We start from the raw sequence: 576716 nt of genomic DNA, 5'->3' as shown, positions 1-576716 counted from the left end.
CCTCAAGGTTCACAATCATTTCCAAGTCTTGTCTGCAAAATCTGCAAATTTTGCAATTGTGCCCTGTACACCAAGGTCTAGGTCATTAATATATTTCAGGAAGAGTAGGTTTCCGAACACCGATTCCTGAGGAACTCCACTGTAAAATTTTCTCCAGTCTAGAAATCCACTGTTCACCCCTACTCTTTGTTTCCTGTCACTCAGCCAACTTCATACCCATGTTGCTACTTTTATTCCATAACTTCTAACGTTGCTCATAAGTCTGTTGTGCGGCACTTTGTCAAATGCCTTTTGGAAGTCCATGTACATGACATCAATAGCATTACCCAAATCAATCTCCTTTTACCTCACCAAACAAGTCAAGTAATCTCGTTAAACACAATTTTCCCTGAACAAATCCCTGTGGAATTCGTTAATCAACCTGCATCTGTCCAAGTGACGATGAATTTTGTCCCGAATTATAGTTACTAAAAGCTTCCTCACCACCAACTGTAGTTGCTGGATTTCTCTTTGCATCCTGTTTTGAACAAGAGTGGCATCACCCCAGAATCTCAGAAAGATTAGAAAGTTATGGCCAGGGGCGGCAAGGTGGTGCCGTGGTTAACACTGCTGCCTACGGCGCCGAGGATCTGAGTTTGATCCCGACCACGGGTCACTGTCTGTGTGGAGTTTGCACATTCTCCCCGTGTCCGCGTGGGTTTCGCCCCCACAACCCAAAGATGTGCAGGTTAGGTGGGTTGGCCACGCTAAATTGCCCTTTAATTGGAAAAAAATAATTGGGGACTCTAAATTTTAAAAGAAGGTTATGGCCAGTGCCTCTACATTTTCCAATCTTACTTCCTTCAGTATCCTTGGATGCATCTCACCAATGAAATATCAACTGCAGAGTAATACCACATCAGTTTCCACTCTGGCACTGTCTGTCCCAATAGTCTTTGCACCTTGGTATCACTCTCTTATATTACTTCCTGGTTATAAAACCCGTGTTGAGTTAATTTAAAGCAGTGTTTTTCTTTTGTCAACTGGCCAACCTTCAGGACCCACGCCGGCCGACCTTTGCGACACACGCCACATTCCCCGACCTTCAGTAGAAAACGGGAGCCTGCTTGGTCCACAGGGTCTCACTCCAATCAGGTTCACAGGAGGAGAGGGCAATACGCATATAAGGTGCAGACTTCAGCCAGTTCCGTTGTGCCGTCTTCATCTTTGTGAGAATGGAAAATCTATCCTGATACACATAGGTCGTTGTGAAGGGCAATAGCAACAAAATGCTCATTTTACTCGCACTGGATACTCCTGGGAGATGCTACTCCAGAATGCTGACAACCTCATGGGCTTTTTTTTTTAAATGTACTATCACAGGTCAGGTACAGTTTTCATTTGAAGTCAGCTGTAAGTTAACAACTGACAGAGGTCTCAACTTTAAAAATAATATTTCGCCCACCATTTTTCATTTAAAATCTGAAACTTCTTACATTTGCCAGTACTTCTCTGCATATAATACACAAGCGCTTTGCATCTTTATTTAAAATGCCACAATTGACAAAAGCATACCTCAAGAAATCATCTTTATACTGCTTTGTTTCTACGTTTCTTCTATGAAGGCTGTTAACCAGAGGCCTTGAAGCTCTGTACAGAGCTAATACCAGCATTGCTCTGTCCTGCCCTGGACTCTCTGGTGAAGCTGTCTCCAGCAGATTGAATTGAGATCCTGGCCAGTCTGTACACTGTCTATATGTGTCTCTAGCCATCTCTCAGATCTTTACAGTCCTCTTGCCTTGCTTGCTAGCAGCTAGAAGATGGAAGAATCTCGCTTCTGTGATTTGGCGTCAAAAGCACGAATGTAAAGGGCGACATGTGGCACAGTGGTTAGCACTGCTGCCTACAGCACTGAGGACACTGGTTCGGTCCCGGCAGCAGGTCACTGTCCATGTCGAGTTTGCACATTCTCCCCGGTTCTGCGTGGGTTTCAGCCCCACAACCCAAGGAGAGATGAAGGATTGTGATCCCAATCTGTTCCACGATGATCCCAGTCTGTCTCACGGTGATCCCAGTCTGCTCCACGGTGATCCCAGTCTGTCTCACGGTGATCCCAATCTGTTCCACGGTGATCCCAGTCTGCTCCACGGAGATCCCAATCTGTTCCACGGAGATCCCAGTCTGTCTCACGGTGATCCCAATCTGTTCCACGGAGATCCCAGTCTGTTCCACGGTGATCCCAGTCTGCTCCACGGAGATCCCAATCTGTTCCACGCTGATCCCAATCTGCTCCACGGTGATCCCAGTCTGTCTCACGGTGATCCCAGTCTGCTCCACGGTGATCCCAGTCTGTCTCACGGTGATCCCAATCTGTTCCACGGTGATCCCAGTCTGCCCCACGGAGATCCCAATCTGTTCCACGGAGATCCCAGTCTGTCTCAGGGTGATCCCAGTCTGCTCCACGGAGATCCCAATCTGCTCCACGGTGATCCCAGTCTGTCTCACGGTGATCCCAGTCTGTTCCACGGTGATCCCAGTCTGTCTCACGGTGATCCCAATCTGTTCCACGGTGATCCCAGTCTGCTCCACGGAGATCCCAATCTGTTCCACGGAGATCCCAGTCTGTCTCACGGTGATCCCAGTCTGCTCCACGGTGATCCCAGTCTGTCTCACGGTGATCCCAGTCTGCTCCATGGTGATCCCAGTCTACTCCACGGTGATCCCAATCTGTTCCACGGTGATCCCAGTCTACTCCACGGTGATCCCAATCTGTTCCACGGTGATCCCAATCTGTTCCACGGAGATCCCAATCTGCTCCACGGTGATCCCAATCTGTTCCACGGAGATCCCAATCTGTTCCACGGAGATCCCAGTCTGTTCCACGGAGATCCCAGTCTGCTCCACGGAGATCCCAGTCTGTTCCACGGAGATCCCAATCTGCTCCACGTCTGTTCCACGGTGATCCCAGTCTGCTCCACGGTGATCCCAGTCTGCTGCACGGTGATCCCAGTCTGTTCCACGGAGATCCCAGTCTGCTCCACGGAGATCCCAGTCTGTCTCACGGTGATCCCAATCTGTTCCACGGTGATCCCAGTCTGCTGCACGGTGATCCCAGTCTGTTCCACGGTGATCCCAATCTGTTCCACGGTGATCCCAATCTGTTCCACGGTGATCCCAATCTGTTCCACGGAGATCCCAGTCTGTTCCACGGAGATCCCAGTCTGCTCCACGGAGATCCCAGTCTGTTCCACGGTGATCCCAATCTGCTCCACGGTGATCCCAGTCTGTTCCACGGTTATCCCAGTCTGCTCCACGGAGATCCCAAACTGCTCCACGGAGATCCCAATCTGCTCCACGGTGATCCCAGTCTGTTCCACGGTGATCCCAGTCTGCTCCACGGTGATCCCAGTCTACTCCACGGTGATCCCAATCTGTTCCATGGAGATCCCAATCTGCTCCACGGTGATCCCAGTCTGCTCCACGGTGATCCCAGTCTACTCCACGGTGATCCCAATCTGTTCCACGGTGATCCCAATCTGTTCCACGGTGATCCCAATCTGTTCCACGGAGATCCCAATCTGTTCCACGGAGATCCCAATCTGTTCCACGGTGATCCCAGTCTGTTCCACGGAGATCCCAGTCTGTTCCACGGTGATCCCAGTCTGTTCCACGGAGATCCCAGTCTGCTCCACGGAGATCCCAGTCTGTTCCACGGAGATCCCAGTCTGTTCCACGGTGACCCCAGTCTGTTCCACGGTGATCTCAGTCTGTCTCACGGTGATCCCAATCTGTTCCACGGTGATCCCAGTCTGTTCCACGGTGATCCCAGTCTGCTCCACGGTGATCCCAATCTGCTCCACGGAGATCCCAGTCTGTCTCACGGTGATACCAATCTGCTCCACGGAGATCCCAATCTGTTCCACGGAGATCCCAGTCTGTCTCACGGTGATCCCAGTCTGCTCCACGGTGATCCCAATCTGCTCCACGGTGATCCCAATCTGTTCCACGGTGATCCCAGTCTGTTCCACGGTGATCCCAATCTGTTCCACGGTGATCCCAGTCTGCTCCACGGTGATCCCAATCTGCTCCACGGAGATCCCAGTCTGTTCCACGGTGATCCCAGTCTGTTCCACGGTGATCCCAGTCTGTTCCACGGTGATCCCAGTCTGTTCCACGGTGATCCCAATCTGTTCCACGGTGATCCCAGTCTGCTCCACGGTGATCCCAGTCTGCTCCACGGTGATCCCAGTCTGCTCCACGGTGATCCCAGTCTGCTTCACCGTGATCCCAGTCTGCTTCACCGTGATCCCAGTCTGCTTTACCGTGATCCCAGTCTGCTTTACCGCGATCCCAGTCTGCTTTACCGCGATCTCAGTCTGCTTTACCGCGATCTCAGTCTGCTTTACCGCGATCTCAGTCTGCTCCAAGGTGATCCCAATCTGTTCCACGGTGATCCCAGTCTGCCTCATGGTGATCCCTGTCTGCTTCATCGTGATCCCAGTCTGCTTTACCGTGATCCCAGTCTGCTCCACGGTGATCCCAGTCTGCTCCACGGTGATCCCAGTCTGTTACGGTTACTCTCACTGACAATCAGCTTTATATTTCCACCGAGTGGGAGGAGTAGTTGGAACCCATCTTGAAGGAGGAGTTGTGGAGTGAGTCCTTCCACAGGGTGAATGCTACAACATCCTGTGCGAGGTTGTACTTGACACAACTTGGGGTAGGGGTGGCATGATGTGGCAGTGGTTAGCACTGCTGCCTCACGGCGCCGAGGACCCGGGTTCGATCCTGGCCCGTGTGGAATTTGCACATTCTCCCCGTCTGCATGGGTCGCACACCCTACAACCCAAATGGTGAGATTTGTTAGTCGAGACCCCTGGATGGCCAGTCCAGCAACATAACCAATACGCTACCCTTGGAGATTGTCCGTGAGGAAAAGCTCATGTATAATGGATGACCCCTGACTTGATTGAAAAATTGCGCACAACACAGAAGAAAATGAGAACGGTTGCATTGGCCTTTTATTGTGGAAATGCACAAATATCTATCGATTGGCTTGCTTGTGCCATCAGGTTTTAAATAGCTTATAAACTCAATCATCACTTACAAATGCAGCCTTTGTTAGTCAGTCACCCTGTGGCAGCTTTTGCTTCAGTGATGGATGTCAATGTTGATTTAGGCTCAAGGGAGTAAGCCAAGGTAGAGAATCTGAAAGTTAAGCAGCGTCAAGATGCATCACCATGTACTTAAAAGATAGATTTGGGAAGATTCCAATCAGTCAGGTGTTATTGATAGCAAGAGGCATCTGCTTTGGTCAGGTGTCAAGCCAATGAGTTTACACAAAACAAAAATGAAACCTCAAATTTAGGTCAAGACCATTAAAAATGCATACAACTCAACCCTCCTCCTCATAAAAACAGATCAAACCTGAGGATTGCAACAAATTAAGGGCACCTAATGTTAATAAATTTCTATCTGCACAACTAAATCTTCACCCCAGCTCCAACCTTTCACAGCTTATTGCAAACTGTTCCACAGTTATACGTTAATAGGCTGTACAACCCTTCATAATTGTTGCCCTGGTATCTCTATCCACAATATTAATCAGCAATACTAAAAACAGAAAACACTGCAGCCCAAGCAGCCCCTGTGGATGGAGAAAAAATGTGTACACGCTGCTGATCAACGAGCTCACATAACCCGAAGTTATTCTCACGGACAATTAGCTTTATACTTCCACCAGGTGGGAGGAGGTGTGAAGTGAGTCCTTCCACTGGGCGAATGCTACATCATCCTGTGCGAGGTTGTCCTTGATACAGCTTGAGGTAGGGGCGGCACGGTGGCGCAGTGGTTTGCACTGCTGCCGCACGGTGCTGAGAACCCGGGTCCGATCCCAACCCCGGGTCACTGCCCGTGTGGAGTTTGCACATTCTTCCCATGTCTGTGTGGGTTGCACCCCCACAACCCAAAGATGTGCAGTGTAGGTGGATTGGCCACGCTAAATTGCCCCTTAATTGGGGAAAAAAGAATTGGGTATTCTAGGTGGTGTTGAGGGCATGATTCATCCCGGCACCTCACCAGGGCCGGGATGTATCATGTGTCATGGGCAGCCTGCACCCCACCCCCACATCCTGCCTGACGACACCCAGCCCCAACCCATCCTTCATACCTGTGGAACAGAGTGTAGAGGCAGAATCCAATGGTGGTGCAAAAGATTTTAATTGTGATTATTTACAATGATATGTGTCCCCCCACCCCCCTGCTATTGCAAGATCCTTCCTGTTCTATTGTTCCATGTTCTATAGTGTAGAGGGACTTTAGAGGGGTTTCACAGGACGGCGCAACATCGTGGGCCGAAGGGCCTGTACTGCGCTGTAATGTTCTATGTTGATTCCCTTATTTCCCATTTCTTTTACTTTGCCGTTATCATTTTTGATCCATGGATGTTTAATGGACATATGCCGTTAAGTTGAGCAGAGGAAGTGAGGAACTCAAAAGTTACAACATCGTACACTGTGGTAGCTTTCAAATTGCAGAACTCAGACATTTTTTGCACACGAGAGATTCGAAGGACTCAGTACAATTGGTTGGCTGGTGGCCAATGAATTGGCCAAAAGGCTGTACTCTGCCTGGTAACAGGTGGTGATTTGGGTCCGACCCGAGTGGGATGATTTTCATTGGACGAAGCAAAGGACAGTCCGGTCCTGGACGCTCAGAGAAGAAGCTGTGGGAGTCTCTCTCTCTCTCTTTCTCCAGAAAAGCTGCTGTAGTTCTGAACCTATAGAGAACCTGGATGAATCTCCAGTAAAACCCATTACAGACTGAAAACAGAAACTTTGATCTGTTAGCTTAAACTAAAGGAAGGGACATTAGAAAACAACCATCTGAAAAAAAGATTCTTATCACTTTTACTTTCATCCTTATTTTTACACTACTCTTTTCCCCTTTGTTTGTGTGTGTGTGTATATATATATATATATATATATTAGATAGAGTTAACCAGTTATATTTACTGCTTATTCAATTATTTTCTGTTTATTAAATTTAAAACACCCAATTTTTTTCCCCCAATTAAGGGGCAATTTAGAGTGGCCAATCAACCTAACCTGCACATCTTTGGGTTGTGGGGTGAAACCTATGCAAATACGGGGAGAATGTGCAAATTCCCCACGGACAGTGACCCAGGGCTGGGATTCGAACCCGGGCCCTCAGCGCCGGCATACTGAATTAAAATTGTTAATAATAAAATTAGTTGTGTTTAAATTTACAAACCTGGTGACTAGTTATTGGGCAGACTTTGGATGTTTTTCTAAGAATTATTTGTTCAATTCAATTGTGTTACGACTCCAGGACACGTGGGGCTGAAATTGACCATGCACTAGTCCAAGGGGTTGTAACACTATCATGTATCCAATACACCAGTGCAGTTTACATGTAATCAACTGTTCTAACCTTCTGTGGCCTACCGCTCCTTCTAGGTGTTTCCACAGACAGCACATCAGAAGGGAGGCGGCTTGCAGCTTGGCCAGCCCTCTGCCGTATGATACCCTTTGTAGCCATCTAAGATGGACACTGGGCTACAAAATGGAGAACTGCTAAGGCTGCAGGGAAAAACAGTTTTAGTGAGGACAAGCAGCTTGCAGAAAACTGTTTTGCATTCTGCACGTACAGAAACCAGTTTCTGGCCAGGTGCAGAGTTTCAGCCAAAGGTGCAAATGGGAAACAGATCTGCATAGTAATGAGGTGATCCAGATCCAGACCCCACACAATAGAAGCATTTAAGTATCAATGGATACTTTTCCGTAGACGCCCAGACAGAATGGCGCCAAAGCAACCAACACAAAGAGCCGTAGGGACCGCCCCACCCATTGAGGAACGACCCTCAGATTGGGGAGTTTGGAAGATATCGATTGGGAGAGACCCAATCGATACCTGGCAGGTGAAAGAACCGCCCCAAGGGGGCACGGACTTCTAGGACCTATAAGAGTAGGTCCCGCACATGGTTCGGTCTGTTGTTTTGCTCCGGCCCAGACCTGTTACATCGCATCCTGACTCGTTTCATCACCGGCCGTTGAGCCTCAGCCCTCGAACTGTAAGTGCCAATACAACGATCGCTACGTGATCCAGACCTTGCTAGATCTTGACAACTTTGCCAATCAGAAAGTTACAGACCAAGAACGGGACGAAGGCCTTGCTCCCTGACCTTGCCTGTTCCTGTCTAGATAAGTATTTAGTTGTTTAGTATTAGAAGTAAGTTAGTCTCTTTAGCGTATGCATGTGTATTTATTATATTTGTTATAATAAACACCAATCGTTTGGACTTACTAATCGGTGTACGGATTTATTACTTTGAACCTGACCTTGATATACTTGTGACAGTGTCTGAATACGGCACCTGGCGACTCCGAGCATAATTACACATACAGAGCCATAGTAGTGTTAAGCACACGGCCTTTAAACGGAGGCGTGTTAATCACACTCCAGTAAAACGAGCAACACCTTGGCGGGCGATCTCTAGAAGGCCTGGGCCTGGATAGGCTTGGCTAATGTGAAATTGTTGGAAAAGATTCTGAGAGATGGGATCTATGCACGTTTGGAAGTGAATGTTCTTATTAGCGACAGACAGCATGGTTTTGTATGAGGAAGGTCATATCTCACTCATTTAATTGAGTGTTATTGAGGAGGTGACAAAAATGATTGACGAAGGAATGACTGTGGATGTTGTCTACACGGATGTTAGTAAAGCATTTGACAAGGTTCCTCATGGCAGGTTGGTGCAAAATATTAAATCACACGGGATCAGGGGTGAACTAGCTGGATGGATTCTGAACTGGCTTGGTCATAGAAGACAGAGGCAGTGGAAGGGTGTTTTTTCGAACGGAGGTCTGTAACTAGTGGTGTTCCACAGGGATAAGTACTGGGACCTCTGCTCTTTGTAATATATATAAATAACTTGGAAGAAAACACATTGGGTCTGATGAGTAAGTTTGCGGATAATACTAAGATTGCTGGAGTTGCGCTTAGCGATGAAGATTGTCAGAGAATACAGCAGGATATAGATAGGCTGCAAAATTGGACGGAGAAATGGCAGATGGAATTTAACCCGAACAAATGCGAGGTGATGCATTTTAGTAGATCCAATTCTGGTAGATCCAATTCAGGTGGGAGCTATAAAATAAATGGCAGAACCATCAGGAGCATAGAGATCTGGGCGTGCAGGTCCATAGATCCTTAAAAGTGGCAGCATAGGTGGAAATGGTGGTTTAAGAAAGCACATGACATGCTTGCCTTCATTGGTCGGGGCATCGAGTATAAAAGTTCACAAATTATGTTAGTTATATAGAACATTGGTTAGGCCACATTTGGAATACTGTGCCCAATTCTGGTCACCGCACTACCAGAAGGACGTGGAAGCTTTGGAAAGAGTACAGAAAAGGTTTACCAGGATGTTGCCTGGTATGGAGGCTTTTAGCTAGGAGAGATTTAATAAACTGGGATTGTTCTCCCTAGAAAGACAGAGGGTGAGGGGCGACCTGATAGAAGTTTATAAAATTATGAGGGTTATAGATAGGGCGAACAGTTGGAGACTTTATACCAGGGCGGAAATGACAATTGCAAGGGGGCACAAGTTCAAGGTGTGGAGGGATAGGTTCAATGGAGATGTGCGGGGGGAGTTTCTTTACACAGAGGGTTGTGGTGGCCTGGAATGCACTGCCAAGGGAGGTGGTTGAGGCAGATACGTTAGTGACCTTTAAGACTGATCTAGATAGACACATGAACAGAAGGATACTGGCGGTTGGTCTAAATAGGACACGTGATGGGCGTAGGCTTGGACGGTGAAAGGGCCTGTTCCTGTGCTGTACTGTTCTTTGTTCATAGATTCACCACAGCTGATTGCAAACCCTGGCCTAGGCCAACATTCAAATATTAGTAGGACAAGCATTGCAATAACAATCAGGAGCAGGAATTTTGCTCGTTTTACCCACCCTATCTAGCATCTGAAAATTTGGCAAAGACCAGTCATGAGCATGTGGATACAGTGGTTCAGAAGGCATATGGTATTCATGTCTTTATTAGCCCAGGCAAAGAGTTTAAGAGCAGGGAGGTGATGCTGGAACTGAATAAAACATTAGGCCACAGCTAGAGTATTGTGTGCAGTTCTGGAATCCACATTATAGGAGGGATGTGATAGCACTGGAAAGGGTGCAGAGATTTACCAGGAGGCCGCCTGGGCTGGAGAGTTTTAGTTATTTAGAGGGATTGGATGGACTAGGGTTGTTTTCCTTGGAGCAGAGGAGACTGAGGGGGAATATGATTGAGATGTATAAAATTATGCGTGTAATAGATATAGACAGGAACAAATTTTTCTCCTTTGAGGAGTCAATGACCAGGGGTGCATAGATTTAAAGTAAGGAGCAGGAGAGGTTTAGTGAGGATGTGAGGAAAAACCTTTTTGCCCAGAGATGGTGGGAATTTGGAATTTGATGCCGGAAAGGGTGGTGGAGGCAGAGACCCTCACAACGTTTAAGAAGCATTTAGATGTGTATTTGCGGGGCAGCACAGTGGTGCAGTGGGTTAGCCCTGCTGCCTCATGGTGCCGAGGTCCCAGGTTCGATCCTGGCTCTGGGTCACTGTCCGTATGGACGTTCTCCCCGTGTCTGCGTGGGTTTCGCCCCCATAACCCAAAGATGTGCAGGTTAGGTGGATTGGCCACGCTAAATTGCCCCTTCATTGGAAAAAAATAATTGGGTACACTAAATTTAAAAGATGTGTACTTGCGGTCCCAGGGCACACAAGGCTATGGGCCAAGTGCTGGAAAATGGGACTAGAATGGTTTGGTGGCTGTTTTTGTCTGGCGCAGAAACTACAGGACTACTTACAAAAGATGCAACACAACAATTTCCAAAAGTTGACAAATCATTCACATTTATTAGCATAACTTAAAAATACAGATCACTCCAATGACATTTCATTGACTTTTCTATTTTCTGTCAAATCACACTGTTAAGTTAAAAAACACTCATGATTATTGAAATCCCTTACAGACATTAGGTCAAACCAGTTTATCTCGAAACACCAAGTGACCTGTCATCCTCATAGAAAAGGGCAGCAAATGTTATAAACATACACTCCAATCTGCACAATAATTCAAGTATCCTTATTGCATGGTTTTTCAAACTGACAGTAGAGACGGCCCAGAACTGTGACAAGCAATTATGCTACATTTTCTTCATGTTCCAGAAAAACGAATAGCACTGGCACACAAGTGGAATTTCACCATCATGTCACATTAATTCCAAAAGAGCAGTGAGTTCAGAGTATTAAATATATGCAAAAGCATTTGTTTAAAAAAAAATGTAGTGCCTAGCTCTCTTCCCCACTGCAAAGAGATCAGCAGGCTATCTGCCCCAGGACCTCTGATTTAGCTGTTATTCTACAGACAATAGGGTTGTGCATCAGTGTGGCCGGGGGAAGTGGATGACCTGTCCTGATCTCACCTTCTGCCCCCAATGAGGAATCACGCAGCTACTGCTTACTCCAGAGATCATGAGATGCAGATAAGGAAAACCATTTCATGCTTCATTCTGGTATTGCGGGAAACCGATCCCTTCAATCCCAATTTAGCCAAAAGCATGCTTAAAAGTTCATCATGTGGAGACTCAAAGTTATAAACGCCTGGAAGTCAAACTGATCAAAATTAAAACGCCAAAGTAAAATAGGCCACAGTTTGAACACAGCCCACACAGTGATCCGACCGAGGATACTGCTGCAAATCAGTTACTTTTGTTCATCTGAACGTTCATTGCAGTCCAGCAGTTGCTCATTTCCTGTGTTGCAGTTCCAAGAGGATGACTGAGCTTGTGCCTCTTGTGTGGGGCTGGATTCATACTGGGCCTTTAATGAACAAGACTGTGGGAATGCAGCAACTCAAAACAAAAAGCTCAAATTCTGCTGGGGCACAAAGGGTATCAGCCATTTTACCCGAATTAACACGCATTTGCTTTGCCCTCATTTTTGTCAAGTCTGAATCATCAGGAATTTCCAAGCAGTGGCCTTGTTGTTCCTAAAATAGGGAATGGTAAAGCCAGAGTCAAGGCAGACTACCTCTACACAGCTGCTTCAAGTGTAGCATCAGCAGAGAGAGAAATTCAAGTGCGTCATCAACCTGCCCCGAGGGGAAGTTGGAGGGGAGGAGAAAGTAACTTGTAAACATGTGCCCACATTAAAATGTCAACATTTTGTTGGTTGCAGTTCCCACTGCCTGCAAATTAATAAGCGTCTTCATAACCTTTCAGTTTTAAAAAGCAGGTTCTGGAGTACAGACATATTCTAGCATCAGCTTAACTTGTATAAAACAGGTATTTACATGAGAAATTGTACTACTGATAATTATACATATTTACAGGAAACTTGTTGGAAATCCCATGGGTGTGCAGTTAAGCAAAGCCCTGGAGCTCTGTAATTGTCACTATATACTTGTTCTAACACAGTTATCCCTTCACTTGGTCTGAACTTAAAAGTGCTGAAAGGCAACAAAAAAAAACTCAAGCCATTTAGATTTCAAGCTGTTAGAAACGCTTCAGTTAAAACCTGCATTAAAACCTGAAGCTGCATTCTCTGCCCTTTTGTATATGTCCCCCTCCAGGCATTTTCAAATGTACTTTCCTGTTGGTTTTCTGACCAAATCTGTTTCATGAATCACCTTCCGCAACCAAGCCTCCCTGTTCCAACATCTTAGTCACCCAGTGGGTTTTCCTGCTGTCCCTCTGGAGAAATGTCTGTAACCCCGTTTCATTGGGCAGCTGGGTCAACATTGGGAAAGTAGACAAATCTATCAGCGGAGAACCACAACTCTTCTGTGGTGCTGCCACAGATTTGCTGGTTATTTTCTGGAGACAGGGAATGTTCCAGTTAGTGGCACGGCCGAGTGTGTGGGGAAGACGAGAGATTTGATCTTCAACCTAAGAATCAGCATTTCTGGAGTGGAACTGGGGATGGTGATCGATTCATTCACTTAAATCAGAAAGGCTGCTTGTTTTTGTTTCACGGCAGGAGAAAATCTTTAATATGTATGTGTGGAACAAGTCGAAAGTTTATAATAAATAAATTTAGAGCACCCAATTATCTTTTTTTTCCAATGAAGGGGCAATTTAGCGTGGCCAATCCACCTACCCTGCACATCTTTGGGTTGTGGGGGTGAAACCCACGCAGACACGGAGAGAATGTGCAAACTCCACACGGTCAGTGATGCGGGCCTGAATCGAACCTGGGTCCTCAGTGCCGTAGCCGCAGTGCTAACCAGCGTAAACAAACGTAAATTTGCTCAAAAAGAGAATCACTGGCTGATTTTACGCCTCTTAACACACGAGTGCCCGAGCCAACCATACATATATCCCCAACTTAGATCATCAGAGAACTGACTGGGGTGTTTGACCCTGGGATTTAGTGCGACATTGGGTGATACTTTTATTTACTAGTTTTCAGGAAGCTTATGTACGGCATAAAATTACTATTTAGTTAAAAAAAAAACAAATAGGGGCAGCATAGTGCCGCAGTGGTTAGCACTGCTGCCTCACGGCGCCGAGGACCCAGGTTCGATCCCGGCCCCAGGTTGCTGTCTGTGTGGAGTTTGCACATTCTCCCAGTGTTTGCATGGGTCTCACCCCCACACTGTGCCACCCCTTTAAGTTTTTTTTTCCGAAGGAGTGTTTTCAAAAGGGGACTGTTGCTGTCAGCAGGATCAGATGCAATCTTTACAAAAACTAGATCTACCTTTTACCATACTTGGAACCTTTCCCTTTCCTTTAAAATATTGCAAGTACAACCAGGCCTGGCCTTGTCCTACATTCCAAAATCTGTCCTCAGGACCAAACTTGAGTTTTTGGCGAAACATCAGTAACAATGCAGCGAGGGCAGCACTGTACTATACTCGATTTTCACGTATGGGAGAAACCCATTTCTACCCAAAACTGGTGTTTGACTAAAATGCACAATGGACAAATAAACTAGTGCTGAGGTAGAGACTAAGAATGAGATTACCTACAAGCAGCAAGTTTAAAAAAAAAAATTCTGTTCAGCCTTTTCCAACAAACAATGGCAAGTGGAGATTTTTGGCAGCAATGGAAGAGGTATTGATATTGCTGAGTTCTGCTCACGGCCTGGAGAAATTCACACCTTGTTTAAGTGAGAATGGCATTTGTGCTTCATTTCACTTCTCTTAACTTCACATGTGGAGGAAGTAGGAGACGTCATGCTAAGTGACATCCTCTTAATTATAAACCAACAGGATATCAGTGAGGTGGCGGATTGTCAAGTGCATTCAATTTAATGGATATTTCACTCTAGCTGCTTCAAATAGCAAATGTAAATTGGGCACAGGAATGAAAGCAATCTACACAGTCCCCTCTTCTGATTTGCAATGCTCAGGTGGGAAGGGATTATAATATACGGTTACTTGTGCCTTTCTAATAATTCTGTCAAAACACTATGTGCGGCATCCATGTAATATTGAACAGCATTCCGTTGACATGCACCATCTTTCTCTTAAAACACACAATACCTGGAATAATTTAAAGGTTATGAACAGCTTTAACTTTCCCTCACCCATGGGTGAGCAGACCAGCTGCTCCGTGTCTCTGGGCCTTGTTTACGAACCATTCAAATCTGCTATGGTACTGCAGTTGCGATTTAGTCAGGATTGAGGCTCTGTATAATAGGTTGCTGAATATTTGCACGTAATGTGAGTTCACAAGGCTCTCGAAAAATGAAGTTACACTATGCCACTGCATTCCAACACCAACAGAGATTTGTAGCGGCACAATTAACAATAATGAATTACAATCAAGCCTAACTACTTGAGTCCCTTAACACTCCATTTTATACAGATAGGTCTTACAAACAGAATGCTTCAAGAATCAAAAGTGTTAATGTGCTCCAAATATTTCTTTTAAATAGGTCCCTTAAGATATCAATGGTGTATTGAGTCAAAAAATTTATTTATTTGGTGAAGAGGAGATAAAACAAGTAACATATTTCATATTCCTGATCATTTTCTTTTCAATCCATTCGTGTTTTCAATGCAGAAACCCATCTTCTCTTGCAACTGGTCTCTGAGCACCTACAGATCTGGAATTAATTAATGCTGCAATATTCATATCTCAATATTGACTGATTTGAATTTCCTCATTGCTCAGATATACGTTGTTCAGGGCAGCACGGTGGCCTAGTGGTTAGCACAACCACCTCATGGCGCTGAGGTCCCAGGTTCGATCCCGGCTCTGGGTCACTGTCCATGTGGAGTTTGCACATTCTCCCCGTGTCTGCGTGGGTTTCGCCCCCACAACCCAAAAATGTGCAGAGTAGGTGGATTGGCCACGCTAAATTGCCCCTTAATTAGAAAAAATAATTGGCTAATCTAAATTTATATAAAAAAAAAAAAAAAAAGATATACGTTGTTCCCTTTCGCTACCCTGCACCATTAGACATCAACGTCACTGTGTCTCCAACTCGTACCACATTTGTTCTCCTTGCTCCACCTCCTGCTGTGCTCAAGCTAAAGTGGCACTGTGACTCATCTTGGATTCAGGATTTTCAAACTGAGAGTCCACCCAGATTCCTGTAGCAAAGTTTTGCTGAGGTTCAACAGTGGAATCAAGGTAGAGAAAGGAAAAACTGGTACAACACTGCTGTTCTACGCTCAATTTTCCCTCCCTTTTACTTGAAATCATTAACTCATATCAGGAAATAATTCAGATGGTTCTCTGGTGGCCAGTCCAGAGGGCCATAATTCATATGCAGACCTAGATATTGCGTGTTGCTACATCGGCTAAGGTACCACAGCAAACTACAATCGATCGTGCTGTTAATGTATTTTGTAAATGTTAAGATTTTTTTGTGGTGATATCTTAGGTCAGAATATCAATACGGAACTAAACTTTCTTATACTGACAGGCCACTTCGTTTGGATATTCTTAATCATTTCTACTACATCAAGCTGGGACACTGCCTACTCGGCAGTTACCATGCCTGACTAAAAATATCAACACAAATCTCAATCCGGGAAAACAATTATTCAACATCACCGAGGGTAACGCCTGACAAACAGCCCTCTCTCCAAACCGTCCGCATTAATTATCATTCACTGCTCATTATGCATCAGCTTACTTTGATTGCCCTTTGCAACATACAAACAAGAATGCTAATTTCAAGTTGTTACTATGCAATGTCACCTTTGGGAAAAAAAATCAATCCTGTGATAAAATAATACAAGAAAAATAAAAACTCTATTTGCTGCATCAGTTCTAAATACCTGCAATGTGGTTGAAAATTCTCTCAACGGAATTGCAACAACCCAACAGGTTTTACACAGGATCTGGCAGAAATTTGAAAGCTGCAAAATTGATCCTTTTGTGATCAATTGCACAATGGAGATATTCGGTGAAAAGCCAGGGAAACCAACAAAAGGTCAGCCCCTGAGATTCTTGCTACAGCATAATATCTAAAGAAAGTGAAGTGTCAGATGGTGCTGTTAAATTGTTTTCTGAACACTACAGTCATAAAATAACATTTTGTCTGCTGTAGACTCATCAATCATCTGCCTTACTTATTGTAAAATGATGACAAAGCATTAAAGATACAGTGGAAAATAATTTCTTACATGCTTTGCTCTGGTTTATAAATTCAAACGCTTGACTTTGACTCACACGATGACTGTGAGAGCCCACTTCAAACTTAGTTTTTCCCAGTCTTGTTGAAAGTTTTTCTCTCTGAACACTAATTAGTGGAAAACCATTAAATGGCAAAAGGAACACACGGCAATGCGACAGTGTAACTTATCCATCATGGGGCAATTTCCGGCACTGTCTGAACCATTTAATTACTCACCATTCTGTAATGCACTCTGATGAATCATAGAATTCACAGTGTAGAAGGAGGCCCTTCGGCCCATATAGTCCGCACTGGCCCTTGGAAAGAGTACCCCACCCAAGCCCACAGCTCCATCATATCCACATAATCCAATAACCCCACCCAACCTTTTTGGACACTAAGGGCAATTTAGCATTGCCAATTCACCTAACGTGCACATCTTTGGATTGCGGGAGGAAACTGGAGCACCCAGAGGAAACCCACGCAGACACAGGGAGAACGCGCAGACTCCGCACAGTGATAGGGAATCGAACTAGAGACCTGGAGCTGTGAAGCAACTGTGCTAACCACTGTGCTGTCCCCTCTGACTATCCCACTTTACTTTTTGGGGGTGAGTTCAGAGGACACATACTGTGAGCATGAAGCAGATAATTGTTGAAGTTAGCCAAATCCATCAACTGTGCTCTGCTCTTACATCTGACCAAAAAACTAGAATACTCTTGAAAAATAAGTCGACCTATTATTTGCAAGTCATCTGATGAGTTGCAACTCCCCCCCCTTTGATAGTTACTACAACTGACAAGCTGGGCAACACTGCTCATTTTTCTGAACAAGTCTTTTTTTCATAATAGTGACCAATAAGGAAATTCACTACGTAGCTTATTAAAAAGTTTATCCGTCTCAATTTTCTCGCCTTTTTCTGAAGGTTATGGCTCATGTTGGTGTACGGCTTCACGGGGATCATCTATCATCCTGTACCCTGACCCAAGTGACCTGATACTATGCATGCATCAGCACGAGTCGGTTTTGACAACTGGGTACATCACAACCAATACCTCGCGTTAACACAAACATACGTAAATTTACTCAAAAAGCGAAACATTGCCTGATTTTACGCCTCTTAACACACGAGTGCCCGAGCCAACCATACATATATCCCCAACTTAGATCATCAAACAGAGAACTGACTGGGTGTTGACCCAGGGGTTTAGTGCGACATTGGGTGATATTTTATTCACTAGTTTTCAGGAAGCTCATGTATCGCATAAAATTACGATTTATTTTAAAAAAAACAAATAGGGGCAGCATGGTGCCACAGTGGTTAGCACTGCTGCCTCGCGGCGCTGAGGACCCGGGTTCGATCCGGCCCCAGGTTGCTGTCCGTGTTGGGTTTGCACATTCTCCCCGTGTTTGCATGGGTCTCACCCCCACAACCCAAAGATGTGCCGGGTGGGTGGGTTGGCCACACTAAAATTGGCCCTTAATTGGAAACAAATAATTGGGTACTCTAAATTTAAAAAAAAATAAAGTCAACAGAATTTTCTATAAACCAACAGAAAACCTGAACATTGTACTTTTCCCTATAGCTGAGAAACTTCTCAAAGTTATTTTCACAGTGAATTGAACAGATTAAGCGGGTGACCATGTGAAAGATGTTCAGCTAGAATGTTAAAATTGGAGAAACCTTCATCACAAGGTGATGGAGTATTACAACGTATCTAAAACTCAACAAAGGATGACCATAACATTTTGGAATTAAATTTTAACAGTAAAAATTTACACAATTTACAAACAGTACATCTCACTACTCAATGTTACCAATCCTCAAATAGAGTAACCTGTTTTGATGCCTCACAAGTATACTTACAAGTGGATATGGTCACAATGCAACAATTATTTGTTTTAGGAAATTACTGAATGCAATATCAGACAACCGGTCCAGCAACCCATTAGCTCTGTATTAGCAGATGGTATGTCTTTCATTTGTTTTACATTGCTTCTATTTGCTTCCCAACTCTCTGAAGGTCTTGATGTGTATAGGCACCTGTCACCCTCCATTAACTTGTAGTCAACCTTCACATGAACATAGTAATTAATTATGAACCAATGATGGGCGGGAGGCACTGTGCACTCAGTATCCCTGTCTGGGATCTAACGGTATACGCTCACAAATGTGCACACATTCTCTTTCACTGATTTGTCCTGCTCCCTAATTTGGGACAACTAAAATCAATTGTAACACTTATAATGCATCATCTGAGATCAACTAATATGGCACTAATTGGGATTGAAGCTCAGATTTCACGATCTGATCTCATATGAAGACTGCCCATTTGGTTCAGTTCCACACCATGCTTTTCCAGGATCTAAGACAACACAATGGTGGAACCTACCCAATCTTCTCCCTTTAAAATACTACAGACAACAACTGAACATCAAGTTTTGGAAGATGACAGCATACTATTTCATGGGCACGTTGAACATCGATCAGTGAGAGGGTCCAGGAAGATTCTTTCAGGATGGGTGAGGGGGCGGGGGTAGTCATTTTGTTAAACACACATACACAATTTAGAGAATTATTCAGGTAGTGTACATACTCACGGTACCATAGAGATCCTACCTCATGGTTTTAGAAACTATTTTCTTCCTGCATGCAACATTCTTCAACTTTCCTTCGGAATCCACCCAATTCATTAAACTAATCCAGTGCTAGCATAAAATAAGATTCAAGTTCTTTTGTGAAATATACATCATCATGCTTTGTATTGGTCCTATTCAGTTTCATTTGGGTCCTCACCAAATCCAGTTCGAATCAAGTGGTCACAGAGTGCACACTCTAACTTACAATAATCCACAATTGTCCTACACTAATGCACCATGTACTTAAAAGTGACCAAATCAAAGAAGTTCACACACACAAAGAAATCAGGGGTCAAGAACTGCACGCATAGATGAGAGTTCAAAACAAGAACATCTGCTGCCTCTTTCCCCTACCAAACTCTTGAAGCCCCTTCCCTAATCATGCTTTTCCAGGATCTAAGACAACACAATGGTGGAACCTACCCAATCTTCTCCCATTAAAATGCGACAGACAACAACTGAAAATCAAGTTTTGGAAGATGACGGCATATTATTTCATGGGCATGTTGAGCAGTGATCAGTGAGAGGGTCCAGGAAGATTCTCAGGATGGGTGAGGGGGTGGGGATAGTCATTTTGTTAAACACACACATACAATTTAGAGAATTATTCAGTATAACATCTCTTGGACAAGGGGTAGGCGGGGTGAACATACTTAAATGACTGGTAACCTGCCTGCCAATGACAAGGAAGCTGCCTGCTACAGGAATATAATCTGTAAGAATTCAGTATCTAAATCCCCCATTGAGCGAGAGAAATCTATAGACTGAATGTGTCATTATATCAACATGTTGCAGCAAAGAGGGCACGCGGTGCCTTGTTCCTCCTGCCGTTGGAAGCACGACTCTGGTAACAGCTGCAGCATCCAGGGATCTTCCGCTTCGAGGGCAATTTGGAGCACGCTCAAAGGGGAAGGAGAGGTGAGAAGAGAGATTGAACAAATCACAGAATGACTGCCCACTGCTGTGTACTATCAAGACGGGCAAGTGGTCTGACCAACTTTTAAATCCTCAGAAAACAAGCTAAAACTATACATTTAAGAAAGAAAAGTGAAAAAAAATCAAACGTAAAAAGGCCAATATGCATAATTGGTTTGTAAATAACATTTCAATTCTATCTCTCGAGTTTGTAGATTGCAACACACATGGATTGTACCATTTGTGCGCTAAAGCTCTCAACGCAAGTGTGCCTCGTACATTAGCCTTTCTAATGGAATGTAATGAGCCCGCACTGCTCTGTGCAGCATATTTCTGACAACTCAGCCTCACGATGTTACTCCTACACACTACTTAGCAATCCAAGAGCTGCACAGAAATACCAACATAGCAGCCAAGTACCAGAAGCTGAAGGAGTGGAGGATCTGAGTCACAAACTGCAGTAAGTTCTGACTGATTTTAAATTCAATTTCCAGAAGATTGTAGTGTAAAATTACATTTTAAAATCTGACCATTTTAATTTTCAGTATTCATTTAACTCATTCACTGCGGTCAGACTATGCTGCACAGTTAGAGACATGAGATTCAGCTGTAGTACTGGCTTTCCTAATAAATTTTCTCTTCTCTTGACATTGTCTATTTGTACTAGGGACCAAGTTTCACAATGCTGATTGCCACTGGCACATTGCACAAGTGGCCATTCTTCATCTGATGTTCTCACACACTTAATAGGAGGAGTCATAACTGGACAACAATGAAGAGGGGCAATCCTGGATGATTTTCCCCACTTCCTCCCCCAGCCCGGGGCTGCTGAGACCAGATTGGCCTTCTGTGAAATCAGCTCACTTATGTTCAGGCCAAGGATCAAACCTTGGATATTATTGGTGTGTTTGGCTCAATCATACAGGAGACTGGAGCAAATAGACACTTCGGAGCACATCAGTTTCACCCCAAATCCAGGAATTGCTGTGCAAGTGATAATTTGTAACTTTAGTCATGAATAAGTTAATAATTATAATTTTAAAATTGCACTATCATTTGGTGGAGTGCAAAATTAAACAAAAAATATAGTTTCCACTGAGTGGTTCTCGGCAGAACATGCTTTTACCCAAGAGTACAGACAAACTCAGTTCCCGTGTCTGATCTAAGTCGTACTACTCATCTCCCCCTTCTTCCTGCAAATGATGACCTGCTCTGTTTTTGTAACCCATTCTGTACATTGTGCCTGACTCAGAAAAATTCAATTGATCACAACTTCAATTGAGGAAATGAAATGTTCTGCAGCCTGGAGTTTGCATTTATGGCCGCAGAGTTACAACAGGGACTGTCTTCAGCCTAAAAATATGCACAGGTCAATGGAGGAAGTTTGCATCAATATATTGACAGAAACTGTACCTGCTCTCTGCGAATTAGAGGAAACATGCGACCCTGATTAATTTGCATAAATAAGGATTAAAAAGCCTCATAAACTGGGAACTACTTTTAGATTTGTTTGAGCTAAACAGGTAATCAGGGTGGGTATAAGTAACTCTGGCACCAAATGGTGTGCTGTGCACCAGACAATTGGAAAACTGCAAATATTTAGCGAAAAATGTTATTTTTCTTATCAAAATACTGATCTTCTTTTGGAGCAGAAGCACTTCTGTGAGCTCTGAATCAAGTGTTTTCTGTGCATATTCCATACAGAGCAAAGAAGGTAGAGCACTCATGTTACACTCCTCAGTCAGTGGCCCATCATGCCACTCTGTTCTGCTCTCCTCTCTGTTCTGCGGGGCCATTGGACGTTTGGTTAACCTTTTTTATTCCTTCCATGATTCCAGTCGTAGTCACTCTGCAAACAAAAAAAAACACATTCAACTTCTCTGCCATTGTAGATTCAAACAAACCACCAGAAAATAAGGGTATTGTCCCCTAGGTTAGCAGCAGCTCTGGGATACCTCACCCAAGTAATTCTGCATGTGTGAGCCCAAACAGAGAGTAATAATAACCATTTATTGTCACACGTATGAAGTTACTGTGAAAAGCCCCTCGTCGCCTGTTCGGGTAAGCTGATACGGGAATTAAATCCGCACTGCTGGCCTTGTTCTGCACCACAAACCAACTGTCTAGCCCACTGAGCTAAACCAGCCTGACCAGTTCATGACCAGACGATTACTGTGGCTGTACCAAAGCAAGTCTTCATCCAACGCTCACAAATGTGTTATTTTTATCTGGGATCACTAGAAAGCATTCGTGAGTTAGAACCCTGCGTGGTATACCATTCACAGACCAGAGGCTCAACAGTGATCCAGTCACTATACTAACTGGCCTAGCTCTCCAACTCAACAAGCCACGGTACTCTTCCTGCAGAATCTGTTAGGCAGATGACAAAGAGAAGTGAATGCTAAGCACAAAAGAGAATCCAGCATTGGCCAATGATTCAACTTCAGTTGTTTTCGTCTTGTGACTCAGCACACACCAAAATGTCACTGAGCCTCTTGGGAGGGAGTCCTACACATTCCATACTTTGACAAAATGTTCTCTTGCTTTTCTTTTCAGCTGTCCTCACAATTGCTTTGTGTCATCATCCCCCTCCCACCCCAATCCCCCTTCAGTCAGAAAGGTGGGACTTGTTAAGCTTGGAATTCTTATGTTCCAGCCTTGGATACCCAATTCAAGCAGACCGGCAGTGGCCATGGAAAGCACGTTCTCTCTCAACGTTATCCCTCCCCAAAGTAGGAGCCTTTTCAATTTGCCACCCTGGCATAGAATCCTTGAAACTCACTTTAAATGCGGGTCATTGCAAATATCGGTTACTGTTGTGAGTACTACAAACCAATATAGACTCAATGACCTGGTCACCTTCTAGTATTTCCACTTTAGAGCTGAGGTGAGTCAGTCTTCAGGTCGTGGAAATAGTACTATTCAAAAAGTACTCAAAGAGAGGGAAAATAAATCCCCAAAACTACGGAACATAAAGAAAATTCAGAGTTATGTAAAACATACACAGTCTAAAGAAAACAGCTGTCTATCTCTACAATCATTACCGAAGTGCTCAACAAAGTGCTGGTTAGTTCATTATAATGCAGCAGACAAGAGCCCAGTTCACAGGATGAATATCAACAGGAGCTCAATTAGATCAAGAGGACTGACTACTACAGTGGTACTTATTAATGTTTACACTGCCAGCCAAAATCATAGGGTATACAATATGGTTGAAAGCATTTATGCAAAGTCTCGGGAATTAACACCCGAAAGCTAAATTCGAGTGGCCTTTTAGTCTGTTTAAGGTCTGCCACGAAAAGAAGTGCTTCCTGCTCAAGCGGACCTGCAGCACTGTGAAGGGCGAGCCAGCAAGAAATGCTGCAGGCTGCAGTCAGTGTACACGAATAGTCCACAACTCATCTGCCAAAGGCATGACCCAGTTGTCCTTCACAAGCCAGCTGCTGCTGTATCTTCACAAACCTCAGCACAACAGAGGTGAAAATGATTAAACTGAGCTGCAGTCCAGGGGCTTTTTAAAACAAATATAAATGCAGTGATTTCTCTGCCTTTTGCCATCCTTCTTCTGTCACTGGAAATTTTACTCTCCGGCTTCTCTTAATCACATTCTTATAGCATAGAGACAGGAGTTATTTGAAAGCAACCTGGCGTAGCAAGATATTCAATGTATTTGCAGTCTGTGGGGAAAGGGTAGGGGGAGAAGCAAAGTTTCAGCATCTCGTACCTGCATTTCATAGAATTTACAGTGCAGAAGGAGGCCATTCGGCCCATCGAATCTGCACCGGCTCTTGGAAAGAGCACCCTACCCAAGCCCATACCTCCACCCTATCCCCATAACCCAGTAACCCCACCTAACACTAAGGGCAATTTGGACCCTAAGGGCAATTTATCATGGCTAATCCACCTAACCTGCACATCTTTGGACTGTGGGAGGAAACCGGAGCACCCGGAGGAAACCCACGCACACACGGGGAGGACGTGCAGACTCCACACAGACAGTGACCCAAGCCGGGAATCGAACCTGGGACCCTGGCGCTGTGAAGCATTTGTGCTATCCACAATGGTGGCACAGGGCTTGGTGCCACTCCTGTAGCTCTTAGGGGCCTCACGGTAGCATGGTGGTTAGCATCAATGCTTCACAGCTCCAGGGTCCCAGGTTCGATTCCCGGCTGGGTCACTGTCTGTGTGGAGTCTGCACGTCCTCCCCGTGTGTGCGTGGGTTTCCTCCGGGTGCTCCGGTTTCCTCCCACAGTCCAAAGATGTGCGGGTTAGGTGGATTGGCCATATTAAATTGCCAGTAGTGTAAGGTTAATGGGGGGGATTGTTGGGTTACGGGTATACGGGTTACGTGGGTTTAAGTAGGGTGATCATTGCTCGGCACAACATCGAGGGCCGAAGGGCCTGTTCTGTGCTGTACTGTTCTATGTCTATGTCTCTCCCAAAGGAACCTCTCTGGTCAATTTCAAGAAATGTCGTTAAGACAAAATCTGGTGTATTGTCTAGTAGCGCAACAAAATCTTTCCACCCAGATTTGCATTTTGATAGTTTTTTTCACAACCTGAACACTTTACAGCCAATGTAGTGCTGAGGTGCAGTCACTGTCATAAAGTAGGAGGCCCAGCAGCCAAATTTCACACAGCAAGATTGCATAAACAGCAATGCTCTAGTGGCCAATCAGTGTTTTGTGACGTTGATTGAGGGATAAATATTGGTCAGGACAATGGGGAGAACTCACCTGTTCTTCTTAATAGTCTTTTACATCTACGAGAGCAGATCGATGGGGCCTCAGTTTAATCTTGATACCTCTGATAGTGCAGCACTCACTCAGTCCTGCACTGGACTGCCATCTTGGATTTTATGGTCTAGTGAGTCTCTCTGGTGTGGAGCTTGGACCTGTAGCCTTCTGACCCAGAGATGAAGGTGCTACCCATTATGCATGCCATGGCAGACACGACACAAATTTTTCTTTTAAACACAGCACACTTCTTAGGTGCATCACAAGGAGCAAAACCTTCTTTATTTGCTCCTGAGGTATGCGCATCATGGGGCAGTATTCATCACACAGCTGTATTCATTGCCCATCCCTAATTGCCCTCGAGACAGTGGTAGTGCCCTCCCCCCACCTTCTTGGATGGTTGCAGTCCATGTGACGGAGGTTCACCCACAGTGCCATTAGGTGAACAGGAAGTGAACTTAGCAGTGATAAAGATTCTTGTGGTTCAGCATCAGGCCAACATGTCGCAGAGACCCTCAGAAGCTTCATGACTAAAAAGGAAGCATGGGGGGGTCGAGTAAGGTCAGGAAAACTAGTGGAAATGGGGCTGGGGAAGGACGTCCCGTTTGTGTAAGCCAGGTTGGCTGGGATTTGTTCCTGGGGTTGTGTGTTGGTTATATTGTTCTGTTCTTATTGAAACCTGGGGCGGAATTCTCCGCCCCCCCGGCAGGTCGGAGAATCGCCCGGGGCCGGCGTCAATCCCGCCGCCGCCGTGTCCCGAATTCTCCGCCCCCCCGAGATTCGGCGGGGGCGGGAATCGCCCCGGTTGGCGGGCCTCCCGCGCCAATTCTCCGACCTGCGATGGGCCGAAGACCTGCCGTTGACAGGCCTCTCCCGCCGGTGTGGTTTAAACCACCTACCTGACCGGCGGGATTGGCGGCGCGGGGCGATCTGACCCCGGGGGGTGCCCCCACGGTGGCCTGGCCCGCGATCGGGGCCCACTGATCGTCGGGATGGTCTGTGCCGTGGGGGCACTCTTTTTCTTCCGCCTTCGCCATGGTCTTCACCATGGAGGAGGCGGAAGAGACCCACTCCCCTGCGCCGGTATGATGTCAGCAGCCGCTGACGCTCCGGCACATGCGCGGACGTACGCCAGCCGGCGAAGTCCTTTCGGCCCCGGCTGGCGTGGCGCCAAAGGCCGTTCACGCCATCCGGCGGAGTGGGAACCACTCTGGCACGGGCCTAGTCCCTCAATGTGAGGGCTTTGCCCCTTCTCCGCACCTTTGGGGCGGCCCGACGCCGGAGTGGTCCATGCCACCCCCCCCCCCCCCCCCCCCCCCCCCTCCCCCGGGCCGGGTAGGGGAGAATCCCGACCCTGATGTTTAAAATTGTTAAAATTATAAATGCCTTAATAAAATATTTTCTAAAAAAATAGAAGCTTCATGACTTTCATCACTATTGTGTTGGAAATGTATTAATTTATAGTTTTTGAGCGTAAAATTTCCACGAATTCAGGTTTTAAAAATGGTATGTCATAAATAATTTTTAAAAACAGTTGCTTGGTAGTATGGAATGTGAATCTTGCTGAAAAGAGAGACATGTTGCTGAAGTTTTCCATTTTGCGCCAACCCGAGTTGGAATGTGACATAGATGCGGTTGCATTTTAGTGTATGTAACTAGGAATGGAATGGCAATCCGACTGTGACTGCCACTCTACCGAAGTTATGGCCCTCATTAATCTCCGTTTGGCCTGGATTTGATCTCAGAATGCAGAGATAAAAGAGCAGAAAATTATTTATAACTTCAGTAAACTTAAAAATGAGCAAAAATGACATATGGATGATAGTACAGTGACCCATTTGTTGGCCCAAATGTTGATCATAACCAGATAAACTTGACCATACTTCAATATGAACACTACTGTGCGTCAGGAATATGAAGTACGTTGGCCAATAGTTTCTGGCAAAAGACCCATTTTCAGGAAAAATAAAACCAATCCACGATCTACACGTGTTTTTCAAAAATTCTTCCGGGACCCACTTTTACCAATAGCCGAATCTTCGTGACCCATGCCGGCCGACCTTCTCAAAACACCATTTTTGCTTACATTTAACGCGACAGGTGAGCCTGCTTGGTCCTCACAATCTGACTTCAGTCAGGTTCACAGGAGGAGAGGGCGATGCACATATCAGTTGCAGAGTTCAGCCCATTCCTTTGTGCTGTCTTCAGCTTTGTGAGGTCGGAAAATCCAACCTCTCACATGTAGGTCATTGCGAAGGGCAATAGAAACATATTGCTGTCATAATATACACCAGTATATCATGGTGCAGACACACACTGATGGACACACACAGGGACCAATCAATATGTACAAACACCGCAGCCAATCACCAGTTAGAATACGCACACTATAAAGGCAGAGGGCACCACGGTTCCCGCTCATTCTGGGTGCTGCCTCTCAGTGTAACAAGAACTCATCCAGCCCAGCACAGACTCACACCACGTGCTGAGAGAATCAACTGGTTCAGACAAGGCTTAGGTCTCTAGTTTAAGTTAGCATCATTTAGACCCACAGTCATCGTGTGTTAGTTAGTTAGAAGTAGTTAATAAAATTGAGTTGAACCTTCACCAGTGTTGGAAGTGTCTGTTCATCTCTCAAGTCTACACTAGCCAACACTTCATGGTACCAGAAGTTGAGGGATGCACGCACTTCTGAGCCCTACCTTTCAGTGATCTGCCTTCCACCAGTCTCGCGCCATCCTACAGAATGGACTCCGTTCGCCCGCCGCCGCCTCTCCGCATTGCCGGGAATCTGGGCTCGAACTAGAAACTTTTCAAACAGCGCTTCCAGCTGTACCTCGAGGCCAGGGACCTGGAAGCTGCCTCGGACGCACGGAAGATTGCTCTCTTCCTCTTCATAGCCGGGGACCACGCTCTGCACATTTTCAACTCGCTCACCTTCGATGAGGGGGAGGAAATTGAAGTTCAAGACCGTAATTCTAAAGTTCGACAGCCACTGCGCGGTCGAGGTCAACGAGAGCTTCGAGAGACACATGTTTCAGCAGCGAATTCAGGGTAAGGACGAGCCTTTCCAGTCCTTTATTACCCACCTCCGCGTCCTTGCGCAGTCCTGCAACTACGGGTCCACCTCTGACCCCATGCTCCGTGACCAGATTGTTTTTGGTGTTCAATCTGAGCCCCTGCGCCAGCAGCTATTAAAAGTAAAGCAGCTCACTCGCTCTACGCCCATTGAGACCCGTGTACTTCATGAACATGCCGCCACGCGCTACTCCTGCATCCAGGCCGCTGAAGCGGCGCGGCAAGCCCCTTACAAGGCAGAACGGGTCCAAATGATTAAATCTTTTCAGGCTCTGGATCTGAACGATGGCGGCCATTTTGCACGCTTTTCGCAGAGTCCCACGCTTACACGCAGCGAGCGTGCTGACGTCACGGACCGCTTTGTGCAGATACGCAACACACTGGATCGCCCCGCGCATGCGCGGTGGCGCAACGAACGTCCCGACGCTCTGGCGTGCGGCAACTGCGGCACCGCCCACTTAAAGCAGCAATGTCCCGCGAAGTCCCGACGCTGCCTGCAGTGTGGCAAACGAGGCCACTACGCTGCAATGTGCAGATCTTCCCTGCCTGCTGTTTTAAAGGAGGTCCACCCAGCCCCACAGAGACATCAGGGCTAGCCAGCCTGCCATCAATGAACCTACTCCAGACCTTGCTTCCGACTGTGCCTGCGATGACCCACAGGTCCCGTTCCAAATCGGCGTCGTTACCACGAACAGGACGTCCCCCAAGCGTGGCACTGAACCCATCCACGTCCACAGCGTCGGCCAGGATGATGAGTGGTGTGCCACCCTTATGGTCAACCAGTCCCTTGTCAGGTTCCGCCTGGACACTGGCGCTTCTGCCAATCTCATTGCGTCGTCTGATTTTCGCAAGCTGTCCTGCCATCTGCGTGTACATTGCTGGACTACAATGGCAATGTCATCGCCGCCAGCGGCTCCTGCCGCCTTGAGGTGACACATCGTGCTCACACAGCCATTCTCCCGTTTGAGATTGTTGCTGCCTCAAAAGCCTCCTTGCTTGGTGCGCAGGCATGCAAGCTGCTCCACTTAGTGCAGAGAGTACACCCTCTCTCTTCAAGCGATATACCTGCATCCTCTGACACAGACTTCAGGGCGCAACTCGACTCCATCATCCAGCAATTCCATGATGTCTTCGAAGGCATGGGCACGCTCCCCTACACGTACAAAATCTTACTCAAGCCCAACGCCACGCCTGTCGTTCACGCACCTCGCAGAGTCCCAGCGCCCCTCAAGGACCGCCTCAAGCAACAGCTCCAGGACCTCCAGGACCAAGGAGTCATCTCTAGGGTCACGGAACCCACTGACTGGGGAAGCTCCATGGTCTGCCTCAAGAAACCGTCCGGCGAGCTGCGGATCTGTATTGATCCTAAAGATCTGAATCAGAATATCATGCGGGAGCACTACCCGATTCAGAAACGTGAGGATCTCACGTCCGAGATGGCCCACGCCAAACTATTCTCAAAACTGGATGCCTCTAACTCTTCTCTTTCAAAATTTGAAACTTCTCCTCTGGAAGGTAGTGACAAAAATAATAAACGAGTGTCAAGCTTCATTCTGTTTTAGGACATTGTCTCAGCTCTGGGGTGAGTTTGCAGGTTTGCGCTCACTTCCTAGGTATTTATTATCAGCGCAGCCAGATGCAACTGAATACGGCTTGCCAGTCTACTGACAGCTCCCTTACTAACACTGTTTTCTTCTATATGTCGTAGCAGTGTGGGGAACATGTAGCAGTTTTGGCTTTGTACTCGCACTTGCCAAACTTTCAATTGCTTTTGGAAAGCATCTATTTCTTCACAGTGCCGAAAGCAATCATCATCTTTCTCTTGCAATTTGATGTTCAGTTCATTTAGAATTGAAAAGATGTCTGCAAGCTAAGATACTGTTAGCATCCAACTTTCATTTGCCAGTACTTCCCTGCATATAACACACTTGGGCTTTGCATCCTGATTTGCACTGGCACAATTAACAAAACCATTCCTCAAGAAATCAACTTTATACAGCTTTTTTCCCCAATTTCAGTTTCTTCTCAATGGGTTGTTCACCAGAGGTCCTGGAGCTCTGTATACAGCTCACACCAGCACAGCTTTGTCCTGCCGTGGACTCTCCTGTGAAGCTCCCTCCAGCAGACTCAGATGCGAGATCCTGGCCTGCTTGTGTCTCAGGCCATCTCTTCCATGTTCCAAAATGACCCACCTTGAGCACTTCACAGTCCTCTTGCTTGCTTGTTGGCAGCTACAAAATGGAGGAATCTCTCCTGTATGATTTTTGCACCCAAAGCACAGATGCACAGGGTGTTTGGCATCAGTTTATGTGCTGGGTGCTGAACATGCTCTCTGCCACCACATCTGGTGGTGGCATTCTCCTTAAAAGCCGGTCGCAGCCAACATTCTCAACTTAAAAGCCGGAATTCTTAAAGCTGGTTGGGGCTGTTGGGCACTTCTCCTCCTGCAATCGGGAATGCCACGACCCTCTCGACACCTGCTCGTGACCCACCCACAGGTCAATCCCCAGTTTGAAAAAACATTAACTACACAGTATTTGTCACTAAAATGATCCATTTTGGAAATGCTACAGTAATCAACAAGTTTTACGAGTGTCAAGCTTCATTCTGTTTTAGGACATTGTCTCAGCTCTGGGGTGAGTTTTCAGGTTTGCGCTCACTTCCTAGGTATTTATTATTTACTGTAATATTCTTTTGTGAAGACAGTGACATAGAAAATGGTTTCCTGTACTCTCAACTGACAGCCAAACACCTGCTTGTACCCTCATTGTGTTTGACAGACTTAGTAATTTGTACACGTCTGTGGACACATAGCTACAACTCTGCTCTCAGCACTGTTCAGGCTCAGCTCTTGGTCTGGAGTTGGTTTTTGATGTCACTTTCACCAGTTGTTGTAAGCAAAAATCGGCTTTAATTCACAGGTCAGACGTAAAAGCTGTTCATTTATGTTGTTAAAAACTCAAATGCCATGGCTAAAATCACAATTTATTTTAATTATCTGATAGCAAGAGGGAGAAGTAAATCACTCAATTCAAATACAAACATTCTGTCGCAATTTGTTTAAGGCCCACAGTAAATTAATGAATAAGGTCAAGAATATGGAGTCCGGGGACAAGTGACGGAATGGACAGCTAACTGGCTTCAAAACAGACTGTGGAATAAAGGGTCGGTATGCTGAGTGGCAGAAGCTGGGAGGTGATGTTCCACAAGTATCAGCGTTGGGGCAACTGCTATTCACAATTTATATTGATGGATCGCACTTTGGAATCAAATACACAACTTCTAAACGGCACCCTAAGGAGCATTGTCAACCGAGGAGGACTGCAACAAGAGACAGAGCACATTAATAAACTTGCAGAAGGGGCAAATAATTGAGCAAATAGATTTCAGCACAGTTGAATGTGAGCCAATATATTTTGGACGGATGACTACGGAGCTCAGTTGTTATTTGGAAGGTGCAGTCTAAGAAGAGGAAAAAAAAGGATCAATCACTAAAAATTGCATAATTGGTTAGCAAAGCCATAAAAAAAACAAAGCACCCAGTTTTATTTGCAGAGTGAGAGAATTGAAAAATAGGGATGCTCTGCTGAGCCTGTCCAGAGTCTTGGTTAGACCACACTTGTGCAGTTCTGGTCACCATATATATGGGGGCACTGGAGAGTGTGCATAGAAGATTTACAAGGATGACACCAGAAATGTGAGGGTATACACACAAGAAAGGAGGACAAGCCGGGTCACCTTCCCCAAGAAAAATGGTTGAAGAATTACCTAATAAAGGTCGTTTAAGGGCAGCACGGTGACGCAGTGATTAGCATTGCTGCCTCACGGCGCCGAGGTCCCAGGTTCAATCCCGGCTCTGGGTCACTGTCCGTGTGGAGTTTGCACATTCACCCCGTGTTTGCGTGAGTTTCACCCCCACAACCCAAAGATGTGCAGGCTAGGTGAATTGGCTATGCTAAATTGCCCCTTAATTGGAAAAAATTTATTGGGTACTCTAAATTTATTTTTAAAAAATAAAGGTCGTTTAAATTCTGAAAAGTTTTGATAGGGAATGGATACAGAGAGAATGTTTCCACTTGTGGGAAAGAGCATAACCAGAAATCCAATAGGGAGTTCAGGAGGATCCAGAGAATATGAAACTGACCATCACAGGGAGTGGTTAACACTAATTGTGTAGGTGCATTTGAGGAGAGGCTAGACAAACAAATGAGGGAGAAGGGAATAGTTACAATGGTAGATTTCAAAGAGGAAGGATGGGAGGAGGCTTGAGTGAAGTATAAACACTGTTATGGACTTGTTGCACTGAACAATCTGATTCTGTGCCCTATCCTATACAATCCTGTGTAAAATCAACATTCTGTCGACTGCGTTTTCTCTCTGTAGCTCAAATTTCTAATGACCTAAATAAGGATTTAAACAAAGTAAAAACATTCAAATAAATAAAGTCAGAGAGTTATTATGGCAGAGAAGGAGACCATTCAGTCCATGCCAAAGTTATGATAACATTATTACATTTACCAATTAAATTTCTGAGTATTTTAATGCCCGTAATAAATGCTTGAAGTTTCAATAGCATTTTAATAATTTTGTAAAACAAATATATAAATTTCAAAAATTTTACTGGCTCAACTTTACATTGAGTAGTTTGTTTTAGTCTGCTTTAAGTGAGAGAGAGGGAAGAGTGTAGCTTTTTCTGTGTTGTATAAACTTTAGAAAGAGTGTTAAGCTACACTGGGAAGGAGAAAAATAAGTCAGTGATTGAGCAATTGTTCAGGTGAACGTTAATCCAAAACACAACAGCAGCACCATCATTGGCACGAAGATATAATTACAACAGGCATAGAATCATAGAATTTACAGTGCAGGAGGAGGCCATTCGGCCCCATCAAGCCTGCACTGGCGCTTGGAAAGAGCACCCTACTTACACCTCCACCCTATCCCCGTAACCTAACCTAACCTTTTTGGATACCAAGGGCTAATCCATCTAATCTGCACATCTTTGGACTGTGGGAGGAAACCGGAGCAAACACGGCGAGAACGTGCAGACAGTGACCCAGGTTGGGAATTAAACCTGGGACCCTTGTGCCGTGACGCAATGGTGCTAACCACTGTGCTACCGTGCCTGCTGGCATGTAGTTTAGGTTATAACTCAGCATTTATAACTGAAATACAAAATAAGACTTCCAAATATGAAAGAAATTGAATGTGTATCTTGGTCCAATTATTTCCTAACCATTATACTCAAACTATGCAACACCAGGAGAGATCAATCGTATAAATTATTTTTACTGGAGGACATGAGTGTTGATTTCTTTGCATCATATAATTTAGTGCATAATATATTATTCTACTGCTAAAATAGAGCTGATTTTTTTTAAGGCCACAAGGCTCAATCAATGAGGTCAGTCAGAGACTAATCATTCCAGGACATTGGTCACTTCAGAGTAAATCTGATGGAGAAATTTCTCTGCAGGTTGGAGACTCCAGTTCCCACCCGAGGTCAGAAGAAACCAGCAATAAACAAACACACCCCAGCGTTTGCAAATGTAGGGCTGGATTCTCCAAAAATGGGGCTATGTCCCCGCGCCAGCGTAAAAACGCTGGTGTTTCACTCTGGACTTTCCATAAGAAAGACCTGAGCGATTTTCCTACCCGGAATACTTCACGCAGAGCGGCATCAAAAATGTAGCCTCCCCCCCCCCCCCCCCCCCCCGAGATTGCGCACGCCCGCGGATCTGTGCCACCCGACCGCTGGCCTGGCAGTCCATGAGGGCCCCCCCACCCCCAGTGATCGATCCCCCGCCCCCACCAGGGCGGCCGCGGACTAAGTCCACAGCCGCCACTCGAGGTTACCGACAGCCAATACGTGGTTAGAACGACGCCCTCGGGAACTCGGCCAGTTTTGCGCGGAGAATCACGGGGGGCTTCGGTTAATGGCCCCCTAGCCGTGCTGCGTAGATCGCGCCCGAGCGGTTCTCCGGGGACCGGATAAACAGCCATTCCGCCCCCGCAATTTTGGCGCGGAGGCTCAGAGAATCCAGCCACAAATGTTTGAGGTGTGGCAGTATGTTTCAAGACTTTTAAACCTACAGCTGCAGCATGGTTATGCATTTATAGAGAATTATACTGGGAAAAGTGGGAAAACAAGAAGAGGTTCTAAAACAGAAAATACTCAAAATGTACAACAGTTCAATCAACAGCTAAAAGAGTGACAGAAGTTAATATTTCAGGCACAGCTCAAGATGTTAACTTTCTGATCTATTCAGCATCTGACCATTTATTCTTTATATTTTGCTTCATCATTGTACTGTGAGGGTGCTTCATTGTTCAAGGTGTCATCATTTGGATGAAATGTGTTATGTCCTGCTCAGCAAATGAAGGTTAAGAATCCCATGGTACTACTCGCAAAAGAGTAGGGAGTATTGTTGTTCTTTTTTTCCAAAAATAATTTTTATTCAAATTTTCACAAAAAAAGAAAACAGCAACAAAAAATTCTAAGAACAAAATGAACAACCCCCCCCCGTATATACACAAGAGAAAGAATAAATAAACGCCCGTCGTTGGCAAAGATTCAACCCAAAATGAAAACAAAGAGACAACCCCCCCCCCCCCCCCCGGTTTGCTGCTGCTGCTGACCGTTTGATTTTATCGTTCTGCCAGGAGATCTAGGAATGGTTGCCATCTCCTGAAAAACCCCTGCACTGACCCCCTTAGGGCAAATTTCACCCTCTCCAATTTAATAAACCCCGCCATATCGTTGACCCAGGCCTCCACGCTTGGGGGCCTCGCATCCTTCCACTGAAGAAGAATCCTCCGCCGGGCTACTAGGGACGCAAAGGCCAGAACACCGGCCTCTTTCGCCTCCTGCACTCCCGGCTCCACTGCAACCCCAAATATTGCGAGTCCTCAGCCTGGATTGTCCCTGGATCCTACCACCCTCGATACCGTCCTTGCCACACCCTTCCAAAATTCCCCCAGCGCTGGGCATGCCCAGAAGATGTGGACATGGTTTGCTGGGCCCCCAGAGCACCTAATACACCTGTCCTCACTCCCAAAAAACCGGCTCATCCTTGTCCCGGTCATAGGAGCCCTATGCAGCACCTTAAACTGTATGAGGCTAAGCCTCGCACAAGAAGAGGAGGAGTTCACCCATTCCAGAGCATCCGCCCACGTCCCCTCCTCAATCTCCTCACCCAGCTCATCCTCCTATTTACCTTTCAGCTCCTCCACCGAGGCCTCGTCTACCTCCTGCATCACCTGGTACGCTTCTGAGATCCTCCCCTCTCCAATCCACACCCCCGAGAGCACCCTGTCCTGAACCCCACGCGGCGGCAGCAGAGGGAACCCCGCCACCTGCCGCCTGACAAAGGCCCTTACTTGCATGTACCTAAAGGTGTTCCCCGGGGGGAGCCTGGAGTATTGTTGTTCTGGCCAACATCCTTCTTTCAATCACCGCCAAAAACAGAATGACTGTTTCTTCACCTCACTGTTCATTATCATAGAATTTACAGTGCAGGAGGCCATTCGGCCCATTGAGTCTGCACCGACTCTTGGAAAGAGCACCCCACCCAAGGTCCACACCTCCACCCTATCCCCATAACCCAGTAACCCCACCCAACACTAAGGGCAATTTTGGTCACCGAGGGCAATTTATCATGGCCAATCCACCTAACATACACATCTTTGGACTGTCGGAGGAAACCCACGCACACACGGGGAGAATGTGCAGAGTCCACACAGACAGTGACCCAAGCTGGGAATCGAACCTGGAGCTGTGAAGCAATTGTGCTAACCACAATGCTGCCCTTTGGGGTACTTGGGTAGGGAATGAGGACTGTCCAGTGTCATCATGCAATATGGGGTGGTAGTGTGCATAACATTGCTGCTGCGCTCCCCTACATAGCTGCTGGGACTGCTTTTGAAATTTCACGCTATATGATGCACTTCGGGACATCAAAAGATATGTGAAAAAACACCATATCTCATAAATGAGATATTTATTTTTACACAGAGGGTAGTGGGTGCCTGGAACTCGCTGTCAGAGGAGGTGGTGGAAGCAGGGACGATAGTGACATTTAAGGGGCATCTTGACAAATACATGAATAGGATGGGAATAGAGGGATACGGACCCCGGAAGTGTTGAAGATTTTAGTTTAGATGGGCAGCATGGTCGGCACAGGCTTGGAGGGCCGCAGGGCCTGTTCCTGTGCTGTACTTTTCTTTGTTCTTTATATGACATTTTATCTGATAATTTCATATCTTACTTCTGGTTATACTTAGTAAAGCATAACTTTAATCTTGCACTGAAACATTTAGTGAGACAACTGGTACTTCAGCTCCATGTAGGTGTGCCCTACAAATCACAAGAACGGTTCACAATCACGCCACAGCACTCCCCAGATTTCGGACTTGCGAGGTTTGTCACAGTCTGTAGCTTAAGTTTATTTCTGGCAGAAACTTTGGGTAGGGAATGAGGACCGTCTAGTGTCATCATGCAATTTTCCTTATATTCTCCACAAGTAAAATAAAAAGGTGGTGGTGGGGGGGGGGGTGGGGGGGGGGGGGGGGGGGGTGGGGGGGGGGGGGGGAAAGAGAGAGAGAGAGAGAGAGAGATAAATCACATTTTGCATGTTGAGCATTACTGCTCCCTCCACCCACTAACTACTGTGTGGGCTGGATAATACCAATGTAGTAAAACTCTTTTCAAAGCTCTGAGGGTATTAACCTATATTCATAGGACTATAAAACAAAACATGCCATTAAAAGACTTGGGCTAGGCATCATTTAAAATTGTGTCCAGATTCAGTCCCCTTTTCGGGCATGGGATATTGAGGCTTTGGAAATGCTACAAAGGGGGGACCACAAGATTGACTCCCAGTTTAAAACACCTCAGCCACCCAGATAGGTTTAAGGAACTGTATCTATATGTATGAGAGAAGTGCAGACTTGGGCAATTTGATCATAGGTCCATAAAATAAACAAGTGGCTAGGTTGTGTTTATGTGGATAAATCATTTCAACTGAATAGAGTAGGTCATGATTACAAGTTACATAGGGGCCAAACTAGATTGGATGTCAGAAAGTTTTTTCTTTTCCCAGAGAACAGTGGATCTATGGGACAGCTTAATGACTCTGTGTGGTGAACACAATTCACTGCATGCCGAACTGCGTTCCCCCTCTCCCGGTTTGAGATTTTATTCGGTTTTATTGCCTCTTCTAGGTGATTATTTGGCTCTAGATGGGTAGTGAGTCTATCTAACATGATCACAAAGCATTTTCTACATTTGAACAAATTCTGGCCCTCACACAGTTAGAGGTCATTGTACCATGAGGAACAGAACCTTTATCAATTTTATCTTTCAAACTACAGTACTCAGAGCAACTGCAGCATTCACATCAGAACGCTGGCTGAAATCAGTCAGGAACACCTACCACAGTGTAGGTAAATTTAGGAGTTCTTTAACTTGGTCGCTGCAGCGTGACTTGGAAACAAGTCATTCAATCTCGTGAACGGGAGTGAAAGTAAGTATTATGCTTCCTTTTAATCTCCCGTCCTTTGGCGGGCAGACAGAGTTATCTCCTGCAACTCTGCTTCAAATCAAACACTGAGGCAACTTAGCTGAGGAGCTGCTAGCTCTGGCAGATATCGCTGTGTGCAGCCATTCTCTTAAACTGAGACTTCCGGGTGAAAGGGCACCCTGCAGCCCACACTGGCCAAGCTGGCACAACCATTAACCAACAGCCTTATTTTCCTCCTGAATATTTAAAGAAAAGATATTCCATAAAATTTAAATCTATTTTGAAAGTACCCGTGGGCAGATTTAATACCGCACAGTGCTGCTTTAACCTTCGCTTATTTGTCAATTTTTTTTTTTTTAACTGGTCTGTACTGTGCTCAGGCATTTGATTTAAAAATCATATTGAATAAACTGACATACATAAAAGCATGGAAATGTATCTCCAGAGAGAGGACAGCAAGCACTGTTGCTAAGGAGACAAGGTACAGATGTCACAGTAGAATCTGGCAATTTCCACCATGAACATCTGTACCTTGAGTTCTCTCTCCCTCTCTCTACTTAGTTTAAAACCCATCTCATCAACCAAGTATTCAGTCACTTGTTCTATCTAATGTCTCCTTCTTTGGCTCTGTGTTAAATTTTAATGCGACTTGGACAAGGTTTGGGAGGGTTTATGACATTAATATCTAACGCAGAGCAATTAGCAGGAGGAAATGCAATATGAAGTACTCCATAACCCTATAAAGAGATATAATAGATTTATAGGAATTATGAAAGTGCTGAGGGAGCAGGATGAGGGGAGTGGACGGAAGTGGAGGAAGGAATATGGTTGCAGAAGAGTAGGGGAAAGAGGAGAAAGGGTGAGAATTGGAAATCAAATTGCAGGCAGTTGATCCATCAAAAATTACCTGTTTTGTTGGGAGTTGGCATTATGATCCTAGGTCAGATCCCCAAGCTTTTGGGACAATCAAGTTAGTAACCATTAACGTTTTGTTTACAGTAGACAAAGTTCAAGATTCAAGACACTTGCTCAGTGAATAAAGCTACAAGATTCCATGGATTTTGAACAAACAAAAATAAACTTTACTATACAAGGTCAGAAGGATAAAACAATTTACATGATCTATCTTACACTCTAACAACCAGGGTTAATATGAGGTATATCTGAATTAATATGCAAACTGTGGTCAAATACATCAGGCTGGAATAGCAAATGTGACCAAGACAGATTCCACGGATTTATCGGTAAACACTGAGTCAACCAATCTAATCTCAAACCAGTCTCTCTCACGAAGGACTCCAAGCTTTTCACTTTAGGAGTTCAAGCCTCTGAATTCCCTCAAAGCCGCTCTAATTCAGACGGCCCCAATGACTACACACCTCCCAGGGTTTCAATCTCATCTCGTGAGACTCCGTTCCCTGGATTTCCAAGTCTGCACTCCAGTCTCTAGTTATTGGTGCAGTTTCAGCTCTTTAATATCTGGTTAGTTTCACTGCACCTGGATTTCACTAAGTTCCAATCTCCTTAGCTACACAAAGCTATGAATGGTTCCCAGAACTTCTTATGAGTTTTAACCCTTTCAAGCATGGAGTCAGTAACCTTCTGCTACCTTCGAAGCTCTAACTATACCGACAACTTGCAGCAATACTTCTGCAGTCTGCTAACCGCAATACTTCTGCTGTCTGCTAACCGCAATACTTCTGCTGTCTGCTAACCGCAATACCTCTGCAGTCTTGAACCTCTTGCTGCAAAGCACTCTCCCGCCAGAAAACACACAGAAAAATGAAACCCTAGAACCTTAAGCTCCACCTGTTTCCAAGGCAACACAGCCTTCACTGAATGCTTTTAAATTAATTGCTGCTCCAATTCTCAAAACAAAATAACTTCCTGGGCTGCATTTCTTTGCAAGCAGTGTAGACAACTCATCTCCAATTCTCCAGCTAGACAGGTCCACTAGCTATTTTGTGATCGCCCCTTGCCAGCTGTTAACCTCTCAAGTCAACATGGTCCCAATCTTTTACGTGCGATAGTATTCAAGATACTTCAGTTGCATTTATCCTATTTTCTACAGTCAAGTCTTTCCCCTTCCTAGAACTAAACATTACCTCAAAAATATTGCAATGAGCTAGGTATTTATAACAAGAGGGTGCTGGTTAATAGGAGTGGGGAATGGAAATAGTTAATGGTGGCAGGGGGAAAAGGATATCAAATACTGACAAGTGAGGAATTTGCTTCCTGCACGGTTTACACTGCAGCCACATTTTAGGGTTACCATGGTACCGATGTTGATTCACACCTGCCCTCAGGTGTTGGTGACTGCAGCAAAGAAAATACTCTCGGAGAACATTACAGGGAACAACAAAATGTGTTTATTTGCAAGAAAACGTATTTTCCTGCATTTCCTTCCTCTGGTATTCTTCACAAATTCTTTTTGAGTCATTGACAGGTAAAGCAAGGATGTAGGTAGAGAGAATAATTATTGTGGCTGAAAGAAAGAACAGTAAAATAGCTCATTTTATTTTTATTATTGACAGTAACAGAGAAGGTTGGATCCTGAAATAAAGCACAACAAAATAATACTAGGAAACAGTGAGAAAAAATTCAGATTAATTTAGAACTTGAAATGAGAACTGAGCTACTGACAACACAAGATCCAAGTTCTTAACCTTTTGTAGAGAGGCTCTTTGAACCTGTACACATACAGGCTGGAAAGCCATCAAGAGGATCACATTTTATAATTATGACGCAACAGGCAAAATTAATTAGAAACGCGATCATTGGAATTTATAATGGAGGATAAAATCGACAGAAATGTGAGACGGTAAGTTAAATGGGTCAAACCAGAAATGTGTACAATGTGGACCAGAATGTGATGTTATGATGATTTCTTTAACAGAATAACTTGACATTTAAGCTTTCCACAACATCCAACTCTACTTCTCTCAGCCCTCCTCTGTCTCAAAATTGTCAGATTTCTTATCTGGCATTCGGTATTGAATACTCAGTAATTTCGACCAATTAAACATTGTGACGCTTAAAGCCATGGTCTTTGGTCCCCAGCACATACACTGTCCCCTGGCCACTAGTTCCATTCCTCTGCCAATAACTGTCCAAGGATAAACCAGATTGGGGGCCAGACCATGGTCCATCATTTGAGCCCAAGGTGAACAGTGCCATCACTAAGGCCGCTTATTTCCACCTCCATAGCGTTGTACAACTCCACCCCACCTCAACTCACCTTTTGCTGAAATCCTCATTCCATGCCTCCGTTACTCCCTGACTTCATTCCAACACACGCCTGGCAGGCCTCCCACTTTCTAAACACCATAAACTGGAGGTCAAATTAAACTCTGCTGTCCTGTCCTAACTCACATCTAGGTCGGTTCATGCATCACCCGTCTCTATAACCTACACTGGCTCTTAGTTAAGCAACATCTTTAAAATTCTGATCCTTGTTTCCGATCTCTAATCTACTCCAGCCCCACAACTCTCCAAAATAATTCTGGTCTCTTTGTGCTTCGCTAATTTTACTTGCTCGACCATTGATGGCTGCGCTTTCAGTTGCCTAGAACCTAAACTCTGGGACTTGCGTTCTAAACATCTTTACCACTCCAACTCCTTCTCAAAGACATATGTTAAAACCTATCTTGTTGACCAAACTATTGATCATCTGCCCCAAGACGTCACTATATTAATAACGGATACTGCAGATAAATATTTAACATGGTGAAGTTGCTCTGGTAAATCACTGACACGGTAAGGGCATTCAGTTTATTTATTGTAACGCGTAACGCAATAGCAAACCTCTGTGTTTTGAAAGCCCCTGCTTGCCAGGAGAAAAACTGGACTAGGATTTGTCCTACTTTCTGTACTAATACAAATAAATTACAATACATTGCAATAAAAACACAAACCAGAGAGTGTTACTGGAGTAATTTGCTTTTTAACTCTTCTATCATGGACAACGTACCCCAGATGAACACACATTAGAAACAAGTTTTGGAATGACAATGCAACTTCCTAACAGTAGCAATTTTGTACAAAGCACAGATCAATGTCTACTATCATCTAGGTCCAGGGATTTTAAAAGGCTGAGGCATCTAGGTTCACCAGTTTTGGCTGCCCAGCATTCTTCCCCAAAATAGGTGAACGTGGATGCCTCAGCCGTCAAAAGTCGTTGGACCTAGTTTGCAGTAGAGGCCTAAGACAATTCAGATTGCTGATTCAACTGTCTCTTTCATATTGAAATTAACAGTCATTTCAACTCCATATCACTCTATTGTTGTTCTTAAATTTTCACTTCTGGCAATTCTATTATGATTATTACCATTATGTTCCACACTCTTAATTTGAGCTCCACATTCATTAAATGTTATTATTGCATTCTCCAATGCACATTTCACACAGGAATGAAAACTGTTAAGTCTCAACTCATGTTGCACTGTTGCTATTAAAAGCACCATATGGCGATCAACACATCCCACATTTTCTCACCAACCTCCTTCAACTCTTCCCCACCTGACAACCCCGTAACTAATCCATGGAATAATGCAGTCAACAATCTGATGGAAAGACTCCACCTCTTTCTTTTCATGTATTTGTATCTAATTTCCCCCCCAACTGCTTCATCTTTGTCAATGCAGTATCACCGGGCAACAGGGCAAGCTACTGACTTCTTTGGGCTCAGTCGATTCTTCAGCCAGTGCTCCGAGAAATTAGGAAACCTCCCCAACAGCTTTCCATTCTTACTCTGGGAACAGACCCCAGCTTCTGTTGGAAACTTCCACTAAATCGACAGTGCAGGCACATTTCACTGAGTGGACAGGTGCACCACAAATTCCACCAGGACTGGTGCCGTATCAAACATGGTTCTACTGTAATAAAATGGGCCCCATCTCCCTTTGTAACACTCTGCTTCAATTTTGCACAGGGATGAGCCAAGCCATTTTAAATGAGTCCAAACTCATTTCTGTCACTTCTTTTCATGTCCAGTTAATATCAATGGAAGATAACCAGAGCAAGCAAACTCAGGGGCACGACCCGCTGGTGGGTCGCGGGCGGGTTGCGGAGCCGTTCGTCGCGGTGCTCTTGAGCGCCGCAAATCCACGCGCAACAGCTGCAGCAGTCGGATTTTAATAATGCTGGCTGCGAGCGGCCTTCAAAATGGCCAGGAACATGTTAAAAAAACTTGGGCCGCACTGCGATTGCGTGCCCGATCATCGGTGCACATGCGCATAGTTTTTTGCATGTGCACCGATGATCGGGCACGCATGCACAGTGCGGTCGCATTGTTTTTATATGGTCGCAGCCTTTTTGTTTCTGAGTTCGGGGGGCCAAAGGGACCCACAACCATTTCCTCCATTTTTGGCAGCAACAAACAAGGCAAGAGAAAATGGTGGGTCGCGAAGGTCGGCCGGCGTGGGTTGCGTAGGTCAGCCGGCTTGGGGCGCGAAGTTTGGCCGGCGTGGGTCGCGAAGGTCGGCCGGCGTGGGCCGCGAAGGTCGGCCGGCGTGGGTCGCGAAGGTCGGCCAGCGTGGGTCGCGTAGGTCGGCCGGCTTGGGCCGCGAAGTTTGGCCGGCGTGGGTCGCGAAGGTCGGCCGGCGTGAGTCGCGAAGGTCGGCCGGCGTGGGTCGCGAAGGTCGGCCGGCGTGGGTCGCGAAGGTCGGCCGGCGTGGGTCGCGAAGGTCGGCCGGCGTGGGTCGCGAAGATCAGCCGGCGTGGGTCGCGAAGGTCGGCCGGGTTGGGTCCCGAAGGTTGGGCGGTTGGTAAAAATGGGTCCCCGGAAAAAAAAGTTTGAAAAACACTGACCTAGACAATGGATTAAAAAATACAAACCCATTTAAATGGCCTGTTCTGGAAATGAGGTCAACAATCTCACCTGTGGCAGGGCAGTATCAGAATTACCAAGTCATACATAGCTGTATATAACAGCATGCTGAAACGGACAGGCTGAATGTCAGATCTAGTAATTACTAATTACTTAATGGATTAATTAGATTATAAACAACAGACAGCACGGTGACGCAGTAGTTAGCACTGTGGCCTTACGGCACCGAGGTCCCAGGGTCGATCTAGGCTCTGGGTCACTGTCCATGTGGAGTTTGCACATTCTCCCCGTGTTTGTGTGAGTTTCGCCCTCACAACCCAAAGATATGCAGGCTAGGTGGATTGGTCACACTAAATTCGGGAAAAAAATGAATTGAGTATTCTAAATTTATTTTTAAAATTATAAACAATTAATCAACACCTCCATAACTGTCATAATAATAATTCTTTGTGGGAATGTAATAGTCAACTGCCTCATTAGCATTAAAATGTAACTTTCTCCCCACAGAACTCATCGCTCAGTATGATCACTTCAAAACGAGTGGGGCTGGATCGAATGGCGGGCTTTGATCAGCATTCAAATCCACTACAAGCATGTAGGACAAACAACTCCTGTTTACTGGCTTTAATGGTCCCATATAAGATTAAGTAAAACGTTCTCAATCTAGTTCCTGCTAGACATGGCATTACACCATGAAAACTTTCGCACACTGAATTATAAATGTGATACTATCAGAAACGCCCTGAACATTAATATAAAGAAAACTGTTAGAATTTGAGCACCATCCTTTGATACAAAGCTCAACCTACTTTGGCAGCTTACCCCTTAATTACTCACCTGCCCCTGCAACACCTCCCCCCCCCCCCATCTCCCCCCCCCCCCCCCATCTCCTTCCCCCCCCCCACCACCAAGTAGATTTGGTTGTTTATTTAACTAATTTAAATTGACATCTCCTATGACTTCGCTGAGAAAATCACTTCTAAATTTTTCACCCCGGGAGAGAAAAGTTTCCTTCCGCTCCTAAAAGTATAGTCCTTGGGTTATGAATCATTCACTGCAGTAACCAACTTACTTGGACAAATTTAGGCCTCCCTTCACAATTTCAAAATATTTATTAAATTAGAAATGCTTTTACCCTCAACAGGTAAAAGTTAACCGAAGACATTCCGTTTCAAAGATTTCTTGTATAACCAAAAAGTAAAAGTTTTTTTTTGCTTCATTGAGTAAGAATTACTGAGGCAAAATAATATCATGTGCTGAGGATTTGTAACTGAGCTCTTAATATATAAAAATAAGTGAACAAGACACCAAGCCAAGCAGATGGCAAAATCTGAAACTTGCGACTTTGCCGAGTATTGTTTTATAATCTGTGAATTAATATATCAACAACTCCAAGTACAACTAATGAGAAACCAGATCATACTTGCTACTATTGCAGAAGAGAAAAAAAATAGCAGACAAAATCCATGAGAAAATGTTTCAAATGCCAGTACTGATGACAGGATACACTTGAAGCATTGACCCATCTTTCTCAGGTGCTGATCAGCTACTATGAATTTATTTTTTAAATTTCAGATTTCCAGTTATAGTAGTACTTTTAATTTCGCACAGATAAACATTAGGTTACCTCACCAAATTAAAATCTGAACATATCTCAGCCTTGAACTTACTCAACGACCCAGCTTCTACGGTAAAGAATTCCACAAATTTACTATCCTTGCAGAGAAGAAATTCCTCCTCATCTCTTGTCTTAGAATGGACGACCGTCCACTCTGAGATTATGCCCTCTAGTCCTGGACTCTTCCACATGGGGAAACAACTTCTCAGCATCTACCCTATTAAACCCCCTGAGAATTCTAAATGCCTCAATAAGGACACCACTCATTCGTCTAAACTCAATGAGTACAGGCCAAATCTACTCACCTCCCCTCTGAAGAAAATTCCTCCATACCCGGGATCAACCTAGTAAACCATTTCTGGACTCTCTCTCATGCCACTATATGTTTGTTCAGATAAGGGGACCAAAACTGGTTACAGCATTCCAGGTACAGTCTAACCCGACCCTTGTATAGCTTTAGCAAGACTTCCTTGTTCTTTATACGCCATTCCCTTTGAAATAATAGCCAATATTCCATTTTCCTTCCCCATTACCTGTTGAACTTGAATGCTAGCTTTTTGTGATTTTTGCTCGAGAACCCCCAAATTCCTCTGCTGCAGTTTTCTGCAGTCTTTCTCCAGTTAAATAATATTCAGCTCCTTTATTCTTCCTACCAAAGTGCACAACTTCACATTTTCTGACATTATGCTCCATCTACCAAGTTTTTGCCCACTCACTTAACCTGTCTGTATCCCTCTGTACACGTTGTGTCATTCTCACCACTGGCCTTCCCACCTATTTTTTGTGTCATCCACAAAATTGGTAATAGTACATTCACTTCTCTCACCCAAGTCCTTAATATATATTGTAAATAACTGTGGCCCCAGCACTGATCCCTGTAGCACTTCACTAATTACAGGTCGCCATCCTGAAAATTTCCCTTTTATCCCAATTGTCTGTCTTCTATCAGTTAGCCAAACCACTATCCATGCTCATGTACTACCCACAACACCATTATTACGTAGCCTTTTGTGAGGTACCGAATCAAATATGGGATGATGACCATAGATCGGTTGTCTCTAACGTGTTACACAGCTTAGCTGACATTCAATAATGGATGAGCAGAAACTTTCTCCAACTAAATATTGGGAAGACCAAAGCCATCACCTTGGTTCCCACCACATATTCTGTTCCCAACCCATGGACTCTGTCTCTCTCCTTGGAAACTGAGAGAGTGAACAAGGCTGTTTGCAACTTTGGTGTTTGGCCCCGAGGTGAGTTTGGAATGACATAACTGCTCCGTCACCAAGACCCTCTCCATCTACCTTGTATCATCACCAGACTCCGCCCATGCCTCATGAAAATGGTTGGGTTCAGCTTCCGGCAATTTCCAGGTGGAAGTCGTTGGCTCGGGCCAAACTTTTGATCATCTAGCCTGCCAGTTCCTTATGTAGCTCAACGTCAAATGTTGTCCTATTTGGGATGTTTGGCTATATTATAGATGCTATATAAATGCAAGCTGTCATTGTCTAAAATCTGTGGTTCCCCAGAGATAAAAAACGTTTCTCTACTAGTTTTGGACTGGTTGAAAAATGGTTGGTCTCATTTCCTTTACCACTGGTCCAGATGTAATAATCTTGAAAAGTGCATTTTGTTGCCATTTTCCCAAGTTTTTTAATGCAGGAGCACAGGCTGCACTCCCAATGAGATAATGGCCCATCAACATTTATGAGGCAAACAATCCCTGCAGATTTCAGGGTTAATTTTAAAAAATGCATTCAAGGCTTTGCTAGACCAGCATTAATTGCTTGAGGAGCCTTCTGGAACAATTGCAGCCTATGTGATGTGTTACGGAGGGGGTTCCAGGATTCTGAACCAGCGACAGTGAAGGAACGAGGATATATATCCAAGTCGGGATGGTGTGTGATGTGGAGGGGAACCTCCAGATGGTGGGGTTCCCATGCAACTGCTGCCCTTGACCTTCGAGATGGTTGTGGTCGTGGGTTTGGAAGGTGCTGCCTAAGGAGCCTTGGTGAGTTCCTGCAGTGCATCGTGTACATGGTACACACTGCTGCCACTGTGCACCGCGCGTAGTAGAATGAGTGAATGTTTTGGATGGGGTGCCAAGCAAGCAGGTTGCTTTGTTCTGAATGGTGGATACCTTCTTGAGTGTGGTTGGAACTGCACTCACCCAGACAAGGGGAGAATATTCCATTACACTCCTGACCTTGTAGATGGTAGACGGGCTTTGGGAAGTCAGGATGCGAGTTACTCACCGGAGATGCGTTCTTGTGATTAGTCTACTACAGTGCCACAATCCTGGCAGCAGACCTTTGCCCTCTTTGACCTAGAGACAATTGGTACACTACAGAGAAAAGTACTCACAAAAAAAACGAAACAGTAGGTAACCAGACTGCGTTAAAAGCTGCAAATACTGCTTTCCCAAATTAAAACTGGAAAATGAAGAATTTTGAACCATAACATTTAACTTGTTTTTCCCTCTTTCAAATCCTGCCGGGCCTGCTGTGTTTTTTTCAGCAATTCTGTTTTTAAATCAGGGAAGGTAACAGCATGAGCCCCAAATCATTTACATAATAAAGAATTGCACAACAGGCGGATTGAAGACCATTAACACACTCCAGCAAATAACTGCAACTCACCTAATGCTTGACATTTCTGCTTTGCTCAATAAGAGAGACAATTATATTGACTAAATTACTTCATTAAAATTAAAATATGGAGGCGTGCGGAGCATGCACCCCATCAGAGGAAATCATGGCAGGGCATTTCTATGTCCTATGTACGTATTAACAGAGAAACAATACAAAATTAAACTGCTCAACAATTCTTTGCACCCTAAGCAATGTTTCCCTCCCGACACAAATGTGACAGTGCACCGCCAGTGCACTGACATCGATGTCCGCCAGTGCACTCCTTGTGGAATGAAGTGCAATAAGAGATTAAAAACTGCTGCTGACATGTTTTTTTTTTTTTTTTTTTTTTTTTTTTTTTTTTTAAATAATTTTTATTGAATTTTTCAAAATACAAACATTTTAACCCCCCCTACATTTACATTTAAATTATAACAACACAAAGTCAAACCCCCCTACTTAACAAGAAAGAGAAAAAGAATCCCCCCCCCCCCCCCCTACCCGCGCATCCCCCCCCCTCCCCCCCCGCCGGCGAACCGACAGTCAGACCAACTTATCATTTCTAGCAGCGTCCTCGGGCAGGCCTTGCCCGTGCCACCGCCGCTACCGTACTTCCTTCGTCGTTTTCCCCCCTCCCCCCCCCCCCCCCTCCCCCCCTCCCGCCCTCCCCTCCCCTCCCGGGTTGCTGCTGTCATGGCCTCAGTTTCTATCTCTGATCCAAGAGGTCTAGGAAGGGTTGCCATCGCCTGGAAAACCCCTGCACCGACCCTCTCAGGGCGAATTTGATCCTTTCCAATTGGATAAAGTTTGCCATGTCGTTTAACCAGGTGTTAACACTCGGAGGCCTTTCGTCCCTCCACTGAATCAGGATCCTCCTCCGAGCCACCAAGGACGCAAAGGCTAATATTCCAGCCTCCCTCGCCTCCTGTACCCCCGGTTCCACCCCAACCCCGGAGATCGCAAGTCCCCATCCTGGCTTGACCCTGGACCCCACCACTCTCGACACCGTCCCTGCCACCCCCTTCCAGAACTCCTCCAGTGCCGGACATGCCCAAAACATATGTGCATGATTCGCAGGGCTTCCCGAACATCTAATACACCTGTCTTCACCCCCGAAAAACCGACTCATCCTTGTCCCCGTCATGTGGGCTCTATGCAGTACCTTAAATTGAATGAGACTTAGTCGCGCACATGACGACGACGAGTTAACCCTCTCCAGGGCGTCTGCCCATGTCCCGTCCTCTATCTGTTCCCCCAGCTCTAACTCCCACTTATCTTTCAGCTCCTCTACTGGTACCTCCTCCACCTCCTGCATAATCTTATAGATGTCCGAGATCTTCCCCTCCCCGACCCAGACCCCTGATAGCACCCTATCACTCACCCCCCTGTCGGGGAGCGCGGGGAACCCCGCTACCTGTCGTCTGGCAAATGCCTTCACTTGGAGGTACCTGAACGTGTTCCCCGGGGGGAGCCCAAATTTCTCCTCCAGCTCTCCCAGGCTCGCAAACCTCCCCTCTATAAACAAGTCCCTCAGTTGTCTAATACCCGCCCTCTGCCAGCTCTGGAATCCCCCTCCTGTGTTTCCCGGCGCAAATCTGTGGTTCCCTCTTAGTGGTGCCCCTATCAGACCTCCCACTTCCCCCCTGTGTCGCCTCCACTGCCCCCAGATCTTGAGGGTGGCCGCCACCACCGGGCTCGTGGTATACCTCGTGGGAGGGAGCGGCCATGGTGCCGTTACCAGTGCCCCTAAGCTTATGTTGCCGCAGGACGCCCTCTCCATGCGCTTCCAGGCTGCCCCCTCCCCTTCCATCATCCACTTTCGTACCATCGATGTATTTGCCGCCCAGTAATATCCTGAAAGGTTGGGTAACGCCAGCCCTCCACTATCCCTACTCCGCTCCAAAAAGACCCTTCTAACTCTCGGGGTGCCATGTGCCCACACATACCCCATGATACTACTCGTTACCTTCTTGAAAAAGGCCCTGGGGAGGAAGATGGGCAGACACTGGAACAAAAACAAGAACCTCGGGAGGACCGTCATTTTAACTGACTGCACCCTCCCTGCTAGCGACAGCGGCACCATGTCCCACCTCTTAAACTCCTCCTCCATCTGCTCCACCAGTCTGGAAAAGTTCAACTTGTGTAGGGTCCCCCAGTTCTTTGCCACCTGCACCCCCAAATACCTAAAACTTTTAACTGCTCTTTTGAAGGGGAGCCTCCCAATTCCCTCCCCTTGGTCTCCCGGGTGTATTACAAAGACCTCACTTTTCCCCAGATTTAATTTATATCCCGAAAAGTCCCCGAACTCCGCTAGTATCCCCATTACCTCCGGCATTCCCCCCTCCGGGTCTGCCACATACAACAACAAATCATCCGCATAGAGCGAGACCCGATGTTCCTCCCCTCCCCTTGTCAGTCCTCTCCACCCCCCTGAACCCCTCAGTGCCATCGCCAACGGCTCAATCGCTAATGCAAAGAGTAAGGGAGATAGGGGACATCCCTGCCTGGTACCTCGATGGAGCCCAAAATATTCTGACCTCCTCCCGTTTGTTACCACACTTGCCATCGGAGCTGAATAGAGCAGTTTTACCCACTTGATAAATCCCTCCCCAAACCCAAACCTTTCCAACGTCTCCCACAAGTATTGCTGCTGACATGTTAACAGCAACATTTCACTATGTTGAAACCTGAACAGTTTAGATGTTTTTTGGCAATAAGCTGCCTTGTTTTGGCGAGGGAGGTGGAAAGAAGTGTAGATTCACAGAAACATCACATTCATCAGGTTCGTGCACCACTTTTGTGTACTGTTAGCTGGCTACAGTACACATGTATGGATTGAATTTCGATGCAATACATTTGAACATCCTCGGTCAAATTGTTGAGTTTCTTCGAATTTTCCGGATGGGCACCTCACTCAGCAGACGACACCTGCCCTGGGCCCATTAGAATCGCAGAATCTATCACTGGGAGGGTAGTTTCTTTCAGGGACAGGCTAAACAATATTCCTTGCTTTTCCATTTAAACTCAACAGGGTTGCTGAGCTGCAGTGAAATCTAAGATAAGAAACGTCTCACAGGGCAGCACGGTGGCCTAGTGGTTAGCACAACCGCCTCACGGCGCTGAGGTCCCAGGTTCGATCCCGGCTCTGGGTCACTGTCCGTGTGGAGTTTGCACATTCTCCCCGTGTCTGCGTGGGTTTCGCCCCCACAACACAAAAAAATGTGCAGAGTAGGTGGATTGGCCACGCTAAATTGCCCCTTAATTGGAAAAAATAATTGGGTAATCTAAATTTATAAAAAAAAAAGAAACGTCTCACAAATGATGAGGTTTCGCAGGATTGGATTGAAATCAAATTTAACAATTGTGGGGGTTGGGGGGGGGGGGTGGGGGAAGGAATCTGCTGCAGGCAATCGCAGAGCCAAAATGAATAAAAGATAGGCTAACAAAAACAGTTGTAAAACATTGACCGGAAAAGGACCAGTGTAGAAATTGTTTCATATAAAACCTCAACTTTGAAGGGCTCTAATTGAAAAATCTCATGAACTTCTTTCAGATAACACGTATATAGTTTACTTGGGCAAAGAAAAGGTGTTGTAACAGACAGGGAGCATCTGCTTGATGGAGCATAGTGAGGTCGGTGCCTGCAGCCAAGTTATTTCTAATTTACATGATGACCAGGGTGTAGAAGTCAATTCCAGGCTTGTGAAATTTGAAGACACAACATTCGCATGGCAAGAGCAAAAGGGGTGGAGAATGCAGTGAATGATTTGTGGGAAGACTTGAAACAGCTGTGAAATTGCACAAGGGGTAAATCAAATTCAAAACTGTTGAATGCTTACTGGTAAACAAAGTTTATAAATCACAGAACAGGGAGTCTTTCAGAAGCAAGCAAGAAACAATGACTTGCAACTTGATCAGAGTGGTGATCTCTGGCGGATTGTCACTCTAGATGGATTTGCCCTCGCTGGGATTCTAAAGCCCCTGTTTCCCCAATCTTCCTCACTCAGACTGGGTGAGGCAGGAGCAGCAAAGCACACCCCAGCTGCACCAGCGTGGAGTGACTGGGGCGCAGAGGGGTAAGAAATGCCCCCCTTTATTCGGCACTAGCTGCCTTAAAGGAGGTGTTTAAATGGACAAATGAGAGGTAAATGGTTCGGGATGGTGTAGTGGGTCCACTGGGGGTGTTGTATGTGTGTGGGGTGATTGGGATTGGGGGGGGGGGGGGGGGGAGAGAGAGAGAGAGAGAGAGAGAGAGAGAGAGAGAGAGAGAGAGAGAGAGAGAGAGATAGAGAGAGAGAGAGAGAGAATCCCATGCAAGGCTGGGTCTGGATTCTTTAAATACTCTCTCTGGAGTTAGAAGTCATTGTTTTCCATTCTAGCTCTTTCTGAGTAACTATCAGGGTAAAACTGGCTGAATCATCAGAAGTTAGCGATTTTGGGTTTCCAGCCCAGCCCAACTGTCCACAGGAAGATAGCACATCTGGGCAATTGCCAGGTAAATCCTTACATGGGAACTTCCTAGAGGGATTCCCCAGGACATCACTGGAGTAACTGGCAAATGAAAGGCTGCGGAACCAGGAAGTTGTGGGCAATTAGGATTGAACACCCCTTCCAATATTGACACAAAGTGGTCCAGCAATGAAAAATGGACACATCGCCAGAGCAGTGAAGTAATAAGTCAACCGAGGTCGGCTGAAGCTTTATGATGCACGATTTTGAATGCACTGATAATATTCCAGACAACTATGGGCAACACACGTTTTAGCAAATAATACACGTGAGGAGGGTGAAACCAAAAGTGACACAAATGAGTTCAAGTGTAAAAGAATGAGTTTATGAGAAAAGGTTACAGAAACTCAAGCTAAAAATATTTGTGATAAAATGAAAGGTATAGAAAATATTAAACTGTTTGAGTAACATGAACACACCAAGTGAAGCCAATAGCTCCAGAGGACATTGCATATTAAATGTGGGATTCAGTGACTTCCGGTGACGGCGGGCGGGAGGCAGCCGCGCGTTGGAGGGCTTCTGTTCTGGAACGGCATTGTCGGGGATTAACGCCCGGTCCTAGGGCAACGAAAGCAGTAAAAGTCAGGAGAAAGCACAAGGAAAGGATATGTCGAGGTCCAGTAAAAAAACGGCCGTGAAAACAGCTGAAAGTCCGTCGGGGAGTGGAAAGGTCACCGCGGGGTCGGTAAAGAAAATGGTGGCTGGAGCACCGGGGAGGCCGCATTGTTTACGGCTGAAGAAATAACTAAGGTGATGGCCGTGGAATTCGAAAGGCAGTTCACAAAACACATGGAGGCAATGAAGAAGGAGATGGGGGCGGTTTTGAAAGTGCTGGTGGAGGAGTCAATTACCCCGGTGAGGACGGTGGTGGCGAGCGCAGTGGCGGAGGTGCAGGAGCAAGGCGAGGCGCTGAAGGAAGTGGAAGAGACATTATTGCAGCACAGTGATCAATTTACCTCGATGGGGAAGGAGACGCGGAAGGTGATAGAGATCAACAAGGATCTACGAGGCAAAATGGAAGGCCTGGAAAACAGATCCGGGCGACAGAATTTGAGGATTGTGGGGCTGCCCGAAGGAGTGGGCCTAGGTCGACTGAGTATTTTGCCACGATGTTGGCGAAGCTATTGGGGGAGGGGGAGGATCCCTTCTGATATGAACTGGATCCGGCTCATCGGTCGTGGAGGCCTGTACCAAAGGCAAGTGAGCCGCCAAGAGTAGTGACTCTGTGCTTCCGTAGGTACAGTGGAAAGGAGAAGGTTCTGTGCTGGGCCAAGCAGAAGCGGGTGGTGCAGTGGGCTGGAGCTGGTATACACGTATACCAGGACTTTACTGTGGAGGGGGCTGCCTTCAACCGGGTGAAGAGGACACTGTACATTAGCACGGTGCAGTGCGGCATTGTATATCCAGCAAAGCTGAGGGTGACCTACAAGTTCAAGGACTTTTATTTTGGGACGGCGGAAGCAGCGGAGGAGTTTGCAAAGGCAGAAGGACTGTGGCAGAATTGAGAAATGGTCATGTACCGATGTAGCCTCATGACTCTACTTTTTCCTTTTTGTTTCACTGCGTGCTGGTGTATGGGCTACAGGAGCCAACGCTGTGTATATTTGGACAAGGAAAGAAATGGGACTTTCAGTCGTAATGAGGGTTCTTTGGGGTGTGGGTGTGTATGCGGGGTTTGTGTGCTAAAGGGGATTTCTGGGTTTTCCTGGGACCGGGCAAGGGGGAAAGAGACCCGGGCGGGGTCTCCACGCTGGCCGGTTTAAGCCGGCCAGTGAACAGGGGTGAGGTGGGGGAAGGGACTGCGGCCATTGGAGCCTGGCAGAACAGGGTCTGATGAGTCTAGCCGGGGTGGAAAGTTGGGGGGGAAGGAACCGAGGTTGGGGGGAAGAGTTTTACAAGAGGAGGTGGAGGGGAGGAGTTGGGGGGGGGGGGTTTACAACTCTTGGGTGTCATTTACGGTACTCTTTCGGAGGCTGGATGGCATTGAATGTCCGGTGGGGAACGCTATAGATTAATGGTGACCATGGGCGATTCCAGACTCCTTTTTCTTGTTTGTTTTTTATTCCACTGTGGGAGGGCTTGTTTTATTTGATGCATATATTGACAGGTGGGCCGTTGGTTGGGGTGGTGGGAGGATGGGATCGTTGTTGATGTTAAGGGTATTGACATTGTATTTGTTTACTGCTGGTTGGGGGGATGTAAACTTTGAAGGAAAATGGAGAATAAAAATATTTTTAAAAAATATATAAATGTGGGATTCAGTTTTCATGCAATATTATGTCAACCATGCTCCAATGAGAACATTTGTTACATCTAGAAATGACATTGTGTCAAGAACTTTCAGTATAAGGGTGTCATGTCTGGTCTACCATATTCGCCCACAGCGTGTAGTACACACAATAGATGCTATTATGTTCTCCTATAGCTTTGCTTTTAAAATATGAAACTTTTATTGCAGCTGGAACCAACTCAAAGTTTTTTGTAAAAACAACAAAGAATTTACTAAATTCAACATTTAATTTTTCACCTCTCAACTGGCCTGCTCCACCCCCCCCCCCCCCCCCCCCCCCCCACCCCCCCAACCCTTCACCCCCCTCTGCCATGGCCTCCTCTTCAGCTGCGTATTTTGTAACTATCTATTTTGCTTTGCCTGAGGTGGTTGTTTCCTGTTGGGAGACCATCCACCGTCAGCATTTCTGAGAGAGAAAGAGGAATTTGGCATTAATCTGCAAAATCACACTTCATTTAGTTTGACATAGGATCCGCACAGGTGAACTATGTGATACACATGAGTATTATTAATGATGCCTGTAGCACAGCCAATAAACAGAAACAATAAGCATCAGTTTCAAGATGTAATTCGAGAAGTGGAAATCTGCATCCAGTAATAATTCAATGGTTCACTGCACATCATAAAGGAACCAACCAACCACACAACACAAATTATTACAGACACATCTCTGAAAGTTCCAGAATATGCAGTTGCAAAAATAACTCAAGCCTGGAAGCATGGGTTTACCTCCATTTAATCACTCTGCATACCATCCCCTTGGCATAATCCCAGTTCGGAAATCACTGAATATGATTCACTTTAAGTTATTGCTTGTATTTGATGTGAAAAACAAATCTGGCACAGTGGAGTTTTCACGGACTCCCCATGTCTACATGGATTCCCTCCGGTTTCCTCCCACAGACCAGGGGCGGCACGGTAGCACAGTGGTTAGCACAGCTGCTGCACAGCTCCAGGGTGCAAGGTTCGATTCGCAGCTTGGGTCACTGTCCAGACGGAGTCTGCATGTTCTCCCCGTGTCTGCGTGGGTTTCCTCCAGGTGCTCCGGTTTCATCCCCGAGTCCAAAGATGTGCAGTTTGGGGGATTGGCCATGATAAATTGCCCTTAGTTTCCAAAAAGGTTAGGTGGGGTTACAGGGATAGGGTGGAGGTGCGGGCTTAAGTAGGGTGCTTTTTCCAAGGGCCGATGTAGACTTGAAGGGCCGAATGGCCTCCTTCTGCACTGTAAATTCTATGATTCCACAGTGGGCTAAACAGCTGGCTTGTAATGCAGAACAAAGCCAACAGCGTGGGTTCTATTCCCGTACCGGCCTCCCTGAACAGGTGCCGAAATGTGGCGACTAGGGGCTTTTCACAGTAACTTCATTGAAGTCTACTTGTGACAATAAGCGATTATTATTATTATTATTATGTGCAGGCTAAGTGAATTGGCCATTCTAAATTGTCCCTTAGTGTTGAAAAAAGATGTGCAAGTTAGGTGGGGTTTATGGGGATAGGGCGGGGCTGTGGGCCTAGGTAGGATGCTCTTTTGGAGGGTTGGTGCAGACTCGATGGCTTCCTCTCGACTGTAAGGATTCTATAGATTCACAGCATTCCCTCCCAACATGATGATCCACCTTACTAAAATGAAATAAAGCAAACTCCACGGGACCAAACTGGGATAGAGCTCTTCACCTTCATTGTAATTATCTGAGGCAACATCAACTTCTCATTCATTCTTGCAGAGGCTGGCGGCTCAGTTAAGAACTTCCAGCACCTTTTAACATCTGATTCCTGTGGTTCAGTGGTCTAGCCAAGTCTTTCTTACATTGGTCAGATTTTAAGTTGCGAGTCTTCAATACAGTGAAAGTTAAAGAAAATTAATTTGCCCCATTCATTCTTTTTGTCCCCTCCCTCACTCAAGATGATTGCATTGGTTAATATGCTGCGGGATTCTCCGATTTGCCAGCAGCACACACATGCCCACGGGTTTCCCAACGGCGTGGGGGTGGCACAATGGGAAACTCCATTGGCCGGTTGGGGGAACGGAGAATCCCACTGCTGGCAGGGGCGCGCCGTGGCTGAAAACGGGGCTGACGGAATGGAGAATTCCACCCATGGACATTGAAACAAGCAAGTGTCTGTCATAGTCACTTAGCACAAAGTTACATAAATTAACTATTCTGGTTGAAGATAAAATTTTAAGCTGGAAGTACTTACACTTCGTCCATCTCTACATCTTCCTCATTCTGAGGTAATTGAAGATAAGGGTTGTCTGAAGCTGGTCGGAACTTGTAGCCCGTCAAAGAGAAGAATACGAGTGTGGCAAGTTCATCTAGGAACTAAAATTAATAGAACCTTGATCAGAAATAATGGTATGGATTTTGGTTCAATGAATGTGGAGTTCCTAAATTCCTGGAAACATGGTGACTAAAGATGCACTTTCACTGAAGTTTGTGTTCTCAATCCAGGAACATACATAAAGATAAATTACATTTTTTTCTCAATTTTAACAACATAGAAAGAAGAAATTATAAAAGTTAATATATTCTCCAAAAATTCAAATAAGTTCTTTGATAATTAAAAAAAATGCTTTTATAAAGCAAGTGATTCCCACCATTTTTCTATTACTAGATCAGCAGTGTCCCTTAAATCTTTTCCTTTCCCCCAATGCTTTGTCCTCCCCATTCCACAGGTTGAAGGTCGACAATTATCTGATGTGCATGATTTTTATTCAAGTTTAATAATAGATTTTGTGATGCTGTTGTTCTGCTTCACAGCGTCTTCAACAGAGGCCTGGGACCAGGCCCCAATCTGTAAGTTAAGGGAAAACGAGTTCCAAATTGGGAGATGGGGCAAAATAATTATAGAAGGAACCGTACATTTATCTTAATAAAAGGACCAACAAAAAAAAAACAACCCTCTCTTGATTACGACAAATTGGAGAGCTGGAAGACAGCAGGACACAGCAGAGACACACAATGGGGATTCAAAGAATGACCATGTTGACCGTGACTCACACTCCCTTTCTGCAGGAACCTATAATCTTACTTTGTAAATATTGGTGACAGTTCCCGCTAGTCTCCTGAATTAAAAGGGTCTCTTCTCTGGATATATGGAATAGGACCCAACAACCATAATATGAGGCTCTGTTGTCGTCGGCGATATCAGTTAGAAGGCAAAGTAAAATGTTGTAATTAAACTAATCATAGGAAAATTAAATTAACATAATTCAGGAAGGCATTGCTTTTAGCAAACCAACTACATCCTGCAAAATCGGTTAAATAGAGCCACCCCCCTCTTCAACCACCAGCTGCAATTACCAATTCCTGCTCCACCTGCACCAATAATAATCAACACGTTCCAATAGTTCAAGGGAGGAAAAAAGAGAGTCCCAGGGACAGGATTTTTTTAAGCAACTTGCGGGTAACAACCAAATCTGGTGGGGGGGGGGGGGATTTAATTTTGAATCGAGGAAGGTTTGGTCAGAAATGTGAGGTTTTGCCTGCATTTTTTGAGTAGAGGGTTTCTAACAAGCGTCACAGTGAAAGCAAAAGTTAAATCATGGAGGAATTTAAATCGGACTAATCAATTAAGTGTTGTGTAGTGTCATTCGCACTAGTTTAGAGCTCTTTTTTATGAGGGCATTATTAGTGTTTTTAATAAGTATCAAGTTTGTGGTTGAGCCAAATCCCACGCCTGTGTAATTTTATCCTTTATGAAATCCTAAAGCCGAGAACCATCGTAAAGGGAATCGGGAGCGTCAACCTCTTAAGAAGGAAGACGGTGAAATGGATCTCGGAATATTCGTCGACTCAACATGTCCACCCATTGTACACGAGCAATGAGCCGAGCCAATGGAACGTTGAACAGTATCACCAGAACGGTGGAATACAATCAAAGAAGTTACAATCAAAACTGACAGACACCAGCTCTGGTCAGACACCTTGAACCCTGCCCAAATCAGTCAACAAAGTGCTGAGGAGGCACCTGAGCAATAGAGGCAGTGCAAAGAACTGTGAGGCCTATCGCCTTGTGTCAAAGACTGAGCAAGGAAGAAAAACGTGGTCTTTTCTGTCTTGAAAGGAAGTTGCCAGAGGGGTGATCTTGTTGAGTCACAGGAGGCATTAGACAGAATGGACAAGGTAAATCTGGATAATTAGAGAGTCCAAGACAAAAGAAACTACAGGTTTAAATGAGCTAAAGGTCAACTTAATGCTGGTATCAAGAATGTGCTGCTTCACACAGAATGCTCAACGCTTGGAATAGATAGACTAGTGAAGCCAAAAACCTTTAAAATCATTGAATAAATAATTGGATGTTACAATAAGTGCTTTTTAGGCTCTTTCTAGATGGATAAACTAAAATTGGACAAATGCCCTGTAATCATCTTCTCATAAAGTAGTAAAATGCAATGTGTTTTCACCTCCTTCCCCATTTCTTTTGATTCAGTAGAAATCTGTACAGCATTGTAAAACAAGTCCATTTTCTTTTGATTGATTGAACCTGAACTGCAATAGTAAGCATCGTCATGGCTAATTCATCTCCAATCTTGTGTTACAATACCGATTGCAGCTGGAAAGGTTTTGAGGGGAAAAAACAATTAACTTTGTTTTGGAGTGAGTCAGGTCAGATTATGAGTTTACTTACCTGATAGAGCCATTTCCACTGGAAAGGCACAATGATTTTGATCAGAATTGCTATGATCCTTGTAAAATAAATGTAACAAACAATCTGAAACACAAAGGAAGCATTTTTAAAACAGCAACATGACAGGCAAACCTTGCTGAATGTATATTTCAACCAATGTCCTCATTTAAATACTTTTTAGCACTTTCTAATTAGTAGAGTTATAGATGACAAATGGGCTACTGCAGGAATAGCAAAGCTTGCCACCATCCCATTGATTCTGTCTACACCTCCCGCTGCCACAGGAAAGCAGACAGCATTGTCAGGGACCCTTCACACCTAGCTTTTGCCCTCTTCCAGACTCCTCCATCAGGCAGAAGATACAGAAGTCTGAAGACCCGCACATGGGGAAGAAGCAGCTTCTTCCCCACAGCTACTGGAGTCCTCAGCGACTCTCCCTCAGTTTGATCTGTTCCCTGTAAGACACTATTCACGATTCCCGAGGCTGCACTTGCTCATGTATTTGCTTTGTTCTGCACTATAACAAATCACGATTTGTCAATGTACTACTTGTCGATGTACTTTGTCGATTATTTTTTTTGTCTACAGTGTAAGTACTGTGTACATCTCTTTGGCCGTAGAAAAATACTTTTCACTGTACTTCGGTATATGTGACAATAACTAAATCAATCATTCAAAGTTGGGGGATTTAAAAAAAAGAGCTGCAACTTTTCAGACAAATTAGGAACGAGAAGCTAACTGTTGGGCCTTACACTGGTGGTTTTTCTTTTTTTTTTATAAATTTAGATTACCCAATTATTTTTTCCAATTAAGGGGCAATTTAGCGTGGCCAATCCACCTACTCTGCACATTTTTGGGTTGTGGGGGCGAAACCCACGCAGACACGGGGAGAATGTGCAAACTCCACACAGACAGTGACCCAGAGCCGGGATCGAACCTGGGACCTCAGCGCCGTGAGGCGGTTGTGCTAACCACGAGGCCACCGTGCTGCCCTCTGGTGGTTTTTGTAAAGCTAAACTGCAACAATGCACTTCTACCAGAAAAATCTTTTTTTATTTTCAGTTTATCTTGGAGCTCTTCCTAAAACTATTCTGGAAAATAAGTAAAAAGGTCACAATTTCTAAAATCTTATTAAGCACTCAAACCAATTCTCTTCTTTCAGGAATCTAGTTAACAGGTGAAGGCTTACAGAAAGTGAGCATGTAGACATTTACACTTCAATGGACTTAAGTACATGGAAAATGTGTGCTGACATTCATACTCCCAAGGTTTTGTCTGCTAATACTGAGTTTTATAGCATGAGTTAATTAGAGCAGATTGTAACATTCATGCCTACTGAACTTATATTAAACCAAGAGCTAAGACAGGCAGTGCCGTTACACCAGTGAGATTCAATAATAAAGCAGCTCAAAAGGTGCTTCAGGAATCTCAAGCATTATAAAATTCAGTGATAGCCAGCAAGCAAACTCCACGGGGATCCAACTGCCATATAAAACCATGTCTGTGCTAAGACAGCTGGGAGTATAGAAGAAGAGAATGTGACTGTCTGGCTCAACACAGATGCTTAGGTAGATCGAAACAGTTGATCCAATTCTGAAATCTATCCCTCTGAAACAATTGATGGGTTGGGGTTGGTAATTGAAACCTAAAAACGGATAGGTTTCAGACAGGACAGAGACAGAAAGCGGCAAGAGAAAAAGAAAGAAGGTTAAAAATTTCAAACAAGAGCCCAAGATGTGATGAGGATAGGTGACCAATCCACTGGTCGTGAGGTGGGTAAATCATATAAACGTTTCAAATAGGCTGCGATCTATTATTTTCACAAGCTGGCTCCTGTCATTCAGGTTTCTCTAGCCTCAGGAATCCCATCAGATAAAAGGCGTAAGAAGGAACTGGATGTAGTCAGTTAAGTGCTTTTACCGCCATGCTTATGGCCAGGCAGAGCAAGAGCATTTCCACCAGGTACAGCAACCTACCACGTAAACATCCCAACATCCAAGATTTTGCCCAAAACTATCTAACGCTGACACCCTCTCTCCCCCACAACAACCAGAATCATGATCTGTCAGCTTCCTGTCACTATGATCCACCCAATCACTCCATCATGAACTGAACTAAAGTTCTCCTTACAATGGTCTTTGCTGGAGCCTTCCTCACCTGGCAACCAGTCAAACTTATCAGCTGGCTGGCGACCAGAAAAAACACCCTACTTTCCAGGTCTTCCCGACGATAATTCTTACCCCAGTGAAAATTAGAGCCATGGTGTTAGTGCTTTTTATTCGAGTGCTTACCCTGGCACCATTGTTTCCCATCAATCATACCAGCAGGATGAGCTAAAACTTACCATAACATAATAATGTCTGAAGAGCTTCAGTTTCGCCAAGTTAACTGCAGCTGCAAGACAAGTGAACGGAAAATAATTATATGATCCGAACAGGAATTAAACTGAGAATCAAACTACAGTTTTGAGGCATGTCTGACTACATTTTTCTTGTCCGTGGATGATTTGTCTTGCTAACCAGCGTTCTGCCTTGCTTACTTTCCTAATAAGCAATCAAGACCCTGAGCAAAAAAGTACCACCAAAACTAAACAGAATAGGAGAAAAGGTGTATTTTTGATCCTAAAAACCGATAGATTATAGTGGGGAGGAAGGCTGAAGATAGAGTTCAACAGTTTTGAAGCCACAAAGTCATACAGGCAGGAGGCCTTTCAGTCTATCAAGTCCATGTTGACTCTCCAGTCCAGCCTGTCCCATACCCTCACTCTATCCCCAAAGACCTGAAAGTTTATTTCCCTCAAGTGTCCATCGAGCTTCCTTTTAAAATCATGGATCGTTTCTGCTTCCACTGACCTTGTAGGCAGCCTGTTCCAGGTCATTACCACTCGCACATTAAAAAAAAGTTCTTCCTCATAATACCTCTGCATTTCCTGCCCCAAACCTTAAATCTCTGCCCCGTAGTCCTTGTGCGATCAGCTAACAGGAACAGCTTTTCTTTGTCTACTTCATGTAACCTTTTCAAAATCTTGCATACCTCTATCTAATCTCCTTTGCTTCAAGGAGAGCAATCCTGTGGAAAGGAATAAATTAGGGTAGGGTGTGGTGGAATGTGTATTTATTCCAATCCCAGGCAATAATGCAAGAGGAAGAGAGTCTTTAGAGCTTCGGGGAATGAAAGTGGAAAATTCAGAGGTGCATTAATCATACAAGAACCAAGTGTAAGTATCACACATAATAACACAACCTCTGAACCAAATTCTAACTGATGCAAATGCCAAGGCTAGACGGGCTGAAGCATGCTTCCTGGTTCTGTGACTGTCTCTATTGACTGGAGTCCATGTAAAATGCGTATTGTATCTCCAGTCATCTGTGAGGGATTCAGAAGAAGAACCAGGGTATCTCTGGTTGTGTGCTACACAGATGGCAAACCTTGGTTGTGGCTGTTTGACAGGATGGTTGGTTGGTTACAAGTCAGCAGGTGCTTAACCTCTTCACATTGTTCGTGGCTGAAGATCCGTGCTGAGCTATTCCCCGGGCAACTGTGCACCACAGATAAGAGGCTTTTAAACAGAATGTTCCAGCATTAAATATTAATGGATGCTCAATTCTGTTAATTCGGGACCAGCCACAGGAAGGCTGCTGTGAAATTTCTGTACTGAAAACTTACTGCCAAGAAATAATATATTGAGATCTTCAGAATATCTTTCCCTTGTTTCATGTGAAACAAATGATTTCAATTATAAGTCTTGGATAATTTAAGCATCACATACGTCATCACATCAGCATCTGTGCAGCTGTCTCCTCCATTTAAAGTTAGAAAATCCCACTCTGTGGCAGCATCCCTGGACACCCCACTCACTCCTTGGCCATGGCCGGTTGCTTACAAAATGGGAGTTCAATCTCCTCCTCCCCTTTAATGCTCACTATCTAGGCGGACATGGGAATTATGTACAGAAGCTCGTTGATGCCAGCGGAGCTACGCACAGCAGGAGCTGTCAGTTTCAGGATATGAGCGTGGACAGCAAGGGAAAATAATAAGCAGAAGACTGTATTTTGGAGCAACAACCTAGAATCATACAGCACAAAAGCGGCCATTCAGTCCATCATCTCTGTGTCAGCTCTTAGAAAGAAAACTAGCCCCATTCCTTAAAGCCCTCACAGTCGCCTTTTCATGTAGATATCTAATTCCCTTTGCCTAGCAAAAGACCAGTAAAATCTGTGTGACGAATACAGATGCGACATTTTGCCATTCTTCGTCGCAAACTGAAGGTCATGAATATTATATAATCAGGATCTGAATACGAATATTATGATAAATAAATACTTTAAAACTTTTGTTTACACCTGAATCCAGGACTCTTTATGATTTGAACTGACCACAGCATCTGCACTGACCAAGAATTATTTTACCTGTGTATCTTGTAAAATGAATGATATTAATGGCCTACATCACAATACCACAAATTGCAGAAACCGAGAACTGAAGAGTTTCCAACACAGCCAATTATAACTGAAGAATGCACAAAACCAGCAGGATATGCTTCATTTTCAATATACTTCCTGATTGTTTGCTGGGCTAGGCTTAATGTAGTCCCTCTAACAGAGAGAGAGGTGAAGCAAACCAATCTAACTCAATAATTTTGCCTGGCAAGTCTGGGCTAGTATCCAATTTCAGTTATGGAGATTAATTTTCTCAAGCAAGAATTCAGTTCTAATTTGAGATAAACAAGATTTAACCCCTTGACTGGTCATACACTTGGAATACATTTCCCTCCTGCAGTGTATCATCGCATCTAAAGCAACAGCGCTTCAAGCACTGCATGCAATGTGATTCAAATACCACATGTCACCAACTTGCTCAAACGCTACAAAATGCAAACCGACGGTCAAGCTCTTATTGTTCTTGCCATGCAAGAAAAATGAATTGTAGTTTTGTGAAATATAGATCACAACGTATCAGGCTAGATCAGGCATTTTCAAAGTGGGGGTTACGACCCGCGGGTGTCGGGAGAGTCGCGAAGCCGTCCGTAGCAACGTTCCCAATCGCGCGCAAAAGCCTCAGCAGCCGGATTTTAACAATGCTGGCTGCGTGTGGCTTTGAAAATGACGACCGCGACCATTTACAAAAATGTGGGCGCACAGCGCATGTGTGTCCACTCATCAGTGCTTATGCGAAGAACCACGCAAGAAGCGCCATCTCCTCCTGACGTCAGCGTGTTGACGCAGGAGAAGATTTTTTTAAAAATTAATTGTAATCTTCCTGCCTGAAGCGAGGCAGAGAGCAGGTCACTCGCCCCAAATGCTGATGTCATGTGCATTGGGCGTAATTGCAAATCCTCCAGCAGCAAACAAGTAAATGAGGACCAAGCAGGCTCATCTCTCGCATTAAAGGTAAGAGGATGGGTCGCAAATTTCGGCCGGCGTGATCCCGAAGGTCGGCCAGAGTGGGTCCCGAAGGTCGGCCGGTTGGTAAAAATGGGCCCCAGGAAAAAAAAATTGAAAAATACTGGACCTAGATTAGGCATTAACCTAGATCAGTAAATTAAACTCAGATGTCAGAGTGGCCTTAATTTTCTGCTAACTGAATTGCAATTCATAAAAGTTCACACCACATATAATGGTCCGGACTTTATGGTCAGCAACAAAGCAAGGGTGCTCACTACTGTTCTTGAAGAAAGCTGCCCACAAAGGTCTAGCCACCTCTGTAGCATAGTCTTCCCTTTTCCTCAAACTTTGGTGCTAAGTCAAAGGTGTGTCCTGGCCTGCAGTAGCAATGATGTCAGAGAGTAGGTAGGTAACTAATTGTACACAAAGCAAACAAGTTAAAATTTATGTTTTCAGATAGCGAAACAAATGAAAATGCTGGAAATACTCAGCAAGTGAGGCAACATTTTTGGAGACAGAAACAGAGTTAACCTTTCAAATCCATTATACTACATCGTATTTGGATGACGTTTTCAGCAAATAGGAAGGTGGGGAGGGGAGGAAAGAATCGGGAAAGGTCTGTTGTAGGATGGCAGGCAGGCGAAGTGAAATAAGAATAATCTTTATTATTGTCACAAGCAGGCTTACATTAACACAGCAATGAAGTTACTGTGAAAATCTCCCAGTCGCCACACTCCGGCGACTGTTCAGGTACACTGGGGGAGAATTCAAAATTGCCCTAACAAGCACATCTTTCGGGACTTGTGGGAGGACAGCGGAGCACCTAGAGGAAACCTACGCAGACATAGGGAGAATGTGTAGACTCCACACAGACAGTGACCCAAGCCGGGAATCAAACCCAGGTCCTTGGCATTGTGAAGCAACAGTGCTAACCATTGTGCTCCCATGCCTCTGCACATGTACAGACTCCAGACGTTGAGAGTAATAATGGCGAATGCTGACAGTTTCATTGTCATTACCACTGCAAAATCCTGGCCAATATGACAATAGATTGTGAACTAAAATCCAATGTTGCACATCAGAGATGAACTTCTCTGCCCCACTTGTCCAGCATCCTCAACCCAAGCACATTCAAGTTCTCACCTGATCTTCACATGCCTGCACCGAAGGCAGCAGAAGTCACCAGATAGCAATCATGGATGGAATGTTAAGAATTTGGGAAAATTAAGCTTTAAAAAATGAAACTGAGATAATATAAACAAAAGGGAGTTGATATAGGGAGCTGTCGGAAGAGCTTTTGATATGCGAATTGGCATATCAGAGAAAAGTAAGTGTTTACCTAAACAATGGGGTTTAGAAGAGGTAACTTCAAAATGGACAGAAAGGAAATTGAAACATACACGCTAAAAGCCGGATCCACAGGGTGAGTAACATCAAAGGGAAAGAATGATATATCCATAGTACAATAATTGGAGAAGAACTGCAGTAGCTACCATCACAGCCACACCCAGCTGCAGAAATAGTCCTCTGAAAACAAGTTAGAGCCATACAGGCAGCCAATTAAGATCTAAAATGTGAACCAAGAAGATTCTGTCTTTGCTAAAATTAAAGACGGTTTTCCCAAAACGTGGCCAAATAACAAGTGAATGGTAATTATCTGCTGGATTTAGCTCATAGAGTTATAGAATATTAAATGTCGTTTGGGAACAAAGGGTTGTCTCTGACTTCATTAAACGTAGGTAGTTGGGAACCAAGGGGTAACTTCATGTAATACTGTGTGTGTATAGCCATCAGAGGAATTGTGTTGCAGTGTATTCTAGTCCTTCTTGTTGTGTGATTTTGTTTTTCTTATAAGTGATCAGACAACAACTGGGCTATTCCTCCCTGGTTCGCATACCTTTTCTCTCAGAATACCAAATTGAAAATATACACCACTAAGAACCGGTGTTCTAAGTTACCCTTGTAGGTTTTGGGTTATCTTCGTATTTAGTATCAGCGGGGTTCTTACAGGAACCACCAGCTGATTTTTTTTTCTGCTTAATGGGTTAATCTAAATTAGAAACAGAATTAATCTTCACTCTGTAATAAGACTTTTCCAGTCTGGATTCCCCTCCACGGCCCTCCCCACCACCCCATGTTCTTACTAATTTGGGAAGTTGTTTTCCCTACATCTTTCCAGGCATCTTTCTCCAACAGCCAGGATGCTGTCAAGCTCTGCTGATGATAGTCCTGAAGGACACAATTGAGCGCATCTAGGTCACATTCCCTCTTCTTTTGTCTTACTTACCAAATGCTCATCATAAATTAAACTTTGGGACAGAAGGGGAAAGCAAGAAAGATCCCATATTCCACAATACAAATGCTCGCAAAATCTGAAAGGTTACCATGGTGCACAGAAACTTATCCTTGCCTGCCTGTTTATCCGAATCCATCATTTTGGCTTGAGCTGTCAGGAGAGATTTTCATCATGTATCAAAGCAGACTGCCTGACATTGGCACTGCTCAGCTGCGGCCAAAAGTTAGCACATTCCCTTCACACTTGCATTACATCGTATTGACAAGTCAGTTTAAAATAGATGAAATGACATATTGTGAATAGTAAAGCTAATGCAACAATCAACGGCACACGTCTCAAGCAGGCCCCTCAGCAATTTGCTGTGGATCTATTTGGTCAGAACCTCAACAGCGCAATGTCTGAAGGCAGTCATTTTCATGAAGGCAAATGTCAAAATTATAGAGCAGCTTACTATTCTGCATGCTCCCATCTTCCAATGATCCACCCCAAAAGCAAAATACTGCGGGAGCTACAAATTTAACGTTTCAGGTCAAGATGTTCTTTTATCAGAACTGATGAAAATTTTGATGGAAGGTCATCATGACCTGAAATGTTAATTACTTTTTCTCTCCACAGATGCTGCCTGACCTGCTGAGTATTTCTAGCACTTTTTGCTGTTATTTCAATGATCTGCAGCTGGGCTACTCATTCAGTCTGGAGGCCAGATTCACTTTTTACAAGACTCCATTGGGGCCCTTAATCTATTTGTTTCTGGTCATACTTGCTGCATAGCAGCTGTCAATACTACCCCCTGACGCAACTGCTGCACACACTCATTGTTCTCATGCCTGCAAGTGTTGCGAATACTGCCTAGAAGGTGCAATGTGCCAAAACTTTCTGCTGATGGATCGAGAGATGGAATTTCAAGTTTGTTCATTCAGCAAGTTTTGAATATCTGTAAAGTCAAAATGAGCAATGCTCCTTGTTTAAAGCTAATGAATGTTTAATATAACTCTCAAGCCAAAGCTTTAACTGATGATTTAACAGAAATGCATCTATCAAGAAGGACGTGGCCCAGTTTAGCTCAGTTAGCTGGACAGTTGGTTCGTGATGCAGAGCGAGATCAACAGCGGGTTCAATTCCTGTACCAGCTGAGGTTATTCATTAAGGGCCACCTTCTAGGGAGCAGCACGATGGCACAATGGTTAGCACTGCTGCCTCAGTGCTAGGGATCCAGGTTCGATTCTGCCTTTGGGTGACTGGAGTTTCCAGGTTCTCCCAATGTCTATGTGGGTTTCCTCTGGGTACTCAGTGTTCCTCCTACAGTTCAAAGATGTGCAGGTTAGGTGGATTGCCCATACTAAATTTCCCCTTAGAATCCAAAGATGTGTAGATTGTTTGGGGTTACGAGGTTGAGGGGATAGGGCAGGGTGAGTGTGCCTAAAAAGGGTGCTCTTTTGGAGGGTCGTTGCAGACTTGATGGGCTGAATAGCCTCCTTCTGCACTGTAGGAATTCTATGGTATGCAGTCTCCTCAGTATCAGTGGCCACTGCATACAGCCAGACAGTATATACAGACTTATAAACAAACAGACACACAGATATGAGAAAGAAGAGGGCATTGTTGAGCCACTGGCTAAGGAGCGAGACACAGGCTTCATGTAACCCCTCCACTCAACTATTGAGTGAAACACAAACACTAAAATAGACACAGGTATGGAGACAGCTAGACACAAACCACAGATAAAGATCAGAAGATAATACTGAAAATTCCCAAACTTTTTCACATTTTGGATGTAAAATGTGCACAATTGGTATTGTTACTATGCACAAGGTTGCATTGCAGTAGGTTCAGGCAAGTGATGCTCAAGTAAGCTTCAGGTGTTGGCCCTTGACCAAAAGTTACAGGTTTTTGTAAACCAAGTTCTGCATTGTGCAAATACAAATTAATTTGCCTCACATTCTTTCCCACGGTTTTCAACCTTGGCCCATTGCATTCTGGGCCTTTGGCCTTCATCCTAGCTTCTCAATCACAAGAACTTTTCTTTGTAACTTTGCTCTTATTTCAAACTTATTGCCACAGCACGAAACTCTCACTAAACACTTCTTTCTGTATCTCTCTCTCTATCTATATATATATATCTTTCTCTCTATGTATATCTCTATCTCTCTATATATATATATCTTTCTCTCTATATATCTCTCTCTATATATATATCTTTATATATATATCTCTCTATATCTCTCTCTGATAGAAGGGGAACCAATAAATCTACTGAGACATTTGCAAACAGTAGTCTATAATACACATAGGTGGGGGGGGGGGGGGGGGGGGGGAGGCATGAAGCTACAAGTTGAAGCTTGCTTCTGGAATGGAAAAAATTGTGAGTTTTTTTAACATGGGGTAGACTCTTGTAATTTCCTTTCCTTCCTCTCAGTCCTACCGAGCTGTGTACTATTCCTGGCCAAGACTGCATGCGGGTAACTTGTTTACAGGCCCCTGCCAATGACTATCCATAATCAGCTGCACAGTGGTGCAAAAATCGGCCTGGAGAACCCTGCTGTCTGGTTTTCATTCTTATCTGGCAGGACAGTCTCTGGACAATGCCCAGGTCAGATTGGGGAAAAGACTGGGGGGATATAACTGCACATCTGAGCTTTAGGAATTGATGTTTTTCTTTTCTGTGTACATGAAATCTGCACTGTTTCTCTTTGAGTAGCTGACATTATCTTTTAGAAATTAGGATGGTGAGTCCAGAGGAGAGTCTGAATATCGATATACCACACATGAGAAATTTGATAAATACTTGTTAACTGCAGTGCATCCAAACATTGATGACATGGTTTAAAACCATATATAATAGCAGAGATGCACAGGGATTTCTGTTGTTTGTGTAGTAAATATCAAATTATGCTTTACTTTTACAAGTTTATTTCAGCATTTGTGAATTCCCAGAAATATGCAGTCTATCCTGCAACAATGGTGATCAAAAATATCCATCCAGCAATGTGTGTATTGCTAATGGAGGAAACCAGTTATTGCTGTAGTTCTCTGCCTCCTGGACAAGAATTTAATTAAATTATATATAAAAGTTAAAAACTCATGCACTAGCTGCATTGCTGTGTAAATCTGAAAACTGATCAGCAGACATACACTTCATCTGAAATGACTTGTGCAGCTACCAGGAGCTCCAATTACCCAAAGGTCATTTATTGAGAGCTCTGTGTTTAAACTATCTATTCTTGCACTCTTTTCTATTTTTGGACAAAATTCTCTGTCACTATGACTTAATTACAATTTATATAATTGTTTTGTTTTCATTCTAATACATTCACAGGCAATACAATGCTGCTCCTTTTGCATTTGTTAAATTTTGATTTACTTCCCCTCATTCCATAGAAAGAGCTAATTTATAGATACAGATAAAGGCCATGATACCCATTCGTTTTTCCAATGGTTAATTCCACCGTACCAGACTCCCCGCTGTCCAGTTATATTCCTCTAATCCTTCGCTCTTCAGAACAGTTATTAAACATGCTGAGGACTCATTTATAATGACACCAATACTTTTATCCTTTGATTGAAAAAAGTTAATCCGATTTTCTTTTTAACTCCTAACTTGCCAATATTGAACATGTGTTCCTGGGACCAAAGAGAAAATTCTGGAAAATCTCAGCAGGTCTGGCAGCATCTGTAGGGAGAGAAAAGAGCTAACGTTTCAAGTCCAGATGACCCTTTGTCAAAGCTAAAGACAGAGAAATTGGGAAATATTTATACTGTGGAGTGAGAATGAAAGATGACTCATAGCCACAGAAACCCAGGGAAACGGGGTGCTAATAGCCACAGAAAGCAAGGGGAAAGAGTGCCAATGGCAGTCCCCAGAGAGAACAAAAGGTGTGGATGGCCAAACTGCAGAGAAACTAACAACAGAGGGTAAACTGTGACAGATGTAGATGTGGGGGGAGGGGAAGGGGGAAACGAGTGGAGAAAGGGTAATGAAAGGTGGATAAGATGGGGGGGTGGGGCGGTGAATATATATATATATATATATATATATATAGAGAGAGAGAGAGAGAGAGAGAGAGATAAAGAAAGACAGGAGAGAAGGAAATGATAAAAAAGTCAAAATGAAATGGGATGAAAACACATGGTTTGAAGTGGGGTAGATTTAATCATCTGAAGTTGTTGAATTTGATGTTGAGACCGGAAGGCTCTAACCGGAAGATGAGATGTTGTTCCTCCAGTTTACATTGAGCTTCACTGGAACATTGTAGCAGGTCAAAGACAGACATGTGGGCATGGAAGCAGGGTCTTGTGTTAAAATGGCAAGCAACGGGAAGGTCAGGGTCCTGAATGCGCACAGACCGAAGGTGCTCAGCAAAGTGATTGCCTGTGTTCCTGGGCTTGAACTACTTTGTACAATGATCAATTTGCCTCGGCAATTTTGTCAATTTTCCACAGCACTGCCCCATCCAAGAAGATCTGCTTCCAAACCAGCACCAATGCATGCTGCCAAGAAAAAAGCTGCACAATACAAGGCCACTACAACAGGAAAGAAACAGAAACCAGCTCAATACAACAAGCGGACAGTTGTATAGTTCCCTTTAAAAGAGCACTCACAGGTTTCAGAAGGTTTCAAGACACTAACTATCTTAATAACCAATTGATACCATGAAAGTAGACAGTGCCTTTGAGCAAATTTCTTTGGAGTTTACGGTCTAATTGTTGCATACATAGCACAATATTAGGATTGTTAATAATCCTATAAGATTAAAGCTGATCTGGCAAGGTGGAATGGTCTCCCTCAATCACTGGTGGGTCGGGTATAGGCAATTAAAATGAATGTGTTGCCGCAATTTCTGTTTATTTTCCAATGCCTGCCGATTTTCCTGCCAAACGCATTTTTTTGAGAGTATAGGTAAGATGGGGAGGGAAGGTGGCCAGAATTAGAAAGGTGCTACTACAGAGAGGAAGGCAGGGTTTGGGTCTTCCGAACCTGATGTATTATTACTGGGTGGCAAATGTGGAGAAGGTACGGAGCTGGGTCAGAGGGGTCGACACACAGTTGGTCAGAATGGAGGAGAGTTGGTGTCTGGGGTCAGGATTGAAGGTGCTAGCAAGAACGCCGCTCCCGATGACCCTGGGAAATACTCAGGAGTTCAGTACTAATAGCTTTGTTGCGAATTTGGAGACAGTTTCGCTGGCACTTCGGGTTCGGGGTAGGGTCAAGGGAAATGCCGATTCGGAGGAACCATGGATTTGAGCCAGGGAAGTGGGATAGAAATTTTCGGAGATGGGTGGAGAAAGGAATTAGAACACTTAAAGATTTGTTTCTTAGGGATCGGTTTGCAGGATTGAAGGAGCTAGGAGCGAAGTATGGGCTGGAGCAGGGGGAAATATTTAGATACATGCAGGTTCGAGACTTTGCCAGTAAGGAAATACAGAGCTTCCCGGTGGAGCCAGCCTCCACATTGCTGGAGGAGGTGCTAATGACAGGGGGACTGGAGAAGGGGGTAGTGTCGGCGGTTTACGGGGCTATTTTGGAAGAGGAGAAGACATCGCTGGATAGGATCAAGGCAAAGTTGCAGGAAGAGTTGGGAGAGGGTATGGAGTAGGGGTTCTAATGTGAGGTGCTCTGGAGGATGAACGCCTCCACCTCGTGCGTGAGGTTGGGGCCGATACAGCTGAAGGTGATATATAGAGCACACCTCACAAGGGCGAGGATGAGCCGGCTCTTTGAGGAGGTAGAAGATGCGTGTGAACGTTGTGGTTCATATGTTTTGGTCATGTCCAAACATTCATATGTTTTGGTCACGTCCAAAGCTAGAGGATTACTGGAAGGAGGTTTTTAGGGTAATCCCTAAAGTGATGCATGTGAAACTGGACCCAGGCCCTCAGGAGGCCATATTTGGGGTGTTGGACCAGCCAGGGTCGGAAACGGGTGCGGAGGCAGATGTTGCAGCCTTCGCCTCGTTGATGGCCCGAAGGCGGATCCTGATGGGATGGAGATCAACCTCTCAACCCTGTGCCCTGGCATGGCGGGGGGATCTGCTCGAATCCTTGAATCTTGAGAAGGCCAAATTTGAACTGAGGGGAAGGATGGAGGGGTTCTACAATTCATGGGCATTATTCATTATGTACTTTCGAGAATTGGATTACATTGAACATTGGGGGTGGTTGGGAGGGTTAGGGGGTGGTTGGGAGGGTTGGGGGGGTGGTTGGGGGGGAGGGAGACTGTGTGTTAATAGGGACTACAGGTGATTCCTGATTCCTTTTTGTTGTTTGTTTATGTTAACATGTGGACTGCTGCTTGGAGGTTTGGTGGGAGGATGGGATTGTTGTTATTGATATGGGGATTGACATTGCATTCGCTACTGATTATTGTTCATTGAGGGTGGGAGTAAATTTGTGAGAAAATGTGAAAAAGGAGGCGAATAAAATAGTTATAAAAAAACAATCCTGCAGGATCAGATGAATGTTTGAGGTGTGCATGTTACTTATTTAGAAAGTAGTTGACTTCCCATGGTGCTGTCTACTGATTCACACCGTTGGTGCTCAGGCCTGTGGGATACAACACCAGAGACGAAGTTCTGTCTTGGCAGCAATATCCCTTTTTGAGGGTGAAGCCATGAGCAAGACTCAGTTGGGAAGGGAACTGTCAAAATGGGGCGTTCCCGTTTTAGGTAAACTTTCTTTCTGGTAGGTATTTTTTGCGGAATGGCAATTGGTGTAAAAACCAATTTGAAAACACAAAAAAAAGATAATTTGGTCCTGGTCCTCTCAACTGGAGTGCATTGTACCAGAGTGGAAAATGCACATGTGTGGACGTACTTAGCTGTGGTACGTTGCAGCCTAGGCTCAAACACAAAGAATCGCCAAATGGGTGAGGTCCTGACGGGTTCCAGTACTCGGCAATCAACAATGTGTCCACAAAAATTGGGGTGGGGTGGCTGCTGAGCAGAGAAACCACAGAAAAGTGCATATTTTGGTTTTAACTTATTGAGTGCGCTTTACGTCGATAAGCTATTAACCAACTGCTTAGACAGAAAGCAATCAAAAAACTAAATACATGTTTGCATCATGTCTTGGGTAGCAGAGGGATCTCATCACAAAGCAGCCAGTCTGGGAGAGTTCCCGGCTACGTTGGCCATTATATTGTAACAGAGTGCTGCATTTATTAAGCGGAAGGCTGGTGCGCAAAAGATCTCTGCCTTTGGCATGTGCCAAATAGCTTCAAACCTAATGATTGCCTTTCAAGCAGAACACAGCAGCTGCAGGATGGAGTGACTGGAATTCTAACAGGGCTCTGCTGTCCCCACAAAGACACTTCATCTGTAATATAATACTGACCGTTAGCGCTGGAAAGGAGATGCAGCAATTGCAGATCTACCATTGTAACAGTCATTTAACCTTTTCAGTCAATGGAACAAATGCAGTAAATTGACATACTCACAGACATAATTTTTGCATTTGCTTCTATCCCGCCAATGAACAAAAAACATCTCCCAGAAGAGCCTGCCATTAAGTTGTTCCAAAAATCTCAAACTACTTTCAGTAATGATGTTGATTACTCACTGTACTCAATAGCTTACAGCTCCTGCCTCTCAACTAGAAATTTAGTATAATATTTTTAAATATATTCTCAGCTTTTGACTATAAATCCCTGGAGCTTTCATGAAACCTAACTATTGTCAGTTTACTCTCTGAACTCCAGCACAACTCTTGGCAATGGTCTGCTTCACATCAGGTGATGACTGCACCTTCCTGAACCATGTAGAAGCTAGCACAAGGGCATCAGATGCATGGGAACACCACAACTTGCAAGGTCCCCGCCAAACCACCCACCATCCTGATTTGGAAATGATACGGTTGTTCCTTCACAAGGTCAAAATCCTGGAACTCCCTTCCTAAGAGCACAGTGGGTGTCCTACACCACATCGCCTGCAGCAGTTCAAGAAGGGGCTCATCACCAGCATCCCAAGGGCAATTAGGGATGGGCAATAAATGCTGGCTTTGCCAGAGATGCCTGTATACTGTGAAAGAATTGAAAAAATAAAAGAGCAGACAGCCCAGCTTCCCACTCACTGGACCCAGTTCTAGGCTCTGTTGACAGACCCTGACTCATCTCGTGAGGTTGGCATTCACTTTCCCAAAATTTGTGTTTCTACTACAAATCCCAGAGTGCAAAAAAGAGAGAAAGAAAATCAACTCCGAGCCCCACAATGATTGGCAAACTTCTGCCATGGGATCCTAAAATTTAGGCTTGCCTATCAGTAGAGCTGACAAGCTGCTCAGAGAGGGAGCTGATGATTTCCTACATGGGGAGTTTTCAAAAAGGAGGAGTTTTGAAGAGGTTTGGAATTTCAAAATGCAATGAAGGAAAATACAAGCATCAGCCACTCTGGACTACCTAGAGATTTAGTGCAGAATGGTATTATTAATTAGCTGCTGGTGAAGGCAGAGGAAGGCTCAAGTAGTGAAGAAAAGGTCAGATTAGTCAGAATTTCATCCATTTCTTCAGAAAGCCCCCTCCGTGCGCCACCCCTGACTGAGGAGAGCCTTGAAACTTGCAGTTATGCCTTCACCATGTCGCCAAACATTTGTGAAAGCCGGCCAAGTAGTCTGTGCTTCAAGCTTTCCTCCTCAATCTTTCTACTATACTGCAGCTGAGATTTGAAACCCACGGTGCTTGGGGAATTGCAGACACGAACTTACGTTAAAGCACTCCTACACAACATTCAACATGCTGTGCCATCAGCAACTCAGCCTTATTTCCGAGACTGGGAGGGGCCGGTTTAACCTGGACAGCTGGTTTGTGGTGCAGAGCGAGGCCAGCAGCACGGGTTCAGTTCCCGTACCGGCTGTGGTTATTCATGAAGGCCCTGCCTTCTCAACCTTGCCCCTCGCCTGAGGTGTGGTGACCATCAGGTTAAATTACCACCACTCAGCTCTCCCCCTCAAAGGGGAAAGCAGCCTCTGGTCATGTGAGACTATGGCGCCTTTACCTCTCTTACCTAGCTTATTTACTAATTGCAGATGTCCCGTGGACTTGCTCACACTTAGTCTGACAATACATGGTTGTATAACAAAAGTATTAACCAATGCGAAAAAATGTACTAAATTATTAATAGATCTCCCACAGAGCTGCCGCCAGGAGCAAGATACAGAGGGAACACGTGGGAGGTAGATCAGGCGATGCTTGTAGGCAGGAGATATGGAAAGAGTAGGTGGAATTTGAAAAGTAATATGAACTCTTACATATAAACGGAAAATATTTTTTGATGTTTTTTTACTAAATGGGAAAAACGGAGAGAATTATCTCATTTTCTCTTTGCTGTTTATGGGACCTTGCTACGTGAAAATTGGCTGCTGTATTTCAGTAGAATTTACAGCTGGCAAACATTACAAAGCCAGCCAATCAAATTAGTTAAACAGCTTTATAGTTCAGTAGGATAAGAGGCGCACACACACAATAAGGGTGCAAGTTGCACATCCCATTAACTAGCCTCTTAATTCAGTAGACGCTCATTTGCATAACACAAGTTCTAGAAATGCAACAGGATTAACACCCGGGTGGGGGGTTCTTAAATGCATTTTCTAAGAACAGACAATGAACTGTTTCTGGTAAATTACTTAACACATATTTGTTTTAATTGTACTTTTGCGGGTATAGAACAAACAAGGTGAGTCAGAAAAGTAGAGAAAGCTGTTTAACTAATTTGATTAGTTTGTTTTGTGATGTCAGCCAGCTGCAAATTGCTGGCTTTGAGTGCGCCTTTTGACTAAGATCAAGCCAAAGATCAGGTGTAATGCCTGTTCTTGGCAGCTCGGATCTATTCTGTCTCTTTTGTGGGGACCACGAATTGGATTCATTTTGAACTTGAATTGGTTTCTGGCGCAATAAGGGAGATGGGTTAAGGGCCTGCCCTGTCCACTCTATACACTGGCTTTGTGACTTTAAGGAATAACTTTTTTTTTTAAAAAGGAGCTGCCGAGGGGTAGTAAGTTCAGGTATCTGCAGGTTAGGGACTTTGCACAAAAGGTCTGGAGGGGGTTCCCTAGGTTGCCGAGATACACCCTGTTGGAGAGACTGCTGCTTCCGGATGTGGAAGGGGAGGGAAGAATTGGGGATATATACAAGTGTCTGGGGAGCAGGGAGGTGAGCGGGTGGTGAAGATCAAGGAGAAATGGGAAGCGGAGTTGGGAATGGAGATCAATTGGAGAGTATGGAGTGAGGCACTGCGAAGGGTAAACAGGATCTCCTCTTGTGCAAAGATGAGCCTGATACAGTTTAAGGTGATGCACAGGGCGCATATGACTCGGGCGAGAATGAGTGGGTTCTTTCAGGGGGTAGCAGATGAGTGTGAGAGGTGTGGGCAGGGACCAGCGAATCATGCGCACATGTTTTGGGGTTGCGAAAAATTGGGAAGACTCTGGGCGGGAGTGTTCGCGGTCTTAGCCAGGATAGTGGAGGAGGAGGTGGACCCAGACCCTTTGGTGGCAATATTTGGGGTTTCAGAGAAGCCAGAGCTCATGGAGAGGAGGAAGACCGATGTCTTGGCCTTCACCTCTCCGATTGCACAGCAGCGAATTTTGCTGGAGTGGCGGTCGGCATTCGGGATTAGCAGCTTGGTCGGGTGACCTGTACGACTTCCTGTAGTTAGAGAAGATAAAGTATGAGTTAAGGGACTCTCAGCACCAGGGATCCGGGTTCAATTCTGGCCTTGGGTGACCGCCTGCACGTTCTCCCCATGTTTGCGTGGGTTTCCTCCGTGTGCTCCATTTTTTCCCCCCCAGTCCAAAGATGTGCAGATTAGGTGGATTAGCCACGCTAAATTTCCCCTCAAGTGCCAGGGATGCGTAGGTTAGGTTGAGGGGTTATTGGGATGGGGCGGGGAAGTGGAGTGCTCTTTCAGAGGTCGGTACAGACTCGAAGGGCCAACTGGCCTCTTCTGCACTGTTAGATATTCTATTCTATAATTGATACATTTCTGAAACCTATTTACTTTTAAAGACCAGTTTTTGAAGTAATTACAGTACAAAAAAGGTCACTCTGTCCATCATGTTTATACTGGTGTTTATGCTACCCACAAGCCTCCCTTCTTCACCTAACCCCATGAGCATATCCTCTATCCCTTTTTCCCCCCACTGTGCTTATGTGCTTTCCCTGAAATGCATCGGTGCTATTCATCTCAGACAGTGTCTTGAATCCTCCATTCAAACCACCCTCCGAGTTCAGATTTTTCTCCTCAACTCCCTGACGGGTTTATTAATGACTTAGCTCATATTTGTGGCTACCTTGTTCTGGTCGCACTGCAATGAGGGCAAGCTTCTTTTCTACAGCTACTCTATTGAATCCCTTCTTTCTCATAAAGGCTCTATCAAGTCACCACTTAGTCTTCTCTGATGAACAGAGTGCCAACCTGTTCAGTTTTTATTCTATTGTGCTGCTGTACAATCTCAAAATGAGAAATCTTGTGTGCTGTTACCAAACCATTTTGTGTGGGAAAATTCTTTCTCAGCTTGCAAAGATTACATGGAAAACGGAACAAGTCCCATTTTTCTGAGAGAAATTCATTTTGACAGCTGTAGGTTGAATCTGTAGCAATCCCATCAACATTTAAAATTTCTGGAATCGATTTGCATATTAATCTGTGCTGTTGTTAGTCTTTTTTTAAGCACTTGAACAGGGTGAAGTGGGTAGCGGTGCCCTTTAAATGTTAATTTACAGGGGAATCATCATATGATAAATGAAGTATCAATTCTGTAGGCAGCCAGATTATCATTCACGCCTCCAGAGTAAATAATAACTGTGCAATGCTCTAAACCCATGCATTTACTGAATTCAACAATTATGGGAAGGGTTTCAACAGAAGGTGCAAACCAAAGCCAACCTGCTCACCGTGGAGAAGAATTTAAATATCAGGAGAGACACGTTGAAAATTAAGTTAAAATGGAAAATTCAAAGGAAAGAAAGTAATAAATCAAACCTTTTAATTGAACAGGCAAAATATTTGATAGAATAAGTAGCAGAACGGAGGTGTTTCTACACGGGGATGAATGAAGAATGTAGTGAGAAGGTGGGGTTTGCCTATCAAAAGATTCCCATTGTTGTTTTTAGAGATTCTCTGTTGTCACAATCGTTCATGGTTACTTTAATGATTTTAGCACCAAATATCATTGCTGCACATTTCAGTCCTTCCGTAATCTATTCTATTTATTATCTTTTCTTCCAGCGAACACCTCATTCTTTCCAGTCTGGTGCTCTGCTCAACTTGATTGGCACCCCTTTCAACAGCCGCTCCCACCACCACCAACGCACACAGTGGCAGCCGTCTGTACCATCAACAAGATGCACTGCAGCAACTCACCGAGGTTCCTTCGACAACACGTTCAAAACCCGTGACCTCTACCACCCAGAAGGACAAGGCCCACAGATGCATGGGAAGACTGCCACCTGCAGGTTTCCCTCCGGGCCACACACCATCCTGACTTAGAAATATATCGCCATTCCTTCGCTGTCGCTGGGTCAAAATCCTGGAATTCCCTCCCTAGGAGCATAGTGGATGTACCTACACTACACCACATGGTCTGCGGCGGCGCACCACCACCTTCTCAAGGGCAATTTGGGATGGGCAATAAAAGCTGCCCCAGATAGCGGTGCCCGCATCCCGTTAAATAATTTTTTAAAAAATCCCTGAGGACCAGTAGTTCTTACACTGAGGTCATTATCCAAATTCTCACCAGATCCTGGGAATTGTCTTAAATTTGGCTAAAGAAGCCAGAATTCCACAAAGATTAGAATTTAATGTGTTGAAAATAATGGGGCAAAGCAATGGAGCACCAACACACTGTGCCTCTTAACTTGCACAGGTACAATAAACTTTTCTAAACTACTCAAGTCCAGTATGTTTGCAGAGAAGATGATAGATATGCACAAAAATATTCTTTCAGTCTGAAGCTCCTCCATTTCATTTTTGTGAAAAAGGGATCAACAGGATATTTTGCGCGCTATTGCTGGTCAATGACAGAGCTAGGGAAGAAAAGGAGGCATCTCTCCTGTTACATTCACTTGGACAGTCAAGCAGAGCCACTGCAACAATGATTTAGTGGTAAATAAACTGCAGAGATCTACATTCAGGAACAAGGAGGAAAAGTAGGACAACGAAACGCAAAAACATAGTTCAGCACAGGCAAAGAAAGTGGGGGGGGGGGGGGGGGGGGGGGGGGAAGAGAGAGAGAGAGAGAGAGAGAGAGAGAGAGAGAGAGAGAGAGAGAGAGTACAAATTCTATTTTGTTTTCCAAAACGTATAATTTTGCAATATGCTTGGGACCTGTGAAGCACTTTTACTGCCCTACAGATCCTGCACTTGTGCCCCTCTCCCAATACTCCACAGAAATAAATTGCTCGTTCAATCTCTCGCCTGACATCCAAAATATAGCTCAGCACTCAACGAACCATAAACAATCTGGGAAACTCCACCAGAGACTACCGCTTCATTTCTCTCCCCACTACACGCTCAAATGAGTTGATAGGCAAAGAGTCAATGGGGAGCTAGATTTCTTCAAATGGATTTGCGATTAGGTGCACTGGCTCTGCAGATGAAAATAAATAACAGCACTATGCTGTCAAAAATATTTGGGCATTTGATCTCGTGAAAGACATATCTTCAGCTTTAAAAAGAAAATACTGGTATGGGATCAATAAAACGTGTGAACACAGCATTCTCCCTGGCTTCCAGTAACACTCTGAGTACCACAAACTAAACGTGGAAGAGGATCACTTTCAGGAACTAAGTCAAAATACCACACGGTGCTAAAGAAAATGTTTCCCCAACACACATCCCACCCAGACATAAATGCCAGAACTGGAATGTCGGACTTGGTAAAGTTCAAGGCGCTTAATCCATCCACTTCAAATGGCCAAGTATTAGATATTGATCCACAGGATTAACTAATTTTACATAGACAAGCCCTTTATGTAAAAGCAAATTTGCCATCAATCCCAACATATAATAAGATATATTTTTTTTAATTATGTGGAAATTAGAAGCTGATTGTTATGATTAATCAAATATAAATGACAGCACTGTAAGAGAATGCTATTACCGCACATTCCAGAACTTGGATTAATTTTCCTTCTCCTCTTTTAGATACCCCAGGTTGGGAGGTTGTTAGAACAAAGAACAAAGAAAATTACAGCACAGGAACAGGCCCTTTGGCCCTCCCAGCCTGCGCCGATCAGATCCTTTATCTAAACATGTCGCCTATTTTCCAAGGATCTACTTCCCTTTGTCCCACGCCCGTTCATATATCTGTCCAGATCCATCTTAAATTATGCTATCGTGACCGCCTCTACCACCTCCGCTGGCAAAGCGTTCCAGGCACCCACCACCCTCTGCATAAAAAACCTTCCACGCATATCTCCCTTAAACTTTCCCCCTCTCACCTTGAAATCGTGACCCCTTGTAATTGACACCCCCTCTCTTGGAAAAAGCTTATTGCTATCCACCCTGTCCACACCTCACATAATTTTGTAGACCTCAATCAGGTCCCCCCTCAACCTCCGTCTTTCCAACGAAAACAATCCTAATCTACTCAACCTTTCTTCATAGTTAGCACCCTCCGTACCAGGCAACATCCTGGTGAACCTCCTCTGCACCCTCTCTAAAGCATCCACATCCTTCTGGTAATGTGGCGACCAGAACTGCACGCAGTATTCCAAATGTGGCCTAACCAAAGTCCTATACAACTGTAACATGACCTGCCGATTCTTGTACTCAATACCCTGTCCGTGAAGGCAAGCATGCTGTATGCCTTCTTGACCACTCTATCGACCTGCGTTGCCACCTTCAGGGTACAATGGACCTGAACTCCCAGATCTCTCTGTACATCAATTTTCACCAGGACTCCTCCATTGACCATATAGTCCGCTCTTGAATTAGATCTTCCAAAATGCATCACCTCGCATTTGCCTGGATTGAACTCCATCTGCCATTTCTCTGCCTAACTCTCCAATCTATCTATATTTTGCTGTATTCTCTGACAGTCCTCCTCGCTATCTGCAACTCCACCAATCTTAGTATCATCTGCAAACTTGCTAATCAGACCACCTATACCTTCGTCCAGATCATTTATGTATATCACAAACAACAGTGGTCCGAGCACAGATCCCTGTGGAACACCACTGGTCACCTTTCTCTATTTTGAGACACTCCCTTCCACCACTACTCTCTGTCTCCTGTTACCCAGCCAGTTCTTTATCCATCTAGCTAGTACACCCTGAACCCTATACGACTTCACTTTTTCCATCAACCTGCCATGGGAAACTTTATCAAACGCCTTACTGAAGTCCATGTATATGACATCTACAGCCCTTCCCTCATCAATTAACTTTGTCACTTCCTCAAAGAATTTTATTGGGTTTGTAAGACATGACCTTCCCTGCACAAAACCATGCTGCCCATCACTGATAAGTCTATTTTCTTCCAAATGTGAATAGATCCTGTCCCTCAGTATCTTCTCCAACAGTTTTCCTACCACTGACGTCAAGCGCACAGGTCTATAATTCCCTGGATTATCCCTGCTACCCTTCTTAAACAAAGGCACAACATTAGCATTTCTCCAGTCCTCTCGGTCACAATGTCCTGGTTTCCTACCCCAATGATAAGACCATAAGACATAGGAGTGGAAGTAAGGCCATTCGGCCCATCGAGTCCACTCCGCCATTCAATCATGGCTGATGGGCATTTCAACTCCACCTACCAGCATTCTCCCCGTAGCCCTTAATTCCTCGCGACATCAAGAATTTATCTATCTCTGCCTTGAAGCCATTTAGCGTCCCGGCCTCCACTGCACTCCGCGGCAATGAATTCCACAGGCCCACCACTCTCTGGCTGAAGAAATGTCTCCGCATTTCTGTTCTGAATTTACCCCCTCTAATTCTAAGGCTGTGCCCACGGGTCCTCGTCTCCTCGCCTAACGGAAACAGTTTCTTTGCGTCCACCCTTTCTAAGCCATGTATTATCTTGTAAGTTTCTATTAGATCTCCCCTTAACCTTCTAAACTCCAATGAATACAATCCCAGGATCCTCAGCCGTTCATCATATGTTAGACCCGCCATTCCAGGGATCATCCGTGTGAATCTCCACTGGACACGCTCCAGTGCCAGTATGTCCTTCCTGAGATGGGGGGCCCAAAACTGGACACAGTACTCCAAATGGGGCCTAACCAGAGCCTTATAAAGGCTCAGTAGCACATCGCTGCTTTTATATTCCAACCCTCTTGAGATAAATGACAACATTGCATTCGCTTTCTTAATCACAGATTCAACCTGCATGTTTACCTTTAGGGAATCCTCGACTAGCACTCCCAGATCCCTTTGTACTTTGGCTTTATGAATTTTCTCACCGTTTAGAAAGTAGTCTATGCTTGGATTCTTTTTTCCAAAGTGCAAGACCTCACATTTTCTCACGTTGAATTGCATCAGCCATTTCCTGCACCACTCTCCCAAACTGTCTAGATCCTTCTGCAGCCTCCCCACTTCCTCAGCACTACCTGCCTGACCACCTAACTTTGTATCATCGGCAAACTTCGCTAGAATGCCCCCAGTCCCTTCATCCAGATCATTAATATATATGGTGAACAGCTGCGGCCCCAACACTGAACCCTGTGGGACACCGCTGGTCACCGGCTGCCATTCCGAAAAAGAACCTTTTATCCCAACTCTCTGCCTTCTGTCAGACAGCCAATCCTCAACCCATGCCAGTAGCTCACCTCGAACACCATGGGCCCTCACCTTACTCAGCAGCCTCCTGTGTGGCACCTTATCAAAGGCCTTTTGGAAATCCAGATAGACCACATCCACTGGGTTTCCCTGGTCTAAGCTACTTGTCACCTCCTCAAAGAATTCTAACAGGTTCGTCAGGCACGACCTCCCCTTACTAAATCCATGTTGACTTGTTCTAATCCGACCCTGCTCTTCCAAGAATTTAGAAATCTCATCCTTAACGATCGATTCTAGAATTTTACCAACAACCGAGGTTAGGCTAATTGGCCTATAATTTTCCATCTTTTGTCTTGATCCTTTCTTGAATAAGGGGGTTACAACAGCGATCTTCCAATCGTTCGGGACTTTCCCTGACTCCAGTGATTTTTGAAAGATCTCAACCAACGCTTCCGCTATTTCTTCAGGCACCTCCCTCAGAACTCTCGGGTGTAGCCCATCGGGGCCAGGAGATTTGTCAATTTTAAGACCTTTTAGCTTTTTTAGCACCATCTCTTTTGTAATGGCAACCATACTCAACTCAGCCCCCTGACCCTCTATAATTTTTGGGATATTACTCATGTCTTCCACTGTGAAGACAGACGCAAAGTACTTATTAAGTTCTCCAGCCATTTCCTCGTCTCCCATCACTAGCCTTCCGGAATCAGTTTGAATTGGCCCAATGTCTACTTTGGCCTGTCGTTTGTTTCTTATGTATTGAAAGAAACTTTTACTATCATTTCTTATATTACTGGCTAGCCTGCCTTCATATTTGATCCTCTCCTTCCTTATTTGTCTCTTTGTTAACCTCTGTTTGTTTTTGTAGCCTTCCCAATCTTCTGATTTCCCAGTGCTTTTGGCCACTTTATAGGATCTCTCTTTTACTTTGATACATTTCCTGACCTCCTTTGTCAGCCATGGCTGTCTAATCCCTCCCCGGATAATCTTTCTTTTCTTGGGGATGAACCTCTGTACAGTGTCCTCAATTATGCATACAAACTCCTGCCATTTTTGCTCTGCTGTCTTCCCCACTATGATGAGCTGAGGAATTCCTCTTGCAAGTTCCCATGTAAGGTTTTATCCGGCAATTGTGAGGAAGGACTAGCTTCCCCTGGATAATTGTGCTGGGCTGGAAACCACCCGACAAAATGATTTAAATCGTTAACTTGGGATGGTTCTGCCAGCTTTGCTCATAGCTACTCTGAAAGAGTTAAAAGGAAAAACAGCCTTTCTAACTTCAGAGTAACTATTTTAAAGACACATGCTGAGCCTTGGATGGGACACCCTCCACACACACGTCTCCCGCCCCCCAAGAGTGGTACGGTGGCACAGTGGTTAGCACTCCTGCCGCACAGCACAAGGGACCGATTCCGGCCTTGGGTGACTGTGTGTGCGGAGTTTGCATGTTATGGCCGATATCTCACAACTTTGCTGCAAAATTGGTTACTCGAAGGTCCAAAGTGTTAACTGTTCCTCAGTAGCTCCTCTAAATATTTATCAAGTTCATGCTGTGATGGACTGACCATGCCAAACACAGGCATTGCAGGTTTGATAGACAGCATATATTGATTTATCTCAGTTGCGAAGAACAATTGACTGATTGTAGCAGTAGGCTCGGGTTTTGGAAGGGGTGAGGTGGTAACAGGGACTTCCTGAGGAAGGTTCTTGACCCGAATTGCTATTCATGACCCCTGACGGAAGGTCAATTGGTGGATGTCAAGTCAGAACGGGATTGTCTGGAATAATGTCTAACACCCTATTTGCAATGCCCCAGTTCAGACCTGTAGATTGGCTGCATGTACAAGGTAGTAGAAGGGAGCCGGTTGTATTAGGTAGTAGAAGGGAGCCGGTTGTATTAGGAGAAATAAGTTGTTGGACTTTGATCGTCCACAGACAATGCATGAGTCCCACCTGTTGTGTTTCACATACCCTGCACTGTTTTATTTTTAAGATCACTGCAAACGTCCAAAACAGCATAAAACACCAGGTAAAACAATCTGCCTTTTTATTTCCCAGCCATTTTTCATTCCCATCCCTGTACATGCGTTGTTTTTTCCCCTGAAATTCAGTCTTTATGGATGAACTGCATCACCCTGATATTTGCTGGAATTTTTTTAAAAACGAGCTATATTTTCCATATTGGTCCATTATTTCAGGGATAAGCAAGCATCAAAGAACCTGAATTCATGTGGTGTAGATTTCAAAAACACATTCTCTGATACTTTACACTCACACCGATGTATCTCCTGCACTGTCCCATTTTTGGCTGTACACAGAGGTTGTGTTCTGTTTCAAACTGCTTACATAGCAACCATTCCGATTTCTAGATTCTTCCTTACCTTTTCCATCGAGAGCTGACATCTCTTGCAAATGCCTAATTGACCTGTGAGTGCAATGATGAATAACAATTAGAGTGTACTCGAGCTTGGAGAAAAATGCTGCAGTGTCAAATTAAGCCTGGAGACAAACTTAATTAAACCAAGACTCCTGTTTACAATACTGGAGATTTTTAGTTGGAAAGGGTAAGATTTTATTTTATAGATTATATTCCATAATTATATTTTAGATTTATTTCATGAATTATCAAGTGACTGCACAGGTTTTTATATACTAAATGCCACCAATTAAGCAATACATGATACAAATCCACATCATCAACAGTGTCATCTAATAATAATAATTACTTATTGTCACAAGTAGGCTTCAATGAAGTTACTGTGAAAAGTCGCCACATTCCGGCGCCTGTTCGGGGAGGCCGGTACGGGAATTGAACCCGCGCTGCTGGCCTTGTTCTGCATTACAAGCCAGCTGTTGAGCCCACTGTGCTAAACCAGCCAAGATTTTTGAAGATTTTTTTTAGACATTTGGAATACAACTTTATTAAGATCACAACTTTATGACCTAAACAAAAAGTTAATAAAAAAGTAGGAATGACATGAACATACAACTTGAAACGATGTATATAGTGATTCTACCTGTATCATGAATTAAATTATGCATATACTCCAATGTCTATCAATACAGTTTTAGTATCAAGTACACAGGTCCAAGTGTGAAGGAAATTATACTACACACCATTCACTCCCAATTACAACTCCATTACCCTAAAGATTATAAGCAGTTAAGTTCTGTTCAGCTAATTAACTGGCAAACACGCTGCATCACAGGGCAGCTGGCTGGGAAACTAGGCCACTGGTGCTCAACTCCAGCCAATAATTCACAGGTCATCATCTTCGTCTGGCAAAGCAGTGCCTTCCCTTCAGGTCTTCCTCATACTGCGCTGCTAACGCAGGGTCCATCTGCACCTCTGGTGGTGCCAAAGCTGGCAGAGCAACAAGCTCCAAATTTGGATCTCCAATAAGTTTCCTGGCAAGCCACAGAAATGGGTTCTCAAAGTTGTGGTTGCCTTTGGCAGAAAAAATATGGAACATCCTCCCATCATTTAGCTAATACGGCACCATTTGTCCACCTGTTTTGTTTATGGAAAATGGGCATCCCATCAACATCTGCTTGGGTGCTCATCAGGCAGGGAACACCCCAAAATCTGCTGCACCTATATAGAATTTTCAGTCACTGCCTGATGGTCCTGAACACTTGAGGAAAGTCAATCACTGCTTCAGCTTGAAGATGCCCTGCATCCTTCCTGATGAACCTGGGATCTGGCTGTTATGGGAGACTCAGATTTGGGTGGGTCTGGATCTTAATAGAGTGAGCTATGGTTCACAGATTCTCCTCAAGACCCTGGTGCAGATGTCAGATTTGACTAGACCTCGACTTGGGTAATGCTTCATGCGTTTCTGACACTGGATGCCTTAACTTGTACGTGAAGAATGCCTATTGGATTGGTACTAAAGGGTTTCTTCCACATGAACACGTAACCATTATGAAATGAAGGGCGGCACGGTGGCGTAGTGGTTAGCATTGTTGCCTCACAGCGCCGAGGGCCTGGGTTTGACCCTCCCAGCCCCGGGTCACTGTCCGTGTGGAGTTTACACATTCTCCCCGTGTCTACGTGGGTCTCACCCCACAACCATGTGCAGGATAGTAGGATTGGCCACGCTAAATTGCCTTTTAATTGCAACATTTTTTAAAAAATAAAATAAAAAAAACAAGATTCCATCAAAAAGATAATTCTGAAATTAAGATCTAAGGGGGCCAGAAAGAGAGAGAAAGAGAAAGGACAAAGAAAGAGAGAGCGAGAGAGAGAGTAGGAACTGAGCTTTATTTTCTTGGATGGGGCCAGAGACTCAGCAAGACAGCAACATGGAAAACTTGACCTGAATTGGCTAAACTGAATTATCTGAATGACGACTCCAAATACTCCATGAGCTCTGCTTTCTAACAGATTCCAGTGTGGGGGATGTTTGGACAGCTATGGGGACATTTTGACTTCTCCTTCCTCATCCAATGCACAAATCATCAAATGACCCACACCCAAATCAGCAGGATTAAATCATGGCCACACTTACCACACCACAGGGAACAGGATGGCACCACAACACAGGAGATCGACAAGAAAGAGGATCTCCTTCCACAGTCCATATTCAGTCGTCCCTTCTTCAGTCGACTCAATAATGATGTAAGCAACATTAGCAAGGACCTAGTTTTTTTTTAAAAAAAGTAGTTTTATTAACTTCTGCCACAGGGAAAACATGTCTCTCCTCACCAAATGTTCCAGGATTAAGCAAAGTCCCTGCATAAGATCATTCTTAAAGGCAGCAGGGTAGCATAGCTGCTTCACAGCTCCACTGTCCCAGGTTCGATTCCCTGCTTGGGTCACTGTCTGTGCGGAGTCTGCACGTTCTCCCGTGTCCGAGTGTGTTTCCTCCGGGTGCTCTGGTTTCCTCCCACAGTCCAAAGATGTGCAGGTTAGGTGGATTGGCCATGCTAAATTGCCCTTAGTGTCCAAAATTGCCCTTAGTTTGGATGGGGTTGCTGGCTAATGGGGTAGGGTGGAGGTGTGGATGCTCTTGGGTACGGTGCTCTTTCCAAGAGCCGGTGCAGACTCGATGGGCCGAATTGCCTCCTTCTGCACTGTAAATTCTATGATTAATTCAGCTGCATAAAGCAGTTTGATTTGGATCAATTATGGCTCAAGGCGGTGGGGGAAGTTGGGAAAATAGAGATGGTAAATTTTATTAACATGAAGCACTCTCTGGTCAGGTACAGCATGCAGTCTAAAACTCGTTATACTCTGCTTAAAAACATAATGTGCAAAATCTCACAGTACCCTCTACTGGACGGGTGTGAGATTTCCATTTCACAGAAAAACTCATTTCAGGAGTTTCCAGATAACACTCAATTTCACAGCAAACTTAGCCCACTTTTTACTGTGGGCCCACAAGATAGAAACTAGGTCAAGATTACATCCATTAAACTCATCTCAAGTAACCTCGTTCAAGGGGGAAAGCAGAGAAACGTTTAGCCCATCAGTCTGGTCTGTTTCAAAGATGTAAGGAGTGCAGTTTTACACACAAGGACCTGAGAGCCACACCTGGTCTTTCCTAGTTTACACAGTTCGTTGGTCATAAAAGCATTATTATGGATAATGACAATATTTCAAGATTCATCAACAAGTTTAAAAAACAACTTCAAATGCAGTTGTATGGTCGATCTCATTACAATTAGAGGTTGCCTTCTGTAGCTTGACATCTCCAAAATTTCTATTCCCCCCTCCACCATTGCAAACAGAAAGCTTACTGTCTCTCAAAAGAGTTTGAACAAAACAAATGCATGGCTTAAAACCCAACTGTGCCCCCTACTGACGGCGCAACATTCATTTTGTTCCCTTGAATCTCTCTCAACCTTCAAAGTGACAATATTTCAGATTTAGGCAATCCTCCATGACTGGGAGGGTAAAAATGAACAAAATCACATTGCAGCAGTCAATACAGTCACAGTCGGTGTGGTCCAAGACTGCATGAAAATCAGAGGTGCACCAGCAATACTCCATCCCTTAATCTGGTGGACAAACCTTGGGTGGTAACAGCACACAATAAAGCATAACAAAGTGCTAATAAGTGGCATCACCCAGTGTCAACTTCATGACATTGATGACTAGTATGCCCAACATACGCTCTAACCAACCCTCCCACCAACAATCCTTCCCCTTGTATCCTCAATCACACTATTTCCAACTTCAATCCACTTGCACGCGACCTCAAATCTGTGAAACTCATTGCCACCTCAGTTTTCCAATCCTGCTACAATCTCCATGTGGCATCGCCTAACCAATGCTTCATTTACTACATCCTTGGCTATCAGGAAACAGCAGGGGAGTGGGAATTATTGAATAGCTTTCTCAGTCGGCAAAAGCAAGATGGACAGAATGAGCGCTTTCTGTGCTGTATCGTTCTACGATTTATTATTCCATTTCTTCCAAGTGGAACATTCAGCATAATGGGTACTGGCCCTTCAAGCATTCTCAAAGAAAATACAAACTTCACCCAAGAAATTTGCATTCAGGATCGAAAAAGGTCCTGATCACTGACATCTAGTCACATCGAGGTTCGGCAAGGTCTCATGCCTATAGTTCAGATTTTCACAGCGGAATTAATGAAGAAAAACTCAAACCTCTTGACAAATGAAAGACGTGTGGATGCTGCAGAAGGGACATTAGGAATCAGCATTACCTGGAGTGGAATAACTATCATAAATATTTTCTTGTCTTTGTCCGATAGGATGTGTTTAACGAAGGCCCAGCCGGTCCCTATCAGTGCTATCGTAATGAACAAGAGAGCGCCTTTCAACCTTTAGGGGGAAAAAAAGAAACAGCATTAAGTATTAGTCAAGAGGAAGATTCAAGGACAGTCAGTGGCAAAGACATTTTCCTCGGATGGAATTATGTCTTTGTGGTCATAAGAGTTCCGGCTAAAATTGGTGCTCTCCAATTAAGTAGATACTCAGAGTTCTCGCCATTTGACTTCTAAAAAGATATTTACCAAATGGGAGTACTTCAATGCAGACATAAAGCAGTCTCTTATTAAACAGCAAGTGGTAATGTCTCAAGTAATCAAGTTGAGGGGTTCACAAAATGCTAACCCAAGAAACTGAACTCAAAGATTCATAACCCATGATCTGCATTCAGTTCTGAAATTATTCCAAGGTGCTGCTCACACCCCATCCTCTGTAAAGAGGGAGGGAAGTGATCTGTTCTCACACCGCCACCAAAATCATCACTGAAACTGGCTGTAAGGATAAATGTAAGAGAATTCCAAAGAAGGTGGTGGAATTTAAATTCATTGAATAAATCTGGAATACAAAGCTAGCCTCAGTAATGGTGAGCATGAAACTATCGTCAACCGTCGTTAAAAAAACCCACAAGGTTCACAGAGGTCCTTTAGGGACGTTAAATCTGCCGCTCTCATTGGTTCTGACCTACATGTGACTCCAGACGTACAGGAAGGTGGCTGACTCTCAACAGCCCTCAGAGATGGCCTAGCAAGCCACTCAGGTCAGGGGCAAATAGGGCTGAGCAACAAATGCTGGCCTTGTCAGCAATGCCTACATCCCAGGAAATAATTTTTTGCCTAGGGTAGCACAGTGGTTAGCACTGTTGCTTCACAGCTCCAGGGTCCCAGTGTCTATTCCCGTCTTGGATCACTGTCTGTGCGGAGTCTGCACCTTCTCCCTCTGTCTGTGTGGGTTTCCTCCGGGCACTCCGGTTTCCATCTACAAGTCCCAGAAAAACGTTCTGTTGGGGGAATTGGACATTCTGAATTCTCCCTCTGTGTACCCAAACAGGCGCCGGAATGTGGCAACTAGGGGATTTTCACATAAACTTCATTGGGGTGTGTTATCTTATTTTTTCTGCCCACTGTCAAACGGTTAGCTCAGTCTCCTCAGCAGAGAAGCTGGCGAATGTAGGAATGCGTAAGCAGACTCATATTGTTCAGTGAGCAGAATGCTTGGCCTGATTATTAAACAGGATGCAGAGCTTTTAAAAAGTTCATTTTGTACTTTTTTCTGAATAATTATATTGCCAAACAGATATCCTGAGCATATCACATAATACTAAACGGATGTGGTACTTAAACCATAAGTTCCTGCATCATAATATGGTGTATTACCAGGAAATATATGGTACATTGCTCATGTAAAGTAGAGGGAACATGATTTGATGTCTCGCTGTATTTGATATTGGCATTCAGTGCCTAAGAGTTCCATTCCACAGCACTCCTCACTCTGAAGAGTGTAAAAGGATTAATAAGGAGCTCACTATTCTTAATAAAGGAAAAGGACAACAACGTTAAGTGAAATTTACTGCACACCTCTCGTCAGGCATCTTTCTTGCAGTTCTACTTCACGTTGGTTAACTGCATCCTGGCAGTAAGTACTTTGTGCACAATACTCCCAGCAGCTTTGTCACATCAAATATACTGCCTACGGCCAAAAGGGAGCAGACGAATACTTTAAACCCAAAACACAAACAGGAAATGCTGGAAATGCACAGTTGACCTGTTAACATTGGAAAAGGTAAACAGTTTATTTGCCAGATCTGTAACTTTTTGTCGCAACCCATCAGAGCAGATGAAGAGCCTCTCCAGGAAATGTTTATCTTCCTTCTGCCAGGTGCTGCAGGATTTGCTGTGCATTTTCAGTAATTCTTTGTAACACTAAGCATGACCAGTTGGTCCCCAGATTTCTCTGAGATTTAGGATCACATGAAAATTCTACAGAATACACTGTTTTCATTGAATTACTTCCACCCTCCATCAGGATATATTTTTTTATTTACATTCCTTGGTGAGTAAGAAGAGAGATAAATAAAATGTAAGATGATTTTTCTCCTTTAGGTTTTCATGCCCTCCCAAGAAAGTATGACCTCGGTCAACATTTTAATGAAACTGACTTCAAGGTGGAGCAGGTGAATAACTCGGGGCAATGGTGCTGTTAAATGATCCAGTGAGCAAGAAACTCTGTTACAAAATATAGTGCATGTGGGTTCATATGCTGAGACCCACTCGATTTCCTAGGATCCACATCCCACTGTTCCATAATTATACCACTGATTATCTTGGTGCTCACTCAATAGTTTGTGAATAGCTGCGGTCCTTCAATGATTCCTTTCTCCCAACCCAAGTCCTTTGTTTCAGAAACATCTTCGGACCCTACAGCTTTCAACAACATTCCACCTAAAAAGGGACGACATAATATCCTACTTACAAATGAGTTATGTAGTACACCACAGCCCAACCTTCAATGGGGTAACCTTGAGTTGAAATAAAGTGATAATCAATCTGTTTGGAGAGAAAAAAAAAGCATTAATGTCACTTGATTGAATTTCTATGGAAGAAATATGAACTGTTTTTATGGGAGTAACTTTTGAGACATCTCTCCACACACCCTGCCTCCCCACTCATTGTTACCTCTGCATTCTAGGTGGGGATGGTGGATCTCAGCCCCCAGTTATTACTTTTGGCAGCTGGTTGAGAGGAAGAGCAGCAGAATTGTTCCCTCTCTGCCGCGTGGATATACCCAGTCCCAGATTTACTGTTAGCAATTGTTGGGGGGGGGCATTTTCTGATACTGGACTATGATATAAATTATAGGTGGCTCTGTAACTACATTTTTGCTCCTATATTACTTTTGAATAGTTCTGCTGAGACAAAAGGTATTCATTGGCTTCGATGCCTGTTTAGAAGAGGCAATTTGTAGAAATAGATAGTGTATACACAATGCTTGTTAATATCAGAAAGGACACAAAATGGCTGTTAGTTATTATAACAATACTAAAGACACAAAATGGCTGAACTAGCCACATTCCTGAACAATAAGTTACAAACTGTGTAAACTACCTCATGAGAACAAGGCGTGGGTTTGTATAGGGAGCATTTTAACAGCCGCTGATAACAGCTTCACAGAACAAGGAATGCAATGTATCCTTAATAAGCTCAAGGTCCCCAGCTGCAGACAGGACATATCCTTATGTTAGTCTTTAGTGACGTTTGCATGAAGTTAGGGGCGGGTAAGACAACACCCACTTTAACCATATATGTGATAACTGGGATGCTAAGAAAATTGATTGACTGCATGTAATGAATTGTGACGCGAATATAGTTGATTGATTGTATGTAAATGAGAATACAACTAATTCCGCCCCTTGAATCTGTATATTAACCCAATGCGAACCTTAGCTCAAGTGAGAACAAGTATTGCAAGACTGCGTAGTTTCCAAATCTTTCTCCCAGATCTGATCTAATAAACTGCTTTTTTACTCACTCAAAAGGCATACGTGTGAATATTTTCACCTCTAACAGCAATTATCTATGGCTCCATGGTTTCTTGCATTCTGGTTTAGAATAAATATTGAAAATTCATAATTAATCATTTCTGTACAGCAGTGTTTTTCAAACTATATTTCCTGGGACCCATGCCAGCCTACTTTCGCGACACATGGCACGTTTGCTTACTTTTAATGCGAAAGAGGAGCCTGCTTGGTCCTCACAATCTCACTTGAAATCGGGTTTACAGAAGGTGAGGGCAATGCGCACATCAGGTGCAGACTTCAGCCGGTTCCTTTGTGTCATCTTCATCATTATGAAAATGGAAAATCCAACCTCGCACATGAAGGTCATGGCGAAGGGCAATAGCAACAAAATGCTTGTTTTACTCAGCACTCCTGGGAGATTCTGCTCTCGAATGTTGACAGCTTCATGGGCTTCTGCCATGCTTTTAATGCGGTATCACAGGTCTGCAGTGTAATCTTTTGATTTGGAGTCAGCTCTAAGTTAATAACCGACTCTGGGGTCTTAACCCCAAAAGGAATTTTTCACCCACCACTTCTCTTTCAAAGTCTAAAACTTCTCCTCTGATTTGCCAGTACTTCCCTGCATACAACACACATGGGCTTTGCATCCTTATTTGCAATGGCATAATTAACAAAACCATACCTCAAGAAATCATCTTTATGCTACTTTATGCCCGAGTTTCTTCTTTGTAGACTGTTAAACAGAGGCCCTGGAGCTCTGTACAGAGGTAGCACTGTTCTGTCCAGCCCTACACTCCCGGAGCAGCTCTCTTCAGCAGATTCTGTGGTGAGATCCTGTTCAATAGGTGACTTGCCTACTGGAGTATCTGCCAATGCTTACTTTTAAGAAAACCATTCACCTCTTCACAATTCACTAGCCTTGCTTTCCAACAGCTGGAAAATGGAAGCAACACTGCTCTGTGATTTGCCGCCAAATGCATTTACCTGGAAGGAGCATGACATCAAGTGTGTGCGCAGGGCGCATGATCATTTTTTCCCATTTACAAGGTGGCAGCAGCCGCCGGCAGCGGCTCTTGGGCGCTTCTCTCGCATTTAGGACCACCACAGGAACGGCAATTAGAAACATCGCGACCCTCCCAACACCCGCCCGCGCAACCTGCAGTTTGAAAAACCCTTCTGTAGAGGTTATACAATGGATTTTAGACAGGCTATGTAATAAAATTCACATATTGGCCCAGGGATTTAGTACTTTTAGGATTCGTGAAGCTTCATTCTGAATTGAAAAGCACCTTCCATAACTGCTTAACTAAGGCTATATTTGTCTTGCACCATCACCAGACGCAGCAAACGTTGTCAGTAACATAGTAATCTCATTAGTGAATGACAGCACTTTAAATCTCTTGGCTACTAATGGCAGTGAACAGATGATGAAGGCAAATAAACAATCAGGTCAAGGCTGTATCACTGAAGAAAACACTTGAATATCTGAATTTATTTTGCAGCAGAACATACATATAGACTTCTGTTATTTTAGAGTAATCGGACCCCCCCCAACATCACCGGTCTTCAGATCTAACTATTGCATTTCAAACTGGAGATGTTGTGATCATCAACAAAATGACTGAAACTCCTTCCCAATGAGCCAACATGGACAAATAATACGAGAGCTTTCTTCTTTTTCTTAACAGCCCTGCACGAAAAACTTTCTCTCTCTCTCTTCAGAAAGTAATCCATGTTGAGTTCATATTGGACTTGAAACATTAACTCGGTTTCTCTCTTCACAGATGCTGCCAGACTTGCTGAGTTTCTCCAGAAATTTCTGTTTTATTGCGGATTTCCAGTCCAGCAGTATTTTGCTTTAAAATTGGAATTATGGATGCTCAGACACGAATCTCTTGACGCATATTGCTGCTCTCCCAATTTTACCTTGTTTATTGCATTTGGCCCCAGCTGAATCAGTCTGGTGGCCCAACGCAGGAGGAGCCCTTTGGTGGCATTGTTCAGGATTTTGAGTGGGAATGACGTTTGAGATGTGAAGTTTGCATTATTTACATAAAACAGTATTTTTGGCACCAAGGAGTGGGAACAGGGGTTAGATCTAATGGCAAAACCCAAAATATAAAAATCTTCCCAAGAAACTGACCGCAGGGGGCAAGACAGTGGCAGAATCCCAGCCCAGCTCCACATCCCATTCATAGAAACTACAACTGAGGGTATCAATGAAAACAAGGAACAAGCTTACACCACCGTTGTGCATTTTGCTCAGACCTAAAACCCTGATGAAAGGGTAAATGTTAGACCAGTTTATTATGTTGCAGGCAGCACTCAGGATAATGTTTTTGAAAAGTACTTAATGAGAACAATGATGCATCAGTTTGATGATGGGACAATTAAGCATTTCAGAGCACATGGGATTAAATGTTTAGCATTTTAGAATGAGCACCCTGCAAAAATAGATACAGCTCTCGAGTTTTGTAACACCAACATCAATGAAAAATACTCATCATTTTTCTATTGTCAAAGTACAACGGAAAATCACCTTTAATGAATGCATGGTTTGAAACAAAGGCTGTGTAGCACTCTCCCCTGCCCCGCCACACAAACTTTCCTGTTCATTTTACATTTGCTCCCCCTTAACGGAAAGCTGCCAATTTTGTTTTGGGTCATATTTAAATGATCAGCTGTAGCAGTACTAAAGCCCACATAAAGCTCTGGAACAACAATTCAAAATGAATATAATATGAGTTAGGTTGTACAGTGTCAGGAACTATGATAAATATTCCAGTGCATTTTTTCCTGATTTAAGGCTGTAGCTTAGAAACCAACGTACTGTTGCTGAACGGCTAGTGTGATGTGTCCAAACAATCAAAGAATGGTATATGGGATTAGCGGGAATAGTTATTGTCAGTACAGACTCGATGGGCCGAAGGACCTTTCCTGTGCTGTATGACTCTACAACTCTATGAGAATTGCTTTTTTTTCTTAAATAGCAAGCTTATTGTTAAAAACGGTACACTCAACTTCAGATTCAAGCATGGAGTACTGGCATTCAGTGTGAACAGATTTACAGTTTTCATTTCGAGGCCCAGTCCCAGTCAGCACTTAATCTTAGCTCTATCAACGTGAATGACTTGAGTGGAGTGGAGGTGGGTGGGATGGAGGACACATTTGGGAACTCCTCAATGCCTCCAATAACTGTCTGGCAGAAGGTATGAAGTTACAGGGGAGCAGATCAGAAGTCCATGAAGCCAGATGGAACAGTGGAAGGGAATTTTATCCAAATGTCTCTTCAAAACAGCCACAAAAGAATAGCCACTTGATGTTTACAATTGTAGCTCTGGCTGAGATACACAAATACCATACCCTTAGGAAAACAACGGTAGTTTTAGGGGATTTATATTTGTATTGGTAAACATTAGAAATAAGTTATAGTTTTTTTTAAATAATTTTTATTCAAGTTTTTCAACAACAAATTTTCTCCCCACAGTTAAAATAAACAAGGTGTGGTTCTACACCGAAACAAGAAAAGAACTACCCCCCCCCCCCCAACAAATTAATAAATAATAACAAACAACAATACAAAAAAGAAGAAAATAACAAGCCCACCATCGCAAAAACAAACCCCCTTAACCAGCAGACCCCTGCCTCGTCTGCCTGGAAAGCCGAAAGTCCTCCGACCTCCTCCCATTCATCACCACACTCGCCACCGGGGAGCTGTACAGCAACCTCACCCAGCTGATGAACCCCTCACCAAACCCAAACCTTCGCAACACTTCCCACAGGTAACTCCACTCCACCCTATCAAAAGCTTTCTCCGCACCCATTGATGCTACTATTTCTGCCTCCCCAGCCGCCGGCACCATCATCATAACATTAAGGAGCCACCGTGCGTTGGCATTCAGTTGTCTCCCCTTTACAAATCCCGTTTGGACCTCATGGATAACCGTCGGGACTACATCTTCCACCCTTCTGGACAGTACCTTTGCCAACAACTTTACATCCACATTAAGGAGCGGAATCGGCCTGTAAGACCCACACTGAAGGGGGTCTTTGTCCCGCTTCAGGATCAAAGAGATAATTTCCCTGGACATCGTCGGGGGCAGAGCGCCCCCCTCCCTTGCCTCATTCAGGGTCCTCATAAGCAGCGGGCCTAGCAGATCTGAAAATCTCTTGTAAAATTCCACCAGGAACCCATCAGGTCCCGGCGCTTTCCCTGTCTGCATACTTCCCATCGGCTCCATCAGCTCCTCCAACTCAATTGGGGCCCGCAAACCCTCCACCCGCTCATCCCCTACACTTAGGAATACCAGCCTATCCAGAAAGCGGTCCATCCCGCCTGCCCCCCTAGAGGGCACCGCCCGGTACAGCCCCTCATAAAAGGATCTGAACACCCCATTGATGTCCTTGCCACCCAGCACCAAGTTCCCTCCTGCATCCGTGACTCCCCCTATCTCTCTCGCTGCCGCCCGTTTCCGGAGCTGGTGGGCCAGCATCCGACTTGCCCTCTCCCCAATAAGTTATAGTTTTAATTGTGTTTAATTAAGTGTTAGAAGGGTAAAACACAGAATTAGATTCATGCTGGACAATGGTTGTATGTGTACGGGTTGGTTAAGCTCCAACTGTGTCGCTGTTGTGTTTAGAGGGCGAAGACATGAAGAATGTGGCAATTAGAAGATGTTAGGGAAATTGGATAATAAATGCAGTGGACAATTTGGGGTTAAAAGCCTGGGGTTAGACTGTGTTTGTACAAAAAGGATTTTGTTTTGCTTCCAGAAAATAGGAGGTGAAATTGAGAAAGAAATGCATTTTTCGGTCTGGGCTAATGCATAGTGGTCTTCCTGGGAAATTCCCTGGGGAGTTCATGGGCTTTTGCAAGCCTTTAAGCTTGGGGAGATGAGGTCATTTCTGGGTGCATTTAAGGACGGCAGAGAGGCACTTTGAGAAGCTGTGGAGGCAGTTTTGGATAAAGCTATTAGAGAGACAATTAGAGACACACTGTTGGGGTCCGATCTGGGAATGCAATAACCAGCAGTGGCTGCTTAGCAACTGGGGCTTTGTACGGTAATAATAATAATCCTTATTGTTGTAGACTTATATTAACACTGCAATGGTAGAGAAGCTTTTAAGATTTAGCTTAGCTAATTTTATTGCAGTTGGAGATATGTAGTGAGAAAGAAGGTAGCACCCACAGATCTGCTGGAAGCAGTTGGTGTTAGAAGGCGAAAGAGGAAACATCTCTCTCAGGCTTGCTAGAAGAAAAGCCATACCATGAACTAATGGTAAAGAAAACAGATGCTGTAAATCTAAAGTCCAGTTAGCTAAGGAAATTAGAGGAATGAAGAGAATTGTCCAAGAAGTTTGGAATTAAGTGAACAGAGGCTAAGGTATTGTCAAAAGAATTCAAGGATAAGTAAGGAAAGGGAAAATGTTGGAAAATCTCTTTGTCAGAGCTTTGACAAAGAGTCATCGGACTCGAAACATTAGCTCTTTTCTCTCCCTACAGATGCTGCCAGACTTGCTGAGATTTTCTAGCATTTTCCCTTTTGCTTCAGATTCCAGCATCCGCAGTAATTTGCTTTTATCAAGGATAAGTAAACAAAGTATTCTGAGTTAAAGAGACAATTGTTGTTGCCAGATTTAAAGTGGGACCACAGCCTTCAAAGGTAAAACAAATGTCTGATGTCATTTTATTACAGTCTGGGAATTGAGAGTTAAAGCAATTGTGAGCAGTTTGCATTGCAGTCAAGACAAAGAAAATCCTAAAGGGGTTGGTATGAAATCCTGGAGTGGATTCACTGTTTAAAAAAAAGGAGCGAGAGCTTTGTTTAAAAGTGTCATTTGGAAAACCCGGTCTGGATTTCGGAAAGCATAATTGTGAGAAGATTTTAAAGCGTGTTTTTGGGAGTTGCATTTGGAGACTCTCACAGGACAATTATCTGGGGGGGGGGGGGGGGGGGGTGCTGAGGAGTCATCCACAAACATTCACTTGGGGTTCAGAATGAAAAGTGTATTCGCCCATCGTCATCTTTGTGTCAATAGACCATTGTAGATTAACATGTAGACTATTGGAGATTAAGATGTACTTTGTAATTCATGTTAATCCTAAAATCTATGTGTAATTGTTAAAATAAGGTGGGAAGTACAGGTGTATCGTATCATAATCCAATTTTTCCATGTTTAATAAATGCCACCAGGAATGGGTCTCCCAGGGCAGAAGTTCAGTCTGTGGGCAATGGTCTGACCTAGACCGTAAGATATAGCAGAAGTAGGTCATTCTGCCCATCAAATCTGCTCCGCCATTGAACAAGATCATAATCCCCAACTCTACTTTAACATCTTGTCTTGTCCCAATAACATTTGATTCCCTTACAGATTAAAAATCTGTCCACCTCAGCCTTGATATATGCTTAATGACCCAGCCTCTACATCCCTCTGCAGTAAATAATTCCCCAGATTCACTACCCTCAGAGAAGAAATTCTTCCTCATCTCGGTCTTAAGTGGGTGGCCCGTAACTCTGAGATTATGCCCTCTGGTCCTGGCCTCTCCCACAACAGGAAACAACCTCTCAGCATCTGTTCTGTCAAGTCCCCTGAGAATCTTATATGTATCAATAAGGTCGCTTCTCATTCATCTAAACTCCAATGAATACTGACCCAACCTCTCATAAGAAAATCACTCCATACCCAGAATCAACAGAGTGAACCTTCTCTGGACTGCCTACTTTGTCAGTATATATTGCCTTCAGTAAGGGGGCCAAAACTGTTCACTGTAACCCAGGTGTGGTCTAACTAATACCTTGTATAGTTTTAGCAAGACGTCCCTATTTTTATACTCCATTCCCTTCAAAACAAAGGCCAACACTCCATTTGCCTTCTCTAATACCAGATGAACTTGCGTTCTGGCTTTTTGTAATTTATGCACAAAGACTCCCAAATTTTTCTGTGCTGCAGTTTTCTGCAGTCTTTCGCCATTTAAATAACATTCAGCTCCTTTATTCTTCCTACCAAAGTGCATAAGTTCACATTTTCCTACATTATATTCCACCTGACGAGTTTTTGTTCACTTACTTAACCTGTCTATATGCCTCTGTAGACTCTTTTTGTCATTCTCACCACTTGCCTTCTGACCTATTTATGTGTCCTCCGCAAACTTGGCAATAGTACATTCACTTTCCTCATCCAAGTCATTAATGTATATTGTAAATAATTGTTGTCCCAGCACTGATCCCTGAGGCACTCCACTAGTTACAGGTTGCCATCCTGAAAATACCTCTCTTATCCAACTATGTCTTCTATTAGTTACCCACTCCTCTATCCATGCTAATATACTACCCTCAACACCATGGGCTCTTAGTAGCCTTTTTTTTTGGGAAATCCAAGCATATTACATCTATTGGTTCCCCTTTACCTGTCCTGCTTGTTACCACCTCAAAAGAATTCTAATACATTCGTCAGGCATGATGTTTTTTTTTTTACGTAGAATTTACAGTGCAGAAGGAGGCCATTCGGCCCATCGAGTCTGCACCGGCTCCTGGAAAGAGCACCCTACCCAAGGTTAACACCTCCACCCTATCCCCATAACCCAGTAACCCCACCCAACACTAAGGGCAATTTTGGACACTAAGGGCAATTTTGGACACCAAGGGCAATTTTGGACACTAAGGGCAATTTTGGACACTAAGGGCAATTTATCATGGCCAATCCACCTAACCTGCACATTTTTGGACTTTGGGAGGAAACCGGAGCACCCGGAGGAAACCCACGCACACACAGGGAGGATGTGCAGACTCCGCACAGGCAGTGACCCAAGCCGAAATCGAACCTGGGACCCTGGAGCTGTGAAGCGATTGTGCTATCCACAATGCTACCGTGCTGCCCCTTCATGAAGCCTTGCTGACGCTGCCTGATTATGATATGCATTTCTAAATGCCCTGCTACTACATCCTTCACAATATGTATGGTCACAGTCACAATTTGAGATATTCCTCATGCTCCACTTGTGAAGCAAGTGGCTACATCTTCCTTGGCTGTCCTCAAATAGTTGAGGGTTGTCCAGATTTTCTGTGGAAGGCTGAAACTTGGGCGTGTACCACTCGGATTGGTTACGAGGTTGCAGTTGGTGATGTTTGTAATCAACCAGGAGGTACACCATCAAGAGATGGGGTTATGATCAGAATGTGTTTCAGTTGGGACTACGGGATTCCAGGTGGGTACATGGATTTTGTTTTGAGGTTCTGTGTCAATGGGGTGCTTTATTAGCTCTTAGCTGTGGTGTCCTTTGATGTTTTAGCTGTGAACAGTAGAAGGTTCGATGTATACCTTTTTCAATCGCTTCACAGCTCCAGGGTCCCAGGTTCGATTCCCGGCTGGGTCACTGTCTGTGCGGAGTCTGCACATCCTCCCCGTGTGTGCGTGGGTTTCCTCCGGGTGCTCCGGTTTCCTCCCACAGTCCAAAGATGTGCAGGTTAGGTGGATTGGCCATGATAAATTGCCCATAGTGTCCAAAATTGCCCTTAGTGTTGGGTGGGGTTACTGGGATAGGGTGGAGGTGTTGACCTTGAGTAGGGTGCTCTTTCCAAGAGCCGGTGCAGACTCGATGGGCCGAATGGCCTCCTTCTGCACTGTAAATACTATGATACCAGCACAGGAAGCAACTCGAGACAGGTTGATCTCAACATCCCAGAAATTATCCTCCTGGCCTCCTGGAAGTGACTACCATTTGGTGAGGCAGCTCCCAAGCCAGGTTGAGTGGCACTACTCTGGGGTTGGGTAGGTCTGGTGACTGATGCAGTGCGTCATGTATCAGTTCTGCTGCCCCAGGTGGTACCCGCCAGCTTTGGCATGAGATTCACTCTCATCTTGACTTCAGCTACGGTGGTCTGGACGTGTTGCTCAAGAGTAAGTCAGTGTGCCTTAAGAGTGATTACAAGATATTTGGGCATTGGGTCGTGGGTGAATTGTCAGCCACGAAGCCTTCAAGCTGCTCAGGTAGAAGGCTGGAACAACAGTTTTGGAAGTGTTTGGGTGAAGCTTCCATTTTCTGAAGTAGGCTTCCCGAACACTCGCTTAGAATCAATGTCCTGAAGTTCTTTAGCCTGAAAAGCCAGAGCCAAGTCGTCAGCATAGATGAAGAGTCAGGTCTTTGTGGGAGGGGTGTCACTGGCATAAATGCTGAAGAGAGCTGGTGTGAGGAATGATCTCTCTGTGGGGGGGGCTTCCTGTTGGCTATTGCATGGGTGGCTGATTTGATCTCCAAGGTGGGAGAGGGAACAGCAATGCTCACATGGTCATCTGGATAAAGTAGGTTTTGCAACTTGAAGACCTATGATCTGCCATGTGAGACTGCATTCTGGCCAGTGCTGCAAGGAATAAATCACACTGGAACATGGATTCGCTCAGAGCAAACAAAGCCACAGAAAGATTGCGCAAGTGCTACACTCCACATCGCAGGACATTGCTGTCACAATAATATTAATGCACCAATGTGCTACCTAGCTGCACACATCCAGTTGAACAGGCAGATCTTAAACAATTCACAAACTGACTTTGTTACAAGGTGTTGTGATTATTGTTCTTATCATAAAAATGCTGAAAAGATATTCAGGTTACTTACAGCGTGGAAAACGAGAGAGAGAGATTTGGTGAATGCAAGCGCTCCCATCAGCCAATGGATCTTAAACACATCGTTGCTAAGTGAAAAAGAATTCAAGTGGTAAGTGTGCTGATAATATTTCCCATTTTATTACATGATGGATCAAGTTTAAAGTCAAATCTAAATCATGACATTCCACTTTCCTTGCATATATAAGCATACGTAGCAAGAAGGAATCAGTTGGACTCTGAATGAATTTTCACTTCAGACTTCTGATCTACAGTGACCTCACCTTAAAGTACTGTAGGGAAAATGTTCCTACCCCAGTCACATATTTAACTGGATTTTTGTTTTCTCCTGTGATTTGATTGCTGTAAACTATCCTCTGATGCCTCAACCATCGTTTATGGGCGGGATTCTCCAGTTCCCCAGCCTCGTGTTTCTCGGCTGCGTGCCTCTCGTTGGTGGTGAGAGTCTCTCTTTGCGCCGCTCATCAATGGATTTCCCATTGAAACCACCCTACGCCGCTGGGAAACCTGCGGGCGAGGGCACTGCTGCCAGCGGGAAAAGAAAATCCAATGGCCGGAGGATTCTAGCCAGTCTATATTGATATTTTATTCAAACAAGAGAGCATCAGAGCCAAACCTGATTCAATCACAAGCACCGTAACGCAGGAATCTCAGATCAATAACTGGCACTGAAAATCCTGATGAAGCTTTCCTCTCCTTAGCCTAGGAAATATAGGATCCTAACTGGTAGAAAGACAAGATCATCCATCCAGGCTATCAACAGAGCAAGTCAATGGAATGGGGTTGCAGTGTTTGACTATGAAAGATTAGCGAGGTTTTGTGTTTATGACTCTTGTATGAATCCACACTATATTATGTTATTTTATACATGTTAAATTACTACCAAACTGTCCTGGGAGCCAGGCACCTTACCAGGAATACCTGCAACTTAAAAACCAATCAAGCAGAGTTGGATATTTCCATGTGAACTTGCCAACTAATTTATAGGAGATTTAAACTGAAGATTTGATGTTGGCTTATGCAGCTCAGTAAATTATGGACATGAATTTATTGTGCTCTGCATTACCACCTGAAATGTGAAAAGCATCTAGTGGTACATCGAAAAGGCGCTTAGAGCTGTGTATTCACAGGATGAAAGTACCAGTGAGTCAAATCTGCCATTAATAATGGGAGCAATTGGGGCAACACGGTGGCGCAGTGGGTTAGCCCTGCAGCACACGGCGCCGAGGTCCCAGGTTCGATCCCAGCTCTGGGTCACTGTCCATGTAGAGTTTGTACCTTCTCCCCGTGTTTGCGTGGGTTTCGCCCCCACAGCCCAAAGATGTGCAGGCTAGGTGAATTGGCCAAGCTAAATTGCCCCTTAATTGGAAAAAAATGAATTGGGCATGCTAATTTTATTTTTAAAAATAAATAATGGGTGCAATTTGAGCAAATTAACTAAGAACACACTGGTTTAAATCAGATTGTTTTATAGTTTGTTGTTCGCAATATTTTGCATAAACCCAGTAATACATGGAAACTGCAGTTAGTCACCACGGTGATTGGCTTACCAAGGAAGTCATATTCCGTTCTTGTCATTGGATGAGTATTATGTTTTGAGATCATATTGCACAACTGCATTCATTTTTACATAAGAACTGTAAACCTTGATTATCACTTCAACAAGCAGAAACACGCCTCCGCTCCACCCTAGCAACACATTACAATCAACACCTACAGTGTGTAGGAGATCCTTGTATGTTAAATTTAAAAAAGAAATACTTGAGTAAATTCAAAAACAGAATGATTATTAAACATGTATAAAATCTAACATGAAAATGGAGTTGAAAATGCTTTAGATGGTTGGCATCTAAGAAATCCCACAGCAGTATTCCAACCTTGGATGCTGCTCCATAAAATTAATATGTATTGTAGACCCTGCTCTCCCGGGTAATAGGTATTTGTACGGTACCTGCGTTTACGGAGAATGTAAACCCATACAACTCCAGCCAGGAAGAAGAAGAAAGCCATAGAGATGTAGAGTTTGGGGAGTGGGATTTCTCCTGCAGACAAATAACTTCCAGGATTCTGTTCCACTATTGTAATCTGGAAGAAAATCACACATGATCAGAAGTTAGAGACAGCAAAATACAATGTGATTTGCTTTCTTCTTCATCATCCTTCTTCAAATGTGACTGATTTAAGACATATCTGAAACCATCAGGAAGAAAGTCCATAACAGATTTTGCTACATATCTACGGTGGAACTAAACTGGCCTTTTCTGGTTCCACAATTGCTGCAACAGTACATTTCCCATTGAAAAGGTAGATCATGGGGCAGCACGGTGGCGCAGTGGGTTAGCCCTGTAGCCTCATGACGCCGAGGTCCCAGGTGCGATCCCAGCTCTGGGTCACTGTCCGTGTGGAGTTTGCACATTTTCCCCGTGTTTGTGCGGGTTTCACCCCCACAACCCAAGGCTGTGCAGGGCAGGTGGATTGGCCACGCTAAATTGGCCCTTAATTGGAAAAAATGAATTGGGTACTCTAAATTTCTTTTAAAAAAGAAAAAAAAAGGAAAGGTAGATCATTAGTGATCGGAGGACCTTCCATTGAAAGGGGCCCACATGGAGATGAACTGTAAATTGTGCACATTTCCGCTCTGGATCTTGTGGCCAGCAGCAAAGAAGAGGTGTACACCGCTGACTGTGTTTAAAACTATGTGCCACCTTTTTTGCAGGACGCAGAAGGCATTTGATCTCCCGGTTACAGCATGGAGCCATCAAGTAACCCCCGCCCCCCAACCTCCCTAAGCTGTTCTATGGCACTGACAACCATATCTACCTTCAATTCTTGACTGAAAAATCAACTATTGGTGTCAGGGCACAGACTGAAAGGTTAATCAAATCAGCTGGAATTGAGGAGCTGGGGGGTACAGGAATGTTTTGACACTCCTGAGGAGTCTACACACTAACTCAGCGCAGCCCTAAATAAATCAGTGCAAATGTCACTGCAGTTTTCCCAATGCTGGGCCAGGATGAAGACCATCAATGTGCGCTCCCCTGGAGCCGTTTATGGCAAACTGCAACTTCTTGATTGCACTGTTGAAGGAATTGCAAGACCTGACCTCCACTTTCTATTGACTCACCCACCCCTTGTCAAGCATTGCAGCTTGGTCACTCAGTCAGTCAATCGTCATCAGCCTTGGATAAACTGTTAAACCTCTGCAGGCACCATTAGTACCATCTGGTCTGCTTATAGCTCCTTCAACCCATTCTTCATCACCCTTGGGTCCATACTGTTCAGTGAGGGTTCATTGTGTTTGTTCCTAAGAATCAGGATATCTCCAGTTACAGAAGCTAATTCAGGTCTTGACATCAGAGTCTGAGAGTTTGTCCAGTTGTTTCAGGGAGTGTGTTAAGAGCATTCCCACAGAGCCCAGCCTAACATCTATATAACGCGTATTATCCTGCTGCTCAGGTAGCCCTGGAGTTTCCAAGATCTCACTGTCATTAGATTTTTTTTTAAAATCCTTTTATTCTCCTCATTTTTAACATTTTCATCAACAACCAACCAAAGATAAAAAAACAAAAACAAATACAGTAACAATCCCCCACACACAAACCGGCCCCCGCTCAATATACAGGCCAAAACATCCACCTGTACATTCCAGGTAAAAAATTATCAATCTGTAAACAGTGTAACCAAAGACAACAATCCCCCCCCCCCCCCCCTTATATCCAAAGGCAACCAATTCTCGGAAGTGCATAATAAACAGTCCCCATGAATTGTGAGACCCTTCCTTCATCCCCATCGTCTGAGACTTCACCTTCCCGAGAGTCAAAGAAATTCAAGTAGGCCACCCCCCCGCCAACCCGTGTCACAGGTTGGAGAAGCTGACGTCCATCCCAACAGGACCTGCCTCCGGAACAATCAGTGAGGCAAAGGCTAACATCAAACCCCGCATCCGCCTGCCGCCCGAGCCCCCAAAAATGTCTTTGAGGGGCCCTGATTCCAAGTTTGATAAGGTTCCCCACGGTAGGCTATTGCAGAAAATAAGGAAGTATGGAATTGAAGGTGATTTAGCGGTTTGGATCAGTAACTGGCTAGCTGAAAGACAGAGGGTGGTGGTTGATGGCAAATGTTCATCCTGGAGTTCAGTTACTAGTGGTGTACCGCAAGGATCTGTTTTGGGACCACTGCTGTTTGTCATTTTTATAAATGACCTGGAAGAGGGTGTAGAAGAATGGGTTAGTAAATTTGCAGATTACACGAAGGTCGGTGGAGTTGTGGATAGTGCTGAAGGATGTTATAGGATACAGAGGGACATAGATAAGCTGCAGAGCTGGGCTGAGAGGTGGCAGATGGAGTTTAATGCGGAAAAGTGTGAGGTGGTTCACTTTGGAAGGAGTAACAGGAATGCAGAGTACTGGGCTAATGGCAAGATTCTTGGTAGTGTAGATGAACAGAGAGATCTCGGCATCCAGGTACATAAATCCCTGAAAGTTGCCACCCAGGTTAATAGGGCTGTTAAGAAGGCATATGGTGTGCTAGCCTTTATAAGCAGGGGGATTGAGTTTTGGAACCACAAGGTCATGCTGCAGCTGTACATAACTCTGGTGCGGCCGCACCTGGAGTACTGCGTGCAGTTCTGGTCACCACATTATAGGAAGGATGTGGAAGCTTTGGAAAGGGTTCAGAGGAGATTTACTAGGATGTTGCCTGGGATGGAGGGAAGGTCTTACGAGGAAAGGCTCAGGGAATTGAGGTTGTTTTCGTTAGAGAGTAGAAGGCTGAGAGGTGACTTAATAGAGACATATAAGATAGTCAGAGGGTTAGATAGGGTGGACAGTGAGAGTCTTTTTCCTCGGATGGTGATGACCAACACGAGAGGACATAGCTTTAAATTGAGGGGTGATAGATATAGGACAGATATCAGAGGCAGTTTCTTTACTCAGAGAGTAGTAGGGGTGTGGAACCTGCCTGCAACAGTAGTAGACTCGCCAACTTTAAGGGCATTTAAGTGGTCACTGGATAGACATATGGATGAAAATGGAATAGTGTAGGTCAGATAGGCTTCAGATGGTTTCACAGGTCGGCGCAACATCGAGGGCCCGTACTGCGCTGTAGTGTTCTATGTTCTAAGTTCGCGAGCACTACCCACAAGATGACACCAAAATCCTCCGTCCAACAAACCCCTCATATTCCACATAAGTACCCTGACCTGGGGTCTCTCATTGCCCCCGCCCCCCCCCCCTCCTATCAGCCATCATCATATCTCCGGGCCCTGCCCACTGGGCTTTGTCCGTCCCGTCCCATTGTTACCATCCCCTTCAACACACAACTCTCGTGTAAACACACAAACCCCAACGAGCCATCATTGCAAAAGAAAATCGCAACTCTTACCTTGTCCAAATAGGCAACTTCAACTTATTTGGCACATATAATGACATGCTATAAAAAAGAGTTACATCCCCCCCCCCCCCCCCCCCGGCAACACACACGCTCAGTCCAAGATCAATTCTCAGTCATTTATCACTTCTGCCCCAGCTTCTGCCTTCACAAATGCCTCCACCGTTTCCACCGTCTCAAAATAAAAGTCACCCTCAACTTAGCTAGTACACTATGCCTAACCACACCCTGCTTTTTATAGAGTGCTGTCTTCACTCGGCTGAAGCCGCCCGCCTGCTCGCCAACTCCATGGTAAGTCCTGGTATGCATGTGTACCAGCTCCAGCCCACTGTACCTCCCGCTTCTGCTTTGCCCAACTAAGGAGCTTCTCCTTCATGCGGTAACAACGGAAAAAATAATCACTGCTCTTGGCGGCTCATTCGCCTTTGGTTTTGGCCTCCACACCTTATGAGTCCGACCCAGTTCATACTAGGAAGGATGTCTCCCCCACCCCCCACAACAGCTCCGCCAGCATCTTGGCAAAATACTCGGTCGGCCTCGGGTCCTCCACCCCTTCGGGCAGGCCCACGATTGTTGCCGCCTAGCTCGGTTTTCCAGGTCCTCTACTTTGGCTCGCAGACCTTTGGTGGCCTCCACCACCCTCTGCAGCTCCTCACCTATCGAGGTGAGCCGATCGCTGTATTGCGATAAGGTCTCCTCCACACCTTTCAGTTTCTCACCCTGCTCCCCGATGATGTCCTCGATACCGTCGCCTTCACCGGGGCAATCGCCTCCTCAACCAGCACCTTCAATGCTGCCAACATCTTCTTCCTCATCACCTCCATGTGCTTTGCAAACTGCTTTTCCAAGTTCCAAAGCCATCACCTCGGTCATCTTTACTGCCATGAACAATGGGGCCTCACCCGGTGATGCAGCCTCCCCCATCCTTCCAGTTGCTGAGCCGACCCTTTGACTCGACGGCAAACCTTCACACACACACCCTTCTCCATGGCAGCTTTCCTTTGGGTTTTGGTTCCTTATGTCTTCCTGCACTTATTTAACCAAAAATTGCCCCTCGCACCAGGTATTAAATTCTAAAAAAACAAAATCAAGCTTCGAGCAGGAGCCATCCAACGTGCAACCTCCTCCTACATGCCGCCACCGGAAGTTTCAGTGTGCCAACCGCTGTCGTTAGGTTAATCAGGCTTTCATTGTTATTTGATGGCATAACCTTGCAGTACTGTTAAGTTTCAAGCTTTGGGTAAAAATGATTGGTTTACATCTGTAACAAAATGTAACATCCGGTGTGTGACGAATGTTCAATAGATGAAATATTTTTGGTTAAGCTTTCTTCAAAACTTATAATTTAAACTTTGAAGCCTCCAGAGTAGCGTCACATCGGATAGGATTCCTGCAATACCAATAATGAAGTAAAGGTAACAGCCTCAAGGCAACTAATGGTTACTGTATTTTGTAATAAGCGTTAATGGCAGAGAAGAAAAATTCAAAGTGCAGCCCAACAGCACTGTTAAATGTGCCTGAGCTGATATCCCAGCAGAGGAGGGAATTGGAAGATTTCTGTTGTCTGAATGAAAACAGAAATGATGTGAAACTTGAAGAAGACAACGCGCAAATGCCAGAAATTTGATACATGAACATAAGATGTTGTCGAAACGCATGAGGACACAAACCCCTAAAAGCTAAAATCGAGTTACTATTCAGGCGAGTCCCAATTGTTTACAGCAGAAATATAAATCTTTTTTTCTGTTGAGCGCTGATCCACCTGCCATGCATTCCAGCATTTGTTTCTATATATAATAAATTTAGTTTCAAAAACTATCAAAAGGATAACTGCTCTAGGCCAATACTGATGGTTTGCTGAAACATTCCTAATAGCTCTCTTGCTCTATAAAGATGCCTGTCTTGTACTCACATCCATATCAAACTGGAAAGACTTCAGAGATGGCTTTTTGTCCGTGTAGCAGTTGTGGAAGTACAGACTGTAAAGTCCCTGTTCCTCATCAGTATTAATGGTCAAAGAGAACTGCAGGAGAGAAAAATACCTGTTCAGATAATTTGCCAATTAGAGCGAGTCAGTGCATACATTAGGTTGTAAAGGACCAACTCGGAAATCTTACTTACTGTGAATGAATAGGATGCATTTTTTTCCTTTAGTGAAATCGTTTGAGCCTAAAATAAAAACAAATGATTATTTTGCTGCCTTCATCATATTAATGTCCAGTTGTCTTTACTCTGTCCCTCCTGTTCAGTACTCTGAAAGCAGCGACTTACGTTGCAGCAGTTGCTCTCTTATAGCTCAATCAAATTGTACAAGCCAAGACAAGGAGCACCAATTCGCATATCTACTCTGCTCCATCTTGTCCTGCCGACCCAATCTCTCAATATTGCACACAATCCCCAATTTTAAAGTCTGCAAAGCATTATGCATCTGACTTGAGGGGATATAATAATAACCGCCTCGTTTTGCCTCCTCTACTGGTGTGCGTTGTCAGTGTCAAGCAACTATGACCCCCTCGACCGTGCTCTGGCTGATTATTGCTCATCTCCAACATATAACACACCACCAAATATTCCTCGAAAAGGAAATGCTTTGCATTGCAGTTTCCTAAGAGAGACCATGCCTCCATCTTTAAAATAACATATTTAAAAGCAAAATACTTGCATTTATAGAAATAAAAAATAAAAAGCAGAACATCTACTAACCTTCGGTTCAGCAGCACGTGTAACAGGCTTTGACTTTGCTGTGGGGAAAGAAAATATGTCTCTTTAGCATTAAAAAAATCAAATGATAATCGGTTCATCTTTTGTTTGGAAAAAATCTTCCTCCAGATTTGGTGCAGTTTTCAATAAAACAGGAGTTTTATTGACTAAAACTCCCAGGCAAAATACTCGATCCAGCATTCCAGAAATGTAATATTTTACCAGTTATTCCAATGATTAAATCAAATAAGTAACCGAATATACTAGGCAGCCAAAATTTACCTTTAATTTTATCTTCCCCACTTTAAGGGCCTTTCCAGCATGCAAGCATATCATCCGCAGGGATTGCAAGAAACCAATCCGAGACATTTGTTGCTATTTCCACAACTCTACTCCCATGTTCCGCTTCCCATGGTGCACTGAGCATCAAAGTGCCCTGCATCCAAGGAATTTCTGCATCAAAGTAGCTAAATAAAATGCAAACATGCACAAATGTTTCTCTCTCCTTGGCAGGCCTTGTCACTTATTGGCTAGAAATACCCTCCTGGAACAGGTGAAATATCACCCTCAAGGTTAGACCTGTGCAAAATCCAAAAACTGATCATAGTATCCCAACCTCAAACATTGCACAGTTCCCAACATGCACACAGCGCAGACAGCTCTAAATGTGCTCAGATAATCTGTTCTTAAGCACTATTATGAAACCGAAGTGACTTCACATTACATGTATTGTTACATTCCTGCCAGCAAACTGGTGAAGGACAGAACTGAAGCCAATCTTTATACAGTTTTATAAAGAGTTATTTGTGCATCGCTTAAACCAAGCACCACATTTCCAGTCTGTCATTATAGGGGCACAGGATTGAACTTACACAGTTAAGGTAGTCTTACAGAACACGCCCCCAAAAAAAACCTGCTTGATCAAAAGTTCATACGGAAATTACCTTCTTGGCAACAACTCCCTTAAAGAATTTTAATCATAAAAATCCAGTAATATCACCCAAGACAAGGAATTATTGTCACTTTAATAAAGGTGAACTGCAAGACTTCTCAAACACTCCCATTCTGATGTGAAATTCCAAAAGGTGGTTCAGTAAACCTTTCTGAAAGCAAAGATTCTCCTGGCTTAACACAGGGTGGCTGCCTCTGATTCAAAACTTTCACAGCAGCTCACACAGAAAAGGAGCTGGTCTTCAGTGTTTCCCCCACAGCCACCCCATTCCGTTAAACATCCCTCCTCAAATATTTTATTTCCCCTTTCGTCTCAGGTTCCATTTTCTTCTTTGAACTCAAGTTATTCAAATGTAAAAATCTTTCACGTTTTCTATTTTGCCTCTACTTAAGGGTCAATAAAATTCAAATAACTCATCTGTTTACTCATGAATCCTTTGTAAAGATGCAAATGTCCCTCATCGCTTCTGAACTCTCTTGAAATTCAACAACCGAAAAACTAAGTTTCCCACTTATCTCACATTGCAAATTTCAGGCGGAGTGGGGGGCAGAGAGGCGTGTGGAGGGGGGGGGGGGGGAGACAGAGGCAGAGATGGTGGTGGGGGAGGGATGTGGGTGATAAAGGCAGAGACAGGGGGGCCCGGAGACAGAGATGGGAGGGAGGCAGAGAGGAAGGAGGGAGGGGGGTAGCAAGAAGCAAAAACGGGAGGGGGGGAGGAGCCATAGGCAGATACGAAGGGTGGGGGGAGGAGAGCCAAAGACAGAGATGGAAGGGTGGGGGGGCCAGATGCAGAGACCGGCGAGGGGAGCCATAGGCAGCAGGGGGCGAGCAGAGGCAGAGAGGGAGTCAGAGACTTGAAGAAGAGCAGAGGCAGACACATCTTTCTTTACCTACACAGAATACCTACATAATTTCCTAAAAGTGTTTTTTTTTTAAAAAAACACATCTATCTTAACTGTGTAAGTTCAGTCCTGTGCCCCTATATTAGTCTTTTATTTGGGTCTCCTCTGTGTGCAGGAGCATATCTTGGGATTGACAGGATTCATAACTTTCCTTCTTGCCCACAATTACCAACCATTGGAGGCGCCAAAAAAAAACGTGCTTTAACTTACCTTTCTGTGCTTCCTCAGACTGCTTTCCTGTTTCATTCTTCTTCAGTGGCCCTGCTACTTTTTCCGATTCATTGTGTGGTTTCACTGAGGCCTTGCTGCTTTTGTCCTTGGTCGGTTGGCTTCCTTCAGTCCCAGCATCAGTGACTTTTGGCTGACTGGTGCCAGACGTCTGAACTCTAACTCTGGGAATCAATAACAGGTGCAAGTTGAATGTGGTGGAACAACCAAGGGGCCATTGGCGGAAGGTTCCAATGAGAGATTTTATTTTTTTGCTGCGTACTCACTGTTGCTTTCCAAATTCAAAAACAAAAAGTGTGACAGGTACATCACTTGGAGGCCTTTTCTTCAAAAAGCAAAAATCAATATCTTCTTCCTGTCAAAAAGTAAAATCACCAGAGAATAAAGAGCATATGGGTTGTTGAACACAAGTTGAATGAATTGCAATCCCAGGAAATACTCGCTACATTCACTGAAATGCTCCTTCTGGGAGTCAGATTCCCGCAGGTTGAAATTCATCATCTATACTTGAACTGAGCCTGACACGAGACTCATGCAGACGGCAAACATAAATCTGGAAGGGCTGTGTACCTCACTGGAATGCTAACTACATTAATTAGAAACCAACTGTGGGAAGAAATTGATTCATGGCCACCGCGTTAGGCAGGATGAACTTCTGATTAGGCTTCCATCTGTGGCATGGAAAACTCATAAAGGGGTCATTGAGGTGGTCTTTCTGGAGTGTGGCGGAAAGGCTGATTGCTCGCGTCTGGCATCTTGATGCAAGAGGTAATTTGGATTTTTTCTTTCACAAATTTCAAGGGGAAATAATGCATTGATCGCAACAACGTATTGATCAAAAGTGGTCCAAACAAATCCAACCCCTAGCTCCAAAAAATAATAAACCGCTCCCCTCACGGGTAATGGTGCTCTCTATGCCAATTGAATGAATCTTAGTCAAGGCTGCGGCAAGTGGCTTTAGGGCTCCTTGTTGCGGGGATGGGAATGCCCATTTGGGATTCCTGCTACTGCTAATAATCTAGTGCTCTGGCCTAGAGTACGTCTGTGGGCATCAGAAAGGGACAGCTCAGCTGTGATGCCCCCAAAGTCAAGTGACCCACTCCCTCCCACATGGATCACATCTTATTGAATGGAAGGGCAGGCTTGAGGGGCTGAGTGGTCGACTCCTGTACCTAATTTGTTTCTCAAGAGTGGCCCTTAGGCTACAATACAAGAGACTCGACTTGGAATTGCACAAAAAAAAAACTGGGGGGGCGGGGAAAGAGGTAAAATTAATTGAAAATCTGATGCCAGAAAAAAAACTATCTTACCAAATAGGATGAGAAGCCATCATTCTTGGATCTGTCCAAACTAAGCCCCAGCTGCAATAAAGATGAAGGAAAGGAACGCATTAGTAAGTTATAGCTAAGGAAACAAAAAAGAAAGTTAAGTGTGCATTTATATGGTGAACTGCACACCTCAGAACATTCCAAAGTGCTTCGCAGGCAATGGATGGCTTTTGAAGCTTTGGCATTGAAACGTAACAGCCCATTCAACATACTGCAATGTTCAACAGAGACCCATTAGCTCAATGTCCAAGAGATCTGATTTGGTGTTGGCCGAAGAATAAATTTTGGTCAGGGTACCTCAAGAGCTCCTCAAATCCTTTACCCAGTAGCACTATGAGATTTTAAACATTAAATATTCACCTGAACATGCAGATGAGGCCGAGGTTAAACATCACAAGGTTAGAAAGATTTCCAAATTTAATAAAAATAATTTCAACAATCCGGAATTCGTTGATGTCACACATACCTCTTGCACACAGATATTTGGATACTAATGCAGATATTTTCATTAGTTGCATGTCAGAAAAATTCTATGAGCAAGCAAGAATCTTAAATGCAGCTCTGTGGGTGTTCCTACATAGAACATAGAACGATACAGCGCAGTACAGGCCCTTCGGCCCTCGATGTTGCACCGACATGGAAAAAAACTGAAGGCCATCTAACCTACACTATGCCCTTATCATCCATATGCTTATCCAATAAACTTTTAAATGCCCTCAATGTTGGCGAGTTCACTACTGTTGCAGGTAGGGCATTCCACGGCCTCACCACTCTTTGCGTAAAAAACCCACCTCTGACCTCTGTCCTATATCTATTACCCCTCAATTTAAGGCTATGTCCCCTCGTGCTAGCCACCTCCATCCGCGGGAGAAGGCTCTCGCTGTCCACCCTATCTAACCCTCTTATCATTTTGTATGCCTCTATTAAGTCACCTCTTTACCTTCTTCTCTCTAACGAAAACAACCTCAAGTCCATCAGCCTTTCCTCATAAGATTTTCCCTCCATACCAGGCAACATCCTGGTAAATCTCCTCTGCACCCGTTCCAAGGCTTCCACGTCCTTCCTATAATGAGGCGACCAGAACTGTACGCAATACTCCAAATGCGGCCGTACTAGAGTTTTGTACAACTGCAACATGACCTCATGGCTCCGGAACTCAATCCCTCTACCAATAAAGGCCAACACACCATAGGCCTTCTTCACAACCCTATCAACCTGGGTGGCAACTTTCAGGGATCTATGTACATGGACACCGAGATCCCTCTGCTCATCCACACTACCAAGAATTTTACCATTAGCCAAATATTCCGCATTCCTGTTATTCTTTCCAAAGTGAATCACCTCACACTTCTCCACATTAAACTCCATTTGCCACCTCTCAGCCCAGCTCTGCAGCTTATCTATGTCACTCTGTAACCTGCAACATCCTTCCGCACTGTCTACAACTCCACCGACTTTAGTGTCGTCTGCAAATTTACTCACCCATCCTTCTGCGCCCTCCTCTAGGTCATTTATAAAAATGACAAACAGCAACGGCCCCAGAACAGATCCTTGTGGTACGCCACTCGTAACTGAACTCCATTCTGAACATTTCCCATCAACTACCACTCTCTGTCTTCTTTCAACTAGCCAATTTCTGATCCACATCTCTAAATCACCCTCAATCCCCAGCCTCCGTATTTTCTGCAATAGCCGACCGTGGGGAACCTTATCAAATGCTTTACTGAAATCCATATACACCACATCAACTGCTCTACCCTCGTCTACCTGTTCAGTCACCTTCTCAAAGAACTCGATAAGGTTTGTGAGGCATGACCTACCCTTCACAAAACCATGCTGACTATCCCTAATCATATTATTCCTATCTAGATGATTATAAATCGTATCTTTTATAATCCTCTCCAAGACCTTACCCACCACAGACGTTAGGCTCACCGGCCTATAGTTACCGGGGTTATCTCTACTCCCCTTCTTGAACAAAGGGACCACATTTGCTATCCTCCAGTCCTCTGGCACTATTCCTGTAGCCAATGATGACCTAAAAATCAAAGCCAAAGGCTCAGCAATCTCTTCCCTGGCTTCCCAGAGAATCCTAGGATAAATCCCATCCGGCCCCGGGGACTTATCTATTTTCACCTTGTCCAGAATTGCCAACACTTCTTCCCTACACACCTCAATGCCATCTATTCTAATAGCCTGGGTCTCAGCATTCTCCTCCACAATATTATCTTTTTCTTGAGTGAATACTGACGAAAAGTATTCATTTAGTATCTCGCTTATCTCCTCAGCCTCCACACACAACTTCCCACCACTGTCCTTGACTGGCCCTACTCTTACCCTAGTCATTCTTTTATTCCTGACATACCTATAGAAAGCTTTTGGGTTTTCCTTGATCCTACCTGCCAAAGACTTCTCATGTCCCCTCCTTGCTCGTCTCAGCTCTCTCTTTAGATCCTTCCTCGCTTCCTTGTAACTATCAAGCGCCCCAACTGAAACTTCACGCCTCATCTTCACATAGGCCTCCTTCTTCCTCTTAACAAGAGATTCCACTTCTTTGGTAAACCATGGTTCCCTCGCTCGACCCCTTCCTCCCTGCCTGACTGGTACGTACTTATCAAGAACATGCAATAGCTGTTCCTTGAACAAGCTCCACATATCCAGTGTACCCAACCCTTGCAGCCTATTTCTCCAACCAACACATCCTAAGTCATGTCTAATGGCATCATAATTGCCCTTCCCCCAGCTATAACTCTTGCCCTGCGGGGTATACTTATCCCTTTCCATCACTAACGTAAAGGTCACCGAATTGTGGTCACTGTTTCCAAAGTGCTCACCTACCTCCAGATCTAACACCTGGCCTGGTTCATTACCCAAAAACAAATCCAATGTGGCCTCGCCTCTTGTTGGCCTGTCAACATATTGTGTCAGGAAACCCTCCTGCACACATTGTACAAAGAATGACCCATCTAATGTACTCGAACTATATCTTTTCCAGTCAATATTTGGAAAGTTAAAGTCTCCCATAACAACTACCCTGTTACTTTCGCTCTTTTCCAGAATCATCTTCGCCATCCTTTCCTCTACATCCCTAGAACTATTAGGTGGCCTATAGAAAACTCCCAACAGGGTGACCTCTCCTTTCCTGTTTCTAACCTCAGCCCATACTACCTCAGAAGAAGAGTCCCCATCTAGCATCCTTTCCGCCACCGTAATACTGTCCTTGACTAGCAGCGCCACACCTCCCCCTCTTTTGCCCCCTTCTCTGAGCTTACTAAAACACCTAAACCCCGGAACCTGCAACAACCATTCCTGTCCCTGCTCTATCCATGTCTCTGAAATGGCCACAACATCGAAGTCCCAGGTACCAACCCATGCTGCCAGTTCCCCTACCTTATTTCGTATACTCCTGGCATTGAAGTAGACACACTTCAAACCACCTACCTGAACACTGGCACCCTCTTGCGAAGTCAAATCTGTGCTCCTGACCTCTATACTCTCAATCTCCCGTACCCCAAAACTACAATCCAGGTTCCCATGCCCCTGCTGAATTAGTTTAAACCCACCCAAAGAGCACTAACAAATCTCCCCCCCAGGATATTGGTGCCCCTCAGGTTCAGATGTAGACCATCCTGTCTATAGAGGTCCCACCTTCCCCAGAAAGAGCCCCAGTTATCCAGAAATCTGAATCCCTCCCGCCTGCACCATCCCTGTAGCCACGTGTTTAATTGCTCTTTCTCCCTATTCCTCATCTCACTATCACGTGGCACGGGCAACAACCCAGAGATAATAACTCTGTTTGTTCTCGCTCTGAGCTTCCATCCTAGCTCCCTAAAGGCCTGCCTGACATCCTTGTCCCCTTTCCTACCTATGTCGTTAGTGCCAATGTGGACTACGACTTGGGGCTGCTCCCCCTCCCCCTTAAGGACCCGGAAAACACGATCCGAGACATCACTTACCCTTGCACCTGGGAGGCAACATACCAAACGTGAGTCTCTCTCGCTCCCACAAAATCCCCTATCTGCGCCCCTGACTATTGAGTCCCCAATTACTAGTGTTCTACTCCTTTCCCCCCTTCCCTTCTGAGCAACAGGGACAGACTCCGTGCCAGAGGCCCGTACCCCATGGCTTACCCCTGGTAAGTCGTCCCCCCCACAAGTATCCAAAACGGTATACTTGTTACTCAGGGGAACGACCGCAGGGGGTCCCTGCACTGACTGCTTCTTCCCAGTCCCTCTTACAGTTACCCATCTATCTCCAGTCTTTGGTGTAACTACTTCCCTGAAGCTCCTATCTATGACCCCCTCTGCCTCCCGAATGATCCGAAGTTCATCCAGCTCAAGCTCCAGGTCCCTAACACGGTTTTTGAGGAGCTGGAGTTGGGTGCACTTCCCACAGATGAAATCAGCAGGGACACTGACGGCGTCCCTCACCTCAAACATTCTGCAGGAGGAGCATTGTACTGCCTTCCCTGACATCACCTCTAGATTTAAAAAAAAAACAAGAAAAAGAAAAAGAAAGGAAGAGCTTACCTGATATTACCTCAAACCCTGCTCCCGCTGAAAGTTAAGCAAATTTAAAGGCACTCACTCACCTTCACGACAGGTCCCTGCTCCCGCTTCCCAACCACCGTGGGGTGGGGGGGTTGGTTAGAGGAGGAGGTAGGGTGGGAAACACTCACAAAGTGTTTCGGGTTTAACTGTCAGTTGCCAACAGCCCCTCCACAAACCACCTTCAACTTAGGCTGACCGCACTGCACGTATGCAAATTTCCCCAGAACAGCTGATCAATAGCTCTGCTCTGCTGCCCTCTGCTGGATGCTTGTCTTCACTCAAACTCCTTGGGTCTCCTTCGCCAGTTCACCTTCAACTTAGGCTGACCGCACTGCACGTATGCAAATTTCCCCAGAACAGCTGATCAGTAGCTCTGCTCTGCTGCCCTCTGCTGGATGCTTGTCTTCACTCAAACTCCTTGGGTCTCCTTCGCCAGTTCACCTTCAACTTAGGCTGACCGCACTGCACGTATGCAAATTTCCCCAGAACAGCTGATCAGTAGCTCTGCTCTGCTGCCCTCTGCTGGATGCTTGCCTTCACTCAAACTCCTTGGGTCTCCTTCGCCAGTTCACCTTCAACTTAGGCTGACCGCACTGCACGTATGCAAATTTCCCCAGAACAGCTGATCAGTAGCTCTGCTCTGCTGCCCTCTGCTGGATGCTTGTCTTCACTCAAACTCCTTGGGTCTCCTTCGCCAGTTCACCTTCAACTTAGGCTGACCGCACTGCACGTATGCAAATTTCCCCAGAACAGCTGATCAGTAGCTCTGCTCTGCTGCCCTCTGCTGGATGCTTGTCTTCACTCAAACTCCTTGGGTCTCCTTCGCCAGTTCACCTTCAACTTAGGCTGACCGCACTGCACGTATGCAAATTTCCCCAGAACAGCTGATCAGTAGCTCTGCTCTGCTGCCCTCTGCTGGATCACACGTATTGCAGCGGTTCAAGAAGGTAGCCCACCACCACCTTCTCAAGGGCAATTAGGGGTGGGCAATAAACACTGGCCTAGCCAGTGACGCCCGCACCCTATAATAATAATCGCTTATTGTCACGAGTAGGCTTCAATGAAGTTACTGTGAAAAGCCCCTAGTCGCCACATTCCGGCGCCTGTCCGGGGAGGCCGGTACGGGCATTGAACCCGCGCTGCTGGCCTGGTTCTGCATTAAAAGTCAGCTGTTTAGCCCACTGTGCTAAACCAACCCTGCGAATGAATAAAATAAATGCAGCTCTTTTCAGTCGTTTCAACAGTGCACAAGGCCAACCAGCACATAATTGGTAAAAGTAACCTAAGAGTTAATAAAAGCAGCTCGCATTCTCACCCCTTGTTGGGAAATTCAAACACATGGAAATCAGGTGAGAACAAATTGGCTTTGCTTGTGAAGTCTCCCACAGGCAAACAGCTTCACAAAAGGTTATACAAGATCCATACCAAATAATCGGCTTCTGGAGCAGATCTTCTTTACAAACTTAAGGACGGGCACTTAAGGAATGCTTTAAGGACGCTCAGAAGGCGTCTTTGAAAAAGGGGCGAATCGACATTGGTGGGTGGCAGGAATCTGCCACAAACTGTCATGTGGTGGTGCCTCATCCAATATTCCGCGACACAGTCTGAAGCTCACCGTGTAAACCCTGCTGTGGAGAAGTAGCAAAAGTAGGAGACACAGCAGAACCCTGGCTGGTGAACTTCCTTCCCCATCACCCAACTCGGATACTTTTGGCTTCTCTGCCCAAAGACCTGAGGCTCCAAGGTTGGCCTCACAAATCAAAGCCCGGTAGAAGTAAACCTCGTTTTGAACAACTGACAACACCAGCGAGGAATGGCCATCAGGATTATAGCAGCACTCAAGGAACAAATCAGAATCTTGACAGAGTAAGAGAGCTCTTGCATCCAGAATTGACATCCAGTAATTTGATACAGAATATTTATCTTCTGCTCTCGTCATCTCCTCAAGAAACTGACAGGCTGACATGGATGACAACGTAAATAAGGATGTACAGGGCTAATATACACATCGCAGTATATTCATCTAGAAAGGTATGGCATTCCCCAATTGCAGCAAATAAGTCCTTAAATTATTCCCAAGTTTCCGTTTTCATTCCATTTATTTATCGCTATGTGAAGAGCTTCCTGGCATCTGTGGTAAATTCAAATTTTGCCAGATTGTTCCACTCTCAAAATTTAGAGTAAGACTCTGGATTTATCTTCCTCACTGTGTTTACTACTGTGTACCTCACTGTCCAAGATCACCTTGCAGCTGTCTGTTTTCCATGTCATAAACCTCTCGTTTCGCCCAGTCTTTCTTCAGACTTCACACCATTTACACTGTCAGTTTTGTGGCTCTTTGCTGTCTCCAGCATTTGAATGTTTATTTTAGTGTCAATGACCAGAAGTGGACACTAATCAACTTACAGCCTCAACATAACTTCCTCTGACATGTACCTCGCAGATACTTGCTATGTTGTTCAACAATCCAACAACGTTCTTTGTTGATTGATGGGTTGTATGAGCTGGACTGCTGATTATCAAGGATGAGAAGGCTCCCAGATTTTCTTTCACATCCCCTCATGGTAATTTCAACAATCAAGGATACGAGGAGGACCAATTTCTCCCCTAGGTGTTGCGCTGAATAATATTTGCAGTTTTTCTGAACACATAATTTGTCCCAAGTAATTTGATCATTTTGAACTGCCTCCTCCAAATCCACTACCTTTCCGAGTATAACATTCGTAAATTTAACCATGTCTTATGGAGGTTCTGTGTTCAAGTTATTGATGTGCAATAGAAAGAGTGGATCGCTAACAATTCCTGTGGCACGTCACACAGTACTCCTCTGCCACCCTGACATAACTTCACTAAGAATTACCTGTTGTTTTCTACACTCAGCCAATTTTAAAAACACATTTGCCAAGATTTTCCCTGGATCCTCAATGCTTTTGAATTTAACTAATAGCCTTTCAGGTAGAGCACTGTCGATTAACTTTGGGAACCTTGATACAGGTTTATTCAAAGCCCAATTAGGTTGTCACTACATCAAGATTCTAGCAGATATGTCAGGATCCTTTTGAATCTATGATGATGACGGCTCTTTATTATTGTTGGGCAGAAATTCAAGCTTAGTCAAGACAAACGATCCCATTGGTGTCACTTTAAATCCGTACAAGATAATGAGTTTATAGTTGCCCATATAGGTTTTGCCAAATGTTTTGAATATGGCGCCATCTACTTGCAGCTTTCCAAACGTCCCCATAATATTGTCACAGCTTCACAAATATCCTCTTCAGTCTCAGCACTGAGAAATATATCTCACCCAGCTTTTATTAATTTTCAGTTTGGGATTCCAGTTTTCTTTTAATTTATCGATCAGAAATTGTGTTTTGATTATTGTTTTAATTTTTTTCACGGGTTGTGGGAATTGCTGGCACGGTCACCATTTATTGTCCAGCCTCAATTGTCCTTGAGATGGTGATCGTGAGCCTCCTTCTTGAACCACTGCAGTCCATGTGGTGCAGGCACACCCACAGTGCTGATTGTGAGGGACATGCTGCTCTGGTATTCTCTCGTGAATGCTTGTAGGAAATACGTTCTTCTGGCAATGTTTTTGGTTCTGCAGCTATACTTTGCTTTCTAAGTCTCTTTACATTCCTCTGACCACCTTGCCAACAGTAGAATGATAGGATTATAAGAAAATCCAGCACAGAAGTAGATTGTTCAATCCACACTTTGGTTGAGTCCTCCACTTAATTCCAATCTGCTGAGCTTTCCTCGTAGCCCTGTAATATTTTTCCCCCTCAGGGATTTATACAATTCATGTTTGAGTTACCACTGAATTTGTTTCTACCTCTCTAATAGTGCATTCCAGATCACAACGTGTTGCATCTGATTCTTTTACCTGTTGCCTTATCAGAGTCCTCTAGTTACTGACCCTTCCATTACTGGATTGAGATTTCCTTACTTAATCTTATTGATTTTGAACAACCCTTAAAAAAAGACTGAACTCTCAAATCCCTGAACGATTCTAGAAAATCTAGACAGTGGTATCTTTTGTGTTGCACAAATTGAGAATATAAACTTTTCAGCTGAGAAAAACATGGTCAGATTTATATGGGACCATGCACCAAATTAAATAAAAAATAGCACAAATTCATATGTAAATATGTTAGTTCTGTGGTCTCATAGCGCCCCCTGATGACAATATGAAAGTTTTACAGTTTCACAGTTCCCCGGTAATAGTCTACGATCTCACAGACCCCTCCCCCCTTATCCCTGGTGATATTATGGTAATTCCATGATCGACGGCTCCCCCTGGTGACACTATGTTGGTTCCATGGTCTCACTGTTCCCTTTGATGACAGTGAGTTTAGCAGTCACTTCATGCTTGCTGGTGACACTGTTAGTTTACGGTCGCATAATGATACTACGTCAGCTGTTGCTGTACTGTTGTTGCTAATATCTTGTTAACATTCAACAATGGCGATATTGGAAATTTACACACCTTCTCAGTGTCAACAGCGGGACCCGGGTATGTAATGATTACCCTCGACAGACTGCACTGATATTGGAACAACCATCCCACAGCAGAGGGTTTGTTGAGGAAAATACACATTGGGATAGTGGTGTACGATACAGAATAAACCAACCATCATTGCAACTGAAACAACCAACATTAGGGCTCTGTTTTCCTCTTCTTAAACCTCTTTGACTTGTTAAGTATTACTATAAAGGAGTGGGACATACTCACTAAAAAAATACTGAACTTACCGCAGAGTTCTCAACAGTTTTGAAGTCAAATCCCTTTGAAATCAAACTTGTCATTTCCACAGTCATATTACCATTCTTGAAGAAACCAAATGTGTTTAAATGGATCTTTTGCCTAACATCATCCTGCAAAAAGAAACAGCCATGTTATCAACAGAAATATTTCCCCAAATTAGAAAACAAGATTCAAGATTGTAACAGGACAGATTCTGGTTCAATGAGCCTGTGTCTACTCTTTAAGGGAGCTAGCCACTTAGTCCTATTCCTCAAGCTTTTCCATCTTGCTGTTGTACATGTTAATTTAAAAAAGAGATATGCTGTTGAAGGTTTTTGTCTTACACTCATCAGGAAATATACACAAAAATAACAATTATAAAGGGATCAACCATTTATACTGCATGAAAAGAGAGTGCTGATTGGTTAGCAAGTGAACTCTGATTGGTGGAAGTCTTGCCATGGAGAATGCACCAGGGAACAGTTAACTGCCAAGTTTTTGTGTGAATTGAAATCAGGCAGGTTGGTCAAGGCATTGCAGTAGGAAATGAATCAGAAAATGGCTGCGCCAGCTTTTGTTTATTGAAAAGGCACAATGCATGAATATGCACCGTACCGCTGCAAAAGACACGGCCCGGTGTGAACAAATGTATTTTTTTCAAATTCATTTACGTGATGTGGGTGTCACTGGTTAGGCCAGCATTTATTACCAATCCCTAGTTGCCTTTCAGAAGGTGGTGATGAGTTGCCTTGATGAGTAGGTATACCCACTATGCTGTTAGGGAAGGAGTTTCAGAATGTAGCCCCAACGACAGCGAAGGAACAGCATGGTGAGTGACTTGGAGGTGTACCTCCAGGTGGTGGGGTTCCCGATATCTGCTTCTCTTATACTTCACATCACACCTTCATTGAAATTCATACATTAGTCATTTGTGCGATAAGCGGAAGGTCTTTTTAGTTTGGCGACAGCCTCCTGTTAGTGGCGAACATCACTCTTATAGTATCTCGATCACAGACCAGACCCCAATAGTGGCGAGGACACTGGCCGAAGCCTCAATATTTTAGTTCATTTTGTAATACTGCGGAAAGAAAACTTCGCTCGAGGAGTGCTTGCATGAAGAAATAGGGATTTTAAAACAAACTTTTATTATTAACACAAGATTAAAACATCACATCTGAAAATCGCTTACAATTATCCCTTAATTACATCTCTATTCTCAATTAAACAACAAGAACTTTAAAAAAAACATACAGCTCTCAATCCATACTACATTCCAATGTAAACAATAACTCTTGCTTTCTGGGACAGATTTGGCTCCTGTTACAAGCCCTGCAGACTCTGGCTGCATATCTTCATAAAGCTATATCAACTGGTTTGTTTCAGCTTCTTCCTTGTCCTCAGAGAAGTCTGCATGGCTTTAAATAGTGTATCTTTTTTTGTTTACTGCACTATGGTGAGAGCAAAAGCCTTTACTTGTGGTCTAAAGGGTAGCCAGATCTAAACTCAACACAAAGACTTTCTCAAAATGGCTCCACCCAACAATGACATCATCTTCCCAAACTGAAAACAAATTAACTCCCAGGGACTCCTGCTGGTCACACAACAGTGCTTTTGCGATAGTCAATTTAATCTCTAGCTCCCGAAGGCTTTCTAGTCTTACAGAACAAGACTCTTTGAAAACATGACTACTGCAGTCAAACACACTCTGACCCAGACTTTTAACCCTTAAAGTGCCAAATATTTATAATCTAAAATCCTGTATTCGTCGGAATAGCTACTACATTGCAGCACTGTGAAACAGCTAGTTCTACCTGTTGCTTACTGTTTAAAGCCAAGCCACATTTCAAGGATAATCGGAAGTAGGCTTGGTACTTCTCAGGACCAAAAGTGACGGCCTTCGGCCCATTCATGAGTTTGCGCGATATACAGCGAGCAATGACCTGACCAGGAAAGCCACTATTTCGAAGGATAGCTTTGACATGCACCAAGCTTACACAGTGAGCAAATGGCCAATCTAATAATGTGCAGCAGTGTCAGAATCCCAATGTATATATTGACCAGTGAAGGTCGGCTTCCAGCAGACATTAGTGGAAAATCCATTGGCATATTACTCAACTACACGGTGAGGAAAGGTAGCTCATAAGCTTGCTCCATTCGAAGGTGAATTTGAGCACAGGATGGAGCCCATTATGGTATGTAAAGAAGTTCCTATATGCAGCTGCTGATTCAGATATGTAGGTTAGGTGTCATTCCATTGAAGACGCGTTTCTTGTGGAAACCAACAAAGTGTTTACGAGAGTGGGGGTTAGAAGGGATCCCATGGCAACAACATTTTTTGGGAATATATGGCGTTGTGTGATGAATGTAGGAATTTCAGATGTATTGTATCATAGGTATTTGGCGCAGTAAGAGTTAAAAGCCTGATCGAACTGGGGACTTTTTGTGTGCGTGAGGCGAACATGATAACCACTACACTATGGAAACTCCTGTGGTTTAAGGGGTAATTCTAAGTTATTTTCTCATGATATTCTTCTAATTTTTTAACTTTTAAGGGGGAATTTTAGCGTGGCCAAACCATCTATGCTGCACATCTTTGGGTTGTGATACCCATGCAAACACGAGGAGAATGTGTAAACTCTGCACGAACAGGGCTGGGATCGAACCCGGGTCTTCAGCACTGTAATGCAGCAGTGCCAACCACTGCGCCACCGTGCCACCCACAAAGCTATTCTTATGCTGTGTTAGTGATAAAGTTGGGTTTAATACCATATCCTTATCTCTTCGTGCAATCACTCCTGGGGTGATGTATCCTTTCCTCACAGTCTTACAAAATTAACATAAAATATTCATCCAGTATCCGAGCCACTGTTAGGGCCTGGTCTGGGTTCGTAATGGTTGTTAAAACGGAACTCAACTGCATGAGTTCATAAATTTATTAGCTCAATGAACAGTGATTCAGACAATGATGATGCATCCAGATCAAGATGTATTAACACGGTGCAAATATCTAAGACTTCTTGAGCGAGTGGTACATTGGTGAATAATAATAATCTTTTATTGTCACAATAATAATCTTTTATTGTCACAAGTATGAAGTTACTGTGAAAAGCCCTTAGTCACCACATTCCGGCGCCTGTTTTGGGAATTGAATCCATGCTGGTGGCCTTGTTCAGCATTACAAACCAGCTGTCTATCCCACTGAGCTAAACCGGCCCATAGGCTAACAACGTTGAACAAACTTGTGGACATGGCGCTGCTGTCAATAGGCAAGTGCTGTATGGTTTTGTAAAAAGTGACAGAATCCTTAACCGACTATGTTGAAACATGCTCAGAACTGTTGATGCAATTTGCCCAACCATTTGGCCAATTCATATTGTGCAGTACCAGTCATAGGTAATAATATAAAGCATAAAGGGACATTATTTTTGTGTGTCTTGGTCAACCCCATACATACGTGAGTGAACACAATGAGCCATGAAGGTAAATCCCATCATATATACCAACCGCCAGTTCAATACTTCCATGTTAATTACAAAGAAATTTATCCACTTCATCTTCTAAAAGATATTAGAGACGCCACTTCCAGTCTCTTGTAGGGTACTCCACATCCTAATTTCCCCCATATTTTTAAAAAATTGCAGTGTTTCCATTTCTTTAAATAATGATCTTAACATTTCACTCCGTTACCTAGCTGCCAACCAATGGAAATAGATTTATTTTTCATTTTCTGAAAATTTCTCATAGTTTTGAATACCTATCCGATCACCATTGAATTTCCTTTGTTGAAAAGAAAGTAGTCTTAGTTGCTCTGGTCTCTCCTTCCACATCCTTCTTCCAGCCTTTATATACCTTTATCCAAAATTGGTCATAATCTTTCTATCGGTTTAGCTTCCCTCTCAGTAATCTATACTATATCGACAAAACTTAGAATCTCAAATGCTATTCTTTATAATTGGAACTTTACCAACATACCTTGCCACTTTTAAAGATTTGCATATTTGAATCCTCGAATCCCTTGGTACCTCTTCTTTTACAACTTCTCCATTTGGTGTACATATCCTTTCCTTATTATTCCTTATAAAATATATTCACTGAATTCTCCAGACTAAATTCCATCTAACTGCTCAATCTGCTAACGTGTTTGCATTCTGTGGAAAGTCACTCATTTTCACAGTTAACAATGCTCACCACTTTTATGTTGTACAGAAACATATCCCGTCCTTCCTAATCCACTTCAGTTTGTTGCACATTACCTGTCCTTCCTCTGCCACTCCTGAATATCCCAGTAAACTTACTCACCTACCCTTCGTACAAACAGCACGTTGAGTAATGAATGAGGAAAGAGTGGGGATGCCATTGTAAACACACACTATGCCTGTTTTTACTTTGTAGTCAAATGATTTTCTTCCAATGTTGGAAAGCTGAAAATTCGGCAAATTCTGAATATTAAAGATTGCTGTGTGTGAGATTACACTGTGTGGTATGGTACACACCCACACATACTGATTCCTGTTTTGTACTATTGGCTGACCATAATCTAGATCACAGCAGATGCGGAAGTCATGCCCCTGGCAAAGAAAGTGAAAGAAAAATCCCACCCCTCATAACTTTCCAGTGATCTCTGCAGGAAAGAATAGTGAGGGTCATTATATTAGAATTAATAACCAAGGGCCACTCTCTGACCTCATGTTAAGAGAGTCACCATACTGAATGTGTTCTTCCCAGCTGTCACCATTGTACACATAATCTATAAGTAGTCTTATATTAAAAGACACACCTTTGGAGTTGGGTATTTTCAGCCATATACAACCCTGGAACAATCACGGAAATACTGCAGCTGACAATGTTTCCTGTCACTCAGCCTACTGCTCGACACAATTTCCAAGGAATGTGTGATAAGGACTTTCTCAGTGTAAACAAAGTGAAGTAAAATGTTTAATTAGGAGGCAATTAACCTTACTTCAGAATTGAAGAAACACTTCCAGCATTGTGTACAGTTACATTGCAGAAAGACTTATCCCCTAATTATTCATTTGTCAATTATTTCTGTCCATCTGGTTAACTTGCCCATCCTCCAGTTAACTCCATTAAGCTAATATTGTTCAAATACTTCATGAACCTTCAATTATAATTCAATGTTAGCCAATTTAAAACTCCTCTTAAAATGTTAGCCAATTTAAAACTCCTCTTAAAACTCCTTCGCAAGTGGAAAAATGGATAAACAAGGTTAGCCTATCAGTCTTCTAGTAGCCATAATACAAAATATAATTAATGTTTAGAAAGATAAAAATGAATTGAAGTCAAACTAAAGCAAGGATTTCTTCTAAATGCACATTGACAAAGTTGTTAGCATTGCTGCCTCACAGCACCTGGGACCCGGGTTCAATTCTGGCCTCAGTGTGGGCTCGATGCACCTGCACTGTAGGGATCCTATAATTCTGTTATATTAATATTAACATTAACTTGATAAATTTATGAATGTTATGGACAGTATATGGATTTTGAAAAGGCATCTGGTAAGAAGCAAAACAAGAGACTTGTTGCTAAACTTAAGGCACTCCCTGATCAAAGGGTTGTAAGTAGTATAGATAAGGAGTTTTTGAAAGGACCAAAAGCAAATTCTACACATTAGTTAGTGTAACATTTTTGAAGGGATTTAAACAGCGGTGAATTTGGGATGATGGCTCCAAAACAAACTGACTCTGGGAAAGGGGTAAAATATCAGATTTCACAGGCGACAGAAAAATAGGGAAACATCAGCCGTGGCTTTAAAAGAGAAACAAATAATTTTAAAACATTTTAAAATGCTATAGGGAATGTGATTAAGTGGACAGCTATTTCAGAGACTAGGCACTGACATATGAGCCAATTGATCTTATTCTTCGCGCGCAATGATTGATCACATCAATCTACTGGTTTATGTACTAAATTGCAACTCAAAAGGTTATGAAATAATTGAATGGCTGGACAGCGTCCCTATTAATACACAATAACAGTTTAACAGACAAGAAAGGAATCAGTGGACAAGAGTGTAAACTATGTGCAACAGTAAGAATAGTCCAGATGTCAGGTGGTTCTTTTTCTCACAGAGATTAGTGAACCTCTCTGGGATAAAATACTCACTGTTGTGGTAGGTGCGAACTCTGGATCCCAAAGGCGAGTTCGACTGGGTTTTGAATGAAGCAAAGATTGCACCCGATAGGTGGTGAGTGTCTTTATGGGCAACACTCGGTGCATGTGATCTTCCAGACTAGTTTTGATTGCCTCAGGGGATGAAAGAAGAATTTCCCAGAGTATCGTACACTTTATCAGCACTATCAGTTTTCCCTTTGGTTTTTGTCTTTCTGAGGAATTTACCTGGGTGCAGGAATGGATGGCAGGAGGGGAGAGGTATTTAATCATGACTGTCTGGCCATCATGGTATGGAGCAAGTTTGCTGGATCATCTCATCTATTCCTGCCCATCAATTCTCTACGTTCGTATTTGCAATGAAAGCATCTACTGAGGTGGTAAAACTCTTAACATTTTATGGTGAACTTCAAACAGAATGGAGTTGTAGTCCTGTGGTAGACGGGACTATTTTATGTATTTTTCCAAAATTATTTAAATAAAGATTTCTTTGTGGTCAGTTTGATTATCAGGCGTAATCCAACTTCAGAAGGTTTGCTTCCAAATACGTTCTGTGCAAAATTGGATGATACTTAATGTCATTCTTGAATGATCTCATAGTGTTCATTTACACACAGATTAAAGGGCTAAAATGCGACCATAACTATAGTTCTGCCTCTTGAAATATATGTTGAGGGTAAACTCAAGAGGCAGCAAACAGGATACGGGGCTGCAGCTGACAAAGTAAATATAACACAAATCAACATATGAGAAACTCAAAATTCTGCAAACGTTAGATTTATATGCCCCACCTCACCTACTCTCACGGATCTACTCAGCTCCCAATCTAGGTTCAAATTTACTATTTCATTTTTGTAATTCATTCCTCCAGTGCTTCACCCCTCATCTCTTGAACAAGTTCCCCTCTTTCAGCTGCCTTCATCAAGTTCTGTCCCTGAACATCCTTCACTTGCCACCTCTCTCGCCACCTTCAGCACACTCCTTAAATTCCAACTCTTTGATTTACTTTTAGTCATGTCTCATCACCATTTTTGGTTCATCGTCTATTTTTTTCTCACACCTCTCCTAAGCACCAGGGAACTTCCATTAAAGGTACAATACAGGCAGAATTCTTTTCTGTGATACTCCTCCTGAGTTCATCATTTTATTTTACTCCCACTAATAGTTAGAAACTTTTAAACAACCCAGTTCTTCGCACCAGCAATTTGTAACTGAGAATACTTCCTGCAGTCAAATGCCACGTTTAGCCAGACAAAACCAACGCCTGCAGCACGGATGACACTTCTACACGGGTGAGGTTGACATAATAACAAAAGATCATTTACCATTCATTTCAAGGAAAATCAACAGAATCCCTACAGTGCAAAAGGAGGCCATTCTGCCAATTGAGTCTGCATCAACCCTCCAAAAGAACACTCTCCATTGGTCCGCTTCCCTACCCTATCTCTGGAACCCCGCGCATTGACCGTGACCATTCCAACTGACCTGCACATCTTTGGACACTAAGGGGCAATTTAGCATGCCCAATCCACCTAATCTGCACATTTTTGGACTGTGGGAGAAAACTGATGCACCTAGATGAAACCCATGCAGACACGGAGAGAAAGTGAAAACGCCACACAGTCACCCAAGATCAGAATTGAACCCAGGTCCCTGGCGCTGTGAGGCAGCAGTGCTAACCACTGCATGGTGTGAAAATGATATACATCCACCATTACATTGGTGTTTTGTGACTCAGGTACTGACTTGATAAAATGTTTAGAAAGTTAATTTTTTGCAGATTATAAAGTTAAAATGGAATACTTATTCCTGATGGTATCGCATACAAATGGCACAATGAGGCAGCTTACTTCTTTCCATCAGAATACTTTTTCATGAATCGGGTGCCTCCTTATCAAAACAATCACATTTTATGTTTTTACAAGAATGCATTTAAATATCTGCTTTGACACCTGGGATTGCCTGGGAGAGAAACGTTAGATTTTGCCTGAGGATATTCCTACAATCCATTTTTGAGAGTTGCTGATTTTGACAGCATGGGATTTCATTTACCCAGTCAGCGCCGTCAACATGTACCCCATTTAAACGTCAGTCGTGTGCAAGTTTACTTATCCCGACTGGGGTGTTGGGGCAGGATCGGCTTGGCCAACCCGGCCTGACAGACTGTAGACAATCTGCCCACTGGCTCACAGGCGGAAAGGTAGCAAAGGTGAAGTCGCCACAGACCCAGATGAACCATAGGCAGCTTTCCCCTTTGGGGGGGGGGGGGGGGGGGGGGGGGGAGCTGACAGGTGGTGATTTAACCTGAGAATAACCACTCCTCAAGCAAGGGTGAGAAGAATCAGCACCGCCCCCTTCCTCCTCCGCCTCCCCTCCTCGCTTTACAGCACAGTAACTGTCAACACCTTCAACCCGAATCCCTGACCAAGAACCATTACCGTTCAATCGCCCGGGAAATAAACACGCTCAGTGGCCAGTTCCCCGAGCCTCAGCTTTTACCTTCAGGATCAGGCGGTGGATTCGGCCCCGAACCGAGGTGGAAAGCAAAGCGCAGAGCAGAAAGCTCCAGCCCCACAGCGGGAACACACTCAAGGCCGCCATGTTGGCAGCGACGTCAACATCCGGGTGAGCTTCCGGCCGTCAGAGGTCACCGGGTGGCGTCAACGTCACGCAACGTCCTGACGTCACCATTATTCGTGACCCAAGCACCAGAAACCCATCAGCTGGAGCCCCACCCCTGCTGCACTGTCCCACCCAACCCATGCTGCACTGTCCCACCCATACTGCACTGTGCATCACCAATGCTGCTGTGTCCCACCCATACTGCACTGTGCACCCCCAATGTTGCAGTGTACCACTCATGCAGCACTGTGTATCACCAATGTTGCACTGTGTCCCACTCATGCTGCACTGTGCATCACCAATGTTTCACTGTGTCCCACCCATACTGCACTGTGCATCACCAATGCTGCTGTGTCCCACCCATACTGCACTGTGCACCCCCAATGTTGCAGTGTACCACTCATGCAGCACTGTGTATCACCAATGTTGCACTGTGTCCCACTCATGCTGCACTGTGCATCACCAATGTTTCACTGTGTCCCACCCATACTGCACTGTGCATCACCAATGCTCCACTGTGTCCCACTCATACTGCACTGTGCATCACCAATGTTGCTCTATGTCCCACTCATACTGCACTGTGCATCACCAATGCTGCACTGTGTCCCACTCATACTGCACTGTGCATCACCAATGTTGCTCTATGTCCCACTCATACTGCACTGTGCATCACCAAAGCTGCACTGTGTCCCACTCATACTGCACTGTCCCCTCCCACTTATGCAGCACTGTGTCCCAACCATGCAGAGGTCTCCTCCACCCCAACATCAACACTTTTTTCTCAGTCCACAAATGCTGCCTGACCCGCTGAGCATTTCCAGGATTTGTTTTGTTTGTATTTCAGATTTCCAGCATCCACGGTAATTAGTTGCTTTTTTTAAGCAATGAACTGATAAATAATTTGCACCTGTAGGGGGTGAAACAGTAAAACCTGGAATGAAGGTTACCAGTAAAACTTGTCTGACCTGGTTTAATAAGTATTGGGTCAGAGTTGATGAGCTGAACGCTGAGCTGCAGACATTGCCACATCAGGGTGGGGGGAAAGGTAATGTGGCACACTTTGTACCAGTCGGAAGTCACGCCCCCTTATGTTTTAGTCATCTGATTTGGTCAGTGGTCAGAAACAGAGAGATGTGACTGCGAGACAGGCAGGAAAGGGGATTGAGAAGGTGGGAGTGGAGGAGTCTCGGCCCTGGCAATTGAGATTCTGGCAGCTTGTCTGGGCAAGAATGAGGGCTGTAAAGGTACGAGTCTGGAGGCTTTACTGATGGTGCCCCTGCCATACGCGCCGGCTCGGTACTCCACAAGTCCTGTGGTGGTGGCAGCCCTGAAGGTGCGGAGGCAATGGAGGCAGCATATGAGACTGGAGGGGGCGTCAGCGTGGTCACCGATCTGTGACAATCACCGGTTTGTCCCGGGGGGGGGGGGGGGGGGGGGGGGGGGGGCTGGATGGGTGCTTTAAGGTATGGCAGCAGGCAGGGATTGAGAGGTTTGGGGATCTCTTTATCCAGGAGGGCTTTCCGACCTTGGAGTCATTAGAGGAGGAGTTTGACTTGCCGGGAGGGAATGGGTTTTGGTATCTTCAAGTGCGGGACTTTTCATGGAGACAGGTCCCAAGCTTTCCTCGCCTCCCCCTGAGGGGACTACAGGATAAAGTGCTGTCAAAAACAGGGCTTGGAGGTGGGAAGGTTTCGGACGTATACAGGGAATTGTTAAGAGTGGGAACGGGCCCCTATCAGAGAGGTGAAGAAGTGGGAAGAGGAGTTGGGAGGGGAGCTGGAAAATGAACTGTGGGAAAAAGCCTTGAAAAGGATAACTGCCTTCTCAGCCTGTGCTAGACTCAGCTTGATTCAGTTCAAGGTAGTCCACAGGGCCCACATAACGGTAGCCCAGATGAGTAGGTTCTTCAAGGAGATGGAAGACAGATGTGGGCGGTGTGGAGGTAGCCCGGCCAATCATGTTCATATGTTTTGGGCATGTTCGAAACTGAGGGAATTCAGGCAGGATTTGTAGGCGTTATGTCAGAAGTCCTGGAAGGTGGGGTATCTTCGATTCCAGAATTAGCAATATTTGGGGTGTCGGAAGATCCGGGGGCAAAGGGGAGCCGATATTCTGGCCTTCTCCTCCCTGGTGGCCCGGAGACGGATCTTGCTGAGATGGAGGGACTCGGAGCCCCCAAAGTCAGGAGACGTGAATAGCAATGTTGAGGCAATAGGGGCAGGATAGTCAGGTAGATAGAGTTCTCTGCAGCTGAGAGCGAGAATCCAGAAAGCTGTGTTGCCAGTCTGGTGCCAGGGTTTGAGATATCTGCTCAGGGCTGGAGAGGAACGAAGGTACCAACAATATAAGACAATTTAGGCACTAAATTAAAAAGCAGAACTTCAAAGGCAATATGGATTACCTCAATCTGCATGTGTGGGTTCCGGTTCTAGGGGCACTCGAGAAAGCAGGGCCTGTATCATTGAGACAGACTTCAATAAACCGTGCTAGCCTTAGTGTTCAAGCAAGTCATATAACTGGGGACTATAAATAGAGAGGGAGGGGACCATGTCGGGGAAGATTGAGTAAATTAAAGGCAATAAATCAAAGTAGTAATAAAGGTAATTGCAAACTTTGTTTGTGATTGAAAACGTAAGAGTGTACTAGCAGATAGGGCTAGAATTTACAAAAACAGTAAAAAGAAATGAATTCGGGGCTCGGTATCTGAATGCCCGCAACATTTGACATAAAACATACATCCCAGTAGCATAGTGGTTAGCAGTGGTTAGCCTCACAGTGCCAGGGACCCGAGTTCAATTCTGGCCTTCGGTGTGTTATGGGCCAGGGTTTAGAAAACTCCAAAGTAATTCATGGAGTTCACCTGACCTACAACTGTTTATTGAATTTGGCTAGAATGAGCACAACAGCCTGTCTTTCAGGTGTTATATAATGGCGTCTTGGGTGCTTTTAATAAAAAAACAAGCTTTATTCTACAAATTTAGTTAACATTTGTATAAACACAGACAGTGAGAATTTGTATCAACTACAAACATAAAGACCCCGCACAGCTACAGTAATCTATGTACATCCCTTCATGAATTCCCCCTTAACTGTTCCAATTCAATAACAAAATCCAAGTACAAACAGAAACCCCTTTTCAAAGGTGTGGCCCAGCACAAAGCATTTTTACTGGTATGAGACTGTTGTTATTGATAATCTTGTTCCCCTTTCCAAACAGCAGGTTTGAATTCCTTCCAGAAAGCAATTATCTCTTGTAAGTTACCAAGTAGCCTGGAAACAGCCTTTAAAATAAAGATGGAGAAACACTTCTTTCAACCTGTGCAGTTTAAACCAGTCCAAACTCAAAACGAAAGTAAAAAATCACAGAACCACAGCCCAGCTCCAGACACACAAAACATCACTGAAGCCATGTGATAAGACAAAAACATTTCTTAAAGGGACAGTTCCATGACAGGTGACTGGGTAATCCAAAACTAGAGTACCCTGGATTACTAAGGTTATTGAGCAGAAAATAATGAAGAAAAAAGATGCATATGGTACATGCCAGAATAATAATAGCAATAGAAATCAGGAAGACTATCTCAAATGTAGAAGAGAGGCTAAGGCTGAAATAAGGAAGGTTAAGAGGAAGTATGAGGAAAGGAAGCTAAGTTTCACTTAAACAAACAGTAAAATGTTCTTCAAACACAATAATAGTAAAAGATTAGTGAAGGATAGAGTGGGGCACATAAGGGACAATCAGGGTAAACTGCCCACTGAAGCAGAGGGTACAGCAGATCATAGAATTTACAGTGCAGGAGGCCATTCAGCCCATCGAGTCTGCACCGACTCTTGAAAAGAGCACCCTACCCAAGGTCCACACCTCCACCCTATCCCCATAACTCAGTAACCCCACCCAACACTAAGGGCAATTTTGGACACTAAGGGCAATTTAGCATGGCCAATCCACCTAACCTACACATCTTTGGACTGTGGGAGGAAACCGGAGCACCCGGACAAAACCCACGCAGACAGGGGGAGAATGTGCAGACTCCGCACAGACAGTGAGTCAAGCCGGGAATCGAACCTGGGACTCTGGAGCTGTGAAGCAATTGTGCTAACCACAATGCTACCATGCTGCCCAGATGCACTAAATGAGTTATTTGCTTCTGCCTTTACCAAAATAAAACATGGTGACAATGGCACAGTGGAAAATGTGGGTGTTGAGCAACTGAGCAGTATAGTGATAGATAAAGAAAAGGCGCTAAAAAGGCTGGCAGCACTCCAGGTAAAAAAGTCGCCAGGCCCAGTAGGGATGCATCCTAGATTGCTGAGAGAGGTAAAAGAGAAAATTGCTGAGCCATTGTCAGAAATTTTCAAGGCCTCTCTGAGCACAGGGTTAATCCCAGGGGGATTGCAAATCTGACCCCGTTTTGTAAGAACAGGGCAAAGGATAATGCAGGAAACTGCAGACCTGTCAGCTTGACATCAAAAGTGAAAAACTGATGGAGGCCTTAAACCGGATAAGGTACATATACACTTAAGAGAAAAATAAGTTCATACTAGTCAATCAACATGGTTTTGTCAAGGTCAAGTCATGTCTGAAAAATTGAATTGAGTTCTTTGATGAGGTAACACAGGCAGTGAATGAGGGTTGTGTTGTGGATGTTGCATATTTATACTTTCAGAAAGCATTTGATAGGATTCCACATGGCAGGTTCGTTAGCAAATTAGAAACGTTTGGGATTGATGGATCCTTGGCAACATGGATTGGAAGTTGGGCTAAGAGATAGGAAACAGAGCTTAACTCTCAATGTATCTACAAATGCAAATGTTGGCCCCAACTATTTATTTGTAACACAAGTACACCATAATATCTCATTACAAACTTAAGAGAGAGATTACTCAATGCTTTCGCAGTGTTCTCAGATAACTTCAATGACTTCTCTCTGTTTGGTTTGGTAAAACCAGTTCTTAAAAATCTCCTGTCTGTATATTCCCCAAAATTAATTTGATTAACGTGTCTTGCAGTTAGTGTTGCAGAACAATTTATTCACATTTAATCTTTCATCTCAGAAACCTTTGACAAATTTCAAGATAGAATAAACCCCCTTTTGCCGGGGGGGGGGGGGGGGGGGGGGGGGGGTTATGTCTGCTTTTCTCACTTTGGAGGTGGCCTGACATTTTAAAGCAATTTGATGTCTCATTTTTCAAAGTACCAAATTTCCAGCCAGTTGAAAGTTAAAAAAAAAACATTTTTTTCAAAAATAAATAGGTATTTTTATGACATTTGAGAACTGGAATAAATGGGTCATTTTCAGGTTGGCAGGCTGTGACTAATGGGGTACGACAAGGATCAGTGTTTAGGCCACTGCTATTCACAATCCGTATCACTGATTTGGATGTGTGGATTAATTGTAATATTTCCAAGTTTGCAGATGACACAAAACTAAGTGGAATTGTGAGCAGGATGCAAAGATGTTTTGATGGGATTTGGAGAGGCACAAGTGGGCAAGAATTTGGCAGATGGAATACAAAGTGGAGAAATATATGATTATCCACTTTGGTAGCAAAACAGAAATAAAGGGTGTTTCTTAAATGATGAGAGTCAGGCAAGAGTCGAACTTCAAAGGGACTTGGGTGTCCTTGTTCATGAATCACTGAAATCTAACATGCAGGCACAGCAAGCAATTAAGGCAAGAGGATTTGAGTATCAAAGTAAAGCTGTCTTACCACAATTACATAGAGCCTTGGTGAGATCGCACCTGGGGTAAGTGCAAGCATTTTTGGTCTCCCCATCAAAGGAAAGAAATACTTGGGATTGTAATGAATGTTTGCGAAATAAATTCCGGAATGAGGGATTGACCTCTGCGGACACATTAATTAGACTGGGCCTTTATTCTCTGGGGTCTAGAAGAATGCAACGTAATTTCATTGAAACATACAGGGCTAAACAGGGTAGATGCTGGAAAGATGTTTCCCCTTGCTGGGGCATCTAAACAGAGGACACTGTCTCAGAATAAGGGACAAGCCATTTAGGATGGAAATCTGGAGGAATTACTTCACTCAGAGCCTGGAGAATGTTTGGAATTTTCTGCCAGAGGGAGGTTGTGGTGATACAACCACTGTATATATGTGTGCTTGCAGTAGGGGGATGTATGGCCGTACCTGTAATACAGGTTTCTCCGGTAAGCCCCTGCCGGCTAGCTCCGCCCACAGGGAGCTTGTGTATAATTATGCGCTAGCTTCACTGAGATACTATTCTACAGCTGCCGCCGGAGGAATAGCATCTCACAGCAATAAAGCCTCTCTTGTACTTCACTCGAGTCTTTGTGTACAATTGTTAGCGCCACAATTTATTGCTGTGAGATTTTCCTTACACCATGGACATCAGGATCAAACCTGACCGCCTGCAGCTGGATCCGCAGTCGCCCCATGCCAACAAAGACTTTGTTCACTGGCTTGCAGTCTTCGAGGCCTACATCTCTTCAGCGGACCCTCCCCCGACGGAGGCTCAAAAACGGCAGCTTCTTTACTCAAGACTCAGCTCCAGCGTCTTTCTTCTAATTCGAGATGTGCCTGACTACGCCAGGGCCATGGAACTGCTCAAGGAAAACTACGCACAGTCGACGAACACCCTGTTTGCGAGACATCTACTGTCTACTTGCGTCCAACAGCTGGGTGAGTCGATTGAGGACTTCTGAGGACCCTTATACCTCTAGTACGAGACTGCGACTGCCAGGCCCTCACGGCCACGGAACATTCAAACGTACTCATGCGGGATGCCTTTGTTACGGGCATTGCATCGGACCCCATCCGGCAACGATGCTGGAAGGATCGCCCTCGATCTCGTGGCTACAAAGACTCTAGCGCTATCAATGACGGCCGCCTCCCGTAGTGCGCGATCCTACCCCGCTAGCCACTCGGCCCACCCGTCCTACCCCTCGTTCACCCCGCAAACGGCCCCCCAGGCCCACCTGTCCTCCCCCTCGTGGACCCCGCAACCGGCCCCCCCAGCAGCTGCCCCCGCGCACTACGCCTGCGCTGCTCGCCGCACCGCGCACCCTGAGGGTCCCCGATGCTACTTCTGTGGTCAGCAGAAGCATCCCCGCCAGCGCTGCCCGGCCCGCACCGTGACCTGCAAAGCTTGTGGCAAGAAAGGCCACTTTGCAGCAGTGTGTCAGTCCCGGACGGTTGCCGCTATCGTGCCCGCATTCCCCCCCTCGCCTCAGCCGATTGCACAATGGGCCCTGCCGTCCGCTGCCCCCGACCCCACGTGCAATCAGTGGGCGCCGCCATCTTTCGCTGCCCCCGCCATGTGCACACCATGGGCGTCGCCATCTTCACCCTCCGCCTCCATGTGCGTTCCATGGGTGCCGCCATCTTGTCCCGCCCCCAGAATGTGCGCTCCATGGGCGCCGCCATTTTGTCCGCCGACATCTTCTTCCACACAGGTACTCCAGACGCCGCCATTTTGTCCTCCCCTCAGGACGGGACCACGGGACTCGAGTCACTGCCGCTACTCATCGGACTCATCAGACTCGGCTGCCGATCGCCCGCTACTCGCCTCTGTTACGCTCGACCAGTCCCGTCCTCGCAACCTGGCACCCTCTTCCACGACGGTGCTCGTCAACGGGCATGTGACCTCCTGCCTTATCGACTCCGGGAGCACCGAGAGCTTCATTCACCCAGACACGGTAAGGCGCTACTCCCTTGCGCTCCCCCCCGCCAACCGGTAGATCTCCCTAGCCTCCGGTCCCCACTCTGTCCCGATCCGGGGCTCCTGCCTGGTTAAACTTACTGTACAGGGCGTGGAATTCGACCGTTTCCGTCTGTACATTCTCCCCAACCTCTGCGCGTCACTCTTACTAGGCCTGGACTTTCAATGCAACCTCCAGAGCCTCACCCTCAAATTCGGCGGACCCCTAACTCCCCTCACTGTTTGCGGCCTCGTGACCTCGAGGTCGAGCCTCCCTCCCTCTTTCCCAATCTGTCCGCAGATTGCAAGCCCGTCGCCACCAGGAGCAGACTGTACAGCACCCAGGACAAAGCTTTCATCAGGTCCGAAGTCCAGCGGCTGCTTCGGGAGGGTATCATCGAGGCCAGCAACAGTCCCTGGAGAGCCCAGGTGGTAGTGGTTAAAACTGGGGAGAAGCACAGGATGGTCGTGGACTACAGCCAGATCATCAACCGGTACACGCAGCTCGACGCGTACCCCCTCCCTCGTATATCTGATATAGTCAATCAGATTGCACAGTACCGGGTCTTCTCTACAATTGACCTGAAATCCGCCTACCACCAGCTCCCCATCCGTAAATCGGACCGTCACTACACTGCCTTCGAGGCGGACGGTCGCCTGTACCAATTTCTTAGGGTCCCCTTCGGTGTCACAAACGGTGTCTCAGTATTTCAACGAGAAATGGACCAAATGGTCGACCGGTACGGACTGCAGGCCACTTTTCCGTAATTAGACAATGTCACCATCCGCGGCCATGACCAGCAGGACCATAACGCCAATCTTGCTAAATTCCTTCACACTGCATCCCTCCTTAACCTCACGTATAACAAGGAGAATTGTGTGTTCCGCACAGGCCGTTTGGCCAACCTCGGCTACGTAGTCCAAAACGGACTACTGGGCCCGACCGCATGCGCCCCCTCATGAAGCTCCCCCTCCCCCACTGCCCCAAGGCTCTCAAACGCTGCCTGGGGTTCTTTTCTTACTATGCCCAGTGGGTTCCACAATATGCGGACAAGGCCCGCCCACTAATCCAGCCCTCACAATTTCCCCTCACAGCCGGGGCACCACAGGCCTTCGCCTGTATTCGCTCTGACATAGCCAAGGCCGGGATGCACACAGTAGAATAGACACTGCCTTTCCAAGTAGAGAGCGATGCTTCAGATGTCGCCCTTGCTGCCATGCTGAATCAGGCAGGCAGACCCGTGGCATTCTTATCCCGCACACTCCACACCTCCGAAATCCTCTGTTGAAAAGGAGGCCCAGGCAATTGTTGAAGCGGTGCGGCACTGGAGGCATTACCTGACTGGCAGGAGATTCACTCTCCTCACTGACCAATGGTCGGTAGCCTTCATGTTCAACAACACGCAGCGGGGCAAGATCAAAAATGACAAAATCTTGCGGTGGAGATTCGAGCTCTCCACCTATAACTACGAGATTTTGTATTGCCCCGGCAAGCTCAACGAGCCCCCAGACGCCTTCTCCCGAGGTACATGTGCCAGTGCACAAGTAAACCAGCTCCGTGCCTTGCACGAGAGCCTTTGCCATCCGGGGGTCACTCGTTTGTACCACCTAATCAAAGCCCGCAATCTGCCCTACTCCGTCGAGGAAGTACGGACAGTCACCAGAGACTGCCAGGTCTGTGCTGAGTGCAAGCCGCACTTCTACCGGCCAGATCGCGCACGCCTGGTGAAAGCGTCCCGCCCCTTTGAACGCCTCGGTGTGGATTTCAAAGGGCCCCTCCCCTTCACCGACCGCAACACCTACATCCTTAGTGTGGTCGGTGAATTTTCTAGGTTCCCCTTCGCCATCCCATGCCCGGATATGATGTCTGCCACCATCATCAAGGCCCTGGATTCCATTTTTGCTCTGTTCAGTTTCCCCGACTACATCCACAGTGACAGGGGATCCTCATTCATGAGCGATGAGCTGCGTCAGTTCCTGCTCAGCAGGGGTATCACCTCCAGCAGGACGACCAGCAACAATCCCCGGGGAAACGGGCAGGTAGAGAGGGAGAACGGGACGGGATGGAGGGCCGTCCAGCTGGCCCTACGGTCCAGGAACCTCCCAGCCGCTCGCTGGCAGCAGGTCCTCCCTGATGTGCTCCATTCCATTCGGTCACTACTATGCACCGCAACTAACAGTACACCCCATGAACGTGTTTTTGCCTTCCCTAGGAAATCTACATCCGGGGTGTCGCTCCCGACTTGGCTCACAACTCCGGGCCCAGTCCTTCTCCGTAGGCATGTCAGGCACCACAAGGCGGAACCCCTGGTGGACAAAGTAGGCCTGCTCCACGCCAACCCCCAGTATGCCGATGTGGAGTTCCCCGATGGCCGCCAGGACACAGTCTCGCTCCGGGACCTGGCTCCCTCAGGTGCCGATCCCAAGCCCTTTTCCCCGCTCTACCCTCCATTTCCCTGGCGCCCCCGTATTCATCCCCACCAGGTCCATCCCTCGTCCCCCTGCCCATACTGGAGGACACGGAAGATTCCATCTCGCTCTCGGAGTCATCCCGCCACTCGCCAGCACCTGCACCGTCATCGCCAACACCTCCTGTGCCGACGTCGCCACCACAGCTACGCCGATCACAACGGAGCGTTCGACCGCCGATTCGGCTCAACCTCTGACCTGCTAACCGGATGGACTCTTGGTTTTCTGTTGTTTGGACCTTTTGTACATAGATCACCTTTTGTATTATAGTTCCATGTCACCCCCACCGCACTCAATTTTTTACAGGGGGTGAATGTGGTGATACAACCACTGTATATATGTGTGCTTGCAGTAGGGGGATGTATGGCCGTACCTGTAATACAGGTTTCTCCGGTAAGCCCCTGCCGGCTAGCTCCGCCCACAGGGAGCTTGTGTATAAATATGCACTAGCTTCACTGAGATACTATTCTACAGCTGCCGCCAGAGGATTAGCATCTCACAGCAACAAAGCCTCTCTTGTACGGATAGTGCAGGAAAATGTGTAGCCCTGGTCCTAAGCCTACAGGGAAATGTGGCCAAGTTACAAGAGACACTGTAGTCATGATGGGAAATGTGGCCAAGTAGCAAAGATACTAAGGAAATCATGGAGGTTTTCTGGAGACTTTCAGGAAGTATAGTTTCTACAACAGGATGCAGGACAGCAGGAGGTCGTTATCAGCTCAAGGAACCAGAAGAACAAGGTTTGGGGTAAAAGGCAGAGGCAGGATGAGAGATAAACAAGTGTGAAGAATAGCAGGCTATAAAACAGTTGCTATGGTTTGATCAAACATTAGTGTTTGCGGGGATCTGTCTGAAGAAATGGATCTTCTTTACTGGATCTGCAAAACACAACCTCAGCAGCTAGAGGGTCATAAAACTGACACCATCAAACCTTTTGAAAAGCTGGAAGAAATTGTAGTAAGCAGCAGGGATTTGAAGCTTCATCAACAAAAACCATGGGACCAACCATCACAGAAGATTACACCGAGTCAAGGGCTCGGTGACCAGTAAAGCATCCTTCGTGAAGAACGTGGCCTGCTGTTCTGCTTAGGATCACCTTTGAGTTTGATTCATAGAATCCCTACAGTACAGGAGGCCATTTGACCTATCGAGTCTTCACCGACATTTTGAAAGAGCACTGTACCCATGTCCACCCTGTCTCGTCCCCGTAACCCTATAACCTAACCTGCACATCCCTGGAAACTAGGGGGCAATTTAGCATGGCCAATCCACGTAACCCACACATCTTTGAACTGTGGGAGGAAACCAGAGTACCTGGAGGAATCCCACACAGAGGCGGGGAGAACATACGAACTCCACACAGTGACCCAAGGCTAGTTGAGTAACAGTTATCACTTATTGAGTTAATGGCTGTGTGACATTTGTTGAGTATTAGTCTGTGCAACGGTTTTATTGAGGGGTAAGTATTAGTCTGAGTATCGCTTCTCGGCCTTTTGGCTAAGATGAACGTGAGGTCATGTGTAATGCCTGGATCTGGTATGTCTCTCTTGTGGGGACCATGAATTGGATTCAATTTGAATTCGTTTTGGAGCAGGCATGGACCTGAATTAGTAGTTTGCCCCTGTCCACACTCTGACCTCTGTCTTTTGTCATGTGAGAGTGCCTTTAAGAAATGGAAGTTTGAGCAATGTACCTTTAAGAAATGCAATGATGTCAGAGTGTGGGTGGAGCTGGGTTATTAGCTCAGCCATTTTGCAGTTTTTAAGTTTCAGTTTTGAGGAAAAGAGCTTGGGTGTATCTGTGTTTGCAGTGTGCTGGATCTGCTGGGATCTCTGCCATGAAAGACTATCTCTGAATCATTTGGGTGATTTAAACTCATAGTAGTAATGTCTTTAACCTGATGTGTTTCTGTTTAAAGGTGTTAAGTCTCTTGGATGTTTAAAGGAACAACTGAAGGATTATTTTCAGGGTTATCTTTGAAGTAAGGGATGTTAAGTATCCAATGTTTATTTAAAAGGTTAAGTTGAATTCATGGAATAAACATTGTTTTGTGTTTAAAAACCCATGTATCCATAATTGTAATACCACACCTGGAGAACAAGCCGTGTGCTTCAAAAGCAACAATCCATTAAAGGGAGAGGTTGGTTGAACTCCATGATACATTTTGGGGTTCTGAGAACACCGCTCCCATAACAATTGGGGGTTCGAGGGGGTTAAAATCTATCTATTGGATTGGCTTTGGTGAACTTAAAGACAGTGAAGGAGTGTTGCTTTTCTGGTGTGGTATTTTAGTTTAAGTGGGGAGAGTGTTGTGAACAATGGCTCTTTCAGAGGCTCAGAAGTTTTTGGCGGTTGAGAATGTCACACGCAGTACCTTACGGACAGAGACTAAAAGCAGACTGCTGGATTTGGCAAAAACATTGCAGTTAACATTACCTGACAAAATGCGAAAAGATGAGGTAATTATGGCAGTGGTTAAGCATTTAAAGTTGCCCGAGATAGAGTCTGACTCATTGGAAATGGCAAAAAATCAGTTGCAAATTAAACAAATGGAACATGAGAAAGAATTAAAGCGGCTTGAATATGAAAGAGAGAGAGAGGAAAAAGAAAAGGAGAGAGAAGAAAGGAGAAAAGAAAGAATAGCCCTAGCAGAAGAAAAAGTAAGGGAGATACAGATCAGGGAAAAGGATAAAGAGAGGGAGTTTGAACTTCAGAAAATGGCCATGAAACATGACAGTCAATTAAAATTGGCAGACGTAAAGGGAAACGTACAGTTGGATGATAGTGATGAGGATAGTGAGAAAGAGTGTCATAGTCGAAGGCTTGGTGGGAATCTATTAAAATATGTCCAAGCATTGCCAAGGTTTGACGAGAAGGAAGTGGAAGCCTTTTTCATTTAATTTGAGAAGGTAACTAAACAAATGAAATTGCCACAGGACATGTGGGTATTACTGATTCAAACAAAGCTGGTAGGTAGAGCTAGTGAAGTGTTTGCATCATGACTGGAGGAGGTATCTGGAACGTATGAGGAGGTGAAGAAATCGATCTTAAGTGCACATGAGCTAGTGCCTGAAGCTTACAGACAAAGGTTATGAAATTTAAGGAAAACATTTGGTCAAACGTACATGGAGTTTGAAAGGCTCAAACAGAGTAATTTTGATAGGTGGATAAGGGCTTTGAAAATAGACCAAACGTATGAAGCTCTCAGAGAAATTATACTTTTGGAGGAGTTTAAAAATGAAATTTCTGTCGTAGTGAGAACTCATGTGGAAGAGCAGAGGGTTAAAACTGTGAGATTAGCATCAGAAATGGCAGATAATTATGAATTAGTTAATAAATCAAAGATTGGTTTCCAACATCAGTTTCAGCTGGTGAGGAATAGAAACTGGGGACATGAGAAATACTCAAGTGGTAAAGGTAAAGGTGATCTGATGGGAGACAATAAAGAGAGTGTACCTTAGATTAAAAAAGAAATCCAGGAGGGTGGAAGAGATGAAAAGTTTCAAATGTTTTCACTGTAATAAACGAGGCCATGTAAAGTCAGTGTTGGTGGTTGAAGAAAAGCACTGGGAAGGCTGATGTGGTAAAACAGGATAAGACAGTGGGATTTGTTAGAGTGGTAAAGGAAAGCCCAAGGGAAGCGAAGGAGGTGCAAACGATTGTACAGCCTGTTCAAGAAGTATTTGTTAAAAAGGTGCCAGATGTCTTTAAAGAATTTACTTGTGTGGGTAAAGTTTACTCATGTGTATCAGGAGGATCAGGTAAAGAAGTCACAATTTTAAGAGATACAGGGGCTAGTCAATCTTTAATGGTAAGAGATGAGGAATTCTGTAGTTTGGGAAGAATGTTGCCAGAAAAGGTGGTGATATGTGGAATTCAGGCTGAGAGGAATAGCGTTCCATTATATAAGGTAAGGTTGGAAAGTTTAGTGAAGAGTGGTGAAGTGGTAGTAGGAGTAATAGATAAACTATCTTGGGTAATGATATAGCTGGATCACAGGCGGGAGTGATGCATACTGTGGTTGATAAGCCGGTGGAAAATCAGACAACTGAAGTGTTGAAGGACAAATATCCTGGGATTTTTCCGGATTGTGTAGTGACAGGGTCGCAAAGTCACAGGTTAAGACAAGAGGAGAAATCAAAGAGTGAATATGAAGTTGGTGCAATTATCAGAGACGATTTTTGATCAGATGGTTGAAAAATAACAAGAACAGGTGGAGGATGAGGCGGATATTTTTAGTTCAGGAAGATTGGCAGAGTTACAACAGAAAGATGTAGAAATAAAATGGATATATCCGTAAGCATATACGGAAGAGGAATCTGAGAGTATACCAGAGAGTTATTACCGTAAAAGTGATGTCTTGATGAGAAAATGGAGACCTGTACATATGCAGGCGGATGAAAAGTGGGCAGAAGTTCATTAAGTAGTACTGCCGGTAGGGTATAGAAAGGAGGTGTTGTGAGTTGCACATGAGGTACCAGTGGGAGGTCATTTGGGAATAAGGAAAACTCAAGCTAAAATCCAGAAACATTTTTATTAGCCTGGACTACATAAAGATGTAGTTAAATTTTGTCAATCATGTCACACATGTCAAGTGATAGGGAAACCTCAAGCAGTGATAAAACCAGTGCCCTTAATACCCATTCCAGCATTTGAGGAACCTTTTACAAAGGTCCTAATTGATTGTGTAGGACCGCTTTCTAAAACAAAAAGTGGGAATCAATATCTTTTGACTATAATGGATGTGTCTACTAGGTTTCCAGAGGCCATTCCAGTACGTAATATTACAGCTAAACAGATTGTGGAGGAGTTACTTAAATTCTTTACTAGATATGGACTACCCACAGAAATTCAATCGGATCAAGGATCGAATTTTACTTCAAAGTTATTCAAAGAAGTTATGGATAGCTTAGGAATAAAACAATTTAAATCAACTGCGTACCACCCAGAATCGCAGGGAGCGTAAGAAAGGTGGCATTAGACATTAAAGACAATTTTGAGGGCGTATTGTCAAGATTATCCAGAGGATTGGGATAAAGGAATTCCATTCGTATTGTTTGCAATTAGAGATGCACCTAATGAGTCTACCTAATTTTTGGTTATGAGGTAAGAAGACCACTTAAATTGATTAAGGAAAAATTGGTGGGTGAGAAATCGGAAATTACACTATTGGATTACGTGTCAAATTTTAGGGAATGATTGAATAGAGCAGATGAATTGGCTAGACAACATTTGAAAGTTGCATAAAATGTGATGAAACGGGTAGCGGACAAGAAATCCAAAGCTCGTAGTTTTGTCAGTGGGGATAAAGTTTTAGTATTGTTACCAGTAGTAGGTGAGCCTTTAAAAGCTAGGTTTTGTGGACCGTATCAGATTGAAAGGAAATTAAGTGAGGTGAATTATGTGGTAAAAACACCAGATAGAAGGAATACTCACCGAGTGTGTCATGTGAATATGCTTAAAAGGTACTTTGAAAGGGAAGGAGAGAAAAAGGAGGTTTTAATTATTCTAACTCAAAGTGATGAACCAAATCCAGATGACTGTGAATTTGACATACCTCCAATTAAATTGGAAAATGAGGATGTTCTTAAAAATTGGGATGAATTGTTAAGTTACCTTCCAGAGGAAAAACGAACTGACCTGAAAGAGCTATTGATATCACATGGGCAAGTTTGTAGAGATAAATTGGGAAGTACTAAAATGGCTATACATGATGTAGATGTGGGAAATGCTGTTCCTATCAAACAACATCCATATAGACTTAATCCTTTAAAATTGGCACAGGTTAACAGAGATTGAGAGTATGCTGAAAAATGGCATAATTACATAGATAGAACAGTACAGCACAGAACAGGCCCTTCGGCCCTCGATGTTGTGCCGAGCAATGATCACCCTACTTAAACCCACGTAACCCGTATACCCGTAACCCAACAATCCCCCCATTAACCTTAAACTACGGGCAATTTAGCATGGCCAATCTACCTAACCCGCACATCTTTGGACTGTGGGAGGAAACCGGAGCACCCGGAGGAAACCCACGCACACACAGGGAGGACGTGCAGACTCCACACAGACAGTGACCCAGCCGGGAATCGAACCTGGGACCCTGGAGCTGTGAAGCATTGATGCTAACCACCATGCTACCGTGAGGCCCCCTAGTGGGTTGTAGCCAATGGAGCTCACCCACAGTGATGGTACCTAAACCAGACAGTACCCAACGGTTGTGTGTGGACTACAGAAATGTGAATGCAGTTACAAGAATGGACTCTTATCCTATCCCACGTTTGGAGGATTGCATTGAGAAAGTGGGACAATCCGCTTTTATTTCCAAATTGGCTTTACTGCAAGGTTACCGGCAAGTATCTTTATCTGAAAGGGCGAAGGAAATTTCAGCTTTTGTGACTCCAGGTGGCATATACTAGTTCACAATTATGCCATTTGGCATGAAAAACGTCCCAGCAACATTTCACCAGTTACCTAATACAGTCGTTTAAGGATTACCCAATTGTGCGGTATACATCGATGATCTGGTAGTGTTCAGCAAGACATGAAAAGAACATTTAAAACATCTGAGGGAATTATTTGATCGACTTCAGGAGGCGGGTTTGGAGATAAACCGAGCCAAACGTGAATTTGGAAAAGCCCAAGTCACTTTCCTTGGCCATACAATTGGACAGGGTCGAATCGTCCCACAAAAGTTATTGGGGAGTTTCCGATACCCTTGACACGACGGGAAATAATGCGGTTTCTTGGTATGAGTGGATTTTACTGGAAATTTGTCCCAAATTTTAGCAGTGTGGTCGCTCCACTGACGAACTTGCTCAAGAAGTGTAACAAATTCCAGTGGACAGCAGAGTGTCAACAGGCATTTGACGGCCTGAACGGTGTTAACCACTGCTCCTGTGTTAGTCATCCCAAATTATACCAAACCATTCAAAGTGGCTGTTGATGCGAGTGATGTGGGCGAAAGGGCTCGAGCGGCCTGTTGGTTATTTTTCAAAGAAATTGAATTCTCACCAGAAAAAGTATTTGACGATTCAGAAGGAGACTTTGAGTTTGGTGCTGGCTTTGCAACATTTTCACATTGATGTGACCAGCAATCCATCTGACACCATTATATATACTGATCATAATCCTTTGACGTTTTTGGAGTGATTCCGGAATAACAATGCAAGGCTGTTTCGTTGGAGTTTATTGTTACAGCCATTTCATTTAAAAATAGTACATGTGGCAGGACGGGAAAATGTGATAGCCGATACTTTGTCACGAATGTGATGAATGGAAGGATTTCGGTTGGAGGAAGAACAAATAAAACTGGACTATATTATTATACCTGTTTGCGTGTGTTGTTTTTTTTTAATGAAAAGGTATATTTACTGTGTACATTTCTTACGGGGAAGTTGATGGTTTATATTTTTTCTTGGGGGGAGGTGTCATGTGAGAGTGCCTTTAAGATATGGATGTTTAAGCAATGTACCTTTAAGAAATGCAGTGATGTCAGAGTGTGGGTGGAGCTGGGTTTTTAGCTCAGCCATTTTGCAGTTTTTAAGTTTCAGTTTTGACGAAAAGAGCTTGGGTGTGTCTGTGTTTGCAGTGAGCTGGATCTGATGGGGTCTCTGCCATGAAAGACTATCTCTGAATCATTTGGGTGATTTAAACTCATAATAGTAATGTCTTTAACCTGATGTGTTTCTGGATGTTTAAAGGAACAACTGAAGGATTATTTAGTGTTGTATTATTTTCGGGGTTATCTTTGAAGGGGTGTTAAGTGATCCAATGTTTATTTAAAAGGTTAAGTTGAATTCATGGAATAAACATTGTTTTGTGTTTAAAAACCCACGTGTCCATAATTGTAATACCACACCTGGAGAACAAGCCGTGTGCTTCAAAAGCAACAATACATTAAAGGGGGAGGTTGGCTGAACTCTATGATATATTTTGGGGTTCTGAGAACACCGCTCCCATAACACTTTGTAACTCTGATAAAGTAATTTTAAAAAGAGTATTAGTCTGAGTGACAATAATAACTGCATAAGACTGTGTGACACATTTGATCCGAATAAAGTAAATTTGATTCAAGAATACTTGTGTAAGTGGTTTGTGTGACGTGTCAGTTGTGACTCTCGTCCAGGAGGGGCAACAAATAGCAGAATGGGTTAGAAGGGTTAAATGGCCGACTGTTGTTCCTATTTCTTTGTTCTCATGGATACCTTAAAATGGAATTTCAGGATACTGCTGCCAGTATTACTGATTCTACTGCTTTAAAAACTTTGAACCGGTCTTTCCTTCAAAGTCTTTCTTTATTTACATAAAGCTGACAAAAGTGGGTGGTTCTTAGAGCAAAGAAGGTTAAAGGGAGATTTGATAGAGGTCTTCAAAGTTATAACTGGTTTGAGTGAAAGGGAAACTAGGTGAAATTTTCCAGCCCCTCCCACCAGGAGGTTTTCCTGGTTCCTCTGAAGTCGATGAACGTTCGGCTGGTCTGCTTCAGCCGTTGTGGGGGAACCAGTCACGGCAGGGCCAGAAAATCCCGGCCACTGTTTCTGGAAGAAGTGCCTCAAGCAAGAGGACCCAGATTTAAGATGATTGGCAAATCTTCCAGAGGGAAGATGAGGAGAGTTTTGTTTGCACAATGAGTTGCCGTGATCCAGAATGCAGAAAGGGCAGTGGAGATCTGATTCAATAATAGGTTTGGAAGGAAACAGGATAAATAATTTAATGGATAAAGAAATGCAGGACTTACGGGAAAGTGGCGCGGTTTGAGACCAATTGGATCACTCTGCCAAAGAGCTGGCACAGGCACAGTCCTTCAGGTTCTGGTGCTGTATTTGGGCCCAGACTGATATTGATAACAAATCCCAAAGCAGAAAATTGCAAATGAGGTGCGACAGAATTAGTGAAAGAAAAGACCACAGAGATGGAGCAATTGGTAAAAACTAATTGAGAATACGAAGTACTTAGGAGAGTGGCCGGGAAATAGTGGATGCATTGGTGGTCATAGACTCTAGAACAGTTTCTACAGGTGAGAGAGTAGCTAATGTAGGCCCACTATTTAAAAATGGAGGCAGAGAGAAAACCGGGAATTATAGACCAGTCAGCCAGACGTCGGTAGTGGGGAAAATACTAGGGTCCCATTATAAAATATTTAATAGCAGAGCACTTGGAAAAGAGTGACAGGATCAGACAAAGTGAGCAAGGATTTACAAAACGGAAATCATGCTTGACAAATCTACTAGAATTCTTCAAAGATGTCATTTGTAGAGTTGACAAGGGGGATACAGGGGATATGGTTTATTTGGACTTTCAGAAGGATTTAAAAAAGCGCCACAGGGTGTAAAATTAAAGCACATGGGATTGGGGGTAATATATTGAGATAGATAGAAGACTGGTTGCTGACAGGAGACAAAGAGCGGGAATAAATGGGTCTTTTTCCGAATGGCGGGCAGTGACTAGTGGGTTGCCGCAGTGATCAATGCTCGGACCCCAGCTATTCACAATATATATATCAAGAGTTTAGATGAGGGAACCAAATGTAACATCTCCGAATTTGCAGATGACACAGAGCTGGGTGGGTGGGAGGGTGAGCTGTGAGGAGGGTGCAGAGATGCTTCAGTGCGATGTGGACAAACTGAGCAAATGGGCAAATGCATGGCAGATACAGTCTAACGTGTATCAATGTAAGGTTATCCACTTTGATAGCAAAAACAGGAAGGAAGGTTATCTGAATGGCTAGAAGTTGAGAGGCGAATGTGCAATGACATCTGGGTGTCCTCATACACCTGTCGCTGAAGATGAGCATGCAGGAGCAGCAGATGGTAAAGAAGGCAAATGATACGTTGGCCTTCATAGCGAGAATATTCGAGTACAGGAGCAGGGATGTCTTGCTAGAATTATACAGTGCCTTGGTGAGACCACACCTGGGGTATTGTGTAAAGGTTTGGTCTCCTTTCCTGAGGAAGGATGTTATTGCTACAGAGGGAGTGCAGTGACAGTTTACCAGACTGATTGCTGGGTTGGCAGGACTGATGTATGAGAAGAGCGTTAGTCAGTTAGGATTATATTCGCTGGAGTTCCAAAGAATGAGAGAGGGATCTCATAGAAATTTATAAAATTCGAACATGACTAGACAGTGTAGATGCAGAAAGGATGTGCCTGATGGTGGGAGAGTCCAGAACCAGGGGTCACAGTCCAAGGATATGGGGTAAGCCATTTAGGACTTAGGCGAGGAGAAATTTCTTTACCCAGCTTGGTGGGCCTGTGAAATTTGCTACCACAGAAAGTAGTCGAGGCCAAAACATTATATGTTTTCAAGAAGGGGTTAGATATCGCTCTTGAGGTTAAAGAATCAAAGGATATGGGGGAAAATGGGAACAAGCTATTGCGTTGGATGATCAGACATGATCACAACGAATGTCAGAGCAGATTCGAAGGGCCAAATGGCCTCCACCTGCTCCTATTTTTCCATGTATCAGCAGAAAATGATGACAATCATTTTGAAAGGTTTAAGGACTGAATCAGAGGACAGGAACAAACCGATGATATCAGTAACCAAAGGACAAAGAGCACACGGGGCACTGTGCACAGACTTGTGTCTTCAGTAAATGCAACAAAAATATGTTTACACTGATGCCCCAAGATTAATTATTAGGGACAACTGAACTGTTCCTTTCTCCAGAAAAGAGAAGGCCGAGGGGTGAACTGAGAGTTGATCTTTATGATAAAGTTTGATAGGATGGGAGCTGAAGAGAGCTCTCCAATTGCAGGAGTGACCACAGCTAGAGGTCATAAATATAAGACAGGAACTGAAATTGACAATTCAGGATAAAGGTCTATACGCAGAGATTGGAAAGAATGGAGAACACGTTACTGCGAGAATTAGATAAGCACATGCAGGAGTAAATATATGCTGGCAGGATTAGAAGATGGGTGGAAGGAGCATTAATACCAGCATTAACCAGTTGCTCTGTTTTTGTGCAATCAAGTCGCCACAGTCCCAGATGACCATAGGCTGCTTTAACCTTTGAGGGGGGAGAGCTGACTGGTGGTGATTTAACCTGAGGATCACCACATCTCAGGCGAGGGACAAGGTTGAGAAGGCAGGGCCTTTATGAATAACCTCAGCCAGTACGGGGATTGAACCCGTGCTGCTGGCCTCGCTCTACATTACGAACCAGCTGTCCAACCAACTGAGCCAAGGCTTGATTCCACTATTCTGATATACTTCAACGCAAAGTGCTGAGAAACATGATAAATTCCATTAATTTCTCACATTCTTTGAGTTCTCTGGTACTTGATCTCCATTATTCCCTCTTGAAAGAAAAATATATAATTTCACCATATCTTTGACTTCAATTGAGCAAGCGGTTGTCAGTTAGGGTTAGGCCTAACCCTAATTAGTTAAGAGTATAAAGCAGTTAGAAGCATACACCTGAAATACTCCACAATCGTAATGTTTAAAGGGCATATATCTAGCTTGGTACAGTACATTTACTGGTGTCCCAAGTCACGTCTTTGGTGCCATTTCAGTTTTTACACCTTAGAAGCAGACTGGAGTGGTCACCCTCTAACATTCTGAATGAGTAACACTCACATTGCACTCACTCAAATGATGATATCAATGGAGTAAAATCTCATGATACTGTCAGCTCATAATCAGCAGTTAACCCACATAAAACTGAATGAGGAGCTGATGAAGTGAGAAAGTAAAGATATACCCAAATATGGCCCTGTAACACGTTTGGAATTATACATTGGTCTTATGCGACAGTTTGGTAAAGGAGCAAGATTGCTCTGGGGTAACCCGCCCATTATTCTTCTGTATGCATGGGAACACCACCACCTGCAACTTCCCTTCCAATTTACACACCATCCTTACTTGGAACTCTAAACTCTTCTCTGTCGCCAGTGCAAAATCCTGCAACTCCCTCCCTGACAGCACTGTGGATGTACCTACACTGCACAGACTGCAGTAGTTCAAGAACGCTTACACTCTTCTCTCGGGCGATACATGGCAGCATCCCCATGTATCTGCCACTCTTGTATTTCTAGACAGCAGAGGTGATGGGTTTGGAAGGTGCTGTCCAAGGAGTCTTGCTGCAGTGCATCTTGTATTTGGTACACACCACAGCCACTGCTTAAGGCATGCAATGTTGATAGATGGGGTGCCCTGAATGTTAAAACAAAATGTTGCGTATGAGAGCCCCAGTCACCGCCAGAATCAGCACAAGCCGCTCCTGTATGTGCACCAGGCTGCAGAAACCCCTCTTGGTCCTCACTGGTTCGAGCTGCATTTCCCCTCCGGCCGACGGGAGTCGCTGTTGAGACCCGGATCCCCGCCTCCGTCAAGCGCGCATCGTGCACGCTTCACCCTTCACGATCAGCAATAGGTCAAATAAACAAACAAACAAAGTACCCTCCCCCCCCGGCCCCGCCGAGAACACCATGTCACCTCACCTACCCCCACCGCAAACTAAGACTTACACCCTCCTGGTCTCCGATGGCGCTTCCCGCCCCCCGCTGCCGCCGGCCCCGCCCTCCAGCGCTACTCCCGCCCAACTGCAGCTCAGCACGCACCCTTTAACATTGCTCATGCGCGATCGAACCACGAGTTTTCGCCCTTAAGCTCCGCCCCTCCCGGCCCCACCCCTTACACGGCTCCTTCCCCAATCACCCAGGCCCCGCCCCTTCCCCGGCCCCACCCTCTCCACGGCCCCGCTCCCCCCGACCCTGGCTCCGCCCCTCTAAACCCCCACCCTTCCCTCCAGCCCCACCCAGTCCCTGCCGCCAAATCAGCGAGCAGTCCGTTACTCAGGGAATTATATCCGTGCGCAGCAGCCACTGCGCATCCAGGCGCGCGGACCGTTACTCAGACCCCGCCCACTCCCTCGCGGGGACCGTTACTCAGACCCCGCCCACTCCCTCGCGGGGACCGTTACTCAAACCCTGCCCTCTTTTTTTCACCTCTGGCCCCCTCGATAATCATCTGAGCCTGCCCGAACTCGCTGATTGACACCCAAATCCTGTGCAGGGTGTGTCACAGGCCCAGCCTATTAATACAGACACGCCCCTTACCCACAGGGACACGCCCCTTACCCACCGGTACACGCCCCTTACCCACAGGGACACGCCCCTTACCCACCGGTACACGCCCCTTACCCACTGGGATGCGCCCCTTACCCACCGGGATGCCCCCCTCACCCACCGGGACACACCCCTTACCCACCGGGACACGCCCCTCACCCACAGGGACACGCCCCTCACCCACCGGGACACACCCCTTACCCACCGGGACACGCCCCTCACCCACAGGGACACGCCCCTCACCCACCGGGACATGCCCCTTACCCACAGGGACACGCCCTCACCCACCGATGGTGCACAGCCCTTAAACCCAATAGGGCAAGCCATTTAACTGATGGGTACACCCCTGACCTCTTGGGACACAAACACAATGGGCCAAATCCCTTACCCACTGGGCTAAACCCCTGACCCATTGCGATAAACCCCATACCCATTGGGATACACCCCTTACCCACTGGGATACACCCCTTACCCACTGGGACACACCCCTTACCCACTGGGACACACCCGTTACCCACAGGAATAAACCCCTTACCCACTGGGATACACCCCTTACCCACTGGGATATACCCCTTATCCACTGGGACACACCCCTTACCCACTGGGACATACCCCTTACCCACTGGGCCAAATCCCTTACCCACTGGGATATACCCCTTATCCACTGGGATAAACCCCTTACCCACTGGGACACACCCCTTTCCCACTGGGCCAAATCCCTTACCCACTGGGATATACCCCTTACCCACTGGGATACACGCCTTACCAACTGGGATATACCCCTTACCCACTGGGATATATCCCTTACCCACTGGGATTTACCCCTTACCCACTGGGATATACCCCTTACCCACTGGGATATATCCCTTACCCACTGGGATACACCCCTTACCCACTGGGATATATCCCTTACCCACTGGGATACACCCCTTACCCACTGGGATATACCCCTTACCCACTGGGATATACCCCTTACCCACTGGGATATATCCCTTACCCACTGGGATATACCCCTTACCCACTGGGATATACCCCATACCCACTGGGATATACCCCTTACTCACTGGGATACACCCCTTACCCACTGGGACACACCCCTTACCCACTGGGATAAACCCCTTACCCACTGGGATATCCCCCTTACCCACTGGGATATACCCCTTACCCACTGGGATATCCCCCTTACCCACTGGGATATACCCCTTACCCACTGGGACACACCCCTGACCCAATGGGATAAACCCCTTACCCACTTGGACACACCCCTTACCCACTGGGACACACCCCTTACCCACTGGGATACACCCCTTACCCATTGGGATATACCACTTACCCACTGGGATACATCCCTTACCCACTGGGCCAAATCCCTTACCCACTGGGATATACCCCTTACCCACTGGGACACACCCATGACCCACTGGGATAAACCCCTTACCCACTGGGATATACCCCTTACCCACTGGGACACACCCATGACCCACTGTGATATACCCCATACCCACTGGGATATACCCCTTACCCACTGGGATATACCCCTTACCCACTGGGCCAAATCCCTTACCCACTGGGATATATACCCCTTACCCACTGGGATATACCCCATACCCACTGGGATTCGTCCCTTACCCACTGGGATATACCCCTTACCCACTGGGATACACCCCTTACCCACTGGGATACACCCCTTACCCATTGGGATATACCCCTTACCCACTGGGATAAACCCCTGACCCACTGGGATATATCCCTTACTCACTGGGATAAACACCTTACCCACTGGGATACATCCCTTACCCACTGGGCCAAATCCCTTACCCACTGGTATATACCCCTTACCCACTGGGACACACCCATGACCCACTGGGATAAACCCCTTATCCACTGGGATATACCCCTTACCCACTGGGACACACCCATGACCCACTGGGATATACCCCATACCCACTGGGATATACCCCTTACCCACTGGGACACACCCATTACCCACTGGGATATCCCCCTTACCCACTGGGATATACCCCTTACCCACTGGGACACACCCCTGACCCACTGGGATTCGTCCCTTACCCACTGGGACACACCCCTTACCCACTGGGACACACCCCTTACCCACTGGGATACACCCCTTACCCATTGGGATATACCCCTTACCCACTGGGATACATCCCTTACCCACTGGGCCAAATCCCTTACCCACTGGGATATACCCCTTACCCACTGGGACACACCCATGACCCACTGGGATAAACCCCTTACCCACTGGGATATACCCCTTACCCACTGGGACACACCCATGACCCACTGTGATATACCCCATACCCACTGGGATATACCCCTTACCCACTGGGATATACCCCTTACCCACTGGGATATACCCCTTACCCACTGGGACACACCCATGACCCACTGGGATAAACCCCTTGTCCACTGGGATATACCCCTTACCCACTGGGACACACCCATGACCCACTGGGATATACCCCATACCCACTGGGATATACCCCTTACCCACTGGGACACACCCATTACCCACTGGGATATCCCCCTTACCCACTGGGATATACCCCTTACCCACTGGGACACACCCCTTACCCACTGGGACACACCTCTTACCCACTGGGACACACCCCTTACCCACTGGGATACACCCCTTACCCATTGGGATATACCCCTTACCCACTGGGATAAACCCCTTACCCACTGGGATATACCCCTTACCCACTGGGATAACCCCCTTACCCACTGGGATACATCCCTAACCCACTGGGCCAAATCCCTTACCCACTGGGATATACCCCTTACCCACTGGGACACACCCATGACCCACTGGGATAAACCACTTACCCACTGGGATATACCCCTTACCCACTGGGACACACCCATGATCCACTGGGATAAACCCCTTACCCACTGGGATATACCCCTTACCCACTGGGACACACCCCGTACCCACTGGGACACACCCCATACCCACTGGGATATACCCCTTACCCACTGGGACACACCCCTTACCCACTGGGACACACCCCTTACCCACTGGGACACACCCCTTACCCACTGGGATACACCCCTTACCCAATGGGCCAAAACCTTTACCCTCTGGGACACACCCCTTAACTAATTTGACACACTGCTTACTCAGTGGGACGTACCCCTTAACCAATCGGACACACCCATTTCGCCACAGGACACCCCGCTCTCCCCATTGGGACACACCACCTTGAACATCCTCTTCCAAGTGTACACAACCCTCCCCCACTGTAATACACCCTCCCACTGCACTGGCACACACTCTTTTCCCCCACTGGGACAAAACTCCCACATTTCCACACAGCCCTTCAGCACTGGACATCTCCTCCTCTCCCACCACCACTCTCCACCTCACCACCCTCCACCACCACCCTCCACCTCCTCCTCCACCACCTCCGCCCCACCACGCTCCATCTCCTTCTCCACCTCCACCACCCTCCTCCTCTACCACCCTTCACCTCCTGCCCACCACCCTCCATCTTCTCCACCACCCTCCACCTCCACCACCATCCTCCAACATTCCACCCTCATCCTCCAACACCCCTCTCCCCCACCATCACCATCCACCCCCTCCTCCGCCATCACCCCCAACCCCCCCTCCATCACCATCTACCACTCTCCTTCTCCATCACCTCCACCCACCTCCTCCTCTTCCAATCCCACCTCCTCAAACACCACCTCCTCGTTCTCCACCCCCCACCTCCACCACCCCCACCCTCCTCCTCCATCACCCCCACCCCTCCATCACCCCACCCCTCCTCTTCCATCATCCCCACCCCTCCTCCTCCTCCATCACCCCACCCCTCCTCCTCCTCCATCACCCCCACCCCTCCTCCTCCTGCATCACCCCCACCCCTCCCCATCACCCCAACCCTCCTCCTCCATCACCCCCACCCCTCCTCCTCCACCATCACCCCCACCCCTCCTCCTCCATCACCCCCACCCCTCCTCCTCCATCACCCCCACCCCTCCATCACCCCCACCCCTCCTCCTCCTCCTCCACCACCCCCACCCTCCTCCTCCATCACCCCCACCCCTCCTCCTCCATCACCCCCACCCCTCCTCCTCCATCACCCCCACCCCTCCTCCTCCTCCATCATCCCCACCCCTCCTCCTCCTCCATCACCCCCACCCCTCCTCCTCCTCCACCACTCCCACCCTCCTCCTCCATCACCCCCACCCCTCCTCCTCCATTACCCCCACCCCTCCTCCTCCATCACCCCCACCCCTCCTCGTCCATCACCCCCACCCCTCCTCCTCGTCCATCACCCCCACCCCTCCTCCTCCTCCATCACCCCTACCCCTCCTCCATCACCCCCACCCCTCCCCCATCACCCCCACCCCTCCTCCTTCATCACCCCCACCCCTCCTCCTCGTCCATCACCCCACCCCTCCTCCTCGTCCATCACCCCCACCCCTCCTCCTCCTCCATCACCCCCACCCCTCCTCCTCCTCCACCACCCCCACCCTCCTCCTCCATCACCCCACCCCTCCTCCTCCATCACCCCCACCCCTCCTCCTCCATCACCCCCCCCTCCTCCTCCATCACCCCCACCCCTCCTCTCCTCCATCACCCCCACCCCTCCTCCTCCTCCATCACCCCCACCCCTCCTCCTCCCCCATCACCCCCCCCCTCCTCCTCCTCCATCACCCCCACCCCTCCTCCTCCTCCATCACCCCCACCCCGCCTCCTCCTCCATCACCCCCCCCCTCCTCCATTACCCCCACCCCTCCTCCTCCTCCATCACCCCCACCCCTACTCCTTCTCCATCACCCCCACCCCTCCTCCTCCTCCATCACCCCCCCACCCCTCCTCCATCACCCCCACCCCTCCCCCATCACCCCCACCCCTCCTCCTCCATCACCCCCACCCCTCCTCCTCCTCCATCACCCCCACCCCTCCTCCTCCTCCATCACCCCCACCCCTCCTCCTCCTCCCTCACCCCCACCCCTCCTCCTCCTCCATCATCCCCACCCCTCCTCCATCACCCCCACCCCTCCCCCATCACCCCCACCCCTCCTCCTCCATCACCCCCACCCCTCCATCACCCCCACCCCTCCTCCTCCTCCATCACCCCCACCCCTCCTCCTCCTCCATCACCCCCACCCCTCCTCCTCCTCCATCACCCCCACCCCTCCTCCTCCTCCATCACCCCCACCTCTCCTCCATCACCCCCACCCCTCCTCCTCCTCCATCACCCCCACCCCTCCTCCTACTCCATCACCCCCACCCCTCCTCCTACTCCATCACCCCTCCTCCTACTCCATCACCCCACCCCTCCTCCATCACCCCCACCCCTCCTCCATCACCCCCAACTTTCCTCCTCCTCCATCACCCCCAACCCTCCTCCTCCTCCATCACCCCCACCCCATCTCCTCCTCCATCACCCCCACCCCATCTCCTCCTCCATCACCCCCACCCTCCCACTGTGCTCCTCCTCCCGGGTGCCGCGCTCCATCCTGCGGGGGCGCGCTCGCGCGCTGTCAGCCGTTGGCCCCATTGTCAGCGGCTGGTTGGCGGGAGGAGGAGGAGGACCGGCCGGGCGGGCGAGCGGACGGGGAGAAAGAAGCGGCTGGAAAACCATGAAGGAGAAATAAACCGATTGACCCAAACAGATCGAACCGTCCCCGGATTATCGGCACTGATCCATATATATATATATATATCCCCTCTGTCTCTTCGGTGTGTCATTGGGCGGCCGCCTGCCGTTCGCTGGGAGATTTCGCCTCGGCTGCTTTTTATTCTGGTTTTAATTCTGGAATCGCCCGCCGACCATGAGTTGGGGAACGGAGCTGTGGGTGAGTGAGAAATTAATCCAAACCCCCTCAATAAAAATACAAATCTTATTCCACAGCCGGGATTTAAATTTACCCCTTTCACCTCAAAAACGGGTGAAGGGAGAGATTGATGTGTTTGTGTTTGCAGCCCGGTTAATGATCACCCCTGAAATATTAACCCTGAATTGTGAGGGGGGGGGGGGGGGGGTTAATGATTGTCGAATGATTTCTAAATGAGGACGTTAATGCGGGTTTGATTTTTGTTGCAAAGCCCCCCCCCCACATTTAATACTGCTTTATTTTTTATTTCGAATTGTGGTTGGCATCGTTTTCTTGGTGTTTCCCCCCCTTGATGGGAGGGTCGAGGTGATCTGAGCCCGAACCTCACTCGAATTGGAGCATCTCTCTGCTGCTTTCTGCATTTTTTTTCCTGTCTCTCTCTCTGCATTTCCCCTCCTTGTTCTTGTTGTTGGGGAGGGAGGGTTACGGGAAATGGTGTTTAATTTTTTTTAAAGCAAGAAGTACCTGACCGCGGCAGACAAAGGTATTTCAGTCGGTTTGTGAGTTATTCCAGTGTTTCTTCCCTCCCTCCCCCATCTCCCCAATGATAGTAATGTGGGGAGAGCCTGCAGGGGAAATGCTGCCTCTCACGCCTTGCATATGCATGGCAGTGCTCGCTCTGTTGTAGCTGTCTCTCTCTCTCTCTCTCTCTCTCACACACACACCCTTGCATTAAGATTCTTCCAGAAAGGGCTTTCCACAGACATTTACCTGCCCCTGTCCCCGAGGAGTGGAATCGAGGTGAACTCAGCCAGAGAGGGGAGGGGGGAAATGTAGAGATTCGCTGGGGAAATGTTGTTTGCAGAAGGAAGCGGAGCTCCCGGTCCATCTCCTTCACCAGAGCTTCCTCCCCCGCCCCCTATCTCCTTCACTAGAGCTTCCTCCCCCCGCCCCCTATCTCCTTCACTAGAGCTTCCTCCCCCGCCCCCTATCTCCTTCACTAGAGCCGCCCCGCCCCGCCCCTATCTCTTTCACTAGAGCTTCCTCCCTTCATCAGAGCTCCTCCCATCTCCTCCATCAGAGCTTCCCCCCTCCATCAGAGCTCCCCCCATCAGAGCTTTTCCCTCCATCAGAGCTTTCCCCCCCCCATCAGAGCTTCCCCCCCATCAGAGCTTCCCCCCTCCATCAGAGCTTCCCCCCTCCATCAGAGCTTCCCCCTCCATCAGAGCTTCCCCCCCCTCCATCAGAGCTTCCCCCCTCCATCAGAGCTTCCCCCCTCCATCAGAGCTTCCCCCCTCCATCAGAGCTTTCCCCTCTCCATAAGAGCTTCCCCACCACCCATCTCCTTCATCAGAGCTCTCCCCTCCCTCCTTCCAGAGCTCTCCCCCATCTCCTTCATCAGAGCTCCCCATCCATCTCCTTCACCAGAGCTCCCCATCCATCTCCTTCATCAGAGCTCCCCATCCATCTCCTTTATCAGAACTCCCCCCAAATCTCCCTCATCAGAGCTTCCACCCCATCTCCTTCATCAGAGCTCCCCCCTCCATCTCCTTCATCAGAGCTCTGCCCCTTCCATCTCCTTCATCAGAGCTCTGTCCCCTCCATCTCCTTCATCAGAGCTCTGCCCCCTCCATCTCCTTCATCAGAGCTCTGCCCCCTCCATCTCCTTCATCAGAGCTCTGCCCCCTCCATCTCCTTCATCAGAGCTCTGCCCCTCCATCTCCTTCATCAGAGCCCCCCCGCCCAATCTTCTTCATCAGAGCCCCCCCCCCGCCCAATCTTCTTCATCAGAGCCCCCCCCACCCACCATCAAAGCTTCCACCCCATCTCCTTCATCAGAACTCATTCCCCCCCCAAAAAAATCCAAGTTGACCTTCCCATAATGCAAGATCTTTGTTTTGTCACCTGAGGGCACCGTATGAAGCTGATGCTAAAAGGCTGGGATGTGATTGGTTTCAATTTTTAAAAATCTGACCAGTTGAATTGAAATAATTACTCTTAATTTGTAAGAAAATTGAGTTTGTTGGCGGTGTACTGAGGTGAGGAGAAATTTCTTCACCCAGGGAGTGGTGAATCTGTGGCATTCGCCATCACTGGAAGTAGTTGAGGCTTATAGGATTGGATTGGATTTGTTTATTGTCACGTGTACCGAGGTACAGTGAAAAGTATTTTCTGCAAGCAGCTCAACAGATCATTCAGTACATGGGAAGAAAAGGGAATTAAACAAAATTCAAGAAAATACAAGATATACAATGTAACTACATAAGCATTGGCATCGGATGAAGCACACAGGATGTAGTGTTAATGAGGTCAGTCAATAAGAGGGTCATTTAGGAGTCTGGTGACAGTGGGGAAGAAGCTGTTTTTGAGTCTGTTCGTGCGTGTTCTCTGACTTCTGTATCTCCTGCCCGATGGAAGAAGTTGGAAAAGTAAGTAAGCCGGGTGGGAAGGATCCTTGATTATGCTGCCCGCTTTCCCCAGGCAGCGGGAGATATAGATGGAGTCCATGGATGGGAGGCAGGTTCGTGTGATGGACTGGGCAGTATTCACGACTCTCTGAAGTTCCTTACAGTCCAGGGCCGAGCAGTTACCATACCAGGCTGTGATGCAGCCCGATAGGATGCTTTCTATAATGCATCTGTAAAAGTTTGTAAGGGTTAATGTGGACATGCCGAATTTCCTTAGTTTCCTGAGGAAGTATAGGCGCTGTTGTGCTTTCTTGGTGATAGCGTCGACGTGAGTGGACCAGGACAGATTTTTGGTGATGTGCACCCCTGGAATTTGAAACTGCTAACCATCTCCACCTCGGCCCCGTTGATGCTGACAGGGGTGTGTACAGTACTTTGCTTCCTGAAGTCGATGACCAGCTCTTTAGTTTTTCTGGCATTGAGGGAGAGATTGTTGTTGTTACACCACTCCACTAGATTCTCTATCTCCCTCCTGTATTCGGACTCGTCATTATTCGAGATCCGGCCCACTATGGTCGTATTGTCAGCAAACTTGTAGATGGAGTTGGAACCAAATTTTGCTACGCCGTCGTGTGTGTACAGGGAGTAGAGTAGGGGGCTAAGTACGCAGCCTTGCGGGGCACCGGTATTGATAATTACCAGGGTCATTCCTATTCCCTTTCTTGAACAGAGGAACAACATTCGGCACTATCCCTGTGGACAGTGAGGACCCAAAAATCAAAGCCAAAGGCTCTGCAATCTCATCCCTTGCCTCCAAAGAATCCAAGTCCTAGGATTCTTTGGAGGCAAGGGATGAGATTGCAGAGCCTTTGGCTTTGATGTTCCCTCAGAACATCTACCTCCTCCAGCCTACCCGCCCATATCACACACTCATCCTCAAAAACATAGCCCCTCTCCTTGGTGAACACTGAAGAAAAGTATTCATTCAGCGCCTCTCCTATCTCTTCTGACTCCATGTACAAGTTCCCACTACTGTCCTTGACCGGCCCTAACCTCACCCTGGTCATTTTTTTATTTCTCACATAAGAGTAAAAAGCTTTGGGGTTTTCCTTAATCCGACCCGCCAAGGACTTCTCATGCCCCCTCCTAGCTCTCCTAAGCCCTTTTCTTTAGCTCATTCCTTGCTACCTTGTAACCCTCAAGCGACCCAACTGAACCTTGTTTTCTCATCTTTACATATGCTTCCTTTTTCCTCTTGACAAGACATTCAACCTCTTTTGTGAACCAGGGTTCCCTCACACGGCCATTTCCTCCCTGCCTGACAGGGACATACCTATCAAGGACACGCAGAATTTGTTGCTTGAACAAGCTCCACTTTTCATTAATGCCTTTGCCTGCCAGTTTCTGTTCCTATCTTATGCTCCCTAATTCTTGCCTAATCGCATCATAATTACCCCTCCCCAATTATAAACCTTGCCCTGCCATATGGCCCTATCCCTCTCCATTGCAACAGTGAAAGACACCGAATTGTAATCACTATTTCCAAAGCGCTCTCCCACAAACAAATCTAACACTTGGCCCGGTTCATTACCCAGTACCAAATCCAATGTGGCCCCACCTCTTGTCGGCCTATCCACATATTGTGTCAGGATACCCTCCTGCCCACACTGTACAAAAACTGCCCATCCGAACTGTTCGACCTACAGAGGTTCCAATCAATATTTGGAAAGTTAAAGTCTCCCATGAAAACTACCCCGAGACCTCCACACCTATCCATAATCTGATTTGCAGTTTCTTTCTCCACATCTCTATTACTGTTTGGAGGCCTATAGAAAACTTCTAACTACGTGACCGCTCCTTTCCTATTTCTAACTTCAGCCCATATTTCCTCAGTAGGCAGATCCCCCTCGAACTGCCTTTCTGCAGCTGTTAAACTATCCTTGATTAACAATACTACTCCTCCACCTCTTCTACCACCTTCCCTACTCTTACTGAAATATCTATACCCCGGAATTTCCAACAACCATTCCTGTCCCTGTTCTAACCATGTCTCCGTAATGGCCACAACATCGTAGTCCCAAGTACCAATCCACGCTCCAAGTTCACCGACCTTATTATGGATGCTTCTTGCATTAAAGTAGACACACTTCAACCCACCTTCCTGTCTGCCGTTACACTCCTGCGTACCTCACTTGGTACCCTCCTCAGTACCTCGCTACTCTCGAAATTCGGCATGTCCACATTAACACTTACCAACTTTTATAGATGCACTATAGAAAGCATCCTATCGGGCTGCATCACAGCCTGGTATGGCAACTGCTCGGCCCAGGACCGCAAGGAACTTCAGAGAGTCGTGAATACCGCCCAGTCCATCACACGAACCTGCCTCCCATCCATTGATTCCATCTACACCTCCCGCTGCCGGGGGAAAGCGGGCAGCATAATCAAGGATCCCTCCCACCCGGCTTACTCACTTTTCCAACTTCTTCCATCGGGCCGGAGATTCAGAAGTCTGAGAACACGCACGAACAGACTCAAAAACAGCTTCTTCCCCACTGTCACCAGACTCCTAAATGACCCTCTTATTGACTGACCTCATTAACACTACACCCTGTATGCTTCAACCGATGCCAATGCTTATGTATATCTTGTGTTGCCCTATTATGTATTCTCATGTATTTTCTTGAATTGTTTAATTCCCTTTTCTTCCATGTACTGAATGATCTGTTGAGCTGCTTGCAGAAAAATACTTTTCACTGTACCTCGGTACACATGACAATAAACAAATCCAATCCAATCAACACTGGCTTCTGGACTACAGCTCGTTTTCCCATCCCCCTGACAAATTAGTTTAAACACCCCTGAAGAGCCGTAGCAAATTTTCCTTTCAGGGTATTGGTGCCCCTCTGGTTCAGGTGCAAACCGTCCTGTTTGCACAGGTCCCACCTTCCCCAGAATGTGCTCCAATTATCCACGTAACTGAAACCCTCCCTTCTACACCATCCCTGCAGCCACGTGTTTATCTGCACTCTCTCCCTGTTCCTCAACTCGTGGCACCGGCAACCATACCAGAGATGACAACATGGTTTGTCCTGCCTCTCAGCTTCCACCCTAGCTCCCTAAATTCCTGTTTTAAATCCCCGTCCCTACTCTTGCCTATGTCGTTGGTACCGATGTGTACCACGACTTATGACAGTTCCCCCTCCCCTTAAGGATTCTAAAAACACTGTCCGAGACGTCATAGACCCTGGCACCCGGGAGGCAACATTCCATCCGTGAGTCTCTTTTGTTGCCACAGAACCGTCTATCTGTCCCTCTAACTATCGAGTCCCCAATAACTATTGCTCTCCTGCTCTCCCCCTTCCCTTCTGAGCCATGGGATGGACTCAGTGCTGGAGATCCGGCCACCATGGCTTACCCCTGGTAAGTGTCTTCTTCCTCTCTCTCTCTCTCTCTCTCTTCTCTCCCCCCCCCCCCCCCCCCCCCCCCACCACCACCACCAACACCACCACCACCAAACCACCACCCACCCACCCACCAGTATCCAAAGCGGTATACTTGTTACTAAGGGGAACGACCACAGGGGATCCCTGTACTGACTGCTTCCTCCCAGCCCCTCTCACTGTCACTCATCTATCTTAATTCTTCGGAGTAACTACATCCCTGGCAATTAGTATTTTATGATATATTTTGGTATTTATATATATGTAATACTTGCATTTGCAGTCCACCATAAAAGTTCAGAAAGATTTAAAAATATAATCCATTTTATGTGGGGTACTTTAGATTTTAAACCAGAAATTTAACTGCATTTGCCAATCCGTCATTAGCACTTAACCCTCGGATTTACAACAATTTGACTCACCAATTTTAAAGGTGTCAATCAACTTAACCAAATCTTGAGCACTTAGTTTTAATAAGTAAGGTATCCATCCTTTCTTTGAATTTTAAAAGTATGCTGCTAGACTGTGTAACTTTTTAATAGATACTTGAGTATAACAATAGAATCCTTATCTGTAAACCGATTTGAAAATGCAACAGGTTGGTTTTCAGTCAGGTTAACTTAATTAGTCAGTCACTTAATTAACTCATAAGCTAAATTTATCTCTGGTATATCAGACAGAAATGGTAAAGTATTCTTCAGTTAAATTGAGCAGGAAAGCATTACTCAAGTGCTATTAATGTTGAAGTTTGAAGTCAAAGCGAAGCAATTACCTATGAAGGAAAATAATATCTGAAGTTTATTTTGTAGGTAGCAGCCAGTGCCTGTTTTACTTTAACAAAGTGTGAAATACAAGTTGACATACTGTGAAATAACTATTTACATATTTAAGAGATGTAATTGACTCTTAGCTTGCTGTTATTACACGTTGCTGCTTAGTGTTGCAGTGTGGGTTGATTCTTAAAACAATTATTTAATGCACGTTTTTCTTCAGTGGAAACAAGATTTTATTTGTCCACCGCATATGTTGGATTAGATTGGATTTTGTTTGTGGTTTTTCATGGAAAATTCACCATAAAGGAAAGGGAATTATTGCTGAAGATTAGGCCAGATTTTTGATCTGAATTCTCAAGCTGCCATGGTGGGATTTGTTCTCAAAAATATTGGCCTAGGCTTCTGGATTATTAATCCAATAGCCGCAACCATACCCATGCCTAATCTTCATAAACTGCACCTAAATATCTCAAAAACATAAGCAGGCTTTAACATCCACATGGGCCATAGATTTGGGATGATCTATTAGACATATCTGGCAATGTGGAAGTGAATACATTGTAGCACTGCAGCTTTAGATGACAAACATACTTGAAATTTGAGAGGGCGCAGGAAAAACACAGCAAGTCTGCAAGCATCTATTAGGAGAGAAGCAGTTAATTTTTTGAGTCCTTTGACTCTTTGTGAGAACTGAAGGGAAGGAAAATGTGTTTGAGCTCGAGAAACTGCTGGTCTATCTGTTCTACTTAGCTTGGTTATATACACGTTTACCAACTGAGCTATTGGAGGAACTCATTTTCGTGAGCTCTCTCAAATAAGCGGGTTTTGGAGCTTGAGACTCACTTGTAGTGAAATTTGTCAAACCACATTTCTAACTATACAGGCAGAAGAGTGATTGTGAGGTGACTTGAATTCTAAGAAAGGAGAAGGACGTTAAATACTATATACATCCGCTGAGTGCTTTTTTAGACATGACTTACAGGAAGGAGTTGGTATGAATGATGCGCTGTGGTAACAATCTAAACTCCTTTAATTCTGAATGTTATATGCAAATTCCAGGAGGCAAATTAATTGAAGTCACTAATGAATTATTAAAAGTCTAATCATAATCCATAGATTTCATGTTCAGTAAAAGTGTATTACTTAATGTACATAAGCATTGGAAGCTTACAACATCCTAATGTGCTAAGAAAACTATTGCAAAGTAATTTGTAGTTGCATGTTTTCTCCATTATCATCGCTATAATGGAAAATGTGTTAATGAGACTGGAATTTTTATGGATGCTTTTTAAAATATTCATTTATTATTCCTAGGAGCAGCTGTTAAATTGCTGTTCCAATTAAAATTGAATGTTAATTTCTGAAGTATCAGAAACATGATACTTATACACCACCACTGTTGCCACAGTCTTAAAGAAAACTAGCTGAATATTCAAATTTATCTGAATAATAAAACTGCCAGAAGTATATGTAGGAATATTTAAGTGGATTTTATTGTTTAAGAGAATTGGTACCGAAGAACCTTTTCGAAATTCAAATATAGAATTCCTAAGGATCTGGTAGTTTAGCCGGGGCATAATAGTCAGCCTTTATATATCATTGTTTGTACCTCAACTGGAGTATTGTGCCTAATTCTGTACATGCTTCATCACATACTTCCTGAAGCATTATGAAAAGGGTACATAGGAGATTTACCAGAATGATACTAGGGATGAGGGATTTGTTATCTCGAGATGCTTCAGTTATTTTCCTTAACCTACCCTGCTTTAAAATTAAGGTGTCCAAAATTACAAGCAGTTTTGACTGAGTAAATAATGAGAAACTGTTTCCGGTGGGCAAACAGAGGACACCGATAATATTCAGAAAGCTGGGGGATAGGATTATCTGAAATACACTGTCTGAAAGATTGGTGGAAGCAGATTTAATACAGTAGTAACTTTTAAAAGGGAATTGGATAGTTAGTTAAAAAGGATACATTTGAAGGATTATGGGGAAAGAGTCCAGAAATAAGACTAATTGGGTAGATTTGTCAAGGAGCCGTTAAAGCATAATCGACCAAATGAGTTCCTTGTAAGGCGTGTGATGTAAATAAAGTAAAGATTCTGAGGGCAGCTTGTGAATAAATACCCTAAGTTGACTATTGTTCAAAATTCTTTGTAAAGTTTAACTGTACTGAAGATTTGTTGTGACCAATGCGATGTTTGCCCAGCTCTTTCACTGATATGGTCATTATTACCATGTTGCACCTTGCTCTTTCCCGCTGCTCCTAATAATAATCTTTATTGTCACAAGCAGGCTTACATTAACACTACAATGAAGTTACCGTGAGAAACCCCTAGTCGCCACATTCCGGTGCCTGTTCGGGTACACGGAGGGAGAATTTAGAATGTCCAATTCACCTAACAAAACGTCTTTTTGGGACTTGTGGGAGGAAACCGGAGCACCCGGAAGAAACCCACGCAGGCACAGGGAGAACGTGCAGATTGCGGACAGACAGTGACCCAAGCTGGCAATCGAACCTGCGACCCTGGCGAGTGCTACCCACTGTGCTACCATTCTGCCCTAGCACTTAATCCACCTTACAAGAACCAAATCTTGTGCCACATCCCATAGCTTCCCCATTAAAATTCAAGAGGTGTCTCAAAACCTATAGCCTTAAGCCCTGTGCCCCCCCCCCCCCCCCCAAGGTATTTTCTCCGTCTGTCCTCCCTTGGCCTCTGGTGATTTAATTGTCGAAGCCAGCTCCAACTACACTTTCTGCTCTGAATTTGTTGCCTTTCGGAACTTCTGAAACTTTTCATATCACTTACAGTCACCTTTTGCCGGCAGGAGAATGGGGACAAGAAACATATCAGCCATGACCGAATGGTGGAGCAGACTCAGTGGACCAAATGACCTAATTCTGCTCCTATATCTTTTGATCTTGGGGACCATGCCATTTCCTGTGGCTTCTTTATTCCTTTTGGGTATCTACAACCGTTGATTTATATTGCTACCCACCCACATACCTGTAACTCCATTTACGTTGTCTATCCTGATAATATTCACCCCACAGGTAATTTACAACCGCAGTTTCAAACTTTCAGCAGTATTTTGTTTTGTCCCAGCATCTCTACGGCTGACTAATTCCACAAAATCTTCTATCCACCTATCCTTGACCCCATTGAATCCTTAACTCCTTACATCCAGTTATTTTCCTCTGGTATCACTTCCTTTCTCACACTCCTCAGTGCAAAGGATGCAAGCGGCCATTACTGAAACATGGTTAAAGGATGGTCACGACTGGGAGTTAAATATCCGAGGGTATCAAACTATTCGGAAGGACAGAGTGGATGGTAAGGGAGATGGTGTAGCTCTGTTATTTAAGGATGACATCCGGGCAATAGTAAGGGATGACATCGGTGCTATAGAGGATAAGGTTGAATCCATTTGGGTGGAAATCAGGAATAGCGAGGCGAAAAAGTCACTGATAGGAGTAGTCTATCGACCACCAAATAGTAACGTTATGGTGGGGCAGGCAATAAACAAAGAAATAACTGATGCATGTAGAAATGGTACAGCAGTTATCATGGGGGATTTTAATCTACATGTCGATTGGTTTAACCAGGTCGGTCAAGGCAACCTTGAGGAGGAGTTTATAGAATGTAGCCGCGATAGTTTCCTAGAACAGTATGTAATGGAACCTACGAGGGAACAAGCGGTCCTAGACCTTGTCCTGTGTAATGAGACGGGATTGATTCATGATCTCATTGTTAGGGATCCTCTCAGAAGGAGCGATCACAATATGGTGGAATTTAAAATACAGATGGAGGGTGAGAAGGTAAAATCAAATACTAGTGTTTTGTGTTTAAACAAAGGAGATTACAATTGGATGAGAGAAGAACTAGCTAAGATAGACTGGGAGCAAAGACTTTATGGTGTAACAGTTGAGGAATAGTGGAGAACCTTCCAAGTGATTTTTCACAGTGCTCAGCAAAGGTTTATACCAACAAAAAGGAAGGACGGTAGAAAGAGGGAAAATCGACCGTGGATATCTTTTTTTAAAAATAATTTTTATTGAGAAATTTTGATTTTATACAACAATAACGCACCTTAGTAAAATACCGAAAATAACAATAATATTAACAATCATATACATTCGCCCCATCCCCATGAACAACCCAGCATTTTAACAACAACGCAAATAACACACTATAAAGTTACAGAATAAACACTACAATAATGCACCCCCCCCCCCCCCCCCCCCCCCCCGGTTGCTGCTGCTATTGACCCAGTTACCTATCTCTGAGCCAGGAAGTCCAGAAAAGGCTGCCATCGTTTATAGAACCCTTGTATTGATCCTCTCAGGGCAAATTTGACCTTTTCCAATTTTATAAATCCCGCCATGTCACTGATCCAGGTCTCCACGCTTGGGGGCCTTGCATCCTTCCATTGTAACAGAATCCTTCGACGGGCTACTAGGGACGCAAAGGCCAGGACACCGGCCTCTTTCGCCTCCTGCACTCCCGGCTCCACCCCAACCCCAAAAATCGCGAGTCCCCACCCTGGTTTGACCCTGGATCCAACCACCCTCGACACCGTCCCCGCCACCCCCTTCCAGAATTCTTCCAGTGCTGGGCATGCCCAGAACATATGGGCGTGGTTCGCAGGACTCCCCGAACATCTGGTGCACCTGTCCTCACCCCCGAAGAACCTACTCATCCTAGTCCCGGACATATGGGCCCGGTGCAGCACCTTAAATTGGATGAGACTAAGCCTTGCACATGAGGAGGAGGAGTTGACTCTCTCCAAGGCCTCCGCCCAAGTCCCATCCTCTATCTGCTCCCCGAGTTCCTCCTCCCATTTAGCCTTCAGCTCCTCCACTGACGACTCCTCCACCTCCTGCATTACCTTATAGATGTCAGACACCTTCCCCTCTCCTACCCACACCCCCGAAAGCACTCTGTCCATCGTCCCCTGCGAGGGCAGCAAAGGGAATCCCTCTACCTGCCGCCTAGCAAACGCCTTTACCTGCCGCCTAGCAAACGCCTTTACCTGCAGGTATCTGAACATGTTCCCCTGGGGAAGGCCAAATTTATCTTCCAGTTCCCCCAGGCCCGCAAACCTCCCGCCAATAAACAGGTCCCTCAATTTGCTGATGCCCGCCCTTTGCCATCCCCTGAATCCCCCATCCGTGTTCCCCGGGATGAACCGATGGTTGCCACCCAGTGGAGCCTCCATCAAGCCCCCTGTTTCCCCCCGATGCCGTCTCCACTGTCCCCAGATTCTTAGGGTCGCCGCCACCACCACCGGGCTCGTGGTAACCCTCTTGGGGGAGAGCGGCAACGGTGCCGTTACCATGGCACCCAGGCTTGTACCTCTACATGACGCCATCTCCATTCTTTTCCACGCCGCCCCTCCCCCCTCCATCACCCATTTACGCACCATTGACACATTGGCTGCCCAATAGTACCCCAGAAGGTTGGGCAGCGCCAGCCCGCCTCTATCCCTTCCTCGCTCCAGGAATACCCTCCTCACTCTCGGAGTCCCATGTGCCCACACAAAGCTCAGAATACTGCCGGTCACTCTCCTAAAGAAGGCCCTGGGGATAAATATGGGCAGGCACTGAAAAAGGAACAAGAACCTCGGAAGCACTGTCATTTTGACGGACTGCACCCTCCCCGCCAACGACAATGGCAGCATGTCCCACCTCCTGAACTCCTCCTCCATCTGATCTACCAGTCTGGTAAAGTTATGCTTGTGGAGAGTCCCCCAGTCCCTGGCCACTTGCACCCCCAGGTACCTAAAGCTCTCCCCTGCCCGCCGAAGCGGGAGCCTACCAATTCCTTCCTCCCGGTCTCCAGGGTGCACCACAAACACCTCTCTCTTGCCTAAGTTTAATTTATAACCTGAGAAGGTCCCAAACTCGGCTAGTAACTCCATCACTCCCGGCATCCCTCCCACCGGGTCCGCCACATACAGTAACAGGTCGTCGGCATACAACGACACCCTATGTTCCTCTCCACCTCGCACCAAGCCTCTCCACCTCTCTGAATCTCTCAATGCCATCGCCAGCGGCTCGATTGCCAGTGCAAACAACAAGGGGGACAAGGGGCAACCCTGCCTGGTCCCTCGGTAAAGCCGGAAGTACTCCGACCTCCTCCTATTCGTAGCCACGCACGCCATCGGGGCCTCATATAACAGCCTTACCCATCTAATGAACCCTTCACCAAATCCAAACCTCCCCAACACCTCCCATAGGTACCCCCACTCCATTCTATCGAAGGCCTTCTCCGCATCCAGCGCCACCACTATCTCTGCCTCCCCCTCAATCGCTGGCATCATAATGACATTCAGCAATCTCCGCACATTCGTGTTCAGCTGCCTTCCCTTCACAAAACCTGTCTGGTCCTCATGCACAACCCCTGGCACACAGTCCTCTATCCTGGTGGCCAGGATTTTTGCCAGCACCTTAGCATCCACGTTGAGGAGAGATATGGGCCTGTATGACCCACACTGCTGGGTGTCCTTGTCCTTCTTTAAAATTAACGAGATCAGCGCCCGTGACACCGTCGGGGGCAAAGTACCCCCTTCCCACGCTTCGTTGAGTGTCCGCACCAGCAAGGGGCCCACTAGGTCCACAAACTTTTTATAAAATTCCACCGGGAACCCATCCGGCCCCGGTGCCTTCCCTGACTGCATCTGCCCGATCCCCTTAACTAGCTCCTCCAGCTCAATCAGCGCACCCAGCCCCTCCACCTTCTCCTCCTGCACCTTCGGGAAAGAAAGCCTGTCAAGGAACCTCTCCATTCCCCTCCTCTCCCCCGTTGGCTCCGACTGGTACAGTTCCCCGTAAAAGTCCTTGAAGACCTCATTCACCTCTACCCCCTTCCGCACCACATTCCCACTCTTGTCTCTCACTCCAGCAATCTCCTTAGCCGCATCCCGCTTACGGAGCTGATGAGCCAGCATCCTACTCGCCTTTTCACCATGTTCGTACACTGCCCCTTGTGCCTTCCTCCACTGTGCCTCAGCCTTTCTAGTGGTCAGCAAATCAAATTTAGCCTGCAGGCTGCGCCTCTCCCCCAACAGTCCCTCCTCTGGTGCCTCTGCATACCTCCTGTCCACCTCCAGCATCTTTCCCACCAGTCTATCCCTCTCACTCCTCTCGCTCCTCTCCCTGTGTGCCCGGATGGATATCAGCTCCCCACGAATTACTGCCTTCAGGGCTTCCCAGACCATCCCCACCTGAACCTCCCCCGTATCATTCACCTCAAGGTACCCCTCAATACTTGCCCGGACCCTCCTACACACCTCCTCCTCCGCCAACAACCCCACATCCAACCGCCACAACGAACGTTGGTCTCGCACCTCCCCCATTTCCAACTCTATCCAATGCGGAGCGTGGTCAGAGATTGCAGTGGCCGAATACTCGGCCTCCTCCACTCTCGGAATCAGTCCCCTACTCACCACGAAGAAATCTATCCGAGAGTAGACCCTATGTACGTGGGAGAAGAAAGAGTACTCACGTGCCCTCGGCCTCACAAACCTCCATGGATCCACTCCACCCATCTGATCCATAAACCCTCTCAGTACCTTGGCCGCCGCCGGCCTCCTACCCGTCCTAGAGCTGGACCGATCCAGTGAAGGATCCAACACCGTATTAAAGTCCCCCCCATGATCAGACCTCCCGCCTCCAGATCCGGGATCCGTCCCAACATACGCCTCATAAAGCCCGCATCGTCCCAATTTGGGGCATACACACTAGCCAGTACCACCTTCTCTCCTTGTAGCCTGCCCCTAACCATCACATACCTACCCCCCTTATCCGCCACCACCTCCGATGCCTCAAACAACACATTTTTCCCCACCAGAATCGCCACTCCCCGGTTCCTCACATCCAACCCCGAGTGGAAAACCTGCCCCACCCATCCCTTCCTCAGGCGGACCTGGTCCGCCACCCTCAGGTGGGTCTCCTGAAGCATTGCCACATCCGCCTTTAGCCCCTTCAGGTGAGCCAGTACCCTTGACCGCTTCACCGGCCCATTCAACCCTCTCACATTCCAGGTGACCAACCGGATCAGAGGGCGTCCCGCCCCCCTCCCCCGTCGGCTAGCCATAGCCCGTCGACTGCCCGCCCCAGGCCAGCGTCCCCTGCTCGACCCCGTCCCCATAGCGACAACCCCTCACCTCTGTCCCCCCAGCCCCCACCAGCTCCTTCTTGACCCTACCAGCAGCAACCCGGTATTCCCCTTTCCCCCCCCTCCCTTCCCCCCCCAGGCTAGGAACCCTTCCAGCCGCGAACCGTCCTCCATTGTACTTCCGTGGGTCAGCTAACTTCTGCTCCCAAATATCAGCCCCCCTCCATACCCCCACTCCGACATAGAATACAACATACCCCCCCGACCCTCCCTGCAAGATACACAGCCCAAACAATGCCCCAAGCACAAAAACAAAACATAGCAGAACAACCCCCCCGTAAATAACCATATCAAAATTGCAAAAGTGCTAAAACAAGAAGAAAAAAACAGAAGAAAAAGAGAACACAGCAACAGCCGAATCCAGCACTAATATCTTACAGCCGACCTCGCAACCCCCAACCCCTAGTTCAAGTCCAGTTTCTCCGTCCGCACGAAGGCCCACGCCTCCTCCGGGGAATCGAAATAATGGTCCCGGTCCGAATAAGTTACCCACAGGCGCGCGGGCGGCAACATTCCGAACTTTATCTTTTTTCTATAAAGCACCTCTTTCGTCCGATTAAATCCGGACCGCCGCTTAGCCACCTCCGCACTCCAGTCCTGGTAGATCCGCACTACCCCATTCTCCCAATTGCTGCTCTTCACCTTCTTGGCCCAGCGCAGCACGCAGTCCCGATCACTGAACCGGTGGAACCTCACCAGCACCGCACGCGGGGGTTCATTCTCCTTAGGCCTCCTGGCCAGTACTCTGTGTGCTCCCTCCAGCTCCAGGGGCAGATGGAGAGACCCGGCCCCCACTAGCGAACCCAGCATTACAGCCACATAGGCTGTCAGGTCCGATCCCTCCAGCCCCTCCGCAAGGCCCAAGATCCGCAGGTTTTTCCGCCTCATGCGGTGATCCAGCTCCTCGAAGCGTTCCTGCCACTTCTTGTGGAGTGCTTCGTGCCCCTCCACCTTACTCCCGAGGACCAAGGCCTCCTCCTCTCGTTCAATGGCCTGCGTCTGCAACTTCTTGATGGCAGGACCCTGGGTGGACTGAATCTCTGACAGCCTTCTGTTTGTGTCCTGCAGAGAGCTCAGTATTTCATCCTTGAATTCTTTAAAGCAGCGCAGGAGATCAGTTTGTTGTTTCTGGGCCCAGAGTCTCCACTCCCCTGGAGCTTTGTCGGTGGCCATCTTGGATCCCTTCCCCCGTTTTTTCTGAGGAGCTGCTGCTGTTTTTTCCACCTTTCCACTCCGAGTTCGAGTCATGGACTGCAGGGAAAGTCGTTCAGCACACCTTCCCCCACCGGGAGACGTCGAAAAATTTCCGTTTTGGGCTCTCAAAAGAGCCGAAAAATCTCTTTAAAACGGGAGCTCCCACATGTGTGGCTTATTGCTGCATAACTGCCACCGGAAGTCGACCGTGGATATCTAAGGAAATAAGGGAGAGTATCAAATTGAAGGAAAAAGCATACAAAGTGGCAAAGATTGCTGGGAGACTAGAGGACTGGGAAATCTTTAGGGGGCAATAGAAAGCTACTAAAAAAGCTATAAAGAAGAGTAAGATAAAGTATGAGAGTAAACTTGCTCAGAATATAAAAACAGACAGTAAAAGTTTTTACAAATATATAAAACAAAAAAGAGTGGCTAAGGTAAATATTAATCCTTTAGAGGATGAGAAGGGAGTTTTAATAATGGGAGATGAGGAAATGGCTGAGAAACTGAACAGGTTTTTTGTGTCAGTCTTCACAGTGGAAGACACAAATAACATGCCAGTGACTGATAAAAATGAGGCTATGACAGGTGAGGACCTTGAGAGGATTGTTATCACTAAGGAGGTAGTGATGGGCAAGCTAATGGGGCTAAAGGTAGACAAGTCTCCTGGCCCTGATGGAATGCACCCCAGAGTGCTAAAAGAGATGGCTAGGGAAATTGCAGATGCACTAGTGATGATTTACCAAAATTCACTAGACTCTGGGGTGGTCCCGGTGGATTGAAAATTAGCAAACGTGACACCACTGTTTAAAAAAGGAGGTAGGCAGAGAGCAGGAAATTATATGCCAGAGAGCTTAACTTCGGTAGTAGGAAGGATGCTGGAATCTATCATCAAGGAAGAAATAGCGAGGCATCTGGATAGAAATTGTCCCATTGGGCAGACGCAGCATGGGTTCATAAAGGGAAGGTCGTGCCTAACTAATTTAGTGGAATTTAAAAAAAAATAAAAAAAATTTATTCAAATTTTCACATTTTCACAAAAAAGAAAATAGTAACAGAAAATTTGAAGAACAAAAAGAACAAAGCCCCCCCCCCCCCCTCCGTATATACAAAAGAGAAACAATAAATAAACGCCCGTCGTTGGCCAAGATTCAACCCAAAACAAAAACAAAGAACCCCCCCCCCCGGGTTGCTGCTGCTGCTGACCTTCTGATTTTACCGTTCTGCCAGGAGATCTAGGAGTGGTTGCCATCTCCTGAAAAACCCCTGCACTGACCCCCTTAGGGCAAATTTCACCCTCTCCAATTTAATAAACCCCGCCATATCGTTGACCCAGGCCTCCACGTTTGGGGCCTCGCATCCTTCCACTGAAGAAGAATCCTCCGCCGGGCTACTAGGGACGCAAAGGCCAGAACACCGGCCTCTTTCGCCTCCTGTACTCCCGGCTCCACTGCAACCCCAAATATTGCGAGTCCCCAGCCTGGATTGACCCTGGATCCTACCACCCTCAATACCATCCTTGCTACGCCCAGAGGGCTGTAGAGGCTGAGATAGACAGATATTTAATCAGTAAGGGAATCCAGAGTTATGGGGATAAGGCATGGACGTGGAGTTGAGGATTATCATATCTGATCTGTCATGATCTTATTGAATGGTGGAGCAGACTCAATTAGCTGAATGGCTACTTCCGCTCCTATGTCTTATGGTCTGTTTCAATCCCTACACTACTGCCTTTGTGTTATCGTACTGCTCGTCTAACATTAATGTTGGATCACTTACAATTTCCTTCCGCTAAACGATCTGCTAATCTTTGCTTTCCAGCCCCCACCAAACAATCTCCACTGCCACAGATTCTGTCCACCCTGCTGACTACTTCAGAACCTCAACTTTATGTGGAAATTCTTGATCTTATTACCTCTTCGTTACAAAGGCAACCTGTTTCCACCTCTGTAGCATTGCCACAACCTCACCTCATTTGTTGCTCAGACCCTTACCCAGCTGCCGTTGCTATTTCCAGACTCAACTATTCCAGTGCTTTTCTGGCAAGATTCCCATCCTTCACTCACGAAAAACTTTAGCTCATCCAAAACTTTGTTGCCCATATCTTTCCTTGCACAACCTTCCACTTGTCTCTGACCTCAATGATTTACACTGGTTCCCAGTCTCCCAGTGTTTCAAATTCTTACTCATGGTCTCACTCCTTGTTAGCTCCTCTAGCCATACAAATCCTCTGTTTCACTGACGCTTCTGTCTTGACTTTTCACCTTCCCACCATTAGTAAGGATGTGTTCAGTCACTTAGACTCTTGTGGAATTCTGCCTACTCATCTACCTTCCTTTTGGACCCTTCTTAAAACCTAGCTTTTTGATCAAGTTTTTATATAAGGGGCAATTTAGCATGGCCAATCCACCTAACCTGCACATCTTTGGACTGTGGGAGGAAACCGGAGCAACTGGAGGAAACCCACGCAGACACGGGAAGAAAGTGCAAACTGCACACAGACAGTCATCCGAGGCCGCAATTGAACCCAGGTCCCTGGATCTGTAAGGCAGCAGTGTGAACCACTGTGCCACCGTGCCGCCCATTGATCAAGTTTTTACTTAACCCATTAATATCTACATCTCTGGCTCAGTAACCCTTTTTTTCTTATACCTTTGTGAAACACCCCTGTTTTTTTCTCTCTTCTAAAGGCACTGTATATATTTTTTTATTCTCAGCAGGTGGGATGTGGGTGGCTGAGGGCATGATTGCTTATTATCGGGTTGGGGAGGCAGTGGGATAAGCTAGATGCACATGAAGCGAGAGTCAGATGAACAAGAACAAGCCTTGAAATTAAAGGCCAGTCCACTTTACTTTAGTTATTGGTTAACTTCTGTAATCTAGAATGGCATCACTGATTGCTTGGGAGGAATTTGAGCTAATCAGTGCCAGTCAGCATGGATTTCTAAAGAACAGATGATGGTACTTTGCCAACCTAAAAGTGTTATTTCAAAGAAATTAGTCGATAAGTAAGTGATTATTAGAAATGGCATTTTATTATTGAGAATTAGTGGAAAATTAATATTTTCCCATTTGTTTTGTTTTGAAGTTCACTCTTTTTTGTATGTGTTTGGAATAAGCAAGATAGATTTTAAAAAGAAAATAGTGTAAGAAGAGTTTAAAGAAAAATTCTGAACGGGGATAAAAAATATGCGGGAGTAGAGCCTACTATTGGACATAGGTAGAAAGAGAATAATTTGTGGCCACGTACTTGTGGTTATTAGAAAGATACTAAGGATGTGTGTATCATTAACAAGGTGGCATTTTTACCAGTTTGATACAATTACATGGCTTTTCATTTCTGAAGGCTGTTAAGAATCAACCTTATTAAAGTCACCGATTAGCTAACACCGATTGGCTAAATGTTTGTGAATTGATTTCAAAGTCTCAAACTATTGTGGTGGAATTAGAATTTGCATTTTCTCAATTTATTAACCTAGAAACATAACCACTACTTGGAGATTGAAGCTGTTGAATTCTCTACCCTCCAGTTTTTAACAAATTTCTGGAGACTTGCAGTGAGAGACTTTATCTTAAATGTGTTTTGGGCAACAATCCAGCTAACCCAACTAATATTACAGCTGCCTTTTTCTGGAGTACCTTAATCACTTGAGCTCATGGAAAATTTAAAAAATCAGCTGTTTAACATGCAAAGGAGTTGATTATGTCACACTGCCTGGTCTCTGCTTTTTAAGGTAGTTCCTGTGCAGAATGATAGTTTACAGCAGTGTTTTTCAAACCTTTTTGCCCGGGACCCATTTCTACCAAACTTCGCGACCCATGCCGGCCGAACTTCGCGACCTCCATTTTCTCTTACCTTTAATGCGAGAAGTGAGCCTGGGCTTATATTCTATAGTCTAGAGTAATGAATAATGAGAAATGACCTAATTGAAACAGGTATTATTCTCTCAGGACTCTACAGAGCAGATGTAGAATGTAAGTTTTCCTCAGATGGGTGGTCTACGGCCTGGGGATATAGTCTGCAAATTACAATGCAACGATTTTAGACATAGATGAGGAGGAATTACTTCACTCAAAGTATTGTGAATCTTTTTAATCTCTAAAATTCACTTCAAAGAGAGTTCTGCAGGCTCAGCCATTGAGCATATCCAAGACGGAGGGAGGATGACTGAATTTAATTTTTAAAAAATATCCTCTTGATTTTTGCCGCGCTGATGTCAGGCGGAGGCGGTATTTCTCTCTGGGCTCCAGGCATGTGCACTGATGAGCGGGCACGCATGCGCAGTGCGCCAGCATTTTTAAAGCCGGTCATGGCTGTTATTTGTAAAGCCGTTTGCAACCGCCATTTTGAAAAGCCTGCTGCTGCGGCCATTGCCCTGAATTTCCGCGATCGGGAACGCCGTGATGGATGGCTTTGCAACCTCCCAACATCCGCCTATGACCCACCTGTGAGTCGCGACCCCCACTTTGAAAATGCCTGGTTTACAGAAACAGCTCCAAACCTGGAAAAAATAACCTACTGTTGCGTGTAATGGGACCAAGTTGATTAAAAGAGCTGAACTATTCTTGCTCATGTGTCACCATTCTATGTACATAATTGCTTTAGTTGGGAATGTGCACCGGTTTGATATTTCCATTTTCTAGAGCGGTCATCATTAACCGTGGTCTGAAAAACTTCAGTGGTGCATGCTGATTAATGGTTTTCTACTGTAGACCTATGCCAATGCAAAAACTGGTTACATTCTTCAAACTTATTTTAGTTGGGATACTTTGTTCTAAGAGTGTAAGGTAGATTTGAACTGAGATGTTAAGAGTCAAAGGATATTTTGAACCTAAAGGGCAACTATGTGGATGTGAGAGGTGAGCTAGATGAAGTAAACTGGGATACCAAGTTAGGGGATAGGATCAATTGTAGTGGCAGACATTTAAGGAGATATTTAAGAATACTCAGAATAAGTCTTTTCCAGCTATAAAGTAAAATTCTAAGGGGATGAGCTACTATTTATCGTTAACTAAACAAGTTAAGGAAGTGTCAAACTTAAGGAAAAAGCTTACAACTATGCAAAGGTGAGTGGCAATTCAGATGATTGGTCAGAATTTTAATTTAATAATCTTTATTGTTACAAATAGGCTGACATTAATACTGCAATGAAGTTACTGTGAAAAAGCCCCTCAGCGCCATATTCCGGCGCCTGTTCGGGTACATTGAGGAAGAATTCAGAATGTTCAATTCACCTAACTAAAGAAAGGCAGAGAATGATTAAAATGTTGATCAGGAGAAATAAATGAGAGCATGAAAGGAAGCTGGCTATAAATGTAAAAACAGTTAGCAAGGGTTTCTACAAGTGTTTAAAAAAAGTGTTGGTCCTTGAGAGTGATAATGGGGAGTTAATAGTAGATCATAAGGAAATGGCAGATTAAATTAACAAATATTTTGCTTCTGTCCTCGCAATAGATGATACAAATAACATTCCAGTAATAGCTGTAAATCAGGTGATGGAAAGGAGAGAGGAACTTGGTGATATTACAATCACTAGAGAAGCAACGCTGAGGAAACTAATGGAGCTGCGGTCTGACAAGCCTCAGGGTCCTGATGGACTTCATCCTAAGGTCTTAAAAAAGGTGGCTAATGAAATGATATTAATTTGGTATTAAGTTTCCAAAATTCACTGGATTCTGGAGAGGTTGCATTAGACTAGAAGGAAGCAAATATATCCTGCTATGCAAGAGGAGAGGGAAGCAGTAAAAAGGAAACTATACACCAGTTAGCCTGATATTTGTTTTGGGAAAGTTATTAGAATCGATCATTAAGGAGGCTATAGCTGGGAACTTAAAAAACTCAATGTAATCGGGAAGATGAAAGGAAAATCATGTTTAAGCATGTTATTGGAGTTCTTTGAAGGAGTAATATGCACTGCGGATCGAACAAAGAACAATACAGCATAGGAACAGGCTCTTCGGCCCTCCAAGCCTGCGCCAATCTCGTGTCCTATCTAGATCTATCTAGACCAACCTTCTATACCTCGTTTGTAGACGGAACTGCACATGGAATTCTAGAATGCACTTAACAAGGTGTCATATAAAAGGTTAATTTGCAGAGTAGAAGCTCGTGGTGGGGGGGTATTAGCATGGATAGACAATTCGTTGCCTGGCTGACGACAGAAAACAGAGTCTCCTCCAAGTCAACCAATATCTTGACTTGGAACTATATCGCCTTCCTTCACTGTTGCTGGGTCAGAGACCTGGAACTTCCTTCCTGACATCTCTGTGGGTGCACCTACACCAAAGGGATTGCAGCGTTTCAAGAAAGCAACTCACCACCACCTTCTCGAGGGCAATTGGGATGGATAATAAATGCTGGCCTCACCCATATTCCTTGAATGAATTTTTAAAAATGTATAAATGGTTAATTTACTGATTGACAGGAGGTGATAAGTGGAGTCTCGCGAGGTCTCTGCTGGGGCCTCAGCTTTTTGCAATTTATAACAATGACTTGGACAAGAGCAATGAAGGCATGGATGCTAAATTTTATACATGACACAAAGATAGGTAGTAAAGTATAATGTGAAGAAGATGTAAGGTTGCAGATGGATATTGATTGGTTGATGAGCGGGCAAAATCTGGGAGATGGTGTATAATGTGAGAAAATATGAAGATGTTCACTTTGGCAGAAATAATGAAAAGCAGAACATTACTTAAATAGAGAACAATGCAGAATTCCAAGGTACTAATGGATCTAGGTTTTCTAGTACATGAGTCAGAAAAAGTTAGTGTGCAGCTACAGCAAGTAATTAAGAAGACTAATGAAATGCTATCTTTTTATTATGTGAGGAATTTAAAATAAAAATAAGGATGGTGTGCATCAGCTATGCAAGGCCAGATACCTAATACAAGGGCCCACCATTGGCCAGTGGCGGATCTTCTGGTCCCACTATTGTGAACTGGGTTTCCCATTGAATGCACCCCTCGCTGCCATGAAACCTGTGACAGGAGTGTGCTTATGGTGAGACCGTAAGATCCTGCCGGTGTGAACGGCTGGAAAATTCTTGCCACATATTGCAGTTTTGGTCTCCTTGTTTACGGAAGGATATAAATGTGGTGGAGGAAGTTCGGAGGAGGTTTACTACATTGGTGCCTGGAATGAGCGGGTTATCTTGTGAGGATAGGTTGGACGGACCTAACTTGTTTCCACTCTTTTTGAAGAGTGAGGGGTGACTTGATTGAAGCATGTACGATTAGATAACCCATCAATCTTTTTTCCTCAAGGCAGTGCAAGGCATGTTCATGTGGCTTGTCCTTGGAACAGAATCCTTTAAGCTGCAGTATCATTTGTGTGAGCGTTTATTTTTACTCCTCCAGTGCATTCTACCTGAGGCCTGGTGATAAGAACTGAACATAGTACCCCAGGTGGAGACTGGCCAAGGGTGAATTGCCTGAGAAGATACATTGAAAGTAAAACTGGTGTATATTTCCTGTTATTAATGTCCTCTTTATACACGCTATATATACTTAACTTTTTATATGATACACTTCAGTAAATTATATGAAGAAACAAAAGATTCTCCAGGAGTAGACAATACTATTATCAAATAATACCTGCAGGCTTTAATTGTCATCTTGATCAACTAGTATTTATTCAATATAATTTAGCTTTTACACTTAATTGGACATGTTCTTGCATCCCAGTAGAATAATGCATTCTGATTTACATGATGTAATTTTCTTGTCTGTATATTTATTTATTTTTTTAATTTTAGATTATCCAATTATTTTTTCCAATTAAGGGGCAATTTAGCGTGGCCAATCCACCTACTCTGCACATTTTTGGGTTGTGGGGGCGAAACCCACGCAGACATGGGGAGAATGTGCAAACTCCACACAGATCTTGTCTGTATATAACGGCATATTCTCTAATTAATGTGAGCAGTGCTGTAAAGGTTTGCTATTTCATGTAAATAAGTATAAATTATGATTTTATGTAAACTGTGAACACATTCATTGCTTTTCTGCTTCAGTAGGATTCAATGGGTAGCAATCAGAAGCATGAATCATCTCTCCTTCAACTAAGGGAGCTGAAATCAATTAAAGTGCTCCAATTGTTAATCTCTGTGAGATTAGCTAATTTGCGTAATCTGGCCATTGAACCTCATGGCAGATCCAGTTTTTAAAAAAAATTGGTACCAAACCACATAGTAAATTTTATGATCAAAAAATTATGACTTTCATTGTACTTTAGGATATTTTAAGCACCTCCTTGATACAACATGGATAAGTGATTGCGAGAACTTGGCAAAGACTTTGCATGTTTCGAATTAAATAATTGTATTGAATTTGGAGAAATATCATTTTACTTCAGAGTCTTGAATATTTTTCAGAATCATAGATGTCATGACACTCTGGGCTAGTGTGCAGTCAATTCCAGCCCCATTTGACCATGAGTCACAACACCATTGAAATAAGATTTTATTTAAAATACCGTGATCCTAAATATCCAAGATTCTTGGTTGATCCCAATAAACTGCAGTTACTAAGTTTATAAATTTAACACCAGCAACCTTTTTTTATGTGCAAAATTATAATAAATGGGCAGAAAATGTAACTGACTATCTAATACCCCTTTCCCGAACCTCAGACAAACAACACAAAGGGAAAAGGGAAAGAAAATATTAATAAAAATGAAAGGGATAAAGATCTTTGATGCAGTGGGTGATTTCTAGTTAGCATTTTTCTGGAGTTCTGTTTTTGTTTTGATACTTCTTCCTTCAAGGCTTGAAATGGTTTTCTCTAGCAAGGTTGTCTACCTTCTCTGCAGACTCTACATCATTCCAAGTTCACAGCAACGGATGTACCGGGCACTCACTCTCAGAACAATAAAATAGTTCTTTCACTTCAGTAAGCGGGCGAGAGAGGTTGTTCCTTTCAATTACAAGATCCAAACACTGCTGCCTAGGACTCGCTGAAAGCATCACGCAGGAATTAATCACTGATCGTTGTCAGGCAGAACACTGCCCTGGCCACACCGGTTGCCAGTTAACCAATCGAACTGACTTCCTCCAAACCTGGTTCTTTCGATCCATTCGGTGCCAAGGAATCTGGTGTCTCCTCTCAAAAAACAAAACCTGGGAACAGTGTTACATACATGGATACGTTGAAGATAGGAGCAGGAGGCGGCCTTTTGGCCCTTGGGGCCTGCTGCGCCATTTATCAAAATCATGGCTGATCATCCAATTCAATAGCCTAATCCTGCTTTCTCCCCATAGCCTTTGATCCCATTCGCCCCAAGTGCTATATCTAGTCACCTCTTGAATATATTCAATGTTTTAGCATCAACTGCTTCCTGCGGTAAGAATTCCACGGGCTCACCACTCTTTGGGTGAAGAAATGTCTCCTCATCTCTGTCTGAAATAGTTTACCCTGAATCCTCAGACTGTGACCCATGGTTCTGACAAGCAGACTTGAGTGTTTTGTGTAAAGGCACGTTCCAATTGTGGGTCCACGGACCAAAACAAAATGACATAAAAGAAAAGGAGACAAGGGGAATAAGCAGTAAGGACTCTTACAAAGGTGACACTTTAAGATTACAAGTAATTGTTTTTGATTTACAAATTTAGAGTTCTCAATTTCTTTTTTTTATTAAGGGGCAATTTAGCATGGTCAATCCACCTAGCCTGCACATCTTTGGGTTGTGGGGGTGAGACCCACGCAGACACTGGAAGAATGTGCAAACTCTACACGGACAGTAACCCGGGGCAAGGATTAAACCCAGGTCCTCAGCCCCGTGAGGCAGCAGTGCAAACCATTGCATCACCGTGCCGCCCCCAAGATTGCAAGTAATTATAATTTTTATCAGTTCAGATTTTCATGTCACTTCTCATGAAAGTGAAAACCAAATCAATTTCCCCTATCATTCTGATGCAATGGATCTCTTCCCTATTTATTGTTCGTAAAATGTGCAGTTCGTCAAATAGATCTTCATATTTGTAGAGGTATTATCAAACAAATGGATCAGACGAGATCAGATTCTACTTCATTTCATGCCAAGTTGGTCAGGGTGAGTAGTATACTATTACATTGTAGTGAGACGTTACATCACAGTTTGCGTAAAAACAGATGAAGTTCAGGATCCACACTAACTCAGGAATGGAATTTTTGGTTATTTGTTTCTTTTTAGAACTGTAGTGTTTCTGTTCCACTGTCTCAAGCAGGTCCCAAATGGAACATTAAATCCTTAGCAGCATGATTATTTTTTTAGAAGGGTTCACCATGCCGTATCATAGTGTAAACTTGATTATTGGTACTGAAAATTCCCATTCTCAGCCGCTATTGGAAGCACCATGTACCTACTCATATACTCTTAAAGAATTGCATGATTGGTATGCATGTTATTCAGGAAAAGTTTCCTCGAGCTCTTAATATTTGGTTAAAAGCAAATGACGATGGATGCAGTGTACTAAACACGACTTTTTTCTTTGTTGATTCCAAACTTGTTTTGGAGCTAATTGGGATAAAGTAAATGTGAGTTGGTATTTGTCACCGACAAAGTGATTCCTTCTGTACAGATACCGAACACTGGTAATGCAACTGGACTAAAAGCTTGTCTTTGCAACTTGTAGCCAAACATGTCAGTGATTGAAGTTGTCTTTTTTTTGTACACACATATATGACACGTCTGGTAAACCTCAAGACCAAATACTAGTCATTATAATTGTGTTTGAATGCCAAGAAATATAAAGCCATTGGGATGATGGTTTTAAAGAATGTGCTCTGTGGCAAAAGTAGATTTAATGTGATTATCCTGTTTTTTAACTAATTTCAGTACTTTAGCAAGTGAGATTTTGTATATTCCGACGGTAGCATTGTGGATAGAACAATTGCTTCACAGCTCCAGGGTTCCAGGTTCGATTCCGGCTTGGGTCACTGTCTATGCGGAGTCTGCACATGCTCCCCGTGTGTGCGTGGGTTGCCTCCGGGTGCTCCGGTTTCCTCCCACAATCCAAAGATGTGCAGGTTAGGTGGATTGGCCATGATAAATTGCCCTTAGTGTCCAAAATTGCCCTTAGTGTTGGGTGGGGTTACTGGGTTATGGGATAGGGTGGAGGTGTTGACCTTGGGTAGAGTGCTCTTTCCAAGAGCCGGTGCAGACTCGATGGGCTGAATGGCCTCCTTCTGCACTGTAAATTCTATGATATGATAATCAGTTGCAGAAAATTAGGATATAAATTTTAATATATTGTTTTAAAATACAGCTTGAAAATGATTTCAAAGTGAAGATGGTAATAATTCAAAAAAAAAAATTGTTTCAATTCTTTATCTTAGGGCATAGATGTAACATTGAACCACACAAAATTTGTCCCCTGCCCTTGTGCTAATATTGATCTCAGTGTTCCTGGGGTATAAAAGAGGGAAATCAGCCAGGGTTCCCCATTGCCTGTTGTGCTCCCACGGTGGCAAACTTGCACACATTGCTTGTGAGAAATTGTGTCAAGTACCAGAGGATTGCAGGCGAAGAAGAGCACACGTTTTGAAGGATAATTAAGTAAATTGTTAATTTTTATTAAGATCAGAATTTTGAAATTTATTTGGAAAGTTGGTCTGGTGTTTTCTGAAACTGCATTGCAGCATAAGTGTGTAGATTTTCTTTGCCACAACTAAGCTGCTGCTTTATATTTCGAGCAACTCATTAGTGAAAGTGTAAAATTATTTTCATCACAGGGAATTCAGTGATGTGAGAAAATGGTCTCTCAAACTCTACATGTGGATACAATTTTTAGAAAATAGAACTGTTACATTTTCTGAAAATATTGTTGAATGGCTGTAACTAGTTTGTAAAAAAAGGGAAATGAAACAGAAGGATAATCTTATGATGCAGGAAACACAGAACTGAAATAATGATTGGTCATGTGTCATATTGGTTCTGAATCATCAGAAAAGGAAATGAAAAACTCGTGTTCAAAATATTAATATTTAAGTTGTACCAATTATCTTAAATAGGAGATGTACTGAAATTAATGGGCATTTAAAATGTGAATTTTGGTTTCGAGCAATTCGTTGTATTGGTGTTGGATAAGTTACATCATTAATTTTATTGATATTGTCAAACTGAAATGCATTGGGACATAAATTCTGACAATTCCAGGTAATATGCTCTGTTTAAACTATTCAGAATTGCTTTCAAATAGCACTTATTGAGATACTTTGGTTGCATTCTCCAAAAAAAGCATCTGTGTATGAATCACAAATCACTCAATAACCAAAGCTTCTTGTACTGTTCATACACATTAGACAATGGCCGGGATTCACAGCCGACCAATGCTAAAATCGCGAAACGCGATTGGTCGGAGAATAGGTTCTGACACAAAACTAGTGGCGGGCGCCGATTTGACGCCAAATTATGATTCCCGTCATCTCGACAGCGGCGTCAATATGTACCAGAACGCACGTAAAGTAAACACTGTTTACGTATCATTCCTCCGTTGGGCCTTGTAGTTCCTGATCTCCACTTGAAAATCAGCTCTGTTCCAATTTTTGACCATCTTCTCGCAGAACTTTCCACTAACATTGACCTATGAAGGAACATATATTTAATTGTGCTCAAAATAAATCTAGCTTTGTTTAATTCTAGAAGTATTCAATTGTTTGTCTTTGTGTGTTGCTGCGATGCATGTTTTCTGGTCACACATGATATTTAAATCAATTAAATAGAGCTAAATCTGATTTGGAATGTATTCTCAAATTAAGTAACAGAGAAGAGTATTTGTTCAACCTTGATTGAAATCTACAAAATTTATCTGGTCTTCTGAATTCCCTCCATTCTTGTCAGTGTCATGGATTACAGATCGTAACCCTTAATTAAAAATTCTTAATTAACATGCAAGGAATGTAAAAAAGGAGGCAAATTGGGTTTGGTTTATTTTTCTCATAATCCCTTTGAGGAAGCACACGATTTTGCCTCGCCTCTAATCAGCGCTTTTTGTAGATAGCTCACTTCAAGGGAACCCTTCAGTGATTTAAAGCACAAATGTAGTTATTTCCAGTCACTTAAAGTCAAAGCATATTTTGTCCATAATAAACATCTCTTTTAAATAAGTTCTGGAAAGGGCAGCTGGTGGCGCATTGGTTAGCACTGCGCCTATCGTGCTGAGAACCTGGGTTCAATCTGGCCCCGAGTCACTATCTGCGTGGGTTTCACCCCTACAACCCAAAAGAGGTGCAGGTTTGGTGGATTGGCCACACTAAATTGCCCCTTAATTGGAAAAAAATAATTGGGTACACTAAATTTATTTTAAAAGAATAAGTTCTGGAAGAATGCTCGTGCGCTCAATTCTTCAGTATGTTAGTGATGGTCACGTACAGCTGCAGTTAATAGCCTGATCAGCTGAAAGAGCTTACTAAACTTAGCCTAAATCAGTAAGCAATCTCAATTGATTGAGGTCACAGAGATTTGAACGTGGGGCCTGCTGATTAGTGTATGTCACTAGTGTTGTGATATCTTGTTTCACAATTCATATTTTTAGAAATAGCTTTTAGTTTAGGAATTGTTTTTTAAAATAAATGCAAACACTTGATTGAAAACTGTTAACAATTCTAATGTAATTTAAATGCAAATAAAACAAGCCTGAGTTAATTGCAGTTAAAAAGGTAACCTGTGTTTATTCAATAAGGTCGGAGTTGAGAGGACAGTTAAACAATAGATGACTGGGCTTTCGAATTTGGTTGAGGCAGTTTGTTTTGAGACATTTTAAAATAGACTTTGGAACTGGGTGTAAACCAAGGATTTAAATTAAGTAATCTCAGATGAAAGATGTCCAGAGATGTGCAGGTTAGGTAGATTGGCTATGCTAAATTCTCTCTTAGCATGTTAGGTGGGGTTACAGGGATACGGTGGGGGATGGGCCTAGGTGGGGTGCTCTTTCAGAGGATTGGTGCAGACTCAATGGGCCAAATGGCCTCCTTCTGCACTGTATGGTTCTAAAAAAAGCTAGGAGAAGTTGTGAATAGGGAATTCCTTGGTATCATCAAATCTGGAGAGATGGCAATCATATCCATTAGAGATACAATTACTCCAGTGAGTCTCAAAATCAAAAGGCGTGTTGAAGGTTAAAAAGTAAGTCGTTTGCATTTCTGTTTGAAGACTCCCAAAGCATGCCACACTAACGTGGAGATGGGCAGTTGGAATTAGGACATTTCCTTTGTTTATCTATGTGTGTTTGCTCACAGAGGTCATAGGCAAAGAGAAGGCATCTGCCAGGAGCTGTGAATCAATTGTGGGATGAGGAGCAATAGAAATTGGGGATATTACTGATTTTTCTTTTTGAAATTACGACTGTGCTTGAACTGAAGAGCCCACAGTCGTGAGGTCTTAAAGGAAGGTTGGAAGGTCACTTGGCCAAATGCTAATAGAAGGATCCTCATAAAATATTGTATCTCTGAGGATAGCTGGAGCTCACAAGCAAAATCAAACGATTCCTGAGGACAGGCATGCAGTTGGGTTGGTCTCAAAGAAGAAATGAACAAACATTCCATATTCTTGTGGAGTATCTTGGGGAGGGAGTAAAAAGTAGAGCTGAGTTTATGGCATAAGTCTTTATAAACAAAACTATAGTCTTATAAACAACAGACCCGCACTTTGAAAAACCCTGACATAGCATGTTGGTTTCTCAATATGCTTTAATTCAAAACCAATAATATATTTTTGATCTCTAAAGGCTTGTGCAGTAAGTAAAGTATTGGAGAAAATTCTGTGGGTGTAAACCTAAAATAAAAACAGACAATTCTGCAAATATTTGGTAAGTCTGTCGACTTCTGTACAGAGAAAAATAGTGAATGTTTCATCACAACACATTGGAACTGATGAAAGGTTATCAGTGTGAAACATACATTCTGCTTCTGTCTCCACAGTTACTGCTAGACTTGCTGAGTACTTCCAGCACTTTCTGTTTTTAAATTAAGTAAATGTAGCTTGATTTATTTTTTTAATAAATTTTTTTAATTGGGTTTTTGAATCAAGTATATTTACCGTTATGTTCACAGAATAAGAAATATATATGGGCACATACAAACATACCAAAAAAAAAGTAATCATAAAAATTAAAAAGAATAACTGGAAGGGTATTGTCACCACTCAACAGCAGCAACGCTGTACAACTGGCAAAATTATTTACAATACGTAAGTAGGCAACTGTTTGTGTGTGTGTGTGGGGAGGGGGGGGGGGGGGGGTTGAAGACTGGGGAGGTAAATATACATTTGGGGGCCGGAACAACAATTACAGAAGGCAATACTCAAATGGGTTCGGTGTTGGTGTTGTCACTTGCTTCTTCCGGACGGATCTCGCTGCCGTTGTCGTCTCGCGCTCATCTCCGCTTCAGTCGTTCCTCCTGTCTTTCGCCTGTATTCTCCTTGTTCTCTGTTCCTGGACATGCCAGGTTTGTTATCGTATCCCGTGCCCTCTTTCCGGCTATCATTTCCCTGCCTCCCCCCACCTCCCTGGTTCTCCTCTCTTGTTCCCTGTCCCTCTCTCCCCCCTCCTTCCTGTGGTTCATCTTTCTTTCCTCTTAGGTTTAGCAGCTCCCCCCTCCCCCCGGTCTATCTCTCCCTCTCATGCTTTGGCTACTTTCCCCCGACTCTTGGCTACCTGGCTATTCTTCTGCTTGTTGGTAGGCCACAATCAGGTCCCAGAACAATTGGGTGAATGGCTCCCATGTTCTGTGGAAGCCGTCGTCTGACCCTCGGATGGCGAATTTGATTTTCTCCATTTGGAGAGATTCCGAAAGGTCAGACAGCCAGTCCGCAGCTTTGGGTGGTGCTGTTGACCGCCAGCCAAACAGGATTCTACAGCAGGCGATCAGGGAGCCAAAGACAAGGGCGCCTGCCCTCCTTTCCAGGAATAAATCTGGCTGGTCTGAAACCCCAAAGACTGCCATTTTCGAGCATGGCTCCACCCTCATCTCCACCACTTTGGACATAGCCTCGAAGAAGGCTGTCCAGTACCCCGCAAGTCTGGGGCAAGCCAAAACATGTGGGCGTGGTTGGCCGGGCCTCCTTGGCACCGTTCACATCTATCCTCCACCTCGGGGAAGAACCTATTCATGCGGGTTCTTGTTAAGTGGGCTCTACGTACCACTTTTAGCTGCGTCAGGCTGAGCCTTGCGCACGTGGAGGTGGTGTTGACCCTGTGCAGTGCTTTGCTCCAGAATCCCCTCCCTATTTCAGGTCCTCCTCCCATTTCATTCTTGTTGCGTCCTTTCTGTGTCAGCCTTTCTGCCAGTCGGTCATACATGTCGCTGTAGTTTACTTTGTGTAGTATGCTTGCGTCCAGTAACTCTTCCAATAATGTCTGTCGTGGCGGTTGTGGGTACGTCCTTGTCTCCTCTCGTAGGAAGTTTTTGAGTTGTAGATACCTGAGCTCGTTCCCCCGGCTAGCTGGAATTCCTCTGTCAGTTCGTCCAGTGTTGCGGTCCTGCTGTCAGTGTATAGGTCCCTGACTGTCAGTGTTCCTCCGTCCTGTCCCCACATTTTGAAGGTGGCATCAGCCAGCGCTGGTGTGAACCTATGGTTATTGCAGGATGGGAGCTTTGTCCGACATTTTAGTCAGGCCAAATTGCTGCCGTAGTTGGTTCCAGGATTGGAGGGTGGCTATCACCACCGGGCTGCTGGAGTGTTTTTTGGGTGGGGATGGGAGTGCCACCATGGCGAGAGCCTGGAGGGAGGTCCCCATGCAGGAGACCTCTTCCGCACGCACTCACTCGGCTTCTGGCTCCTTGATCCATCCCCTTATTCGCTCGGCCGTCGCCAGCCCAGTGGTAGCCCCCCCCATTACGAACACCATGATTAGTTTGTCTAATGCTTTGAAAAAGGCCTTTGGGATGTTGATTGGAATGGATCTAAGTAGGAAGAGGGACCTGGGCAGTACGTTCATTTTGATCGTCTGGACCAGGGGTGGGCAAACTACGGCCCGCCAAAGGTCTTTATGCGGCCCACCAAGATCAAGTCAAAAATTTTAAAAAGATTTTTTTTTATTTAAAAAAAAAGTTTGGGTTACTGGTATAGGGTGGATACGTTCACTTGAGTAGGGTGATCATTGCTCGGCACAACATGTGTTTCATGTGAAGTTTCTACTTTAAAATATTAATTAATAAAAATTAATTGCTTTTTTTTTCTTTAAAAACCTTTTATTTTGGCTATTTTAAATATTAATTATTTTACTTAATATACTATGCGGCCCTTTAAAATTGTGAATTTCTGAATGTGGCGTGGCCCTTGCACGGAAAAGTTTGCCCACCCCTGGTCTGGACTCTCCCCGCGAGGGAGAGTGGGAGTGTGTTCCATCTTTACAGGTCATTTGTGGCTGTACCGGAATGATCTTGCTTTTGCTCATGTTGAGTTTATAGCCCGAGAAGGCGGCACACTTGCAATGATTCCATCCATGCTGCTTTGTGGGTCCAAAATGTAGAGGAGCAGGTCATCTGCATAGAGTGAGACTCTGTGCTGCCTGCCGCCCCTTCGGATCTCCCTCCAGCTTTTTGCTGCTCTGAGCACTATTGCTAGCGGTTCGATCGCTAGAGCAAATACCAGCGGAGACAGTGGGCATCCTTGTCTGGTGCCCCTGTGCAGCTGGAAGTATCGGGAGATGGTGGTGTTGATCCGTACGCTCGCCATGGGAGCGTTGTAGAACACAGAACGTAGAACAGTGTTCTTAAAAGTCGGGGGCGTGACCCACGGGTGGGTCGCGGGCGGGTGTCGGGAGGGTCACAGAGCCGTTGTCCGTGGCGCTCCAGATCGCGCAAATCCCCGCGCAGCAGCCGGCTTTTCATGACGCCGGCTGCAAGCGGCCACAAACATGTCAAAAAAAATAAATAATTGCCCACATTGCGCATGCGCGCACGATTATTGGCGCGCATGTGCAGTCCGGAAACATGTTAAAAAAGTTTGGCCACATTGTGCATGCGCGCACGATTATCAGTGCGCATGCGCGAATCGGGCACGCATGCGCAGTGCGGCCGCTATTTTTTAAAAACGGTTGCAGCTTTTTCTTTTACAAGTTCTGTAGTGGTTTTTATTCATTTATTTTATTCATTCTATTCATTTAATTTTTTTTTAAACAAGTTCGGGGGGTTTTATTCATTTTTTTCGTTAATTTTATTTTTATTTTTTTACAAGTTCCGGGGGGGGGTTTATTTGATAAAATTTTACAGGAAAAAAATACAGAACTTTGGACACATGGAGACTCCATACTTTCCGACACTGGAAGGCTTCACCTTCATCCAACCGGTTCCTTTGGAGGAGCGTGTACGAGGGCCAAAGGGACCCAAAACCATTTCCTCCATTTTTGTCAGCAGCAAGCAAAGTAAGAGAAAATGGTGGGTCGCTCAGGTCGGCCGACGTGGGTCGCGAAGGTCGTCCAGGTTGGGTCCCGAAGGTTGGCCTGTTGGTAAAAATGGGTCCCTGGGAAAAAAGTTTGAAGAACACTGACATAGAACATAACAGCGCAGTACAGGCCCTTCGGCCCTCGATGTTGCGCCGACCTGTGAAACTACTCTAAAGCCCATCTACACTATTCCCTGATCGTCCATATGCCTATCCAATGACCATTTAAATGCCCTTAATGTTGGCGAGTCCACTACCGTTGCAGGCAGGGTATTCCACGCCCTTACTACTCTCTGAGTAAAGAACCTACCTCTGGCATCTGTCCTATATCTATCTCCCTTCAATTTAAAGCTGTGTCCCCTCATGCTAGACATCACCATCCGAGGAAAAAGGCTCTCACTGTCCACCCTATCTAATCCTCTGATCATCTTGTATGCCTCAATTAAGTCACCTCTTAATCTTCTTCTCTCTAACGAAAACAGCCTTAAGTCCCTCAGCCTTTCCTCATAAGATCTTCCCTCCATACCAGGCAACATCCTGGTAAATCTCCTCTGCACCCTTTCCAATGATTCCACACCTTTCCTATAATGCGGCGACCAGAACTGCACGCAATACTCCAAATGCGGCCGCACCAGAGTTTTGTACAGCTGCAACATGACCTCATGGCTCCGAAATTCAATCCCTCTGCCAATAAAAGTTAACACACCATACGCCTTCTTAACAACCCTATCAACCTGAGTGGCAACTTTCAGGGATCTATGTACATGGACACCGAGATCTCTCTGCTCATCCACAGTACCAAGAATCTTACCATTAGACCAGTACTCTGTCTTCCTGTTACTCCTTCCAAAATGAATTATCTCACACTTTTCTGCATTAAACTCCATTTGACACCTCTCAGCCCAGCTCTGCAGCTTATCTATGTCCCTCTGTAACCTGCAACATCCTTCTGCACTCTCCACAACTCCACCGACTTTAGTGTCATCTGCAAATTTACTCACCCATCTCACCCAGGGGCAGCACGGTAGCATGGTGGTTAGCATAAATGCTTCACAGCTCCAGGGTCCCAGGTTCGATTCCCGGCTGGGTCACTGTCTGTGTGGAGTCTGCACGTCCTCCCCGTGTGTGCGTGGGTTTCCTCCGGGTGCTCCGGTTTCCTCCCACAGTCCAAAGATGTGCGGGTTAGGTGGATTGGCCATGCTAAATTGCCCGTAGTGTCCTAAAAAAAGTAAGGTTAAGGGGGGGTTGTTGGGTTACGGGTATAGGGTGGATACGTGGGTTTGAGTAGGGTGATCATTGCTCGGCACAACATCGAGGGCCGAAGGGCCTGTTCTGTGCTGTACTGTTCTATGTTCTATGTTCTACGCTCTCCTACATTTATAAAAATGACAAACAGCAGTGGCCCCAAAACAGATCCTTGTGGTACACCACTAATAACTGAACTCCAGGCTGTACATTTCCCATCAACCACCACCCTCTGTCGTCTTACAGCGAGCCAATTTCTGATCCAAACTGCTAAACACCCTGAATCCCATGCCTCTGTATTTTCTGCAATAGCCTACCGCGGGGAACCTTATCAAATGCTTTACTGAAATCCATATACACCACATCAACTGCTTTACCCTCGTCCACCTGTTTGATCACCTTCTCAAAGAACTCAACAAGGTTTGTGAGGCACGACCTACCCTTCACAAACGTGTTGCCTATCCCTAATCAAATTTTTCCTTTCTAGATGATTATAAATCCAATCTCTTATAAACCTTTCCAAGACTATGCCCACAACAGAAGTAAGGCTCACTGGTCTATAGTTACCGGGGTTGTTTCTACTCCCCTCTTGAACAAGGGGACAACATTTGCTATCCTCCAGTCTTCTGGCACTATTCCTGTAGACAATGACGACATAAAGATCAAAGCCAAATGTTTAGCAATCTCCTCCCTAGCTTCCCAGAGAATCCTAGGATAAATCCCATCCGGCCCAGGGGATTTATCTATTTTCACACTTTCCAGAATTGCTAACACCTCCTCCTTATGAACCTCAAGCCCTTCTAGTCTAGTAGCCTGTATCTCAGTATTCTTCTCGACTACATTGTCTTTTTCCTGCATGAATACTGACGAAAACGATTCATTTAGCACCTCTCCTATCTCCTTGGACTCCATGCACAACTTCCCACTACTGTCCTTGTCTGGCCCTACTCTTACCCTAGTCATTCTTTTATTCCTTTAAAAAAAAAATAAAAATTTTTTATTAATATTTTCACAAAATAAACAACAAAACAATATTAACCAAACAACCAAAGTAAAAACCAAAGAACAAAAACCAACACCCCCCCAGCAACTACAAAAACAAAAAAAAGGAAACAACAAAAAGGAAAGAGATAACACCCGCTGCATCCAACAAACCCATGTACACAATTCTCCCTCCCACCGAACCAACCCCCCCCCCCCCCCCCCCCCCCCCCCCCGGGTTGCTGCTGCTGCCGGCCAATTTCCCTACCGTTCTGCCAGGAAGTCCAGGAAAGGCTGCCACCGCCTAAAGAACCCTTGCACCGACCCTCTCAGGGCGAATTTCACCCTCTCCAACTTAATTAACCCCGCCATGTCATTGATCCAGGCCTCCACGCTTGGGGGCCTCGCATCCTTCCACTGAAGCAAAATCCTACGCCGGGCTACTAGGGACACAAAGGCCAGAACACCGGCCTCTTTCGCCTCCTGCACTCCCGGCTCCACTGCTACCCCAAATATCGCGAGTCCCAAGCCTGGTTCAACCCTGGATCCTACCACCCTCGACACCGTGCTTGCTTCCCCCTTCTAAAAGCCCCCCAAAGCTGGGCATGCCCAGAACATATGGGCATGGTTCGCTGGGCTCCTCGAGCACCTAGTACACCTACCCTCGCCCCAAAGAACCTGCTCATCCTCGTCCCGGTCATATGAGCCCTATGCAGCACTTTGAAGTGTATGAGGCTAAGCCCCGCACAAGAAGAGGAGGAGTTCACCCTTTCCAGGGCATCCACCCACGTCCCCTCCTCAATCCCATTTACCCTTCAGCTCCTCCACCGAGGCCTCATCCACCTCCTGCATAACATGGTACATGTCCGAAATCTTCCCTCCTCCAACCCACACCCCCGAGAGCACCCTGTCCCGAACCCCCCACGGGGGCAACAGAGTGAACCCCGCCACTTGCCGCCTGGCAAACGCCCTAACCTGCATGTACCGAAACATGTTCCCCGGGGGGAGCCCAAATTTCCCCTCCAACTCACCCAGGCTCGCAAACCTCCCATCTACAAACAGGTCCCTCAACCTCCTAATACCTGCCCTGTGCCAGCTACGAAACCCCCCATCGACGCTCCCCGGGACAAACCGGTGATTCCCCCGTATCGGGGACTCCATCGAGCTCCCCCCTATGCCGTCTCCAATGCCCCCAAATTTTCAGGGTAGCCACCACCACCGGACTCGTAGTATACCTCATTGGAGGGAGCGGCAACGGCGCCGTTGCCAGCGCCTCCAGGCTCGTATTCACACAGGACGCCATCTCCACCCTCTTCCATGCTGCCCCCTCCCCGTCCATTACCCACTTACGCACCATTGCTGCGTTGGCAGCCCAGTAATACCCACACAGGTTGGGCAGCGCCAGCACCCCCCTATCCCTGCCCCGCTCCAAAAACACCCTTTTCACCCTCGGGGTCCCGTGTGCCCATACAAACCCCGTGATGCTCCTGTTGACCCTCCTAAAAAAGCCCTTGGGGAGGCACTGGAACAGGAACATAAACCTTGGGAGCACCGTCATCTTGACGGACTGCACCCTACCCGCCAGCGAAAGCGGTAACATATCCCACCTTTTAAACTCCTCTTCCATTTGCTCCACCAGCCTTGTGAGGTTAAGCTTGTGCAGGGCCCCCCAGCTCCTAGCCACCTGGACTCCCAGATACCTAAAGCTCCTCCCTGCCTGCTTCAGTGGGAGCCTACCAATCCCCTCCTCCTGATCCCCCAGGTGCACAACGAACAGCTCGCTCTTACCCAGGTTGAGCTTATACCCAGAAAAGCCCCCAAATTCGCTGAGAATCCTCATCACCTCTGGCATTCCCCCCACCGGGTCCGCCACATACAGCAACAGGTCGTCCGCATAAAGCGACACTCTATGCTCCTCCCCACCCCGCACCAGGCCCCTCCAGTTCCCCGACTCCCTCAGCGCCATGGCCAGGGGCTCAATTGCCAACGCAAAGAGCAAGGAGGACAGGGGACAACCCTGTCTCGTCCCCCGGTCCAGCCGAAAGTACTCCGACCTCCTCCTATTCGTGGCTAAACTCGCCATCGGGGCCTCATAGAGCAGCCTCACCCAACGGACAAACCCCTCCCCAAACCTTTCCAACACCTCCCACAGATACCCCCACTCAACCCTATCAAAGGCCTTCTCCGCGTCTAATGCCACCACTATCTCCTCCTCCCCTTCCACAACCGGCATCATAATGACATTGAGAAGCCTTCGTGTGTTGGTATTCAACTGCGTTCCCTTTACAAACCCCGTCTGGTCCTCGTGAATGACCCCCGGCACACAATCCTCTATCCTTGCAGCTAAGATCTTCGTCAACAGCTTGGCGTCCACATTGAGCAGCGAGATCGGCCTATATGACCCACACTGCAGGGGTTCCTTGTCCCGCTTCAGGATCAAGGAAATCAGCGCCCGTGACATAGTTGGGGGCTAAGCCCCCCCCCCCCCCCCGCCTCGTTAAAGGTCCAAACCAACAGGGGGCCCAAGAGGTCCGCATACATTTTATAAAATTCGTCCGGAAACCCATCCGGCCCCGGCGCCTTCCCCGACTGCATGCTGCCAATCCCAGTGACCAGCCCCTCCAGCTAAATCGGCGCCCACAGTCCCTCCACCTGCCCCGCCTCCACCTTCGGAAATCGCAGCTTGTCCAAGAAGTGCCCCATTCCCCCCCCCCCCCCCCCCCCCCCCCCCCCCCCCCCCCCCCCCACCCGCACCGGGGGTTCAGACCGGTACAATTCCCCATAAAAGTCCCTAAAGACCCCATTAACGTCTACCCCCCCCTCTGCACCACCTTCCCATCTCTATCCTTCACTCCCCCAATCTCCCTGGCCGCGTCTCGCTTTCGGAGCTGGTGTGCCAGCATCCTACTCGCCTTCTTCCCGTATTCATACACCGTTCCCTGTGCTTTCCTCCACTGAGCTTCCGCCTTTCTGGTGGTCAATAGATCGAACCTGGCCTGAAGGCTACGCCGCTCCCCCAGCAATCCCTCCTCCGGAGCCTCCACGTACCTCCTATCCATACTCAACAGCTCCTCCACCAGTCTCTCCCTCTCCCTCCTCTCCCCCCTCCCCCTATGGGCTCGGATGGAGATCAGCTCCCCCCTAATCACTGCCTTCAGAGCCTCCCACACCATCCCCACCTGGACCTCCCCAGTATCATTGGCCTCAAGGTACCTCTCGATACATCCCCGAACCCTCCTACACACCTCATCAGCCAACAACCCCACGTCCAGACGCCAAAGCGGGCGCTGGTCCCGCGCCTCCCCCATCTCCAGATCCACCCAATGCGGAGCATGGTCCGAAATCACGATAGCCGAATATTCGGCCTCCTCCACCCTCGGGACCAGTCCCCTGCTCAAAACAAAGAAATCAATGCGGGAATAAACCCTGTGCACGTGGGAGAAAAAGGAGTACTCCCGAGCCCTCGGTCTCCCGAACCTCCAGGGGTCCACTCCTCCCATCTGGTCCATAAACCCCCTCAATACCTTGGCCGCCGCTGGCCTCCTGCCTGTCCTTGAACTAGAACGATCCAGTAGGGGATCCAGCACCGTATTGAAGTCCCCCCCCCCATGATCAAGCCCCCCACCTCCAGGCCAGGAATGCTGCCCAACATACGCCTCATGAAACCAGCATCATCCGAATTTGGGGTGTACACATTAACCAACACCACCCTCTCCCCCTGCAGCTTACCGCTCACCATCACATATCTGCCGCCACTATCAGCCACAACCTCAGACGCCTCAAATGCCACCCTCTTCCCCACCAGGATCGCCACCCCCCTCTTCTTCAAGTCGAGCCCTGAGTGGAAAACCTGCCCCACCCACCCCTTCCTCAGACGGACCTGGTCCGCCACCTTCAGGTGGGTCTCCTGGAGCATGGCCACGTTCGCCTTCAGCCCCTTCAGATGCGAAAACACCCGAGCCCGCTTAACCGGCCCATTCAACCCCCTCACGTTCCACGTAATCAGCCGGATCAGGGGACACCCCGCCCCCCTCCCCCGTCGACTAGCCATAACCCATCGACTGCTCGCTCCTGGCCATCACCCCTTCGACCCGTTTTCCACAGCCCCAGGCTAGGACCCCTCCTAGCTGCGACTCTCCCTCCACTGTACTCCCGTGAGCCAGCTGACTACTGCTGACCCCGGCAGCTCCCGCTCTAACTCCGACCCCATCTGATATGAGGTCCCCCCTCCTCCCCTGCATCAGCTCCTGGGCACCGCTTCAGCGCGGGAAACCCGGTCTAGTAACCCCGCCCCTCATCACCAGCTCCACCCCCTCGTCTCGCAGCGCGGGAAACCAGAGAAAAGCCCGCGCTTTCACACTGCCCCACCCCACCAATGCAGCTCCCAAACCGCAGTCCCAACCCAACCACCAACTCCGTACAAACAAAGACACAGATCAACCACAAACCCCAGTAACCCCCTTAGAACACAGAACCATAACCCACATCGTCCGAAAGCGAGAGAAAAAACAAAAACAAACAGAATAACCCGCTACAGCATAAACAATGATACATGAATAGAATAGAAAAACTCCCACAGCCCCCAATCTCTAGTTCGAGTCCAACTTTTCAGCCTGCACAAAGACCCACGTTTCCTCCGGGGACTCAAAGTAGTGATGCCGGTCCTTGTAGGTGACCCACAGGCGCGCAGGCGGCAACATGCCGAACTTCACCTGCTTTCCACGGAGCACCGCCTTCGTCCGGTTAAACCCGGCTCTCCGCTTGGCCACCTCCGCACTCCAGTCCTGGTAGATACGCACTACCGAATTCTCCCACTTACTACTCCTCACCTTCTTAGCTCATCGGAGAACATACTCCCGGTCACTGAACCGATGGAACCGCACCAGCACCACCCGCAGGGGTTCATTCGCCTTAGGCCGCCTGGCCAGCACTCTATGGGCCCCCTCCAGCTCCAGGGGCAGATGGAAGGATCCTGCCCCCACCAGCGAGTTCAACATCACGGCCACATAGGCCGGCAGGTCCGACCCCTCCAGCCCCTCCTCGAGGCCCAGGATCCGCAGGTTCTTCCTCCTTGACCGAAGCTCCATCTCCTCGAACCGATCTTGCCACTTTTATGAAGTGCCTCGTGTACCTCCACCTTCCCCACGAGGGCCGAAACCTCCTCCTCGCGCTCAGAGGCCTGCTGCTGCAACTTGAGTATCGCTGCACCCTGGATTGTCTGGGTCTCCAGCAGCTTACTCGTCGTCACCTTCAGGGATTCCAACAACTCCCCTTTCAGCTCCGTGAAATAGCGCAGAAGGGCCGCCTGCTGCTCCTCAGCCCACTGCCTCCACTCCTCAGGGGCTCCACCAGCCGCCATTTTGTCCATCTTCCCCCGCTTTTCCAGGGGAGCTGCTGCCGTTTTTCTCCTCGCCCCACTTCGAGTCCGAATCATAAATCCCGGGGGGTTTTGCTCCAGACCCCTTTATCCACCGGGAATCGTCGAATCAGCGCTGTTTGGTGCCCTTAAAAGAGCCCACAAGTCCTTTTAAAGCGGGAGCTGCCGAACGTGCGGCTTAGCTCTGCATAGCCGCAACCGGAAGTCCATTCTTTTATTCCTGACATACCTATAAAAAGCTTTAAGGTTATCCTTGATCCTACCTGCCAAAGACTTTTCATGTCCCCTTCTAGCTATTCTTAGCTCTCTCTTTAGGTCCTTCCTAGCTAACTTGTAACTCTTGAGCACCCTAACTGAACCTTCGCGTCTCATCTTTACATAAGCCTCCTTCGTCCTCTTGTCAAGTGATTCAACTACTTTAGTAAACCACGGTTCCCTCGCGCGACCACTTCCTCCCTGCCTAACAGGTACATACTTATCAAGGACACGCAGTAGCTGCTCCTTGAATGACCACCACATTTCAATTGTGCCCATCCCCTGCAGTTTCCTTCCCCATCCTATGCATCCTAAGTCTTGCCTCATCGCATCATAATTGCCTTTCCCCCAGTTATAACTCTTGCCCTGCAGTATATACCTATCCCTTTCCATCGCTAAAGTAAACGTAACTGAATTGTGGTCACTATCGCCAAAGTGCTCACCTACCTCAAAATCTAGCACCTGTCCTGGTTCATTACCCAGTACCAAATCCAATGTGGCCTTGCCTCTTGTTAGCCTATCTACATACTCTGTCAGGAAACCCTCCTGCACACATTGGACAAAAACGGACCCATCTAAAGTACTCGATCTATAGCGTTTCCAGTCAATATTTGGAAAGTTGAAGTCCCCCATAACAACTACCCTGTTACTATCGCTCCTATCCAGAATCATCTTTGCAATCCTTTCCTCTACATCTCTGGAACTTTTCGGAGGCCTCTAGAAAACTCCCAAAAGGGTGACCTCCCCTTTCCTGTTTCTAACCTCAGCCCATACTACCTCAGTAGATGAGCCCTCATCAAACGTCCTTTCTGCCACCGTAATACTGTCCTTGACTAACAATGCCGCCACCCCCCCTCCCTTTTACCATCTTCCCTGAGCTTACTGAAATATCTAAACCCCGGAACCTGCAACAACCATTCCTGTCCCTGCTCTAGCCATGTCTCCGAATGGCCACAACATCGAAGTCCCAGGTACCAACCCATGCTGTACGTTCACCCACCTTATTCCAGATGCTCCTGACGGACTTCTACAAAACATTTGCGACAGCACTGGCCCCACACCTGTGGGAGATGTTCACAGATTCGCTAGCTAGGGGCACACTGCCACCCACCCTAGCACAGGCCTCAATCTCGCTGATACCTAAGAAAGACAAAGACCCAACAGAATGCGGATCATACAGACCCATCTCACTGCTGAACGCAGATGCCAAAATATTGGCCAAGATCCTAGCCAAAAGGCTGGCAGGAAGGTGGTTTAAAGGTGCAGTAGACACACTTTAAACCACCTTCCTGCCTGCCGTACACTCCTGCAACCTTGAAACCTTACTCATGACCTCACTACTCTCGACCTCCTGTATACTGGAGCTACAATTCAGGTTCCCAACCCCCTGCCGAATTAGTTTAAGCCCTCCTTAAGAGCATTAGCATTCTATAGGAGTTTTACCCAGGAGGTGAACCCTGTTTCAAGCTCGAACCGCTCCAGTACCTCTGAGGTATTTCTATTCTACTGTGTCGAAGGCCTTTTCTACGTCTAGGGAGACTATCACCTCTGGTGTTCTCTCCCCGGAGGGGGTCATTATCACGTTCAGCAGGCGCCTGATGTTCGAGGTAAGCTATCTACCTTTGACAAAGTCCGTCTGGTCCTCTGCGACCACCTCTGGTACGCTGTTTTCCAGCCTTTTGGCTAGGATCTTGGCCAATATTTTGGCATCTGCGTTCAGCAGTGAGATGGGTCTGTATGATCCGCATTCTGTTGGGTCTTTGTCTTTCTTAGGTATCAGCGAGATTGAGGCCTGTGCTAGCGTGGGTGGCAGTGTGCCCCTAGCTAGCGAATCTGTGAACATCTCCCACAGGTGTGGGGCCAGTGCTGTCGCATATGTTTTGTAGAAGTCCGTCAGGAACCCGCCTGGTCCCGGCGCCTTCCCGCCTGCATGGAGCTAATGCTGTCCATGATCTCTCCCAGTGTTAGCGGTGCTTCCAGGCCCCGTTTTCTGCCCTCCCCCACGACTGGAATCTCCAGTCCATCAAGGAACCGTTTCGTTCCGGACTCCCTCCATTGGGGGCTCTGAGGTGTACAACCCTTGGTAGAAGGCTTTGAAGGTTTTGTTGATCTTTTCTGGTTGTGTTTCTAATGCGTCTCAGGTATCCCTGATTTGTGCAATTTCTCTAGTGGCTGCCTGCTTTCTCCAATAGGCAGCTGGCTTTGTCTCCCTGTTCGTATAGGGTCCCACGTGCCTGGCGGAGTTGGTACACTGCTTTCCTGGTGGAGAGCAGATCAAAGTTCCTTTGTAGCTCTCCTCTCTGCCAGGAGCTCTACGGTTGGGGCCTCGGAGTATTTGCGGTCTACCTCCAGTAAGGAGTCGACCTAGCTGCTGCCTACCCGCCCTTTCCTCCCTATCTCTTTGCGCTTTGAAAGCAACGATTTCCCCTCTTAGTATGGCATTTAGCGCTTCCCAGAACGTGGAGGGTGAGACCTCCCCATTCTGGTTGTTCTCCGTGTACTCTGCTTTGCCCCCCTCCCCACACACACACACAGACACACACACACACAGACACACACTCTGGCGTCAGGAGCCATTCTCTGCCCGATCGTCCCGCCCAACATGTTTCATGTTTAGAAGATTGATGGGTGATCTAATCGGGTCTTTAAAATCAGAAAAAGATCTGTATAGTCATTTTGAAGTAGCCTATTGCCACCAAGCTCTAAAGCAATGCATTCCAGAACCTAACCACCTGCTGTGTAAAAATGTTTTTTCTTGTGTTGCTTTTGCTTCTTGTGTAATGTACTTCGAATCTGTGCCCTATCGTTCCTGATCCTTTTTATAAAAAAAACATTTAGAGTACCCAATTATTTATTTTTCCACATAACCTGCACATCTTTGGGGGTGAAACCCACGCAGACACGGGGAGAATGTGCAAGCTCCATACAGACAGTGATCCAGGGTTGGGATTCAAACCCGGGTCCTCAGCGCCGCAGTCCCAGTGCTACCTCTGTGCCACGTACCGCCCTTCATTCCCGATCCCTTGATGAGTAGAAACAGTTTCTCCCTGTTTACTCTTCTATCAGATATTCCCATAATTTTCACCAAAGAAGTCCCAACTTCTACAATCTATCTTCATAACTAAAATTCCTCACCCTGTAATACTCAATGTTTTTGCACTCTCTTAAAAATGCCTTCACATGCTTCCTAAAGTGTAGCACTCAGAACTGAATTAAGTTTTTAACTCTGGTGGGGGAGTTGAGAACAAGAGGGCACAAGAATATAAATAAGTAAGAGGAGTGGGCGATATGGCTCATTGGATCTACTCCATCTTTCAGTAAGATCACACTGAATTTTTATGCCAACTTTATTTCCTTGCCCTATCCCCATATGTCTTAATTCCCTCTGTACCCAAAAATCTTTTGATCTTGGCTTTGAAAGTCAACAATCCTCTGGGGTAGGTAATTTACAACCCTATTGAGAGAAGAAATTTCTCCTTGCAACAGTCCTAAATGGCTGACTCCTTATTCCGAGACTGCAGCTCCCATGTCTTCCAGCAAAGTTAGTTTCTTTATAACTCTTTTAGCTGCAAAATTATTTTAGGTGTGTTGTATGAACATGTTTTTCTCCCATGGCCACTATATGTTATCAATGCAGTTCACTTCAATTGAATTATCATTAGCAGCTTTTTTAACACAATAATCTTTATTATTGTCACAAGTAGGCTTACATTAACACTGCAATGAAGTTACTGTGAAAAGCCCCTAGTTGCCATTCCTGCCCCTGTTCAGGTACACGGAGTGGGAATTCAGAATGTCCAATTCACCTAACCAGCATGTCTTTAGAACATGTGGAAGGTAACCGGAACCCGGAGAAACCCATGCAATAGTTACATAATCTTAAAAATGACTTTGCATAATGTAGGAATATAGTTCTATCCCCAGGTTCAGCTGCCCTCTCCATAAACCTGTTTAATTTTCAGTCAGAATTTAGAGTAAATTGCCATCTTGTTCTTATTGATAACCATTATCCCTTATTTTCCAAAATCCTAAATTCAGTACATCTTGAATTCAGTCCTCAAAAATAGATACAGAGGGTATTGCTTCCAGTGTGAGAAATCCAGAACCGTCTTAAAATTGGAACTAGAATATCCAGGAGCAAAATCAGTGAACACTTTTATGGAGAAAGGTTGGTGAAAATCTGGAGCCCCAAAAGCTGTGGATGTTGGGTGAATTTAAAATTTTGAGACTGAAATTGATTAGATTTTTCTTGTAAGGACATCCAGGGTTATGGAGAAATAACAGATTAATGCAGTTGAGGCACAGATCAGCCCCAATCTAATTGAATGGTGGAATAGGCAAAAATATGGAGTAATATGTACAGAGGCTATCTGCAATTATTGATTATGTTTATCTTCTGAGTAGAGTTCACCTGCCTATGCTGTTCTAAAATAAGTTTAGCATAATTTCCTTCACCATTTCTCCAATCTATTCTTTAAAAATTGAAATATAAATCATTGGAAATAAGAACAGACCTGGGGCTTCTAAGTGAAGTTGGAAATCTACACCGGAGAAGAGATAAATGAATTTTAAATGGCGTGATGAAGAGTAGAATTTTTAAAATAAATTTAGAGTATCCAATTATTTTTTTCCAATTAAGGGGCAATTTAGCGTGGCCAATCCACCTACCCTGCACATCTTAGGGTTGTGGGAGCGAAACACATGCAAACACGGGGAGAATGTGCAAACTCCACACAGACAGTGACCCAGAGCCGGGATCGAACCTGGGACCTCGACACCGTGAGGCAGTAATGCTAACCACTGCGCCACTATGCTGCCCTGAAGAGTAGAATATTGAAGTCTGTTATTTGTATGTCAGTAGCAAAGGATTTATAGAAACAGGTGCTACTATAATGAAAATATGTAAATGTTGGGGCTGGTTTAGCACAGTGGGTTAAATATCTGACTTGCAATGCAGAAAAAGACAAGCAGCACGGGTTCAATTCCCATACCGGCCCCCCCGAACAGGCACCGGAATGTGGCGACTCGGGGCTTTTCACAGTAACTTCATTGAAGCCTACTTGTGACAATAAGCGATTATTATATTATACGAGTGGTAGAATTGGTGGTCCCTATTTATTTTTTTTAAGTAAATTTCAGTGTACCCAAATTAATTTTTCCAATTAAGGGGCAATTTAACGTGGCCAATCCACCAAGCCTGCACATCTTTGAGTTGTGAGGGCGAAACCCATGCAAGCACGGGGAGAATGCGCAAACTCCACATGGACAGTGACCCAGAGCCGGGATCGAACCTGGGACCTCGGTGCCGTGAGGCAGCAGTGCTATGCACTGCGCCACCGTGCTGCCTTGTCCTTATTTACTTGACAAAAACAGTACTAGTAATGTTCTAGAGTAAAGAATCCTAAATATATTAGCCTTTGATTATGTTACCATTTTAAAAAGTAACCATCAATGCAGATTTACTGTGGATTTTAGGGGAAGATAGTCAAAGATAAAAATTCTAATTTGATAGAAATAAGCTCATGGAAATGTTTTATGCTCAATCTGAAAACATGTTCTTTCAACAGTCATTGCTTAGGAAATTATCGTGTTTTATTTTTAAAAAAATGTTCATACCTTTCGTGGAGAGGTATATTTGAGAATCTTTGTACGACCATACCATGGAGTTAAAGTTAAACATTAGTGCAAAGCTATTGCTGAGTTAACAGTGTAAACCTAGAGTCAAGGTCCAAACTGACTGGAGAATACAGACCAAGATTGACTGGAGAGATAGAGCCTCAGGCCCCTTCAATTTGATACTGATCGATGTTAAACCCATTGTGACCGGATTTTCTTTCTCCAAGTGCTCGGGACATTTGGTCAATTTGCATCATTTGCAACCTCCCTGACAATACTTAAAATGCTTCGGGAGCAGAGATTCCTTTCTCTCTGCTCACTGAAACATAAATATTGAACTTGTGGAATATTGTTCTTCACGTGTATACATCTAGGCACATCATTGTCTCCTAAACAGGACTGTTTGAGTGCTAGCCAGAAACCAAATGCTGTAAATAGGTTTCTTCTGCTTGGCATGAATCCAAAAAGCATGCTAACACTTCTACCATATTTGAAGATGGTTCAGTTCTATTTGGATTGAGTTTGTTCAGACTGGAGTCAAATGAATGTATCGTATAATTTGTATGATACAATCCATTTTTTTACGATGGGCTGGCTAAATTTGGCTATATACACAATGTCTAAAAATGGAGTTAATACTATCTTATTCAGTCTTCTGCATTATAATTTTGAATTCTTAATTTGAAGCAATGATGTGCAAATGGATAATCAAATAGAAACATGGAACGGTTACAGCATAGAAAGAGGCCATTCACTCCTCTTTGGCTGTCTGCGATTCAGTGAGTCAATACACTCACTCTTTCTGCATAGTTCTGTGATTTTTTTTTCTTGGAAAAATTATCCGATTGCCTTTTGAGAGCCACAATGGAATCTACTACCACGACACCCTCAGATGTGCGTTCCAGATCCTAACCACTTGTTCATTTTACCATTGGGCCCTTGGCCAGGTTTCTGGTTCTCTACCCTTGTTTCTCTGTCCAGATCTCCTTCTGATATGGTCTTGTGCGTTTACAGTGGAGTTACATTCACTTCACACAAATCTATTATAAATATCTAACAGAATAACCTATTACATTGCACAACAATTTACAATGATTTAACCAAAACATGGAAAACAAAAGTATTGTCAGAATATGTACATTATAGCATTATTACAACTTAAGTCTTGTGTTTCTTTTTCTTCTTGTTTCCAGTTTTTAATTTGGTAAAGAAAGTTTCATTCAAGTCTACATCCATAGACCATAAGGCATAGGAGCAGAATTAGGCCACTCAGCCTATTGAGTCTGCTCCCGCCATTCAATCATGGCTGATATTTTTCCTCATCGCCATTCTCCTGCCTTCTCCCCATATCCTCTGATTCCCTTATTAATCAGGAATCAAGCCCAATTGTCCTTTTTGTTACTTGTTTGCATAGTTTCATTAAGAAGGTCATTTTCCAAATTCAAATGTGGTAAATTCTCATTTTGATTCAGCAAAGTCAAAATTTCATTTTTGTGCCGAACATCTCATATGTTTTCTTGCCAAAATATATTTTGGCTGTTTCAGGGAAGCTGTTGAGATGCTTCTTATGTTCACTCAAAATGGTTCCATATTCTTGCTATCTTTGAAAATTTGTGATCTTAGAACATAGAACATAGAAAAATACAGCACAGAACAGGCCCTTCGGCCACGATGTTGTGCCGAACTTTTGTCCTGGATTAAGAACAAATTAATCTACACCACATCATTCTACCGTAATCCATGTACCTATCCAATCGCAGCTTGAAGGTCCCTAATGTTTCCGACTCAACTACTTCCACAGGCGGTGCATTCCATGCCCCCACAGATCTATAAACATAGACCCCAAGATCTCTCTGCTCCTCCACTATGAAACATTGCCAAGAACCCTACCATTAATCCTGTATTCCACATTCATATTTGCCTTCCAAAATGGACAACCTCACACTTTTCAGGGTTAAACTCTATCTGCCACTTCTCAACCCAGCTCTGCATCCTATCTCTGTCTCTTTGCAGCTGACAACAGCCCTCACTATCCACAACTCCACCAATCTTCATATCGTTTGCAAATTTACTGACCCACCCTTCAACTCCATCAAGTCATTAATGAAAATCACAAACATCAGAGGACCCAGAACTGATCCCTGCAGTACACCACTGGTAACTGGGCTCCAGGCTGAATATTTGCCATCCACCACCATTCTCTGACTTCTATCGGTTAGCCAGTTCGTTATCCAACTGGCCAAATTTCACACTGTCCCATGCCTCCTTACCTTCTGCATAAGCCTACCATGGGGAACCTTATCAAATGCCTTACTAAAATCCATGTACACTACATCCACTACTTTACCTTCATCCACGTGCTTGGTCACCTCCTCAAATAATTCAGTAAGACTTGTGAGGCAAGACCTATCCCTCACAAATCCGTGCTGACTGTCCCTAATCAAGCACTGTCTTTCCAGATACTCAGAATTCCCATCCCTTTCCATTACTTTGCCTACCAACGAAGTAAGACTAACTGGCCTGTAATACCCAGGGTTATCCCCATTTCCTTTTTTGAACAGGGGCACGACGTTCGCCACTCTCCAATCCCCTGGTACCACCCCTGTGACAGTGCGGACAAAAGATAATTGCCAACGGCTCTGCAATGTAATCTCTTGCTTCCCATAGAATCCTTGGATATATCCTGTCAGGCCCAGGGGACTTGTCTATCCTCAAGTTTTTCAAAATGCCCAACACCTCTTCCTTCCTAACAAGTATCTCCTCGAGCTTACCAATCTGCTTCACACTGTCCTCTCCAACAATATGGCCCCTCTCATTTGTAAATACTGAAGAAAAGTACTCGTTCAAGCCCTCTCCTATCTCTTCAGACTCGATACACAATCTCCCGCTACTGTCCTTGATCAGACCACCCTCGCTCGAGTCATTCTCATATTTCTCACATATGTATAAAAAGCCGTGGGGTTTTCCTTGATCCTACCCGCCAAAGATTTTTCATGCCCTCTCTTAGTTCTCCTAATTCTTTTCTTCAGTTCCCTCCTGGCTATCTTGTATCCCTCCAGCGCCCTGTCTGAACCTGTTTCCTCGGCCTTACATAAGTATCCTTCTTCCTCTTAACAAGACATTCAACCTCTCTTGTGAACCATGGTTCCCTCACTCGACCATCTCTTCCCTGCCTGACAGGGACATACATATCAAGGACACGTAGTATCTGTTCCTTGAACAAGTTCCACATTTCAATTGTTTCCTTCCCTGACAGCCTATGTTCCCACCTTATGCACTTCAGTTCTTGTCTGACAGCATCGTATTTACCCTTCCCCCAATTGTAAACCTCGCCTTGTTGCACGCACCTATCCCTCTCCATTACTGAAGTGAAAGTCACAGAATTGTGGTCACTCTCCAAAATGCGTGCCCACTAACAAATCTATCACTTACCCTGGTTCATTACCAAATACCAAATCGGCCTCTCCTCTGGTCGGACAGTCTACATACTGTGTTAGAAAAGCTTCCTGGACACACTGCACAAACACCACCCCATCCAAACTATTTGATCTAAAGAGTTTCCTCTCAATATTTGGGAAGTTGAAGTCACCCATGACTACTACCCTGTGACTTCTGCACCTTTCCAAAATCTGTTTCCCAATTTGTTCCTCCACATCTCTGCTGCTATTGCGGGGGCCTAACAAGGTGACTGCTCCTTTCCTATTTATGACTTCAACCCATATTACCTCAGTAGGTAGATCCTCCTCGAACTGCCTTTCTGCAGTTGTTACACTGTCTGTAATTAGCAATGCAACCCCCCACCACTTTTACCACCCTCCCTAATCTTATTGAAACATCTGTAACCAGGAACTTCCAACAACAATTTCTACCCCTCTTCTATCCAGGTTCCGTGATGGCCACCACATCGTAGTCCCAAGTACCGATCAATGCTTTAAGTTCAAGTTCACCCACCTAATTCCTGATGCGTCTTGTGTTGAAGTATACACACCAACCCATTTCCGTGCCTGCAAGTACTCTCCTTTGTCAGTGTTCCCTTCCCCACTGCCTCACTACGCGCTTTGTGGTGTCCTGAATATCGGCTACCTTAGTTGCTGGACTACAAATCCGGTTCCCATTCCCCTGCCAAATTAGTTTAAACCCTCCCGAAGAGTACTAGAAAACCTCCCTCCCAGGATATTGGTGCCCCTCTGGTTCGGATGCAACCCATCCTGCTTGTACAGGTCCCACCTTTCCCAGAGCGCGCCCCAATTATCCAAATACCTGAAGCCCTCCCTCCAACACCATTCCTGCAGCCACGTGTTCAACTGCACTCTCTCCCTTCCCGCAGCTATCACGTGGCACCGGCAATAAACCAGAGATGACAACTCTGTCTGTCCTGGCTTTTAACTTCCAGCATAACTCCCTAAACCCATTTATTACATCCACGCCCCTTTTCCTACCTATGTTGTTGATACCAATGTGCACCACGACTTCTGGCTGCTCACCCTCCCCCTTCAGGATCCTGAAGACACGATCCGAGATATCCCTGGCCCTGTTACCCGGGACGCAACACACCTTCCGGGAGTCTCACTTGCGACCACAGAATCTCCTATCACTGTTGCTTTTCTATTCTCCATCCTTCCCTTCTGAGCCACAGAGCCAGACTCAGTGCCGGAGACCTGGCTGCTAGGGCCTTCCCCGGGTAGGTCATCTCCCCCAACAGCATCCAAAACGGTATACTTGTTTTGAAGCGGAACGGCCACGAGGGATCCCTGCACTGTCTGCCCTATAACTCTTCTCGATTACCCCCTCTGCCTCCCGGATGATCCGAAGTTCATCCAGTTCCAGTTCCCTAACACGGTCTCAGAGGAGCTCGGGTTGGGTGCACTTCCCGCAGGTATAGTCAGCGGGGACACTGGTGGTATACCTCACCACCCACATCCTGCAGGACGAGCATGCAACTGCCCTTGCCTCCATCCCCCCTTACCTTACAGAATATAGCTGCACTGTGGAGCAAGTGGAACTCCACCCTCCAACTCTGCTCCCAGGCAGCTGCAGTCTCTGCAAACTCCCGGCTGCCTTCACGCTCTTTGAGCAAATGGAGAAAATGAAATGAAAGGAGCACCGTACTTCCTCCTCACCTAACTCTCTCAATCACCAAACTCTCACTATTGCACTCAAATGCACCCAAATTCAACACTCAGCGCAAACAAAGTCTGCACTGTAGCTGGCTCAGCTTTATTCGGTGACTCTAGCCTCTGAAAACTGGCCTAATCCAATTAACTAATTAACGAGCTCCAGCTGCAAGTAGCTACAAGTAGAACCTTTGTTTAAAGCTGATTGAAAATTCACCTTTTTCTCAGCCAAACATCAACTTTTAATTTAATTAACTAAATAAAAGAAAGACTAGACTTTAGATAAAAATTAAAAATAAATCTTTAATATCCCTCAGTCACCAAACTCTCACTATAGCACTCAAATGTACCCAAATTCAGCACGCAGTGCAAACCCTGCAAATCTTGTTGTTTCTCTCAGTCCTATTTGAAATGAATTATTTACAATTCATTTTAAACCAGGTCAATCACTTCCTCCCTCTGGAGATTCACAGTTTATTCTAACCTTCAACTTTTTCGCACAATTTGTGAACTATCTCAGTCCAAAACTTGCATATTTTGGATGGTGTTGCAAACTGTTCATTTGCCTGTATTCCAACTGCTACATCTTTTGTTTTGGAATAGACAAGCACGTGTAAATCCGTGTCTCTGGTAATTCACCCAGAAAGATTTATCTTGCAATTTCGGTCCTCCTTGTTTACAATTTGAAATTTCCCATTTTGCAGACACTTGAGTTGTTTTCCCATTGTTCAGTACTAACTTTGATACACCAGTAATATTACTTGGATCACCTATTTGCGCAACTAGATCGCAATTTTGAGATGAGTATTTATTCTCACAACCTCAAAATTGTGACAGTCCATACCACCCATCTTCCACCTTCTCCAATTTGCTTCCAAGTTCAAGAACTTTATTATTCTTTTTCGCCGAAGTTCTAAAAATTTGTTAGTTCTGCATTTTGCATTTTAATTCTGTATTTGATCAATTATTCTGTTTTACCAGAAATTCTTTATCAAGGCATTTTCCTTATGCTTTAAGTTCATCAACTTCTAACTGAAGCTCAGCCTTTGTCAAGTTTACTTCTACAAGTTTATCTTTTCAATAGTTCAAGTCCTCAGTTAAGTGTTCAACTTTTCACTATTGATTCTGAATTGTTCTTCAATTCTTATTTTCGTTAGCAACCTTCTCTTTTGATATTCAACGTTAAGTAGGTTTTCCTTCAATTGCTTGTTATCTGTAATTTTTTAAAAAATGTTTCTATTTGTGCTTTTCAATTTTACAGAGTGATACTTTTAACGGATGATGTGTTCGATATTTATATGTTGTACAGTTTCTTATTTACATACATCTTAATATACCTTCTCTCTGACCCTCCTTGGTAGCCCCCTCTTCCGCACTGGGTGTCCTACTGCTGAGCTCCTATCCTCTTTTCTGCGGCTCCCATACCCTGGCGGAGGCAAACAATTTTGTGCGTGCCAACGTCTCGCTCTAGCCTCTCTTGCCCACCGCAGGATTCTCTCACGGTCCTGGAATCGATGGAGCTTTGCGATGATCGCTCTCAGCTGCTCCCCTGCCTTGGGCTTTGGTCGAAGCGACCCGTGTGCCCTGTCGTGTTCGGAGGGGTTGGTGAAGCTGTCTCTCCCGACTAGGTTGCCCAACATTTGGCTGATGGAGTTTGCCGGGTCTCTACCCTCGTTGCCTTCTGGCAGGTCAACAAACCGCATTCCCGCATTTTGTCGACCAGACCTGTTCTCCTGGTCCATCAGTTCGTCCTCTCGCTGTTTGTGGCCCTTTCTGGCACTTCTGCTGTCCCTTCAGCCTCTTGAGCTCCTCCAGTTTGCATTTATTTTGCAGTCGTTCTCTTTCCTCCATTGAGGTTACTTTATTATCGATTTTTTTGGGGCAAAATTGACATAAGTCTACTACGATCATCCTCACAGTTGACAAAATTGTGACATGCATATCAAGTGTAGATTATGAATTTATATCAAGAAAAGCAATTGACCCCTGGGGGACCCCACTGTTCATACTTACTTCCTGTTTGGAAAACAACCATTCACCACTCTTATATCTGCCACTCAGATAACTTTGTTTCCATGTTGCCACTGTTCCTTTTCAGACCACGGGACTTGACTGACAAGACTGTTAGGTGGCAGTTTTTTCAAAATCTTTTGAAGTCCATGTACACCATATCAACTGCATTATCCTCGTCAATCATTTCTGTTACCTCATCAAAAACTCAATTAAGTTAATTAAATAAGATTTGTCTTAAATAAATCCATATTGGCTTACTCAATCAGTCCACGTTTGTCCAAGTGACTGTTTATTTTGTCTTGAACTATCATTGCTAAAAGATTTCCCACCGCTTGTTAAATTGACTGGTCTACGGTTGCTGGGTTTATCCTTGCACCCTGTTTTGAACAAGCGTATAACGTTTGCAATGATCTATTCCTTTGCCTTCCTCTGTATCTGAAAAGCTTAGTGCCAGTACTTTCTCAATTTCTTTTCGCATCCTCGAAGGCATCGATTCAATCCTGGTGACTTATCTATTTAAGTATGGGCAAACTTTCTGATAACTCTTTATCAATTTTTAGCCCGTCCAGTGACTCCACTACATCCCTTTCACTATGACATAGGTAACATCATCTTTGTCAAAGGGAGATCTAGAACACAAATTTAGTACTTTAGCCATGTCCTCTGCTTCGATGAATGAATCCCCTTTTGATCCCTAGTTGGCTCCACCCATCTTTTTGGTAATCATTGACTATTTATATGCGTATGGGAATTTCGGATTTTTTTCCTGTTCGTTGCCAGTCTTTTTTCATTTTCTCTATCTCCTTTTTGGGTTTTTTCCCCATTTGCTTTTGGAATTTTTGAAACTCAGCCTGGTTTTCCTGTTTTATCAACCTAGCATTTCTATTGTGCACCCGTTTTCTGCTTTTTCTTACTCTTATTTCTTGTCATCCAGGGTTCTCTGGCTTTGGTCTACCTTTCACCTTGGTGGGAGTGAACCATTTCTTTTAAGGGAAGCCCATTGTTCAATTATAGCCTGTTTTATTAACCTGGTATTTCTACTGTGCACCCCTTTTCTGCTTTATCTTACTCTTATTTCTTGTCATCCAGGATTATCTGGCTTTGTTCTATCTTTCCCCTTGGTGGGAGTGAACCATCTCTTTTAAGGGCGTGCATTGTTCAATTATAGCCTTGTCTGACAATCTTGGTAGTTTACATGGGCCAGATCTGTTTTGAACTCTCTGAAATTGACCTTTTCCCAATATTTCTTTCTGGATTGCTCCTTGTTCTTTTCCATAGCTAACCGATACTTCATGATGCCATGATCACTCCAGTTGCCATAAAATCTTTTTTATCAAGGGCTGCTCCTGAGATTTTTTTCAGGGGCTCTCTTTTTGGTTTTCAGGGGCTCCTTTATCACTCCTTTATTAGATGATTAAGTCATCGTAACATGACCATCTGTATTTGTGCTGAATTTTGTTTAGGGTTTTCTTCTTTAGGTAAGTTAGCACAAATATAATAATATGATCTTTATTATTGTCATAAATATGCTTACATTAACACTGCAATGAAGTTATTGTGAAAATCAAAGACTATGTATTTTTAGGTATATAATTAATTTATAATCAAATCTTGAAACTTGGAATGTATAAATAAGATATATTTTGTCAATTTATTACAGATAAATCTCCAGTACTCTGTTTATAAAGCGAAAATTCTAACTTCTTGTGAGAAGCAAACTTATTGGAAATGAGTCTTACATCTGCAGCCACTTTAAAAAAAAATAATTGCAAGAAATTAGCATACCCTAGCATTCTTTGGACTTTACTGTTAATTCCAAGTCTCATTTTCCTCAATACAATTTAAAGTGAACACCAGTAAACACATTTAAAGGTCCACTACAAGGGAAATACATGCAAATTAATTCTGCCTCACTTAAGTTAACTATTTTCTTTACAATGGACAATAAAATGTGTACACAAATAGATTTTAGATTTATTTTACATTTGTCACGCTCTCTGAGTAACTGTCAGTACAACACTTGAAGAACCATGCAAAGTTAGTTGCTTTGCCGGATGATTCCCAGCACTGCACGGTGCAATTGTCATGGGAAGTTACTGCTTCTGGACAATTGTCACGTAAACCCTTACCTGAGAGCTTCCAAGCGGGATTCCCCAGTGCAATCCTTTTCCTCCTCCCTGGCCAATCCAGCACTGGGGAGCTAGGAGGTTACGGGCCTACATAGGATTCAAAGTTTAAAAGAAAATGAAACCTAAAATAGTTAATTTACCTGATTTATCTAACCTCCACTATGAAGCCCGAACACAAACCCTAATCTCATTTATCTAGGTTCTCTCAACCTAACAGCAAACTCCATTTCTTGCCTCCCTTCAGAGTGGCCTGCTCTAGGTGATTAGCAATGGGGATAGTGGGATCAGCCAGAATAATTGCTCCAACTGTTCCAATCATAGGTTCCCATTCTCCTGCCCTTGCTGCTCCTCCAATCATAGATTCTCACTCTTGAGGAGCAGCAAGAGTGGGAGGGAGAGAACCCGTGATTGGAAGAAATGGCCATGATGTGGCGAAGCCAGCAGTCTACTAGGGTGGGCACAGTAAGAAGTCTTACAACACCAGGTTAAAATCCAACAGGTTTGTTTCGAATCACTAGCTTCGAAGCACAGTTCCTTCATCAAGTGAAAATAACTGATATTGTAAAGAGCTAATATTAACTCCATTCCTCTAGTCATAGTCTCACATATTAAACCTCTTCAATTATGTATCCAATTCCCTTTTAACAGTTACTATTGAATTTATACACTACCCTTTCAGGCAATGCATCCAGATAATCAAATCTTGCTGCCTCGAAAAGATTCTCCTCATCTCCCCACTGGCTTGTCTGTCAATTATCCTAAATCTGTGTCCTCTCGTCACTAGCATACTATCAATACAGGTTCCCTCACTGCTGTTTTCAATTTAATGTCCTTCAGGCTGGACCATCTAATATCAGGTTTTTAAATAAATATCATTTATTTTCTTGTGTGAATGGAGCTGTTAATTATACATCACAGTAAACAGTTAGAGCTTTCTTGCCTCATAACAAGGGACTGACCTACCCATGAGCTCACAGTACCCAATCCAATAAAAATAGAGACCTGTCCAAAATCCAAGGAACTGAGCACTATTGGGTAGCTACAATACTAATTTTTTAAATTTGAGAATAAAGAGACACTGCACCATAAAACATTGTCATGGGAGTGTCCCTTTAAGAAAGGTTTTTGTCTTATCACATAGCTTCAGTGATGTCATTGTGTGGGTGGAGCTGGACTGTAGCTCTGTGAGCTGTGTTTGGTTTCGCTTTCACATTGGACTGCTGTGGACTCAGACAGGAGAAAGAAGTGTTTTGGCCTGTCTATCTAGTTTCATTTTAAATATCTGTTCCAGTAAAAATCACTTTGGTGGTGGCTTTTAAGATATAGTTTGCTTTCTGGAAGAGTTTAAAGCTGCTGGTGAGACGGGGTCAGAACCTCAAGGAAAGCCAGTTTTATTCAAGTGAGAATGTAGAGTGCTGGGCCATGCCCTTGAAAAGGGTTTTGGTTTATGGGATTTTGTTTTTGCATTGGAACAGTTAAGGGGGAATTCATTAAGTGTTATAAATAGATTACTGTAGCTGTGGGGTATCTTTATATTTGTAATTGATAAAAATTCTTGCTGTGTGTTTATATTAATAAGTTCTAGAATAAAGCTTATTTTGATTAAAGTGTCTAGGAAGACTGCTGAATCACACCCGAAGTGAAGGCACTTGTGCTCATCCTAGCCACATTCAACAAAAAGTTATAGGTCAGGTGAACTCCATAATACACTTTGGAGTTTTTAAACCCTGGCCCATAACACAAAGAAAAAAATGCAATTCTTAACGGAGATCTAATTTTTTTTTACACAGGCTATCGATTGAGTAGCTTTCAGTTGTTTCTTGCTGTTTGAATTCTTTCTGCGATTAGGAAAATCAATCAATGGAAAATGATATATAATTTAGAAACAACAAATGTTGCAAATACTCAGGCCAGGCAGCATGAGTGGGGAGAAAGAAAGTTATTGCTTCTTCTTGCGATAATCCTTCAGGGATAAAAATAATTTTATCTTGTTTACTGTAGATCTTGGACTTAATTTTAGATTATTCGGTCATTTTTAAATTTAGAAAGGCCAATTATATTGGTTCTTTGTAATGCAATGCATTGACATTTGAATGATGAAGTAAGAATTGGTAACTGTACTGTGGAGACAAGTCTTTCGTGTGTTACCAATATGCCTTAGCTCAGACAGCGATTTCCTTTGTGAATGTTTGGCATGGTTTTTAAGCTACAAAATGATTTTCCATTCGTTTTGATGCCTTAATCATAATGTTTCTTGATGCCGAGCTGAATTAGTTAGCACAGTGATAAATATTAGCCTCCTTGATACTTGTAGTGGTTATACTGACTCTAGTTGCACAGGTCTATCTCAGTATCATCCTCAACCTACATGGACTGCATGTATAAATAGAACATTGAACAGACATACGTGTCTAATGTCACTAGCAGCAAAATCTGTTCTTTTTCCCAATTAGCATACTTGATGTACAGATGATAACTCTGTTCCGGAATCAAACCTTGTTCATTGCAGCTCTCGATTGAGGCCACAGAGAATCCTATATGATGCATTGTGTATCAAAATGAACAGTTTACTTATTTGTAATCTGATAGCAATTCATTTTGAGATCAATATTTTATGGATGAGTGCAGTGTACTGCAGCTATACATTTGAATTCTTAAAAGTGCTTGTAGATTTTTAAGAGTAGTTTTTTATTTTGCTTGATTTATGTTCCAATTGGTGGGATGGCTAATATTGTTCAAAACAATAGATTATTACCACTTTGTTCTCCAATGCAGTGATATGATTGAGGTTTAATTCAGCAGTTTAATAGATCAATTGCATTGCATGGCATTTAGATACTCGTGTACGTCTGCACGTCTCAAGAAAGCAGTCTAATGGCACTTCAACATTAGCATATTTAATTATTAGCAAGGTTACCAGAATTAGCATTAACTCCGCTTCGGTCAGAAATTCAAAAATGGCCATATTAAAATGAAAAATTACAAATTCCTTGTTAATTATTCAGTTTATAGATACAGAATATAATTGAAAACTATATATATATTTATTGTATATACTTGGGTGCAAGACAGGAAATTTAGGCCTTTTTTGTTGAAGTTATGGAGGAGTGAGTCTGTGTGATCCTGACCCAGTTAGTCTGTCCTGCACTACCCAGTACTGTTCTCTCCACTCCAGTTTCCAGGTTTCCATTCTTCATTTGTGCACAAGAGCAAGTGTTAAGTGGAACACTAACACATAATTTTCCACTCTGGGGAACTGCAGAGACAGATGCCTCCTATGTTGTATATTTTTGTTGTGAAAGTAAGGTTAGCCACTGAAAAGAGAACCCCACTAGAATCCAGGTTAGTGCTGTCTGTTTTAATTGAACCACCTGCCACAGGGACAAGGAGGCATTGAAACATGAAAAATAGCAGCGGGGGAGGTCGTTGCCACCAACTATTTGACAATACCAATGACATGGAGAGAGCTGATTTTGAGAACCTTATGGTCAGTCTTTTAGGAGCTAGGGAAGAAGTTTTAAAAAGTAGGACCGTTGAAAGTAGTAATCTCTGGATTACTTCCCAGTGCCACATGCAAGCAAGAGTAGAAAGATGGGGAACACCAAAGTGGGACGTGAGACATGGTATAGGAAGGACAGCTTTTTGGAGCAGCGATACCAGTTCTGGGGAAGGAGCACCTACTCAAAAGTGGTAGGTTGCACCTCAACAGGACTGGGTCTAATATCCTCTTGAGGTTCACTAAAGTGGCAAACTACAGTAGCATGGGAGTGGGCACAAGAATACACAAGTAAAGAGGGATGAGGTGCATAAAGGAGTGTATGATGGATAGTCCTGGAGAACAAAGAAGTACCATAATAAGCTAAGAATGATGAAAAGAACAACAAAGACAGGATTGGAATGCATGCATGTAAATGCACAAGTGTGGTTAATAAGAATGGTGAGCTGCAAGCACATATATATCCCACATGTCCACACCATTACAGAGACCATCTTTTTCTACCTCTGTAATGTCAGCTGTCTCCACCCTTATCTCAACTCATTTGCTGAAGCTGTCATCCATAACTTTGTTACCTCTGGATTTGACTATTCTGACACAACACACAAATGACTGACATGCAACGTTCTACCTTCAAGCCCTTGAGATCATCAAAAGTCCTGCTTCCTGTATCCTAACTTGCACCACATATTTTGTTCAGCCATTACTGTGCTTTTACTGACCTATATTGGTTCCTGGTCAAGTACCATCTTGCTTTGTAAAGTTCCCATCCTTGTTTTCATATCACCCTTCTCTCTATCTCTGTAGTTTCCTCCAGCCCAACATGCCCCTATCTGTGTTCCTCCAATTCTGGTCTTGACTATTTTTTATTTTAATCACTCCACCAGAGATATAAAGATTGTTTTTTGAAATTGACCCTCCAATGTTAGTGTTTTGTACTTGGTTGAATTGCAAATAGCAACCCTAAGGAATGTCTGTTAAAGTCATTTTGGTGATGAAATTCCATTGGCTGCCTAAGAACTTTAGAAGCTTATTGAACATTTATTTGCCTTTTTCTAATTTTCTATGGCTTTTAATGGTAATGGAAAGAATGTGAACAGATTAAAATCAATACTACAGTACATAAGTCTTCCAAGTTGTCAGTCAGTATACCTCAGTCTCTTTATGTTTTCGTAGTTTTCCCAGGATATTTTGGACTCCACTATAAAATGTACGTGGGGTGATATTTGACAAAGTACAGGACTGTTGGGATAATGTATGAGAATGGTCAAAAGCCATTGATTTGAAGGAATGGTTATGCAGTAATTGTCTTGTCACCATAATGGAAGCTATTGTTTTCAGTCTCGAGTAGTCTAATCTCTGTCAAAATCTAGTTCTAATACATAACCAGGCATGTTATTTCTTAGTTGACAGAGAGATCTAGCTGGGCACTAGTGGTTTATGTGATAGCTGAACACAATACGATGATTTTAGTGAAGACTGACAGCATCACTGTTTAAAAATCAGGGATCACTTATTTAAGATGGAGTAGAGGAGATGTTGCTTCTCCCAAAGGGTCGTGAGTCTCTGGACTTCCCTTCCTCAAAAGGCAGTGGAAGCAGGGTCTTTGAATATTTTAAAGGCAGAGCTCGATAGATTCTTGATTAACAAGGGGATGAAAGGTTTTCAGGGGTAGGCAGGAATGCGGGTTTGAGATTACAGTCAGACCAGCCATGATCGTATTGAATGGTGGAGCAGACTTGAGGGGACATGTGGCCTTCCACCTGCTCCTAATGCGTATGTTTGTAACCATTTATTGCAATAGTTAAGGGATGTGCACATATTGTGATAAAAATGGTCTGAAGGATTTACAAGGTGACTCAACAATAGCACTTCCACTTCTAAATCATAAGATTGGGGGTTTCAAGGTGCATTCCAGATCCAGAGTGAATAATCTGAGCTGATAATTAAATCTTAGACTAAGGAAATGAAATGTTATTATAATATAATCTTTATTGTCACAAGTAAGCTTACATTAACACTGCAATGAAGTTACTGTGGAAAGCCCCTACTCGCCACATTCCGGTGTCTGTTTGGGTACACAGAGGGAGAATTCAGAATGTCCAATTCACCTAACAAGCACGTTTTTCGGGACTTGTGGGAGGAAACCGGAGCACCCGGAGGAGGCCCACGCAAACACAGGGAGCACGTGAAGACTGTGTGTGGTGGTATGATTTGCATAGCTGTCTGCCATTGGTGCAGAACACCGGCTTACCATTGGCCCTGGTCGGTCATGTGCCTCTCGACCAATTGGTTGAGACCAGTCATGTGACGGCTCTCCGATTGGTCGAGAGGCTGAGTTAACCACGCCTCCAGATCGAGGTATAAATAGCCAGAACACCCGGCGGTCGTCCATTTACTGTAGTCGACCGCAGGGCTAACTTCTAGCTTATTAAAGCCTAACTTTTGTACAGCAACTTGTCTCGCGTTCGATTGATGGTTCATCACTGTGCACAGACAGTGACCCAAGCGGGAATCGAACCTGGGACCCTGGCGCTATTGGAGGTGCTATCATTTGAATGAAATGAACAGGCAAAGTCTCCCCTTTGGGAATAATTTTCATGGGAGAGTTTCCCCATGACCAGTTTTTCTGGGGCCCTTTGGTATGCTTGAAATTTCACTGGTTAAATTACAGATGTAAGTTGGCTGTGTGGTTGATAGCAAGGAGGATTGCTGTAGACTTCAGGAAGATATCACTGGACAGACAAATAGAATTCAACCCAGAGAAGTGTGAGGCCAAACAAGGAAAAGGATTACACAATGAATGGGATGATGCTGAGAGGTGTCGAGGAAGTGAAGGGCTTTGGAGTGAATGTCCACAGATCCCTGAAGGTAGCAGGACAGGTAGTTAAGAAGGCACTTGGAAACTTTTCATTAGCTGAAGCAGAGAATATAAGAGTAGCGAGGCAATGCTGGAACTATATAGAACATTGATTAGGCCACAGCTTGAATACTGTGCGCAGTTCTTCGGATCACCTCATTTATGAGTGAGCGCAGAGAAGATTTGTGAGGATGTTACCAGGATGAGAAAGTGCTGCTGTGAGGAAAGGTTGGATAGGCTTGGCTCGTTCTCCTTGGAACAGAGGGGAGTTTTGATTGAAATTACAAAATTGTGAGGTGTCTGGATAGAGTGGATGGGAAGAGGTCAGTGATAGGGGCATACATTTAAAATGATTGGTGAATATAAAAAAACAAATGTTAGAGGGGAGATGAGGGAAGATGTTTCCACTGAGAGAGTTATGAGGTCTGGAACTCACTGCGTGAAGGGATAGGAGAGGCTCATTGAAAATGTGTCACCTCCTGTGGTATATCTGCAGAGCTGCACATCAAATGCTGAAATGTGGGTGGCTGGGTCGCTCATTTCTTGATGCAGTCAGGCTCATTAATTGCTGTTGTGTTCAATGCACTTAGCCATTATTAATGTTGTGTGGAGTGATCCTCATTAATTGGACACTGGTATAGTTGAGGGTATCGTGGGAGGAGGTTAAGTAAAAACATTCACTTCTAGCTGTTTGCAAACACTTTAGCTTTGTCTCTCACTTTTCTGCAGGACTCCACGATGCTTGTGGATGTTCATGGAGCCTCTTCTTTAGACTTGCTTTTTCACTGATATGGTCGTATGGCAGAGCTTTTCCCCCATCTATTGCTTATTGAATAATCTGCTGCTTTTAGCATATAACACAATCTTGTATAGTAAATTCACTAGGTGCAGAGATTGTTCTAAGATAGGCCTGATGTTGTGTCTGGTCACTCGTCTACACTCTGTATTGAACCTGGGTTGATTGATATCAAAGATTGATGGATGCACCGATCATGAAATTACAGGTGGTGATACTATCTAATTCTGCTGCTGTTGATGGCTCTCATCATTTACACTCAGGGCAATACTAGGCAGGCATATCTATGATCAATTTGTTGGTGAAAATAGGGTCAAGTAGGTTATTCCCTCGTGTTGGTTTCCTTATTATCGACTTAAGCAGAGTTTGGCACTAATCACTTGATTAGTGGTGTATCACTGAGCTGCTTTACATCATGGACATGATCCAGGAGACAGACATTCTATGTCTGGCTTCTCTCAATTTCCTTCATGTGATGGTCAACATTGATCAGTTGACCAGAGGGCGGCATGGTAGCACAGTGGTTAGCACTGTTGTTTCACAGCGACCTGGGCTCCATTCCATTCTCAGCTTGGGTCACTGTCTGTGCGAAGTCTGCATGTTCTCCCCGTGCCTGCATGGGTTTCCTCCGAGTGCTCCGGTTTCCTCCCATAAGTCCCGAAAAATGTGCTTGTTAGGTGAAGCGGGCATTCTGAATTCTCCCTTTGTACCCGAACAGGCGCCGGAGTGTGGCGACTTGGGAATTTGCACAGTAACTGCATTACAGTGTTAATGTAAGCCTACTTGGACACTAATAAAGATTATTATTATTATTCCTTGACTTTGTTTGACTTGAAGCTATGAGGGTTTGGAGTTGGCATTTAAAACTGCCAGGGACACCAAAAGCAATATGTGTTCTCGCCTCTGCTGGTGAGACAGAAGAATCTGGAATGTTGGTTCACAGATAAGACTACGTTGGACTATGGGTTGCCCAGACTAAGTGGGTAATTTGGAACGTTATTCATCAAGGCTGGACTGGGTAGGTTGTGGCTGGCTCTTCTTCCTGTAAGATTTCAGTAAACTAGCTGGGTCTTCACAACAATCTTGAAGTTCTCCTAATTATTTTCTCCTTGGGATTTTCTGCAAATTGCCAGATTTCTTGACTTCAGATTCACAACTTGCCGTAGTGAAATTGTGAATGCATGACTTCTGAGCTATTAATCCAGCACCATAACCATTTGTCAACTCTGATATGAAATACAATCTATTTTTAGCAGAAATATAGTATAATTCAAATATTTTTGTATGTTTACATGTCTGAGTTTTCATAAAATAGGGAAATCAGCAAATATTTAGACTGATGACTATTTATTTTAAGTAATGTTTTTCTATTTTTCAACAGAGGTAAGAAAACTTTGAATGGGTTAGAAGAACATGTCATTAAATGAATGCAACTAATTGTTCTTGTTGCTGGTCCAGTACTATAGTCTGCTGATTTATGTTGTTTGGGATCTGAAAAAATGAGCCTAAGTTCCTTGTGGAAAAATTTGCATTCTTGCAGTCCAGTGATGAATGTTGAACTGTGTCAGTAGTGCTGGCATTTCCTAATTTATGCTAACTATGCCCATAAAAACTGAACTGCTTTGTTGCATAACAGAATAGAACACATTCTTTATAGGATGAAAGAATAAAACACAGTTTGTAAATAAAAATATATTTGCATGTAAAGTAATTCAGGTTTTCATAGAATTTTCACATTTTGTGCGTGTTCACTATTTAGTGGAACTGCCAATGCCCTTCAATGATATTGATGGCTTTCATTTACTTGCTGTCTTTGCTTAGTACTGTAGAAACACATTTAAGATAACATAAAGGAACATTGATATTAAAGTTTAAAATATAAATTTCTCTGCATAAACATGAAACAAAGAGTATGCATTGATCTCCATGGAAATTGGACACCGTTCCTTCATTATTACTGGGTTAATATCCGGGAATTCCTTCCAGAAGCGTTCTGTTTTTAAAAAATAAATTTAGAGTATCCAATTATTTTTTTCTCCAATTAAGGGGCAATTTAGCGTGGTCAATCCACCTACCCTGCACATCTTTGGGTTGTGAGGGTGAGACCCATGCAGACACAGGGAGAATGTGCAAACTCCACATGAACAGTGACCCAGGGCCAGGATCGAACCTGGGACCTCAGCACAGTGAGGCAGCAGTGCTAACCATTGCGCAACGTGCCACCCCCAGAAGAGAACTGTTGATGTATCCATGCCACATGGACTGCAGTGGTAAAATAAGGCAGCTCGTCATCGCCTACTAAAAGGCAATTAGTGGTGGGCAATAAAGCTTGGTCCAACCAGTAATGCCCACATCCTAAGAGTTAATTTTAAACACCCAACCGGTAATGGCAGGAATTCAATGCAGTCATCATGTAGTTTCACTGCACTTCAAATTAGACCACTTGAAGATGGTAGCCAGATATTTGATAAGCCACTTTGCTGGTTGCAATATAACAGTTGGTCTGGACATCGTGCTTGAAGTACAGTACCAAATATCTTGGAATCCTATCATGAGGCTATAATCCTGACATGAGTCTAACTCTAGGATTCCTATGTTTTGTGCCAGTACATTGATATCAGAGACCACTGAAGCTCCGCTGATAACTAACATGGATATGTACTGTGTTTGCAGAATTGTGTATTGCAGTCCTGTTTTACTATGGTTAGATAAAACCGATTCCAAAAAGGTTGGGATTTCAGGTATTTGAGAACACATTCAGCTGCCCTGATGACATGTAGAAGAGGTTAGGGGTTATGCAGACTGTAGCTATGCACTCAAGTATTCCCAGTATAATTACTGCAGAGTCAGAGGTGAGATGAGAATTTCTTTACTTTTGTGAATTATGACCTGGAATACGTTGCTCAAAAGGCTGCTGGAAATAGATTCAATAGTCACTTTCAAAAGAGGATTGGAAATAGACTTAAAAAAACACAAAATAATTCAAAGTTTTGGGGTGTAGGGGAGTAAGATTGATTGATAGATAGCTCTTCCAGAGAACTGGCATCGGCACAGTTTGCCAGATGGCCTCATTCTGTGCTGCATGATTATATAATAGTACGTTTAAGCACTCTTATTTTGAATAATCTGTAGTTAATGTGCATCACTTTGGAGCCTGACATTTGAATACATTCTTGTTTAATTGTGGAGGCCATTTAGTCCAGGACGAGAACCCTTCTGAACACCTTCCAGTGCGGCTGTAGCTTTTTCAGCATTATCTTGTAAATTTCAGCCATTCTGAATGTACTAAAACTATAAGGTCAATCCCACTGAGTGACCTATTCAAAGGAATGTTGCTGTGATTGTATTTGCAGCATGCATTTTTGTCAAATAGTTCCAAGTAAATCAAAGAAGGGATGCTGTGATGTGATGTAAAGCAGAAAGGACAGATGTAGTACATGAAAAAATTACCTTTTTCTGAGTTGACACAGTTCTGCTTAAGTGAAATATCCATATATTAACAAAGGAGTAATAATAATGGCTGTGACTGGCGGAAAAAACTTATGTTGCAACTTAGAAAGACAGGTTTGTTTTTTTATATGGTGTCAGAAAAATGTCAGTTTGGGGAAAGTGATTAAAAAAAATCTCAATTGTCTCTTTTATCTTGTTCACCTTCATTGTGTTCTAGTTCCTTCTCAAATTTGATCATGATCTTAGAATTTAACGGTAGTTTTAAATTTGGGGGTAAATGAAGGGGGTCACATGGCCTGGTGCGCATTGTGACTGATATTAAACTTTGGGAGGGTTGATTGTTAGGGATCAATGGAAACCTGTTTGTTTTACTGAGAAGGTGCAAAATATTTGTACTTGGAGATAATGACAGCAGTCCCTCAATATGCCATGGTAGATCCTAGGAATCTCCTAAAGTCCAGAAGAGTGTTTTTAAGAAAAAGTCACAGTAAAAGTGAAATCTTGCTGTGTCTTTTTTTTGCTTATCCAATAACTAAGTTTGAGTCTCTTTTTAAAAATAGTTATTGTCTCTACGGAGATTATAATAAGCCACCTACAAAACCTTGCTTCCAGAATCACAATTCCTTCCTCAGCAACTAGCTACAGTCTATTTCACAGATTTCAGTTAAAGTTTTACCCTTAGTGCATCAGACCCACCTCTAAATACAGGCATCCGGTATTCTTCAGTGCTGTTAGGCTGCATCCTGAAATCCATATCATACCATCCTTTGTTTCTCAAAAATATCCTTGACCACAGCTTCATTTCAAACCGTTCCTCAATAATAAAACTGATCTTAAATTGGTTGTTAGTATAATTCTTAGCACACTCTGAATTGTTCAACAAGTGCTGTGGAATTGTGGAGTTGCATCTAATGTTAGACATATGTTCTTGAGTTTTGCAAGCAGAAGCTGATTGAGTTTCCTTGACCCCAGGTCTGGACGCCCCCATCATCAGGAACATAGTTCCTGCATCTACCCTGTCTAGTCCTGTTAGAATTTTATAGGTTTCTATGAGATCCTCCGGTTTCTACCCATCCCTCATTCTTCCAAACTCAAGCAAATATAATCCTAATTAATTCAATGTCTCCTCATAAATCAGTCAGCCATCTCAGAAATCAGCCTAGTAAATCTTTTTCTGCGCTTCCTCAGATAAGAAGATCAAAACTACACACAATATTCCAGCTGTAACCTCACCAACGCCGTGTACAATTGCAGCAAGACATCCATGCTCCTGTACTCTAATCTCTTCACTAGAAGGCCTTCCTTACCGTCTGCTGCACCTGCATGCTCACCTTCAGAGACTGGCGCACATGAGGATACGCAGGTCTTGTTGCACATTCCCCTTTCTTAATTTATTACCATTCAGATAATAACCTGCCTTCCTATTTTGGTTACCAAATCCATATTATACAAAAACTATTACAATCCGTTTTTATGTTCCCTGAAAGCTTACTCTCGTGCTCTATTTTCCCATGCTTAATCAATCCCTTGGTCCTCCTTTGCTAAATTCTAAACTGCTCCCAATCCTTGTGTCTGTTGGCTTTCCTGACCAACTTGTATGCCTCTTCTTTGAATCTAATACTATCTCAAATTTCCCTTGTAAGCCCTGGATTGGTCACCTTGATGCAGTCAGGCTCATTAGTTGCTGTTGTGTTCAATGCACTTAGCCATTATTAATGTTGTGTGGAGTGATCCACATTAATTGGACCCTGGTATTTATTGTTGAGGGTATCGTGGGAGGAGGTTAAGTAGAAACATTCACTTCTAGCTGTTTGCAAACACTTTAGCTTTGTCTCTCACCTTTCTGCAGGGCTCCACGATGCTTGTGGATGTTCATGGAACCTCTTCTTTAGACTTGCTTTTTCACTGATATGGTCGTATGGCAGAGCTTTCCCCCATCTATTGCTTATTGAATAATCTGCTGCTTTTAGCATATAACACAATCTTGTATAGTAAATTCACTAGGTGCAGAGATTGTTCTAAGATAGGCCTGATGTTGCACTTTTGCACCAAGACAGAAATCAACAATTGTTGCAGTCCACTTTGAATGCTTGCTGTTGTCTATCCACCATCATCCCTTTAAGTAATGTTTACCAATTCACCATAGCCAACTGGCACTGCCATTGTAGTTGCCTTTATGAAGATTCAGGACCAGAGTCTCAGAATCAACTATGTCACTCGCTATCTTGAAAAATTCTATCATACCATAGCTGCTCACCCCCAAGGGGTCTTGTGCAACTAGATTGCCAATTATTCATTTCTCATTACACAATACCCAGTCTAGGTTGGCCTGTTTTCTAGTTGATTCCTCAACGTATTGGTCCAGAAAACCATCCCATATACACTACAGGAATTCCTCCTTTACGGTAATGGGCAAAATCGATCTATATGTAGATTAAATTCACCATAATTACAGATGTTGGTTTATCACATGCGTCTCCAATTTCCTGTATAATGCTATTCCTAACATCAATACTACAGTTTTGGGGTCTATATACAACCCCCGCTAACAGTGTTGGGCTTATAGTGTTTCTCAGCTCTACCCTCACAGATTCAACACTATTGTAGCTAATATCTTCCCCACCATTGTGTTAATTTCCGCTTCGCCAGGAATGCAACTCCACCATCTTTTCCTTTTTGTTTGTCCTTTATTATGATCGTAGACCAGACCCCAATAGTGGATACTCGACCGAAACCCCAATATTTTAGTTTATTTTGTACGGCTGTCTCCAGGAGTGATTGCATGAAGAAATAGGGCTTTGGTATCTTACAATGTTAAACACTTTAACTTCACACCCGACAGCTTACAATTACCCCTTAAACACTATACTCAATTCCCGTTATAAAACAAGATTATCCACTTCATTGCAACATAAGTTATGCTAAAATAATGTCATTTACAGGTTTAACAAGTACATTTGTCTGTTCATCAAATCCCTTGAAGTTTTAAGGTCAGAATTCAAGCTTCCAATTAGTTGTTTCTTGAGAGATGTTACAATTCACAGCAATAAATACAATTCCTTCACTTTAATGTGACTTGACACTGGCATAAAAATGGTCTCTTTTATTTATTGATTGCTCATTGATTTTCAAAAGGCCATTATAGGTTTATTAGTGATTGGAAATTAAAATATGGAAAATCAAGTCATGAAGTTTTGTTACTTCATCTGAGGTTTTTATCACAAGTTATTAGTGGTATAGTTTTTCCCGTCTGTGATGTTTCTTCTTGTTGCTTGCTGCCTCTAAAAGCTTGGCTTTTGCCTCAGCTAAATTCAGCCACTAAAGCTAGACATTAATTTTGTGGCGTTTATTTTTCTGAAAATTTGCTTAAGAAATTTAACATTAACATTTATTTATTTAAAAAAAAAACTAAATTAGTTGGGAAATAGGGGTTATTAGTATTCAGAAACAAAAGTGAAATTCTAAGAAATGAATATAATTATACTGAAAACGAGCATGTTACTAGGAAACTAGCAGGATTGTGGGCAATGCTGGCTTTTACATAGCAATCAATGTTATTCTCCACTGAGAAAAATACACACACACATACACATACAAACACACTCTGTACTTGTACAGGCCACGGAGCATACAATACCATTAACATAAGTGTTTACAATACAGACTGAATCTATTTAGTTAAGCACATAATTTTGCCATTTCAGAATTAAGATTTATTTCCTGCTAATTTGTTTTGGGTTATAACAAATGCTTATCTGCATTTTTTCTTGCTCTAGTAAAACATAACTCTTTAAAAAAAACAATAATTTGCAATTTGCACCCCTAAGCATCAGATTGTGTTTTTAAATCTTTGCTATTTTTTATGCTCCATGGCCTGTGTGATTGGTGTTAAGTAATGGGTTAAGAGACATTGCAATTAGTTGTCTCATTTATGTTAAGTGTTCAATGATTGTTTCATTTATGTTAAGTGTTCAATCATTGACACTGATATGTAAAGGGGCTTCAGGTGGACTCTGGAGCTTGTGATGATCTGTAGAGGTCTGTACAGAGTGAGAATGAACCATTAAAGGTGTGTTGGTGAAAAAGGAGCTGAACTCTTGCCTCTTCATACCACAGCATCTAGTACATGTTAACAATGGTAGCAGAGGATGGTTGCTGTGTGATGGAACCATCGATTCACTAGACACGTGCTTTAAGATATGAACAGTGGTTTTAATCTACTTACTACAGAGCCAGCCTGTTACCCATTGAACTCTCGATGAACTGCAGGCTGGCTCTGGACAATGGTATTTAAACAGTAGTCCAGGGGGAGGAGTCGTGGGTGGAGTCAAGGGTGGAGCCCTGTACAACTCCTGAGCATTCCCAGAGCTACTCCCCCTAGTGGTCGGAGAACGCTACTGCGCTTACAATGGTATTGGTAAATACAGCGTGAATTACTAAGTTACATCCACCACACTGTGTAAATGTGAAGGCTTGAAAGATACAATTTTTCCAGATCAAACCAAGGAGTGAAAAAAAAAGGGAAACATGGCTGAACCCAGGACAAAGATGGCTGGTTATGATTATCCTCCCCTATTTTCTGAAAGGGAATCATACGACCAATGGAGAAGTGCAGTAGTTATGTGGACTAAGGTGACTGCTTTAGAAAAGAGAAAACAAGGTATGTCATTGGCTCTTCCTTTACCATATGGCAGTAAAATCCGAAACAAAGTGCTTTCTGAGCTGGAGTTGGAAGAGTTAGACTCAGAAGAACGTCTGGCGACTTTATTACTTTATATGGACAAGATTTATACGAAAGATGACTTGTTACGTGCGTATGAAGTATGGTCGGATTTTGAAAAGTTCCGGAAAATGGAGGATTTATCTATTGAAGACCATATAATGGAATTTGGCAGACTATATAAAAAGCTGCAGAAACACAGGCTGGAATTTCCACAGTCTGTGTTGGCCTTTAAATTACTTGACTGTGCTAGAGTGAGCAACATGGATAGGCTCCTGGTTTTGACAGGAGTTCAGTTTACGGATAACGATACCTTATTCGAACAGATGACAGCAGCTTTAAAAAAAAGTTTGGGGAAACATTCGGTTCCAATGGCTCTGATGACCCAAATAGGTCAGCCTGCTATAAGGCAGAATATGGAAGATACACTACTAACAGGATGGCGAAATCGTATGGCTACGATCAGGCCTCAAGACTATAAAAGAAGACCGAGACAAGGAAATTATGAAGACAGAAACCCAGTTAGAACCTACAATAGGAGGATGAACCCCAGAAATGCACGGGGCATGATAAATCGATGTTTTCGATGTGACTCTCAATACCATTATGCTTTCAACTGTCCAACTCGTTATGATAGAGTCTTTGAAGCGACACATGACACGGAAGAGTCAGAAGAGGAAAAAGATAGTGACCAGAAAGAAGGCATTGTCCTATTAACAAGCTGTTTTACGCCGGTAATGAGGGTGTTGGTTGCAGAATCTTTTAACTGTGTTGTATTGGACAGTGGCTGCACATCTACTGTGTGTGGGATTGACTGGTTAAAATGTTATCTGGACTCATTGGATGCTGAAAATCGTAACAAGGTTAAGGAATTTAAAAGTTCCACAGGTTTCAGGTTTGGGGATGATAATACTCTGAAGTCGCTGAAAAGAGTGGTGATCCCTTGCAATATTGCTGGAGTGAATCATTTTATTAGCACAGATGTTATATAAAGTGAGGTATCTTTGCTTCTGAGCAGACCGTCGATGAAGAAAGCACACATGAAGCTGGATATGGAACAGGATAAGGCAACAGTTTTTGGAAAGACGGTGGACTTACAATTTACACAGTCGGGACATTATTGTATTCCATTATTGACAAATAATGTTTCAAGTAGAGTGGTTAAGGATGTATTAATGACAGTTGATAATGCGACTTTAGCTGGTAAAAAGCTTATTGTAGTAAAACTGCATAGGCAATTTGCACATCCGTCTCCTCGGAGGCTGAAAAATTTATTAAAGGATGCAGGGGTAAGGGATGATGACTATTCTAAGCTGATAGAACAGGTTAGTGATCGCTGTGAAGTTTGCAGGAAGTACAGAAGGACACCAGCACGACCGATAGTAACCCTACTTTTGGCCAGGGATTTTAATGACATTGTGGCCATGGACCTTAAGATCTGGGATAAAGCAAATAATATATTTATTTTGCATTTTGTAGATTTAGCTACCAGATTTCGTCAATCAACGATTGTACGAAGTAAAGAAAAGAGTAATTTTGGACAAAATTGTGGAAAAATGGATCGGGACAGGAACGGGTCCACCAGCAAAATTCTTTACGGACAATGGGGGAGAATTTGCTAATGATGAGTTTAGGGATATGTGTGAAAACATGAACATCAGAGTTATGATCACGGCTGCCGAAAGCCCGCTTAGTAATGGTGCCTGCAAAATAAATCATGCTGTTATCGATGACATGCTTCGGAAAATTTTGGGAGATCGACCAAACTGCACGCTAAATTCAGCTTTAGCATGGGCAGTACATGCAAAGAATTCATTGCAGATGGTTGGGGGCTATAGTCCCTATCAATTAGTGTTTGGTAGAAATCCTAAAATTCCCTCCATTTTGGATGACCAGCCTCCAGCTTGGGAAGGGACTACAATTAGCTCAGGTTTTGCTGAACATTTAAATGTGTTACATAGCAGTAGAAAAGCTTTTTTGGAAGCAGAAGTCTCTGAAAGAATTCGCAGAGCTTTAAGACATAATGTACGGCCATCAGATGCTGTTTTTCAACAAGGAGAAATGGTACACTACAAGAGAGACAATTCTAATGAATGGAAAGGCCTAGAGAAGATCATAGGCATAGATGGCAAAACATTTATTTTGCAACATGGTAATCAAACTGTTAGGGTACATTCATCAAGGATAATGGGTACCGATTATAAATTTTCAAATTTAGACAGAGCAGACAGACAAGACGAGGAACCAGAGTCATATGGTCCGCATGTGTTTCAGAATTATGAGGACCAGTTAACTGATATAGACAGGGTTTCTGTAGAGGAACACGATACTTCTGATAAATTAGAGCAGGCCATTTTTCCGAAAGGGCAACTGCCAAAGGCTGGTACAAAAGTGACATACTTGCCTGAAGGGAAGTCAATGGAAGGATGCAACTGTTATTAGTAGAGCAGGGAAGGCCACTGGAAAGTATAAACATTGGTTGAATGTACAGCATTCAGGGGATGAAGTTAAGACAATAGATTGGGAAAACTAAGTTCAAAAATGGAGGGCACAAAAACGCAGTGCTAGTTCAGATAGTGAACAGGTTCGCAGGAAAAGGTCGAGAACTATTGAAAGGACACCCCGCTACAGAAGAGAAAGATCAAGCAGTAGCAGTACAGAACGAGATACTAGGCAGGAAAGGGGACGAGTTTATCAAGATCTCGGAACAGGAGTAAAACTACGAATACTAATAGACGTAGAAGCCCACATGCACGTGAGATTTTGGTGGCTTCAAATAAATTTGATGAAAAAGTTATCAAAGATGCTAAACAGCAAGAATTGCATAGTTGGAGTGAATTTGGGGTATACACGGAAGTACCGGATAGGGGACAAAAAGCTCTATCCCACAGATGGATTTGTATAGAAAAGGTTCTTCCAGATGGAACTTATAAGGCAAAGGCCAGGCTTGTGGCAAGGGGATTTGAAGAAAACTTAGACGATCAGGACTTAAGGGTAGATTCACCTACAGCAGGAAAGGTTATTTTAAGGATCTTCTTGGCTCTATTAGCCACAAAGGCATGGGAATGCAAATCTATAGATATAAAAGCTGCCTTTTTGCAGGGGCATCAGCTCCAGAGAGACATTTTTCTCCGTCCTCCTAAAGAAGCAGCTAACACAGAAGGGGTACTGTGGAAACTGAACAAATGTGTATATGGATTAAATGATGCATCTAGAGTGTGGTACTTTTCGGTGAGGTCAGTCTTGTTAAAGTTAGGCTGTTGCCAGTTGAAAGCAGATCCTGCAATGTTTTACTGGCACTATAAAGGAAATCTTGTTGGCATCTTCATGATGCATGTCGATGATTTTTTGTGGGGTGGGACTAGTGATTTTGAAGCTATTGTAATCTCTGATTTGAGGAAAGAATTCAGGGTTGGAAGTCAGGCTTCCGGTGCATTTAAATATATTGGTTTGGAAATCGGACAGACTCAGTTAGGGGCAACTTTACGTCAGCAATCTTACTTGGAAAGCATCAATCCAATAGCAATTAGTCGTGGCCGAGTTTCACAATAAGACGTAATGGTTTCGAAGATAGAAAAAGAGCAACTGTGAAGTTTAATTGGGCACCTGAACTGGTTAGGAAGACAGACTAGACCGGACGTGAGTTTTGATGTTTTAGAGTTGAGTACAAAGATGAATGATCCCAAAGTGGAAAACATAATAAGAGCAAATAAAGTGTTGGCCAAACTAAAAATGCAGGAGTGTGTTTTGAAGTTCCCTGTTTTAGGTGATCCTAGGCATTTGAAACTCCTAGTTTATAGTGATGCGTCCTATGCAAATTTATGTGATGGGAGTTTCAAGCGCAGGAGGTTTTATAATTTTTCTTCTGGGGAACAATGGTAAATGTTGCCCTCTTGTGTGGGAAACAAAGAAAATAAGGAGAGTGGTCAAAAGCACTTTGGCTGCTGAGACATTAAGCTTAGTGGAAGCGGTAGATATGGCCTTTTATATAAGTCAGATATTGACAGAAATTTTGGGATTAGAGGATTTAGGTAATATACCTATTGACATTGACAATAAATCTCTGTGGGAAAATGTGCACTCTACAAAACGTGTCAATGAAAAGAGGTTACGGATAGACATTGCAAGCTTAAAGCAGATGTTGGACAGAGGTGAAATAACAAAAATAAAATAGGTTGACAGTAGCTATCAACTGTCAGACTGTTTCACGAAAAGAGGGGCTAGTTCACAGAAACTTTTAGATATCGTGAATGAAGGGCGCCTGTTTCTGTGAATGTTTTTTTTTCTTCTTAAAAAAAAAGGGGGAATCGGGTGTGTGTTTTAGTATCTTGAAACTTTAGTTTTTTGAAACTTTGTTTTTACCTAATTGTTTTTTTTTCTCCAAGGAAGGGGAGACTGTTAAGTAATGGGTTAAGAGACATTGCAATTAGTTGTCTCATTTATGTTACGTGTTCAATGATTGTTTCATTTATGTTAAATGTTCAATAATTGACACTATTATGTAAAGGGGCTTCAGGTGGACTCTGGAGCTTGTGATGATCTGTAGAGGTCTGTACAGAGTGAGTTTGAACCATTAAAGGTGTATTGGTGAAAAAGGAGCTGAACTCTTGCCTCTTCATACCACAGCATCTAGTACATGTTAACAATTGGGATGTAACAGACAGTGTTGCCCACAATCCTCCTTGTTTCCTATTAACATGCTTGGTCTTGGTATAATTATACCCATCTCTCCCAAGAGTGTTTCTTATGATTTAACTTGTTTCAAAATTGTAATAACTCCCATTTCCTAGTCAATCTAATATTCTCATTAAATTATTTTGTACTTATCAGCATAATTAATATGTTCAAATTTTTTGGTGAGGGATGCATATTATCAACAGAAATGTAGGAAGGTTCGAACTATCAATAATTTTCTCTCTTTTCTATTCCTGTAGTTTGCTAAACAAAAAATGGCTTGCCCCTTTTTTCTCACTGCTCACTTTTATAATTTAAACTTGCAGTTTGTAATTTAAAAAAAAAAGCTGATCCAAGATGGGAAGAAGCTAAGGTAATTAAGATTTTGAACTGCACTTATTTGATTTCCGTATCAAATGTTCCAGACAATATAACTTTGTAACTGCTCTTTGAGTTGTGTGGTCTGAAATGTGCTTGAAGCTTAATCATTGCAGGATGTGGTCAGGCACATTCTGTTGCAGCTTTACACTTGACATGAAGAGAGATAGCTTCATGCCACTTGGTTTATGTCATGATACAGAGTTAGTTGCAGATATACTTGTGAAGCAGATGACTTCCTGAGGCATTTCGGGTATTCCTGATTTTAAGTATTGTGTTGAAGACTTTTGTTGAGGGTCCCTGAATGTGGCAATGGTTGATGTAAAGATGGGAGACTGTTGGAGCAACACCAAGGTAAAGTGAGGAAATGATTTTAGTAATGCATAGGCTGTAAACTGTAGCAGTTTGTTATTTAATACTACCATGTCTGGGTTGAGGTGATATTTGATGTCCTTTGTATTATATTGAAATATACCATTAAAGCAAACTTCTGTACTTACTCCAATAACCAAAGTTATCACTTGATATTGGAAAACAATACTAATGTAAATTATGATGGTGATTAAACATTTGTACAAATTTGCTTTTGCATTGGACAGACAGTTAAAACATTTTTGAAAAAGTGCTGTAGAGTTTAGAATGCTCTTTCAATTTTCAATACAAGTAGAAATATGTTGAATGCTGCCTATTTTAAATCCTGATAATCCTTGAATGATCTCAAACATGCTTTGACGTTTTTTTTTAAAGTATCTGCCTCTTGGAAAAGTCTGTTCTTTTTTTATATTCCAAGATGATAATTTCACTTCTTCTGTGACCTTTTCAAACTGTCTCCGAGTGTCATGCACTTTGCTGTATTGAAAATGTAATGTATTGTACAAGTTGAAATAACTCTGTGCTAACTGAGAAAGAAGGAAGGTGATGAGATTTATCTCTTCTGAAAAACATGTGCAGACACGCATATGATTGATATTTGAATTTTGTTAATCTGGTGAGCAATTTTTCAGTAATGCATTACCTATAATGAGGCATGTTTAATTGCTGGTGATGTTGCAGTCAGCAATGCATTGAAATGTGACATTTTTACAAAGCAGGTTTCTATTTATCGTAGCATTTATTGGATGCTTTGGAGTTGTAAATTCAGTTATAAGTAACTGATGATGGTTTGTTCACTAGACTTTCAGATCTGTGATAGTAATATAGCAATTTGAATTAATTTGTCTTTACAAATCATTTTTATCATTACAAATGAAATATTTTTTCACATTTCCTTGGTTACTGTTAATACCAATCAGTTTTATATTTTTACGTATCCCATGCATGTATTTTGAGTCTTCCCTTTCTTTGCACTAACTTGGGCCTTAAAGACAGGCCTGTAACCGGCCAGGTTTCTGTCACCAGTGCAGTCATTTAAACATTTCTTAAGAATATCTTGCGGGGAATCATCTTGTGGGAACTCTGTTTTAGACATTCCTTTGAAGAATTCTGTATAAAATTGTTCTTTGTGCAAGTAAATTAAGTATTTAATGTCAAATATATCATGTCTTGGAATATATACTCCATTAAAGGAGCATTATAAATGTTGCTGTTACGTGTACCATCACTGCTATAGGAAGCTGTTAAAAGGAAGCCAATGACAGCAGCTTGAATTACAAGATATTTTCCATTTTAAATGCATGTGTTGTACATGTAAGAAACATTTTGTGCCATATCAGATAGTGTGATTATTTTTTCAGGTTGAGTCAGAATGCTTGCTTAATGGATTCATTATTTGTAGGTAACTTGTATTTTATCAAAAGAATGCTGAAACATTAATATTTACTTTAGGCACTGTAGTTCTATCTTTTGTTTTTTGCATGCCAGTATTTTCCCCCTACATGAACCGTCTAGTCTACCTTGCACACTGTCCTTTTCTTTTAATATCCTTCTATTCATTTAATTGTTTAAAAATAATTGATGAACTCTTTCAACAAATGTTTGTAATAATTCTCTGAAAAAATTCATCTTTGATAATTTATTTTAAATTCACACCCTTTCATTATTGTCTTGTTAATCTATTGAAACCATCACTATCAACCGTACGCAACCTTTAATATAATATCAGGTTAGATTCTAATCTTGAAAATCCTAATTCTCTTCCTAACTGTAACCTTGCTCTGCCAGTAACATAAAAGTGAATTCAAGCTGCAACTTTTCTAGTACATGCACACCTTTCCTACCCTGGGACATCCCCAAATGAATGAAATACTGCAGCTGAATTGCTATCTTTTGGAAAAATTAACATTACTCTCTTTCCTTCTTGTACTCCGGGCACAAACCAGACCTTTTTTTAAAAAAACCTGGTTGCCACATTAAATTACCTGTTATCTACAAAACCAAGATAATGCTAAACCTCTATTAAAAAGATAAAATTTAAAATGTATTTCCTTCCTTTTCCTATTGCAACTTCCAAAATATCTAGCGTGGACCATATCAGCTCCCAAGCTGCTCTTTCTGCTTCTCCAACACAGATCTCTATGCGATACGACTTGCCGGATCTATAGCATTCCATATACTGTCAGTTGTTCTTTGGTATTTCACCAAGTAGCCATTCTTCACCTGTGTTTCTAGAATATTCCATTGTAGGGACCAAACTGCTGAGTGGTCCTGTCTTCACTCAAATGTTCACAATTGCACATTCCAACAAAGTACCACTTGCTAGTCATCAATGTTGAGATCCTTGAGTGATTTAAGCTCTCAGCCTAATTGTAACTGCCCAACGGACGCTTTGGCTGAGATGAGATAACTTAGCACTGATAGTAAATTTAGCCGTTGAATTTTTAAAATTGGGACCTCATCCAAAGCGAAAAATAAAATATTTCTAACTGAATAATGTCGAAGCAAATTTACTGTGTGTACCAAGGAGCAAAATGCAAGGAATATGGGAGGCGGGGGAAATTAGATTACTTTAGTAAAAGCTAAACTTCCAAGTTAAAAGTGTTGTGATATAAGATACTGAGATATACCATAGCTGTAATTGTGGTGACCATTTTGGTTGACTTGATTCTGTCTGTGTTCATTGGTGATGGTCTTATTGTCTAGTTAAATTGTGTAAAGCTTCATGGAAGTTGAACATTGTCGGGGTTGACATGACTTGTATCAAGATAGATTCAATAATTGCTGAAGAATATCTAACTGGATCTTTAAAACATATTAATTCTTGTCTCAAAACATTAGAGAAAATATTTAGGCCATTAAAGACCTGCATTAATTACCCAGTTGGCTGAGAGTTCAAATCCTACTCTGGGTTGTGAAATAGAGTTAAATAAATCTAGCAATTTAAGGGCTAGAACCCAAGAAGTGACCATGAAAGCAGTAGATGGTTGTTTTAAAAAGAAAACAACAGGTTCTTTAATGGCCTCTTGGATAGGAATCCATACCTGAACCCCGTTAGCTGACAGGTAACCAACTCCAACTCAGCACTAAATGTTAACCTTTCATGTCCTCAGGGCAATTTAGGATTGAAAATTACCCACATCAGGAGAACATAGGCCAACTGTTCCATAGTATTGGTGCTAGTGTTCTGGAAACAATACTAAAGCAGTTCATTACTTTGCAGTAGCAATTAAAGTAGCCTTCTGGTTAGTGGCTTTTGTCAAGTAGTCTTTGGTCATGACACTGGAGATCACAGGTACTTGGTTTCTTTCTGAATTGCAGAATGATTTGTTTGCTGAAAGTGAACTGATTGCCTTTTTCAAATCTGTCCTTATTGCTGAGGATGTTAGCAGTTGTCACCAGTCCTTGGATTTGTTGCATCTGAAGTTATTGGATATTGCGTTAAAAGCATAGTTTCAAGGCTGAGATTCACAAACATATAAAACCAGGGAAAATCTGGCTTTTTTCTGTTTTTAGCAGCCATTTAATTTTAAGAACTGCTGTATATGCTGTCAATTGGTTGAGTGAGTTAGACGAGAAATATTTTGGAAAAAATAAAAAGGCAGGTTCAGTAACCTGATTCCTTTGGCTCCTAAGCTACTTTCCTTTTTAGTTATCATGCATTTTTGAGAGAAGTACAAAAAACATAGAAACATGGAAAATAGAAACAGGAGGGAGGTCCTTCCAGCCTGCTCCCCTATTCACTTGAACCTATATATATATATACCTGAATGATTTTCATTTGTATTTATTTCACAACTCTTCTCAGCAATTATTGCCCATTCCTAGCTGCCCTTCAGAAGTTGGTGGTGAGTTGCCCCCTTGAACGCTGCAGTCCATGAGGTGTGGGTACATCCACTGTGCTGTAAGGGTGGTAGTTTCAGGATTTTGCCCCAGTGGCAGTGAAGGAACGGCAATATATTTCCAAGTTGGGATGGTGAGTGACTTGGAGGAGAACCTCCAGGTGGTGGGGTTCCTACGTATCTCCTACTCTTGTCCTTCTAGATGGTAGTGGTCAGGGGTTTCAAAGATGCTGTCTAAGAAACCTTGGTGAGTAGATGGTACACATGGCTGCCACTGTTCATCAGTGGTGGAAGGTTTGAATGTTTGTGGAAGGACGAGCAATCAAGCAGACGCCTTTGCCCTGGATGATGTTGAGCTTCTTGAGTGTTGTTGGAGCTGCACTTATGCAGTGAAGTGAAAAGTATTCCATTACACTCCTGATTTGTGCCTTGTACGTTGCGGACAGACTTTTTTGGGGGGGGGGGGGGGGTGGAGGGTGCTCAGGTGGTGCGTTACTCGCAATAGGATTCTCATCAATGGCAAACCCCAGGATGTTGATTGTGGGGGGATTCAGCGATGGGAATGGCAATGGTAATAATAATAAGTTTGGGCTGCCCTGCAAATGCTACAAAATCCAATCACCTGCCTGAAGTCGAGAGTTAATTTGCTGTTTGGTTGATGGTTGCTTTCTGTGAATTTCTAAATCCAGAAAATGAGATAAAAAAGGAACAATAATATTTTCTCTTTTAATATTTTGACAGCACAGATGTGATGTGTGTAGTATTTCAGGGTGCAGGGGAAGTGGAATATTAATCCGTTATATTTAGTAGGATTGTTTATGTTGGAGAGGCGCATAAATCAGATGTTGATACCAGTACTTGTTGTAATTGCCTTTCTGGCCCATTCCAGAAACTAGTCTACTTGTGCATACCCCACTCATGGTTCCGACTGAACCAGTTCAATGAAGGCCTTTGAATCAGGATGTATAGACATCGACATACTAACATTAAGCTACATATGAAAATATTTTGTTTCTCTCTGTCGCTGTCGTGCGTCCGGAGCTAACCCCCCACCCCCGGGTCCCATGCACGTGGGTGGGGCTGCCCTCCCCCTGCGGTCATGTGGATGAGTGGTGCTGCCTCTCCACTCCCGCCACGGTCATGTGCACGTGGGGGGGGGCTACCCCCCCCTCGATTGCTCGCACGTGGCTGCCCGTTCGCGGGCACTGTGCGCGCGTGGGGCAGCCCGCTCGCATGCGCTGTGTCGCGTGCGCGGGGCTGCCCACCCACGCGCTTTCGTATGGTGCTGCGCGCACGTGGCTGCCCACTCGCTGCTGCGAGCTTGCGCATAACCCCTCGCCTGCCCGTCTGCTCGCTGTCACACATGGGGCTACCCTTCTTCCCTCGCTCGCTGTCGCATGAATGCGGGGCTACCCCTTTGCCTGCTCGCCCCGCGCACGTTTGACAGCGAGCAACGGGGCAGACCCGCTTGCTTGCTGTCGCACACGGCTACCCACTTGCCCGCTCGCTGTCGCGTGCGGTGCTGCCCCTTCGCCAGCTCGCTGTTGCGCTCAGGGATCTATCCCCTCACCCGCTCGCTGTCACGTTCGTGGCGCTACCCCTTCGCCTACTCGCTTTCATGCATATGCATGCGGGGCTTCCCCCTAGCCCGCTCAATGTCATGTACATGTGGGTGGAGCTTCCCCCTCGCTTGTGGAAATACAGCAATGAGGGCTAGACCCGGCCCGTGTGACAGCAAGCGAGGGGGGAATACCCGCTTGTTCGCTGCCGCGCGCGGCTTCCACTTCGTCAGCTCACTGGGCTGCCCATTTGCCTGCTTGCTGTTGTGTGTGAGGCTACCCCCTCACCCGCTCGCTGTCACACATGCACATGCGCGTGGGGCTACAACGTCGCTCCCTGTCACACGCCTGCGGGGCTACCCCGTCGCTCGCTGTCGCACACGCCGGGCTACCCCGCCGCTCACATCGCGCGCAGTGCTACCTCTTGTTCGTTTGTGCACGAGGCTACCCCCTCACCAGCTCGCTGCCACGCATGTGCGTGCAGGGCTACCCCTTACTCATTTGCGCGGGTGGTGTTACCCCCTCGCTTGCTCAGGCGCGCGGGGTACAGTGATGAGAGGGTAGACTCGCGCACGTGCGTCAGCGTGCAAGCAGGGCTACCCCCTCTCGCAATTGTGCTGGCTCCTCTCCTGCTGCCATGTGCACCATTCCCCCTTTCTCGATCTCCCACACACTCAGCTCTCTGTAGCTTCTCCTGCCCTGTGGATGCGATCTGCCTTGCTCCACTCATCCTTCCCAGAGAGTTTAAATTGACTTTTCCCTCTTAGCTCTTTCATTTTTAAATTAATTTCAATATTATGTTGTTATTCCCGCTCTTAATTTTCCTCTTTACATCTGCTGTCCATTCTCTCACGTTTTGGCGAAGAGGTGTTTCCACATATGCTTGATGCAATGCTTGATGTTAGCGTTGCACTAAAATAAATAACATCAAAATCATTTGCAGCTGCCTGTTGAGTTCTGTTTAAAATTTCTGATAATATAATACAGGATTTGCCTTCCGATCCTTTAAAAGGGAAAACTTGTGCAGACTTTTCGTTTTAAATCAGAAATACTTGTTCATTAACAGTGGAAATATAACAATCTGAAAATAGGCTTGAAACATCAAAAGAAAAAATCTGACTATCTTTCTCTCTCCAATAGGATCAATTTGACAACTTGGAAAAACACACACAATGGGGAATTGAATTCGTGGAGAGATACAACAAGTTTGTTAAGGACCGAACAGACATTGAGACCAGCTATGCAAAGCAGCTTAGGTGAGTACTGTGAAAAGTAATGTAGTTAATTTCATTTCTGATTAGTAAATAAGAGATGAGTAATGCACCTAATCATTGGCACGGTATCTCAATGTTGTACATACATGTCTCTTTTAAACTTTGTGCTTTTGATGGTAAAATGAGAACACAAAAAACGTGTTTTTAATCATTGCTTTAACTCCTTTTGTTACTGAATGGTGGTAAATAGATAGTAAATATGTACAATGAGAGTACACATACCCGTATTGCATAAGTGTATGTAAGTGCTTTGTGCTAAAATTAATGCACATTGTTAAAGGTTTCACAATAGCCATACCTATAATTAGTGAACAATTTCTATTTGGCAACCTGAGTGTGAATGAAGGAATGTTCTCCATAAATTCACAGCTTGTATGTTGAATAGTGAGCAATGAGAAGTTTATAAAACACAATTTTACAGATGCTGTTAGAATTTAATTACTTATAGGATTAAAGATGATATGAAGATTATAGCAGACTGCTATAAAAGGAGAAAAATAACTGGGTAGGTTAATTATCAAACCAACAATTTTAATTTTCTACAGCCAGTGCAAACAGATGTTCTGATAACTACATAGGCTGCACTATAAAAATGAGCAATCTCTGCTTTCTGAAATGAAATGAAATGAAAATCGCTTATTGTCACGAGTCGGCTTCAAATGAAGTTACTGTGAAAAGCCCTTAGTCGCCACATTCCGGCGCCTGTTTGGGGAGGCTGTTACGGGAATTGAACCGTGCTGTTGGTCTGCTTTCAAAGCCAGCGATTTAGCCCTGTGCTAAACAGCCCTTTCTAACCAAGTAAAAAGCAGTTTGAACGCTTGCACATCTGTGGTTTTTTAATTTATTAGCAGCAATGTTCAGATTCAAATACCTACGATAATTTGAATAATTGGAAGGCAGTGGCGTAGTGGTATTGTCGCTCGACTGGTAATCCAGAGACCAGGGAAATGCTCTGGGGGTTTGAATCCCACCAGGGCAGATGGTGGAATGTAAATCCAGGAAAAAAAAAAATTGGAATTAAAAGTCTTTTCTTTTTTTAAATAAATTTAGAGTACCCAATTATTTTTTCCAATTAAGCGGCAATTTAACGTTGCCAATCCACCTATCCTGCACATCTTTGGGTTGTGGGGGTGAAACCCCCGTAGACACGGGGAGAACGTGCAAACTCCTCACGGACAGTGACCCAGGGCAGGGATTCGAACCCGGGTCCTCAGCGCCATAGGCAGCAATGCTAACCACTGTGCCACCGTGCTGCCCGTGGAATTAAAAGTCTAATGGTGACCATGAATCCATTGTTACTTGGTGTAAAAACCCATCTTGTTCACTAATGCCCTTTCGGAAAAGAAATCTGCCATCCTTACCTGGACTGACCTACATGTGACTCCAGACCCATAGCAATGTGGTTGACTCTTACATGCCCTCAGGGATGGGAAATAAATGCTGACCAATTCCATGAATGAATAAAGAAGAAAAAATGATGCAAGCTAAGGATTGGACTAGGACTAGCCAATGTGGAGCCAGGTTATAAGCCCAATATCTGTGCTAAAACATTGGCATCATTCTGAAGGATGAAGCATTTAGAGACAAAGGGAATAATAAGGGTGTTGACGTGGTTCTATGGTTGGCTGCCTCAGAGTTGTAACTGGAGCCACATACTTTTCTGCACTCTGCCCAATTGAGGGGCTTAGCATTGGGAAGGGGAGGAAGGGCTGTGCTGAAAGCCATTTCCATGCTTCCACCCTTCCTTGTGACTCCCATCCCATGGAGCTCGTTCTGCTCTCACTCACCTTTAGTTTTGGGGTTTGCAACGTTCCTGGGCCACCAGTGATTGCATTGCTGGCACCACTCTTGCTGGCACTGGTGAAAACAAGTAGCTTAAAGTTGTGTTTGCGTGCATGTGTCGCTGTGTGATGCAAGGGTTGTAACTAATCGGTGGGGAGGGGAGTTGCGGTTGAGCGGTGTGGGGGCTTGAACAGTGGTGGGGAGGATATTACGGCGGCGAAAGGGCACAAGAATACAATGGATGGCCAAGGACAGAGGTGAACAGTAAGAAGCACTCGTGGGAGTGAACCACCCAAACATTCTCAACAAACAAGCCTATGAAAATTCAACAAATGGCCTTTTTTTGGCACATGAAGTAGCATACATTGCCATAGTGCTGCATTCAAATGCGAAAGCCTGAACCTGATCTTGCCCCCTCCCTCCTCTCCATATAGGTGTACATTTTTGAATGGTGGGTTACTGGATAATAGTATGAAGTGTGCATTTAAAATGTAATGAATTATGTGAATGTCAGTGCAGGAATAGAAGGGACAAAAAATACACTGAAAAGCCTCAAGAAACAGAGAAACAAAGAATCTGTATTCAACACTCCAGTAGGTATGTGAAGTAAGGCCTACAGTTTTGAATTACTCAAGTAAAATTTATATTGGGGATTAAAGATCTTGAGGATTCATTTAAATGGTCAAATGTTTCACAGTGATTCTTTCTCTGCTGGGGGGGGGGTATGGGAAAGGTCATTTTGGAAGTTACTAGGTTTGTAAATACTTAAGGTATAAGGATATGTTGTAGTTTCTCATTGTAGGTCAGTGGGAAGTTTTGAACCTCTGGCTCAGGAGATGAAATGAACGTGCCTATGTTGAAATGAACTAACTTCACTGGACAGCATGGTATTCTTCTGTTCTGTGTTATCTTTATTTAAATAAATTCCTAAGAACAGTGGGGCGAGAGAAATCTAAGAATTGATTGGTGAATACATATTTATGAAATAAAAATAGTTGCCAATTATTTTTAAAGTCAGCTAGAAAAACCGGAGTCTGGTATAATTGAATCAAAATAATTGAGAGCAAAGCATTATCAATTTCCATTAGATAATGGCCCGGATTTTCTAAGCAGAGGCAATGATTGTCTCTGCGATGGAATGTTCCCCTGACTTGATACTGCTGCGCATTTCTACCGGTGTTTTCCAAGCCCCGCTTTCACAGAAACGTGCAGTACAGCATCCCTCGGGGAACTCTGTTGAAGCAGACTGAAGTCAGGGGAAAATGGAAGGTACTAGTTGCCATATGGTCAGTTTAAAGATCCAGTTTGAATGTTAGTAAATTAATGTGAGTGCATCAGTAGGTGGGGTAAGTCCGTGGATGGACTGGAATAGGGGGTGAGGTGGATGAAGAGGATACGGGACAGGGTGGGCGAAGTGGATGGCGGGAGAGGTGGGTGAAGTGGATAAGGGCGAGGTTGGTGAAGTGGACAAGGGGCAAGGTGGGGGATGTAGTCTGGTTGGGTCAGGTGGTAGTCCGGGTCTGGAAGGTGATTGTTGGGGTCAGTTGTTTGATTATCCATGATTTTATGCAACTAGCAGGTAAGTTGGCGAAACAGCTGGCTTGTAATGCAGAACAAGGCCAGCAGCGCAGGTTCAATTCCCGTTCCAGCCTCCCCGAATAGGCGCCGGAATGTGGCAACTAGAGGCTTTTCACAGTAACTTCATTGAAACCTACTTGTGACAATAAGCGATTATTATTATTATTATTATTATTATTAAGTGCTGCAGAACTAACTCGGTCGGTGACATTCATGGAGGGCCGAGGCAGCAGCAGATTTCCCATCGAAAATTGAAATTTCATGGGAAATTCCCATAATTTCCTTGGTTATCAGCCTGCTGAAACGTGTTCTGAATGCTCCTTCCGTGTCCAACAAGTCCTAATGTTGGACTTAACCCGAAGCTCTGGTCCAGGTGTAGGGATGCTACTTCTGCGCCAGTAAACCTCCTATTCCCATGCATATCAGGACTTTCACAGGTATAGACACACATTTTCAGTTGTTTTCAGTCTCTAAGAACCTGGAGACCAGAGGATTTTGGCCCAATGTGAACTAAGCAATTTAATTTGGTTTAACTGTCATTGTACCTACCCTGCCAAACGACCAAAAATTACTGCCAAAGAATTTTAGACTTGGATCTTGAGAAATAAACAGGACCATAAAATCTGAATACCGAATGTGCTCATTTGTGGACATGCTCAAAGGGAAATGAGGAATAGCTATGATGCTAATACAATGTTGCATCTGAATCATGTCATGTTGAAATATCCTTTTGTTGCAATTCTAGGTCATGGAAATGTTATAGTACATTGTATTAGAAATTTAGTCAGCAACACCCACTGATTTGGCTTCTTGACACTGGGGATGAAGGATGCATGTGTCATGCCTTTTAGCATAACTGGATCTGTTGTGGCAGGAGACAAAGCTGATTTGCTAACTCAGTGCATTTAATTGCACTGTTACATTAAAGGTTGTACTCCAGAAACATTTCTTAAATCTTAATATAAATTCTGAGTGGTAAATTATCAAATCCAAAACTTGGTTAACACATTAAGGCTTAAAAGGAACAAAAGGCTGGAATCGTGAAATATAAACTGAAATTACCAGATATACTTTGGTCGGTCAAGCAGCATCCGTGGAGCGCAAAACTGATAATGAGGCCTAACTTCCGAGTTCTCCAATGATGGATTTGGGCGGGGGGGGGGGGGGGGGGGGGGGGGGGGGGGGGGTCCCCTGAAGATGCGTTGGGGAATCGCTCAGAACTTGCCAGGTAAGCATTTGTATAGCAATTGCCGAAGTGCTAGCTTCCTCTGGACAATTGCGCTGCAGTGTGATCCATCCAAAAATGTGATTTAAATGGTTAACTTGGCCAGGATTACACCAATAGTTACTCAGAAAAGCATAACATTTGTACGACACAAGTGACAAGCAATCACTATCTTCAACAAGACAAAATCTAACCATCTCCCCTTGAGATATTTAATAAAATTTTTAGAGTACCCAATTAATTTTTTTCCAATTAAGGGGCAATTTAGCGTGGCCAATTTGCCTACCTGCATATCTTTGGGTTGTGGGGGCGAAACCCACGCAAACACGGGGAGAATGTGCTAACTCCACACAGGACAGTGACCCAGAGATGGGATTGAACCTGGGACCTCGGCACCATAAGGCAGCAGTGCTAACCGCTGCGCCGCCGTGCAGCCCTCCCCATGAGATATAACGGCATTGCCATTACTTAGTGCCCCACCATCAACATCCTGTGGCTTAACGTTGACCAGAAACCAAGCTGGTTCACTTCAGAAAGCAGGAGGGAGGGAGAGAGAGAGAGAGTGCATTCCTTTAATTTTCAAGATCTAAACGCATTCTCAGAGAAAGCACTATGTAGGAACCAATCACTGACCGTTGTCCCTGACCAACCCCCGGTTGCCAGTTAACCAATCAGTCCAACCCGCTCCAAACCGGGTTCCTAAGACCCAAGGTCTGGCTTCTCCTGTCAAAAGAAAACCTGGGAACAGAGTATTCTGAAAAGCAGGCTGCTTCAACCTTGAGTTGTCTGCTAAAAGGCACATTCCCATTATGGGTCCACGAACCAAAACAATAAAATAACATAAAAAGAAATAGGAACAAAGGAAATAAACAGGAAGAACTCTTGCACTATCCACTGCTGATTATATATTATTACATATTTACTTACCTGAAAGGCTGTGAAACAAAGGCTCAATAGATTGATTTCTAGGATGAGAAAACTGTCTCATGACGAGAGAATGAATTTCCAGGCCTTTATACTCTGAAATTTAGAAGGATCTTATTGAAACGTATATAATTTGAGCATTTGACTGGGTAGATGCTTCGCTGTTTTCCTGGCTGGAGCCTAAGGGGTCATAGGCTCAAGAAAATGGGTGACTCTTTAGGACTAAGATGAAAATCCCTTTCTACTCTAGTTATGAATCTTTGGAATTCTTTATCCCAGAGGGCTCAATCATTGACTATATTCATGATTAGGATCAATACATTTTTGGACACTGAGGAAATCAAGGGGTATGGGCAGAGGGTGGAAAGATGGAGCTGATTGAGAAGATCTTGCTGATTGACAGAGTAGGTTTGTGTTGCCATATGGCCCACTTCGCTTATTTCTTAAGTGATGGAGTATGATTTGTTAGTAATCTGGGATTTGATCCAAGAGTTGAAGTCTGCTGTAGCTTTTGTCATCTTGTTCTCAAGGTTTGTGTGATCCAGCAGCCTCCTATACGACGATCATTATAGCGATGAATGATGCTTCTGTCAAAATTAAAATATTTTGAAGATAATTTATATTTTAAATAATGTAAAATACTGGTATTTTGGTGGTTTAAAACAATTGTGAATAATTCAGAAAGGTAGAGAGGCTATTGAAAAACAGATACAAACAGAAGGTATGAATGAGGGTGGGATGGTGACACAGCATGATGATCAGTTTGTGCCCGTTGTTTGCCACATGATGAGTTTCTGATTTCATCAGATCTGTTATTAGGATGTGCCAATTGCAAGTGTGCCATAGATTTAAAATTATTGGTAAGAAGAACTAGAAGGAGGAATGAGCAATTTCTTCTCCGAAGGTTGATAAGATCTTGAATTCGCAGCCTGAAAGGTTGGCAGAACCGGATTCCAGAGGAAATTTCAAAAGACAATTGACATGTATTTGAAGAGGGTTCATTTGCAAGTTTGGGGGGGGGGGGGGTGCATGGAGGAATCTGAAGACTTATCTGTAATGGTTGTATGTTCTTTCAAATAGAGTGGCCTATAGCAATTAGTGTGAAAGCAGTATGAAATATTTTGAGACTTGTGAAAATGCACACTGAGGCTGGTGCTGATGTAATATATTTAGTAGTATGTTTTTAAGAAAATATTTTTATTAAAGGCATTTTGCAGATATACACATTGAAAATCCAAAAACTAGAGAACCACAGATACCAATACAACACAGGCCAACACTCAATAACAAGCCCACGGCTTTCCTAGCCACACACCACCACCGCCAATGCTCACTGACTCCTTAATTCACTTTAAAGAAGTCGACAAACCGCTTCCACCTCCGGGTGAACCCCTCCTCCATTCCCTGTCGGACGAACGTAACCTTTTCCAAGTGTAGGAATTCTGCAAGGTCGCTTACCCGCACCCCTCCCTTTGGCAGCTACGAGACCCGCCAGCTCAACAAAATCTGTCTTCGGACTATCAAGGAAGCAAAGTCCAAGGTATCAGCCTCTCTCCCCACCTGATCTGCCGGATCCTCCAACACTCTAAACATTACGACCGTTGGCCTCTGGGGCCCCCCCCAATGACCAGAATTTCCGAAAGCACCTGCCAGAATCCCTTCTGCTTTGGACATACCCAGAAACTGAAGACGTGATTTGCAGGCCCCCCTGCAAACGGCCCACACCTATCCTCCACCCCTGCAAAGAACCGACTCATCCTCGCAACCGTCATGTGGGCCTTCTGCACCACCTTAAATTGGATGAGCCTTAACTTCGCACACGACAAGGACAAATTTACGCTTAATCTCCTTAACCGCTGCGCCCTGCCTCTCCATCACCTCTCCATAGATGTCTGCTACTCTCCTCTCCCCAATGTCATCTTTGGACAGAAATGTATCCTTTAGCACCAAAGGTGGCAGCTCCGGGAAGGCACCTCTCTCCTCACAAAGTCCATCACCTGCAGGTACATGAACCCGTTCCCCTTCGGCAACTGGTAGTTTCCTCAAGCTCTTCCATGCCTGCAAATCTGCCCCCTATAAAGAAGCTCCTGAAGTACTCTATCCCTACCTATCACCACACCTGGAAGCTCGCATTCAGCCCTGCCGGCACAAACCTATGATTGTCACATATCGGCGTCCACAGAGACATGCCTTCCAACCCGAAATGCTGACTGCACTGGTTCCAGACTCTCAACGCTGAGACCACCTCTGGGCTCATGGAATACTGGGCTAGCGAGAACTGGTGCTAACAACAGTGCCCTCAGACCTGTCCCCTACATACGCTGCCTCCATCCGCCCCAAAATCGACCCCTCCTCCACGACACATTTTCTGACCATTGTGATATTCGCGACGCAGTAGTTATCCAGCAAGCCCGATAATGACCAAACACCCCCCACCCCCTGCAAAAAATACTCCTCGCCCGCGGGGTCGTCCCAAAATTGTCCCATTTACCTTCCAAAAAAAGGACTTGGGAACAAAGATGGGGAGGTTCTGAAACACGAACAGGAACTTGGGCAAGACTGTCGTTTTAACCGTCTGCACATGGCCCGCCAGTGACAGAGGCATCCCACCTCTTAAAGTCTGACTTCATACCCTCCACCAGTTGCACCAAATTCAATTTATGCAGCTGGACCGAGCTCCGCACCACCTGTATCCTGCGCACCCACCACCCGGAACGGCAACTTCCCATGTCTCCTTTCCTGCCCTCTGGCATTAATTGGGAACACATCACCATGTTCATTTTATACCCTCAAAAACACCTAAATTCCCTCAGGATCTCTATAATCCTATCATAACTCCCACCAGGTCCGAGATAAATAGTGGCCAAATCCGAACCAGCCCAGCACCTCCAACAGATATGCCTTCCAACTCAATTGAAAGTCATCCCTGCATCCATTGCCATCTCCACTTCTACCCCCTGCCCTTCTGAGGGCATCATAATGACATTGAGCAACCTGTGCACATGTGTCAACAGCTGCTGCCCAATCACAAACACCGTCTGGTCCAACCCCAGCACACAGTCCTCTACCTGCAACGCTAACACCTTTGCATCCACATTTAACAGCGTAATTGGGCAGTATGACCCACACTACTCCGGGTTTTTAAGATCAACTAAAGGGAAGCTTGCGACAATGTGGAGGAGGGGAGCACCCCTCCTTCCTCTCAACTCATTGTACACCCCCACAAGCAGGGGCCCCAGCTCCGCACCAAACATTATACAACTCGGCTGGTAACCCACCTGCCTCCAAGGTCTTCCCTGTCTGCATTGATTTTACGCCCGGGTCACTGTGTGTGGAGTTTGCACATTCTCCCCGTGTCTGCATGGGTTTCACCACCACAACCCAAAGATATGCAGAGTAGGTGGATTTACCACTCTAAATTGCCCCTTCATTGGAAAAAAATAATCGCCAATCCACCAATCCTGTGTGCACACAGACTCAAAACATCACTCCAATGTTCAATATCCTTGTACTCCTCCCAGTCCATAGTCTCTCATAAAGTCCTTCGCCTCCTCCTGCGAGTCAAAATCAAACTCTTGCTTCTGGTGTGTAACCCACAAACGAGCGGGGTACACAACCCCAAACTTCACCCAGCTTCTTTTAGAGAGGGCAGCCTTAATCTGGTTGTACCTGACCCTCTGCTTGCCGGCTCCGATCTGGGTCTTGATAAATGCGCAGCTCATTCTCCTCCCATGTACACTTCTTTGTCTATTATGCCAGCCTCGTAAACTTCTCCTTATCAATAAAACGATGCAGCCTCACCACCATTGTCCTTGGCGCTTCCCCATTAGCAACCTCCTCAGCACCCTTTGCACTCGGTCCACCTCAAGAGGACAGTCAAAGACGCCCCTTTCCCATCGGGGTATTAAGTTACCCCTTAGTTCCCAACTACCCATATTCCCTGAACTCTTGAGTTGCCCCTTTTTTCCCCAGCCAACATCCAATATTATATAGCTGAACTAAATATAGCATATGGTTACCATGCACAGGTTATTTATGAAATGAAAATCGCTTATTGTCACGAGTAGGCTTCAATAAAGTTACTGTGAAAAGCCCCTAGTCGCCACATTCCGGCGCCTGTCCGGGGAGGCTGGTACGGGAATCGAACCGTGCTGCTGGCCTGCTTGGTCTGCTTTAAAAGCCAGCGATTTAGCCCAGTGAGCTAAACCTAAATGAAATGAAAATCGCTTATTGTCACAAGTAGGCTTCAAATGAAGTTACAGTGAAAAGCCCCTAGTCACCACATTCCGGCACCTGTTCGGGGAGGCTGGTACGGGAATTGAACCGTGCTGCTGGCCTGTCTTAGTCTGCTTTCAAAGCCAGCGATTTAGTCCTGTGCTAAACCAGCTGCCTATCTCTCGCACTCTTTTTAAACAATGGTACAATGTTCTCAGACCTCCAATCCTGTGGTACCTTGCCTGTCCCTAGTGAGGATTGAAAAATGATCCTCTGGGCATCCACTAATTCCTCCCTGGGGTACAATTCATCTGACCCCGGTAATTTATCCACTTTCATTTCCTCCTCATTATGCTTATTTTATATAATCTGTCATGTCACAAGGTGTCGGGCGACGACATAGGTGGGGTTAGAGACACAAGCAGATAACCTGAGGCCTTAAGCCCAGATACAATAAATAGTCAATTTATTGATAATTACACGCAAGTGCTCATAGATGTCGACACGAAAAAGGTTCAATTTACCAATAAAGGCTTTTACCTAATCCACAGCCAAGTTCCAAAATGGGCTTGCAGCCTGGCCCTGGTCACAGTTCACAATGCACACAGCAAATGGTAGAATGCAAGTAATCCACACCTGAATCCACTGGTCCGGGTCGTAGTCCACAAAGCACATAACAAATGGTACAAAGTAAGGAATCCACTACCTCCTGGCCTCCACCCCAAGCCTCTTCCTATGGTTCGAGGATCCGCTTATCTCGTCTGTTTTTCAGCTGAATGTCATCACCAAGATTGATGTGAGCTCACTTCCGGGTTGAAGGTCACCATTGCCAGTGGCCATTTTATATGAGGCCTGGCTGTACTCGTTGGTACTTGGTTCTATTCTGCCATACATGGTATTTATATTATCTTGAAATCATAGAATCATAGGATACTTATGGTGTGGAAGGTGACCCTCTGAAAGCACACCGCACCCAAGCCCACTCCACTGCCCCATCCCTGTAGCTCCCTAACCTAACCAACACATTTTTGGACATTAAGGGGCAATTTAGCATGGCCAATCCACCTAAACTGCATATCTTTGGACTGAGAGAGGAAACTGGAGCACCCGGAGGAAACACAGACATACACGGGGAGAATGTGCAAACTCCACTCAGTCACCCTCGGCCTAAATTGAACCTGGGTCCCTGGTGCTGTGAAGCAACAGTGCTAACCACTGTGCCACCACATTAATAGGTCTCCTGTAGCATTGCTGACTGAGTCAGAGGTTTTATACGAACAGGGATAGTATGTGGAGTGTAACCAATACACCAACTTCTCTGCATTGATGTGGCCCTCTGAACAAAGCAGACTGTGGCAACTACCGAGGAATATTCCTACTCTCCATCGACGGGAAGATTATCACCCGAGTCCTTGCTAGCTGCCTTCTCCCAGTCTTTGAAGAAATCCAAAGAGGCTTCTGACGAAACCATGGAACAGTGGACATGATTTTCACTGCTCGGCAATTTCAAGAGAAATGCCAGGAGCAACATCAATGAGTCTACATGGTCTTCATTGAACTGACCAAGGCTTTTGACTCCGTCAATCGGAAAGTGCTTTGGAAGACCCTGTCCAGAAAAATTCATCAATATCCTCCATGGCTAGATGTCGTGACAGTCCTCACTGCCAGAAATAAGACAGAAACCTTCGAGGTCAAGACTGGAGTCGAGCAGGGGTGTGTCATCTACCCCAGTCTTGTTTCCATCTCCTTTTCCACCATCCTACACCTTGTCAAGAGCAATCTTCCCAGTGGAGTGCACATTGTGTTCAGGATGAATGAAAAACTTCAATCTCAACCGGTTGAAATCCAAGAAGAAAATAACACTGACATCGATCATGGAACTTCAGTATGAGGATGACATCACCATCTGCACTCTCTCAGAAGAGAACCTCCAAGTTGTACTTGACACCTTCATGGATGTATACCGAAGAATCGATCGCCGCCTCAATCTCAGGAAGACTCGAGTCTTTGACCAACCTGCTAAGGGCAAGATTTGATTCCTCCCATCAAGATCAACAGAGAAATCCTACAGAATGTGGAACATTTCCCATACCTGGGGAGCCACCTCCTCTCTAAGGTTGACATTGATGTGGCGATCCAACATCATATCCAATCATGAGCACCTTCTTCGGGCATCTAAGGATGTGAATCTTTGATGACCGCAACATCCGTGCTGACACCAGGATCTTCGTGTACAAGGCAGTCATCCTCCCAACTCCTTGGTACGGAACAGAAACTTAGACTACATGCGGATGCCTCCTCAAGGTGCTGGAGAGGTACCATCAACGCTGTCTGAGACAGGTTATCTGTATCACTGGGAGGACAGATGTACTAACATCAATGTCCTTGAAGGAACCAAGAGAGCCAGCATTGAGGCCATGGTCATCTGAAACCAACTCTGCTGGGCCGACCATGTGCTTAGGATGTCAGAACCGCAACTGCCAAAGCAAATCTTATATACCCAGCTCAAGGAAGGTTCCCGAACAGGAAGAAGCCAAAAGAAGCACTTCAAAGACACCCTGAAGGCATATCTCAAGAAATACAACATGTACTTCAACGTGGGAGACCCTTTATCAAGTGTGTAGTCAAAGTTGTGGCTCCAGAATCGGGCTCATCAGCCATGCAGGAACCCACACAGCCCATGACTGTGGGCAGCACGGTAGCACGGTAGCATGGTGGTTAGCACAAATGCTTCACAGCTCCAGGGTCCCAGGTTCGATTCCCGGCTGGGTCACTGTCTGTGTGGAGTCTGCACGTCCTCCCCGTGTGTGCATGGGTTTCCTCCGGGTGCTCCGGTTTCCTCCCACAGTCCAAAGATGTGCGGGTTAGGTGGATTGGCCATGCTAAATTGCCCGTAGTGTCCTAAAAAGTAAGGTTAAGGGGGGGAGTTGTTGGGTTACGGGTATAGGGTGGATACGTGGGTTTGAGTAGGGTGATCATTGCTCGGCACAACATCGAGGGCCGAAGGGCCTGTTCTGTGCTGTACTGTTCTATCTATCTATGTATGACGAGTAACATGGAATTTCTTTGGGGAAATCATGCTTGTTTAGCCAAAGAAGACTGGTGGAGTCAGGTTTTATAAGACCCGGGGTACTATGTCGAGTGTAACCTGAGACACCAACTTCTCTGCAGGGATAGGCTTGTATTTCCAGCAAAATTTGAAAATCCTTGAAACAGTAAGGCAGGTTCTGGCATATGGAGAGTGGGGTCTCCTGGTCTGGGAACTTGGGGTCATTTTATGACCAGGGATTACAGTCTGCTTGTTAGGATCATGGCGAGGTGGAGTTGGGGGACAGTCCTGAAGTGTAAAGTGGAGACGTTTAGGTTGTGGGTCCTGGGGTTCAACAGGGCTAAGGATTTGATTTTGGTGCATGTGAGAATAGAATCATATCAGAGAATCCTAGTGCAGAAGGAGGCTATTCGGCCCATCGAGTTTGCACTCACCCTGCAAAAGAAACACTACCTAGGCCCAATCCCCCACCCTAGAACATAGAACATTGCAGCGCAGTACGGGCCCTTCGGCCCTCGATGTTGCGCCGACCCGTGAAACCATCTGAAGCCTATCTGACCTACACTATTCCATTTTCATCCATATGTCTATCCAGCGACCACTTAAATGCCCTTAAATTTGACGAGTCTACTACTGTTGCAGGCAGGGCGTTCCAGACCCCTACTACTCTCTGAGTAAAGAAACTGCCTCTGACATCTGTCCTATATCTACCACCCCTCAATTTAAAGCTATGTCCCCTCGTGTTGGTCATCACCATCTGAGGAAATAGACTCTCACTGTCCACCCTATCTAACCCTCTGACTATCTTATATGTCTCTATTAAGTCACCTCTCAGCCTTCTCCTCTCTAACGAAAACAACCTCAAGTCCCTGAGCCTTTCCTCGTAAGACCTTCCCTCCATACCAGGCAACATCCTAGTAAACCTCCTCTGAACCTTTTCTAAAGCTTCCACATCCTTCCTATAATGTGGTGACCAGAACTGCACGCAGTACTCCAGGTGCGGCCGCACCAGAGTTTTGTACAGCTGCAGCATGACCTTGTGGCTCCGAAACTCAATCCCCCTACTGATAAAGGCTAGCACACCATATGCCTTCTTAACAGCCCTATTAACCTGGGTGGTAACTTTCAGGGATTTATGTACCTGGATGCCGAGATCTCTCTGTTCATCTACACTACCAAGAATCTTGCCATTAGCCCAGTACTCTGCATTCCTGTTACTCCTTCCAAAGTGATCCACCTCACACTTTTCCGCATTAAACTCCATCTGCCACCTCTCAGCCCAGCTCTGCAGCCTATCTATGTCCCTCTGTATCCTATAACATCCTTCAGCACTATCCACAACTCCACCGACCTTCGTGTCAGCTGCAAATTTACTAACCCATCCTTCTACACCCTCTTCCAGGTCATTTATAAAAATGACAAACAGCAGTGGCCCCAAAACAGATCCTTGCGGTACACCACTAGTAACTGAACTCCAGGATGAACATTTGCCATCAACCACCACCCTCTGTCTTCTTTCAGCTAGCCAATTACTGATCCAAACCGCTAAATCACCTTCAATCCCATACTTCCGTATTTTCTGCAATAGCCTACCGTGGGGAACCTTATCAAACCCTATTCCCTTAATCCTGTTACCTGCCAATATTACATTGACTTAAACTAAACTCTGTTTCATCTCTAACTTTCCCGAAGAGCAATACAAATTTTCTTATCCCATTTTGAGCCATAAGGCCCCAATCCTCCTCCTTTCTCATCGAACTTCTCTGACTCATCTGCAGTTCCTTTTCTCTCCTTTACCCAGTGAGCATTGTAAGCCAGTTTCAGTTTCTAGGTTTCGCTTAAAACTTTTAAGCATAAATATTTAGCTTATTCAACTGAATGGATGGATAATTAAAAGCCGAGGGTTCAGTTTTATGATTTGCATTTTGAATATATGTGAGGGATAGAGAAGTAGGGATTGAATGCACCATTAGTGACTTTTCTGATATATACAATTTTAATAAATATATACATTTATGTAGCAAACAAATCTTGAATCATGGAATGCTGAAAGCTTTCTGTTTACCCAGTCTCTATATTTTATAAAGCTGTCTCCATCTCATTTATAATATCTTGCATCTGCATGTGCTTCCTTCTGCACAAAATGACTTCCTGTTGTCACACTTGTCAGCCTTTTTTTAATAATATATTGTGATGTCTGCATTTATACATAGGAGAAACAGATTAAACTTTTTGTTCTGTTTTTACAGTCTGGCCACATTTAATGTTAATTGCAATTTTCAAAGCAAAAATGTTAAATTGTTAAAACATCTAATTACCCCCATTGTACTTTGTTGGTGGTTGAAAAAAGGCAACTGTAATCACTTAGATCTGTCCGAAAGATTGTAATTTCTGACATTTGTAATAAAGAGGAAGAGAGCAATGTTCAGAGGAGAGCAGGCAGATGTTTTCTTTCCTGACTCATATTCAAAATGTAAAACCCCAATGGAAAGAAACTTTTGGAATCCAACGCTCATGATGGTTTTTTCCTCTGCACCAACAATAGTTCGAATTTCATGCGCCCATCCTGTTTCCATGTTCTTTCCCATACCAGCCTCCCCGAACAGGCGCCGGAATGTGGTGACTAGGGGCTTTTCACAGTAACTTTGAAGCCTACTTGTGACAATAAGCGATTTTAATTTCATTTCATTTCATTTCTTTCTGTCTATTTCTTTCCACCACTGCCTATCCTATTCTTAAATATTGACAGTCTGTGCTTCAAAATACTTACGCGAGTCCTGCATCCACAGCTGAGATAAATCTTCTCTTCTTTTCGAACCTCAGACAAATAAATCTAAGATAATGCTGTTCACAGTTGTTACTGTTCATTGGTGTTAAATGAATGTTAAATTTTGTTCATTCACCCTTTCAAAGTATTTAAGGAAACAACCAGAGACTTCGAAATAATCACTCAATGAAGTCATACTTTTCAACTGCTTAAAATTCTCATCCTTGTCTCCAAATCCCTCCATCAGCTCTATCCTTTCCATCTTTGTAACCTCTTCCAGCTCCAGAGACCTTCGGGAACCTGCGTTCCTTGAACTCTGGCCTCTTGAACATCCCCCTCTCCCCTTGCTTCTCCATTACCAGTTGTACCTTCAACTGGCAAGGCTCTCAGTTTGGAATTCCCTCCCCCGACTGCTCTGCCTGTCCTCTCCTCCTTTAAGACCATTCTTGCAATCTGCGCCTTTAACCAAACTTTTAGTCAATCCACCAATTTGGGCCATGTCAATTTTTATCCAACTAAATTCCTATGAAGTGCTTTGGGATCTTTTCCTGCTGTGACGATGATACATAAATTGAAATTTTAGTTATGATCCTGGACAATGCTATTTTAAAAACAAAATTAGGTCGAAAAATATAATCCAGATTGTAAAGGGGTGAGGTGGGCGGGAATGTTTGATTATGGGAGTGATTGTTGACTCTAAATTAGAGAGAATACCTGCTATGGACCTATAAAATTTGTAACCGGCTTTACAGAAAACAGTAGCAATATAGCAGCTTTGCATTTGTAATTTTGCGTAATTAAAATATAATGTAAGTGATCTGCAATTGATCAATTATAATTTATGTACTATTTTTGTGATATTACAGCCAAATGATTGTCACTACATTACAATTAGGGTTAGGCCTGATTCATTTGATATTTATCATATTTCCCTTTTATCAGTGATCTGCACAAAATCCCATCTTTAGGTTGTCTTTAAAAAAACTTCATGTCATGCGTTATAAACTATTAAAAGTAAAATGAGGGCAGCACGGTGGCCCGGTGGGTTAGCACTGTGGCTTCACGGCGCCGAGGTCCCAGGTTCGATCCCGGCTCTGGGTCACTGTCCGTGTGGAGTTTGCACATTCTCCCCGTGTTTGTGTGGGTTTCGCCCCCACAACCCAAAAATGTGCAGGCTAGGTGGATTGGCCACACTAAATTGCCCCTTAATTGGAAAAAATGAACTGGGCACTCTAAATTTATTTAAAAAGAAAGTAAAATGACACATTTTCCCTTTGTCTGTTTCCCACAAACCAAAAAGATGTGCAGAGTAGGTGGATTGGCCACGCTAAATTGCCTCTTAATTGGAAACAAATAATTGGATACTCTAAATTTATTTATTTTTAAAAGTAAAATGGCTTTGGATTCCATAAATGCAAGTTTTTGGCAATTGTGGCATAATGTTCATATTCCATATGTGCCTTCCATGCCCAGAAATCCAGCAAAAGCTGGCTAACAGCTTAAAAAACTTATAACAAAACCTAAAAGCTACCAGTTCCAGAACAACCTTGATTAGAAATCTGTAAAGGAAAAAAGCATGAACACTTGATGGATGAAATATAATGTTAAGGCTATACTTCAAGGCGAGTCCTTAGCCTTGTTCGGCCAGTGAATCTTCAAATTTTGCTTCACAAAGTTACGTATTATGGTGAATTTTGAGCATTTCCATACTTCACAATTGATTTATTTATTTTTTAAAGGTTAACTCTTGAAGCTGATTGCAATTTGGATTTTCAACAGACTAAACAAGATCAAAATGTTTCCTGAACATTCACTTTAGCCACATTGCATTAATTAACACATGAATTCTACCACTTCTGGGCCTAGTTTAGAGGTACTGTAACCCAGATTATTTCTCATCCTACAATAGAAACTCCTCTGCTCTAGCCATTCGAATTCATACCAGCAGCCTTCTCATTCTGCATTCCTAATTAAACCTAGCATACATACTTTCATCCTATTCCATTCAATCAAGCACTTTTGTCCCTCTTCCAGTTCATGCTGACGCACTCTGTGGCCCCACAAGGTCAAGGAAGTATGCTTTTATTCTCCACTCTGTCCTTTATCAAGTATTTCACTTTCTCTCTCCCTGCTTCATCGATGTGCTTTCCCCAACCTCTCTCAAATGCCATACTTTTCCCAGCTCCTCTTTCCCTGTCCTGCAAGACCTGAGTGCTGTGATTAGCAGAAAATCAGCTCAAAGCCTCTCTTATAAGAGAGGTGAATGGAGATGAGTTTGGGAGTTGTATCATGCAGGCGGAAACTCTTTATTCTCATGAAAACTGTCTATTACAGTATAAACTGCCAGTATACTTGTCATTAGGAATTGTGATGAGGAGAGCAGTTTGGTCCGACACATTAATCATACGCTTCTTGTAGAGTGAAATTGAAAGAGAGGGGTCTAGACCACACTAATTTTTGTTAGAAGCCACTGACAGTAGATGTGAAGTGCTGATGGATGGCGTGTATGGTGTTGCCATGGTGTTGGTCTTGAAAAAAACTGATATTTAGTGTTTTATGTGAGCATCTTACAATAAATATGCCATTCCCTGTATTTGACAAGAAAAGATTATTTATGTTGATCTGCTGTGTCACTTTTTAGAATTGAAACAGCTGGATCTTTCTAATTATCTTCAAATGTGTGAGGCATCTTCATGCGAATGTTCCACTACTTCACCATTCAGTGAAGGCCTCTTTGAGTGAAGATAAAAAAATCCTATGTCACTACCTGGTGAAGAATAGGGAGTTTCTCTGCATTCCTCCAACTTTGATTTCCAATGGACACACATCCCTCTCTAATTCCTTTAGCCATATAAGCCTTGGGTTCTGGAATTCCCTCCCTGCCTTCCTTTTAAGAACTGCCGTTAAAATCTACCTCTTTGACCAAGCTTTTAGTCAATCTATCCCTATTTCCTGATGAAAGCTCATCGACCTGAAACCGTAACTCTGTATTTCTCTGTCCACAAATGCTGCCTGACCACCTGAATATTTTCAGCATATTCTGATTTATTTAGGTTCCCTTTTTGCTGTGAATTAATATTTGTCGCGTAAAAGCACCTTGCGAATTTTTTTGTACATTGAAGGCACAAAATAAAAGCAAATTGTTGATGTCTTGGCAAATAGCACAGTGGGCTAAACAGCTGGTTTATAAAGCAGAACAAGGCCAGCAGCGCGGGTTCAATTCCCGTACTGTCCTCCTGAACAGGTGCCAGAATGTGGCAACTAGGGGCTTTTCACAGTAACTTAATTGAAGCCTACTTGTGACAATAAGCAATTATTGTTATTATATTATTCTCGAGCAGTATCATTCAAGCAAATTACCTGGTCATTTATCTAATTGTCTCTGGTTGTCCTTCTGTATGCATATTGGCTGCTGTGTTTTCTTTTATTTTAGCGGTAACTAAAAGTACTTTATTGGCTGTTAAGCACTTTGGGGCATCCAGCAGTTATGAAAGGCACAATTTAAATGCAAATTGATTCTTCTTTCTAGTTAACATGTTGATTTCCCCTGTGTGAATTTCATTGGAGGCCAGGGAATTAATTCATTATTCAAATAATTAAATTATAATCTGTTAAATCTACTATTCAGGAAGGTGTGTTTGAATCCTAATTAGGATGGGAAAATTAACATTTTACTTTTTAAATAACTGTGTTTAATTAAGGTTTAAGAATGCTGATTTATTTCTGACTGATGATGTAGATTACCATATTTATACGGAACAAAAAATATTTGAGCACAAAGTCAGTTTATGCACTGGCAGACACCAATGTGATTGTAGGGAGCTGTAGGTGATTGTGTGCTTTGTGCAAAACATTTACAGATTATATCTGATCACAGTAACATTGCCATTACGAGTGCTGAGCCTTCTTGGGTAAGCAACTGGTGTTGGTTTGTAGCCCATCACACATTGTTGAGACAAGCTTGAACCCGTAAATCAGTGAAATGCGATTCAGTATCACTTGAAATCAGTTTATGCCCACTCGTAGAATTTGACTGCATGCTTCATTGAGCAACCATTCACTTATTTATTATATAATTGGAAACCTATAATGCAAGAATACCAGCATTTTGATAGTTAACCAGTGACTGCCATAACTTTTTTTTTGTAAATTTAGAGTACCCAATTATTTTTCTTCCAATTAAGGGGCAGTTTAATGTGGCCAATCCATCTAACTTGCACATCTTTGGGTTGTCGGGGTGAAACCCATGCAGACACGGGAAGAATGTGCAAACTCCATACAGACAGTGACCCGGGGCCGGAATCAAACCCAGATCCTCAGCACCGGGCAGCAGTGCTAACCACTGTGCCACAATGCTGCCTGACTGCCATAACTTAAATAACTTTATGCACTTTTATTGATGCTTATGCAATTCCAGTTACAGAAGACTGAACTTCATGTATTGATTTCCTGCATTAAATTGCTAAAGCTGTCTCTTAGTCTAGCAGTACAGGAACATTAGAAAGAGGAGGAGGCAATTCAGCCCCTCGTGCCTGCTCCACCATTCAGTTAGATCATGGTTGATCTGCACCCCAGTTCCCATTTCCCACCTTTTCTCCAAGTCCCTTGATACCCTTTCCCGACAATAATCTATCTCAATTTCAAAACCTCCAATTATCCTAATATCTGTAGTCTTTTGGTGGAGAGTTTTGAAGATTTCTACTACCCTTTGTCGAAAAGAAAATTCTTAATTTAGCTCTTGCATGACCTGGCTCTAATTTGGATTTTAGTCCCCTTATTCTTGATTACTTCACCAAAATAAATATATCCCAGCGCTGCCAACTAGCACGGATTTTCCGTATTTCATATGGAAAATCTGCTTGAATACGACAATACGATTTATCGTGTTGAAATATGCAATCCACTGCAGCCCTCGGTCAAATCCAACCTGACTCCGCACTGAAGGAGAGTATTTCACACAATCACAGAATTTACAGTGCAGAAGGAGGCCATTTGGCCCATCGCATCTGCACTGGACCTTGGAAAGAGCACCCTACCTAACCCCACACCTCCACCCTATCCCGGTAACCCCACTTTATCTTACCTTTTTTGGACACTAAGGGCAATTTAGCACAGCCATTCCACCTACCCCTGCACATCTTTGGACTGTGGGAGGAAACCGGAGCAACTGGAGGAAACTCACACAGACACGGGGAGAACATGCAGACTCTGCACAGACAGTGACCTAAGCCGGAATCGAACCTGGGACCCTGGCGCTGTGATGCCATTGTGCTAACTACTATGCTACCGTGCTGCCCTTTTAAGCTAGGAGTTTTTTGGGGGAGGGAAGAAAAAAATATATTAAGAGGCAGCTCCTTTTGAGGGGCTGGCTGACTTTGTGGCGTGGGGGAAGGTGGGAAGAGGAACTGATTGCTGCAGTTAATGCATTCCTCCCGAAATGCTTTGATTGATTTCCTTGACGATGGCTGCTGGAAGACAGGGACCCGCGCAGAGGCCCTGCCCCCTCTTATCTCCACCCCGCACACTATCGGATGCATGCGTGTCATGTGATCCTTTGCACGGTCTCGCTTCGAGGTGCCTGTACATGTATGTAAATGCACTGGATTTGCATTTTCCATTTGTGTTTTAAAATTGCACAATAAAGGTGTAAAGTTGTAGTTCCGAATGGTGAGCATTTTTTCTTTGAAATGAAAATACCGAATTTACTGCCAAAATATCTGGAATACTGATTTCTGTTGGGAAAGGTTGGCAGCTCTGATATCCCTCAGTCTCTCTATCTTGCTTTCCTCCTTTATAATATATAGTGTTACGGGCGCCTGTTCAAACCCCAACAGTGGCTAAGATACTGGGCCAGAGCAGCAATGTTTAAACCATTTTTAAAAACTGTGCAGAAAGATGAATTCACCCCAGGAGTGATTGAATAAGAAATGGGGCGTGGTTATTTTTACAAACAAAATTTTATTAAAACAAAAGAAAAACAATATTTAAATTTTTAAACTTCATACCTAACTAGAACCATTTACTTGTATCCTTTAACCCTAACACATGATTTCCCGTTAAACAGCACATAACATAACATACAGCTCTATGCTGGTTATGAGGCTGGTTTAGCACAGGGCTAAATCGCTGGCTTTTAAATTAGACCAAGGCCCGGCCAGCAGCGTGGGTTCAATTCCCATACCAGCCTCCCCGAACATGCGCCGGAATGTGGCGACTAGGGGCTTTTCACAGTAACTTCATTTGAACTTCATTTGGGCCTCACGGTAGCATGGTGGTTAGCATCAATGCTTCACAGCTCCAGGGTCCCAGGTTCGATTCCCGGCTGGGTCACTGTCTGTGTGGAGTCTGCACGTCCTCCCTGTGTGTGCGTGGGTTTCCTCCGGGTGCTCCGGTTTCCTCCCACAGTCCAAAGATGTGCGGGTTAGGTGGATTGGCCATGCTAAATTGCCCGTAGTGTAAGGTTAATGGGGGGATTGTTGGGTTACGGGTTACGTGGGTTTAAGTAGGGTGATCATTGCTCGGCACAACATCGAGGGCCGAAGGGCCTGTTCTGTGCTGTACTGTTCTATGTTCTATGTAATCTATGTAAGTCTACTTGTGACAATAAGCGATTTTCATTTCATTTTGTTTCATGCTCTACTTGCACAGGCAAGCAAAGCTGATACTAGCATTAACAGAACATATTCCTGTTGGTAGTGAAGCTCTTTCAGACCCCTTTTTGAATACCTTTCTAGGTGGCCGTTTTCATGACCTCTCACGGTCACTTTCCAAAACCTCTCCCTCCACCTATTAAAACATAATTCTTTTCTCTTCCTGAGCTCTACCCAGCCCCTGAAATAATGGCTCCTCCCTCCACCTGTTCGAACAGGATTCTTTCTCTCTCTGAGCTCTGCCCAGTCCTTCAAACAATGACTCTGTCCTGGGGTGTCCAGACTTGAACTCAACATTGTGATCTTGGCTTTTGATTACCCATTCCTGTTTAACAAAAGAACAGGGTCATGCTATGAATATGCAATTAACTTCCAATTTGCAGACAAGAGAGGCCACCAGACTCTGTAATGGGCTCATAGCTGGGCAGATCAGAGAGTTCCGGAGGACAATGGTTATTGAGTGAATCACCCCGGCTGAAGAGGGGCATCCTGTTTATTCCCATTAACGAGTTTAAGTCTGAATGGGACAATGTAACTAAGGCCATTTTTGGGCTTATACTTTATACCTCTGACTTGGTGCTAGCAGTTTTACCCTTGTTATGCCGTCAATTCACTGTGAGACCATGAGAACGAGTGAACATTAGGCTTTAATATCCATGAACTCGCCTGCCAGAGTCGGCTGTACAAATGAGTGCCACCCACAGGTGGCCGGACTATATATGGCCCTGGTGAGGGCGGAGCCAGAGGCGGTGCCCACCGGGGTTCCAGTACAGTACCTGGAAGTAGCCAGTATCATCACTTCCAGGTCATGGGTCACATTATTATACAGACAGTACAGACAGCTCATGCATTAGGTGAAGTACATTCACCCCCTGTTAAAAAAAATCAAGTCCAGCAGGTGTGACATAACATAGACATAGAACATACAGTGCAGAAGGAGGCCATTCGGCCCATCGAGTCTGCACTGACCCACTTAAGCCCTCACTTCCACCCTATCCCCGTAAACCAATAACCCCTCCTCACCTTTTTTGGTCACTAAGGGCAATTTATCATGGCCAATCCACCTAACCTGCACGTCTTTGGACTGTGGGAGGAAACCGGAGCACCCGGAGGAAACCCACGCAGACATGGGGAGAACGTGCAGACTCCGCACAGACAGTGACCCAGCAGGGAATCGGCCCTGGTGAGGGTGGAGCCCACTGGGGTTCCAGTATAGTACCTGGAAGTAGCCCGTATCATCACTTCCAGGTCATGGGTCACATTATTATACAGACAGTACAGAGCTCATGCATTAGGTGAAGTACATTCACCACAACCCTCAGTCAGTTAACTTCTAAATTGTCCTCTCCATCTCGGATCCCATTTCTAGATCCAATTTCCGCACATCTCCCTATCATAACAGGAGTTATTTGTGGGATATTTTGCATCTGGAGAAAATTATTATTTGAAACCAGTGTCTATTTTACTTTGATTCAAAACTCAGATCAAATGAGTTTTGTGAGAAGCATGTATTTGTGCTTAATTCTCAAAACTCTTTCAAATTAATGTATTATTCTTGTGTTATTTGTGTGATCCTTCAGGAATCTTTCGAAAAAGTATCAGCCGAAAAGGAACTCCAAAGAAGAGGAAGACCAGAGGTGTGTCCCTTTCAGATTCAAAATAGTTATACAATCCATTAATACTTCAAATGCAGTTAAGGTCTCCTGATACAGCACTGGTGTTGTTCTGTAGTACGAGGAACAAGGAACAATACAGCACAGGAACAGATCCTTCAGCCCTCCAAGCCTGTACCAGTCATGATACCATCCTTGGCCAAAACCCTGAGATACTATATCTTGTTTTGTTATAAATGATAATGTGAGTCAATTGTGTTTTCAAAATTAGTTTTCCTAAAATCAAAAATTAGATTTAAAAAGACCTGGAGGTTGGAGCAATTTTTTCTTTTATGTAATTGGATTGGTTTGTAGTATTTATTTCTCTGGTTTCCCCAGTAAATCCACAAAAACAAACACTTTTTCACATAAAAAAAACAACTTTCAGGAGTGGGTGGTGGGTTGCAGAGAGATAGGAAGGTGAAAATGGGCCTGTTTTTTTCTGGAAGTAAAAATAAATTAAAGGTTGAACATCAAATGTTCCTGAAAAACTTGAGTTTCTTCATAAAAAAGGAAAAATAGTAACTTCTGGAAGAACAAAGAGCTAGATAATGTGAAAAAAATATCCTACCTGGTGGGTAATATTTGAATGTTTGACCCACCCCCTTCCCCATTTCTTCTCTGGATACAAATTGGATTTTAATTGGGGTGCATATACGCTCAGAATAAATTCTACTCAAATACTGCTGAAATAAATTTTGCCTGAATTAATGCTTCCCTTCAATCACAAATGAAAACTCTGGACATCGGAAGGGTGGAAATGTTCATTACTGTGACCGAGTGAAATAGCACACAGTGTTAACTTACAGAATGTTGTAGTTAGCATCTTCTGATGATTGGAGGAGATGGAGAATAAATTAGCTTTCAATGAATTATCTTTTATAGACCCCTTTCTGTTTGCAATGAAATGTTGCTTCTACATAGCAATCGTTAAAATATTTTCGGAGGAAAATATCATGATATAATTATAACTTGTATTTTAGGAACTATGGAAAGTCAACACATCCAATTTTTGGAAGTTCAGGATAAATAGTTTACTAATAGGCTTACTAACTCTGACCATTGATCTAAAATATTTGAAATTGATTTTTAAAGAAAAATATTTAGACTATAACTGAATATATTATTTTACAGATATACATCATGTCAAGCATTTGTAACTGTTCTGAATGAAATGAATGACTATGCAGGCCAGCATGAGGTGATCGCTGAGAACATGAGCGGGCTAATTTATGCCGAGCTGTCACGCTACATCCAGGAACTCAAGCAAGAAAGAAAATTGGTAACTTCTGTGCAATACTTATTGCTGTTATTATTATAGAATGTTTGGAAGGTTTGGACTCTTAATGAAACTTTTTGTAAATTTTTAGGATAATTTCGATTTTTTAAGCACTAACATAAATGTCTTCAATGGTGGACAGAAAACCGTCAGCAAGCTTTATGTTCTCTTACTGGCAGAGCACTTTATCTTTTGCTTTTTTTGTTTGGGGAGAATAAAATTTGCCATTTCGGACTGTCAATTCAAAATTTAAAAAAATAAGTAATGTTGAAGTATTTTGCTCATCAGTGTTGCTGGAGATAGGGTAATAATTTTTGTATTTTACCTGAGAATTAATGGGATAAACCTTTTTTGAGATAACTAACCAGAGATGTTGAAAGTTAACGGATTCATGATATTATGGTAAAAACTCACTCGGATAAAAGTTTGATATTCAGGTTCTTATGCTCAACATGTGGTGTAATATTGAACCGTACATACCGAGGGGGGAAGTATTTCAACATTTGTGTTGGCAATGTCATCAAGTTTCAGTTTCCCTTGTCTGGGGCGGGGAGGCATAAGAATGTTTGTGGTCCAGATACAAAGTCAGTAAACTCGGTTGGAATTGTATGGTATGCATATAATAAGTGAGGACAGGGTTGGATTTTGTTGCAAAAGTGTAACACTCAATGTCACCGTCAAGCACTTCAAGATAAAGTAGTTGCATACAAAGTAAAGCTGCCTCTGCTGGACAAAAGAAATGTGTGCCAACCCCAGGCTGAAATGAGTAATCATCCCTGTGCTACCGTGTCTTTCCCCATTTCCCGTGTTGCAATTGTATGTGCTTTCTGAGTGGGAGTATTTCAAATTGTGTATTAGTTCTGCGTTCCAGGTATCGGTCCAGGTCCATGCCCAGTTGGAACTTAAGAAGAAATTAAGAATGAAGATAGTTTATTTCTTATGAATTGCAAGGCGGATAGTGTTAAACGCCAAATGGACATGGACAGGTGCATGGAGTGGGTGGACAAGTTTCAGCTGAAACTTAACACAGAGAAGTGTGAAGTGATCCATTTTGGTAGGGTGAAGGGGAGAGGCAATAAAAGGTACAATTCTGACAAGGATGTAGAAGCAGAGGATCCTTGCATATATCTGCACAAATCATTGAAGGTGGCAGGGCAGGTTGAGACTGCAGGTAAAGAAGCATATGGAATCCTTTCTTTTATTACGCTCCTGTATTATCTTTGGTTACACTTCTCTGTGTGTTTTGATATACTACAGAGTGTAATATGTGTTACTCAAACCTTGCTTACTGATGAGGTCTTCTGAATCTCGATGAAGAAGACTCAAACTCGTCCAGTAGTATTGAAAGGTTTATTGAGTAACTATAATAATTGTGAGTTCTTTACTTTAACATTGATACTAGTGATAAGGTTAACAAGATCTAACTACAGTAACTATACGTAACTCCACTAACCATCTGAGTTAATCTGATACTCCTGTCCTGGTCACAGTCCAACCAAAAAGAGAGCGAGATTGGTTTCTTTTCTACCCGTTGGTCTGGCCTTCTAGTAATCATATGGTGCTACTGGTTACGCATTAACCCCTTATGTACATGCACATACAGAGATCACCACATCCGTGACTTAATAAATAGGAGCATGAAGTACAAAAACAAGCAAGTTATGATAAACCTGCATAAAACATTGGTTTAATCTCAACTGAAGTATTCCATCCTATTCTAAGCACCACACTTAGGCTGTTAAGGCATTTGCAAGGGTGCAGAAAAGGTTCGGAAGAATGCTTCTAAGGATGAGAAACTTCAGTTATAGATAAGGTTTATAGAAACTGCGACTGCTCTCCATGAGGAAGAGAAGGTTGTGAGGAGATTCTGCAGAGGTATCCAAAATCATGAGGGATCCCGACAGAGTAGATAGGGAGAAACTGTTCCATTTGGTGGAAGGATCAAGAACAAGAGGACATCTATTTTTTTTTATTCTCCCCTTTTTTCACATTTTCTCCTAAATTTATGCCCAACAATAACCAATAATCAGTAACGAATGTAATGTCAATCCCCATATCAATAACACGATCCCATCCTCCCACCAAATCCCCAAACATTAGCCCACATGTTCACATAAACAAATGACAAAGAGGAATCAGAAATCACCATTAACACATACAGTCCCCCCTCCCCCCAACCCCCTAATGTTCGATGTGATCCAATTCTCGAAAATGCATAATGAATAACGCCCATGAATTGTAGAATCCCTCCATCCTTCCCCTCAGTTCAAATGTGACCTTTTTAAGCGTTACGAATTCCAACAGGTTCCCCCGCCACGCCAGGGAAAAGGATAGAGAGGTTGATCTCCACCCTAACAGGATCCGCCTTTGGACGATCAACGAGGTGAAGGCTACAACATCTGCCCCCGCGCCCGTTTCCAACCCCGGCTGGTCCGACACCCCGAATATGGCCTCCGAGAGCCCGGGTCCAGTTTCACGTGCACAATTTTAGAGATTACCCTAAACACCTCCTTCCAGTAATCCTCCAGCTTTGGACAGGACCAAAACGCATGAACGTGGTTTGTGGGGCCCCCCCTGAAACGCTCACATCCAGTTTCTACCCCTCAAAGAGCCGGCTCATCTTCGCCCTTGTAAAGTGCGATCTATACACCACCTTAAGCTGTATCAGCCCCAACCTCGCACGCGAGGTGGAGGCGTTCACCCTCCGGAGCACCTCACACCAGAACCCCCCCCTCCATACCCTCTCCCAACTCTTCTTCCCACTTTGCCTTGATCCCTTCTAGTGATGCCATCGCCTCCTCCAAAATAGCCCCATAAACCGCCGATACTATCCCCTTCTCTAGTTCCCCTGTTGTGAACATCTCCTCCAGCAATGTGGAAGCCGACTCTACTGGGAAGCTCTGTATCTTCTTTCTGGCAAAGTCTTGAACCTGCATGTGTCTAAATATATCCCCCTGCTCCAGCCCATACTTTGATTATGAATACCGTATGATTTTGAATACCTCTAATCAAATCCCCCTTCTGTTGCCTTTTCTTTGAAGAAAACCACCAATATATCCACATGACTGAAGTTCCTCATCCCCACAACCATTCTCATGAATCTTTTTGCACCCTCTTCACCTTCACATCCTTCCCAAGTGGGGTACCTAGAACTGGACACACTATTCTAGCTGAGCCCGAACTACTGATTGTACAAAAGGCAATATAAAATTCACCATGCATGCAATGAATTGTTAGGACCTGGAATTCAATGCTTGAGAGTGGAGTGGAGACAGATTTAGTTGTGGCTTTCAAAAGAGACTTTGATCATTATTTGAAGAGAAATTTGTAAGACTATAGGAGAAGGGTGTTGAAACCATGGTTTCAATGATCAGGGCCAGGATCTAATGAGCTGGCATTGGATTTGTTGTGACTGATGCATGCAGGTTATTATCACCAGATTTAAATGGACAATTGATTTTTTTTCCTGCTATGTAATTATTCAAATTTTAGCTACAATCATGTAAAATGTTTCCTTTTCTGTGCAACAAAGAGAATTATTTTTTGAGTTGCACAACCTTCGCACTGCTGTTTTGAAAATTAAATGAAATGATTGCAAGAAGAAAATGCTGTAAGTTTTGTGATGTTCAGAGGTGTCTGATATTAAGATTGGCATTTGTTTGAAAAAGCAGTTTCTAGGGCATTGCACTTACAAACCTACATAAGGTTCATTGGTCTACAATTCCTGGCAGATGTGTCTTTCTCTGCTCGTCTCAAAACTACTTCAGGCTCCACTTGCTAGTTTCTTTGAGAAATCACGCAGATATACCTGAAACAAAAAGTCTTCTCTGCAATCTATCCCCGTGGCAATGTGGTACACATTGGATGTCCCAGGTAGTGCTTTAAACTCATTATCTCCCATTCCCAAACCTTTGATGTAGGAAATCAAATGAATAATTTTAACCCCTTATGAAGACAATGTTAGATATCTCGTTGTCTCCAAGAAACACAAAAGGCCACTTAATTGTTTAGTGGTTTTCCACTTCCAATTCTGACCTTACTAAATAAACATGGGCTACGCTTTGAATGGCAATGACTATTGTCAGGGCCCATAGACTTTGCAGCATCCAGTGAGTTCAGCCGTTTATTGATATCATGTGGGTGAATTCAATTAGTTGAAAACTGACATCTGTGACGCTGACCTCTGGAGGAGGCCAAGATGGATCATCCACTCAGCACTTCTGGCTAAAGACTGATTAAAATGCTTTCATTTAACCTTTTGTACTGATGTCCTGGGCTCTCCCATAATTGAGGATGGGAATATTTGTGGAGCCTGCTCCTCCAGTGAATTGTTTAGTCGTCCATCAACATTCATGACTGGATGTGGCAGGACTGCAGAACATAGATCTAAGGGATCACTTAACTCATCGCATGCTGATCACGCTGTGTGGGATGCAAGCAGTCCTATGTTGCAGTTTCACTAAGTTTTCATCTCATATTTAGGTATGTCTGGTGTTGCACATTGCATCCCCTCCTGCGCTCTTCATTGGGCCAGGATTGATACCCTGACTTGGTAGGACAGAGGATTCATTGGACCAGGATTGATACCGTGACTTGGTAGGACAGAGGATATGTTGAGCCATGAGGTTACAGATTCTGCTGCTGCTCAAAGCCCACAGCACCTCATGGATGCCCAGTTTTCAGTTGCTAGATCTGTTTGAATTCTATCTCATGTAGCACAATGATCGTGCCACATAACAGAATGGAGGGACTTAAGTGTTCACAAGGACTGTGAAGTTGCCACTCCCTACCAATGCTATCATGGACAGATATATTTCCAATAGGCAGGTTGGTGATGATGAGACCAAATATGCTTTTCTCTCTTGTTGGCTTCTTCACCACCTACTGCAGACCGAACCTAGCAGCCAAATCCTTAAAGATTCAGCCAGTCAGTAGTGGTCCTACCGAGCAACTCTTGGTGATAGACATTCAGGTCCCCCGCCTAGAGCCCATTTGTGCCCTTTCTACCCTCAGTATTTCTTCCCAGTGGAGTTGAAGATGAAGGAGTAAGTCTCATCAGCTGGGGGGAGGGGAGGGGGGACGTACCTGATACTCAGCAGGAGGTTTCCTTGCTTGGGGGGGGGGTTTCTTTGTTTCTCATGTTTGATCTGATGCCATGAGATTTTGTCCAGAGTCTATGTTGAGGACCCAGCGTAACTCCTCCTGACTGCATGCCACTGTGCCCCACCTCTGCTGGTCTGTTCTGCCAGTGGGACAGGACATACCTGGGGATGGTGATGGTAGTGCCTGGGGCATTGGAAAGTATGATTCCGTGAATATGTCAATGTTTAGCTGTTGCTTTGCCAATCTGTGGGACAGCTCTCCCAATACTGGCACAAGGACCCAGATTTTAGTAAGAAAGACTACAACGTCACCAGGATGATTTTACCTTTGTCATTTCCGATGCTGAAGCTGATGCTGAGTGGTCCACCCAGTTCCATTCCTTCCAGACTTCGCAGCAGTTGGATACAACCAAATGGCTTGCTAGGCCATAACAGAAACCATTTCGGAGTCAGCCACAATGCTGTGGGTCTGGAGTCGCATGTAGGCCAGATTAAGTAAGGACAGCCATTAATGAGCTGGATGGGTTTTTAACAACAATACATAATGGTTTCATGGTCATCATTAGACTTTTAATTCCAGGTTTTTTTTCATTCTAATCTATACTGAGTTAATGAATTGCGGCTTGGACAGCAATAGCAATGCTGAGTTTACCTCACTGCTTTTCAGCTGGGGGAAGGGGGTGATCTCGGCTATGGTTCTTTGTTTCTCATTGCGATTCTGCACAAGAGAGAGAATGCATGCAAGCACATATATTCAATTATAATTGGTTAGTCAAATCATCTTTAGACATTTTCTCAGCTCATAATTGAAAACTTGGGTATTTGAGCTCAGTGCACTGCAGCTTCTGGCAGCTCCTGTCAAAAAGTGGAAAAATAACGTAAACATCTGTATTTAGTAAAATGCTGATAGTTATGATATGTGGAGGCCAGGGAAGCCCTTGAGCCTTCGATATGAACTACAATTCATGAGCATGTTTGGCTCGAGAAGGAAGAAATGACTTCTGGGGAAATTGAATGCTGGTTTTATACAAAGATTAACAGTGAATCATGGAATCGGATAAATTCCTAATCAGTGTGTAAACATTCAGAATATTTTCCAAGCATTTGCATAATCATACGCAGACAGTTCAGCTAAACAAAGAACATATTTTGTGAATTAAATAAATGATTTTGTTTTCAATTCTATAAATCCAGATCTCTTTATAAGCTAATGCAAACAAATTGTCAAAAAGCAAGACAATGATAGTGACTGCATTGATTTTATTTCCCTAGTTGGATTAACAAATAAATTGAAGAATAATTATATACTGTAAACCATTAAATATTGAGTTTTTATTTTAATCTATTCAGCATAATGGGAAGTGTACAATTGGCCCAGAGTGCCTTTATACATGCCTTACCTGCTGATTCTTGCTATCTTTGTTCCTATATGAAATTTTAGATAGCGTAAGAAACCTGCACTCAGCCAAGATGTGCAATTATGGAGCTACAATCATTGTCCTGAGAAAAGATTGAAAGGGGGAGATAATGGCATAGTGGTGATATCAGTTGGCTAGTAATCCAGAGGCCTCAGCTAATGCTTATGGGCTTGGGTTCAAATCTCACCACTGAAGCTGGTGGAACTTAAATTTAATTAATTAATCTGGAAGTTAAAGCTAGCCTCAGTAATGATGACCATGAAACTTTCATTAATTGTTGTAAAAACCCACTTCATTAATGTCCTTTTGGGAAGGAAATCTGCCTCCTTAACTGGTGTGGCCTAGACCCAAAGTGTGCAATTGACTCTTTACTGCCCTCTGAAATGCCGAAGTGAGCAGCAAATGCTTGCCATGCCAATGACACGCAGGTCCCAAGAAAGATAACAAAATAGCATACATTTGCTGTTAGTCAGTGTTGACTCTGAGAATGGTAATAACGTTAATTCCATTTGTTGCAAAGTATGTTTACTCCATGTAATTACTATATAGAGTAAGGTACCATTGTAAATGACATGTAAAAACAAAATAGTAGTAAAAATGAAAAGTCTGATCAGTTGAGAGGTTTCAAGAGAAATCAATAGTGAAGTCAATATTTAATATATTTCCATTCTGCTTTTATGAAAATGAATGATGGTGGTAACATATTCAAAAGAAATGGAGTGAACTAGCCAGCAGCAAAGCACAGTGGCATAATTGCTGCACCACTGAATGGTTGTTTGCAGATTTTGTCCCAAACATTGTCACCTCCTTGTTTTTTTGCAGGGGGCAGGGGGAAGATTGTTAGGTTGAGATTAGGAAACTCAACAGAGCATAGATGCCTCAAAAGGTATTTATAGGGGAAAATGAACAAATTTCCCATGCACAGCAAAAGTTAGTTACTGGGTCATTTCAACGTAATAACTTTGAAATTGAGTTTACGATGCTGCCATACTGTACAAGTGTGATTTGTTCTATTTGGATTGATGTTTCAGAGAGAGCTTGGTTAATTCTACAATGTAATACAAAGTTGCACTTGTTCTCTGATAATTCAAAGAGAACCTGCGATTATGTATCCTGTTCACTCTTTTGTAAAAGCAGTCATATAACAATGTAGATCATGTAACAGTGTGGATGGAGCTTTGTTCAGAGGATTCCGAGTCAGAACCTGCTGTCTTGACAGTGTTGCTATCCACTCATGCATTTTGCAGCAGAAGTAAGACTTCCAATCAAATTTGCCTCATTGTAGCCAATTGTATCATCCCTAGTGGTAAGAGAACTAACTGGGATCACATTTGTGACCTCGGATTTTTTTAAATGTAGTTTTAATTTGATCATTCTAATTTTCAGGATCACAGAAAATTAACATGTTTCTATCATCTTCAATTACATTTGTTTAAATCACGGTTGTCCAAGGTAGGTCACAGTCCAGCCCGCCAGAATTTGTAAAGGCCCACAAACCAGCGTCCCAAACACACATTAGTGGAAGTGACAGATTCTTTAAGGGTTGCTCCTCCAGTCACAGGCTGTTTCTCTCCTATATTAGCTGTTGAAAGGAGAATCTGTCTGTGATTGGAGGACCAGTGAGCAATAAATAGGTGAGAAGAATAGAAAAGCAGTATGCTACTTAAATAGTGCGAGATTAAAGAACTTTGTGGTCTAGTGCAGGGCACCACAATGGTTAGCACTGTGGGTTCACAGCGCCAGGGACCCGGGTGCGATTCTCAACTTGGGCCACTGTTTGCGCAGAGCCTGCACGTTCTCCTCGTGTCCATGTGGGTTTCCTCCGGGTTCTCCTGTTTCCTTCCACAAGTCCGAAAGACGTGCTTGTTAGGTGAATTGGACATTCTGAATTCTCCCTCTGTACCCAAACAGGCGCCGGAGTGTGGCGACTAGGGGATTTTCACCGTAACTTCATTGCAGTGTTAATATAAGAGACTTGAATAAAGATTATTATTATAGAGGAATCTGGGTGTCCTGATACATTTTAACAAAAAATATAATTCATGGGATGTGGACATTGCTGGCAAGGCCAGCATTAATGTCCATCCCTAAATTGCCCTTGAGAAGGTGGTTGTAAGCTGCCTACATGAACTGCTGCAGTCCATGCAGTGTAGGTACACCCACAGTACTGTTAGAAATGAAAAAATGAAAATCGCTTATTGTCACAAGCAGGCTTCAATGAAGTTACTGTGAAAAGCCCCTAGTCGCCACATTCCGGCGCCTGTTCGGGGAGGCTGTTACGGGAATCGAACCGTGCTGCTGGCCTGCCTTGGTCTGCTTTCAAAGCCAGCGATTTAGCCCAGTGTGCTAAACAGAGGGAATTCCAGGATTTTGACCCAATGACAGTGAAGGATGGTGAATAGTTTGGAGGGGACTTCGAGGTGGTGGTGTTTGTAGGTATCTGAAACCCTTGTCCTTCTGGCTGGTAACGGTCATGGGTTTGGAAGGTGCTGTCCAAGGAGGAGAGTTCATGCAGTGCATTTTATAGATGGTACACATGGCTGACACTGTGAGCCAGTGGTGGAAGGAATGAATGTTTGTGGAAGGGATGCCAACCAAGTGGGCTGCTTTATTGTGGATATTGTTGCGTTTCTTCAGTGTCGTTAGAGCTGCACTCATCCAGACAATTGGGGAGTATTCCATTACACTCTTGACTTGTGCCTTGTAGGTTATGGACAGGCTTTGGGGAGTCAGGAGGTGAGTTATTCACCGCAGAATTCCTAGCATCTGACCTTGTAGCCAGAGTATTTATATAGCTAGTCCAGTTCAGTTTCTGGTCAGTGGTAACCCCCAGGATATTGATAGTTGGGCATTCGCCGATAGTGTTGAGTGCCATGGGGCAATGGTTAGAGTCTCTCTTGTTGGAGATGGCCATTGCCTCGAACCTGTGTGGCATGAATGTTACTTGCCACTTGTCAGATCTTGCTGCATTTGTACATGGATTGCTTCATTAACTGAGGAATTACAAAAGGCGCTGAACATGGATTGGATTGGATTTGTTTATTGTCACGTGTACCGAGGTACAGTGAAAAGTATTTTTCTGCAAGCAGCTCAACAGATCATTCAGTACATGGAAGAAAAGGGAATTAAACAAAATTCAAGAAAATACAAGAAAATACATGAGAATACATAATAGGGCAACACAAGATATACAATGTAACTACATAAGCATTGGCATCGGTTGAAGCATACAGGGTGTAGTGTTAATGAGGTCAGTCAATAAGAGGGTCATTTAGGAGTCTGGTGACAGTGGGGAAGAAGCTGTTTTTGAGTCTGTTCGTGCGTGTTCTCAGACTTCTGTATCTCCTGCCCGATGGAAGAAGTTGGAAAAGTGAGTAAGCCGGGTGGGGATCCTTGATTATGCTGCCCGCTTTCCCCCGGCAGCGGGAGGTGTAGATGGAGTCCATGGATGGGAGGCAGGTTCGTGTGATAGACTGGGCGGTATTCACGACTCTCTGAAGTTCCTTGCGGTCCTGGGCCGAGCAGTTGCCATACCAGGCTGTGATGCAGCCCGATAGGATGCTTTCTATAGTGCATCTGTAAAAGTTGGTAAGGGTTAATGTGGACATGGCGAATTTCTTTAGTTTCCTGAGGAAGTATAGGCGCTGTTGTGCTTTCTTGGTGATAGCGTCGACGTGAGTGGACCAGGACAGATTTTTGGTGATGTGCACCCCTGGAATTTGAAACTGCTAACCATCTCCACCTCGGCCCCGTTGATGCTGACAGGGGTATGAACAGTAATTTGCTTCCTGAAGTCAATGACCAGCTCTTTAGTTTTGCTGGCATTGAGGGAGAGATTGTTGTCGTTACACTACTCCAGTAGGTTCTCTATCTCCCTCCTGTATTCGGACTCGTCATTATTCGAGATCCGGCCCACTATGGTCGTATCGTCAGCAAACTTGTAGATGGAGTTGGAACCAAGTTTTGCAACGCAGTCGTGTGTGTACAGGGAGTAGAGTAGGGGGCTAAGTACGCAGCCTTGCGGGGCACCGGTATTGAGGACTATTGTGGAGGAGGTGTTGGTGTTCATTCTTACTGATTGTGGTCTGTTGGTCAGAAAGTCAAGGATCCAGTTGCAGAGTGAAGAGCCAAGTCCTAGGTTTTGGAGCTTTGATATGAGCTTGGCTGGGATTATGGTGTTGAAGGCGGAGCTGTAGTCAATAAATAGGAGTCTGATGTAGGAGTCCTTGTTTTCGAGATGCTCTAGGGATGAGTGTAGGGCCAGGGAAATGGCGTCTGATGTGGACTGGTTGCGACGATATGCGAATTGAAGTGGGTCAAGGCGTTCCGGGAGTATGGAGGTGATGCGCTTCATGATCAGCCTCTCGAAGCACTTCATTACAACTGACGTCAGGGCCACCGGGCGGTAGTCATTGAGGCATGTTGCCTGGTTCTTCTTTGGTACCGGTATGATGGTGGTCTTCTTGAAGCAGGTGGGGACCTCGGAGTGGAGTAGGGATAGGTTAAAGGTGTCTGTGAATACATCTGCCAGCTGGTCTATGCAGGCTCTGAGTGCACGACCAGAGATCCCGTCCGGGCCCGTCGCCTTCCGTGGGTTCACTTTCAGAAAGGCCAATCTGACTTCGGAAACTGTGATGGTGGGTATGGGTGAATTATGGGCTGCTGGGGCCCTCGACAGAGGATTGTTGGTTACCTGCTCAAACCAAGCATAGAATGCATTAAGTTCATCGGGGAGGGGTGCGCTGCTGCCAGAGATACTGCTTGGCTTCGCTTTGTAGCCCATTATGTTGTTTAGTCCTTGCCACAACCGCCGAGAGTCTGTCTGTGACTCTAGCTTAGTTTGATATTCTCTCTTGGCATCTCAGATGGCTTTGCGGAGGTCGTACCTGGATTTCTTGTATAGGACAGGGTCGTCTGCCTTGAACGCCTCAGATCTGTCCTTCAGTAGGGAGTCAATCTCGCGGTTGAGCCATGGTTTCCGGTTGGGGGACGTACGTACTGCTTTCTTTGGCACGCAGTCGTCCACACATTTGCTGATGAAGTCTGTGACATGGTGCATTCATCAAAAAACATGCCCACTTCTGACCTTATGATGGAAGGATGATCATTGATGAAGCAGCTGAAGATGGTTGGACCTAGGATACTCCCCTGAGGAATTCTCTTTTCCAATCCATTCTGCTGATTAATACGATTGCACTAAGATGAGGTTGGAATTTATGGCCCCACTCATTACCGGAATCATCCGTTACTCCAAAAGTCTATGGATTTTGGTGGGCTGCAGAATCTCCTGCAGTGGGTCCCGCCACCATGGTCCCAAAAAGCCCCGACTATAATAATGGAGAGCATCACAATGGTAAAAAATGTATGAGGCATAATCTTAAAATTATATAGACTAATGTAAGTACCGAGGCATACATTAGTTTACCACTTTTCTTCAACATATGCCCAAATCATCGGTGTATTGGAATTTAGGATGTCACTGTGTAGATCTGTTTTTAATTGAATTCATGGCTGCAAATTCGGCTTTCCCCATGGCTATAAATCTATGGATGAAGCCTCGCATTTGATCCTTTCAAATGGTTCAATCTAAATCTTTTAATGTAACTGTTTACTTATCTATTTAATTTTTTGTGCAGCAATCTACAATTTACAGTAATGTTCCAATTTCTAAATGACTCCTCGTACACAAGAGTATTTTTATTGTCTCGTGGGAAGTTCTGGAAAATCTTATTCATCAACTAACTGTATGCTTTTCCAGCTGCAGCTAGTGGAAATAACCCACTCAAGCTCCCACATAACTTCAGGCCTACCTTTTTTGATCCTTTATATCTTTGTGGTTCTTCATGTGGCTGATTTTTGTTTGTTTTGGTTGCAGACTTTCTCTGATTACTGGCTTCTGATGCATAATGAAATTGATACTTGCATTGTGTTAGGCCTCATCAAGTGCTTTAGACAAACAACAGCTTGCATTTACATAGCATTTTAAAAATAAATTTAGAGTATCCAATTATTTTTTTTTCCCAATTAAGGAGCAATTTAGCGTGGCCAATCCACCTACCCTGCACATCTTTTGAGTTGTGGGGGCGAAACCCACGCAAACATGGGGAGAATGTGCAAACTCCACAAGGACAATGACCCAGGGCCGGGATTCGAACCCGGGTCCTCAGCGCCGTAGGCAGCAATGCTAACCACTGTGCCACCGTGCTGCCCTTACATAGCATTTTTTATGTAGTACAACATTCCTCAGGCACTTTACAGAAGCGCTACGCAGCAAAATTAGGCAAGGAACCATTTTTGGCCACCTGCCTTAATATCTTGGTTCACGAGGTAGGTTTTAATGATAACCTGAAAGGGAGAAAAAGATGAAAGACGGAGAGATCTAGGAAGGCAGTTCCACAACTTTAGGCCTAGGCAACTGAAGGCACACAACCAATGATGGAACAGTCAAAATTTGGGATGTTCAAAGAGGTCAGAATTAGATGAAGTTGGTGGAGATTAGAAATCGGGAGCAGCAAGATCTTGAAAAGGAGGAGAAATTTAAAATCTAGGCAGTTTTTGGCCAATGTACATCAGCGAGCACAGTAGCGATGGATGAACAGATCATCAGCGAGTAAGAACATGGGTAGTAGAGCAGGAGAGTTTTGGAGAACCTCAAGGGCGGAATTCTCCGCTCCCCACGCGGCCTGGGAGAATCACGGGAGGGTCTCCCGACATTTTTTACGCCCCCCCTGGCGCCCCCGCAATTCTCCCCCACCCCCACCCCCTCGGAAAAATTGCCGCTCGCCGTTTTTCACAGCGAACGGCAATTCTCCGAGCCCGATGGGCTGAGCGGCCGGCCCTTCACACCCGTTTCACCACGGCAGAAACCACACCTGATCGCTGTATTCGTGAAACGGGCGCCAGATGCCCGTTTGGGGCATCTAGGGGCCCGATTTGGACGGGAGCACCGCGACTGTGCCCCAGAGGGGACAAGCCCGCGATCGGTGCCCACTGATCATCGGGCCAGCGTACAAAACGGACGCACTCTTTCCCCTCCGCCGCCCGGCAAGATCAAGCCGCCACGTCTTGCGGGCGGAGGTGGAGAAAGAAGGCACTGCGCATGCGCGGGTTCGTGCCGTCTGCGCGGTGATGTCTTCCTCGAATGAGCGGGTTGGAACCGGCAACCCACGCATGCGCGGATGACAAGATGAAAAGCGCCGTTCGCGCGTCATTTCTGGCGGCCGAGATTGCGGTCGGGAACGACGGGGGCCCGCTCCTAGTCCCCCGGGTGGGGGTGAATTAGGTGCGGGGAGCGGGCCCCAAGGCCGCGTGAACCACGGCCGAGTTCACGACGGCCTCCGCGATATTTGGCCTTAGCGGAGAATACCGCCCCAAGTTTATTCGAGGGTACAATTTGGGATACCAGCCAAGAATATGTTGGAATATTCAAGTCTAGAAGTAACAAAGGTATGAATGAGGGTTCCAGCAGCAGTTGCGTTGAGGCAAAGTCAAGTCCAGTGATTATGTGGAAGTGGAAATAAGGTCCTTCGGTTTGTAATGGACATATGGTTGGGAACTCATCTTGGGGTCAAACCAAGCCAGCATGCAGTATTGCCAGCATGGAGATAAGGAAAGCCAAGGATAGATCCTTGACAAACACCAGAGTAAATGAGGTAGCAGCAAGAGGAGAAACCATTGCAACTGATTCTCTGGCTGCAATTAGGTAAGAATGGAATCTGCTGCATTTGGTCATGCCCTGCTGGATGACAATGGAGAGGCATTGGAAGAGTATGGTGCGGTCAGCCATTTAAAAGGCTTCAATTAGGTCAAGGAGTGTGATTGTTTACCTTCGACACAGTCACATGGGATGTAATTTGTGACTTTGATAAAAGCCAATTGTTGCGGTAAGGACAGAAACCATCTGGTAAAGAAGGGCATAGATTTGGGAGGCAGGAGCATGTTTAAGGAATTTGGAGAGGAGAGGTAAGTTGGAGATGGGCCACATTGTGCAATTGGGCCTTATTCTCCTTTACTAAAACGACTTCAGGATTATAGTGGAGAATAAAGATGAACCTTGAATTCTTGTTTCCATGGAATGTGGAAGAACAGAGAGATCTTGGGGTTCATGTCCACAGATCTCTGAAGGTTGCCACTCAGCCCTGAAGAAGGCCTATAGTGTGTTCGCGTTTATTAACGAGTTTAAGAGCCGTGAGGTTATGCTGCAACTGTACATGACCCTGGTGAGACCACATTTGGAGTATTGTGTGCCGTTATTGTCACCTCACTTTTGGAAGGATGTGGAAGCATTAGAAAGGGTGCAAAGGAGATTTACCAGGATGCTGCCTGGTTTGCAGGATAGGTCTTATGAGGAAAGGTTGAGGCAGCTAGGGCTTTTCTCTTTGGAGCGGAGGAGGATGAGAGGCGACTTAATAGAGGTTTATAAGATGATGAGGGGGATAGATAGAGTGGACATTCAGAGACTATTTCCTCGGGTGGACGTAGCTGTTACAAGGGGGCATAACTATAAGATTCAGGGCGGGAGATATAGGAGGGATATCCGAGGTAGGTTCTTTACTCAGAGTGGTTAGGCTGTGGAATGGACTGCCTGCTGTGATAGTGGAGGCGCATGGAGCACACCAGAATGACAGGGAGTGGGATAGCTTGACCTTGGTTTTGGACAAGGCTAGGCACAACATCAAGGGCCGAAGGGCCTGTTCGTGCTGTAATGTTCTATGACCAAACTCTTGACCACTGCACTTTCCACCTTGTCTCCAAAAAACATTGAAAACTATTTTGGGTGAAAACTCCAAAACATAATTCTTTCTCTCGTGGGTGCCCAAAACTGCATGCTGTATACAGTCCTTTAACTAATATATTGTATGAATTCTTCATAACTTCCTTGCCATTGTATTCTGTATTCCTGTACATAAAACCTTGAATTCTATTTGTCCTTTTTATGGCGTCTCCTCTCCTCAATTTCCTTGCAAGGAAAGGTTTGAGAGGTTACGTTTGATTCCACTAGAGTTCAGAAGAGTAAGAAACGACCTAATTGAAACTTTTAAGATCCTGATGGTTGTTGACAGGGTGATGTGGAGGTGATGTTTCCTCTTGTTGGAGAATCTAAAACTAGGGGTCACTTTTTAAAAATAAGGAGTCGCTCATTTAAGGCAGATGAGGAGAAATTGTTTCTCTTAGAGGGTTGTGAGTCTCTGGAACTCTCTTTCTCAAAAGTCAGTGGAAGCAGAGTCTTTAAATATGTTTAAGGCAAAGCTAGATAGATTCTGTATTAACAAGGGGATGAAAGGTTATTGGGGTAGGCAGGAATGTGGGGTTGAAATTGTGAACAGATCAGCCATGATCTTCTTGAATGGCAGAGCAGGCTCGAGGGACTGAGTGGCCTATTCCTCTTAGTTATTATGTTTGTATGAACCCTTGCAATCTTTATTCTTTCACTCTGTTGAGAATCTTACCATTTAAAGTTTATATAGGGTCTATGTTGTAGTCTGTCATTTCTATAGTCCAAGTTGTGACAAAGTTAAAGATAATTTACAGTAGTGCCAGCCATGGTTGCAGTTCTGTTTAAAATCTAGGCACTGTGGGTTTCTGAATGTCGGCTCGAGAGCCATATTTGTTTCTTTAACACAAAGATGTGCAGGTTGGTGAATTGGCCACGCTAAAATTTCCCCTTAATCGAAAAAAATTAAAAATAATTGGGCACTCTAAAAAAAATTTTGAAATCTCCAGGAGCAAATACAAGATACCAAAATTTAATTTCTGATTTCATGGTGCTCAGTATGAGCCTTGATATTTTTCACATTGTAATTGCAATTGTATTATGCTCCCTTCTTTCCAGTAAGATCCAGGAAAAGGAAGCGATATGGTTTGATTCTAAGTTTGCGCCGATAGCTCAGCATTCACAAAAATGATCATAATTCAGGGGGAGAGAGGGGGGGGGGGATCATTCCGATGGAGATTCTGAAATATGTAAATATTTATGTGAGTGTTGTCAATTAATTATGCTCCAACTTAATTTGCATCCCGATTCGCATTGGGACAATTAAAGCCATACCTCAAATCACCTTGCTACTGCTTTGTTCCCGATTTGAGCATCTTCTTAATTATTCGTTCACCTGAGATCCTGGAGCTCTGGATACAGCTCAAACCAGCACTGCTTTGTCCTGCTGTGGACTCGCCTGAGAAGTTCTCTCCTGCAGATTCAATTGTGAGATCCTGGGCTGTTTGTGTCTCTGGCCCTGTCTTCCATGTTCCAAAATAATCCATCTTCAGTCCTTCACACAGTCCTGTTGCTTGCTTGCTGGCAGCTGCAAAATGGAGGAATCTCTCCTCTATGATTTTGCGCCCAAAGCACGAATGTACAGGGAGTGTGGCGTCAGTTTATGTGCTGGGTGCGTGACTTTCTCTCTGCCTCTGCCTCTGGCGGAAAGACTTGATTGTTCATATTTTTAAAAATAAATTTAGAGTACCCAATTATTTTTTCCAATTAAGGGGCAATTTAGCGTGGCCAATCCACCTACCCTGCACATCTTTTGGGTTGTGGGGGGTGAAACCCACGCAAACACGGGGAGAATGTGCAAACTCCACACGACAGTGACCCAGGGCCGGGATTCGAACCCGGGTCCTCAGCGCCGTAGGCAGCAATGCTAACCACTGTGCCACCGTGCTGCCCCGATTGTTCATATTTAAAGGCCGGTCGAGGCTGGCCTTCCTTCTTATACTTTAAAACTTTATTTCCAATACCTGATTTTTTTCCTAGTATATGACTTGTTATGACTGAAAATTAAAATAATTTAATTTGAACATGCGCATCCTTATATTTACACACAAACTTTGCTTTAAACATATTCCCATTTCTTTCAAAATTTAAACAAGTATAGAAAAAAGTACAATCTTGATTTTACTTTACAAACTATGACTTTAGATAAGGTGAAGTAATTTGTCAAACACACACAATGTCACAATATTTCTTATTGGTTCCATTGCATTGCACTAATCCAATTAACCTCCTTCTCCATTCTCACCAAAAGCACTTACTTGCTAGTTTCCAGCACACAGCCCAGCCTCACACCGCCCCCTCAAACCCCGCAACTTGTCGTGGACTGTCCGCAGCTGGCATTCTGAAAAGCCCATCACGGCTTTTGGAGAATCCTTCCCGCGATCGGGAATGCCACAACCGATCGTTCAGCGACCCTCCCGACACCCTCCCATGACCCACCTGTGGGTCACAACCCTGAGTTTGAAAAACCCTGATTTAACTCATTGCTGCTCGAGAGACCTTGTTATGCAAATATTAGCTGCCACATTTTCCAACATTACAACAGTGACTACATTTCCAAAGTAATTGGCCATAAAACAATTGGGACGGCACGGCGGTTAATGCTGCTGCCTCACTGCGCTGAGGATCCGGGTTTGATCCTGGCCCTGGGTCACTGTCCTTGTGGAATTCGCACATTCTCTGTCTGCGTGGCTCTCACCCCCACAACCCAAAAATATGCAGGGTAGGCGGATTGCCTACACTAAATTGCCCCGTAATTGGAAAAAGTTTTTAAAAAATACAGCAATTGGGAAATCCTTAAGTCATGAAATCGCTATTTAATTTTTTAATTATACTGCCATGCTAGAAATGCTTTTAAGATGAACTTCTTGGCTAATTAAAATTACAACATGCACCAACTGCCTGCTTAATTTTTGTATACCTCAGAATGAGCTGATCATTCTTTGTTTACCACATAATATGATAGGCATGTACAGACTTAATTTGTTTTTGAAGTGTACAGAATTATTTCTGTCGTTAAGAAACTTGTTGAATCAGAAGTTCAGCTAACCAGTTAATATCCAAATATCTGGATGTCTGATTGTACAGAAATTTAAAATTGAAATGTCAGCTTCTCCATTACAAGTTCTCCATCACTGTTAAAGGCTATAGACTCCCAATTCCCATCTTTTCAAAAATCAAGGCACACAGCAGTTACAGTATTCAGTACAGATGGCCTTGAGACAAGGATATTATTGTGTGGTAAAATCACATTACAGTAAGTGGACTGCATTGCAGATTGCCACGTGATGTGACTGACTCCAATCCTTTTTTTAAAATGACGACCGTGAGAGCCTCATTGGGCATTAACCATTCAACTGTTGAAAATATTTACTAACCATCAATTGTTTTATTTGAAATGAAATGAAATGAAAATCGCTTATTGTCACGAGTAGGCTTCAATGAAGTTACTGTGAAAAGCCCCTAGTCGCCACATTCCGGCGCCTGTCCGGGGAGGCTGATACGGGAATCGAACCGTGCTGCTGGCCTGCTTGGTCTGCTTTAAAAGCTAGCGATTTAGCCCAGTGAGCTAAATCAGCCCCTACTTCTACCGTAAAATCTTCTTTGCAAAATATAAAAAATAACTAAAAGTAGAATTTGAAGTGTAAAGGATCTCTTACTTTAGCTTTACTTTAATGCCTTTTGAATAAATTAATTGTAATCTTGAAAGGAAAGAATAATATTGAAACACTGCTAAGATCCACAATGGTTTCCTTTGTCACAGCATTGAAAGTATCTCTTGCTCTGCGTACGTAGCATTTTGTTATGCTAAGTACTCTCGAGCAGTATATGCATGTGTGGCATTGCATTCAAACGTGCTTTGTGTTTGTGCAAGGCTGTTTTGATAGTTGCAGTTCAGTGCAGCATAAATAGAATAATATGTGCTGTTATTAAACATTTATCACCAGCTATAGTTGTGTTTTAACGATTTGAAGTCAAGTGCTACCGTGAAATTTTGCGGGAATTAAGATGGAAACAATAGATGACACTAGAAAATAGAACATAGAACAGTACAGCACAGAACAGGCCCTTCGGCCCTCGATGTTGTGCCGAGCAATGATCACCCTACTTAAACCCACGTAACCCGTAACCTCGTAGCCCAACAATCCCCCCTATTAACCTTACACTACGGGCAATTTAGCATGGCCAATCCACCTAACCCGCACATCTTTGGACTGTGGGAGGAAACGGAGCACCCGGAGGAAACCCACGCACACACGGGGAGGACGTGCAGACTCCACACAGACAGTGACCCAGCCGGGAATCGAACCTGGGACCCTGGAGCTGTGAAGCATTGATGCTAACCACCATGCTACCGTGAGGCCCCAAAATGAAAATTTATTTTGCTCAGAAAAGCTGTAAGTGTTAATATATGGATTTTTATTGTTACATTTTTAAAAGAGAGATGAGGACTTCCATTTTGCTTCATCTCCTCTCGACCAGTGTTATTCAAACTTTTTTTCCAGGGACCCATTTTTACCAAAAGACAAACCTTCGGGACCCAACCCGGCCGACCTGCGCGACCCATAATTTTCTCTTACCTTGTTTGCTGCTAACAAAAATGGAGGAAATGGTTTTGGGTCCCTTGGCCCTCATACACGCTCCTCCAATGGAACCTGTTGGATGAAGGTGAAGCCTTCCGGTGTCGGAAAGTATGGAGTCTCCATCTGTCCAAAGTTCTGCATTTTTTTCCTGTAAAATTTTATCAAATAAACCCCTCCAAACTTGTAAAAAAAAATAAAATTAAATGAATAAAATAAATGAAAAAAAATAAGAATAAAATGAATAAATCATCCCCCCCCCCCCGAACTCATAAAACAAAAGCTGTGACCGTTTAAAAAAAAAGTGGCCGCACTGCGCATGCATGCCCGATGAACGGGTGCTGCGGCGCATTTCTTTTTACTGTTTGTGGCCATTTTGAGGCCGTTTGCAGCCGGCGTTATTAAACGCTGGCTGCTGTGCCCGAATTTGCGCGATTGGGAGCGCCGTGAAGGACGGCTCCGTGACCCTCCCGACACCCGCCCGCGACCCACCCGCGGGTCGCACCCCGAGTTTGACCATTACTGCTCAAGACTTACTTATACTAATATCCTCCTTCTGGCCTCCCATTCTAATCCAACATAAATTCCAGCTCACGGCATGGTGACACAGTGGGCAGAATCCAATTAAAAACTTTCTAAGTTCATTTGTTTTTCAGGGAGTTTCCCGCAGGCTCTGCTGGTGAGTTCCCCATCGCTATCCAATGACACATAGTCACTATTTTGGGCCCTGGGGAGTTTCTCAGTGGTTTAGCCCACACTTCGAATTTTTCTCAGCACTGGGGAGTTGAACTCAGAAATCAGGCTACTATTTTGAAAGGTTACCCGATCTCTATGTGCGCTTGTGTGTCCTCCAAATGTCATCCCCCATGCACATGGACGCTACCCAACACCCCAAGTTAGTGCACCCCTCCCTGGGGGGGAGGGGGGCTCTTCAGGCTCCCTCAAGCTCCCTTAGAGCTATAAACTTATGTTAACCAATGAGAAATAGTCCAAGACGTTTCACTGAGGCATAGCATCAAATTAACAAAGGAAATATTAAGTGTGGTTACTAAAACTTAGTCCACAAGGTAGGTTTTAAGTTCTTGGCTAACATCAGACCATATGATCTCTGCACAGAGAAAACCTTTCTTCTTGCTTCTCTGTAACCAGTCTTTGCTTTCTAAATGGGTACTATGATTATATCCCAAACATGGTTAATTGTAGATTCTGGTTTTAGTAAGCATTATGTAGTTCTAGTAGCACAACACGGTGGCACAGTGATTAGCACTTCTGCCTCACAGCGGCAGGAACCCAAGTTCGATTCCACCCTTGGTTGACTGTCTGTGGAGTTTGCACATTCTCCCTGTGATTAGGTGGGTTTCCTCCGGGTGCTCCGGTTTCCTACCACAGTCCAAAGATGTGTACTTTAGGTGTATTGACCCTAAATTGCCCCTTAGTGTCAAAAGATGTACCGGATAGGTTGGGGGAGTGGGCCTAGGGTAGGGTGCTCATTTAGAGGTCGGTGTAGACCCGATGAGCCAATTGACCTCTTTCTGCCCTGTATCTATGGATTCTATGGATAATAAGAATCAGTAGCAAATCATGTTGAATAATGAATTGGAATCCAAAAATATCTACTTCATACAGTTAATGTTGCACTACGATAATACAAAGCAGAGTTGCCAATCCCCTTCAATGCCATTTGATCAGTATGCAATTTGGAAAGATCAACAATGCATTAAATGTACAATTAAGCTAGAAACCGGATAGTAATCTGCGGAGAACGAAACAAAGTTTTCTGTTTCCATAGATTCTGCTTGACCTGCTGATCACTTCCTGAATTTTCTGTTTTGGTTGCACTCTAAATACTACTTAATCCCAAGTTATCAGTCATGGAAAACCACAGGAATTTTGCATTGTGCATCAGGATACAGTATAATTGTTTGTTACTGAGTGTATGATCATACCTAGTGAATCAGTGCATGTGAGCAAACCAATTGATTGAATTGAGAATCACCTACGCCAGACCAGGCATGAGTTGTAATCTCTTTTCCTGAAAGCTATCTGGAGGCCAGTTGTGTCTTTGCAACAATCCAGCAGGCTTCAAGATAATTTTTCTTTTGCATCTATTGAATTTAGTTTCACACATTGCCATTCTGGGACTTAAGCTCACGATAACAAACCTTATCTCGTGCTAAAAATACTTCAGTACTATATCAGTTTATAAAAGCAGTTTTAGCAGCTCAAGGGTGTGTCAACTCCAGAACAGATTGTTCATACTGAAATCAAGACTGAAAAGTCATTGACGTTACTTTTAAAATGAATACTTGAGGGCCAGGGCTAGGGCTATTGTGGTGCTTATCAAGGGAGCTACTCTTTTTGATAGTTCATTTAACTTGGTCTTTCATTTTCTTAGAATCACAGAATTTACAGTGCCATTCCACCCTATCCCCATAACCCAATAAAACCTCCGAACTTTTTGTACACTAAGGGACAATTTAGCATGGCCAATCCACCTAACATGCATATTTTTGAACTGTGGGAGGAAACCGGAGCACCCGGAGGAAACCCACACAGACACGGGGAGAAAGTGCAAAATCCACACAGACGGCCGGCCACCTGAGGCCGGAATTGAACCCGGGTTACTGGAGCTATGAGGCAGCAGTGCTAACCACTCTGCCACCGTGGTCAGTGAAGAGCAATCATGTATGATTTCCTGAAATGCATTGTGCTGCTTGTTATGCACTTATTACTAGGGAGACTGATGTAGAATTTTCCATCTCATGATAAATAATTACACCATGGGAACTAATATATGGCCCCTAATTGTAAACAGCGATTGCCTTATTTATATTACCATTGACTATTTTTGATATATGCTGTTTCTTTATATGCCTTTTCCTCTTAATTAGTTCCTCTTAGTTAGTTAAATTACAATCAACCATTTTCAAAATTCCTTGGTTGATTGTATATTTTATTATGCTCAAAAAATATCTTTGTTAACAAAACAATTGCAATAACTTAGTGTTTGTAGCTGTGATCGTTTTAAATTTAAACTTTTCGGAATGGAGCACTGGCACCATGGAGCCTGTGAATTTGGCTGTTGAATTAGCAGGAAAGGCTGCAGGTTTGTACCTCACTCAATCTCACTGCTGAACAGTTTTGTAAAATCATTTGGGTGAATGAGCAGGAGAAAATTTCAAGGTTCCTGCTTCTGATCACTCTGTAGTAACCCATGTGGCAAGATTGCGTGCAGTGAATGAAGAGAAGTTTGGGCTTGGCTGTGAAACTCCACACAGTTCTAATGCTTCCCCAAGATGCAGAATCGAGGCTGACATTGAGCTAATAGAGAACAACCATTCCCCTTCCCACTTTGTGATTTGACCTATTTCTAACCTTAAAAAAAACCTGTGGGGGAAAACAAGTATGTGTATGCACCATTACACTGCATGTGCACAGAAAAAATAACTTGCGTTTGCATGCATCTGGTGCATTTGCAGCTTAAAATATGTAAGTCCATTTTAATATGGGCAGAAGAGAAGAGAAAACCTCTTGAAATTCTGAAATATGAAAAACAAAATATAAAGCATTAAAAATTTCACATGAAATGTTAATCTGCCATTCTTTTTCCGACATTACATGCATGAAGTGCTATACATTTCTAGCAGTTTTTGTTTTCAGCCAGTAAGAGTTAAGTCCTATTTGTTTTCTGTACACGATGACAAGATGGCTCCAGCAGGAGGAAGTGGTTTCTCTGAATGCTCAAACCCTTCGTTTTGGCTGTAGGTCTGAGTGAGCATAAATAAGGTGTTTTATTGAACAGGATTTTGTGTGGTTTGGTTGGACACGAATGTTTCCATTTCTTGCTATAATTAAAATACAAATGAACCAAAAAACGTATTCCTTTCTTTTCCTCAGACTGTTTATCTCTATAGATGTGAAAAATGTCTAACAAAAAATCTTATAATTTGCCAACAAGCGATACAATCAAATTTTAGCCTGAGTACTTTATCAAAACTTAAATCATGATTCCAAACAAACAAAATAAAAAGAATTGATTGAGACAATTCAACTCCAAACTATTATCAAATCTTTGTACATCTTCCCATTCCAACTGGACTAACCCAATCAACATGAAGATTAAAGTTACCCATAATTGTTGCTCTATTCTTTTCATATGCTCCTATTATTTGTTCATTTATACCCTTTCCTACAGTGTGGCTACTGTTTGGGAGTCTACACACTACCTCTCTTTTTTTCCCTCGGTTTTTAAAAAATGTCCACCCTAATGAACTCTACATCATCTGAGACTAGGTCATCTCTCACAGCTCTCTTCATTTAATCTCTTGTTAACAGTGCTATTCCCTTCCCTTCTGAAAGGTCAAATATTCCTGAATGTTAAGTTCCCAGTTTTGATCATCTTGTAACCATGTTTCCCCAGTGGCTATGAGATCATATCCATTTATCTCAATTTGTGTCGTCAATTCGTCTACCTTATTCCGAATGCTACGTGCATATAACGTAAGATATAACTCCTTTAGTCACCCAAATTTTTTATTATACTGTGGCCCTGTTTGCCTCTCACTCTTGATTATCCTGTCTACTGATTTTGCATTTCACCGTTCTTTTATTACTGTCCTTGTTTCTCTTTCCCTTGTCACTCTGCTTAGGTTCCCATCCTGCTGCCAATCTAGTTTAAACCCTCCCTTTTTTAAACCCATATCATTGGTTCCAATGTGTGCCACAATCACTGGCTGTTCACCCTCCCCCTTCCAGAATGTACAGTAACTGCTCTGAGACATCCTTTACCCGAGTACCACGGAGGCAACATACAATCCTGGAGTATCATTTGCGGTCACATAAACACCTATCCTATTTCTCTTCCAATTGAATCTCCTATAACTATTGCATTCTCACATTTTTTACTCCTCCCTCTACAGAAGAACCAACCATGGTGCAACAAAGTTGGCTGCTGCTGCTTTCTCCTGAGGCCATTCCCTCAACAGTATCCAAAGCAATATATCTGTTTTGCAGAGGAATGGCCACAGGAGATTCCTGCGCTGCCTGCCTACTCTTGCTCTGACTGGTTCCCGATACACACTCTCACTCTGCCTGTGCCTCACTCGGGGTGCCTCTCCCACTACTCGTGTGCCAAGATGTAGAGCCTTTAGTTCTGCCTTTTTACTATTCTTGTAACCTCGCCAAACCTGCTGGTGCACTCTTCGCTTTTTATAATCTGTTCTTTCCTGCCACGCTCTGATCATCATTTCCCATATTCCTACATTGCTCTCGCCACACCTTCACTAGTTAATGTATCACATCTTCACAAACTTGATCCCTTGCCTCTACTATTTACTTTTAAATCCTCTCGCTCACTCATCCCAACACAGTTCAGGTGGAGTTCAATTCTCCCAATTTCAATTCTCAATCCATGCTGAGTTACTTGGCCTTATCCAAGAAAGCTGTTAGGTGCCATAAACCAGGTCTTAAAAGGGAAGAACTTGGCCGTATTCCAATTCCTAATTGCTATCCAGCAACCTTTGCTGAAAAGTGTTTCACTTGTGGATGGCAGTTGGAGATGGCATTAGATTTGGTTATGCTACACTGTGATACTGTCCAATAGAGATCTGACTAGGCACTCGGATGAAGAATTACCGTTTGGGAAAGCTGTTGACTGCTACCAGAGGCACGATATGCCAGCAACCATTTCCCTGAGGCAGAACTGATAATGAAAAAAGTTAAAAGATCAAAGGAGTCCAAAACGAGAATGGAGTTCTGTGAGTCAAATAAACTGCACATTATAATGGAGTTCACTTTGGGGTGAAGCCAAAGCCTTTAATCATAGTCAGGAGACAAGGTCCGATAGCTTTACCACAAAATATCCCTCCATCAGTGAGCTTTATTATAATAATGGGCTATACTTAAAGGCTTGACTACGTATCACATTTTTGGTGAATATTCATCATGTGAGGCAGGTTGGAGCCTTCGATGCCCACGCGGGGCAGGGCGATGGAGCCCCCGATGCCTGTGCGGGGCAGGGGGTTGGAGCCCCCGATGCCTGTGTGGGGCAGGGGGTTGGAGCCCCCGATGCCTGTGTGGGGCAGGGGGTTGGAGCCCCCGATGCCTGTGTGGGGCAGGGGGTTGGAGTCCCCGATGCCTGTGCGGGGCAGGCGGTTGGAGCCCCCGATGGGTTGGAGCCCCCGATGCCTGTGCGGGGCAGGGGGTTGGAGCCCCCGATGCCCACGCGGGGCAGAGGGTTGGAGCCCCCGATGCCTGCGTGGGGCAGGGGGTTGGAGCCCCCGATGCCTGTGCGGGGCAGGGGGTTGGAGGCCCCGATGCCTGTGCGGGGTAGGGGGTTGGAGGCCCCGATGCCTGTGCGGGGTAGGGGGTTGGAGCCCCCGATGCCTGTGCGGGGTAGGGGGTTGGAGCCCCCGATGCCCACGCGGGGCAGGGGGTTGGAGCCCCCGATGCCTCCGCGGGGTAGGGGGTTGGAGCTCCCGATGCCTGTGCTGGAGAGGTGGTTGGAGCCCCCGATGCCTGTGCGGGGCAGGGGGTTGGAGCCCCCGATGCCTGCGTGGGGCAGGGGGTTGGAGCCCCCAATGCCTGCGTGGGGCAGGGGGTTAGAGCCCCCAATGCCTGTGCTGGGGAGGAGGTTGGAGCCCCCAATGCCCACGCGGGGCAGGGTGTTGGAGCCCCCGATGCCTGTGCGGGGCAGGGGGTTGGAGCCCCCGATGCCTGTGCGCGGTAGGGGGTTGGAGCCCCCGATGCCTGCGTGGGGCAGGGGGTTAGAACCCCCGATGCCTGTGCGGGGCAGGGGGTTGTAGCCCCTGATGCCTGCGTGGGGCAGGGGGTTGGAGCCCCCGATGCCTGCGTGGGGCAGGGGGTTGGAGCCCCTGATGCCTGCGTGGGGCAGGGGGTTGGAGCCCCCGATGCCCACGCGGGGCAGGGGGTTGGAGCCCTCGATGCCTCCGCGGGGCAGGGGGCTGGAGCCCTCGATGCCTGCGCGGGGCAGGGGGTTGGAGCCCTCGATACCTCCGCGGGGCAGGAGGTTAGAGCCCCCGATGCCTGTGCGGGGCAGGGGGTTGGAGCCCCCGATGCCTGTGCTGGGGAGGAGGTTGGAGCCCCCAATGCCCACGCGGGGCAGGGTGTTGGAGCCCCCGATGCCTGTGCGTGGCAGGGGGTTGGAGCCCCCGATGCCTGCGTGAGGCAGGGGGTTAGAACCCCCGATGCCTCCGCGGGGCAGGGGGCTGGAGCCCTCGATGCCTGCGTGGGGCAGGGGGTTGGAGCCCTCGATGCCTCCGTGGGGCAGGAGGTTAGAGCCCCCGATGCCTGTGCGGGGCATGGGGTTGGAGCCCCCAATGCCCACGTGGGGCCGGGGGTTAGAGCCCCCGATGCCTGTGCTGGGGAGATGGTTGGAGCCCCCGATGCCTGTGCTGGGGAGGTGATTGGAGCCCCCGATGACCATGGGTGGGGTGGCAACATGGATTATGGAGAAATTATTTTTAATTGTCCTCGGGGTCCCCTTTGAAGATTGCACCGGATCTCTGTGGAGCCCAGGCCCACCCTATCACAGTGACAGCGTAATCCGCACTATTTTTATTTTTCTCAAAGTGTCAGAAGATCTCTGAAAACTCAGGTGTGCATACTGTCAGTTTTCAGTCAGAGGCTGATACTGACAAGTTGTGAGAAAATTCCACCCATAACCCACCAACTCTTTTAAAATAAAATCTATCTCAGATTTGCAATCTGCAATCATTTGAGATTTACAGACATTCATATGTGAAAACCAGTAAATGAAAAAAGATTTAATGGTGAGAAAACAGGCTTGAATTTCATTAATACTTTTAGAAAATGTGATTAGTAACTAAAAGCTGCAAAAAATATTAGAAACATTGAAAAAAGGTGCAGGAGGAGGCCATTTAGCCCTTCAAGCCTGCTCCACCATTCTCTGCCAAGGTCAAGGATGTCTCTCAACGGGTAGCAGGCATCCTGAAGGGGGAGGTGAACAGCCAGAGGTCGTATTACACATTGGTACTAACAACATAGACAGGGAGAGTGATGAGGTCCTGCAGAAGGAGTTCAGGGAGTTAGGCAGTAAGCTAAAAAAGCAGGACCTCTAGGGTTGTAATCTTAGGATTTCGCCCTATGCCGTATGGCAGTGAGGCTAGAAATAGCAGCTAAATATGTGGCTAAACTGGTTGTGTAGGAGGGAGGGTTTCGGATTTTTGGACCATTGGGATCTCTTCTAAACTGGAGATGTACCGATATCCTGGCTGGGAGGTTTGCTAGATTCATTCAGGAGGATTTAACCTAGTATGGCAGGGGTGTGGGAACCAGAATGTGAGCTTAGAAGTTGTAATAACTGAAGGGGAAAAGAGAACCAAAATAAAAGAACAACATCACCCTCAGGCAGAGAAAAAAGGTGACAAGTGGTCAATGCAGGATTGAGGGTGTTGTACCTAATATGTACGCAGTATACAGAATACGATAAATTAGCTTGTTGCACAAATTGAAATTGGACAGTATGATGTTGTGGGCATCACAGAGACGTGGCTGCAAGGGGATCAGGGCTGGGATCTAAATATCCAAGGATATGTGTCCTATCAAAAGGACAGGCAGATGGGCAAAAGGGGCGGGGTTGCATTGTTAGTAAGGAATGAAGTTAAATCAACAGCAAGGAGCTATATAGGATCAGAAGGCATAGAATCTCTGTGGGTAGAGTTGAGGAATCGCAAAGGTAAAAAGACCCTGAATTATGTACAGACCCCTAGCAGTAGTCTGGATGTGGGGCATAAAATATATCAGGAGATAGAAAAGGCATGTAAAAAAGGCAATATTATAATAATCATGGGGGACTTCTCTGCAGGTGGACTGGGAAAATCAAGTTAGTAATGGATCCCAAGAACAGGAATTTGTGGAATGTCTAGGCGATGTTTCTTTTGGAACAGCTTGTGAAAGAGCTTACTAGGGAACAGGCAATTCTGGATTTGGTGATGTGCAATGAGGCAGACTTGATTAGGGAACTTAAGGTGAAGGTACCCTCAGGGAGCAGTGACCACAATATGATAGAATTTACCCTGCAATTTGAGAGGGAGAAGCTGCAATCCGATGTAATGGTATTACAATTAAATAAGGGTAACTACAAAGACATGAGGGAGGAGCTGGCCAGAGTTGATTGGAAAAGAAGCCTAGCAGGGAAGACTGGAACAGCAATGGCAGTGGTTTTTGGGAATTATTTGGCAGGCACAACAGAAATTCATCCCAAGGAGGAGGAAGCATGCTAAGGGGAGGACAAGGCATCCATGGCTGATGAGGAAAGTTAAGGAGAGCTAAAGAAAAAGCATACAAAGAGGTGAGGATTATTGGGAAGCCAGCGGATTGGGAAGCCTGTAAAAGCGCGCAGAGGACAACTGAAAAAGTAACAAGGGGGGAGAAGGTGAAGTATGAGTGCCAGCTAGCTGGTAATATAAAAGAAGATAGGAAGAGGTTTTTTTCAATATATAAAAGGGAAGAGAGAGGCAAAAATAGACATTGGACCACTGGAAAATGTGGCTGGAGAAGTAATAATAGGAAACAAAGAAATGGCAGACAAACTGAAGAGTTACTTTGCATCAGTTTTCACGGTGGAAGACACCAGTGGGATGCCAGAGCGCCAGGAGAACCAGGGGGCAGAGGTGAGTGCAGTGACCATTACTAAGAAGGTTCTGGGGAAACAAAGGTCTGAAGGTGGATAAATCACCTGGACCGGATGGACTACATCCCAGAGTTCTAAAAGAGATAGCTCAGGAGATTGTGGAGGCATTGGTGATCTTTCAGGAATCACTGGAGGCAGGAAGGGGCCCAGAGGACTGGAAAGTGGCTAATATAACACCCCTGTTTAAGAAGGGAGGGAGGCAGAAGACAGGAAATTATAGGCCGGTTAGTCTGACTTCGGTCATTGATAAGATTTTAGCGTCCATTATTAAAGATAAGATCGTGGCGTACTTGGAAGTGCATGATAAAATAGGACTGAGTCAGCAAGGCTTCGTCAAGGGGACGTCACATCTGACAAATCTGTTAGAGTTCTTTTAGGAAGTAATACGGAAGGTAGATAAAGCAGAACCAGTGGACTTGATTTATTTCGATTTCCAGAAGGCCTTTGACAAGGTGCCGCATGGAACATAAGAACATAAGAACTAGGAGCAGGAGTAGGCCATCTGGCCCCTCGAGCCTGCTCCGCCATTCAATTAGATCATGGCTCATCTTTTGTGGACTCAGCTCCACTTTCCGGCCCGAACACCATAACCCTTAATCCCTTTATTCTTCAAAAAACTATCTATCTTTACCTTAAAAACATGTAATGAAGGAGCCTCAACTGCTTCACTGGGCAAGGAATTCCATAGATTCACAACCCTTTGGGTGAAGAAGTTCCTCCTAAACTCAGCCCTAAATCTACTTCCCCTTATTTTGAGGCTATGTCCCCTAGTTCTGCTGTCACCCGCCAGTGGAAACAACCTGCCCGCATCTATCCTATCTATTCCCTTCATAATTTTAAATGTTTCTATAAGATCCCCCCTCATCCTTCTAAATTCCAACGAGTACAGTCCCAGTCTACTCAACCTCACCTCATAATCCAACCCCTTCAGCTCTGGGATTAACCTAGTGAATCTCCTCTGCACACCCTCCAGCGCCAGTACGTCCTTTCTCAAGTAAGGAGACCAAAACTGAACACAATACTCCAGGTGTGGCCTCACTAACACCTTATACAATTGCAACATAACATCCCTAGTCTTAAACTCCATCCCTCTAGCAATGAAGGACAAAATTCCATTTGCCTTCTTAATCACCTGTTGCACTTGTAAACCAACCTTCTGTGACTCATGCACTAGCACACCCAAGTCTCTCTGAACAGCGGCATGCGTTAATATTTTATCGTTTAAATAATAATCCCGTTTGCTGTTATTCCTACCAAAATGGATAACCTCACATTTGTCAACATTGTATTCCATCTGCCAGACCCTAGCCCATTCACTTAACCTATCCAAATCCCTCTGCAGACTTCCAGTATCCTCTGCACTTTTCGCTTTACCACTCATCTTAGTGTCATCTGCAAACTTGGACACATTGCCCTTGGTCCCCAACTCCAAATCATCTATGTAAATTGTGAACAATTGTGGGCCCAACATGGATCCCTGAGGGACACCACTAGCTACTGATTGCCAACCAGAGAAACACCCATTAATCCCAACTCTTTGCTTTCTATTAATTAACCAATCCTCTATCCATGCTCCAATCCTCTATCCATGGGAGACTGTTAAATAAGTTAAGAGCATTGGTGTTAAGGGTAAGATCCTGGCATGGATCGAGGATTGGCTGACTGGCAGAAGACAGAGAGTGGGGATAAAGGGGTCTTTTTCAGGATGGCAGCTGGTAACTAGTGGTGTATCTCAGGGGTCGGTGCTGGGACCACAACTTTTCACAATGTACGTTAATGATCTGGAGGAAGGAACTGAAGGCATGGTTGCTAAGTTTGCAGATGATGTAAAGATCTGTAGAGGGTCAGGTAGTATTGAAGAAGCAGGCGGGCTGCAGAAGGCCTTGGACAGGCTAGGAGAGTGGGCAAAGAAGTGGCAGATGGAATACAATGTGGAAAAGTGTGAGGTTTTGCACTTTGGAAGGAGAAATGGAGGCTTCGACTATTTTCTAAATGGGGAGATGCTTAGGGAATCAGAAGCACAAAGGTATTGGGAGTCCTTATTCACGATTCTCTTAAGGTTAACGTGCAGGTTCAGTCGGCAGTTAGGAAGACAAATTTAATGTTAGCATTCATGTCGAGAGGACTAGAATACAAGATCAGGGATGCACTTCTGAGGCTATATAAGGAGTATTGTGAGCAGTTTTGGGCCCCGTATTTAAGGAAGGATGTGCTGGACTTGGAAAAGGTCCAGAGGAGGTTCAAAAGATGATTCCTGGAATGAAGAGCTTGTCGTATGAGGAACGGTTGAGGACTCTGGGTCTGTACTCATGGAGTTTAGAAGGATGAGGGGGGGTCTTATTGAAACTTACAAGGTACTGCGAGGCCTGGATAGAGTGGAAGTGGAGAGAATGTTTCCACTTGTAGGAAAAACTAGAAGAAGAGGACACAATCTCAGAGTAAAGGGATGATATTTTAAAACAGAGATGAGGAGGAATTTCTTCAGCCAGAGGGTGGTGAATCTGTGGAACGCTTTGCCGCAGAAGGCTGTGGAGGCCAAATCACTGAGAGTCTTTAAGACAGGGATAGATAGGTCTTGATCAATAAAGGGATCAGGGGTTATGGGGAGAAGGCAGGAGAATGGGGATGAGAAAAATATCAGCCATGATTGAATGGTGGAGCAGACTTGATGGGCCGAGTGGCCTAATTCTGCTCCTATGTCTTATGGTTTTTATGGTCATGGTTATGGTCATCGGATTCAATAGCCTATTCTCGCTTTCCCACCCCAGTTATCCTTTGATCCCCTTTGACCTAAGTGCTATAGAACATAGAACAGTACAGCACAGAACAGGCCCTTCGGCCCTCGATGTTGTGCCGAGCAATGATCACCCTACTTAAACCCACGTAACCCGGTAACCAACAATCCCCCCATTAACCTTACACTACGGGCAATTTATCATGGCCAATCCACCTAACCCGCACATCTTTGGACTGTGGGAGGAAACCGGAGCACCCGGAGGAAACCCACGCACACACGGGGAGGACGTGCAGACTCCACACAGACAGTGACCCAGCCGGGAATCGAACCTGGGAACACTGGAGCTGTGAAGCATTGATGCTAACCACCATGCTACCGTGAGGCCCCATATCTAACTGCTTCTTCAAAACATACAATGTTTTTGCCTCAACTACTTCCTGAGGTAACAAATTCCACCGGCTCACCACTGTCTGGGTGAAGACATTTCTCCTCATCTCAGTCCTCAATGGTCTTCTCTGTATCCTCAGACTGTGACTCCTGGGCCGGGATTCTCCCCTACCCGGCGGGGCGGAGGGGTCCCAACGTAGCGGAGTGGCGCCAACCACTCCGGCGTCGGGCATCCCCAAAGGTGCGGACTGGCGCCAAAACCTCGCCAACGGCCTTTGGCGGCCGGCGTCGGGGCTGGCCGAAAGGCCTTCGCCGGTTCGCGCATGCGCCGGTGCGTCAGAGGCCGCTGACGTCACCACCGGCGCATGCGCGGTAGGGGGTCTCTTCCGCTACCGCCATGGTGGAGGCCGTGGCGGCGGCGGAAGAAAAAGAGTGCCCCCATGGCACTGGCCCGCCCGCCGATCGGTGGGCCCCGATCACGAGCCAGGCCACCGTGGGGGCACCCCCCAGGGTCCGATCACCCAGCGCCCCGGCCACGGCAGGGGCAGGATTTACGCCGGCCCCCGGCGATTCTCCGACCCTGCAGGGGGTCGGAGAATTCCGCCCCTGGTTCTGGACACACCCACCATCGGGAACATCCTTCCTGCATCTACCCTGTCTAGTCTTGTTAGAATATTATAAGTTTCTATCAGGTACCCCCTCATTCTTCTGAACTCCAGCGAATACAATCCTAACCGATTCATCCTCTCCTCATACATCAGTCCCGCCATCCCAGGAATCATACAAGTGTTTGTGCTGTAGAATTGTTGACGTTATTTAAACATAAAATTTTCCTATCTGATGTTCTCCTGGAACGAGAATGCAACTTTGAATCATAGAGGGAGTTTAAAGAACAACATTTTCCATCTAATATTCTCCTGAAAGGAGAATGTAGCTTTGAATCTTCTAGGGAGTTTAAAGAACAACATTTTCCCATCTGATATTCTCCTGAAAGGAGAAGGCAACTTTGAATTAAAGAAGGAGTTTAAAGAGTGCAGTTATCCATTGGTTATGTGCCACTGCTCATTTGGAACCAGCATTTCTTTTTACAGAGAGACTAATGTATGTTTGTTCTCTTTCAGCATTTCCAAGAAGGGAGAAGGGCGCAGCAACATATAGAAAGCTGTTGGAAACAACTTGAGGCAGTAAGTTTGATACTCATTTCACATTTGGTGCATACTTGGTTACTAGGCAGTATATCACTTCTCATTGTCACCAAGAATTAACTTGGTTTTTGTTATGCCACCATCTACAGAGGTATATTTAAAATTAACTCAACAACTGTTTATGATGGTTTTTAACATTCTGTTCAGAACATTCAATGCTACCTAACTTGAGATACATCTTTTTATTCCTGCTAAAGATTGTGGGCAAATGATTTTCAGTTCTTATATACGGAAGTCAGTTTTCATATAACATCCTAATTTCTGTAATGGAATTGATATCTAACAGAATGAAGTTTACCCAGAAACTGAGAATCCTTCATCACCCAATTTCGCCTGTGATGTTTTAGTGGTGGTGAGATGCCTTGGGGAGGGGACTGGCCAGGCGCAAGAATGCATCACAACAACTGAAGTAACTTGAAGTAAAGTGAATGTGAAAGTGAACATTGCCACGGACTCCTTAGCTCAGTTGTCACATGGCGTGGTTCAGATTGGTGCCGGTTCCTGTTCCGGCTGGGGTGAATTCAGAAGTTACCCGATCTGTGGTAGACATTGTGGCCAACCTACCTTGGGCAGCAAACTCAATAAGGAGTAGATAAAAATAGAGAAATCTGGCGCTCACTTTGCGGAAGAAAGAATATTCTGTCCTCTATCCCAAATTAACTGTTATCAGAAGTACTGTGTTGTATGTGAAGTAGAAAATGTTTCCAATTTTAATGACTAGCATCAAAATGTATACATATATTGAAAACTGGCAGAGCTGGACTGGATTGCTCCTCTTAATTCCAAATTATATTCTCTCATAGAGCAAAAGGAGGTTTGAGAGAGATTGTAAAGAAGCAGAACGAGCTCAATTCCATTTTGAGAAAATGGATAATGACATCAACGTAACAAAGGCTGATGTGGAGAAGGTATGCTGAAAGTGGCTAACAAAATAGTTCAAAGTTGCTGACATATGTCTAGTCACCTGCCCTGTGGTTTAAAGATTGACAAACTTTACTTTTTTAAAAGCATATGTAATTTTGGAACGAATACCCTCCAATTTCTTGTGACAAGTGATAGATGAGGAATACTTTTGTCAAAATTACTTTCTGCTCATTTTTTACACAGCTGAAATAATAGTTAAATTGAAATGATGTATTTATTGGCAAAATTGCATTCTCAAGTGCCAGGCAATTATCATCTCCAATGAGAAAGAATCTAACCATCTCATTATGCTACAAGGTGTACTGAATGATTAATAGCTAGGAATGACAGGCCGACTGTGACCTACAGATTCAGAGTTTAGTATAGTGGAGTTCTGAGAATGATTACATTTCTGTAATTGAACTTGGACTTTAGGCCATCTTCAACTTTGGACTTGTATGTTGTTCCTGACAATATTACATGAGTGTGAAAAGAACACTGTTGTCAGCCTCCTTTATCACAGCCAGCAGGAGATGGATTCACCAGAAGTTATTGAAGCAAATATGTTCCATGGTTCCAAAATGGGAGTTCAAGAGGTACATTTAGGTTTTTTGGATTGTAAATATATTTTTTTATTCCACAGCAGTTTGGCTTTCATTAAAGGATATTCAAAGTATTTAAAATTGGGGCAGCAGGGTAGCATGGTGGTTAGCATAAATGCTTCACAGCTCTAGGGTCCCAGGTTCGATTCCCGGCTGGTTCACTGTCTGTGTGGAGTCTGCACGTCCTTCCCCTGTGTGCGTGGGTTTCCTCCGGGTGCTCCGGTTTCCTCCCACAGTCCAAAGATGTGCGGGTTAGGTGGATTGGCCATGCTCAATTGCCCGTAGTGTCCTAATAAAAAAGTAAGGTTAAGGGGGGGGGGGGGGGGTTGTTGGGTTACGGGTATAGGGTGGATACGTGTGTTGAGTAGGGTGATCATGGCTCGGCACAACGTTGAGGGCCGAAGGGCCTGTTCTGTGCTGTATTGTTCTATGTTCTATGTTCTATTTGACACTTTGGAAGTGTTTAGCCAACTATTCCTGTTGGTGTGATGTTTTCTATCTAAATAGCTGTTCAGTGTAAAATAAATGGGGATCAAGAGTAACCTAAAATAAACATGTGAGTGAGGGTATTTTTGTAGTGCCTGCAGCAATTATTTGGTTTCTACATGGAAATTACTGCACAGAAATGGGCCATTTGTCCATATTGGCATTTGCTCTCCACACAAGTAAGTAGTTCCAATTGTGTTAACCCACCCTCTTCCCAATATTCCTTCAATCCATTTTCCTTCATCCACCAATTTAAATAAATGTGAGGCAATAAGTTAATCCATAATCATTTAGAAATGAAAATGGGTCTTTGCCGAGTTTCTCCTTCAGCTGTATCATCCCCTGATTGGTGCCTCGGCTTTTATTTTATTTTAAATGTTTTTCCTCTACTCAAAAAACATTTGCCTCACATTGCTTCCCCATTTGTCCTGTTTATTACTACCTTGATGCAACGCCAGGTGTTGCAAAATCTCAGGAACACAAATGATTGGAGAAAAGCAAATTACTGCGGATGCTGGAATCTGAAACGAAAGGGAAAATGCTGGAAAATCTCAGCAAGTAGATGAAAAAGGCTAGTTGTCCACTAGTTTAAAAGGTAAAACAAAAAATGGATTGGGAGGATTCAGTGTCTCCGAGGCATTTCTAAAATTGAAAGAAATCTGTTTGTAAATTTTATTTTGTAATGATGGCTTCTGCATGATGTTATTCACCATTCATCAGCTATCAGTAACAGGGCTCAAATTCCCAACCATGTTGTACTTGTATGTAATCCAAATTTCCAATCATTTGTAACGAAAGGCAAAATGCTGGAAAATGTCAGCAAGTCTGACAGCATCTGTAGGGAGAGAAAAGAGCTAGCTTTTCGAGTCTGATGACTCTTTGTCAAAGATCCAATAAATTTACTTGGCTGGCAATTCCACCCACAAACCCGTGCTCACTTATTTTATTTAGTGAAGTTAATTGCACAGCGCAATTGTCCAGGGGAAGCTAGCTCTTCTGGACAATTGCTGGGTAAACTCTTACCTGGGAAATTCCAAGAAGGATCCCCCTGCGCATCTTTGGGCATGCCCCCAAATCTGACGCGGGGGAGCCAGGAAGTTACAGGCCAATGACTCAATTTATACAAAAACGATTAAAAAGGGAGAGAACATTTAAAGGTACTTGAGTAGGGAACAGAGAATTTCAACAAGAATTGAAAAAGGAACAGGAATTTCAGATAAAAATTGGCTGATAAGGGGGCATAACAATATGAATAATAAGATGACATATTTCCACAAAAGAAAAGGATTTGCAGCAAAAGCTGGAGTTTCTTGTCTGGATAAAAGAAATTGGAGTTCAACGGAACTTAACGTTAAAAAAGACATGCAATACATACGGGGCTAATAACACAAAGCAAAATTAAATAGAATAAATAAATAAAGAAGAAATCCCAGAGTTAGGGGCAGGGACGGAGTACAAAAATGAAAACAATACCAAAGCTATACAAATCTCTGGTTCAGATGGAGTTGGAATATTATGCCCAGTTTTAGGTTCCTTTCTTTAGAAATGATCTGAAGGCTGTGAATAGTTTTCAGAAATGATTTATGAAAATTATACCAGTAATGAGAGGCTCCAGTAATTAAAAGAAATTTGAGAGACTGCGCTGTATTGAAATGTAACCAAAGTAGTGCATCATCTAAGTCAGTGTCTGGAGAGTCGAGTGAGTTTGAAAGGGTTATCATAATGCATGGAATGTGGAACAACATGACAAAACACTGAGGACAGTGTTTGATAACTGCACATGTCTAGAATATCTCATCCATGCTGTGTCTCAAATAATGCCTTTATTTTATGCTAAGCCCCATGTGACCATACCCACAAAAATGTAGAACTAGCTTAGATTTAGAGTGAACTTCTGTGAATGTGTGCAAATTATATTTAATAGTTTAGGTTTACACACTTTTTCCTTTAAGAATTTACAGATTTGTAGCTATGTTAACAAAATTTATCTCTTGAGAATTACAATATCAGTTGTGAAAAATTGATGAACCTAAATACTGAAGAAGGGCGGCACGGAGGGACAGTGGTTAGCACTGCTGCCTCATAACGCCAGGGACCCGAGTTCAATTCCAGCCTCGGGTGACTCTCTGGGTAGAGTTTGCACATTCTCCCCATGTCTGTGTGGATTTACTCTGGTTTCCCTCCACAGTCCAAAGATGTGCAGGTTAGGTGGATTGGCCTGCTATAACCTGCCTGTTTACCACTTGCTGGGGCCTAATGGCAATCCCACAATCCTTTGGGAGTATGAGCTTCCCCAATGAGGGGGGCGGAGAAATCATTAGCAGATTCCCTGCATAAATAAAGCTGGTCAGTTTGGAACCAGCTAGAGAGGGGTGAGCAGCAAGGGAGTTGCTGCTGCTGTTGTGAATATATGTTATTGTAAACAAATGTTATTTCTTTCTATCCTTCACCTCATGCTGGATTCTTCGTGGCCTTCACAAAATTGCCCCTTAATGCCCAAAAGGTTAGGTGGGGTTATGTGGATAGAATGGGGGGATTGGGCCTAGGATAGGGTCCTCTTTCAGAGGGTCGGTGCAGACTCGTTGGGCTGAATATCCTCCTGCACTGTAGGGAATCTATAATTCACTGACGTAACGCAACCAAGTATTCAAAGCTCTTTGTGCAAATTATATTTCTAGTTCCTGCCAAATACCACCTGAAGAAAAATAAGATTATTTTTTAAAAGCTGCAAAAGTATTCAAAATGTTGAAGCCATTAATATTAACATTTAATATTTGTAAGGCAGATTTACAAGTAAACAATTGCTAAATGTTTACATGTTAATATTGTGTACTTTTAAAATTTGAAGTGCAACAGTCTTTTAAATAAAACAGTAATTTCTATCAATCAACTTTTAGATTTGAGATGAAGACTTCCTTATTCTTTTACTTAAATCAACTCTTTGAAATATTGGTCGACCGTTGGGCTGATAGCATTTGTTTTACTATTAATATTTTGTAACGAGTGCAGTAGTTGTTCAACATTTCAACAATTTGAAGAAAATTGGGATAATGTTCCAGCAGGGTTACATTTGTTTGTGCACCACCAAGAGATCATAGAATCAGAGAATTTGTACTGCAGAAAGAGGTCTATTTAAGCCCACGCCTCCATCCTATCCCCATAACCCAGTAGCCCCACCTAACCTTTTGGACACTAAGGGACAATTTAACACGGCCAATCCACCTAACCTGCTCATCTTTGGACTGTGAGAGGAAACTGGAGCACCCGGAGGAAACCCACGCAGACACTGAGAGAATGTGCCAACTCCACACAGTCACCAAAGGCCGGAATTGAACCCGGGACCCTGGAGCTGTGAGGCAGCGGTGCTAACCACGGTGCCGCCCCCATGGTTCCTATAAATTGATTTTAAGATTCGAGTTATCCATGGGGCCACTCGATCATCCGTGTCATCAGAATTTATCACTAAGGAAGTCTTTGAAAATCATGCTGTGATCAGACAACGTCAGCATGGAAAGAGAAATAGTGTTTGATAAATTTGAGTTTTTGAAGATGTAACTAATCAATTAGAGAAAGGCAACCAGTAAAGGTAGTTTACTTGGCTTTCTAAAAGGCATTCAAGAAGATGCCAATACACAAGATAAAGGCTGATGGAATTGCGATAGAAGATGGGTTAACTGACAAGAAGAAGAGAGTAGGGATAAATTGGGAACTTTCAAGGTGGCAAGTTGTGGCTAGTGAGTGCTGCAAGGATCAGTGATAGGGCCTCAGCTGCATAGAATCTGTGTTAATGTATCTTATAGTTTGCTAATGATGCAAAGCGTAGTGAGAATCTAGGTCAAGAGGCTGCAAAAGAGATATAGAGAGGCAAAGTGAGCAGACAGCAAGTTGGCAGATGGAATCTAAGATGGGAAGTGTGAGACAATCCACTTGGGTGATAAGAATAGAAAAGCTGAATACTTTTGAAAAGGTGTGGAATTTGTAAATGCTGATGTTCAAGGGACTTGGGTGTGCTTGAACAATAAACACAGACAGTTAGCATGCAGGTACAGTAAACAGTTAAGAAGTTAAATAGTATTGGTCTATATTGCAAGCAGATTAAAGTACAATAGTGTAATGAACTCCAATTGGCTTTATTGGTTGGCCAACTGGAGTATGAGCTCCCTCAATGATAGCTAATTGAGGGGGCCCATATAATCACCTGTAGGCTTTGTGAGCAGTCTAAGTTGACTGGACTGCTAGCATCACTGTTTGTAGCTGCTCGTGTAATATCGTTATTGTAAATAAATATTGGTGTGGTGACGGAACTCCTGCCTCCCGTAGATTACTACAGTGGCGATGAGGTAAACTACGAATTTTGCGGAAACCAGCTAACCCACTCGGAGGGTAAGCCTTGCCATTTCAAAAATGCCGTTTCTTGGGAGGTTAGAGGCATTCGACCCGCCTATTGAGGACTGGTCCCAGTGGGCAGCACGGTAGCATGGTGGTTAGCATAAATGCTTCACAGCTCCAGGGTCCCAGGTTCGATTCCCGGCTGGGTCACTGTCTGTGTGGAGTCTACACGTCCTCCCCTTGTGTGCGTGGGTTTCCTCCGGGTGCTCCGGTTTCCTCCCACAGTCCAAAGATGTGCGGGTTAGGTGGATTGGCCATGCTAAATTGCCCGTAGTGTCCTAAAAAGTAAGGTTAAGGGGGGGGTTGTTAGGTTACGGGTATAGGGTGGACACGTGGGTTTGAGTAGGGTGATCATTGCTCGGCACAACATCGAGGGCCGAAGGGCCTGTTCTGTGCTGTACTGTTCTATGTGGAGAGAATGTGTTACTTCTTCCGGGCAAATGATATACTGACGGACAAAAAGAGACGGCTTATCCTGCTGTCGGCGTGCAGACCATCCGCTTTCGCCATTATACAATAGGGCAGCACGGTAGCATGGTGGTTAGCATAAATGCTTCACAGCTCCAGGGTCCCAGGTTCGATTCCCGGCTGGGTCACTGTCTGTGCGGAGTCTGCACGTCCTCCCCGTGTGTGCGTGGGTTTTCTCCGGGTGCTCCAGTTTCCTCCCACAGTCCAAAGATGTGCGGGTTAGGTGGATTGGCCAGGCTAAATTGCCCGTAGTGTCCTAAAAAGTAAGGTTAAGGGGGGGGGGGGGGTTGTTGGGTTACGGGTATAGGGTGGATACGTGGGTTTGAGTAGGGTGATCATTGCTCGGCACAACATCGAGGGTCGAAGGGCCTGTTCTGTGCTGTACTGTTCTATGTTTTATGTATACGCATTCTGACTTATCCCAATGCACCGGACACAAAAACTTTCCAAGAAGTAACGGAATTGGTGAAAGAGCACCACGACACAAAACCACCCCTCATTTGGCGTAGGTACAGATTCTACACAACGAAGCGGGAAGACAGGGAGTCAGTCACAAATTTCTTGACCCGCCTGAGAAGGCTGGCGGAAAAATGTGAGTTCGGCCCGATGCTAAATGAAATGCTTCGGGACCGGTTAGTGTGTGGTATAAACGACCTCACAATACAGAAACGCCTGTTGGAGGAAACAGAGCTAGACTGCAGGCAGGCGTTACAGCTCGCATTGTCCCTAGAAAAGGCAGCAAGTGGGGCGCAGGAACTACAGGGCACGCCAATGGAGGTAGATACCTGTGAGAGGGACTACCACAACGGGTCCTGCTACCAGATAGCTGCTCTCAGGAAAAACCTGAGGAATAGAGGGAAAAAGGAAAACCCCAGAACTGCCCCCAAGTCTGCCAGGACTAACTGGAGACAGAGGGTAGTACCGGCTGAGGCTCCTCCAAGAGAGAAGGACCGTTTCTGGCACCAGACAGAGTGGGGTAACAACGACAGAAACCCTAGAAGGAGGTGGCAAAAGAGGAATAGCAGGTGGGGACGCAGGGAAGTACACAACCTAGACGCCCCATCCTCCTCTGAAGGGGAAAAATTATATAATATTACAACGAAGAAAGCAGAACTCATTAGGATTACCCCACGGGTGAACGGGCGGCCGACAATAATGGAAATAGACACGGGTGCGGCCATATCAGTAATGGGAGTGGCAGCATTTAGAAAAATCAAAGATGGACTCCAGCCACTAACCCTAACAAAAACATCGACGAAACTTAAAATCTACACGGGGGAACCCCTGGAAGTTCTAGGCACGACTCGTGTACCTGTGGAGTATGAGAAACAATTGCTCAGATTACCGTTGACGATAGTAGAGGGCTCCGGACCGAGCTTAATTGGACGGAACTGGCTGAAAGACCTAAAATTAGATTGGATGAAAATTTTCCAGAGTGGAAGCGGGCAGTTGAGTGGAGTGCTCCAAAAATACCTGGAGGTCTTCCAGGAAGGTTTGGGGGAAATTATAGGCGCCAAAGCAACTTTGCACGTGGACCCAGAAGCCCTTCCGAAATTTTGTAAGGCCAGGCCAGTACCTTTTGCATTAAGGAAGAAAGTAGATGACGAAATAGAAAGGTTACGGCACGACGGCATTATCAGGCCAGTACAATTTTCGGAATGGGCAGCACCGGTGGTACCAATTTTGAAGCCAGACGGCTCGATACGTGTCTGTGGAGATTTCAAACAGACAGTAAACAAATACGCACTGCTGGACAAATACCCAATCCCGAAAATAGACGACCTATATGCCAAATTGGCAGGTGGGCTTTTGTTCACGAAACTAGACATGAGCCACGCCTACCTGCAGTTAAAACTGGACAAGGGCTCCCAGAAGTTCACTACGATCAACACCCTGAAGGGCCTTTTTCGTTATACTAGGCTACCTTTTGGAGTGTCATCAGCCTGCGCTATATTCCAGCGTACGATGGAAAATATTCTGCAGGGACTACAGCAGGTGGTCAGGCGTTTCGCAAAGGCAGGCGTACGACTAAAAAGGGAAAAATGTGTTTTCCTGGCCCCACAAGTGACGTACCTGGGATATAAAGTAGACGAGTCAGGCTTACATCCATTAGAAGACCGAGTAAGGGCAATAAAAGAATCCCCAGCTCCCACCACGGTCCAGGTGTTATGATCATTTCTAGGGTTGGTAACCTATTATGGAAAATTTATAGAAAATAGGGCGTCCATCCTCAAACCCCTCCTCCAGCTACTAAAAAAGGGGCAAGAATGGAAATGGTCCACCCGCCAAAACCGAGCATTTAGGGACATTAAGGAACAGCTGTCATCCGAAAATGTCCTAGAGCATTATGACCCAAGGAAGGAGTTGGTGGTCACTTGTGATGCACCCCCCTACGGGATAGGAGCCGTCTTAGCCCATAGAGGAAGGAATGGGGAAGAACGGCCAATAGGCTATGCTTCGAGGACCTTGGCGATGGCTGAGAGGAAGTATGCACAAATCGAGAAGGACGGACTGGCGGTTATATTCGCAGTAAAAAAATTTCACCAGTATCTGTACGGGCGTAAATTCACCATAGTGACAGACCATAAGCCGTTATTAGGGTTATTAAAAGAAGACCAGTCAATACCCCCGATTGCATCAGCTAGAATCCAACGCTGGGCGTTGCTACTGGCGGCATATTGATACGTTCTGGAGCACAGACCGGGAACGCGAGTAGCACATGCAGATGCTTTGAGCAGACTTCCCCTCCCGGACACTCTGCCGCAAATACCAAAAGTAGAGGAGACAGTAATGACTCTAAATTTTTTGGACACTCTACCAATAGACGCACAACATATTCGGTTGTGGACGCAAAAAGACCCAGTTTTAGCCAAGATGAAGCATTTATTGCTAACAGGGGATCTGGAAAGACCAGTGGAACCCCAGGTGCACCCATACTGGAGCAGAAGGGACCAAATAACCATAGAAGACGGTATCCTACTATGGGGAGCCCAGGTAATCATCCCAGCTCAGGGCCAGCAGGCAATCTTAACTGAGTTACATCACGGACACCCAGGGGTGTCTAAAATGAAGATGCTAGCTCAAAGCTACGTTTGGTGGCCAGGTTTGGACACAGACATAGCAGCCTTGGTACGTCGGTGCCAGGAGTGCCAACAGGGGCAAAGAGTGCCACCAGCGGCGCCATTGCACCCGTGGGAATGGCCAGGCAGACCGTGGACCCGCCTGCATATTGACCACGCCGGCCCTTTCATGGGCTCAATGTTTTTGTTAATAGTGGACGCCCACTCCAAATGGTTGGACGTCCACCGGGTAAACACGGCAAGCACAGCATCGACAATTGAAATGCTCAGGGCCTCGTTTGCAACACATGGACTGCCGGAGGTATTGGTGTCGGACAACGGAACGGCATTCACAAGTGGGGAATTTAGAAAATTCCTGAAGGAAAATGGAGTCCGTCACATCAAAACGGCCCCTTACCATCCAGCGGCCAACGGCCTGGCAGAGCGAGCGGTCCAGACACTTAAAGCAGGACTCAAGAAGCAGCCGGCAGCGTCAATAGACACAAAGCGCTCCCGCTGGCTGTTTGATTACAGGACAACACCGCATTCCACAACGGGCATACCGCCAGCTGAACTCTTAATGGGAAGGCGGCTGCGAACGAGGCTGAGTCTCCTTTTCCCAAATTTAACGGGGAAAGTGGAGAAACAACAGGAGGCACAACGAAGGGGGCATGATAATAGTTGGCAGCAGAGACATTTCCAGGTGGGGGCACCGGTTTGGGTCAAGAATTATGGGAATGGACCAACGTGGGTCAAAGGCACGGTAGAGTTCCAAACAGGGCCCATATCCTATGAGGTTTCAATAGGAGGTAAGGTGCTGAAGAAACACCTAGACCAAATAAGGGCAGCGGAACCACACCTGGAGGCAGGCGAAGCAGGACCGCCTCAAGCTGGGATAGCCCAGACGGAAAGGATACCCACATCCCAGCCCCGAGCAATTTCTCCAGACCCCGTCATCCAGTCATCAGAGTCGGAGATGGACACACTCGACACCTCTCCCCGAGGAGGAGGAAGAACAACTTCCAAGGAGGTCGTCAAGGAAAAGACGGGCACCTATAAGGTACACCCCGTCACTTCGGAGAACGACCCGGCGGACGACACAGAGGTGACAGACCCAGACATGAGGAGCAGGAAGAAGCTCAGAGGAATGCCAGCTGGCAGGAATTCCTGGGACCTTGGGGGGAGGGGTGTAATGAACTCCAATTGGCTTTATTGGTTGGCCAATTGCAGTATGAGCTCCCTCAATGATAGCTCATTGAGGGGGCCCATATAATCACCTGTGTAGGCTTTGTGAGCAGTCTTAAGTTGACTGGACTGCTAGCAGCACTGTTTGTAGCTGCTCCTATAATATCATTATTGTAAATAAAATTGGTGTGGTGACAGAACTCCTGCCTCCCGTGGATTACTACAAATAGTACAGATGTTTTGTTACAAATGTACAGAACATTGGTGAAGACACGCCAAGAATACTGTGTACAATCTTTGTCTCCATTTTTAAGGAAGGATAGTTGCATTCGAGGCAGTACAGTGAAAGTTCACTTGATTGGGCCCTGGGATGAGAGGATTGTTCTATATTGGGAGGCTGAGTAAATTGGATCTAGAATTCCTGAAATTTAGAAGAATGAGAGGTGATCTCATTTAAACATCCAAGATTCTGAAGTGGCTTGACAGGGTCGTCACAAAGGTTATTTCCCGAGGTTGGGAAATCTACACCACGGACACAATTCTGAGGATAAAGGACTGATCATTTAGGTCCGAGATGAAGACTTCCTGATTCTTGTCCTCCAATCCTCTTACAATAAAAGCCAGCATGCAATTTGACTTTCTGATTGCTTGCTGCACCTATGTTCCTTGTACAAGCACGCCAAAATAAATTTGATTATGAACATTCACAAGTTTCACACCTATTTAAAAAAAATATGGGGCGCGATTCTCCGCTGCCCACGACGGGTCGGAGAATAGCGGGAGGGCCTTCCTGACATTTTTCCCGCCCTCCCGCTATTCTCCCCGTTTTTTACGGCGAACAGCGATTCTCTCCAGGCCGATGGGCCGAGTTCCCAGGCCTTTACGGCTGTTTTCACGAACGCTCTCACCGTTCGTGAAAACGGCCGCAAGGTGCCGTCCCGGACAACCGTGGCACCGATTGGCACGGCCGCACCACGGCCGTGCCAAGGGTGGCATGGGCCTGCGATCGGTGGGCACCGATCGCGGGCAGCGGGTCCGATACCCATGCACTATTTGTTCCTCCGCCACCCTGCAGGATCAGTCCGCGGGGCAGCTGAGGGGCATGACGGCCCGCGCATGCGCGGTTTTGACGTATCTGCGTGATGACGTCATCCGCGCATGCGCGGGCTGGAGCCGTTCAACCCGCGCACGCGCGGCTGACGTCATCGTGTGCGTCAGCCGCCGTGACGCTTGGCGCGCAGACTTAGCGACGGTCGCTAAGCCCGCGATGCCGTGCTTCACGGGGCCGTGCTGCTAGCCCCGCCCGGGGGGGAGAATCGGGTCCCGGGAGGGGGCGCGGAGGCTGCCGTGAAACTCGGCCAGTTTCACGGCAGCCTTTACGACTCGCCGCATTTGTGGAGAATCGCACCCATGGTTTTATATATATATTTAAAACTGAGATGGACAGATATTTGGTGTTGTAGGGAATCGAAGGATATGCGGAGAAGGCGGGAAAGTGGATTTGAGGCTGACTATCAGCCATGATCGTACTGAAAGATGGAGTAGGCTAGACGAGCCAAATGGTCTACTCCCCCTGTTATGTCACGTTCTTAAGCCAGGGCCATTATTTGTAATGTTAAGATAATCCATTCCCAGGTCCAATGTATTTCTATGTAAATGAGCCATAATTATATGTTTGTTTCCTCAATTTAAATGATACTCATTGAGTTTACTGTTGTCTTAGACTGTGGCATTACTGATGTCTGACTAGATTCAGTAGAGAAGAATGGAGACTGGTAGCCCTCAGTGATATGTCTGGTTTTATTTTATGGCAACACAAAGGACTATTTTAGAACCATCTATGTATCGCAATACAGTTGCTTCTTATGAGAATGCATCATGTTAGTCACTTCAGAAATGCTAATCTACGGTGTACATTAAAGGAATTATAAAAGGTTGGCCATTCTTGTCTTATCAAAGAGAATATAATAGCTGTTTTTTGGCAGACAAATAGAACAGTGACTACTTTAGTTATTTGCCCTTGGATGGTATCCCATCTATAGCAAGACCAAATTAAAGGCAGTAATAATTTGAGAATCAGAACGGTTTATTAACCAGCCATTTGCTATTGATGTATATCATATTTTTGTAAGGATGGACATAAATATTTAGTTAACCATATAGATTCTCATTTGGTAAAAGGTAATTCCTAATGAAGAAAACTTTTCTAAGTTCCGATTTTGTTTGGCATAAAATCTTGAGTTGAAAATCTGAACAAAAGGGATTTATTTCATCTGAAAGGATCCCACTTATTTGCCATCCTATATTGTGGGATGAATTTGTGTTAATGAGATTTTACCTTTATTTACTCTAGCTTTACCTGCTGTAGCAAGAGATCTTAGCCAACAAAGAGGTCACCTGCACCCAGGATCTTCTTGTGCCACTCTGTCAGTGAGTGACCTAGGGACCACTTTCCTTTCATTTTTCCTCCTGGTTCTTTCTGCCCCTCCTTTTATGTTCCAATTAATTGGGAGTCTTCTGACCTTGCTCAAAAGAAAAGCCACAGTGTGCAGATATGCATCATGCCACTTTTCTGTGGAATTAGATGGATTGTGGCACACTCTTAAGCCTCAAGCAGTGTTTGTTTACATCTATTTCTGTTTAATATGTACCCCTAAATAGATGGTGTTTGACTACAAAGATGTAGCTTTTGAAAGACTCTTTCTTGCCTCTGATTGCAATTGCTATGAATTTGACTGAATAGTTTTTTTATTCTTTCATGGGATGTGCATGTCACCGGCAGGGTCAGCATTTGTTGCTCATCATTAATTGCTCTTGAATTCTTAGGCCATTTCAGAGGACAGTTAAGAGTCAATCACATTAAATCCAGTGATATTACCACTAAGTCGTCATATCCCCTGTTTAATAGCATTATTGGGAAGATTTTCAGTGTTGAAGATTAGGGGCTGGATTCTCTGTTTTGGAGACTAACTCCCCACACTGCCATGAAAACTATGGTCTTTTACGCGCCAAAAGGCCACAGATTCCCCGTTTTGCTGGGGGCCAGCAGAGAACCGTTGTGCAGCTCACAGCTCTAGCTGCCGATACGACACCCAGCACTTCCGGGTCAGAAGCCACACATGGCACGGCGGAGGTCTGCACCGGCTACGCCATGCTCCATGGTAGACGGCCCATGGACCTGGACAAGCAAAGTAGTGCCCCACAATGGCCACTCGCGCACCCCAGACTGCCCACCCACATTGCCCCGAGCCCCGAATGAAGCCTACCCTGCCCACCGATTGGCCTTCCCCTGACTGTGGCGGCCCCAGACTGAGTCCACAGCCGTCTTACGAGGTTCCCGTACGGCTGGGACTAACCTCACCAGGTTAGAACTTCAGTTTTAGGTGTGGCTGATACGGTTCTTGCTTGCTCTTCTGAACTCCATTTTGAACCAGGATTGGTTTGCTAGTTTGATGGCAGTGTTAAAATGAGCAATGTACTGGGCCATGAGGCTACAGATTGTGGTGGTATACAATTATGTTGCTACTGATGGCCCAGAGTGCCTCCTTGATGTCCAGTATTATAATTGCTAGACCTGTTCTGAATGTATTCCATTTAGATGGTACTGGCACACAGCCGATGTGAAGATGGTACTTTGTCTCAAGGAGGACCCGTGTTTGTCATTCTGATTAATCATGTCATGGACAGATGCATCTGTGACTAATAAATGTTGAGGATGAAGTCAAATGGATTTTTACCGGTGTACCTTTCCATGCCACTCGCTGCAGACCCAGAATGATGAATATGTCCTTCAGGGCTCAGTCAGTAGTGGTATTCCTGAATCACTCTTGGTGATGGACTTTGAAATCCCTGATCCTAGGTTTGTTATGTGCCTTTCTACCCTTGAACTGAGCAAGGAAGGCAGATTTTCTCCCTTAAGGCACATGAATAACCCCCAATGGGTTATTACAGTAATCCTAAGGATTCAAGCTCACCATTACTGAGATTCCTGATTTATTCTTGATTTATTGAATTTAACTTCTTAGAAGATTTCAAGAAGGTTTGAATAACCTTAAATTTAATTCACTGCTGCTGTGGCTTAGCAGAAAAGTGTGTTAATACAAAAAGGTTTTCAACTAATAATTTAAGTTTTTTCCACGCTTCATTGATATTTCTTACAGTTATATTGTGCTTCAGTGTTTAGATGAACTAGTTTTTATTCATATGCTCATCAGATATGAGCATTATTGGCAAGGTCAGCATTCACATTAACTGTGAGAAGTTTTTATAGATCATTCTCCATGACCACAAGTTAACTGAATTGAACTTTTGTGGAATGTTACCTTATCCACAGATCTTTATTCATAAAACGTCCCGTGTAAATTTGTTGATGTTCCCCTCCTGCCTTTTATTTCAGGTTCCTGCTAACCTTTTTGCATTTCTGAATGTACAATTTTTGTTTCTCTGCCTGCCATCCTTACATTTGCTGGCTTGTATGTCATCTTTGATAATTATTTTCAGAGAAATAAAACTACTGCATCATTTGTGAGAAAATTCACAAGCATATAATATAAAACTCAGGTATAGCATTATTGATCAATTGATTGTTTGTGAATAATTCTGAACAGGCACGGCAACAGGCCCAAACTCGACATCAGATGGCATCTGATAGTAAAGGAGAATATTCCAGTGCTCTTCAGAACTTTAATAAAGAACAACATGAACATTATTACACAAATATACCAAACATATTCCGGGTAAGTTGAAATCTGGCTATTTTCGATCATATAAGAATGTAATATTGTAAATAGTCCAAAAAAAAATTGTATATCTTCAATCCCCAATTTAACATTTTCCAGCAAATTACTTCAAAAATCTATGTATAAAATTAAATATGCAGAAATAGACCTGTGCAGTGTCAGGTCACAGAATACTTGAGGAATCCACAGCCACGTCAAAGAGGATACACATTTATGCAAATATTACTTTCATCCTGCAGAGATGGCAAAACAACTGTTAGTGTTTATGTTTACTTAGTAAAGGAAGAATGGCTGCTCCAGCATAATTAGTAGACGGATCACTGCTGCACATGTGTCGGATGCTTTTCTCACTAACACTGATGCTTATGAGTGGCATAGTTGGACAGTGGTTAGCGTTGCTGTCTCAAAGCACCAGAGACCCGGATTCGATTCCGGCCTTGGGCAGCTGTCTGTATGGAGTCTAGTGGGTTTCCTCCGGGTGCTCTTGCTGCCTTCCACAGTCCAGATGTGTTAGGTGGATTGGCCATGCTAAATTGCTCCTTCGTGTCCAAAGATGTGCAGCTTAGGCGGGGTAGCGGAGATAGGGCGGGCGAGTGGGCTTATGTAGGGTGCTCTTTCAGAGGGTCAGTGCAGAGTCAATGAGCTGAATGGCCTCCTCCTACACTGTAAGGATTCTATGACTCCTGCACATACCAGACACATCTGTTTCACTCTGAAAGCAGACTTTCTATGCTGTGGTAGAAAATTCTCCACCTTTTCCAAGTCTGGGAATTATGAATAAGAGCCTGAATCAGGACGAGCAATGATAATGGACAAGTTAAGGAACGTTCATTGCGAGCTTGAGGGAGAAAAGGGAAGAACTATGGAATGGGGGGAGGTGACAAACAGTGCCTCTTTCCTGGAATGGGAAAGGGGAAAATATCCTCCTGAATGAAGAAGGAGTTAGAGTTAGAAGGAGTTAGGGGCAGCAGGGTAGCATGGTGGTTAGCATAAATGCTTCACAGCTCCAGGGTCCCAGGTTCGATTCCCGGCTGGGTCACTGTCTGTGTGGAGTCTGCACGTCCTCCCCCTGTGTGCGTGGGTTTCCTCCGGGTGCTCCGGTTTCTTCCCACAGTCCAAAGATGTGCGGGTTAGGTGGATTGGCCATGCTAAATTGCCCGTAGTGTCCTAATAAATGTAAGGTTAAGGGGGGGGTTGTTGGGTTACGGGTATAGGGTGGATATGTGGGTTTGAGTAGGGTGATCATGGCTCGGCACAACATTGAGGGCCGAAGGGCCTGTTCTGTGCTGTACTGTTCTATGTTCTATGTCTATGTTAGTTCAAACTGAGGGAAGAAACTCTCTCAACTTGGCAGCGTGAGGAGAAGTACTCAGAGAACGAAAAGCTTTGCTTTCTTTTCACTCAGCCATGAAGAGCCACAGCATAACTAATTTTGGATCCAACGTGTTCCTCAATAATACCTGCAACATAACTGGTTCAAAGCCTGTCGGCTTCCTACTGGTTCAGTGTGGCTTCCTTATCCTTAGCTTCAGGGTAACTAGAAAAATAAAAGTTCTTAATTCAGGAGGAGGAATAAAAAGAAAAAGAATCCTGCAAATGTTAGAATAGGAAATAAAAACAGAAAATGCTGAAGACTTGACCTCTTCCTCTTGGGTGTAAGAAGACTATGTGCATTTCCAACTGTTTTCATTCAGGAAACAAAACTAGTTCCAGTGAGTTATTTGGTGACCATATTATGTTCGTGCACAGCAGTAATTCTGATTTGTAATTCAAGGAAATCTTTTGTGCTTTTCACTCTATACTAGTGTGACTTTTAAGTCTTAACACACTGCTAGTATTTGTCTTGATGCCTTATCATTCCTCACTGTATCTGATGTACATTCACTTTTGGTTCTTCTGATGGAGAGAAACTAACAGCTAAGAAGTGACATCTGCAGGAATTGTCTCAAACATTGCCATGATTCTTTTAAAATGTGAAAATACATTGCTCACCAATCATCCACTTTTTAAAGTAAAGAGTTCTTAACTTGGAGGAGTGCTGGTAATAGATACACAAAAATCAGATCCAAAGTTAGATTGTCACGACTAAATGATTAATATAGATGCCCAGGAACAAAATTACAACCGTAATTACAACAAATGGATCAATAGAATAATTGATGTCATGATCTTCAGCAGCTATATTTTCATTAACTTACAGTTGCACTGATTTAACTTGTAGGCTTTTAAATTAATCGGATTTCAGTTGTTCTGAGACTGAATATTATTCAGGATACAGTATCTACTGATCAGAAAACAGAATTGGTAATTAAGCAATGGACAATACACCAAATAGTCTGACTCTTCCTGAGGACCATCCAGGGGTTTTTAGCTTGCCATGAATTAAGTACATAAAATTGATTAATTAAAAGTATATTCAATAACAACATTTTTTCATTTCAGAAAATTCAAGACCTGGATGAAAGAAGAATAGTCAAAATTGGTGAATCAGTGAAGACCTTTTCTGAGGTGGACAGACAGGTCATACCCATCATAGGAAAGTGTCTCGATGGAATCACGAAAGCTGCTGAATCTATTGATGAAAAGCATGTAAGTCTATGTGCAGTGGTTCCTTAAATATAACCTTTGCTGAGATTGTTCTTACTGGGCTTCAAGATTGTAAATTCTATTTTGGACTGTTTAATGTGAAAAAGGTGACCTTTTTCCATCACACAATGAGCTTTATCAAAAAACCTAATAACCAAAAAAGTGTCCAGAATAAAATATCTGAACAGGTGGTAAATGTCCTGTGGAAGAACTTCAAAAAGATCATAAACGGAATCTTTTGTTATTTAAAAAGAAATCTGTACCAAAATCTAAATTATAGCATTAAAGGAACTCCTCAAATATCTCACAGCTTTGCAATTTAACCCTGTTTAAATTATTAATCAACAGTACAAAATGATGCTTTCCACTTGGTTTGTGTGTGCAATAAATGTATGCGACCAATTAATGCAGTCCTCTCTACAGTGTAACCTCTCACGTGGGATTGAAGTTATTATCTGTATTGCTTTCAATTAGATTAATTGCAGGCTCTGCCGCTACAGCATTTGATTGACTGAACACTAGTTCCAAAGTACATGCACCAATTACATGCACCATCCCCAAACCACCTCATGCATTAGATTGTATTAGCCAGTCATCCCCTTCATTGTGATGTTGGTAGCAATTAAGCTTGCTTCAAAAGTGGCCTGCTGTGAAACCAAACCGTTTCAGCCTTTTCAAAACTGCAAACTGCAGGACAAGTAAAGGACACTGTGTTTACATACAGCACTGGCTTTTATTATTCTCTTGTACAGTAACAGAAAAGTTCACAATCCAAACCAACTGTGTTTTGCTGATCATTAATAGCTGTCTGCTTTCAGGACGCTATTAATTGAATAGCATTGAAGAATGCTTCTTCTCTAATGTCCAAGGTTATTTCGACAACTGATTAATTTTTGCTGAAACTTGAACAATTCCTTAGTTTTTGTTGCTGTAAAATCATGGTGTTCCATTTTTTTAGGAAAGGTGAGAGGGGCAATACTGAGGAACCATAGACTGATTAGCCTAACATCTGTTGTCAGGAAATACAGAACGAGCAGGTCATGCTACCATTCAGTACGCAATGCTGATTTAATATCACCAACCCCATTTAGTAGCTCAACATTGTCTTAACTTCACATAACTGAACACACGTTATGTACAAAAACCAACTAATCATCCTTAGTGCCCGTCTTTTATGTTCTTTTACCTGTCCTAATGTTTATGCTGTGTATCTCAATGGCTGGTGGAAGGATGCTGACTTTCAGTGGAGGAAGCTGCTAATGCCCTTGGGGAATGATCTCTAGATGCCCTGCACAAAAGGTCTGGCTGCAGCGTGCAGCATCTCGGCATGGACAACATTGATACTAAGCATTTTGTTGTGCATAGCCATCAGCATTCTTCTATCATGTGCCCCACGGAAGTGTTTATCTGCAGCAGAAGTTGTGTGCCACCTCTCCTTTCAGTGAGCTGATAACTGTGCTATCCTTGCCCGGGCTGCAGCCCACTCTGACCCAGTGTCGCAGAAGGCGGCCATTCGGCCGATTGACTGCTCTGAGGTTCTGAAAGAGCATGTTACCTAGGCTACTCCCCGCCATATCCCTGTAACTCCACCTAACCTGCACATCTGTGGATACTTAAGGGACAATTTTAGTATGGCCAAATTACATGCAGTGCCGGTGTTTGAGCTGCTGGTTACAAATGTGCAATTCAGCGATTGACCGTCTTCTTACTGTTCCTCCACTGCTTGGCTAGGTTACTGCTCTTGGGTATCTGAAAGGAGAAAGGCACCAGGGTAAAGTTGTGGAGCAGAGAATGGGGAGGAAAATGAGAGATATAAGTTTATATCTAGTGCAACTTATAAATTGGAAGAGAATGTGAAATGATGGGATATGTGATGAAAGGGGGAGGGTTAAGGTATGAGGTTACTTTCATCTTTCATGGTTTCAGTGCCACCATTGGCCGTCTCAATAATAGTCAAGGACCTGGGGCGGAATTCTCCGACCACCTCGCAGGGTCGGGGAATCGCCCAGGGCCTTCGTAAATCCTGCCCCTGCCGTGGCCGGAATTCTCCGCCTGCCGGGAATCGGCGGGGGCGGGAATTGCGCCCCACCGATCGGCGGGCCCCCCACGGCGATTCTCCGGCCTGCGATGGGCCAAAGTCCCACCGCTGTCAGGCCTCTCCCGCCGACGTGGTTTAAACCACCTCTGTGCCGGCGGGAGCAGGCGGCGCGAGGGGGGTCCTGGGTGGGGGGGGGGATCGAACCCCAGGGGGTGCCCCCATGGTGGTCTGGCCCGCAATCGGGGCCCACTGATCGGCGGGCGGGCCTGTGCCGTGGGGGCACTTTTTCTTCCGCCGCCGCCAAGGCCTCCACCTTGGCGGAGGCGGAAGAGACCCCCTCCACCGCGCATGCACCGGTGATGACGTCAGCGGCCGCTGATGCTCCGGCGCATGCGCGGACTCACGCCGATCGGCGCAGGCCTTTCGACCAGCCCCGACGCCGGTAGGCGTGGCGCCAAAGGCCGTTGGTGGCATTCTGCGGTGCGGGAGCCACTCCGGCGCGGGCCTAGCCCCTAAAGGTGCGGAGAATTCCGCACCTATGGGGAAACCCGACGCCAGAGTGGTTGGTGCCACTCCGCTACGCCGGGACCCCCTGCCCCGCCGGGTAGGGGAAAATACCGCCCCAGGTCTCTTCCATTGAAGTTTGGCATTGATTCTCCAGTTCTTCCCAAACCCTCATTTGAATCTTGTTGTCTCTGGTTTTGTGCCTCTTGTCCTGCAAGACACGGATGCGTGTCAGTGAGTGTCAAGCAATATTGGGTGATGTAGCAGTAATTGCTGAATATCTGGCAGTGTATGCAACCTGTGAGGTGCACTCCTGAAACTTACAGCTCTGTGTAAGAGTGTGAGAAGCATATGAACATCAGATATAAGTCACGATTGATGGTAATTATTGAGGTGTGGGGATATGGAGAGGTGAATTGATTTATGCCTGAGGCTAGTTATGCAATTGACGGGACATGGCATTTGAAGATGCATTCCCTGACTGCGACCTCTTGCGTAGGATTATTAAACTTCTTGCGACATTGCATCCTGTGTTGGTGTTTTTCCCACCCAACAGCGTCGCCAATACTGTGGGTATTTCTATTTATCTTAGTGGACCACAAGCCTTTCCTTATATCGATCAAATGACCATACAACCATTTAGTTAGTTCAAAAGATGGTTTATTTACATACACAAGAGTTATCTCAACATGCAAACACAATATCTACTACGAGTTAAACTACACCTATCAGATACAACAACCTATACTTAGAACTTCACGGCGACTGGCACTGTGCAAATGGATAAAGCCTTTATCTCGATTTCACTTGGCTGATTCGAAGAAAGTGGCTCTGTCTCTGCTGGGCTCATCCGTCAGGTAGCGATCGTTGGTCTTGAACTTAGCTGGCTGTTCCTGCTGCAATTGGGCTGGCACAGGTCGGATTCAAAAGAGACAGAACACATGGCTGCGTCCTCTTTTATCCCTCTGGGATTTCGCACTCTTTGGGGTGGGCCTTAACCTTTGACCCAATAGTCCGACAAGACTCTGATCACTGTCTTCGATTTCGGCCAATAAAGGGGTGGGTGGCTGGGCGGGTCCTTAGCGGTCATTGACCTTGGCAGGTGGGCTTTCTGAGTAAGGGGAGTGGCGCTGATCAGTCTGTGGCTGTACCGGTTGCTTGATTGGAGTTCTATTGTCCTGGAAAAATGGGCCATTAAAATGCTAAGGAGCGGGGGGTTTCGATCAGGTCTGGTTACCTGTGTTTCAGATACACATATGCTCTGTATCTGTCCGAGTCTTGGCCATGATTCCCATGGTCCTTTGCAGGTGGCCATCTTAGATGGCTACACCAGGTCCATGTGGCATTTACCTATCTGGTCCTACTGCCTTCGGTGCATGTGTCTCGAGGGCTTCATGGTCTTTTCTCGATACAGGACCATCGCTTCCACCAAGGCCTCCAGTACAGCAAAGGTGAACCTTGGGAGTCTGCACGCTCCTACGTTTGGTCATTCTTGAATGTTTCCCAGGTCAGTAATTTATGACTGCCAGCACTTCTTTTAAGAGTTATAGGTGAACAAGGGCAGCACGATGGCGCAGTGGGTTAGCCCTGTGCGTCACGGCGCCGAGGTCCCAGATTTGATCCTGGCTCTGGGTCACTGTACGTGTGGAGTTAGCACATTCTCCCCGTGTTTGTGTGGGTTTCGCCCCCACAACCCAAAGATGTGCAGGGTAGGTGGATTGGCCACGCTAAATTGCCCCTTAATTGGAAAAAACTAATTGGGTACTCTAAATTTATTTTTTAAAAAGAGTTATAGGTGAACTAGGCGTGAGGCCTCCGAGACTCAGCACCCAGGAGCCATAACCATCAGTGGACCACAACTGCAACCATCGTTTAGTTTCTTCAATCAAATAGGTCTTCAGAGGGTACCTCAAGGGGAACAATTCTTTTGTTCCCCTTCCCACAGTGGCAGCTTCCAAATCTAATTATGGGCCTGTCATTTTCTCAGGCTGCAAGTGCTCTGATCGGGCCTGCAGCCTCAGCAGCCACCTGCCATCCTTAATTGGCCGGCAGACCTAGAGGCAACCTTTTAATTGGCTGCTTATGGGAAGATCACCCAGGCAGCTCCTTGACAGCCAATGTGGGGTTAGGACCTGAAAAAGGTTCCAGCCCCAGATTTATTTTTGAAGTGCACAGGATTCCACCCACAATGTGCAGGCTGATCAATTTTCATGTAACTCATTGAAACAAACAAACTGTCACAAAAGGTATTATATAATAAATTCAATACACTCATACTGAATTCATGATCCAGGACTTTCTTTAAGGTTCCACTGTAATGCAGGTATTTCTTTAGTTTCTATATTACAGAATTTATTTTGTTTAATTGTTAAGGGCATGGCTGTTAGTAAAATCAGAATTGTTCCAATTACCAGAAGGGAAACTTGAAACAACGTCCCCCAACTGTGTTTGCAATTTGTATAGTACGAGGAAAGGTTTGATATCCAGAGAATGCTGCTCCCAACTGTTGAGCGTTCAAGTAAAATAGAAACCAAAGAGAAAATGTTGGAAAATCTCAGCAAAGGTCCAGAGAGTCATCTGGACAAAGGGTCATCTGGACTCGAAACGTTAGCTCTTTTCTCTCCCTACAGATGCTGCCAGACCTGCTGAGATTTTCCAGCATTTTCTCTTTGGTTTCAGATTCCAGCATCCGCAGTAATTTGCTTTTATCCAAAGTAAAATAGAAGTACACTCATCTAAGACATTGGCTTCAGTGACGATATCACTATTTTAAACAGTTTCAAACGATCTTCACTTAACTATTTTAAGAGCTAACTCTCCCCAATCTATTCCACAACACCTTTTAGATTTTAAGATCTAAAAAAATCCAGTACCTAGTGCCACACAGTGCTTTTGCATCTCTTGGGGTTGCGTCTGAGGTAAACCAGCAGCTTGCTTTTTTGCATCACGCTTTCTTCAGAAGCCATGCGTACCAGGTGGTACGCCAGTATTTCGGCTGTTGGCTGAGTTCCTTGCATAGGTTTCAGTATCCCTTTGTGATTGTTTCACTTTGATCTCTCCCTTATCTGATCTAATTTCTTTAGAGCTGCCCTCTCCCAGACTTAATTACCTTCATCTCTATTTTAGCTTATAAAGTTTAAAAGCAAAGTAAATACACTTTATCCAACCTTCCTATGACACCTTTCCTTCACACATTGCATCTTTTCCTTTAAATCTTTAACAATTTATTATTGTTCTGCCACCATTGTTATTGCATTGCCTTCGATAAACATCTGTTTGAAGTATTGTTAGGCTCATTAACATCTCAAATGCACTAGTTCCATTCACACAGCCACTCTTTCCCTGCCTCAATTCGCTTACTCACATATTTCCATAGTTTAAAATATATGACCATAACATAATCCACAGAATGCAATCCAATTTCTTGGATTTACCTGATATTTTCAAGACATAATGCTGTCCTGTCAGACAGGATTGCTGGAACCCCATTAATAGGGATAACTAAAACTTACTTGATTCAAGATTGAGCTTTTTAGCAACCCCTAGTTTTGGTGTCATGGGAATCATTTTTGTGCCAAACTGGTGTCTCTGCAGCCTGCAGTGAATGTGATGTTAGCGTGGACATTGAGAGTATGCGTGGGAAGTATGCACTGCAGATATATCATGGTGTCAGGCAATTGGAAACAAAGATTTAACACCTGCACTGTCTTTTTTCAACCTCGCCACTCTTAAACACACACACAGCTCAACGTGCATTCAGCAGCAGGAAGGCCTCTCCCATGAGAGCTATTTAAAATTATCAAATACTTTCAGGTTAGTTCTGATTGAACATGGCGTGTGCAAGTGTCTTTTCCAGGATTGCCATTGACTGCATACACATGGCGTTGTTAGTGCTGTATCTCAAAGCTAGGATGCACTGCAAAGGTTACCATTCATTGGATGTGCACTTGGTGTACAGCTATGCAGAGCATGCTGGTGAATTCCCACTATCCTAGCCTCAGTCATAATGCTTTCACTCTTTGGTAGTCCACTATTCCCCAAGTCTTCCAACCACGTCATACCGGAGGGTAGTTGTGAGGAGATGGGGTCTATTTGCTTTACATCTGGCTCATGACCACTTTCCAACCCAACCATATAAAGTACAAAGAGCACAGAAAAGTACAGCACAGGAACAGGCCCTTCAGCCCTCCAAGCCTAGGCTGACCATGCTGCCCGTCTAAACTAAAATCTTCTCCACTTCCGGGATCCGTATCCCTCTATTCCCATCCTATTCATGTATTTGTCAAAATGCACCTTAAACGTCACTAATGAAATGAAAATCACTTATTGTCACGAGTAGGCTTCAATGAAATTACTGTGAAAAGCCCCTAGTCGCCACATTCCGGCGCCTGTCCAGGGAGGATGGTACGGGAATTGAACCGTGCTGCTGGCCTGCTTGGTCTGCTTTAAAAGCCAGCGATTTAGCCTGGTGAGCTAAACCAGATCGTCCCTGCTTCCACCATCTCCTCCGGCAGCGAGTTCCAGGCACCCACTATCCTCTGTGTAAAAAAACTTACCTCGTACAACTCCTCTAAACCTTGCCCCTCGCACCTTAAACCTATGCCTCCTAGTAATTGACCCCTCTATCCTGGGGAAAAGCCTCTGACTATCCAATCTGTCTATGCCCCTCATAATTTTGTAGACCTCTATCAGATCGCCCCTCAACCTCCAATGGGAACAAACTGAGTTTATTCAACCTCTCCTCATAGCTAATGCCCTCCATACCAGGCAACATTCTGGTAAATCTCTTCTGTACCCTCTCTAAAGCCTCCACATCCTTCTGGTAGTGTGGCGACCAGAATCGAACGCTGTACTCCAAGTGTGGCCGAACTAAGATTCTATACAGCTGTAACATGACTTGCCAATTTTTATATTCAATGCCCCGGCCAATGAAGGCAAGCATGCCGTATGCCTTCTTGACTACCTTCTCCACCTGTGTTGGCCCTTTCAGTGACCTGTGGACCTGTACACCTAGATCTCTCTGGCTTTCAATACTCTTGAGTGTTCTACCATTCACTGGATATTTCCTACCTGCGTTAGACCTTCCAAAACGCATTACCTCACATTTGTCTGGATTAAACTCCATCTGCCATCTCTCCGCCCTAGTCTCCAAATGATCTAAATTCTGCTGTATCCTCTGACAGTCCTCATCGCTATCCGCAATTCCACCTACCTTTGTGTCGTCCACAAACTTACTAATCAGACCAGTTACATTTTCCTCCAAATCATTTATATATACTACGAACAGCAAAGGTCCCAGCGCTGATGCCTGCGAAACACCACAAGTCACAGCCCTCCAATCAGAAAAGCACCCTTCCATTGCTACTCTCTGCCCTCTATGACCTAGCCAGTTCTGTATCCATCTTGCCAGCTCACCTCTGATCCCGTGTGACTTTACCTTTTGTACCAGTCTGCCATGATGGACCTTGTCAAAGACCTTACTGAAGTCCATATAGACAACATCCACTGCCCTACCTGCATCAATCATCTTTGTGATCTCCTCGAGAAACTCTATCAAGTTAGTGAGACACGACCTCCCCTTCACAATACCATGCTGTCTCTCGCTAATACGACCACTTGCTTCCAAATGGGAGTAGATCCTGTCTCGAAGAATTTTCTCCAGTAATTTCCCTACCACTAACGCAAGGCTCACTGGCCTGTAGTTCCCTGGATTATCCTTGCTACCCTTCTTAAACAAAGGAACAACATTGGCTATTCTCCAGTCCTCCGGGACATCACTTGAAGACAGTGAGGATCCAAAGATTTCTGCCAAGGCCTCCGCAATTTCCTCTCTTGTCTCCTTCAGTATTCTGGGGTAGATCCATCAGGCCCTGGGGACTTATCCACCTTAATATTTTTCAAGACGCCCAACATCTCGTCTTTTTGGATCTCAATGCGACCCAGGCTATCTACACACCCTTCTCCAGCCTCAACATCCACCAATTCCTTCTCTTTGGTGAATGCTGATGCAAAGTATTCATTTAGTACCCACCCATTTCTTCTGGCTCCACACATAGATTCCTTCTCCTGTCCTCCAGTGGACCAACCCTTTCCCTGGCTACCCTCTTGCTTTTTATGCACGTGTAAAAAGCCGTGGGACTTAACCCTATTTGCCAATAACTTTTCGTGACCCCTTTTAGCCCTCCTGACTCCTTGCTACTTCCTACTTTCCTTATATTCCACACAGGCTTCATCTGTTCCCAGCCTTCTAGCCCTGACAAATGTCTCCTTTTTCTTTTTGACGAGGCCTACAATATCTCGCTTTATTCAAGGTTCCCAAAATTTGCCATATTTAACCTTCTTCCTCACAGGAACATGCCGGTCCTGAATTCCTTTCAACATTTGAAAGCCTCCCACATGTCAGATGTTGATTCACGTCAAAATATCTGCCCCCAATCTATGTTCTTCAGTTCCCGCCTAATATTGTTATAACTAGCCTTCCCCGAACTTAGCACATTCACCCTAGGACCACTCTTATTCTTGTCCATCAGCACTTTAAAACTTACTGAATTGTGGTCACTGTTCCTGAAATGCTCCCCTACTGAAACTTCTACCACCTGGCCGGGCTCATTCCCCAATGCCAGGTCCAGTACAGCCCCTTCCCTAGTTAGACTGTCTACATATTGTTTTAAGAAGCCCTCCTGGATGCTCCTTACAAACTCTGCCCCGTCCAAGCCCTTAGCACTAAGTGAGTCCCAGTCAATATTGGGCAAATTAAAGTCTCCCATCACAACAACCCTGTTGCTTCTACTCCTTCCCAAAATCTGTCTACCTAACTGCTCCTCTGTCTCCTGCTGGCTGTTGGGAGGCCTGTAGTAAACCCCCAACATTGTGACTGCACCCTTCTTATTCCTGATCTCTACCCATATAGCCTCGCTGCCCTCTGAGGTGTCCACCCGCAGTACAGCTGTGATATTCTCCCTAACCAGTAGCGCAACTCCACCACCCCTTTTACACCCCCCTCTATCCCGCCTGAAACATCTAAATCCTGGAATGTTTAGCTGCCAATCCTGTTATTCCCTCAACCAGGTCTCTAGTGGCAACAACATCATAGTTCCAAGTACTAATCCAAGCTCTTAAGTTCACCTGCTGTACCTGTTATAGTTCTTGCATTAAAACATATCACTTCAAGCCACCAGTCCCGCTGTTTTCAGCAACATCTGCCTGCCTGCTCTTCCTCAGAGCAGTAGTTGCCCTATTTCCTAGTTCTCGCTCAATGTTTTCACCTTCTGACCTATTGCTCCGGTACCCATCCCCCTGCCATACTCGTTTAAACCTTCTGTGTGACATTAGCAAACCTCGCGGCCAGAGTATTTATGCCTTTCCAGTTTAGATGCAACCCGTCCTTCTTATACAGGTCACACCTGCCCTGGAAGGGCTCCCAGTGGTCCAGATAACTGAAACCCTCCCTTCTACACCAGCTGTTTAGCCACATGTTTAGCTGCTCTATCTTCCTATTTCTAGCCTCACTGGCACGTGGCACAGAGAGTAATCCCAAGATTACAACCCTATAGGTCCTGTCTTTTAACTTTCTGCCTAGCTCCTTGAACTCCTGCTGCAGGACCTCATCCCCCTTCCTGCCTATGTTGTTAGTACTAATATGTACCACAATCTCTGCTTGTTTGCCCTCTCCCTTCAGGATTCCCGCTACCCGTTCTGAGACATCCTGGACCCTGGCACCAGGGAGGCAACATACCATCCGGGAGTCTCTTTCACGTCCACAGAAGCGCCTATCTGTGCCCCTGACTATAGAGTCCCCTATGACTATTGCTCTTCTCCACTTTGACCGTCTCTGCTGAACAGGTCCAGCCATGGTGCCACTGCTCTGGCTGCTGTTTTCCCCTGATAGGCTATCCCCCCCCCCCCCCCCCCCCCCCCCCCCCCCCGGGGGACAGTATCCAAAGGGGTATACATATTTGAGAGGGAGACAACCACAGAGGATTCCTGTACTGACTGCCTGCCCCTTCTGGTGGTCACCCATCTCTCTGCCTGCACCTTGGGTGTGACCACATCTATATAACTGCTATCTATGACATTTTCTGCCACCTGCATGCTCCTAAGTGCATTCAACTGCCGCTCCAACCAAACCATGCGGTCTGTGAGGAGCCCCAGTTGGGTGCATTTTCTGCAGATGAAGCCATCCGGGAAGCTGGAAGCCTTCAGGACCTGCCACATCTCACAGTCAGAGCACTGCACCCCTCTAATTGACATTGCGTAAACTAAATAGTAAATTAAATTTTTTTTAAAAGAAGAAAAAAAAGAAAGTTACTGTTAACTATATTTTTCCCCGCACTAGGTTTCTACTATAAATGTAAATGCTAAATACAGTACTCTCCGGTCTCTGGCTTAGAGACCCCTCTAAATTATGATTAAGTAATTAATTAATTATGTTTAATTAGTTTAACAATGTTTAATTTTTAAATTTAATGCAGATTTCCTACCAGCCAATCAGGTCACAGCTTTCAGTTTCCCAACCCCCCCCCCTCCCCCAAAGTCAGATCACTCAGAAGAGCGGAATATCTATCACTTACCTGTTCCCAAGCTGCTCCCCAGCTCTTCCTTTCTCTCTCTTCCGCTCCCGGAAATGAAGGCCGCTGGAACCAGGGGGTAAGATTTTTATCACCTACCTTCCCAGGGTGCTCCCTGGTTTTTCATGAGCGTGCAATGAAAGCCATGCTGCCACACAAAACGTCATCGAGCAGGACTTTGGGGGGCTGAAACGAAGGCTCCACAGCCTGGACCATGCTGGGAAAGGCCTGCAGAACTCGTGAGAGTACTTGGCTTCATTTGGATGGTCTGCTACATTAGGGCACAACTCTTGTCACCAGATATACAGCAAGCAGCTCAGGAGGAGAAGGGAAGAGGTGGCAGCATCTCACGATTTCAGATGGGTTGTCTGTGATCGTCTCGTTCGACTTTAGTTCCCATGCATATGGCCCGAAATCCCCATTGTACAATAGTTCCACCACTTAGCAAACTTCTTTTGTGGACCATCGCACAATGCTCTTCATCACAATTTTGAAATAAAAGATACCACAAAATCATTCCAGACTAATTTTATACAGCAAGTCATCCAACATTCAATACAGAAATCAATTCATTACTTTTGCGTTCACTTTGTGCCTGACCTGAGGTTGACTTTGCCTGCCTTAGTATTCCTCCACAGTGTTACTGCAGTGGCTGCATCATAGCGAGTGGAAGGCTGCAGACTTGGTGCAGGGTAGATGAGAAACCAAGGGGTCTAGTAAATTTCAGATTTTCAGAACACACATGATAAAATACTCAGCAAGAAATTGTTTGCAAAAGATTATGACTCCTGGGATTATAGGAAATGTATTGGCATGGTTTGAGGATTGGTTAACAGACAGAAAACAGAACTACATCTAATGGAGTGTCTGGAGGATCAGTAATTGGGCTTTGCCATTTAAAATTTATATCAATGACTTAGATGAGGGAATCTAGTGTAATAAATCCAAGTTTTGTGCTTATACAAAAGTGTTAAGAGGATGTAGAGATTGCAAAGGGATATAGACCAGTTATTGGGTAAGTAGGAGATGGAGTGTAACTTCGGGAAATGTGAAATTATCTACATTGATCAGAAAAGTGGAAAGGTAGAATATTTTTCAAAGATATTTTATAGAATGGTTACAGCATAGGAGGTATTACTAAATGTCAACAATCAGAGGGATTTGGAAGCCCTTGTATGTACACAAGTCACAAAGATAACATGCAGCTATGTTCCCTCCAAGGTGCATGGCTGCTCAGCTATTTGGAGTGTCCGTGCGTTGTAATAAACATGTCCCATGCACAACAGCGTGCACAACTGGGAAAGGGGCATTAAACACCAATAAAAAATCTCAAGAAACTGGAGAGAGAAAGTAGGATGTGATTAAAGGAATTTTGGGTTGGAACGAGGAAATCTAATTGGAGGAAAAGCAAGACTGCAAAAAGTGTAGCTTTGATTGGGGGAATACTTGATAGTCGGCCAACCTGTGAGGAATGGGAAAGGCAGGTTTGATCTGAATGAAAGTGATGGGACCTGCAGTTCGGAAGTTATCATATTAGCCCAATCCTGGTTCTATATCAATTACAAATGGGGATTTTGATTGACATTCATCTTTCAATCGTACTTTATTGTCCAGCTAACTGAACCTGACTGGTGACAACATTGTGACTTTTGTCTGCTTTTGATGTGCATCTTTCTTAACAGTTGAATAAAGAATGTTTATTGTCACAAGTAGGCTTACATTAACACTGCAGTGAAGTTATTGTGAAAAGCCTCTAGTGGCCACATTGCGGCCACTCGTTCAGGTACACAGAGGAAGAATTCAGAATCCTCAGCTGGTATGGGAATTGAACCCGTGCTGCTGGCCTTGTTCTGCATCACAAACCAGTTGTCTAGCCCGCTCAGCTAAACCACAGCTGAGTGGTTTTAGTGAGTTCAGTTTAATCTGTTTTTTGCAAAAGCAAAGGGTTTTATCAAAAAAAAAATTTTATTCAGCGAGTGGTTAGGATCTGAAATATATTGCCTGAGATTGTGGTGGAGACAGATTCACTCGTGGTTTTCAAACATGATCTGAATAGAAAAGAATTGGAGGGTTACAGGGAAATGTAGAACTAGCCAAATTGCTCTTTCAGAAAGCTGACGCAGGCATGGTGGGCTGAATGGCCTCCTATACTGTAACCGTTCTATAAAATAAGTTTATGCAGCACTTTTCATGACCTCGGGCTATCCTAAAGACAATTAAGTACTTTGCTTTTTTCATGTAATATAGACATTGCTTGTAAAGCCATCATTTATTGCCCACCTCTCATAGCCCTCGTAGGTGGTAGTGAGCTACCTTCACAACAATGAGTCAACCACATTGTTGTGGGTCTGTATTATAGACACCTGGTCACCTCTCAACAGCAGCCAAGATACTGGACCAGAGCCCAACTTTTTAAAGGTTTACGGCGGTGCGGAAAGATCGATTTGTTCCAGGAGTGATATCATAAGAAATGGTTTCTTGTTATTTTATAAACAAACATTATTAAAACAAAAGAAAAAACAATATTTAAACTTTTAAGCCTCAACCCTAACAATATTAGGTTATATGTAGTTTTGTAACTTTAACATACAAATTGCTCTTTTACAGCACTCTAAATTAACATGTAGCTCTCATTCCACTTACACAGGAAGGCAAAGGAGATACTTGCATTTACGATATTTGCATTTGTAATTTTTCTTCTGTTAGGGAAGTTCTTTCAGAGCCCTTTTCCAAAGCCTGGCTCAGTGGCAACTTTCATCACCTCTCTTGGTCGCTTTTTCGAAAGCCTTCTCCTGTACCTGATCAAAACGAGTCTTTCTCTCACACTGGGAGCTTCGCCCATCCCCTCAAACAGCCCTTCCATACTTGAACCCATCATCGTTAACTTGGTTGTTTGATTGCCCTCTCCCATTTATATGCAACTAACCTCCCATTGATGGACAAAGAGGCCACCAGACTCTGTAATGGGCTAGTGGTTGATCAGACAAGAATGTCCTGAAGAACAATGGATCTGGGGCATTCTATGTACTCCCACTAATTAGTCTGACTGGGACAATGTAACTCAGGCCAGATGTGGACATATCGCTTTGACTCCATGCTAGCATGTTTTTTCCCTCTGTCTGCTTTAACCCCTAAATTGCCTGCTGCATCTTTGATCCTATTTCTGGTTCCAGTTTCCTAATATCTCCCTCTTGTGTCATTCTGGAGTCACACGTAGGTCAGGCCAAGTAATATGTATGTTTTTTTTGTATTGTGGGACACACCCAAACATTATCATGATATTGGTGCACATAAAATTCATTTCAATTGTGGGTGGGAAAAATTAGAGGGAGCATCGACATACGATACAGTAATTAGAAAGGCAAATGATAAGTAAGCTTTTATTGCACAATGATTGGAATATAGAAGTAAGGCAGTCTTATAATTGTTTCGACTTTTGTGAGACCACATCTGGAATGTTACTGAGTTTTGGTTTTCTTACCTTGGCAAGGATATACTTTCTTTCTGGGATGCGAAGACTGTAAGGAAAGAGTGAATAGAATGGACTTATTTTCATTAGAGATTGGAACAATGATAGATGATTACATTGAAATGCATAAAATTCTTTAAGGACTTGGCAGGATATCTGCTGAGCGGCTATTTCCAGGCCATAAAGTCTAGAACTAAAGGCCAGGGTAAAGCGTTGGCCATTTGGACTATGATGTGGAGAAACCTTTTCACTCATTGGAGTTGTTACTCCTTGCAATTCCCTAAGTAACGTAGAGGTTGTGGGCATTTAGTCAGTGCATACAGTCAAGTCTGAGATTAATAGATTTTTGTCACTGTTACAGACGGAAGTGGAGGGGGGGGGGGGGGGAGGTTAATTTAACCAGCCCTACTCATTTTACCACCTACTTGTAAAAAGAAAAGTGTTCCGATTTGCTTCCCCCTTTATAAGCAGTGACATGTTTCCCAACCCAATATTTTTGATGTGATCCAATTTTCTATGAATATCCCCACAGCAAACTCAAGGCAGGACGAACTCAGAGGTTTGTTTATTTGCGCACACTTAAAATGGGGGAGTGGGGTCATTATGTAGCCCTCCCCTGTGCACTCATACAGTAAAGAGGAATAGAGAAATAATGATTTACTCGGCAAAGACCACAGAAAATAATTATTGTTTCATGTGAGTCCAGATTCAAAGTGCAACGGCGTACTCCTTCAGAGAGGTTGGCAGGCTGAGCTGATGCTGGATATTTCACTTATTCGGTTGATTTCCACGGTGATAGGTACTCCAAGTCAAATAATCTTGTAGACGATGATGCAATGTAGATGGGGCCAAGTATGCAGCCTGGCAGAGCCCCTTTTCTGTGCTGCTGCTCGGTAGATGGAAAAGTGGCAGACTGAGGTTCTTCCGTATCACAAGGAAACATGACTGGTTCCACCAGCTGTCATAATATACACACAGGTATATGATGGTGCACAGACAGGCAGTGATTGACATACAGGATGACCAATGAACACACAGAACACTGCAGCCAATCACCAGACAGGACACGACCACTATAAAGCCAGAGGGCACTAGTTTTCCCGCTCTCTTGGGATCCAGCCTCTGAGACAGTCAGAGCCCGTGAGCAACAACTAGCACATACACCATGTGGTAGTAAGATAGTCTGGTCAGGTTGGCCTCAGGTCTACAGTCAAGTCAGCATAGTGTCAACCCACAGTTAAAGTATGTATGATAGTTAAGAATTCAATAAAACCGAGTTGCACTTCTTCAAGTGTTGGAAGCCTGTCTCTCTCACTGCTGCAGTAAACGCAGTCCTCGCAGACCCAGCTTACCCAATACATCACTAGCTAGTGCCCATGTCACGTGACTTCCACCTTTCACTTTTGCTTTGACAAAGGATGTGTACCCCTTTATCTGTGCCCCTCAGATTGTTAATGTCCCAACCAATAAGTCTTAAAGGGAGGTTGCCGGGTCTTTTGTCCCAGCAGATGAACGTGTTACGACCCGCCCAGGGATAGAACTGTATAACATCCGCTTCCCCTCCTACACACCTTTTTTTTTTCTTTCTTTTTCTTAAAATTGAGAGTGCTGTATTCATTTTATTTTTTCCAATTAATGGGTAATTTAATGTGGCCAATCCACCTACCCCGCACATCTTTTGGGTTGTGGGGGCGAAACCCACGCAAACACGGGGAGAATGTGCAAACTCCACACGGACAGTGACTCAGAGCCGGGATCGAACCTGGGACCTCAGCGCCGTGAGGCAACAGGGCGAACCCACTGCGCCACCGTGCTGCCCCGCCCTCTTACACACCTGAGAATAAGCTACTGAGGTGACATGAGGCGGAGTTCCCTCCTAATTGGAGGAACGCCCCACAAAATATAAAGCCTGAACTGGAAACAGTTCAGGGAAGGAAACCCTGCAATGAGTGGAGTGTGAAGAGGGGGATGATTGTGACTAATTTGGAATAAAGTGAGTTGTACCCTGTCAGCCTGTCCTCTCGTGAAGTCATTGCCTCCGTCTACAACAGAATTCACTCTAGCTGGCCAAATCTGACTTATGAAATGGAGATGACATTTGTGTAGTTCTCTTTGAATCTGGCTGCCGAAGCCCACGAGTCTCTTCAGAGATATTGGAGTTTCAATTTCTGCGAAACTGCCATATTAGCTGGGATTGTTTGGGGATCACAGAAAGTAAAAGCTTTAGCCATTTTAAAAGGGTCTTTTCATCTGCCACTCAAGCTGATTTCTTGATCATCGAAGAGCGACTCCACCGAATCGAGGTCAGCATAAATGGTCATAGGCTTCAAGGTGGCAGCGGGTTTTTTAAATTTTAGAAATAGAATGGGAGGTCTCATAAGGGCTTTCAGGACAGAAAGAGGCTCTTCGGCCCATCATGCTTGTCCCGGCCATCAAGCACCAATCTATTCTAATCCCATTTCTAGCAATCGATCCATAGCCTTGTATGTTGTGATGTTTGAAGGGCTCATCTGAATGCTTCTTAGATATTCTTCGGTTTCCCATCTCTACCACCATTCAGGCAGTGAGTTCCCCATTCCCACCACCCTCAAATCTCCTCTAAATCTCTTGTCCCTTAGCTTAAATCTATGCCTCCTGGTTATTGACCCCACTGCTATGAGGAAAAAATGTCTTCCTACCTACCCTTTCTATGTCGCTCATAATTTTGTATACCTCTACAAGGTATCCCCTCAGCCTTCTCTGCTCTGAGGAAAGCAACCCCAACCTAACCAGCCTCTCTTCATAGCTGAAATGCTCCTGCCCAGGCAACATCTGGCGAGTCTCCTCTGCACCCTGTCTAGTGCAGTCCCATGGTGTGTTGACCAGAACTGCATACTGTACCCGAACTGTATCTAACAAGCTTTTTATACAGCTCCATCATAACCTCCCTGCTTTTATATTCTATGCCTCGGCCAAGAAAGGCAAGTATCTCAAATGCCTTCTTAACCACATTATTTAACTGTCCTGCTGCCTTCAGGGATCTTAGGGCATATTTCATAGAATTTACAGTGCAGAAGGAGGCCATTCGGCCCATCAAGTCTGCACCGGCTCTTGGAAAGAGCACCCTATCCAAACCCACATCTCCACCCTGTCCCCATAACCCAGTAACCCCACCCAACACTAAGGGCAATTTTGGACACTAAGGGCAATTTAGCATAGCCAATCCACCTAATCTGCACATCTTTGAACTGTGGGAGGAAACCGGAGCACCCGGAGGAAACCCACGCACACACGGGGAGAATGCGCAGACTCCGCGCAGACAGTGACCCAAGACGGGAATCGAACCTGGGACCCTGGAGCTGTGAAGCAATTGTGCTAACCACTATGCTACCATGCTGCCCAAGGTCCCTCTGGCCCTCTTCCTAGCATGCTACCATTCATTGTGTATTCCCCTGCCTTGTTAGTCCTTCCAAAATGCACTAGCTATGATATTATTGAATGGTGGAACAGGCTTGAGGGGCTCTCAACTTTCAAATGCTGTTCGCATACCCTATAACCCCTTGAATTTTTTCTTTATCTCGCCTGGGGGCACTGAGAACACTTGCAATACCTTACTGCCACTCAAGCTGATTTCTTGATATCAGGCTAGTCAGCGTTGGGATTGATGGTTGGTCCATTGTTAAAGCTATTTTTGGCTGACTGATTGCTGTATTTAGATTTACAGCAAAGTCTCTGCACTGCTGCAGGTGGCTTCCTTCTTCAGTTTGTCTGTGTATCTAAACAACTGTGTCATGCCTTCTGGCTCATTCATCATTCATGGATGGAACAAAGCTGAACTGTCTCCAGATGTTGTTTTGTTATGTGTTCCAAGGGTGTTGTATACACTTGGGAAGAGAGAGACACTGTTATTTGATTTTTTTTCTAATTTGCGCATCCACTCCAGAAAATAGATGCTTAAAGGGAAAGCAGAATGTAGCAAAGTTATTTTGGCGCAAAATGCTCTATTTTGTGCCATAAAAAAGTTCGGAAAAGCATTTGTAGATTTCATTTTAAATGTTGCATGTTTACCCATCAGTTGGATTTCTTGTTGCTATGCCGCTCTTTCATATTCTGGATCAGGGATATCTTGCAGTAACTTTATTGGATGCAACTGGGACCTCAATTTTAGGACTAGAGAGTTGATCTGGAACCTCCCAACTCTATTCTTCTGGTTAAAAGTTATGAAAGATTTTTATTTCTGAATATATCTTTATAGAGTATAGAAAGTGGGAGAACTTTGAGTTAAAAATACTCCTATTAGACATACCTTCCCCTTTTAAAATCACTATACATGAAGTTAAGCACTGCATTTAATTTGGTTGCTAATTGATTAGTAACTATTTAGCAAATATATTATAAATAGATATTTTAAAGTGCAAGCCCTTCCAGCTGCAGTGTTTTCCAGATTACAAAATGGAAAGTTTCCTACTCAAAATTTAAATATTCATGTGCTCCTGTGGTTGTCAGTTGTAAGAGGAATGTTGAAATTTGTAATACTGAAACTAAATGTTCTGCTAGGTTGTATGATCTCAGAGTTTGTCATCTTCCTCTGTTTCAATACGTGCAAATTATGGTGGTTATTTTCTGAGTCCACTTGCGAAAGACCTATAACCACAAAGGAATTAGGATGAATTTTTATGTAGGTAGGGAAGAACGTCTGGAAATATTTTGCAGCTAACATTTCTGACCCCTTTTGGTGTTGAACAGGTTAGTTCAAAATCCAAGGAATTTTTTTGGTAAATTCTTGTGCTCTACTAACAGTTGAAGTACTTACCTATGGAATGCAGACAACAAACATTGTCTGGATGAACTTTCATGAGTCGCATTCAAGCTACATGGGGCTTGGTAATCATGTCATAACTCAGTCTCTAGTGTACCTTGGTAAACTTAATGTTTCTCACATGAGTTGCCCCCTTGGCTCTCCGAGAAAGATTGCCAATCTAGTAACAATTTATGGTATTATGTTGTGTGCCTATACCCACTGAGAGCTGGAATGAGATTGTCTCAAACTCATTGCATTTAAGAATATTACAGCTGGCAGAGAGAAAAACCTTGTCCCATTTAACCTGGACTAAATTTCAGCTCAAATTTGTTGCACAAACAGCACTTGTCTCACTTCACTGAGTGGCAAGCAGATTGTGTTATTGGGAAACAAAATGACCAGTGATCAGTGGGAGCAAAACTAAACAACAAAGGATGGTGGCCATGTAGGGGAGGGGTGGGTTTATGTTAGGACAAGCTGGGGAACCAAATTACAGAAAGCAAAAGGGGGAGTCAAGAGGTAAGGGAACGTTGGCAGCCTAAAGTTATTAACTTAATATTGAGCCCAGAAGGCTGTGGCGGGCCTAGTCAGAAGATGAGGTGTTGTTTTTCCAGTTTATGTTGGCCTTCACTGGAGCGTTGTAGCAGGCTGAGGATGGCATGTGGGCATGAGCGCAAGATGCTGAGTTGAAATGACAAGTGACAAAAGGTTGGGGGCATCTGTGTGGACTGAGCAACGGTATTCCATAAAGCAGTCACAGTCTGTGTTTAGTCTCCCCAATGTAGAGGGGACAGCATTGGAGCAGCGTACAGTAGACCAGATTAGAGTAGGTGCAGGTTAAATGCTGCATCATTTGAAATTAGTGTTGAGGTCGTTGGACAGTGAGGAGGGAGAAGGTAAAGGAGCAGGTGTTTCACCTGACTTTATACAAACATTGGTTAGGCGTGTTGTGTTCACTATTTTGCTTTACCTGGATAGCTTCGATAAAGAACACAAAGCTGTGTTAACAAACAAAACTATAAATGTAATTATACTACTAACTAAGATTCAATCACATTCCTGAAATAGAAGGTTTCTATATTAAACTATGCTAACTCTAACTACAGAACTCTCAGGTACAGCTGCTCCTTGCTTCACCATCTTCTAACACCTTCTAACTCCCTGAATTCCCAAAGCCACATGATATATATACGACTGTTCTGTGGTTCCCTCTAGTGGTAAGAAACATTATCATTAACTTGTACGGCGTACGGTGTGTTAGCTTTTATTGGTAGAGGAATTGAGTTTCGGAGCCATGAGGTCATGTTGCAGTTGTACAAAACTCTGGTGCGGCCACATTTGGAGTATTGCATGCAGTTCTGGTCGCCGCATTATAGGACGGATGTGGAATCATTGGAAAGGGTATAGAGGAGATTTACAAGGATGTTGCCTGGTATGGAGGGAAGATCTTACGAGGAAAGGCTGAGGAATTTGAGGCTGTTTTCGTTAGAGAGAAGGTTAAGAGGTGACTTAATTGAGGCATACAAGATGATCAGAGGATTAGATAGAGTGGACATTGAGAACCTTTCTCCTCGGATGGTGATGTTCAGCACGAGGGGACATAGCTTTAAATTGAGGGGAGATAGATATAGGACAGATGTCAGAGGTAGGTTCTTTACTCAGAGAGTAGTAAGGGCGTGGAATGCCCTGCCTGCAACAGTAGTGGACTCGCCAACACTAAACGCATTCAAATGGTCATTGGATAGACATATGGACGATCAGGGAATAGTGTAGATGGGCTTTAGAGTGGTTTCACAGGTCTGCGCAACATCGAGGGCCGAAGGGCCTGTACTGCGCTGTAATGTTCTATGTTGTTAACCCTTTAAATCCCAGTCAATATACATATCATTACATACATACCAAGGCACAGTTAGATTACAAAATGGATGTTAAACCAATAAAGAGGATGGTATTGGACATATCATTGGGAAAATGCTAGAATCCATTGTTAAGGAAATTACAGGTATTTAGAAAGTCATAATACCGTCAAGCTTAGTCAATATGTTTGATGAAAAGGAAATTATGTTTGAAAATTCACTTGAGATCTTGTATGAAACAAGCAGTCTGGATAAAGGGAAGCCTGCATTTGTGTATGTATATATATTGTATTTGGATTTAGAAAAAGCATTCGGCCAGGTATATCATGAAAGATAACTGCATAAGTTAAGAGGTAATGTTCTAGGGGAAATATGTCAGTATGGATAGAGGATTGGCTAACAGAAAACCGGGTCGGGATAAAAGACAAACTAATCAATGGCATGTCACAGGGATCAGTGCTGGGGCCTCAACTGTTTATAGAGGGGATGATGGCATAGTGGTAATGTTGCTGGAGAAGTAACCCAGTGTTCTGAGCTGATGCTCTGGCAACAGGGCTCAAATCCCACCATGGCCATTAATGAAATTTCTATTCAATTAATTCATGAAAATCTGGAATAGCAAACTATAGAATACCTACAGTACAGAAGGAGGGCATTCGGCCTATCAAGTCTAAACCGACCCTCTAAAAGAGCACTCCACCCAAGGCCACTCTCCTGCCCTATCCCAAAAAAACATTATCTTTGGAAACTAAGGGACAATTTAGAATGGTCCTCGAGTCTGCTCCATCATTCAGTAAAATCAAGGCTGATCTTTTTGTGGACTTAGCTCCACTTACCCATCCGCTCATCATAACCCTTAATTCCTTTAGTGTTCAAAAATCTATTTATCTTTGCTTTAAAAACATTCAATGAGGTCGCTTCAATTGCGTCACTGGGCAGGGAATTCCACAGATTCATAACCCTTTAGGTGAAGAAGTTCCTCCTCAACTCAGTCCTAAATCTGCTCTCCCTTATTTTGAGGCTATGCCCCCTAGGTCTAGTTTCACCCGCCAGTGGAAACAACCTCCCTGCTTCTATCTTATCGATTCCCCTCATAATTTTATATGTTTCTATAAGATCCCCCCTCATTCTTATAAATTCAAATGAGTATAGTCCCAGTCTACTCAGAGTCCCCTCATAAACCAATCCTCACAACTCCGGAATCGACCTAGTGAATCTCCTCTGCACCCCCTCCAGTGCCAGTACATCCTTTCTCAAGTAAGGAGACCAAAACCGTACACAGTACTCCAGATATGGCCTCACCAGCATCCTATACAGCTGCAACATAATCTCCCTGTTTAACTCCATCTCTCTAGCAATGAAGGACAAAATCCCATTTGCCTTCTTAATTACCTGGGTCTGCAGGCCGGGGGGGGGGGGGGGGGGGGGGGAAACGGACCTGCTGCAGACAGCTCTTGGGTTTGGAGAAGGTGCAGTTTGCATCAGCCATCCAGTGAAGCCAGAGAAGTTCTGCAGCTGAAAAAAACAGACTTTTTCTGAAGTTTTGGATTTCTGCAGCAGAATGGGAGAGTTGTTGAGAGGTTGTGTGGTATATGCTTTATTAAAGTGGCATCATCTTTTCCCTGGGGTGGTATTGTTGGATTTTTATAGTCAAACATCTAGTAGGGAGTGTGGCCTGGGTGGTGTTTACTTGTGGGTCTGACCAAGTGGGGAATATTTCGTGAGACTAATTTTAACTGTGTAATTGTTGTGTGCTTAAGTTTTCATTTGATCTTGTGAACAAACCTTAGACTTTTAAAATCTCAAAAGCGTTCCTGAAATTCTTGCTGCGGAGTATGTTTTCCTCTTGGTTTCAGAATACAAAAAAAAAGGGTATGGCCCAGTAAGCCAAGTTTTGCTCTGGGATTTAGTTTCCTCAGCAATTAACACCTGCAGATTGCTGTGATCGTAACAACAAAGTTTAGAAGCTAAAATCATGAGGAGACTTTTGATACTGAGCCTATTTCCACTGGATCACAGAAGACAGATAACATTTGATAGAACGTTTTTCAATATAGTATTTTGATAGAATTGCATAGAGAAAAGCTATTTCTTCTTGGGTAGTAAGTGATGAGTGTGAATAGTTTAAACTAATCAATTAAGTAGTGGTTCAGGCCATAGGTTCAGAGAAGTTTCTTCAAAGGGTTGGAGTATTGAATGCTTCACCACAGGCCTGAAAAAAATCTGGAGCAAACCTGATGGAAACAAATAGTTGCTATTTCAGGAGTTCTGAATTCGTAAACTTGCTCAATTTATTTTCCATTTTTTTAGATTTAGATTTTTCTTACCACAGGTTATATACCCTGTTGACACTAAAATAGTGTTTGCTACAAGAAAATTTTACACTTTTTTGGTTATTTTGGCTCATCTGGTTTGCGTGAAATAAAATTTTAAGTTGGGATCTATTTGCTATTTTTTTGTAAGAAATGTAATCATTCCAGGTGATTGAGGAGTTTTCATACAAAGTTGGCAAATGTCTCTCAATTTTGCTTACGTTTTTTGAGTAGAATTTGACAGAAAACGCCATACAGCCAATAAAATGATGTGCCTTCCTGTCTTTGTAATTTTAGGACACGCAGTTGGTGGTAGAGGCTTTCAAATCTGGGTTTGAACAACCTGGAGATGTTGATTTTGAGGATTTCAGTCTGCCTATGAAACGAACAGTCTCTGAAAGTAGTCTATCCAATAGCAGATCTGATGGCAAACAAGAATCTAAAAGTGGCAAATCCAAGGGCAAACTCTGGCCATTCATCAAGAAAAATAAGGTAAAAGCATTCAGTATCTGTGTACATTAACCTTACAGGTGTCTTGCCTCATGTAATATCTATCATGGTTTTGTGTAACTACCGTAATGTAATGTTCCATGACTTTGTTTGTAATGGGGTTGGTGACATCATTATGAATTATTTTTATTTTACATCAGTTTTAAATTGTAGTTTTGTTTATTTGTGTTTACCATGGTTTGTTGTTACATTTTGCTTATAAACATTATGTTTTTGTTTTCCATGCGAGTGACTAACAAACTGACCATATTTTCCTATGTGCAGCAGCATGTTTTTTTACTTTTACTAAACACCCAATTATGTAAAGATTTTTTTCAAACCTCAGACAATCATTTTGTACTTTTATGATATAATTTTCTCATAGGATTTAGCAGTTCATAGTAGGTATGCCAGCTTAAACTCAATTTTGTGTCCTAATAAATGATCAAAATATTAGTATTTATCAGAAAAATTGTGATTTACAAATACAAGTTTCAGACAGAAACATAATTCCTCTCAGACAGCAGAGGAATGCATACTTTCTTTTGAATTTCATTACAAAATCTGATTTCAAAATAAAATTTCCGAACATGAGAGAAATCAGTGTAACATGTAATCTTGAATCCTGGAACCTAGGGAAAAAAGTCTTCTTGGATCTATCTTACATGCAAAGAACAGCACACAAAAACAATCTGGAGTAATAAGCAATCGTTCCATGTGAAAAATCGTAAAATATAGCACAGACTAATTTTATGAGCATAAGTAATTTATATTCTAGAATTAATTCAAAGCTTTCCACAGTGGCTTTCTATTTGTTTTTGTGCGCATGCTGTTGGTGGGAGCCATGTCTTAATAAAAACCCAGCACTGCAATATTAATCCTGGATCCCAGTGATCAAGAAATTGATGGCTCGATACCCCGAGATTCTTCTGTTCCTCAGCCCCATTCAAACTCTTATTTTCTGAGGGGGTGGCCTCCTTATTCTTCCCAACACAACAGACAGGCTGAGGACAAGAAAGAGGAAGCCAGAATCCTACTGTTTAATATCAAGGGATTCCTGAAAGATGCTATCAGAAAATATCTCCAGCACGTGCCTAGCTCATAGAAGTAATTTCATTTGGGCATAATCTGAAAGGCCTGGCAAGTACAAAGGAGCTGTTATTTCCAAAAAAAACAAAGAAAACTGAGGCAAAAAAGTGAGAACACTCAATAATAAAATGATCCTCAACATTAATTTAATATTTCAATGAAGAACACTGTTGAAAATTTAAATTGATTAAATATTAATGTCGCCAAAGTCCCAGAGGACCATAGACTGCTCTCACCTTTGTGAGTTGACTGATGGTGATTTAACCTGAGGGTCACTGTGCCTCAGGCAAGGGCAAGGTTGAGAAGGTGGGGCCTACATGAATAACCTCAGCCTGTACGGGACTACACATCACAAAACAGCCCTCCAGCCAACTGAGCTTACCAGAAAATGGGAAAGAGTGCAAAGTAACTTAACTGATATCAAAGGCAAGGTATATAAACTTAAGAGTAGAAGCCAGGAATCAAAAACATTGCCAAGTACAGTTAGAGAAAGAGAAATATAACCAAATATAGATATTAAGATCCAACAGCCTCGTCCTGATAACAATTGACGAATAAATTAAGGGTAGAAACAGAAGAGGAACAGGGCAAATTGGATGGGTGAAGAACATTGCGATGTGGATAGAGGGAGGCTTGAAGAAAGCTAGAGAAGAAGTAAGATGATGCGACAACGCAGCAGGGGCAGCAGGGTAGCATGGTGGTTAGCATAAATGCTTCACAGCTCCAGGGTCCCAGGTTCGATTCCCGGCTGGGTCACTGTCTGTGTGGAGTCTGAACGTCCTCCCCCTGTGTGCGTGGGTTTCCTCCGGGTGCTCCGGTTTCCTCCACAGTCCAAAGATGTGCGGGTTAGGTGGATTGGCCATGCTAAATTGCCCGTAGTGTGCTAATAAAAGTAAGGTTAAGGGGGGGTTGTTGGGTTACGGGTATAGGGTGGATACGTGGGTTTGAGTAGGGTGATCATGGCTCGGCACATCATTGAGGGCCGAAGGGCCTGTTCTGTGCTGTACTGTTCTATGTTCTATGAACGCCACTAAGGCTGTGATGAAAATGAATAAACAAACAATATGAACTTAAACATAGAACAGATTAAATAAACCCAAAGTGACAATATAGCAGGGACAGTGATGTATTATTCCAGCAGGATTCTGGAGCTTCAAGTACCAGGTGTTCGGCAAACCAGTCTGTTAGGCATGTCACATTAGACATGTATTACCTGAGCTCCATGGACGGAATTCACCCAAAATATGACAAAGTTTAATTTTAGGCTGGAAAATCGGTGAGAATCCCGCCAGCTATTCCGGTGGGATTCCGATCACAATTCACCCACACAGAGTTTTTTTTTTTTGGAACCTGGCAGATTCCACCAGAAAAGCAGTGCATAGGACCTAACGACATTGACCAGGCCGGCTCCTCGGAGATCAGGGTGCCTCAATCTCCAAACAACCGAATGCCCCCTCCCCTGCAATCACTGGCATCTGCCACACCCCCCCCCCTCCAAAAAGTGACACCTTGCGGGTTGCAGAAGGCCCACCCTTAAACCTGCCTTCATGTTCTCCCCCCATCCTCATGCCCATGCCTCTTCTCAGATCCTGCCCCTTGGTAGTGCCAGGTTGGCAGTGTTTTCTCTCTCTATCTCTCTCTCTCTCCCCCCCCCCCAAAAAAAAAGCTTGTGGCATAACACCTGCGGGCCAGTAGTGATTCCCACCGGCGTCATGCTGCTCCAGAGGGGACGGTTAATCACGGGACGCGAGAGACTAAAGCACGCAAATGCAAATTTAAATGAGTTTAAATACTCATTTAAATATGCAGGTCTGGTTCACGTCCAGCAAGGACTTGAGCCAGATTTTGTCCAATGGGAGCATCGTACTTTGTTCGGCACCTGGTGCGAACCCCGTTTAGGGGCTCTCCCATTATTCTCCCGGAATAGTGGGAGCTGAGCCAGGTGCAATAGGGATTTGGTAGATTCACATCCCCCCCTCATCTTAGCACTTCAGATGAAATAATCTTTATTAGTGTCCCAAGTAGGCTTACATTAACACTGCAATGAAGTTACTGTGAAAACCCCCTAGTCGCCACACTCTGGTGCCTGTTCGGGTACACTGAGGGAGAATTCAGAATGTCCAATTTACCTAACGGTAAATTTTACCTTAGGGCCTCACGGTAGCATGGTGGTTAGCATCAATGCTTCACAGCTCCAGGGTCCCAGGTTCGATTCCCGGCTGGGTCACTGTCTGTGTGGAGTCAGCACGTCCTCCCCGTGTGTGCGTGGGTTTCCTCCGGGTGCTCCGGTTTCCTCCCACAGTCCAAAGATGTGCGGGTTAGGTGGATTGGCCATGCTAAATTGCCCGTAGTGTAAGGTTAATGGGGGGATTGTTGGATTACGGATATACAGGTTACGTGGGTTTAAATAGGGTGATCATTGCTCGGCACAACATCGAGGGCCGAAGGGCCTGTTCTGTGCTGTATTGTTCTATTCTATTCTATTCTATTCTATTCTAACAAGTATGTCTTTTGGGACTTGTGGGAGGAAACCGGAGTGACCGGACGAAACCCACGCAGACACGACAGACGCCACACAGACAGTGACTGAAGCCAGGAATTGAATCCAGGTCCCTGTCGCTGTGAAGCAACAGTGCTAACTACTGTGCTACCGTGGCGCCCACCGGGCCACGGTGCCAGCACATGAGGAAGGAAGGGCAATTTCTGGATGAAGCATTTGAGGATGTTGACAACAATGGGATATAAGGGAACTGACAAAGGAGAAGAAAAGATAAATGAATACTCAAAGAGGTTTTAAATTTTCATTTTGTCACCATTGAGTTCTTAAAGAGGTTTTAACTTTAATTTAATTTTCCTTGGCTTCTTACTTATAACATTGAGCCAGAAGACGTTGAACTTTTATTACATTCTTGAATCCTTTGGAAACCACTCACTTTAGCCAGAGGAATCTGTTCTTCTGAGAGTTTAGTTCATGGTACAGGAATGTAGTAACTATTCTCCATAGCCTGAATTTCTCCAACTGTACATCAGTGCTTATTTAAAATTGAAGTCAAATTCATATGCGAGATCCTGAGTAGTGTTTCCAGATGACCTTCACCTGGATATGAATCAGAATGTCATTTGTTCTTGGGTCACCCAGGATCAAAGTGTCAGAATCTTCAAGCATATTTTCCTCCAGTCTATGTTGTGTGGGTGGTTTAAAAACATAGCTGTGAGGAATTGTTTGCTGTTATTCCCACTCAAATATCCATGCATTTTTTTTCCACTGGGCATAAGATTTTTTGTGTGAATAAGGATCTCCACATGTACCTGTCATTGATGGTCCTTGTTCACAAATAATTAGATCTGAGAGTAAAATACATGCACCGTGAGTACATGGATTACGAGCTGTATGTTGATTTTCCTCATGACGTGTCAAGCAATATATGTTAAAATCATTACCTTCTGGTTAAATAAAACCTGGCATATCTACTGAAGTATAATTTACAGAAGTTGAAGTGTGCATGTTTTGCCGAACTGTAACTACTTTTGCATGAGCTTTCTATCAAAATATTCTTGTTACTTTCTGATTTTACGTCATTCTCCCTTCCGTTTATCTTGAATTTATTTTCATTAATTTCTTTTGTCTTATTGTATCAATTTTTTTTGCAATATCATGGCTTAAATATTTTTGTTCATGGGCTTTTGTGGTTCTTATTTCTTTTGCTTTTTTTTCTCCTTTTATTTTACCCTTTTACTTACCCATCTCTTACTTGTAGCTTATGTCCCTTTTAACATCTCCTCATCAGCCTCCTCCTCCTCCCCCTTCCTGTTCCTCACCTTCTGCTGTTCCAAATGGCCCTCAGTCTCCCAAGCAGCAAAAAGAGCCCCTCTCTCACCGCCTGAATGAATTTATGACCTCCAAACCTAAAATCCACTGTTTCAGGAGCCTAAAGCGGGGGGTAAGTTTGCTTCGATCTTTTTGTAATTCACTTTCAACGTTTGCACGTCTCTTTTAAAAAGTGTGTGCGTTTGTTTGTAAATGTGTGCGTGTGTGTACATATATATATATCTTGGCTGAAATTGTAGAGCACTTTGCAGCTAGAAAATTATTCCCTTTTCTCTTCTTTGTACTATAGTCCTTAAAAATGTACAAAAATGCAGCTTAGGTTTTGCAATACTTTCTAAAGAATTTTTCAAAGACTTCTATAAATTTATTAAGAAATATTAACAATTTTACACTGGCAGATTTTCATTGAGCAGATTTAAAGTTATTGCCAAAAGAGCAGGCGGAGAGGGGAGGATGATTTTTCCACAGTGAGTTATGATCATCTGGATTGTGTGCCTGAAAGGGTGGTGTAAGCAGATTCAATAGCAACTTTCAAAAAGGAATTGGATAACTACTTTCAGGGAGCAAATTGCAGGATCCAGGAGAAAGACGAGGACTAAATGGAGAGCTCTTCCAAGGAGACAACAGGAGCATAACGATCATCCGTGTGTAACATTTAGGATTCCGGTGGTGCATTTAATTTATGCAAGCTGGAATTTTCCAGCCCCACTATGGCGGGTTTCCCTGTGACAGATGCAGCGAGCCATTCAAACATCCATTGAATTTGGCGGGACTAGGAGATCCTGTCTGTGGGAGGGGCCAGAAAAATCCGGCCATAGTCTTTGGGGCAAAATTCAAAGCTATTTTCAATTTTTAAAATGCAGTGAGACTGTAGATTTCTAAGAATAGTAATTATTGTCAGAATATCCCTCTATGCTGCCCTGATAGTTAAGTGAAGTAATACAGAGTACTTTGGTTGACCCTAAAGACATGGGCTGGAAAGCAGGAAAAAGACGGGGTTCACACTGCTGCTGATTTTCAACTGTTCTCTGCTGGAACATGCCTCCATTTGAAAGGAAACTATTTTGTTTTACTTCAATGCATATTGCGCTCAAATAGATGACTGATTTCCACTAGCTATGTTCCAGTGAAGAATGCAAACTTGATCAAGGTAACAAAGGGCTTCAGTCTCATGGGATATTCCAGCATGGGGTTAACACCTTTGAGATGAGAATACTTTGGGGTGGGTGAGTAATTATTACAAAGCACATTAGAAATATTTTAGGGGAAAGAAGTTGCTTCAGTCTTTCAGTAAATTGCTAGAAATCAGACGTTAAAATGTTTCATACAAAATCATATGTAAATTGCCTAAGATCTAGATGCTGCTTTTTTTCCCTGTGTATCTGTAGGAGATTTAAATCTGCTCGCCTCTGTACAAAAGGTTACTATCAATAACAAAAGGTAACACTTGTGATACACACACTGTTTCTCCTACAGTATCGTCAACCTCTGTTGAATTCACACCATCGCTTCAGGCTTTTTGAGTGGCTATATTCCAACTGTGTCCCTTTAATGTGCTACACCAACAATTCAAATTTATTGTAAATTATATATTTTCCTGCTTTTAAATTTTTGTGTGTCCTGCCAGATGCCACAAAGTAGATAATGGTATCCTAAACAGATATCTTGCGGAAGCAAGGAAATATTTTGAAAAGAGTGAAATTGAAAAAAGGGAGAACAAAAGGACGATGGTATTGAAAACTTAAGTTGCATTTTATGTTGTTTCCACAATAAAGGAAGTTTAGGACAAGAAAATGCCTATGTCTCTTTACTATTTTGGTTTCAGCTAATTTCAGTGGCTTCATACAACCTGGCAAAGCGAGTGAATTTATTGAAAAATACAAGTTAGCCAGAGGCCCTGATGGTAGCTGGGCCCCCAAATGACACAGTGGTTGCATCACCATGCCTACACCTAAATGAACTGGTCTCTTTCAAGAAATTTGGAATCTCGCAGTTTATAATGGCAAAAGATTTGTTTTTCAGAATACTGAACATTTGCTGATACCTTTAGTCCCTACTCAGTACTTAAAAGACAATGTTTGGAATTTTTGTCAGTTCCAAATAATGCAGCTTTCAAACCGCATTTTGACTGCATTAAAAATTCATTGTTTTTTTAAAATGGTCTGTTTAGTTTTATTTGTCAGGTTTTGCAAAAGTTGCCATTCTAAAAATTTTTACAAGCTTCATCTTTTTGTAGCTATTTCATCAAGAATGTTTGCCTTGGCAAAATTCTCATGGTATTTTGTCAGTAGTCAGATTCAGCATTTAGTTTCAGTATTATCATGGTTTGCCTTAGTGTCCATTTATTACTCAAAATACGAATGAACATACGAATTAGGAGCAGGAATAGGGCACTTGTCCCTTAAACCTGTTTTGCTATTCAATAAGGTCATGGCTGATCTGATTGGAATCTCCTGCCAACCACCAATAACCTTTTACCCCCTGTTTATCAAGAATCTATCTACCTCTGCTTCAAAATATTGAAAGATTCTGCTTCCACCGCATGTTGAGGAAGAGAGTTCCAAAGAAACTCTACTTTCACAGAAAACAAAATCTTCATCTCTGTCTTGAATGAGCAACCCCTTATTTTTAAACCATGACCCATTGTTCTAGATTCTCCCACAAGAGGAAACATCCTCTCCATATTCACCCTGTCAAGACCCCTCAGGATCTTACATGTTTCAATCAAGTTGCCTCTTCCTCTACTAAACTCGAATGGATACAAGTCTAGCTTGTCCAACCTTTCCCGAAAAGATAACCTGATATTAGTTTAGTAAGCCGTCTCTGAACTGTTAACATTTACATCCTTCCTTCAATAATAAGATCAGTACTGTTCACAGCACTCCAGATCTGACCTCACCAGTGTCCTATACAACTGAAGCATAACCTCTCTACATTTATGTTCGATTCTCCTCGTAATAAACAATAACATTCTATTAGTTTTCCTAATTACTTGCTGTACCTACATACTAGCCTTTTGTGGTTTAAGCAGTAGGACACCCAGATCCTCTGAACCTCAGAGCTCTACAATCTCTTGCAATTTCAATAATATACTTTTTTATTCTTCCTGCCTAAATGGATAATTTCACATTTGCCCATGTTATATTCCTTTTGCCTGATTTTTGCCCACTCACTTAACCAATCTGTGTATCTTTGTAATCTCCTTATGCCCTCTTAACAACTTACTTTCCTACCTACCTTTTATGTCATCGGCAAATTTAACAACCATACCATCAGTCTCTTCATCAAGTCATTTATATAAATTGTAAAAAGTTGTGGCCCCAGTACTGATCCCTGTGACACACCACTCGTTACATCATGCTGAACAACTCACTTCTTCACTGAACGTTGTCAATATATTTTCAAGTGCAACTTATTGTAAATTGGTTTATTTATGCAAGAACAATGGTATGAAAAATGTGCACGGCTTCAATTGTGCAAAATATCTTAAATGGTTTATTTTTTAGAATCAAAAAGAATTTGAGAACTAATTAAAAGTTGTAACTTTTAATTGACAATTAATGGATTATCTTTTTAAAAAGATGAACACAGTCATCACTCCTTTGACATTTGTGTCCTAAGCTACCTTTCTACCACTAATTTTAAATGTATGAACTTTTATGTGCCTGGTTTATCTCTATGGAAATCAGTGTCTGGATTTTTCTATGTCTAAAATTGAAAATTACGTGCATATTTACTTTTAAATTTTGTTTATTTTACATTTTTTCCTGTTTGATTTTACACATTCTCCATAGCATTATATAATGGAATTTCTAGTTTGAAAAAAAGAACATTTTCAATACTTGAGCATTTCATAGTATCCACAGTATCTAACTTAACATGAAAGGTAAAAATTAAGAATTTCAAAATACATTTCCTCAATCAAGGTCTGCACAGTATTTTGAAAACCACTGCAAAATTGAGTTGTCAGGAAATCCACCAGTGTATTTCCAACTTGTAAATAGTAGTTGTGTATACAGATGCCATTCTTTTCAGTCACTATATGGTAGCAATATTGCCAACTACTCAATGCAAAATATTCAGCTGCACAACACAATGCAGCTAAAAAGCTAAATATAATCACCAGTTAACTGGAGTCCTGCAGAAATCAGTAATTCATGAATTATGCCAGAATCTGAATGCCATCCTGAACACCCTCCTATGATAGCATCATTAAATTAGAAGTGTAATAACTGAGTGGAAATTTGAACTGAACCATTTATTAGTTGTAGTATTTTTGTTGGCTAATTGCTGTAAGAAAAAGTAGAAATGGAATTGATGAACCTGTGGAAGGATTTAGCACTTTAAAAGGAACCATGCCAGTGACATCAGAATCTTTGAGGATAAATGTGTTATGGTAAATTACATTAAGGCATTAGCTGATGTAGAATGTCAATCTGACTGCATTCCAGGCTGCTTTTATTTGCTACAGGTATTCTTGAACCAAAACCAACTTGGCTTGCTACAATATCCACCAAAGGTTTTGACCCACTTCCTGCTCTCTATCTTGCGGTTTGTTAAAATATTCAAAATCGTTGCTCAAATAATGGAAGGTATATCTCTCACAGATCCCAGAAATAATTGCCTGCTCTGCAGTCTGCCTAAAAACGCTTTGCAGAATTATTAATCAGAGTTATAATAGAACTGAGTAATATGCTTTCTTTGGAAGCTCTGCATGTCACAAGATATTAGATTATGATTTCAGCTGCAGTGTCAAGCCACTGAAAAATTTGCAACTAATTGCTTATGAAGGTTATTCTGCAATTCTCATACTTGTAAGTGTTTTACGCAGCTACCAATCGTTATATTTGGATAGTAAATCATTAATGTGAAAAGCTCTGAACTCTTTTGCTTAAAAAAGCTCCGTATAAACAGAAGGATTTTAAAAAACCTTTCCAATTAGGGAAATTATTCCACAAATATTAGGCTCCAAATGGCGAGAGATTCCTATTTCTGCTGTACGTTTTATTTTATATCTGCCAGCAACGAATAACCTGCCATTAAAGTGGGTCAAAATAAAAATACTGAAATTGCAATTTACCCTATAGTTCAGTTGGAAGATTAAGGATATGTTTCTGTTCCAGGCTTTCCTTTCATATTAGAGAGGGAAGGCGATTGAACAGTCAAACTTATCATTTGATTCTGATTCCAACAAAAATCAGATAAACCTGAAACATAGAGCATTCCTGCGATGTGAACAGAAGCTGTGAAAGCTCCATTCTTGATTGAGGAAATACTGTATTTAAGGCCTACCCTGTATTTTACTAAATGTAGTGGGCAAAAGCTAGTTTTGAATTGCTGGCTCTTAATACGGATGTGTTCTTTCCCACAAACGTGCACCTCAGACTCGGTCTTTCTATTTTCACAAAGAACTGATGAAGAGGACATTAGGGAAACCTACTTATGCATATGAGGCGAGGGAGTTTGTTGTAAGTCTATGTATGGTGACTTGCCATACACCCATCCTGCAGTTATTAGCCCCACTTACACAAGCAATTAAGTTGGATTTTGATCTCTCTTCACACTGTCAAATGTATGCTTAATTACAAATCTTTGAAATACATAATGCTGAATAGGCAGGACATATGTAAAATAGCATATTTTAAAACGGGTTTAAGCTATAAAAGCTTAAGAGCTGCACTGTTTATAATGCAGAAAACATAAGGAACTTGTATGAATCAACCCTCTTCGAAGAAGCCTTACACATTGAAGGAAGGTGTTAAATCCATTTGAGCTCTACTCTATAACTGGGCCAACTTTTTATTTATTTTGTTAAAAATAATTTTGATGCAAATTTAATTTTGGTTATTTTTAGAAAGGTTAATGGCCTAGAATATTGTTTTCTGGATACCCTTTTGAGTTACAATAAATTGTTTACAGACCTTTATTCATATATGTTGATGCTTGTGTAATGCAGCATTAGATTAGTTCACAAGAGGTGTTACCAAAATCTAATTGGTTTGGGATCAAATTTGAGCATCTGATCAACTAAGAATCTCATCAGATGGTCTGCGTACGGTATCATGCTGAAATTGCTTCATTTTGGCATGATACATTGGAATATCTGCCTGTAGCACTCTTTTCATAAGGTAAGAGTTTGTACCTCTGAAACTTCTAAAACTGAGTTCTACTTGTGCCCCAAGACCAAATGCTTTCCCACAGAAGGGACCTCCAAACTGCCTTTCAATTGTCCGCTTCCCAGAAATCAGTCTCAAAATGGCGTTTGCAAAGATTAGCAATCGATCAGGTTAACATTTGACATGTGGAGAAAGGAGGAGAAAATTAATTCTCAGCACCAATGTGTCTTTATATCATCTTGGATTTTTGATGAAACATTTTTAACAGTTAGAACTGCCCCCTATTCAGATCAATCTGTAATAAACCACCTTGAGCATGTTGATGATGCATATCAACTGGAACAATAATAGTAACTTGTATTTATGCACCACTTTTTAATCAAATTAAACATTCAAAGATACTTCACAGAAGCATTATCAAGTAAAATTTGACATGGGCCACATGCGATATTATGGCAGATGACCAAAAGCTTGGTCAAAGAGATGGGCTTGAATGAGCATCTGATCCGCAGGGATCAGTTCTGGGTCCTCTGCTGTTTGTGATTTTCATTAATGACTTGGATGAGGGAGTTGAAGGGTGGGTCAGTAAATTTGCAGACGATACCAATGGTGGATCAGTAAATTTGCAGACGATACGAAGTTGTGGATAGTGAGGAGGGCTGCTGTCAGCTGCAAAGAGACATAGCTAGGATGCAGAGCTGGGCTGAGAAGTGGCAGATGGAGTTTAACCCTGACAAGTGTGAGGTTGTCCATTTTGGAAGGACAAATATGAATGCGGAATACAGTGTTAACGGTAGGGTTCTTGGCAATGTAGAGAAGCAGAGAGATCTTGGGGTCTATGTTCATAGATCTTTGAAAGTTGCCACTCAAGTGGATAGAGCTGTGCAGAAGGCCTATGGTGTGCTAGCGTTCATTAGCATAGGGACTGAATTTAAGAGCCGTGAGGTGATGATGCAGCTGTACAAAACCTTGGTACGGCCACATTTGGAGTACTGTGTGCAGTTCTGGTCACCTCATTTTAGGAAGGATGTGGAAGCTTTGGAAAAGGTGCAAAGGAGATTTACCAGGATGTTGCCTGGAATGGAGAGTAGGTCTTACGAGGAAAGGTTGAGGGTGCTAGGCCTTTTCTCATTAGAACGGAGAAGGATGAGGGGCAACTTGATAGAGGTTTATAAGATGATCAAGGGAATAGATAGAGTAGACAGTCAGAGACTTTATCCCTAGGTGGAACAAGCCATTACAAGGGGACATAAATTTAAGGTGAATGGTGGAAGATATAGGGGGGATGTCAGAGGTACAGGGCCTGTTCTGTGCTGTATTTTCTTTGTTCTATGTTCTAAAGGGGAAAAGAGAGGTGGAGAGATTTAGGGAGGGAAATCCAGAGCTTAGGATCCAAGCAACTGAAGGCACGACCCACCAGTGCTAGAGTGATTAAAATCAGGGATGAACAAAAAGGGCAGGATTAGAGGATTGCAGATATCTGGGAGGATTGTGGGGCTGAAGGAAATTGTAAATATAGGGAGTTGTCAGGCCATGGAGACATTTGAAAATGAGGCATTTGAAGATTTAAAAACTGAAGAATTTCTTAATCAGGAGTCACTGTGAACTGAGGCTTGAATGAGTCTTCATGAATTTAGGACATAGACAGCAGATTAATAAATTATGCAAAGTTTGTGGAGGATAAACTATGGTAACATGTGAAAATAGGCGATCTTCATAATGGCACATATATGTGATCAGAAACCCATCTTGGGATCAGAAATGGCATCAAGGCTGTGAACATTCATCTTGGCCTTGGACAGTTGGTTGAGAGAAGGATGGTGTTGGTGGCCAGGGAACATCATGTAGATCAAAGATGTTGGTTTTCCCAAATTGAATTGGACAACATTTCTGCTCATCCAGTCCTGAATGACCATCAAATAGTCGCCAACTTAGAGATGGGAAGGCGTCAAGAGAGGTGGTAGGGATAAGATAGAACTTAGTGTTGGCATACATTTGGAAATGAACGTTGTGTTTTTGGATGGTATCACTGAGGATAAAACAGAGAAGGGGACCGAGAATAAGTACTTGTGGATGCCAGATGTAATGGTGCAGGAACACTTAAGATAATTCATGATTCTCTGGTTAAGATTAGAAAAGAACAACATGACACTGGGCAAGTCCCACCCAGCTGGATGGCAATGGAGAGGTGTGAAGGAGGATGGTATGGTCAAACGTGCAAAACGCTGCAGACAGGTTGAAGCAGAATAGCTTCCTTTTGTCACATTCAATTAGCATGTGATTTGTGACTGAGGGTTTATGACAGGGGTGGAAAATTGATTGGAGGGATTCAACCATGGCGTTCTGTAAAGATGGGAACGGATTTGGGAGACTACAGCATCTTCAAGCAAAACAAAGGGGAGATTGGAGATGTAGTGGTGATTTGAAAGTAGAGGAGAGTACAAGAGTTGTTTTATTTTTAAGGAGAGGGCTAATGATGGCAGATTTAGAACAGTACAGAACATAGAACAGTACAGCACAGAACAGGCCCTTCGGCCCTCGATGTTGTGCCGAGCAATGATCACCCTACTTAAACCCACATACCCGTAACCCAACAATCCCCCCATTAACCTTACACTACGGGCAATTTAGCATGGCCAATCCACCTAACCCGCACATCTTTGGACTGTGGGAGGAAACCGGAGCACCCGGAGGAAACCCACGCACACACAGGGAGGACGTGCAGACTCCACACAGACAGTGACCCAGCCGGGAATCGAACCTGGGACCCTGGAGCTGTGAAGCATTGATGCTAACCACCATGCTACCGTGAAAGGGTAGCAGAACCTAAAGAGAGCAAATCAGTTAACATGGGAGCAGAGAATGGAATTTCGGGTTTTCAGCAGTTTAGCAGAAGTAAGGGCTAAGGAAGCCGGAGGTGGGTCTCATTGATGATCTAAGCTTGGAGAAGAGGTGAGGAAAGATTAGATAGAAAGTAAAGAACAATGCATTTGGGGGTAGGGCAGAGAGCCATCTTGGAGAAAGTTTGGCCTGCTGAGCTAGAGGAAGGAGGAAAGTGATAGAGGCAGCTGATCTGCAAGTCTCAGTCAATGTGTCAAAGAAGGTAACGGGTTCCTTGCAACTGTTGGATGGTGGAGGGGACAAGGGAGAGGAATCAGCTAAACTTGCCTTTAAAATTCATCCCAGCCACCTTCACTAGCATCCATATTAAAAACCACAAGTGCCAGAAATTTCAAGCTTCAGCATGAAATCCTACAAAATTGTTCATTTCTGAAATAACTACAAAGTATATGTTTGCATGGAAAATATTTAATCATAAAAACTAATCAGTAGTTCTCAAGTGCGATCATAACTAACTTGCTTACGTTAAATAAAGCTGCACTAGAATGATAATTTATTCAAAACTGTTAATTGCAGATATGGTGTGGCTAGTTAAGGATTTTCTAATTTAGCCTTCAGAGGTCAATGAGTTACAGTGTCAAGAGAAAGCACTGTTTGATACGTCATTTGGCTGCTTTTAATTTAATTAGTTTGAACAAGTGGCAAACAGAAATGTTAAAATATGTTTTTACACATTTTCAGTTTCAGTGACTTTATTATCTAAAAAAACTCAAATTGGTGTTTTGTTCAATATTGGTTGTGAAACCACTTTCTATCAATTATTTGTTAAGTAGTGATTGTAATATTTTGTTACAGTGAGGTACCTAATGATTTCTTTTGAGAAAAAAATGTCTCCTGACAAGTTGCAGGAACGAAATGTGTGTTTAAGAAAGAAAGTTAGAATTTAAAAGATTAACTGAAATGTCCATGACACCCATAATGTGTGAGATGCAACTTCACTGGTTTGTGTATTGTGTTTTTAAACTATAGATCACAGTATCAACTTACTGCTATTTGGTATTTTTCTCGCAAAAGATTAACATGAATTTTATCATGCCCTTAGTTGTTGAAGATAATAAAGTCCACATTGGAGCAGTTTGTACCCCTATTTCCTTGTGAAAGCACATAGGCACACCTAATAATGCATATTCACTTGTATTAAGGGCTGCTAACACACCAGTTTAAATGGTTGGTAATCACCGTGTTCATCAATGTAGGCTAAATCACTTTACATATCTGAGAAAATCGTTTTGTGTAGATGAAGGAACATAGGTCCCAAACTATGAAGAAACATGTATTATGGAAAGACAGATGTAAAAGAAAGTGATGTGAAGAAGTAACTGATAGGAATGTAGAATTAATTTGAAATTACAGCACAGAAACAAACTGCCTTACCTCATCTAACCCTATCAATATATTCTATTCCTTTTATGTTTTGTATTTATCTAACTTCCCTTTCAATACATGTATGCCATTTACTACTTCTGCTCCATATGGTGGTAAGTTCTGTATTCTAACTATTCTCTGGATAAAGAGGTTTCTCCTCAGATCATTATTGAATTTAACAGTAACTGATTTATATTTGCATCCCCTAGTTCTGTACTCTCCCACAGATTGTAACAACTTTGTCTACCCTTTATGATTTTAATGACCCTGAATTGATTAAGGGACCTAACTCCTTGCTGTAGATCATATGTTACACAGGTAAATTTTACAGTTTTGTAAACAGAATTAAATTAAATTACTGCATTTTATGCCCCGAGTGTGTGCCTCTTCTCCCCCCAAACATTTGGTCTGTTGTAAAAAAAAATTAAATGCTCGATGGGCATATGGTTACGTTGCATTTTGCGGAAGTAAAATGACCTGCACAACCCCATCTTAACCTTGATGAGCTAGTACCACCAGTAACTAGAAGCTTCTAGTTTGAGATTGGGCTGCTACATGAGAGGAGACAATATCCAAAATAGTTAACTGACTATTGAAGGGAGATAGGGGAATAGCAAAAGCTGATTGAAGGAGTATCGGCTTGTATTAGTTTTACTTGGAGCTAGATTAGCATACTTTAAAACAAATCTTATGGCCAGGAAGCAATAGCACAGAATTAAATGCATGGTTTGGCTGCTATTAATTATTTCCAGCGTTATATGATTTTCCGGGTGAAAATTTCAAAGTAGAAATTGTGCAGATCAATCTCATTAATGCAAGGGCACAGTAACATTAAGGACACACTAACGTGAACTGGAAAGCTTGCTTTCTTTGCTGGTATCACCAGAGCATCTTATTTGCAGAAGTTAACTTCGGCATTATTGCTAATAGGCAAATGTTGCACACAAAGTACAATTTTAAAAATACACTTCCGTTGTTGCACAAAACCAAAATGCATCATGAACATGTATCTTTTTAAGAAGGACTTTGAAGAGCTCTCTATATCCAAACCATTTTTAAAGTTTAATTCCATCTCTGCCATGTGCAATTTACTACAATAGGTTAACCTATTTGTGTAAGTGGGGTTACTGACTAGAATTCACAATAACACATGGACTTGCTGCTTCATTGTTATGTGTTATTGCATCTTGTGGCTCCAAATCCCATCATAATTATCTGTAGAATAGATGCTTGCTAATGCTGTATTGAGAAGCATATGCAGGCTGAATATAATAAATCATAAGGCTGCGATTCTGTGTTTCTCATTGTTAGTTGTTAAAAGCTATAAGATCATTCTTACTTGTCAGAACTTAAACTATTTAAGTAAACTAAATCTAAATCAGTTTTGTACTAAATTGATGTTCCCAAGTCATGGTCTCATCAGCATGCTTTCATAGGGAGTAACATTAGAATGAAAATGTGCATATTTTTAAAGCAGTTTTGGAAGTGTATACTTCCTATGAAATGTTAGAATATGGTCTAACCTCTTTGAATGCCTATGTTTAAAATCTCCACCTCAGCCATGTTATACTTAGTGTTATTGAATAGTGTATGGTCAGTTTCTCACAGGCAGGAATGGAAAACTAGCAATTCATTTTTGAACTCAGATGCGCACTTACAGCTGAGGAGTTGGTTAAATGGGATTAAATGTGGAGCATCAAAAGAGGGGCAAAAAAAAGTCAGGTCAACTTTCTCTTTCACTTAAAACATTTTAAGACATTTATAAATTTTAGATGGTTAATGCAAAAAAAGAGAAAATAAATCCTCAGCAAATTTCTACCCTGGCAATAATATTGTAAAACTTGTGCCACATGATCATTGGTTTAGATTTGAATAAATCAGCCTGATGAAGGGGACCAAAAATACAATTTCTTTTTTACTGTGTTTCCTCTGCTTCTCAACGCTTTCATAGATACATATAGATACATAGGAGCAGGAGGAGGCCTTTTGGCCCTTCGAGCCTGCTCCGCCATTCATCACGATCATGGCTGATCATCCATCTCAATAGCCTAATCCTGCTTTCTCCCCATAGCCTTTGATCCCATTCTCCCCAAGTGCTATAAGAACTAGGAACAGGAGTAGGCCATCTGGCCCCTCGAGCCTGCTCCGCCATTCAATTAGATCATGGCTGATCTTTTGTGGACTCAGCTCCACTTTCCGGCCCGAACACCATAACCCTTAATCCCTTTATTCTTCAAAAAACTATCTATCTTTACCTTAAAAACATGTAATGAAGGAGCCTCAACTGCTTCACTGGGCAAGGAATTCCATAGATTCACAACCCTTTGGGTGAAGAAGTTCCTCCTAAACTCAGTCCTAAATCTACTTCCCCTTATTTTGAGGCTATGCCCCCTAGTTCTGCTGTCACCCGCCAGTGGAAACAACCTGCCCGCATCTATCCTATCTATTCCCTTCATAATTTTAAATGTTTCTATAAGATCCCCCCTCATCCTTCTAAATTCCAACGAGTACAGTCCCAGTCTACTCAACCTCTCCTCATAATCCAACCCCTTCAGCTCTGGGATTAACCTAGTGAATCTCCTCTGCACACCCTCCAGCGCCAGTACGTCCTTTCTCAAGTAAGGAGACCAAAACTGAACACAATACTCCAGGTGTGGCCGCACTAACACCTTATACAATTGCAACATAACCTCCCTAGTCTTAAACTCCATCCCTCTAGCAATGAAGGACAAAATTCCATTTGCCTTCTTAATCACCTGTTGCACTTGTAAACCAACCTTCTGTGACTCATGCACTGGCACACCCAAGTCTTTCTGAACAGCGGCATGCTTTAATATTTTATCGTTTAAATAATAATCCCGTTTGCTGTTATTCCTACCAAAATGGATAACCTCACATTTGTCAACATTGTATTCCATCTGCCAGACCCGAGCCCATTCACTTAACATATCCAAATCCCTCTGCAGACTTCCAGTATCCTCTGCACTTTTCGCTTTACCACTCATCTTAGTGTCATCTGCAAACTTGGACACATTGCCCTTGGTCCCCAACTCCAAATCATCAATGTAAATTGTGAACAATTGTGGGCCCAACACGGATCCCTGAGGGACACCACTAGCTACTGATTGCCAACCAGAGAAACACCCATTTATCCCAACTCTTTGCTTTCTATTAATTAACCAATCCTCTATCCATGCTACTACTTTACCCTTAATGCCATGCATCTTTATCTTATGCAGCAACCTTTTGTGTGGCACCTTGTCAAAGGCTTTCTGGAAATCCAGATATACCACATCCATCGGCTCCCCATTATCTACTGCACTGGTAATGTCCTCAAAAAATTCCACTAAATTAGTTAGGCATGACCTGCCTTTTACGAACCCATGCTGCGTCTGCCCAATGGGACAATTTCTATCCAGATGCCTCGCAATTTCTTCCTTGATGATAGATTCCAGCATCTTCCCTATTACCGAAGTTAAACTCACTGGCCTATAATTTCCTACTTTCTGCCTACCTCCTTTTTTAAACAGTGGCGTCACGTTTGCTAATTTCCAATCCACCGGGACCACCTATATCCAGCCACCTCTTGAATATATTCAAAGTTTTAGCATCAACTACTTCCTGTGGTAATGAATTCCACAGACTCACCACACTTTGTGTGAAGAAGTGTCTCCTTATCTCTGTCCGAAATGGTTTACACTGAATCCTCAGGCTGTGACCCCTGGTTCTGGACACACCTATCATTGGTAACATCTTCCCTGCATCTACCCAGTCTAGTCCCGTTAGAATTTTATAAGTCTCTATGAGATCCCCCCCTCATTCTTCTGAACTCCAGCAAGAACAATCCCAACCTAGTCAATCTCTCTTCATATGACAGTCCCGCCATCCCTGGAATCAGTCTGGTAAACCTTCGCTGCACTCCCTCTAGAGTAAGAACATCCTTCCTCACAGAAGGAGACCAAAACTGCACACAATACTCCAACTGTGGCCTCACCAAGGCATTGTACTGCAGCAACACATCCCTACTTCTGTACTTGAAATCTCATGCAGTGAAGGCCAGCATACCATTAGCCTTCTTTGCCGCCTGCTGCACCTGCATGCTTACCTTCAGCGAATGCTGCACAAGGACACCCAGGTCCCGCTGCACACTCCCCTCTCCCAATTTACAACAATTCAGGTAGTAATCTGCCTTCCTGTTTTTGCTTCCAAAATGAATAACCTCACACTTATCCAAATTGTACTGCATCTGCCATTGGTTTGCCCACTCGCCCAACCTGTCCAGATCTTGCTGTAGGAATAATTTGATTAGAGATAGTCAACACGGTTTTGTGAAGGGTAGGTCGTGCCTCACAAACCTTATTGAGTTCTTTGAGAAGGTGACCAAAGAGGTGGATGAGGATAAAGCAGTTGATGTGTATATGGATTTCAGTAAAGCGTGTGATAAGGTTCCCCATGGTAGGCTATTGCAGAAAATACGAAGGTATGGGATTCAGGGCGATTTAGCAGTTTGGATCAGAAATTGGCTAGCTGGAAGAAGACAAAGGGTGGTGGTTGATGGGAAATGTTCAGACTGGAGTCCAGTTAATAGTGGTGTACCACAAGGATCTGTTTTGGGGCCACTGCTGTTTGTCATTTTTATAAATGACCTGGAGGAGGGCGTAGAAGCATGGGTGAGTAAATTTGCAGATGACACTAAAGTCGGTGGAGTTGTGGACAGTGCGGAAGGATGTTAAAAGTTACAGAGGGATATAGATAAGCTGCAGCGCTGGGCTGAGAGGAGGCAAATGGAGTTCAATGCAGAAAACTGTGAGGTGATTCATTTTGAAATGAATAACAGGAAGACAGAGTACTGGGCTAATGGGAAGATTCTTGGTAGTGTGGATGAGAGAGAGATCTCAGTGTCCATGTACATAGATCCCTGAAAGTTGCCACCCAGGTTGAGAAGGTTGTTAAGAAGGCGTACGGTATGTTAGCTTTTATTGGTAGAGGGATTGAGTTTCGGAGCCATGAGGTCATGTTGCAGCTGTACAAAACTCTGATGCGGCCGCATTTGGAGTATTGCGTACAATTCTGGTCGCCGCATTATAGGAAGCATGTGGAAGCATTGGAAAGGGTGCAGAGGAGATTTACCAGAATGTTGCCTGGTATGGAGGGAAGATCTTATGAGGGAAGGCTAAGGGACTTACGGCTGTTTTCGTTAGAGAGAAAAAAGTTAAGAGGTGACTTAATTGAAGCATACAAGATGATCAGAGGATTAGATCGGGTGGACAGTGAGAGCCTTTTTCCTCGGATGGTGATGTCTAGCACGAGGGGACATAGCTTTGAATTGAGGGGAGATAGATATAGGACAGATGTCAGAGGTAGGTTCTTTACTCAGAGAGTAGTAAGGGCGTGGAATGCCCTCCCTGCAACAGTAGTGGACTCACCAACACTAAGGGCATTTAAATGGTCATTGGATAGACATATGGACGATAGTGTAGTGTAATGTAGGAATAGTGTAGATGGGCTTTAGAGTGGTTTCACAGGTCGACGCAACATCGAGGGCCGAAGGGCCTGTACTGCGCTGTAATGTTCTATGTTCTTACACCCTCGTCACAATTCACCCTCCCACCTAATTTGGTATCATCTGCAAACTTTGAGATGTTACATTTTGTTCCCTCATCCAAATCATTAATATATATTGTGAATAGCTGGGATCCAAGCACCAATCCCTGTGGTACCCCACCTGCCAATTTAAAAAGGACCCATTAATCCCTACTCTTTGTTTCCTCTCTGCCAACCAGTTTTCTATCCACCTCAATACATTTCCCCCAATCACATGCGCTTTAATTTTGCACAATAATCTCTTATGCGGGACTTTGTCAAACGCCCTCTGAAAGTCCAAATAGACCACATCGACTGGCTCCCCCTTGTCGACTATACTGGTTACGTCTTCAAAAAATTCCAACAGATTTGTCAAGCATGATTTTCCCTTCATAAATCCATGCTGACTCTGACCGATCCTGTCACTGCTTTCTAAATGTTCCGTTATAAATTCTTTGATAATGGATTCAAGCATTTCCCCCACTACCGATGTTAGCCTTACTGGTCTATAATTCCCTGCTTTCTCTCTACCTCCTTTTTTGAATATCGGAGTGACGTGAGCTGCCCTCAATCTGCAGGGACAGTTCCAGAGTCTATAGAATCCCGGAAGATGACCACCAATGCATCCACTATTTCCAGAGCCACCTCCTTAAGCACTCTGGGATGCAGATTCTCAGGCCCTGGGGATTTATCCGTCTTTAATCCCATTAGTTTTCCCAGCATCATTTCTCTACTAATGTTGATCTCCCTCAGTTCTTCCCTCTCATTAAACCTTTCATTCTCCAACATTTCTGGGATCTAATTTGTGTCCTTATTTGCTGTCTTGTCAGATATCTCTCTTGTACCTTGTCTAAATGAACATTGAGCCCTGCTTATGAGAAATGACAATAAAAACAACTGTTGTTTTTTATAAAGCACCGTAATATAGCCGCATTAATATCGTGGAATGTTTCAAGGTGCTTGACCAAAGCAAATATCAAACAAAAGTTTGAACCAACATGAGGAAATTTGGGGATAGATGACGGCAAGCTGTTGATTATGGAAGTCAGTATAGTCAAGCCCAATTCTAACTTCATCCCTTAGAAACACATAGGCTGGGATTCTCCGAACCTCCGCGTCGCTATCAGGCTTGCCGCGGGGGCGGAGAATGAGGCGTCAGACCCACGATCGGGTCCAATGCCTCCCGCGGTTCTCGGGGACCGGAGAATCACCGCCAATCACGCGGTTGGCGCAGCGCCGGTTGGGGGCCATTGAAAGAGGCCCCCGCTGCGATTCCCAACCGATAACTGGCTGTGTTCCCGCCGGCGTCTTTCACTCATGCGGCCGCCCTGGTGGGGGGGGATCTGTCATCGGCAGGGCCTCCAGGACAGCCAGGCTCGTGATGGGGGGCCACCAGGCGAGCGCGATCTGGAGGGGGGGGGGGGCCAATATTGGTGGGGCCGCCATGTTGCACGGGGCCGCTGTCGCAGGCGTGGACCCGCGGCCGAAAGTGCAGAGCCCATATCGGCAGCCGGAGCTGCGAGGACTACTCCGGGGCCCTGCTGGCCTCCTGAAAAATGGAGAATCACGCTTGACTTTCTCCAGGAATGTCCAGAGTGATATACGCCGATTTTCTCACGGGGTTGGGGATGAAGCCCCATTGTCAGAAAATTCTGCCCATTCTCATTAAACAGGGATTGCTGAATAATCTGGATATAACACCCTCCTTAATTCAAGGCTGGTGAGGCTAATTGTCATATAGATTACTGCCCTAGCTCAGATTAATTAGTGCAGTTCATCTTGAATCCCATGTATAATTTGAGGAGCCTTGTGTTGAAGGCAGCGTAAATCTTTACGTCACAGTAAATCTTTACGTCACAGTAAATAATATTTCACAATGTAAGCATGTTAATTGAGTAATTTACCACAATATTAAATAACAAAATTGAGACACTTGTGTGCATTGGAACTATTGCTTGTCTTTGAGTTGGGATGTTTAATCTATTTCAGATGTGAGCACATCCTGTAAATGAATTGTAGGAGAAAAATTAGCCACAATTTGCCTTGCAGTTGTTATCCGGTGATCCCAGACGGAAAACATATATGTGCAGCTGTTGTAAATAGAAATGCTCTCATCTGTGATGTCAGCCATACAAACTGCCACTCACGGCATCTAGGCTCACAGATGGAATATAGCACTTGAGTCAGTTATAAGGGGACACCATGCCCTTGGGACCAGCCCCCTACAAGATGTAGGATTTCAGGAGAGGAATAAATAAACTGAGGGTGGAATCTGCTTCCCTGATTCCATTTATTTTCATGCTTGTGGGTGTTAATCCATAATGCAGTACAAGTTGGAATTAAATTCTCAGTCTCATGAAGAAACCGTAGGCTGGATTTTCAGCTTGGGATCAGGGCAGTCAGGTTAGTTTCTGGACAAGCCCACACCCATATCGAAGTAGACCCCTGACAAGATTTTCAAAAAGGTCAGGCTCATTGTCCAATTAAGGATGATGGGTAGGCGCTCAACACTGAAGGGCCAAAAGGAGGGCCTCCAGCACTGAGAAAGGGGCTGCCTGCCAATGTAGGTAAGGCAGAAAGGGAGCACCTCGAGGTGGAGGTGCTCACTCAACACTTCAAAAACATTTTAAAATAAAAGGTCCGTCTGTGAGGCCGCACATGGTTAGCTGTGACCATCTGGATGTCACCGGTGGGGGAGGGCTTAAAGTTCCATTGAAACATGAGCCTCCCAACCCAGTCAACACAAGAGAGGGTCTTAATAAACCTCTTAATTACTTCCATTAGCTCCCACTGCTTGTGGACAGGAAGCCATTTTGCCACTGGTCTGGCTTTTTTCAAACTGGATCTGTCTATCATGGCAGTATGTGTTGGGAAATACGAGGCCTACCTACTGCCACCATCAGGCTTTACTAATTCAACCCCTAATGGTTGATGTGCAAAATGAAAATTTTATTGGTATAGAGCAAGATTATTCTTTCCTCTTTAACAAAGAAACACACTGGGCACTTGCACATATCTATTTGAAATTTGTCCCATTAGACGCACTAGGTATGAGCCCACCATGAAAAAGCCAAGGATTTGCAACCTCCGCCCACAAAAAGAGGGTAAAACTAATACATACATGTGAGGCTAGGGTAAAGGCACAGTAATGATGCTTTATTCTGCATTCAGTTTGTGCTGCTTCTGACCTGGGAATAATCGATGCTGATATTTTGTGTTTAAAAATGGCAAGTTTAATTTCCCAGTATAAATATGTCACTGTTTGGGAGCGCATCACTGAGGACATAAATTTAAGTGGGGGAAATGGGCAGGGAGAAAAGACTGTGATGATGGCATGCCTGAGTTTTATATATGAAGAAGTAGATGTCAACAAGTGTTTTGCTGATTTACTGGGGACATTTTATATGTATGGATTAGAGATAAATGGGAGTTTGGGTTAAATATTAAAGATCTGTCGGCAGCTGAGCTGAGCACATGACAGTGGTGATTTTTCGATATTGTGGGCAGTGTCAGTTTGGCGTGTTACTACGTTCTGCCTGCTGCCACATAAATGGCTTAAAGATATAAGAAAAAGCTATAGAATATTTACTTTATTAAAATCAAATTAAAAGTAACTCAAGCAGGCAGAACTACATATTTCATCTAGTTAAACAGTCACTGAAATATAATTCCAGCAGATTGAAATTGAGTCTTCAGTTTATATTTCTGCTTCTGAGTATATGTAAATCAGTGGGCCATGTTCCTTTAAAGGAGATGGGTAATTCAAACTACCTTCTGATTTCTATGGAAAAAGAATGAAGTCATCCTTTATAAAAATATTGAGATCATCTTCAAGGTTTCATACGGGAATTCTGAAAATCACAGCCAACAATAAATTGCAATCAGATGTTTGATGATGAATAACACTTGCGAAGAGTTATGATTGAATGCAATCAGCACAAGTACCAAACAGATATAACTGGGTATGGTGGAGTACATGAACAAATTCTAGTTGACTTGCATTCCCTTGAGAATTACTTCACTTGGGACTTCATGTAGATCCCTTAACTGGGGAATTGGGAACACATGTCAGCACTTTGATCTTCTAATTTATAATCCGCATAATTGGATACCTACGCTGTTCCCATCTGTGAACAGAGATCAAAAAAGATGTACCTACCCATGTTTTCAGCAGGGGAATGATGGTGCGGGGAAACAAAAGGAGAAATCTGAAGAGAAATGAAAATAAAATTGAAATGGATGGGAGCTGAGATGAAATGAAAATCGCTTATTGTGACAAGTAGGCTTCAAATGAATTTACTGTGAAAAGTCCCTAGGCGCCACATTCCGGCGTCTGTTCGGGGAGGCTGGTACGGGCATTGAACCATGCTGCTGGCCGGCCTTGGTCTGCTTTCAAAGCCAGCGATTTAGCCCTGTGCTAAACCAGCCGCTATAAATATATAGATATATAGTTGACAGTGTACTCTAACATTTAAGAAGGCATGCTGATATTGATTCTGCTTTGGGGCATTAATTAACAACTCTGAATTTTGTAGCTGTGCAGATTTTCGATAATAAATTAACTAATTATTGAAAAGTACTGGTAAATCTTAGGATAATATGCAACTAACTTAAGGTTGCTGCTCTTCCTTGGGCTGCTTTGTAAACCCTTTTTTTCCTGAAGTAATGCTCTGACATGATATTAATGTTAGCCATATTTAGCCTTGCATAAAAGGAGAATTTATTCATTTCATTTAAATGTTCTAATGAAGTTAATCAAGTTTTGAATCCAGAATAAATACTTTATGTTCAGTGCTCAGTATTCTAATACCAGAAGGACACCCAGTGTAATGTTAGTTGTTTAGGATTTTGATTTTTATGAAACTTTGCTGTTCGTTTTTTCAGTTCATTCATTCTCGGAATGATAGTGTCACTGGCTCGGCCAGAATGTATCGTCCATCCCTGATTGCATTGATTTCATTTCTACTTTTTTTTACTTTGTTACATATAGTTTTGATTTATTTTTGGTTCTGTTCTAGATACCTGAGTGTATTATTATTTTGACTGAAAGTCTCATTTGAATTATCATATACTAAGATTGTCAGTTTTAAAAGCTTAACATTATTTGTTTTATTCAATTGAATTCTATTTAGTATAGCTAGTGTTCAATACACAAAAAACTTCTGGATTTTCAGTTTCTTGTTTATAATTAAACGTTTCCACCTCAAAAGGAATAAGTATACTTTTCCATTTGAAACTTTCTAAAGCATTTAAAAAAATAAATACTAGAGTTTAGTTTAGCTAAAGTTTGATTTTTAAAAAATGCCATATAATTTTTCCACAGGGTCAAAGATACATAGTGCATTAAATGTGAAGCTTTCATGTTTGTGTTGTGCAAAGCAGTTTGTGTCTGTTAGAAAAGCTTATGTTGCATCTTCATTTTTCTGAGCTAAGGTTCATAAGGTGGCCATTCTGTTATATCATTGGAATGTAAATTATATGATTTTAGCAATAACGTTTGTGATATCCAAAAAATATTCCTTGTATGTAATTATATGTTGCCTTCCATTTGTACCACTGAAGTTTAGAACTATGAATCACTGATGATCAGAACATGAGGAAACCAGTAACATTCAGCCCATGCAGCCTCGATTCCTTAAACCTTAAGTGTCTTTTTTCAGACACTGATGTTTGTGAAGCACACTGAAAGAATAGCTTAAATTCCTCTTTGATGTTTTCTGCATTATTTATTCATCCCGTGCAATTAAAGTAGAACAATGTTACTGACAAAGAATACAACTCTAGCAGTTAAGCACTGGACAAGTTTGAATTAAGCCTTTACAAAATCCCTGGGCTGCCTGTTACTCATCTTGACTGTCTATTAAATATCTCTAGCTTTTAGCCAAGCTGGTGAATGCAGCACCAAAAGCTGTAACATTGGGAATATCAATAGACTTCGCATTTCAACAATGGTTAGAACATTCATTAAAATGTTTTACATTTTTAAATATCTTTTTCATGGCTGGAAAAGACTGTGCCTGTGGTGCTAGCAAATTATTGGTAGAATACACAAGAAAAACTGAGGCACGAGTGTAACAATAACCTCATTCCAGGAACTTGTATTTGCAAGTTGAAAATTGCGCCATGATTACATTGTCATGGAATGCCGTAGTCTACAGTCTCCTAATCAATCATCACATATCTGATACTTTACCATTGGTCAGACCATTGGTAGAGTACGACAAATCAACATTTAATTTCTTATAAAAGGCGACATATGTCTTGATGGTGCACTTTGAAGTGAAATATAGACATGATCAAAAATGAAAAGTGCAATTTCTCTGGAATTTAAACATTATTGTATTGCTCTTGTAGTGCAGTATGGCATAGAGGATAAGTAACAGGAAATAATATCATTTTCAGATTTCACTTGGCAAGGTTCCTTCTGTATTTCATAAGCAGTAAAGAAGCAAATATGTAGCTGTTCCTAATTAGTGATCTATAAATAGCTACCATGCAAATTTCAATTAGGTATTCTGTTAGATATATTAAGTACTGAAGACAGTTGAATAACTTAATGATATGGAAATAATCTGTAACATCAGATTTGTGGTTCTGACAGACAGAGCATGAGGGCTGCAATACCAATTGCATTTCACTAACAAACGTGTACCAGAAATACCTGGAAGAATATCTGTCTTGTGAATTGGATTTTGGGTTGAAAGTTTGTAGGGAGATGTTATTTGACTTGTACTCTGCGATGGTTTCTGAGCCCTTAAGCCTGTGAAAATGTGCCAGTGAATGTAAGGACGTAAGTTCGATTGATGTGTTGGAATCATGCTTGGTTTACACTTTAGGGGAGCAGGTAGAAATTTTACATAGTCCTGTCTCTGAAGATAAAATGGATTGGACAGAGTCCACAATATTACATGGTCTATAATAGGATTTGACATAATGGACTAATTGTTCCATGCTTTCCTCATGTTCCTATTGCACTGATATTGTACAGGTTTCTTTTACTGTACAAAAATATTATAGTTTTCACAACCCCATCCGATGCATTTTAAGATGGCTTCCTTATGAACCTGGGTTCACTAACGTTCACAATGTTCATTCAGTACAGATCATTCTTATGAAGCGTTTGCAAATGAGTATTCGTTTTCTATTGACTTGTCACTTGTTTTTTTCTCTTTCCACCTTTCCTCTTCAATTTCGTGTGAAGCTTTCTCTCAAACTGGTAAGCAATGTGGCATTTTGTGTGTCCATTCGAGTTCTAATATGATTTACCAATCTTGTTAACAACTTATGAAATTAATTGTGACAATTTTTTGTTGTGTTTTGTCCATGTTTGTATTGTTTTGTCAGAAAACTTTGAATACACAGGTCTGGAATCTAATTGAGGTGATCATGATATCTTCGTTTTAATCACAATTTTAATCACTTAACACTTGTGCAATTAAAAGTGCCCCATTTTTTCTATTATGTCTGATTTATGATGCTAATAAACTAAAGAATTTGTATGTATTTTGTGTGGTAACTTTAAGTGTATCAAAAATGTTTTGCCTATATTCTGTTTATTTTATTTGTCTACATGTAAACTTTTAACATTTTATAGGATGTGGGCATCACTAGTTAGTCCATCCCTAATTGCCCTTGAGAAGGTGCCACTGCAGTCCATGTGGTTTAGGCACACCCACAATGCTGTTGGCATATTAGCCCAAGCACAAAACTTGCAAATAATTCACACATGGCGTATATTGAAATTGGATCATCACAAGAATATTTTCTATATTCCAAGACCACAGTACTCAGGTATCGAGAAAACCAGCATGCTTATGACTTAAAAATGTATTCCATGAAGGCAGAGCAGCAAACGCAGTGGTGTGTTGCTGAGCCTACGATCACATAAATCCTTTGCTCTGTCACTGGTGGACCTTTGAGAAGCCTTCCATTCATTGTTTATATTCATCATAATATTTGTCACTGAATATATATGGCAGCTTATATTTTCTGTTTCTGCAAAGTTGAAAAAATACTTTAAACCCTTCCTTAAGAAACGAGGGTAGTATTTCTCTTATTTCATATACTGAGGAAAGCACATCTTCCTTAATACCAATGATTGAATATTGAGCAATTTGCTCTATGTGTTCACCCTCAAAAGAAGGAAGCTAAAGTCATATATATTTGAGGAGACTGCACTTAATTATCTTTGGATTAAGACCAAAGCCCAAGGTGAACTCACGGAAGCTATAAGGGATGCTACAGCTTTGAGACTTTCACAAATAACAGGATTTTAAAGTCCCTGTGCGTGGAGCAAAGAAATATTAAAATTCACAATGAAATGAAATGTTCAACCTAAATGGAAAATTTCTTTTGGTTTAATGTTAGTTGATTCTTTATCATAGTTTTGAATACAGCCAGTCTTCTAGGTATTGGGCGGAAATGCTAAAATACATAGTACCTCCCTGTGCTCTATTTAAATAATCCTGTGAGCAGTGAAATAATTTACACCTTTAAAAATGTGTTGTCAATTCCTTTCATTAACTTGCAGTATCGCTGACTTTACATTAATTGCTGAAGATGAATTGCTGTTGAGATTTCAAGAATAGGACAAATCTGAAGGGCATTTCTGACACACGATGTTCATTAATAATAGCTATCTTTTGGAATTTACTGTGAAGCTAAACCTTTGGCACTAAATTAAGGGACATGTACATAAATATTTAGGCTCTGGAATAACATCAAAACAATTTTAAAGATGTTTCTCTCTTAAATTATTATACTGACTCAGAAAGCAGTGGGTTTCAATCACCGGCTTTACAAAGTATCATAGGACATCTGTTTTTATCTGAATGCATCTGTCTTTATCTGAATACTACACCTTTTATACCATTCCCACCCACAATCTTTTGGAGCTCTTACGTAGAGGGAAAAGTGAGTTTTCCATAACTTTTTGTTAGACTTTAAGTATTAATGGACAGCGGTGAGTGAGCTTTCTGCCTTGGCTGTGAGGAGTGCCCACCAAAATCTATTTCTTAATAACTTGGCCTAGATCTAGAAATTGTGAAAGGTTCTGTATTGTGCATGTATTGATACACCAGCCAGCTATGTGAATAAGGTCACTGACAAAGGCCGTTACAATTAAGGGAATCTAGGTGGAGCACACTGCAATAATTTCATAAAGAATAAACAAACAATTTGGTAAAAGATATTCCAATGTGGTGTAGTTTTAAGTGTGAGAGAAACTGATTCTTTGAGGTTTAAGGTTAATCTTATGAATTTTATATATTATATATATATATATATATATATATATATTCAGATTGGAAATTATGCCTTGCAACAGTTGTGTTAATTTTCTTTACGTTTGTGCAATGCTTTTCTCTGGTGGAAAGCTTATTTCTTGCAGAGACAAAATCAAATATATTGGAGCCCTGTTTAGGTTACGCTCATAAAAAAAATGAATTCAATTAAGTTGATTACTTGTTTTCTAGATTGAACTAGATTGATAGATAATACTTCAGTATTGTTAAATATTAGAAATAACTTCTCTAGCCCATGCTTAATGAACATCAGGAATTCCGCTGATTTTCACTAATTGTAAATTGCAGTAACCACGTTGTTCTGTGATGGATATGTTGTGTATTAAAGTGCAGTATGTGGAATTTATATAATGCAGCACATGTTTGAGATACTGCAGAATTGAATTAGTTCAATATATTTAATCACTGAATTGAAAGGTTGTTGCCTCCAGGCATCCATGGCTACCTCCAGTTGGAAGCTACTAGCTGGATAGCTAAAAGTTTGTGCACTTTGATTTTACACACTAGATTTCAACACAAGAATGTGCAATGGATTCAGTTTGTAGTTTGAGCTTCTGTTTAACGCAAAGGTAAATTAGCTTCTTTCGGGCAATAACGATCACTTAAAAATGGAGATGGAAGTGTAATGAGTTTTCTCACTTGCTTGTTACATGCACCTCTGTTTACACAAGAGAGTGCAGTTTTAGGATATATCTGAAAAGCCGTAAAAACAATTACTTCCACACCTTTCTAATGATCAGTGACAGTAGTTTCAGCCTGAAGTGTCTGTTTCAATAGCTTCTTCTATTCAGGAAACTGCAATGCAAAACTTTAAAATATTTTGGATAAAATAATGCAGCACCGTGTGGGTGGATTTTTGCATTCAGAATTAATCCAATTTAAAATTGGACAGTGTGCATTGATAGTGTTTAGATTTCAGGATTCATTTGAATAAAACCTATTTTTGTGGAGGCTGATAGACACAAAAGTTAAAATATGAATATGGTGTGCCAGTATCTTAACTGGTAATAACCTTTATGTGTAAAAATGTATTTGCGATGCACATGGACTTACAACTACGGTTATGTAGTGAAAGTGAAGTGTTAAATAACTGACTTCTGGCTGAGCCTCAGAGCAATCATGCCAGTTATATTTAGGCTGGCCACCAAGAAGACATTGGGTTAATTGACCAGGATTTCAATCATGGTTTTCTTTGATTCTTTTGGTCAATTAATTAACTTGTAGCACCTTCACTATGGCCCTTTGGAACTACTTGCATATCAAGAGGTGCACGTGAAAGGTCAGCATCCAACAATGCACCTGGAGTAACAGATTACAAAACGTTTATCAAACTCTATTAAAATTAGCTATCTGTATCCATACCCCAGTTGAAATTCAACTATACGTAAGAGGTTTTCATAAGGCTGGCACAGCGGTTAATATTGCTGCCTCACAGCGCCGGGAATCTGGGTTCGATTTGGAGGTCCGGTGACTGGCCAGAATGTAATTGGTTGAAAATGGCAACATCATTAAAATTCTCCACACTGTCATATTGTACATTTTTCTGAAGGTACTGGCTTATACACTGAGTAGGCCCAAGGCCGAATGGCCTCCTTCTGCACTGGCGGAATTCTATGATAAACCATACACATGGCAGAGTAAATCTGGGGACAAAAAGCAAGGCAGGTTTAAACAATCTAGACACCTGGTTGGCTGGAAGATATTGCCCTGTCAATTACAGGCTACTAAAATCTATTTCTCTTTGAAAGTGAATAGAAGCCTTGCAGATCAAAGGATCCAAGGGGGTTTAAAGCCTTGTGATGTGTTTTGGCTTGCTATGAAGTAACAGCCGCTGCAGGTAATTGAAAACGCAGTGATTTTTCACTGTTTCTCCCAGGACTGCTCTATAGATTTCAGGAAGGGGGTGACTGATGGGGAGGTCTCTAATATCGGGGGTAGTGGGGCAGCCACCAGACCTTGGTACAGAGCTGCCTGCTCAATAGTGGGATTCAGAACGGAATCCTGGGAGTTCCCCACCATGCATAAATTTTGAAGGCAATAGAGAGTGAATCATTCCTGGTCGAGGCTCCTAGTGCCAATGCAGACCAGGAGCGATTCAACTCCAGCGGGAGAACATAGTCTTCCAAACGGAGAATCCTGGCCATAATATAATTGGTTGAAAATGGCAGCTTCATTAGAATTCACATTGTACATTTTTCTGAAGGTACTGGCTTGTACACCGAGTAATTTGCGTGGCTGTTTTCTTGCTCTCTCGTGTATTTTTAGTTGCATACAAGGTTACATATCTGACCCAGGAGCAGACAATCTCTGAACTACTCTGTGGCTTTAAAACCCTTGGAATGGGAATAGAGGATGACTAAAAGCAGACAAATGATGGAGCCAAATATCTTAAAATTCTGTATTCTCCTCTGAATGAGTCTGCGGATGTGTCTCCTTATGATTTTTGTGTAATGTTATCAGCAGTGAAGATATGAAATCCCTTTTTGCCTCTTATCAGTGCACTCTACAGCCTGCACAGAATGCATCAGGCTGAACCACTTACACAGAAGAGACACCCAAGAGCAAGATTAGAAAATATCAGTTCTTATTGTTCTCAACTATATCTGCAATGTCCTCTGGGATACTACTACTTACGGTATGAAAGAACAGTGTGCTGCAACGTGCAAGGAAAAACAGAAGAGACTGTTAGATAATTTAAAGAACGTATATTTCTGAATAGTTTTAAATGGCTACATTTAATTTTGCGGAGGTTCATGCATCAGTAAGGGAACTGTGCAAGTACCTAGAATTGTATGAATGTGTGAGGATAAATCATCCAATGCTGTTTTTGGAATTATTGCCACAACACAATCTGTATTCAAAATGTTATTTATAAAAAATATAATTTGACAGCATTATGTAAATATTAGGGATTAAAGAATTTCTCCTTGTGTTAATCCAAAGTAATAATTTCATCTCCTTCGGATTCTTTTGGACCCCCACAATTCTGGCATTATCCATTTTGGTGGTTATTGGCGGCTGTTGTTTTTTTCACCATTTTCGTCTCTACCAATGTGTATTGTCTCCTGTTAAAAACTCTGGGTGTTTTCTCTAAATTATCCATCAGGAATTAAAGTGAAATTCCCCAATGTTTTCTAGGGGATTCTGTGATAGTGAAGGACTAGCAAACTCCAAAGAAATGTCAACTCAATTGTTCATGTATTGTCCACAAGCTTCATGCACTGTGGCAACTTTGTAAAGTATTAGTTAATTTGGATTACTGTATGCTCATAAATAGCTACCCACACAGGTTTGGTTTCGGAATCATTTTATAAACTTTACTAATAAGCACTAAAAGCTGTAAAAACGGAGTGCACCAACTCCTAAGTCAAATCTAACATAGACTTAATGAATGTCTATCTGGGTTTAAGTAACTAATCAAGCGGCCTGTATAATGGACACCAGGCTTAAGGTTTGAGGTAACAAAACCCCTGTGCAGGAAATGACTGTCGCTTTGTTTAAATTTGGCATCCAGGCAAAAGTGTGACCCCAAAAAAATAAATCCACTTGAGGCACTGACTTGTGTGATTACGGTTTGGACAGGGCTCAGGACCAGAAGACTTCAGTCATCTTCCACCAGAGCAACGGAGAAAGAAACTTCAGCAAAAAATTGATGAGATTACCAAAGAAATCCAGAAAGAGTCTGATCAAAGGTAAGAATTACATAATCTTTACAGAGGCCATTTGGCTCCGCAAGTCTGCACTGGCTCTCTGAAAGAGCATTCTACCCAGTCCCGCTCCCTTGCTTTACCCCTGTAACCTTGCGCATTCTTTCTTTACAGATAGCATTCAAATCCCAATCCAAGAGCGGTGCTTATTTTCTTCATCTGGCAAAAATAATTATCTGTCTTAGCTCTGTCGTGAGCACTGAGCATCTTTTAGTTACTTGCAATTGAAATTAGAATTAATTATTTTACTGTTTATTTCCCTTCACTTTATGCCCTGGAAATCTTTTAACTCACCAGTTAGTTTAAAAAAAAAGCAATATACATACACGATTGGCTCAGTAAAGATTAAATCACTGAATATTTGTTGAGTCAACAAAGAAAGGCCTCATACATGGGGTCTTGAGAAAGTTGATTATTTTTAAATCTACATAGTGCCCATCAGATATCCCTGTGCATTCTCAGGATCCTCAAAGGAGGAAGGAATACTTCACACTGCATCTTTGTTTCACAATATTTCATTATTTTTAACTTAAGTTTTTATGAGCTTTATACATCAATGATTTTTTTAAATGTTGGGCTCAAGAGGGCCACAGATGTTCATGTTATTGAAAATGGAAAATTTTCAGTTTTGTCATGCAGCATAGTAACTCCAGTATTGTGCTTTAACTTCAACCATAGTTAGTTTAGTTCTACAGCCATTATATTTAATTTCCTACCAACCATCCTTTTTTTTAATCTAACTGGACGAATAGTTGCCAAATTATTTTTGAGATTCTACCTGCGTCCACTTGAATTTGACCAGCAGCAGAGTAGGTGTCAGATGGCCCACCCTTGGGCCACTTGGATGTCTTTGTGCAATCACTGTTATTCTCCCTCCTGTCAGGCCCACTGTGTCCTCCCAGTGGAAAGGGTTGCTCTCGCTTGATTCCCAGCAACCTTGCCTGACAGGCCCTGGCGAGGCTTAACTGAACTCCGGGCCTGCCTCTGTGCTGATCTGGGGCTGAAGAACTGCTGGCCATCTGACTGTCCAGCAGCTGTTGGAAGCTGAACATCCTGCCTCAGAAGGAGTGGGAGAAATGGTGGAAGCCACAACCTCAAGCAACTATTAGCAGCATTTTAGCTTCCCAGGCTGGTGCAAGGTGGCTTGCTCCTGACTTTCTAGCCATTGGATGGGCTCACTACCCCTCTATTAAAAATATGGCATAGGTGAGTGTCTGTGGATGCTGTCTGCATGGATTTTTAGAAGGCACAAAAGATTAAAAATTTGTGCACAAAATTGCAGGTAACTTTGTGACATAGAAACATAGAAAATAGGTGCAGGAGTAGGCCATTCGGCCCTTCGAGCCTACACCACCATTCAATATGGTCATGGCTGATCATCCAAATTCAGTATCCCACTCATGTATTGGTCATTGGTTGAGTGGGTACGGTAGGGTTAAAGGGGAACGTTGACTGTTTGGCCGGATCTTACCGATAGTATTCATAAGAGATCCATCTGTCCAGGGGTCTAAATTTTCAACATTTGTATTAATGACTGGAATGATGAAAAAATTAGTTATGTATCCAAGTTTGCAGATGACATTCTTGGGAGCAATAATAAGTTATGTAAATTGAAAAGGGAAGTTACAAAGCATCATAGACCAATTTATTGGATGGAATTGTCAAATCCAATTTGGAAAAATGTGAGGTCATTGAGAAAAAAGCATGCAGAGATATAAAAAGCAATCAAAAGGACTAACAGAAAGTTGGGTTTTATCTTGAGTTTGTAAAACATTTGTGAAGAAGTGATGCTTTAACGATATGGAACCTTGTTCACACCCCACCTGGAGTAAGGAAACCTCTGATTTAAATGCGACTTTTGTGCAGCCGAACAATTATCAGCCTCTGCATTCAGTTTTGGGCACCGCTTGCAGATTCACCAGAATTATATTTTGACTAAAAAGGGTTAAATCGTGAAAGCAGCTTATGTCAATTTGATTTGCATTCCCATGAGTTTAGAAGATTGAAGAGTTTAGCTGACATATTTTAAAATGATACAGGGATATGATAAATAGAAGCAACTTCCTTTGGAGGGAGAATCTAGAACAAGGGAGCGTAATTTTAAAATTAGAATAATGCCAGTTAAGAGTTTAAATTGGGAAGAACATGTTCACGTAAAGGTTGTTGAAAATCTGGAACATTCTTTCAAAAGACTATGGATGCTGAGCCAATTGGAATTTTCAGGACTGCATTTGATGGAGACTTTTGTTAGGTAAGGATGTCAATGGATGTGCAGGACTGGAAGAGAAGTGAAGTTGAAGCATCATGGTGGCACAGTGGTTAGCACTGCTGCCTCGCAGGACCAGGGACCCGGGTTCGATTCCGGCCATGGGTGACTGTCTGAAGTTTCACTTTCTCCCCGTGTCTGTGTGAGTTGTGGTGTTCCGGTTTCTCCCAAAGTCCAAAGATTTGCAGGTCAGGTAGATTGGCCATGCTAAATTACCCCTTAATGTCCAAAGATGTGCAGGCTAGGTAACATTGCAAGGAGAGAGTGGGGGAGTGGGCCTAGGTAGGGTGCTCTTTCAGACATTCATTGCAGATTTGATGGGCCTAATGATCCCCTGCTGCACTGTAGCAGTTTTTTGATTCTATGAAATACAGATCAACCAAGATTTAATAAAGTGGCAGGACAGGCTTAAGGGGCAGAAGCACAAGATATGCAAATCACTCTCTTATCTATTATTCAAGCAAGTGAAAGGATAGATATTTTATTTTAACTACTTTTTCTCACTGTGTCCTGTTAGTGGTACATTAAATGCTCAAATCCTGATTGGTATCCCAATCACGTTTGAGTCTCTTCACATTTCCGAATATTTACTCCTTAGAAACATGGACAGAACTTCTCATTAGAATCTCTCTCAGTACAATGGAACCACAATGACCTTGCAGCTTTTGTTTTGGGTCACTTTTTTAAATATTTTAAAGTCCAGTTCCTGATTGACAGGTTGATTAATTTGTACGTGCAATTAAAACAACTGCATTATTGGCCTATCATGGTTTTGGAGGGGAGAAATTATGCATTTGGTGAATATTTTCCTTGCAAAGCATAAAACCATTTCATAACATGGTGGCTTCTGCCATCGTTTGGTACCTTTTAAGTGGACTCCAACTGGAACACAACAGTGCACTAAATTTATATTTTTTCAATTGTCAGAGATGGGTTAACAAAGATGAAGGATGTATATATCAAGAATCCCCAAATGGGCAGGCCAGAAAGTGTGGATCCCAGACTGGCAGAAATTGAACAAACTATCGAGAAACTGCGACAGGAGAGTCAGAAATTTGAGGTAATATATGAATGACACAAGAAAAAATTGTTTTTTTTTGTATTTTCCAGGCCTTTCTAAAACTGATGTTATTTCCTAAAGCTACTTCTATCCCTTCTGCTTCACGATTCTGATTCATTAATCCTGAAGTAGCTGCCAATCTTGAGTTGATTTGTCAACAAGATGATAAATAATCGATTACCAAAAGTTGTGAAAATTGTTTTTCCACCTTTTTGTTAATGAAGCTGACCTCCGAAGTAGAATCGCGCTTAGTATTTTTAAAAAGGATCTCGATGTCTGCATCATTTTGTTGAAAACGTACATTGAGCCTGTTTAAAAATATCTAGGGTCAAAAAGACAGTAATTAAAATGCCATGTCTTTGAATGGCCTCTTTGACATAGTCATTTATGATTTGATTTAATTTGAAGAACAATCATTGTTCTGATTTATTGCATTTGATCCTCACTTAGCTGTCTGTTTAGCTGTAGTGCCAGCTAAATTGGATTGAGCAATGGTGCACTTAATCCTTTGAGAGCTGAAAGCCACAGCCACTTTGTTGACAATTTTTAGAAATCCACTTTGAATTCAAGACACAGAACAGTATAATTACTCGGAAATCTATAATGGCTGGAATTTAATGCCTACCCTGTGGTAGGTTTGGTGGTGGAGGGAGGCATTTAATTGGGAAGGTAATGGGCGAGAACCTGCTACCTTCCCACCTCCATCCTGACTAAATCTGTGTGGGAAGGCTCATGGACGTCCTTCCCACACTCCTGCCAATTGAGGCTTTAAAGTGGGAAATGAATGCCCATTTAAGGGCTTTATAATACCAACGATGGGCGGGGGACGATTCTCCATGCAGGAGAATGACAAGCAAACTTGTGAAGGGTTTATTTGTCAGCTCCCAGGAGAGTGCCTTTGATCAAAAAAAACGGAATTGGAAATGAAAGGAGGGTGGCCACTTAGAGGCCCCCCCCCCATCCCCTGCTACCGACTTCCACCCCCCAAGCCCCTACGCCTGCCATCACTCACACATAACAAACCTAGGCCTCAGGTGAATGTTGTACCAGCAGCAGCCACTGTTTCCCCAGTGGCGCTGCTGTTCGGTAGAGCTGCCTACCAGCAGTTAGCGTTGGGTGAGACTTCTTCCCCTGAGGGAAACCCGCCATTGTCCTGTCAAGTATCTGAGTAGCTCTCATGGGCTCTCCGAACGGTGGCCAATGCCTTGTCCCCTCCACTCAATCCAGTCCAATGCCTTTTTTGTTTGACTCTCCTTCATAACCTACTTTATAGTACTCCTTAGATTATGGCTGTATGTGTGTTTCTGTGGTCTCTGAAATGCCATGCAATAGTCAAAAAAAATTCCTTTCTGACAACATGTTCATGACTATAACTCTGTACACATTTTTAACATAATTGTTTCACACAATTATAGTCATTGAACATGGAAGGAAGCTTGCTATTAGATTCTATTTTGAGGTTAGTAGCATTCCTTACATTTACTACACTCCACTGTCAACTAAATAGTCTTCACTGTTTCAGATCCTCAAGTTTGTCCTCCTGAGGCTCAGTTTGTCCACAAGCTATAAATTAGAGCATTCCTATTTGAACCCTAGCCAAGGTTTTCTGGCTTCCCATATCCCAGAAGGAAATTTAAAATTCTTGTCCCTAGCATTTGAGTGGCTTGTTGATAAATATTGATAAGGCATGAAACTGATAACAGTCTTAAAGATGAGGAAATAACACGAAGGGCGTGATTCAGTGACCACATTGCACCCGGTGTGGATCCTGCCGAGGTCATGGCTGGTGACGCGGGTACGGAGACCTGAGACTGAGGCGGAGACCGTTATAATGAGGCCCACATTGCCACCCGTGTCGTCGTTGAGCGGTGTATTGAGCTGCTCAATATGCGGTTCCGATGCCTTGACCGTCCTGGTGGTGCCTTGCAGTACAAATCCTCCCAGATGATCTCCTGCTTTGTGGTGGTCTTCTGTGCCCTCCACAAACTGGCACAACACCGGTGGACATGCTGGACCAGGTGGAGGGACATGCGGCCTCATCTGAGGATGAGGCAATCCAGGAGGGGCTGGAGGACGAGCCAGAAGAGGAACTGGAGGATGGAGGACACGGGAGGCCCTTGTCATGTCCAGATTCTCCTAGCATGTGGCTGACCACCAGCTGAGGCCCCTCCTGTTTCTCCCCCTACCTCCTCACGTTCCCCCCCACCCCCCACAATCCACCCAACCTCATTCCCCCTCCACCGTTTTCCTCCCCGCTCCCTCTGCATTTTCCCCTTCTCCCAATTCCCCACACCCTCATCATTTCACCTCCCCCCCCCCCCAAGTGTCTGTGTAACACCACTCCAGGGTGATAACCCTATGTTTACTCTGTCAGTGGGTCACTATACAAGGCAGAGGTGTGATGATCACTCACTGTGAGGTTGGCTCTGGTACTCCTCAGTTTCTGCTAAAGTCTGACTCCTGACATTCTGCTGACAGCATGCTCAAACCGACACTGAATGGAGTGTGCATCGGTGGGTTTTGATCTTGGACCACTGTGCCTGGGGGAGCACAGGGCAACGGGTGGGGGTGTGCGCAGGCCTGCTGTAAAGATTAACGTGACATGTAAGAGTTGTGACATGTTTTAATACTGAATATTTCACTGTGACAGATTTCCATTCCCCCAGCTATAGATAGTGACCAGTGCCCACTCAGTGCTCCTCATTCTTCTTGATCTTCCATGGTCTAGTGCTTACGCCTAGGTGCGTCTTCAGGATGTACATCGGAGGTGGAGGCAGCCTGCTGCTTTCCGTGCCCTGTGGCCTTTCTCTGGGATTCTCTTTTCTCTCCCCCCCCCCCCCCCCAAACTTGGCCCTTTACCGTATATTATGGGCTGTCTTCTCCTGTGGGCATGATGTGGAGATGCCGGCGTTGGACTGGGGTGAGCACAGTAAGAAGTCTTACAACACCAGGTTAAAGTCCAACAGGTTTGTTTCAAACACGAGCTTTCGGAGCACGGCTCCTTCTTCAGGTGAATCTGAAGAAGGAGCCGTGCTCCGAAAGCTCGTGTTTGAAACAAACCTGTTGGACTTTAACCTGGTGTTGTAAGACTTCTTACTGTTCTCCTGTGGGGACATTGTGAACCCCACACTTGATGGGTCAAGGGGTCTATAGTAGGTGGCTTGTCTGGGCACCTGGTCATGAAGGGGGCTGTGCTGGTGGGTGCTAGTGGATTCTGAGGATCAAACACTAAGATCAGATATGGGAAGGGTGCCAGGTGTCAGCCAGTCAATTGGGGAGGAGGATGGGTTTGGGAATTTGAGGTGTGGCAGACGGAACTGATACCAGGAGAGAGCTGGGAACCTGCCCTTGCAGCTCGTTGATCTTAAGACATTATTTGAAAGCAACTCAGTATTCTTAATAAAGGTTCTTGAACATGCTCTATCTACACGGTGGATAATGTAGAATTTGTCCTAGTCATGCTGCCCACATTGACAGCCGCTGCCATCACATCCCAGGTGGCATTGCTGATCCTGCTGCTGGTCCTCTGACCCCCTTGGGGGAAACAGGGTGCCCTGCTTCTCATCCAGAGTGTCAAGAATCCTTGTGAGATTGGCACCTCCAAAGCGAGGAGCAGGTCTGCTCGCTGTTATGCTTGTGTGTTGACTGGGAGTGAGTGGTGAGGGAGCGTTTAAAAGCAGCTCCCCCTTATTGACGGTAAGATATTGAGGCACGACTCAGTTGAATCAGACTGCGAGGTAGCCAGTTATGTCAAGAATCTCAACGGGGCTCATTTTCAAGCACTGCGTGCATTGAATATAGCGACCTCGCCGACGCAACCTAAACCGGACCTTAATGTGAGTCCACTGAATCGCACCCCGAAGCTTTCAAAAGAAGGAAAGTTCTAGATTCTTTAGTTTAATTATGTTGCTTTTGAACCTGTGGAAAAAATTGAAGTTAAATAGTAAGAACATAGCCACCACCATCTGGTGCAGTGGCTTTTCCTCTCAAGGCTGCATTATCACTTCCTGTGTGATCCAAGCTTCCAGCCGTTTCCCCATTTCAACAACATTATCCACTGGGTCAGTTTCAATATATGATAACCAAATGCCGTCTTCATCATCATTCTCAATTCCACAATTATTTCTATATTGTCCATGACCCATTGTCCATGCATTTTAGCAATGACAAAACAAAAGTTAACCTATCTTTAATTCCAATTCAATCTCCCTACCGGCGCATTGGACTGAACCCAGTGATGTGCAAGAACATAAACCTCAACTTATTCAGAACTTTACCATCCACAAACCAACTTACATGATCATCTCCCCAATTCTGTAATATATTTCTGCTGAGGCTGAGACAGCACTTTGTGGAAGTGACTTTGAACACTTATACTACATTAAAGAAGTTATATAAGTGCAAGTTAATAGTGCACTAAGTAATTACTTTTAGTAGCTCTCAATAAAATTTTTCTGTAGAGGATCCACAGGACGCAAAATTGTTACGTAAGATCTTGGCTTCAAGAATTGCACTGTATGGAATGGTGTTAATTTTGAAACCATTGAGAATATCATGTTTAAATTATCCACCTTGCCTAGCTGAAAACTTGGAAGTGAGATGCAAATGACATAAAATGGAAACTGAACGAAAGGAAGTATAATTGTTTCTGCATTAATCTTTCATGGTTACCATGACACAATGCAACCTGCATTATGAAGAACACATTATGCAGATGAAGATGGCATTTAAGTACTCCCCACGGAAACAATTTGGGTTAGAATTCAATCGGCTTTGATAGCTACTCACTTTTTTTCCACCAAAATCTTGTCCATTCAGCCCAAGACAATGTCACATGCTTTACACGTTCTGCTTAAGAATACAGCAAATTGGCCAGTGTAAGGAAAGAAAGAAAGCACTTACATTTATATAGCACCTTTCACAACTTAAGGACATCCCAAAGTGCTTTGATAGACATTAACATATTTCTTTAAAAATTATATTTACTGTTGTAACTTTAACTAGGGAAACAAAACTCAAGTGTTCGCTTGAGGTATGGAGACGAACTGGAAGGTCGTATTAAAATAATTGACTGAAGAGCCAGAAGTGAGATGAGGAGATTTTTGTTTGCAGAACAAAACAACTTTTGATGGGGAATTGGACACACACTTTAAAAAGAAAAACATGCAAGGCTAAGAGCAAAGAGCAGGGTCGTGTGACTAATAAATAACTTTTTCAAAGAGCTGACACAAGCACATTAAGTTGAAAGGTTGTCTCCTGCTATATGGTTCATTGGTTTTAATGATTTAGAAGTTGGCTGAAATGATGGCTCCACTTGATCTTCCTCCTGGCTAGAATTAGGGAGTAAGAATGTTGATTAAATCTAAACATCTATACCACGTGCGGCAGCCCCTCAGAGTACTTTAATGCCCTGAAGTTTCTTCAATAAACTTGCAATTAATATAGTACTCATCTGTTTTAAAGTTTTTCTTAGAGTGATGAAATGGCAGGTGGGTAATTGCCAGGCTGACCAAATCCCAAAGGGAAACTTGGGCAAACTATCTTAACAAGTTGCAATTTATATTTTATTACAAGACGTTATGTGCACTGAAGTCAGAAGTAGGAAAAATATAATACCACATTTGGAGACTTTAAATATAAAATTAAAACATACATTAACAAAAGAAAATGAAACTTAAACATACAAGGTTACAGTTACGCATTTCAATTTAGTCTTGGAACATTTCCCAAAAGCGTATTTAGCTAGATTCACAAATAAACATCCTTGTCCAGGCAACAAGCCATATAGATTCGTAACCTACAAAAACAAGCCAGTAATATTACCGGCAGGCACCCAGTGTTGCTATAGGGAAGGCATTGCACAGGACCTCTCTCACCCTCTAACTCAACAATGGAAATGCAAGGTTTGTAACAAAACCTTGCTTTCTGGAATAAACAAACACCTCTCTAGGATGACTGGAGGTCTCTTACTTCACAGGTCTGTCCTCCGCACATCATAGGGTAACACATGGCCTCTCCTCCGAACAGTTTCCAATCTTTCCTTAAGTATGTTCTTTCTCTTTCATCTTTACCTCTTATTCTTCACTTTTTTTGGAACCCCGTTTCCTAAACTATAAAAATCTTTCATGTCGACCTCATGGCCACTACTTTCAGGAAAATGAACTTAATAACATTTCTTCACTAATTTATGTTCTTTGCTAGTTTTAATCTTCCTTTTATTTCTCTGTAGAAATTCACCCAAGTAAAGACAAACAAACCTCCTTTGTCACCTTGTGCATATTTCCATCCATGTTGCTTACTCATCTATCACATCTTAGCTTTGCTCGTCTCCATTTCAAAATGCCTGCTTTTACACCTTACCCGTTGATGATTTAAACCTGCAGTCTGACTGTCTTCAGTTTAATTAAATTACTCAAACCCACACACTCAAAAATACACTGTCCCCCACAAGCATGCTTCACAGCATATCACAATAATATTGGAAAATTTGATATTTCCTTACACTTCTTACGAATGCAAACTACTGAAGAAAAATGGTAGAATAAATTTTTGATGGAATGATTTCTTGCTCATTGTATTTGTTTTTCCAGCTGCTTCCCTTCTGTTTCATGGAACGGTACAGTTCTGTGGACTCTGTCCTCCTTGATCAAGTGGCCTTGTCCTTGAGCATTGGGCAGCACGGTGGAACAGTGCTAGGACTGCTGCCTCACAGTACCAGGGTTTGATTCCAACCTTGGGTGACTGTCTGTGTGGACTTTGAACATTCTTGCCGTGTCACCCGAATCTCTGCTGACTATGTCATAACTCACACCAAGTCATGTTCTGTCACCTCTCTTGCTGACCTGCATTCATTCTCGCGATGTCTTGATTTTGAAATTTTTGTTTGTATTTTCAAAGCCCTCCATAGCCTTGCACCTAATCCCCACCCCACCTCCCTTCTCTCCTCCAGCTCCACAACTTTCAGATATCAAAGCTCATCTAATTCTGGCTTTTTGTGCACTCCCAATTTTAATTGTTCTACCTTTGGTGGTCGCACCTTCAGTTGCCTGATCCTTGTGGTTAGAAATTTCCTCCCTCCAGTTCTCTTCCTCTCTTCTTCGCCTTCTCCCTTTCAGACACTTCCAAAAGCCAACCTCTTGACCAAGTTTTTATTCATCTAACCTAACATCTCCTAGCATTATGTTTTGTTTTCTAATGCATCATGTGAAGATCCTATGATGTTTCATTGTGTTCGAGGTGCTTTAACATAGACATAGTTAACATAGAACAGACAGTGCAGAAGGAGGCCATTCGGCCCAGCAAGTCTGCACCGACCCACTTAAGCCCTCACTTCCGCCCTATCCCCGTAACCCAGAACCTAATCCCTCCTAACCTTTTTTGTCACTAAGGGTAATTTATCATGGCCAACCCACCTAACCTGCACGTCTTTGGACCGTGGGAGACAACCGGAGCTCCCAGAGGAAACCCATGCAGACACGGGGAGAACATGCAGACTCCGCACAGACAGTGGCACATCGGCAAATTGAACCTGGGGCCCTGGCGCTGTGAAGGCACAGTGCTATCCACTTGTGCTACCATGCTGCCCTTTATCAATGAGTTTTCTGCCATTCTCCTCACCTGCATCTGCAATGTTTCCTGCAGGAGTCTCTGGGATGCTGCAATTGGCTAGTTTTTTTCCCTTCTTAGAATCATTGAGTTTTATAGCACAGAAAGTGGCCTTACAACCCATCGTGTCTGCACCGACCGTCGAACACCAATCTATTCCAATCCCATTTTCCAACACTTGGTCCGTAGCATTGTATGCTGTGGCATTTCAAGTGCTCATCTAAATGATTCTTAAATGTGGTGGGAGTTCTCACCTTTACCACCCTTTTAGGCAGCAAGTTCCAGACTCCCACCACCCTCTGGGTGAAAAGGTTTGTCCTCAAATAACCTCTAAATCTCCTTCTCCTTATCTTAAATCTATGCCCCCTTGGTTATTGACCCCACTTCTAAGGGGAAATGTTTCTTCTTACCTACCCTATCTATGTCCCTCATAATTAGCTTGAGATGTTACGGTCAAATGGACTGCCTGCACAACTAAGGCCGAGAGCAGCTAACTTTATACAAACCAGAGATCATCAAACCTGGGATTTGCTGGTCTGTGAAATTCAGTTCCAAACACTGAGCGTTTTCTTTGTCCATCATTGGACTTCACTTTTGATATTGTGCACATCTTTCCTCACAAGTTTAACTCAACATTTGACTGTCTGTGAAGTGACTGAAACCAGAACTAGAACTAAAATGATAAACAAGAATAATTATCAGGGAGTGGCAATTCCTCAGCACTCAAGTAAAACATTGGCAGTGGCGATCTTGATAAAAGTAACTCTACAGTAAAATAGTGTTTGCACTGGAGTCTACTTACTTAACAATTTAGATTAGATGACACATACAAACATTATAATCCCCTAACCACTAATTGGGACAGTTTGTGGCAAAACATTGAACGATGACTTCATCCGTACTGCTAAATGTCAGTTTTAGGCACTGCAAAATTCCTTAATATTGTCTACTCAAAAGAACTGAACAATGAATAAACTGAACATTTCCCAATAACAAAATAAAATAAGCGGTAATTTGAAAAATATATATATCTGGTGCATTCAAAATGTAAAATAAAACATAGATTAGGGATTATAGGTGTTTGAAATTGCCATTTCTGAAACCTGGGGCGAAATTCTCCGACCCCACGCAGGGTCGGAGAATCGGCCGGCAGCGGCGTTAATCCCGCTCCCGCAGGGTTTTTAATTCTCTGACCGGCCAAAAACCGGCGTTGTGCAAATCCCGCCGGCAGTCTCTGAAAACAGCTGGCGCCGGCGGGATTTCATTATATTTTTGTTTCCACAAATCTCCGGCCCGGATGGGCCGAAGTCCCGCCGATGTGGCCATGGGTCACGTCGGCGAAAATCACAGTAGCTTTAAAACGGCGTCAACCACTGATGATGGTTGACGCCGTTCAGTGTCGGGGGGGGGGGGTGGGTTGCGGCATCGGGGGGGGGGGGGGGGGGTTGCGGCATCGGCTGGGGGGTTGCGGTATGGGGGGGGGTTTGGGGACAGCGGCGTGCAGAGAGGGGGGGGGCGACGGATGCCCGGGGCCAACGCACCGTCGCCCCCCCCCCTCTGTACGCCGCTGCCCCCTACCCCAACCACCCCCCCTCACCACCCCTACCTCCCTCCAATGCCCCTACCCCCCCTCCCCACCACCCCTACCCCCCTCCCCACCACCCCTACCCCCCTCCAACGCCGCCCCCCCCATCTCTCGCAATGCCGCAACCCCCCACCCTCAACGCCACAACCCCCCCTCATCGCCTCAACCCCCCCCTCTCAACGCCGGGTCCCCCCCCTCAACGCCGGTACCCACACCCCGTCCCTCTGAAGGCCGGTACCCACACCCCCCCTCCCTCTGAAGGCCGGTACCCACACCCCCCCCCTCTCTCCTCCTCCCCCCCCTTCCTTCCTCCTCCCCCTTCCTTCCTCCCCCCCCCCTCCTTCCTCCTCCCCCCTTCCTTCCTCCTCCCCCCCTTCCTTCCTCCGTTAGTGGGGGGGGGGTGCGGCGTTGGAGTGGGGTAGGGGTGGTGAGGGGAGGGGGTTGGGGTAGGGGCAGCAGCGTGCAGAGGGGGGGCGACGGTGCGTTGGCCCCGGGCATCCGTCGCCCCCCTCCTCTGCACGCCGCTGCCCCTACCCCAACCCCCCCCTCACCACTGCCCCCTTCACCACCCCTACCCCCCTCCAACGCCGCCCCCCCTCTCTCAACTCAACACCGCAAACCCCCCCCCCCCTCTCCTCTCAACTCAACGCCGCAAACCCGCCATCGCCGGGTCTGTCTCTCTCCTCCCCCAAATGCCGGTCTGTCTCTCTCCTCCTCCTCCCCCCCCCCCCCCCCCCCCCCCCCCCCCCAATGACGGTCTGTCTCTCTCCTCCTCTCTTCCCCCCCCCCCCCCCCCCCCCCCCCCAATGCCGGTCTGTCTCTCTCTCTCCCCTCCCCCCCCCCCCCCAAACGCCGGGTCAGTCTCTCTCCTCCTCCCCCCGCCCCCCCCCCAAATGCCGGTCTGTCTCTCTCCTCCCCCCCCCCCCCCCCCCCCCCAAACGCCGGGTCAGTCTCTCTCTCCTCCTCCTCTCCCCCCCCCCCCCCCCCCAAACGCCGGGTCAGTCTCTCTCCTCCTCCTCCTCCCCCCCCCCCCCCCCCCCCCCCAAAATGCCGGTCTGTCTCTCTCCTCCTCCTCCCCCCCCCCCCCTCCCCAAAAAAACGCCACTTCCGCAGCTGGTGAAACTGACGTGTATCGCGTCAGTCCGCTGCTGGCCCCTCCGGGAACGGAGAAAAGCTGCCTAAAAGAAGGCCCCCACGCCGGAGTCATCTACACCAATTTTGCTCGCCGGAAATCGGCGTTACGACGGTCTGCAGAGAATTTCGCCCCTGAGTAGTATCAATCCATGCAAACGAGAGAGTTCCAGGGTTTTGCTGAATTAGCTGGTCTTGGGCGGGTTAGCATTAGGCGTGCTACACTGGCCATGGCATTCTTTCAGACGAGGCAGGGGTATTTCTGTTCATGTTTGCTGGTAAGGGTATGTGTGAGAACATACTTCGCTTCAGTTCTGCTGCTTTCTACAGTTAAATAGTCCACTAACAAATCACCTGAAGATCACACATGAACAGTTTACTGTTGAAGGTATTGGAGGCATGTTATTTCAACCTAAGTCTTAAGAAGAAATGGAAAGAAAATTGAACATTTAATTTTTTGAATAAGGAACATGTTGAGGCACATTGGCACCTAGGTAAAATTGCACAGGTCTGTCCCCACAGTCTTAATTGTTTACTGAGATCAATGCCTGAATTTTCATCTTTGAGACTGGTAGGGGGAGTTGGGAAAACTCCTTGCTCCGACTGCCTGCCTGAGGAAGAATTACCCACCAAGGCAACTATTCATTGCTGGGCACAGGCTAGAGTTGGCCCAGGGACCACCTGATTCCCAGTGTAAACTTTATTTGAATGTGAGCTCAGGCACTCTGATCTCTGCCATCAAGTTCAATGTTTGTTTACCTAAGTCAATCGATTTCAAGCAGTTTTCTTTAGTGGATTTTCAAATGCCAAAGGACCTAGATTGACACTTTTATTAGCTTTCAGTCCAGACATTTTTTTATATAGGAGAAACCTATCAATGACGTACAATTTTCTAAAGATTTTTATTACACATGCTACTTTATGCTATGATTAGTATCAGAAATACTAATACTAATACCATGTATTCGTCCAGAAAATGTATAGCATGTTGTAGTGGAGGAAAGTACAGCTATTCTGCTATAGTGTACTTCACTTTCCTCATTAGAAACCAAAACCAGACAAAGACTCTTGGAGTTACAAACGAGGCCTTTATTGCGAGCTATAGCACATGCTGCTCACATTCCAAACCTGGATGTCAGAGAGCCCTGATTCAAGGATTACAAAATTTTTATTGCCATCCTTGAGAATGACCATATGTTGCTTCCCTTTCCTGGGGCCCCATCACCTAGAAGATGTGCGTTTGAGGTGGTGTCCAACAGCTAATAACTTCAGCTGAGCATCTTATGTGGTACAGAAGCATTTCAACCTCTTCAGCGGTTAGTGGATAACTAGAGATTTTAATCTAATTCCGATATGTCTAAAACAACACCCTTTCAGTGTCAATTGACATGGAAGGGCAGAGCCTGACATAGGGGTCATGTGGTGACTTAGGGTGGGTGGAAGGGCAGAGACTGACTCGAGGGACAGGACGGGCCTGAGGGAATGGTTGGGGGTGGGTGGGCAGGGCCTGGCATGGTCATGAGGGACCAGAGGGTATGATGGGAGTGACTTGGCATTGAGGGGGTGGATGGAGGGCATGAGGGCTGATAGTGATGGGTGGAAGGGCAGAACTGGGCCCGAGGAGGCAGCACCTTGCATATCACCTTGGGGATATCAGTTAATATTCAGTCTTGATAGCGGGTGACTCTCAGATCAGCATTGGTATTAGTAAATGAATTGATTTGTTGCCATGAGTAAAAAAAAAAAAATAATAAAGGCAAATTTAGAAAATCCGAAGTTGAAACAAAAAATGCTATAAATGTAGAGCTTGTGGAAAGATAAAACAGGTGAACTTTTGGTTGAAACATTTGGTATCTACGGAAATAATCATTTATTTTTCTGTTCTAATTTCCATTCTTGGATAGTTTAAGGATGAATTTGCAGGAGTTTTATACCACACATCTGCAATCTGAGGCCTCAGCTGCCAAATTGGTACAGCAATGCTTTTCCAAAGTTGTGGGTTAATGAGCATTGTTGACGTCTACACCTGAACAGGACTGCTAAACTCCATATTGTTTTGATGAAATAAAATAATCTGCAGTATAAAATTGATCGCCCTGCCCCTGAAAAGTATTGAGAATATTTGAAATAAATCGTAATTAAAACTCAGCTTTATTAGTAGACTGCATTGGAGTCCCGAAAGACGTGCTTGTTAGGTGAATTGGACATTCTGAATTCTCCTTCTCTGTACCCGAACAGGCGCCATAGTGTGGCGACTAGGGGATTTTCACAGTTACTTCATTGCAGTGTAATGTAAGCCGACTTGTGACACTAATAAAGATTATTATTATGTTTGGTATTTAGGAATAAAATAAATCAATTTTCATTTTGGCTCCAGCACAAGAGCTTTAGTCATATCTCCCTATTTCCGTCAACCCTTGACTGAATCAACATTCTCTGATTCCTAACCACAAAGGATTCAAATTATCTCTGTGCAAAAGATTCTTACATGTGTGGAGTTGCATCGGTTTCAGGTTATATTTACTTATAATTAACAAAATTAAAAATTATTCAATAAAAGCAAAATACTGCAACGTGGTTTAGCTTAGTGGGCTAGACAGCTGGTTTGGGATGCAGAACAAGGCCAGCAGCGCGGGTTCAATTCCCGTACCAGCTTACCGAAACAGGCGCCAAAATGTGCCGACTAGCGGCTTTTCACAGTAACTTCACACTTGTGACAATAAACAGTTGTTATTATAATTAGATGCTTGAAATCTTGTGTTGGGCATCAGTGCAAGATTGCAACAGTGAAGGATGGGAATGTGGGCACCCAGTCTGTGTTTACATTCCCCAGTGGTGCTCACAATGTGCCACTTTGTGGAACACCTTTGCACAGTCTGCAAACATGACCTTGACTTTCTGTCACTTCTCATCCAACTTGCTGAGTTTTTCCAGCTTTTTCTGTTATTATTTAAAATTGTTCAACCAGTTTGACCCCTAGTCTATGCTGTTAGCTTCGTCAAAAGTGGAGATAGGAAATGCTACAATTAACCTCCATGCTTCAAACAAGAGAAGAAGGAAATCTTCTTGCTTTTAATCTCTTCAGGAAAGGGGGATAAAAATAAGCATTTTGTTAGTAGAACTATCGTAGAGGATATTACTGATTGCCATATTCTGTTGTTGTGCATTCACAAAATGTCAAGTGCACGCGACATAAGAAATTTCATTACAAACGTTATTAAAAAAATCTTGGGCGGGATTTTCGAGCTATTCCCACAGTCGGCGATCACCCTGCCGTGGGTTCACTGTGGCAGAGGTTGCGAACAACAGGAATCCCCGTTGACAGCAGTGGGTGTGGAAGATCCCTTTTCCTGTCAATCTCCTCTGGTTCATGATTTAGAGCAGCCTAGTGTAAGCACTCCCATGAAGGTGTTTTATACAGAATTTCCTATTCATGTGACATGACGTCCTAATCAACTGATACTTGGATTTTGTGTACTGTCCCCAGATCCCACTTACTAAAGTCACTGGCTTGGAGTGCCACGATTTCACATAATGTGAAGTGCTACACAATAGCCCCAAAATTGCACAATGTCTTTGAGTGTCTTGAGCCTAAAATTGGAATGGTTTATTAGTTTGATTAGCATGTTTGGGCAGAAGCCATGCTTTTGCGGCATAATTGATCTGTCAAATGAGGTTTGACCCTTGCAGCAATCTACCTACTGTATCCATGCTGCTTCTTCATACATATATGACAAAGAGCTGGCACTGTAGACCTGAATTCCGTGGTTTTATATTTGCAATGCAGTCACGACAAATTGCATAAGCAGCGTAATAGACAGAGCTAAGCGATTCCACAACCAACGGATAAGATGTAAGCTCTGCAGTCCTGTCATATCCAGCCATGAATGGTGGTGGACTATTAAACAACTCACTGGAACTCACTGAACCAGCAGAGGGCAGCAGAGCAGAGCTACTGATCAGCTGTTCTGGGGAAATTTGCATACGTGCAGTGCGGTCAGCCTAAGTTGAAGGTGAACCTGCGAAGAAGACCCAAGGAGTTTGAGTAAAGGCAAGCAACCAGCAGAGGGCAGCATAGCAGAGCTACTGATCAGCTGTTCTGGGGAAATTTGCATACGTGCAGTGCGGTCAGCCTAAGTTGAAGGTGAACCTGCGAAGAAGACCCAAGGAGTTTGAGTAAAGGCAAGCGGGCAGCATAGCAGAGCTACTGATCAGCTGTTCTGGGGAAATTTGCATACGTGCAGTGCGGTCAGCCTAAGTTGAAGGTGAACCTGCGAAGAAGACCCAAGGAGTTTGAGTAAAGGCAAGCGGGCAGCATAGCAGAGCTACTGATCAGCTGTTCTGGGGAAATTTGCATACGTGCAGTGCGGTCAGCCTAAGTTGAAGGTGGTTTGTGGAGGGGCTGTTGGCAAGTGACAGTTAAACCCGAAACACTTTGTGAGTGTTTCCCACCCTACCTCCTCCTCTAACCAACCCCCCCACCCCACGGTGGTTGGGAAGCGGGAGCAGGGGCCTGTCGTGAAGGTGAGTGAGTGCCTTTAAATTTGCTTACCTTTCAGCGGGATCAGGGTTTGAGGTAATATCAGGTAAGCTCTTCCTTTCTTTTTCTTTTTCTTGTTTTTTTTTTTTTAATCTAGAGGGGATGTCAGGGAAGGCAGTACAATGCTCCTCCTGCAGAATGTTTGAGGTGAGGGACGCCGTCAGTGTCCCTGCTGATTTCATCTGTGGGAAGTGCACCCAACTCCAGCTCCTCAAAAACCGTGTTAGGGACCTGGAGCTTGAGCTGGATGAACTTCGGATCATTCGGGAGGCAGAGGGGGTCATAGATAGGAGCTTCAGGGAAGTAGTTACACCAAAGACTGGAGATAGATGGGTAACTGTAAGAGGGACTGGGAAGAAGCAGTCAGTGCAGGGACCCCCTGCGGTCGTTCCCCTGAGTAACAAGTATACCGTTTTGGATACTTGTGGGGGGGACGACTTACCAGGGGTAAGCCATGGGGTACGGGCCTCTGGCACGGAGTCTGTCCCTGTTGCTCAGAAGGGAAGGGGGGAAAGGAGTAGAACATTAGTAATTGGGGACTCAATAGTCAGGGGCACAGATAGGAGATTTTGTGGGAGCGAGAGAGACTCACGTTTGGTATGTTGCCTCCCAGGTGCAAGGGTACGTGATGTCTCGGATCGTGTTTTCCGGGTCCTTAAGGGGGAGGGGGAGCAGCCCCAAGTCATAGTCCACATTGGCACTAACGACATAGGTAGGAAAGGGGACAAGGATGTCAGGCAGGCCTTTAGGGAGCTAGGATGGAAGCTCAGAGCGAGAACAAACAGAGTTGTTATCTCTGGGTTGTTGCCCGTGCCACGTGATAGTGAGATGAGGAATAGGGAGAGAGAGCAATTAAACACGTGGCTACAGGGATGGTGCAGGCGGGAGGGATTCAGATTTCTGGATAACTGGGGCTCTTTCTGGGGAAGGTGGGACCTCTATAGACAGGATGGTCTACATCTGAACCTGAGGGGCACCAATATCCTGGGGGGGAGATTTGTTAGTACTCTTTGGGGGGGTTTAAACTAATTCAGCAGGGGCATGGGAACCTGGATTGTAGTTTTGGGGTGCGAGAGATTGAGAGTAGAGAGGTCAGGAGCACAGTTTTGACTTTGCAGGAGGGCGGCAGTGTTCAGGTCTGTGGTTTGAAGTGTGTCTATTTCAATGCCAGGAGTATACGAAATAAGGTAGGGGAACTGGCAGCATGGGTTGGTACCTGGGACTTCGATGTTGTGGCCATTTCAGAAACATGGATAGAGCAGGGACAGGAATGGTTGTTGCAGGTTCCGGGGTTTAGGTGCTTTAGTAAGGTCAGAGAAGGGGGCAAAAGAGGGGGAGGTGTGGCGCTGCTAGTCAAGGACAGTATTACGGTGGTAGAAAGGATGCAAGATGGGGACTCTTCTTCCGAGGTAGTATGGGCTGAGGTTAGAAACAGAAAAGGAGAGGTCACCCTGTTGGGAGTTTTCTATAGGCCACCTAATAGTTCTAGAGATGTAGAGGAAAGGATGGCGAAGATGATTCTGGAAAAGAGCGAAAGTAACAGGGTAGTTGTTATGGGAGACTTTAACTTTCCTAATATTGACTGGAAAAGATATAGTTCGAGTACATTGGATGGGTCGTTCTTTGTACAATGTGTGCAGGAGGGTTTTCTGACACAATATGTTGACAGGCCAACAAGAGGTGAGGCCACTTTGGATTTGGTTTTGGGTAATGAACCAGGCCAGGTGTTAGATCTGGAGGTAGGTGAACACTTTGGAGACAGTGACCACAATTCGGTGACCTTTACGTTAGTGATGGAAAGGGATAAGTATACCCCGCAGAGCAAGAGTTATAGCTGGGGGAAGGGCAATTATGATGCCATTAGACATGACTTAGGATGTGTTGGTTGGAGAAGTAGGCTGCAAGGGTTGGGCACACTGGATATGTGGAGCTTGTTCAAGGAACAGCTATTGCATGTTCTTGATAAGTACGTACCAGTCAGGCAGGGAGGAAGGGGTCGAGCGAGGGAACCGTGGTTTACCAAAGAAGTGGAATCTCTTGTTAAGAGGAAGAAGGAGGCCTATGTGAAGATGAGGCGTGAAGTTTCAGTTGGGGCGCTTGATAGTTACAAGGAAGCGAGGAAGGATCTAAAGAGAGAGCTGAGACGAGCAAGGAGGGGACATGAGAAGTCTTTGGCAGGTAGGATCAAGGAAAACCCAAAAGCTTTCTATAGGTATGTCAGGAATAAAAGAATGACTAGGGTAAGAGTAGGGCCAGTCAAGGACAGTGGTGGGAAGTTGTGTGTGGAGGCTGAGGAGATAAGCGAGATACTAAATGAATACTTTTCGTCAGTATTCACTCAAGAAAAAGATAATATTGTGGAGGAGAATGCTGAGACCCAGGCTATTAGAATAGATGGCATTGAGGTGCGTAGGGAAGAGGTGTTGGCAATTCTGGACAAGGTGAAAATAGATAAGTCCCCGGGGCCGGATGGGATTTATCCTAGGATTCTCTGGGAAGCCAGGGAAGAGATTGCTGAGCCTTTGGCTTTGATTTTTAGGTCATCATTGGCTACAGGAATAGTGCCAGAGGACTGGAGGATAGCAAATGTGGTCCCTTTGTTCAAGAAGGGGAGTAGAGATAACCCCGGTAACTATAGGCCGGTGAGCCTAACGTCTGTGGTGGGTAAAGTCTTGGAGAGGATTATAAAAGATACGATTTATAATCATCTAGATAGGAATAATATGATTAGGGATAGTCAGCATGGTTTTGTGAAGGGTAGGTCATGCCTCACAAACCTTATCGAGTTCTTTGAGAAGGTGACTGAACAGGTAGACGAGGGTAGAGCAGTTGATGTGGTGTATATGGATTTCAGTAAAGCGTTTGATAAGGTTCCCCACGGTCGGCTATTGCAGAAAATACGGAGGCTGGGGATTGAGGGTGATTTAGAGATGTGGATCAGAAATTGGCTAGTTGAAAGAAGACAGAGAGTGGTAGTTGATGGGAAATGTTCAGAATGGAGTGCAGTTACGAGTGGCGTACCACAAGGATCTGTTCTGGGGCCGTTGCTGTTTGTCATTTTTATAAATGACCTAGAGGAGGGCGCAGAAGGATGGGTGAGTAAATTTGCAGACGACACTAAAGTCGGTGGAGTTGTAGACAGTGCGGAAGGATGTTGCAGGTTACAGAGGGACATAGATAAGCTGCAGAGCTGGGCTGAGAGGTGGCAAATGGAGTTTAATGTGGAGAAGTGTGAGGTGATTCACTTTGGAAAGAATAACAGGAATGCGGAATATTTGGCTAATGGTAAAATTCTTGGTAGTGTGGATGAGCAGAGGGATCTCGGTGTCCATGTACATAGATCCCTGAAAGTTGCCACCCAGGTTGATAGGGTTGTGAAGGTGGCCTATGGTGTGTTGGCCTTTATTGGTAGAGGGATTGAGTTCCGGAGCCATGAGGTCATGATGCAGCTGTACCAAACTCTGGTACGGCCGCATTTGGAGTATTGCGTACAGTTCTGGTCGCCTCATTATAGGAAGGACGTGGAAGCTTTGGAACGGGTGCAGAGGAGATTTACCAGGATGTTGCCTGGTATGGAGGGAAAATCTTATGAGGAAAGGCTGATGGACTTGAGGTTGTTTTCGTTAGAGAGAAGAAGGTTAAGAGGTGACTTAATAGAGGCATACAAAATGATCAGAGGGTTAGATAGGGTGGACAGCGAGAGCCTTCTCCCGCGGATGGAGGTGGCTAGCACGAGGGGACATAGCCTTAAATTGAGGGGTAATAGATATAGGACAGAGGTCAGAGGTGGGTTTTTTAGGCAAAGAGTGGTGAGGCCGTGGAATGCCCTACCTGCAACAGTAGTGAACTCGCCAACATTGAGGGCATTTAAAAATTTATTGGACAAGCATATGGATGATAAGGGCATAGTGTAGGTTAGATGGCCTTTAGTTTTTTTTTCCATGTCGGTGCAACATCGAGGGCCGAAGGGCCTGTACTGCGCTGTATCGTTCTATGTTCTATGTTCTATGGAGGAGGAGGCTCCACAAATATCCCCATCCTCATTGAGGAGGAGCCCAGCACATATGTGCGAAAGACCAGGCTGAGTTATTTGCAACAATCTTCAGCCAGAAATGCCGAGTGGATGATCCATTTCGATCTCCTCCAGAGGTCCCCAGCATCACAGATGTCAGTCTTCAGCCAATACGATTCACTCCACGTGACATCAAGAAGCGATTGAAGACACTGGATCCTGATAATTTCCGGCAATAGTGCTGAAGACTTGTGCTCCAGAACCTGCCGCACCCCTAGCCAAGCTGTTCCAGTACAGCTACAACACTGGCATCTACCCGGCAATGTGGAAAATTGCCCAGGTGTGGCCTGTACACACGAAAGAGGACAAATCCAACCCAGCCAATTACCGCCCTAATGGTCTACTCTCCTCATCAGCTAAGTGATGAAAGGAGTCATCAACAGTGCTATCAAGCGGCACTTGCTCAGCAATAAACTGCTTATGGACTCAGTTTTGGTTCTGCCAGGGTCATTTAGCTTCTGACTTCATTACAGCCTTGGTTCAAATAAGAAAAAAAGAGCTGAATGCCAGACGTGAGGTGAGAGTGACTGCCCTTGACATCAAAGAGCAGGGGGGAAACTCTCCGCTGGTTAGTGTCATACCTGGCACAAGGAAGATGGTTGTTGTGGTTGGAGGTCAATCATCTCAGCTGCAGGATATCACTGCAGGAGTTCCTCAGGGTAGTGTCCTCGTCCCAACCATCTTCAGCTGCTTAACCAATGACCTGCCTTTCATCATAAGGTCAGATAATGAACCAGTCCATGTCCAAATACACCAAGACCTGGACAATATCCAGGCTTGGGCTGACAAGTGGCAAGTTACATTTGCGTCACACACAAGTGCCAGGCAATGGCCATCTCCTGGAGGAGAGGGTCTAACCAATTCCCCATGACATTCAACGGTATTGCCATCGCTGAATCCCCCACGATCAACATTCTGGGGGTTACCATTGATCAGAAACTGAACTGGATTAGCCGCAATACACTGGCTACCAGGGCAGGTCAAAGGCTGAGAATCCTACGGTGAGTAACTCACCTCCTGACCCCCCCAAAGCCTGTCCACCATCTACATGGCACAAGTCAGGAGTGTAATGGAATACTCTCCACATGCTGGATGAGTGCAGCTCCAATGACACTCCAGAATCTTGACGCCATCCAGGACAACACGGCATGCTTGATTGCTCCTCCTTCCACAAATATTTAAACCCTCCACCACCATCGGAACAGTGGCAGCCTTGTGTAGCATCTACAAGATGCACTGCAGTAACTCACCAAGGTTCCTTAGACAACACCTAAACCCACAACCACTACCATCTAGAAGAACAAGGGCAGCAGATACCTGGGAACCTCACCACATGGAGGTTCCCCTCCAAGTCACTCACCACCCTGACTTGGAAATATATTGCCGTTCCTTCACTGTCGTTGGGGCAACTTTCTGGAATTCCCTCCCTGACAGCATAGTGGGTGTATCTACACCTGAAAGACTGCAGCGGTTCAAGAAGGCAACCTTCTGAAGGGCAACTCGGGATGGGCAATAAATGCTGGCCTAACCAGCGATGCCCACATCCAGTAAATGATTTTTTTTTTAAATTAAAAATTGAAATCTAAAGTCCAGGAGATGAAAACCAAGATCAGCAGAGACTTATAGAAATTGGGACTTTTTATGGAGCTTCTCAGGAGCACGGATGATATTCCCTATGAGCAAGGATGGAGGAAAAGCAAGTGAGGCAGCGTTTAAGGAGATATCTCACCATCTATTTTCTGTCCACAGTGAATATAGATCTAAGTGAGGAGAAACTTATTGCATAAGGATCTTCAGCCATAATCATCTGTCCACACTGTGACTGTGAAGTTAATGACAACACTAAACTTTCATGGTAACCGCTCATGTCAGACAGCCTCGGTGGGTCTCTATAATATCAGTCAGGGTGTAGTGGTGACATGTATTTAGCAAGTGACTGACTCCCTTTACAGGAGAGCTGGGGACATTGGTATCGGCAAGATAGGTCCGCCTAGTTTTACTGGTTTCCTCCAGGACCAGTTTGTCGCAGCTGATAACCACATTTCTTTGCAAGGCGCCGTAGGAGCAGCGGCCATTACTGGGACTTCAGCAGGCTCAAGGAGGCCCAGAGTGACAGTAAGTGGAATTGAGGTTCGCCAGGACCAGACAGGCAGACCCTACCCCAGTTGGGGGATGCGGTCGGGGGGGAGTCAATCGCAAGGGTATGGATGGCTTTCAGTGGGGGTAGCTCTTGCCATTAGTGGGGGCTTTTTGGGCCCACAGGGTGACTGATCAGGATAGCACAGCATCTCTTCAAGCCTACAGGGTGGCCACCAGTTCTTACCTGACTATGGAGGGGCAGGGGTCTCCCTCAAGTGGGGAGGTGCTCATCCACTACTGATGAAATACCAGCTTCAATAGGAACAGGCCCTTAATTGGCCATTAAATTGCCAGTTAAGGGCCTCTACTGACCTAACCGAGGGTAGCCCATACACCACCTACCCTGCAGCTGGTAAATTGTCATCAATGGTAGGAATTTGATGAGCACCACAACTCTCCCCATTCCCACTGTTATCCCACCCAATTCCACACTAGACCGAACCACAGAGTAAGTAATTCATGCCTCCATGCTAAAGGCACCTTCTTCTTCTATCTTCATGTATTTCCTCTAATTATTTTCAGGCATGGCTTGCTGAGGTAGAAGGTCGCTTGCCAGTCAAGACTGATCCGCCACGACGACCGAGTGAGATGCCCGAGTTGCCGAGCACTGCTGTAAACAATTGTGCACAAGACCGAGAGAGGTACGGTATGGCTACTAATTGCAATGATGATTTTGAGAGTAAAATATAGGATGAGAAATAAAGATTAAATTGACAGAGATCAAATTTCGAAAAATGATGGTGCGTTTTTCATGGAAGATTAAAGTTTGAACCTGTCTGTAAGCCGAAAATTTTGGAACAGACAGGTTGGATGAAACAACATTTAGACTGAAGTAAATCTGCCTTCTTGTCACATTCCTCTATCGCTACTTTCTGTATGACTATATCTGGTTATGCCCCACACCCATGTTTGCCATGTGCATCAATGACTGTTTCCCGAATTCACAAATCTGTTAACCATTGTGTGAAATAGTTCTCTATGAATTCCGCACTTAGTCCCATTTGATGACTTGAAGTTGTATATAATATAACTTAAACTGAGATAAATTATTTGGATTAGAGAGTTCAGGATGACATGTTCTTCAGTTAATACGATGCAAGTTACTGCCAATAGTTTAAAAACTAATTTCAAATGTGTCAGATTTTAAGGCTCCCTGCTGCCCTTATGAATTTAATTTTAGTTACTTTCTGTCAGAGCTATTTTACAAGGTGTAGCAATCATTCACAAACAGTATGACCTCCATAGAGGTATCTGTTAATGTCGTACCCTTGAAAATTGCCAACATGACACAAACGTTAGATGAGTTGAATAAATGAGTAACTGTGATAAACTCTCCTATTTTCCACCCTTTTTCTCTTCGGCACTCGCTTCTAATTTTAATGTTTTAGGTACAATAGCAGACTTCCCATTCCTTATCAAAGTGGCAGTCTTACACATAAAAGACTAGACAATGATTGTCAGCTGGCTATTTGATCATGTCCTCACTTAAAGTTCAGATGCATGCATACTTCCCAGCAAGTGTAGGGTCATAATGGAAATTCTCTCCCTGTGACCACCATAATGTTCTTTTTAACTATTTACTAATTGAGCTTTTCGGCATTTTCACAAGCAATAAAGAATCATAGAATGGGTATAGCATACAAGGAGGTTCTTTGTGTTCATGGTGGCTCTCTGCAAGAATAATTCAGCCAGCCCCACCCCTTTGCGCTTTCTGCACAGCCCTGCAATTTTGTTCTCTTTGGGTGATCATCCGATTTCCTTTTGAGTCTCAGTTGAATCTGCCGCCACCACACTATTATGCAATATGTTTAGTACCTGGAATGCATTGCCTAAAAAAAGTATTTCCCCATGTCATCTTCGGTTGCTTTGCTAATGACCTTAAATTGGTCCTCTGGTTCTCAGCTCCTACCCCAGTGAAATAGTTTCCCCCAATTTTCTTTGTCTAGGCTCCCCATTATTTTGAACACCTCTTTCAAATCTCCTCTCAGTCCTCTCTTAGGAGAACACCGGCTTCTCCGATCTATCCATGTAACTGTAAGTCCCCCATCCTAGAACCATACTCGTAAATCTTTCCCACGCACTCTCCAGTGCCTTTACTTCCTAAGATGTGCTGCCCAGAATTGAACTCAATACACCGGTTGAGGCCAAACTAGTGTTTTGTAAAAGTTCACCATGGCTTCTTGCTGTTGTACTCTGTTTCTATTATAAAGCACCACTTTATCAACCTGCCCTGCACCTTCAACAATTTGTGCACACATATATCCCAAGGTCCCACTACTTCTGCATCCATTTAAGAATTGTATTTTTTTTTTCATATTGTCTCTCATTATTTCTGTATGTCTCACTTCTCACTTACCTGCATTTCATCTGCCACATTCCCTCCTATTCTACCAGTCTGCCTGTCCACTTGAGGTCTATCACATGCCTCTTGCAATAATTCAGCTTTTGTGTAATTGCACATTTTGGAATTATGCCCTCCACACCCAAGTCAACGTAGATCAAGAAAAGCAGAGGTCTTGTACTGATCTCCGGAGGTCTTGTACTGCTCTCCAGGAACACCAGCACATACCTTCCTCCATTCTGACAAGCCACCGTTCACCACTACTCTCCATCTCCTGTCACTGAGCCAACTTTTTATCCTGTCACTGTCTCAACAGGCTTTGACTTTGTGAACAGACCTGTTATGCGGCATTCAAATGTCTTTTGGAAATCCATCAACCACATTATTTTGTTAACTCATCGAGGAACAATTTACTTTTGACAAATCCATGCTGGCTTTCCTTAATTAATCCGTAATTCTCCAAGTTACCGTTCGTTTTGTTCTGGGTTCAAGGTTTCCCAATACAATGATTATATTGACTGGCCTATGATTACTGGGTTTATTTGTATGCCTTTTTTGAGCAAGGCTATAAGTTCTGCAATTCTCTAGCCCTCTGGCACCGCCCCTGATTTGAATGCAGATTGGAAGGTTGTTGCTCGTATTTCTGTAATTTCTATCTCGACATAGACATAGAATTTACAGTGCAGAAGGAGGCCATTCGGCCCATCGAGACTGAACCGTCCCTTGGAAAGAGCACCCCACTGAAGCCCACACCTCCACCCCATTCCCATAACCCAGCAACCCCACCCAACCCTTTTGGATACTAAGGGCAATTTAGCATGGCCAATCCACCTAACCTGCACGTCTTTGGACTGCATCCCTTGGTCTCCTCAGATGCATCTCATCCAATTCTGGTGACTTAGCAATTCTTAAGTACAGCTATCATTTCTAATATATCCTCTTAATTCCACCTTTCGCCCATACAGCTACTTCCTCCTTCACTATGCCTGAAGCAGCATCTTCTCCCTATTTCAAGGCAGATTTGTTTAGTGCTCCGCCTTCCTCTCTGCCTCCACCTTTTGGTATCGAATTGGCCCCACCACTCCTTTTACGTCCTCATTTTAGTATTTATACATTGTGATCAAAGACTTTAATGTTAGGTGCCAGTCTCTTCTCATGTCCCCTCTTTGCTTTTCTTATTACCTTTTTTCCCCTGTGTATTCTATAGTCAGCCTAGTTCTCACTTATATTGTAAACCTTACATCTGTCATATGCACCTTTTCACTGCTCCATTTTTGTCTGGCTTTGTTCTACCTTTCCCCATTGTGCAAATATATGTCAGTTTAAGCCAATTTTTCTTTTCTTTAAAGGCAGCCCATTGTTCAAATTCAGATTTAACTGCCTATTTTAGATACCAATAGAAATGAAAATGAAATGAAAATCGCTTATTGTCACAAGTAGGCTTCAAATGTAGTTACTGTGAAAAGCCCCTAGTCGCCACATTCTGGCGCCTGAGCTGGCTTTGAAAGCAGACCAAGGCAGGACAGCAGCACGGTTCAATTCCCGTACCAGCCTCCCCTGGGCCAGATCCATTCTCAACTGAAATATGACCCTCAGTTTTTTAGTTCTTTCACAGGATGTTGACTTTGCTGGCTAATACAGCATTTATTGCCCTTGAGAAGGTGGTGCTGAGTCACCTTCTTGAACCACTGTAGTCCATGTGGTGTAGATACATCCACAGTGCTGATAGGGAGGGAGTTCTAAGATTTTGACTTAGTGACAGTGAAGGAACAGCAATATATTTCCAAGTCTGGAAGGTGTCTGGTGTGGAGGGGAACCTGCAGATGGTGCTGTTCCTATGCATATCCTACCCTTGTTCTTCTAGGTGGCAGAGGTCACGGGTTTGGAAGGTGCTGTTGAAGAAGCTTTGGTGAGTTGCTGCAGTGCATCTTATCAATGATACACACACTGCTGCATTGGTGATGGGGAAAGAATATTTATTGTGGTAGATGGGGTGCTAATCAAGCAGGCTGCTTTGTCCTAGAAGTGGAGTTGGACTGTGGTGAGCACAGTATGACGTCTTACAACACCAGGTTAAAGTCCAACAGGTTTGTTTCAAACACTAGCTTTCGGAGCACTGCTCCTTCCTCAGGTGTAGGTGAGGAAGGAGCAGTGCTCCGAAAGCTAGTGTTTGAAACAAACCTGTTGGACTTTAACCTGGTGTTGTAAGACTTCTTATTGTCCTAGAAGGTGTTGAGTTTCTTGACTATTATTGGAGCTCCACTCATCCAGGCAAGGGGAGTGTATTCCATTACACTCCTGACTTGTGCCTTGTTAGACGGTGGACAGACTTTGGGGACTCAGAAGGTGAGTTACTCAAGGCAGAATTCCGTGCTCTATAGTCACAGTATTTATATGGCTGGTCCAGTTCAGTTTCTGCTCAATGCAGCGACATGGTATCACAGTGGTTGGCACTGCTGCCTCATAGCACCAGGGACTCGGGACAATTCCAGCCTTGGGTGACTGTTTATGTGGAGTCTGCCTGTGTCTTCCTGGGTTTCCTCTGGGTGCTCTGGTTCCCTCCCACAGTCCAAAGTGTGCAGGTTGGGTGGGGTTGCAGGCAAAGGGTGGGTGAATGCACCGAGATAGGGTGCTCTGTCAGAGGGTTGGTGCAGACTCGATGGGCCGAATGGTAGCCCCAGGCTGTTGTTAGTGGACAATTCAACCGTGGTAATGCCAATGAATGTTGAGGGTTAGATCCTTTCTTGTTGGAGGTGTCACTGTCTGGCGCTTGTGTGACACAAAATATTACTTGCCGTTTATGTGCTAGGAATGACTCCAACCAGCAGAGAGTTTCCCCTTACTCCCTTTGTTTCTAGTTTTACAAGATCCCTTGATGCTCTCCTCCGTCAAATGATTCCTTAATGTCAATGGCAATCACTTTCACCTCACCTCTTGGGCTCAGCTCTTTTGTCCATTTTTGGACCTTGACTGTAGTGAGGGCAGGAAATGAGTGGTCTTGGTAGAACCCAAACTAAGTATCAGTGAGCAGGTTATTGCTGAGTAAGTGTTGTTTGATAGATGTCGACAACATCTATGCCCCGTGCATAGCCAGTTGTGAGTTGCTTGACCTGTACAAAATCTATCCCATTTAGCACAATGGTAGTGCCAGACAGTATGATGCAGGGTATCCTTATCGTGGGAGATTGGGCCACAAGGTTATAGATTGTGATTGTGTGCAATCCCGGCTCCTCTGGGAAGTTCTGTATCTCCGTTCTGGCAAAATCGCGAACCTGCATGTATCTAAACACAAACCGACCCCTAAGAAATAAATCTTTCAGTGTCTTAATCCAGTTCTCCTCCCATTTCCTAAAATTTCTATCCCACCTCCTGGCTCAAATCTGTGGTTCCCTCGAATAGGCATTTCCCTTGACCCTACCCCCAACCCGAAGTGTTGGCGAAACTGCCTCCAAATTTTAAATGAAGCTATTATTACCGGGCTGTCTTTTGCACTGATGCTGGGCTCCCCAGCTTTGGGCTTGGGGATGTCTGTTAGTTGTTTCAGTTAGTTGTCTATTTGTCCCCTGCCATTCATGACTGGATAAGGCGGAATTGCAGAGCTTAGATCTGATCACTTGGTTGACTATTTCTGTCTATTGCATGCTACTTCTGCTTTTTGGCACGGAAGTATCCTGTGCTGTAATATCACCAGGTTGACAATCGTTTTAAGGTACGCCTGGTGCTGTTTCTGGTATGCTCTCCTGCACTCTTCATTGAATCAGAGTTGATCCCCCAGCTTGATGGTAGCAGTAGACTGGGAGATTGGGCCACAAGATTACAGATTGTGATTGTGTCCAATTCTGCTGCTGCTGATGGCCATCAGTACCCTGTGCATAGCCAGTTGTGAGTTGCTTGACCTGTGCAAAATCTATCCCAATTAGCACAATGGTAGTGCCACATGGTATGATGCAGGGTATCCTTCTTGTGAAGATGGGACTTGGTCTTTGCAAGGACTAAGCGATGGTCACTCCTACCAATACTGTCATGGACATGAGTTTTTTGACAGTGATATTGGTGAGAAGGTAATTTAGGTTTTTCCCTTTTGTTAGTTCCCTCACAACCTGTCACAGATCTAGCCTAGTAGTTAAGACCTTTTGTACACGGTCAGTAGTGGTTCTTCCGCGTCACTCTTCGTGATGGACTTTGAAATCTCATACCCAGAGTGCATTCTGTGCCCTTGTTGCCCTCTTGAAGGGGGGTGGGGATGGGAGGTGTGATAGTGGGGTAGGTGATAAGCAGCAGGAGGTTTCGTTGTCCATGTTTGACCTGATACCATAAGACTTATGGAGTGCGGAGCCGATGTTGAGGACTCCCAGGGCAACTCCCTCCTGACTGTATACCAATTTGCCACCACCTCCGGTGGGTTTGTCTTGTCGATGGGCCAGAACATAACCAGGGATGGTGATAGTGGTGGCTGGGACGTTATCCATAAGGTATAATTCCATAAGTATAACTATGTCAGTTTGTCGCTTGACTAGTATGTGGGACAGCTTTCCCAATATTAGCAGAAGCTCCCAGATGTTAGTAAGGAGGACATTCATGGGTTGATTGGGCTGGGTGAACCATTATTGTTTCTGGTGCTTAGGTTGATACAGATGGTGCATCTGATTTCATTGCATTTAGACTTTGTAACGGTTTGATATAAGTGAGTGACTTAAGCCATTTTGGAGGGTATTTTAATATATAGCCATATAGCCACTGTATATCTTTGTACCTCTTTATAATTGCCTTGCAAATTTGTTTCTCTGTATCTTTCCCATTAGTTGGTAGCCACAGAAATACTTCTGATAACGATATCTCAATTGTTTCCAACCAAATAGATTCCGCCCGTGGCCCCTCATGGGTATCCTTTCTCTGTCCAGCTCTGTAATTAACACCTTAATTAATACTACTACCCTTCCTCCATTTTTCCTTCCTTATCTTTCTTGAGCACATTGTAACCAGTTATGTTTAGTACCCAATTTTACAATCCTTTTGAGCCAGGTCTCCGTTAGTATCACATCATATTTCTTGATGTCTATCTGCATCTACAGCTCACCAACCTTATTTACCACACTGAGAGTTCACAGACATTCACTGTCAACCTAATTTAAAATTCTGCAATTCCCTTTCCTCTGACCCACCCCACGCCTTATTACTTTTTTACTCTAGTGCTATCTCTCTCCAAGTCATTTGTGCACCTGATTTTTCCTTTCTAATATTAAATTCTGGTCCCCATCCCTCTACACATACACACATGCACACACACACAAGACAGACAAACACCGGGGAGAAGAGGGGTGTAAACATAATAATGAAAGGGATAAGAGTCTTTGTTTCAGATGGTTGTTTCCAGCACACATTCCTTCAAATATTCTTCCAGATCAAGATTTCTGTTTCCAGTCTATAATGCTTTTCACTGCAGATTCATTCAGGTATCTGCAGTTGTGGTTAGTACTGCACCCTCACGGCACCGAGGACCTGGTTTCAATCCCAGTCCTGTGTCACTGTCTCTGTGGAGTTTGCACATTCTCCCTCTGTCTGCGTGGGTCTCACTCCCACAACCCAGAAGTAGCACAGGGTAGATGATTGGCCACACTAAATTTTCCCTTAATTGGAAAAAAGAATTGGATACTCTAAATTTATTTTTTAAAGTCTCTGCAGCTTCAGAAACACAGCAGCTCACAGCATTTCTGGAGTAAACATGAGGAAGAGAGAGCAGGTCCTTTTCTCCGTGTGTCCAGGTCTTAACTTGTTGTTGCACTCAGGCAGGATCCAATCACCGCCTGTTACCAGGCAGAATACGGCCATTTGGCCAAATCATTTGCCATCAGCCAACCAATCGAATCAAGTCCCTCCTTATCTCTCGGGTGCCACAAAGTCTGAGTTCCAAAGCTAGCAGTGTTCTCTTTTGTAACTTTTGAATTCTTCAATTTCCACTTCTCAACCTAAAGATATATGTCCATTAAGCATCCATGATCGAAATGGTGACGCCAAAAATAAAGAAAGGGGAAATAAAGGAATCAGCAGGAAGGACCCCTACAATTTGTTCCTTAATAGCTGTGCTATATTTATAGTCATGGTGTGATAAATCAATATTGTATTATGTGACATTGCATTGCTTCAAGGCAACAATTCTTTTTAGCCTGATAAAGCAGTTGCGTGTGCATCTGATTCTGTGTGTTTTGGATAATGCTGTTCTATAGTTACTATGTATATCTTTTTTCTGAGCAGTCCTGATGGTAGTTACACCGAAGAACAAAACCAGGACCCTCAGTCAAAAGTTGCAGCACAGAGCGAATTTGATGATGAGTTTGATGATGAAGAAATACTCGCAGCAATTGGCACATGCAAAGCCATGTATGCTTTTGAAGGTATACTGCAAAGAAAACCGCTCAGAAACCTTTTGGAATTTTATTTTAATCCTGGAGATCCAACAAAATATGCAAAAGAGTGCTAAATGTTTTCCTCCAATTTCCAACACAGTAAATTCCCTGGTCTCCATGCACTTGCTGAGGCTAGGACCCAAATGGAGGTGAAGTGCTGCCCCAAAAGTAGAATGAATCAAATAATTCGCTCCCTCTATCTCGCATGGGTCATTCCCTAAGAGGTGGTTTTCTTTAAGGTAGGTGTGGTAAATTGAAATAATCTAGAGAAAGGGCGAAGGTGAGAATTGGTATTTGTGTTGTGCTTTTGGAGGTGAGGTGGCTCTTGTTTGATTATTTATCTACGATATTTGGCAGCAACGACAGAAGATGTGCAGATTAGGTGGATTGGCCATGCCAAATTGCCCTTAGTGTCCAAAAGGTGGGGTGGAGTTACTGGGTTACGGGAATAGCATGGAGGTGTGGGCTTGGGTAGGGTGCTCTTTCCAAGGGCCGGTGCAGGCTCGATGGGCTGAATGGCCTCCATCTGCACTGTAAATTCTATGATTCTAAGGGATTAATAGCTGCTCTCACTAAGCAGGTTTACTTAAACAATCCTTGGGTTTATGGGGTGGTCACTGAGTAGAGGGCAAATCATCAGAATAATTAACCGGAAAACAATTTTGTACTCTGGCACAAGTGGTTAGCACTGCTGCCTCACAGGGTCAGGGGCCCGGGTAAATTCCGGCCTTGGGTGACTTTGTGTGGAGTTTGCAAGTTCTCCCTGTCTCTGCGTGGGTTTCCTCCCGCAGTCCAAAGATGTGCAGGTTAGGTGGATTGGCAATGCTAAACTGCCCCATAGTTCCAAAGATGTGCAGGTTAACTAAGGCTATAAGGATACGGCGAGGTAGGGTGCTCTTTCAGAGGGTCAGAGCAGACTCAATGGGCCAAATGGCTTTCTTCTGCGCTAGGGATTCTATGGATTCTATTCTGTGTAATATTGAGGTTGGGCAAAGCTGAGATAGCTACAGCCTCAATCAAAATATGGTGCACATAATGGAGGAATCCAGCCTAAATCTTTTCAAGTATCCTGTTTTAAGTAAAACTTTTCAGGGGTCATTAACATTAACAACAGTGCAAAATTCTCCCAAATTTGAAAAAAATCTCCATGTTCTCCAGAAAAATGTACTCCTGTCCCAAATCCTAGATTGAGAGTTACATAGCATGTGAAAGAAAGGAGTTTTACCCCTAAAGCTTTTTGTGTTTGTCATCTGATCTTATTTTGCCTGATTTGCGCATTTGTTTCAATTCAGGTCAAAATGAAGGAACAATAGCAATGGCGGAAGGAGAAACACTGAGGGTGATAGAGGAAGATAAAGGAGACGGTTGGACAAGAGTTCGACGGAGTGAGGATGAGGAAGGATACGTTCCAACATCCTATGTGGAAGTATATTTGGACAGAAATACCAAAGGTGCAATGACTTACATCTAGTTTTAAGAAAACTCTAGGTGAAAGTTTTGTCCGACAGGGCCACGTGCTGTGTTACACACAGATAGGAGAATGCTGCTAAGTGCAATATACAGTGTGGTCATTATCGTGCAGTATATAAACAAATGTTTTAACACATTGTGGAGTCGAGAGGGAGAACATAGAGTGTTAATTGTTATCTGTTCAGTGAGGTTGCATTTTGTCGCACATATCAATGCCAATACTGGAGTTAGTGTTTTTGTGAAACCTAATGCCCATTGGCCATGACCACACATACATATTATTTTGAAGTTTGAAAATTAAAATCACTTATGATACAGTTTAAAAGTTAAAAATTGCTCAAAACAATTAAGTTCAAAATTATGTTCCAATTTGTATGCATATTTTACTCATTCAGTGGCTGCTCAATATTATTTATTAAAACTGAATTTTAATTGTTTACTCACCAACAAAATCCTTGACTTACTCCCAAGCGGGATACAGCCGCATTGCAGTGAAATCCCATTTGTAACATAGATAGTTTTCAACAAAGGTATCATTACCTTCTTTCTGTTTCCTTGCTGGCATTATCCTTTGGTACAACAGTAAATACACTTCAAAGTTTTTCATTGGTTGTAAAATACTTTGAGACATCAACGGATCATGAGATGTTCAATATGAAAACAAATTCACCCTTTTTCACTATTCCTCTATCTTACTTTCTCTATTGAATGGCTCTGTGGGAACCATTTATTTGGGAATATGTCATTTATTACATTGGACAAATGCCGTTTAAAAAACAGATGCCGGTGCTGCAAATTGGATTTCTCCACAATGAAGTTGAGTCCAGCAAAAAATTCAAGATCAAGGATTTTGTCGTTAAGTAACCCAATGAATTGCATCTTTGTTTAATATTATGGTGGTATTTCCCTTTTATAATATGGCACTCATTGCATAACTTGTGTGTTTCAGTTGCTTCCTATATTACAATATTGGTATCCTTATTACTTGACCATTTTTTTAACAACTGTTCGGTTATAGTTTTAAATTTGATCCTTTTCATGGTCACCAATTATTGTCCATTTGGCACACCAGGTACACGTCGGTCAGTAGTTTTGTTTGCACCAGTTTTAAAATGTTTTTTTTAATTGATATTGCTGTTTCAATTGTTCATCCACTTTGCTGTAAGAAAAAGAGTGATTGACAGATATGAGACAGAGTATTGAATGCAACTACTTTGCATGCCAAGTCCACATATATGTGGAAGCTGTCAATCTTAGTCAGAGTACAGAGTAACACAATCTTGTGTTACAGAGTACAGAGATTTGTTAACTGCATGAAGACTTTTCCAGAGTTTTTTCTGTTGCATGAAACCATATAGTATATCTGAAAGCTTGAAATTCCTTTTCACTGTCCATCAATTATCAATGTTCGAATTTGTAAAGCAAAAGCTATGGGCGGGATTCTCCATTGGCCGACGCTGAAATCGGGAAAGGCGATTGGGCAGAGAATAGGTTCCAACGACAAAATTGCAGCAGGCACCGATTTGATACCAAATCACGATTCTCCATCACCTCGATGGCGATCTGAATGCATGTCATTAGCAGGCCTGACCCGGTACTCTCCGGGTATCTGGGATTCTCCGCCTCCTATGGGCTGAGTTCCCGACGGCACGGTTCATTTGTGTTTTAAAAATCGTGAAACTGGCGTGGCGTCTGCTAAGTGAGAGAGAGGGGCTATGGAAAGTGTCCAACTTTGCCATAGTGTGCTCACAGTTGTACTGCTGGCCAGGTGTGTTCTGTTAGGGCAGGGGAGAGTATCAGGGGGTGGAGGTGGGCTGTGAGGTCGGGGTGGACAGGCATGGAACACCATTGCCGCAGCCGACAAGGCAGCCATGCAGCTGCGCACTGCGCTAACAGCCCACTTTGAACTTAGTGCCACGGGTGGTATAGGTCCCCCCCCAAGGGCAACCCCCTTGTGCCCTCTGGACCCAGCCGATCCATCAACTGTATGGGCGCACTCCAGCACAACCAGTGCCATCTTGTTGGCTGGGATAGGTGTGCGTTGAAAGTGCAATGTGTATGTGCAGTTGTAGCTTGTCAGCCTCCCGAGTGTCAATCACGGACTCGGCGAATCTGACACTTTTTCATTGAAATCGATTGTGTTACAAATGGCACCGGTGCTAGCCCCTTAAAAATAGAGGAATCGGTCCAGGTGTGGCGCCAATTTTTCTGTTGTGAAAGTCCACAAATTCTGCATTGGCGTCAACACTTAGTCTCAGAAACGGAGAATCCCACCCTTTATGTTTAATCCAATGCTTTGCTTTAAGGCAGTAAACTTTAGAATTGTGTTTGAACAAAATCACTCTGAAAGCAAAGCTTCTTTTCTGGTGTAAATATAATGCTAATCAGTTCTCAGTACAATGGAGGACTTTACACGTTCAAAACATAACTCTACTGTGTATTAATGTAAAACTGATCTGCAGCTAAGTCAAGCAGAATGCAACTATTTTTCAATGTAATTATTGTTACCCAGCACACAGCTCCACGCCAGTTGCATCCTATGACTGTTGGAGTTCTCGACAACAGAACAACATGTAGGCGAGAGAAATAATTTGTGCTTGATGCCTGAGCATGAATCACAATTCACAAAAATGAGTCAGTAAATGACCTTTTTGATATCTTAAAAATTATTCCAGATTTTATTCCTATTTACAGGCCAGAATTATTGTATAAGCAGATGGAGTTTACTCTGGATAAATGTGAGGTAATGCATTTTGGAAGGTCTAATGAAGGGAGGAAATACACAGTGAATGGTAGAACCCTCAAGAGTATTGACAGTCAGAGAGATCTAGGTGTACAAGTTCACAGGTCACTGAAAGGGGCAACACAGTTGGAGAAGGTAGTCAAGAAGGCATGAAGCATGCTTGCCTTCATTGGCCGGGGCCTTGAGTATAAAAATTGGCAAGTCATGTTGCTGCTGTATAGAACCTTAGTTAGGCCACACTTGGATATAGTGTTCAATCCTGGTCGCCACACTACCAGAAGGACGTGGAGGCTTTGGAGAGATTTACCAGGATGTTGCCTGGTATGGAGGGCATTAGCTATGAGGAGAGGTTGAATAAACTCGGTTTGTACTCACCGGAACGACGGAGGTTGAGACCTGATAGAGGTCTTCAAAATTATGAGGGGCATAGACAGAGTGGATAGTCAGAGACATTTTCCCAGGGTGGAAGGGTCAATAACTAGGGGGAATAGGTTTAAGGTGCGAAGAGCAAGGTTTAGAGGAGATGTACAAGGTAAGTTTTTTACACAGAGGGTAGTGGGTGCCTGGAACTCACTGCCGGAGGAGGTGGTGGAAGCAGTGAAGATAGTGACGTTTATGGGGCATCTTGACAAATACATAAATAGGATGGGAATAGAGGGATACAGACCCCGGAAGTGTAGAAGATTTTAGTTTAGACAGGCAGCATGGTCGGCGCAGGCTTGTAGGGCCGAAGGGCCTGTTCCTGTGCTGTACTTTTCTTTGTTCTTTGAATTGCGCACCCACTTTGAACCAACAATCTGAGCAGTCGTGGGTTTGACCCTTTGTGTTACACAGCCTGACGTTCCAGACTGAAGATCATCACCATAGATTCAAGGGCAATTAGGGATGTAAAGTAAATGCTAGCCTACTCAACTATGTGCATATTATGTGAACAAATAAACAGATCAAAAATGTCAGTAATTTTTTTAAAAAGAGGCTACAAATTTTAGCTGTCTAGCAACATCTATGGACAGTGGAGCAGCAACCAAACTTTTTGTACTTGCCTTCAGGGCAGAAAGTCAGGCCTGATTCCAAGTGGATGGGTGGCATACCTCGACCACTGTCCAATGAAGGACAGTGGCCCGCTTCGAGAGCTACGGCAGAAGTGCCATGAGGAGGCTACTGCAGAGGCAGGATAGAGTGCCAGGCCCCGATGATTGGAGTTTTGTGATGCACACTCCAGGAAAGCTCTGTAGCTGCTGGGCCAGTTGGAACTGCCAGACGGGCTACTCCATGAGCCATGGATGAAACATACAGGATCAGGAAGTGGCTGATAAATCGCCAATTCATTGGTCGCTTGCCTCCAGCTAGCAGGGGGCTATGCTGTAGGGGTTCCTGTCTCCTGTAATCTCCATGGTGGCCTCTCGTTGCCTTCTTCCACCATTTTGTTAGGCGCCTCGTTTCCAAGCGCATCTCCAATCTCCAGAAGGCTGGGTTTTAGTTCATGCTTCAGGTCTGTGACCTTTCAAGAGGACTTACTGATGAAAAGTCACAAATCTTAAAAGCTAACTTTGTTTCTTTTCACATGCTGCCAGATCTGCTCATTTTCATTTTTGCTGCAGATTTCCAGTATCTGCACCATTTTGTTTTCATGTCAATAATTGAAATAATTTCATCACGCCAAACCCCGCTATGTAAATGCTGGAAGTGCAGAGTTGATTATTTTAAGCAGATAATGTTTGGTTTAATTTGTGTCCGAGAGCGGCACGGTGATGCAGTGGTTAGCACTGCTGCCTCACAGCGTTTGGACCCGGATTCAATTCTGGCCCCCTGGTCACTGTCCGTGTGGAGTTCACACATTTCCCCATTTTGCGTGGGTCTCCCTCCTACAACCCCAAAGATGTGCAGGCTAGGTGGATTGGTCACGCTAAAATTGCCTATTTATTGGGAAAAAATTAGGTGCTCTAAATTTATATTTAAAAAATAATTTGTGTCTGATTACCTCATTTTTAAAAAATATTTTTCTTCAGGGCATTTCACGATATTCACAACACTCATTCAACTTTATACAATTTTCATAATAAACAAATGATGCACTATCCCACACCGGGTTCACCGCTTTTTTTTTTGCAAACCGCACCCCCCTCATTTGCTGACAACTGCCTGTTCTTGAAGGAGATAAACAGCCTCCAGCTCAAATTAAAACCTCCTCTTAATTTTCGCCAGATGCAGAAACTCTGACCGATCTCCCACCAATGCAGTCACCCTTGGTGGCTCAGGAGCCCGCTACCCTAGCAAAATCGTCCTTTGGGCTATCAGGAAGGCAATGGTCAATACATCAGCTTTTCTCCCCTCCTGTACACCCGACTCATCTGATACCCCAAATATCACCACCCATACCCCTGAATGACATTAACTTGAAGAAAGACTCCCAGAACTTCCCCAGGACCAGAACATGTGGGTGTAGTCCTTCGGCCCCCTGGACCACCGCTCACATCAGTCCTGTACCTCCAGAAAAATCCCATTTGTGTGTATTCTGGTCAAATGTGCTCTGTGCACTATTTTAAACTGAATCGGGTTCAGTCTTGCACACGAGGAGATAGAGTTTATCCTATGTACAGCCTCAATCGACACGTCCCTCCTCCCCCCCTTCAAATGCACCACCCGACTCTTCCTCTCACTTCGTCTCCTCCAGCGAAGTCCTCTCCCTCTCCATCAACTGCCCATAGATATCTGAAATCTTCCCCTCCCCTATCCCATCATCAGAAACTACCTTGTCCGTCAGTGAGACAGGGGTAACTGAGGGCACTTAGCAAGCTCCTTCCGGACAAAGTTCCTAACCTGTAAATACCTGAACCCAGTTTACCCTGGGAGCTGAAATTTTTCCAGCAGTTCCTCCAACCCTGCAAATCTACCCTCCACAAACAAATCCCTAAATCTCTCTACCCCCTCCTGTTCCCAGACCATGAACGTCATGTCCAACCCCGCCGGGATAAATCTGTGGTTTCTTCAATGACATTACCTCCAAACCGGGAATCTAGCCCAGATCTCTGGCGCTGTTAAACAACACTGCTAACCACTGTGCTACCGTGCCGCCCCAAACGTAGACCAATCGTAACGGAACCTGAGGGCGGGGGGGGGGGGAGGTCTCAGACAATTGGAGACCCCATGCATGGTCAGGGACAGTGAGAATGGCGCCCGATATGCGAGGAATCTTTTCAGCTTCAGCTCGTCAGCAGGAAGTTTCTCTGAGTGCAGCCTTGGCAGGAAGAAACTCCCTGAGGCCATGAAAACCAGCAAAGTGCTGTTGAATAGTGGGGTGTTCCTTGGCACACCCCTCTAAATGCACCATTCAGTCTTTAACTTGAGTCCACTGAATTGCACCCCTGGTCTAACACCTGGGTAACTATACAACTGAAGCCGCCCCACCTCAGATTCTCCCTCCTAGTCAGTTTGAAAGGATACTCCATCAGAAAACTACCCTGAAAAATCAGAGGAAACAAAGTATTTTTGTTGTGTCTCTACAGGGGCCAAAATAGGGGTTCCGACCCTGGAGAGAATAACCTACCCTATATTCACGAGTTTAGAAGGATGAGAGGTGACCTCGTTGGAATATATTAAATTCTTAAAGGACTTGGAAGGATAGATGCTGAGAGGTTGTGTCTCCTGGAGAGTCTAGAACTAGGGGCCAAAGGCCACTTAAAACTGAAATGAGTAATTTCTTCACATAGGATAGTGAATCTTGGTACCGGATGGTGCTTAGCAATTGAATATATCAGAACTGGCAATTGATAGATTATTGGACAGAAAAATAATCAAGGCGATAGGAAGGAAAGTGGAGTTGACGTAGAAGATCAGCCATGGTCTTATTGAATGTAGAGTAGATTCAATCGGCTGTACGGCTTACTTTTGCTCCTGTTGCTTGTGTGACGTTTTGTGGGGAAAGTTCCCAGTTTGCAGAACTCTAATTTTCTAGTTTTCATTCCACTATTCGGTAGTTAGTTGAGTAAATATCTGCATTCTTTGTTTGAAATAACAAGCAATGGAAAGGTCAGATGGTGCAGCTACTTTGTACAGATATGTTGATTGGAGAAATGCATCTAAACATTTGCTTTGTTGCTTGGAATGGTCTTTCAAAGTCTGAAATTCATAAGTTTTGGATTGCAAGTCAGTGCCTGAAGCCTTTGAAGGAATGGTCACAGAAAATCATCTGCATTTACCATGTTGTAGTACAAATTAAAAATTATGTTTTAATGGAAGTGAGCAAAAGATTCCCTTTTGCCTTTTCTATCAGGGCTTCACCCCACCCAGATATATTTTATTCCCAGACCTTGCAACTCCTGAAACTAAGCCTCCTTCAATATTAGACCAACCTATTAATGTCCTCCACTTGCCTACTGGGAGGCTCAGGGGTCCCTGTTGGATATCTCCCCCCAGCAGCACAATGGAGATTTAGTTCAGCAGAGTGGCGGGTCAAGCTTACATCTCATCATCATTGCCACCAAAACTGTATTTGAATTTCATTTATATTATTCAAATAGCTTTCTTATTTGGGGTGGAAACTGACCTATGTTTGTGCCTTCATGGAATATATTTGTAGAGAAAATAAAAGTTCTCACTAAAATACCGTAAATTATTCTGTTCGTAATCATGGTAATAAATTATAGTTTGTACGGAATTAGTGATAACAGTTTACAAAAAACCTGCCAACATGTAATTGCCAAGAAACATTTATTCATTTATAATTAATTCTTCTTCAAAATAATGGGTATTTGATTTTCAGGAAAAAGTAATGTTTTTATGTTTTAATTATCAGAAATTTTAGGAAAATCTGTGCTGAGATTGCAAAACCAAGACATTGGGGGGGGGGGGGATTATTGCTGTAAATCATTTCCATCATGTATGTTTTTGTAGTTTAATGTCCAAAATTGGAAGCATCATACTTTGCAGCGGCATTCTTCTCAAGCTGATAGCTTTTTTTCTTGTCAGTTCTGATTTAAAACACATTCTAATGTTCATTAAAAAGAAAATAATGTCAGCTTGTTTGTCTTTTTGGGACTAAGACTTACTTTCTAAGGTGACAGTGCTGATTGTGTTTACAGCTGTTGGAAGATATAATTATTCATATCATTCATTTATTGTTAAAATAGAAAGTCAAGTACGGTGATTTTGGATTTCAGAACCAACAGAACATATATAGTGGGTTATGAGGTCCATGTCCTTTACAAGGGAACAAACCAAACCACTACTGGATACTTCAATACATCTGTCAACTTTTTTTTGGACTACAAGTTTAATTATTTTTGGGTAGGAGCCCTCGACTATAACTATTTTGATAAGTCTTCACTCTGCATTTGAAACCACCATCTCCTTAATCAGTTCTACTGTTCTGTTGAACATTTCCACAGTATATTTAAGTTCAACCCGTGGGTTTATAGTAAATCTATATCAGCCAAGTCATATTTAGCAGATTTCTATGCATCTAGCGGACAATTTAATTTGTTCGAGACTTTGATTGTTTTATGTCTGTGGCAAGGGTGGCAAGGAGGTGCAGTGGTTAGCATTGCTGCCTCATGGCGGCGAGGACCCAGGTTCGATTCCAGCCCCGGATCACTGCGGTGTTTGCACATTCCCCCCCGTGTCTGCATGGGTCTCACCCCCGCAGCCCAAAGATGTGCAGAGTAGGTGGATTGGCCATATCTTTTTATTAAAACAGTAAAAAATATATACAAGGCCAAACGGTACAAACACTAATTTTGTGTTGGAGAAACAGGGTACCCTCCCCTCAGTACCAATGCAAGGGGATGGGGAGTGGATACTCTGATTATTAAAACAGTTCACAACACATTTGTACAAAAAACAAACGGTACAAGCACTAAACTTTGCGCTGGAGAGATCAGATACCCTCGCCTCTGAACCAACAGAAGAGAAAGGAAGGGATGTGGTGGGGAGAGGGGGGAGAGGAGGGAGGTGGGGTTAAAAGGGAGGCCAGGCTTCTTTCAAGCCAGAACTGAACCAGCGACCAAAGGATGTCAGCTTTAATCATCTCCAGTCCTCCACAGCTACGTTGCCCCTCGATTGGAAAAAAAAATCAATGGGGCACTTTAATGTTTTTTTTAAAGTCTGTGTGGACACATTGTCAATCCTGCAAAATACATCAGTGTAATATTTCAGAGCTTGAATATTGCTGAAAAGAGAGACAAGATACCAAAGCTTTTTGTCTTTCACTGAGCAGGATAAATGCAAGAATGTTAAATTTCAAACAATCACAATTTATACTACAGGAGAAAAGGGTGCTGATAGGTTGTTCTGATTGGCCAAGATGTTGCCACAGAAAAGCACCAGGGAAACTATCGGCTCCCAAAGCTCCTGGGTAATTAAAAAAAAAGAAGCAAGGCTTGAACATATTCCTTTTGTTTGTAGAGAACAGAACCATACGCCAAATGTGATTGGATAGAATCAAACAGCATGCTCCTTTAATTGTTTGTAATAGTCAAAGTACAGACTGTACTAAACTAAACAGCGCTTGCAAAACACAAAACAAAATGTCTACTGTTAAATGTGATTCCACTATCGGGCGGCACTTGCAGAACAATCCTGAGTGCTCTAAAAACTACACCAACAACCAGTTCAAGGTTGAACTCGCAATGTGGCTCATTTACACTTGCTAGAAGCGACACACATTCATATGCAAGGGCCTGTTCTATGCAAACAAAATCAGTATACCTTTTTTGGCAATCAGAAGGGTTGGAGGTCCAGTTGCAGGATGCATTCCTGGATGAGACAGTCCTCACCTTGTAACTACCAGAACACAGCCATCCAGTGGCGAGTTCAAATTGGTGCGCACACAGGAGGCACACAACCTCATTATGATAATTAAAGTTCCAACCCGCATCCCAGAAGCAGGTTGGCTTTCTGCCCCGCCCCACTCTCCATTAAAAGCAGAAGTGGATGGGTTGGATTGAGATTCCAATTTTTCACACTTCCAAACCCAGGCCTGTCCATTTTTGGAGTTAGAGTTTCCTGTTAAATGGCCAATTGCACAAAGCATAAGTACTAATCGTTTTCAGGGTACTGTACTGAGAATGTCTGCATGATATTCTTTGTTTGAATTAAAATTAATTTAATCATAAGTGTTAACGTTTCTTCTCTTTCAGTTCTCTGCTGGCTGATCTGTTTATTTCTAGGATATTTTAGATTGGGTTTTCAGATTTCCAGTTTTCAGTGTTTGACCTCTTTTGCCTCAAGTTTATTTAAGCCTTGGCGAACCACGCAAAAAATGGCAGATGTTTACAGCTGGACCCAGGTTCCACCATTTTTACATCTCTAAAAAATATATTACAAAATCTTGCTCAGTGTTGCATCGCCTATAAGATTTCTAGGATATTTTTAACTTAGTCCACCATGTTACTAACATGTTGCTATTTCTACCTCTCTCTGGATTCTAGGTACCTAAGGTGGTGTGCTGGTCCAAGAATCACGGGGCGAGCTGGTATGCAAGGACACATTCTTCTGCTTAACAATTTTTAAAATGGAAGATTAGCTGGATTATTGGCCTGGTTTGGTTTTTAATGATCAAAAGCAAAACAAGAAAGATGGGGGGAAATTCCATGAACAAAAGGTGCAAGTGCTTGCTATTTATTTTATGGCATGCCATCCATTGCTCTTATTAACCTGGCTATTTCTCCATGTTCAAAACAAAAACAGTTTTCTGATGCATGCCACTGTTGAATTTGCTTCCCATTTTTAAAATACACAAAACAAAAAAAAAATTTAAATTTTGAAATCCACTTACCAGAATACACGTACTCCAAGACCACAGCAGTAACTGTGCGGGTAACTGTCGTCCCTAAAATTGACCTTAGACCCAGGTTAAAGGTACTTCTGGGGGTGGGGGCAGGAAGAGGGAGAAATAAAGCAAAATTACATTGGTTGGCCCTTTCAGTAGCAAGTCAGGGAATATTCTGGAGTCAGCACACAGAATTTCTGTGCACCCTGAATGCTACAGTCCTCAAAAGTTTTGCATTTTCTAACTCATGTGGCTTCAGAAACCTTGTGGCATTTTCATACGTCACTTTTTGTTGCTATGCTAGCATAAGTTGGAAACGCAATATGCAGTTCTTTTTCCTACCAGGTAAAATTGTGTGAAGGGTACGGGAGCTGCTAACAATCCACTCTGTAACTAACCATTAAGAGAGGTGCAGTGACTTTTCATCCATTCTGCTCGGTTTTGCTGAGGTTTTTTTCAAATAAATTTTGTATAGTTTGAATTATTTATTTTCTTCTACTTCTTGATCTCCATGCATCCCCAGCCAAAATAAATCTATTAAGGTCATATAACACTCTCCTGTTGTGCCCAGTAATATTATTCAAATAAAATGCTGGAGGGTTAGAGCTATATTTATTTACTTATAGCCACTTAATTAGGCATCACAATGTGACATCTTTGTATCTATTTTGATGCACATTTTGGTGTGAGTGATGTTGTTTTAAATTGCCAAAACATGTAGAAATTGAAATTGAAATTAGACTGAATTAACCTTGCTAAATGCATTTGTGGTCATGTAGTACATACATCTGGTATGTGGTAGATTTCTCAGTTACCATCACATCATTTAATATTATTTTGTTTATAGCACTGCCCAATATCAAACTTCAGTCTACTTTTTCTGGTCTGCATGCTCGCCCTGTTGCTCTACCTGTGCCCACCTTATGAGGGTTGCTGCTTGGGACTCAACAGCACATTTTCCTTTGTTTTCATTTGGTTGACTAAATGGTGTAGATTTGCTGGTCATGTGAAACTTATTTTGTTTTCTTGCATGTTTACCTGTATATTTGTTGGGAGTTTCTGCTAAACGGGAGCTGCATCCCTAAAGCCGCCACCAAGCCATTGTCTGCTAAAATATTTAATAATACGGTTTCAGCTGTTTGTGACTACTTTCTCCACTTCAAAACTTCAGGGAAAAATACAAAGGCAGGAAAGCTAATGGTTTACATTCATAGTGCACATAGAGCCAGTAATGAGAGATACTGGGAAACAAATGATTATAATAATGTAATAAGGCTTCCAGCGGGGATTTTTTTTACTTTACAGTTTTGCTGCCTATCCTAGATTATCATTTAATGTTATTTTAAAGGGGCCACACTTTCAAGCAATGGCTTAATGTTGTACCATATAGTTAGGGGACAGCAGTGAATACCAGCTCCAGCATGGTGGATTGGCCATGCTAAATTTCCCTTAGTGTCCAAAATGGTTAGATGGGGTTATTGGGTTACGGGGATAGGGTGGAAGTGAGGGCTTAATATGGGTCGGTGCAGACTCGATGGGCCAAATGGCCTCCTTCTGCACTGTATGTTCTATGTTGCAAAACAATGATGGAGACCATGGGTAAAGAGAGGTGGGTGAATGTGACCTACCGCTCTAAACCTTGTACTATTCCACATGAGGTCAGTTCGGCAGCATGCTCTCAGGCCTATGCTAGTTGTATTCTGCAATCAAAACCAAGGGCAGCAAAAAATACTTTTTTCCCCTCCTGTAGAGATATGTTTGATTTTCATTCAGTTTCTTCCTGGAGGAGAATGACTGAGATTGGAAACTTACTTTAGAGGACGAGATGTCTATGTTTGTGTGAATGCACTTTTGTGCGCCCCGGCGCAGTCTATTCGCACTCCCTAGAGATTGATATTGTATTACCAAATTCAAAAAAAATCTCAAATTATGCAGATTATTTAATTGAATTAACCAATGGCAGATATTAAATTGTCAGACACAGCATCATGCCTGGCAATGTCAGTTGGCCTTTTGGCCATTATCAAATGTCATGGAATGATCAGTTAGGCTGACCCGTTTGCTGCTACTAATCACCACTAAAGATGACCACAATACAGTAAAAAGCTACTTTCAAGGTATAGATCTTAGCAAGCAAATTGACATTTCTGAATTTCCTGGACAGGTAATTATTTGATCAATAGTTGTATTATTTATTCAGGTATGAAAGCTAATTAAGCTACAAAAAGCTGCTCTCAATTATAGTTCTAAATCAGTTAGTCTAAAACATAATAATTTAAATTACTGAAGTATATCTTCACAGTGGAGAGTATTTTTTTCAAATCCAGCTGAAACCTTCTGTTTGTATCAGTATTACATATACAACAGTTGCGGGGAAAAAACAAATACCTCATTGATTTATTTAACAGCAAAAGTACAGCTTCATTTTGTGTTGCGCAAGCTGTTGTCTTACTCCTTCCAAATGTGTATTTTTCTCGCTAATTACCAATCATCAAGATTGATTGTTTCTGTTCTGAGATCCATTTTTTCTTTAATGGATATGTGATGATTACAGTTCTTCTGTTTGATGTCATTGCTTTTTTTTAGATGGATAGTTACATTCAGCACCATGGGGCCATGGTATCAGGGTGTTAAGGAGAAACTGGAGTCTATGGAACATCAGAGCATAAGATAGTTAGTTGGTAAAGAATATTTACATCTTGAAGGGGCCACAGCTGAAGGTTGAAACCCCCAATTTAGAAGATTATAGTTTAGAAGATTATAGTTTGCTCTGCTGGTCCTTCAAATAAAAAGAATTTGGTAAATTGAATTAGGACCGGATTAGCACTAGATTTCCTTAGCAATACCTCTGCAGATTAACATGCTCCATTTTGCATTTGAGTTCAGTGGTCCAGAATGAGTGGTAATAGTCATATTGCATCAAGTTAAACTAAATTGAGGTTGAATCTCACATCCTTGATAATTTATTTAATGGGACTTAAACATTATGCAACCTAAGTGAACACTATAGGGTATGGGGTATGTATCTTTTTTTTCCCATGTAATACCCAAACAAAATTTTTTTTTATATTTTTCTGTGAAGTAATGAAGTGCAGGGGAAGTGTAGAACAATGCAATGCAATCGTTTACTGTGTTACCAAAGTCCTTTCCCAATTCAGTGAAGGCTGCTACATGCAGCAAAATGCCATCTATTGCAAACAACATAAAACAGATCCCTATTTCTCCCCCGCCCCTCCCCCATGAGGACTGAGTGGGAAAACATCCTATATTTCTCAAAGCAGATTTCGTGATTTTTCTTTTCTCCTTTCCCATCTTTCCTTCCCAATTCCTATGGAAAGGATGTTTGACCTTATAATAGTGTAGCGGGGATAAGGAACTCAGTGTAAAATGATTGGAGCTTATTCTGTCATGACCTTTTGGGTGGAAGCAGTGCCTGGAGATAGTGAGAAACACCTGCCTTGTATGAAAGTGCGTGGCGTTTATCCAGGAGATGCACCCTACCTCCACCATCTGCCTTTTTTTCAGTAACACATAAAAAAAACCATGGCCTCACATTTTGGCGCCTCTTTCCTTGGATACAATTTATTTACCAGCTTTTCCAATCAGATATGTTGTATCTTGAGATTACGTTATTAAGTGTGCATTTTGAGCTGTTTATCAAAGGACAGAGTTTGATAATGGTACATTCAAATGAATGAGAATGAATTATTGCTCGTGGGCTGAGGTTAAGAATAGATGGAAAGTAGGAGGTGGGATTAGTAAGCATAATGGTTTTATTTGTAGGAGAATGATAGTGATTGGTGAATAAAACTGAGGATTAGCTTGTGTAGAACTGAGTTGATTGGAAGAAAATGACCTTCAGATTTCCTCTATTGGGATCTCTGAAATCATTTTCAATAAATTTGATTTGTTTAACTGTTTGCTAGCTCTTTGTCAGTGGAGAATGGAATAGGTGCTGTAGTAAGCTGATCGCAAATCTACAATGGACCCATATCACTTGGTTAAATGCAGCTGAATAAAGTGAAAGTAGACACGTAACAATACTAGCAAATATTGAGCAGTAGTTTTAAAGCACAGCCAACGAAACGAGGATTGAAACACAAACGCAGCCTGCAATGACATCAGATAGAATGAACCACAAAAAGCACCACTAAATCCGAATGAACACTTTGTAAGGAATAAAGCACACGAACAGCCGAAGAGAAAAATGTGAGTTATAATTACCAGAATGTTTTCCCTTACCTAGGAGTCATTTTTTAAAAAGCTACAATGAAATGCTGATATTTTTATTATTTCTCTGACTGACTTGGCCCTGGATGAGCTCAGCACTTGTTTTTATGTTTGCTGTGACCTGTGCTTTTCAGTTTTGGGTTTTGTCTATCCCAATCACGTGGAAATGTGGAAGCGTGGCTGCAGGACTTTTAACAACTGTTTAAAAGTGAATAAGTTGTTTAAATTAATTTGGAAACTATACAAAGATACTGCCAGTTGCAGAGTTGAAACTCTCCTGCTGGCGTATTGTCCTCTATATAATTGGGTGCTCTGAACATAAGAGTCTCTGAATCACCTGAGAGCTTTATTTGAAAGTAGGAGTAGCGGAGGAAAGCATTGAGTGGCAGTGACATTATTAGTCTTTACCCACTGTGGGGTGAAACATTGGTTTTCCTTATGTGATGTTACTTATCAAAAACAGATTTGGAAGTCAGAAGAAGCAATTCAGATTCATTTCTGAGAATGAAGCTGTTGTGCACCCATTAAATCATGGAATTGAACCCAGCCAAATTAACACATTACACTGTGGGATGGAAGAACCAAAATGAAAGTGGATGAAAAAGTGCATTGCTTTATTGTGTGTTTGCTGACTATCACTGTGGATGGCTTTTCACTTTGCATTGTACACTTGTTTGCACATTGTTGCTCCCCCAGAATCTATACTTGCAATCTTTCCTAGAATAAGTGAAATCCTGTTTTAATCAAGCAGTGTAGTTACCTCTGTTCGACTCACTGGTTGCATTATATTTTTTTCTCATATCACGTTGCAATTGAGATCTGGGGCCGAATTTTGCCTACCAAGGTGGGTAGCTCACTTTTCCATCTCACCAGACCACCATTAGTAAAATCCATTCAAAGCTTTTAAATCTCCGCAATTGGTTAATCTCACAGAAACAAACAAATATCAATGACCCCTTTTCCATTAATAGGCACTTTAAGCTGTCAAACAAACTGAATCAGAACACTCTGCTGAGATGATTTGGGCTTTTGAAATTCAACCAAACATTCATAATGATATAATTAGCCCTTGGGGAAATGTTACCAAAGAGTTCGATTGAAACTGCAAGAGTTTAAAGAGTAGGACAATTCTGATCATGACCTTATCCACCATTTAAGAGTACTTACACTCCATCAATTTGTGACTCCCATAGTGCGGGTTAAGAACCTTGAAGCAGCCAAAATGGGGGCTCAGCTTTGAGTTCAGAGGGCAATCTGCTGAATTTGGGCTTCCCTCTTTTATGAATCATGACCTGCCCTCTTTCCCCTACTGGCAAACATTGGATCTGTTGGAAATGGGAGAGGGCTTGCCACATCAGGGTCCCACCTGCCATTTCAAAATAACCTGCGGAGTCTTCCAAACTCTGAAAATTAGGTCCCTCGTGTGTATTGGAACATTTTTAAAAATGCATGCCACTTTGTACTTGTAATTAATTTCCACTCATAAAAGAGAGATGCAAGTTTAATTTAATTGTCAGAGATAATTTTATGAAAGAGGTAGTTCTTCATTTGACTTGTGACAGTGACAGGATATTTAAAATGTCAACGCTAGCAGATGGTTGGTGTTTTGGATGTCTGCAGCCAGTTCAAACGTTACAGCCTGTATTTTGGACAATTATTTACATTACATTAAGTTCCTGGCAAAGTTGTATTAGAAGTGCTAGTGTTCTTCCCACCTGCACTCTTATAATGCCAAGGACTGTTTCCAAGATGTTTTTTTTTTAAATGACTGAGGCAACTTCAGATGTTTTTTTCAATTAAATCCCAACAGTGCAAAGCTACTTACTGAGTTGTTTTTTTGCTAAATTTACTTTGTTCCCCAGTCTCCTGCAATTTTCCTTCCTTACCATCAAATCATGTGTTTTTGTTTTGCTTGTATTTTTTTTTAACTCTGTCAACTATAATAGTTTAACTGAAACACACTTTCTTGCACTGATTCTCCAACACTCCCACAAATGAATTTTATTATTTTTAATCTGGAACCTTTTTTCTGTAACTTGCCTTTGCAGTCAAGGATCCAATAATTAAAATTAAGCCAAACAGTGGCATATTTTTATTGGAATTAACTGCACTGTACTCTGTTTCTATTAATTAAACATATAAATGTTCTTATTTTATAGATGATAATCACTCTTGTCTTTATTTACAATTAATGCACAGAAATGTGGCAATAATTAATATAACTATGCATAACCAACTGAAAAATGTCTAGAATAAGTTGCCTATTTTAAGAACAGATTTGTATTTGCAAAGAAAGTTTCTTAAAAGGTTTGACGTTGGCAAATTCACTTGTTTATATCTCATTTCACATTGGTACTGCAAGTGGCCTAACATGTCAAAACCACCTCACCCTAAGAAGTGAGTTAAAAGTAAGCCTTCTTTTTGATTTATGACCAGAAATCACAAGGATTCCAATGCTAGCTGGTCCCGAGTCCTGTTTGTTACCATTCAATTGATATAAAGTCAGGTTTCCAGTGGAATTTAAGAATGCATTCAGAAATAATAATGCCACGAAACATAGTATGAATGTACATAAGTAGGGAGACACAATTTACCCTGTTCAAAATATTTTACAAGTCCAATTGCTTAGCACTTTCTAGTTACCAGATTTAATCAAATGGTTCAGCTAACATGAAAAAACATTTTGTGACAGGAAGCAACTGCCCCTTTGGTCTAGGACAAGATGATCCCTTGAATCTTTTGCGCCAAATCCACCAAATTAACATGAAACAAGCAATAGTGCACTCATTTCTGTCCTAATATAATACTCAATTGTTTATTGACACATTATGGGTGTGGGTGGTCATTATGGGCTAACGGTTGTAAAATGATTGAACGATTATCAGATTTTTAGCAATGCCCAACCGGAACAGAGATTTTAATGTTTTACAAAGCTTAACATGCAAAATCCTAGGAAAGGTGGCAAGTATTGAAGATTGAGTCCATCAGCTGTCAGCTCTTGTTTACAGAAAACTGCTCTTCACTGCTACAATGTCAACTATTTTTAGAATGCACTATAAAACTCAGTCTTCAAGTTCTATCCTTATAATGGGGAAAATTTGAAATTTTAGTTTCACATATAAGACGGCTAAATTAATAGCTAATTGTTAAACGTTAATTGGATTTCACAATGTAATTCTTGATGGGGAGTATTATTGTCAGACAAAGGTTGTGACTATTTGTAATATTCATGATAGACTGTGGTATTTGAGGAGCAGTAGCAATTAGAATGTTTTAGAAATGACTGCTGTTATTTTACTGATGAAGTCAAGGATCTTATTTTAGCATGTGCATTAACTGGCATCAGAAGACCATTCATTTTATGCTCAGAGCAACGTCATGGTAACTCGAGGAATCCATCCTCAGTTTGTTTATTGCCTATAGATAGATTCTTGTTATGTACCATACAACATGAGCCAGAAGCAGGAATATTATGATGAATATCTTACTGTATTTTAGCCCCTTTCATTGTGTAAATATTTCAGAGCAATTTGATGGAAAAGCAACTGGTTTTAAAAGTTATATCCTTTTTTGGTCGAAGATAATGAATATTTGTTGCTTATGCATTGTGTTTTAATAGTGTAACTTTCTTCTCAGCCACTTTTGACCTCCAGAAATAGCCAATTAAAGCCTTAAACATGGCTTTTTTAATTTTTTTATATATATATATATAAATATTATAATTGTGCACTTTTGTTATGCCTTGTTTCTGAGCACTGAGTTCATTTTGTTTTTATAAAGATTTTACCCTGTATAATGTGCCAACATGAATGTTCCAGTTTATACAACTGTAAATGCTGTGCTGTTTTTACATTTTGGGGAATGATGTTGAAGACCTCCTCACAAACACCCCACATGCAAAACATGGTATTGGTATCCTCGAAATCTGAAATAAGAACAGAAAATGTATCTGAATAAGAAAGGCAGACAAATATTTAATCAAAACTGGTTGTCCCTTCTCTTGATGTGATTTCACAGTAAAACTCACTGCAATTGTTGCCCAAGTTCTGCCAAGGAACAAAACAGTAGAAATAAATTGAATGGTGGGGGTGGAAATTAGGTGTATTGGAGTTCTCACTTGATTTGAGCATTTGCTTCCAAACATTTACTTTTGTTGGTACAACATACAGAAAATGAACCACCTATCTCTTTCATTTGTACCCATATCATGTTTTACATGTGCCCAATTTGGAATTGCTCCATACAGGCCGAGAACAAATATGCCCACGGGCACTTTTTTGTCTCATTGACTAAACTTACCAATTTTTATATTAGTGAGCTGAGCAAATTGTCATGTTAAAAGGAGCAATTCATTAAGTGTACTGAAGTCATTGCATTTCACTACCTGGGTGCAGAGCAAGCAGTGGCATTGAGAGTAAAGCATCGTAATATTCCAAATACATAAAGCCACATGTAAACTCGAATTGTATTTTATTAAAATTGCGATGAGGAAAAAAAAATCATATATTTTTCAAATATAAATGCAATGATGCAGGAATATCACCTGAATTAACTCCAGATTCTTACTGTGTACCTATTAACGGGAGAATCTGAATGTCAGTGATCTTTGATAGAGTTGGACATTTGGCGACATCCCAGTATGCAGGAGATTTTCAGGCTGCTCTGTTAACATGTTCACCCTCATAACTGCGAGAGAGACAAGAATTAATACAGAACTTAAGAAAAATACATTTACACGGATAGGGAAAGTACACTTAACAAAACAGTTATAAATATATTTTTTTGCAAAAACAAAAGTGACTATTTGAAATAATACCTGTTTTACAAAGCACTGCCTCACTGCCTTTGTCACCTACCTGGTTTTGAAATAAGCTTTCTAGAAATTTCAGTATGCCAACTAGGCACCAAGGTATCATTAGACACCTAATTCGTCAGGTGGGAAACCCACTAGATCAGGTGGAACCCTGATTTTACAGACAAGGTAACATTACTTGTTAACTTCAATGGAGAGTAAAATTTGGCAAAGTATAAAACCAACATTAGCCCCCAGGCAGTTTCCTGAATGGAGGGAGAGGTTAATATTGTTCTCATTGAGCAGGGTGTAAAATCAGCATTCCACCTGTTCCACAATTAAAACTGTTCGCTTAAAATCTAAAGAAGGGGTGATAACTTAGAATCTCTTCTTCCCTATTCACTTCTGTATTTTAAGATCTGAAGGTGTTTTAAAATTGTCAATGATTTTCATCATCAGCAAAAAAACATGAATGAAAGCCAGAGCCAAAGAGTTATCCTCACATTGTCGTCCCCATTTGGCTTTGGACGTGCCGAAAGTCGGCAATCCTACTGCTCTATGACCTTTAGAGCACTCTTAGTAGGACACAGTATATGACCTGATGTAATTGATTAGGAGTCGACTTATGTAACTACAGATATCAAGATTGAAATGTACTCTGAGCACTTGCTTAAAGAACTGTATCACCGCTACTTAGCAGCAATCAACTCAAGTAGAAGGAATGAGACCAAAGCGGCAATAGAAGATCAAACAGCATTTTGGTGTCCAGAAGGAAGGAGCAAAACTTAAAAATAAGAAATCAGCAACCATCCATGGAAATAAAATGACAAAATATTTAGAAATTTCATTCTGTGACAATAGAAAGCTTGCACTTCAGCTTGTGATTTAACAGGTTTTTTTTTATTATTCAGTGAGTTTTGCCAAACATGAAAGGATAAACACCGTCATAAATGCAACTTGATTTCCCTTTCTAACAGTTTAAATGAACAAATCCTAGCTTGAAACAAACAAATGAAAAGCTTAATTAAACAGCTACTTTGAAAATGTGAAGATTGAATGTGTGGACTTCATTTCCTGTTGACTTAGAAGCTATCGAAAAAACTACTTGAAATGAGAGATATAATCCCACAGCAGCCCAAATTTTATTTTACTCACAGAAAAGTCTTGCATTTAACTTATACTTCCTGTCATACTTTTTTGTTGACTGACTCGGAGTAAAATTAATTAAAGTAGGAAATTTTCAAGCACGAAAAACTGCTGGAAAAAGGGAGTGCAAAATTATTATGGTTTAGGACTCAAATTAACGGAAAGGTTTCTAAATGTTATTTGTGGCGGGTTTTGCTGAAAGTTTCCCGCTGGCTCTGCCGATGAGTTCTCCGCTGCTAACTAAGGGTACTTCGTCATTTTTTGGGGCCCTGGGGAGTTTTTCACCGGTTTAGTCCACACATACTTTTCATTACTGGGAAGATGAATTCAGAGATTGGGCTGCAATTTTGAAACAGTGCCTGATCAACAAGTGAACTTGTGGGTCTCCCACACCATTGGACATTACCCCACATGCCCCCTCAAGTGAGGGCTCCCCACAATGGGATCCCTGGGGACTCCACCTCTTCACCCCCCCCCCCCTCAACTCTTCATATCCCCCACCCTACTTTCATGGGCATGGCCACCCTCAGGCCCTGACCCTTAGCAGTGCCACCGTTGCACATCTCTGGCCACCCAAAGGTCTCTGATGGCCTCGAAAACTCACTGGGTGCCCTTATGCCTGGCTCACGTTTGTGTGGCCAGTTCTGAATGGGGGGGGGGGCATCTTCCTCTGTGCGAGTTATGGCACTAACCATGGAAGAGCTTTCCTCTGACTCCCATTGACTTCAATTTTGTTTGGCTCATTGATGCCACATTCGGTCAAATGCTGCCTTGATGTCAAGGATTGTCGCTTGTACCTCCCCTTTGGAATTCAGCTCTACTGTCTATGTTTGCACCAAGCCTGTAGTGAGGTCTAGAGTCCAGTGGCCCCCATGGAACCCAAATTGAACATTCATGGTCAGGTAAGTGCCGCTTGATACTACCATCGTCAACACCATCCATTACTTTGCTAAAGATTGAGATGGAGCAGTAGTTGGCTAGATTGGATTTGTCCTGATTTTTGTGCAGTCTATCTCCTGCACCAAGCTTTCTAGTCCAGTTTTGGAGACTCTTAAAGCCTTTTGTCTGCTATGTTATGCCTTGTGTCTTTTCCAGATCAAACTCAAATTTACAATGACTTCCAGCGCCTGTTCCAGGCAAATTGCACCTTCCCTTTAAAATATGCCGGCTGCCCTTTAGTGCAGGCTGGTTTGAACTCATGCAGGTTTCTCTATGTTCAACTCCTGCTGAAGTATGCAGCCACTCGATAGCATACTTTAGTTGTTTGCATGCTACAACCATTTAAAATGAATAGATAGCATGCAATTTGCATGCTGCCTGCATCAGAAATATTAGGGACTGGATTGTCCGCCCTGCCACACCATAGTTCAGGTTCACCATGCTGGCGGATTCTCCATTACGATGGCCGGTCAATGGGGCATTCCCATTGTGAGGCAGCCCCACGCTGTCGGGAATCCCCGGGCTGCCGGTAAAACGGAGCAGCCCGTTGGAGAATCCAGCCTTAGGTGCGAATTAATGGCACTTCACCATCCATGCCAAATCTTATTGACTATCATGATGTAAAAAAAGTAGTTTTAAGGGTTTTAGATTTGTATTCGTAAACATTAGAAATAAGTTATAGTTTGAAGTGGGTTTAATTTAATGTTTCCATGCCTGGTAGGGAAAAACCTATAGTTAGATTTATGCTGCACAAAGGTGTTTGTGTGAGGGGTTGGTTTCAATTACAACTGTGATTCTTTTGTGCTTGGAGAGAGCATGGAGAGTAAATAAACCAGCAGCAGTTGCTTAGCAACTGGTGCCTCGTAAAGTAGAGAAGCTTTTAAGTTTTAGTTTAGTTAATTTGATTGCAATTGAAGATAGTTGGTAAGAGAGAAGATAGCTCTCACAGCTCCGCTAGAAGCAGTTGGTCTTGGAAGGCTAAAGAGGGACCATCTCTCTCAGCCTCGCTGGAAGAAAAGCCATACCAGGAGTAACCGTTTAGAAAACATGCCAGAAACCTAAAGCCCAGCTAGTTAAGGAAAGTAGAAAAGTGAAGAGCAGTTTCCAAGAAGTCTGGAGTTAACGGAATATAGGAAACTGGGAACCCGAACAGATTACTGTTCAGTAAAGTCCCAGAGAGTTGAAAAAGTATTGGATCATGAGAGGCCAAAAAGATACCTGCAGTAGTGCTAAGGTTTGTGAAAGTTACTACAATTTGGGAGACATTATTTGAAATAATTGTGTATTTCGGTGGCTGGTCCTCTGAGTTTGTGTAAAAGCCTTTAAGACAAAGGAAACCTGGTGGGAGAGGTGTAAAACCTGAAAGCAAAACCATGTGGGAAGCAGCGGAGTGAAAACATAATTAAAAAGATTATTTGAACGTATGTCATTTGAAAGCAGAATTTAAATCACTCGTATAGTAGCCAGAGTTCAGTGAGACAAGGTTGCTCACGGTATAAGAAACATTTGGGGCAATTTTGAGAAGAAATCCACAGACATTCACTTGAGTTTGGTTCACTTGGGTTCGGAGAGGAGTATATCCAACCACAATCTTGTGTGCTTAAAAGGGACTTTGGGTGTTAATGAGACCATTGTATCCTACAACGTACTCTGTAATCCGTGTTAATCTTAACATCTGTGTGCATTTGTTAACCAAAGGGGGAGTAAAGAAGTATTATCCAATTTTTCTCCTGTTCAGTAAATTTTTTTCTTCTTATTAAAACAAATTAGCTGTCTGTCACTGTTCCTCTATGTTTTAGTTTAGAAAAATAAAGGTTATGGTCTTTTGAACCAGGGTTCCATTCTGAGATTTTCCTGTTCAGTTATAACATCAACTGGGATTGTAACAATGGTCTATATGTTGTGTAATGGTCTGGTACGGTCTAGCTGAATTAGTTCAGATTCTCTGGGAGCCCTTGTTCTCCTCGTGACTTCCAGATTCCGCATTGTCAGGACTGGTCACTTTTAATGTTCTTGGTTCCGAGGGGCATCTCCAGAATTTCTGGGCTCAGGCAAGCTTACAGACCCTGGGAATATCCACCCAATACTCTGACAATGCAATTTTCCTCTATTTGCTTCCTAACACCAGGACCTCCTTCTCTATGCAGCCCCCTGATTACCTTGGTGCCTCCTTATCCTCTTCTGCCACATCCAACCTGTTCCCAATACTATTGGACATAGGATTTTCTTTCCCGAATTCCAAACCCCAGGATCCTTTGATCCTAAACAACATTACACCTCTCCTGCTGTAGGATCTACTGTATTGGTCAGACATCCTATTACACCTCCAGTACAACCAAACTGTAGATTGACTCTCTACAGCACTACCATGCTTCATAACCACCTGCAATGCTATCAAAGCCCAGCCGCTCCATAGCCTTTTGAAAATTGGACAACAAAGTCTCCATTCCTGCTAAACTTGATTTGCAGCATGTTGCCTGTCTCCATGTTCTCCCTGTGTCAGCGTGAGTTTCCTCCGGGTGCTCCGGTTTCCTCCCACAGTCCAAAGACATGCAGGTTAGGTGGATTGGTCATGCTAAATTGCCCTTGGTGTCCAAAAAGGGTAGGAGGGGTTATTGAGTTAAGGGGATAGGGTTGAAGTCAGGGCTTAAATTGGTCAGTGCAGACTCGATGGGCCGAATGGCCTCCTTATGCACTGTATGTTCTATGTTCCAAGTACCTTTGTATAGAATCCCTACAGTGTAAAAGGAGGCAATCAGCCCATTGGGTCTGTACTGACCCTCTGAAAGAGCACCGTACCCAGGTCCACTCTCCTCTTATCTACTCTCGACATGAAGGGGCAATTTTAGCGTGACCAATCCACCTAACCTGCACATCTTTGGACTTCAATACAGGTACCAATAACTGCTTGCATTTATATAACAAGAGTGACTTGAGATTAAATTTGACACAGAGTTATGTAAAGCAATATTAGAATAGTTGAGAGGTAGTCTTTAAGGGGCAACGGATAGGTGACAGGCAGGGAGATTTTGGAATGGGGTCAGTGATAGGATATGGCAGGGGAATTTCCAGAACTTAGGATCTGGGCAACTGAAAGCACTGTGTGCTGTAATGGAATATGGCATAAACCATTCAGCCCCTTGAGCCTGTTTCACAATTTGGTTAGTTTGAGACTGTATCATAAGTCCATTTACTCACCTTGGTTTCATGTCTCTTTATACCCTTTTCCAACAAATACCCACCAATCTCAATTCTGAACTTCTCAATTAACCTAGTCTCAACAGCCTTTTGGCAGACAGAGTTCCAGATTTTCAATTTTCTTTGTGTGAAGAAGTGCTCCCTAACTTTTCACCTGGATGCTGTTGGGAGGAGTTTAAACTAATTTGGCAGGAGGAGGGGACACAGACTGTTAGCAGAATAGGGACACCACATAACACAGAAAAGCAATCAAGTCAGACGGAATACAGCAGTAGTAATTTTCAAGGGAGTAAGACAAGGCTGCATGGCCTCTACTTTAATGCCAGGAATATTACAGATAAAAAGGATGATTTCAGGGCGAGGATTGACAGGTGGAAATGTGACATAGCAGCAATCACAGACATGGTTGAGGGAGGAGTAGGATTGGCAGTTCAACATCCTGGGATATAGAATCTTCAGGCGAGACAGGAAGGCTGTTTTGGCTAGAACAGAGAAGATTAAGAGGAGACCTGATCGAGGTGTGTAAGGTTATCAGCATGGATAGGGAGCAGCTGTTCTCCTTAGTTGAAAGGTCGGTTACGAGGGGACACAAGTTGAAGCTGAGGTGCAGGAAGTTATGGGGGGATTTGAGGAAAAACATATTTACCCAGAGGGTAGTGATGGTCTGGAATGCACTGCCTGAGTGGGTGGTAGATGTAGAGGAGGGTTGCCTCACATCCTTTGAAAAGCACCTGGACGAGTACTTGACTCATCATAATATTCAAGGTTATGGGCCAAGGGCTGGCAAATGAGATTAGGTGGACAGGTCAGGTTTTTCATGTTTTGGTGCAGACTCGATGGGCCGAAGGGTCTCTTGTGTGCTGCATTATTTCAGTGAACCCCAGTGCTAATTCAGAATTATTTAAATGAGGTGTACTGGGTTCCAGTCATGAATGAGATTTTACTTTGGAGCCTAAAGAAAACTTAAGCATTATTTACTAGACATAGAGCCAAGTTTTTTCAATTATATTTTTCCTTTCTGCCTAGGCATAATCTGCACATGTCTCTGACAGCCTGAAAGACCACAGAAAGTTTTGTCCCTAACTACAGTGAGAGGTTCTGGATACCTGGTGTGAGATTCCCAGTCGGGCACCCCTTAGTTTGCCATTATAATGGAGAAGGAGGCTCAGCAGTATGTGATAGAGGTAATGAGAGTGAAACAGAGTGTGTGGAAGATGTTCCCTATAGAATAATGCCCCATCTCTAAAGAATTTGCAAGCTGTGAAGATCCCACAAATATTTTAGTGAGAAGCTTTATGTGAGAAGAGTGCGATCGATCATAAAGACTGCAGGAGTTGTGTCAGCTGCTATGTGAAAATCCATGGCTAAGATCAGCTGCTCAACCCTGTCACCTGCGGCTGTGAAAATTATGAAATTTATCCTGACTCAATTTCCATAATATTAAAAGATATCACTCCAGGTGTCCAGCTTATGTGTGATAACATACAAAAAACATCCCTGCCAATGCCACATCTACTGAAGGCTGTAATGAGGCCTTTCCACATTAGGAATTCTGGCTCCCTTGAGCTCCTTGTAAACATAGTCAAGTGAACAGATGACTTGTAGGAACCCAGACATAACCCTATCTACCATGGAAAATGAATCTTGATCTCTTCCCCTCTGTGCCCCCACCCCTGCCCAACCTCAACAGTTGCAAGAGCAGCAGATAAGGAGCGTTACCATGAGGTACATATCTACCAAAATAGCCATAAAGTTATTAAAAAGTCACCTTTGTTACTGTGAAAGAGGATTAAAGAACAAAGAAAAGCACAGCACAGGAACAGGCCCTTCCGCCCTCCAAGCCTGCGCCGACCATACTGCCCATCTAAACTAAAATCTTCTACACTTCCTGGGTCCATATCCCTCTATTCCCATCCCATTCATGTATTTGTCAAGATGCCTCTTAAACGTCACTATCGCACCTGCTTCCACCATCTCCTCCGGCAGCGAGTTCCAGGCACCCACTACCCCATGTAAAAAACTTATCTTGTACATCTCTTCTAAATCTTGCCCCTTGCACCTTAAACCTATGCCCCCTAGTAATTGACCCTTCCACCCTGGGAAAAAGTCTCTGACTGTCCACTCTGTCTATGCCCCTCAGAATTTTGTAGACCTCTATCAGGTCACCCCTCAACCTCCGTCGTCCCAGTGAGTACAAACCGAGTTTATTCAACCGCTCCTCATAGCTAATGCCCTCCATACCAGGCAACATCCTGGTAAATCTCTTCTGCATCCTCTCTAAATCCTCCACATGCTTCTGGTAGTGTGGCGACCAGGATTGAACACTATACTCCAAGTGTGGCCTAACTAAGGTTCTACACAGCAGCAACATGACTTGCCAATTTTTGTACTCAATGCCCTGGCCAATGAAGGCAAGCATGCCGCATGCCTACTCAGTAATATTCTAATTATGTATCCTACATTGTAGAAGTTTGCTGGAACCTACCCTAGATGACTTTTCTTTCCAAAAATGTCTGGACAGATTCCAGAACCGTTGGCCTTGGCTGCATTGGAGGCAGGACATTGTGCAGTAGAGCAGCAGCAAGACTCAGCGACAGTTGCAATGAATGTAGAACCTCAGCTTATCACTGAAGTGTTCTTATGTGTTTAACACTGCTTATCTTTGTCATGGCTGACATTCTTTCTTTATCCTCTTATGATTTAAAAATCTTTCAAGACCTTGTATATCTGAGCAAGTCCAAAACATTTGATTGGAATAAGTGAACACAAAGCATTGCCACTCTTCTCATATCAGTGTAAACTCCATGCAATGAATACATGATCACCTTTGCTATAACATTATCCAAAATTAACTTAAGCCACCCTCTGCTTCTCTTGGTCATCCGGACATGCTTTTCTTTCTCCCATTAGTTTACTTAGGCGCAGCCCGAGGACCAGTATGACAGGAGATGGCTGGCATCCCCTGTGTTCCAAAAGCTTCAAGGTCCAGAGGTGTAACTCCTATCATAGCAGTTCGGTATTGGGAGGAATCTGCTTCTCATTGCATTGCTAGAGCTTCTGCATGGTCAGCCGGGTATCATCACCTACATACCACCAATCGGGAAAGGCCAGATGCCCGGCATATACTGTTTTCTAGAAAAACACCACCAGCCTCGTGGAGATCTACCCCAGTCACCATCATTCCCCTGAGCCAGCAATTCTGTATTCACAGATTAGCAGGAATGATGACCTAATGGTTACAGATAAATGAAGCTTTGAGAGACAGTGGTCCTTATACTGGTCCCAGTATCTAAATGCTGGCAGAAACGTTGCTACATACTCTCTTCCCTACTATCTGTTAAGATCAATCGCTTAATGGAGACAAAGTCACCAACTGGCCCACAGTCGCTACTGAGGCCATCAGAGTTTTCAAGTACAGGTGGTACATGCTACTTTTATCTGAAATGAGGATAAAGCTTTCCTGCGGTTACCATAGTAACCAGGTTACCTGATTGACTCTTGTTTTGGTAAATCTGCATTGCATCTTTTTTGTTGCTCAGATAGCTTTTATATAACTGGATAGTCAGAGCTGCTCAGTAATATGACTGCTTTAGAAGATCCAGGGTTCAATTCCTCTTCCGGATTTAAAACAAAATTTAAGCTGACGCTTTAATGCAATACAGAGAGACTCTTGCATTGCATTGGATGCTGTCCATTAAGATGTGAACTTTCTATAGTTGATATGAATGTTAAAAATGCTGTGGCACTATTTGAAGAGGTTTCGAGAGATCAAAGCTGTAGCTCTGCCGCATCCCGTCATGAATGGTGGTTGACAATTAAACAACTAACTAGAGGAAGAGGCTCCACCAATGTTCACATTCTCTATGTTGGGAGACCCCAGCATATCATTGCAAATGAAAATGCTGAATCATTTGCAACCATCTTCAGCTAAATGTACTGAGTGGATAATCCATCTTTGCATTCTCCTGAGGCCTCCAGCATCACAAATGCCAGTCTTTGACCAGTTCAGTTCCCCCAGGGGATATCAAGAAATGGCTAATGGCCTGGATGCTGCAACGGCTATGGGCCTGGACAACACTCCGGCTAGATAATGAAGACTGGTTCTCAAGAACCTGCTGCGCCCCTGACCAAGCTGTCCCAGTATCACTGCAACACTGGCATTTTCCCAGCAAGAGATAGGGGAAGCGTTAAATGGATAAACCTGAGAATACTCAGGTTCAGTCGATCAGGCTAGATGGAATTGAGGTTCACAAGGAGGAGGTGTTAGCAATTTTGGAAAATGTAAAAATAGATAAGTCCCCTGGGCCAGATGGGATTTATCCTAGGATTTTCTGGGAAGCCAGGGAGGATATTGCAGAGCCTTTGTCCTTGATCTTCATGTCGTCTTTGTCGACAGGAATAGTGCCGGAAGACTGGAGGATAGCAAATGTTGTCCCCTTGTTCAAGAAGGGGAGTAGAGACAACCCTGGTAATTATCGACCTGTGAGCCTTACTTCGGTTGTGGGTAAAATGTTGGAAAAGGTTATAAGAGATAGGGTTTATAATCATCTTGAAAAGAACAAGTTGATTAGCGATAGTCAACACGGTTTTGTGAAGGGTAGGTCATGCCTCACAAACCTTATTGAGTTTTTTGAGAAGGTGACCAAACAGGTGGATGAGGGTAAAGCGGTTGATGTGGTGTATATGGATTTCAGTAAGGCGTTTGATAAGGTTCCCCACGGTAGGCTATTGCAGAAAATAAGGAAGTATGGGATTAAAGGTGATTTAGCAGTTTGGATCAGTAATTGGCTGGCTGAAAGAAGACAGAGGGTGGTGGTTGATGGCAAATGTTCATCCTGGAGTTCAGTTACTAGTGGTGTACCGCAAGGATCTGTTTTGGGGCCACTGCTGTTTGTCATTTTTATAAATGACCTGGAAGAGGGTGTAGAAGGATGGGTTAGTAAATTTGCAGATGACACGAAGGTCGGTGGAATTGTGGATAGTGCTGAAGGATGTTATAGGATACAGAGGGACATAGATAAGCTGCAGAGCTGGGCTGAGAGGTGGCAGATGGAGTTTAATGTGGAAAAGTGTGAGGTGGTTCACTTTGGAAGGAGTAACAGGAATGCAGAGTCCTGGGCTAATGGCAAGATTCTTGGTAGTGTAGATGAACAGAGAGATCTCGGCATCCAGGTACATAAATCCCTGAAAGTTGCCACCCAGGTTAATAGGGCTGTTAAGAAAGCATATGGTGTGCTAGCCTTTATCAGTAGGGGGATTGAGTTTCGGAGCCACAAGGTCATGCTGCAGCTGTACATAACTCTGGTGCGGCCGCTCCTGGAGTACTGCGTGCAGTTCTGGTCACCACATTATAGGAAGGATGTGGAAGCTTTGGAAAGGGTTCAGAGGAGATTTACTAGGATGTTGCCTGGTATGGAGGGAAGGTCGTACGAGGAAAGGCTCAGGGACTTGAGGTTGTTTTCGTTAGAGAGGAGAAGGCTGAGAGGTGACTTAATAGAGACATATAAGATAGTCAGAGGGTTAGATAGGGTGGACAGTGAGAGTCTCTTTCCTCGGATGGTGATGACCAACACGAGGGGACATAGCTTTAAATTGAGGGGTGGTAGATGTAGGACAGATGTCAGAGGCAGTTTCTTTACTCAGAGAGTAGTAGGGGTGTGGAACGCCCTGCCTGCAACAGTAGTAGACTTGCCAACTTTAAGGGCATTTAAGTGGTCACTGGATAGACATATGGATGAAAATGGATTAATGTAAGTCAGATAGGCTTCAGATGGTTTCACAGGTCGGCGCAACATCGAGGGCCGAAGGGCCCGTACTGCGCTGTAATGTTCTTATGTTCTAAGTGTAAAATTACCCATTTATGTCCTGTCCACAGAAAGCAGGATAAATCCAATCCAATTAATTACCACCTCATCAGCCTACTCCCAATCATCAACAAAATGATAGAAGCCATCATCGATAGTGGTGTCAAGTGGCACACTCACAGCAACTCTCTTGGAACTCTCTTCCTCAAAGGGTGGTGAAAGATGAGTCTTTGAATATTCAGAATGCAGAGATATATAGATTTTTGATAAGCAAGGGTTATCGGGAGTTAGTAGGAATGTGGTGTTGAGTTTACAATCAGTTCAGCCATGATCGTATTGGCCTGAGGGGCCGAGTGGCCTACCCCTGCTCTGAATTCATATGTTTATATGTACCCTGTTAACTGATGCTTAATTTAAATTGTGCCAGTGCCACTCAGCTCCTGACTTCATTACAACCTTGATCCAAATATGCTCAAAAAGGCTGAAATCCAGAAGTGAGATGTAAACTGCCCGGGATATCAAGGCAGCATGGTAGCACAGTGGTTAGCACTGTTGCTTCAAAGCTCCAGGGCCCCTGGTTCAATTCTCAACTTGGGTCGCTGTCTGTGTGGAGTTTGCACTTTCTCCTCGTGTGTGCGTGGGTTTCCTCCGGGTGCTCCGGTTTCTTCCCACAGTCCAAAGATGTGCGGTTAGGTGGATTGGCCATGATAAATTGCCCTTAGTGTCCAAAAAAGGTTGGGTGGGGTTACAGGGATTTAGTGGAGGCATGGGCTTAAGTGGGGTGCTCTTTTCAACGACCAGTGCAGACTCGATGGGCCAAATGGCCTTCTTCTACACTGTAAATTCTATGATTTAATCGAGTGTGGCGTCAAAGAGCCCTAACAAAGTTGAGCGAATTGAGGGGAAAACTCTCCACCGGTTGGAGTCATACCCAGGACATAGGAAGATGGTTATTGTTGTCAGAGGCCAATCACCTCTGTCCCAGGACATCACTGCAGGAGTTATTCTGGGTAGCATCCTTCAGATTCTTCAACGAGCTTTCCTCCATCATAAGGCCAGGAGTGAAGATGTTGATAATTGCACATTGTTGATTGATGATTTGGCAATTTTCAGTACCGTTTGCAATTCCTCAGGCACTGGCTCAGTATATGTCTATATACAAAAGACCTGGACAACATTCAGACTTGGGTGATAAGTGGCAAGTAACAATCATTCCACACAGTGCCAGGCAATGACCATCTCTAACAAGAGAGAATCTAACCATCTCCTCTTGCATTCGACAGCATTGTGATCACTGCATCCCAAAATCAACATCCTGGCCATTGCCATTATCCAGAAACTGAACTGGCCTAGTCATATCAATTCTGTGGCCACAAGAGCTGGTCATGAGGCTGGGAATTCTGCAACAAATAACTCACCTCCAAAGTCTTATCTACTAGTGACCATGTGGAATGCAATGAAATATTTGTTAGGAAGGAAGATGTGTTGGACGTTTTGAAAAACTTGAGGATAGACAAGTCTCCCGGGCCTGACGGGATATATCCAAGGATTCTATGGGAAGCAAGAAATGAAATTGCAGAGCCGTTGGCAATGATCTTTCCGTCCTCACTGTCAACAGGGGTGGTACCAGGGGATTGGAGAGTGGCGAATGTCGTGCCCCTGTTCAAAAAAGGGAATAGGGATAACCCTGGCAATTACAGGCCAGTTAGTCTTACTTCGGTGGTGGGCAAAGTAATGGAAAGGGTACTGAGGGATAGGATTTCTGAGCATCTGGAAAGACACTGCTTGATTAGGAATAGTCAGCACGGATTTGTGAGATGTAGGTCTTGCCTTACAAGTCTTATTGTCTTCTTTGAGGAGGTGACCAAGCATGTGGATGAAGGTAAAGCAGTGGATGTAGTGTACATGGATTTTAGTAAGGCATTTGATAAGGTTCCCCATGGTAGGCTTATGCAGAAAGTAAGGAGGCATGGGATAGTGGGATATTTGGCCAGTTGGATAACGAACTGGCTAACCGATAGAAGTCAGAGAGTGGTGGTGGATGGCAAATATTCAGCCTGGAGCCCAGTTATCAGTGGCGTACCGCAGGGATCAGTTCTGGGTCCTCTGCTGTTTGTGATTTTCATTAACGACTTGGATGAGGGAGTTGAAGGGTGGGTCAGTAAATTTGCAGATGATACGAAGATTGGTGGAGTTGTGGATAGTGAGGAGGGCTGTTGTCGGCTGCAAAGAGACATAGATAGGATGCAGAGCTGGGCTGAGAAGTGGCAGATGGAGTTTAACCCTGACAAGTGTGAGGTTGTCCATTTTGGAAGGACAATTATGAATGCGGAATACAGGGTTAACGGTAGGGTTCTTGGCAATGTAGAGGAGCAGAGAGATCTTGGGGTCTATGTTCATAGATCTTTGAAAGTTGCCACTCAAGTGGATAGAGCTGTAAAGAAGTCCTGTGGTGTGCTAGCTTTCATTAGCAGAGGGATTGAATTTAAGAGCCGTGAGGTGATTATGCAGCTGTACAAAACCTTGGTCAGGCCACATTTGGAGTACTGTGTGCAGTTCTGGTCGCCTCATTTTAGGAAGGATGTGGAAGCTTTGGAAAAGGTGCAATGGAGATTTACCAGGATGTTGCCTGGAATGGAGAGTAGGTCTTACGAGGAAAGGTTGAGGGTGCTAGGCCTTTTCTCATTAGAACGGAGAAGGATGAGGGGTGACTTGATAGAGGTTTATAAGATGATCAGGGGAATAGATAGAGTAGACAGTCAGAGACTTTTTCCCCGGGTGGAACAAACCATTACAAGGGGACATAAATTTAAGGTGATTGGTGGAAGATAGGGGGGATGTCAGAGGTAGGTTCTTTACCCAGAGAGTAGTGGGGGCATGGAATGCACTGCCTGTGGAAGTAGTTGAGTCGGAAACGTTGGGGACCTTCAAGCGATTATGATAGAATAATGGAGTGTAGATTAATTTGTTCTTAAGGGCAGCACGGTAGCATTGTAGATAGCACAATTGCTTCACAGCTCCAGGGTCCCAGGTTCGATTTTGGCTTGGGTCACTGTCTGTGTGGAGTCTGCACATCCTCACCGTGTGTGCGTGGGTTTCCTCCCTGTGCTCCGGTTTCCTCCCACAGTCCAAAGATGTGCAGGTTGGGTGGATTCTCCATGATAAATTGCCCTTAGTGTCCAAAATTCTATGATTAACCGAGGACAAAAGTTCGGCACAACATCGTGGGCCGAAGGGCCTGTTCTGTGCTGTATTTATCTATACTCTCCACTTGTCTGGATGATTGTGATTCAAACAACACCGGAAACTTGACACCATCCAGGACAAAGCCCATTGATCGCCTCCCCATGTATGACCTTAAGCATTCACTCTGTCCACTAAAGAAACACAGTGGCAGCGGAGCATACTTTATACAGGATGCACTGCAGCAATTCACCAAGCCACTTCCGGTGACAGCCATGGAGTGAGTAGTCGCACATTAAGTGGCTCCTGCCCGAGTTTGGATTTGTTTCGTCCTTTTCACCCATTTTGCTGGGTGTTACACAGGTGGAAAATGAAGGAACAGTGAGAGCTGGTGAGTTTTCTTTGGCAGGGAATGTCTAAGCCCTACCAAATGAGGAGTGCAGCAGGCAAAGGGCAACAGTCAGATCAGGAGGAACCTAGGTGCAATAGAGGAAAGGTTGGCAATGAGCTTTGTGGCATCGTTGCCCACGCAATGGTCAGTGGAACAAAGAGTGGAGTTTTTGACAGCTAAATTCCAGCAGCAGAGAGGAGGCCTCTGAAGACTTGGCTAAGCAAAATGGGATGGGTGGCGGTTTGGGAGGCTGAGGGCGAAGGAATTCTCTTTCCTTTCACAGGTGTATTCCCATATCGATTTTTTTTCATGCTGGATAAGAAATTGCTGGCCGGGATGGTTGAGAAGGAATATTCGACGATTGTGGTCTCAGACCACCTGTCACACCTGGTGGACTTGCGTGTGAAGAGAGGGGAGGTTGTTGGCAGATAAGGAGGCCTGCGAGAGGATGAGGGTGGCTATACAAAATTATGTGCCGCTAATCAGGTCGGCTGAGGTTTCTGCCCGTAGTGTGGGAAGCGCTGAAGGCGGTGATCAGGGGGGAGTTTATTTTGATCCGGGAAGGGGGAGCGGCTAGAAAGGCAAAGATTAGTGGTGGCCATGCCGGAGGTACTTGGCCCCCCCCTAAGGAGGCGCTGCTAAAGGAGAGGAAGAAGCTCCAGTTTATGTCTACGGGTAAAGCAGTGGGGCAGTTGCGTTGGGTCGTGGGTGCGCGAAATATGAACATGGGAAAAGAGATGCTTTCACATCAGTTGAGGCTGCAGGTGATGGTGAGAGTTATTAGTCGGATGAAAGATTTTGGGGGGTAAGGTGGTCACTGAGTCGGGGAAGATACACCGTAGGCTGTAAAGCTCGGAGCATCCGGTGGGGGATGAAGGCATGAGGCAGTTTTCGGTGGTCAAGGAAGGGAAGGTGCAAGGGTTGGGTACCCCAATCAGGCTGGGGAATGTAATGGGGTGCATGGGGTCGATGCAGTCTGGGAAGGTCCTCAGGTCCAGATGGGTTCCTGGCAGAGTTTTCTAAAAGGTTTGGCACGGAATTGGGACTCCTCCCAGTAGAATGTATAATGAGTATGTCCGGGGGGGGGGGGGGGGGGGGGGGGGGGGGGGGGGTTCCTGGCCACATGATCTCAGGCTTCAATTTCTCTAATTTAAAAAAAGGATAAGGATCCTGTGGAATGTGGCTCGTACCACCCCATATCGTTACTAGATGCGGATGCAAAACTGTTGGTGAAGGTGCTGGCAATGTGTATGGAGGACTGTGTGCGCTAGGATTGATAGGCAAGGATCAAACGGGGTTCGTGAAAGGGTGGCAGCTGTAGGCGAATATTAGACGGCTGTTGAATGTGATCCTGATGCCCCAGGAGAGCCAGGAAATGGAAGTGATGGTGTCCATGGTTGAAGCGAAAGCTTTGACCAGGTGGAATGGGCCTATTAGTTTTTAAAGTGTTGGGACGGTTTGGGTTTGGGCAGGAGTTTGTAGATTGGATTAGGTTGCTATATAGGGCCCCCATAGCGAGTGTTCGTACAAACAATGTGAGCTCGGTGTATTTTGATCTGCATCATAGAACGAGACGGGTGTCCGCTGTCTCCGTTGCTTTTCGCATTGGCGATCGAGCCTCTGCTGGTGGCACTTAGAACCTCAGGGAAGGGGGTAGAGGGGTAATGTGATGGGGGGTAGCAGAGCACTGGGTCTTCCTATATGCAGATGACCTTTTGCTGTATATTTCGAATCCAGTAGAGAGCCTCAATAGGATCATGGGGATATTGGGGGAGTTTGGCACGTTCTTGGGTATAACCTCAACATGGGGAAGAGCAAGGTATTCTCAGTCCGTGTGCGGGTGAGGAGTAAGGCTTCGGAGAAGTTGCCGTTTGGGCTGGTCGGGGCGAGTTTCCAGTACCTGGGCACAGTTGCATAAACTGAATGTGGCGAATCTGGTGGAGGAGATAACTGAGGATTTTAAGAGATGGAATGTTTTGCTATTGTCGTTGGCTGGAAGCGTCCAGACAGTTAAGGTGATGGTGCTGCCAAAGTTTCTGTTTGTCTTCCAAAATCTCCCAATTTCTGTGCCCAAATCTTTTCCGGTAAGGTCAATAAGATGGTCTCGGAGTTTCTATGGGTGGATAAGGAACCCTGGATCAGGAGGGTGGTTTTGGAGAGGGACAGACAAAATGGCAGGTTGGCACTGCCGAACCTGCTGAATTAATACTGGGCGGCGAACGTTGAGAAGATCAGGAAGTGGGCCGTGGGGGAGAGGTCAGTGTGGGGGCAGATGGAGGAAGCCTCCTGAGAGGAACATGTTTAAGGCGCTGTCATTGGTACCTCTTCCATTTTCACCGGCAAGGTACTCCACAAACCTGATGGTGGTATCAGCGCTAAGGGTACGGAATCAGTGCTGGCAGCATTTTCAGATAGAGGGGATGGAGCTGCGGGCACCAATCTGTGGAAATCACAGGTTTGTTCCATCAGGCCTACATTCCACATTTTGGGCGGGGATAGAGCGCTTTAGGGACCTGTTATTGGGAGAGTTCCAACTATCGAGGGGGAGTAGGTTTTGATATCTGCAAGTTAAATACTTCGTTAGGAAGGACTTGGTTACACTTCCGAAGTTACCAACCCCTGGTGCTGCCAGATAAAGTTTTGTCCAAGGACGAAATTCGGGAGGTAAGGATCTGGGACATATATGGGGAGTTGGTGGAGAGAGGGCGGTCTTCAGTGGAGGAAAGAAACCGGAAATGGGGAGAGGAGCTGGGACGGGATTGTAGAGGCCGGGCTATGGAGTGAGGCCCTGTGGAGGGATAATGTGTCGTCCTCCTGTGCGAGATTCATCCAGCTCAGGGTGGTGCATCGGGCACCACATCACGGTGTCAAGGATGAGTCAGTTCTTTCCAGGAGTAGATGATAGATGCGGGCGGTGCACAAGGGGAATAGCAAATCATGTCCACATTTTTTGGGCTTGCCCGATGTTACAGAGTTTTGAGAGGCTTTTACGGACACTATGTTGAAGGTGCTGGGGGTGAAGGTGGCCTCGAGCCCGTGGGTGGCAATATTTGGAGTTTCAGAAGATCCAGGAGTGCAGGTGAGGAGAGATGTGACGCCGTTGGCCTTTGCCTCCCTGATAGGCCGGAGGCGGATACTGTTAGGGTGGCAGGACTCAGAGCCACCTAAAGCAAAGGTGCGGCGGAGTTTCTACACATGGAAAAATAAAGTTTGCGATTCGAAGTGCAAATGAGAGGTTCTTCCCAAGGTGGAGATTGTTTTTTTTTTAACAAACAATTTTATTGAGGTAGTTTTTGGCTTTGTAAACAGTTACAGACATCAACAGAAAGAAAGCAAAAAAGGCAAAAATGTGCTAACATCCATGTACTTTCAATACTTCAATCGTAACATACTGCACAAGCCCGCTCCTCTCCCACCGGTACTACCCGCCATTTTGTCCCTCCTACTCTACCCCCACCCCCTGCTGACGCTCACTCTCCCGCAAAGAAGTCAATAAATGGTTGCCACCTCCGGGCGAACCCCTGTACAGATCCCCTCAAGGCGAACTTAATTTTTTCCATACCCAGGAAACTCGACATGTCCGCAAGCCACAACTCAGTCTTCGGGGGCTTTGAGTCCCTCCACGCCAATAGTATTCGTCGCCGGGCTATCAGGGAAGCAAAGGCCAAACAATTGGCCTCTTTCTCACCCTGGACTCCCAGGTCTTCTGAAACCCCAAAAATTGCCACCCCTGGACCCATTGCCACCCTTGTTTTTAGCACCCGGGACATGACGCCCGCAAATCCCTCCCCAGTACCCCCTAAGCTTGGGGCATGCCCAAAACATGTGAACGTGGTTCACCGGTCCTCCCACGCACCTAGCGCATTTGTCCTCTATCCCAAAGAATTTGCTCATCCGAGTCACCGTCATATGGGCCCGGTGAACGACCTTAAATTGAATCAGCCCGAGCCTGGCACATGTCGCGGTTGAATTTACCCTACTCAGGGCCTCTGCCCACAGCCCGTGCTCCATTTCCCCGCCTAACTCCTCCTCCCATTTAAGTTTCAGTTCCTCCGTCTGGGACCCTTCCTCCCTCATGAGCACCTTATAAATACCAGAGACTACCCTCCCCTTCTTCCCCCCTAGAGACTATTCTGTCTTGGATCCCCATTGGCGGGAGGCGTGGGAAAGATGGGACCTGTCTACAAACAAAGTCCCGCAACTGTAGGTACCTAAAATCATTTCCCCTTACCAGCCCAAATTTCTCCTCCAAGCTCCTCAAACTCACAAAGCTCCCTTCCAGGAACATATCGCCCACCCCCCATCCATACTCCCGGGGGCAAACCGATGGTTGTCGCAGATTGGCGCTCAAACCGACGCCCCCGTCTCTCCTACATGCCTGCTCCACTGGCCTCATATACGCAGGGTCGCCACCACTACCGGGCTGGTGGAGTACTTGGCCGGCGGTAGAGGAGCCGTGACCAGGGCTGCCAAGCTGGAGCCCCTGCACGAAGCCGCCTCCACCCGCTCCCAGATAGACCCCGTACCCACCATCCAGTTCCTTATCATAGCGATGTTGGCCGCCCAGTAATAATTAATCAGACTCGGCAAAGCCAGCCCTCCCTCGCTGCGGTTCCTCTCCAGCATCGCCTTCTTCACCCGCGGGGATTTCCCCGCCCAGACAAAGCTCATGATCATCCTGTTGACTCTTTTGAAGAAGGACTGTGGGACAAAGATCGGGAGGCACTGAAAAACAACAGAAATCTAGGGAGGATTGTCATCTTTACAGTCTGCACCCTCCCTGACAGCGGGAGTGCATCCCATCTCCGAAACTCTCCCTTCATTTGCTCCACCACCCTGGCCAAATTTAACTTGTGCAGCCTGCCCCAGTCTCGTGCCACCTGGATTCCCAAATACCGGAAATTTTCCTCAACCAGCCTAAACGGTAGCCCTCTCAATCTGTTCTCCTGGCCCCTTGCCTGTACCGCAAACATTTCACTCTTGGCCGTATTTAATTTGTATCCTGAAAACTGGCCGAACTGCCTCAACATTCCCAGTATACTTCCCATCCCGGCCACTGGGTCCGACACGTACAGGAGCAGGTCGTCTGCGTAAAGAGAGACCCTATGTTCTACCCCGCCCCTCACCATCCCCTTCCATCCCTCTGCGGCTCTCAGCGCAATCGCCAGCGGCTCTATGGCCAGCGCAAACAGCAGCGGGGAGAGCGGGCAGCCCTGTCTGGTCCCTCGGTACAGCCTAAAGTACTCCGACACTTCTCTGTTAGTCCTGACGCTGGCCCTCGGGGCCTGATATAATAATTTGATCCAATCCACCAGTCCCTCCCCGAACCCAAACCGTCCGAGCACCTCCCATAGATAGTCCCACTCCACCCGGTCAAAGGCCTTCTCGGCGTCCATCACCACCACTACCTCCACCTCCCTGCCCACCGGGGGCATCATTATCACATTAAGTAATCTTCTCAGGTTGGCCGCCAGCTGCCTACCTTTCACGAACCCAGTTTGGTCCTCCCCAATCACCTCCAGTACGCAGTCCTCCATTCTAACCGCCAGTACTTTTGCCAGGAGCTTGGCGTCAACATTAATCAGGGAGATTGGCCTGTAGGACCCGCACGCCTCCGGGTCTTTACCCCTCTTCAACATCAGTGAAATAGTGGCTTGCGACATTGTCGGCGGCAGGGTCCCTCTGTCCCTTGCCTCATTTAAAACCCTTGCCAAGACCGGGCCCACCAGCTCAGAAAACTTCCTATAGAACTCTACTGGGTATCCATCCGGCCCCGGGGCTTTCCCTGACTGCATGGCCTTTAGGGCCCTCCAATACCTCCTCCACTCTAATCGGGGCCCCCAGCTCATCCACTCGCCCCCCCCCCCCCCCCCCCACTTACTGTTGGGAATGTTAACCCGTCCAGAAACCTTTTCATCTCCTCCGGTTCTTCCGGCGGCTCCGAAGTATACAGCTTGCGATAGAAGTCCCGTAATACCTTATTCAATCCTGCCGGGTCCTCCACTTTGCGCTCCCTCCCCATCCATCACTCTACCTAATTCCCTGGCCGCCTCCCTCCTCCTGAGTTGCTGCGCTAACAGTCTGCTAGCCTTTTCCCCATGCTCGTACACCACTCCCCTCGCCTTCCTAAGCTGTTCCACGGCCCTACATCTTGGGATAGTGCCCCCAGTTCCGCCTGTAGTCTCCTGCCTCTCCTGAGTAAAAGCCTCCCCCGGTGGACTCCGCGTGACTCTTCATCTATCCGACCCATTCACTGACCAATTATCCATCTCGTGCCCTGTCTGCCTTGGCTTCTGTGGGCCCCAATTGAAATCAGCTCCACCCGCACTACTGCCTTTAGCGCCTCCCACAGGGTCGCTGCTGAGACGTCCCCCCGTGTCATTCACCTGCAAGTAATTTTGATACTACCGTCCGCAGCCTCTCACAGATCCCATCCTCCGACAGCAGTCCCACGGTCTAGGCCTCCATTGGCGGGGCGTTTGGTAGCTCCGCCCCCCCCCCCCCCCCCCCCCCCCCCCCCCCCCCCCCCCCCCCCCCCCCCCCCCCCCCCCCCCCCCCCCCCCCCCCCCCCCCCCCCCCCCCGATCTGCAGGTCTACCCAGTGCGGGGCATGGTCTGAGATAGTAATTGACGAATATTCCGTGTTCTTTACCTCCCCTATACAATCCCTGCTTAGTACGAAGAAATCTATCCTAGAATATACTTTTTGGACGTGCAAGTAAAACGAGTAGCCCCTTCCTGTCGGCTGTCTGGCTCTCCAGGGGTCCACTGCCCCCATTTGCTCCATAAACCCTTTCAGCTCCCTTGCCATTGCTGGGAGTCTACCCGTTCTGGGACACGACCGATCCAAAGCCGGGTCAAGGACCATGTTAAAGTCCCCCCCGTCACTCCCCCCACCCCCCCCATTATTAGCCTGCGAGAGTCCAGGTCCGGGATCTTCCCCAGCACTCTTTTAATGAAGTCCACGTCATCCCAGTTCGGGGCATATATATTCACCAGCACCACTCTTCTCCCCTCCAGTCTGCCCCGTACCATCAGGTATCTGCCCCCTCTGTCTGCAGCTATGCCCTCCTCCTCAAATTGCACCCGCTTGTTGATCATGATTGCCACCCCCCTGGATTTCGAGTCCAAGTCCGAGTGGAAGACCTGGCTACTCCAGCCCTTCCTTAGCCTGGCCTGGTCAGACACTTTCAGATGTGTCTCCTTCAACATAATTACGTCCGCCCTCAGAGCCCGCAAGTGCGCGAACACCCGCGTCCTCTTAATCGGCCCATTCAGTCCCCTGACGTTCCAGGTGATCAGCCTGGTCGGGGGGCACAACCCGCCCCCCCCCCTCCCCCACCATGATGGTCAGCCATAGCCTTTCTCGGGCCGGCCCCCGGCCTGTGTATCGCGCCATTCCTGGCCCGCCCGTTGGCTGCCTCCACCCTCAACCTCCTTTCCAGTGCCTATTTCAAGTCCCTCCCACGTCAGCAGAACAACCCCCCCCCTCCCCTCCCCAACCACATCCACCGATTACCCCCACCCCCCCTAACCACATCCACCGATACCCCCACCCCTGCCATCCACTGGCTGTGATCTCCCCCCCACCTGACTCCCTTGACTAGCCAATCTGCTAGCCCGGTGACTCAACACTCCAGCGCCTTCCTGTCTCATTCCCATTGTTTCCCCGTCCTCCTCCCCACTCCCCGGCGCCCCATCCCCCTCTCCAACCCACTGGAGCAAACTCACTGGCACAGGAAGGCATGGACATCAACAAAACAAACAAAAACAAAAAAACCCCCAACCCACGTCCTTGGACCCCCCTTGCTGACCGGCCCCCCTTCGTTACCGTGCCGGCTCCAGTGTCCTCCGCGAGCTGCACAAAAAGTGCAAACCCGCCGAAAAAGGAAAAAACAGAAAAAAGAGGAAAATACAAAAACATAAGAGAAAAAAAAACCCCAAACCAATGTCCATGAACAAAGGAAAGAGTCCCAAATGTTCCGCTTGGCACCTTTGACCCAGCAAACCGTTGAACAGCAGTCCAGGCCCATTCGGCGTACCTTCCTACGGTAGTCCTCGGGCCCTAATTCGCATCCGTGGGGCCTCTTTTCGGGACCAGCCCCTGATCCCTCGCAAAATCCATCGCTTCTTCAGGCTCGGAGAAGTAGTGGTGTTGACCCTGGTGCGTGACCCATAGGCGAGCCGGGAACAGCAGACCAAACTTCACGTGCTTCTTGAACAGCACCTCCTTGACATTCTTAAAGGCTGCTCGCCGCCGAGCCACCTCCTGGCTTAGGTCCTGGTTAATGCGGAGGACACTGTTGTTCCACGTGCTACTCTTGGCGCTCTTTGCCCACCGCAGCACCCGCTCCTTGTCCACGAACCTGTGGAACCTAATCACCATCGGGCGGGAGGGGGCCGCCCCTGCCTCGCCTGCACTCTGTGTGCCCCCTCCAGCTCCGGCGGTCGCGGAAAGGCTTCGGCCCCCATCAGCTGCATCAATAGGTTTTTGGGTTGTGGGGGCGAAACCCACGCAAACATGGGTAGAATGTGCAAACTCCACACAGACAGTGACCCAGAGCCGGGATCGAACATGGGACCTCGGCACCGTGAGACTGCAGTGCTAACCACTGCGCCGCCTTGCTGCCCTTGGAATGTGATTTGTGATAGTTGTTTTGATGTTATGGTTCTTTTTTTCTGTATAAAATTGAAAATGCTTGGAATAAAATTACTTGAAAAAAACGATTCACGAAGCCTCCTTCAACACCACCTTCCAAACCTGAGGACTCCACCACTTGGAAGGATAAGTGCAGCAACACCACCACCTGTAAGGTCCCCTCCAAGCTACGCACCATCCTGACTACCCTATTCCTGTGCTGTCACTGGATCAGAGTCCTGGCACTCCATTCCCAGCAGCACGGTAAGTGAACCTACTCCAGATGGATTGCAGTGGTTCAAGACAGCAGCTCAACGCCACCTTCTCGAGGGCAATTAGGGATGGGCAACAAATCCTGGCCTTGCAATGCCACCAATTCATTTTGTTCCATTGTTCTCATTAAATACTTTGGACAGAATTTACCTGTTCACGCCGGTGCGATGTTCCGGTCCCACCAACGGGGCACCCCAGCCTTGGGTTTCCCGGTGACCAAGGATGCATTCAACAGGAAATCCCGTTGGCAACGGCAGGACCAGAAAAACCCCAGTGGCTTGCCCCCTCCGCTGCTGCAAAACACGCAGCGGGTTGCTTGGTAAATCCCACCCTTAACAGTATTTTGTTATTCCCCCAAGTTCAGTGATGCTTCGGTCTGATGTTAGATTAAGCAGAGCTGATATCAAGATAACATTTTTACCTTCAGTGTTTAGCGCAGTAAAATAAATGCTAAGAGGAAATGCTTAAAGTGATAACTGCTTTCCAAAAAAAAATAATGGTTGGTTGATGCAGTAAGTTGGTGTGGCATTGACTTGTTACTACCAGCAGATGACAGTGTTGACCTGTTACAGAATTACCAGAACAATTTTTGGATCTCCAATATCCATGATGGCGTGCTGGTAATCTCAGGAAAATAAAGTCCTTTGATTCTCAAGATCACATTATGACTCTTATGAGTTGCAAAACCTTGTTCATTTTCTGTACTATAGAAACGTTTTATGGTTAGGAAAGCAAAGTATTATTCTAAGGCCTTTTTTTTATTGCAGTGTTAAACTCCCAAGCTATTTTCTGTATTTGTGTTGGTCCATAAAGTGTTTTTATGAAATGTAACATGGCTGTATATTACAAGATGTGAAGAAATAATTCACACTACTCCCAATCTTGCTCATATTTCACAGAATTCCTTGTTCTGTACTGACAGACTAAGTACTATTTCATGCATTGCATCAAAAGATTTTAAAGGAAATTACTCAAGATGGACAACTGACTATATAATGTTGCCATTTAGGTATTTTTATACCATAAGCAGTGACATTTTCAAGGGATAGGGTTCCCCGAGTGCTGGTATTTCTCTGTCATCTCACCCAAGTGCTATTTTTAAAGACCTTTAATGTCGATTTTCCATTTTTGTTTATCACAATTATAGATTGGTTACAGCTCTTAGAGAACCATTCAGCCCATGCCTTTTTTGCAAGATCAGTTTAGTTTGTCCTACACCACAGCCCTTTCCCTGTAGCCTGCATTTCCTTTTACTTCAGGTACTTGTACAATTCCCTTTTGGAAGCCACTGTTGAATCTGCCTCCACCACCCTTTCAAGCAGTGCATTCCAGATTGTATGTACTTGCTTCATAAACGAGTTTTCCTCATGTTGCAATCACTTCAACTGACCAAAAAAAATCAGAGGTGGGGATGAGGGAAATAGAGCTCAAATCACCAGGACAGTTTTGGAGAAAATTGGCAAGAATCCGTGTTTATTTTGAACATTGTTAAGTCTTAAGAGAATAAGCAAGTGACCAACAAGACAGGAATGCTAAGTGGATCATTAACTATGCCAAGCACAGAGGAAATGAACGTATAATCCTTCAGCATTTAAGAAGTATTTATTCAACCCCCACGTACAGTTGGATTTTATGGAACAAAATCCATCTTCAATCTCACTAACATGTTTAAGGCGCAGTCCAGCAAAATATTTTATTCCATGTTTATTAAGGAGTAAACTCCTAGCGGCTCCATGGATCCGAGGGAGCATCACAATGTACTCATTTGGGTTATCCGCTTTTTTTTCTTATTTTTTAAATTTAGAGTACCCAATTAATTTTTTCCAATTAAGGGGCAATTTAGCGTGTTCAATCCACCTACCTTGCACATCTTTTGGGTTGTGGGGGCGAAACCCACGCAAACACGGGGAGAATGTGCAAACTCCACACGGACAGTGACCCAGAGCCGGGATCGAACCTGGGACCTCAGTGCCATGAGACTGCAGGGCTAACCCACTGTACCACCGTGCTGCCCGGGTTATTCACTTTTTAAAGTCTTGCCTGCTATTGAATTTCTGGTATTTGTCAGTTTAAGATTGGGAAGATTAACACTTCAATTTTTGTCCTTGTTAGCAACTTGTGAACAATATCTGAGAGCAGTAGAGAGTCAACCATGTTGGTGTAGGACCAGGGTGATGTGCAGCCAGACCGGGTAAGGACAGCAGGTTTCCTTCTCAAAAACATGTTGGGTTTTTACAACAACCTGACTGCTTCATGCTCACTTTTACTGGCAGGTGAGCTTTTTATCTCCGAGATTTTTAACTGATTTCAAATTACCAAACTGCCGTGTTGGATATTATCAAAATGTCAGCTGTTTAGTATAGGCCAGTGTTACATTGTCCTTGGAGGTAGAGCACAGTAAGAAGTCTTACAACACCAGGTTAAAGCCCAACAGGTTTGTTTCAAACACGACTTTTCGGAGCGCAGCTCCTTCCTCAGGTGAATGAAGAGGTAGGTTCCAGAAACATATATATATCGACAAAGTCAAAGATGCCAGACAATGCTTGGAATGCGAGCATTTGTGGGTAATCAAATCTTTACAGATCCAGAGATAGGGGTAATCCCAGGTTAAAGAGGTGTGAATTGTCTCAAACCAGGACAGTTGGTAGGATTTTGCAAGTCCAGGCCAGATGGTGAGGGGTGAATGTAATGCGACATGAATCCCAGATCCCGGTTGAGGCTGCACTCATGTGTGCGGAACTTGGCTATAAATTCCTGCTCGGCAATTCTGCGTTGGCGCATGTCCTAAAGGCCGCCTTGGAGAACGCTTACCCGGAGATCAGAGGCTGAATGCCCTTGACTGCTGAAGTGTTCCCCGACTGGAAGGGAACATTCCTGCCTGGTGATTGGCGCGCGATGCCCGTTCATTCGTTGTTGCAGCGTCTGCATGGTCTTGCCAATATACCACCATCGTACAAGGGTACGCCCAGCTTCTGTCGCGACACGACGGACTTCCTACAGAAACTCAGCACCCATGGACCAGTTGAACCAGGAACATTCCTCGTTACAATGGATGTCTCGGCACTCTACACCAACGTCCCCCATGACAACGGCATTGCTGCAACAGCCTCAGTCCTCAACACCGACAACTGCCAATCTCCAGACGCAATTCTGCAACTCATCCGCTTCATTCTGGATCACAACGTCTTCACCTTCGACAACAAATTCTTCATCCAGACGCACGGAACAGCCATGGGGATCAAATTCGCACCTCAATATGCCAACATCTTCATGCACAAGTTTGAACAAGACTTCCTCACCGCACAGGACCTTCAACCGACGTTATACACCAGATACATCGATGACATTTTTTTCCTTTGGACCCACGGCGAAGAATCACTGAAACGACTACATGATGACATCAATGAGTTCCATCCCACCATCAGACTCACCATGGACTACTCTCCAAAATCAGTTGCATTCTTGGACACACTCATCTTCATCAAGGACGGTCACCTCAGCACTTCACTTCACCGCAAGCCCACAGATAACCTCACGATGCTCCACTTCTCCAGCTTTCACTCTAAACACATTAAAGAAGAAATCCTCTATGGACAAGCCCTCTGTATACACAGGATCTGCTCAGACGAGGAGGAGCGTAACAGACATCTACAGATGCTGAAAGATGCCCTCGTACGAACGGGATATGGCGCTCGACTCATCGATCGACAGTTCCAACGCGCCACAGCAAAAAACCGCACCGACCTCCTCAAGACAAACACGGGACACAACTGACAGAGTACCCTACATCGTCCAGTACTTTCCTGGAGCGGAGAAACTACGACATCTTCTTCGCAGCCTTCAAAACATCATCGATGAAGATGAACATCTTGCCAAGGTCAGCCCCACACCCCCACTACTTGCCTTCAAACAACCGCGCAACCTCAAACAAACCATTGTTTGCAGCAAATTATCCAGCCTTCAGAACAGCAACCACGGCACCACACAACCCTGCCAGGGCAATCTCTGCAAGACGTGCCAGATCATTCAGCATTACACATGAGAACACCACCCACCAGGTACATGGTACATACTCGTGCGACTCGGCCAACGTCTACCTCATACGCTGCAGGAAAGACTGTCCCGAAGCGTGGTACATTGGCGAGACCATGCAGACGCTGCGACAGCTAATGAACGGGCATCGTGCACCAATCACCAGGCAGGAATGTTCCCTTCCAGTCGGCGAACACTTCAGCAGTCAAGGGCATTCAGCCTCGGATCTCCGGGTAAGCGTTCTTCAAGGCGGCCTTCAGGACACGCGCCAACGCAGAATTGCCGAGCAGAAATTTATAGCCAAGTTCCGCACACATGAGTGCAGCCTCAACTGGGATTCATGTCGCATTACATTCACCCCCCACCATCTGGCCTGGACTTGCAAAATCCTACCAACTGCCCTGGCTTGAGACAATTCACACCTCTTTAACCTGGGATTACCCCTATCTCTGGATCTGTAAAGATTTGATTACCTGTAAATGCTCGCATTCCAAGCATTGTCTGGCATCTTTGACTTTGTCTATATATATGTTTCTGGAACATACCTCTTCATTCACCTGAGGAAGGAGCTGCGCTCGGAAAGCTCGTGTTTGAAACAAACCTGTTGGACTTTAACCTGGTGTTGTAAGACGTCTTACTGTGCTCACCCCAGTCCAACGCCAGCATCTCCACATCTTGGAGGTAGAGTAATAACTTAAGTTATTTTCCTTCCAAAATTTGGCTCTTGAAAGTCAAGTCTGTTTTTTGGTGTATGTCAGGGCAGTGCTACTATTGGGAATATTCCTCACGTGACTGCAAAACCAGTGTGACATGTGCTTATCTCAGGATCCACTAGAAGCTGGGCTAATTCTGGGGGTGAGAAGTGGCAACGATTGGTTTATACTGAATCACCAACCCGTAAAAACCCATGGGCGGCATATTGGTTAGCACAGGGATCCGGGTTCAATTCCGGCCTTGGGTAACTGGCTGTTGGGTTTGCACATTCTACCAGTGTCTGTACGGGTTTCCTCCAGATACTCAAGTTTTTCTCCCACAGTCCAATGATGTGCAAGTTAGCTGGATTGGCCATGATCAATACACGGGGATAGGCAGGGGAGTGGGCCACGGTGGAGTGTTCTTTCGAAGGGTTATGCAGACTTGATGGGCCAAATGTTCTCCTTCTGCACTGTAGGGATTCTTTGGAATTTATCAATGGAAATTCATTTTGAAGGTTTCAAACCATTAATTGGGGGTGGTATTTAATGGAGACAGAACCAGTTGGAGCCTCGTGACGCGACTGTTAAGGAAGTCCTGCCAAATCAAGTGATCCTTGGGTATTTAATTGGACAGGAGGGGGGCTTCCCAGGATCAAGCAGGTTAGAAGCCCTGCCTGGCGAGAGTTGCAGGCAGCTCTATTAAACGGCAGCGCCACAGGCTGTTAATGATACAACACCTGCCTTAGGTTTAGTATCAATCACTGGATCCTAACAAGGGGTGAGTTATGGTGGGGCGGGGTAGGGGTTGCATATGGGAGAGGTCAGCACCAAGGGCAGGAGGGGGGTGTGGCTCTGAGTGCCCTCCTTGCCCCATCTCAATGCTGGGTCCCTCAATCAGGCACTAAATTCTTTTGTCGTGCTCCCTGCTGATTAACACCAGTGGCAGTGGAATGATTCCCGTTGTTAGGGGCCAGATTTTGGAGAGCCCCAAAGTGTATCATGGAGTTCACCTGACCCACAACTTTTAATAGATTGTGGTTATGGGTAACACACAGACTTACTCTGCAGGTGTAATACAACAGAAATCTACAGTACTTTTAAATTGAAACAGTGTTTATTTATGAAATAAGTTAACACTTTATAAAACCCACAGTAAACATCTTAACAACTATCAACACCAATAAATCCCCAAAGAATACAGTACTCTATAGATGCCCCTTTATAAATTCCCAAACAACATCCGGAAGACAAAAGACCCTTTTTTAACACAGAGATTAGGTTAAATTCTCTACTGAGAGCAGTTATCACTTTCAAATCACCCAAATGAACATTCTTTAGCTTGGAGAGAGATCCATGCACCTCTGCTGGCTTTCACTGCAACTCTTCTCTCTGAAAACAAAACTAGACACACCCTTTAGCAAACAGCCTAAAGTAAAAAGCAGAGCCAGAGTTCAGCTTCACCCACACTCTGACATCACTGCAGCCACTTGAGCAGCCAAACATTTCTTAAATTAACATTCCCATAACACCGTAAGTGGGTCTTAAGGGCCTCAATTGGCAGCAGGGCCATCCCACCACAGAGTTAATTAGGGTGGAGGTAGGAAGACAGCAGGGTCCCCACCCTTTACCTTTGCAGTTGATTAAATGCCCCACCATTATCAAACTCACCAATGGGGCAGACTTTGAATTCCATTCTATGTCTCTGTTTGGATGGTGAATGTTGGCAGATATATCAAATGATACTGGGAGATATCAGTGTTGAGCTCTGCTTTGTTCTCACTCCACATCCACATATCTACCTGGAGGCTAGAACAAATCTGGAGCTGATCGCTTTTTCCTTCCTTATCACAGCAGAGAGTATGTCTGGTAGGAGATGGGGTAAATAACTATTTTAATTTCTATGCTAGAGCATGACATTCTACATGTTACTAATGTTGATCTGTTAAATCAAGAATGTGTAATAAAACTGACATGAAACAGCTGACACAATAAAGGCTGTGACAAGCACTTTCAGCATGAAGGCTGTAACGGTAAGTGAAACATGGCTCCCCTATAGCCAACAGCTCAACCCAAGACTGAGAATTAGCTGCTTTTAGACAGGACAACTGTTGTTCTTGGTGTCCCTGGTTAGGAAATTGAAAATCAGGGAGAGTTCACTCTCCTGATTGATATCCTGGGAATGTTGTGGCTCGGGTGAGGATCGAGCTCAGATTTCATGGATTATAGAAAATTGAGGATTGTTTAAAATGTTAAAAGATTCAGTGAGGTAGGCCCAGTGAAACTGGTCTTTTTTAAAATAAATTTAGTGTACCCAATTATTTTTTCTAATTAAGGGGCAATTTAGTGTGGCCAATCCACCTAACCTGCACATCTTTGGGTTGTGGGGGCGAAACCCACGCAAACACGGGGAGAATGTGCAAACTCCTCACTGACAGTGACCCAGGGCCGGGATTCGAACCCAGGTCCTCAGCGCCGTAGGCAGCAATGCTAACCACTGTGCCACCATGCTGCCCGAAACTGGTCGTCTTGATGAGGGAATCGAAAATGAGACGTAACCTTAAAATCAGGTCGCAAGTATAAAAAGACTTCCTGATTTTCCTGATGCAGGATAGTAGAAATCTGAAACTCTTTCCTCCAAAAATCTGGTTAATAATTGGATCTTTAAAGTGTCAGGAAGCACGCTAATGTTATTTACAATGGCATCCCAACTTGGAACACCAGTTCGTGGACCTGTGTAGTTTTATTTTGTTGTGGTGTGAGGAGACAAGTGAAACCACAGCGAGAATAAATAGTCCAATCGCCCTGTAATAATTATTAAAGACTATTAAAAATTGACAGAAATACACAAACAGGACTACTGTACTCTCAAGCAATTAAGATGTATTAATTACTAAACACACGCACAGTTTATATAGAACATACCCCTTACACAATATATCTACGATACCTGAACTCTGTAAGACTTGTCCAGTTGCCCGAACAATATTCAAATTAAATAACCAGCAAATAACCACACAATAACAGGGATAATACTCAAATCCGGGAACCGTCTTTTTCCTGGTCCAATGAAGGCATATTAAAACTGCTGTTGCAAAGGTTTTCTGCCCTCCTTCGATTAGAGGCTTGTTTGCTGTAAATGTGGCTGTCAGGCTTGGTGACTGGAAACTAGCCTGTCTGATTTCTGAGCCGGCTAGATAGATGGTAACTGCCTCTGCTGGCTTCTCAGGCTCTGAGCAGTTATACCTTTGTTCTTTGATTATGCCTCCTGTGTATTCAACTATCTTTCCCTATCAACTTTCTTGACTATATTGAAATATGTATATCTCATGGACTTTCACAATCATCTATAATCTGTTTATTCTTCATAAGTTACTCACACTTGATTTTTATTATTATTTAAATTATGGTTCTAACCTTGTTACTGGGATAGACACATACCAATTGAGGCCCTTTGAATACTGTCTACTGCTGTCTCCATGCAGATTATTTTTTAAATATAAATTTAAAGTGTCCAATTCTTTTTTTCCAATTAAGGGGCGTGGCCAATCCACCCACCCTGCACATCTTTAGGTTGTGGGGGTGAGACCCACGCAGACACTGGGAGAATGTGCAAACTCCTCACAGACAGTGACCCAGGGCTGGGATCGAACCCAGATCCTCGGCGCCATGAGACAGCACTGTGCCAGCTCCATGCAGATTCATGGCATGAGGCTGAGAATTTTGTTGGTAAAGGACATCATCAAGGGGTTTGGTGCCAAGATGGGTAAGTGAACATAGAACATAGAACAGTACAGCACAGAACAGGCCCTTCGGCCCTCAATGTTGTGCCGAGCCATGATCACCCTACTCAAACCCACGTATCCACCCTATACCCGTAACCCAACAACCCCCCCCCCCCTTAACCTTACTTTTATTAGGACACTACGGGCAATTTAGCATGGCCAATCCACCTAACCCGCACATCTTTGGACTGTGGGAGGAAACCGGAGCACCCGGAGGAAACCCACGCACACAGGGGGAGGACGTGCAGACTCCACACAGACAGTGACCCAGCCGGGAATCGAACCTGGGACCCTGGAGCTGTGAAGCATTTATGCTAACCACCATGCTACCCTCCTGCCCCACCATGCTACCCTGGTGCCGTTCAGATAGGATCAAATTGAATGGCGAAGCAGGCTTGAGGGGTGGAATAACTTAGAGCCATTACAGCTCTTCCTGTTATACTTTCCAACAATTAAGTAACTTGCTTAACTCACTGCTGAGGATTAAAAATAGGCACCAGAGAGCGACTGGAATCCAACCTCAGTAGGGACGCAATCTCTGGAGAAGTAAGGAGAGGAAATTGGCAAGAAAAAAAGAGTAGAAGCTAAAATCTTAATTGATTTTCTGTTAGTGAAACTTTTAAATAAAGTATTACGTGGAATTTGGCTGCAGTTTGCTGAAGATAGCAGGTGATCACCAGGAGAGTACTGACGGCATGCAGGGCCTTGAAGCATCTGTTATTTAGAGATTGTTTTATTCATTTGCCACTGCACTTGCAGGAGATCACACTGAGAGGCTCACTGACATGTTAGACATGATGCATTGCACTTCAGTAGACCTCAGACGGTTAAACTGCAGCTGCACTGGACAGATGGTGTTTCCGTACGTCACTGCGGGTGCGCCATACAGGCATCCACTTTATTGTTGCCTGAAGTAAAGCACCATAGACAAGAAAAAGGCATAGGACATTGTAAGACAGCCCCTGTGCTTAAATAATACACTGAATGTAGAGGAAATCCCATTGGAGCTATGACTCCAGTACGGAGGGAAGTTCTCCCCATCTTTCCTGGAAGCACAGATGCTTGCTGGAATACAGTTACTTGAAGCAGTTGTTCTTTCCCTCGTCCAAATAGCAGTTTTTCTTGTAAACTAGGACAGTGTTCGACAGTGGGTTAGTCCACTGTGGACAACACCACAGCCCTTGCCAAATAATTGACACACTTTCAGGAATCACTGGATAGTGATCAGGAGTAGGAATTGTGACTGATTTTTCCCTTTCTTCGCCCAATGGCTGAGAGGCCAATTGTATCAAGGGGCCCTTGCTGTTGTATGGTTATGAATCATATTAACTGTTCATTTACCCCGAGTTATGAGGACTACATGCATAAAAGTATTTTCAAAGCATCAAAAATAAATAAACTCCATGGGGTGATTATAAAACTTAAAGAAGCACCAGTTCCACAGTGAAATACTGAGTTCAGAGCAGTGCAGATATGTAGGTTCCTTGCATAGCATTTCAACGCCAAGATTAAGTGGCACTCGGATTACTATCGGAAATAAAAACATTGTTTTAACCGATGTTTCTTTTATGAGCGATAATGTATACCCCTCTTTCAAGACTGTAAGAGAAAAAAAAAGATCTTTATGCCTGACTCAATTATCCCTCAAAGAAACATGCAATTTAATTACCTCCCCTCTCTTCCTCTCTCCTTCCCCAGATTGAGGATCCTGAAATGAATGAAATCTGTTGTATCAGTGAGCCACACTGGTTAAAGATCTTCATTGTAATGAGAGAAGCTCATTTCTAGTACAACGGTTGTTACATGAATGTAATTAGAATAAATATAGTGGGTGGGGTAGCTAGTAAAACAATGAACTATTTGACTGAGTTAGTCTGTAGGATGTAGGTATGGTTCTACAGTATTGGGTCAAGATTTCTGTTACCATTTTCCCTCACTGAAGTGACTAAACTCATTGAGAATTCTTTGCAGCGTTTTGCTTTGCCAGGTTCCAAAAATAGCAAAACTGTTCAGAAAGAGATTGTTCCTGATAAGCAAAGCACTGAGAGACTAAATTCACCATTGTTGCATTCGGTTTATAAAAGTAACATGAGCTCAATGATAAATTTAGAATTGGAAAACCTGGACCACTGCGAGAATGAACAGAGCTGCCTTTTTAGGGGGCCATGGCGACCACTTAAAATCAGCGTAGGCCTTTCAATATTGAAATGAAGCCTCTGCCCCATTTATGGACCCATTCCACAAATTGATGGATGTGGTTGCAGCTTGTGTTGCTGCATGTAGAGACTACAGGAGACATTTTCTCTTAACATGCCTCCATGCAACCTGGAGGTGCAGGCATGCTCTTCCTGTCTCCATATTTAGACTGAAGCTTCTACTAGCCCATTATTGCACTTTCATAGCCCCAATCTCCCCCACTCCGATTGCATCCTCCCTGTCTTATCTGTGCTGTTTCAAATTCAAAGGACCTGAACTAGCGAGCAGCACAATCAATGATGATGATGAATCCTGAGGACTAGTTTAGCATGGTCCTCTGGTATCTCGGTTACAACATATCTTGGCTGCATACTTAATGGATCACTTGTTTTGGCACTGATAAATTCGGATTGCTTTTTTTGATATTATGGAACCTATGTGAGGGGCCAGAGCCCTTAGTGCTGGGCAACTAAGATTAGGAGATTGTTTTAAGAAAACACTAGTGGTTTGGTTACACCAAGTTTGAGTGTTATAAAAAGTGATATTGTAGGAGGAAGGGGCAGACTGGAGGAGGTGAAAAATTGTACGATTGGGAAGTCCCAGAAACCTGAGTTAGAGTATGAGCACAGTGGAGTTGCGAGGAAGAGGAAACATGTTTGAAGCTTGGATGTTACCCAGAAGCGGGGACCGACCGACAGCCGCCCCCCCCCCCCCCCCCCCCCCCCCCCCCCCCCCCCCGGCAGCGGCGACCACCACGAGGCAAGAACAAAGGGACTCCCGACCAGAAGTTTCTCTCTCGTGACCCTGGGTGAGTGAGGAAAAAGAAAGGAAAAAAATAACTTCTGCAAAAACAAAACTTTTAAAGAGACGCGGGGGAAGAAAAATAAATTCTTTTTGCACTTTTTTCTTCTCACCCAAAACAAGTTCTCCTGAAAAGAATTTTATAAAAGAGGAAAAATAAAGTGGTAAAGGAGAGAAGGGAGGGGAAAAGAAAAAGGGAAGAAACAAACAAAAAAAAAGGGAAAAAGGAAAAAAAAAAAGAAGGGGGGGGGGGGGGGGAGAAATGCCAGAAGGGAGCCAAAGCAGAGGGAGAAGGGGCACCAAAGGCAGACGGGGCAATGGGCGAGCCAGTTCAGACGAGCCAATCAATGCACAAAGCGGCGGAACGAAAGTCTCGCCGCACCAAAACGAGCTGGGCAGACAGATGCATTCTCTCCCGGGGCCAGGGGGGAACTGGAACTGGAAGGCAGCCTTTGCCGATGCGCTGAGGGAACATCAGCAGGTAAACAAGGCAGAGACTAGGGCAGACATAGAAGCTGCAGTGCAGGCAGCAATAGCCAAGGCCCTAACGGAGGTGCAGCATGCCCTGGGCAGAGCAGAGGAGAAACTGGAGGCCCATGGGGAGAAACTGGAAGCCCAAGTGGTGTCCATTAAGGAGCTGGAGAAAGCAGCAACTGACATGAGCGACCAGATCATGGCCCTGGAGAGGGAGGTGGCGAGACTGGGCACAACACAGGGGAGCCTGAACAGCAGAGTGGACGACCAGGAAAACCGCTCGAGAAGGCCAAATGTCAGGATAGTGGGTCTACCAGAGGGGATCGAGGGTAGAAACCCCACGACATACATGGCCGAGATGCTGGGCAACTTAGTGGGGAGGGAAACCTTTCCCAACCCACCAGAAATGGACAGCACACCGGTCGCTGCGCCCAAAGCAGGGGACCACCCGAGAGCAGTTATAGCTAAACTGCACCGGGACAAAGACAGGGAAACAATCCTGCGCTGGGCCAGGAAAAATAGAACCTGCAAATGGGAAGGACACTCCGTTAGAATCTACGAGGACATTGGGGCAGACATAGCCAGGAGACGGGCCGAGTTCAATAGAGCGAAAGCAGCTCTTCACAAGAGCAACGTGCGTTTTGGTATGCTCTACCCAGCGAAACTCAGGGTCACATACCAAGAAAGAGAATACTTCTTTACAGCTCCCGCCGAAGCAAACAAGTTTGTCGAGGAACATGGGCTGGAAAACCAGCAGCGAGAGTAGAAACGCAGGGCCCCTGGTAAGGGGCAACAACATGCCGACAGGGTGGAGGGGAGGGGTGAGGCAACGCCAGGCCCCCCCTGCCCCCGCCACGGCGAGCGCACCCTGAACAAAGAACAAACCACTGCCCGAGGGACCGCTTCATGTGGGAGACCAGACCCCAGCACAAGGGAACGAGAGTAGCGGAGAAGGGAAAGCAAGCAGGAGGAGTGCAGGGCAGGATAGGGGAAGAGCAGACGGAAAACCGCAGAGGCCGGGTAGGGGAGAAGTGAGACAGTAACTCCCGAGAGGGGGGCCACCGCACAAGCAGGAAAGCTAGCGCCGGGGGCATGCAACAAAGCAGGGGGGGGCGCTAGGGGTGGGGTGGGGGGGGACCACTTAACAGAGGCTGGAGAACAAACGGGGATTGGAACAGGGGAAAGAGGGACAAAAGAGGGGTACACGGGAGAGGGGGGCCCCCAAACAAAGGGAAACCCCGGAGGGCAGGGGCACGTCCACCAGGTAAGTATGGTTAATTCCACAGGAGCGAGGGGGCAGAAGCCCCCCCACCAGGATAGTCACCTGGAACGTAAGGGGACTCAACGGCCCAGTGAAGAGATCCAGAGTCCTCACCCACCTAAGAAATATTAAGGCCGACATAGTCTTCCTCCAAGAGACACACCTGAGCGAGCAGGACCGGCTGCGGGTCAGAAAGGGCTGGGTGGGACAAACATACCATTCCTGCTATGGGACAAGGGCCAGGGGGGTGGTGATACTGATCGGCAAGAGGATGATGTTTAGGGCGACAAAGACGGTTACGGACCCGGGGGGTTGGTGCGTCATGGTCAGCGGGGCCCTGGATGGGGCACCGGTAGTTAACGTGTACGCACCCAACTGGGACGACACGAGCTTCATCAAGAAGACCATGGATTAAATCCCTGACATAGCGATGCATCGACTAATCATGGGGGGGGGGGCTTCAACTGGCCACATTCATTGCCCATTCTTGCTGCGTGAGAAGGCGATGGTGGGTCGTTTCCTCTTCCTATGGTATCCCGGATTTTTGCTTCAGTCCTGGTGGTGATGGCATTCTATGATGATGTTTCGTAGGTAATTTCAGGATTTTAGTGCTGTAATGATAAAGGAATGGCTTAAGTTCAAGATTTTGATACAGACTCCAAAGGGATATCGACATTTGTCCAAGTCAAGATGTCATGTAACTTGGAGATGGTGGTGTGTGTATATTTCTGTTGTGGTTGGTTCATAGGTAAAAAAACAAACCAACATCACCAGTGCTTGCCGCTACCCGCTCCCAGCGCCGGGGACCAAGGTTCAATTACGGTCTTGGGTGACGGTGTGACCAATCCACCTACCCTGCACATCTTTGGGTTCTGAGGGTTACACCCACGTACACACTGGGAGAATGTGCAAATTCCACACGGACAGTGACCCGGGATCGATCCTGGGTCCTCAGCGTTGTGATGCAGCAGTGCTAACCACTGCTCCACCGTGCTGCCCTGAGTCTGCACATTCTTCCCATGTCTGCGTTGGTTTCCTCCGGGTGCTCTGATTTCCTCCCACAGTTGGGTGGGGTTGCAGTGATAGGGTGGGGAAGTGGGCCTAAATATGGTGCTCTTTCAGAGGCTCAGTACAGACTCGATGGACCAAATGGCCTCCTTCTGCACTGTAGGGATTCTATGGGAAAATATTGCAGATGCTGGAAAGCTGTATTAAAAACAGAAAATACTGTAAATAGTCAGCATATCTGGCAGTATCTAGGGAGAGAAAAACTGGCTTAACATTTCAGGCCAATGACCTTTATCAGAATTTCATAGAATTTAATTCTATCTTGTTTAGGTGTTACACAAAAATGTTAAATATAAATGTTTGGGGTTCCGCAATGGTTCAGTGCCCAATGTAGAATTGATGAATGGCAGAAGGCTGTAGGTTCAAACTGGAGGTGTGTGCTGCGATAGCTAACCTCAGCCAACAGTGCCGTGACACATGCTTTTCACTAACATTTTTTATTAGCAGTAGTGGGTGCTACAATGCGCAACTGTGCTGGAGGCAGAAAAAGAATCCTCCAGACTGGAGTAAACATAAATATGTCTTCCACCCTTCCTCCTCTCATGTAACACACTGAAATAAATTGCCTTAACGTGGAGCTGATGGTAGGACACAGTTGGATCTCTAGTAATTCCACCACACTGTGACTTACTTTCGGAATCCTTTTGGCAGCTGCAGACGGAGGGACATCACTATTGTCATGCTGATACCTGTCTCTGTGACAGATGGGACTAACAGCAGGGCAGGCATCTGCTGAGGTGGGGTCACTCAATGGAAATTAGGCAGGTCATTGTACATGTTAAACAAATAAGAAGGTACAGCTGCTGAACTCTGTCGACCGCTTTATAGACATGGGCTGCAAAATAGATATTAAAGTCTTGTGCTATGCCATTCTGCAGACTGTTCTCATTACGCTATTAACTTCCATGGAATCAGCTCCTTAATCTAGTTCCTGTGTATCAGAATAGTCAATAAGTGCTGATAGCAATATTGAAGCTTAATATAGGTTTCTGAACTGTTTGACGTATCCATCAACACATGGAAAGGCTGCCGTGAGAAAGGAATGGCACTGTAAGGAACAGGTCACTTCAGAGGGTAAAAGACTGCAGAACGAAGATACTGTACAGGGGGAGAAGAAAGATGGATTGCTGTGACTAAACAGAAGTGAAGTTTATGCAGGGACAGAAAGAAATAAGGAAAGAGGGATAGAGATATAAATGGCACATCAGTTCATTGCTGCTTTTACAAAGCAAATTGCACTATCAGAACCCAACCATCAGTCATTTTCAAGATTCTTTTGTATGTTTGTATTTGTTTAATGTCTGGAGTACATTTTAATCAGCCCTAGAAATAGACCTGTGTCAGTGAAAGATCTAATTAGCTTCAAACTGAGGACAGTCAATCTCGGGTCTCTGGCTAAATCTCAACAATGAAATTATCTGACTTAAAAGACACCAATGTTATTTAAAAAGTAAAATTTGAGGGGACTTCCGGTTGCGGCTATGCGGAGCTAAGTCGCAATTTGGCAGCTCCCGCCAGGAATGGACTTTGGGCTCTTTTTAGGGCCCCCAACGGCATTTGTTCGACGATTCCCAGTGTGGGAAGGTGACAGCTATATTTCTCCGGCATGGCATGGATTGGGCCAGCAGTGGAGCGGTGAAGAAAGTAGATTTGGAGCAGCGAAAAGTGCGAGGGAGGAAAACCAAGTTGGCGGCGGGTGGAGGCCAGGCAGCATGGTTGCAGGAGCAGCAGGGCTTTCTCCAGTGCTGCTTCACGGAGCTGAAGGCAGAGCTGTTTGAGCCGATGAAGGCTTCGATTGACAAGCTGCTCGAGACCCAGAAGGCCCAAGGGGCGGCGATCCGGGAGGTGCAGCAAAAGGCCTCTGAGAATGAGGACGAGACCTTGGGCCTGGCGGTGAAGGTAGAGGCGCATGAGGCACTGCATAAGAAATGGCAGGCGAAGTTCGAGGACATGGAGAATCGGTCGAGGAGGAAGAACTTGCGGATCCTGGGTCTCCTGGAGGGGTCGGATGTCGGAGCATACGTGGTCACAATGTTTAACATGCTGATGGGCGCGGGGGCCTTCCCTGGAGCTGGAGGGGGCCCATCGAGTCCTGGCGAGGAGGCCCAAGCCCAACGAGCCGCCGTGGGAGGTGCTGGTACGGATCCACCGCTTCGTGGACAGGGAGTGTGTCCTAAGGTCGGCAAAGAAAGAGCGGAGCAGCAGGTGGGAGAATGCAGAGGTCCGGATATACCAGGACTGGAGCGCTGAGGTGGCCAAGAAGGCCGGGTACAATCGGGCTAAGGCGGCGCTGCATCGGAAGGGGGTGAAATTTGGAATGTTGCAGCCAGCGCGACTGTGGGTCACCTTCAAGGACCGCCTTCACTACTTCGAGACGCCGGAGGAGGCGTGGACCTTTATTCAGGCCGAAAAGTTGGACTCGGATTGAGGGTCGGTGGCGAGGGGATGTCGAGAGGGGATTGTTGTGTTTTGGGGGAATATTCTGTTCTGTTTGGTACTGCTTTTCTCCTTTGTTCTTTTCTGGTTGGTAGTGGGGGTTTGGTGAGAGTGTGGGCGTCGATGGTTGGAAGAGGGGGCCCCGTTGGGGGGAAGGGAGAGGGGAGGCCCGAGGTGGGGGAGCTGGGATTAGGCCGTGAAAGGGAGCTGCGGCAGAGGGGGCGGGGCCGGCTTGGTGGAAAGCGTGGGCTTTTTACCGCGTCAGGGAAGAAAGGGGGCGGTGGGGGGAAGGGTGGTGCCGGAGAGGAGCGCCCACAAATTCTCACACTGGGGGGTTGCGGGAGCGGCCGGAGTCAGCTGACTTACGTGAGTGCTATGGGGGGAGCAACGCAGCTAGGGGGGGACCTAGCTTTGGGGGGGGGGGGGGGGGACTGGGTTGCTGCTGCAATGGCCAAGGGGGAGCTGGAGTCTGTAGAGAGAGTCGGGGCGGGGGTCTGCCGCTGGGGGGAACGGAGAGTGCGGGAGGCGCGGGAACTTGGCTGGCCTAGAAAGGGTGATGGCTAATCGGCTCGGGGCGGTGGGGTAGCCCCCTGATCCAGCTGATAACTTGGAATGTGAGAGGCCTGAATGGGCCGGTCAAGAGGGCCCGTGTGTTCGCGCACCTGAAGGACTGAAGGCAGATGTGGTCATGCTCCAGGAGACTCACCTGAGGGTGGCAGACCAGGTTAGGCTGAGAAAGGGGTGGGTAGGGCAGGTCTTCCATTCGGAGTTGAACGCTAAGAATCGAGGGGTGGCGATTTTGGTGGAGAAGCGGGTGTTGTTTGAGGCGCTGAGCATTGTGGCAGACAATGGAGGTAGGTACGTGGTGGTGAGTGGTAAGCTGCAGGGGTTGCGGGTGGTCTTGGTGAATGTGTATGCCCCGAACTGGGACGATGCCAGATTTATGCGGCGCATGTTGGGCCGGATCCCGGACCTGGAGGCAGGGAGCTTGATAATGGGGGGGGGGACTTCAATACGGTATTGGATCCAGCATTGGACCGCTCTAGGTCCAGGACGGGTAGGAGGCCGGCGGCGGCCAAGGTGTTGAGGGGGTTTATGGACCAGATGGGAAGAATGGACCCATGGAGGTTTGTTAGGCCGGGGGCCAGGGAATTCTCATTCTTTTCCCACGTCCATAGAGCCTACTCCCGGATTGACTTTTTCGTGATGAGCTAATTCCGAGGGTGGAGGACACGGAGTATTCTGCCGTAGCCATCTCTGACCATGCCCCGCACTGGGTGGACCTCGAGCTTTGGGAGGAGAGGGACCAGCGCCTGTTGTGGCGCCTGGAGGTGGGGTTGTTGGCGGATGAAGAGGCGAGCATGCGGATCCGGGGATGCATAGAAAGATACCTAGAGGTCAACGATAATGGGGAGGTGCAGGTAGGGGTGGTCTGGGAGGCGGTGATCAGGGGAGAGCTAATCTGCATTAGGGCCCACAAGGAGGGGAAGGAGAGAGAGGGAGAGGCTGGTGGGGGAGATGGTAAGGGTAGATAGGAGGTTCGCAGCGGTCCCCGAGGAGGGACTACTCAAGGAGCGACGAAGCCTCCAGGCCGAGTTCGACCTGTTGACTACCATGAAGGTGGAGGAAGGCGCAAGGGGCGGTGTGGCTAGCTGGATGCTGCCACACCAGCTTCGGAAGCGGGGAAGAGGGAGATCGGGGGAGTTAGAGATAAAGGGGGGAACACGGTGCGGTGTGCGATAGGAATAAACGGGGTATTTAGAGACTTTTATGAGGGGCTGTGTAGGTCGGAGCCCCCGACGGAGGAGGGGGGATGCGCCGGTTTCTGGACCGGCTGAGGTTCCCGAGGTTAGAGGAGGGGCAGGTGGTGGGGCTTGGGGCACCGGTAGAGCTGGAGGGACTGGCTAAGGGGCTGGGGAATATCAGGCGGCGAAGGCACCGGGGCCAGATGGGTTCCCAGTGGAATTTTACAGGAAGTATATGTACCTGCTGGGCCCACTACTAGTGAGGACTTTCAATGAGGCGAGGGAGGGGGGGGGGGGGGGGTGTCTAACCCCCGCCGATGTCTAGGGCGCTGATCTCGCTGATCTTGAAGCGGGACAAGGACCCCTTACAGTGTGGGTCATATAGGCCAATCTCGCTCCTCAATGTGGATGCAAAACTGTTAGCGAAGGTGTTGGCTACTAGAATTGAGGACTGTGTCCCGGGGATCACCCACGAGGACCAGACAGGTTTCGTGAAAAGAAGGCAGCTAAACACCAACGTGCGGAGGCTCCTAAATGTAATCATGATGCCGGCAGTGGAGGGGGAGGCGGAGATAGTGGCGGCTATGGATGCGGAGAAGGCCTTTGATAGGGTGGAGTGGGGGTACCTGTGGGGGAGGTATTGAGGAGATTCGGGGAGGGGTTCGTCAGTTGGGTTAGGTTACTATACGAAGCCCCAGTGGCGAGTGCAGCCACGAATCGGAGGAGATCGGAATACTTTTGGCTATACCGGGGGATGAGGCAGGTGTGCCCCCCCATCCCCCCCCTGCTATTTGTGTTGGCAATTGAGTCTTTGGCGATGGCTTTGAGGGAGTCCAGGAACTGGAGGGGGATGGTGCGGGGGATGGAGGAACACCGGGTATCGCTGTATGCCGACGATCTGTTATTATATGTGGCGGACCCGGTGGGGGGGATGCCGGAGGTGTTGCGGATCCTCATGGAGATTGGGGACTTCTCCGGGTATAAGCTCAACATGGGGAAGAGCGAGCTGTTCGTGATACACCCAGGGGGCCAGGGAAGGGGAATAGATGAGCTTCCTCTGAAAAGGACGGAAAGGAGTTTTAGGTACCTGGGGATCCAGGTGGCCAGGAACTGGGGGGCCCTACACATGCTCAGCCTGACGAGGCTGGTGGAACAAATGGAGGAGGAGTTTAAAAGGTGGGATATGCTGTCGCTCTCCCTGGCGGGTAGGGTGCAGTCGGTGAAGATGACGGTGCTCCCAAGGTTCCTTTTTATATTCCAGTGCCTCTCCATCCTGATCCCTACGGCCTTTTGTAAGCGTGTAAGCAGGAGCATTGTGGGGTTTGTATGCACAAGGAAGACCCCGAGGGTGAGAAGGGTGTTTTTGGAGCGGAGCAGGGACAGAGGAGGGCTGGCGTTGCCTAATTTATGCAGGTACTACTGGGCTGCCAACATGGCGATGATACGCAAGTATCTGGGCTGGAGGTGGCGTCCTGTGTGGGCACAAGCCTGAGAGCGCTGGTGACAGCACCGCTGCTGCTCCCGCCGACAAGGTACACCACAAGTCCAGTGGTGGCAGCGTCCCTCAAAATTTGGGGGCAATGGAGACGCCACAGGGGGAAGGTAGAGGCTTCGGTGTGGTCCCCGATCCAAGAGAACCATCGGTTTGTCCCAGGGAGAATGGATGGGGAGTTCCTGAGCTGGCACAGGGCAGGTATTAGAAGGATGGGGGACCTGTTTATAGATGGGACGTTCGCGAGCCTTGGGGCGTTGGAGGAAAAATTTGGGCTCCCCCCTGGAAATGCCTTCAGGTACATGCAGGTAAGGGCATTCGTAAGACAGCAGGTGAGGGCATTCCCGCTGTTGCCAGCACGCAGGATCCAGGATAGGGTGCTCTTGGGGGCGTGGGTTGGAGAGGGCAAGGTCTCGACGATCTACCAGGAGATGCAGGAGGAGGAGGAGGACTCGGTGGAGGAGCTGAAAGGTAAATGGGAGGAGGAGCTTGGGGAGGAGATAGACGAGGGTACGTGGGCGGATGCCCTGGGTAGGGTAAATTCTTCCTCCTCTTGTGCCAGGCTTAGCCTGATACAATTTAAGGTTCTGCACAGGGCACACATGACTGGGACAAGGCTGAGTCAGTTTTTTGGGGTAGAGGACAGATGTGCAAGGTGTTCGGGGAGCCCGGCAAACCATGCCCACATGTTCTGGGCGTGCCCAGCGCTGGATGAGTTCTGGAGGGGTGTTGCGAGGACGGTGTCGAAAGTGGTGAACACCCGGGTTAAGCCGAGCTGGGGGCTCGCAATTTTTGAGGTATCGGACGAGCCGGGAGTGGAGGAGGTGAAAGAGGCCGGTATTCTGGCCTTTGCGTCCCTGATAGCCCGGCGGAGGATTCTGTTGCAGTGGAAGGATGCGAGTCCCCAAGTGTGGAAGCCTGGATCAGCGACATGGCAGGGTTTATTAAATTAGAGAGGGTCAAATTTGCCTTAAGAGGATCCGTGCAAGGGTTCTTCAGGCGGTGGCAACCGTTCCTAGACTTTCTAGCGGAGCGGTAGGAGGTGGTTAGCAGCAGCAGCAACCCGGGGGGGGGGGGTTACTCTGTGTTTACTATTGTATTTATTATTGTTTATGTAGCCTGTGGGGAATGTGTGATCTAGCAACACTCTGTTTATTTATGTGTTTTTTGTTGTTTCTTTTAATTTTCTTTTGTTTGTTGTTGAAAATATGTGAAAAATTTTGAATAATAATTATTTATTAAAAAAAGTAAAATTTGAAATGTTCAGTTTCCAGCACAAACCATTGAATCTGTGTTGTTTCCAATTATGGGATCGAAGTTGATGCCAGAAAACCCAATTTCAAATTTAATTTATTTTCCAAAGTAACTTGTTAACTGGGGTTTAACTCATTCATAAAAGCAAAACACCTCACATGATGAAAGCTGCAGTAAAATCAAAACTGCTGGAAATACTCAGCAGATTTGGCAGCATCTGGGTAGAGGGAATCTGAGTTAATAGGCGCGATTCACCGATCGTGGGACTAAGTGTCCGCGCCATCGTGAACACCATCGCGATTCACAACGGCGCAAAACGGGCGTGGGCAGTCGGGATTCTGGCTCCCACAGGGGGCTAGCATGGCACTGGAGTGGTTCATGCTGCTCCAGCCTTACATCCTGGCACGGACTGGGGGCGGCGCCAACCCCGCATGCACAGTGGCGAAGCGCCAACCGACGCATGCGCGGTAGACTCTCGGAAAGCACCGGCCCCTGCGCAACATGGCGTGGGGGTTCTGGGACCGGAAGTGGAACAAAGTAAGCCCGCCGATCGGTGAGCCCCGATCGCCGGCCAGACACCATCGGAGGCCCCTCCGGTGAAGGTGCGCTATTCCCCGCCCCACAGGCCGCCCCCCGACCCTTCGCGCAGAGTTCCCGCCGGCAGCGACCAGGGGTGAAGAATGCCGCGGGACTCTGCCATTTCCGTTCGGCCCATCCAGGCCGGAGAATTGGCGGCCCGGCCACGGACGGTGTCCCATGACCGGCACCGCGCCAAACACGCCAGCGCAAATGGTGCCGATTCTCCGCACCTCGGAGAATTGCGTGTCGGCGCGGTTGTGGCGATTCTCCGGTCCGGTGCGGGGCTAGAAGAATCGCGCCCAGTGTTTCAGGTCGATGATCTATCTATTGTCAGATTGTCATTGAATTTATTTAAGTATTTTCTAGGTATTCCACTAAAAATGTTAAATATAAATGTTTGAGGTTCCCTAATAGTTCACTGCCCATTGTAGAATTGACCAAGAGCAAGGTTCAAACTGCAGGTCTATACATAGAGTGGCTAACCTCAGCCAACGGTGCAGTGACACATTTTTCACTGACATGTTTTTTATTATCAATAGTGGGTGTTACAACACGCAACTGTGCTGGAGGCAGGAAAGGAATCACCCAGCGATCTCACTCATGACTGTTTTCTGATGACTCCTGCTGTGTAGTACATAATGAGGGCGTTAAGTGTGGAGAGATGGGATCTGCAATGATGGGTTTTTGTATCCTATCGATACTCACTGGGAGTAACTTTCACTTTGGGCAATGGTGTAAAGTGGACGATATTGGCTGATCAACCCGTTAAACGTCACTCCTGTTTTTCATTTCCATTGAAACCAGTGAAATGGGAGAGAGGTGTTGAAAGATAGCCAATCTAATATCGCCATCTTAACAATTGGCCTAAAAATCAACATGGCCATATGTTGAAATTGGCCGTTTAGATAAAATGGACATGAATACCTACAGAACCCTGCCCCAGATTCTTCTGGGGAGGAGAAATTAGTGAAAATTGAAGAGAAGAAAACATTTCCAATCTTTGGACGACTGTGGTAATATAATCAGGGCCTAGTTTTAAGGCCGATTAAATTGGATATCCTAAATTAAAGAATTGGGCACTTTAAATTAAAACCACAGTCCGCTCCACCAAGAAGCCTGCAGAATATCCGGCTTGAATCCGAATATACAGAATTCAGACAGGCTGCCGGGGCATGTCTGGAGCAGCCCGTGATAACCCATCAAGCCAGTTCCTGTTAACCCATCGAGTGATTATCGCTCCTACTTAAGATGCATTGGCCTATTGTGTGGTAATACCACTGTATATATATGTGTGTGTGCCTCTATTAGGGGATGTACAATAGTACCGGCTATTACAGGTTTGACGGTAAGCCCCTGCATAGTTTGTCGGTAAGCCCCTGCCGACTAGCTCCGCCCACAGGAACAGTATAAATATCCATGAGGCCTCCTGAGCTGCCATTTTACAGCTCCACTTGAGGTAATAACATCTCACGGTAATAAAGCCTCTTTTGTACCGTTTCGTGTTTCTGTGTGCAATTGTTAGCGCAACATATTGTCCACAGTTCATGATACCCCATCAAGCAATCATCACTCCTCCTAGGGTGGGCTCAGGTGCCCTGTCAACAGGTCATCACCGAGACTATTGGACGCTGAGACCATGCCTCCCGAGACTCCATTGGCAGAAGGTCAAGGGTATGGAAAAGGAGGTGGGTGGCAACAGGGGGATAAAAATAGGCATTTAAGACATCCAGAAAGCGAAGATTCGAAGAGGAGACTCCAGATGGGGGGGGGGGGGGGGGGGGGGGGCAACGTAGAGCAGACCACACCAGGTAGGAAGCAAGGAAGAAACAGCCAGTGACAATCACCTTCGCAAAGAGGAACTCGGGGATCGGATCTACAGCATGAGCTGGGCTGAGAAGTGGCAGATGGAGTTTAACCCTGACAAGTGTGAGGTTGTCCATTTTGGAAGGACAAATATGAATGCGGAATACAGGGTTAACGGTAGGGTTCTTGGCAATGTGGAGGAGCAGAGAGATCTTGGGGTCTATGTTCATAGATCTTTGAAAGTTGCCACTCAAGTGGATAGAGCTGTGAAGAAGGCCTATGATGTGCTAGCGTTCATTAGCAGAGGGATTGAATTTAAGAGCCGTGAGGTGATGATGCAGCTGTACAAAACCTTGGTCAGGCCACATTTGGAGTACTGTGTGCAGTTCTGGTCGTTTCATTTTAGGAAGGATGTGGAAGCTTTGGAAAAGGTGCAAAGGAGATTTACCAGGATGTTGCCTGGAATGAAAAGTAGGCCATACGAGGAACGGTTGAGGGTGCTAGGCCTTTTCTCATTAGAACGGAGAAGGATGAGGGGCGACTTGATAGAGCTTTATAAGATGATCAGGGGAATAGATAGAGTAGACAGTCAGAGACTTTTTCCCCGGGTGGAACACACCATTACAAGGGGACATAAATTTAAGATAAATGGTGGAAGATATAGAGAGGATGTCAGAGGTAGGTTCTTTACCCAGAGAGTAGTGGGGGCATGGAATGCACTGCCTGTGGAAGTAGTTGAGTCGGAAACGTTAGGGACCTTCAAGCGGCTATTGGATAGGTACATGGATTAGGGTAGAATAATGGAGTGTAGATTAACTTCTTCTTAAGGGCAGCATGGTAGCATTGTGGATAGCACAATTGCTTCACAGCTCCAGGGTCCCAAGTTCGATTTCGACTTGGGTCACTGTCTGTGTGGAGTCTGCACAGCCTCCCCGTGTGTGTGTGGATTTCCTCCGGGTACTCCGGTTTCCTCCCACGGTCCAAAGATGTGCAGGTTGGGTGGATTGGCTATGAAAAATTGCCCTTAGTGTCCAAAATTCTATGATTAACCTAGGACAAAAGTTCGGCACAACATCGTGGGCCGAAGGGCCTGTTCTGTGCTGTATTTCTCTATCATACCAAACCACCTTTGCGGGTAGTATAGTCGAATCCTGGGTGTTTCTTGTATATATAGTGGGTAATTTACTGGTTAACTATATTTAATAAAGTGTGTTGCATTATATATGTGTCCGGACTTTGTTCTCATAAATGAAGATACCTGGGTAAACTATGATTAAAATTCTGGATGAAGTATCTGAATTGGACAGATACAACACTCCCCTCTGTTTTCTCTACCTCACCTTCCAATTTATGAGGCAGACTTTGACAGATTGGTGCCTGGAAGCAAACTTGACAGGCGATCCGAGTTAGCAACGCTGCCTCTTTAACGCAAACCTTCCTTTAATGATTTTACCACAAACGAGCACTGCCAGAATAAGTGACAGATGTAGTGACTGCACCTGTCACAACAATGTATCTTGTGATAATCTACCCAGCTTCTCCCAATCGGACACAGTTAACGCAACTCATTTTGTGACATTAGATTTCATTTATTTAAAGCGCTCTTTTTCTCCTCTTTATCTTGCCCTCTGTCATCTTTCAAGTGCCGTGTTCCATCAGTCGCTGTGGTCGTCAGGCCAATCTAACTCTCAGGCTTCTCTCCGTTCCGCTTTGATTGCTGTATTTGCTTGCTACAACTGCAATCAAGTGAGGAAGATCACTCTCGCCCTCTCTGACTTTCCTCATCTCTTCCGAAAGCAGCTATCAATTATTCAGCATTCTGCTTCCCCAGTGACGTCACCAATACTAGGGGCACTTCATACGGGGAATGACGTGCAAACCATGGCACGTGTTGTATTGGGAAAGGGTGAGGTAGGGGTAAAAGACAATTCTGGTCTGTCTCCATTGTCACTTTATAGCAGCGAAATTCCAAACCAATCCTGCTGTGAAACAGATCCCATGAGGTTAGCTCCTGCTTACTTAAAAGGGGTCACTGAGAAACTGCATTTGTAGCAGGGGTATAAGGTGGCACAGTGGTCATGTAATTGGACTCAACTGGTAATGTCACCAGGCTAATGCTCTGGGTTCAAATCTCACCACTGTGGCTGGATAATTCTGGAATTAAAAGCTAGTCTCCGCTACAGTGACCATGAAACTTTGGTCAATTGGTGTAAAAACCTACCTGCTTCACTAAAGTCCTTTAGAGAAGGAAATCTGTGCTCATTATCTAGGATGACCTATATGTGACTGCAGACCCACAGCAAGGTTGACTGTCAAGTGCTACGATGTCTTTTCTTTTTTTAAAAAAAAAAATAAACCCGGACGGATCACCCAGCATTAGCTTAGGCACCAGAAACTGGAATAGTGTGAATAGCTTTGGTCCCCCTTTCTAAGGAAAGATATACTTACATTAGAGGCAGCCCAGAGAAGCTTCACTCAGTTGATCGTAGGTTTGGAGGGATTTCTTTTATGAGGAGAGTTTGGTCTGTACTCATTGGAGTTTAGAACAATGAGAGACAACCTTATTGAGACGTTAAGGATTCTCAGGGAGCTTGACGGGGTCGATGCTGAGAGGTTGTTTCCACTTGTGGGAGAGTTTAGGACCAGAGCACATAATCTCAGAGTAATTTGGTGCAGTGAGGTAATCTTCTCTGAGGGTAACTGCACAGAGTTGTAGAGTCTGCGTGATTAAGTATTCAATGCTGTGATAGACAGATCAGTAAGGGAATCCAGGGTTATGGGGGTAAGGCGTGAAAGTGGATTTGAGAATTATCAGATCAGATCAGTCATGATGTCATTGAATGGCGGAGCAGACTAATAATCTAAATAATAAAGCCAAATAATCCACTGCTCCTACATCTTATGGAAATGACAATACACCCATCCCCACCAACCATGCAAAGTCCTCTTTATTAAATCTGGGTATTTATGCCAAAATTGGGAGTGCTTTCCCACAGACTGGTCAAGCAACAGCCTGACATAGTCATACTCATCAAACCATACATTACAAGCAATGTCGCAGACATCACCAACCCAGGGCATGGCCACATCAAACAGAAGTGGCAGGACAGTGGTATACAGTCAGGAGGGCGTAACCTTCGGAGTCCTCCACATTTCATGACATCAGGTCAAACACGGACAAGGAGGGCAGCACGGTGATGCAGTGGTTAGCATTGCTGCCTCACGGTGCCGAGGTCCCAGGTTCGATCCCGGCTCTGGGTCACTGTCCGTGTGGAGTTTGCACATTCTCCCCGTGTTTGCGTGGGTTTCACCCCCACAACCCAAAGATATGCAGGGTAGGTGGATTAACCACGCTAAATTGCCCCTTAATTGGAAAAAATGAATTGGGTACTCTAAATTGATATTTTATAAAACACGGACAAGGAAACCTCCTGCTCGTTATCACTGTTGGGAAAGTGGAAAATTAACAAGGTTAACAGTGAATTTGTGATTAATATAACAAGTAACAAGACTAGGAGGCATTTGGAGGAATAATTAGATTAGCCCAGTAACAAGATTAGCAGTTCAGAGACATTGAGGTCCAAATGACCATATCAGAATTGTTTACCAGAGGTTAGTGGGGCTATACAAGTAACTTCGAAAGGCAAGGGATTTGAGAGAGGAAGGCACCAGAATCCACAGAGGGGAATATCAAAGAGTCTGAACAATACGTATAACTGCTAGCACTCATTGGGGAGGGGAGGCTACTTTTCCATCCGTCAGGCCACTTCCATCTGATATTTAGAGCCACGGCATATTATAGATATTCTCCTCTTAAAAGACGTAGTTTTGTGCCTTTGCTGAACCAGGAAGAGGCGTTTTGCCAAACGTGGTCACCAAAGCGGTATTGTGTGATAATTATTAACTGGATTTGGCCTATTCAGTTACCAAAAATTGGATGTTGCTTGAGAAAAGGAGTGTCTTAATGAGTTGAGGGAACGTGGGTTTATTTTGGGAAAAAGAGATAACTTCAGATAAAATGGTTGTTTAGTTATTCATATACTTCATTGTCATAGTATTGTATATTAGTCTTTTGTGTGATTTTTTGTTCATAAACATTCTTCATTAATTCTTGACACAAGGACTGGACTGGTTCCTCATTATTCCAAACAAAAATACACCATTAGGAGCCAGTGTTTGAAGTTATACTTCGGGGTTTTGAGACACTCACATGTATAACATCATTGGGGTCCTTAACACCTAGGATTTTCCTCTTCCTAGACCAAGGATGCTGAGGCCAATTATAGAACTCAACTAACACCTCGGTGCTAATTAACTAACTCAACATCAACCAGGATTGTACCTGGGAACTTCGTGCTCTATATAGCTCAATTAGATGGAAATAGCTTTGCGCAAGTGAAGGAGACACAGCCGGAGTGAGCACATTCAGAGTGGGAATTTGGAACTTGGTAATTTGGTGTAGTGAGGTAATCAGGAAAGGTAAGTGGTGAGTCTAATTCTGCTGTTTTTCAGTTAAAGTGCAGTGTGTAGTTTAGTGTCTGATTGGCTGAAGCTGCCCCCCACCCTAATTGCTGAGAGGCAGTTATCTGTCAGTCACCTGAGGCCTGTTTAGTGGCACAAAGATGCACATTGTATTTTTCTCTTTGAAGCTTAAGTAGTGTGAGTCACCCTGGTTAGCTGAGGTCTGTATAAAAGACAGACAGAAAGCGCACTCAGTAAGCTTTGCGCAAGTGAAGGAGACACAGTCGGAGTGAGACACATCCAGAGTGGGAATTTGGAACTTGGTAATTTGGTGTAGTGAGGTAATTCGGTGCAGCGTGGGAGAAGGTGCTTTTTCCCTACTGTGTTTTGTTCTCTCTCTTTCTTCTGGCCTGTAACATTTAATCTGCAGGGGGAGAACCAGAGAGCATCTGAGAACCTGGGAAGGTAAGTGATTTGTATTCATTTTTATTTTTATTACCTTTTCAAATAGTGTGGGGGGAAGGAACTGAAGTGATATCACAGTAAAGCTGTGACCTGATTGGCTGGTTGGGAATCTACACTAAATTAAAAATTAAGCATTGTTGAACTAATTAAACATAATTACTTAATTATAATTTAGAGGGGTATCTAAGCCAGAGATCGGAGATACTGTAGTTAGCTTTCACATTTATTGTAGAAATCTAGTGCTAGAAAACATATAGTTAACAGTAACTTTAAAAAAAAACATTTTTAAAATTTAATTACTAATTAATTGACGCAATGTCAATTAGAGGGATGCAGTGCTCTGACTGTGAGATGTGGCAGGTCCGGGAGGCTTCCAGCATTCTGGATGGCTTCATCTGTAAAAAGTGCACCCAACTGGGGCTCCTCACAGACCGCATGGTTCGGTTGGAGCAGCAGTTGGATGCACTTAAGAGCATGCAGGCGGTGGAAAGCATCATAGATAGCTGTTATATAAATGTGGTCACACCCAAGATTCAGGCAGAGAAATAGGTGACCACCAGAAGGGGCAGGCAGACAGTGCAGGAATCCCTTCTCCCCCTCTCGAACAGGATACTGTCAGGGGGTATAGCCTATCAGGGGAAAACAGCAGCAGCCAGAGCAGTGGCACCACGGCTGACTCTGATGTTCAACAGGGAGGGTCAAAGCGCAGAAGAGCAATAGTCATAGGGGACTCTGTAATCAGGGGCACAGATAGGTGCTTCTGTAGACGCGAAAGAGATGGTATAGTATGTTGCCTCCCTCATGCCAGGGTCCAGGATGTCTCCGAACGGGTAGCGGGAACCCTGAAGGGGGAGGGCAAAAAGGCAGAGGTCGTTATACATATTGGTACTAACGACATAGGCAGGAAGGGGCATGAGGTCCTGCAGCAGGAGTTCGGATGCTAGGCAGAAAGTTAAAAGACAGGACCTATAGGGTTGTAATCTCGGGATTACTCCCTGTGCCACGTGCCAGTGACGCTAGAAATAGGAAGATAGAGCAGCTAAACACGTGGCTAAACAGCTGGTGTAGGAGGGAGGGTTTCCATTATCTGGGCCACTGGGAACTCTTCCGGGGCAGGTGTAACCTGTATAAGAAGGACGGGTTGCATCTAAACTGGAGAGGCATAAATATCCTGGCCGTGAGGTTTGCTAGTGTCACACAGGAGGGTTTAAACTAGTATGGCAGGGGGGTGGGTACCGGAGCAATAGGTCAGAAGGTGAAAGCATTGAGGGAGAACTAGGGAATATGGCCAGTATGGCTCTGAGGAAGTACAGACAGGGAGATGTTGCTGAAAACAATGGGTCTGGTGGCGTGAAGTGCATATGCTTTAATGCAAGAGGTATTACGGGTACGGCAGATGAATTTAGAGCTTAGATTAATACTTGGAACTATGATGTTGTTGCCATTACAGAGACCTGGTTGAGGGAAGGACAGGATAGGCAGCTAAACGTTCCAGGATTTAGATGTTTCAGGCGGGATAGAGGGGGATGTAAAAGGGGTGGCGGAGTTGCGCTACTGATTAGGGAGAATATCATAGCTGTACTACAGGAGGACACCTCAGAGGGCAGCGAGGCTATATGGGTAGAGATCAGGATCAAGAAGGGTGCAGTCACAATGTTGGGGGTTTACTACAGGCCTCCCAACAGCCAGCAGGAGATAGAGGAGCAGTTAGGTAGACAGATTTTGGAAATGAGTAAAAACAACAGGGTTGTTGTGATGGGAGACTTCAACTTCCCCAATATTGACTGGGACTCACTTAGTGCTCGGGGCTTGGACGGGCAGAGTTTGTAAGGAGCATCCAGGAGGGCTTCTTAAAACAATATGTAGACAGTCCAACTAGGGAAGGGGCTGTACTGGACCTGGTATTGGGGAATGAACCCGGCCAGGTGGTAGAAGTTTCAGTAGGGGAGCATTTCGGGAACAGTGACCATAATTCAGTAAGTTTTCAAGTGATGGTGGACAAGGATAAGAGTGGTCCTAGGGTGAATGTGCTAAATTGGGGGAAGGCTAATTATAACAATATTAGGCGGGAACTGAAGAACCTAGATTGAGGGCGGATGTTTGAGGGTAAATCAACATCTGACTTGTGGGAGGCTTTCAAATGTCAGTTGAAATGAATTCAGGACCGGCATGTTCCTGTGCGGAAGAAGAATAAATACGACAAATTTCGGGAACCTTGGATAACGAGAGATATTGAAGGCCTCGTCAAAAAGAAAAAGGAGGCATTTGTCAGGGCTAGAACAGACGAAGCCTATGTGGAATATAAGGAAAGTAGGAAGGAACTTAAGCAAGGAGTCAGGAGGGCTAGAAGAGGTCACGAAAAGTCATTGGCAAATAGGGTTAAGGAAAATCCCAAGGCTTTTTACACATACATAAAATGCAAGAGGGTAGCCAGGGAAAGGGTTGGCCCACAGAAGGATAGGCAAGGGAATCTATGTGTGGAGCCAGAGGAAATGGGCGAGGTACTAAATGAATATTTTGCATCAGTATTCACCAAAGAGAAGGAATTGGTGGATGTTGAGTCTGGAGAAGGGTGTGTAGATAGCCTGGGTCACATTGAGATCCAAAAAGGCGAGGTGTTGGGCGTCTTGAAAAATATTACGGTAGATAAGTCCCCAGGGCCGGATAGCATCTATCCCAGAATACTGAAGGAGGCTAGAGAGGTAATTGCTGAGGCCTTGACAGAAATCTTTGGATCCTCACTGTCTTCAGGGATGTCCAGGAGTACTGGAGAATAGCCAATGTTGTTCCTTTGTTTAAGAAGGGTAGCAAGGATAATCCAGGGAACTACAGGCCGGTGAGCCTTACGTCAGTGGTAGGGAAATTACTGGAGAGAATTCTTCGAGACAGGATCTACTCCCATTTGGAAGAAAATGGACATATTAGTGAGAGGCAGCATGGTTTTGTGAAGGGGAGATCGTGCCTCACTAACTTGATCGTATTTTTCGAAGAGGTCACAAAGATGATTGATGCAGGTAGGGCAGTGGATGTTGTCTATATGGACTTCAGTAAGGCCTTTGACAAGGTCCCTCATGGTAGACTGGTACAAAAGGTGAAGTCACACGCTATCAGGGGTGAGCTGGCAAGGTGGATACAGAACTTGTCATAGAAGGCAGAGAGTAACAATGGAAGGGTGCTTTTGTAATTGGAGGGCTGTGACTAGTGGTGTTCCGCAGGGATCAGTGCTGGGACCTTTGCTGTGTGTAGTATATATAAATTATTTGAAGGAAAATGTAACTGGTTTGATTAGTAAGTTTGCAGACGACACAAAGGTTGGTGGAATTGCGGATAGCGGTGAGGACTGTCAGAGGATACAGCAGAATTTAGATAATTTGGAGACTTGGCGGAGAGATGGCAGATGGAGTTTAATCCAGACAAATGTGAGGTAATGCGTTTTGGAAGGTCTAACGCAGGTAGTGAATATACGGTGAATGGTAGAACACTCAAAAGTATTGAAAGCCAGAGAGATCTAGGTGTACAGGTCCACAGGTCACTGAAAGGGGAAACACAGGTGGAGAAGGTAGTCAAGAAGGCATACGGCATGCTTGCCTTAATTGGCCTGGGCATTGAGTATAAGAATTGGCAAGTCATGTTGCAGCTGTATAGAACGTTAGTTAGGCCTCACTTGGAGTATAGTGTTCAATTCTGGTCACCACACTACCAGAAGGATGTGGAGGCTTTAGAGAGGTGCAGAAGAGATTTACCAGGATGTTGCCTGGTATGGAGGGCATTAGCTATGAGGAGCGGTTGAATAAACTCGGTTTGTTCTCACTGGAACGACAGAGGGTTGAGGGGCAACCCGATAGAGGTCTACAAAATTATGAGGGGCATAGACAGAGTGGATAGTGAGAGGCTTTTCTCCAGGGTAGAGGGGTCAATTACTAGGAGGCATAGGTTTAAGGTGCGAGGGGCAAGGTTTAGGGGAGATGTACGAGGCAAGTTTTTTACACAGAGGGTAGTGGGTGTCTGGAACTCGCTGCCGGAGGAGGTGGTGGAAGCAAAGACGATAGTGACATTTAAGGGGCATCTTGACAAAAACATGAAAAGGATGGGAATAGAGGGATACGGACCCATGAAGCGTAGAAGATTTTAGTTTAGACGGGCAGCATGGTCTGCACGGGCTTGGAGGGCCGAAGGGCCTGTTCCTGTGCTGTACTTTTCTTTGTTCTTTGTAGAAACTCTTCTATTGAATCACATAATATCAAGGAAATATATGGGCTCAAATTGCATTCAGTACAAGTCTGTCGTTCCAGATGCCAATGAACATCTGTAATTCAGCTGTGCAAAGTCTAACTCAGAACAAAACTATTTTGTTAATTAAAATGATTATGTATTATACATATAGGGGCTGTTTAGCTCACTGGGCTAAATCGCTGGCTTTGAAAGCAGACCAAGGCAAGCCAGCAGCACGGTTCGATTCCCATAACAGCCTCCCCGAACAGGCGCCGGAATGTGGCGACTAGGGGCTTTTCACAGTAACTTCATTTGAAGCCTACTCGTGACAATAAGTGAATTTCATTTCATAACAATGTGCACAGATTTAGTGTGGAATTTCCAAAACTCCCCACATGTGCTCTACAACCTGGTGAATCCACCTCATGATACAATCACATCAGGAAGATTCTAAGTTCATATGTAGGTCTGTGCTGATGTGTCCTGCAATCAGCCTTAATGCTGTTAAGAGGAAGGAACCAGCCAGGTTCCCACTCCTGGGGCAAAATTCTCCCCTACCGGGCGGGGGGATCCCGGCGTAGCTGAATTCTCCGCACCATTAGGGGCTAGGCCCGCGCCAGAGTGGCTCCCGCTCCGCCGATGGCGCCAAAACTGGCGCCAACGACCTTTAGCGCTACGTCGCCCGGCGCCGGGGCTGGCCGAAAGGCCTTCGCCGGTCCGCGCATGCGCCGGTGCGTCAGCGGCTGCTGACATCACCACCGGCGCATGCACGGTGGCGGGGGTCTCTTCCGCCTCCGCCTTGGTGGAGGCCGTGGCGGCGGCGGAAGAAAAAGAGTCCCCCACGGCATTGGCCCGCCCGCCGATCGGTGGGCCCCGATCGCGGGCCAGGCCACCGTGGGGGCACCCCCCGGGTTCCGATTGCCCCGCGCCCCCCCAGGACCCCAGGGGCCCGCTTGTGCCGCCAATCCCGCCGGCACAGAGGTGGTTTAAACCACGTCGGCGGGATTGGCCTGTCAGCGGCGGGCCGTAGAATTGCGCGTGATTCCCGCTCCCGCCGATTCCCAGTTGTCGGAGAATATCGGCCACGGCAGGGACGGGATTTACCCCGGCCCCGGGCGATTCCCCGACCCTGCGGGGGGTCGGAGAATTCCGCCCCTGATTAGCATTGTGTGAATGCTGGAAAATGTGCTTGTCTGATCAAACTATGACACTCAACCACCTCTATCACTGCCTCAAACCCCGCACCCAACCAGCCAGCCAGCCCAGCTTGCTTGTTCATTCACAACCTCAGGGCATACATGAAGAATCGGGTCACACTTGTACGAGGGGCAGCCTGGTGCAGGTGTGGACGGGAGTTTGGGGGTGGGGAGTGCAGTCAGCTTCTGTGGGGACCCAGCATGGCCAAAAGTTGAAATGGAAAATGACAAATCTTGGAAAATCAAATCATTATTCATAAGTGCATTGTCCATTAGAATGGACCACATTTGAGTTATTTTAAAGTTCACTTAATTTTTTTCAACTCCTTTAGTTGAACTTACTATAAGGATTTGTTCACATTTATCTTGGAAGTTGGAGTTTCTCCTGATATTCATTACTGAGTGTTTGGCATCAATAATTGCATTTACTTTTAAACTTCTGTTAATGTTATTTTCCAATGGTTACCCAAAATATTTAGTCTGAAAAAAACCTTAATGAGTGCCCAATGACCCAATTAAATAAGATCATGGCTGAATCTTCTGCATCAACTCCACTTTTGGCCCTATCTCCATATCCCTTTATTCCCTTAGTGTCCATGAATTGGTCACTCTCGGTCTTCAATGTACTCAGTGACAGAACATCCACACACTCTGGGGTAGAGAATTCCAAACATTAACAAACTCTTTCAGAGAAGGAATCTCTCCTCTCAGTCCTAAATGGACAGCCAATTGTCGTGAGATTTTAGGCACCATGGTCCCTGCCCTCTTGCTAAAAAGGCAGGAAGAAGCCTGTGCAGGGGAAGAACAGCTACTCTGTCGTCATTTAACATTCAATTGGCCATTAGTTTGGGGGATTTCCACCCCACAGGGACAGAAAATCTCAAGTCAGACAGCCGCTAGCTATAGTACAAAGGGTTAATGTTAAATATGTAAATAAATAGTCTACATCATGTCAGATCACATGACACCAGAGCATGGAGAGCGAGTGAGTTCTACGTCGAGCTTCATTTTGAGTATGTATCATCATTGTAGGTATCATATTCAATAAAATGTAGAGTTTACCAACAGCCTTGCCTCCAGCAGTACCTGTAAGTCCAGCCCCACAATACCATCAGATATAGGAACAGAATTAGGCAATTTGGCTCATCAAGTCTGCTCCGTCATTTGATCATGACTCATATGTTCCTCACCCCCATTCTTCTGCCTTCTCCCCATAATCCCTGATCCCCTTATTAATCAAGAACCCAGATTTGTCCTTGTGGTGCTACCTACAGCACCTCAAGGTTCTGCAGGCTCCAGACCAAGAGCTGGAAGGTGGAATTAGAGAAAATAGTTATTTCTTAGAACATAAGAACCAGCAGCAGGATTTTGACAATTTGGACTCTCGAGCTTGTACCACCATTCAATACGATCATGGCTGATCTCATCATGGCCTCTCCACTGTCCTGCCCGTTTTCCGTAACCCTTCAACCCATTACTGATTAAAAATCTGTTCAGCTCCTCCTTAAATTTACTCACTGTCCCAGTATCCACCGCACTCCAGGGTAGCGAATTAAGAGATTTATGATCCTTTGGGAGAAATAGGGCTGGATTCTCCGATTTTGAGGCTATGTCCGGAGGAAGTGTCTGGTTTTACAACAAAAATGTTGGTGCCACCCCGCACTGATGCTCCGACCAGTGAGGGGCTCTCGGCCTTACCATGTGAAACGCAAGGCCTTGCCGATATAAATGCCTGGAGAATTGCTGGGTCAGTGGCCGTGCATGCGCATGGCAACAACCTGCAGCGGTCGCGCCATACAAAATAGCGCCGGGCGCGAGTTGACCCAACCTGCCATATAGTGACTCCCTGGACGCCCCCAAGCCACCCCACCCCTCGGCGAAGAGCCACCCGGCCAGCAGCACGCCCCCCCCCAACTGTGGCGGCCTGGACACAGTCCACAGCCGCCACACAGGCTTCATGAAAACTGAGAACACACATGTCCCGCGCCATCGGGAACTCAGCCCATCGGGGAAGGGCCTTCAGTTAACATCCTGAGACAGTCCCATCAGCGTGCGGTATACGCCTCGATGACTCCGTTTTGGAGGGGGAGGAGCATCCGAAAACCGGCACGCCCCCAATTTGGTCGTAAACAGGGATTCTCCACCCGATCGGTGATTACGTTATCGGTGTTGGGCAATGGAGAACCCTGCCCATAGTTTCTCCTCATCATGTTTTAAATCTGCAGCAGCTTAGCTTGAGTCTATGACCTTTCGTTCTAGAATGCCCCACAAGAGGAATCATCCGTTTCACGTCTACTTTATCCATACCTTTTATCATCTTATGTACCTCAATTTGATCTCTCCTTATTGTTCTAAACTCTTGAGAGTATAGTCCTAAACTGCTCAATCTCTCTTCATAAGACAAACCCATTACCACGCCTAAGATCCACAACGTTAATAATAGACTAGCCAATCAGAGTCTGGCAGCTGTTGATGTGCCAGTATTGCCAGCAGGAATGATGGTCACAGCCAATACTGCACTTGGGCAATAAGGAGGAGAGCTGCTCTGATTGGAACTTTGTCAGTATTTGGAGGTTCAGCGAGGGAGGCTCAGGGTCTAGGTTTGAGAGGAGAGGCTGTGGAGGAAGAGCAACTGGGGTAGGGGGGGTGGGGGTGTGTGTGCTACCCCATGCCAATAGCTAGCCCATGCAGAGAAATCTTTGGATTTGAATCATAGAATCCCTACATTGCAGAAGGAGGCCATTCGGCCCATCGAATCTGCACCGATCCTTCAAATGAGCACTCTATTCATACCCACTTCCCCCATATTCCCGTACCCTAACCTGCACATTCCTGGACACTAAGGGACAATTCATGGCCAATCCACCCATGCAGACACGGGGAGAACGTACAAGCTCCACACAGACAGTGGCCCAAGCCGGAATTGAACCCGGGTCCTTGGCGCTGTGAGGCAGCAGTGCTAACCACTATGCCACCCCGGGGTGGACACTTGAAAATGAAATGAAAATGAAAATCGCTTTTTGTCACGAGTAGACTTCAATGAAGTTACTGTGAAAAGCCCCTAGTCGCCACATTCCGCCGCCTGTCCGGGGAGGCTGGTACGGGAATTGAACCGTGCTGCTGGCCTGCTTGGTCTGCTTGAAATTAAGCCCAGTGAGCTAAACCAGCCCCTTGGGCAGACTGTCTGCTGGATTTAACATGCCTCCCCCACCCCCAGCCTTCAAACCCTTTGGCAGGAGAACATTAAATCTAATTCTTTGAACCCAAGTTCTTGATTCTCCAGCCAGATAAACAGCTGGTCAGCACCACAGAAAAGCCATTGGCTTGGAGACCAGAAAAGCCATTGGTTTGGGAAGCTAGTGATAGCTTCCCATCTGTGTAATTCTAAGGATACCCGAATGGTTTATTGAAGGTGTACGTGGCTGGAGCCATAACATTCAATCATCAACAATCAAGGTTGGGCAACTGGCTGTCTCACTGTGCTGAGGACTCGGGTTCGATCCCGGCCCCGGGTCACTGTCCATGCGGTATTTGCACATTCTCCCCGTGTCTGCGTGGGCCTCGCCCCCACAACCCAAAAAGATGTGCAGGGTAGGTGGATTGGCCACGCTAAATTGCCCCTTAATTGGAAAAAAAGAATTGGGTACTCTGAATTTGTTAAAAAAAAAAGGTCGGGCAACCATTTAAATCTTAAGAGAAATTCTGTGGATGGTTCTTGTTCTAATGTAATTATGAAGATATGTTTATTTAATTTCTACTGTATCTGTATAACCTCAAGCTATTGAAATTGTATTTTATGGGAGGTTTTTGCTGGGAGAGTCATTGTCAAGGTTCCAGCCACCAGCCAGGGAAGTGTTACTAACTTTGTCCTGCCCTGTGGAATGAAGTTTTGAAGTTGTGATATGTTCTCCAACACAAAAAGTGAAATTATGTTTTAATGTCAATATTTGGAGAGAATGTGAGTGGTGTGATTATTACTTTATATACCCAGCTGAGTAGAGAGATTAATGCTTCACTTTTATACACTTCACTGTTCGCTCATCACTCTTAAGTGACTGGAACCGCTTGTGGTTCAGAGCCTTAGTTTGGTCAGAGTATAGGCAGAAAGAATAATCAGCTTGTGGTACTTGATGTATTTCAGTAACCCAATGTACAGAGAAATACCTTACTGTTGTGGCTCTTTCTATCATTCACTTAGATTTGGGTAAGTTAAGATGACTGACGGGTGATTCTGGGACAGAGCAAAAACTCCAAAACATGAGTGTTATATTGGTCTCTGCACCTCTCAGCTGGGATGGGGTAGCGATGGGCAGGGAAAATCAACAACGAATTCCACTCATTCACAGTATCCAGTTATCTCTATTGGAAAAGGTGCATGTGTTAGCTGAGGGCAGTATGAAGCTTGAGCTCAGTCAAGATGCCCCTCTGTCTCCTTTTGACCGGCCTATCATCAGTTCACACTTCAAACAAGGTAGTTTGGTGAGGTCCCTAAAGGTGGCCAGTTCTCATGCAGCCATAATCTCAGCATTAGTCACCAACTTCATGAAAATGATGGGGAAGAGGATCATAATCAGTGTTTGTATTTATAGGTTTCGAAATTTGGACGACATCTGAATATGTGACACCGGATCCTGCTTCAGCACATTCTCACCAGCTCTCGGAGGAGTTGACTGTTTATTTGACTTAGCAATGATGCCAGTATTGAAGTATTTTTATGTTTGTGTTTTTGGTTTAGAAGCACATTGAAACCATATGTGGCACATTCCAGCTCTCCCACTCATCAGAATGCTGTGAGTCAGGTCTTGAAATTAGGCTGCTGTGTATTTTGGACAATACAATGTAATTCTTACATTGGGCTGGATTCTCCGGTCCCCCAGCCGTGTGTTTCTCTCTTCCCGCCGTTTGTTAATGGGATTTCCCATTGAAGCCACCCCACCCCACCGGGAATCCTGCGGGCGAGTGTGAATTGCCATCGGGAAAAGAAAATCCGGCCATTGGCTAGTTAACAATCTATTCTGGAAATTACAGGATGGCTGAATATAAAATGTGTGACTTGCATCAAATGCTCGACCTGAAGGCTCAATCACAGATTAATTTTATTTTAACCTTTTTACGGGCAGCACGATGGCGCCGTGGGTTAGCACTGCAGCCTCGCGGCGCCGAGGTCCCAGGTTCAATCCCAGCTCTGGGTCACTGTCCATGTGGAGTTTGCACATTCTCCCCGTGTTTCCGTGGGTTTCGCACCCACAACCCAAAAATGTGCAGGCTAGGTGGATTGGCCACGCTAAATTGCCCGTTAATTGGAAAAAATGAATTGGGTACTCTAAATTTTAAAAATATGTATTTTAACTTTTTTAATCAAATACTTAAATTGCAGTATTAAATTCCTCTGTTTCCACCATTCTGCTCAAAGCTGCTCCAATTGCGACCAAAATTGCCCATCTCAGGGAGTGGCCACAGAAATGGTAGTGTGGAAAATGGAAATGTCACATTGGTTTGGAAGGTGAGGGAGGGCTGGTGAATGACTGGAAGTTATTGGAGGAACATAAGGGAAGTTTCACTGTGAAGCTGACCTGTGCTCCACAGGACCTGCGAGCACCCGATGCTGATGCTCGACTCCTCGGGTGAAAGCTCTGTTCCTTCGCACTAGCATCCGTCACTTTGATTAACACAAACAGATATATTTAAAACTGTCTGCAGATACCCAGTTAGGTGAAGCTACCCCAATCCTCAAACATTGTCAACAGGTTAAAGATTAGTGTACTCTGGCTGTACATAGCCTTTGAATTTCATAGCCAGAGCTTCCAGTCTGCAATATGTTTGACGCTCTGCCAGATAACACCAAGAAAGTGAGATGTATTAAAAGCAGTTCCACACAGCTTCATGGCGGAGTTTATGTTGGAAGGTTAGTAAAGTCTGTAACATTGATCAAAAGTGACAGCAGACCTATTTAAAGGGAAAGGAACACTCTGTTGAATTGCCACATGATTGTAATTGTTCAAAGATACCTGTGCTTGTTCCACTATCGGTCCATAATAGTGAGCCTTTTTAAAAATGTCTGCTTTCCTGAAGGTTGTGCTTCATGCTGGGGTATAACTTCCACAGGAACTCTCTGGTCCCTTTGAACTTTGCCTCAATTGACCATACTAAATTCATCAGGTTAAACGGGTATTGTTCCCAGAATATTCTGTGCTTTGAGATTAACTAACGCAGCACAGGCCATATCCAATATGGTTCAGAGCACACTAGGTGGTGCAGTTAACCCACTGGGACATTGCAAGAGCTTTAATCACTTTTTAAAGAATATCTTATTTACACATCTAAACTGTAAGCCATAAAATTTTACTCGTATATCAGTGCTTGTAATGTTTCGTTTTTCAACTTTTAATTCACATGTACATTAAAAAAATTATTTCATTTGCACCATTGAATTCCAGGAAATCACACACAATGACTTATTTTAGCTTGCACAAATCTATTAATACATTCATCAACATCCAGGATTATACTCTACAACAAACAGAGCTTTGTTTTTTAATGCAAGGACATAGAATTCATATATACATCTCTCTGTATTTACACTGTGCCGTAATTGTAAAGCAGAAGACGAGAACACTGAAGGATTTTGTGGTCTCCAATGCAGAATGAGCTAAAAGACTAGAATACCACATTGTTAGGACACTTGACGGCACACAAGGTACACTCGTGCCCTGAGAACTGCAGGATTGATGCTGAAGGTCTGTTATTTAGCACTATCATTTAGTTAAATTTTGTATTGTTGTGTTTTCGCCACATTATATTGTAACACTCTGCTTGCTAAGTGCCCAGGTGAAGAACTTTCTATTGTTATTTTGGTGTATGGGAATTGGAAAGTGTTTTAATTTCGACAGCAGCTGTCTCAGAAACTAAATCGGATTGTGCACTCCAAAAGCCCAGCCCTGGAAAAACAGTAATAGTTATTGTAGTGGAGACGAGTACTTAGGGTCGACACGCAGCTTTTCGGTTTTTGCTTTAGGATATACTGCATGTTTGCTCATTTGCTTGTGTGCAGAGTCAATGTATTCAAGTGGACCTATAATACAATGGGTGGAATGTTCCAATAATTGCACAGATCAGGTGAGAAAAGTTGTGTAAAACTCCGCTAGTTTCACAACTGCCTTTTCTAGCCAGATCAAACATTACTGAGTGCATTATCAACGTGCTGGCAAGGATTACACAGCCAGCGCCTAAACTCACCTGCGTTAGTTGCTGGGTTTCTGAAATTGGGGCACTATTTGTAAAGTGGGGTTAAAGGCCCCCCCCCCCCAAACCTGGACATCAAGGGCTGGATTTTCCGTTGGCCGATGACGGAATTGGGAAATGCGATTGGGTGGAGAATCAGATTTGATACCGAACTTTCACGCCAAATTGCAATTCTCCAGCGCCTCAACAGTGGCGTCGATGTGCTCCACTCCACACCTACACTAAACACTGTTGCCATATCATTCGCAGGCCCGTTCGGTATTCTCCAGGGAATCCACGATGCTCCATCCCCACTGGGGTGAAATCCCGACGGCGAGGTTCACTTGTGCTTTTAAAAATCGTGAAACAGGCGCCGTGGCTGCCGAAGGAGAGAGAGGGGGAATGTGTCCAACATTGCCATAGTTTACTGAGAGTTGTGCAGCTAGCCGGGGGCTTCTGTCAGGGAAGTAGCGGGGGATTGGCCAGGAGTTGGGTGGACGGGCACGGAACACCATTGCCACCATACTAGGATTTGCGTTCACAATGCATGGGGTTGGAAAATCGCCCCTAATATTTTGAAACCAAATTCTACATCGGTTTTTAAATACAGAAAATTGACTATAGAAATATGAGTGAACTAAACACTTAGAGTCAAAGAGGTCTGCAGCCCAGAAAAGGTTCTTCGGCCTATCGCATCTGCACCAGTCAAAACAACCGCTAGGTATTCTAATCCCATTTACTGCTGGCAGTCCCACTGTTCTTCAGCGAGTGATAGTTTGATGTACAGGAATGTTGCAGAGATTGAAGGAAAGGTTAATGATATTCCCTACCAGTATTCCCCGTCACCAAAGAAGAACCCTCTCGCACACTATGCACCGTAGCTGCATTGGAATCTGCTTATCATGTTATTGATGTACATCTCGGTCAACCAGCCACAAGGCACGTTGATCAATGGTGAATCATCCATCCCACCCCTATAGTAGTAAATATGTATTTACACGAGGTGGCTCTCTGGGCATGCTGCTTTACACCAATGTTACCTTGGAGCGGGGAAATAAAACTTTACTGTACAATAACTTTACATTGACAGTTAGACATTGCCACTTAAAGGGTAACACTCCAAACGGAAACTCACTAATTTCCCCCTTTGTCTCACTCAATTGGAGTACTGATCTATAATTGTTTTACGATTTCTTTGATTTTTCGAGATACTCAGTGTTGAGATATCTCCGATTTTCCTGGGGAGTTTCCTTTGACATTTAAATGTAGCGTTTTTCTACATAAAAGGTGATAGTTCAATACAGATTGTTGTCCATTTGGGCCTGTTTTTGGTTTGTCTTTTTTAAGAAAGTGCTAATCATCCTGGCTCTAGTCGCCTTTTAATTAGAATTAATTATTGCTGCTGACAGGAGCTTTATTTCACCCTCAATGTTTTTCCCTCCTCAAGGCGTTTGCTGGAGTGCAGTTCCAGAGGGACCAACGGACCACAATTGTATGAATGTCATTCATGTACAAGTATAGAAGGTTTATGCAGAGTCATATTGGCACAGACAGAGGTTATGCAGCCCATTGACTCATTGGGTGGCTCTAACAATCAGTCCCATTCCCCTACTCTATCCCATGGCCCTTCAAGTTCATTTCTTACAACTGACCATTGTCGAGTCCAATCTTATCTGCGGATGCATTTTCCAGGAAGGATCACTGGATAACAATTGCAGCTGATGTTTGTTGCCTAAGCCCTCAATAAGGATCGCTGATACTTTTTGACGTCCCTCATTGCTTACCTGGCTGAGGTGAGCTCACTCAACACAGATCAAGGATCAGGCGATGAATTTTTCTCATCTGTACAGCTTGGTACATAGTGGATGATGACTTTATCAACTGGCACGAGGCATCTTTCAAAACTTCTTGAGCTTAAAAGAGTCAGAAATATTTACAGTAGGCCAAGAAAAAGCTAACAGCTATTTGGAATCCGCGCTCTCCACTCCCATGTCTTCCTGTTTCTTTGTGATTCTGTGCAGACAGGCACTTATGAATCACATGTAGCATTAACAATAGTGCTCTGTCAATCAAACACTTGAGGTTTTTTTAAACAATAGAAGCAAAAATAATACAAAACTAGGAAGTTCCTGTTCAGTGATTGTTCCCTTTAACCAAACTTGTACTATTTTTTAAGTATCATTGTGATTTTTCTTTCCTCCAAGCTACAATTCACTGTGACGAACTGGAGGCTCCAGCTTGTTTGAAAGTGCACTTAGGACCTTGTCAAATTTTTCATATCGCTCGACTTGTTTGCCTTCAGCTCCTCGGCTCCCCCACAGCAACCGCATCTGGAACTCGGTCCTGAAGATTTCAAGAACTTGTTCGTTTTCCTGAAATCCTGAGGAGGGAAGCAAATAAAGTATCACACCTTCAAGCTTTCTTTGAAAAAAAATTCTGTTCAGCAAAGTGAGGAATGCCACAAACATCTTAGCCTCGAGATTACTGTGCAATATTCCTACCTTGTGTTCCTATTGTAGGCTCTAAGCACTCAACTCAGCTATTCCTAGATTGTAAATGATGAACAGTTCTTTTTGCCCAGCAAGTTGAGATCTGGAATGCACTGCTTAAAGAGTGGTGGTAGCCCATTCAATAGTGACTTTCAAAATTGAATTATAGAAATACTTGGAAGGAGAAACATTTGCAGGGCTATTGGGGAAAAGGCAAGGTATTGGGAATAATCACATAACCACCACTGGTACGATGCCAATTTGGTCTTTCTGTGCTGTGTCATTTGGTGCTATAAGATGTGATGTAAAAATTCCCTGTGCACCAACCTCGACATAACATATTCTACTGCCCCTGTGTAATACTTCCTGCATCAGCCACCCATGTAGCCTTCCTGAATGAGATTGATCTTTGCAGCAATTTGTGCTGAATTACATGCACTCTGTATTGTCGACTTGTCCCCAAGAACAATGAGCTTCACCATCAGCATTCAACCCATCTGTCTGGACCGAATCCAACCCAATGTCCCAGAGGAGAAAGCACAGAGTACTGACAATGTACTAATAGCACTTACAGAATTGTAATAACACACAGATTCTCTTCGTTTTAAGCCTCACTACACCTTGCAGCAGTCCCCAAACTAGTTTCTTTCCTTATCTATGGCACGGTATCAGTGTATCTGCTCTTGCACAAGTACACCACCAGGGTAGATGCTCAGGAGAGACTATCCACATTCTCCTATACCATGGTGCAGTTGCCTGTCATTTTCCCTTTAGAACAAGAGATGATCAATGGCAAGTCCTGTGTACACGCCATTGCAATGAAGTCTTTGAACTGGTGCCGAATGTGGTACACAGAGAAAAAGAGAGGTCACCGTTTCAATCCTGCTCTACCATATCAGCTGACCTCAACCAGGCTCACAGTGGACGGCTTCAGTATCTCTAGATTAAGGTGGGGAAGTTCAGCTCGCGTTCCTGTTAGTGCCTCCTGCTGGATTGTCTAGGCTGCAATATTGTAGTAATCAAGCCTATTAATTTCAAACCTTCCTCATGGAAAATGTGTTTGGCACAGTGGGGAATGAAGGGAGATGGAGGAGGGTGGGAAGGGTCTGCACCCATGAAGTGTACCCCAAAATGATTCCTTGCCATCTGAAAAGGCAGAGAATTGGGAAGTGGGGAAATGAATGAAATATATAAGTATTTAATCAGGTAAAAAGTAGAAGATGAGAAGAGTTCTCCCTATTTACCTTGTAGTTTCAGTTCAGCGTTTGTTCTGTACAGGCCTCCATGATGTGCAATCATCCTTGCAGCCTCCAGATGTGACATAACTACCTCTACACCACTTTCACTGATCTCCCATGCCTCCAGGTTGTCAGCATTCACCACGTTACGTTCAAGTAGAGTGATGAGGGGAACCACATGAGGAAAGGCCGTGTTGGTCAGCGGAGAAACCTCTGAAAGGTAGAGTGCTTGTTTTAAAGTGAGAAGATTATGAAGCACAGATTGAGAATATCCATTGTTTTCATAAACCAGCTGCTCAACCGTCAGGATCTCTAACCCACCTCTGAGGGAATATCCTGCCTAAATACCGAAAGATGTATCCTATCTGCATTCCTCAGTAGAAGATGAACTATGGTGTCCTGTTGTGCATTTGATCCTATCCTCTCATTCTCTCACTCTGAGCCACTTCCACAGTTGACTGTCTATGTGGCTCATTTGAGGAGGTATCCTCCTATGATATGCAGAGAGTCATACAGTACAGAAGAGGCTGCACTGACAAAACTACGCTAAATCCATACTAATCCCACTTTCTGGCACTTGGCCCATATCTTTGAATGTTGTGAAATTTCAAGTGTTCACCCACGTACTTTTAAAAGTTGTGAGGTTTCCTGCCTCTACTGCCCTCCCAGGTAGAAAATCCCATACTCCCACCACCTTCCGGGTGAAAATATTTTGCCTCCAATCCCATCTAAACCACTTGCCCCCTTGTTATTGACCTTTCATCTCCCTTGTTATTGTTACGGTACATTCAATCAGTTATGAGCAATTAAAGGACAGTAACCTGTCCTTCAGGAGCTGCCGGCCCAATCAGTGGACTGGCAGCACACCAGCGCCACTGCTAACGGTGGCCGTTGCTAAGGCTGCAGCTACAGAGAGAGGGTATCTCAATGGCCCAGCAGCCTCAATGGTAGGTGGAGTTTCGAGCCAGGCAGCCAGAACCTGGTGATTGATTGGAGGTGCGGATCTAGGAGTGCACTGGAGTCCCCAGGAACTGAAGATTGATCTCCAGAACACGACTGAAAGCACTAACCAGGAGAAAATTCATAGGGGGGTGAAGACATGGCGTGTGAGGGAAAAAGCTGTTTGGGGCAAATGGAGGCAGGAAGTTATTTGAGAAACATCTGGGAATGCCAGCTTTCCTGCTGCTGACAAAATTGCATGGAGGCAGGAAAACATCTAGCAACACCCCCCAATGCCCCAGGGCCTTTCTGTGCCATTTTGTCAGCCTACCCACCACTCTAAAGGGCCCGGAAAATCCTGGCTAGAATTTCAGCGTCAATAGATATCGGATCCATTTCAGTCCATGCACGGGCCCAATCTCAGTCCAGGATTATCAGGTGAGGCATTAAACACCATTTAGGCCCACTAATAGAAGCTGATTAAAGTCACAGAAAGGCATTTGATAAAACTTGGGGGCATATTATTATAACCCAAGATATTTCTCCCCCTTACTCCCTCTTTCCCCCAGAAAGGGAGGAAAGCTAAAAAGAAGAATTTGTGCAGGGTGGGTGGATAATGGGTCAATTACCTCTTCCTTCGTTCATATTCTTCATGAAGGGCTTCAGTTTCTTCTCGTAGAGAATCGCTCCCTCCGTGTGTCGTTGTCGAAGAGCCATCCATGTCTGCTCGAGCCTTGAAATCTACAAAATGGGAGGAAAAAAACCAAGGTAAATAGGAACTGCAACTGGGGGTAACACGGATCAAATCAAAATGAATGGTGCCAGCAGGTGGCAACCTGTAACCAAACTGCAATATAAATCTTTATACTGATTCCTTGTGTCAGGGAGGCGGGTGATTAAACACGGGCTGCTTCTATTATTCCTCGGATTGGATTCTTTGATGAAGTAACTGAATGGATTGATGAAGGTAGTTACTGTGGATATTGCATAGAAGTTCCAAAAGACATTTGACAAAGCAGCACATAAGACTTATTCATAAAATAGAAGCATGTGTTATTAAAGGGAGGGTGGAAGCTTGAGTAGGGAATTGGCTAAGGGATAGGAGGCACATTGTACTGGTGTACTGATGTTTGTTTAATTGGAGGCCAGTATGCAGTGCAGTCACCCAGGGATTGATGCTCGGACTATTGCATTCCTTGTTGTAAATAAATTATTCGGACTTGCACGTTGTGATTACAGTTTAAAAGTTTGCAAACGATATATAACTTGTGAATATGATGCACACAATAGGAAAAGACTTCAAAGAGAGACTGGTGAAATAGGCAGATACGTGACGGATGCAATTTAATGGGATTAAGTGTGTTGTGATGCACTTCGATATAAGCATTGTAATCTGAATGGTACTATTTTGAAAGGGGTGCAAGAACAGGGGAATCTACGGATGCTTATTCACAAATCCTTGAAGGTGGCAGAATAAAGTGATAAGATGGTAATAAAGCATATGGAGACTTGGCTTCGTAACTAGGGGCCTCGAATCAAAAGCAAGGAAGTCATGGTAAACCGTTACAAATCACTGGTTAGGCCTCAACTGGAATGGTGTGTACAATTCTGGACACCATACTTTCAAAAGGATGAAAAGGCCCTGGGATGGGTATGGAGGAGGTTTAGCAGGATGATGTTTAAGAGGACACTTGGTTTTGTGGAGAGACTGAAGAAGTTGGGATTAACCTTCTCTACTCAATGGGAAACCAGGGAGACCCGACAGAGATTTCTCAAATTATGAAGGGTTTTAATAGAACAAGAAGGGAGAAACCGTTTCCTCTAGCAAATGGGTTGATAACAATTTCAGATTATTGCTGAGAAAAGAGACGTTGTCAAAGCTTTTTGTCTTGCACTCATCAGGACAGACACAAGAAACCAACTTTAAACTGAACAGCAAATTATACTGCATGGGAAGAGAGTGCTGATTGGTTGACAAGTCTACTCTGATTGGTAACCACGTTGCCATGGAGAATGCCCTAGGGCACAGTTAACTGTCAAGCTTTTACTTAAATTAAAACCAGGCAGGTCAACTCTGATTGGCCAAGGCATTGCCATGGGGAATAATCCAAGGATTGGCTGTCCCCAAGCTTTTGTTCAGTTGAAATAGGCGCAATGTGTGTACATGTTCCTTCTGTCTGCAATGGACAGGGCCCTATGAGTGAATATGTGTAGCTCCTCGCGTGAATAGGTGAGCCACGCTGCATGCCCAACTGATAAATCTTAAATTAAATCCTTACATGTTCTGGAAGCTACATATATGATGAATGCAAGATGAAAAGCTTTGAAACCTTGTCTGTTTTCAGCAATACTCAAGTACTGTATGACCAAATGACAATTTCCCATATGTGAAATAATTGGCAGAAGAACTGGAGGGGAAATTAGGAGAAATCTCTTCAAAGCGAGTGTTGTTCGGATCAGGAAGTCTACCTAAAAATGTGGCCGAATCAGATCCTAAAGCAACTTACAAAAGGCAACTGGTAATATACTCAAAGAGGATTCATTTACAGGATTACGGAAAAAGGATCTGCAGTAGTGGACTAAATTGGACAGTTTTCCCATAGAGCCGATGGAGGCACGGCAGGCAAACAACCTCTTTCTATGCTGTAAGAATCTATGATGTTTAAGAGGACACTTGGTTATGCGGAGAGAATGAAGAAGTTGGGATTACCTTCTCTACTCGGTTTCTAAGGGTTTTTCAAGAATAATGAACCCAAAGTCATGAAAATCAGAGCATCAAAATGCTGTTTAGCGGAAATAGAATTGGATTTATTCAGCAGCTGTAACTCAGTGGCCCTGATGTTATTTCTCAGAACACCACGATTATTACAGAAAATAGTGAATCAAAATCATCATGAGCAACCCCATGGGAGATTGACCGGACCTATAAAAAGGGCCATGGATACTTGTATTTGAACTAAATTGCGGAAACAAATGATCCCTGGAACAATCCAACTGATGTCTAACAGTGATCCCAATTTGACAACAATGGATCAGACAAATAAGTACAGATCTCATTACACATATGTATGTCCCCTGGTCTCTATAATCAATCAGCTGTCTAATTCTGAGTCTAGTATGTAACAAAACAAAAATGGTGTTATTTTCTTTAACTTTAACATCAACCCTGTGTGTACCATGAGTAGCAAGAAAGAAGCCAACAAACATCATCTGACATGAACAGAAAGAGCTGCTTCAGATCTGGAGCATTGCCATCTGTAAATGACATGGAGATGCAGCAATGCACATTTACTGGATGTTTCTCATATTTCCTGTTAATTGAGTTCAGATCAATACAGGACCGGCACTGACGAGTGAAGACATTAATGGGACATCTAAAAGCCTGTAGCTGCCTTGTGCAACAGCCCGCAGAACACTTAAAGGCTGTGGTTGACGTTTTGCCATGTGGGTATTTTTAGTGTGTAAATGCCATGTATGACCGACGTAAACGCTAAATTCTCACAGTGCGGAGGTTTTGGATGTGACCTACATCCATTTACAGGACAAAAGCTTTAAAAAGATATTGAAACCTGGAGGCTGGACTAAAGCAGAGCTGAACCCCATTCCCCTACCCCACCCCCTTCTCTTGCTTTTGTAACCTGCAATGCAGGCATTGGTGCGTGAAATCATATTTGGTGTTCAACAAACTACATTGGCTCACCTCGCTGCCAAGAGCAGGATTTGGGGAGGGCTGGATGAAGACTTCCCAGCCAGTCTTTGGCTTAGGGAGGTTTATAATAATACCGTGTGGATCGTTGAATAAATCAGGGAGAAGAAACCCTCAAAGGAAATCATCTCAATCTATCCAGCGCCTACCTGAGGCATTTCCAACGCTTTCATCACAGCAGCAAAGCCAAACATATTCCCCATATTGCTCTTCAGTTCAGCAGCCAGCTGTATAGTTTTATGCAGGAGGGCTGCCCGCTCCTCCGTACTGCCAGTGCAGCCCAGAATATCCACTGCTATCATGATCGACATGGTATTGAACCTATTAGATGAGAAAGAATAAGTTAAAACAGAAAATGGAGTCACTCGGGAAATAGAAACCGAGTTAACAGGCTGAGTTTTACATGCTTCTGGCAGAAGTGTTTCCCATTTATGGGGGGGGTAACTTATGTAACTTAGGCAGGCAGTACCCACTGCACCATCTTCCTGCTCACCCCCAGAAAATGAGGCAGGGGGGGTCAAGAAGGGCAGCACAGTGGTCCACACTGCTGCCTAACATTGCCAGGGAGCCGGGTTCAATTCCAGCATTGGATGACTGTCTGTGTAGAGGTTGTACTTTCTGCCGTGTCTGGCAGGGTTTCCTCTGGGTGCTCTGGTTTCCCAAAGTCCAAAGATATGCAGGTTATTTGGGTTGGCTATGCTGCATTACCCCTTAGTGTCCAGGGACATGCAGGTTGGGTTACAGGGATAGGGGAGGAGTGGGCATGGATGGACTGCTCATTTAAATGGTCGCTGCAGACTTGTTGGAACGAATTGCCTCCTTCTGCACTGTAGGGATTCTGTGATTTTAAGAGTTCAAACGATGAATGTCATTCACATTATTATCTGTTATTTTAAACTAATCCTGTAAGACAGTTCACTGATTTTACCTGCCAGCAAAGCAAATATTCATATGTAGCCCCATATGTACCAATTTGGTGAGGATCCCATCCAGGGCTGTTTAACAGAGTTCACAGCACCTGGAGTCTCTTCAGCTTCTTTAAATTAATCTTTAAATTGCTCACAGGTAAAAGCATTGAATGGTTTTATCATTGAAAATAACAGATAATTGTTGTGAGCGACAGTGAGAGATTTGAGCTTTTAAACATCACGACAGCTTGCACAAAATTGGTCGCTCACTGTGTAGAATATAGCAAGCACATATTCACACTATCATGGCTGGGAGTTTCAATCCATGTGCAACAACGTACAGTACAGCATCATTCCTCACTTCAGGAGGAGCACACACTGCCCCCATGATTGCCTCACCCTCGGGAGATTGTGACCATGTCAGTCTCAAGCCACTCACTGGTCCGTACACGAGCAGCTGGAGGAAGGAGTGGGTGAAAATTTGCCCTATTTCCCTTGTAACGTGTGAGAATGTATCTGACCTCAGCTTAGCTATGTTGTAAATGGGAGAGTGGAGCAACCAGCTTGTTCTTTTCCTTTGTTGAGTTCTTCCCTCCCCCACCCAACCATCACCCATTCATAGACAGCAGCCTGACCCAGATATTAGGGGTTTCGTGAAATTAGGGACGAATGTGAGCTGGTCTCCAGCCTCTGCTTCTGGCAGTGGAAGCTCTGTAGGGAAGGTAACAATATAGAGCTCTCTAATGTACCTCCAATGGCAAATGCACTGCTTGGTGTGGTACAAAGCCCCACAGAACCAGACAGTTTCGGAGTTCAGTCCCCAGATCGTGACCAAAGTACTGGGAGGATTGACAAAATTGGCTGTGGGATTTTGGGAAGGAAAATGGTCATCAGCAATTGCCCCAACTCCTGATTACTATCCAGTGACTCCATCCTGTGATGCCCCTCATTGAGCTCCAGCCTGTTGACCTTCACTGGCTCGGATGAATAAAAGGAGAATTTGGGTGCAGAGCAAAGTAGGTGTCAGCGTCTTCAGGACAGGAAGCAAGAAAGTGATCATATCTCTGTTCTGCCCACAGGAAAGAAAAATAAAGAACTAAAATATGAACTGTTTGTAAATGTGTGCGCAGTAGATACACTATCTGATTGAGTACAAGCAAACAGATCTGTTCAAATATAGTGACATTGTCCCAATGAATTCAATGGATATTTTCTGAATTGATGCCAGACTTTTAAGAAGCTGTTGCTATGAGTCCTTCTGTTTTAAAGAAAATGAGCTGTGACACAGCCAAGAACACAGAACGTGGTTTGCATCACGACTCTCTGCTTCTCTCACCGTTCCAGTAAGTCCAATCGGAGCTGGTGTCCATGGGGAAGAGTGAGTAACTCCAGCCCTGAGCTCACTCCCATCTGCTTCTGCAGCTCCTTCGAAACAGCCAGTATCCTAGCAACCTGTGTGGACAGGATATAAAGAAGATTAATCAACTTGCACTCTCAGCAATTACAGGGCCACAAATAACAGGCATCGCATTCACCCACTGAATATCGATCTGTTTATCAAAAAGCATCTCTGCAGTTATTCTGGTAAGCGTGAACCATCAGGAATCTCGATTAACGGTTAGGGACACACATTTGTCTCACAAGGCAAACATGATAAATACCTGGATCCACATAAGTCTCCAAGCACGACTAAAGATTTGAAGTTTAGTGCAGGGGAACAGCGGAACTATTGTCCCAACAACTATATTGAAATGAGATTTTGGAACAGGCTGGTAGCCTGTCAACATGCTGTTGCTTTAAGACAAATAAATGAAGCAAATTTAACACCCTCCATTTCCTTTAAGTGTACCTGTCACTGGCTCAGCTACCTTCTGGAACCCCATCCAAGTGACCTCTCTTCATATGAGGGTAGTGCCTGGGTAGTTAGTGTCAACATTCTATTCAACTGTGGATGGCATCACAATCGGCACCAGATCCTACCAGACATGTCTCACATTTGCACTTAGCAGCAAGTCGAATGTTAGGATTTCAATTAGAACAAGGATTCCTGGCTGACTTGCACCTTCCCTCGGCCAGGGACATCAAAATCATCATCTAAATCCTGTCTGAAGACTAGTAGCGTAGATGGTGCATTGAATCTGCAACCTTCCAGACCCTTACAATTTTAGTTTCATCACTGGTAGCGTGTTTAACTCGGAGTCAAAGGTTGTGGGTTCAAAGCCCACTATGCATTTCGATGCGTAACCTAGGCTTACAGTTCAGTGAAGTACTGAGGAAGTGTTGCATTGTTGGAAACGCTGACTTTCTGGAGAGGCCTTTAAACCCGTTTACCCATTCAGATAGATGTGGAAGAATCCAGGCTACTATTCAAAGAAGTCCTGTCCAAAATTCATTCCTCGACCAAAAAAAAACTAAATCCAATTAGTTATTCATTTAATTGCAGTTTGAGAGACTTTTCTGTGTCTGAATCAGCTGCCATATACAGAACAAGAGTGACCACACACTCCAAGAGTTATTCAGTGGCTTTGAGGCACTTTGGAACCTGAGGTAATGAAAGGTTGAATGTGTATAAAAATTTAAAGAAAAGATTGCTAATTCCACAACATAAAATTAAAGATACAACTGAGGAGAGTCAACCGGCCCTTCAGATTTTCTCACCGTGCAATCTACTTTTGTGATGTGTTTGGCTGTAGTTTTGGGATCCTCTCCAGCCAACAGCTCCTTGACTTTCTTTAACACCGTCATCTCGAGAGGCTTGTTCTCCAAGGGAATGAGTGCTGACTGATATCCATTCAGCTTGAAGGAAGACACCAGTTCAATAACTGGGGCTGTGAACGAGTGGCGCTGCAGCCCCTCCTCTTTTGCGCCAGTGGGCATCGGACTGAGGTACGTTTCCGTCTCCAGGATCCCAAAGTTCGTCTCGGATTGCCAGCTGGAGATGTTGGGGTTTTCCTCAACTTTCAACCGCTCCACGTAGCTCTTTGCCATCATTTGGCTTTGTTTGAGGGCCAGTTCCAGCTGCTGCCTCTCCCAATCAATGGGCGACGAGGGTCGCAGCTCACAGTAGTGGGTGTGTTCTGACTCTCTGAAATTCTCCGATGCTTTTCTCTGGGCTGACTGTAAGGAGTCATGCAACGGGGTGGAATGTGTGCTGGTACAATGAGGGCCACTCGAGGCCTCTGCGGGGCCTTCCCTGTTAGAGTCCTGACACAGTCTATTACCGATCGATGGGCTAAGCTGTGGCTCATTAGACCGCTGCAGCACTGGCGATGATGGAGTCATCCTTTGCACTCGGCCTAGCTGGCTTTTGTGCTTCAAGCCTGTGGAGAAGATGTTACAAAAGGTTAGATACAAGTATTTTAATTATCACACCTTGTTGTTCGTCTCCCATTTTCTCCTTTTGGTGTCACATGCCCATTAGTGCTGTGGTACAGTTCCATGAGGTCTTGGCCGCTTCCCATTGCCGGTGTCTATTCTTCATGCACGGAGCCGGACAGTGAAGCTTTTTGACTATGGAGGTTATTACAGCCTTGAATGGGGCTGGACCTGAACTCGGGCCTGGGCCTGATATTGATCGAGCCAGGGACTTGGCCTGAAATTGAGCCAGAGCCTGGGCTTGATACTGAAATTGAACTGGAGTACAAGCCTGAGCTTGGGCCTGAGCTCATCTGATGTTCGTAAACGCATGCACTTTCCAGCAGGGGGGGCCACTGGATATAGCAATCAGGAGCAGGACTTGTGGCTGTTTTTACTCCGTATTGTGAAGCAGGATTAAAACTAAACTCTCAAGGATTCTACATTCTATCCTACAGAACATTACTGATTTTTAAATGATGATTAATATATGTTCAGAAATTTATCACGTATTTTGTTAATGAACCAGGAGAGGAATTTGCCATGGAGACCTGTGATGAATGTAATGATTTCAGATATATTGTAGTATATTTATTTGGTGCAGTAAGTGTTAAAAGCCTGGGTTAGTGTGTGTGACCACTACCATGGTGCTTTTTAAAATTCTGGTTTGTAAGACAGCCAGGCTTTTTGGGAGCCCGAGGTGCAATTAAAGCATTGTAAAAGCTTGGGCTAATGGATTTTTGATTATATTAAGAGGGTTCCCTGTGGAATAGTTAATTAGATACACTGTGTGCTGTTAGTAAGATAGTGTAGTTAATGTGAGGAGCTACAGTACCAGGCATTTTGCACCAAAGGAGGCAATTTAAGTTTTGGATTGGGATGTGAACAGGAGTGAAGTATCTGCTCTCAATATAGTTCAGTTGAAGATCTATCTGTAGACAGACCAGCAGTTTATTTCCAAGCTGTTAGTTAGTTGTGTGGCTGGAAGGGAAGCTGAAACAAGCTGAAAAGCAGCTTCTGAAGAAATACAGCCGGAGTTTCTGCTTTGTTCTGACAGGGTCAGGCTTTTCTTTAAAGTCTCAAAATATCTCTCTTTTACAAAGTGGAGTATCTAAGACATCTCAGTACAGCAAGTTTTCCTGACTGCTCACTGTATTTAAAACGGATTGGGATCTGAGATGGTTCTGAGTGGGAATAAAGATAGCAGTGAAGGGTTATTGTGTCACTGTATTGATTAGCATTGTTTAAGGTGGACTTCCGGTGGTGGCTATGGAGGAGTAGGTCACACATTTGATAGCTCCTGCCTGTGATGGACTTTTAGACCTTTTCCCCCACGTATTCCAGATTTTATGGGATAAATTGGTGAAGAGTGAGACAGTGAGGCGAAATCCCCCTCCAGTGTATGGAGAATTGGACCAGAAGTGGCCGTGTGAGAAGACAAAGTCCTATAAGGAGGATGCGAGCAGAGCTGGCAACGTGGGAAAGCATGGCAGAGAGCAAGGGCACAGTGGTCGACGGAGCAGCTGGTGAAGTTTTTCAAAGATTGCTTCGCCAAGCTGAAGAAGGACACGCTGGACCCGATCAAGGCTTTGATTGATAAAGTCGTGCAGAATCAAGGGACCCACGGAAGAGCGATCCAGGAGGTGGAGAAAAAGGTGTCCGAGCACGAGGAATACATAACCGTGCTGGAGACCGAGGTGGAGATGATGAATGACCGCCAGAAAAGAATGCAGGAGAAGCTGGAGAACAGGTCCAGGAGGCAAAATCTTAGAATTGTCGGCCTCCCTGAAGGCAGTGAGGGATCGGATGTGAGGGCTTATGTGACGAACATGTTGGAGAAGTCGATGGGGGTTGAGGTGTTCCCTCAGCCCCTGGAAGTAGATAGAGCGCACAGAGCCCTCGCGAGGAAGCCCCGAGCACATAATGGTGAATGGGAAGCTGGTGGGGGTGCGAGTGGTACTCGTGAATATATATGCTCCGAATTGGAACGATGTGGAATTTATGAAGCGGGTGTTAGGTAAGATCCCAGACTTAGAGTCACATAATCTGATTATGGGAGGAGATTTTAACACAGTCATTGATCCGGAATTGGACCGGTCAAAATCCAAGACAGGGAGGAGGCTGCGGCTAAGGAATTGAAGGGGTTTATGGAACAGAGGGGGGAGCAGACCGATGGAGGTTTGGAGGGCCAAGGGCGAAGGAGTTTTCTTTTTTCTCACATGTCCACAAGATATACTCTCGCATTGATTTTTTGTTCTGAGCAGGGCTCTAATACCAGGGGTGGTGAATACTGAATACTGAGTACTCGCCAATTGCAGTGTCAGATCATGCCCCGCACTGAGTGGATCTACGGGTTAGTGTGGAGAGAGGGCAACGCCAGCTGTGGAGACTGGAGGCGCGATTCTCCGCACTCACGACGGGGCGGAGAATAGCAGGCGGCGCAACTTTTTACGGCGACGCTGGCCCGACGCCCTCCCGCTATTCTCCCCCCCCCCCCCCCCCCCCCCCCCCCCCCCCGACACGAATCGCTGCTCGCCGGTTTTTTACTGCGGGCAGCGATTCTCCCCGGCCGATGGGCCGATTTCCAAGGCCTTTACGGCCGTTTTCACAAATTTTAATACACCTGCCATACAAGTTCGTGAAAACGGCGGCAAAGTGCCAGTCCGATTCCCACGCAATCTTTCTCCCTCCGCCGCCCCGCAGGATAAGTCCGCGGGGCAGCTGAGGGGCATTACGGACCACGCATGCGCGGGTCTGATGCATATGCGCGGATTGGAGTCGTCCAATCCGCGCATGCGCGGCTGACGTCATCATATGCGTCAGCCGTCGCTAACTTTGGCGCGCGGGCTTAGTGAAATTCGTTAAGCCCGCGATGCCGTAGTTCACGGGGCCGCGATGCTAGCCCTGACCGGGGAGCAGAATCAGGTCCCGGAGGGGGCGCGGAGGCTGCCGTGAAACACGGCCGTTTTCGTGGCAGCCTTCACGACTCTCCGCCTTTGCGGAGAATCGCGCCCCAAATGTGGGGTTGCTAGCGGCCGAAGCGATCTGTGGGCGGGTGAACAAGTCCATCCAGAACTACCCAGAATCAAATGATACGGGGGAGGTCTCTGCAGCGACGGTTTGGGATGCTTTGAAGGCAGTGGTCAGAGGGGAATTAATCTCGATACGGGCCTACAGAGAAAAGGTGGAACGGGCTGAGAGGGATAGGTTAGTGGAGGAGATACTCCAGGTGGACAGGAGATACTCGGAGGCCCCGGACGCAGGGCTACTGAGAGAGCAGAGGAAGTTCCAGGCGGAGTTTGAGCTGTTGACTACAGGAAAAGCGGAAAAGGCAAGTAGAATGTTAGCGCACTAGCTCAGAAAAAGGGAGGCGGCCAGGGAGATAGGGAGAGTAAAGACTAGAGGCGGAAATACTGTCCTGGACCCAGTGGGGGTGAATGAGGTGTTTAAGGACGTTTACAGTAAATTATGAGTCGTAACCCCCCCCCCCCCCCCCCCCCCCCCGGCTGGGGTGGAGGGGATGAGGCAGTTTCTGGATCAGTTGGGGTTTCCGAGGGTAGATGAAGATCTGGTGGAAGGGCTGGGAGCCCCAATTGAGATTGAGGATTTAATCGAGGGGCTGGAGGGCATGCAGTCGGGCAAGGTCCCGGGGCCTGACGGCTACCTGGAGGGATTCTAGAAGACGTTTTCACGGATATTGAGTCCACTGCTGGTGAGGACATTTAATGAGGCAAGAGGGAAGGGAGTCCTCCCCCCAACAATGTTGCAGGCCTCGATTTCATTGATCCTGAAACGGGAGAAGGATCCGGAGAAATGCAGGTCATACAGGCTAATTTCTCTACTGAATGTGGACGCCAAACTGCTGGCTAAGATACTGGCCACAAGGATAGAGGATTGTGTCCCGGGGGTGATAGGGGAAGACCAGTCGGGATTTGTAACGGGCAGGCAACTCAGGCCAATGTTCGAAGGCTTTTAAATGTTATTATGATGCCCTCAGAAGGAGAGGAGACGGAAGTGGTGGTAGCGATGGATGCGGAGAAGGCTTTTGATCAGGTGAAGTGGAATTACCTGTGGGAGGCGCTGGGAAGGTTTGGGTTTGGTTGAGAGCGGTTGCTCTGTCACGCGAGTGTACGTACGAACCTGCTGAGGCATGGGTGTCCCCTCTCCCCGTTACGGTTTGCTCTGGCCATAGAGCCATTGACCATGGCGTTAAGAGCCTCTAGGTACTGGAAAGGGCTGGTTCGGGGGGATTGGGGGGGGGGGGGGGGGGGGGGGGGGGGGTCGTCGGGGAGGGGGGGTGGGGGTGGAGCACCGGGCCTCGCTTTACGCACATGACCCGCTCTTGTATATTTCAGACCTGTTGGAACGGATGGGAGAAGTAACGCGAATCCAGGGGGAATTTGGCAATTTTTCGGGGTATGAATTGAACATGGGGAAAAGCAAGATGTACGCTTTCCAGGCAAGAGGACAGGAGAAGAGACTGGGAGAGCTGCCGCTCAGAATGGTAAGCAGTGCTCCGAAAACTCCTGTTTGAAACAAACCTGTTGGACTTTAACCTGGTGTTGTAAGACTTCTTACTGTGCTCACCCCAGTCCAACGCCGGCATCTCCACATCATGGCTTAGAATGGTAGGGAAGAACTTTCAGTATCTGGGAATCCAGGTGGCCCGGGAATGGGAGGAACTGCACAAGTTAAACCTATCCCGGCTCGTAGAATAAATGAAAGGGGACTTTAAGAGATGGGACATGCTTCTGCTATCACTGGCGGGGAGAGTACAGACCTTGAAAATCTTGGTCCTTCCCAGATTTCTGTTTGTCTTTCAGTGCCTCCCCATCTTCATCCCGAAGGCCTTCTTCAAGTGGGTGAATAAGGTTATTCTGGGCTTTGTGTGTGTGGGTAAAACCTTGTGAGTGAAGAAAGTGTTGCTGGAGCGCAGATGGGGTTGGGGCGGGGGGGTTGGCGCCTCCGAACTTCTGCAATTACTACTGGGTGGCTAATATAGCCATGATTAGAAAGTGTGTAGTGGGGGAGGGGTCGGTATGGGAGCAGAAGGAAGCGGCGTCATGCAAAGACACCAGCTTGGGAGCACTGATAATGGCACCTTTTTTGTTCTCGCCGGCCCGATACTCCACAAGTCCGGTGGTGGTGGCGGCTCTGAGAATCTGGGGGCAGTGGAGGAGATATAACAGAGTGGAGGGAGCATCGGTTTGGACCCCGATTTATAATAATCATCGGTTTGTACCGGGTAGGCTAGATGGTGGGTTCCGGAGATGGCAAAGAGCAGGAATTAGAAAGATGGGGGATCTATTTATAGATGGGAGCTTCCCCAGCTTGAAAGCTTTTGAGGATAAATTTAAATTGCCAGCAGGGAGCGGGTATAGGTATTTGCAGGTGCAAGACGTCTTGAGAAAGCAGGTTCTGGCCTCACCGTTGCTGCCGCCATGGGGGATACAGGACAGAGTAGCCTCCAGTACCTGGGTGGGAGAGGGGAAGGTATCAGATATTTACCAGGAGCCTAGGGAGCCGGAGGAAACCCTGGTGGAGGAGCTTAAGGGTAAGTGGGAGGACGAGCTAGGAAGAGAGATAGAGGCGGGTCTGTGGGTGGATGCCCTAAACAGGGTTAATACCTCCTCATCATGTGCCAGGCTTAGCCTGATACAATTCAAGGTAGTCCACCGGGCACACATGACGGTGGCCCGGATGAGCAAGGTTTTCGGGATAGAGGACGGGTGTACGAGGTGCGCGGGAAGCCCAGCAAACCATGTCCACATGTTCTGGGCATGCCCGAAGCTTAGAGGGTCCTGGCTGGGTTTCTCTGAGGCAATGTCCCTGGTATTCAAAACACGGGTGGTGCCGAATCCGGAGGTGGCGACCTTTGGAGTTTCGGAAGAGCCGGGAGTTCAGGAGGCGGAAGAGTCCGACGTCTTAGCCTTTGCCTCCCTGGTAGCCCGGAGACAGATCTTGTTAGTGTGGAGGGACCCGAAGCCCCTGAGTGTAGCGATCTGGGTTAGTGACATGGCTGGGTTTCTCGGTCTCCAGAAAATAAAGTTGGCTTAAGAGGGTCAATGGTAGGGTTCACCCGGAGGTGGCAGCCGTTCATTGACTTTCTCGGGGAAAATGAAACTGTCAGCAGAAGCAGGGGGGGGGGGGGGGGGGGGCCGGGGGCGGATTGTTGGTTCATGGTTGGGGTGTGTGAAGATTGAGATGGGGGGGGGGGGTGTTTATTGTACCATGTTCATGGCATTGTTATTATTATAAAAACTTGCAAATACTCTAATAAAAATATTTTTTTTATAAAGCATTGTTTCAGGGGTAATTGTAAGTTCTTTTCTTATGTGATGTTAAAGATATTTTAATACTGTGTTTGTAATAAAGTTTGTTTTAATATACCATATCCCTATTTTGTGTGAAATCACTCCAGGAGTGAGGAGGTATCCTTTCCTCAGTCTTACAAAATTAAAATAAAATATTGGGGTTTCGGTCCAGTATCCTAGCAACTGTTGGGGTTCGGTCTGGGATCGTAATAAAATCTGTACAGTATTACCGATATTTCACTTACTTGTGCTATATTCTGGAGACAAGGGAATCTCATTTACTGGAGACATTCCATGGTGAATATCCTTGATTTGATCCATACTGAGAGCAAAATTCCGGATTGTTTCCTTGTGATGTGGTGATGGAATGCTGTAGAAAGGCAGTTAGAACTGGTGAATAGAAGCTTCTTTGTTTACTCACTAACCTTTTATCTGGTGAGAGGCTACAAAGTACTCCGAGGCGTCATACCATGGGGGTGAATGCTCTACGTCGAGTGGGCCTGGTCCATGAACCACCGCGGTCTACCAGCCTGTAGTCCAGGCGTGAGGCCTGCTCCTATTTAGTGAGCCTCATTAGCATCAGGACAGCAGGGTCTTCGGAGGGAGTCAGGTGGCCCCAAGCCAGCACACTATCAGGCAGCCCGCTCAACAAGTGGGTCCCCAGAATGGGGTGGGAATCCTGCTGTCTGAGGGTGGGATATCCAGAATGACAGCAGGCCCGGCTGGTTTTCACAAAACCCTGACCACATTCCTGATCCTCCCTAGCCCACAAAAAAGACGAGGATCCTCTTTGGTCAGAATGGGGTACCCGTCACCCAAATGTATTCCATGTATGGTAATTGGGGTCCATATATATCATAGGCCCTCAATTTGAATTTTAACGTGGGACCATGGCCCGACTATAATCAATAGCTCAAACTGCCCAAATCTAGGGGAAACATTCGCTGCAGCCATGGCGATGAGCAGGGGAGCAGTGGGTAATTGTCTATCCATCATTTTCAGGGGGTTGGTGCTCCAATTCTGCCAGTGGGAGACCTGAAAATATGGTTCATTTTAATAAAAGCTGCCCCTATTATGCCTCACTTCATCTCCCGAAGCACAGTTTTGTGGTGGGATACAGTTAGTGTTTGCCATGGTCCAAAACCTCAGCCAAGTACCTATCGGGCAATGAGACAAGTTGATCATGGAGGAAGGTGGAGGAATCACAACTGAACCTATTTCTGCCCTTGGCCTACATACAGACATATGCACATTGTTACAGGAGCTATGTCTGTTGATCTGAACCTTGTTTTCTCAGGCGAAACTGAGGCTATTGTTTTTGGATTCCAAAACTCCCAAATGTTTACCTGTTGCCACAGCTGTCACTTCGGATAATCTTGTCAGATGTCAGACCGTCTGTCATCGTCACACTCCGCCTCTTGATGTATCCACCTTTCTGATTGGTTGGAGTATGGGTCATACCATGCTTCCCATTGGACAGTCCATAGCTGGCCTCCAGGTAGCGGAGTGGGAGAGTGCGGTTGATTGGAGTGTAGATGACTGCACCGCTCTGCTCGGAGACGGGTTTGCGGTTCCCGATGTAAAACCTGACCAAGGCAGGGATGTTGTCGAAACTTTCCCGCTCAAACAGGTATTGGATGCGGGTGTACGTCTCATTGGGTTTGATCATCACCTTGTTGATTTTGAAATGGAGAGGCTCATTTCTCCATCGGCAGGTCAACACATAATCACCGACACACGTGAGCGAGTCACGAATGAGGAAGTCCCCATTCTTCTGCACCAAGTTCTCAGAAACCTGAAAAATAAAAGCTGATGTTTTTCAAAACGAGTCCAGGAATATAGGAACAGGATACAATTCCTCGACTTTATTACGCCATTCAATTCAACCATGGTTGATCTGTATCTTATGAAGAGGTCAGCAATTATATCAGAGCTTTATCAGGGATGGGTGGAGGACCTGCTGTTTGTTTTTCTTAATAGCTACTGAAATCTGCCTTAACTTTAAGGGTAGCACGGTGACATAGTGGTTAGCACTGCTGCCTCAAGCTCCAAGGGCTCGGGTTCAATTCCGGCTTCAGGTGACTGTCTGTGTGGAGTTTGCACTTTCTCCCTGTGTCTGCGTGGGTTTCCTCCGGGTGCTCCGGTTTCCTCCCACAGTCCAAAGATGTGCAGGTTAGGTCAATTGGCCATGCTAAATTTCCCTTAGTGTCCAAACGGTTAGGTAGGGATAGGGTGGAGGTGTGGCTTAAGTAGGGTGCTCTTTCCAAGGACTGGTACAGACTCAATGGGCCGAATGGCCACCTTCTGCACTGTAAATTCTATGATCTGCCTACCATACCTTGCCTAAACAAAAAAATCTATCAATCTCTGTTTTGAAATGTTCAATTAACCTCAACAGCTTCTTGTTGGGGATGGGATTCAGAATTGAGGATTTCCAGTTTCTAACCTCACTCATTACTTAATAAATTCTATCAGCCGATATTTCAGCACGAACACCGGCGATGGACTGGCCGTGTCCCTCCTTTTGGCCAGACAAGCCAGGGAGGTCCCAGGTTTCACCTGCCAGTTTGTGCTGTGCGACCATTGGCCTTGATTAACGTCCATGGGTCAGGGGTAGGGGAAAGCAGAGGGTGTTTCTGATCCTGATCACTGTCCAGCAACCACTCACCAGAAAGTGGGTTTGTGGCCAGGCAGCTTTGCTGGGCGCGAAATGGAAACAATGCCAGAATGATGTGGTAGGCGGTTGAGACTGTGCCAGGTTGTTGGAGCAGAGTAAAAAGTGTTTTTGCAAAGCTTCTTAGAGGGGCAAGTGGCGTACAGCCACACGGGACTTTGCTGCCAGTGCTCATGGCTGGAAAGAGAATGTGCCCCATTCGTTTTCGCAACTCACCCTAGCTGGACACACATTTTGCATTAAAAAAAACTATAAGAGTTTGAGTAATGAAGCATTAGGGTTGGAGATGCTGAGAATCTGTCGACTGTGGATTTGTCTGTCAGCTACATCTCACCCTCGCCACTCTGCGCAGTATATTTATGCCTGTAATGTATACAGCAGTAAAAATGTCAAACCATTTTCCTACAGAGGGAAAGCAGAAGATCTATTGCACTTGTTTACCTGACTTTTAGGTGACTATCTCTCTCGATCGCTCAATTCATATTCATGCTAATACTCAGGGGAGCTATCACCTTGACATTTCAATTTGTTTTTGAACCAGATTCATTTCCGGTAACTGAATTTTTTTTATTTCTTGTCGAATGCTCTACCGAACACCTTGCAAACACTGACTGAATCATGGGGCTTTAGTGCAAAAGAACTAAACATAGGAGTTACTGTGTATGAATATCAGGATTCACAAACGTTCTTCTGCCCCCTTCTACAAGAGGTAGTAACATATTTACTAGTATTAGAAAATAGTGGTCAGAAGAATATCATTATAAACCTATGGAACATTCTTACATATCACAAGATAATCACCGATGGGGATGGCATTTAGTCCACCTTAATCCATCCGTAAAGACCCTAAAGTTCCCCCATTGCAACATTCCCAACTGCTCCTTCAGTAATTCTTTAAAAAAAAAATTTTTTTTAAAATTTAGATTACCCAATTCATTTTTTCCAATAAGGGGCAATTTAACACGGCCAATCCACCTACCCTGCACATCTTTGGGTTGTGGGGGCGAAACCCACGCAAACACGGGGAGAATGTGCAAACTCCACACGGACAGTGACCCAGAGCTGGGATCAAACCTGGGACATCGGCCCCGTGAGGCAGCAATGCAAACCACTGCGCCACCGTGCTGCCCCGTCCTTCAGTAATTCTAAAGTTTTCGCCTGCACTGCTCCAGCTGGAACTCCATTCTATGTATTGATGGCTCTTGCGCCTGAGGGAAAACATCGCTCTTGATATCCAGTTTTTGCTTTTACTCCTTTAAACTCCATTATCATATTGTCAAATGTAGCTTTATTTTCTAAATTTACCATTATCACTCCCTGAATAATCTTATAATTATCCCTCAGACCACCTCTCAAATGCTGCCTTTCAAGATTGAAGGCCAAAGATCCTCCAGTCTTTCCTCATGACTTAAGACCCCTGACATTCAGGATCAGCCATGTAACTTCTGTTCACCGATCCCCCAACACTTGACTGTTTTTCGTGTGCCTCAGTGATAGAGCTCAGTAAAAGTGGTCAAATTGAAGTTTGGCCAGAGCACTATCTGGCCTGGATAAAGCATAGTGAATATTTTTAAGGCTGAGGTAAAGAGTTTTAACTAACAAGGCAATTAAAGGGTATAGTGGGTCGGCAGGAAAGTAGTGTTGAGGCCACAATCAGATCAACCATGGCAGGGCAGGCTTAAAGGGCCGATTGGCCAGCTCCTGCATCTAATTGGTTTATTTGTATATCTGCCACTGCGTTGCCGATATAATTTATTTTTCTATTGACTTTACTGATTGCTGGTTTGCATTATTTGGTCATGTTGAATGCCAAATCTACTAAGATTCCAAGGTCTCTTTCAAATGTAGTTATTTAAACATAATTTTATCATAGAATTTCATAGAATTTACAGTGCAGAAGGCGGCCATTCGGCCCATCGAGTCTGCACCGGCTCTTGGAAAGAGCACCCCACCCAAGGTCAACACCTCCACCCTATCCCCATAACCCAGTAACCCCACCCAACACCAACATGGCAAATCCACCTAACCTGCACATCTTTGGACTGTGGGAGGAAACCGGAGCACCCGGAGGAAACCCACGCACACATGGGGAGGATGTGCAGACTCCGCACAGACAGTAACCCAAGCCATAATCGAACCTGGAAACCTGGAGCTGTGAAGCAATTGTGTTATCCACAATGCTACCGTGCTGCCCTAAAGCTGCAGGTTTCCTACATTACAACAGTGACTGCCTTCAAAAAGTATTTCATTAGCTCAAAAGCGCTTTGAGACATCTAGTGGTCACGAAACGTGCCACATAAATGCAAACCTTGTTTCCTTTCAATCGTCCCATTTCTTCCCTCCATTCCTTTGATTCTTTCCTTCCTTTCATTTCCCTCCTGTATCTAATGCAGACAATACTCGATCTTTTCCCAAAGGTTGGGGAGTCTAAAGCTAAGGTAAGCGGGGAGAGATACAAAAGGGTCCAGAGGGGCGAATTTTCACACACAGGGTGGTGAGTGTCTGGAACGAGCTGCCAGAGCGCAGTAGTAGAAGCGGGTCCAATTTTATCTTTTAAAAAAACATTTTGACAGTTATATGGGAAAGATGGGTACAGAGGGATATGGGGCAATTGGGACTAGCTTAGTGGCAAAAACTGGGCAGCATGGACAACATGGGCCTGTTTTCATGCTGTAAACATCTGACTCTATGGCTTTATGACAATTGGCTCCTGAAAACCATGTCTTCAGTCAAAACGTCAAAAGTCGGAACTGATTTTCCCATAAGAACGATATTATAAATTGGTGATTGGTTCCTGCGCCAAGGCCTGACACCCTATTTTCACCAAAATTACCCAGAATTGTACACTCAATCAATTATTTTTTAAAAGCAATACAGCAATTAATATTATAAAATATACACTTTAAGAAAAAGTTCAGTAACACAAAAATTCACCAAGTAAAAATGGGTCAGAATGACAACTGGGTGGCTTGAAACAGGGAGTTGGGTGGCGCAGAACGTTAATGTATACGTCTGCATGTTTGAACTTGTTCACTTAAAGTCAACACCAATATTGTAAATTAGAAACAGGGCATCAATTTAGAAATGTTATAAGTGCCAATCGTCTTGAATGTTGTAAAGTTAAGGACTGCCTGTATTTTACACTTCCTTTTATGAATTTTTTGCCTATTTAAATTTTGTCAGACCACATAAAGACGTTTCTATGTATAATTTTTTTAAAATAAATACCGTGGGAAAGAGAAGCAGATTAGCTTTGGTTTTTTTTTAATGGCGATGCCACTTCCCAATTTCTTTGCATCTTTTGCAAAACGCTCGTGCTGAAGTACTGCTTTGGCACCTCGCCCAATATAATAATGTGGAAGCCTGGACAATGAGTGTTACTAGGCCTGGCCTGAGCAGAAAATCCAGACACATATCCTGAAGAATATGTGAGAAAATAGAAGAAAAGAAAATATAGACTTCAAATTAAACCCTCATGTGGAACAATTCAACATTATAGAATCAAGATCCTCTGACAGAATTAGAAAGGCTGACTCCACTAGATCATGTAAATATCCAGCACAAAGCACGCGGGTTTTCAAATATTTGTATTTCAACTGAGTGAGTGAGTGCCGCAATATAAACCAAATTCCTAATGAGCACAAGCAAACAGCATTTAACCACCAATGTATTTCAGAGCTACCCAAAAGAATTGCCAGTCAAATTGTTAAAATCTAACTTTCTGACATTCACAAAAAACAAAAAGCTCTGCTATTTGTGGCTGTCTTCTTTGTCATCCTAACATTACTTGATATAGTGCTCTACAACATATATTATACCCCTTGATGTAATAGTGTCCAACACATACAACACTGATATTTAGTCTCCAACATAGTCTGCACTCTAACATAAAACACAAGGCCCTCTCTTTTATTCCCTTCTTTCCTTCATTAATAGGGAAATAACTTAAAATGTCACTTCTCCAAAAATGCTTTACCTCACGTGGGATGCGCCCATGGTACCAGGCGTGACTCCGCAGGTCTGTGCTGCTCAGTTTCAGTTCTTCCTCCAACTCTTTGTGCAGCTTCTCAGGGTTGGAATCTAAGATGTATTTGTCTTTTGAAAACTGGAGGAAACAAGATAAACTGGACATTAGTGCAATCTATAATTGGCAGCCTTTGAACTAATCTCTACCTGTTTATTGTCTGCAATTTGCTTTAATAACCTGTCACCCATTTCTGGTCTGTGGCACTGCGAGGTTAGGTGGGCCAGACCGACCTGGAGGGAATACAGTCCATACAAGTTTACGCTCCCCCAATGTCAGAACTCACCCAGGCAAGAACATAAAATTGTGGTCAATAAATATTATTTCCTTCAAATTCCCCCTTGTGCTAAAGTACATTTTCACTGTTTGGGTCCTTCACCTCATCCAAGTGATGGACTCCATAGGAGCTATTCAACCAGGAGGTATCTCCACTGGGTCATCATTCTTTTCCTAAACAGCCACATGCCCACTTTCCAACCGGGGCCGCTGGATTTTGGTCGGGAATGGGAAGGATTTCTACCAACTGCAGCCCTAAGAACTACCAGCAACAGGGAGTTCAGATCAATCAGCAGAGTGAGGATGGAGCTGGATCTTCGCTGCTCTGCATGAACCACATGGTGCATTTACTCAGTGAGCCAGAGGGAGGTCGAAGGCTAATTCTTGGAAAACAAAAGGGGAACAGGAAAGTCTGACACCATGGAGGGAAAATCCCCTTCGAGTAGAACCATATCAGGACTTGAAGCCTGATCTTCTGGATACTGCTGTGAGCAAATTTGAAAGGAACGTTTTATTTTGAATTTATTTTTAACCAATTTCATTTGTTATGAAGATATGAGGATGTGGCATATTTGTGGGAAAGTTCTTCAACTGTTTGGGATGGTTGGAGGTGAGGTTTTGCGTGATACATGTCGAGCACAGAGTTGATGTACCCTATACTGAACACTTTGGCTTCTGCAGTACCTAATTCAGAGAGAATATATTCCAATGGCAACATTTCAGAATGTTTCCAGACAAACTTCTGTTATTCAGACAGCAGGGGCAGGGGAGCTGTTATCTCAGGATATTATGTACATACACAGCATGTATTTATACAGCGCGTTTAACAAAATAAAACATCCCACAACACAAAGTGGGACAGGAAGGTGAATATTCCCTTATGTCTGCCCACAGTTTAGCCATAAAAAGCATTATAACTTAAAGTTGTTTTAACCTGAAGCATCAAATGTAATTAAACAGATGGCCAAGAAAATTCCCAGCTGAAGTTACTTCTCTCTATTTTAGGAAATTTAATAATCCGATGGATCTTCTCTGTGAATGAGCTCACATGGGAAAAAACATGTTACATTAAAGTGAAGAATTGTAATTGTATCTGTGTTCGTGGTAGTGTGAAGACTTGACTCAATTGATGGGAAAAAATGGAAATATAGTGATGGCGTGCTATAAGAGGAGTATAGTGTATCAGACTCATACTGAGGGCTGGATTATATAAGGGAGAATGCAGTGCATCAGTTTGTGATGAGGTATGCGTTACATAGGTGGAGCGTGGTGTATCAGACAGTGTTCGGCTGGGGTGTATGTTATACAAGGGAGAGCATGGTGTATCAGTGTTGTAAAGAGAGCTGGGTGTGTTCTGTAGTGTGTTAGAAAGGGGGAGCATGGTGGATCAGTTATAAAGAGGACTGGGTGTGTTTGATAAGGGGGAGTGTAATGTTTCAGACTGTGTTATACTGAGGATTGTGTTATACACGGGGGAGTACAGTGTATCAGGAAGCTCATATAAATGTAGTGTGTCAAAATGTCCTTGCATTTAACTCATCAGTGTTCATGGTGGTGGCATTAGCTGCTTTCTGATCTCATGCTCCTGCCGGTTCCTGATTTACTAGCTGGCCCAGGAGAATTTGTTTGCTTTTGATTCTGTTGAATGAGTATGATGTATTCCACTGCTGTGACTGCAAATACACAGCTTGTGGTGCAGATTCAGGTCAGCTGGTGAGGTAATGTTTTATTTTTACTCTACTCTTCTGGTTGTGATTCCCGTGAGATGGGTGAGAGTTAATCACCAGGATCCCGTTAGCAGCCAGAATAGGGGTTCAGTGGGCGAGAGAGCAAATAGGGTGAAATGAGGGAAGCGGGATGCAAGGAGAAGTAATAAAAAAGGAGCAAAGTGGGACAGAGACAGGTAGAGATACTACAGCTACAACTATCACAGCAGCTGGTAGCTTTTCACTCCACATCAATGTAGTGTAGTCATTGGTGAGGCAAATTCAAATTCCTTGGAGGAGGGAATGCCAATCCATTCCAGAGCCCCATCACGCACTGCTTCCAGATTTACTACAGCTGGTCAACCAGCGTGAATGGCACTTCACACAATCCCATTATTGTTACGGCACTGAAAGACGCCATTCAGCCCATCATGCATGTGCCAGCTCTCTGAATGAGATATTCACCTAGTGTCATTCCCCACCATGTCTTCGTAACCCTGCATCTTCTACCTGCTCAGACAATAATCCAGTGCCACCTTGAATGTCTGGATTGAACCTGCCTCCACCCCAATCTCGGGCAGCACATTCCAGATTTGCATGAAAAATTTCTTCTCGCTTCTCCATTGCTTCTTTTGCCAATTACTTTGAATCTGCTTCCACCAATGGGATCATTTTCTCCACATCTATTTTGTCAAGGCCATCCATGATTTTGAATATGTCCATCAAATCTTTTCTCCAAGGAAAATATTCCCAACTATCTATGCAACCGAAGTTCTTCAACCCTGGAACCATTCGCGTGAATCCTTTCTGCACTCTCTCTAATGTCTTTAAATCTTTCCTAAACTGTGGCACACACAACTCCCGCAATATTCCAGTTGAGACTGAACCAGTGATTTATACATGCTTAACATAACCTCCTTGTACCCGGTGCCCCTATTCCTAAAACCTAGGATTCTGTCTGCTTTATTAATCGCTTTCTCAATCTGACCTGCCACTTTCTTAGGCACATATACACCCTAATCCCTCCGCTCCTTCGCCCCTTTAACGTTTTCTTTCATTTTTTATTGTCTATCCACGTTCTTCCGACCAAAATGAATCACTTCACACTTCTCTACTTGAACTTCATCTGCACTTATCTGCCCTTCCACCAACTTTGAAGTTCAACAATGCCCTCCTCACTTTCAAGAGAGAAGAGGAGAAAATAGACAAAATCTGGGGCAAGGTGGGGAATAGGATTTAAAATACACTGGCCTGGTAAGATAATCTTCTGGTATAAATATCATCGCACCACAACAGAGACTGTGCAGACGACAGCTTCTATGCCATAGTCAGACCCAGAATTTTAAAAATACATTCTGAAATTAGATTTATGCGTTGTGAAAAGCAGGACACCCTGAATTAACGTCAAAGAAACCACCTCAATATTTTTAAATTCTCATCCTCATGTTCAAATTCCTCCATGACCCTTCCAGCTCCACAACTCTCCAAGAACTCTCCATTTCTCCAACTCTGACCTCTTGTGCATCCTCCACTTCCTTCGTCCCACTATTGGTGGCTGCGCCTTTAGCCAACTAGGTCTGAAGCTCTGGAATTCCTTCTATAAATCTCAGCCCATCCAGCTCCCTTTCCTCTTTTAAGATGCTGCTTAAAAAAAAACTTACCTCTTTGACCAAACATATGGTCAACTGTCCTAATATCTCTTTTTTTTGTCAGATTACATTCCTGTGAAGTGGTCTGGGACAATTTACTATGTGAAAAGCACGATGTAAATATATAGTGCTTCATTAAAATCTGATCTCTTTTCAACAGCCCAATGTGCAAGGCCAGCTTGGGGTAACCTGGTGGCACGGTGGCGCAGTGGTTAACACTGCCACCTAGGGCGCTGAGGACCCGGATTTGATCCCGGCCCTGGGTCACTGTGTGGAGTTTGCACATTTTCCCCGTGTCTGCGTGGGTTTCACCCCCAAAACCCAAATATGTGCAGGTTAAGTGAATTGGCCACACTAAATTGCCCGTTAATTGGAAAAAAGTAATTGGGTACGCTAATAAAAGAGAAAGGAATACCCACTCCTTAGCGTCCAAGGGTCTATCCCAACTTTTATGGGTAGCACAGTGTTTAGCAACGTTGCTTCACAGCACCAGGGTCCCAGGTTCAATTCCCGGCTTGGGTCACTGTCTGTGCGGAGTCTGCACATCCTCCCCGTGTCTGCATTGTTTTCCTCCGGGTGCTCCGGTTTCCTCCCACAAGTCCCGAAAGACATGTTGTTCGGTGAATTGGACATTCTGTGTACTCGAACAGGTGCCGGAGTGTGACGACTAGGGGCTTTTCACAGTAACTTCATTGCAGTATTAATGTAAGCCTACTTGTGCCAAAGAGATTATTATTATGATCCTGCATCTAGAACAATACAACAGTGTCTCATATTTCCGAGTGCTGTAGAATCTGTCCCATTGACATTGTGTGGGGTGGATGGAGCAATATGATGGTGTAATGGTAACAGCAGTGGATTTTTAATTCACAGACCCAGGCTAATGCTCTGGAGACATGGGTTCAACTGGTGGAATTTAAATTCGACCATGAAAGACCAGAAGACATAGGGCCAGAAGTAGGCCGTTTGGCCCATCGAGTCTGCTATAATTGTAGCCATCTCAGATGGTGCATGCACCTGGGTTGTCCACTTCCCGATTTAAAATGGAGATTCACAAAGAACGCAGGGAAAATTGGACAGTATGAGAAAACAAGCAGTTTGCAGAGTTCTTCTGTATATTCGAGTTGCAGAAAGCAGACAGCATTGAAACCAGCAATCTGAATATTAATGAGCGATTCCCAGGCACAATAGCAACAGTTAGGATAATCAAGGTAAAACCAGACTTCTCGGCGCCAGCAGGAGTCCAAGACAAAAGAGGCTAACGAGCACCCAAGGACCGCCCAACGATCAGGAAACAGCACCAGTATTGGGGAATTCAAACCGATCGATTGGTACGTGATCCAATCGATTGGAGTCAGGTACGGGGTCCGCCCAAAAGGGCGCGAAGCCCCTGGGGCCTATAAAAGACAGGTCCCAAGTTCAATTCGCTCTCTTGGCAGTTTCTCTCGATAGACTTCTCAGCAGGGTCACGCAGCAGACCGAAACAACACTTGACCCTGAACAGCCTTGCAGCTGCACCAACAAGTAAGTGTCCAGTCAACGCACGCTACGAGATAGGCGCTCCTGACCCTTAGTCCGTACCAGCTGGAAGCCTGCAATCTCAGGATTAAACAAGAGGCCATTGTTCCCTGACCCAGTGGGTTCCTTTTCCAGAAGATAAGTATTGGCCTGTAGTGGTAGAAGTAGCTTAGTTTTGTAGTATTTATGCATGAGTAGCGATTGACTGTGTATATAATAAATGTGTTTTGATTTGAACCTTACTAACTGGTGTATTGAGTTATTGATCAGCACTTGAACTTGAACCTCGTGGTGGTATCATAAAGATACCTGGCGACTCTAGAGCAAAGGAATAAAACAGAGCCAATTGAGTGTAATGCACACTCACCAGAACGAGCAACAATGGCCACCTGTAAAGGACCATGGGAATTATGGCCAACCCAGGACTCAGACACACTCAGAGCTTGTGTATATTTGCAACCCAGATAGCTAGATGCGATCGAAACCCCCGCTCGTTTGCATTCTAATGGCCCATTTCCCCAGAACAAAAGGACTGTACTCAGGTAATCAATACAAATGCAGACTAACCGGCGCCACTCCCTTTGCTAAGAAAGCCCAAACAGCCAAGGTCAATGACTGCTCAGGACACGCCCAGCCATCAAGCACTCGCCCCTTTATTGGCCAGAATCGAAGGCAGTGATTGAAGCCTGTCGAATTATTGGGTCCAAAGCTAAGGACCGCCCAAAAGAGCGCAAAATCCCAAAGGGATAAAAAGAGACACGGCCATGTGTTCGGTCCCTCTCTTGGCCCCGGCCTACGCCTAAAACCAAGTGTAGCATTACGACCAGAAGACAAGTTCAAGACCAACGATCGCTACCAGACGGATGAGCCCAGCAGAAACAAAGCCACTTCTCCTACCCAGCCACGCAAGATCCGAACAAAGGCCTTGTTCAAGAGCTGGTTGCCCTGAAGTTAAGTATAGGTTATTGTAGTTGTTAGGTGTAGTTTAACTTGTAGTATTTTATGTTGCATGTCGAAGTAATCCTTGTGTGTAAATAAACTATCTTTGAACTTGAACTGACTAACTGGTTGTTTGGTCTTTGATCAATATCCGGTAAAGCCTTGTTGTGGTATCATTTGATACCTGACGACTCTGAAAAGCAATATTATCATTAATAACTGTCATATCTAGTTAATTTGGCAACATTATTGGTGCCGATTGGCAACATCATCGATTGTTGTAAAGCTCACCTTGTTCACTAATGTCGTTTAGGGAAGGAAATCTGCCATCCTTACCTGGTCTGATCTACAAGTGACTTCAGATCGACAGCAATGTGGTTGACTCTTAGCTGCCCTCTGAAATAGCCGAGCAAGCCACTAAGTTCAAGGGCAATTAGCATTGGACAAAAAGGGCTGCACTTATCAGCGGTGTCGACATCTCATCAAAGAACATTTTTTTTTAATGCTACAATAACAGACAGCTACACTTTGTGGAACCTGATGCTCAGCTCTCCTATTCTGGAAGGAAGGGTGGACATGAGGAACTGATATTTATTCTGTACACTCCATCTCACCACAAAATCAAATCTTTGAGCAGCTGAGCATTGTGCAAGATTGATCTAAAGCGAGTATCAGTGTAAACTGGGCAAGTAGAAGCAGTTCCATGGCTTAAGCGAAGCACCTCTGTGGGAAAAGAGGGTTATTGACTTTGTTTTACTGGAGTATTTGTATCACACTTGACAATGGTGAGCAGCTGGAAACCAGACCTGTGTTTGGCCTGTTGAATGTATCATTTGTTATATGGGGTTCGATCCAAGGCAGCTGATTCGTCATTAGTGACAAGTACAGAGAGTGCACAACAGGGCTGAACTGTGACCCTTGATCCCCAACCAGCAAATTAAATGTTGCCTCCCATGACCCATTCTGAATGGTGCAGTTTGAATTGATCAGCATCTAATGTTTTCTGGCTAATAAAATCCATCCCCTCGACCCCAGTAACAGGTTTAAGCAGTTTTTAATATTCCTGGAGTTTTTAAATTGTAATAGTTTATCAGTTAGCTTCTTCCATTGCTCCTCTAGATCTGGAGGTAGGCGAAACAGTAGTCAATGCCTGATAATTACATTTCCCAGTTAATGATGAGCCTTTTCAATTCAGCCATTCATTACCATATAAAACACGCCCTAATTCAGAGCTGCTGGGAACATATGGCTTGTGAGAACAGCACCTGTTTCCGTTAAGGATACGGAGGAATGTCGTTCTCTCATTAGTGCCTCACATATTCCATTAGAAGTTCCTTTGACAGCACACATCTTTGCACAGCATGACGGGGATGGTGCATATAGAAATAACTTGCATTTATACAGCACCTTTCGCAATATCAGGATGCCCCAAAATGTTTTACAGCCAGTGAAGTATTTCTGAAGTGTATTCATAGTTTCAGGGAAACCTTAGCAGCCAATATGCACACAGCAGAGTGCCCAGAAACAGCAATGAGATAATGTCCATAGTAATGTTGCTCAAGTGATAAATATTTCGGAAGAAAATCAGGGAGAAAGAAGGTCAAATGGGCAGCTCCTCAGATGGGGGGGGGGGGGGGGGGGGAGAGGGGTTGTGTGTGTTTGGTATTATCATAACTATCAGCACTGCAAGGGTTAATGTAGTCAAGAGTAGCCACTAGAGAGAGCTACAGTTACAACTATATAAAGCAATGATGCTAAGACTTGGGGGAAGAGTGTGTGCAGGAGTTAGCTAGTGAAGGTCAGAGGAGCAGATAGTGTAATTCAGGCAGATCATAGTTTAAACCAATTGTGAGATTAGCTGTAGATGAGTGTAGTTTAGATGTTATTAACATAAGAACTAGGAGCAGGAGTAGGCCACCTGGCCCCTCGAGCCTGCTCCACCATTCAACGAGATCATGGCTGATCTTTTGTGGACTCAGCTCCACTTTCCGGCCCGAACACCATAAGCCTTAATCCCTTTATTCTTCAAAAAACTATCTATCTTTACCTTAAAAACATTTAATGAAGGAGCATCAACTGCTTCACTGGGCAAGGAATTCCATAGATTCACAACCCTTTGGGTGAAGAAGTTCCTCCTAAACTCAGTCCTAAATCTACTTCCCCTTATTTTGAGGCTATGCCCCCAGTTCTGCTTTCACCCGCCAGTGGAAACAACCTGCCCGCATCTATCCTATCTATTCCCTTCATAATTTTATATGTTTCTATAAGATCCCCCCTCATCCTTCTAAATTCCAACAAGTACAGTCCCAGTCTACTCAACCTCTCCTCGTAATCCAACCCCTTCAGCTCTGGGATTAACCGAGTGAATCTCCTCTGCACACCCTCCAGTGCCAGTACGTCCTTTCTCAAGTAAGGAGACCAAAACTGAACACAATACTCCAGGTGTGGCCTCACTAACACCTTATACAATTGCAGCATAACCTCCTTAAACTCCATCCCTCTAGCAATGAAGGACAAAATTCCATTATTAATTAACTATTAGTAAGGAGTATGTGCCGAATCCAAGTTAGCAGTGTTAATAAATTTGTAGCTTTGTTTAAGTTAAAGCTATTTGTGGTCTTTGTGAACAATACGCCAACCATTCTGAAATGAGCAACACAAAGAACAGCACATGTATACATGTATGTGTGTGTAGAACAGGGCCAAAGGAATCAGAAGGGTCCAATGGTGCGAGACAGACAACTCAGCAATGTCTTAGTGGGAAACAGAATGAGGTCTGGGCAGAGTTTGAAGAGCAGGGAGGAATGAGGACAATGCTAATCACATTGCAGAGAGATTTCCCTGAGACCCCCCCCCCCCCCCCCCCCCCATCCTAGCCCCTCCCGGTGACAGATCCTGCTGTGCTATATTGTCAGCACCCAACATTTTATCAACTGGGTCCCTTAAACATCCAGCTCTTAGTCCACCCCTGGGAGGGAGAAGTGAGAGATGAGACTGAATAGTGGTGGGAAAGAGTGGTAAATAATTACTATGGTGCAGTGCATTTAATCTAAAACCCACCCTGTCCCCTGAAATGGCCATTCGCCGCCTTAATAATTGTGCCGTTTAGCAAGTAAGGCATATTTTAAATACAACAAGCGCAATCCATCAGTATGTGGGCTATTTTTGCTTTGCTCCTTTTTCATCCTGACAGCTGCAATATGTAAGGAATATTTTAAGAGACACACGATCTAAATTAAAGAGGGGGAAAAGGAGTCCAGTGCTGCTACAATTGCTACATATTCTTTGTGTTTGTTGCTGCGCTGAATATTAATCAAGTTGAATGAATGAGATGAGCTTTTATTAATACTCGGGCACCTGACGCAGGCTGAGTTCATGCGGTTCTCTCCTCCCCTCCCCCGCCTCTCGGTGCCTGGGAGGCTGCAGAAGGAATGAGGTAATGTCTGGCTCCTCTTCACAATGCGTTTTACCGCAAGCCTTCAGCAGGCAGCTTCCCTCCCCTCCACACACCTCACCCCCCCCCCCCCCCCCCCCCCCAATTAAAATGCAGCCACCTCACTCTTCAGTGAATTAGAGCGGGGAAGGTTGTGACTTCTGCTTTGCGACACAAAAACAAAAAAATCATTAAATTATGGAAGCTGATGAATTTGCTGCAGGTGGTGGAAAGGGACCCAGTTACTTGTGTGTATGAGAGAGAGAGAGCGATGCACACAGGGTGAGAAATATCGACAGTGGCAGGAAGTTGCTGTAATGCTATCAGTCCCTGGAGACTTGCAGCATTTACATTGCACCTGCTGGCCCTGCACACACACACACACACACACACAGCAGAGAGAGGGCCAATTCTACACAATCAGCACCTTTTATAAAAGGGCAGGAGTGTCACTCGTCATCCCTCGAAAGCTGAAGAATTCCTTCAGTTTCACAGGAAAAAGTGTCCTTCTAGTACAGCCTCACTTTAAAAATACAATGTTAAAAATAATATTGTCTCTGGTATCTTGGTGTACATATGTTTCTTTTTTAATTCTATTTTTCCAATTAAGGGGAAATTTAGCGTGGCTAATTGACCTACCCTGCACATCGTTTTGGGTTGTGGGCATGAGACCCATGCAGACAAGGGGAGAACGTGCAAACTTCATGCGGACAGTGACCAATAAATTGTCAACAAAACCTGCATCTTGGCACTGCTACTTGTGTAGGGAGTTTACAGGAACTGTTTTTGTTGCATCACTCCTGACTCACCCGCTGAGTAGTAAGCGGCTCTATTCTTTTATTTATGACCAACTCTCCACTTCACTCTGGTACTTTCTGCCTTTTAAATAATACATGATGGGCCCATTTGGCTCAAAATCGTGTTTGAATTTAAATCTTGCAGGTTAATTATTTGGCCTTGTCATTCCACACCAACCTTCAGTCTTTCTACTGTCCATCTACCCACATAGAGCCCCCTCCTCGCCCCGGAGTGATTACACTCTCCTGCCTTTAGAATATTAATGATTGTCAGTAATAAAATCACATTTGACCCGATGATTTGAGACATCCCTGCATCTAAAATTGCCAGGTTTTGAGCCAAGGGTGATGAAGGATGCAGTTACCATGGTAACCTCACAATCAGCTGCAGTCTATGAAATATGTAGAAGTAGTTTTGGAGTGTGATTCACACAGTGCATTTCGATGTATCACTTTTGGCACAGTGACCTGACAACTCTTAATTATATCATGAATATACCTTACCCAACAAGCAGCAACTTCCAAACTAGAGGCAAATAACCTGAGTAAATCAGTCTCTGAAAACTACAGAGGCAGGAACAGAGGAATATACAATAGCCAGAGTACACCGCTCCTGTAACAGTGAGAAATCCACTGCCCACTGTGCCGGAAGATGCATATTTGATCTCTAGCCCATGCTGGTTTTAGCCAGGGAGTTAGTGAAAGGGGCTCAGTTATTCACAACTTCCTGGTTTTAAAAAGGTGGGATCCAATGGTGTGGTAAGGGAGAGTGCATTTCGGCTTCAGATTACTGTCTAGTGACTTACTGGTGCAAACTTGATAAGGGATCTCTAGGAATAGGGCACTTTGACTGCTGCCTGACGGCACTGAGGACCAGGTTCGATCCCTGCCCCGGGTCACTGCCCGTGTGGAGTTTGCACATTCTCCCCGTGTCTGCGTGGGTCTCACCCCCACAACACAAAGATGTGCAGGGTAAGTGGATTGGCCTCGCTAAATTGCCCCTTAATTGGAAAAAAAAAAGAATTTGGAACTCGTAAGCAAATAGTAATTGATGCTGGGTCAGTCAGTTGCTAAATCTGGTATGAGTTTTGTTTATTGAGAGATATGGCTGAAGTTGGTAAATGGAGTTAGATCGCAGGTCACCCATGATGTCATTGGATGGTGGAACAAGCTCAAAGTCTGAAGGGCTTCCTATGTTCTTGGAATTTAGGTGAAGACAAGGTTGGGTTGGGGTAATGGACATCCTGTTGATAGTCTTGGTCTAGCCAACGTTAAAATTTCCCAATGTCGCAAGAATTGTCTTGGAGCAAAGCTTCTTGCCTCGGGAAAGGCAGGGGGAGCTGCATTCATTCACCCAGCCAGTGGAACTAGACTCTCAGACACGTTTAACTTCTGTAGTTCAGGTTGTGGAAGGCTGACACGTGACTTGTCAGCTCCCTACATTTACATTGTTCAAACTGTTTGCACATTCCCCCCCATATTCCCCCTCCATATCCCCCCCCCCATATTCCCCATGCCATGTAACAGAACAAGATTCTCACCATTGCTATACGTCTCTAAGTTATACACTGCAAATAGCCACCCACCCTGACCATAAGATTCCCAGTACTAACAGCACTGAATCCACCTTGTAATAAAGCACTCGTGTTAATTTGTTTTGTTTACGTTGTAGATTGACACAATGTACAAATTTTCAGAGTTGGAACCCTGACCGTTCCAGGAAATGAGCAATGTGAAATCTCAGATCTGCAAATTCAATTCAGCACATCAAATTCACAAAACTGAAAATAATCTACTCAAAAAAAAAATAATTTTCATTTATAAAAGGATGTCTGGGGTTTGACTTTCCTCAGTCAGTGCACTGCCTGAAATGAAGGTTTTGACCTATTCTAACCAATACAAACAGCCTTTACACATCTCCCGGAACGGTCAAGTGAACCTAGGCAGATTATTATTGACCCGGGCAGCAGCAGGGAAACAGCTGACAAACCTGGTTTTCTCTTGCTGCAACATTCTGATGTTGCATCCGACCCTGACCACCCTGGGATGGACCAGCTAATGGGGTCAGAGACCAGATCCAATTTCATTTTACAACAGGAGCCTCCCCCTCCAATGAATTCTAATTGCATTTCTTTTATAAAGGGAAGGTAGAGGGATTTGCTCAGCTGAGAATGTTTCTTTCCATTTCAATTAGAGGGAAAAACTGCAGACTTAAATCATGGACAACAATAAGTCATCTGCCTCCCTATAGCTGGTTTCAGAAAAGCATTGGCCACTTGTCTCCTTAGCCCCTAGTTTAGTGCAGGCAAAACTTACATTTATATAGCATCTTTCACAATCACAGCTTTACAATCAATGATGCACTTTTGAAATGTGGTCACTGTTATAATGTAAAAAAACATGAGTCTATTTGTACATAGCAAGCTCCCACAATGTGACCAGGAAACCCATTCTTTACTAAAGTGATGGTTAAGAGATAAATATTGGCGTTAAGCCTGAGAACTCTCCTGCTCTTTGAATAGTGTGAGCGAATCTTTTAATAATAATAATCTTTATTGTCACAAATAGGCTTATATTAACACTGCAATGAAGTTACTGTGAAAAGCCCCTGGTCGCCACATTCCGGCGCCTGTTTGTGTCCACAGAGGGAGAATTCAGAATGTCCAAATTGCCTAACAGCACATCTTGTGGGACTTGTGGGAGGAAGCCGGAGCACCCGGAGGAAACCAATGCAGATGCAGGGAGAACGTGCAGACTCCATACAGAGAGTAACCCAAGCTGGGAATCGAACCTGCGACTCTGGCGCTGTGAAGCAACCGTGCTAACCACTGTGCTACCGTGCTGCCTACCTGAGAGAGCAGCAGGACCCTTGGTTTAACATCTTATCCAAAAAGACACCCAACTATATTGCACTTCCTCTGTACTGCAAGGAAGCATCAGTTACCCTAGATTATACATTCAATTACTGTGGGGCTCAAATCCATAACTATTATTTAACAGGTGCGAAGGCTACAACTGTGCCACGGCTGACACTTTTCAGTGCATAGAACCTAAAGCGAGAGAGGAAACAAATGAAGATACAGCACCATTGAAGATTCTGCTGGTATAACTAAAATGCACTGCCTGGAAATGTGGTGGGGGCGGATCAGGGGGGAGTAGTCTCTGCAGCCAATGAGGTGAAAACCACATTGCAACTGTGCATGAGCACCGGTGTGCATAATAGGCAACTAGCGCTTACCCCTAGCCAGTTTCACCCCAGTGGAGAGCTCTGAAGGAACTGTCCCCAGCAGAGAGCATGGTGTCCATTCATTTATACTACAGTGAAGCCCACAATCCAGTGAGCTTGCAACCACAATCTCTGGTTGCGCTAGTTTAGCTCACTCGGCTAAATCGCTGGCTTTGAAAGCAGACCAAGGCAGGCCAGCAGTATGGTTTGATTCCCGTACCAGCCTCCCCGGACAGGCTCCGGAATGTGGTGACTAGGGGCTTTTCACAGTAACTTCATTGAAGCCTACTCGTGACAATAAGCGATTTTCATTTCATTTCTTCATCGCTTGAGTTGCCAGCTGAAAACTGGCAAGGATGATTAACCAAATTCAACATGTCTGGGATACTGAATTTCTCTGCAATGATCTGTGCATAATTTCTTAATAAATCTGCAGCCCTAATGTAACAGCAATTAATCATCCAGTCCAAACTCACCATTCAGTAGAGTGGGGTTTGCATGGACTGGCAGCATTGCACTGCCATTCTCTGTCCAGCATAAAATAAAGGTCTCGAAAACAATTTTTAAAAATTCATTCTTCCGATGTGGGCATCGCTAGCTGGACCAGGAGTTAGTAGGCTTACATTAACACTGCAATGAAGTTACTGTGAAAAGTCCTTTATTGCCACACTACAGCACCTGTTCGGGTACACTGAGGAAGAATTCAGAATGTCCAATTCACCTAATAAGAACGTCTTTCGGGATTTTGAGGGAGGAAACCGGTGCACCCAGAGGAATCCCACACAGACACGGGGAATGAAATGAAAATAAAAATTGCTTATTGTCACAAGTAGGCTTCAAATGAAGTTACTGTGAAAAGGGGGGCACAACTTGAACCAGACACTGGAAGGTGCATCTGCGGAACTGGGAGCATGTTGAGGGGCTGGACAAGGTGGATGGAAGGCTGGTTCTGAAAGGGTTAAGGATTCTCTGTGTGTGTCGGCGGCTCCTTTCTTCTCTGGATGTCATCGAACAGCGCTGCCATTGGTCAGAAATGATGTCACCGTTTACCACAAAGGGAAGGCTCTCATTGGCCAAGAGAGACAGCACAGCACAGCTGCGAGCTCTGAGCTGAAATGTCATTGCAGCAGCAACATGCTTCCATCGCCTGTGATTCCCCCGGCCGGGCAGCCAGGACACAGAAAGAATGTCTGCAACAATAAGACAAAGGCGAGGCGGCCAGAGGACTGATTATCCTCAACATTTAAAACCCGGTGTTGGAACTGGTGCAGGAACTGGACCCAGTTTCATGTTAAAAGGGAATTAGAAAAACATCAGCCTTTAAGATGTTGGGTGTAGCACATACTAATCGAGGGATTGTCCAAAATCACTGGGGGGGGGGGGGGGGGGGGGTCACACCACCCTCACATCTCAGTACAAAAGGATGCCATTCGGCCGTGGAGCTTATACCAGCGCTTTGAAGAGCTATCCAATTAACCCCTGCCCCTCCCAAAGCCCCCCCCCCCCCCCCATTAAGTATTTATCCAATTTCCTTTTGAGAATTACTATTGAATTTGATTCTGATAGCCTTTCAGGCGGGGGCACATTCCAGTTCATCATAACTGGGAGAGGAAAACTCCATCTGAACAAGCTGAGTATAAAAGGGAAAGAATTAAACTGAGTCTCAAGAAATTATTCACGAATGCAACCTCTGCACCGGTGTAAATGACAGAGTTTCTCAGACTGGTGCTCTTTATGACTTCAGACGGGTTTTTTTCCCGATGTCCTGCAACATGATGGCTGAAATTTAGAAATTACTGTCACTGCTTGAGGGGCAAACGCTTCGTGTGTTATTTGCCATTCCTCCATTTGCCACTTTCAGCAGCGGTTATAACCGATTAAATAGTTTGTGCCCCTTTTCTGTGAAAAGAGACAAAGGGATCTTTCATGAATGTATTAAACTGAAATTGCAAACCGTCATTTCTTGACTCTGTAACATTTTACTGTTACTATTTGAAGATCATTTGTCTTCAGCCAGACAGTGCGGTATGGGGATAAAAATGATATGAAATCACTGGATAACTGTTCTCAAGCCCCCGAGCACATTTCATTCAGCCGAACAGCCCAGGAACATAATAATGTTCCGGCAGCTGATTTGAAGCTTTTGTGCATCAGGACCGCAAATGTCTGAATGACTGGGATTAACATTAGATTCTCTTCCCCAATATTTCAAATGAATTAGAATCTTAGAATCCCTACAGTGCAGAAGGAGGCCATTCGGCCCACCTCGTCTTCAGCGACCCTCCGAAGGAACACCCCACCTAGGTCCACTCCAGCCCATCCCAGGAACCTAACCTGTACACCCCTGGATACTAAAGGGCAATTTAACATGGCCAATCCAGCCAACCGGCACATAGAACATAGAACAGTACAGCATTAAACTTCGGCCCTCGATGTTGTGCTGAGCAAATGATCACCCTACTCAAACCCACGTATCCACCCAACAACCCCCCCCCCAACATTACTTTTTTAGGACACTACGGGCAATTTAGCATGGCCAATCCACCTAACCCGCACATCTTTGGACTGTGGGAGGAAACCGGAGCACCCGGAGGAAACCCACGCACACACGGGGAGGACGTGCAGACTCCGCACAGACAGTGACCCAGCCGGGAACCGAACCTGGGACCCTGGAGCTGTGAAGCAGAATGTTCAAACTCCACACGGATAGTCACCCGAGGTCAGAATCAAACCCGGTCCCTGGAGCTGTGAGGCAGCAGTGCTAACCGCTTTGCCACGTGACACCTAATTCCCGTACCAGACTACCCGAACAGGTGACGGAATGTGCGACTAGGGGCTTTTCACAATAACTTCATTTGAAGCCTACTTGTGACAATAAGCAATTTTCTTTTCAATTATCTCCACTATGCTGTACATGGATCTGAAATGTTACTTTTGGTTAATAATCCTGTGGTCACCAATTTCCAGTAGACTACAGGTGTTTTTCTTCTTCATTTTGCTGATAAAATCTGAGTTCACTCAGTAGTGTTGGTCCACCTTCAACCACCCAACTCTTGGAAACGCTCCGTGGCTGTGTTGTGAGTCAAGGTGGGTGGGCAGAGGGAGACCCGAGGTGATGTAAAAGCAATGTTGGTGGTCAGAAACAAAAGCAGAAAATGCCGGACAATCTCGGTAGGCCTGACAGCATCTTTGGAGAGAGAAACGGAGCTCACGTTTCGATCCTGGGTGACTCTTTGTCAAAGAGATGGTGAGAGGCAGGATGTGTGGACTGAGTGGTGCTGCAGACTCTGCTGTTGGAGCCCTGGCAAGTGACATTTCATGGGGCTCATGCACCGGAATTGCAAGGTCTTAGCAATAAATCAGAAAACGCTAACGTGGAGAGAAGCACTTTGTGCTGAAAATGTGTAAACACTGACTCGACTCAGCCTGTGTGAAACCGAATCATTTACAGCACAAAAGTCCCAGGTTCAATTCATAGAATCTACAGTGCAGAAAGAGGCCATTCAGTCCATCGAGTCTGTGCAAGCCCTTGGAAAGAACACTCTACTTAAGCCCACACCTCCACCCTATCCCCGTAACCCCATCTGATCTGTGTCGAGTGAGTTGATCTTAAATCAGGGTGGTGGATAATAGGTGTTAGTGCTGATGGGTTTGAGGAAAGAGCCACTCAGGATTCCCATTGGTGATCTTTCTCTGCTGATCCCTGTCTGGTGTACAGAAGTGAAAGTCGGATGAGCCAGCATGAAGTAAAAGCAGCTGGCTCACACTGTCAGTACTGACATCAATGAGAATCATTTTTTAAATATAAATTTAGATTACCTAATTCATTTTTTCCAATTAAAGGGCAATTTAGTGTGGCCAATCCACCTAGCCTGCACATATTTGGGTTGTGGGGGCAAAACCCACGCAAACACGGGGAGAATGCGCAAACTTCACACATACAGTGACCCGGAGCCAGGATCGAACCTGGGACCTCGGTGCCGTGAGGTAGCAGTGCTAACCACTGGCACCACCCTGCTGCCTATCAATAATAATAGTAATGATGGACCACTGAGAAACCCATGGAAACACAGCCCAGCGACCCAGACTGCTTTCTGGGACAGCGAGTCTAGAGTGGTTGGCAAAATAATCCCAAATAGATAAGGATGGGACAACATCCTCATTGTTCTACAGCCGCAACACCGAAACTACGCCCCCCCCCCCCCCCCCCCAACCCTCAACATCCAGAGTGGATTGAAGGGGTAAATCTCCAACTATTGAGGGCTTACTCAGAGTATCTTCTCAAACTGATCATACAGTCTGAGGATTTGGGGTGCAATTTTGCACTTATTTTTTGAGAATGAATACCCATCAGGACTCAACTAAGGGAATTAAAGAACAATAGCCATCGTCAGGGTCATCAATAAACAGCAAACACTTTCACGTTGTTTGGATACGGAATGCTGATGACAGCAGCAGGGGAGGAATTACTGAAGCTGATGGTGTAAGGGGAGCTGATAGGACACAGGTCAGCACTCTATATGTACAATAGTGTCCGTTAATTCAGCTCCCTCACACCGTCTGGCTGAATAACTGCCCCATATTAAATAGATTGTTTTATCTTATGGGTTCCAACAGGCAGAGTCTGGAGCAGCACTGGGTCCACACACACATTGCCTCTCACCATCTCTTTGATAAAGAGTCGTCCGGACTCAAAACATTTGCTCCGTTCTCTGGCCACAGATGCTGTCAGATCTCCTGAGATTGTCACATGGAATATTCACTCTGCAACACACTATAGCCTATTGACAATGGCAGGACCGGTAGGTCCCGCTGGCGAGCTGCCTCTGCCGCTGAAAAATAGGCTGCTGGATAAATCCCACCCTGTGTGTGTGGGTGCCTGTGTGTATGGGTGTCTATGTATGTGTTCCTATGTGTGTGTGTCTATGTGTGTGTGTGCCTATCTATCTGTGTGTGTATGTGATTGTGTGTCTATGTATGTGTGTGTATCTATGTGTGTGGGTGTCTACCTGTGCATGTGTATTTGTGTGTGTCTGTGTGTGTGCCTGTCTGTATCTATGCGTGAGTATATCTATGTATGTGTATCTGTGTGTGTGTGTGTAGATCTATGTGTGTGTATCAATTTGTGTGTGTGTGCCTATCTGTGTGTGTCTATTTGTATATGTGTGTGTGCCTATCTGTGTGTGTCTATGTGTGTGTGCCTATCTGTGTGTATATGTGTGTGCGCCTATATGTGTGTGTGCAATGTGCCTGTGTTTTTTGTTGCCCATCCCTAATTGCCCTGGAGCTGAGTGATTTCACAGAATTTACAGTGCAGAAGGAGGCCATTTGGCCCATCGAGTCTGCACCAGCTCTTGGAAAGAGCACCCTACCCAAGGTCCATGCCTCCACCCTATCCCCATAACCCAGTAACCCCACCCAACACTAAGGGTAATTTTGGACACTAAGAGCAATTTAGCATGGTCAATCCACCTAACCTGCACATCTTTGGACTGTGGGAGGAAACCGGAGCACCCAGAGGAAACCCACGCAGACACGGGGAGAACGTGCAGACTCCGCACAGACAGTGACCCAAGCCGGAATCGAACCTGGGACCCTGGAGCTGTGAAGCAATTGTGCTATCCGCAATGCTACCGTGCTGCCCTTATTTGCACGGCCATTTCAGAATCAACCACGTTGCTGTGGGTCTGGAGTGAGGTGTAGGCCAGACCAGGTAAGGACGGCAGACTTCCTTCCCTAAAGGACATTGGTGAACCAGATAGGTTTTTACACAACCGATGATAGTTGTCATGGTCTCTATTACTGAGACGAGTTTCATAACCCAGATTCATTCATTGAATTTAAATTCCACCAGCTGCTGTGCTGGGGCTTCTCCAAACCGTGTGGCCAGCGCATTGCCTTCCGGCTGTAGATTACTGATCCAATGGCATTACCACCACACCATTGCCTCCCCCAGACTGCAGTCACTTCAGCACATCAGAGTGTGACTGGGATGATTGATGCCCCTTTGCCCCTTCCAACTCGACAGGGAGAAGGGCCGAAGGGGGACTCACAAGTTCATTGTCCCTCCATCTTCACACACTTAACTATTCAGTGCAAACCTTGCCCGCTGCCCACTCGCTTGCTACAGTACTGAAATCACCGCGCACCGTATCTGCAGCTCAGCCCCATGTGAGAAGTATTTAGTCATTGAGTGCAGATCAATCACTGCACAGATACCGGCGCAGCTCCTGCCTCCGGCACAGAACTGACTGCAGCATTAAAACACCTCGGACATAGTTTAGCAAACTAGGTGCATAATTTAGGGATAATATTTCAGATTCCAGCACAGCCCAATAACGACATGAAGGAAGAGAGTTAACTGCATTACATCACCCAGTCCAGGGAGATCATCAGCACAAAGAGTCCACACTCTGAGCACGGATTCTGTGCGTTCATTCCGCACACCTGCTCAAACCCTTATACATCTTTCTGTGTGTCTCACTGTGTCGAGAGGGTGTGCAGCGTTGTGTTACTCCGAGTGTCTCTAGGTTTGTGTAACTGGCACCCTTCCTTCCGTAAGAACCACTATATGTGCATCTCTGCCCCTACTCCCTCTCTCTGCTTATGTCTGAATGTCTCTTTGGACCTGCCTCTGCATCTTTCATCCCTCTCTCTGCCCTCTCTATATCCCTCTCTCTGACCTCTCTCTGTCCCTCTCTCTGTCCCTCTCTCTGTCCCTCTCTCTGCCCTATCTCTGTCCCTCTCTCTGTCCTCTCTCTCTGTCCTCTCTCTCCCCTCTCTCTATCCCTCTCTCTATCCCTCTCTCTGTCCTCTCTCTATCCCTCTCTCTGACCTCTCTCTGTCCCTCTCTCTATCCCTCTCTCTGTCCATCTCTCTGTCTATCTCTCTGCCCTATCTCTGTCCCTCTCTCTGTCCTCTCTCTCTGTCCTCTCTCTCCCCTCTCTCTATCCCTCTCTCTATCCCTCTCTATCCCTCTCTCTGACCTCCCTCTGTCCCTCTCTCTATCCCTCTCTCTGTCCTCTCTCTCCCCTCTCTCTATCCCTCTCTCTGTCCCTCTTTCTGCCCTCTCTCTGTCCCTCTCTCTCCCCTCTCTATCCCTTTCTCTGTCCCTCTCTCTGTCCCTCTATCTATCTTTAACCCTCTAGCCAGCTCTCTGATTAGTGTGTGTACCCTGTGTCTGATACACTTCGATATAAACCCCTCGTGTCCGTCTATTTCTCTCCCTTCCTTTCTGATTATGACATCTGTGTCTCCCTCAATGTGTATCTCTGCCCATGTGTAGATGTTTGGATGTGTGACTGGAATTGGATTAGACACTATCAGCTGCAATCCCCACTCCAGCCCCATCAACTATCATCTTTCAAGAACACATCCCCTCCGCTGTTGTTCCAGTGAGGAATATATCTGAGCGGATTTTCTCCATTTAAACTGTAAACCTGCGGAAAGATATACTGCCAACCCCCCCCCCCCCCCCCCCCCGGAGGAATTGCAGCCTTTCCCCCTGCCCTTTCCCTGCAGGGAAACTCCAGAGGCAAAGGGTGTTTGGGACGAATTGCACAGTTTACTATTACCATCAGAAAAATCCCATTCATAAAGTAGCAGCATGCGATGGGGAGGGAGGGGGGCAGGGGGGAGGGAGGGAGGGGGGTAGGGGGGGGCAGGGAGCGGGTAGGGAGGGGGTAGGGGAGGGCAGGGAGGGGGGCAGGAGGGAGGGGGTAGGGGGAGGGAGGGAGGGGGTAGGGGGAGGGAGGGAGGAGGGCAGGGGGAGGGAGGGGGGCAGGGAGAAGGAGGGGGGCAGGGGGAAGGGAGGGGGCCAGGGGGGAGGGAGGGAGGGGGCAGAGTGTGCTGCAGACCAGCACCCCCTGGGTTTAGGGACGTCAAACTGAGGATGGGTGGGGGGTCCTTCTTTAATCTGGGTGCCACCCTTACCTGAACTTGCATGAAGGAGCCCCGGTAGAAGCAGCAAGCCGCCGCCGAGATGGCGCTCCACAAACTGCACTTGTCAGTCATCTTCCCTCCTTCCCAAAGACGTCTTTAGAAAGGAGTGTAATCCAGCGGTGCAACAAGAGCCGGGGTTCCTCCCTCACTGCCAGCTGCAGGTCCGGGTGATGTGACACTCACACACACATGGCTGGGATGGTGAGAGTGCTGGTGCTCCCCCTATAGCAGTACCCTCCTGCTCGCCTGCCCCTCTGCCAGTCTGTCTCACTCACCAATAGGAGCCGCCAGCTGCCAGCCCTGCCTCTCACCTCCTGCACATTCAATCCGAGCCGGCGGCAATTGATGGGCAAGTAGCAGTGCTGAGGGGGGGGGGGGGGGGGGGCATCTCAAACCTCCCCCCCCCCCCCCCCCCTCCAAATCAATGCAAATCAACCCCCTCCCCTCCACTCCACCGACACTTAATCAATAAGCAGCCCGGAGTACAGCTCTGTCTGTCTGTCTCTCCCTCTGGACTCTCCTCATTGAAGCAACCGGTACTCACAGGGGGGGGGGGGGGGCACAAATACAAGACAAAATCTAAGACATCCGCTTTCTGGGACGGACAGCCTCCGTGAAGCTGCACACAGCTGAAGCCTGGTTGGAGCTTCAGTGATTGAGTAGCAAGTCAGGGAGACAGGCTTTTAATTACTGCAAAGATTAAAGTCAGCCTGGCCCTCTGTACTAACAGCAGCCTGTATCCCCCCTCCCGGTTACTGCTGCTCCCCTCCTCACTTTTACCAAGGAAGACACCTCGTTATCTTCCTCCAAATCCCATCACTTGAAGATGTTGCCCCCTCTCTCCTCACCCCTCCCTTACCCCACAACCTGGCCCCAATCATGAATTCCACCTTTCCCCTTTCACAGGCACACAGTTCTGCTCAGCCCATCTGCACTCACCTGGGTTTACTGGATAGAGCTCCGGAGGGTGGGGTTCTTGCTGATATTTTCCTGTATTTAACGCTGGATCCTTGAGGTAAATTATAGCAACTCAACTACCACTTATTCGAAAGAAAGGTTATTATTCCAACAACTAATTGATCCAGGGTGTGATATGTACAATAATATATCCAAGGTGTGATATTCTCTATAATATAGCCAGGGTGTGATATTCTCAATAATATATCCAGAGTGCGATATTCTCTATAATATATCCAAGGTGTGATATTCTCTATAATATATCCAAGGTGTGATATTCTCTATAATATATCCAGGGTGTGATATTGTCTATAATATACCCAGGGTGCGATATTCTCTATAATATATCCAGGGTGTGATATGTTCGATAATATATCCAGGGTGTGATATGTTCGATAATATATCCAAGGTGTGATATTGTCTGTAATATATCCAGGGTGTGATATGTTCGTTAATATATCCAAGGTCTGATATTCTCTATAATATATCCAAGGTGTGATATTCTCTATAACATATCCAGGATGTGATATGTTCGATAATATATCCAAGGTGTGATATTCTCTATAATATATCCAAGGTGTGATATTCTCTATAATATACCCACGGAGTGATATGTTCGATAATATATCCAAGGTGTGATATTCTCTGTAATATATCCAGGGTCTGATATGTTCGATAATATATCCAAGGTGTGATATTCTCTATAACATATCCAAGGTGTCATATTCTCTGTAGTATATCCACAGTGTGATATTCTCTATAATATATCCAAGGTGCGATATTCTCTATAATATATCCAGGGTGTGATATGTTCGATAATATATCCAAGGTGTGATATTCTCTATAATATATCCAGGGTGTGATATTCTCTGTAATATATCCAGGGTGTGATATTCTCTATAATATATCCAGGATGTGATATTCTCTGTAATATATCCAGGATGTGATATTCTCTATATTATATCCAGAGTGTGATATTCTCTATAATATATCCAATGTGTGATATGTTCAATAATATATCCAGGGTGTGATATTCTCAATAATATATCCAGTGTGATATTCTCTATAACATATCCATGGTGTGATATTGTCTATATTATATCCAAGGTGTGATATTCTCTATAACATATCCAGGATGTGATATGTTCGATAATATATCCAAGGTGTGATATTCTCTATAATATATCCAAGGTGTGATATTCTCTATAATATATCCACAGAGTGATATGTTCGATAATATATCCAAGGTGTGATATTCTCTGTAATATATCCAGGGTCTGATATGTTCGATAATATATCCAAGGTGTGATATTCTCTATAATATATCCAGGGTGTGCCATTCTCTATAATATATCCATAGTGTGATATTCTCTATAATATATCCATAGTGTGCCATTCTCTATAATATATCCAAGGTGTGATATTCTCTATAATATATCCAGGGTGTGATATGTTCGATAATATAGCCAAGGTGTGATATTCTCTGTAATATATCCAGGGTGTGATATGTTAGATAATATATCCAGGGTGTGATATGTTAGATAATATATCCAGGATGTGATATGTTCGATAAAAAAGGTGTGATATGTTCGATAATATATCCAAGGTGTGATATTCTCTATAATATATCCAGGGTGTGTTATGTTAGATGATATATCCAGGGTGTGATATGTTCGATAATATATCCAAGGTGTGATATAATAATAAGCACTTAATGTCACAAGTAGGCTTCAGTGTAGTTACTGTGAAAAGCCCCTAGTCGCCACATTCCGGAGCCTGTTCAGGGAATTGAACCCGCGCTGCTGGTCTTGTTCTACATTGCAAGCCAGCTGTCTTAGCCCACTGTGCTAAACCAGCTTCTGGATGTGTGATTTTATCTATAATATACCCACAGTGTGATATTCTGTATAATATATCCAAGGTGTGATATGTTCGATAATATGTCTAAGGTGTGATATTCCCTATAATACACTCAAGGTGTGATATTCTCTATAATATATCCAGGGTGTGATATTCTCAAGTATATCCAGGGTGCGATATGTTCAATAATTTGGCAGCATGGTGGCACAGTGGGTTGGCCCTGCAGCCTCACACACCAAGGTCCCAGGTTCGAACCCGGCTTTGGGTCACTGTCCGGGCGGAGTTTGCAAATTCTCCCCGCGTTTGCATGGATTTCGCTCCCACAAACCAAAGATGTGCAGAGAAGGTGGATTGGCCAGGCTAAATTGCCCCTTAATTAGAAAAAATGAATTGGGTACTCTAAATTTTTTTTTTAATGTTTGATAATATATCCAAGGTGTGATATTCTCTATGATATATCCAAGGTGTGATATTCTCTATGATATATCCAAGGTGTGATATTCTCTATGATATATCCAAGGTGTGATATTCTCTATGATATATCCAAGGTGAAGATATTCTCTATAATTTATCCAAGGTGTGATATTCTCTATATTATATCCAGGGTGTGATATTTCCTATAATATATCCAGGGTATGGTATTCTCTATAATATATTCAAGGTGTGATATGTTCAATAATATATCCAAAGTGTGATATTCTCTCTAATATATCGAACATGTGATATTCTCTATAATATATCTAGAGTGTGCCATTCTCTATATTATATGTGAGGTGTGATATGTTCCATAATATATCCAACGTGTGATATTCTCTATAATATATCCAAGATGTGATATTTCCAATGATATATCGATGGTGTGATACTCTCTATATTATATCCAGGATGTGATTAAGACACTAAAGGATTTGTTTCTTAGGGGTCGGTTTGCAGGATTGAGGGAGCTGGAAGCAAAGAATGGGCTGGAGAAGGGGGAAATTTTTAGATATATGGAGGTTCGAGATTTTGCTGGAAAGGAGATACAGAACTTCCCAGAGGAGCCGGCCTCCACATTGCTGGAGGAGGTGCTGACGACAGGGGGACTGGAGAAGGGGTTGTGTCAGTGGTCTACGGAGCTATTTGGGGGGGAAGAGGGCTGGAAGGGATCAAAGCAAAGTGGGAGGAAGAGTTGGGAGAGGGTATGGAGGAGGGGTTCTGGTGTGAGGTGCTCCTGAGAGTGAACGCCTCCACCTCGTGCGCGACGTTGGGGCTGATACAGCTGAAGGTTGTATACAGAGCACACCTCACAAGGGCGAGGATGAGCCGATTCTTTGAAGGAGTAGAAGATATGTGTGAACATTGTGGGGGCCCCCCGCTAATCACGTTCAAATGTTTTGGTCCTGTCCAAAGCTAGAGGACTACTGGAAGGAGGTTTTTTGGATCATTTCTAAAGTGATGCACGTGAAACTGGACCCGGGCCCCCGGGAGGCCATATTCGGGGTGTCGGACCAGCCAGGGTTGGAAATGGGTCCAGAGGCAGATGTTGTAACCTTCGCCCCATTGATCGCCCGAAGGCGGATCCTGATGGGTTGGAGGGCAGCCTCTCCACCCTGTGCCTTGGCATGGCGGGGGGGCGGGGGGACATGTTGGAATTCTTGACTCTTGAGAAGGTTAAGTTTGAACTGGGGGGAAGGATGGAGGGGTTCTACAATTCATGGGCATTATTCATCATGCACTTTCAAGAACTGGATAACATCGAACATTAGTTGGGGGGGTGGGTGGGAGAGCTGAGGGGGGTGATGGGTGTTAATGGGGGCTATGGGGGATTCCTGATTCCGTTTTGTCAGTTGTTTATATGAACATGTGAGTGAATGTTTTGGGTTTGGTGGGAGGATGGGATCGTTGTTATTGATATGGGGATTGACATATTTGTTACTGATTATTGTTTATTGTTGGTGGGTGTAAATTGGGGAGAAAATGTGAAAAAGGAGAATAAAAAAATATTTTAAAAAAAATTATATCCAGGATGTAATATTCTCTATAATATATCCAAGGTGTGGGGCGGGGGGGGGGGGGTGCTGCTCCGATGCTGGTCCGCCGATTCTCCGCTCACCGGAGAATCTGCACCATTGGCGCCGGCGCGACACCGAGCGCCCCACCCCCCCTCCGGCCATTCTCCCCACGCGATAGGCTGAGTGCCCGCCGAGTTAGACCGAGTTCCATCTGTGCCGTTCTCGTATGGTCCTACCCGGCAGGACCTCGGTGTTCATGTTGCGAGGGGCGGCCTAGTGGAGGAAGGAGGATCTGACCCCGGGGGAGGGCCTCCTCGGTGGCCTGGCCCGCAATCGGGGCTGACCGATCAGCAGGCGGGCTTATGCCAGTGGGAGGTCTATGTTCCTACTCGTTGGGCCCCTGTAGCTCTCCACCATGTTGCATCGGGGCCGGCGCAGAGAAGGTAACCCAGGCGCATGCACAAACTCGCGCCGACCGTAGCGCGCATGCACGGACCCGCAGCGCCCGTTCTGACGCTGGCATTGGCAGCTGGAGTAGCGTGAGACTCTCCAGTAACGTGCTGGCCCCCTGTGCAGCGCAGGATCCCTGATCCGAGGGTCCTGATGACACCTTCGTAAAACACTCCAGCATTTACAACGGCGTCAACACTTAGCCCCAGGATCAGAGAATCCCACCGGTGATATTCTCTATAATATATCCAGGGTGTGATGTTCTCTATAATATATCCAGGGTGTGATATTCTCTATAATATATCCAGGGTGTGATATTCTCTATAATATATCCAGGGTGTGATGTTCTCTATAATATATCCAGGGTGTGATATTCTCTATAATATATCCAGGGTGTGATATTCTCTATAATATATCCAGGGTGTGATATTCTCTATAATATATCCAGGGTGTGATATTCTCTATAATATATCCAAGGTGTGATATTCTCTATAATATATCCAAGGTGTGATATTCTCTATAATATATCCAGGGTGTGATATTCTCTAGAATATATCCAGGGTGTGATATTCTCTATAATATATCCAGGGTGTGATATTCTCTATAATATATCCAGAGTGTGATATTCTCTATAATATATCCAGGATGTGATATTCTCTATAATATATCCAGGGTGTGATATTCTCTATAATATATCCAGAGGATGATATTCGCTATGATATACCCAGGGTGTGATATTCTTTGTAATACATACAGGGTATAATATTCTCCATGATATACCTGGGTGTGATTTTCTCTATAATATATCGAGAGTGTGATATTGTCTAAAAATATATCCAGTGTGCGATATCCTCCATAACATCCTAGGTGTGATATTCTCCATAACATACACAGGTTATATCAGGGTGTGATATTCTCTAAAATGGGTGTGAACTTCCGGCCACGTTAGGCTCTCGCTTGAGCGCCATGCGGCCGGTGAATGCCAGGAAGGGCCTCCAGCGCGCCTCCCAATGTGCTCCGCGCCTTCGAAGATTCTCCGCAGTCCCGCAAGATGTCGGAGTCTGAACACCGTCCCAAATGTGCGTGACCGAGTGACACTCACAGAAGTAGGTCGTAAACCTACTTACAGCCTCCCTGCCTGGGACCCGGTGGCCTCCCGCGATTCCTCAGTCTTCCCAGTGAAGCTGCAGCTGGGCGCCGATCAGTGCTCGTCCATACAAACATGGACCAGGTGGAACGGCACCTGGGGGGGGGGGGGGATCTGCCAGACCACCAGGGCCCCAGGGTGGTCAGGATAGGTCCAGGGTGGCTCCCTGGCCCTCCCCCTGGAACGTGGTCACCTTGGCACTGCCCAGCTTGCACCTTGGCAGTGCCAAGGTGCCCAAATGGCACTGCCAAGCCAGCAGGAGCACTGCCAGGATGTCAGTGCAAGGGTGCCTGAGTGCCAGGGTGGCACTGCCAACGGTCAGGTCTCCCATGAAATGAGGGTAATGGGGAGATTTGATGGGTGGGGGTGCAAGGCAGGTATGTAGGAGTCTCCGGGAGGTTGGGTGGGTGATGGGCAGGGGTCCTAGCAGGAAGGAGTGCTGTAAGGGGGCTTGGGGGGAGGGGGGGGCTGAAGAGGGGGGACCCCCAGGGACCCCACAGCAGGGTGCCCTCACTTGGGGTGTGTGGGGGGTGACATTGCCCATGGGTGGGGGACCCACAAGCTCACTTAGAGATCGGGGCACTCTTTCAAAATGGCGGCACTATCCCCGAGTTCAGTTCCCCAGGGCTAAAAAATATTCGAAGTGTGGGCTAAACCAATGAGAAACTCCCCCGGGCCCAAACAAATGTCATTCAGTAGCGGTGGGGAACTCTCTGATAGAGCCAGCAGGAAACTTCCTGGAAAACCCACCACAAATTAACTTTGAAAATTTTTGCGAGATTCAAGCCCAATATTCCCAGGATGTGATATTCCCAGGATGTGATATACTCTATAACATATCCAGGATGTGATATTCCCAGGATGTGATGTACTCTATAACATATCCAGGATGTGATATTCCCAGGATGTGATGTACCCTATAACATATCCAGGATGTGATATTCCCAGGATGTGATGTACTCTATAACATATCCAGGATGTGATATTCCCAGGATGTGATGTACTCTATAACATATCCAGGATGTGATATTCCCAGGATGTGATGTACTCTATAACATATCCAGGATGTGATATTCCCAGGATGTGATGTACTCTATAACATATCCAGGATGTGATATTCCCAGGATGTGATATACTCTATAACATATCCAGGATGTGATATTCCCAGGATGTGATGTACTCTATAACATATCCAGGATGTGATATTCCCAGGATGTGATGTACTCTATAACATATCCAGGATGTGATATTCCCAGGATGTGATGTACTCTATAACATATCCAGGATGTGATATTCTCAATTACATATCCAGGGTGAAATATTCTCTATAATATATCAGGGTTTGCTATTCTCTAATATACACATATAATACACAATTGACATGGAATAAAACTGGCTAGCTAGCTTGGTTTCCAACAGCCGTGTGTAAATCAGAGTAGGTATGAGTGGTATTGTTTCTCCATATTTTTTCCACTGTTGCTATCGTCCCCATAATACATATAGAGTTTCCATGCAGCATATCATAAAATCACATCCAATAACACTTCTATTAAGATCAAATAATTCAGTGGCATGACCTCGTCAATCACAGTTGTCCCCAATGGCAGTTCCTATGCATATAATTATTAATATTATTGGTAATAATAGATTGCTTTAGGTGAGTGTGAACCTGTGTCATATGATGCCAATGTTAACATGTCAGTTTTTATTGTGATCTGAAACCTTCAATTAAGTTACGGTATTACAACTGCAAGTTGTTCCTTAAAGCTTTCATTAAAATAGAGTAGGCAACTGAACAGCAATGCATTTCAATTTCTTGCACCTTGTGTGTAACATAGTAGATTTAGTATGTTGCTGATGTCCCTTAATTCCTATCGTCAATGATAGTGTTTCTTCTTTCATTCCATCTGAATTGTTTCCATTGGATGATGTCAAATGAAGACAGTGGAGGCTCCTGGGTTGTTTCAACCCATGACATCATTCATGAAACTGTCCATTGAGAATAAGGGATGCGCATTTAGCAATTCGAGAGCTCGGGCAGAATTGTTTGCAATTTTTTTTCTCTCTCTTGAGGGTTGAGAGGTGAGTGTCATCGTCTCAACAATCACATCAATCCCAAGGAAGATACCAATATATTTGGTCATCACTCCTGTTATTGCAGTTTGTCTTTGGCCAGAAAGGAAATATTTTCAGCTGGACATATATCTCTCCCTTTTGTTCTCCTTTGCCCCCTTTCTTCCCTTTTTCTGCTGAGAGTGTTGATTTCATCTTCGAGGCATTAGTTGGATTGATATATTAGCCTAGTGGGTTCTAGTATTAAAAAAAAGCCTAGGTGGCACGGTGGCAGAGTGGTTAGCACTGTTGCCTCATGGCACTGAGGACCCAGGTTCGATCCCGGCCCCGGGTCACTGACCGTGTGGAGTTTGCACATTCTCCCTGTGTTTGCGTGGGTCTCACCCCCCACAACCTAAAGATGTGCAGGGTAGGTGGATTGACCACGCTAAATTGCCCCTTAATTGGAAAACAAAATAATTGGTGCTCTGCATTTGTAGACGAAAGAAAAAAAGCTGGTTCCTGGTCACGAATCAATCTCGACTAGTTCTCCAGGCCAAAGAAGGTAGTGAAGCAGAAGCCAATGGAAGAAAAAGAGACTCTGGCAGAAGTGGGGCTGGTTTAGCACACTGGGCTAAATCGCTGGCTTTTAAAGCAGACCAAGGCAGGCCAGCAGCACGGTTCAATTCCCGTACCAGCCTCACCGAACAGGCGCTGGAATGTGGCGACTAGGGGCTTTTCACAGTACCTTCATTGAAGCCTACTCATGACAAAAAGCGATTTTAATTTCATTTCAAGTGCTGTAACAAAGCAAATACCTAACCCACCCCTGTCATTGCTAGAGGAAGAAGGACTGAATCCACCCTGGTAATTTTGATAACTGTAAAATTTGTGGGCATGTTGTGAGCAACAGACCTTAGCAAAAGTCGCCTGCAGGTAGTCTGCCTTCTGATAACATTAAGGGGCAGGGGTTATCTGAATCAACAACACCAACACACTCCAGAATATCTTTACTAGTTACATATTCGTGGGTTGTGGCTAGTAAGGCTTATCCATCGCTGGTTGCTCTGAGGGCCGTTGGAATGGATTGATGCAAGTGGTTTGCTCGGCCACTTCAAATGGCATTTAAGAGTCAACCATGTTGGCGTAGGACTGGAGTCAGGCCAGGCTGGGTAAGGACAATAGGTTTGACTTTTGGGCTAAAATCTGATATAAAAAGATATGGAAAGAGTAACAGTCCCTGAGCCATCCTTAGCATGTAGCCAATGCTTCCATTACAAGCTCTCAAATTTAAGGAGGCGTCGGGAGGAAGGTTTGAATTTTTTTGACAGGAGTCTTACTGCTGAATCAGGGTTTGCTATTGCGCATGATCCTTTCCTCGCCATTTTCTAGGCCGGTGGCCCAGGAGAAGGAATCCTGACATTTCCATTGTAAAGTGCTTACCTGGAGTTGCCAACTCTGGTCAGACGAATTCCTGGAGGTTTGATCACACGACCACCCTCCTTTATGCCGCCCCAAATGTTTTTACCACCAACAAAGGAAAGTCATTAAAAAAACGAACAAAAACACACAAAAGCTTAATTCAAAAATGCGCCAATGAATTTCCTCCTGGGCTGCTCACAGCAGTGATTAATCTTTCATACCTGAAGACTCCAGGACAATCCTGAAGGGTTGGCAACCCTTTCTATACTGCTGTCTTGGATCAGCCAGCTGAACGTACAGTTTGGAGGGTCTGTGTGGATCTGATAGTGACTCTTCAGTCAGCTAATCCTCGAGGTGGAGGGGGACAGGTGTGATTCAGCAAACGGAAAGCTATAAGATCTATTACTTGGCAGAACTTACAAAGACCGTCTGTTCGGCTAAGGGATGATATTAACTGTCGAATATGTTGAATTGATTTGAAAGATATTGACCATTTTGCGGTTTAATACTGACCATCTCAGTAGGATAAATCAATACATCAGTGTCCGTAAGGAATCCTCTCTGGCCTTTGTGTGGCTTAATTTGTTGCTCTGTGTTACAGAATGCAATTCAACGATTGTCCCATTCTTTAAACTAGATCACACTCAACCTCTAAAACTCACAGGGAGAATTGATCATTGAGAACAGATAGCGAGGGGGAATAAATCTCTCAGCCTCTCAACCATCAGGGTTGGAAGAACAGCATGCGGCATGGGGGTTTAAAGAGTTAAATAAATAAATAACATAATTATAGTAAGTGTGGACAAGTGATTTTGAAGTATATACAGTTTTCCTAAGCAATAATATTTTGTGTAAAGTACCATGTCTGGCTGTGAATAAGCAATTAAATCTCAGTCAATGTTGCTGTGTCACCTTTCACTAGAAGTGTGCAAGGGCCCTGCGTATCTCATTGATAATTTTCCCTCTACTCTCTGCTGGAGCAGCTAATCTTGGCCCAGTGTCCCCCTTAGGACCGTATTCCCCAGAACCGCAATACACTGTGCTGAGCAAAAGATTTAAAACCACGAAGCTGATCATTGCCTCCTGCAGTCCGTGGGTCGGAGGTATTTGGTATAACAGTAAAAAAGGGATTTCAATAACTATCCTGGCTGGAGTGCTACACCTAGCCTGAGTTTTTTCTAGATTAGGGATAGGATAATCAGCAAGGGTCACTGTGAACTGAACACATAACCTTAGCTGATAATGCAGCTCAATACTGAGGGGGTGCTACATTGTAGTAAGCATTGTCCTTTGGGTGAACTATTGGGGTGCAGTGTGCCTTCTCAGATGGGTGTAAAATGTCTGCTGGCATTTCAGAGATGAGCAGGAAGGTCCTCCCTGATTTTCTGGCTAAAATGTATCCCTCAACTAGGATTACTAACAGCACATCACGTGGCCATTGTCGCATTGCTGTTTGTGGGAGCTTACTGCACGTAAAATGGCTGCTGTGTTTCCTACATTACAACATTGACTACTCTTCTGAAAATCTTCATTGGGTATGAAGTGCTTTAGAACGTCCAGAGGTCATGAAAGGCACTACATAAATACAAAGTCTCTCTTTTTTTTCCTTTTTACTGGGTGAGAATAAGTTGTGAAACTCCCACAGTCTATGCTTATCCATGAAGGATAGTTGAGTGATGGGTTACCAATGAGCTGTAGTGTCATGAACGTGAACCCCAGAACAAATCAGCGGCTTCAAGAGGAAGGAAGAAAAGTATTGTTTCAATGTCAACATATATGGTGGCTTTTCTAACCTCAGGACTGTTAATTGTATGTTATTTATATTTAATTGTATGCAGGTGCTAGGGATTCACATGTGCTCCTGTGAAAAAGGAACAGATTAAAACTGAGGTCATTGGGTGAGGAGGTGCATGCTTGCAATGCGTAACACTGTAAATAAATGCTTATAAAAGTATGTAAAGATTAGCTCCAGTTCTATCCCTCACCACCTGACTTTCTACAGTATAACAAGGATATGCCAAAGCGCTTTCCTGCCAATGAAGTACTTTCAACATTTAGTCACTGTTGTAATAGGAAACATGGCCGCAAGTTTCAAACAGCAAGTTCCCCCAAACGATATTGAGGTAATGACCAAATATCCTAATCTGTTTTTTTAGTGAATGATGTTGGTTGAGGGGTAAATATTGTTTTCTTGAATCCCTGTTTATTCTTTGAATACGTCCATCCAAGGGAGCAGACACGGCTTCAGTTTATCCAAAAGCCGACCTCTGACATTGCAACCTTCCCTCAACACTGCACCGAGAGCGAGGACATCTCTGAAGTAAACCTACAGTTTCTAACTCAGCGGCAGAAGTGCTACCCACCACGTAAAGGTTGGCACAAGGCCGATTTAATAGCAGGTTGACGCAGATGAAAGGGTTAACAGTCCCCAGCGGCATTGCTGTGTCTGACTGATGCACCAGCAAATGTGTCACGGTTAGCAAAAAAAAGAATTCTCTTTTCCTTCTGTTCGGTTTGTTCAGCAAGTTCTCTGTCCGCAGAACCGAAAAGCCTGTATTCAATTGGACGACAGAGTCCTCATTTGATAGTACCGCATTAGGAAATAGATGAGCAGACTGTTCAGAGTTGAAAGGGATTTAAATAATTGAATTCAAGTACAAGCTATGTGCAGAGTAGGATAAAGCAGCGTGTCATGTGCCCCCGCCCCTATGTGTTCACTCTCCCTGGAGTCCTAACTCATTGTTGTAGCGAGTCTCTAATCTCTGCAATTAAAGTCATATTGAATGCCAATTGGAGCCCTATTCAAGACGCCATGTTCAATTTAGTCGTACTGGAGCTTAACTGCTACAGCCTTGGGCTTCAGGTACAATAGAAATAATAAGGTTACAACAAGGTCTCATCATTCCAGGGCCGATGGAGATATTACACCACTGCTGGGAGACTCCTCCCTTTTCTAATTCTTTTCTAATTCCAACTCCCCTCCTCTCACAATTGTTTTTTTTTAAAGAGTATTTTGCTTCCTCTCTGTGACTGGCTGGAGCACCAATATCTTAATAACAGATTATTTGGGGGAACAGTCATAATGTGGCATATCTGATAAGAGGATATTTTGCCAGGTTTTTTAAAGAACATAAGAAATATGAGCAAATCTCAATCTTTGGACTCCCTCATATCTTCTCTAATCCACTCTATTAAACATTTTCATTATCCCCATTGACACTTGTTATCCAAGGAGATCACCCCTGTTTTCTGAAAGGAAGCCTGTTCAATCTCCCCTGATAGTTGCAGCCTCTCAGTTTGGGCATCAATCTAGAATATCTTTTTGGTACCTCTCCAGTCGCTCCATATCCTTCATTATAATACGCGTATCAGAACCCCTCAAGTGGGGCCTGACCAAGATTCCAAACAAGTTTCACATCACTTCTTTTCAATTCCATCCTTTTGAAAATGAACCCCAGTGCTGGGCTCTCTGTTTTTAATTGTCTTATTACCCAGTGCCTCTTCTTTTACAAAGGGCTTTGACAAAGGGTCACCTGGACTCGAAACGTTAGCTCTTTTCTCTCCCTACAGATGCCGCCAGACCTGCTGAGATTCTCCAGCATTGTCCCTTTGGTTTCTCTTCTTTCACTGATCTGTGAATGTGATCCCCGTTTAGACTTGTTATCCATGGAGCGAGTGGCCTCTTTATTCTTTCGATCACGATGCTCAGGGATGGCACGGTGGCGCGGTGGTTAGCATTGCTGCCTCACGGCGCCGAGGTCCCAGGTTCGCTCCCGGCTCTGGATCACTGTCCGTGTGGAGTTTGCACATTTTTCCCCCGCAACCCAACGATGTGCAGGGTAGGTGGATTGGCCACACTAAACTGCCCCTTAATTGGAAAAAAATGAATTGGGTACTCTGAATGTATTCTTTTTAAAAGGATGCTCAACCTCACATGTATTTATCTTCAAATTAATTTGCCAATTAAGTGCCCATTTGCAAATTTATCTATGTCTACTTGTATTTTGGAGGGGAGGACAGCAGAAGTATGCTTCAAATGGTGAATTTATTTATGAAGGAAGCATAACTGTGACGTGCTATCAAAGCCAGTGATGGTGGTGGAGTGGATGGCATAGATGAGTCAAACCACTTCAGATAAACCAGCAGTGGTAGCTGAAGGATAGGCATTTGAAATGCCCATAGCGGCATTGAACACATTGTTAACAACTAGTTGCTACATATTTTATGCAGAACTGCATCCAGCACTCTCCAGCTAAGGTGTAGCGCAGGTCAGTATAAAGTTCCCTCTATGCTTCTCCAACAGTGTCCCCAACATCAGGCAAGCGCCTCATGAAGCATTCATGTGGCACTTTCAATTTCCTACAACAGACGTCCCTGTGGGGTGAGCCAGACTGCCAATTACTGCCAGGTTTGTACAGTGCAGCCATGGCCAAACACTGGGTTGGGATCAACCCAATCACACTGCAGCCAACAATTAGGAATGCCTCGTATCCTTTCCACTCAGCTGCATTCAAACTGAGGTCCCCGAAGGTAAGCAGCCCAGGTCTAACCTACGGCACCAACAAGCATTTACTTGTTTACTCCGACAATCTGCCTTCTTGCTGCATTCTGATGGTGTTTGTAATATTAATTAACCAGCCAGAGTCACTCATTTCTCACTATCGACCCATCGGCCTGCGAGATGTTGACACTATTGCTTCGTAAGGGATTTCTTTTTCAATCACTACGCGCTCTGGCATGGATTTGTGATTCTGTCTGCCGGCTTTGTTACTATTGCAGCCTGTGTAAGGAGGAACTTGCAGACTAATTGGTAAAATCCATGTGTTTTTTGAATTAAAGGGGCTATTCTGACACCCAGCTTGGGAGTTACATTTTTACGTGACAGTGTTTCAGTGACACAGTAGGAGAGATTCTCTCCCCACGTTTGCTCCCAGCACACCTCCTGCTATTCCGGGAGAAGAGTGGGAGTGCCCCCAAAAGGCCGAATGGAGCACAATGTTCCCAGCCTGTAGCACCTGACGCAATCTGGTTCACACACTCGCTGGGTGTGACCCAGACTCGCATGTTTCAATGAGTATTTTAACTCATTTAAATATGCATTTCCAGGATTCAGCCAGAGTATCCCAACTCCCAGAATTCACCATCTCCTCCGACAGTGTGAGGTCGGCAGGAATCACCACTGGTCTCCATCAATGGATGGTCAGGGCAGGACAAGTGCTACAGTGCCCGGATAGTGCCCCTCGGCACTGCCCCATGGCACCCTGGCAGACCCAACCTGCCACTTCGGGTGCCAGGTTGGCACTGCCAGGATGCCAAAGGAGAGTGCCAAGGGATGGGCCCTGAGAGTGGGCATGGCCAAGGGGGCGACATGAAGGGGCCCAAGGGAGAGGCATGGAGGGAGGGAGCCTGAAAAGGAGAGGGCTTTAAGGAGGAGGGACCTTCTGCAACACCTTAGTGGGGGAGTAAGTCACTTGTGGGGCTGGGGGGATTGTTGGGGTGGGGTGGTGGGAGGGGGGGGGGCTGGTGCCTGCGAGGGGGGTGGCCTACTGGTGAGTAGGGAGGGAGGGGGAGCTGTAGGGCTGTCTGGATATCTGAGTGCCATTTTGTCCGAGCCCCAGCTGCCACCTTTAGGGCCTGCTCATGGCTTTCCTGGTGGGAATCTCCCCAAGTTCCAAATAAATGACTAAATGTGGGAAAATTGTGATGGGAATCACGTCGGACCTGCCAACAGGATTCGCACCAGTCTTCCCACCCGAAAAGATACATTTCTGGCAGAATTCCTCCCGGAATCTTTATTCGGGTTCTCATTGTGCTTGCTGCTACCTGGAAACTATACTCGATTATACTCCAACCCTAATCCTTTACCACTCAGAGCTCACAACGGTCCTCAATCATTTCATTTTGTAATTTTTGAGGGGCTGGAGTGGGAAATATTTTTGCAGCCCCCAATTTCCCTGCCATTTAACTCCTTCTTCATGTTTGGTCGAGCGACTCTGCCATTGGGAGGGAAGATTCACACTTCACTGGCCCCTATTGTTTCTTTTTCTAATATTTAGAGTACCCAATTCATTTTTTCCAATTAGGGGGCAATTTAGCGTGGCCAATCCACCTACCCTGCACATCTTTGGGTTGTGGGGGCGAAATCCACGCAAACACGGACAGTGATCCAGAGCCGGGATCGAACCTGGGACTTCGGCAGCGTGAGGCAGCAATGCTAGCCACTGTGCCACCATGCTGCCCACCGGTCCCTACTGCTGACCACCCAGGAGTCACTCTCACATTCTATATTCGTTCTTCACCCCCACCCCCCAACCTGACATTGTCACCAGCCTCCTTGTGGAGCCCAGCCCCACGTAATTCAGTACAGATCAGGTACTGAGGGGAGCAGGACTTGAACTAATCCCTGTCTCTGGTCCATGCTTCAGCAAAGGGTTGGATGCCATGCTTATCACAGTGAGGGATGTCAGGGGTTGGGCAGAATACTTTCTCAATGTTTCCACCATTACCTGCACAGGGAGGCAAATCCACCCTCCAGCCCTTGAATGCTGGGTTTGGAAACACATTCGGCGCGATCTACTTGCTGCGTCCCGCCGGAATTGGGATGGGACGCGACCGGTGGATCCCGGGAGAGGCCTTTCCTGAGGTTTCTGACGGTCATTATGCTTTGCGAGATCTCGTGGGATGTCACGATCTGGATCCTGCCCACAATGGGTGGGGCCTGGTCTCACACAGTTAAAAAGTCTCTCAACCGAACTGCTGCCGGTTCGAACGGTCACCCGGATCTATCGGCCTCGCTGAGAGGACCCCAGCCGGGCGCCGGTTAACACTGATCCCCACGGATGGGGACCAGCCGAAACAGTACTTGGGTGGAGGCTTCTCCCAGGCAACCAAAGGCCCTGGGGTGGCTGGCTTCTGGGCAGGGTGACACCCTGGCACTGATGGTATCACCTGAGCACCTTGGCACTGCTGCCCAGGGTGCCCAGATGGCACTAACAGGCTGGCAGGGCACTGCAGGGTACCATATTGACACCTTGTCTGCACCGGGATTGGTGTCATGCCACTATGTGGTGTGTGGGGGGCTCGAGGACACCCCAACAGGTTGATGTGTTGGGGGGTCCGGGGGTCACATCATGGGGGTCAAGTCATTGGGGCGGCTTTTAAAAATGGCGCTCTGATTTCTTCCTGCTTGCAAGATATGCGGTAAATGTGGCTTCGGCGTGGTGTTCCCCGTGGGTGGTCAATAAAAAAACAGGAACAACCCTTCGATTACCACCCAGAACAGACTTTTATTTTTAGTTAAATCGCGCCCATTAGCTCCAGCGTGATCATCATTCAACCCGTCTTGCCAACTGCTACACTGGCCACAGTATGAGGTGTTTCGGGATAAAGAAGAGAGGAAAAAAATCCCCCGGAGCAATGACAGGTTTGAACTGTCAGAACAAAGTGGCAGCGTTTTGTTTTGAAACTTGAAACTGGTATCGTGGTGTGGACTCGAACAACATTTCAGGTTTTTTATTTTTCTCTCCAGATTTCGATGGCCATTCATTCTGATCCAAGACAGCGGCTGGCTGTTCAACTGAGCTTAACACTGTCCTCGTCCAAAAGCTCCAGCTGACACAACACAGCCCAAAGATCCAAGCCCAGTAAGCTGGTGAACACATTTACTAACTTTTCCTCAGTTACAACGGTTGAGGCCTGAATGGCAATTAGTAGGATGGAAACATGCTGCTGCTTGAGCCCAGCTGGCAGAAGTTCAGGTGCAGGTTTGGTCTGGCTTAGAGGGACCACTAGTGGTGGGAGCAGAAAACAGCATGGAAATGAAATTTAAAGCGACGGAGAGGGCTATGCTTTTGGGTCTTTCTGCATCTCTTACTCCAAATTGTTTCAGCCCTAGTATCTTAAGATCGCCATCGTGGGAGGGTGGCAACTTTCCAAAGCTTGGAATGTGTCAATCTTGACCATAAGGTCTAGTTAGCTTTAGGTAGCATGGCTGAGGCAATAGAACAGGAGGCTCTGTTCGCTAATTGCGTTTTTAAAATTCTTTCACAGGATGTGAGCACTATTGACCAAGCTAGCATTTGTGGCCTATCCCTGGGGATGGTGGTGGTGCGATGCCTTCTTCACCTGTTGCAGCCCATGTGGTATAGTTAGGTGCTGTCGGGAGGGGAGTGCCAGAATTGTGACCCAGTGAAGGGATGGCAATAAAATTCCAAGCCAGGATGTTGTGTGATTTGGAGGAGAACTTGGACGGGGTAGTGTTCCCATGCATCTGCTTCCCTCAACCTTCCAGCAGGTTTGGAAAATGGTGTTGAAGGAGGCTTGCTGAGTTGCTGCAGTGTTTCTTATAGATGGTACACTGTGCATCGGTGATGGAGGATATGAATATTTAAGGTGGTGGATGGGGTGCCTACCAAGTGGACTGTTTTGCCCTAGATGGTGTTGAGCTTTTTGAGTATTGTTAGAGCTTCACATCCAGAAAAGTGGACAGTTTTCCATCATACTCCTGACTTGTGCTTGTAGATGGTGTACCGACTCCGGGGAGCAAGAGGTGAGTTACTCACCGCAGGATTCCCAGCCTGCTCTTGTGGCCACAGCATTTATGTGGTTGGCCCAGTTAAGTTTCTGGTCAATGGTAACCCCAGGCTGTTGATGTTTGAAACAGGAAAAATCCAACCCAGCCAATTACCGCCCATCAGTCTACTCTCCATCATCAGTAAAGTAATGGAAGGAGTCATCAACATTTACTCGGCGCTGGCCTTTGCGTCCCTAGTAGCCCGGCGAAGGCTGGCCTTTGCGTCCCTAGTAGCCCGGCGAAGGATCTTGCTACAATGGAAGGATGCGAGGCCCCCAAGCGTGGAGACCTGGATCAATGACATGGCGGGCTTCATTAAGCTAGAGAAGGTCAAATTCGCCCTGAGAGGATCGGTGCAAGGGTTCTTTAGGCGGTGGCAACCTTTCCTCGACTTTCTGGCTCAACGATAGGGTACGGGGACAGTAGCAGCAGCAACCCGGGGGGGAGGGGGGAAAGGGGGAGGGAAAAGGTGGGGGGGGGGCGGACGATGACTATGTTTGTTTATTTAATTTAAATTTATTTTTAAGTTCTTTTGTTGTTCATTGGGGTTGGGGGGGTGGGGGGATGTGATACATGCGTCGATACGGTCTGGGGGTGGTACGGTTATTATGGGTTATTTTGTTGCATTTCATTGTTTGTCGTTATGTTTTATATTTTCTGTAAAAAATTCCAATAAAAATTATATTAAAAAAAAACATTTACTCGGCGAAAACCTTCTTACTGCTGCTCAGTTTGGGTTCTGCCAGAGTCACTCAGCTTCTCACCTCATTACAGCCTTGATTCAAATATGGACAAAAGAGCAGAGGTGAGGTGAGAGTGACTGCCCTTGACATCAAGGCAGCATCTGACCGAGTGCGGCATCAAGGAGCCCCAGCAAAACTGAAGTCAATGGGAATCAGGGGGAAGCCATTCTGTTGGTTGGAGTCATACCTGGCACAAAGGAAGATGGTTGTGGTGGTTGGAGGTCAATCATCTCAATTCGAGGACATCACTGTAGGAGTTCCTGAGGGTAGTGTCCAAGGCCCAACCATCTTCAGCTGCTTCATCAATGACCTTCTCTTCATCATAAGGTCAGATGTGGGGATGTTTGCTGATGACTGCACAATGTTCAGCACCATTCGTGACTACACTGATACTGAACCAGTCCGTGTACAAATGCAGCAAGACCAGGACAAATTCCAGGCTTGAGCTGATAAGTAACAAGTAACATTTGCACCACATAAGTACCAGGCAATGACCATCTCTAAGAAGAGAAGATCTAACCTTTACCCCATGACATTTAATGGCAATACCATCACTAAATTCAAATTCCAGGCATTACCATTGAACAGAAATTGAACTGGAGCAGCCATATAGATAGTATGGCTACAAGAGCAGGTTAAAGTCTAGAAATCCTGGGGGAGACACTTCCTGACACCCCAAAGCCTGATCACCATCTACAAGGTGCAAGTCGGTGATGAAATACTCCCTACTTGCTTGGATGAGTGCAGCTCCAACAACACTCAACAAGCTTGGCACCATCCAGAACAAAGCAGCCCGCTTGACCACTGACAAACAGTGCCAGCCTTGTGTACCATCTACAAGATGCATGGCAGGAACTTACCAAGGTTCCTTAGACAGTACCTTCCAAACCCATGACCATTGCCATCTAGAAGGACACGAGCAGCAGATACCTGGGAACCCCACCACCTGGAGGTTCCAGTCCAAGTCACTCACCATCCAGACCTGGAAATATAAATATATCACTGTTCCTTCACTGTCGCTGGATCCAAAATCCTGAAATTGTCTTTCCGACAGCAGTGTGGATGTACCTACACCACATGGACTGCAGCGGCTCAAGAAGGCAGTTCACAACCACCTTCTGGAGGTCATCTAGGAATGGACTATAAATACTGCTGTAGTCAGCGATGCCTGCATTCCGTATATAAATGAATAAAATAAATCAAAAATCTTCCAACTAATTATTTCAATGGAAACGCATTAAAAGGGCTGCTATATAATTTTATTTTTTTACTGTATGTGGCCATTGCTGGGAAGGCCACGAATTGTTGACCATCCCCAAATTCCCTTGAATTAACCATTTCAGAAGACAGTTAAGAGTCAACTACATTGTGTGGGACTGGAGTCACATGTAGGCCAGACCAGGTAAGGACAACAGATTTCCTTCCTCAAGGGAATTAGTGAACCAGATGGGTTTTTAAAACAATCAATCAATGATGTCTACCAATCGAGGCAGGCAAGGTGAGGGCACAAATTAAAACATGGGGGTATGATGTCATTGCTGTCACTGAGACATGATTGAGAAAGGGGCAGGATTGGCAGCTCAATATCACTTTAGAGGGGCGGCATGTGGCGCAGTGGTTAACGCTGGGACTGCGGCGCTGAGGACCCGGGTTCGAATCCCGGCCCTGGGTCACTGTCCATGTGGAGTTTGCACACTTTCCCCATGTCTGCGTGGGTTTCACCCCCACAACCCAACGATGTGCAGGGTAGGTGGATTGGCTGCGCTAAATTGCCCCTTAATTGGAAATAAAAATAATAATTGGGTATTCTAAATTTATATTTAAAAAAATATTTCAATAGGATCTTCAGGTGAGACAAGAAAAAAGGTAAGAGAGGAGAAGGGGTGTCATAATTTTGATCAGGGAATCAATTACAGTAGTAAGGAGGGACTACATTTTAGAAGGATCTTCAAATGAAGCCTTACTGGTAAAACTTAAAAACCAAAGAGGAGTAATCACATTGCTGGGAGTGTTCTATAGGCTCCCGAACAGTCCAAGAGAAATAGAAGAGCAGATATGTAGGCTTATTTTAGAGAAGTGTTAAAGTAATAGAGTAGTGATAGTGGGAGATTTCAACTTACCCCAACATTAACTGGGGTAGACATAGTGTGAACAATTTAGAGGGAGTGAAATTCTTAAAATGCGGCCAGGAGAACTTTTTAAGCCAATACGTAGAAGGTCCTACAAGAGAGGAGATGGTCCTGGACTTAATTTTAGGGAACAAAGCTAGGCAAGTGGGGAAGCATTGTGCAGATAGCGATCATAACTCCATTAGATTCAAGATTGTTATGGTTAAGGGCAGCACGGTAGCCTTGTAGATAGCACAATTGCTTCACAGCTCCAGGGTCCCAGGTTCGATTCCGGCTTGGGTCACTGTCTGTGTGGAGTCTGCACATCCTCCCCGTGTGTGCATGGGTTTCCTCCGGGTGCTCCGGTTTCCTCCCACAGTCCAAAGATGTGCAGGTTAGGTGGATTGGCCATGATAAATTGCCCTTAGTGTCCAAAATTGCCCTTAGTGTTGGGTGGGGTTACTGGGTTACTGGGTTATGGGGATAAGGTGGAGGTGTTGACCTTGGGTAGGGTGCTCTTTCCAAGAGCCGGTGCAGACTCGATGGGCTGAATGGCCTCCTTCTGCACTGTAAATTCTATGAAAAAAAAATCTATGAAAGAACAAGGATGGGTCTGAATTCAAAGCTCTGAACTGGGGGAAGGCCGGTTTTAATAAGATCAAATATGATGTGGTCAGAGTGGATTGGGAGCAGACACTTTTAGTTAAGTCTGTGACAAAACAGTGGGATGCATTCAAGGAAAGAAATAGTATCATTTTACACAAAGTATATTAAGGGTAAAGGAATAAATAGGAAAAGATTAGGGCCCATTAAGGACCACAGTGGTCATTTGCGTATGGAGCCGGAGGACAGAGGTAGGGTTCGAAGTAAATACTTTGTGCCGGTGTTTACTAGTGAGAGGGACAGTGTGGGTGTAGAAATCAAGGAGAAGGACTGTGATAAAATTAAAGAAATTAACATAGACAGAGAGGAGGTTCTGAGTGGTCTTACAGGCTTAAAGGTAGACAAATCCCCAGGGCCAGATGAAATCTATCCCAGGCTGTTGAGTGCTGCAAGGGGGGGGAAATAGCAGATGTGCTGCCAATAATTTTCAATTCCTCTCTGGCCACAGGAGAGGTGCCAGAGGACTGGAGGATAGCCATTGTGGTACATTCTGGAGGACAGCCAATACATTTGACATCGTCTACTTGGACCTCAGCAAAGCTTTTGATAAGGTCCCACATGGGAGATTGATGGCGAAGGTAAGGATCCAAGGAACTTTGACAAATTCGATACAGAATTGTTTGAGTGCCAGAAAGCAGAGGGTCGAGGGGTGATTTTCTGACTGGAAGCCTGTGTCCAGTGGGGTCCCACAAGGATCAGTGTTGGGGCCCTTGCTGTTTGGGATTTATATAAATGATTTAGACTTAAATGTAGGAGGGTTGATCAGTAACTTCGTGGATGGTATCTGTGGTAGTCAGTACTGATGTATATACTGTATATATATGGGTTTTACGGTAAGGCGCCTGTACTACAGGTAGGGGGCTGGATCCCTGCCTGCTGGCTCCGCCCAGTAGGCGGAGTATAAATATGTGTGCTCTCCATACAGCAGCCATTTCATCAGCTGCTGTTGGGAGGCCATACATCTCTGTGTAATAAAGCCTCGATTACATTCTACTCTCATCTCGTCGTAATTGATAGTGCATCAATTTATTACACAGAGATTTTTCAGAGATGGACCTCCGCATCAAGCCGGATCGCCTGCAGCTGCATCCTCAAGCAGACAATGTCAAAAAGGGCTTCGAACATTGGCGAGCCTGTTTTGAAGCGTACATCGGGTCTGCGCCAGACCCAATCACAGCAGCACAGAAGCTCCAGATTCTGTACACGTGGCTGAGCTCCGACATTTTTCCCCTCGTCCAGGACACGCCGACCTACGCAGAGGCCATGGCGCTACTGAAGGAAAATTACGCTCAGCGGACCAACAAAATCTACGCCAGGCATCTCCAATCCACGCGGCGCCAACTTCCCGGTGAGTCTGTGGAAGATTTCTGGCGTGCCCTGCTCGCCCTGGTGAGAGACTGTGATTGCCAGGCCGTTTCGGCCACTGAACACTCTAACCTGCTGATGACGGACGCGTTCGTTACGGGCATAGGGTCTGACTACATTCGCCAGCGCCTCTTAGACGGGGCCACGCTTGATCTTGCGGCGACCAAAAAACTAGCGCTCTCACTTACGGTTGCCTCACGCAACGTTCAGGCCTATGCCCCCGACCACGCGGCCCACGCCCCCATGTGCATCGTGGACCCCTCCGACAGCGACCCCATCATGGAACCCATCAGCGACCGCCCCCAGCCAACCCCACGCCTGCGCCGCGCGTCAGCCAACCAACGCCGGGGGACCCAAATGCTACTTCTGCGGACGGTCAAAACACCCCCGGCAGCGCTGCCCGGTGCAGAGCGCGCTCTGCAAGGCCTGTGGCAAGAAGGGACATTTCACTGCAGTGTGCCAGGCCTGCTCAATCGCCGCTATTGTCCCGGCACCCCCCACGTGCGGCCAGTGGGCGCCGCCATCTTGCTCTACTCACAACACGTGCGGCCCGTGGGCGCCACCATCTTATCCGCCTCAGGACCCCTGCCCGTCGGGCACCTCATCAGGTCGCTCATTGCCTGCAACCGCCGACGACCAGCCGCGTCTCGCCTCGATCACGATTGACCAGTCTCGACCTCGCGACAGCTTCGGCAAAGGTGAAGATCAACAGGCACGAGATCTCCTGCCTTCTGAACTCCGGGAGCACTGAGAGCTTCATTCACCCCGATACAGTAAGGCGCTGCTCCCTCGCGGTACACCCCGCTAACCAGAGAATCTCCCTGGCCTCCGGATCCCACTCCGTGGCGATCCGGGGGTACTGCATCGCCACCCTCACCGTCCAGGGTGTAGAGTTTAGCGGCTTCCGCCTCTACGTCTCCCCAACCTCTGCGCTGCCTTGCTACTCGGCCTGGACTTCCAGTGCAACCTCCAGAGCCTAACCCTCAAATTTGGCGGGCCCTTACCACCCCTTACCGTTTGCAACCTCGCGACCCTTAAGGTCGACCCGCCTTCCCTTTTTGCAAACCTAACCCCGATTGCAAACCAGGAGCAGACAGTACAGTGCCCAGGATAGGACCTTCATCAGGTCGGAGGTCCAGCGGCTGCTGCGGGAAAGTATCATCGAGGCCAGCAACAGCCCCTGGAGAGCCCAAGTGGTAGTGGTGAAAACTGGGGAGAAAAACAGGATGGTCGTTGACTACAGTCAGACCATCAATCGGTACACGCAGCTCGACGTGTACTGCCTCCCACGCATATCTGATATGGTCAATCAGATTGCACAATACTGGGTCTTCTCGACAGTGGACCTGAAATCTGCCTACCACCAGCTCCCCATCCGTAAGGCAGATTGCCCATACACTGGGCGAAATTCTCCCCCCCCCCACGACGGGTGGGAGAATAGCGGGAGGGCCTTCCCGACTTTTTTGACGCCCTCCCGCTATTCTCCCCCCCCCCCCGCCAAAATCCCGACAAGAATCGCTGCCGCCGTTTTTTTACGGCCGGCAGCGATTCTCAGCTGTTAGAAGGGCCGAAGTCCCAGCCCTTTACGACCTTTTTACGAACGGCAAACACACCTGGTCCTGCCGTTCGTAAAAACGTCGTGACAAACTCGCAAAAAAGAACCATGGCACCGATTGGCACGGCAGTACCACGGCCGTGCCAAGGGTGCCATGGGCCCGCGATCGGTGGGCACCGATCGCGGGCAGCGGGCCCGATGCCCGCGCACTATTTGTCCTTCCGCCGCCCCGCAGTATCAATACGCGGGGCGGCTGAGGGGCAACCCGGCCCGCGCATGCGCGGGTTTCGCGCAAAACGCGATGACGTCCCCCGCGCATGCGCGGGTTGGAGTCTTCCCACCTGCGCATGCGCGGCTGACGTCATATGACGCGTCAGCCGGCGCTAACTCCAGCAAGCGGGCTTAACGATTTTCGTTAAGCCCGACTTGTCGGAGCCTCCGACGTCGGTCCCCCGTCGGGAAGGGGCGCGCTGCCGTAAAACCCGCCCGGGTTTTACGGCAGTTTTACGATTTCTCCCGTTTTGGGAGAATTTCGCCCACTGCGTTCGAAGCAGACGGCTGCCTTTAACACTTTCTTAGGGTTCCCTTTGGCGTCTTCCAACGGGAGATGGACCGAATGGTTGAACAGTACGGACTGCGGACCACTTTCCCGTACCTGGACAACGTCACCATCTGCAGCCATGACCAGTAGGACCACGACCAGCAGGACCACGACACTAACCTTTCCAAATTTCTCCACACCGCCACTCTCCTCAACCTCACTTACAACAAGAAGTGCGTGTTCACCAAGAACCGATTAGCCATCCTCGGCTATGTGGTCCAGAACGGAGTTCTGGGGCCCGACCCCGATCCATGAGCCCCCTCATGGAACTCCCTCTCCCCCACTGCCCCAAGGCTCTCAAACGATGCCTGGGAGTCTTTTCATATTACGCCCAGTGAGTCCCAAACTATGCGGACAAGGCCCACCCACTCATTCAATCCACCGTTTTTCCCCTGACGGCCGAGGCTCACTAGGCCTTCAACCGTATCAAGGCCGACATCGCCAAGGCCGCGATGCACGCAGTTGACGAGACGCTCCCCTTCCAGGTCGAGAGCGATGCATCAGACGTCGCCCTGGCCGCCACCCTCAACCAGGCAGGCAGGCCCGTGGCATTCTTTTTCCCACACCCTCCATGCCTCCGAAATTCGGCACTCCTCCGTCGAAAAGGAGGCCCAAGCCATCATTGAAGCTGTGCGGCATTGGAGGCATTACCTGGCCGGCAGGAGATTCACTCTTCTCACTGACCAACGATCGGTTGCCTTCATGTTTAATAACACACAGCGGGGCAAGATCAAAAACGATAAAATCTTGAGGTGGAGGATCGAGCTCTCCACCTACAACTACGAGATTTTGTATCGCCCCGGTAAGCTCAATGGGCCCCCCGATCCCCTATCCCAAGGTAATGTGCCAACTCACAGGTGGACCGACTCCGGACCCTGAACGACAATCTCTGTCACCCAGGAATCACCCGTTTTTACCACTTCATTGAGGCCCGCAATCTGCCCTACTCCATCGAGGAAGTCAGGGTGATCACCAGAGGCTGCCAGTTCTGCGCGGATTGCAAACCGCACTTCTACCGGCCAGACCATGCACGCCTGGTGAAGGCCTCCCGCCACTTTGAACGCCTCAGCGTGGACTTCAAAGGGCTCCTCCCCTCCACCGACCGAAACACATACTTCCTCAGTGTGGTCGACGAATATTCCCGATTCCCCTTTGCCGTCCCATGCCCTGATATGACGTCTGCCACCGTCATCAAAGCCCTCAACACCATCTTCACTCTGTTTGGCTTCCCCGCCTACATCCACAGCGACCGGGGATCCTCATTCATGAGCGATGAGCTGTGCCAGTACCTGCTCAGCAAGGGCATCGTCTCGAGCAAGACGACCAGCTACAACCCCCGGGGAAACGGGCAGGTGGAGCGGGAGAATGGGACAGTCTGGAGGGCCATCCAGCTGGCCCTACGGTCCAGAAATCTCCCGGCCTCCCGCTGGCAGGAGGTCCTCCCCGACGCCCTTCACTTCATTCGGTCGCTCCTGTGCACCACAACTAACGAAACCCCCCATGAATGTCTCTTTGCCTTCCCCAGGAAGTCCACCTTCGAGATTTCCCTCCCAACGTGGCTGGCAGCTCCAGGACCCGTTCTCCTCCACAAGCACGTGCGGCTCCACAAGGCAGACCCGTTGGTTGAGAGGATACAGCTACTCCACGCCAACCCGCAGTACACTTACGTAGCATACCCCAACGGCTGCCAAGACACAGTCTCCCTCAGGGACCCGGCACCAGCTGGTTCCCCACATACCCCCTCCCGCCCCGGTGCCACCCTCCCTTCCCCCGGCCTACCCCACCACAGCCGCCGCTCCAGGACAATCCGTCCTCCCCTTGCTCCCACCCGGGGATGAAGAGGATTTCGACACCGAGTCACCCGGAGTCACCGAAGACCAAGCCGCCACCTGAGTCGCCACTAGCACTGCGGCGCTCTTGACGACAGATCAAGGCAGCGGACCGCCTAAATTTGTAATGTTCTCTGTGATTTTTAAAAGCAACTTGTCTCCATATTGTTTTCCACCACCCCCACTGGACTCATTTTTAACAGGGGGTGAATGTGGTAGTCACCACTGATGTATATACTGTATATATATGGGTTTTACGGTAAGGCCCCTGTACTACAGGCACGGGGGTAGACCCCTGCCTTCTGGCACCGCCCAGTAGGCGGAGTATAAATATGTGTGCTCCCCGTACAGCAGCCATTTTGTCAGCTGCTGTAGGAGGCCACACATCTCTGTGTAATAAAGCCTCAATTATATCCTACTCTCATCTCGTCGTAATTGATAGTGCATCAATATGAAATGGTTATGCGACAAATAGTGAAGAGGTTAGCCTTCGATTACAGGAGGATATAGACGGGCTGGTCAGTAGCAAATGGAATTCAATCTGGTTACATGTGAGGTGATTTCTTTGGGCAGGATAATACGGAATACATGATGAACGGCAGGACCCTGGGAAGCACCGAGGAGGGACTTTGGTGTGCATATACATCCTGGCATCTGTGTCAGGCAGTGCTGGCACTGCCTCACTCTGGCTCTGCCTCACCCTCTCCCTCACCCTGCGTCACCCTCACCCTCTCTCAGCCTCACCCTTTCTCTGCCTCACCCTCTGCCTCACCCTCTCTCAGCCTCACCCCCACCCTGCCTCACCCCCACCCTGCCTCACCCCCACCCTGCCTCCCCCCCACCCTGCCTCACCCCCTCCCTGCCTCACCCCCACCCTGCCTCAACCTCTCTCAGCCTCACCCTCTCTCTGCCTCACCCTCTCTCAGCCTCCCTCTCTCTGCCTCACCCTCTCTCTGCCTCACCCCCACCCTGCCTCACCCCCACCCCCACCCTGCCTCACCCCCACCCTGCCTCACCCTCTCTCTGCCTCACCCCCACCCTGCCTCACCCCCACCCTGCCTCACCCTCTCTCTGCCTCACCCCCACCCTGCCTCACCCCCACCCTGCCTCACCCCCACCCTGCCTCACCCCCACCCTGCCTCACCCCCACGCTGCCTCACCCCCACCCTGCCTCACCCCCACCCTGCCTCACCCCCACGCTGCCTCACCCCCACGCTGCCTCACCCCCACCCTGCCTCACCCCCACCCAGCCTCACCCCCACCCTGCCTCACCCCCACCCTGCCTCACCCCCACCCTGCCTCACCCCCACCCTGCCTCACCCTCTCTCAGCCTCACCCTCTCTCTGCCTCACCCTCTCTCTGCCTCACCCTCTCTCAGCCTCACCCTGGCTCTGATAGATGTGCCCAGACAGTGCCGGCTCTGCCTCACCCTAGTTCTGCCTCCTTTCATTTCAGTGCCATTGAAAGTACGAGGCACTGTGATTGAGATTTATCCAGGGGAGCCATCAACAGTTAGGATAATCAAGGCCCTGCAGGCCTATATCAATGATGCCGTTGAGTCTGCCAACCTGTTTTCCTTCCAAAAGAAGATTCCTTATTAGCCAAAACTATACCTGGTCAGTTCTGTTGCAGATATGGGCAATATGGGCACGAGTGAGTAGGCGTAGCACGCAGCTTAGGTTCAATGCCACCA

At 44.8% G+C, this 576716-nt stretch overlaps 3 protein-coding genes across 15 annotated transcripts; 1 reads left to right on the top strand and 2 right to left on the bottom strand.

The window, feature by feature from the left end:
- Positions 1-17083: 17083 nt before the first annotated feature.
- Positions 17084-132834, bottom strand: gpr107 (G protein-coupled receptor 107). Of its 3 annotated transcripts, none has more exons than XM_038781741.1 (18): positions 132694-132834; positions 124074-124196; positions 114751-114801; positions 113707-113795; positions 113423-113604; positions 111362-111399; positions 110780-110827; positions 110571-110681; positions 105222-105355; positions 103263-103338; positions 92605-92678; positions 90072-90189; positions 87909-88039; positions 85779-85822; positions 61360-61409; positions 59016-59099; positions 56586-56707; positions 17084-22030 (listed from the first exon to the last, which is right to left on the bottom strand). In XM_038781741.1, the coding sequence occupies exons 1-18, from the start codon at positions 132793-132795 to the stop codon at positions 21934-21936; spliced, it is 1674 nt and encodes a 557-aa protein (XP_038637669.1). In that variant the 5' UTR covers positions 132796-132834; the 3' UTR covers positions 17084-21933. The 3 variants fall into 3 exon arrangements, with proteins under 3 accessions (XP_038637669.1, XP_038637671.1, XP_038637670.1); XM_038781743.1 differs by lacking the exon at positions 17084-22030 and adding an exon at positions 31360-31456; XM_038781742.1 differs by lacking the exon at positions 17084-22030 and adding an exon at positions 38324-39997.
- A 28749-nt stretch (positions 132835-161583) lies between these two features.
- On the top strand, positions 161584-442475 carry LOC119955494 (formin-binding protein 1). Of its 11 annotated transcripts, none has more exons than XM_038781726.1 (19): positions 161584-161875; positions 246234-246349; positions 270138-270194; positions 271344-271491; positions 305280-305342; positions 306167-306271; positions 321063-321191; positions 323637-323783; positions 347604-347798; positions 352643-352825; positions 358098-358181; positions 375880-375894; positions 376023-376058; positions 381563-381672; positions 384881-385013; positions 406608-406726; positions 414679-414818; positions 416123-416281; positions 442143-442475. In XM_038781726.1, the coding sequence occupies exons 1-19, from the start codon at positions 161852-161854 to the stop codon at positions 442163-442165; spliced, it is 1986 nt and encodes a 661-aa protein (XP_038637654.1). In that variant the 5' UTR covers positions 161584-161851; the 3' UTR covers positions 442166-442475. The 11 variants fall into 11 exon arrangements, with proteins under 11 accessions (XP_038637654.1, XP_038637653.1, XP_038637652.1 ...); XM_038781725.1 differs by lacking the exons at positions 161584-161875; positions 442143-442475 and adding exons at positions 187838-187903; positions 426471-436883; XM_038781724.1 differs by lacking the exons at positions 161584-161875; positions 442143-442475 and adding an exon at positions 187838-187903 and having other exon boundaries at positions 416123-417134.
- Positions 442476-499713: 57238 nt separating this feature from the next.
- On the bottom strand, positions 499714-548032 carry sh2d3ca (SH2 domain containing 3Ca). Its single transcript, XM_038781722.1, has 10 exons — positions 547700-548032; positions 526176-526304; positions 520872-521320; positions 519771-519895; positions 512516-513177; positions 511194-511309; positions 509099-509270; positions 505873-505984; positions 504311-504517; positions 499714-502957 (listed from the first exon to the last, which is right to left on the bottom strand). The coding sequence occupies exons 1-10, from the start codon at positions 547778-547780 to the stop codon at positions 502782-502784; spliced, it is 2229 nt and encodes a 742-aa protein (XP_038637650.1). The 5' UTR covers positions 547781-548032; the 3' UTR covers positions 499714-502781.
- Between the last annotated feature and the right edge of the window lie 28684 nt (positions 548033-576716).

Source organism: Scyliorhinus canicula, chromosome 21, assembly GCF_902713615.1.
Source record: "Scyliorhinus canicula chromosome 21, sScyCan1.1, whole genome shotgun sequence".
NCBI lineage: Eukaryota > Metazoa > Chordata > Chondrichthyes > Carcharhiniformes > Scyliorhinidae > Scyliorhinus > Scyliorhinus canicula.
The sequence above is the reverse complement of the archived record's forward strand: the minus strand, read 5'-3'. Positions and strand labels throughout refer to the sequence as shown.

Excerpts from the sequence above, each read along its gene's own strand:
- sh2d3ca (XM_038781722.1), bottom strand. The coding sequence starts at position 547,780 with ATGACTGACAAGTGCAGTTTGTGGAGCGCCATCTCGGCGGCGGCTTGC. Across the intron at positions 519,896-520,871 it reads AGTGACAGCTGTGGCAACAG|CATTCCATCACCACATCACA; the intron begins GTAAACATTTGG and ends GCCTTTCTACAG. Across the intron at positions 513,178-519,770 it reads GTCTCCAGAATATAGCACAA|GCTTGAAGCACAAAAGCCAG; the intron begins GTAAGTGAAATA and ends TCTTCTCCACAG.
- gpr107 (XM_038781741.1), bottom strand. The coding sequence starts at position 132,795 with ATGGCGGCCTTGAGTGTGTTCCCGCTGTGGGGCTGGAGCTTTCTGCTC. Across the intron at positions 114,802-124,073 it reads AAACTGTTGAGAACTCTGCG|CTGGGGCTTAGTTTGGACAG; the intron begins GTAAGTTCAGTA and ends TCTTTATTGCAG. Across the intron at positions 56,708-59,015 it reads AGTGGAAATGGCTCTATCAG|TTCCTAGATGAACTTGCCAC; the intron begins GTAAGTAAACTC and ends TATTAATTTTAG.
- LOC119955494 (XM_038781724.1), top strand. The coding sequence starts at position 187,853 with ATGGATCAGACGAGATCAGATTCTACTTCATTTCATGCCAAGTTGGTC. Across the intron at positions 347,799-352,642 it reads CATTCATCAAGAAAAATAAG|CTTATGTCCCTTTTAACATC; the intron begins GTAAAAGCATTC and ends TCTTACTTGTAG. Across the intron at positions 385,014-406,607 it reads AGGAGAGTCAGAAATTTGAG|GCATGGCTTGCTGAGGTAGA; the intron begins GTAATATATGAA and ends AATTATTTTCAG.